This window comes from Leucoraja erinacea, chromosome 16 (assembly GCF_028641065.1).
Source record: "Leucoraja erinacea ecotype New England chromosome 16, Leri_hhj_1, whole genome shotgun sequence".
NCBI classification, from domain to species: Eukaryota; Metazoa; Chordata; class Chondrichthyes; order Rajiformes; family Rajidae; genus Leucoraja; species Leucoraja erinaceus.
The window spans coordinates 7,731,579-8,308,294 of record NC_073392.1 but is presented as its reverse complement, the minus strand read 5'-3'; the positions used below and the strand labels follow the sequence as shown (position 1 = coordinate 8,308,294).

At 43.8% G+C, this 576,716-nt stretch overlaps 1 protein-coding gene and 1 pseudogene across 1 annotated transcript; one reads left to right on the top strand and one right to left on the bottom strand.

The window, feature by feature from the left end:
• Window positions 1-36,347: 36,347 nt before the first annotated feature.
• On the bottom strand, window positions 36,348-36,455 carry LOC129704938 (U2 spliceosomal RNA; annotated as a pseudogene).
• Window positions 36,456-141,092: 104,637 nt separating this feature from the next.
• On the top strand, window positions 141,093-398,665 carry suclg2 (succinate-CoA ligase GDP-forming subunit beta). Its single transcript, XM_055647635.1, has 11 exons — window positions 141,093-141,203; window positions 232,454-232,595; window positions 289,710-289,809; window positions 293,487-293,577; window positions 295,009-295,161; window positions 296,463-296,552; window positions 303,137-303,233; window positions 320,524-320,685; window positions 322,669-322,811; window positions 384,401-384,521; window positions 397,185-398,665. The coding sequence occupies exons 1-11, from the start codon at window positions 141,135-141,137 to the stop codon at window positions 397,298-397,300; spliced, it is 1,284 nt and encodes a 427-aa protein (XP_055503610.1). The 5' UTR covers window positions 141,093-141,134; the 3' UTR covers window positions 397,301-398,665.
• Window positions 398,666-576,716: the final 178,051 nt, after the last annotated feature.

The window sequence follows — 576,716 nt, the reverse complement described above, 5'->3', positions numbered from 1 at the left end:
ATATAGATCATGTGCAGGCAAATGAGTTAATTCATCTTGGCATTATGTTTGACATGGGCAATCTGGGCCGAGGGGCCTGTTGTTGTGCTGTACTGTTCGATGTGCTACGTTACACAATGTTAGTGTATATTCCTTTCTCATTGCCGTTTGCTTCGTAACTCCATAAGTCTAGGCACAGAATTAGGCCATTCGGCCCATCGAGTCTACAATCATGGTTGTATGATTGTAGGCACCATTCTCTAAAGGGATCTATCTTCCCCTCTAAACCCCATTCTCCTGCCTCTTTCCCATAACCAGTGTCACCTTACGAATCAAGGATCTGTCAATCTCCGCTATAAAAATACCAAATGACTTGGCCTCCACAGCCACCCATGGCAATGAATTCCACAGATTCACCACCCTCTGACTAAAGAAATTCCTCCTCATCTCCTTCCTAAAGGAACAACCTCTCATTCTGAGGATGTGGCCTCTGGTCCAAGACTCACCTACTAGTGGAAACCTCCTATCCACATCCACTATATCCAGGCCTTGCATTATTCGGTAAGTTTCAATGAGGTCCCCCCCTCACCCTTTTAAACTCCAGTGAGTACAGGCCCAGTGCTGTCAAATGCCCCTGCAAGATGGCCCATAAATTATGTTTATGATGCACATTATAATCTTTAAATGCAAATAAATAGCGTAGTAACATGATCTTCAGCGGAACTCATCACCACGAAGGGGTGTGGAGGGCAAATCAGCGGATATTTTTAAGGCAGAGATAGATATGTTCTTGATTAGAACAGGTGTCAAAGATTAAGGGAAGAAGGCAGGAGAATGGGGTTGGGAGGCAGAGATCAGCCATGATTGAATGGCGTAGTAGACTCGATGGGCCGAATGACCTAATTCTACTCCTGTAACTTGTGGATAATAAGAATACTATACACAAAATCACATTCAGTTAGTGACGGTGGGCCTGAAGCAACATGTGGGAAAAGGTGAATAAGTGAATAAGCAAGAACATAAAAGGATGTGTCGCTCATGATATTTTCCATCTTTAGGGAGATCAATGAGGTTAAACTCTCATTGTTGGGAAGGTGCACTTTCAGAAACTGTTTGATAAACTGTCTGCAGTCTTTAAAAGAAGGGATCCCGCAGAAGCAACTAAAGGTGCTTAAAGAGTTAGAGAAATTACATAGGGAGCAATACAAACACACACGTCAATGCAACAGGTCACTGATATATGTTCAAGGACGATGTTGGCATAGAAAACATGAAGTGTTTCTTTACACAAAGACTGGATAATAACAGTGTCAGCTTTCAGGAACAGTTTCGTAACCAGGACACTGGACTACTTTCAGGAGAAACTAGACTTAGAACGGAAAAACAATAGCTTAAATATCTTGGGAAAATGGGGACAGTTAACTCGAGAGCCTTCTGCAACTGCTGCTCTTCTGCCTTCCCAGCAAGCAAACTCTCGCCTTTGTGTGTGGGAAGGAACTGCAGATGCTGGTTTACACCGAAGATGGACACAAAGTGCCGGAGTTACTCAGCGGGTCAGGCAGCATCTCTGGAGAAAAGGAACTGGGTGATGTTTTGGGTCGGGTCCTTTCTTCAGACTGCTTTTATCCGCTGTATTTGCTGGGAGGGATTGATGAGAGTTTCAGAGTACGTAGGAGTAGGCCATTCGGCCCTTCGAGCCTGCACCGCCATTAATGGATCCCGATGAAATATAGCCAAAACTACCCTCTGTGGCAGAGAGTTCCAGAGATTCACCACTCTCTGTGTGAAAAAAGTTAAGATAAAGCTTGATATCCCAACGGCAGTTAGACTATTTGCTGTGTGAGGAAGGGTCTCGACCCCAAACATCATTCATCCTTTTTCTCCAGAGATGCTGCCTGACCTGCTGAGTTACTTCAGCACTCCATGTCTATCTCTTGTCTTTGAATGATTTTACCTGTTTCTGGCATCCTAATATTAATGTTCCCACCAGCTATTTAAGGTTTGACACCTGATTTTTAACCTGTATTTTCCATCAGATTAAATAAGAAGGATTGCCATAAGAATAGGAAGAGATCATTCAGGCACTAGAACATATTGGGCTATTCTGTCAGTTAAATCAGCCGCAAACTCATTGATGAGCAGAATATGGTACCCTGACCCTATTTATCCACATAGTTTGCAAATCCCGTAATTCCCAAGTTCGACAAAAAACTATAAATCCCAGATTTAGACTCTAGACCTTTTGACTTTAGTGATACAGCGCGGATACAGGCCCTTTGGGCCATCGAGTCCATGCCAACCCATGACCACCCAGTCCATCATACTATCCTAAACACTCGAGACAATTATCAAAGCCATATAACCTACAAACCTGTATGTCGCTGGAGTGAGAGAGGAAACTGGAGCACCCGGAGAAAACCCACGCGGTCACTGGGAGAACAAACAAAACTCCATACAGATGGCACCCATGGTCCAGATCGAACCCGGGTCGTTTGCAACTCTGACACTGTCCCACTGTGCCACCCCAAAAACATTACACCCCAGCATCCACTACTCCTAGGGGAGTCAGTTTTCCTACCCTTTATATGAAGAAGCCTTTCCCAGCTTCTCCGTGGAGGGCAACAGTCAGATGTTAAGTATGCGACTCCTTGCCTGAGACTCCTTCAGCAGAGTCAAATGGTTATGGACCATACAAATTAGGTGCGGGAGTAGATAACTTGGCCCCTCAAGCCTGCTCTGCCATTTAATAAGATCATGGCTTATCTGTTTGTCACCTTAAGTCTGCTTTCCCATCAATCTGCCCGGCACCTTTCGCCCTCTTGCTTATCGAGTACCTATCCACCGCTGCCTTCAATTATTCAATGACTTTACTTTGCATGCAGTTTGTGGAAGAGTTCCAAAGACTGAGAACCCTCGGAAAAAAAACAAATGGTCTCATCAATATGTGAAATGGCCTCTACCTTGTCTTTAAACAAAGACCCCCAGTTTGGGATTCTCCCACCAAAGGAAAAATCCTCTCTGCGTCAATCCTGTCAAGTCCCCCTCAAAGGAAAGAACATAGAATAGTACAGCACAGGAACAGCCCCTTCGACCCACCATGTCCGTGCCAAACATTACGCCAAGATAAAGTAGTCTCATCCGCCTGCACGTGATCAAAATCCCTCCATTTCCCATCTTAGTTTTAGTTTCAGTTTTGGAGATACAGGGTGGGAGCAGGCCCATTGAGTCCGCACCAACCGGCGATCTCCCCGAACACTAGTTCTATCCCACACACGAGGTACCTAAAAAAACCTGCATCGGTTTGGAATATGGGAGGAAATCGGAGCACCCGGAGAAAACCCAGGGAGGTCACAGGGAAATCGTACAAACTCTGATCAGACAGCACCCGTAGTCGGGATCGAACCGGGGTCTCTGGCACTGTAAGGCAGTTACTCTACCGCTGTGCCACTGTGCCGCCCAACTAAAACCTTCTTAAACAACACTATCAAATCTGTCTCCAGCATCACTCTTGGCAATGCAGTCCATGCAATCCCCTACCCTCTGTGTAAAATAAAACTTGCCTGCACATTTACTCCTTTTACCTTAAAGCTCTGCCCTCTTGTCTTTGATATTTCCACTCTGGTGTGTCCACCTTATCTATGTTTGTCATTACTTTATTTACTATTAGCCCTCCCCTTAGCATTCAATGCTCCAGAGAAAATATATCACCAGGAATAACTACCAGAAAAATAATAAGAAGTCATAAGTCATAGGAGCAGAATTTCAACGAGTCCCATGAAATTTTGCTGATTTTCTTCCCCATCCCATTTCAAACTTTGCACCAATATATCTTGCTACATTTTCATAAGTTCATAAGTCATAGGAGCAGAATGAGGCCATTCAGCCCATCAAGCCCACTATACCATTCAATTGTGGCTGAATCATCTTTCCCTCTCAACCCCATTCTCCTGCCTTTCTCCCATAACCCTTGACACCCGCACTAATCAAGAATCTGTACCATGTAAAACGCAACATGCTGGAAGTGATTCAATGAGCCAGGCAACATCTCTGGAGGATATAGATAGGCAACATTTCGGTTCAGGCCCCTTCGTCAGACTGATGGTAGTGGGGTTGGAAAAAGGCAGATACAAGCCTAGCCTGTCCAATAGGACCAACCTCAATATAGTGCCATTATCATTTTTGACTTTAGTATTATCTGATATTTTTAGTGTTAGAAATGGGTCCAAACACAATAGAGCTGCTCAAATATGCTGTCCTTTGTGAAGACCTCAAATCTCTTTGGATCCTGACTGTTCTAGATTTTCACCCCCAATGTCCTCAATGGACGATTCCAAACTTAATTGCTTTGAAATAGATCGGCCACAGTCATGGCAACTCGTTCAATCCATATTGTATTTTCATGATTTTATTCCCTTAGCTCTGCTACCTTATACGTCACCTATAATTGGGTCATTGGCAAACTTAAATATACTGCTCTTTGAGAAATGAATACATATTGTGAGCAGTTGAAGTCCCAACAAAGGTTCTTATGGGACATTAATTTCAATTCAAGTTCCTGCCCAGTCTATCGACACTGTCTTCAGCTGTCTAACCAGGACAACAATCAGAACAATTAAATGGAGTCATAGTCACACAGTGTGGAAACGGCCCTTCGGCCAAACTTGCCCATACCGACCACCATTTCCCAAATTGGTAGATTTACTTCTAATTTGCTTTTAATTCAGTCTCACAATCTGCACAATGGAATCTTATTGAATGCTCTTTAGATGTCAAGCAGGATAAACATCACCCATTGACATCCCCTGTCCAATAATTTTGTTACAACTTCCAAAGCTTTAATTTGGTTTGTTAGACATGACACAGTCCCCTTTAAATCCATGCCAAGTCCCTCCAAATCAGCCCAAATTTCTCAGGTACTTCATCCTTAATAATAGGTTCGGATTCATTTCCCTACCACAAATATCGGATACTCCCTCTAGTCTTTCTGAAATAATAGATTTGCTTCTGCAATTTAGCGAGCCAATGGAGCAATTCAAATCAGAGGAGGAAGTTTAGTTTAGTTTAAGTTCGAGATACAGCAGTAAACAAGCTTTTTTGCCCGTACAGTCCACATCAACCATCGATCACCCATTCGCACTTGTTCTATGTTATCCCACTTACGTATCCATTCACCGCACACTAGGGGCAGTTTACAAAGGTAAATTAACCTACAAACCCCACACACTATTGGGATGTGGGATGAAACTGAAGCACCTGGAGAAAACCCACACGGTCATAGAAAGAACATGCAAACTCCACACATACAGCACCCTAGGTGAGGATCGAACCCGGGTCCTTGGCACTGTGAGACTGAGCAAGGAAATGATTTAGCATCTAAAAAATCACCAAATTCTTTACAACACAAGGGCAACAATTATAATGACATTTTCAAATGTATCAATCCTCTGTGCCATTATCTTTCTTTTCAGATATTATTTTCTTGCTTACATTATCTACAATGAGTTCCAAAAATATATTCTCACTTTGCAAACAAACTGTTTGGTCCTATTCTGTTATTTATACATTACATGCACCACTTGGCATTATTTTTCCTCAAGAATCAGATTTTCTTTCCCAGGTATTCCTATAATATTTCCTTACATGCAACTATTCTATTTGGTGGTGAGATCCACATGCTGGCCACATTTTGGGCGAAAGGTTTTCTCTTGAATTCTCTGCTGGCTATCTATCTATCTATCGGCGGCTACCATATATTTACCTAGGACATAGAACAGTACAGCACAGGAACAGGCCCTTCAGCCTGCAATGTCTGTGCCGAACATGATGCCAATTTGACACTGAATTCACCTGCCTGCACATGATCCATGTCTCTCCATTCCCTGCATATCCATGGCCCAGTCTCTTACACGCCATTATCATATTTGTTCTACCACCATGCCTGGCAGTGCATTCCAGGCCCCTGTATAAAACAACCTTGTTCCACACATCTCCTTTAAAATTTGTCCCTCACACTTTAAAGCTATGCCCTCTGCGCTTTGATCTTCCCCCAGTCCTGTGCCACAGTTTTTCAACCCTCTTACATCTTGCTTTCCAATTGTCTCCTCACTAAATGCCCCATACACACCTGCTCAATCCACATCCACAATTCTGTTTCTCTCCTGCACTTTAGATCTGTGCTTCTTAATATCTCATGTCACACAGTCATGCAGCATTGAAACAGGCCCTTCAACCCAACTTGTCCACACCAACCAACATGTCCCTTCAACACTAGTCCCACCTGCCTGCGTTTGGCCCATATCCCACTAAACCTGTCCCAAAAATGTACCTGTCCAAATGTTTCTTCAATGCTGCAATAGTACCTGCCTCAATTACTCCCTCCGGCAGCTCGTTCCATTCACCCACCACCCTTTGTGTGAAGAGGTTACCCCTCAGATTCCTATAGAATCTTTCCCCCCCTCACCTTAAGCCTTTATCCCCTGGTTCCCGATTTCCCGGACTGGGTAAGAGACTCTACCCGATCTATTCCTCTCATGGTTTTGTACATCTCAAATGTCCAATCAAGCTCTCAAATGCCAGTTCTCTGCTGAGAATTAAAGTTATGGATGACACAAGAAATGATTCAAGAAAACCTTCTTCCCAAGCTAACCCCGTCACTGGCCCACGACTGACCTCTTGAGCTCGATCTTGGCCAAACTTTACCAGAGGCACATTTTCCATGGCAAAGCCATACAGTATACTTTAGGGTGTAATCTTTAGCACACGCAGTAATCATTCAGCATCTACTACTCACATATTTTCAATTGTGTCATTATCAGCAACCACTTTTTAAAAGTTGCATAGAACATTGTTAGAACAGTAAAGCACAAGAATAGGTTCTTCAGCCCATAATGTCTGTGAATGAATGAAATAATACTTTATTGTCACATGTGACAAGTCCCAGTGAAATTCTTTGCTTGAATACCCAGGGTATGCGAATAGTCGCCACATAAAGGACGCTGACAATGTTATAAAGTATCCTGAACATGATGCTAGACTTGAATCTTTATTTCTTCTGCTAGTGCAATTGTGAATGCAATTTATATTGTACTTGATATGGTGTTTTTCATTTGAAATGCTGTGACACTTTCTGACTATTCCAACTTTTCTTTTTCCCTTCTCATCCCTGCATTAATTATTTGCACTATTTGCTTTCAACTTTCAAGTTATTACATAGGAGGCTATTTGCCTGTACTACTAAATTCTATTTTTTGCTATATCCCCCAGTTTGTTGTCATTGGTCATTCCTTGTCACGGAAATTCTTAGGTCCCCATCGGACCATGGTGTCTCCAGGGTGCTATCCCCTATATGGAGGACGCCTGTGCGTGACTTTGTTTTCACGTGGGGAGACTGGTACACAGACAACCACCTCACGGTCCTTGACAGATCTGGGTCAGAATCCAGTGGCAGGGAGTCCAAGGCTACCGGAGACCCTTTACTGCTGCAGCCTTCATCCGCCTTCCCAGCCGTTGTGATGTTCCACGAAGGTCAGACATCATTCTCCGTCTGTTCCACCATTGAGGTTTTGGTTGGGTTGCTCTTTGTCAGAGACCTCCCCCTCGACCTTACCGCCATGGGTGGCTCTACCAGGAGCATAGCTCCAGACGGCATCGCTCTCAGATCTCAGGTCCACAAGCTTCTCTACCACGACAAGGTGACAATCCACGGAGAAGACATGAAAATTACCCTTCGCCAAACTGAAGGCCTGAATAACTGCACCACTTCTCTCATTTTCAAATCTAATGTTGAACTTTGGTTACCATTTAATTAAGGCTACTTTAACTCTTGGATTATTAGTTAGTCTCATTTCCCATTACTGAATCTTGTAAAGGATGCTCCTTTATTGCTTCTAAAATATATTGTTGCAACACTGCACCTTAAATGCATTAATAAATTCACTGGCCTTTTTAGTTGAGCTATTTTGTTCTTTCCGATCGCGATGAAAATTAATGCAGCCTATTTAAACATACTGCTTTTCATAAAGGGCTCTCTAATCTCTGCATTAATATCTTCTGCCATTTCATTGCTGTTATCAGGAGGCTTGTAGACTACTCCTTTCTTATTCTTCAATTCCAACCATAGATTCTTGTCTGCTTACATTCTCCCTCCTATATTCTCTTTTACTCATGTAGTAATACATTTAATCAATCAGATTACACTTCTAACTTCAGCATATTTACTAAAGCTCCTCGATTCTACAATCTTTAGTTCCAATTGATGACATTTTTTTAACTGCATTACAGAACACCCTAATGGGGCTGTCCCACTGTACGAGCTAATTCAAGAGTTCTCCCGATTCGAACTCGGAGAATTACGGTAATAGCTGCTCGTAGGTACTCGGGGCTCTCGTGAACATTTTTCAACGTTGAAAAATCTTCACGAGTCTTCCCGAGCATACCGCGTTTCCCGAGTACCTGCCATTAGCGTTACGAGCCGCTAAGAGACCTCCCGAGCTCCGACGTACCCGCTACGTACATTCTACATGCTTCCACGAGTTTGATTATTTTATAAACTCGGGAGAGCTCTTGAATTAGCTCGTACAGTGGGACAGACCCACAAGCCATCTCTAATTCTGTCCTCTTACACATTCAGTCCTCTTACATGCCTCTATCGTAGTTGCCCCCACCACCTCCCCTAGCAGCACATTCCCGGCACCAGGGGGCATAGCGGTGGGGCTACTCCCTTATAGCGGCAGAAACCCAGGTTCGATCCTGACTACGGAGTGCTGTCTGCATGGAGTTTGCACGTTCTCCCCGTGAGCTGCATGCGTTTTCTCCGAGATCTTCGGATTCCTCCCACACTCAAAACATATACAGGTTTGTAGGTTAATTGGCTTGGTGTAAATGGAAAAATTGTCTCTGGTGTGTGTAGGACAGTGTTAGTGTGTGGGCATCACTGGTCAGCGGGCTCGGCAGGCCAAAGGGACTGTTTCTGCACTGTATCTCTAAGCTAAATTAATCTTATTAAACCCTGTGTAAAAAAACTTGCCCTACACATCTCCTTTAAACTTTGCCCCTCACCTTCAAGCTGTGCCCTCGAGACTTTGACTTTTCCAACCTAGGAAGAAGGGTAAATGCAGAAGAGAAAAATGCTCACATGCCCCTCATGGATACAATATATAATTCTTCACCAATACGACATTCACATGAATCTAGACCCACAAATCCTGACTGCTCTCAGTTCCGAGCTAATTAGCGACGGACAATAAACGATCAAATTATTAGAAGATAAACACAAAAAGCTGGAGTAACTCAGCGGGAGAGGCAGCATCTCTAGAGAGAAGGAATGGGTGACATTTCGGATCGAGACCCTTCTTCAGACTGGTTCTTCTTCAGTTCTTCAGACAAATTATTAGTATCGTTCACATCCCGAGAATGAATGAAAAAATATATATATTTGGATATACATCTGGATATATTTATACCTGCTGTTGCTAAGTAGAGTTCCTAGCAATCCTGGCTTGCTATGCAAAAATAACGAGATATTTTCCTGTCAGCCTCTCTCCTGATAATCATTTTACCAAACGCAAATATTTTCCTGCATTCAGTTTGATGTCCCCCCCCCCCCACCCCCTCAAATGTCTTCTCATTTAACGTTACCGAGATAATCATAACTTTCATTTTGGAAAAGGGCTGAGGTTGAAACCGAACACTTCGATGGCTTCTAATGTCAGCTGAAGGTTAATCACACCTTCTTTCTTTTAACGCTGCATGGGGAGGCTTCTTCTGTCTTAAGCAAGATCTGGTGCTGTCAAAGTTCCAGCCCGGCCTGACCTGTTATGTGAATAATTCTTAACCAGATGGAGTTGTTAACGAACAGCTGACACATTTTGGGCAACAGGGTTAGAGCAAGATCACAATTCATCAATATTAAATAGCATCTCATCACGCTATCTTGTAAAGGAACATCATTTCTACAATGTAATTTTACAGTTGACTTTGAAGAAACAGAAAGGAGAGTGGATTAAACAAGGAGTGTGCAATCAGTAGAGGACGTCCCAGTTTTTTTGGATTTAACCCAAATTCATATTTTTAGCTGGATTCGATAAATATCAAAAGTCTTATACTATCTCACACAGACAACTATATCTCTGAGGAGATTGGTTTTTCGCATAATGGCATCCAGATACCAGATTTTTTTTGACCTTCTCAGCTGCTCTGAATCAATATTATTCATTTTTAGCTATTTAACGAGCAATCGAACTTGAGATCAGAATATCTGGTCAGAATTATATTGTAGTGCATAAATATTAAACATCCATTCAGATTATTATCTGCAAAGTTATATATCCTAGTTCGATTATTTTCTGTGGAATCGAGTGAAGATCTATATATTTTTTTGCTTTTATAACTGCCCTATATAATTTCATCTTTTGTTCCAAAAAATATATTGATGAAGGAATTGTCTAGAAATTTAGTAGCCAATTTGTTCAAAATGGTTCTTTGTTTTACTGACCATAAGTCATCGTGATTTCATTCCCAAGGAAAAGAGGTTAGAACAACTTTAAAAGATGTATCAAATAATTTTACTGTGGGTGGTACGGTGGTGCAGCGGTAGAGTTGCTGCCTAAAGGGCCTGTCACACTTGTGAATCCCAAAATCCTGGGGCGCCAGGCGCGACCGCGCATCACCGCTTATGCCACCAGCCTCACCACGCGCCCTGCACTCATCACGTGCACGTCACGACGCGCGCACGCGTCTTGCATCCTGACGCGTAAATGATGTTGTGTAAATGACGCCCAAGTGGGACATTTTAAACTTGCGGCGCCAGAGACCCGGGTTCGATCGTGACTAAGGGTGCTGTCTGTAAGGAGTTTGTATGTTCCCCCCGTGACCTCGTTGGTTTTCTCCGAGATCTTTGGTTTCCTCCCACACTAGCGTGTCCAATCCCTTAATAATCTTACATTTTAATAAGATGCCTTCTCATCCTTCTGAATTCTAGTGTATACAAGTCCAGTCGCTCCATTCTTTCAACATATGACACTCCAGCCATTTCTCTGGGTGCTCCCGTTTCCTCCCACACTCCAAAGACGTACAGGCTTGCAGGTTAATTGGCTTGGTGCATGTGCAAATTGTCCCAAGTGTGTATAGGAGAGTGTTAATGTGCAGGGATCGCTGGTCGGCATGGACTCGGTGGCCGAAGGGCCTGTTTCCGTGCTGTGTCTCTAAACAAAAGAAAAATCTGAATTGCTTGAGCAACAAAATTAAAAGGAAGTACGGAATTTTCAATTTTTCTTTTTTTTTTCAATTTAATTCAATTTAGCACATTGCTATGGCAATTGTAAATCTTTTCCATGCTCTCAAGCCTTTTGTAATCAGGTTTGTGGCATTTTGTATGAATTCATGAAAAAAATGTCAGAGATTTTGAAATATTCTTATAATATACGTGCTGCCAACTCACTTGGGAACCTGCAAACTCTGATTACATGTCCATTGAGTAGTAAAGCCATAAAAAAAAAACAAGAGGCTGCTCATTGTTGAATGTATTTTCCATCAGATATTTGAACTGCCTTGCTACATATTATTAAGTTTCACTATTGACAATGTAAAAGTTGAGCTTTTGGCACCATTGAGTCTGAAACATGTGGGCACAGTCTTATGAAATCGATGCAGCTGCTGTCTAACTGGTCTCATGGTTTCAGTATTTGTCATCATAGTCAATGCTTCTTAAAGCCAATTTGGATCTTGCGAAGTAAAGGGTTAAAACCCAAGTTCGAAGATTTGGACCCCTAATTCGTTTTGACAGGAGAAAAAGGGAACACTCGTTTAATAGACCAATTAATTAATTATGGTCCTTTCTAGAAACTAATCATTTAGTTTAGTTTACAGATACGGCGTGGAAACAGGTCCTACGGCCCGAGTCCACGCTGACCAGCGATGACCCGTTCTATTTATATACTGGGGATAAGTTACAGAAACCAATTAACTTACAAACCTGAAGGAAGGAACTGCAGATGCTGGTTTAAGCCCAAAACACAAAATGCTGGAGTAACTCAGCAGGACAGGCAGCATCTCAGGAGGGAAGGAATGGGTGTGGTTTTGAGTGTCGAGACCCTTCTTCAGACTTCCCGCCAGAGACGCTGCCTGTCCCGCTGAGTTACTCCAGCATTTTGTGTCAACCTACAAACCTGCACGTCTTTGGAATGTGGGAGGAAACCGGAGCCTCCTGAGAGGACCCACGCGGTCACAGGGAGAACGTACAAACTCCTTACAGACAGCACCCGTAGTCAGGATCGAACCCGGGTCTCTGGCGCTGTAAGTCACATCAAATGTGTCAGCTTTAACGTGAGAGTGAGATATTAAATGAGATATGCGTGGCAAGTTATTTTACACAAAAGGTGTGGATGCCAGGAACACACTGCTAGGGATAGTGGTGGAGGAAGATACAATACAGGTGTTTAAGAGGCTTTTAGATAGACACAAGGATTTGCAGGGAATGGAGAGATATGGGATCACATGCAGGTAGATGAGATGAGTTTATCCCAGCATTTTATTTGGCACAGTCATTGTGGGCTGAAGGGCCTCTTCCAGTGCAGCACTTTTCTATACCACAGATGGCGGTGGAGGTCAAGTCATTGGGTATTTTTAAAACGGAGAGTGATCGATTCTTGATTAAGGGCGTCAAAGGTTACGGGAAGAAGGCAGGAGAATGGAGTTGACAGGCAAAAATAGATCCAATGTCTTAAGCTCTTATGTTCTATATTCCATAGTTGTCTGAACTATAGAACGGCAGTACTATGCCAGTATAATTTGCATTTCGGCAAACAGGAAATGAGACAAGGAGCTGATTATTGTGAGTGTTAGACCAGGATATTTTGCCAACAACAGTGAATATATCTGCCCCCATCAATTTATAAATTGCCAGCCACATGAGCAGGAACAGATACCACAATAACTATAAATTGACGCATGTTTAGGGACAATTTGTCATTTGGGCTTCTGTCTCTTGAAAACTGCCCCGAGAACTTCAAGAAGAACTGAACTGTAAGCACATCAATCATATGTTTAGAACATAACCTTATAAGTATCATTTTAAAAGCAAGATTTATGTTCCAACAAAATAACTCAACATACAAGGACCAGAAAGGAAACAATGAAAAGGGTCTCAAGAAGGGTTCCGACCCAAAACGCCACCTATTCTCTTCCTCCAGAGATGCTGCCCTCCGCTATAGGATCTTTCATGCTGCCTGACCTGCTGAGTTACCCCAGCATTTTGTGTCTATCTTAGGAAACAATTAAAACAAAGGAAACAATGAAAGTTGTTTATTCGCACAAGCTTGTTCTTAGCATGGACACAGCGGATATGGAGAAGATGTTTCCACTAGTGGGAGAGTCCAGGGCCAGAGGCCACAGACTCAGGGTAAAAGGATGTACATTTAGGAAGGAGATGAGGGATAATTTATTTAGAGGATGGTGAACCTGTGGAATTCATTGCCACAGTCAGCCATGGTGGCCAAGTGAATGGATATTTTTAAAGCAGAGATTGATAGATTCCTGATTAGTATGGGTGTCAGGGGTTATGGGGAAAAGGCAGGAGATTGGGGTTGGGAGGGAAAGATAGATCAGCCACGATTGAATGGCGGAGTAGACTTGATGGGGCGGATAGCCTAAGACTGCTTCTGTCATTTATGAACTTACGAACATATAAGTTATACATTTTTGTAAGCAATCTTTAAATGTTATCATCTTGAAACGTTTCCACTCAGTCTCATTATTTACTTTTTCTCTTTATCCGATCCTTCTTTCCTTTACTCGTGACTCTAATTTTCACTATCCTCTCCCGATTTTCCACTCCTTTCCCAATGCTTAACCCTTGTATGACTATTGATACGGCCTTTCACATTGATGACTGAAGAAGAAATGGTTTAGAGCACAAACTGGTCCGCAGCTGAAGAGGGAAGGCTAAATAGATACACGGAATGTTTATGACACTGACGGAGGCGCAGAATTGAGTGTAGAAGTCGGGAGGTCATGTTGCAGTTTTAGAGGACGTTGGTGAGGTCACATTTCGAGTATAGTGTTCAGTTCTGGGCATCGTGTTATAGGAAAGATGTTGGTCAAGATGGAAAGGGTACTGAGAAGATTTATGACGATGTTGCCAGGACTAGAGGGTCTGAGCTAAAGAGAGAGGTTGAGTAGGCTGAGACTATTCCATGGAGCGCAAGAGGATGAGGGGTGATTTTATGGACGTGTATAAAACATGAGAGGAATAGATAGAGCAGATGCACAGTCTCTTGCCCAGAGTAGGTGAATCTTGGTAGGACTAGAGGACATAAGTTTAAGGTGAAGGGGAAAAGGTTTAATAGGAATCTGAGGGATAACTTTTACACACAAAGGGTGGTGGGTGTATGGAACAAGCTGACAGAGGAGGTAGTTGAGGCTGGGACTATCCCAACGTTTAAGAAACAGTTAGACAAGTTCATGGATAGGACAGGTTTGGAGGGTTATGGACCAAACGCTGGCAGGTGGGACGAGTGAAGCTGGGACATGTTGGCTGGTGTGGACAAGTTGGGCCGAAGGACCTGTTTCCACACAATATCACTCTGGACTCTATGACCATATGACTCTATGAGGCCATTTGGCCGATCGTGTCTGTTCTGACTCTTTACCAGAGCAACTATCAAGTTCCACTTAGTGGCCTGTTTGTTCTCATTGCATTATATATTTTATCCATCTTATATTTATCTATTTTCATCCTGAAGGCCGTGTGTACTCCAGATTGCACCCCCTGCAGCGAAAAAAAAGTGTTTACCTCGTGTCATTTGTAATTCTCTTTTTATATCTGTCACCTCTAGTCACCAATCCCTTCAGCACGGAATATAGTCCTGCACTAACCACTCTGTCTGACCCTCTTATTGTTTTATATACTTTTACCAAATTTCTCCTCAGTCTTCCCTTCTCGAAAGGTCCAACGTTCCCTGTTAAACCTTTTTCATCCAAATAACTCTCGGGGAAATGCAACAGTGATTTCAATTGCCTTGGTTTGTTTACAAATGTCTAATAACGTTCGCTTGGATCCACTGAAGTTGAAGTTGGAATTGAAGCTTGGTTTTATCGTCATGTGTACTGAGGTACTGTGAAAAGCTTTTGTTGTGCACTAACCAGCGATTCTTAGTAATGAATCTTAATTAATCTTAATAATCTATTATCAATAATGAATCAATAATGTCTTAATAATCGATTAATAATGATTCCTAAAATAACCTATGATCATCTTGAATAAGGAAACATACATGTGATTGGCAGTGCAGTACTACAAGGAATGCTGTTTATTACATATATTGAAGATCGGGATGTGAATATAAGAGATACGATTATGAAGTTCAGAGATGACATGGAAATTGGTGGTTTCATTAATCGTGAGGATGGCAGGTTTCAGCTGTAGAATTATACTGATGAATCGACAAGATGGGCAGGGAAATGGCAGATGGAATTTAGTCCTGACAAATATTAAATGATGCATTTAAGGAGGACTAATTAAAATAAGATAAATAGTTTAGTTTATTACAGTCACGTGTACCGAGTACAGTGAAAAGCTTTTTTGTTGTGTGTGATCCAGTCAACAAAAATGACTATACCTGATTACAGCGAACATGTAGAAATATATTTTGCTTGGGTAGCTTACAACCCAGCGGTTGTGTGGAATACATTGAATTCTCTAATTTGAAGTAACTTCATCTCATACCCTCCCACCTTGCCCCCTTGCTCCTCCCTAGTCGTTTTTCCTAGGGTTCCACTGTTCTCCACAATGTTCCTCTTGGGATCACACCTTCCCTAGCCAACAAGGAACCTACCAGGCAATGCCCTGCCTGAGGTCATTGCGGCTTGCCCTGTTTGTTCCTGATCTTTTCTCACCTCCACCTCTTTACCTGCGCCCGTCCCACCCCCTACTTTCAGTCTGAAGAAGAGACCCGATCCGAAACGTTACCTATTCCTTTTCTCCAGAGATGCTGCCTGACCCACGGAGTTACACCAGCACCTTGTGTCTGTCTATGATTAGAACCAACCCATCCACAGTGTCCAGATACAGGATAAAGGGAATAATATTTAGTGCAAGATAAAGTCTGATTAAATGATCAAACCCAGTACTCTGGCGCTGTGAGGCAGCAGCAGCACTACCAACTGCGCATCTGTGCTGCCCAATTGCACTGGAGATGTCTGGGACGGTGTCTGAGGTGGAGAATTTGAGTTAAGAAGGAAGCATGGTGGCGTAGTGGTAGAGTTGCTCCAGAGACCCAGGTTTGATCCCGACTGCAGGTGCTGTCTGTACGGAGTTTGTAGGTTCTTCCCGTGAGCGCGCGGGTTTCTCCGAGATCTACGGTTTCCTCCCACACTCCAGGCGCAGGTATGTATGTTAATCGACTTTGTATAAATGTAAATTGTCCCAGTGTTTGTGGGATAGTGTTAATGTGCGGTGATCGCTGGTCGGGGTCAGACTCGCTGGGCCGAAGGGCTTGTTTCTGCGCTGTATCTCCTAACCAAACTAAACTAAAGACGAGACTGGGTGTCTGTGTTTGTTTTTCGTGGAGTGGAAGAGGCTGGGAGGGAACCTGATTGAGGCATACAAAACATTAAAGGGCACAGGGTCTCGACTCGAAACGTCACCCATTCCTTCCCTCCAGAGATGCTGCCTGTCCCGCTGAGTTACTCCAGCATTTTGAGTCCATAAGGGCATAGATAAGGTGAGCTAATGAGGAACTTTTCCCCCAAAGCAGGGCCATTTATACCAAAGGGCAAAGGTTTAAGATGAAGTGATATTCCTACTTTGCCTCCGAACCACCCTCCCATCCCTCATTAGTTTCCACCTAAAATTCATTCAATAAATAATACATTTACTCGAATAACCTTAGGCAGTGAACATGAAAAAGTCCACAAAAATAAAACTTGCATTCTTTGACATAAATACTATCTTGGAATATATGGTACATTTGACATTTCTCCTTGCCTTACAGAATTGAGGAAATTTACCTCGGGATTTTATTTGGCTTTTTGTTGGGGGAGATCGAGTAGAAATAATTATACCAGGCTGTTAATCAGCCACTTCTGACAGTTCAATTGAACTACAATGAATGGGTATAAATCTAGGTCAGAAATTTTAAATGCTATAATGTTCCGCGCAGTTCGTCAAGAAATGCGCTGAAAAATCTCACCCAACGTAATAGAAGGCGCAGAAATGGAAAGGTTTTTGGACGATTTAGAAGCTATCAGCATTATTGATTAGTGAACTCGGCTCCTGTAGATGGGAACTGGCTCATACGGGAGAACATTGATGATTGAGGAGGAGGGCGGCCCGTTGTGTGAATCAGAGTGCGGTTGATCAAAAATCGAATAACTGCACTGGGAAAACTAAGCACAACAGGCCAGTTACAAAGACATCTCAGACCAAGTACTTCAGAACTGGCGGTGAACGTGACTGCAAGGAACTGGCATCCAGCTAATAGATCAGGGCTGTTGCAATCAGAATGGTTTGGGACCTTGGGCAGGCTGTAGGGAGAATGTGTAGTATGATAGATTGTAGATAGGACTCTGAGGCTGGCAGAGGCACATTAATAAAACTTTTATTAGACTGCGAGCAGATGGAGTTTTTGAGTACTTTGAAACCAGGGCTATGAGTTTGTTTTAAAAATTATTGGATTGAGAGACATGAAACTGGTTGTATCGAACAACTAGGGGTTGTGAAGGACTGTTGAACCAAATTAAGGCTGTCAGCCAGCTACAGGTCGGAAACCTGACAAATGAGAAGGTTTACTGAGAAGAGTGAAGGTGTCGCAGGCCTAATTAAGGCCTGGAATAGCTATCACTGAGAAAATGTAGAACACATCATAAGTGCGGCATAGGACGAGGGCGAGGACAGGATAACCTCACCAGCTTGCGATCTGCGATTACGTTGCCATTGCACTTTAAAATTCCCAAACATCTCTCTCCCCATGCTCACTATTTGTCATGACCTTTCCGGGACCATCCATCTGCCAAATTGTTCTCTCGCCACTCTTCTCGATACCCTTGACCAAATTAAACCCATTACTCTCTCGCTGTGTGTCATTTCTATTGCAAGATCACATATCCGCACTCCGCTACAGTCGAATGGATGCAGGTTCGAATGTCTTTGGGGCAAATCTCGACCAACCATCCATGGCTAGATATGGCTGGCTTTTATGACACATTACCACCTTTTGTTTTCCTCATTGAAACAAGTGAGAGATTGCAAAGATAACCCCTGCATTTCTCCTCACCGCACAATATTATAGTCATAAAGTCATCCGGCGGGGAAACGGGCCTTTCCACCCAACTCATCCATGTCAATCAGACACCCCAATAAAGCTAATCCCATTTGCCCCAGTTTGGCCAATATGCTCCTAAATCTCTGCAATGCATGCAACTGTCCCAGTGTCATTTAAATGCTTGAGCAATGCCCCTGTCACACTTAGGTCATTCGGCCCATCGAGCTAGCACCGCCATTCACTGTGATCATGGCTGAACATCCAAAATCAGTACCCCGTTCCTGCCTTCTCCCCATATCCCTTGACTTTGTTATCTTCAAGAGCTCTATCTAACTCTCTCTTGAAAGCATTCAGAGAATCAGCCTCCACTGCCTTCTGAGGCAGAGAATGCCACAGATTCACAACTCTCTGGGTGAAAAAGTGTTTCCTCCTCTCAGTTCTAAATGTCCTAACCCTTATTCTTAAACTGTGGCCCCAGGTTCTGCACTCCCCCAACATCGTGAACATGTTTCTTGCCTCTAGCATGTCCAATCCCTTAATAATCTTATATGTTTCAATAAGATGCCCTCTCATCCTTCTAAATTCCAGTGTATACAAGCCCAGTCACTCCATTCTTTCAATATATGACAGTCCACCCATTTCGCTGGGTACTCCAGTTTCCTCCCACCCTCCAAATACGTACAGGTTTGTAAGCTAATTGGTTTGTTAAAATTGTAAATTGTCCCTAGTGTGTCCGATCCACTGAGTTACTCCAGCACTTTGTGCTTGGCTCAGTAATTTCAAATGTCGAGTTTTGCCTGATTAACAGCGGTGGCTTGTTCAACTATTCAACGAGGGCAGCCACGGTGGCGCAGTGCTAGAGTTTCCGCCTTGCAACGAATGCAGCGCCGGAGACCTGGGTTCGATCCCGACTACGGGTGCTGTCTGTACGGAGTTTGTACGTTCTCCCCATGGCCTGCGTGGGTTTTCTCCGAGATCTTCGGTTTCCTCCCACACTCCAAAGACGTACGTTTGTAGGTAAATTGGCTTGGTAAATGTAAAAATTGTCCCGAGTGGGTGTAGGATAGTGTTAATGTGCGGGGATCGCTGGACGGCACGAACCTGGTGGGCCGAAGGGCCTGTTTCCGCGATGTATCTCTAAACTAATCTAAATTAAAGTATTAGTTTGTGTACAAATCTATAATGTAATGCACGATTCACAACACACCGATGCAAGGACAAGTTATTTGATGTAGCAAACCCCTTGTCTCAGCTTTAAATCCGACTGCAATACTCTCCTCTCTTAGTCACATGGTTATGTGTTCAAGTCCACTCCCAGCTTGTAAAGTTAATTTTTCAAGGACGGATGATGTTTGCCGGTATTACTATTGCATGCACGTGCAATCACACACATCAGTATTAGAGAACCAATTTTCTCAGCCAATTTTCAACAAAAAACAGAGGAAAAGTTCAGCAAATGCTTGACTAAAATAGTAATTTCAATGCTGAATCGACCAGCAATGGGGCGGCATGGTGGAGTAGTTACTGCCTTACAGCGGTAGAGACCCAGGTTCAATCCTGACTATGGGATGCTGTCTGTGCAGAGTTTGTACGTTCCCCCACCCCCGTGACAGTAGGGTTTTCCCCGGGTGCTTCCCCCCACACTCCAAAGACGTGCAGGTTTGTAGATTAATTGGCTTCTGTAAATTGTCCCGAGTGTGTAGGATGGAACTCGTGTATGGATGATCGCTGGTCAGCATGGACTCAGTGGGCTGAAGGGCCTGTTTCCACGCTGCATCTCTAAACTATAAACAAAACCAAAATCTAAGCAAGCTTTCAACAGTCATCAAGAGTGTTTTATTGTCATATGTCCCAGATAGAACAATGACATTCTTGCTTGGTCCCGTTTTAAACTCTGTTGGGGGAGAGCTCGTACCCCCGCCCGTCCCTGTTGCACTGCGTGAGACGCTATGTCGCGCATGCGTGCTGGCGGGGTCTTCACGTAGTCACTCACGTGACTCTGAAGTAAAATATATTATATATACACAAGCGCACGTATCTACGCACAAAAAAACAAACAATAATAGTGCAATAATAGTCTATGTAGTTCAGAGCTTATTTGAGGTTGTAGCGTTTAATAGCCGAATGGCTGTAGGGAAGAAGCTGTTCCTGAACCTGGACGTTACAGCACTGAATTCCTGAATTTCTACCGTTTCTGAATTCCTGTTTTTAACCGTGAAAGGTCATAGTCCAGAAGCCATTATCAGATTTTCATCATTTCGACACGGTGACATTTTGAACTTTACCTGGCAAGTTGGTTGGACAATGAGTAGGCTTCAACCATCTCAGGCAATCTTGATTTACCTTGGAATTTATAGCCGGGTAACTGAGAACAATGTAGAACTTCAGCATTTATCACACTGTCAGAATAACTCAATACTTCTCTCCTGGTGTCTTGTGCTGTGTCCGCGACTCAGACGCATTGAACAGGTTATGATGCACACAGGAATTACAGTATATACTTGTCATTGTGTCCTTGATGTTAATTTCCTGTTGTTTGTCTATCCTCGTTTAACTTACCAAAAGTAGCTGAGGTCTTCTAAATTCTGATGTTCAGTGAAAAGTGTTTATTCATTGATGGAAAACGCAAAGTGCTGGAGGAACTCAGCGGGCCAGGCAGCACCTGTAGAGGGGATAGACAGGTGACGTTTCAGGTCGGGACTCTTCTTCAGTCTGAACAAAGGTCCTGATCAGAAATGGCACCTGTCCATTCCCCTCGTAGAAGCTGCCAGACCCGTTGAGTTCCTCCAGCACTTTGTGTTTTGCTCAGGATTCCAGCATCTGCAATTCCATGTCTCTTGGCATTCACTGATGATCGATTTGTGAACTTCAATGGGATTTCAAAAGCATCACCAGCAGGTTTAATGGGGATGTAACCTTGCATCCTCACTGGGATGTGTCTCTTGCATGGGAACAGCTGATTAACCAAACTCATCCTATAAACTGGCCTGTTTCCTTTATCATCATTACTTTTTTGCATATCTTTAATTCATTAGAGTCATAGAATCATAGAGTGATACAGTGTGAAAACAGGTCCTTTGGCCCAACTCGCCCACACCGGCCAACAATGTCCCAGCTGCACTAGTCCCACTTGCCTGCGTTTGGTTCATATCCCTCCAAACCTGTCCTATCCATGTACCTATCTAACTGTTTCTTAAATGATGGGATAGTCCCAGCCTCAACTACCTCCTCTGGCAGCATAATCCATACACCCACCACCCTTGGTGTGAAATAGTTACCCCCCCAGATTCCTATTAAATCTTTTCCCCTTCACCTTGAACCTGTCCTCAATACTCTGACTGATGAAGGCCACAGTGCCTCTTTGACCACCTTATCTACTTGAAACTCAACCTTCAAGGAACCATGCACCTGTACTCCTAGATCCCTCTTTTCTACAACACCACCCAGAGGCCTAACATTTACTGTGTAGGTCCTGCCCTTGTTCGACTTCCCAAAATGCAACACTTCCATCAACCATGCCTCCGCCCACCTGGCCAATCGATCCAGATCCTGCTGCAATCTTTCACAACTATCTTCATTATCTACAAAACCACTAACTTTTGTCTCATCAGCAAACTTGCTAATCTTGCCCTGAATGTTCTCATCCAAATCATTGATGTAGATGACAAACACTAACGGACCCAGTACCAAAGCCTGATGCACACCACTAGTCACAGGCCTCCAGTCCGAGAAGCAACCTTCCACCATCACGCTCTGCTTCCTTCCATGGAGTCAATTTGCTTTCCATTCAGCTATCTCTCCTTGGATCCCATGTGATCTAACCTTCCAGAGCAGTCTCGAATGCCTTGTACACAACATCTACAGCTCTGCCCTCATCAACCTTTTTTGTCACGTCTTCAAAAAAATCAATCAAATTTGTGAGACATGACCTCCCACGTACAAAACCCTGCTGACTATGAATATGAATAATTTTAATCGGCCTAGTATTAACAAACAAGAAATTTGCCTTAGTGCCTTGGTATTCCTAATCAGCCCTTGCCCATCCAAATGCCTGTATATCCTATCCCTCAGAATACTCCCCAGTAACTTACCAACTATGGACATTAAACTCACTGGCTTATAGTTCACAACATTTTCTCTGCAGCCCTTCTTGAAAAGAAGCACAACATTTGCCATCCTCCAGTCTTCCGGCACCTCTCCTGTATTTAAGGATGACTCGTAAATTTCAACCAGTGCTCCCGCACTTTCCTCTTGTTCTATATCTCTCCACATCATCATCTATATCTCCCGTTTCCCTTATCCCTAACCAGTCTGAAGAAGGGTCTCGATCCGAAAGACCACCCATTCCTTCTCTCCAGAGATGCTGCCTGTCCTGCTGAGTGACTCCAGCTTCTTGTGTCTATCTTCAGTTTAAACCAGCATCTGCAGTTCCTTCCTACACATTTCATCCTGTACAAAGAGCCTTAATCAGACAACTGACCAATTGGTAAACCACCACAGATACTTAACAGAGCTTGCATAAAATCATATGGAATTGAACATAACCTCTGGGAAGAAATAGCCAATGAAAGAATGCAGCAGAAAACTTGTGACCACTTAAGAAACTGAGATTTTATTTTTTAGATTTTAGATTTTTAGATTTTAGAGATGTAGCGTGAAAACAGACCCTTGCGCTGCGATCGGCAATCACCCATATGCTAGTTCTATCCTACACACTAGGGACAATTTATAGATGCTGACTAACCTGCAAACCTGCACATTGGATTATGATAGGAAACCAGAGCACCCTGAGAAAACCCACGTGGTCACAGGGAAAATGTTCAAAGTCTGTAGGGACAGCACCCAGTCAGGATCGAACCCTTGCCTGACGCTGTAAGGCAGCAACTCTACCGCTGCGCCACTGTGCCGCCCTGCAGAGCAGAAGCAGGCCAGGTATTACATGAACAAAGAACCGTTTCAAGTGGAGCGCATTAGGAAAACCTGTACAACCAATAACTTTCAATGGACCTGTTTATCTTGTTTATTATGGTCAAAAATAATGCTCCCTTTTAGAACACGTTAGAATGGTCTATTTGGACAAATGGAGGCCAGGTAGGTTGGGAAATGAAGTATATAATGTCTTTGGGGGTCTGTCACGTTACAGCATGAAATGAATGCTGTTACCAACTGATGGCAAGGTTCACAACATACAGTATGCTTGCTGTATTATTGACTTTTATTAGTGATATACTATCCATTTAATGCTTTTTATTGTTGAGGTACGATCGAACTGTTATGTGCTTAGCACATTTTTATTTTATTGTTCCAGGCTTTGTCAAAAATGCAGCTGCTTTTCTTTCAACTTTGCTGGAGGCCGACTTCTAGAGCTCCACCTCGGGAGCCTGCGGACATAACATCACGGAGCTCGCGGTCCCTGTCGGGGATCGACTTTGGGGCTCCAACAGCGGCAGCCTGTGGACTTTAACATCGTGGAGCTCGCGGTCCCTGGTCAGAGACCGACTTCGGGAGCTCCAAGCCGCAGGAGCTTCGACCGCCCCGACACGGGAGGTTCGACTGCTGGTTGCTGGAGCTTCGATCGCCCTGACTGCAGATGGTTCGACTGCCCCGACCACGGGAGAATAAAAGAGGAAGTGGATTGGACTTCATTGCCTTCCATCACAGTGAGGAACGTGGGGAACCCGATGTGGTGGATGTTTATGTTAACTTATAAGTAGTTGTGCGTCTTGTTGCTTTTTTTTTAGTCTGGCTGTATATTAATTCGAATCTCACTGTACCTTAATTGGTACACGTGACAATAAACTGATCTTGAAATCTTGAACCTTGCATGGTTGGATAAGGTTGTTTTTAATTCATTCTTCGTACGTGGATGTCACTTACAAAACATGTATTGTTCATTCCTCGGTGAACTTGAGAAGGATGTGGCTTACGGGTTACGGGGTTGTAACATGGTTATGTCGCTGTTCTGGCGATCCAGAAACCGTCTAAGACCAGAGGCCATAGACTCAGAATTAAAGGACGTACCTTTGGAACGGAGATGAGGAGGAATTTCTTTGGTCTGAGGGTGGTGAATCTGTGGAATTCATTGCAACAGACGGCTGCGGTGGCCAATTTCAATGGATATTTTTAAAGCAGAGATAGATAGATTCTTGATTAGTATGGGTGTCAGCGGTTATGGGGCGAAGGCAAGAGAATGGGGTTGAGAGGGAAAGACAGGTCAACCATATTTGACTTCTCTAGCTTATTAGTCCAAAACACAAAGTGGTGAAGGAACTCAGTAGGTCAGGCAGCAGTAGACATGATGGGCTTGAATGGCCTAATTCTTCAGCCATCAACATTTGAACTTATGACACAGGTACCTACAGATGATTACAACACAAAGTGCTGGATGAACCAAACGGGTCAGGAAGCTCCTGTGGAAGGAATGGACGGTTGCCGTTTCAGGTCAGAACCATTCCAAGTTTGAAGAAGTGTCCTGAACTGAAACATCGCCTGTCCATTTCCTCCACAGATGCTGCCTGACCCGCTGAGTTCCTCCAGCACTTTGTGTTTTGCTCTGCAGTTCTTCGTGTCTCTGACTTTGTGATACTTGGCCTCTCCTCTCATGCCACTCTCCCCTATTCCTGCCGAGAGTCGTGCTTGATCCGAACAGGATTTAGAACTGAACTGGAAGGCTGCCTGACCTGCTGAGTTCCTTCAGCACTCTGTGTTTTGGACTAATAAACAAGAGAAGTCAAATAACATCACGGCAGTGAGCGAATCGATATACTTTCTCTTCGCTTATAGAATTGTGAACCTTGGAATTCTCCAACCAAGAGGTTTGAGATTGTTCTAACTGATTAGTTTTTAGATTGAGCCTGATAGTTACTACGAATCCAGAGGAATTTAGAGAAAACACCCGGATTAGTGGGCGACTGGGTGACGGGAGTTAGATGTGCCCCTTGTGGCTAAAGGGATCAGAGGGTATGGAGAGAAGGCAGGCACAGGATACTGAGTTGGATGATCAGCCATGATCATATTGAATGGCGGTGCAGGCTCGAAGGGCCGAATGGCCTACTCCTGCACCTATTTTCTATGTTTCTATGTTACTCAAGCTTCTGTTCCTTATGTTCACCATTCATAAATTAATTGATTGGGGTGAGAGATTGCAACCTTCACGTGGTCCGCCCTGTTTCGACAAATGCAATCATCCCGGCGTGCACAATCAAATAAGATCAAATAGAACAAGTTGTCCGACAACTTTAGGCTGTGCACGCCATACGCAAGAAGAAGAAGAAGAAATTAATTGATTCATTACATCTGGATTAAAAAGCTAATATGGTTCAGTTTAGTTTAGAGATACAGCACAGAAACAGGCCTTGTGGCCCACTGAGTCCCCACTGACCAGCGATCACTGCACACCAGCACTATCCTACACACTAGCGACATTTTCTTTTTAACATTTACACCAAGCCAATTAACCTTCAAACCTGCATGTCTTTGGAGTGTGGGAGGAAACTAAAGTTCTGGGAGAAAGCCCACACAGGTCACGGGGAGAACATACAATCTCCGTACGGACAGCATCTGTTCACAGGATCGAACCCGGGCCTCTGACGCTGTAAGTCAGCAACTCTACCGCTGGGCCACTGCGCTATCCTGGTGACATGGTGCTAACAGCAAAAACACAGTTGGTTCACCCATGTACCTCAGAGAAGAAATTTGCATTTCTTCCCCATCCTGGCCTACAATTCCTGGGATGTCAGGACGTTCATATGAAGAAAGACTGGATAGACTCGGCTTGTACTCGCTAGAATTTAGAAGATTGAGGGGGGATCTTATAGAAACTAACAAAATTCTTAAGGGGTTGGACAGGCTAGATGCAGGAAGATTGTTCCCGATGTTGGGGAAGTCCAGAACAAGGGGTCACAGTTTAAGGATAAGGGGGAAATCCTTTAGGACCGAGATGAGGAAAACATTTTTTACGCAGAGAGTGGTGAATCTCTGGAATTCTCTGCCACAGAAGGTAGTTGAGGCCAGTTCATTGGCTATATTTAAGAGGGAGTTAGATGTGGCCCTTGTGGCTAAAGGGATCAGGGGGCATGGAGAGAAGGCAGGTACAGGATACTGAGTTGGATGATCAGCCATGATCATATTGAATGGCGGTGCAGGCTCGAAGGGCCGAATGGCCTACTCCTGCACCTATTTTCTATGTTTCTATGTTTCTACATGTGAATCCAGAACCATGGCAAGGTAGTTGAGTTTGGACTGCCTTCAGAAACGGCCGAGTAACTCACAACGTTGAAGGGAATTTGAGCTGAGCATCCAGTGCTGGTCTTGCTGGCGATGCCTTGAACTGAAAAAATAAATTGCTTCAGTCTACTTGACATTCCCTTTGGACATGATTTCCAGGAATTCTGCCCAGCATCAACAAAGAATAAGGTTCTGGAAACACTTGACTTATGAGACCAAACAGCATCTGTGGAGACCCTGACCCTAATTACCTAGCATGTGAACTTACCTAAGGAATGTCAATTGCTGCTCACATCAGGTATAGGAACATGAGAGTCGAACAAGAGAACATTTCTGAAAAGTGTCGGAAAATAAAGCAGTGATAACTGCTGATTTTAACATTAGTGGCTACACAACAAGTGTATGGACTGTGAACCATATTTTTTTAAAGAAATGTCAAGAGAATATTTTATTTCCAGTACACAGCAAGATGGGCGGTGCTCGCGTTAGTTTCCAGAACTGAACCCGAGACATTGGAAAAAGTGGCATCGAGAAAGAATATTGGTGTCAGTAACTGGAATTAACTTAGAATTAGAGCAGTTACGGAAAAAGATAAGGAAAAAATCAAAGTAAATTGGTCTACCAAGTCTTATTTCACTGGACCATGTTAGCAAAACGGGCTGTAAATACTCACTTGAAGGTGAACCAATACAATATAGGAATTCAAGGAGGAGTGCAGATTGTATCTATTAAGTTAAGACATTTGACATGGCCCTACATGGTAGGCTAGTCTGCAAGGATAAGGCATATGGGCCCCTAAGCTAATTAGAACTTGGCTAATTAGATCCAAAATTGCCACAGTGATAGGAGACAGAATGTAGGAGTGGAAGGATGTTTATCTGATTGGAAGTCTCTGATGAATGATATACTACAGAGACTGGAAATGGGATCTTAACTATTTATGATAAGTTCATAAGTCATAGGAGTAGAATTAGGCCGTTTGGCCCATCAAGTCTACTCTGCCATTCGATCATGGCTGATCTATCTTTCCCTCTCAACTCCATTCTTCTTTCTCCCTATAGCCTTTGTCACCCTTACTAATGTACATTAATGACTTGAATGTGAATGGACGAGGCGTGATTAGTAAGTTTGCAGATGACATGAAAACTGGTGCTGTGCAAAATGTTAGCGATAATAATCTCGGAGATTTACGATGTCCAAAGGGACTTATAAGTGAGTACATCATTGGGCCTGGATGAAATGTATCACAGACCCCTACAAGAAACAATGGTGGAAATTGTTTGACTACAATTTTCCAGAGCTACAGTGCAGCAAGTTGAGAATTGGAAGCTTGCTGCGTGGCAGTAAAAAAGAAGAAAGATTCGACCAAGTAACAATAGGCTTGTCAATCTGATAGACTCAAAATGCTGGAGTAACTCAGCAGGTCAGGCAGCATCTCTGGAGAGGAGTAATGGGTGATGTTTCGGGTCGAGACCTTTCTTCAGACTGATGTCAGGGTAGTGGGAGGCACATAGATAAGGAAGTGTACCGTGTGAAAACAGGACAAAGGGAATGGAGATCAAGGAAAATGTAAAATAGATCATTGTTAGTTGGGAGAAGGTAACAACAAAGCAAACAGAGATAAAATGTAATAGGAGACAGTAAGACTGGTCCGAGAACTGGGAAGTGGAGGGGATGGAGAGAGAGGGAAAGCAAGGGTTACTTGAAGTTAGAGAAGTCAATATTCATATGTCCAGGACAAAGGGTCACAGCTTAAGGATAAGGGGGAAATCCTTTAAAACCGAGATGAGAAAAACTTTTTTCACACAGAGAGTGGTGAATCTCTGGAACTCTCCGCCACAGAGGGTAGTTGAGGCCAGTTCATTGGCTATATTTAAGAGGGAGTTAGATGTGGCCCTTGTGGCTAAGGGGATCAGAGGGTATGGAGAGAAGGCAGGTACGGGATAATGAGTTGGATGATCAGCCATGATCATATTGAATGGCGGTGCAGACTCGAAGGGCCGAATAGCCTACTCCTGCACCTAATTTCTATGTTTCTATGTTTCTATACCATTGAGGTGTAAGCTGCTCAAGTGAAATATGAGGTGCTATTCAGTAGGAAATCAAAAAACCCAATCTGAAGAAAGCTCGATAACCTAAAATGTTAACTTTTCTCTCTCCACGGATGTTGCTTGATCTGCTGAGGATTTCTAACACTTTCTGTGTTCATTCAATGCAGAGGTTCGGGTTGTTCAAGGACAGCCAATGAAGATTTGTTAAGTGAAGGCCACATCTAACAAACTTCATTGAATTCATTATGGAAGTAGCAGGGAATGCTGATAAGGACCGAGCATTTGTTGTGCTGTACATTCATTTTGGCAAAGCATTTGACAAAAGTCCCACATTGCAAATTGATCAGGAGAGTGAAAAATCAATGGGATCTGAGTGAAAGAGTAAGTCGGATTAAGAACATGTTCTGTGGAAAAAAACAAAGAGTAATTGGTGACAGAAGTTTCAGTGACTGGAGGGATATATGCATTTGGGTTCTTCAAGGCTTAGTATCTGATCCTGGTTTTACATGATGTTTATCAATGATTCCGACTGAAATGTAGAATCCACAATTAAGAAATGTGTAGGAAGGAACTGCAGATGCTGGTTTCAACCAAAGATAGACACAAGAAGCTGGAGTAACTCTGCAGGTCAGACAACATCTCTAGAGAGAAGGAATAGGTGACGTTTTGGGTCGAGCCTCCTATTCAGACAACAGGAAGTCCTCAATGATTTGCTCTAGAATTTACGAGGATGTTGCCAGGACTTTAGGCCAGAGGTAGTTTGTGGGTTAATTGGCTTGGTAAATGTAAAAATAGTCCCTAGTGGGTGTAGGGTGGTGTTAATGTGCGGGGATCGCTGGTCGGCGCGGACCCAATGGGCTGAAGGGCCTGTTTCCGCACTGTATCTCTAAACTCTAAACTAAACAATGATTTACTATATTGGGGATTCATGTAGGATTATACACGTTGGAGCGGGGGGGAGGATGAGGGGTGATCTTACAGAAGTGTACAAAATCATGAGAGGAATAGATCGGATGGACCCACGGAGTCTCTTGCCAAGAGCAGGAAAATCGAGTGCCAGAGGACATAGGTTTAAGGTGAGTGTGACTAGCACAGATGGGACATGTCAGTCGGTGTGGACAAGTTGGGCCGAAGGGCCTGTTTCCACACTGTATCATGCTATGACCTGGTTACATTGGGCACTAAAGTGGCAAAAGGAATTCAATGCAAAAAAAAAGTTAGGTTTGAGGAGTCTGGTCAAGGCAGAGGGAATTGAGTGTCAGAATGCATAGTTCACAGAAAGTCAAAGTGCCAGTGCATGAGAGAGAGAGTGAACAGGATTTTATTCCTAATGATTAGATTTGTTTGTTATGTACACTGTAGTTCAATGAAATTCCTTGTTCATGTGAAGCTCACAGAGTAAACAGTATGCAGATAATAATGATAAATGATTTTCCCTTGTCTACAGAATGATTTTTACTGAGATGCATGCAAAAAAAAATAATTTATTGTACGCAGGTATATGCGACATCAAAGTACCATTGAACCATTTAAATTAGCAATAGATACAAGGATCAACACAAAAATGGTGCAAGATTATTGTGCAAAATACGAGGAGTACAAAGGAATATTGATGTACAATAATTGGTATTGGGCAGCCTGGTGGCGCAGCGTTGGTGCCTTACAGCACCAGAGACCCGGGTTCGATCCTGGTTATGGGTGCTGCCTGTGTGGAGTTTGTACGTTCTCCCCGTGCCCGCGTGGGTTTTCTCTCACACTCCAAAGACGTACAAGTTTTTAGGTTGACAAAAGTGCTGGAGAAACTCAGCGGGTCAGGCAGCATCTATGGAGCGAAGGAAATAGGCAACGTTTCGGGCCGAAACCCTTCTTCAGACTGATGTAGGGTGGGGGGGACGGGAAGAAGAAAGGAAGGGGAGGAGCTTGGTTACTGGCTTGATATAAAAAATATTAACAATTGTCTCTAGTGTAGGATAGTATCAATGTGCGTGGACTCGGTGGGCCGAAGGATCTGTTTCTGCTTTGCATCACTAAACTAAATTAACTTCAACGCTTGAGAAAAATTGGGTTTAAAGAAAACAAAATCTCTCCTCTGTATTAACATACATATTGAATGATGACCTGCAGTCATAAGGGGAGGCTTATCATGCTTGTTACATTTACTGCAAGTGACAAAACTAAAAGGAAATACAATATCTATAAAAAAAATACATTATGTGTTACATTCAAAGCTATCATTTTCATCACCTATGCCTTCTGCATTCCTCAGTGTGCATTATCTTTCGAACTATTCAGGATCTGATTGTTCACATTAGTTTCATGTCTTCCAAATGAACAGAAAATGTGACTTGCCTCATTTGGTTTATTTGACTCGAAAATTCACATGTAAGTATCCTTTCAGTAGTTTAGTTTAGTTTAGAGATACAGCACGGAAACAGGCCCTTCGGCCCACTGAGTCTACACTGACCAGCGATCCCTGTACATGAACAATATCCTACACACACACACCAGGGACAATTTTACATTCATACCAATGCCAATTAACCTACAAACCTGTACGTCTTTGGAGTGTGGGAGGAAACCGAAGATCTTGGAGAAGACCCGCGCAGGTCACGGGGAGAAAGTACAAACTCCGTGCAAACAGCACCCGAAGTTAGGATCAATCCCGGGTCTCTGGTGCTGTAAGGCAGTAGTTCTACCGCTGCGCCACCGTGCCTGGCTATTCACGACCATACTTGTTAATCGCAAGACAGTGGAATCACTAGGGAATTGTTTCCTCCTTATCAACACCATCCGGTATTTATTGACCAGTCATTCCCCAGTTAGACCTCCCATTTCTGAATTACAAAAGGATGTCGAAACTGGAAATGTGCTTAGAAATTATTTTTTTTTAATGCAAAATTTTCAAAGTTGGAACTTTCAGAAACACCAAGCTGGTGGAAAATAAATTATCTGGCAAAGTATGATTTGAGAGATAGTCATAGAGTCGTACAGCGTGGAAACAAGCCCCTCAGCCCAACTTGCCCATGCCGATCAACATAACTTCATACTTCACGTGACTGCATTTGGGCCTTATCCCTCTAAACCTATCCTATCTATTTTGTTTAGAGTTTAATTTAGTTTGGAGACACAACGTGGAAACAGGCCCTTCGGCCCACCAAATACACATTGACCATCGATCACCTCACACTAGATCTAAGTTATTCCACTTCCCCATACACGCCTTACACACGCCTTACACACGCCTGACACACTCAGAGCAATTTGCAGAGACAAATCAACTTACAAACCCGCGTCTTCATTGAAACGTACAGAATAGTGAATGGCTTGGATAGTGTAAATGTGGAGAGGATGCTTCCACTCGTGGGAGAGTCTAGGACTAGAGGTCATAGTCTCAGAATTAAAGGACGTTATTTTAGGAAGGAGATGAGGAGGAATTTATTTAGTCAAACGGTGGTAAATATGTGGAATTATTTGCCATAGAAGGATGTAGAGGCCAAGTCAGTGGATATTTGTAAGGCAGAAATAAATTCTTGATTGGTACGGGTGCCAGGGGTTATGCGGAGAAGGCAGGAGAATGGGGTTATGAGGGGAGAGATAGATCAGCCATGATTGAATGGCAGAGTAGACTTGATGGGCCGAATGGCCTAATTTTTCTCCTATCACTTATGATCTGATGATCACTATAGTCCAAATGACCCGAGACGATGGGATGTAAAATCCTTTCTTGTTGTGTCTCGAAAGGAATACAGTGTCATCAAATCAAGGCTGGTGAAAAACCATTCCTAAAGTTAAAAGCAATCGCTAAGGTGAGTAAATAATTTTCTGCTCCTTCACACCTGAAGGAATCTGTGATCTGTGACCCCTTTACGTGCCTTTCTCCAACTGAGCATCATCTATTCAATAACAGCTGAGGAAATGGCTTAACATCAGGGTGCTGATCTCCACTGAGGCTGAACCTAGAACACTTTCATCACACTGTGCATCCATGAGCACAAATCAATTCCTCATCCCACCGCCCACAAATCCAGTCATCAATCTCCATTCACTCAATGGATATAAATGTGCCAACTGTCTCTCACTCCCAAGGCATCTGCAATTACTTCATGGTGAACCTGCCCATTGAACTAAAATAGTAAGATTAAACGAGAACTTACCAGTTTGAAGTTTGATCTGTATTTTATGAGGAGTTACGATGAGGGATTACGTGAAGAAGCCCGCTTCCACGCATGCGTGTCATACTTCAAAGCAGCGGTGTGAGGTCACAGGAACCTATAATGATCTAACATAGTAAGATTACCAAAGAGATACCAGTTTATGATATGATCATAAGAGGGTGGGAGCGGAGGGCACGTAATCCCTCATCGTAACTCCTCATAAAATACAGATCAAACTTCAAACTGGTAAGTTCTCGTTTAATCTTACTATTTTACTTCGGAGTCACGTGAGTGACTACGTGAAGATTTCAAAGCTCTGTGACCTCATGCCGTGGAACGAGTCCATGCTTCACAAACTGCCTTGGGTATTGGGAGAGAGCATCATTAGTAATTTTAAACACAATTATACAAAGAGTTGTGTGGTATAACGAAAAAATATATAACATTTTTTAAAAATTTGAGAATCATAGCCCTGTAACCTTTCGGGCAAATTATTTTGTTGAACATAAAATGTTTTCTTAATACAATGATGGCTCCAAAAAATAACTGGTTTATTATAAAACCTGTGGAAAACCCTTTTTTAATGACCATCCTGCCATTCTGAGGATTTGGTCTGTGGGTACCTGTACAATTTTTGCTGCGGATGTTGCTGCAGCCCTGGTGGAATGAGAGTTAAAACATTAGTGTCTATTTCTGCCATTTTTAGGACCTATTTGAGCCACCTTGATATAGTTTGAGTCATGACCCTTTCATGCGGTTTCTTGTAAGAGATAAACAACTCCATTCTCTGACCTCGAATGTTCTTAGTATATTCTATGTATTGTTAGATGTGTCTTGCTATACAGTCGTTTGCCATATGGGTGTACCATAAATTCAAACACTTGACCCGAGGAACCCGATCTGTTTTCTTTTATTAAATCCTGTATGACAACACCAGTTTCTCGGTGAGATGATCAGGGAGTCCAGGCTCAGTTTGCTTAATGGCTGGACTTGTTGTGCGGTAAATAACACCATGAGCATAACCATCTTCCTGGACTGTTACTGAAGTGACAACGCTGTTATGAGCTACAGGCTCCTCAGCATGTTGAGAAACGACACCCACGTCCCAGATTTCGGAGTACCTGGTTTTCTTACCAGGGGTGCGTTTCCACCGCGTGCCGCTCCGTTCCTTGTGATAGGTAATTGGAGAGTGCACTTGTGGCACTATTGAAGGCACTGTAGCTCCATCGATTATCCTAATGGAGGCTTGTAAAAATTCCAATACGGCCAGAATGTTCTTGGCCTTTTGGTCGAGATTGTTGTCCAAGCAGTATATGCCCCATTTCTTGATGTGTCCAAGGTACTGCTTCCGTGTTGACAGTCTTAGTGCAGATGAGATGAGATTCATCGTCCTGTCTGACAGTGTAGTGGGTCTGTTAGACTCTACAAATCAATAAATCCATAGTGTTATGGCATGGATGACTGCCTCCAGTCACTGGATAAATCAATAATTTTTTGGCAATGTTCATAGGGAACATGGTTCTAACACCATCCCCTGTAAGACTGAAATACCATGATTGAGAAGGTCAGTCGGGTACTCTGAAAATTCCAGATGCCGAGTGTGGTTGAATTATCCCTAGTACCCCAATGATGGGTCCGAACGGGGGAAAAACCTCACCCTATGGCTTATTTACATAACAATGCCAAGCTGGTTTACGAATTTTAGTACATAATAATGGGGCTAATGATTGCCCCTTATGTAAGCTCTATATTGCCAAAGTTCCTCTATTGAGTCAATGCCTGCCATATAGAAACCCACAACTGACACCAAGTCTATATCAATAATAAGAGCATCCATCTTAAAATGAATATCTAAAACAAATGTGTTTAGGGTTAAAATCAATGATAATCCTGCAACCCTACTCTATCTTATATTTAATAAATATGTTCAATCCCATCTTTTGTGTACAATTCTTGTAGCACCATGTGGGTTTTAGATTGTTTGGTTTATGTAAGGACAAAATGCCCTTCTGGTGTATGATGTACTGTGGTTATTGGGATGAGAAAAACCCTATCAGATAACCCTGAATACTGCTGAGATTATATGAATCTGTAGTGATTATATACCATACATAACTGTAGTGTTGCAACCTCCCCTACCCTCGTAGGTCCCTATTTTAACAGAAGAAAACCCCACCCACCTACCTCCATGGTTACCGGTGGTTTTGTTATTTCCTTGGTTTTTTGAAAATAAGGTTCTGGTTTAATATTTCTTGTTCGGGGTTGTGTGGGAGGTTGAGGCTTCCGCATCTTCCAGGGTGGCCGCCCTGGCCATACCCTAAAACGGATCCTGCAGGTTATATTGATTTCTGACACTGCTACTGGTATGAGCCACATTTTTTATGGCCTTGCCTGTGGCTGGTATCATGCTCCAAAATAGGCCCTTGCGCTGGCCTTGATGAGCCCCAGTGTCTTGGCTTAGTCCACACACGGTTTTTATTTGCAAATGGTAGCATTTTTGGGGTCCTAGTGCTGGCTGAATGGCCGCCTTCCACGTGTAGTTCAGGTATATTGCATATTATTAAACAGATCTAGTGCGTCTTGATGGTCTTTGGTTACCTACGTTTAGTCCAGGGTGCTGGTGTGTGCTATGATGCCTTCCGTCAATCCCTTGAAGGTTCTCTGGATCTTGAGGTCCTGGTCCTGATGTTCGTCCATATGCTGCCAAATGCATTGGTTTACACTGGGCACCTGTAATGCCTCACCGTTGCCAGGTGGCAGATGTCTGGCCAGTGTTTGTAAATTTTTCTTGTTGGCGTTTGTGGCCAGACATATAGTAATACTATTGCCATCCTGGATCCAAGTCTACCCATGTTTGACTTGGCTAAAGTAATCGGCCACCATGTCCAGCAGAGTCCCTGCTGTGTTAGGATCATGGGACGCTGTATTACCAGGCTCTGGCCCATCAGGGTCCTGCCTACTCTTTTTTATAGAGTTAGAGATCTCTAGGGTCCCACACGGGGTACCCATGTGGGGCTAAACTGCTGCCCACTTGTCTTTTGTTCTGCGGACCCCTCTTGCAGGTCAGCCCAGAACTGACCCACAGTGCTCCCCTCTGATGGGGTAGAAGCATTGTGCAGCCCTCAAAGAGGTACTGCTGTGGTTTTATCATGTTGGAGCAAGGCTCCATACACCGCTTCTTCCCGCTCCAGCCCTCTCGGGCACAGGTTGCCGGCGGTTTTATGCAAAGTCGGACCCTTCCGAGTCCACTACCTTGTTTGATTTGTGTCTAGCCTACCGCTCGGTCACATGGATCTGGCCAGTGCGGGGCCGACATCGGGCACAGCTGATCCCACTACGGTTGATCCAAGTGCCGCTGGCTGCTGCTGGCTGCCCGCTGTTCCATGGTCCTCCTTCTCCAGTTTTGTCCTTCCTTCCGTGAAGTGGATATGGCCGGTGTGGAGGATAACTGGCACAGCTGCTTCCATCTATTCCTTTAACCTGACTTCAACGCTCTCAGCACTCCTGGCTGCTCCTTTATCTTAGACCCCTGGGACCGACCCCCATACTGACGGTGCTGGTCCCTTATGGTCGTTGCAGCCGGTCAACCCCACTCTAATGCCCTCAATTCTGGGCACTCCTGCTTATATGGTCCTTAGATAAGGGACATATAAGACATTAAAACTGATGATAACAGCTACTATAGTTTTTATATAATATATATAGTCCCTAGATAAGGGGTGTATCAGATATTAAACTGATAAGAACAGATACTACACTTGATCTTAGCCAAAAAGCCGAGAAGCGATTATTGTAACTAAAACCCCGCTGGGACCGATCCTGGTACTCACATACTGGTCCCTTGTAGTAGATTGCAGCCAGTCAACTGCAAAGTCCTTTGCTGCCGAGAAATGAACTTTCTCACCATGCTGGAGCGAAGTTGGGCACAGATGTTTTTCCCCCTCCGGGAATCGATGTGCCCATGCTGCTCCTGCCGTTGCCAGCTCCTCACGAAGTGCCAGCTGCCACCTGTGCTACTGCAACTGCCGGCTGCCACTGCTGCTGCCGCTGCCGCTGCTGCTGCCGCTGCCGCTGCTACTGCCGCTCCTCCGCGGTTCTCCCGCCGGCCTTCTGCACCTTACATGGACCTGGTCCATGTCTGCACCTAGAAAGGTAAGTTGAAGGAAACGCAGGGTCTCTTACCTGCTGTTCCCGACTTTCCTTCTCCCGCCGGTGACCGTCGTTCCCTGTGTCGGGTTCGAGCCGCTTGGACCGACCCCGGTGTTCACGGGCCTGGTCCTTCGCGACAGTTCCGCAGCCGGTAACCCCGGCTGTTCCTATGGATCCCCTGGACCCTGGTGCTTACCTTGTGAACAAGGTTTTCAGCCCGAACGTCCCGTTCCGACTCCATAAGTGCCGCTGCACTCGCTGAGCGTTTCGAGCCCCGGTACCGCTGGTCCGTGCTGTCTGTCCCGCAGCCCTGTGCTGGCTGCTAGCGACTGGTCCCAAGCCAGTCTCGTTTGAGACTGGCATAGGGACCTTTTTTACTTTGCTTCCCGCCCGGCCGAGAGGTGAATTTTGCCGGTGCGGGAGCAAAGTCGGGCTCAGGTTGTTCCCCTCCAGGGAAACTCGTGCTGTTGCTGCTGCTGGCTGCTCGCCCTCCACGGGTCTCCCCGCAAGCTTTCCGCAGCCTCCTAAAAGTAAGTAGTAAAAAGGAACGCAGAGTCTCTTACCTGCTGTTCCCGACTTTCAAATCTCCCGCTTGGGGAACGCCGTTCCCCCCTGTGTGACTCGTTGCAATGCGTGTAGCGATATGACACGCATGCGTGGAAGCGGGCTTCTTCACGTAGTCACTCACGTGACTCCGAAGTAAAATGCTTCGGAAACAAGGAACTGCAGATGCTGGCTTGGTTCTTGGTTCTTGGTTACTTGGTCCTCCAAAATATTCCAACTGGAATTTAAACTGGAGGTGGTGAAGGGAGGGATTAAGCCAGAAAGGGTTATTGGGAAGAAAGTGCTACTTTAAATTTAGTTGCATCTGGTTGGGTAACTATAGTTGGGTGGAGATTATTCCATGCTTTAATTGTGCGGGGGAAGAACGAATTGCTGTACACATCTGTCTTTGTAGCTGGGATCACAAATTGGATCGAATGCCCTCGTCTGCTCCTAATTGGTTTGGGTTTGGTGTAGGTTTTGTAATCTATGTCGAGCTGACCATTTAACATTTTGTAAAAACAGGTCAAACGGTGAGCTGCACGTCTGTCTTGGAGAGGGTTCCAGCCCAGAGAATTCAGAAGTTTGGTGACACTCGCTTCTCTCTCATAGGTATTAGTAACAAATCGAGCGGCCTGTCTTTGGACACGTTCGATGGATGAAATGTTTTTATCTGTGTGTGGGTTCCATGCTGCAACTGCGTAGTCCAAATGAGGTCGAACGAGGGTGAAATACAGCTTCTCCTTGACAGAAGTTGAACAATGATGAAAGTTGCGCCTCAGGAAGTTTAGGACACCTGTTGCTTTCACTGTTGCATGATGAGTCTGACCATTCCAACGCAGATCATTCTGCAATTTGATGCCAAGATACTTGGTTTGTTTGGATTCTTCAAGTGTGGTACCAAGTATGTTGTAGGATGTGACGCCTGGATTCCTCTTTCTGGTGACACGCATGGTTTCACATTTGGACGGGTTGAACTGCATGCCCCATTGTTGTGACCACTCGACCATAGTATCGAGATCCTTTTGGAGAGCATCTCAAAAGAGAGCTCACAAAAGAAAGACACAGAGTGCTGGAAACAGGCCCTTGCCCACGCCGACCAACATGTCCCACGTGCACTAGTCCTACCTGCCTGCGTTTGGCCCATATTCCTCTAAACCTGTCCTATCCATTGGCAATCAAAGCAATCATACAAAGGGTGGTGGATGTATGGAATGAGCTGCCGGTAGAGGTAGTTGAGGCAGGGACGATCGCAACGTTTAAGAAGCATTTAGACAGGTACATGGATAGGACAGGTTAAGATGGATATGGGCCAAATACAGGCAGGTAGGAACTGGTGTAGATAGGGCATGTTGGCCAGTGTGGGCAAGTAGGGCCGAAGAGCCTGTTTCCACTGTATAAGAGTCTATGACTCTACTTAATGGTTCTTAAATATTGTGAAAGTAGCTGTCTCAACTACCTCCTCCGGCAGCGCGATCCAAACACCCACCACCCTTTGGGTAAAAAAAAAAAGTTACTCCCTCTTGATCTTACGGGTCAGGCAGCATCTCTGGAGAACTTGGATAGGTGGGCTGAAATGTAAATCCTTTGCCTACTGCGACAGAAAGGAGTACATTTAATACTTAGCTTGTGCACCATCACGTGGATACCTGTGATGTCTTCCACACAGTTGGAATGCTCTTCATCAAATTTGTATTAGAACCATAGAAACATGGAAAATAGGTGCAGGAGTAGGCCATTCGGCCCTTCGAGCCTGCACCACCATTCAATATGATCATGGCTGGTCATCCATGATCATGGCATTCCCAATGATACATTCCCAATGACCTTCTCTGTCCCTGCCACCCAAACAACGATCTGATATGAACATTATCTCTCTGCAGCCATCCCACCTTCACCACTCTCCTTCCCCACAAAGGCACAATAGATCCTGGCCCACGGCACATTTCTCTCCGTCACCTTCACTCTCCTCTGCCTTTGATCGCCTTACTCCTTGTCCTGTCTTCCAGTTTTACTTTAGTTTAGTTTAGAGATACAGCGCGGAAACAGGCCTGTCGGCAAACCGAGTCCACGCCGACCAGCAATCCCCTTGCACGAACACCATCCTACACATATTAGGGACGATTTATAATTTTACTGAAGCCAATTAGCCTTAAAACCTGCACGTCTTTGGAGTGTGGGAGGAAACCGGAGCACCCGGAAATAACCCACGGAGGTGAGGGGGAGAACGCACAAACTCTGTACAGACATCACCCGTAGTCAGGATCAAACCCGGGTCTCTGGTGCTGTAAGGCAGCAACTCTACAGCTGTGCCACCGTGCCACCCCTAAAGTATACCTTATACCTTGCTCTTCTTCGGTCTCTCCATACTTTGCTCTCTTCCTCTCTCTATCTCTCTCTTCTCCTACTTCAAACCACCATTTACAGACCTGCATGCCACAAACACTAGACTTAGACTCCTATAGAAAAAGAAAACTTATATTGTAATCCAATCTTGGGGACCACCAAAGGTTAATAGCGAGCATTACCTAAGCCTAGAAATGCATTTATCTAAACTCCATTCTGTAATGTACCTGCAACGTTGCAGTTGATTTGATACTTTCCTAAGTATGAGACTACAACACTAATCCTAAATTGAATACGAACACGCAGGCTGACAGAATTCTACGAGAGATTACTTCTGCATTTCATGTCACAAAAACAGAAATGTATCATGTTTTTTTTGCCACAAACAACTTTATTTTTTTATCATTAAGGATGCATGAATTACACTGACTAGACAGGATCGGATGTCAGAGTCTGAAGTTCTTCACATGGTGATGGCAAAGAGGCGCCTGCCTGCCTTTCCTGATGGCTCGCAACAAACAAAGCCGTGTTAATGGAGCTGGCAGAGTAACTGTGAAGGGATAAGTGAAGGTTTCCTTTCTCCTTTGGAGTTGTTGGCTTGAAGCCATTAATTGGCAGCCCCGGGGGGGGGGGGGGGGGGGGGGGGGGGGGGGGGGGGGGGGTGGTGGAATTCTCGATGTCAACTTGAATGTAAAATTAACGGCAGATGAACAGGTCGTGATGCTGCATTTGAACTGATACACGTTAAAATATTCTGCGTAAACTGTTTTCCATGCTCCTGTGCAATTTTTAAGCGAATGTAGTAAGACTGCACAGATTGAAAAAGCAATCCTTGGTAACTGGGCGGTGGAGAGGCGCTGTGGTAAAGTTGCTGCCTTACAGCGCCAGAGACCCGCGTTCGATCCCGAGTTTGTATTTTCTCCCTGGAACCGCGTGGGTTTCCTCCAGGTGCTCCGGTTTCCTCCCACATTCCAAACAAAACGGTGTGGTGCTAATTGGCCACTGTAAATTGTTCCTAGAGTGTAGGGTAGGACTAGTGTACGGGGCGATTGTTGGTCGGTGTGGACTCGGTGGGCCAAAGGGTCTGTTTCCACTGTATCTATTAACTCTGAAAAAAACTAAACATATCTAGTTTGGTTGAGAGACACAGTGTGGAAACAGGCCCTTCAGTCCACTAAGTCCACGGAAACCATCGATCACCCATACACTAGTTCTATGTCCTGCAGGTCAGAGGCACTTTACAGAAGCCAATTACCCTACAAACCCGCACGTCTTGGGAATGTGGGAGGAAACTGGAGCACCCACAGAAAACCCACGTGGGTCAGGGGGAGGAGGTACAAACTCCACACAGACAGCACCCGTAGTCAGGTTTGAACCCAGGTCTCTGGTGCTGTAAGGCACCTACCACTGCGCCACAAGATTCCAGGGCGCTATTTGGGTTATATACAGAGGATTAACTGAAAGAGCATTCCAATATCTGTAAACAAAAGAATGTGAGACTAACTAAAATAAATCATTCTATTAATTCCCATCACAGCATTGGTGCCAAGTTAAACAGGAAGTGCCGTGGGAACTCAGTGGTTCAGGCAGCATCTGTAGAGGCGCTGAACAGGCAGCAAACACAAAATTATTGTTTGGTTGCTGCGGAACGGCCCTTGAATGAGAGCTTTTTGGCATTTAAAATCTTGTACTAACTCTCTTCCCTAACACCCTCCAGCATGGAGCAACTATCTATACAAGAAGTAGTTCCTCCTCTTTCAGGATTTGCTCTATCAGATTCAATACACTGACTGCAGAAACCCGAGGCTCTCTTGTCACTACTTAGGGATTCTTTGAATACAGGAGGTTTATTATTCCAAGCCCTCTGATTTGAGCATAAAACCAGGGCTCCAGCAGTCCTTTCGAGTGGTTGTAAAATATTCTGTCATCACACGCTGTGATGGAGAAGTTGAGTTCAAAACGGAGCCCTCTGCCAATATATATCCCTCCCCCCCCCCCCAGTAAAAATAGGAGTACAAAAAAAGCCCCCGAAACTCGAGCGGGTGCCCGCAGCATCTACGCCACGCCGGGTGGAAATAGGCAACGTTTCGGGCCGAAACCCTTCTTCAGACTGTTGGGGGGCGGGGGTGGGCGGGGGGGACAAGAAGGGAAAAAGAGGAGGAGCCCAAAGCGCTGGGGGATGGGAGGAGACAGCAGGGGCTCTGAGAAGGGGAGGAGACAGCAAGGACTAACACAATTGGGAGAATTCGAGGTTCATGCCCCCAGGATGCAGATTCCCCAAACGGAATACGAGGTGCTGTTCCTCCAATTTCCAGTGCTGCTCACTGTGGCCATGGAGGAGACCCAGGACCGAGAGGTCGGAGACGGAGTGGGAGGGGGAGTTGAAGTGCTGAGCCACCGGGGGGTCAGCTTGGTTATTGCGGACCGAGCGGAGGTGTTCGGCGAAACGATCGCCCAACCTCCGCTTGGTCTCACCGATATAGATCTGCTGACATCTAGAGCAGTGGATGCAACAGATGAGGTTGGAAGAGATGCAGGTAAACCTCTGTCGCACCTGGAACGATTGCTTGGGTCCTTGAACGGAGTCGAGGGGGGAGGTAAAGGGACAAGTGTTGCATCTTGTAAAAATAGGATCCCTGCTTACTATCTTCTTTAGACTTTTGAGATACAGCGTGGAAGCAGACCCTTCAGCCCACCAATTCCACACTGACCAGCGATCACCCAACACACTAGCACTATCCTACACACACTATAGACAATCTACAATTTACAGAAACCAACTAACCTACAAACCTGCACGTCTTTGGAGTGTCGGAGGAAACTGGAGCGCCTGGAGAAAAGTCCACACGGTCATGGGGAGAACTTGCAAACTCCGTACAGACAGCACCCGTAGACAGGATCGAACCTGGGTTTTTGGCTCTTCTGTAATCCCTCCATTCCCTGCATAACTATGTGTCTATCTGCTCTTTCCATGCACCCGCCAATCTCTGTGTAAAGAAACTTGCTCCACTTGTCTCCTTTAAACAATACTTTGCTTATTTTACACAGTTGAATTCCAGGCCTAGTTGTTAAACCTGCTAAAATGATGGCTAAGTGGGACAGGCCCTTTAGTTTGTGTTGCAGCATGCATACTAGTCCCAGTTTGACATCTGTTAAGCCTAGGTTAGGACAGGGCTAGGTTCTACCAAAACCTTTGGGCTTCACATTAGATCAGGCTATGCTGCACCAGGTTCTTCACAACCTATTCCCAGTGTGGAAATATCAAAGACAAGAGGTCATAGCGTCAAAGTGAAAAAGTTTAAAGGAGATGTGCCTGGAATGCACTGTCAGAGATAGTGTTAGAAGCAGATACAATAGTGGCATTTGAGGCTTTTAGATAGGCACATGGATATGCAGGGAATGGAGGGATATGGATCACATGCAAGCAGTTGAGATGAGTGTATCTTGGCATCATATCGGGACAGATATTGTGGGCTGAAGGATCTGTTCCTCAGCTGTGCAGTTCGAGGGTCCATAGTTGGACACAGGCAGATCTGCGTGGCTGGTTTAATAGCTTGAACGCAAGAAACATCAGAATGAAGAAGGTAACACTGGATTTGAATTCCTGAATGACGAGGAACTGAGTGTTGAAAAGCCACGGGGTGGAGGGCGGTGACCTGGAAGGAGCTGGAAATGAAAATGCTTTGTGATATTCCTCGGATGTAGGCGGCTGAGCGGCGCAGGTAAGTCGGGCAGCTTACATTCCGGCGGTGTGAACATTGACTCCATTCAATTCCAGTAACTCCTGCATCCCCTCCCCACTGTCCTCCACTCTCTCCCCTTCACCCCCACCCTAGTCATCCTACCAATTCCACTATCCAATAGTCCCTTAAATACAATTACATTAATCATTTCTCTTATATCCCCATCTCTCAATTCCTTGCATATACACGCACCGATGTAAAAGCCCATTAAATACGTTTAGTTTAGTTAGCTTAGTTTAGAGATACAGTGCGGAAACAGGCCCTTCGGCCCACCGAGTCCGTGCCGGCCAGTGATCCCCGCACATTAACACTATCCTACTACACACACGAGGGACAATTTACACATGCGCAAAGCCAATTAACCTACAAACCTGTAAGTCTTTGGAGTGTGGGAGGAATCCGATGATCTTGAAGAAAAGCCACGTGGTCACGAGAAGAACATACAGACAACACCCGTAGTCGGGTTCGAACCCGGGACTCCCGCGCTGTGAGGCAGCAACTCTACCGCTGTGTCACCGCGCCGCCCTGCAATGTCTATGATGACAAGTTAAACAGATCTCCTCTGCCTGCACACGATCCGAATCCCTCTATTCCTTCCATCCGTCCATAACAATGTCCCTATTTAATCTGCCTCCACTACCACCCCTGGCAGCACATTCCAGATACCCATCACGCTGTGTGTAAAACAAAACATTACATGTCTCCTTCAAACTTTGCCCCTCTCACCTTCCACTTTTGAATTCCAGGCCTAGAGTTATTAAAACTTACATCCAATTGACAATTCTGTGAGTGATGGGGAAGTGAATTCATATTTGTAAAATAAAAATGGAGAGAGATGAGGAGAAGGAATAACTAGATTTCTCTTTGATAGTGTTGGGACCAGATAGATTGATTGAACGACCTCCTTCCATTCTCTACGATTCAATGATTTCTGCACATAAGCTTCCCAGTTTTCGAGGACCTTTACGTCAACTGAATGCTCGATATAAAGGACACAGTACTCTGGCTTTCTCCTTGATGAAATAATGGAAAGAATGTCAAAAATGATTCCAACATTTGCACGCCATTGGTAGATGCCTGGTTGGCTTCTGACCAGCCTCTTGTCCGTTATAGTGTATTTTACTGCAAGATTTCTTGAAGTGGAAGGAGGAAGTCACTAAGTAGTTTCCAAGGCAATGCTTCAGTTTGAGCTACTGTGGTAACCGAAGCAAAGAATCTACACTTGTGCGTTCTGTCCCTGAGAATACATTACAGTGCGTGTGATCTGTGCCTCAAGGACACTGGCGTAGACTTTTTAAAGTTTTCTCACAAACATGACGTCAATTTTTATTCATTCATCACCTAAAATGCAAACAAATATAAAAAAAATCCTGGATGCTTTCTATTGTCAGGGGGATGAAATTTGAGGGGAAAAAAACGTTACTTTTATTATTCCCAAAATAGCTTTGACAGATATTACAGACCATCGTAGGATTTCTACGCCAACTAACAGATTGTTTTAATCATAACTCTGCTTCATTTGCGCTTTCATCTATTCGCTCGCCAAATTTCGAGTGCGCTCGTCAGCATAAATTAGTATATGACACTAATGGCCTGAGGTGTGAGCACACGCTCAAGGGATAAACACACCATTGGGTTGAATTACCAGAGTGAGATATACAGCAAGTCCAACTTTAATGCCTCATCGCCTCCATTAACAAATCTATGCTAGCTAATGTTTTGGGTATTGATATAATGTTGGAGTACAAAATATCCCTGTCAGACTGCAGCTCAAATTGCAGTAAAAGTGTTGTTTAAAAATAACGGCATATTGATGCTTCCTAATGTTGCAGGAATGATAAACAATAAGATGGAAGCCTGTGGTCGCGGCCTCTCTACACGCTCCTCCTGAGCCATAACTGAACGAGGTAGTTCAGCCTTGTCCCTGAGGGAGCTGTAAACAAAGGTTAAGTTAATGTTCACTGCTGTTTACTCTTCCAAACATCCGAACAAATGTATCACGGGCAGCGGCAGGTGAACTGGTTGGCCATTTTCCCTCTAGCTTTAGAGGAAATAAAGGCACTCTTAAAGGGAGAAGAGGGATAGACAGTATATTAAAGTCATTCCGTATAAGCTAATCTAGTTTAGTTCAGAGGTACAGCGTGGAAACTGGCCCTTCGGCCCACCGAGTCCGCGCCGACCAACGATCCCTGCACACTAACACTTTCCTACACACACCAGGGACAATTTACAATTTTGCCAAGCCAATTAATTTACACACCTGTACGTCTTTGGAATGTGGGAGGAAACCAGAGCACCTGGAGAAAACCCACGCAGGTCACAGGGAAAATGTACAAACTTCGTAGAGACAGCTCCCCGAGTCGGGATCGATCCCAGGTCTCTGGCACTGTAAAGGCGGCAGCTCTGCTGCTGAGCCATCGTGCCGCCCTTGAACGATCCCGACCCGAAACATCAACTATACATCAACTTCAGCGATGCCGCCTGACCCGCTGAGTTACCCCAGCGTTTCGTGTCTCCCCATATTTCTGTTGTTTGTGGAAACATTAGGACTGCGTTGTTTTGTGATCTCAGAAGATTGGATCCTCCTTTCAAATATACAATGGCAAGACACATCCAGCACAGAATGCACAAGATGCTCTCTAGATTAAAAGTTATCACACAACAGAAATATCCTGCCAATGTTAGCACTAATACTTCAGAACCTAAACTAAGCACTACAATGAAAAATCCAAATATCTGCCCATCAAATCCCCTTCCCTCAGCTGTATCCACCTATCACTTGCCAGGATTTATCCTGCCCTTCCTCCCTTCCAGTTTACTTCTCACCACCAGTAAAACCAGCCTGAAGAAGGATGCCGACATGAAACGTCACCTATCCACGATTCTCCTAAAATGCTGCTCCCCGAGTTGCTCCAAAATTTTATGTCTATCTTTGGTGTAAAACAGGATCTGCAGTTCCTTCCTACTCAATTAATACAGTGCCCTCCATAATGTTTGGGACAAAGAACAACCATTTATTTATTTGTCTCTGTACTCCACAATTTGATATTTGTAATAGAAAAAAAATCACATGTGGTTAAAGTGCACATTGTCAGATTTTAATAAAGGCCATTTTTACACATTTTGGTTTCACCATGTAGAAATTACAGCAGTGTTTATACATAGTCTCCCCATTTCAGGGCACCGTAATGTTTGGGACACAGCAATGTCATGTAAATGAATGTAGTCATGTTTAGTATTTTGTTGCATATCCTCTGCATGCAATGACTGCCTGAAGTCTGCGATTCATGGACATCACCAGTTGCTGGGTGACTTCTCTGGTGATGCTCTGCCAGGCCTGTATTGCAGCCATCTTTAGCTTATGCTTGTTTTGGGAAATAGTCCCCTTCCGTTTTGTCTTCAGAATATAAAAGGCATGCTCCATTGGGAAGCCATGTGTCCCAAACATTATGGTGCCCTGAAATGAGGGGGGGGGGGGGGGGGGGGGGGGGGGGGGGGGCGGGGGGCTATGTATAAGCACAACTGTAATTTCTTCACGGTGAAACCAAAATGAATAAAAATGGCCATTATTGAAATCTGATAATGTGCACTTTAACAACATGTGATTTTTTTCCATCACAAATTGTGGAGTGCAGAGGCAAATAAATGAATGATGGGTCTTTGTCCCAATATTATGGAGGGAACTGTACATTGCTCTCTGTGTCTTTTTTAATAGAAAGTTCAAGTCAGTTAGTCAAGAATATGTTTGACAGCACTGGGCCTGTACTCGCTGGAGTTTAGAAGGATGAGGGGTGACATTGAAATGTATCGAACAGTGAAAGGCTTGGATAGAATGGATGTGGAGAGGATGTTTCCACTAGTGGGAGAGTCTATGGCCGGAGGTCATAGCATCGGAATTAAAGGACTTCCCTTTAGGAAGAAGAAGTAGAAGAATTTCTTTAGTCAGAGGGTGGTGAATCTGCGGAATTTGTTGCCACAGAAGGCTGTGGAGGCAATGGATATATTTAAGGCAGAGGTAGATAGATTCTTGATTAGTATGGGTGTCAGGGATTATGGGGAGAATAGAATAGAATAGAATAGAATAGAATATAGAATAGAATAGGTTCTTTATTGTCATTATAACATGTAAACATATACAACGAAATTAAAAATGCCAACCAGTCAGTGCACCATTCACACATTATCTAAAAGCTAACGATACGTAAAAGAGAAATATCTAAAATAAACAACTAACATAAATAACATGAAAAAAAAAAAAGAAGGCAGAAGAGTGTGGTTAGGAGGAAGAAAGAGATAGATCAGCCATGGTTGAATGGAGGACCAGACTTGATGGGCCGAATGGCCTAATTCTACTATTACTTATGACGTTATGACCTCATGTAAACATAGTACACTTTAAACAATATAATAAATAAGCAAAAAAGTTCAGTGTATGTATATATATATATATACATTGTACTCCAAGCCTTTATTAATATCTATAAATGTATATATATATATATATATATATATATTGTAATAAAGGCCTGGATATTTTGTCATTAGTAAAGCAACTTTGTCTACAAAAAGCCAGCAGTATTACAATTGGATTTCCTCTTGAAGAACAGTTGCTATTATGCATCAGTTCAAAGAATACCCCTTGTCTCGCAACAGTGTGATCATTTAATTGACTGAATAGACACAGCAGTGGGGAGACAAGAAACTACAGATGCTGGAAACAGGAGTAACAAACTGCTGGGGGAACTCAGTGGGTAGAGCTTCATCGTAGATTTAGGTTTAAGTTTATATTGTCACGAGGTTCTTGGGGTGGAGAGGGGTGAACAAACTGCTGGGGGAACTCAGTGGGTAGAGCTTCATCGTAGATTTAAGTTTATATTGTCACGTGTACTGTTCTGATGTACATTACATACATAGATACAATCGGTTTAAACTATAGTACAAAAGATAGAGCTTAGGGAAAGATACAGAAGTGCAGATACAGGGTGGTGTAGCGGTAGAGTTGCTGCCTTACATCGCCAGAGACCCGGGTTCTATTCTGACTACGGAGTTTGAACGTTCTCCCCGTGACCTGCGTGGGTTTTCTCCGGGATCCATGGTTTCCTCTCACACTCTAAAGACACACAGGTTTGTAAGCTAATTGGTTTGGTATAATTGTAAATTGTCCCTAATGTGCGTAGGATAGTGCAGGAATCACTGGTCGGCGCAGACTCTGTGGACCAAAGTGCCTGTTTCTGCACTGTATCTCTAAACTAAACTAAACTAATGTAGTTCTCAGCATTATAGCGAGTGCATCACTTCCATGGACAAAATCCAATGCCCTCAATGGGATAGAGGTGAATCGAACAATACCCTAGAGTATGGAAGGACTGTTCAGAAACCTGATAACAGAGGGGAATAGATCACCTCTGTGGGACGAGGGGGAAAAGAATTGTCGATGGCTCAGATTGAAACTCTGCATCGAGTCTCTGCATCACAGAAGAATTTGCTCAGATCACAATCAAGAAAGGAGAAACCACAAAATTTTGCCAAATGATTTTAAATACTTTACAGAGCGTGAAATTAAGACTGGAACATAGATGAGATTCTGATTGAGTCTCTTCTAAGTATTTTTCAAAAGCATATTATGTCAAAATCAATCATATTTTGACATACTTAGCTGAGAAAATTATAATTCACCTACATTAAATTAGATTTTTAATACCCATAAGTTTGCCTAACTCTAATTATGGCTCAGTAGCTCATTAAAAATGTATGTTCACCGTGTGGAAGAAAGAAAAGGATTTTCAGAGTGTTCGACTGTGGGAATTGTTCTTAACAACTTAGGGTCTTTGGAAAATAATTCAGATTTCTCCTGAATACACTGGGGCATGCTGCAAAATGTTGCAACTTTCATAAGATCATAATTGACAGGAGTAGGATTAGGCCATTCGGCCCATCAAGTCTACCCCCCCATTCAATCACGGCTGATCTATCTCTCCCTCCTAATCAAATTCTCCTGCATTCTCCCCGGAACACCTGACCCACACTAATCAAGAATCTATCTCTCTCTGCCTTAAATATATCCACTGACTTTGCCTCCACAGCCTTCTGTGGTAAAGAATTCCACAGATTCACCACCCTCTGACTAAAGAAATTCCTCCTCATCTTCCTAAAAGAATGTCCTTTAATTCTGAGGCTATGACCACTGGTCCTAGACTCTCCCACTAGTGGAAACATCCTCTCCACATCCATTGTATCCAAGCCTTTTCACTGTTCTGTATGTTTCAGTGAGGTCCCCCCTTATTCTTCTAAACTCCAGCGAATACATGCAAAATGCTGTTCAGGGGATGTTGAGTCAGCAACAGAACTCAAGGCCGATCGTCAATCTAAAACATTAACTCCCACTTTCCTCTCTGAAGATGCTGTCAGACCTGTTGGTATTTCTAACATTTTCTATTGTGTTACTAATGAACTGAATACCAACAGCACAATGGCACGGCTGGCAGAGCTGTTGCCTCACAACTCCAGGGACCAAAGTTCGATCCTGACCTCGGGCGATGTCTGCTGTCTCTGTGGAGTTTGCACGTTCTCACTGAGACCAAGTTGGTTTCCTCTGGGTGTTCCGGTTTCTACCCAAATCCCGAAGACGTGTAGGCTTGTAAGTTAATTGGCTTCTGTAAATAGACTCTATTGTGTAGGGAATGCATGCGAAACTGTCCTAAATGTGTTTTGTTTTATCGTCACAAGGGCAACTTGGTGGCGCAGCGGTAGAGTTGCTGCCTTACATCACCAGAGACCCGGGTTCGATCCTGACTATGGGTGCTGTCTTTACGGAGTTTGTAGGTTCTCTCTGTCAACTGTGAAGGTTTTCTCCAGAATCTCCGGTGTCCTCTCCAAAGGCGTACTGGTTTGTAGGTTGGTATAAGTGTAAGTTGTCCCTAGGGTGTGCAGGCTAGTGTTAATGTATGGGGATCGCTGATCGGTACAGACTTGGTGGGCCGAACAGCTTGTTTCTGCGCTGCATCTCTAAAACTAAAACTAAAAACGACCTCTGAAATCCGCTCACTGTATTTACCTCTGCCAATATCCCTGGCAGTGAGCTGCAGACTCCAACCACTCCCTGTGGAAAACAAACTTGTCCCGCCCATCTTACCTTAAAGCTATGCCCTTTAGTCTTTGATATTTTGATTCTGGGAAAAATGTTCTCACTGTTTAACCTATATGTGCTTTTCATAATGTTATATACTTCTGTCAGGTCTCCCCTCAACCTCCAGCATTCGAGAGAAAAATAATCCAAGTCTGTTGAGGTTTTGTTATTTGTTATTTGGGATATGTCATGGGGAAACTATTAACTACTTGCCTTGAACCCACTGCAACAATTAATTTTGCACTGACCGAACAGCAACTATCTCCCTTGCAAGGTCAACCAGCAAATCACAGGAGCAGTCAGTCATCAAGATTACTTATTAATTTTGCTTCAAACCTCATCATTTCTTGGATATGTATTGTACGTTGCTCAATGCAGACAATGCAGTCTTGAAGAGTCCTCTATTAACAAAACTGGTGGGGCCAGGGTGGGGCAGCGAGTAGAGTTTTGTGTCTATCCAAGTTGGTCATGTAGCTAATATTCCCTAATCCAGGCAGTATTCCGGTAAACCTCTCCTGCACACTTTTCAAAACCTCCACATCCTTCCTGGTTTTGGGGCAACAAGAACTGCGCGCAAAGCTCCAAATGTGGCCTAACCAAAGTCTTATAGAGCCGCAGCTACACACAAAATGCTGGAGTAACTCAGCGGGACAGGCCGCGTCTCTGGAGAGATGGAATGGGTGACGTTTCGGGTTGAGATCCTTTTTCAGCACGTTACCCATCCCTTCTCTCCAGAGATGCTGCCTGCCCTGCTGAGTTACTCCAGCTGTTTGTGTCTATCTGCCTTTAAACTAGCATCTGCATTTAAACATTTCGCAGTAGCCAGTTTGTTATGTAGTCTCAAAGATCACGTTCCTAAGGTCCAGATCTTGCTATGTTCGTGTAAGTTATTTTTTAAATTTTAAGGTAAAATGAGGAGAGAATAAGATCCTTACGGAGACAATCAATGAGCTCAGATGGGTTGGCTGACAAGTGATGAGTGAATCAGCTGCAGCCAAACTCACACGCAGTCCGAACCATTGCTCCATTTTAAATGTCAGTCTGCGAAGTGCATTCAAGTTGAAATAGGCTCGAGGTTCCTTGTCAATGTGAACCATGGTGCATAGAATTCTATTATACATTTATTAGAGAAGATGTGACAATAAACAGCGAAAAATCAAATCATTGTTATGGAACATAATGCAAACAGTTAGAATTGAGGATTATCTAATAAATGTCAGAGCTAAGTTACAGTCTTTGACCTGTCTTCCTCTCTTCTGTCTGTTTCTGTTTTAGTTTAGTTTATTGCCATGTGTACCGAGGTAGAGTGAAAAGCTTTTGTTGCGTGCTAACCAGTCAGCGGAAAGACAACACATGATTACAGTATCATGAAAAAGGGTCTCGACTCGAAACGTCACCTATTCCTTCGTTCCACCTCACCCGCTGAGTTTCTCCAGCATTTTTGTCTACCTTCGATTTTTCGAGCATCTGCAGTTCTTTCTTAAACATGATTGAAACATATAAGATTGTTAAGGGTTTGGACACGCTGGAGGCAGGAAACATGTTGGGGGAGTCCAGAACCAGGGGCCACAGTTTAAGAATAAGGAGTAAGCCATTTAGAACGGAGGCGAGGAAACACTTTTTCTCACAGAGAGTGGTGAGTCTGTGGAATTCTCTGCCTCAGAGGGCAGTGGAGGCAGGTTCTCTGGATGCTTTCAAGAGAGAGCTAGATAGGGCTCTTAAAAATAGTGGAGTCAGGGGATATGGGGAGAAGGCAGGAACGGGGTACTGATTGTAGATGATCAGCCATGATCACATTGAATGGCGGTGCTGGCTCGAAGGGTCGAATGGCCTACTCCTGCACATATTGTCTATTGTCTATTACAGTCGATCCATTTACAGTGTACAGATACATGACAGGAGCATAACGTTTAGTGCAAGGTAAAGCCAGCAAAGCCCGATCAAGGATAGTCCGAGGGCCATCAAAGAGATAGATATCTATCTTCCCCCCGCCCACCCTCTTCTACCACAATGGGGCCTGAAGATGGGTGCCAACCCTAAACATCGCCCATCTGTGTTTTCCAGAGCGGCTACCTCACACGCTGAGTTACTCCAGCACTTTGTGTCTTTTTATACATTTGTAATATCCTGATAAAATGCAGTAAGAGAGGATGAGCCTTTCGGAGCAACCTGCTTGGTTCACATGAGAAACATGATTCACTAGGGGACCATGGAAAACCTTATAACAGTTATTTAAACTTCAAAGAGCCTTCAAAAGGCTACTCGGTAAAGCAGCAGGGATTTATAAGAAATAGTCAGTGAGAACCTGTTAAAAAGGTGATTCTGAAATTTGGAAAATTGCCAATTGGATTCAAAGATTAATGTCAGAATTTGAGTCAGCAGCAAATTCAAAATGGCCATTGCATCTGGCGGACGCATTAATGTTGAAATTATTAGTTTGCGTTGAATGGTTTATTATATATATAAATGATTTGATTTCAATTCTACTTCTGTTGTTATTTTGGTTAGTTTAGTTTAGAGATACAGCATGGAAACAGGCCCTTCGGCCCATCGAGTCCATCGACCATCAATCACTCATTCACAATACTCACTATTTTTCCTAGTCTGAAGAAGGGTCCCGACCCAAAATGTCACCCATTCCTTCTGTCCAGAGATGCTGCCTGTCCCGCTGAATTATTCCAGCTTTTTAGTTTAGTTTAGTTTTGAGATACGGCGCGGAAACAGGCCCTTCAGCCCACCGGGTCTGCGCTGACCAGCCATCCCCGCACATTAACACTATCCTACACCCACTAGGGACAACTTTTACATTTACCAAGCCAATTAACCTACAAACCTGCACGTCTTTGGAGTCTTTCTTCGGTTTAAACCAGCATCTGCAGTTCCTTAGTACACATTATTTCTATGTTCGCCCAACTTAGCATCCACTCCCTACACACCTTGCCTTTCCGCCCACCAGGCCCCTGCTAACCATCGATCACCTGCTCACCTGTTTTATGTTATTTCACGAGGGGCATTGGAATGTTGCAGTGTTGGAATGGTCAGACTCATCATGCAACGGTGAAAGCAACAGGTGTCCTAAATTTTCTGAGGTACAACTTTCATCATTGTTCAACTTCTGTCAAGGAGAAGCTATACTTCACCCTCGTTAGACCTCATTTGGACTACGCAGTTGCAGCATGGGACCCATACACAAATAAAAACATTTCTTCCATCGAACGTGTCCAAAGACAGGCAGCTCGATTTGCTACTAACACCTACGAGAGAGAAGCGAGTGTTACCAAACTTCTGAATTCACTGGGGTGGAACCCTCTCCAAGACAGATGTGAAGCTCACCGTTTGACCTGTTTTTACAAAATGTTAAATGGTCAGCTCGACATAGATTACAAAACCTACACCAAACCCAAACCAATTAGGAGCAGACAAGGGCATTCGATCCAATTTGTGATTCCAGCTACCAAGACAGATGTGTACAGCAATTTGTTCCTCCCCCGCACAACTAAAGCATGGAATAATCTCCACCCTACTATAGTTACCCAACCAGATGAAACTAAAATTAAGGTAGTTCTTTCTTCCCAAAAACCCTTTCTGACTTAAGTCTTCCCTCCACCACCTCCAGTTTAAATTCCATTTGGAATATTTTGGAGGACCAGGAAACCAAGAACCAAGGTAGTTTACAGAGGCCAATTAACCTATGGACCCACATGTCTTTGGAAGGTGAGAGCAAACATCAAGTTCTAGAATTTTCAACAGGGAAAGCATCTGCTCCTGAGGTCTCAGTTATTTATTCTTAGGAATATATCGCATGGAAACTATTGACGACTTGCCCTGAACTCACTGCAACAATTTCATTTTACACTGACCGAATAGCAATTATCTCCCTTACAAGTTCAATCAGCAAATCCCAGGAGCAGACACAAAATGCTGGAGTCACTCAGCGGGACAGGCAGCATCTCTGGAGAGATGGGATGGATGATGTTGCGGGTCGAGACCCTTCTTCAGACTGATCAGTCCAGCAGGTTGAAAAATAACTAGAAATTGCACTTAAAAAGTGCATGTGGTTAAGATTTCTTTACTGAAAGCATAATATATGCAGGTGATTGCATGATTTAACAACCGTTTGCATGGAAGCTAGTTTTATATTCAATTAACAATATATTTTGAGTAGAACTTGGCAGTGCCACAGTTCATGATCCATGAGGGTGCATTACAGGGCTTGGTCTTTTAACAGAGTTCTCAGCTATTTACTGGCTTTCAAAATAAATTTGCTGTGTAAAGTGCACCACAGGGTTATTCCATTACTTGTTAAAATAGTTTAAAATCCATATGTATTGTGGCAAAAATCCTGAAATCTGACTGCCAATAATCCTGAAACAGCTTTCTTAAATTGGCAGAACATTTCTTAAAGGGCCAGTCCCACTTTCACGACCTAATTCATGACCTCTGCCGAGTTTGCCCTTGACTCGTACTCGCAGCATGGTCGTAGCTAGGTCGAAGCAGGTCGTGATGCTAGTTGTAGGTACTCGAGGCATCAAGTAGATCGGGGCGTTTTTTCTAGCCTGATTAAAAATGTCCACGAGTAAAAAAGGTTGTGAATTAGGTCGTGAAAGTGGGACAGGCTCTTTACAGTTTTATCTAAAATGGGCCTGTACTCACTGGAGTTTAGAAGGATGAGGGGGCACCTCATTGAAACATACCGAATAATGAAAGGCCTGGATAGAGTGGAAGTGGAGAGGATGTTTCCACCAGTGGGAGAGTCTAGGACCAGAGGGCACAGCCTCATAATAAATGGATGTACCTTTGGAAAAGGAGAAGAGGAGCAATTTCTTTAGTAAGAGGGTGGTGAATCTGTGGATTCCATTGCCACAGATGGCTGTGGAGGCTGACATTGGGTATTTTTAAAATGGAGATTGACAGATTCTTGATTAGTAAGGGTGCTCAAGGCTTATGGGGAAAAGACAGGAGAGTGGGGTTGAGACTGGATAGTGCACAACAAAAAAGCTTTTCACTGTACCTCGGCACACGTGTCAATAAATTGAACTAAAACTAAGCTAAATCACATGGGTTTCCCATTGATGCTCCAGTTTCCTCCCAAAACCATGCAGGTTTGTACATGGATCGGCCTCTGTGAAAATTGCCCCAAATATGTCCTTGGGATAACATGGAACTGGTGTGAATGGGTGATGAAAGGTTGGCAAGGACTAGGTGGGCTGAAGGGCCTGCTTCCATGCTCGTCAAGTCAAGTCAAGTCAAGTTTATTTGTCACATACACATACGAGATGTGCAGTGAAATGAAAGTGGCAATGTTCGCGGACTTTTGTGCAAAAGACAAACAACAAAACAACCAAACAAATTATAAACACAATCATAACACCCATATTCTTTTACATAATAAATAATGGAAGGAAAAACGTTCAGTAGAGTTAGTCCCTGGTGAGATAGGCGTTTACAGTCCGAATTGCCTCTGGGAAGAAACTCCTTCTCAACCTCTCCGTTCTCACCGCATGGCAACGGAAGCGTTTGCCTGACCGTAGCGGCTGGAACAGTCCGTTGCAGGGGTGGAAGGGGTCTCCCATGATTTTATTTGCTCTGGAGTTGCACCTCCTGTTGTATAGTTCCTGCAGGGGGGTGAGTGAAGTTCCCATAGTGCGTTCGGCCGAACGCACTACTCTCTGCAGAGCCTTCTTGTCCTTGGCCGAGCAATTCCCAAACCAGATGGTAATATTTCCGGACAAGATGCTTTCCACCGCCGCTGCGTAGAAGCACTGGAGGATCCTCGGAGACACTCTGAATTTCCTCAATTGCCTGAGGTGGTAAAGGCACTGTCTTGCCTTACTCACGAGTGCTGAGGCGTGTGATGCCCATGTCATATCCTCGGAGATGTGGACTCCCAGATATTTAAAACAGTTCACCCTATCCACAGGATCCCCATTTATCCTCAATGGAGTGTACGTCCTCGGATGATGTGCCCTCCTAAATGTGCTGTACCTCTAAACAAAACTAAAGTGAACTAAATTTAAGCCATTGAGACTCTAGGAAAAGGTTGAAGATCTCGGCTCATGTGGAGCCGTTTAGTTTAGTTTATTGTCACGTGTGCCGAGGTGCAGTAAAAAGGGTGAGAAGTGTCAAGAGGGTGAAAGTGGGTGCAGAGAAAAGTGATAGGAACAGAATTAGACCATCTACTCCATCATTCAAACATGGCTGATCTATCTGTCCCTCCTAACTCCATTCTCCTGCCTTCTCCCCATAACCTTTGACACCCACATTAATCAAGAACCTAACAATCTCTGCCTTAACAATATCCATTGAGTTGGCCTCCACAGCCTACTGTGGCAATAAATTGCACAGATTCACCACTCTCTGACTAAAGAGATTCCTCCTCATCTCCTTCCTAAAGGAAAGTCCTTTAATTCTGAGGCTATGACCGCCAGTCCTAGACTCTCCCACGAGTGGAAACATCCTCTCCACATCCACTCTATCCAAGCCTTTGTCACGTGCAGTGAAAAGAGTGAGCAGTGTCAAGAGGGTGAGACATGGTTGCAGAGAATAATTTTATTGTAAAGATTACAGAAACCTGTAGTCTTCAAATGAGACTACTGTTTAGTTTAGTTTATTGTCACATGTACAGAGGTGTAAAAAGCTGTTGTTGCCTGCTAACCAGTCATCAGAAAATGATTTCAATCGAGCTAAGAGCTTCATAGAAAGATACAGGATCTTAAATATTATTAAGCGTAGTGCTTTTTTTTTTAATACGCAACAGTATGGTGCCTCACAAAAATGAAAAACTAGATTGATGCACAGCAGTCAATGGTGTCACGTGAACTGCTGTTTGCGTTTAACACATTGATTTGTGCCAAAAGAATACTGGAAAAGTCAAACATGAAGCAGTGCGTTTAAGGAAGCCAGGATAGTGGAATAAGGAAGCACAGGTTCAAACTGGTGAAAGGCAAATTTAAGATCATTGCCAAGGTATAATTTTTCATGCCAAAGTGTGATTGAAACTTGGAATAGATATCAGGCAGAGATGCAGAGTTTGGTGATTTAAGAGCAAGCTAGGATTTTACTGGGACAGTAAAGATTTATTCATCAAATTGGCTTAACTAAAGCATTGCTTTATGAAAATGGTAAATTTCTGAGAGAAAAACTTTCATGTTAGTGACTTGCATATCTGGTTCACTGGAACAAAGAACCCGATGTGGGGGGGTCCGCTGTGGGTGGGGGGGGGGGGGGGGGGGGGAGGAGAACAAAGGAGGACCAGGCGTTGGGGAACTGTAATTAAGGTGGGTGGGGAGTGGAGGGACTTATTCCACTATCCTGGCTTCCTTAGACGCACTGCTTCAGATTCACATTCAGATTCAGATTCAAGTTTAATTGTCATTGTCAGTGTACAGTACAGAGACAACGAAATGCATTTAGCATCTCCCTTGAAGAGCGACATAGCAAACGATTTGAATTAAAAAAATAATAAGTGTCCGTGGGGGGGGGGTGATTGGCAGTCACCGAGGTACGTTGTTGAGTAGAGTGACAGCCGCCGGAAAAAAGCTGTTCCTCGACCTGCTGGTTCGGCAACGGAGAGACCTGTAGCGCCTCCCGGATGGTAGGAGGGTAAACAGTCCATGGTTGGGGTGAGAGCAGTCCTTGGCGATGCTGAGCGCCCTCCGCAGACAGCGCTTGCTTTGGACAGACTCAATGGAGGGGAGCGTGGAACCGGTGATGCGTTGGGCAATTTTCACCACCCTCTGCAATGCCTTCCGATCGGAGAAAGAGCAGTTGCCATACCATACTGTGATGCAGTTGGTAAGGATGCTCTCGATGGTGCAGCGGTAGAAGTTCACCAGGATCTGAGGAGACAGATGGACCTTCTTCAGTCTCCTCAGGAATAAGAGACGCTGATGAGCCTTCTTGATCAGAGTAGAGGTATTTTGGGTCCAAGAGAGGTCATCGGAGATGTTGACTCCCAGGAACCTGAAGCTAGAAACACGTTCCACCTCCGTCCCGTTAATGTGGATGGGGGTGTGCGTGCCGCCTCTGGACTTCCTGAAGTCTACAATGAGCTCCTTGGTCTTCTTGGAGTTAAGGGCCAGGTTGTTGTCAGCGCACCATGCTGCTAAGTGCTGGACCTCCTCCCTGTAGGCCAGCTCATCGTTGTTGCTGATGAGGCCAATCACCGTTGTATCATCTGTATACTTGATGATGGTGTTAGTACCATGTACAGGTGTGCAGTCATAGGTGAAGAGGGAGTAGAGGAGGGGGCTCAGCACACAGCCCTGAGGAATGCCGGTGTTCAGGGTGAGGGTTGAAGAGGTGTGCTTGTCTAACCTCACAGACTGGGGTCTGTTGGTTAGAAAGTCCAGTATCCAGTTGCAGAGGGAGGGGTCGATGCCCAGGTTACCTTCATGTTTACACCTCTGTACATGTGACAATAAACTAAACTAAACAGTAGTCTCATTTGGAGCTTAGCGAGTACAAGCCGACTCTATCCAGTCTTTCTTCATATGAAAGTCCTGACATCCCAGGAATCAGTCTGGCGATCCTTCTCTGTACTCCCTCTATGGCAATAATGTATTTTCTCAGATTAGGAGACCAAAACTGTATGCAATACTCCAGGTGTGGTCTCACCTAGACCCTGTACAACTGCAGTAGAACCTCCCTGCTCCTATACTCAAATCCTTTTGCTATGAATGCTAACATACCATTCGCTTTCTTCACTGCCTGCTGCACCTGCATGCCTACTTTCAATGACTGGTGTACCATGACACCCAGGTCTCGTTGCATCTCCCCTTTTCCTAATCGGCCATCATTCAGATAATAGTCTACTTTCCTGTTTTTGCCACAAAAATGGATAACCTCACATTTATCCACATTATACTGCATCTGCCATGCATTGCCCACTCACCCAGCCTATCCAAGTCACCTTGCATTTGAACTTTAAGTTTGTATACTAATCTCTTATTTCAAGTTAGTTTCAATTTAACTGTGTTACTGCCATGGCAAACAGCCCCATTGGAGATTGGGAGGTGTTATTGTGAGCAATATTTGAAAGATATTAGGGTCAGGAATGGTGGGTGGGGAACTAGAGGGTCTTGTAGGAAGGTTGGTGCAATGTCGGGAGAATGTGGACAAAGGATGCAATGTAACTAAGGAATGGATTTGGTTGGGGTCCCAATCCAACGGTGGTGGTTCCCATGGTAAATGTGGGCTGCACAATGATCCAGAAAGAGAGATGAATGGGGACTGATGTCAGAGGAACCTGAGTGACCCATGGTCACAAGTGCAAAGTTGGAATTAGCAGAATTGTATGAAATAATCCTGATGTAGTCGTCATTGTTTTTGTTCCGAAACAGAAACAGAAAAAGAAAATGAAAAATTATTAATCACAATTCATTTAAAAAGAAAATGCTTCATGCAAATAAATTTCTAGGTGCCTGCCTGTACATCCATTCCAGATGGTTTGAAATAATGTTTGATAAAATAAAATAGCTGGAAGTGTTTAATTCGTGACGTTTGCCAGAGGAGGAATAGGCAGCTTGATTTGCAGTGCATGTTGTGGTTACGCTGAAGTTCCTGTGATATAATTATTTTGTGCGTATCGTGAGCATTTCTGATTTTGTGAATCTTTTCAACAACAGGAAAGCCACTAGTCTGAAAAAGGATTAGTTGTTGCTCCGTACAGATGTGCGCTGCTATTTAATGGAAATCAGAGATTTTGAATGTGGTGTGGAAGGGCGAAGGATTTAAATATTTCAACAGGGCCAGAGGGCGGATTGAACCAGTTTGAGTTGGATATCCAAATGAATATAAAGTTACTCCGATGTTATTATTGTCTTAAATCAGCTTTAGACCATTGGATCCATGATTTAGCTTCTAGCTTTTACATGACAATATCTAAATCCCTTATTCCAACCTTATTAAAAAATAGCATATACACATTATATATATTGTGCATAGGAATCAGCTGCTGCATAAACTATTACCAGTATACCTTTCCTCAAAAAGAGGTTTCCTAGTTTAAAAATGAAACAGAACAAGTTTCAAGTGGGCAGCACTGTGGAGCAGCGGTAGAGTTGCTGCCTTACAGAGTTTGCAGCGCCAGAGACCCAGGTTCGATCCCAACTACGGGTGCTGTCTGTACGGAGTTTGTACGTTTTTCCTGTGACCTGCGAGGGTTTTCTCCAAGACATTCGGTTTCCTCCCACACTCCAAAGATGGACAGGTTTGAAGGTTAATTGCCTTGGTATGAGTGTAAATTGTCCATAGTATGTGTAGGGTAGTGTTCATGTGCGGGGATCCCTGGTCGGCGCGGACTCGGTAGGCCGAAGGGCCTGTTTTCGCACTGTGTCTCTAAACTAAACTAAACTAAAGTGTAACAATAGCTGGGAACAATGCAGTATGGTTGTGAGTAGGCTTTCTTCATTCCTACACGTATATTCATAAAACATGGAGATACATAGAAACATAGAAACATAGAAATTAGGTGCAGGAGTAGGCCATTCGGCCCTTCGAGCCTGCACCGCCATTCAATATGTTTCTTTGTTTCTATGGAGATACGTACATTGATGTGTAATAATAATCACTCTGCCTGCTTCACCCAAAATGTCGTCCATCTATTCTCTTCATAGATGGTGCCTGACCCGCTGAGTTAGTCCAGAGCTCCGGTTGCACAAAGTCTTGTGTCCAGAGTAAGGGAATCGCAGACCAGAGGACATAGGTTTAAGTTGAGGGGGGAAAAATTTAATAAGAACCTGAGAGGTAACTTTTTCCTCACAAAGTGTTGTGGGTGTATGGAATGAGCTGCCGGAGGAGGTAGTTGAGGCAGGTGCTATCATTAGGTATGTTACAAAACCTACCTGAATCGCCATTGGGAATCTGCCCTCAGCCATGTCGGCGATTTTGGCGCTGTTTGGAGGGGGCGGGTTTAAAACGCGATTTTTACTAGGCTGTACTAATCGCACATGTTCAGCCTAGTAAATCATTAACGAAAAATCGCTGCAAGACCCGGTCGCAAAAGGTATTATTAGTTTTATAGGCCTCGATAATATAGTTCTAATAGTTTTAAAATTACTGTTTAATTCCGCAATCTCTCGCAGCCCCAGGGTTTTATAAAGCAAACAATTAAAGGTATGTACCTTATTTTTACATTAAATGGGGCATATATATAACCCTATATTTCAAATTATCTATAACGAATAGTTCATTTTGGGCTTTTTATATCCCGCAGTATTTTTCTCGGCATTTGAGGGCACTAATCCAGCGCTATGTCAACATTCTAAACCAGCGCGCGTTCACATGAACCCACTAGAAAGCCGATTTAAATGGGCATTTATTTACAGCAATTGAACACTAAATTCCTTCCATTTGGCCTATAAATTAATGTAAATTAGATATAAAAATCATGTTATATTGTGAATTATTTGTGAATAATCTTTGGACACATAGGCTATTTAAAAATGTTAATCTTTCCTTAAGAAATGGGCGTTTGATTATCCAAGATCACAGCTTTTTTGTAATATCCATTGAAAATCAATAGGGAACAAGATGCTAATTTCAGAGTAGGAAAATGGTCATAACTTTTTTAATACTTGAGATATGAAAGTGAATTTGGTGTCAAATTAAACTTATTGTTATGCTTTATCTGATGGGATAAATTGCAGACTTGATTTTTTAAATCTCAAAATTTTGTAACATTGCTACTATCATAACATTTAGACAGGTACATGGACAGGAGAGGTTTGGAGGGACATGGTCCAAACGCAGGCAGGTGAGATTAGTGTAGATGGAACATGTTGGCCGATGTGGGCAAGTCGGGCCAAAGGGCCTGTTTCCACACTGTGAGGCTCTCTGACTTTGCTCTTCCTAATGCCTCTATTAAGGTAACTTTGCTATTTGCCCATAGCAATTCAGTATACAAACAGAAGCTTTGATAAGATTTTTGTTTTTATAATTTTTAGCGAAATGAAGAAACAAAGAAATGTCTTAGTCATTGAGTGAAACAGTGTGGAAATAGGCCCTTCGGCCCAACTTGCCCACACAGGCAAACATGTCCCAGCTACTCTAGTCCCACCTGCCAGCATTTGGTCCATATCTCTCCAAACCAGTCCTATCCATGTACCTGTCTAACTGGAATGCTGGGATAGTCCCTGCCTCAACTAACTCCTCTGGCAGTTTGGTCCATACAGCCATCACCCTTTGTGTGAAAACGTTACCCTTCAGATTCCGATTCACCTTAAACCTATGTCCTCTGGTCTTCATTCACCTACACTGGGCAAGAGACTCTGTGCATCCGCCCGATCTATTCCTCTCATGGTTTTATACACCTCTATAAGATCACCCCTCATCCTCCGGCACTCCAAGGAATGGAGTCCCTGCCTTCTCATCCTTTCCCTATTGCTTGGACCCAGATAGAGCAAAGGGGAAGATGAATTGTCCTCAACATTGCACTGCATTGGTTTATTAGACAAGCTACAGTGTCCTCAGTGGGATACGGGTGAATCGAGCAGCATCTTATTCAATATCTTATTCTTTCATCAGGAAACAGGATGGTAAATGACAGAAAGTTAAAGTGATGGAGACAGGCAATTTCTGATGAAGATTATAAAGCATGAGAGCCGTTAGCAGAACAGTTGTTATGTATATAAATACAATCTGATACGATAGAACCTTATTTTTCCCAGGAGGGAAATTGGTCTGCCAACATTCATAAAACACAACAAGATACTTGAATCATGAAATTAAGGTGAAATTAAAGAAATTAGAGTAGAAAGCACAGATATGGGGATGTACGAGGAGGGGGGAGCAGAGTGGAGGGGAGGGGTAGGGAGGGGAGGGGAGTCAGTTACGCCAGGCCAGAAGGGGGAGGAGTTTTACAGTTTGATATCCACATGGAAAAAGGATCTCCTGTTCCGGTTCTATATTGCAAGATTATTTTGCCTTAATTTTGAAAGCATCTATATATAACTAAAACTCTGATTTTGTTACCTGTTTTTTTGCGGTTTTTCTATTTGCACAAAAACGATTTTTCGCCAGCTCACTCGCCGTTCTCCTGTGCTGCGAGTGCCACGCGTTTTGTTCCGATCGGTGGTAAATTGTAAACGTTAGCGAGGTTTAAAAATCTTTAAAACCGCTCGTGCGCAGATCGATCTCCTCTCCTGCCAGTCTCACTCCGCGGGACAGTGCACCCCCTTCCTGCGCCATCGCGTCTTTACTGGAGCTGAGGGACGCTCTGGATGGCCGGCGGAGGTCTCCAAAAGGACGCCATTTTCGGAGGGACCGGAAGCGGCCCAGCCCGGCGCAGAGTCAGAGATGTCGCCGATGTCGCCAAATGGAAAGCGGAAATTCTGATCCCGGCGAAGGGGAACAACCAGCGCTCCATCGCACCACCTGCTCCAGCCCCTTCACCCCTGGTCCCCCTCGCTGACTCCTGCCCCCCTCCCCCCCATGGCTTTTCCCCATCTTTTCTCCGAGCTCTTTACCCCTCCTCCCTCCTGCCCACACACCCATCACCCCCCACAACCCCCCCGTCCATGCACCCCCTCCCCCCACAATCACCTGCACCTCCACAACTCCCCCTCCCACGCACCACCCTCATCCCCCCACACTCTTACACCTCCCCGCCCACACACCCCCCCACCCACACCCCACTTCCCCCCCCCCCCCCCCACCCCACTCCTCCCCTCCCACACTTGAAGAGTGAAGGGTAATAAGCCATGCCTGTTCAGTTAGGGGCTATGGTGTCCTCAGTGGGATACGGTGGAATAGTGGTGGAATATTGCATTGGGGGAACGGGTTGCGTTGGGAGAACGGGTGAGTGGTGAATATCGCCTTGGTGAATGGGTTGTGTTGGGGGAACCAAGCCTCCCATGTGACTGGGTCCCAACGTGTCTAACTTAGTCTAATCATTTATATTTATCTGATTGCTTGATGGTAATTGAGAAAAATACCCACATGTCTACAAATAGGATTTCAGCCTCCCTTGGCTCCCTTGTACTAATGCCTTCTTAGACATCTGGGGAAAAAAATAATGAAACTGGGCAAAATATCCGTTAAAAGTAGTGCAATGGCATTTTGAGCACAGAGGCATACACTGAAACAGGAGCTGTGAGCTGTCTGCAATTTTCCAGATCATAAGGTCATAAGGAATTAAAGTAGAACTAGGCCATTCATCCAATCAAGTCTACTCTGCCATTCAATCATGGCTGATCTATCTCTGCCTCCTAACCCCATTCTCCTGCCTTCTCCCTGTAACCTCTGACACCCGCACTAATCAAGAATCTATCTATCTCTGCCTTAAATATTTCCACTGACTTGGCTGTGCACTGTGTACTAACCTGGAAGCAGGTCAGAGTGCAAATATTTCCCTCTTCCCCTCTGCTATCAGCCCTCTGAACGATCCTTCTATAAGCTATGGTGCTATCCAATTCACCTCTTCGCCATTTGGGATATTAGGTTTCGTCTGTGGAACTACAATGCTAAGAACAATATTCTGCACTCTGTATCTTCCCCTTTGTGCTACCAATTGGAATTTAGTTTGACTTTACTGCATTTTTATATCATATTATCTGATCTGGTTGGATTGCATGCAGGACAAAGTTTTTCATTGTACCTCTCCTCCCTCTCTCCCTCATGATTTTTCCATAGATGCTGCCTGACCTGCTGAGTATTTCTCACATTTACAATTCTCGTTTCAGATTTTCCGCATCTGCACGTTCTTGATATCCTATCGTTTTTAGATATGCTTTACAACAGTTTCAAGAAGTCTTTTGACAATCTAAAATGTCAAATGCCTTCTGCATAAAAATCTTTGGACCTAAATTTGAGGAAGTACTTATTAGGTTAGGAGATTGTTGGATAGTAGAGGAAGGAATAGCAAGTATTTAACTGACAGAAATGAATGAACAGGATTCCTTCCATAAGTACATGCATCTTAACTGATCACGACATTTATCAAAGATTTAAATAGCCCGATAGAAAACATATAATTAAAAGTTTGCCAAGTTTTCCCAACAGCATGAAGATTTATGGTATAGTATTTCTGTGGTGGAGAGGAGGAAATTACCAAGATGCAGTGATAGACGATGAGAATGAGCAAAACTATGACAGATGGATTTCAACATATTAGCATAAAGTAATTTATTTCCGAGCAAGAAAAGTTAGATCCAACTATTACATAATTGGTAAAAAGCTAACAACGGTGAAAGTTTGGCTTCACAGTTCCAGTCATATCAAAAAAATTAATTGGTATAAAGAATAATAAAATATCAGTTGTTGGCCATTTAAGACTGAGACGAGGAGAAATTTATTTCCCCAGACAGTGGAGAAATTCTTTACCACATTTGAAGCCACCATTAAATACATTCAAGAAGGAGTTGAATGTTTTTCTTTGGGATATGGGGAACACAGCTGGAACAAGATGCTGAATTTGACAGATCAACTTTATAATTTGAACAGATTCAGGGACAGTTTCTGTCGCTGCTTTATCCGACAACTGAACCATCCTCTCACTAACTAGGGAGCAGTCGTGACCTCCCATCTACCTCATTGTGGACACTCGGACTATCTTTACTCAGACTTTACTGGACTTTATCTTGTATTAGCATAACAACTTGAATGTAATTTTAGTTTAGTTTAGTTTAGTTTAGAGAAACACTACAGGAAACAGGCCCTTCGGCCCACCGGGTCCGCACTGACCAGTGATAATTAACATTATCCTACACCCACTAGGGACAATTTTTACATTTACCAAGCCAATAAACCTACAAACCTGTGCGTCTTTGGAGTGTGGGAGGAAAAACCGAAGGTCTTGGAAAAAACCCACGCAGGTCACGGGGAGAACATACAAACTCCGTACAGACAGCACCCGTAGTCGGGATCGAACCCGGGTCTCCGGCGCTGTATTAGCTGTGCGGCAGCAACTCTACCGCTGCGCCACCATGCCATGCATAGTCTTTCCATTGACTGGATAGCATGCAACGAAAAAGCTTTTCACTGCACCTTGGGACACGTGATAATTATAAAATTAACTAAATGAGGTAGAGTACGCTCAAAGGGTCATATGAGTTCTATTTTCTATGTTTCTAATAAAGATTCATATAGCTTTCAAAAGCCAAACCAACCTTTTATATTCACCAACTTTATTTAATTATATGATCCTGCTGATTAATCAAATTCAACTTCCTGTTTCAACTTTCTCCCCATATACTAAAGTGTGAAATAGTCTCTCACCAAAATCAAAAGTCCCCATTCTGTATCTGTATTTAATAGATTTTTACTGATAGTGACTTTAGACTTTAGAGATACACTGCGAAAACAGGCCCTTTGGCCCACCGAGTCCACACCGACCATCGATTAACCCGTACGTTAGCACTATCCTGCACACACTAGGGACAATTTACAATTTTACCAAAGCCCCGATTAACCTACAATCCTGCACATCTTTGGAATGTGGGAGGAAACCGGAGCACATGTGGAAAATCCATGCAGTCACAGGGAGAAGGTACAAATTGCGTGCAGACAGCACCCGTAGTCAGGATCGAACCCGGGTCTCTGACGTTGTAAGGTAACAACTCTACCATTGCGCCACGGTGCCACAACCCTAGTGTGCAGCCCTAATAGCCCGAGTGGAATGGTACTTGGAATGACCAGCTCATAATGGAACTGGGACAAAATAATCCAATTTCCCACCAATTCAGTGGATGATGGATTGCTTTTGGGATAGTGGCCACATTAATAGGAGAGTTTTCGAAGAATCTAAAACCTCTTCAAGCAGAATTGTGTAGATGCAGACAGACTGGTAAAAATATGATGGAAATGGGCTGTTGCCCCTGGAGTGCAAGGGAAAGATTCTCTCTATTTAAATAACTTGTGAGGCTGGGAAGCTGCCAAATAGCAGCAGCAGCAAGAGCAGCAGGCAAGCCCCATATCTCAAACTGCTGGCAGTGCAGGAACATCCTGGAAATAATTGGCCAGTAAAGCCTGTCAAGAGTCGACAGTGTTTTATTGTCAAATGTCCCGAAAGGCAACAATGAAATTCTTACTTGCAGCAGTAGCAGCAGCAGCAGCAGCACAACAGGTTAAGCAGCATCAATGAAGAGATGACAGAAAACTTCTTCCCTCACTACCCACTGCCCTCCCCCCGCCACCCTCCTCCTCCCCCAAATTCCCTTCCACCCACATCCCCTCCCTCTGGAGTAAATCAGCGGGTCGGGCAGCATCACTGGAGAACATGGATAGGTGACGTTTCGGGTTGGGACCCTTCTTCTAATATACGTCCATGTCCCTCTACACCTCCATCCCCGACCAGGCGGGTCTTCACACCTGCAGGATCTTCCTCAAACTCCCCAGCTATTCCCCTTGTCTGATATCCTTTGTCTCTAATCGCACCCGAAGCCTTTGTCACCAATTCTACCTATCTACCAATCAACCCCCACCCCCACCCTCCCTGCACCCACAACTATATCTATCACATACCAGGCTTTGTCCCTCCCCACCTCTCTTTTTCAGCTTTCTTCTCCTCCCCCAACTCCATCGGTCCGAAGAAGGGTCCCATCCTGAAATGTCACGTATCGTTTTTCTCCAGAGATGTTGCCTAATCCTGGAGTTACTCCAGCAAGTTGTGTGTGTGTGTGTGAGTGTGTGTGCGTGTGTGTTTTTTTTTTTAAGTATATTGACATGAGTGGAATAGATTGGGTAGATTCACAGAGTCTTTTACACAGAGTAGGGGAACCAAGAACCAGAGGACATAGCCTTAAGGGTAGAGGGGAATGATCTAATAGGAATAATGTTTTCACACAGAGGGTAGTGGGTATATGGAGTGAACTGCCACAAAAGGTAGTCGAGGCAGGTACTATAACATTTAAAAACATTTGAACAGGTACTTGGATAGGAAAGGTTTAATGAGATATGGGTAGGTGAGATGAGCATAGATGGAGCACCTTGGTCAACATAGGCAAGTTGGGCCAAAGGGCCTGCTTCTGCGCAGTATTACTCCGTACAGACAGTCTCTATCGCCCCCATGGCATAAATGTTGACAAATGTTCTGAATTAAGGTTCTTAAGAATCCATGTTTTCTGGGCACGTAACTTGTATGTATCTTATACAATGAAACATACAATTTCCATAGATGCACCTCTGCTTATGCTATCAAAATGTTCAATATACTTTGTGCAAATGTGAGCTTGTTCTGATGTTTGGTTTGGCTGAGTTGATCGTAATTCATTTGTGTGCTCAATGATTTCTTCTCAGTCTCTCAGTATTTTGGCCCAAACTCTATTAGACTTCCAGCGCGCTGATAAGATTAGAGGTTAAAGTCCCAATCAAGCTGGATATTTATTAAACCGGTAATTAGAAAGTTGCTATCCTGGAATCATAGATTATGAAGCAATTGGGCGGTACAGTGGAGCAGCTGGTAGAGTTGTTGCCTCACAGCGCCAGAGATCTGGGTTCATTCCTGACCTTGGGTGCTGTCTGTACGGAGTTTGCACGTTCTCCCTGTAACAGCATGGGTTTTCTCAGGATGCTCCAGTTTCCTCCCACATCCTAAAGACATGCAGGTTTGTTGGTTAATTGGCATCTGTAAAATTGCCACTAGTATGTAGGAGATGTGATGTAAGTGTCGGTGAATGGGTATTTTGCGAGGTGGGGTGCGATCCATGAAGATGGTAACATAGCGCTAGCGTGATTGGCGGTAAGCGTGGACTCAGTGCACCATGCGGTCTGTTTCTGTGATGTATCTTTGAACTAAAATAAACATTAAGTTTCTTTGTGTGGTATTGTTAATTGTGATTTTCCTACTCATCACTAACTGAAATAATGTCAAACTAAGTCAGCACAGTGCACATTCTCCCTGGGAGTTTCCTCCGGGTGCCCTGGTTTCCTCCCACATCACAAAGACGTGGATGCGAAAGTGGGACTGCCTGCATAGAACCAGTGTGAATGGGTGATCAATGGTTGGTGTGGTCCTGGTGGGCCGAAGGGCCTGTTTCTGTAATGTATCTCTCAACTAAACGGGAGGGAAGGAGAAGAGAGTTGGAGTCACTTGCTGCTGGAGAAGAGGAAGGAGCCCACTGAGCTGCCCGCGGTCGAACGGAAGACCCGGTGGATCACAGTCTACGGGGGGAAGTTACCACGGCGATCACCGGCTCTTTAGACCGCCGGCCTAGGAGGGAGAGGCTGCCGTGCCAGCCCCTGTTCACCCCTCGAAGACCAGAGACTGGGAGGAGGGAGTGACAACGACAGACGTAACGAGCGAGGAGAGAGGCCAGCAAGAGGAGAGAGAACTGGGGTCTGGCCTACAGCGAACCTGAGTTCGGCTGCAGGCGGCACCCTTGGGGGACAAAGGTGCATGGGTGAGGAGAGGGATGCAGCATCCAGGGATGGAGATGGCTGAGACTTGCCACAAGAACTAGAGCATGGAGTTTGAAAATGGCGCCACAATATGGTGCCTCTTGCATGTGGGTTCAGTAGACTATTTCTGTACACTTGCTAAACGGGGAGAGGAGGTATAGTAATACTGGACAGTTTGTAAGAAAGAGAATTTCACGGTGTTTGCACTTTGCACATGTGACAATAATACGGGCGGCACGGTGGCGCAGCGATAAAGTCGCTGCCTTTCCACACTTGCTGCCCCAGAGACCCAGATTCGATCCCGACTACGGGTGCTGTCTGTACAGAGTTTGTACATTCTCCCTGTGACCGCGTGGGTTTTCTCCGAGATCTTCGGTTTCCTCCCACACTCCAAAGACATACAGGTTTATAGACAATAGGCGCAGGAGTCGGCCATTTGTCCCTTCGAGCCAGAACTGCCATTCACCTGGTGATCATCTACGTTACAGGTTTGTAGGCTAACTGGCTTGTTATAAGTGTAAATTGTCTCTAGTGTGTGTGTAGGGTAGCGGCGGGGAGCGCTGGTCGGCGTGGATTCGATGGGCCGATGGGCCTGGTTCCGTGCTGTATCGCTATATTAAACTAAACTAAAAGCATCATTGGCCATTGAACCGTCAGAGGTTAAATGTTTGATGGTGTGGTGCGTGTTGCGGGTGTTCCAGTGGACAAGGTTTTGAAGGCAGAATGCCTTGCAGAACCAAGAGGAGAAATTCTGTTCCATTTAGCTTATAAATAATCACCTGAGAGTGTAGAAGAATACTGTTTATTCTATTCTGCCAGCTCTCCTGCATTGCTTCAGGCTGAAATGATGGTTTAGGATAATCGGGTTTCATTATGGCAAGGACATCCCTGGGTGGCACATTGGCGCGGATGGTAGAGTTGCTCCCACACAGTGCCAGAAGCCCCCAGGTTCGATCCTGACCTCAGCTACTGTCCATGTGGACTGTGACCTCGTGGGTTTCCTCCGGGTGCTTTGGTTTCCTCCCACATCCTCAAGCTATGCCGGTTTGTAGGTTAATTGGCTTAGTTAAAATGCTCTTAAGTGCACAGGGGTTGGATGCAGAAGTATGAAAGAATGGTTGATTAGTACGGGTGTCAGGGGTTATGGGGCCGAGTTGAGAGGGAAAGATAGATCAGCCATGATTGAATGGCGGAGGAAACTTGATGGGCCGAATGGCCTAATCTGCTCCTAGAACTTATGAACTTGATGGTCGGCAGGGACCTGATGGGCTGAAGGGTCTGTTTCCATACTGTTTCTTTCGATCAAAAGTTGTACTCAGAAATCAAGAATAAAAGTTAGGTTTCCAGTATCTTGTAAGTGACATGTGCTTAATATAAAATGTTAGATGCAAGCAATCATTGTTGATTTTACCCTGCAAAATCTTTACGGCCAAGTTGCATCTCTGAGTTCTTGAGAGTGGGTCTTCTTTTAAGCTACCCCTTGACAGTAAAAAAAAAAATGCTTTCTTGACGATGAAGAATTTTCTCTAATTTCATAAAGTATCCCTGCTGTTGGCTGGAATTACAATGTTTTAGAGAAAGATGCTGAGACATAGAACATAGCACTTTGTGCCCGACAGGAAGGGACACAAAGTGCTGGAGTAACTCTGCGGCTCTTTTTTTTAATCAAAAATATTTGTTCAAACATTAAAATAGTATTTACAACACAATAAAACAAAACAGATGGCACCACCATTGTACAAGACAAAACAATTATACCAAGTAGACTACTACACAACTATATTACAACCCTTGTCCAGGATACATTCAATCCTCCTCGGTGCCCGAAGGTCCCGGAAGACCCCCAGGGTGCCCGTGGACAGTGCACCGTCCCTCTCCAGTACCACCCAGGCTCGGAGTAAACTCTGCAGCCCAGGCAACATCTCTCGAAACAGTACAGAACAGGAACAGGCCCATTTGACCCGCTCACTGTGTGTCACTCATGATGCCATGTTCAACTAATCTACTCCTCTGCAGTGTCGAGAATATTGGTTGAAGATAACTAAGAAATTTGGATCCACCCTGAATCAGAATATCAAGATTCAAGATTCAAGAAATGTTATTGCCATGTCAACAAGTTGATAGGAATGTGTCTTGGTTCGCTCTCAGACAGACACAATACAGTGCAATACAACCACCACATACACCACTAAATAATACAGACAATACCGTACGAAGGACAATATATACAGGAAGGACAGTACCCAGCAGCGTCATACTAAGCGTAAGTGCAAGTGCAAAAGAAAGTGCAAAGTGATTAGTGCAAATTCAAATATCTGATGGCTGCGTCTGAAGCGAGATGTTTTACTTTTAATGCTTCTATATCTCCTTCCTGATGGGAGGAGATTAAAGAGGTAATGTGCTGGGTGAAAGTGATCTGCTATGATTTTCCTGGCCTTTCTGGTGAGTCTTGTTGAGTAAAGTGATGTCACTGAGGGAAGTCTGCTGCAACCGATGATCTAAGAAGCTCGGCACACTATTCTCTCCAGCCGAATCTTATCCTGCGAGGTTGTGTGACCATACCAGACAAGCATAGAGAATGTGAGTATGCTTTCTATGGTAGACCTATAGAAGTGGGTCATGGCTGGTCGACTGACCCTGAATTTTTTAAGCTGCCGCAGGAAGTAGAGTCGCTGGTGGCACTTACTGATGATGAGACTGGTGTTGAGCTCCCATGATAGGGATTGATGTATGGTGGTCCCGAGGAACTTAAAGGAGGTGACCCTCTCAACCACCTCTCCATTGATGAAGAGAGGGAGGAGGGGGTGGCCCTCTTTCTGAAATTGACAACCAGCTCGAAAGCTGGGTGTGAGTTCTCCCCATTCAGATAACATGAGGAAATTCAATGAGAATGGCGAGCTGTGCAATTTAGCAGGAATAGTGAACAATGGAACAAATATTTCATCTGAAGGTAGACTCAAAATACTGGAATAACTCAGTGGGTCAGGCAGCATCTTTAGGTTTTTTTAGTTTAGTTTTAGTTTAGAGATATAGCGCCGAAACGGGCCCTTCGGCCCACCGTGTCCACGTCAACCAACGATGCCCATACACTAACATTATCCTCCGCACACTAGGGACAATTCATAATTACACCATGCCAAATAACCTACAAACCGGTACGCGTTTGGAGTGTGGGAGGAAACCGGAGATCCCGGAGAAAACCCACGCAGGTCACGGGGAGAACATACAAACTCTGTACAGACTGCACCCGTAATCAGGATTTAACCCGAGTCTCTGGTGCTGTAAGGCTACTAATCAATCAATCAACCTTTATTGTCATCTTACAAGCAACAGTTGTTACAGTGCAAAATGAAAAGACGTTTCCCAGTGAATAGCGGAGCATCGCACATGAAATTTAAACACTTCACACATAATAACACTAAAAACAATCCAGTCCCTGATGGAATAGTATAAATAGTTAAAAGCAGGTAAAAAAAACACAATGTTAAAATACAATAAACCAATCATAAAAAATGTCCGGGGCCGCTGATTTGAGTGGCCAGTGCCAGTATTAAAGTGTCCGTGCCAGCCGCAGAGTCAAGTCAAGTGACTGTGGGTGCAGAGTGACTGTTTAGCAGCATCACAGCCTGTGGTAGGAAGCTGTTTAGCAGTCTTGTAGTCCGGGCTTTGATGCTTCGATATCTCTTGCCTGATGGCAGGAGATCCAGGTGTGCGTGGAGGGGGTGCAGTTTGTCCTTGGCAATTCTCTGTGCTTTCTTCAGACAGCGGCTCTGGAACAGTATCCACTGTATCACTGTGCCACCATGATGCTTCAGGTCAGAACCCTTCTTCAAACTCACTTCAGACCAGGGTCGTAAGAAGTGTCCCGACCCAAAACACCACCTATTGCTTTTCTCCAGTGATGCTGCCTCACCTGCTGAGATACTCCCAACATTTTGTGTCTATCTTCAGCATTAACCTGCATCGGCAGTTCCTTCCTACACAAGATATTCAAACCACTGGATTGGCGGGCAAATGATTTGCCAAAAGAGCAGTAAGAGTGTAAAGTAGAGCTTGCACCATATATTGTGCTGATATCAGCAGGAGAAGATGAAAGTAAAGATGCTATTGTACTTCAGTAGTTGCATGGGGAGAGAAATGTATCACACCAAGCTATCAAATGAGACCGTGGAGAATACAGGAGCATTTATGCCTACCGAGACATTAAACAGCTGGCCATAACTAGTTCTTTACATACAACCAGCAGCAGAGGAATTCCCTTGGTTATATATTTAACCGAGCTACGATAAGCGCAGTTTCACAGATTTAAAGAATTTATTTATCAGTGATGTGATATTTGTGGAATACAGGATAGGGGACCAGCTACCAGGGGAGGAAGAGCTAACTCTAGCCATGTGCAGAGCCGTAGAGCTATCCAAACTCAAGCTGGGAACATCACTTGGCTAACGGTATCAGGGGATATGGGGAGAAAGCAGGAACGGGGTATTGATTTTGGATGATCAGCCATGATCATATTGAATGGCGGTGCTGGCTCGAAGGGCCGAATGGCCTACTCCTGCACCTATTTTCCATGTTTCGAACAGGAAGCACATAAGGTGGCATAAGATGTGGTGAAAGGTAGAGAAAAGTGTAGGTGTCTGTGGCGAGGGACTGTTTCAAGTATTGTGGGAAACAGTATTTGCAAAATAAATGCCTTGCTTAGGGGGGGGTAAAGTATGTATTATGTGGGCTGACAGGACATTCCTACAAGCGGTGCATGATTAAGAGGACGTCGGAAATGTACCCGGTGGATAATGTGAGTCCTGCAAGGACAGAGAGAGGGTCAGATTCAGATTACCAGTTCGTTCGCTCGTGCAGCAGACGACGTATAGCTCGCTGTTGGCTTCTGTCGCCGTCCAACATGTTGTTATAACCATATAACCATATAACAATTACAGCACGGAAACAGGCCATCTCGACCCTTCTAGTCCGTGCCGAACACTTATTCTCCCCTAGTCCCGTATACCTGCGCTCAGACCATAACCCTCCATACCTTTCCCGTCCATATAACTATCCAATTTATTTTTAAATGATAAAAACGAACCTGCCTCCACCACCTTCACTGGAAGCTCATTCCACACAGCCACCACTCTCTGAGTAAAGAAGTTCCCCCTCATGTTACCCCTAAACTTCTGACCCTTAATTCTCAAGTCATGTCCCCTTGTTTGCATCTTCCCTACTCTCAGTGGGAAAAGTTTATCCATGTCAACACTGTCTATCCCTCTCATCATTTTAAAGACCTCTATCAAGTCCCCCCTTAACCTTCTGCGCTCCAAAGAATAAAGCCCTAACTTGTTCAACCTTTCTCTGTAACTTAGTTGCTGAAACCCCGGCAACATTCTAGTAAATCTCCTCGGTACTCTCTCTATTTTGTTGACATCCTTCCTATAATTAGGCGACCAAAATTGTACCCCATACTCCAGAATTGGCCTCACCAATGCCTTGTACAATTTTAACATTACACCCCAACTTCTATACTCTATGTTGACAGAATTGGTCGCCAGAAGCATCACAGAGTGCATCGTGTCATCGTTTCCGGGGATTGCCACGAGGAGGCGTCTGTCATGATCCCCAGATTACCATTCCCAGGTAAAAATAATGTACAAGTACCCAATGAACTCCATTTTGTGGAAAAACGCAGCTACAATGGGCATAGAAGGACACAAAGTGCAGGAGTAACTCAGCAGGTCAGGCAGTATCTCTGCTGAACATGGATATGTGATGTTTTGCGTCGAGACCCTATTTCAGGTGGTCATAAGAAGGGTCTCGACCTGAAACGTCACCTATCCTGTTATCAGGCAACTGAACTGTCCTCTCACCAGGGGTCTGACCCACTATCCACATCATTGGACACCTTTAATCGGACTTCATCAGACTTTTTAAATTGTTTTAATTTTTCTTGTATTGGAAGCAATTGTACAAAGATAAAACATTCGGCATCTAAAATTATACAATTATTGCACAGCTTCATTTTCAACCTTATAACCCAAATTATGAAAATGAAAAAAAGGAACGAAAGAGAAAGCAAGAAAAGAAAGAAGTGAAAAGTGAAAAAATAGAGTAAAGGAGAACAAAATAAAGTCCCCTAAACTACCAAAACAGTGTAGCAGAAAGATAGAGGAAAAAATAAATAAAAAATGTTTTAACTTGCACTAAATGATATACCCTTTACCCTGTATCTGTACACTGTGGACAACCTGAATCATATATTGTGTTTAAGAAGAAACTGCCGATGCTGGAAAATCGAAGGTACACAAAAAAGCTGGCGAAAATCAGCGGGTGCAGCAGCATCTATGGAGCGAAGGAAATAGGCAACGTTTCGGGCCGAAACCTTTCTTCAGACTTCTGAATCATATATTGTCTTTTCGTCGACTGGATGGCACGCAACAAAAAAAGCTTTTTCACGGAACCACTGCAAACAAAAGTAAATTAAACTACACTAAACCTACCCATGTTCTCCAGAGATGCTGCCTGACCTGCTGAGTTATCCCAGAACTTTGTGTCCTTTAGTGTATTAACTACCATCTGTAGTTGTTTGTGTTTACAATGGATATATCTCCACCAAGATGTAGGAGAAAGAACAACCTGTGATTCCGTTTGATTCAGGAGCAATGTGTGGCATCTTCCCTGAGCAAGCTGTTTTTTTTGTGTATTAAATGGTTCAATTAATCAATGGAACTTTATTGTCACGTGTATTCTGCTAGAGTGAAATTCCTTTTTTGCATCCCATTCAGTAAAAATCTTACAATGCACCGGCACAATCATACTTAAGTACAAGAATGTGGGAATAGAATGTGTCGGAAGGAACTGCAGATGTTGATTTACACCGAAGATAGACACAAAATGCTGGAGTAACTCAGCGGGACAGGCAGCATCTCTGGATAGAAGGGTCGGGTGACATTTCAGGTCGAGACCCTTCTTCAGACATCCCAATGTAGGAATAGTAGATCGTTCAAGGGATGTGGGCTTCATACGTTGAGCTAGAATTTAATTTGCCCTTGAGAAGGTGATAGTCAGCTGCCTTATTGAACCACCGTTGTCCTTAAGATGTGGATATACCTACAATGTTATTAGGAAAACTGATCCAGTATCAGTTTAGTTTATTGTCACATGTACCAAGGTACAGTGAAAAGCTTTTGTTGCGTGCTAACCAGTCAGCGGAAAGACATTACATGATTACAATCGAGCCATTCACAGTGTACAGATACATGATAAGGGAATAACGTTTAGTGCAAGGTAAAGCCAGTCTAAGAGGGTCTCCAGTGGGGTAGATGGTAGCTCAGGATTTCTCTCTCATTGGTAGGATGGTTCAGTTACCTGATAACAGCTGGGAAGCAACTGTCCCTGACTCTGCAGGTGTGCGTTTTCACACTTCTATACCTTGTGCCTGAAGGGAGAGGCAACGTGAGGTATAAATGGAGTCAATGGAAGGGAGGGTGTTTTTTTTATGGTCACGTTGCATCCTGATGATGCAGCGCAGACCATCATTTTGATGCAGCGATGATGAAATACACAACAGTATAGTCCCAAGTCAGCATGGTGTGTGGTTTGGAAGGCAATCTCCCGTTCTTTGGCTGCCCTTATTCTTCTACATCTGGGTAGTCATGCGTTTGGATGGTGCTGTCGATGGAGCCTTGGTGAGTTGCTGCAGTGCATCCAGTAGCTGGTACAAGCTGCAAGAAGTGTAGAAGGCAAAGTGCTGGAGTAACTCAGCGGGTCAGGCAGCATTTCTGCACAACATGGATAGATGACGTTTTAGTTCAAGACCTTTCTTCAGACTGAAGAAGGGTCCCAACCCAAAGCGCCAACCTGAATAAGAGTCCTGACCCGAGACGTCACCCATCCACGTTCTCCAGAGCTGCTGCCTGACACACCGAGATACTCCAGCACTTTTGTGTCTTTCCTTGGTATACCAGGATATGCAGTTCTTTGTTTGTATGTTGTAAGAAAATATTGTCGACCTTACCATTTTCTTTTATTTGAGTACTCTTCCTAGTTTGAATTATGAAGTATATTACAATTATTCGTGCAGTATATTAGAAAGAGATAATGCGGAGCTTCATCAGACCTATCTTCAAAGTACTAATCATTCTTTACTTCCATGGGGCAGGAAGAATGGTTAAAAATGAGTCTTAGTGGCCTCTATCCTACATTGAATGGTAGAAGGTCATTGATGGAAGTTAAATACCAAGTATAGAAAAGGTGTTATCATTAGATTTGAGCACAGCTCTTTTACTGTAACAGGTAACATGCTGAGCAAGAATCTTTAATCATAAGATCATAAGATAAATTAGCAACATTAGGCCATTTGGTCCATCAAGTCTGCCCCTCAATTTCATCACGACCTCTCATTATCCAGCACGTTTTTGTCTCCATTCCTTCTCTAGTCTTTGCCACTCACTCCACCATCTGCCAAACTACTTCCCGCTCGCATGTATTCACCGATCACTTGTGTAGGAAGGAACTGCAGATGCTGCTTTAAACCGAAAATAGACACAAAATGTTGGGGTAACTCAGTGGGTCAGACAGCCTCTCTGGAGAAACGGAATAGGTGACGTTTCAGGTTGAGGCCCTTCTTTTCGACCCGAAATGTCACCTATTCCTTTTCTGCAGAGATGCTGTCTGACCCGCTGAGTTACTCCAGCATTTTGTGTTTTGCTTGCGGTTCCAGCATCTGCAGTTCCTTGTACCTCTATATTTATGCCATGCATTCACTGACAGTGTTGAGATATTTTACTACAAACAATAAATATTAATACAGCCTACTATTAATACTGTGTTAATGGGATGTTGCAGATCACAGATAATAAAATGAACATAGATTTAAGGGCCATCATTAAGTAACATTTTAAAGTAACCATGAATCAAATTATTCTTACTCGTCAGCTATTCTAAGAAAATTGGGTACCTAATTGACTTCTTACCACTATGAATCTGGAACCAGTGAAAATGAGAATATTACCTCTGCTGCCTACACATTTTTAACTTATGCAAAAGCTTGACACTGGAAAATGTCAAATTTCTTTTTAAGATTCAATTAATTCACTGCTTTGGATTTTGAACCTAATGAACCACCTTCTCCACCCAAGGAGTTCATTACCTTTATTCATAATCTCCTCTTAATAAGAACAGTAACATGCTTGGAATAAACTCGCCAGAACAAGTTATTGAGCCCAAGCATTTGAAGAAAGTGAGTTAACATGTGCTGACTAAGTGGCAGGGTAACTGCGATGGCAGTGCCACAGAGTGACTCCTCTCAGTTGAATAGGCCAATGATGCCAATATTGACCTTTGGCACACAAAGGGTGGTGGGTGTACGGAACTAGCTGCCAGAGGAGACAAGTGTTACCGCAACGTTTAAGAGCCATTTAGGCAGATACATGGATAGGACAGGTTTAGAGGGATATGGGCCAAATGCAGGCAGGTGGGACTAGTGTGGATGGGACGTTGGCCGATATGGGCAAGTTGGGCCAAAGGGCCTGTTTCCATGCTTTATCACTCTATGACCCTGTGACTCTATGAAGCAAAAGTGTGGCTCTTTTTAAAACAAGGCAACATGGTTTTCAACTGCTAGGAAACGTTAATAGTTGGCCATGATGTGCTGAATTAAGAAAAGAAGGACACAGTGGCGTAGTGGTAGAGCTGCTGCCTTACAGCGTCAGAGACCCAGCTTCGATCCGGGTGCAGATCAGATGAATGTCCTATAAGGTATCTTCTTGCACAATGCATTTTGACTCAAATGAACATGAGGAAGTGCAGCTCAGTATTCAGTGTGCGGCACTCTGCACAAGAAAAACAGCATTGATAAACTGACACGGTCTCACTGAGGAAGACCATAATAAGAAGGACAACTGGGGAAAAATAATTGACTCGCATTGTTACTGTCCTTTTATCACATTAGGCTTAAATGTAAGTTGTTCAAACAGAAGAAGGGTCGCGACCCGAAACGTCGCCCATTCCGTCTCTCCACAGATGCTGCCTCACCCGCTGAGTTACTCCAGCATTTTGTGTCCACCTTGTTCAAACAGAGTCAAGAGAACTTTGCTCATCCCAAGGTTTACCAGAATGCTGCCTGGATTAAAGGGTGATTTGTTGGAAGGAGACCTTCGACAAACCTGGATTATTTTTGCCGGAGTGGCAGAGGCTGAGGGGAGACCTGATAGAAGTAGATAAAGTGATGAGAGGCATAGATAGGGTAGACAGTCAGAACCTTCCTCCCAGTCAAAGACTAGAGGACAAGATTTATGGTAGGAGGAACAAAGATTAAATGAGACGTGCGGGGCAAGTTTTTACACAGAGGGTGTGGTGGGTGCCTGGAACGTGGAGCCAGGGAGGCAAATACAATTGTGGGATTTACGAGGCTTTTAGATAGGCCCACGGATATGCAGGGAATGGAGAGATGTGGAACACATGCAAGCAAGGGAGATTAGTTTAATTTGGTCTCATGTTCGGCACGGACATTGTGGGCCGAAGGGCCTGTTCCTGTTCCATTCTCTATTTTCAACGTCGGCTTATTCCCATTGCCCTTCACCTTCCTGTCACCCCAACTACCCCCCTTCTCTCGATCTGAATGATTCCAAAAAAACAAGGGCAAAAGAATTGTCTCAATGGCTTAACTGAGTTAGTTCAAGCAGAGTTTGAGAAGAAGTCTGTGCGAGGTACTGCGTTAGTTCATTAGCAGTTTGCAGTGAAAATATATAACGATTTCTTAAAATATATGTGTGGATGTGCTATTTTTGATGCTTCAATTAAAAGAGAGAAAATTGTTCTCATAGCAACAGATTATGGGCTAAATTTGACTCCATATTACATTTTGTTCCATGCATGTTTTGCCAGGTAAGCACTATGCTGATGTAGGTGGAATCTTTTTTTCATAAGGAAGTTAATATTAATAATAGCAAGCATCATGACACATCATTGCTCTTTGGACATGTGTACAACATTGAATGGTTACTCAGTGTCACTGCATATAATTGATTGGCAATATTTGGTGGTACCAGACTATTTTAAGTGCCATGATTAATATTGTTTTCTAGCAAATTTGATTATAACTGTCTCAGAACTTATTTCAACAAGGCTATGACAGGCTTTTGAATTCAGAAACAGTAAATGGAAAAAGGGTGCATACGTTAAATTAGGTAGAGTATGTAGCATGGAAACAGGCCACTCATCCAAATGAGTCCATGTTGCCAGCCATGTCCCACTCATGCTTCCTCCCATTCACATATAGCACCCCGTCCTGCCCTCCATTCCTCAACTGCAGCCGCACAATGGCGCAGCTGGGAGAATTGTTGCCTCACAGTGCCAGAGACCCGGTTTCGATCCTGACTTCGGGTGCTGTCTGTGTGGAGTTTGCACGCTCTCCCTGTGACTGCATGGGTTTCCTGACGGCTGCTCTTTTTGCTCCCACATCTCAAAAACATGCGGGTTTGTAGGTTAATTGGCGTATGTAAAATTGCCACTAGTGCGTAGGGAATGTGGTGACATCGAGCTGGCGTGATCGGCGGTCAGCATGGACTCGGCGCACCATGCGGTCTGCTTCCATGATGTGTCTTTGAACTAAAATAAACATTTTACATTCTTTTTGTGGCATTGTTAATTGTGGTTTTCCTACTGAAATAATGTCAAACTAAGGCAGCACAGTGCACGTTCTCCCTGTGAGTTCCCTCCAGGTGCTTTGGCTTCCTCCCACATCACAAAGACAACAGGTTTGTGGGTTAATTGGCCTCTGTAAATTGCCACAGGTGTGTCGAGGAACGGTTGCAAAAGTTGGATACAGAGGACTCGTGTGAGTGGGTGACCGAAGGGCGGCATGGACTCGGTGGGCCGAAGGGCCTGTATCTGTGCTGCATCTTATCTCTCTTCCCTTGAAGTAAATCTAAAACATCACAACGGGAATTGTTTGGGTGAATGCCGAGATTTTTTTACCCAGGGTAGTTGGAATCAAAGATACTGGTTGGAATCAAGAACCAGATGACATAGGTTTAAGGTGAGGGGAAAGATTTAATAGAAACCAGTTTTAACACTGAGGGTGGTGGGTATCTGGAACGAGCTGATAGAGGAGAACGTTGATACAGTTACATTTAAAAGACACATGCACAGGTACTGTACATGGATAGGTTAGGTTTAAGGCATATAGGCCAAGTGAGGGCAGGTGGGATTAGCTTAGATGGGGCATCTTAGTTAGGTTGAAGGGCCTGTTTTTGTGCTCAATGACTCTATATGCCTAGCGGCACTATATAAACACAGGTAATGATCTGTGGAATTCTCTGCCACAGAAAGTAGTTGAGGCCAGTTCATTGGCTATATTTAAAAGGTAGTTAGATGTGGCCCTTGTGGCTAAAGGGATCAGGGGGTATGGAGAGAAGGCAGGTACAGGATACTGAGTTGGATGATCAGCCATGATCATATTGAATGGCGGTGCAGGCTCGAAGGGCTGAATGGCCTACACCTATTTTCTATGTTTCTATGTTTCCCTTTCTACCCCATTCTCCTACCTTCTCCCCATAACCCCTGAAACCCTAGTATCGGCAGTTATAGCTGGTCGGAGTGGACTCGGTAGGCCGAAGGGCCTGTTTCCACTGCATCTCTCAAGCCTAAAGTGAAGAATCAAGGTTCATGCAGGAAGGTAGCACGGATAGTGAGTTCATTTATTCTTTTTTTTAATTGCTAGATATCATTGGTGTGCATTGCCTCTGCAGGCATGTATTGCTGCTGCAAATCAGAATGTCTTTGTTCCGTTGTCTGCATGTATGATAATTAAACACTTGACTCTCCCGAGTAAAATCTATTCCAACATGATTAACCTTTGCCTTAATTAGAATATGCATTATATTTTTGTGGATAAATATAAGTAATTGTTCTTAGCCACACTGATGCCAGGATGAACAATTGGCCACTGCCCCCTCATCGCTCAAGTCAAGTCAAGAGAGGATCAAACTACTCAATAATGTATACACGATGCACGTTTAAAGAGAAGTACTGTACATGGAGCAGCAAAGCAAAAAATATATAGTTGATCAAATATTCCCTGAAGGGAAACATTCCATGAATGTTTCCTGCTAAAATTCATTGGAGTTATTCTCCAGTTGTAGGTGTAACTGCAGTGAAGATTTTACCAATGAAGATTAAGCCAGCAATAACTAGGTAAGACAAAGCTGAGACGAAATCAAGGACAAGTCTCAGACCAGGCATTTGCTCTTCTCCCCTCTCCCATCAGGCAAGTGTACTACAGAAGTGTGCAAACGTACACCTCCAGATTCAAGGATGGTTTCTTCCCAGCTGTTATCAGGCAACTGATAGGAACCATCCTAGCAACAACCTAGCACAGAGTGGACATGGTCTACCATCTACCTCATTGGAGACCCTCAGACTATATTTACAATGGACTTTACTGGGCTTGATCTTGCACTATACATCACTCTCTTTACCCTGCATCTGTATACCATGGATGGCTTGATTGTAATCATGTATAGTATTTCCACTGACTGGACAGCACGCAGCAACAAGAGCTTTCCACTGTATCTAGAGTTTTAGTTTAGTGCAGAGAAACAGAGCGGAAAGTAGGCCCTTCGGCCCACTGAGTCCGTGCCGACCAGCGATCCCTGTACATGAACACTATCCTACACACACCAGGGGCAACTTTACCAAGCCAATTAACTTAGAAACCTGCACATCTTTGGAATGTGGGAGGAAATCGGAGCTCTCGGAGAAATCCCACACAGGTCATGGGGAGAATCATCAATACTGACAGCACCCGTAGTCAGGATTGAACTCGGGTCTCTAGCGCTGTAAGGCAGTAACTCTACTATTGCACCACCTTGCCGCCACTCAGCTATATCCCAGTCTAATTCTGAAGATCTAAAGTATGGCCTGGATTTTGTGTTTGCATTGACTGTAAAAGTGTTAACGTTCTCTACTGTTATACCATGAAAGTGAGTGAGTGACGGCAGCCTAGCTATATCATGCATGTACAGTCGCTGTCAGTGTTTCTATGCTGTTACAGAGCCCACCATTGCAGCCTTCTCCAGTATAATCTGTGGTAATCATTGAACTGATGAGAACTTCAAATATATATGAACTAATCTCATTACTAAAAAACCTGAAAATATTACACTGCATGGAATGAGATGTAACTGAGTCTTTTAATAGCATTCTCAGCCATAATTATTGCTTAACCTCTTCGGGCCAAAATAAATCCCTCTGTGTAGACTGTCATGCCAGCATAAATATTTTAAGACTCCATATTGTTTAAATAATCATTCATTTGTATTTTAATTCCTAAAGTTTGTTTAAAAGAGTTTCAGTTTTTACTCTCGTGAGTTTGTTCCAAAATTTATTTGGCATTAAAATATCTTGAAAATTTTGTTTAAAATTCAGTTGTTTTTTTTAACCCTTGTTTGCTCTTTGCAATAAGGCAAAGCAATTAGCTGCTTTGATACATTACCGGATACTAGAGATTGCTTTCAGCTGATAACTGATAGTGGCTGTGATGGGAACAAGAAGATCCACATGACAGGAGATTCCTAATGGGCCTGTCCCACTTAGGCGACTTTTTAGGCGACTGCAGGAGACTATGCGGTTGCCACATGTTCGTGGGTGGTTGCCGGGGAGTCGCCTTCATGGGCGTGAGGAGTTCCCGCATTCTGTGTACTAGTCGCAGCCTCATTATGGTCGCCACAAATTTTTCAACATGTTGAGAAATTAGCGGCGACCAGAATGAAGCCGCCGTGGACAGTGGCGAGAATTCTCGTGCCGTAGGTGCAGTGGTAGTGGGTTGCCAGGAGGTCGATGGTTGTCGTAGGTGGGAGAAGAAACGTAAGCAGTAGTTTTCAGAACCAAGGGTAGATAACCGACCAGTAATGTTAACGTTAGCCGAGCTTCACAGCCGTGTATCTCTGGCTTCTTAAAAGTTGTCTCCACTCCTTCTCCACCCCATTCTCCCCACCGCCCCCCACCACCCCTCTTTTAAAGGACTTGCGTGACCCTTCCCGTACAGTGTGCTTTCACTGTCTTAATTACAGCGCCAACCTTCTTGTTTATCGCGGTGCATGTCTGTATCACATTGGCTCTGCACCGTGTGAATTTCACTCAGACAGCGCTCCCCCCGCTTGCCCTGTCCCCCGCCTGCATAACGGGCTGGTGACGGAAGCCGTGTGTGTGTGTGTGTGTGTGTGTGTGTGTGTGTGTGTGTGTGTGTGTGTGTGTGTGTGTGTGTGTGTGTGTGTGTGTGTGTGTGTGTGTGTGTGTGTGTGTCCACTCTGACAGTCGCCGTTCCAGTTGCCTTAAAAATCGCCTGTGCGACAGGCCCATAAATCTTCCTGGGCATTCCCTTTGAGATCAGTGGTAAGCATCTTCGGATCACAATTTTCTCCAAATTACAGACCAATGGTTTGTAATTTGCTAAATTTGTCGGCTAAGTGAGAATAATCACACCACACAGGAACTTTTAAGAGAAGACAGACACAAAATGCTGGAGTAGCTCAGTGGGACAGGCAGCATCTCCTCCGGAGAGAAGGAATGGGTGACGTTTCTGGTCGAGACCCTTCTTCAGACTGAGAATCAGGGGAGAGGGAGACACTGAGATATATGATACAGTAGAAGTTTATTTATCCCAGAAGGTAAATTGATCTGCCAACTGCCATAAACACAACTAGATACATGAAAGATGAAAGGTGACAACGAAGCACACAAAGATAAAATTTAATCAGGATGACAGTCAGACTGGTCGCAGAGCCAGGATGGGGAAGGGATGGAGAGAGAGGGAGAGCAAGAGCTACTTGAAGTTAGAGAAGTCAATATTCAATATTATACTTTAAAGAGAATGGTTTACTCGCTGACTCTTAGTATTGCTAAACGCAAAGAAATTAAATAAATACTCACATCCATAATAATAGAGAATTTTGTGATCATTGAATCACTATTTGTGATCTAGTGTTTAAACAAGGAAGTATACGTTCTGGCTTACAAATGAAGACACAAAATGTTGGAGTAACTCAGTGGCTCGGACAGCATCTCTGGAGAAAAGGAATAGGTAACGATTCAGGTCGAGGCCCTTCTTCAGACTGAGAGTCAGGAGAGAGGGAAACTGGAGGTATGAAAAGGCACAGAACAAATCAGAGCCGGCATCGATGATCCAGGAAAGGTGGTGCCCACAATGGTCCATTGTTGATGTGGAAGCGGTGATAATGAGGGGGTTGCGAACAGTGAAACTAGCAGGATGACTAGGGTTGCGGAAGGATGGAGAGAGAGAGAGGGAATGCAAGTTTTACTTGATATTGCAGAAATCAATATTCATACCGCTGGTATGCATCCCAAGAGAACTTGGATCCCAACCCTAAACGTCACTTATCCATGTTCTCCTGAGACGCTGCTTGCCCCACTGCGCTACTCCATCACTCTGTGTCTTCTTGTGTGATGCAATGTTGTTTGCTGACTGCAGGCTGGACTTCCAATTTACAAAATGAACTTTGAAAAGGCTTACAAACTTTTGCGAGGAGCTTTTGCAATAATATTAGAACTCCGACAACCAAAACTTTCATCTTCTCTCGTGAAAGGTAAAGGGCCTGTCCCACTTGGCAATTTTTTCGGCAGCTGCCGGCATCATTGACTGATGTATCAGGACACCGAAAAATTTGCTGGTGATCCGGCGGTGACACGGTGTGACGCGCCGCGATGACGTATTGACGCGCGGTGTTTTTTCATTTGTCGAAACATTTTTTTTGTCGCCACTGGATTTTGAAATGTTCAAAATCTTTTGGCCACACTGATATGACGCTGGCAGTCACCGAAAAAATCGCCAAGTGGGACAGGCCCTTAAGACTCCATCCCATGAGCAGTTTAGCCATTGACATCAAGTTTTGCAAGAGCCACTGGATTCTAACTTCTGTCAAAAGTGACCTGGATGTCAAGGGCATTTTACCTCACATCAATTTTCCTGGCAGCGTTGTCAATGATGCCATCCATCATTCTGGTAATGATTGCGTGTGAACTGATTCCAAATGGGCTAAAAATTGAAAGGTTAGCTGCACTCAAAGTGAATACGGCAGCTAGTCCAATTGGAATACTAAGGAAAGAAAGGGAGAAAATGGCAGAAGCCCCGAGCATAACACGACTAAAGTCTATTAGTTCACGACTGTGCCAAAGACAAAAAAAAGGCAAATTATTTTAGCTTAGAGATACAGCATGGAAACAGGCCATTTGTCCCACAGAGTCGACACTGACCATCGATCACCCTAGTTCCACGTTATCTCACATTCTCATCAATTTCCTGTACGCTAGGAGCTAATTGACCCACAAACCTGGACTTCTTTGGGATGTGAGAGGAAACCCATGTGGTTACACTGAGAACGTGCAAACTCCACACAGACAGCACCCTAGATCGGGATCGAATCTGGGTCTCGGATGCTGTGCAGCATTGTTCAGAAAATGGTGTAAGGGTGACTAAAATAGGCCAGTTCATTTAACCTTGATGGTTGAGGATGTACTAAAAACAATAATCAGCAACAAAAACGAACAGTCACTTGAACTAGAGTGGATTAGGAAAGGCCAGTCTGAATTTGTTAAAGAAAAATCACATCTATCTTGATAAAGCTTTTTGATGAGTTAACGGGGAGAGGGTTGATGAGGGAAATGTTGCTGATATATTACATATATAGACTTCTAAAAGACACTTGATGAAGTGCCACATAATGGGCTTGTCATCAAGATTGAAGACCATGGAATAAAAGTGGCTGTGAGCAGCCTGGATTGAAAATCCTTGACTGCAGAGAGAGGGACTGTGCCGCAATGCTGCAAAATCTTCCCACAATGGGGACTTTGAAAGTGGAAAGTTATTTACCGGTGGTTGACATCCATCTTGTAATAGGTTGGGTGAATGGATGGAGCAGGGGAGTCAAGAACCAAGTTTAAGGTAGAGACAAAGAACTGCAGATGCTGGTTTATACCAAAGATGGACACAAAGTGGCGGCTGAGTTACTCCAGCACTTTGAGTCTATTTAAGATGAGAGGGTGTTTTTTACGCTAGAAAGAGTGCAGAGAAGAATAACGAGGATGTTGCCAGGAATTGAGGGCTTGAGCTATAGGGAGAGGTTGGGCAGGTTAGGATTTTATTGCTTGGAGCGCAGGAGGTTGAGGGGTGATCGTATAGAGGTATACAAGAACATGGGGGGGAATAGATAAGTCAATGCCCAGCCTTTTACCCAGAGTAGGGTAATCAAGAGCAAGTGGACATAGGTATTAGATGAGAGGGGAAAGATTTAATAGGAGCCTAAGGGGCAATTCAATTCAATTCAATTCAACTTTAATGTCATTGCACAAATACAAGTATGGGTACAACGAAATGCAGTTTAGCGTCAGTCCGTAGTAGTAGTGCAATATAGAAATAAAATACAGAATAAGCAAACAATGTGGACGGAGAGACTGGAGAAATCTATCGGCGGGACTCCGAGTTCAGCAATGTGATAGTGTTGTTGTAGAAGCTGTTCCTCATCCTACTAGTACGAGACCTGAGGCTCCTGTACCGCCTTCCTGATGGGAGGAGGGCAAACAGTTCATGGTTGGGGTGGGAGGGGTCTTTGGTGATCTTCCCGGCCCATCTCAGACACCGTTTTCGGTGGAGGGCATCCATGGCAGGGAGCGGGGCACCAATGATGTACTGAGCGGTTTTCACCACCTGTTGTAGTGCCTTCCTGTCCGTTACGGTGCAACTGCTGTACCATACCGTGAAGCAGGTGGTCAGGATGCTTTCGATGGTACAGCGGTAGAAGTTGGTCAGAATCTGGGGTGACAGGTGAGCTTTCTTGAGCCTCCTCAGGAAGTAAAGGCGCTGCTGCGCCTTTTTGATCAGCTTGGAGGTGTTGAGGGACCAGGACAGATCCTCCGAGATGTGTACCCCGAGGAATTTGTAGTTGTAGACGCGCTCCACCTCAGTCCCGTTTATATGGATGGGGGTATGTCTGCCCCCTCTGATCTTCCTGGTCAACTATTTCACATTAAGAGGTGTGAGTATATGGGACAAGCTGCCAGAGAAGGTAACAACATTTTAAAAGACTTTTGTACAGGTAGATGGATAGGAAAGGTTTCGAGGGATATGGGCCAACGGCAGGCAAGTCTGGCTAGCATAGATGGGGGCATTTTGGTTGGCATGGACAAGTTGGGCTGAAGGGCCTGTTTCTGTGCTGAATAATTCTATCAACTGTAACGTTAATCTTTTTCCATTGACACTGAATGCCATTGCCCGTTTCCTGCAAGAAAAAACGTGGTTTGAATCACACAAAGTGCTCGTGTAACTCAGCGGGTCAGGCACCATCTCTGGAGAACATGGATAGGTGACGTTTGGGTTGGGAAGAAGGGTCCCGACCCAAAACGTTACATCACTGTGTTCTCCAGGGATCCTGCCTAACCCGCTGAGTTACGCAAGCACTTTGTGCCCATCCTGAACTATCATTGTTTTAATTGATGGCAGGTTTATGCAGAACTCTGTTTACAATTGAATAGCAGGGATTTGAGATTGTTTTCTCCCGATCAGAAGAGGATACATCAACTTGATCGAATGAAAGGCACTGTCAAGATTAATACTGAACGTATTTACTTTTACAGGATGGGAGTTGCTGGAATAGCAATTAAATCATTGATCTCTTGAAGGTACACTCTCAGCCTTCATTATTCTGACATCTCAAACAACTTTGTTAAGTTGTAATAAAAAGGACCAGCGGATGCTGGTTTATACCAAAGATAGACACAAAGTGCTGGAGAAACTCAGCGGGTCAGGCAGCATCTCTGCAGAAAATGGAGAGGTGATGATATCAGTCAGGACCCTTCTTCAGAACCTTGTAAGATCACTATTTGTTGTTCAGATATGGGAGATTTATTCGGCAAGGACGGAATTAATTGCCGATGCCTAATCGCCTCTGGGCAAGTGCCTTTTAGAATCATGGTGATTTTTCTGTGGAATCATTTCCATTGTGGGGTTGAGTGAAAAGTGCTCGGGTTCGGACCTCATGGCAACTAAGGAACAACAAAGTCAATTTTATTCGTCACATGCACCTGAAGGGGCAGTGAAATGATATTTGCCAGCAGCGATACACTTAAAAAGAACACACAATACAAATCAGATTTAACACAAACATCCACCACAGATTATTTCCCAACAAACAATGAGCAACCTGGATGGGAACTTGCAGGCAATGCCCTTGTTTTGGGCAGCTTACAGCCCAGTGGAATGAATATTGTTTTCTCTAACCAAGTAAACTCGGCATTCCCTCTCTCTCTATCCCTCCCCCACCAAAGTTGCATTTGCTTCTCGTGTTCACCCACCAAACAGCTAACAATGGCCTGTTTCCTTTATCATTGTTACTTTTTTGCATATCTTTCATTCATTGTTCTTTATCTCTCTACATCGTTGTCTAAATTTCTCGTTTCCCTTATCCCTAACCAGATTGAAGAAGGGTCTCGACCCGAAACGTCACCAATTCCTTCTCTCCAGTGATGCTGCCCCTCCCGCTGAGTTACTCCAGCTTTTTGTGCCCATCTTCGGTTTAAACCAGCATCTGCAGTTCCTCCCTACGCAATGCCCTATCTTTCCGGGCTGTAGAGATAAGGCAATTAGGGCCACAGATCTGTGCAACACAGAAACAGATTGGTCAGCCCATCATCTCCGCGCCAACCTGTATACCCATCTACCCAGATATACCAACCTGTATACCCATCTACCCAGATATACCAACCTGTATACCCATCTACCCAGATATACCAACCTGTATACCCATCTACCCAGATATACCAACCTGTATACCCATCTACCCAGATATACCAACCTGTATACCCATCTACCCAGATATACCAACCTGTATACCCATCTACCCAGATATACCAACCTGTATACCCATCTACCCAGATATACCAACCTGTATACCATCTACCCAGATATACCAACCTGTATACCCATCTACCCAGATATACCAACCTGTATACCCATCTACCCAGATATACCAATCTGTATACCATCTACCTGAAGAAGGGTCCTGAGTCGAAACATCACCCATTCCTTCTCTCCAGAGATGCTGCCTTGCCCGCTGAATTACTCCAGCATTTCCTGTCTATCTTCAGTATTAGTCAGCATGTGAAGTTCATTCCTCCACATACCCATCCACCCAAATCCCATTTGCCTGCATTTGGCCCATAACTGTCTATGCCTCACCTGTTTAAATCTCTGTCTCAATGTCTCTTAAATGTAGTGATCGAATTTGATTCCTCCGGGTGTGGTGTGCCTCTGGGTGTGGTGTGTTCGCCCATTGCTGTTTGTGGTTTATACCAACGTTTTGCATGGCATGATAAGTAATTTTGCAGATATCACTACAGTAGATGGGCTCATAGACAGTGAAGATGGTTACCAAAAATTACAGCAGGATCTTGACCAGCTGGGCAAGTGGGCTGAGGAAAGGCTAATGACGTTTAATACAGGTAAATGTGAGGTGTTGCATTTTGAGAAGTAAATCCAGGACAAGACCTTCACAGGGAATGGTAGGATGAATGCACTTAGTCTTTTACCCCGAGGAAGAGAATCAAGAACCAGAGGGCATAGGTTTATATTGAGAGGGAAAAGATAGAATAAGAACCTGAGGGACACCTATTTCACTCAGATGGTGGTGGGTACATGGAACGAGCTGCCAGATGAGGTAGTTGGGGCAGGTACTAAGAGAACATTTAAAAGACATTTGGACAGATGCATGAATATACAAGGTATCTGGACCAAACAATGGGCAGGTGGATCTAGCGTGGATGAGGCATCTTGGTCATCATGGATAAGTTGAGCTAAGGGCCTGTTTCCATGCTATCTGATGCTGACTCTATGACTCTATGACACTGACAGTGTGTTCCAGAGATGTGTGAAAAAATACTCCTCTCAAATCTACTTTAAAACTCCTTCCGCTCATCTTAAAACTACTTGTGTTTGATACTCCCCCATGGGGAAAAGATTCAGACTATTTATCCTGTCTGTGCCTCTTAAAATGTTATATGCCTCCAGGTTTGTAGGTTAATTGTCTTGGGTTTGTATAAGTGTAAACTGTCCCTGGTGTGTGTAGGATAGTGTTAATGTGTGGGGATCGCAGGTCGGCACGGACTCGGTGGGCTGAAGGGCATGTTTCCGCGCTCCATCTCTAAACTAAACTAAACAATTGTATTTTAAAAGCTTTACTCTCTCTTTCTTTTTGCACTCTGCCCTGTGCTCTCATTCCTCTCTCACTCGAGTTGGGTACAGCTGTGATTGGAAACATCTGTCCTTTACATTGTTTTGGTTTGGTTTTGGCTCCGTCAATGTATAAGATGCCATTCTAGTACGTTAAGGAAACAGGCAATTTGGTAGCAATGCAGTCATCTCAACTAGCCACCTCAACATATAAACTGATCATCTAAATTTTACGAGTTTGAAGTCATACTCTCGTCTGACGAGAATGACTTTGATGGCAAAAGGAAATTAGTTCAATAACTGTCTCATCAGATTTACGCTCAAATAAAATAGATTATTTCAATTATAAGGTTTATATGCTGTGAGTGCAGTAAATGTTATAAATTGCTGGTCATTTAAAGTGGACCTTATGATTAATCTTATTCTCTGTCTGAGTCTCTACGATTAAATTAAATAAATATCAGCAGCTCCTTTCGTCTCCAGCGCAAATCCATGTTGAACTATCAGGCGTGCAGGGAATGTGTCACAGCAAGAAAAAAAAATGCTCAGATGCTTTATTGTAGTGATGGAAAATGTAGGTGTAAAGGCTGAACCTTGTTTACATGCACAATTGATTTACTAACAATGACAAATTGTCCTTTCATGGCAGTTTCGCCCATAAAACGGACCTGGATGCCTTTGAAATTATAGGCACTTGAATATGCAGAACAATTGGTCGCCCACTTTATAGATTTGGATTCATGCATTTGGATGGTCAAAGTGCACTGATATATCGGGCATTAGAACATTGTGAATACATACTGAGATATACGCTATAAGGTGCATTGTATGCAAAACCTTTAGAATGCCTGGTACTGATAATTGCAGCCTTTTTTGAATCCGATCTTGCTTGAACAGCAGCATTGGCCATCTGGTGTTTCACTCCTCGCTATTAACAATGCAGCTCCATAGAGCTCAATGGGTTGTAGTTTAATTTAATTTGGTTTAGTTTAGTTTAGAAATACAGCACGGAAACAGGTTCTTCGGTCCACCAAGTCCACGCCGAGCAGCAATCACCGCACATCCTACACACACTCAGGACAACTTACAATTATACCAAGCCAATTAGCCTTCAAACCTGTATGTCATTAGAGTGTGGGAGGAAATTGGAGCAGCCGGAGAAAACCCACGCAGGTCATGGGGAGAACGTACAAACTCCGTACAGACAGCACCTGTAGTCAGGATTGAACCAGGGTCTCTGGCGCTGTAAGGCAGCAACTCTATCGCTGCGCCAAAGTGTAAAAGCTTGTTCTGCCAAATATCTTCTACATTAATAATCTTGCAGAACAATACTGCAGTTTCTTTGTCGAGACTAAGAAACAATAAATAGCAAATATAGGAATGATTGTCAAACATAAAGTGCAGCAAACAATATAATAGCAGAGCAAAAGAGCAATTGATATAAGCCTTTTATACATCAACTGTTTTAGATTTTATTTTTACCTGAGACTTCTATCTCATGTTCCTGGTGAATAGCAGTTTTCCAAAGCAAACAAAATAATTTATTTGTTATCTTGCAGTTTGTTCTGTTTGTGACTCTATACTAAAGCCCATTTCTAACCTTGCGCTGTTATAAAAGGTGAAAATGTGTTTGGTTTCAAGATACACAGTCGTCCTAAACTCCAACACATGCTGCCCGCACAGTTCCCTTCCCACTCCCACACTTACATTTCTCTCCAATGTCAAAGTGAGGCCAAACGCAAACTGAAGGAACAGCCTCTCATATTTTGCTTGAGCAGCTTACAACCCAGCGGTATGAATTTAATTTCTCTAACTTCAAGTAACCCTTGCATGCCCTCTCCCTCCATCCCTCCCCCAGCCTCGTCATTGTACTAGTTTTAATGTTGTCCTGGTGAGTTTCATTGTCTGTAACTCATTTTCCCCTAGCCCACAGGCAACAATGGCCTGCTTCCTTGATCGTTGTTACATTTTTGCATATGTCTTTCATTCATTTGCTTGATATCTCTCTCTGTCACCGTCTGTATCTCTCGTATCCCTTTCCCCAGATTCAGGCTGAAGAAGGGTCTCGACGTGAAATGTCACTTATTTTATTTCTCCATAGATGCTATCTGACCCGCTGAGTTACTCCAGCTTTTTGTGTCTATCTTCGGTTTAAGCCGGCATCTGCAGTTCCTTCCCACACATGCTGCTCATGTTTCCCTCATCATTGGATATATTAGCTTCCATATACTTGAACTATTTTTAAACCTGTCAGCATTATATGGTGATGAACCTAAACAATTTCCATTCCCCGAACCTTCATCACATATTCCTTGCAAACCTCATGTGCTATTTAGCTGTCAGCTTTAGGCTAGTGGTAACATTCTTGATTCTAAGTCAGGTTGTGACTTCAAGTTCCACCCAGGAGCTTTAACACATAATCAAGGTTGACATTTGAATATAGTACTAGTATAAGGAACTGCAGATGATGGTTTACAACGAAGATACGACACAAAATGCTGGGGTAACTCAGCGGATCAGGCAGCATCTCTGAAGAAGCAGAATAGGTGTTCTTTGTACCTTGTCACACTGCTAGTTTCCCTCTCCTCTGACTCTCTGTCAGAAGAAGGATCTCGACCCGAAACATTACCTATTGTCTCTAGAGATGCTGCCTGACCCGCTGAGTTACTTCAGCATTTTGTGTCTATCTGCATTGTTGGAATCTCTGACTTTCTGATCGGATATTGAACTAAAGTCCTCCGTGCCCTCTTTAGCGGTTGTAAAATTCTACGGGACTATGCAAAGAAAGGCAAGGGTATGTGTCTGATAACTTAATCAACATATTGATCTGTGTGCAGAATTAATTAATTAGACGTAAAAAATGCTTTGACATATCCTGAGAATCAAAGAGGTTTTGTTTGAATGCAACCTGTTACTTCTTTCAACAGCCTGTCTCAGAGAGGAGCTAAAGAAAAATGATGGTATCCCACTTTCTCATCCACTCCTGAAACGCTAAGCGTAATTTACAGAGACCAATTAACCTGGAGGCTAGGTAACCTAACTTTTCACTGTACACGTACATGACAATGAACTAAACAAACTAACTAGAAACCCGCGTGTCTTTGGGATGTGGGAGGAAACAGGAGCTCCAGGAGGGAAACCCACATGGTCACAGGGAGAGCATGCAAGCACCACACAGACAGCACCCGAGGTTGGGATTGAACCATGGTCCCTGGCGCTGTGAGGTAGCAGCTCTACCAGCTGCACCACTTTGTGTGTCAAGAATTATCAGGAGCATAATGCTTGATATGTGAGTGAGCACATGCCAATGATCTGAAGCCATGCCAGGTATCACAATGATGTGCTTTGGCTAATATTCAGTCATGGGAACCAAAAAGGCAGTGAAAGGTGACAAGGATTTTACAATTTATTTTCATAATAATTTTCATATCTTAACTATTTGTTGTGGGTCTTCTTCGGATAGCCAAGCTCACATTTTCAAAGGGCGGCGCAGCTGCGCAGTGGTAGAGTTGCTGCCTTACAGCGCCAGAGACCCGGGTTCGATCCTGACTACGGGTGCTTGTCTGTACAGAGCTTGTACGTTCTCCCCGTGACCTGCTTGGGTTTTCTTCGGGATCTCCAGTTTCCTCCCACACTCCAAAGACATACAGGTTTGTAGGTTAATTGGCTTTGGTACAATTGTAAATCGTCCCTAGTGTGTGCAGGATAGAAGTTAGTGTACGGGTGATCGCTGGTCGGCGCAGACTCGGTGGGCCGAAGGGGCTGTTTCCACGCTGTATCTCTAAACTAAAAAAAGGGTCTTCAGTTTAGATGGATTGTAAACGACCAAATAAGACCAAAGGGAAAATAAATTTTTTGGAAGTTGGCAGAGCGGTAATTCTTCTCCATTTTGCAATAACTTCTGAAACTAGAGTTCAATCACTCTCTTAAAGAGAAAATTAACCACAATTAAACATAAAGTAGTTTTGCCTCATTCCCCATAGGCTACCTCTGGAAATAATGAGTCAATTATCTTCCAATCCTGACATTGTCAAAGAGGCAGGAGGGTAGGTTTGAAAGATCATACTTGGTTTGACACCAAGGGAGCACATAAACCTTAAAAGGATTGTCAGACTTGTCTTCGGTGAAATGATTTGTTGCTGCACGGATACAGGCGCTGAGAAGTAATAGGATGATCTCCAAAAATAACTATGAGGAAAGCTACTTGTCAATCAAGGAGTCAATTGAGTTTATGCCAGAGAAAGATGTTGATGGCTGAGCTTATTCAGCGGTTGGTGTGGGTCTTAAACAAAAGTTTACATTTTAGTTTTAGTTTTAGAGATACTGCATCGACCCACCGAGTCAATGCCAACCATCGATCACCCGTTCGCACTAGTTCCATGTTATCCCACTTCCTCATCCACTCCCTACATACGTGGGGCAATTTACAGGGGCCACAAGGGTGGTCATGATGGCGCAGCGGTAGAGTTGCTGCCTTACAGCGAATGCAGCACCGGAGACCCGGGCTCGATCCGGACGACGGGCGCTGTCTGTACGGAGTTTGTACGTTCTCCCTGTGACCTACGTGAGTTTTCTCTGAGATCTTCGGTTTCCTCCCACACTCCAAAGACGTACAGGTTTGGAGGCTAATTGGCTTGGTAAATGAAACATTGTCCCTCGTGCGTGTAGGATAGTGTTAATGTGCGGGGATCACTAGTCGGCGCGGACCCGGTGTGTCGAAGGGCCTGTTTCCGCGCTGTATCTCTAAACTAAACTAAACTAAAATTGACATATCATAACATTTTAGAGACATTTGGACTGGTACATGGGTAGGACAGGTTTAGGGGGATATGGACCAAACGCAGGTAGGCGGGACTTCGGGGCCTAGTGTAGATGGGGCATGTTGGGCGACGTGGGCAAGTTGGGCTGAAGGGCCTGGTCCCACCTTGTATGACTCTAAACTAGAAACCTGCACATCTTTGAAATGAGTGAGGAAACAGGAGCAACCCGGAGGAAACCCACATGGTCACAGAGAGAACGTGCAAACTCCACACAGACGGCATGCGAGGTCAGGATTGAACCAGGTCTCTGGCGCTGTGAGACAGCAGCTATACCAGCTGCATCACTACACCAACTTGTGTGTGTCAAGAATTATCAGGAGCATAGTGCAGCTTGATATATGTAAGGGAGACATGGTCTAAAGTCATGCCAGGTATCACATTGAAGTGCATTGTCAAATTTTCAGTCACAGGAACCAAAAGGCAGGTGAAGGTGAGTTATGATATATGTTCATTTTATCCAAGAAATAATGATTCCTGAATACTGCTCCAACTTAAAGTTGCAGAACTGAGGAAATCAGATCACAATTATTGGGATTCCCTTTATTTTTATCCCAATGCCCTTAAAACCTAAAGAAAGGGTGAACCCACACGGCCGCAAGGAGAACGAACAAACTGTACACAGACTGTACACCTGAGGTCAGGATCGAACCCGGGTCTCTATCGTTGTGGGGCAGTGGTTCTACTGCTGCGCCACTGTGCCGCCCGCTTGATAAATGTAACACGAGATGGAAAAAATGGAGGAAGTTGAAGGGTCTAAATCAGAACAGTTTTCTATTATTCTTAACATACATCACCAAACACAAATTCACTTATTTCTGTCTGACTGCAGGAAAACAGCACTGTGTGCTATCCTGCCATTGCCTTGTATCAGCTGTATATTCTGTTGATAGACCCTCTGGGATCTTGGTCCGAGTGCACATGAGACACGAGACAAACCATGTCAAACAATACACAAAGTGCTGGAGGAACTCAGCGAGTCAGGCAGCATCGGGCTTGGGAATGGACTGGTGACATTTTAGGCCAGGGCCCTTCTTTAGACTCTGAAGGGCCAGGACCCTTCTTCAGACTCTGTATAAAAGGGTCTCAACCTGAAATGTCACCTGACCATTCCTTCCCCGATGCTGTCTGCTCCACTGAGTTTCCCATGTTGCGTTTTGCACAAGATTCCAGCATCTGCAGTTTCTGGTGAACCCATTAAAGTTTGTTTGACATGTAATCGATTGAGTGGACGATTGTAATTAATGTCATTGATACTACGTGAAAGGTACCTGGAAACGTTATGTATTCCGAACTGGTTTATTTCTGAAAAAAAGAGAAAGGTGCAATTCTGTAATTATTACACCAAAATATTGCAAGAAAGAATCTTTCATTTCTTCCATTTTATTTCAGTCTTTCTTCCATTACAAGGTCACATACTGAAAGACTAAATCCCTTCTAGTTTTAGAGACAAAAAACGTGGAAACAGGCCCTTCGGCCCATCGAGTGCATGCCAACCAATTCTAACCTACACATTAGGGGCAATGTACAGAAGCCAATTAGCCTACAAACTTGCTCGTCTTCGGAGTGTGGGAGGAAAGTGGAGCACCTGGAGAAAACCCACGCGGTCCCACGGAGAAAGAACAAACTCGTACAGACACCACTCGTCGTCAGGATTGGACCTGGGTCTCTGGCGCTGTAAGGCAGCAACTTTACCACTGCGCCACTGTGCCGTCCCTCCAGTTAAAGAAAAATACAGCTTGGGTCCCAGACCTGAAACAATTATTTCTCTTTCCACAGATGCAGCCTGATCTGTTGAGTTCTTCCAACTATTTCTGCTTTTTTTTGGATTTCCAGCATCTGCAGATTCTAACCTCATAAATTCTACCCTTAATTTTTCTAGGATTCAGATGCCTGTGATATGGACCTTCTGCGACCTGAGGTGCTTTTGTAAATGTTGCCACCCGCTCTCTTTCCACTGATGTTTTCAAGAGAGTTAGGGTTAACGGAATCAAGGAAAGCAGGAATGGTCGTGATCATATTGAATGACGGTGCTGGCTCGATGGGCTGAATGGCCTACTACTGCACCTATTTTCGATGTTTCTATGAAAAGTATCTGCAGTTTCTTAACTTTCAAGATGCTTTCAAGTAAAAATAATAATTTCAATAATTTTTCGTGAGCAAATCCATGAAAATAAATGTATTTGTTCAAACCAATTAACCAGGCATGTCCTTAACCTGTGACAATAATTACGTAACAAAGTCCAGACATTTGCCTGTTCCCTCATCTTTGGCACTCCATTGTAAAATACCTTGTTGTGCATCGAATGTTCCAAGTGCTTCAGGGCACCCGTCTGCTCAGCTTGTTGGGAGCAGCTGCTCCAGCATTCGATGTGGATGCATGTCTGGCCACATTCTGCTGCAAGCCTTTTCTAATTCACAGAATAATTCCAATCTGACTGATCCAAGATGACTTGTATGAGCAATGGACGTAGGGAGAGTAGGCCGGTGGTCTGCTCCAAACCTGCTTGACAGCACACATTTGTCCTCCTTTGGAAGGACTTAGATGCCAGTTCTCCCCCCTCATTGTTTCGTGTGACAGCTCAACTTTCTGATTAGCAATGCTTACAAAAAAGACCATCGGTGCCAATTGTGGCATGATTGTGCCTCTTACTACCTAGATAAACATAGAATGTTTATACGTTACTATGCAAACATCTGTCTGAAGACCCGAAAAGGCCCCCATTCCTTCTCCCCAGAGATGCTTCCTGTCCCGCTGGGTTACACCAGCATTTTGTGTGTATCTTCGATATCCAGTTTTTTCCTACACATAGAACCGTAGAAAATAGGTGAAGGACCCTTTGAGCCTGCACCACCATTCAATGTGATCATGGCTGATCGCTCAAAATCAGAACCCCGTTCCTGCTGTCTCCCCATCCCACCAGGCCTGAGAGACTGGGCTGCCAGCCCACCAGGCCTGAGTGACTGAGCTGCCAGCCCACTAGGCCTGAGTGACTGAGCTGCCAGCCCACCAGGCCTGAGTGACTGAGCTGCCAGCCCGAGAATCCATTCGGCCCACAATGTCCATACTAGCCCATCTGGAAACCAGTCCCCTTGGCCCACAACACCCATACTAGCGCTCCAGAAAGCCTCCCGCCCAATATTGCGTTGGGGGACCAGCCCTTCCATGTGAACATTGGACCCAGCGGGTCCCATTTAGTCTAGTAATATGATATAAGTAAATTCGCTGATTCAAACTGGGGTTTAGGTTGAGTCTTTTGTTCAGTATAACCTGCCTGTTCACTGGATAAATTTATTAAGGGTCATTTTTAACTTTGGATAATAATGATGCTTGTGAGAAAAGCAGCTTGAAAGATGCTTTAACACCCCTCCTTAGTTATATTTTCTGGCTCACCAAACCTTTTCACCATTGTTAATAACCGTCTCCTCTCTGTTGTGTGTGTCCTTGTTCCATCCGTGTATATAATTTGTGAATTCTGCAAACTGCCAATTCTTATTGTACAAATTACTCAGGCTTGTTAGCAAGCGTAATTCTTCAATTCATTATGTGGATGGTTAATGTGTTAACCACCTAATTAAAGGACAGAAAATCATTGTTCTCTCAAACTAAGAGTAAGCTTACATTGCTTACAAGAAATCTATTTAAATGGTGCACTATTGGGCAGCACGGTGGCATAACGGTGGAGTTATTGCCTTACAGCGTAAGAGACCCGGGTTTGATCCGGGTGGTGCCTCTACTGTTTATAGGTTCTCCCCATGACCGCGTGGGTTTCCCCCGGGTGCTCCTCACATACTAAAGATATACAGATTTGCAGGTTAATTGGCTTTGATAAAAATTTTAAGTTGTCCCTAGTGTGTAGGATAATGCTAGTGTACGCTGGATCGCGGGGGGATTGCTGGTTGGCGCAGACTCGGTGGGCCGAAGTGGTGCGTGTGCGTGCGTGCATGCATGCATATGTGTGTGCGTGTGCGTACGTGCGTGCGTGCACATGTGAGATATCCTATGGGTGACATTTAGGATTTAATCTGGGTGCACAGATTTCCTGACTTTGTGAGTCACAGCAGTCAATCTCTGGCGAGAATAGAGCAGCCCTGGACTAAGGGGCCAATCACACACGTGTCAAGCATGCAGCATTTGGTAAGGGTGTGAGCATCGCTAAACACGTCAACTTCTCCCAATGATAACACCAACCAGACTGTGAAGTGGCTTCCTGCTTTGCCTGTATTTATGCAGATGCAGGGAGCACTATCATCAGGAAGGTGCAAACCGTACTCGTATAGAATCCAGGATACCACCAGGAAAAACATGCTCCCTTTATGCTGGGTAATTTGGCTTTCACCATTGAATTCAGGTGATGGTGGACAAAATCTATCCATTTGCGAGATTGAGGAAGGGTCCTGACCCGAAACGTCTCCTATCCATGTTCTCCAGAGGTGTTGCCTGACCCGTTGAGTTACCCCAGCACTTTGTGTCATTTTTCGATCCATTTGGGAGTCTGGTTTGTGAACCAACAACTCGAGAGCAGTCCTGAGCTACTATCTACCTCGTTGAAGACCCTCAAACTATCTTTCATCGGACTTTATTGGACTTTGTCTTGAACTAATCATTATTCCATTTATGAGTAGGAAGGAACTGCTGATGCTGATTTATACCGGTTAGACAAAATGCTGGAGTCACTCAGCGGGTCAGGCAGCATCTCTGGAGAAAAGGAATTGGTGACATTTCAGGTCGGAACCCTTCTTTATCATGGTATTTGCAGTCGGCTCAATTATAAATATGTATAGTCTTTAGTTTAGTTTAGTTTAGAGATACAGGGTGGAAACAGGCCCTTCGGACCACCGAGTCAGCGCCGACCAGCGATCCCCACACACCACCACTATCCTTCACATACGAAGGACAATTTACAATTTTACCAAGCCAATTAGTCTACAAATCTGTACATCTTTGGAGTGTGGGAGGTCCCACGCAAGGAGTGTTGGACCCAGGCAGGTCACATGGAGAACGTACAAAATCTGTATAGACAGCATCTGTAGTCTGGATCGAACACGGGTCACTAGCGCTGTAAGGCAGAAACTCTACCGCTGCGCCACCATGCTGCCACATTGTGATTGCTGAGCGCACAACAGAAAGCTTTTCGATTGACACAAAAAGCTGGAGTAACTCAGCAGGGCAGGCAGCATCTCTGGAGAGAAGGAATGGGTGACGTTTCAGGGTTGAGACCCTTCTTCAGACTGATGTCAGCATAGTGCGAGGTACATAGATAATGACACGTATAGATAAGGAAGTGTAAGGTGTGAAAACAGGACAAAGGGAATAGAGATCAAGGAAAATGTAAAATAGATCATTGTTAGTTGGGAGAAGGTAACAACAAAGCAAACAGAGATAAAATGTAAAGAATGGTGATAGTTTGTAGCTCACTCCACACCAGCAAACGACAGGCACATGTGCAAGGGAACAGGTTGAAGAAGGGTCTCGACCCGAAACATCGCCTATTCCTTTTCTCCAGAGATACTGCCTGACCCGCTGAGTTACTCTAGCATTTTGTGTCTATTTTGGATTTAAACCAGTCTTTCCTGCATCTGCAGTTCCTTCCAACACAATGATATCACCATTCTTGACAGGCTGGCAGGTGCAATTCGACCTGCGTGCGGCCTAGGCAACAAAAGCATATTTTTCAAATGAACTCCAGGGTTTTCTTTGGTGTCTGTCTCTTGCAAGGGAAGATGTGGATTCTATAAATGACGAGTAAAAGCGGGTGAAACAAAAAAATAAAAATAATAATTGGTGAAGCAGCAACTCTTTAGGATGGCTCCAGCTGACATTTAACTGCAAACTCCCCTGTGCTTTGCTCCACTCCATCAAAGCCACGTGGATCTTTTTGTGCAGGAAAGAACTGCAGATGCTGGTTTTAATCGAAGGTACACACAAAATGCTCGGGAAACTCAGTGAGACAGGCAGCATTTCTGGAGGGAAAGAATGGGCGGCGTTTCGAGTCGAGACCCTTCTTCTGGCGACGTAGATCATTTAATGATCCATAAATGCCCTTTGGATTGATTGATTGAACGATTCAGTAAATATTAGTGCAAAAGTCATCAAGCGTTGCGGAGCGCCCACTTATTCTGCTATATCTCCCTGAGCAGTGCGTCAGGGAGTTAAAACTACTTCCCACCCGACTATCAGTGCAGAGGTCGAACAGAAAGTGAAACTCTTACATTGATTGCTTCATAACCACTTTGAATTGGATAATTCCTGAAAGGTGGTAGTCATGGAAGTGATGAGCCGATGTTACATTGCATCTTAGATTCAAGCTGACTGCTGCCTTTTATGATGCAGTGCACAGTTTGCAGAGTTGAGACCGTTCCTGGGTTGCAGGAATCATCAGAAGGCTGAATAAAGAGAGCTAGAGAGAACTGCAGATGCTGGACTCACGCACAGAACACAAAGTACTGGAGTAGCAACTCAACAGGTCAGGCAGCATCTGGGGATGGAATGGATAGGTAATATTTTCGTCTCATGACACTTTGGACTGAAGAAGGGTCCCAACCCAAAATGTTGCCTATCCATTCCTTCCACAGCACACTTCGGGTTGAAGATTCATTGTTGTCACGTATACCGAGGTACAGTGGAAAGCTTTGTTTTGCATGCTATCCAACCACATCAGATAATACTGTACATAAGTATAATCAGGTCAAACGCAAGTACACTAGGTATTGCAAAGGGGAAGATATCGAGTGCAGAATATGGTTTTTCGCACTGCAGCGCATCAGTTCCACAGACCAAGTCCAATGTCCGTAATGGGTTAGAGGTGAATCAGGCAGTACCCTAGCTTATGGAAGAACTATTCAGAACCCTGATAACAGAGGGGAAGAAGCTACTCCTGAGTTTGGTGGAGTGTGCTTGCAAGCTTTAAGCGTGATAGTTTAATAAGCCAGAGAGTCATTAGTATTTAAAGACAGGCTGCATTTCTTAAAGAATAATGTCTTCCATCACAGTGAGGAGGAGATTCACTATGATGGATGTTTGTGTAAATTGTGTTGGTGTGTGTCTTGGTTCTTTTCTCGTTGTATGACTGCAGAAACCAAATTTCGTTTGAACTTCACTTGAGGTTCAAATGACAATAAACGGTATTGTATTGTATTGAAAAAATATTAATGATTGGAACTGCACATATTCACCTCAGATCACATTTTTAGTCTTAATGCCTAAAATAAAATGCTCTGTGTCCCAGATTAACTCAAGTTAAGTTAGTTCCTAATTTGAGGAAGGACGTTCTTGCTATTGAGGGATTGCAGCGTGGGTTCACCAGGTTAATTCCCAGGATGACGGGACTGTCATATGATGAAAGAATGGAACGACTGGGCTTGTATTCACTGGAATTTAGAAGGATGAGAGGGTATCTTATAGAAACATATAAAATTATCAAGGGATTGGACATGCTAGATGCAGGAAACATGTTCCCGATGTTGGGGGAGTCCAGAACCAGGGGCCACAGTTTAAGAATAAGGGGTAGGCCATTTAGAACTGAGATGAGGAAAAACAATTTCACCCAGAGAGTGTGAATTTGTGGAATTTTCTGCCTCAGAAGGCAGTGGAGGCCGATTCACTGGGTGCATTCAAAAGAGAGTTAATTAGAGCTCTTAGGGCTAGCGGAATCAAGGGATATGGGGAGAAGGCAGGAACGGGGTACTGATTTTGGATGATCAGCCATGAGCACATTGAATTGCAGTGCTGGCTCGAAGAGCCGAACGGCCTACTCCTGCACCTATTTTTCTATATTTCTATTTCAATTAGGCAATCACATTGGGGAGGTTTACTTTCATCCTCAAGTGCATAGTTTTGAGCAAATAAGGTGCATTAGAACAAATACATTTTTATATTTAATAAATATATTAACTTTTTTTTTTCCTCAGTCTAATGAAGGGTCCAAACCCGTAACGTGACCTGTCCATGTCTGACCAATTGAGTTATTCCAGCACTTTATGGTCCAAATTTTATTCAACTTTTTTCCCCAAATATAGGACAAAAAATAGAGCATTTCACCGTAAAAATCAATTCATAAAAATAAGTATTTTTGCATTTGCAAATGAGTTTTGAATGTTTTGTTTTCTTCCTTGCACTATTATCTCCTATCTTTCTGAGTTAGAAATACTTTATTGTGACATGCGACTAGGCACAGTGAAATTATTTGCTTGCATACCCTATGTAAACACAAATGAAAGTTTCTGGTTGCAGGTCCAAAGATGAAAGGTTATCATTCCCTTTTCATCCTTCATCCAGATACTGATGCTCTGTTGTGTTGTTGTATTTTCTCATTTTTGTTTCAAATTTGCTGCATGTTCCTCATTTTGCTTTTATCTTGAATGATCATGTTGTCTTGTCTCTAAGCAATTTCATTGCTCCCATTTAGCTATGATGTTTTCGAAGGAAGCTATTTCAAACTGAGGGAAACCGTAAAGAGTAAGAAGAAATAAACTGTGGACAGGATACTCTAGTTATGCCACGAGCCTTAGATGTATTGCTTTTGAAGTCTAATGTGGAATATATCTAATCTGAAGAGGAGATTTTACTGGCAGGCTGGTTTACTGACGTTTGCATAAATCTGGTAAAGTTCCCAGTGAATTTTCCTTTTGGAAACGTCTTCTCACTCTTAACTTTAAGTACCGTTAAAAGTGATGATGTGTCTGTGAGAACAGCCTTATATATTTTAAGGCAGCAAATGAACCTGGAAGTATCCAGCGTGAGACTTTCAATCATCTGGTCAGCTATGCAAGTGGAGAGAAAATCTACTCTATCTGTACATGAAGATGCTTCTGTAGAAAAATATAAGCAATTGTTGTTTAGTTTAAATTATAGGTACAGCATGGAAAATGGTTCTTCGGCCCATCGAGTCCATGTAGAACATCGATCGCCTGTTTGTACTAGTTTTATGTTATCCCATTTTGTCATCCACTCCCTACATACTAGGGGCAATTTACAGAGGCCGACTAACCCACAAACCCACAAGGCTTTGGGATGTGAGAGGAAACCGGAGCACTTGGAGGAAACCCATGTAGTTCACAGGGAGAACGTACAAACTCCACGCAAACAGCAACTGAGGTCAGGATTGAACCCGGGTCTCTGGCGCAGAGAGGCAGCAGCATTTCCAGCTGCATCACAGTGCTGTCCTTCTGGTGAATAGATTCCCGACATTGGGGGAGTCCAGAACCAGGCCCCACGGTTTAAGATTAAGTGGTAAGCCATTCAGAACGGAGATGAGGAAAACCTTTTTTACCCAGAGAGTTGTGAATCTGTGGAATTCTCTGCCTCAGAAGGCGGCGGAGGCCGATTCGATGGATGTTTTCAACAGAGAGTTAGATAGAGCCCTTAAAGATAGCGGAGTCTAGGGATTTGGGGAGAAGGCAGGAACGGCGTACTGATTGTGGATGATGAGCCATGATCACAGTGAATGGTAGTGCTGGCTCGAAGAGCCGAATGGCCTACTCCTGCACCCAGTGTCTATTGTCTATTATCTTCCTACATTCTTTGGAGTCGGACTTTGTTTTAAGCTTAATAAATATTCTCCAATCTGTATGCTTCAACTGCACATAACTTTTAATATAACTACTTATATCAATTAATTATTTAGTTTCTTCAGTCTAAATATTTCAATTCACATGTGCTCTATTATATTTTACTGTCATAGGTGTTGAGGTGTCATGACACCATTTAAAATAAGTTGAAATTAACCCTATTTTTGCATATAAAGCAGAGATCCATTATTACCCAATGGATTAATTAGCATGATGCTAAACCAGGCTTATTATGTGAAGGTGAGGCAATAATTTGTTGGACTCAGTTCATTCCCCCGTTACACAACTTGCTTAATTTCTGTTCTACAGACTTAGTTTATTTCCATGTTATCTTCAAGTGTTATGATTTATTTATTTTTTGCTACCCAGGCTGAGGTCAGCTTGAGGTTTATTGTTTCCATTAAAACTTGCCACGATCTCTATCTGCAGATCAGTCAGTAATTCATTTTGCTGCACTGTCTGGTAATGCAGAGGTTCATCCACTATCACCACTAATAGGTTTTATCACAAACTGAATATAGCGAGTTTCAATGAAATTTCGTGGAAGGTAATATCTTTCTCTGGCTTTTCTGCAAAGGTTTACAAAGTTCTTCAGATGAAGGAGATTCCAGCATAGAAAACGCAAACTCATTTGGGCTAAACACTTATCTCATTCTCATCTGATTATAGAGATCTGCAGTTACAGAGCTTACAGAAGAAGGGCCTATAGTATATTATGTTCATGCTGGCCATAACATATTTCCTACACTCAAGCTCTTGGATGTAAGTTGCAGTACATCAACTGCATGTCCAGGTCCTTTTTAACAGGGTTGAGAATTTTTGTCCCCATTACACTTTCAGATGTTTAAAAGCCTCCAATGTTTTTCAAATTTAGTTTAGTTTAGTTTACAGAACATATAACATGATCATTGCAATCTGTAGCCTATTTTACATTGATCATTTCAATGTATGCCTCGGTGACTGCCAATCACCACCCCCCCCCCCCCCCCCCCACTTATTATTATTTATTCAAATCATTTGCTATGTCGCTCTTCCAGGGAAATGCTAAATGCATTTCGTTGTCTCTGTACTGTACACTGACAATGACAATTAAAATTAAATCTGAATCTGAATCTGAATCTGTATTGTGAAGTCCATGGAAATGCATTTGAGAAATCAGTGTTTGTAAGTTTAGTACAGTGCGGAAACAGGCCCTTCTGCCCACCGAGTCCACGCCGACCAGCGATCCCCGAACATTAACACTATCTTATACACACTATGGACAATTTATATTTATACCAAGCTAATTAACCTACAAACTTATACGTCTTTGTAATGTGGAAGGAAACCGAAGATCTCAGAGAAAACCTACACGGTCAAGGGTAGAACGTATAAACTCTGTACAGACAGCACCCACAGTCGGGATTGAACCTGGGCCTCTGGGCTTGCAAGCGCTGTAAGGCAGCGGCTCTACTGCTGCGCCACCGTGCCGCCGCGAAAATATGACTAGTCAAAAAACCCTTCTTTCTATTACCCTAAATCTTTTCCCCCTGGAGTTTGACATCTCTGCGTTGGGAAATAGATCGTTGCTGTTCATTCTTCTGTCATTAGGTACTTTTAAGGTGGAGATCGACAGAATGTTGATTAGTACATGTGTCAGGGGTTATGGGGAGAAGGCAGAAGAATGGTGTTAAGAGGGGAGATAGATTAGCCAGATTGAATGGTAGATGAATCTGGTTTAAATCGAAGATAGACACAAAATACTGGAGTAACTCAGCGGGACAGGCAGCATCTCTGGAGAGAAGGAATTGGTGATGTTTCCAGTTGAGACCATGGCTTCAATCTGAAGAAGAATTCCTTCTCTCCAGAGATGCTGCCTGTCCCGCTGAGTTACTCCAGCTTTTTGTGTCTACGGCACAATAGACTAGATGGGTTGAATGTCCCAATTCTGCTCCTATGACTTACAATGTTCATTGTGTCTACGTACACATAATTGGACACATGTTTATACATGTCTGGATCCTACTATATAGCTTGGATCTGAAGTGTAGTTTGTAGTATCAGTATACCAATCCAGAATGCTTTAAAATACGGAAAAACAATGCACTGCAGATGATAGAATCATGAATCAAACACAAGGTGTTGGGAGTGACTCAGCAGGTCAGGCAGCATCTGTGGAGAGAAATAGATAGGTGATTTGATCCAGACCCAAAATGCCATCTATCCATTCCTCCACTCACAGATGCTGCCTGATCTGTTGACTTACTCCAGCATGTTTTAAAATATGTAGGAAGGAACTGCAGATGTTGGTTTACACCAAAGATAGACACAAAATGCTGGAGTAATTCAACGGGAGAGACAATATCTCTGGATAGAAGGAATGGGTGACATTTTGGGTCAAGAACCTTCTTCAGATTGACAGTCAGGGGCGGGAGACACAGAGATAAGGAAGTGTAAGGTGTGAAGTCAAGACATCAAAGGGATGAGGTTCAAGGAAAATGTAGAACAGATGAATATTGTGTTCTCTAACTTTGTAATCCTTGCTTTCCCTCTCTCTCCATCCCTCCCCCTTCCTAGTTCTCCGACCAGTCTGTCTTATTTAATTTTATCTTTGTGTGCTTCACTGTCACCTTCTCCCGGCTAACAATGATCTATTCTACATTTGCCTTGAGCTCTATCTCCTTTGATGTCTCTTCACACCTTACGTTTCCTTATCTCTGTGTCTCCCACTCCCCTGACTCTCAGGCTGAAGAAAGGTCTCGCCCCGAATTGTCACCCATTCCTTCTTTCCACAGATGCTGCCCGTCCCGCTGAGTCGCTCCAGCATGTTTTAAAATATCACGGACCAGAATTTCCAGTTTGATAGATTTCATATTTTTAAGTAGTAAATCATAGATTGATAGATAGTAGTAAATCATTGGTTTTGGCAAATATAAAAAAGATGTTAAGTGTTTCAGTCAGCAATTGACTATTTGCCTTGAGTTATATTTAACATGATCTTGCAACTCAATGCAGTTGCCTGGTACGTCATTGAATATTCTACTTTTTTTAACAATTACACAAAATGATGGGTTCAGCTGAAGAAAGTCCTTCAGCCTATTTGATTCTATTATTTTCCAGATATATCTTCGCATGCTTTTCATGTACACCATTTAACAGTTTCTTAACAGAAGAAGGTTATTTAGCAGCTGTCAAAATAAATAAAAAATAGACAAATATATATATATACCAGACCATGTGCAGACCCGTTGGGTCTGTTACCCCCAACGTGTGGTTGTGGGGGGGGATGCGGCATGCAGCGTCACACACTAACTACCACCCCCCCCCCCCCCTCTCCCGCACTCACGCAAATGGAGGGGAGGGGGGGGGAGAGAGAGAGAGGGGGGGGGGAGGGGGGGAGAGAGAGGGGGAGGGAGAGAGGGGGGGAGAGGGGGGGGGGAGAGAGAGAGGGGAGAGAGAGGAGAGGGGGAAGAGGAGAAGATAGGGGGGGAGGGGGGAGAGGAGAAGGAGAGGAGGGAGAAGGAGAGAGAGAGAAGGAGGGAGGGGGGAGGGGAGAGGGAGGGAGAGGGGGGGGAGAGAGGGGGGGGAGAGAGGAGAGGGGGGAGAGGAGAGGGAGAGGAGAGGGGGAGGAGGAGAGGAGGAGGGGGGGGGAGGAGGGGGGGGGGGGGAGGAGGAGGAGGGGGGGGGGGGGAGGGGGGGGGGGGGGGGAGAGAGAGAGGAGAGTGCCTTTTACTTCAACCCAAACCCAAACAACCATTTGCAGGCAGTGCTTTTTTACCTCTAACCATATTTTCATTTTCAAACCAAATCAAGGGTACTCACAGTGCTGTAGACATTTGTCAGTGTCATTCAAAGCTCTGATTGAGGCACACCACTTGCAGAGACTGATTGAGGCACACCACTTCCTGGTTTTATAGTCGCTCCCCCTCCCTCCAGCAGGGGCAGCAGAGAGAATGGGGAATGTTGTAAAAATGTTAATATCTCTGTCAATTTTCATCGACGGGAAAAATCCTCGGCACACACACGGCGGAGGGGGGGTCTGAGCGAGGTGGCCAAAAATGACGGCCGTAGGTGGCGCCGTACTCTCGGAAACCGCAGCACAGAAAGCCGAAACCGGTCAAGAACAGAGTTTTAGTAATATATAGATATGGGGAAAAAAAGAAATACTGAAGAAGGGTCCCGATCCGAAACATCACCTATCGATTTTTTCTAGTGATGCTGCCTGACCCGCTGAGTTACTCCAGCACTTTGTGTCCACCTTTGGTATAAACCAGTATCTGCAATTCCTTTTTATTATATTAAAGAAAAATACGTGATGCAAATGGCCGCAAGGAAAAGCATCATACTATTCTATTTCATATGGTAAGTTTTTTCTTTTCCTTTTGAAGAGTCTTGGTTGGAAGTAATCGGATCAGCAACTAAATAATTAATTGAATATTGGTGTATAAACCAAGGTGCTGATTCTGGATTGCATTTCCACCGTTAACATTGTAGCAGGCATCAGATATGTTGTTTTGTTTCTGCATAGGATGACTTCAAAGATAGATGGTAAAGACCTCATCAAAGGCATCAGTGGTATTTGGTGTGACAGGAACCACAGGGCAATGTCACTGCTGATCCTTCCAATCTCTCCTCTAATACCCATCATTGTAAAGCTGCTTGCTACATGCTACATGCTACAAAATGGTCAATCTACACGCTCAAATGCTTCTGACTTCCTGTGCCAACGCAATCACCTCTGATGTGGCATTTGTAACAGTCTCCTGTCCCTTCCCTCACATTTTCTACCTGCTATCCTTTCCTGGCAAATATTGGGATCTCGGATGCTGGACAAGGGACTGCCGATAAGAGGGAACTAGGGGTCTTGACTTCCGTGCTCTCAAGGATGGAGCGGGAAGCACCACCGGGGCATGAAGGTTGAAGATGAGCTGGGTCAGGAGAGGGGCGACGGTTCTCGGGACGACCGGACAGAGGTGACGGCTGCAACGGGCCATCATGGCCAGCCGCAGTCCCTGGTTTAGATTAGATTAGATTAGATCCTTTATTTGTCATTCAGACCTTTCGGTCTGAACGAAATGTCGTTGCCTGCAGCCATACATATAATAATAAACAACAAAACACACAATAAACACAAATTAACATCCACTACAGTGAGTTCACCAGGCACCTCCTCACTGTGATGGAGGCAAAAGTCTTAAGGTTACTGTCTCTTCCCTCCTCATTCTCCCTCTGCGCTGAGGCGATATGTTGTTACCCCACCGGGCGATGGTAGTCAGTCTCGCGGCGCAACCAAGCTCCGCGAACGGGCCGGTTCAAGCTCCGCGGCCCGGGGTGGTCGAAGCTGCCGCCCTCCAGTCCAGCGGACTCAGCTGTTGCCGCGGGAGCTCTGGAAAACAGGCACCAGCCTGTGACCTGCGAGCTCCTGACGATGTCGTCCACTGGCCCGTGGCCGAGCCCCGGATTCTGGTCACTGCCACTGGAACGCCGTGTCAGCCACCGGAGCGCCGTCTCAGCCCCGAGTCGGGCCGCCCTCACCGAAGCGCCGTCTCAGCCCCCACGCTGGGCCGCCCTCACCGGAGCACCGTCTCAGCCCCGCACCGGGCCGTCCTCACCGGAGCGCCCGAACGCCGCCACAGCTCCGAATTCGGCCAGCTCCAATGTGAGTCCTGGCTGGCTCTGCTTCCGGAGCCTCGAGGTAGGTCGCAGGTTGGAGGCCGCCAGCTCTGCCATTAGGCCACAGCGCAGACGGAGGCAGAGAAGGGGGGATACGACAGAAGAGTCGCATTCCCCCGAAGGGAGAGACAGAAAACCATGTTTCAGCCCCCCCCCCACACATAACGCAACCTAATAACCAAAAATGTTACTAAAACAAGACAAAAAAACAACAACAAAAAAGTAAAGACGGACGGACTGCAGGCGAGCCTCAGCCGTTCAACAGCGCCGCCACTTCCGGGTCACTAGTGTGTGTAGGATAGTGTTAATGTGTGGGGATCACTGGTCGGTGCGGACCTGGTGGGCCAAAGGGCCTGTTTCCGTGCTGAATCTCAAAACTAAAGTAAACTAAACTTAAAAACACTGATTTCTCAAATGAATTTCCATGGACATCAAAAGAAATTAAAATGATGAATGTAAAATAGGCTACAAATTGCAATGATCATGTTTTACGATATCAAAGTTATTATTGGCCTCAGTTTGTTTAGTAGTGATTGTGCAGAGAGACAAAAACCAAATGAAGACACGAGGAACTGAAAATACGCAATCTTAAGCAAAACACAAAGTGCTGGAGGAACTTGCTCATCTTTCTCCCACACTCCAAAGACGTGCAAGTTTGTAGATTAAGTGGCTTAGGTAAAATTGTAAATTGTCCCCAGTGTGTAGGATAGTCAGTGTGCGGGGTGATAGCTGGCCTGCATGGACTTGGTGGGCCAGAGGGCCTGTTTTTGCAATATACCTCTAAGGTCTAAAGTCCGAAGTAAAGCGTGAGAGGGTTGGAGGAAGAATGTTTTCACCCTGAGGTGAAATCCGGTTGCAATCAGGAGAGCAATGTCTGTGAAGGTGGTGCAGGTAGGTGCTCACACATCTTAGAAGTATCTGGACAAGTACTTTAATCACCAAGATAGGCACAAAGTGCTGAAGTAACTCAGTGGGTCTGGCAGCATCTCTGGAGAAAAAGAATGGGTGACGTTTTGGATCGTGACCCTTATTCAAAGGGATCAGTTTGAAGGAGGGTTCCCACCTGAAACGTCAGCCATCCTTTTTCTCCAGAGATGCTGCCTGACCCACTGAGTTACTCCAGCATTTGTGTGTCCATCTTCGGTGTAAACCAGCATCTGCAGTTCTTTCCTACATACTTGAATCACTAAGGTAGGCAATGGACCAAGGGCTGGTAAACGGAATGTGTATAGATTGGTAATTGATGGTCAGCATGGACATGGTGGGTCAACTGACTTATTTCTGTGCTGGATATCACTATATTCAGGACGGTATTGGCCAAAGTGAATTAATTTCCCAAATTGAGACAGTTTAATCAGTTATAGAGCAGGGTAATCAACTGTAAAAGCTTCCGTTACTAATATGGAGTACAGGTTGGCTAACTGCTGCCCATGGAGCATCTTTGCAAAGAATTACAGATGCTGGTTTATAAAAGAAAAAGACACAAAGTACTGAACTAACTCAGCAGGTCTGTCAGCATCTCTACCAAATATAGATAGATGATTGTGGATGATCAGCAATGATCACATTGAATGGCGTGCTGGCTCAAAGGGCCAAAGGGCCTGCTCCTGCACCTATTGTCTAATGTCTATTGACATTTCGGGTCGGGACACTTCTTCAGACCCCAGGGATTCTGCCTGATCCGCTGAGTTACCCCAGCACATTTTTACTTTTTACCCATTTGATTTTTTTTTGCTTTTACACCTTAATTTCCTGGGAGCACTATTGTCGCTCTTTAACTGGCCCCATCCATTTAAAAGCAATTTCCTGTCCTCACTTGTGCACTCCTGCAGATGATTCGATCCATATCTTGATCTGTGACTAACGATGCAACAAGCTCCCACATAAAACTTGAGTGCTATTAACACACTACCATTCAAGTAGGATTAGCAGCCATTCTTAATCTTCCAACCATGACCTGCTCCACTAAAAGTAAACCTAATGCTTGCATGTACTTCTTGTCATTTCCTTTCACTATCAGTCCGCATCTGTGAGACAAATGCCGGTGCACAAGCAATGTTAAATAATCTTTAGATGCGCTGCCTAACCCACTGAGGTACTCCAGCATTTTGTGCTTTTTTTTTAATAAACCAGCATCTGTAGTTCCTTGTCTCGTCGTGTTATATACTAACATCTTATTTCAACAGTGCAGACTAAATTCCCTCGCAGCCGAAAAAAAATCAAGAAAGTTAGAATCTTAGAATCATAGAACCATAGTCTCATAGCATGTCCATCTAAACCATATACAAATGTTTTTTAAACATAGTGATAGTCCCTGCCTTAACTATCTTCTCCGGCAGATCGTTTTGTGCAGCGTAGGTTCACGAGATTGACCCCTGGGACGGCAGAACAGTCATAGGAGGAAAGATTGAAAAGATTAGGCTTGATTTTAGAAGGATGAGGGAAGATCTTATTGAAACATATAAAATTATATAAGGACTGGACAAGCTAGATGCAGGAAAAATGTCCCCAATGTTGGGCAAGTCCAGAACCAGGGGCCACAGTCTTAGAATAAAGGGGAGGCCATTTAAGACTGAGGTGAGAAAAACCGTTTTCACCCAGAGAGTTGTGAATTTGTGGAATTCCCTGCCACAGTGGAGGCCAAATCACTGGATGGATTGAAGAGAGAGTTAGATAGAGCTCCAGGAGCTAGTGGAATCAAGGGATATGGGGAGAAGGCAGGCACGGGTTATTGATTGGGGATTGATTGGAGCAATGATCGCAACGAATGGCGGTGCTGGCTCGAAGGGCCCGAATGGCCTCCTTCATGTCTATGTTCTATGTTCCATATGTCTATGTTTCTATGTATAGAGTCAGAGTCATATAGTGTGGAAACCAGCCCTTCTGCCCAACCTGCCCACACGGACCAACATGCTAGCCCCATCTGCCTATGTTTGGTCCATATCCCTCTAAACCTATCCTATCCATGTACCTGTCCAAGTGTTTATTAAATGTTGTGTTTGTACCTGCCTCAACCTCCTCCTCTGGCAGCTTGTTCCATATACCTACCACCCTTTGTGTGAAAAAGTTGCCCCTAAGATTCCCATTAAATCTTTCCCCACCCCCCTCACCTATAACCCGTGTCCTCTGGTTCTTGATTCTTCTACTCTGTACATTTACTCCATCTATTACTTTCATGATCTTATACACCTCCACAAGATCACACCTCAGCCTCCTGCACTCCAAGGAATAAAGTCCTAGTCTTCCCCACAGCCCAGGCCTCGAGTCCTGGCAACATCCTCGTACATTTTCTCTGCACCCTTTCCAGCTAAACAACATATTTAATATTTAAAAAAATATATTGGTTTAAGAATTAGGAAATGAAAAATAACTACGTTTCCATTAAGGGAAGGAGTCAAAATCAGTCTCCCGCTACTTTATTTACGAATGTTCCTCGTGCCAACATAAGGTTGGTGCTTCCTATGAGGTTGTGAGGCTTTATCAATTGCAATCCAAGTCTGAAGAAGGGACCCGACCCAAAATATCACCACATTCCCTTTCTCCAGAGATGCTGCCTGACCCGCTGAGTGACTCCAGCATTTTGTGTCTATCTTTGGTGCAGTAAACCAGTATCTGCAGTTTCTTCCTAACCAGAATGATATAATTGTCTTAATAAAAGCAAACACCAAGCAGGAACTCAGATCAATTTGGGAAACAAATGAAAGAAAATTCCTCTGTGACTGCCCATCCAAGCAATTCAAACTTCCAGATCCTTAAAGGTTTAAGGGGATATAGTCCAAACGTGCGTAGGTGGGACTAGTGTAGATGGGGGCATCTTGGTCAGCAAGTTGGTCCGAAGGGCCCGTTTCCGTGCAGTATGACTGCTGTATGACCCTATCACCCTCGTGCTGGTCAATGTCATCAGCGGAGTTTGTCTTCTCTTGAGTTTCAAAGAGATGACCTGACCAGAATGTGCTAACGTCTTGTAGGGCTGGGACCAAGGAAAGAGCGTTCACGTCGCGGCCCTGTTTCCACCAATCTTTCCATCATCACGCACAAGAAGCACAAGACAGGCATCATTGTGTGCAGATGCTGAGACGTGTGTTCAGCTCTGGCTGAACAACTTCTAATCTTGTGTGTGGACTCGATAAGAAGAAGAAGTCTTGCAGGGCTTTGTAGAGTAGGGGGTTGATGTTTCCACTGTCAGGGTCTGGAGCCAGGGATCACAGTCGGGCATTCAGGGATGTTAAATGCGCAACCCAAGGTTCAACTCTAGCCCGGGGCTCGGGCAACTCCAGGTTTACAGGGCCTCAACTGCCTGCTCTCAGTCCAGAACACGTTAGGTGTCAGGTATGAGAATTACAGTATTTCAGGATCTGGGCATCACTGGCAAGACCAGCTTTTATTGCACGGACACGGTGGGCCGGTGGGCCTGTTTACAACCTGTATCTTTCAATTAACCTCCTTTCCATTACCACCATCTACACTTCACGCTGCCTCGGCAAGGCCACCAACAAGTACCAGTCTCACCACGGACACTCCCTCCTCTCCCCACCCCATCAGGCAAATGCATACCTCCAGATTCAGGGACTGTTTCTTCCCAGCTGTTAACAGGCAACGTCTCACACTGATTCCCAAGCACTCAATCGAGGCATTTAAGAAACTTTTAGCTAGATACATGTATAATCAGGCAATGGAGGACTATAATGGGGAATAGTTTAACGTATAATCATGTTGGGCATGGTCATGGCGGACCGAAGGTCCTGTTCCTGTGCTGTACTGTTTCCTATGTGGAGGAAGGAACATCAGATGCTGGTTTATACCGAAGACCAAATGCTGGATTAACTCAGCTGGTCAGGCAGCATCTCTGGAGAAAATAAGATTTCCCGACCCGAAACGTCACCCATCCTTTTTCTCCAGAGATGCTGCCTGACCCGCTGAGTTACCCCAGCACTTTGTGTCTATCTTCTGTGCTGCTCTATGCTCTAAGAAGCAGACAATGGGCACAATTGAGGTGACCTCGGTGGCACAGCGGTAGAGTTGCTGCCTTTCAGCGAATGTAGCGCCAGAGACCCGGGTTCGATCCCAACTACGGGTGCTGTATGTACGGAGTTTGTACGTTTTCCCCGTGACCTGCGTGGGTTTTCCGAGATCTTCGGTTTCCTCCCACACTCCAAAGATGTCCAGGTTTGTAGATTAATTGGCTTAGTAAATGTAAAAATTGTCCCTAGTGGGTGTAGGATAGTGTTAATGTGCGGGGATGGTGGGTCGGCACGGACCCGGTGGGCCGAAGGGCCTGTTTCTTCGCTGTATCTCTAACCTTAACATCAAAGTTCCTGCTTGGCCTTAGTATGGTGACAACGGTGAGTTTGTGCAGCTCGACATTATAGACCCCCACTCCTTGTCCCGGGGCGAATGATGGTAATCATCAGTGGCTTCCTCCACTGCAAACCTTTAAATTGCCTTTAAATTGTGCTCGCTGTTATCAAAGATTAATAAGTACAACACTGAAATCATGACAGGTGATTTATGGGACGTGAAAAGAGCACTTAGCGAAATTTCTACGCAAATGGAATTTAGGGTAGAACAAAAAAGGGCTCTCTGTGTATTTTGTGCCTGGAAGCACCCAACATTTATAAAGATGGCAGAAATGCATTAATAAAAGCCCGAACATCTCGACCTTCCTCTTTGGGTGAGAGCTTTTCAAAGTAGCAGGCATACCCGAGGTGACAATGCCCACAGAGCTGAACTTTAAACCTTCATCTATTAAATATCTGTGGGCCCCACAGTAACTCTGCCTCGCAGCACTTGTGCAATGAGAGCATATGGCGCAAGGGGCAAAGGTGGAGACGGGATTTGAAAGCTGTCTCCCGTGCTCTGCAAGAAGCCCAATATGTACATCCGTATCTCTGTCAAACAGTAAGCGTGTGTGCAAAGGTATCTCATTTACCTTACTACTTCTCATGCAATTACATTTATTCCACATTTGCCCTGAAATCAAACTGTGCTAATATGAAAAAGAGGGTCAAGAGACAAGTGTGCTTAATTGTCACATGTACGGACAATGGAACAATGGGATTCTTACTTGCAGCAGCATAACAGGCCTGTGAGCACACGTATGCGTAGATAACATTAAAAAAAAACAAAATCTGAACCAACAAATTAAAAACCTTGGTATTGCCTTTGCTCTGCATCTTTCAAAAATCGGATTATATCTGCATCTCCTCTTATTAACAGCTGTATTCTGCAGATAAAAGGACACAAAATGCTGGAATAACTATATCAGTATGAAGAAGACTCCCAACCTGAAACGTCATCTATCCATGTTCTCCAGAGATGCCGCCCGACCTGCTGAGTTATTCCAGCACTTTGTGTCCCCTTGTGTAATCCAGCATCTGCAGTTCTTTGTTTCTATTGTTTCTGTATTCTGTGGATACATTGACTGAATTTATTCAATAAGTAAGGTGCGAAGGAAAGTTAAAGAGAGATAAGAGACACAAGGAACTGCAGATGCCGGAATCTCCTGAATTAAAGAGAGGTGGCCAAGCACATGGATTGGACGCAGCCTGTGACAGCACGTAAAGGGCCTGTCCCACTAACGTGACTTTGCAGTGGACTGTCTGCGACCTTCAAGCCCGGGGGCACTCACCCGAAAAACCGCGAGCTGGATCGACCGTCAGCGATGAAACCGCGAGCTGGATCGATCGTCTCATCTTGACCCAGGCGACGCTTCTAAGGCCGCCTGGATCAAGATGAGATGGAGAGAGCAGTGGAAGTCAGCGGAACCATCTAGGCTACACCATTTCATCAAGACCCCATGGACGTCCCTGGCCTGGGCCTGCCCAGAAAGCAGTGGACAACCCTCAACCGATTGAGGACAGGCGTCGGACGCTATGGAGTAGCGATGAAGAGGTGGGGCCTCGTGGACAGCGCCTCCTGCATGTGTGGGGACCCAATACAGACAGTGGAGCACATAGTCACCAGTTGCCCCAAACACCGGCCACCGAATGGTGGGACGATGACACGTTGGCCTGGCTCGCATTAACGAAGCTGCAGGTCTAAAAGACATACGACAGAAGAAGAAGAAGAATGGGCTTTTATGGCCAAGTTAAAACTAACATTTTTAACAGCTGTCAACCTTGATGGGGTACAAGATAGTGTTGGAAACATGGCAACTCTTGCGCACTGCCTCAGTATACACTCTTGTACTTAAGTATGTTTGTGCCCATGTGTACAGGTCCACCACCGATCTTCCGGCACCCTTGGTTCCAGAGCCTTTTTGGATGATCCATTTTGCCGGGCCTACAGAGGTCACTGCCTCCGACAAGAGTCGAACGGTACTGGAACGGTCCGCCTCGGCAGAAGAAGAGCCGAGATACCGGCCCGCAAAGCCGGCCTCGGAAATCGGCTATGGGTACGGATCTGCCGGCTCCAGTCGGGCCGGAGTTCCAGAGCCCCCGCCACAGGGTGACAAATTCGACCCACCGATCGGCCGCGGATGACCCGATGAGGTCGAGATCGGCCGCCGTCACCCGACCTAGTCGAAACATTTTTGGGAGAACTTCCAGGGGGGGTGGGGGTGGGGGGGGGGGGGGGGAAGGGGGAGATTTCAAGTAGGTCTCGTAATTCTTTGCGGATTAAAAGAGGTGCTGGACCACCAGTTGCCGGAAAATCAGCGGTGGACCTGCAAGAAGATTTTTTACTGAACTGTACGCAATAAAATGATTTCATTATAACTAGGTACATGTGACAATAAAGTACCTTTGGACCACTGAGATCTTGTCTTGCCAGATTTATAACCGTATCCAACATTGAAGTCACCCTCAATTTCTGCAGATTACATTCCACCCGTCGTAAACAATTGAGGCTATTAAGTATGAAGTACATACATTTCACTCGAGAAAAATACGTGGTTCTGTCAGCATGAAAAGTATTTACTTTTGCCCCTCTTTTAATGGTTAATTAAATGCAACAGTTATTGTAATCTTTATTTTTGAGAAAGAGACAGAGAGAGAGAAAAAAGCATTCTCGTGAATAAAGCTAGACCAACTGAGGCAGATGACCCAATATGATAAATGGCACATCTGTGGCTGCAAGAGGACAGGACAAAACAACAGCGGAAATAAATGATTAAAATATCTTTTGAAGTACACTGCCTTTGTGGGAACAAAAGAACAGGCATTGTGTACAGGGATGTGTCAGTCGATGTTCCAGAATATAGAAAGAGAAGAGCAACTGAAGAAACATCTAGGGCAAATTAAATTTAGGCCAATAAAGATAACATTAATCATATTCACAGTAAGTACTCATCAGCTACTTCCTACAGGAAAGTCATTATTTGTCACTGGTGCAGTCCTCTAGTATCTTGACAGTTGCATTTATTGGGATGTTGCCTTTCATCCAAAACATGCAATACTGAATGTAGTCTGAATGGTTTGATTTTGTGTTGTTCGGATGCCTTGGCAATAGTCTTATGGAGTCACCTTTAAATACATGCAAAGAACATTTCTCTCAGTCTTTGGCTCAACTACAAAAGCAAGAGGATTACTTTGAAAAAGGAATTTAAAATAATCTTTCGCTCTTCTTCTGAAGACTGGAAAATCTAATTCATCACGAGCTTCGCTCCACCGGCTAATATATTGCCCTTGGAATTTCACACAAAGCCAAAACTTCAAATTATTTAAGTTTTGGGTTTATTTTATTGTCCCGTGTACCGAGGTACAGTGAAAAGCTTTTGGTGCGTGCTAACCAGTCAGCAGAATGACAGTACATGATTACAATCGAACCATCCACAGTGTACAGATATATGATAAAAGGAATAACGTGAACAACGTCCTGATTCCAGTGATAACGATACGATACGATAGAACTTTATTTATCACAGGAGGGAAATTGGTCTGCCAACAGTCATAAAACACAACAAAATACATGAAACATTAAATTAAAGGGGAGGAGTTGTACAGTTTGATAGCCACAAGGAAGCAGGATTTCCTGTGGTGTTCTGTGCTGCATCTTGGTGGAACCAGTCTGTTGCTGAAGGTGCTCCTCAGATTGACCAGTGTGTCATGGAGAGGGTGAGCTGTATTGTCCAAAATGCTCCGCATTTTGAGGAGCATCCTCACCTCCAAGACCATATTTAACATGCATCGGGATATTTGGGTATCTTTCTCTTCACACAATACTATGACTGTACAACCAAGCTCCTCAGTGCCTGCAGTTTTGACAGTGTAGGTGTACGGGAGATTGAAGTTTTATGCTTGATTTGTTCCGCGTCTAGTCCACGTCTACATCTAGTCTGCGTTTTGTCAACTGCAATCTTTATGAAGCCGGTAGTACATTCAGCCCTCTTGCACACTGGAAATACATAGACTAATTATGGCATCAATGTGGATAATGCTCATTCGATCCAAATTGGACCTCAGTTTCCATGGAGAAACCAATATTTTGCAGTTCCAAGGTCCACACAACTGTGGTTTCAAAAAGCGATCATCAATTATTTGTGGTTTATATGCTGTTAATTTGTAGGAAAGTTAGTTGATGAGAAGTATAGTTTCATTTTTCATAGCTCCTAACATTTCAAATCTCCACGGTAAAGGGGCATGTCCCATTTGAGCGTCATTTGCGCGTCATTAACGCCATATCATTTACGCGTCACGACGCGCACGTGATGCGCGCATGGTGCACGTGATGCGTGCATGGTCACTTGTGACATGCGGTCACGTGCGGCGCCCCAGGATTTTGGGATGTGCAAAATCTTCGCTCGCCATCTGCGTGACACGCAAATTACGCCCGTGGGACAGGCCCTTCAGGGTTGGCAAATATGGGTTTCACTCTGAATAAACTCAAGCCAAGCTCTCAGATGCTGGTATTTGTGTTGGTCATTGGTTTATTATTGTCATGTTTAGGAGGCTTTTAGGCTTTTAGATAGGCACATGGAAGTACAAGGAATAGAGGGATATGGATCATGAACAGGCAGACGAGATCAGTGTAACTTGGCATCATGTTCGGCACAAACATTGTGGGCCAAAGGGCCCCGTTCCTGTGCTGTTATGTTCTACGTTTAAAGAGATACAGTGAAAGGTTTAGTTTACGTGCAATCCAATTAAATCAACTCATTATGGCAGCACGGTGGCGCAGCGGTAGAATTGCTGTCTTACAGCGCCTGAGACCCGCGTTCGATCCTGACTATGGGTGCTGTCTGTACGGAATTTGTACTTTCTCCCCATGACCTGAGTGGGTTTTCTCTGGGAAGCTCCGTTTTCCTCCCACACCCCAAAGATGTGCAGGTTTGTAAGTTAATTGCGTTGTATACATGTAAATTGTCGCTATTTGATTGCGTGTAGGATAGTGTTAGTGTGCAGGGATCGCTGGTTGGCGTGTACTCGGTGAGCCGAAGGGCCTGTTTGTCTGCTGTATCTCTAACCAGATAATACATGAATGCAATCAATACACAAGTACAACAGGTAGGGAGAAATACTGATAGATGTGCAAATGGAACAGAGATGTAAAGGAGTGGAGTGATGTATTGGTTGATAGTAGATCACCTTCCATGACCAGCACACAAGGAGTCACCATAAGGATATTGATGGACTGCCTTTTCAATTGTCAACATGACTGGGTAAATGGGGAGAAGGGAAGTGGTTCTATTTCATTGTTTTCACCTCAGTAAGATGCAATGCTTGAGGAAATGTCATTTCAAATATCTGCTTCCCTCCCTGAACCCGTATGATCTAGCCATCTACAACACTTATAAATACAACACAAAAAATGCAGCATCTTTGGCTCAACTAAGTTTAGATTCATCCACAAAAGTCTTTGCAAATATTAATTTCTGGAGTTACATAACCAATAAGCAATGTTATTCACCAATAATCTGCTTTGACGGGGACATTAAGGCTCAAGACCTTTTCATAGTCTTGGTCCAAAAATAGACCAAAGAGTTGAATACCCAGAGGTGAAGTGAGAGTGACTGCTCCTGATGTCAAATTGCATTTACCTGAGTACAGCATCAAGGAGTCCTGCTTATAATGAGCATTAAATGCATCAAACAATCCAATAACTGCTGTCAGTCTGGTCTCAACCTGAAACGTCACCTATTCCTTCTATCCAGAAATGCTGCTTGTCCCGCTGAGTTACTCCAGGATTTTTCCAGTATATCTGGAAAAATAAGATGGGTGAGGCATTTGAAGGGTAATCATCCCAGCTCCTTCATGCCAGTGTGCTAGACCCAATTATCTTCAATTGCTACATCAATGGCCTTCTTTCTCTCATGAGGTTAGATGTTGAGATGTTCACTGATAATCGACAATGGATTGTTCAATGCCATCCACACTGCCCAGTACTGACCTCCCCAAAGTTGAAGGAATATATTAAAGGCACGGCCTCATAAAGGCAGGCAGCATCATCAAAGGCCTTCACCAGCCTGGCCATGCACTCCTTACATCGGGATGAAAGAAAATTTCAGGTTCAGAAACAGCTACTTCCCCCAACAACCACCCGGCTGTTGAACACTACAAACACCAACTAAACTCCAAACTACCAACTGTCTTTGTTCCTTTAGGGACTTTGGGCGTTTGTTTAGTTTTGCACTACGTTTTTAAAACATTTATAGAACTTTATTTTGTTTGCAACCTACCGTGTATCGTGTTTACAAATCTGTTGTGTTGCTGCAAGAGTTTCATTGTTCTCTTTTGGTACATATGGCAATTAAACACTCTTGAGTTTTGACTCACGAATGCTACACTAAATGAAATAGCTCATGCCTGATCGAACAAGACTAAGGAAACATTCCGACGTGCTCAGAAAATGCCAGGCAACGAGCATCTTCCGCAAGAACGTATCTTTACCACGTCTCTTTTACATTCAATAAGGTATCGTCACTGCTTCCTACCCCATTAACCTCTCAATGATCTTCATCAGCCAGAAATTCGTCTGGAGTGGCCACACAAATATCCGGCCACCAGAGCTGATCAGGGGCTGAATATTCTGTGATGGATGACTCGCCTTTTACCCCTTAAAATCTTTCCACCATCTCCAAAGTATGAGTCAGGCATGTGTTAGGATACTCTCCACTGGCCCTGTAAGTTCATGTTCATAAGTTCCAGGAGCAGAATTAGGCCATTCAGCCCATCAAGTAATTCCGACATTCAATCATGGCTGATCTATCTTTCCCTCTCAACCCCATTCTCCTTCCTTTTCCCCATAACCCCTGACACCCATAGTAATCAAGAACTTAAATCAATCAAGGTCTGAAATAAAAATTAAGAAGCAACCAATAAATAAATCGCCAATAATACTCAAGATGCTTGACGGCTTTTAGCTATCCTAAAAATGTTTTTTCAATCCATTCCAAAGTTAGTGCCCGGCCAAACTGTCCTATCTTTGCCAAGAGACTATTCGTACTTTTTCATTAGTTTAGGAAATATAATACAGGTTAATCTTGTCTTCACCTTGTTTCGTTGAAAACTGTGCCCTTCAGTTCTCTGCTCATTATCCAAATTAAGTAGTTTCTTCATGCATATAAGATTTTCACCAAACCTCTAGTGATGTTACAGTGACGAAGGAGCAAAAATCCCAAAGAAGGCCTATGTTTAGCAGAGTCTTAAAATACATGTCATGCAAAGTAGGATTAAAAATAAAGCTATGTTATTAATATCAATGATATAATGGACCAGTCTTTGCAGTTAGTGGCAAAGCCCACCAGGCTCTATTATCAATGTGCTTACGTTTGCACACAATCTGACCACTGTGCACTTTCTACAGTAGTTCTGGGACCTCGGTGAACAGGCAAGCGGGCCGTAGATCTCGATGACCAATTAAAGTGAAGAATTCCTAATAAGCTGCACAGTTTGAATCAGAAGGAATCGGCTTAAATATTTAAATCAATGCCAAATTTAGTACAGAAGGAAAAATAAACAGAGAGAGAAGAAAGGGAATTACGAGAAAAGGAAATGAGATAGGAAGAAAAGGTTGTAAAGTTAACTGCAATTATATCTCCGACAAAAAAATAAAATCTGGAAAAATGAAATTTCACTCTAGTGAAAGTTTTGTTGCTTGGCAGCAATATGTTTTGCATCATTAAAAAAGTTTAAAAATATATTAAAAGGAATTAGTCAACCTTTTCAGACATGCTTGTTGGTATACATCATACCTTATGCTCATATGATGCATATGTTTCAAGGCTGAGTATACAACAGTGTCTGAAGAAGGGTTTCGGCCCGAAACGTTGCCTATTTCCTTCGCTCCATAGATGCTGCTGCACCCGCTGAGTTTCTCCAGCTTTTTTGTGTAACATACAACAGTGTACTGTTGTAGCAGTGTTAAGTATTGTTTAACGCGCAGGGTAATGCACAATTACTTTATTTCCACATGTCCAGTTGGAAGAGGTTCCTGTCACATGTAATCTTTAATAAACAGGACTGTTGATATCCATCATTATTAATATAATTCGAAATTTAAACCAAACATAAGCTCCACAAGGGACAGTTGGAATTGTCCAATAAACTAAATCTTTCAGTCATTAATCATGCTTGTTGTGAGTCCATTTCCGTTATGATTCTTGTGAATCTGATCTTGAATAGTAAATACGATAACACAAAGAAGAATATAATGCTGAAGAGAGTTACAATTTTTATCAATTTTCCTTTCACAAATACACAATATAAAAGTGACACTTGGAATAGCAAACCATGACTATCTAAGAGTGCAGAATGCAAGGAATAGTTAGCATCTATTTATAGTCATAGAGTGCTACAGCATGAAAACAGGCCCTTCGGCTCAACTAGCCCACACCAGCTAACATGTCCCAGCAACACTGGTCCCTCTTGCCTGCGTTTGGTCCATATTCCTCCAAACCTGTCCTATCCATGTCCCTGTTGAACTGTTTCTTAAACGTTGGGATAGTCCCTGCCTCAACTACCTCCTCTGGCAGCTTGTTCCATACTACCACCACCCTTTGTGTGAAAATGTTACTTCTCGGATTCCCATTAAATTGCTTCCCCTTCACCTTAAATCTATGTCCTCTTGTCCTCGATTCACCTACTCTGGGCAAGAGACACTGTGTGTCTACCCGATCTATTCCTCTCATGATTTTATGCATCTGCATAAGATCACCCCTCATCCTCCTGCAATCCAAGGTATAGAGTCCCAGCCAACTCAACCTCTCCCAGTAGCTCAGAACCTCTAGTTCTAGCAACATCCTCGTAAATCTTCGCTGTATCCTTTCCAGCTTTATTAAAGGAGGTTGTGATTAACATGCGTTACGATGGTTCTGAGACTTTATACGATTGAGGCGACAAAGGAAATATGGTTAACATTGGATGTCCTGATGTTTAATAACAATCTAGATGTTATTAAACCAGGGGCCACAGTTTAAGAATAAGGGGTAAGCCATTTAGAACGGAGATGAGGAAACACTTTTTCTCACAGAGTTGTGAGTCTGTGGAATTCTCTGCCTCAGAGGGCGGTGGAGGCCGGTTCTCTGTATACTTTCAAGAGAGAGCTAGATAGGGCTCTTTAAGATAGCGGAGTCAGGGGGTATGGGGAGAAGGCAGGAACAGGGTACTGATTGGGGATGATCAGCCATGATCACATTGAATGGCGGTGCTGGCTCGAAGGGCCGAATGGCCTGCACCTATTGTCTATTGTCTATAGTAGATCAAAGTGCAATGGTAACAGGGGGGTCATGGTTGAATTCATAAACTAGCAAATAATTCAAGTTACAACGGCAGGGAGGCAGCAATGCTGAATGAAGAATATCAGGGATAGTTTCTCTGACCTCTGTTGTATATGGTATTTATTATTCATCCTGATAAAATAGCAGAATGTACAAGCAACAGGATGCAACATTATGTGGAAGGGAAGATTTGCAAAGAAGGATGCCTCTGAAGAGGAGTCATCAGAGAATCAGGGCATGAACACGAGTAACAAATAGCAGATGGTATTGATAGGAATAAGGCAAGTCTCTTAAGTCGTGAAACTGGCAACAAAGGTGCAGTGCACTCACTAGACCAGTCTGAGATTTTATTTGGTAGTTCATAAGAAATGCCTTTGCTCGCGGCTATTTAGAAAAGATGTACGCCTACAAATACTCAAATTAATTTCAAACAATTAATGGTGATGAGACATAGCAAATGAATAGGATATTATTGTTAGTTCTGGTCAATAAATTCATACAATAATATCCAGAAAAGAAGCAATTTGGCTCATTGAGTCTGCAGTGTTCTTGTGAAACATTGTCCTGTTAGTCCCATCCCCTCACCCTCTTCTTGTTTCTTCTTAAAATATTTATGCAATTCCAGGTTGGAAGTTATTATTGAATCAGTTTCCACCACCCTTCAGGCGGCACTTTCCAAATGTAATGACTAATTCTGGAAAATAGACCCCCCCCACTGGATTCTTTCACCCATTACCTGAAATCCATGTTCCTTGATGATTGACCCTTCAGCCATTGAAAACAGCCTCTCTTCATCCATTCCAATGCTTTCAAGATTTTATATTGATACGGGCCTTTGATAATCTCCTCTAAGCCTCCACTGCTCTCAAGTCGAAGACCAGTTTCTTCATTCTACTCATGTAGTTGCAATCCCTCATCCTCGAAACAGCCTAGTAAATCTTGGCAGTCCTGGGAATAAGACCATTGGGCACTGGTTAAAACATAACCAGTAGCCTCAAAACTTGCTTTATTAAACTCTGATGAAATGTTCAAAAAGTGAACTTTATGTCAAGTATTTGAGATAAGTTATGTGAATACTCTGCGTCAATGTATGGATTTATACGGTATATGTGTGCCAGTGAAGAAGGCAAAGTTGCAATAGTTCTACTAGTTCTATTATCCTTGTTCTACTCATACTAGTTTCAATGTCCTGTTTAAATATTACTGATTGTATACTGCGTTGTCACCTTCCCCTCAGCTACAATTCCTTATCATCAGCATCTACTTTAATCTGGCATTTTCTCACATCACTCTTCTATATCTCTAGACTCCCTCTCCCCTAACTCTCAGTCTGAGGAAGGGTCTCGACCATGAAACGTCACACATTCCTTCTCTCCAGAGATGCTGCCTGTCCCGCTGAATTACCCCAGCATTTTGAGTCTATCTTTAAAGTTGCAATACATCTTTGTAATGACTGTTAAATTGATGGTGGTTTAATGTCAGCCATGTTAATGTACGCAGCACACTATATTTAGAAAAGACATTTGAGTTCATTTTTTTAAAACTTCTTTTAATTAGCAAGTTGTAATAATAGCCTTTTAAATTATTCTATTTCAAGTTCTAAACTTTAAAGTTGATTTACTTTTTCTTGAATATTTTCAAGAATAGCAAACTTTACAGACTTTAAAATATTGTTCCCTACACCGTATTAATATAAAACAACAGTATCTAAACAGGTATAGCCACAAAGTGCTGGAGTAACTCAACGGGTCAGGCAGTATCCCTGGACAATTTGGATAGGTGAAATTTCAGGTCGGGACCCTTCCTCACTCTGTAGAGGGGTTCCAAACCAAAACGACACCTATCTGTGTTCACATAAGATCATAATCGATTGGAGCTGCATTAGGCCATTCGGCCCATCAATTCGGCCCTTCGAGCCTACTCCGCCATTCAATATGATCATGGCTGATCATCCAACTCAGTATCCCATACCTGCCTTCTCTCCATACTCCCTGATCCCCTTAGCCACAACGGTCACATCTAACTCCCTCTTAAATATAGCCAATGAACTGGCCTCAACTTCAGAGAATTCCAGAGATTCACCACTCTCTGTGTGAAAAATGTTTTTCTCATCTCGGTCCTAAAAGACTTCTCCCTTATCCTCAAACTGTGACCCCTTGTTCTGGACTTCCCCAACATCGGGAACGATCTTCCTGCATCTAGCCTGTCCAACCCCTTAAGTATTTTGTAAGTTTCTATAAGATCCCCCCTCAATCTTCTAAATTCTAGCCTGTACAAGCCGAGTCTATCCAGTCTTTCTTCATATGAAAGTCCTGACATCCCAGGAATCAGTCTGGTGAACCTTCTCTGTACTCCCTCTATCTCTCCCTCCTAACCCCATTCAGTGGGGCCTTCTGTAACATTGAATTCCACAGATTCACCACCCTCCAGGGATGCTACCTGACCTGCTGAGTTACTCCAGCATGTTGTGTTTTTTTTTAAATAAACCAGCATCTGTAGTTCCTTGTTTCTACACGTATTTTAGACACTTTACACATTATTACATAATGGTTATATTTTAGCCTGCTACGTGTACTAAACAGACAAATGTGTTGTACATTTTTCTTTCATCTTTAGGTGTTTTATAAACTGGGCCAACCTAAGTCTAAAGATAATGGCAAATGGTTAATAACCATTCAGTGAAGTCACAATAAAACTGTGTTTTGTTGACACAAGAAAATGCTGCTGCTGGTCTACAAAGAAAGACATTAAGTGCAGGAATAACTGAACAGGTCAGACAGCATTTATGGAGAACATGGATAGGTAACGTTTCTATTGCATTCAGTGCTCCTGATGTGGCCTCCTTTTACATTGGCGTGACCACACATAGGCCAAGCAAATGTTCCCATTCTCCTCTTCATCTAAAACCCCCTATCTCCTTTTCAACTTTATCCTCTGTCACGTCCTCCTTGTATTTGACAACCCTTCTCACCTGTATCAATCTATCACCAGGTTTTGACACAACCCAACTCTTGTCCAACTCTCTCCCCCCTAGTCAGTCTGATGAAGGGTCCCGACTCAAAATGTCACCAGTCCTTTCCCTCCCCAGATGCTTCCTGACCTGCTAAGTTCGTCCAGCAATTTATGTTTTGCTCAAGGCCCCAGCATTAGGCACAGAAACAGGCCCTTCAGCCAAACTCATTCAAACTGACCAAGGTACACCATCTAAGCTTATGCCAAGTAAGTTAAGAGTCCAAGTAACTTTGACCTATTTGGAGAAAGAAGACCAGGCACAAGATAATGGTCTAAATTCTTATGAGAAAATTTCAAGTACCTTTTCTTGACTGCTTTTTACTTTAGCTCTAGGGTTCCTGACAAACCCAGTCTAGTGAATCTTTGCCATACTAATGTCTTCAGTAATGAATTGCATTGTTACTGCTGAGGCACTCACTGCATGAATATGTCGGCAGCTAAATGCTGAAGAAAGCACACCCTGTCAAACTAAAGCATATCGTGTGGATTAAAAAAGGCATTTGACCAGTTTCTAACTGTTCTAAGCTCCCCAATCCATTCTCCCAGATCGTCTCTTTAAACAGCAATATTTGCAACAAAGTAGGGCTAGCTAACTGTAACTGTACAATGACAGAGTTTTTAAGAGTTTGGAGATACAGCATGGAACCAGGCCCTTCGGCTCACGCCGACCATTAATCACCCATTGACCATTGATCATTGACCATTGGGGTGGCAAATTGGCGCAGCAGTTGAGTTGCTGCCTTACAAAGATGTGAGATAAGGATGGAAGATGTGCTCAATGTGAAGCCATAGAAGACCGGAATATGCTTGTGGGAAGTCCAGGACAGGGGGTCACAGTTTAAGGATAAGGGGGAAATCTTTTAGGACTGAGATGAGAAAACCATTTTTCACACAGAGAGTGGTGAATCTCTGGAATTCTCTGCCACAGAAGGTAGTTGAGGCCAGTCCATTGGCTATATTTAAGAGGGAGTTAGATGTGGCCCTTGTGGCTAAAGGGATCAAGGGGTATGGAGAGAAGGCAGGTACAGGATGCTGAGTTGGATGATCAGCCATGATCATATTGAATGGCGCTGCAGGCTCGAAGGGCCGAATGGCCTTCTCCTGCACCTATTTTCTATGTTTCGATGTTTATTATATTGTGATTTGCTGATAGATCAAATTCCTTGGCTGCAGAATTTTCTTTCCCTTGTTCTATCCTTCTCCTCTTTTATCATTGAAAGTCATTCGTTACCTCTTTTCCATAAAAATTGCTTTTAATATTCAGAGCAAGAAAGCATGGTCATAAATTCCAAACTTTCTAGTAAAGATATGGATAGTTAATAATCAAACTATTCTCTCAACTAAGCCCGAGATATGCATGTGTATGGAGCAGACTTAACTCTTATAGTAAGATTACACACAAAAAAAAGTCATTTGGTTTTCTCTCTCACATTCTAATTATCTAATTTATCTTTCTGTGAATTATTATTTTTGGTATGAAGATATACCTTACAGTATGTGCAGACAAACTATTTTCTGACTGGTAGCTCCTTTCTGAGGCCTTATTTACATATATAAAACCGTTTATACTCTGCTTTCCATAATATATTAATCACCCATGGTCAAAGTTCATTTTCACCAACATTCCCCTGTGATGCAACTGACAAGCAAGTCTCTGATCTGGAGTGGAATCACTTTGTTCAGCACTTTACAGGTCGGCCAAAGGTTAGAACAAGGTTCCTTTACCAAGAACTGATCGTAACCAAAAGAGTTTGCACTTTGGAACTGTGGCCACCTGAAAATGTATTTAAATAAAAAACGTGCTCCAACCAAGGACAGCATGGTTAAACCAGGGCATTTATGTATCCTATGTTTCATGTATTTTGTGTTTTGTGACTACTGGCAGATCAATTTCCCTCCTGGGATAAATAATGTTCTATCGTATTAGACAGTAGACAATATTGTATCATATCGTATCATAAACTTTAGTTCAGCACGGAAACAGTCCCTTCGGACCACCGAGTCCGCGTTGACCAGCGATTTCTGTACACTAGCACTATACTGCACACTAGGGACAATTTACAATTTTTACCATAGCCAATTAACCTACAAACGTGTACAGCTTTGGAGTGTGGGAGGAAACTGGAGCATCCAGAGAAAACTCACGCGGTCACAGGGAGAACGTAATTTTCATACAGACAGCACCCAGAGTCAGGATTGAACCCAGGACTCGGGCGCTGTACGGCAGCAATTCTAACGTTACACCACCGTGCCGCCCCTCAACCATTCAGATTTTTCTGCAAGATCCAATGATATTGCCGTAAACCGAGTTCCCACATGGCAATAGAAGCCTACAATCCCATAGCAGCCAGAAAATCCATCCCATCAGAAGCCCAATTCACATCCGTGTGAAAGGGCTGTACAAAGCTGAGCATCTATAACCTGGAGAGGGTCAGTATCTGCTTCTTCATTATCCAATATCTAAACAGTTCCTCACCACGTGTCCAATGCTCGCAATCCCCTCACTCCTGATGGATATTCCTCCAAACCTATATATCCATGTAGCGGTAGAGCTGCTGCCTTACAGCGCCAGAGACCCAGGTTTAACCCTGACCATGGGTACAGTCTGTACCGAGTTTGTACGTTCTCCCTCTGACCATGTGGGTTTTCTCTGGGTGCTCTGGGTTTCCTACCACAATCCAAAGACGTGGGTTAATTGGCTTTGGTAAAACAGTACAATTATCCTAGTGCGTAGGATCATGTTAGTGTAAAGGGTTATCGCTGGTCGATGTGGATTGGGTGGGCTGAAAGGCCTTTTGCTGTGCTTTAACTCTAAACTCTAAAGCCTGTTCTACCAATTGGTAGTAGCCAGTGCATTTTATTCGCTGTTGTGTGCTGGGGCAGCAGGGTGAAGGCCGCGGACACCAACAGGATTAACCACCCACGATGAGAAAGGGCTTACACACAGTAGGATTTCCTTGCTAGAAGAGCTAGTTCAACACTGGTGACGCTACCAGCCCCCCAGAGCTATGCCCCATTTTGTCCCTCCGTGCTCCGTTACTGAGAGTGGCACAGTGGCGCAGCGGTAGAGTTGTTGTCTTACAGCGCTTGCAGCCCCGGAGATCCAAGGTTCGATCGTGACTTCGGGTGCTCTCTGTACGGAGTTTGTTCGTTCTCCCCGTGGCCGCGTGGGTTTTCTGCGAGATCTTCGGTTTCCTCCCACACTCCAAAGACAAACAGGTATGTAGGTTAATTGGCTTGGTAAATGTGTAAAAAATTGTCCCTACTGTGTGTAGGATCGTGTTAAAGTGCGGGGATCGCTGGTCAGCGCAGTCTCGGTGGGCCGAAGGGCCTGTTTCCGCGCTGTATCTCTAAACTAAACTAAACTAAACAGATGTGGAATTTCTAGCCTTAATAACAATACAACAAAACATCCAACAATGGTTGCAAGCATCAGATTGTTCAACTACATCTACAGGTTTCAGTGGGGGCATGCCCTTTCCTACAGCCAAACCTCACTCTTTTTATCACGAGTTGTTGAAAATAAGGAGACAGAATCGATTGCAAGATATCACCTTCCCTCAAAGAAAATTCTGCAACAAAATGTTAGTAGGTTAACAACACTATGGGCATTAATCTTCAATGCCGTACCTTACTAGACTTAATGCATACTGATATCAGGGTCATCTTCCGCAGCCGTTTGAAACTACTTACTAAATTACAAAAAAGACAATGCTATTACCACCCAGGATGTTTTGGATGTAAAATTGAGTCAGGAGAATTCTATTTTGTTCTCCAACCAATACATTTCTCTATTGTGTGTGCTACCTTTGAATAGATTCTGACCTATTCAGACATTTTTATCAATAGGTCTTAATTATTTATTTCATATTCCATCCAAAAACAGCTGGAGCTAGCTTCTGTTGTACCTGTCCAAGTATCTTTTAAATGTTGTAACAGGGCTAATGCCCCTGGCAACTCGAACCATATACCCACTAACCTTTGAGTGAAAAGGTTGCTGCTCAGGTTCCTATTAAAACTTTCCCCTCTCACCTTATACCTAGGTCCCCTGGTTCTTGAGTCTTTATTTTTTAACTTTATTTTTGTGTTTTTTGCTAATAGCAAACACTGTGTCACAGTCCCCTTTATGTCCTTGGTAATGGATAGAAACAACTGATGCAGTGGGCAGACCGTGTAGGAAGGAACTGCAGATGCTGGTTTACATCAAAGATAGACACAAAATGCTGGAGTAACTAAGCGGGACAGGCAGTATCTCTGGAGAGGAATAGGTGACGCTTCAGGTCGAGACCTGAGAGTCAGGGAGTCAGAGAGAGAGAGAGAGAGACATAGAGATAGGAAGGGTAAGGTGTGAAATCACAGATCAAAGGGGACGATAATCAAGGAATGGTAGAATGGATGGACTGACAGATTCTAAACCATAGAAGGTGAACATAGGAGGAAACAAAAGAGATTAAGTGGATTGTATGAAAGATGAACATAAAAAGAATATAAATACCCACTTCTTATTCTGCTAATGAACCAAAAATCTGATGAACTTTAGATTAATCTGCAAATAACAGCACTGCACATTCCAAACAACAAATGGGTGCTTTTTTCAAGTAGATTCTCCTCTGGACTATGTTTCGTGATCACTAAGGCATAATGAATGGTATATATTCTAAGCCACATTTTTAAGCTGTTTTGCCTGATGTATTTTCTGTCATTTTATTCAATTTATAATTTGTGTTATGTGCCTCATCCGCTGTATCGGTTCTGTCCAATGTATTTCATTTCTGCAATTACGCATGCATACTGTATCCAAGCATGTAGACAGTCATACCTCCTCAGCAAGGCATGCCTGCTACATTAATGGCCATTTCTACCTTCCTGGCTGCCGCCCAGTGGATAGAAGTCTTATCCCTGAGTCAGAAGATTCACTAGATTCACTGAAGGTGGTCTTGGAGGGGAGGATGCTCTCCTAAAACTGCGGAGCATCTTGGGCAATACAGCTCCATGACACACTGGTCAACCTGAGGAGCGCCTTCACCACCACACTGGTTCCACCAAGATGCAGCACAGAACGCCACAGGAGATCCTTCTTCCCTGTGGTTATCAAACTGTACAACTACACCCCATTCTGTCGTGGGGTGGAATGACTCCCCACCCTCATCCTCCCCCTCCCCCTTCCCAATCTTTGCACATCGCCAATCCTGGACTTTCCACTCATCACTTATAATTTCATGTTTCATGTATCTGGTTGTGTCTTATGACTGTCGGCAGACCAATTTCCCTCCTTGGTTAAATAATCTATCGTATAGTATCGTATCGCAGAAGGTTGTTCCCCAAGCTTCACAGTGGCGCAGCTGGTAAAGCTGCTGCCACACCGCGCCAGAGACCCAGGTTCGATCCTGATCTCGGGTGCTGCCGGTGTGGAGTCTGCATCTTCTCTCTGTGACCACCTGCGTTTCCCCGGGTTTTCTCCCACATGTGAAAGACATGCAGGTTTCGAAGTCCAATTGGCTTCTGTAAACATCCCCTGGTGTATCGGGTGTGGATTAGAAAATGGGACAACATAGAACTAGTGCGAATGGGTGATCTGAAGAAGGGTTATGACCCGAAACATCACATATTCAACATGTTCCTGATGGCCATTCCTCCAAACCTATATATCCACCTAGCGGTGGAGTTGCTGCCTTACAGCGCCAGAGACCCAGGTTTAATCCAACTTGTCCCATTCATGTTAGCTCCATTTGCCCGTGACTGACCCATTTACCTCTAATTTGTCCCATCATGTTTCGAATGTCTTTTAAATGCTGTTATTGTTCCTGCCTCAACTACTTCTTCTGGCAGCTCGCTTCCCTCTCAGCTTCCTATTACATCTTTCCTCTCTCACCTTAAACTTATGCCCTCTGTCGTTTCACAGCTTGAATTATGCACGGTTGATCACTATGGGGAGTAGATTGGAAGCGACAGAGTCAACTTTAAATAGGTCAACCTTTGCAAACAGATCATCGAGCTTCTTGGAAGACACTCTGTTCTTACTGTGAAGGTTAGTGGGGTTAACAGTGTCCTACCAGCTCCAGATTACAGATGGACAACCTACAAACTTACCCTGATATCCCAGAACCACAACTTCTCATCATCTTCGCTAGTCTGGAAAACATCAACTTTTTCATACGAAGGGCAATGGGTGTATGGAACGAGCTGCCGGAGGAGGTAGTTGAGGCAGGGACTATCGCAACGTTTAAGAAACATTTAGAAAGGTGCATGGATAGGACAGATTTAGAGAGATATGTATCATCTTATGGGCCAAACATAGGCAGGCGTGAATAGTGTAGATGGGATGTTGGCTAGTGTGGACGTTGGGTCGAAGGGCCTGTTTCCACACTGTAATTATTTTAGTTTGTGTCCAAGATGGCTGTCGGAAGGGAGAGTGTACGCTGGCTGTCTGTCTATTGTGTTTTTGATTTTTTTGACTTTGGATCGAATTTTGTCTTTAATTTGTGTATTGGTGGTGTCTTTATTATTTATTTTACTCCGATTATATGTTTTTTACGCTTGTAAATTCTGTAAAGTGGCCTTGAGACTTTTGAAAGGCGCCCACAAATAAAATTTATTATTATTATTATTATTCACATTATAAATAGCTCCTGCGCCTTTTACGTGCAGATTCACCCTAACAGAAACTCTAATCAGATATCTAATAATTATGCTGCAGATGTTATTCAGAACATAGTACTCAGAGTAAAAGGACTTGCTATCCCTACAACCATCCTTCTCTCTGAATGACACCAGAAATATGGAAGGCAATGCCAAGCTCTCCAATGGCAGATTGATGCAATGCTAGGGTCATCTCAGTCCCCTGAGTTTCATCAGTTCCACACAGTTTGGGGAGCTTACTATTTTCTCAGCCCCGGGCACTTTTCAATGACAGATAGGGACTTGTTGGCAGGCAGAGGAAGCAAGGATTTGAAATAGCAGAAGTGATTACTAAGGTAGGTGAGAGGACAGCCGTAATTAGTAACATCAATCAATGCAAACTCCTGTAGCATGTTTGATTGTGTCTGATGGTCATGGAAGCATTTTTCCGAATCTTTCTTTTTTTTTTGTAAATTGGTGTAACATTTTACAATGTTGTATTGTAACATACTGTGTGGTGCTGGTTAAGTTCATAAGTCATAGGAGCAGAAGTAGGCTATTCGGCCCATCGCGTCCACTTCGCATTTTCATCATGACTGATCTACCTTTCCCTTGCAACCCCATTGTCCTGCCTTCATCCCATAACCGCTGACACCCTTACTAATCAAGAATCTGTAACCCCCTGCCTTAAAAATACCCATTTGTTGGTGGGAGTGTGCATTGATGAGGCAGACTGAGTGGACCAAATAATATTAGTCAGGTCATAAGGTGCAGATTGGGGTAAAGCTCCTGACCAAAGGAAATCTATCCTTTATACCATATTATGGCCTAATACAAGATAAATGAAAAAATAGCCTGTCATGCTCAAATCTAAATTAGTTGCAATGAAAGTGAAGGTAGATTTAACAAAATTTACAATGCAAGAGGCCATTTTAGTACGTTAAACCTTTCTCTTTCTGCGAGAATTCCACTTGGTCATTCTCTTCCCCTTTCTCCCTTCATTTTACATATTTTCTAACAGTTATTCTGTTCCTTTTTTTCAGTGATTTATTGGATTCTGCTTCAGCCTATGTTTCAGGTTTGGCATTCCATTTATTTCTATGTAAAATTGATCTTCCATGCTGTATCCTGAAAAGTATTACTCTCCTTTGAATTTAATCTGGCATTCATCTTGCAAGTCTATTAAGCTGAATGTTGTGTCAGTGGGCTATTTAGTGTTATTGTTTGCTAAGGCAACTAACAGCAGAGCTACCAACAAAACATTCCTTATTGAAGACAGTCAAAACTCAGTCAAGCACAATAAACGCTAAAATGATGTTTTTTCATCTTGTTGATTATTAAGGTGACTGATGAGGTTGAAAGAAGGCCTCAAATTGTACCAAAGCTGGGGCGGAAGGTGGTTGAGGGACAGACGAGTGGTTTGGGAGACAGAAAATATTGCAGAGGCCGGAATCTCGAGCAAAACACAATGTGCTGGAAGAACAGGCAGCATCTGTGGAAGGAAATGCAAGGACGATGCTTCGGGTGGGGGCCATTCTTCATTATGGTTTGGGAGGTGAGATGATCCATCTGCCATTTATGCTTTGCTTTGAAGTGCTCCTCAACATGAACTTTAGGTAGAACGATAAATCAAAAACAATTCCAAATGGTGCATTCAGGTCTTAAAGGTATACTCACAGTCACGTAGATTACTATGTGTAAGAAGGAACTGCAGATGCTGGTTTAAACCGAAGATAGACACCAAAATCTGGAGTAACTCAACGGGACAGGCAGCATCTCTGGAGAGAAGGAACGGGTGATGTTTTGGGTCGAGACCCTTCTTCAGACTTGTAGATTACTACATCTTACTGAATTGCTGATTTTAATGGTTGATTGGAACTTTTCGGCCCATCAGATCCATGCCAAACATTGACCACCCGTTCACAGTAGTTCGATGTTATACAACTTTCACATTCAATTCCTACACACAGCGAGCAATTAACCTACAAACCTGCACATCTTTGGGGTTGTGTGAGCAAACCAGAGCACCCACGCATTAACTGGGAGAATATGCAAACTCCACACAGACAGCACCTGAAGTTAAGATCGAACATGGGTCTCTGCCACTGTGAGATAGCGGCTCTACCCGCTGCATCACTATGCTGCCCAATGTCATCTAAATATTCATTTTTGGATACAAATTTTATTTTTTTTGCCTCCTGTAAGCAAACTCAAATTATTTAGAGTCATGCAAAAGGACCTTCAGCCCAAATTGTCCATGTTGACCAAGATGCCCCATTTAGGCTAGTCCATGTGCCTGCATTTGGCCCACGTTCCTCTAAACGTTTCCTATTATGTACCTATCCAAATGTCTTATAAATTGAGTTAGAGTACATGTTTTCCGGCAACTCATTCATATAGGTGCCTCTATGTGCCATTGGTAATCAAACAAAATAATGGTTGGTTTGTTGGCAACCATTTTACATATACGGCAAAACTCACAAACAGCATTATGATGAATAGCCAGGTAATTTTCTTTTGAATTAAGGTATTTGAAATATCAAAGACTAGAGGGCATAGTTTTTGGGTGAAAGGGGGAAAGTTTAGATATGGGAGGCAAGTTTTTGTTTACAGAATGGTGGGTGCCCGGAACACACCGCCAGGGGTGGTTGTGGAAGCAGATATGATAGTGGCGTGTAAGAGGCTTTTAGATAGGCACATGGATATGCTGGGATAGGAAATTAGTTCAATTTGGCATCATGTTTAGCACAGAAATTGTGGGCCGAAGGGCCTGTTCCTGTGCTATGGTGTTCTACATAACATGGACTCAGGGCTTCTTCAGTCTGAAGAAGGGTTCCAACCCAAAATGTCACCTATCCAAGTTCCCCAGAAGTGTTACCTGACCCCGCTGAGTTACTCCAGCACTTTGTTTTTTTTTGTAAACCAGCAACTGCAGTTCCTTGTTTCGCCAACTTCCCATCAATGCTGTCCAGAAAGCTGGGATTTAATTTATTTATCTGTATTGGACTAACACTGGTTGCCTTGCTCTGGTTCCAATGGAAATCCACCAGCATGCATTCAGGTCTTCAAGCAACATCCCACCAATGCAGCCCAGTAAACTACTGGGAGCAACAGTAGAGTTAGAGAACCACAATACACAGAAACAGGCCCTTCGGCCCAACTTGCCTATGCTGACCAAGATGCCCCATCTACGCTAGTCGCACCTGCCCGCATTTGGCCCATATCCCGCCACATCTTTACCTGTCCAAATGTATTTTAAATATTATTCTAGCACTTGCCTCAACTACCTCCTCTGGAAGGGTTTACCCACCACCCACTCTATTTAGACGATAGAGATACGGTGCAGAAACAGGCCCTTCGGCCCACTGAGTGCGAACCAACCAACGATTACTAGTACACTATTTCAATCCTAAACACTCCAGACAATTTACAACTTTTATCAAAGCCAATTAACAGACAAATCTTAATTTCTTTGAGTGTGGGAGGAAACCGGAGCAGTCACAGAGAAAACGTACAAACTACGTACAGACGGTACCCGTAATGTGGATCGTACCCAGGTGACTGGCGCTGTAAGGCAGCAACTCTACTGCTGTGCCACTGTGCTGTCCTCTCATCTTAAACCTATGTCCTCTGCTTCTTGATTTCCCCTAATCTGGGTAAAATACTTTGTAAAATCGCGTTTGCTCGCTGAATTTCATCAAAAGTAAGTCAATAATGCCTTATTTTTGATGAAATTCAGCGAGCAAACGCGATAATTCCCGATATTTTGGACCTTTAAATCTCCACGGCAAATGTCGGCTGTTCACTTCCGCTGGATTGGCACCTTCAGCTCCCTCTTTAATTTACCTTAGTTTCTATCTTTTTTTTCCCTGTAAATCTAGGTAGCTGTGCCTCACGGTCACCCCGACTGGCACAATAAATTGCAGATCAAAACCTGGCCGTTTTCTATGTTTTTAACGGGTGGGAAAGTGCGTGTTTTCCCATCCACTAACATGTACCGGAACTCTAGAATGTCCTCCACTTGAGATTTTTGGTCACGTGGGTGCGGATCTACGCTCCAGTGACCTTTAGTGAAATCACCCTATACACCTCTATAAAATTACCCCACAGTTTTTTTTTTAGAAAGCTGGGATTTTACATGTTGTTACCCAGCTCAGGAAATTCACAGGGATATTGATCAGTGTTGGGCTACATGTTGGGTTACCTTGCTCTAGTTGCAAAGGAAATCCACGAGAAGACTCAGATCTTCAAGCATGTTATCATTAATGAAGCCCAGAAGACAACTGGGAGCAGAAGTAGGAGTTTACTAATAGGAGCAGCAGTTTGATGAGCATTGGATAAGTTTAATAGCAACAGCAGCAGTTTGATGAGCATTGTAAGAGTTTACTAACAGGAGCAGCAGTTTGATGAGCATTGAATACGCAGGAGCAGCAGTTTGATGAGCATTGAATAAGTTTAATAGCAGTAGTAGCAGCAGCAGTTTGATGAACATTGTATGAGTTTACTAGCAGGAGCAGCAACAGTCTGTTGCAAAGATCCTCTGCTATAGGATCTTTGGTCTGTTGGGCATTGAGGGGAGATAGTGGTGGATGTGAGAGAGCTGGAGAAGGAGGGGCAGGCCCCAGCCCCGGCCTCCGCCTCCCTCCCTCCCCTCCCACCCTCACGTCCCGGCAGAATGGCGGCCTCCCTCAGTCTGCGGGCAGCGAGAAGGCTCGGCACACCGGCGGGTCGCGCCGCTCGCCAGGTTGGTTGGGGAGGGGAGGAGGGGGGGGAGAGTGCGGGGACTCCGGGCCTAGTCTCGGCCGCAGGCCCCGGCCAGGGGGAGAGGAGGGAGGGGGGAGGCCCGGCTCAACTCAACTCGGACCGGCCGCTGAAGCTGGAAGGTTTTGTTGACCTACCTACCGCTACCTACCTCAGCGGGCCGCTCGTCGCCCTCTCCGGGTAACGGGGGGCGGGGGGTCACTGAAGTGTCGGGGTCGCCGCCGGGTTCACAGGGACGGAGTTAGAGTGAAGTCGGTACAGAGTGAAGTGAAGGATGGCACAGTGTACTGCAGCACAGTGCATGTTCAAGTTGGTACAGTGAAGGTGGTACAGAGTGAGTGTAGTGTGGGCAGCACAGTGCATGTTCAAGTTGGTACAGTCAAGTGAGTGAAGTTGGTACAGAGTGAGTGAAGGATGGTACAGAGTGGAGTAAAGTTGGTAGAGAGTGGAGTTGGTACACAACACAGTGTATATTGGTACAGAGTGAGTGTGAAGGATGGTACAGTGGAGTTAAAGTTGGTACAATGCATAGTGTAGGCAGCACAGTGCTAAAGTTGGTACAGAGTACAGTTGAGGTAATGATGTATTAAAAGTAGCATGCTGTACAGTAAAGTTGGAGCAGTGTATTGTAAACGTGGCACAGTGTATAGTGTAGGCAGCACAGTGTTTACTAAAGTTGGCACAGAGTATAGTAAAGGTAACAGTGTATTAAAAGTAATGCAGTAAAGTTGGAGTAGTGTATGTTTTGCAAAGGTGGCAGAGTGTAGTGTGGGTAGCACAGTTTATATTGAAGTTAGTACACAGTATAGTGTAGGTGGCACAGTGTATAGTAAAGTTGGCACAGTGTAGCACAGCCAACAGTGTATAGTAAAGTTGGTACAGGGTGGAGTGAAGGTAATGGTGTATTAAAGAAGCACAGCGTATTGTCAAGTTAGTACAGTGTGTAGTCCAGAGTGTAGTGTAGGCAGCACAGTGCATATTAAACTTGGTGCAGTGTATAGTGAGGGTAACACAGCGTATTAAAGTCTGAAGAAGGGTTTCGACCTGGAAAATCACCCATTCCTTCTCTCCAGTGCCTGAAGTTACTGAGTTACTCAACTTTTGTGTCTTATCTTTGGTGTATTAAAAGTAATACGGTGTATAGTAAATATAGTGTGTATATATAAAATAAATATAGTGTATATTAAAGTCTCAAGAAGGGTCTCGACCCGAAACGTTGCCTATTTCCTTCGCTCCATAGATGCTGCCTCACCCGCTCTACCGATGGTGTATAGTAAAGTTGGTATCAGTGTATAGTAAAGATAGTACAATGTATATTAAAGGTAACACAGTATAGGTGCCACGTTGTGTAGTTGGCACAGTGTAGAGTGAAGGTAGTACAGTGTATAGTAAACTTAGACCAGTGTATAGTAAAGTTGGAGCAATGTTTAGTGAAGGTATGTACAATGTGTAGTGTTCTTCAGGCGTCTCAATCCGATACGTCATCTATTTCTTCTCTCCATAGATGCTGCCTCACCCGCTGGGATTCCCCAGCATTTTTGTCTACCTTTGACTTTTCCAGCATCTGCAGCTCTTTCTTAAACAGTTTATATTGAAGGTAGTACAGTGTATAGTGTCGGTGTCACAGTGTGTAGTAAAGTTGGTACAATGGTGGTGGTGGCGGCACAGTGTACGGTGAAGGTATCACAGTGTATATTATAGGTAGCATAGTGTATTGTAAAGCTGGAACAATGTATAGTGTGGGTGCCACAGTGTATAGTAAAGTTGGTACAGAGTATAGTAAAAGTAGGAGGGTGTGGAGTGAAGTTGGTATAATAAATGTGGCACTGTATACAGTAATTTGGAACTGTGCACATTAAAGGTGACACAGTGTACAGTAAAGGTAGCGGTTTATAGTGAAGGTAGTAAAGTTTATAGTAAAGTTGGAGCAGTGTATGTAGCACAGTGTATAGTGAAGGCAACACCTTGCAGAGTGAAGGTACCACAATGTATGGTGAAGGTGACAGTGAATAGCAAGGGTAGCTGTTTATATTAAAGGTAGCACAGTGTATAGTACAGTTGGGGCAATATATAGCGCACATAGTACAGTGCAGGTGCCACAGTGTATAGTAATGTTGGTACAGAGTATGGTAATGGTGGCACAGTGTACAATGAAGGCAGCACAGACCCCTGCAATAATATTAGCAGACCTGAAGCAAGAAATCATTGCCATCAATCATATTTTCCTGCCGAGTTGCGCTGTGCTACAAGATGATCATATCAAGATTTACAACCAGAATTATCTTGCTGCTTGTTTCATCTTGACGTTTGTGGATTGGTTTGGATTTCCGTGCTGTTTCTTTTCCCATTTTGAACAATGGAATGTTACAGTGGATTGCTGATAACATAAAATGGAGAGCGAAAAGATTCATTGGGATATGCAGGCTATTGGATGAAAAACCTTTCAAACTTTTGTTCCATCACATTTGGAGTATTGCTTGCACTTCTGGTCTCCATACCTCAGACCCGACGTGTAGGATCCATTGAGAACTCAGGGGGACCCGGCGTGGGGGGGGCGCCGAGAACTAGAACTAAGATTGGGGGGGGGGGGGGGGGGGGGACAAAGAAAGGATGAGTACTTTTTGTAACTTTGTCAGTGCCTTTGTGGCAACTCTTTTATGTGCTTTGTATGCAAAAACAAAGACTTTCATTGTACCTAGGTATGAATGAATCAATAAGTTTATTGGCCAAGTATTCACATACAAGGAATTTGCCTTGGTGCTCCGCTCGCAAGTGACAGTGACATACAGTGACAGTTAGGAATGGCACATAACACATTAAACATTAGGTACAAGTGACAATAAAGTATCATCATCAACAGGAAGGATCTGGAGTCCTTGGGGAGGGTACAGGAATGGGGGTTCACCCAGATGTTGCAGGGATTCAAGAGTATTAGTTCTAAGGAGACATTGGTTAAATTTTGGAAAAAGACACAACATGCTGGAGTAACTCAGCGAATCAGGCAGCATCTCTGGAGAACATGGAGAGGTGACATTTCGGGTTAGGACACAGAGATGTCCCAATTATAAGAAGGACATCTTTGCTATTGTGGGAGTGCAGAGTTGGTTCACAAGGTTAATCCCCGGGATGGCGGGACTGTCATATGAGGAAAGATTAGAAAGACTGGGCTTGTATTCACTGGAATTTAGTAGGATGAGACGGTATCTTTATAGAAACATATGAAATTATAAAAGGAGAAGCTAGATGCAGGAAATATGGTCCCAATGATGGGGGAGTCCAGAACCAGGGGCCACAGTCCAAGAATAAAGGGGAAGCCATTTAAAACTGTAAAACGTTTTCAACCAGAGAGTTGTGAATTTGTTGAATTCTCTGCCACAGAAGGTAGTAAAGGCCAATTAATTGGATGAATTTAAAAGAGAGATAGAGCTCGAGGGGCTAGTGGAATGAAGGGATATGGGGAGAAGGCAGGCACGGGTTACTGATTGTGGATGATCAGCCATGATCACAATGAATGGCAGTGCAGGCTCAAAGGGCCATAAGGCCTCCTCCTGCACCTATTTTCTATGTTTCTATGATGCCTGTCCTGCTGAGTTACTCCAGCACCTTGTAGTCTTTTTTTGGACAAACACAAATTGTTTTCTCTGCAGTGTTGAAGGCTTGAGGGATCACCGGCAGAAGTATATAAAAATATGAAGAGCATAGATAGGGTAGATAATCAGAGTCTTTCTTCCTAGAGCAAACCTATAAAATATTAAATGGCATGGTTCTTGGGTGAGAGGGGCAAAGTTTAAAGGAGATGCACAAAGCAAGTTTTTTACACTGAAACCGGCTACTAGAGTGGTGGTGGTAGCAGACACGATCGAACACTGGTGAGGTATTTAGACAGGCACATGAACATGCAGGGAATTGACAGATAGACATAATTTTTCAGGCAGGTGGGATTAATTTAATTTGGCAACATGGTCAGCACAGACATCGTGGACCGAAGGGCATTAGTTTAGTTTAGAGATACAGCGTGGGAACAGCCCCGCCGAGTCCGTGCCTACACGATGGGGACAATTTACTGGTCAATTAACCTACAAACCTACACATCTTTACAATGTGGGAGGAAACTGGAGAAGACCCATGTGGTCACAGGGAGAACGTACAAACTCCGTACAGACAGCACCCAGAGTCAGGATTGAACCCGGGTCTCTGGAGCTATAAGGCAGCAACTCTACTGCTGCGCCACAGTGCCATCCCGATATGCTCCTTTTCTCTACTGTTCTGTGTTTTACAGTCTTTATAAATATTAGGTTTTATGCTCTGCCGCTCATTTAGGCAATAAACTCTAATTCCCCACCTTTGAATGTTAAACAAATTCAACAACTTTCAATTATGCCTTCTACCAATTATCCAAACATCTCATAATTATTGACTTATCTGCTGAGAGAAATTGTGCCTGTCATAATTTCTGCACCTCGACTAATTCTCCCCTGAGCTATCCTGATAGTTTGATTATGGAAAATGGTTTTAAAAGCAATTCAATATTTTGTTGAAAATTGAAGAGAGGTTTAAGAAATAAATGCATAAAGAAGGTTCTCTCAGGCAGTGAAAAGACATTCAAAAGAATAAACTTGATTTAGTATTTTGCCTAATAAGGCTGCTGAAGCCTCAAGTTATTGATACTTGTTGTGCATAGTAATGTTATTGCAGAGTAAAATTGCCAAATTCACTGAAACTAACGTGAAAACTGTGAAATGGCATGGGTATCTTTTTTGTGGTATATAAATACAGGTTGGTATTAGAAGATTGGCATTGAGTCATTTACCTCTGGCAAACTCAGTAGTCCAGTCCATAGATAGACACAAAAAGCTGGAGTAACTCATCGGATCAGACAGCATCTCTGGAGAAAAGGAATGGGTAAGGTTTCTGGTCGAGACCCTTCTTCAGACTTCTTCAGACTTGTCTGAGGAAGATTCTCGACCCGAAACGTCACCTATTCCTTTTCTCCAGAGATGCTGTCTGACTTGCTAAGTTACACCAGCTTTTTGTGTCTATCTTCGGTTTAAACCAGCGTCTGCAGTTCCTTCCTGCACATTCAGGAGTCTAGTCATTGAGTAAGCTCAATCTCAATCCTCCAAGGTATTGTTCATAATTGAACCGTCAATCAGACTCATTGATCTGCCCTGCTGGGACAGGTGTCTCTGGAATTAAGAATTCCTTCCTTGTCTTCATGTAAACCTGCAGTATGGTATCTGATTGAGAGTCATAGTCATGCAGAATGAAAACGGGTTCTTCAGCCCAATCTATCCATGCAGCTAGTCCCAAATACCCCCCCCCCCCCCCCCCCCCCCCCTCCCCATTTGGTCCATATCCTTCAAAACCTTTCCTGTACACGTACCTGTTCTAATGCCTTTTAAACGTTATTATTGTATCTGCTTCAACTAGTCCTCTAGCAGCTCGTTCCATTTATCCACCACCCTCTGTGAGGGAAAAGTTGCCCCTCAGGTTCCTATTAAATCTTTCCACTTTCGTCATAAATCTATGTCCTCTGGTTCTTGATTCCCATACCCTGTGAATAAGACTCTGTGCATTCACCCTATCTATTTCCCTCTTGATTTTATATAAAATTTGATAGGAGTTGCTTTAAATAAGGAACAGAAAGTTTACTACCTCTGTAGTTTAGTTTAGAGACACAGCGCGGAAACGGGCCCTTCGGCCAACCGAGTCCTCACCGACCAACGATCCCCACATATTAACATTATCCTACACACACCAGGGACAATTTACACTTGTACCAAGCCAGTCATGGGGAGAATGTACAAACTCCGTACAGACAGCACCCGTAATCAGGACCGAACCCAGGTTTCCGGCGCTGCATGCTCTCTAAGGCAGCAACTCTACCGCTATGCCACCGTGCCACCCTTTACGTTAAAATGCAGTAGTTTCTGTCTGTGTATGTGGAGTCTTTGAGCTTTGCCATTCTGAACCCACGCTGAAATGCCTCGAACCTGGATAACTACAATGTTTTCTTTCTAAGAAGGTGTGCAAACTTTCTGTTGCGTGACTCCACCATAATTCTTCAGTCAGAGGGTGGTGAATCTGTGGAATTCTTTGCCACTGAAAGCTGTAGAGGCCGTCAGTGGACATTTTTAAGGCAGAGACTGATAGATTTTTGATTAGTACGGGTGTCAGAGGTTTTGGGGAGAAGGCAGGGGAATGGGGTGAGGAGGGAGAGTAAACTTGGTGCAGTAGACTTGAAGGGCCAAATGGCCTAATTCTACTCCTATTCTTTATGACCTTATGACCTTCTAATATGGCTTTGAGGTTTGTAAGTTTGGCAATTGATTTTTTTATATGCGTCAACCGTTTAGCTGGCAAAAAGCCAATCATTGTTGTGACATTATAAACATTTATAACTTCATAACTCAAGGGAGCAGAATTAGCCCATTCGTCCCATGGAGTCTACTCTGCCATTCAATCCATCTTTCCCTCTCAAGGCCAATCTATCTTTCCCTCTCAACCCCATTCTCCTGCCTTCTCCCCATAACCTCTGACACACTACTAATCAAGAACCTATCAATCTCCACTATAAGGATCCCCAACACTTGGCCTCCTCAGTCATACGTGGCAATGAATTCCGCAGATTCACCACCACATATATTGTCTTTATAGACAATAGGTGCAGGACTAGGCCATTCGGCCCTTCGAGCCAGCACTGCCATTCAATGTGATCATGGCTGATCATCCCCAATCAGTACCCCATTCCTGCCTTCTCCCCATATCCCCTGACACTGCTATTTTTTAGAGCCCTATCTAGCTCTCTCTTGGAAGCATCCAGAGAACCTGCCTCCATGGCCCTCTGAGGCAGAGAATTCCACAGACTCACCACTCTCTGTGAGAAAAAGTGTCTCCTTGTCTGTTTCTAAATGACTTACTCCTTATTCTTAAACTGTGGCCCCTGGTTCTGGACTTCCCCCAACACCGACCGGGAACATGTTTCCTGCCTCTAGTGTGTCCAAGCTCTTAACAATCTTATATGTTTCAATGAGATACCCTCTCATCCTTCTAAACTCCAGAGTGTAGAAGCCCAGCTGCTCCATTCTCTCAGCATATGACAGTCCCGCCATCCCGGGAATTAACCTTGTAAACCTACGCTGCACTCCCTCAATAGCAAGAATGCCCTTCAAATTGGGGGACCAAAACTGCACACAATACTCCAGGTGTGGTCTCACTAGGGCCCTGTACAACTGCAGAAGGACCTCTTTGCTCTTATACTCAACTCCTCTTGTTATGAAGGCGAACATGCCATTCACTTTCTGCTGGTTTTCCGCTGGCTGGTTAGCACGCAACAAAAGCTTTTTACTGTACCTCGGTACATGTGACAATAAACTGAACTGTAGCTGTAACTCTTAAGATGCCAATAGACAATAGGTGCCGGAGTAGGCCATTCAGCCCTTCATGCCAGCACCGCCATTCAATGTGATCATGGCTGATCATCCTCATCCATGTCTTTCTTCATGGATGAGCGGATGGCAATATTTACATGAGAAAAGCTGTTAACTTTGTTTACATGTATACATTGATGAGCAGGTGTAATAGTGCTAAATAAAAACCCTGGAAGTGGTTTTGTAATTCTACTGTAATTAATGCGGGGGAAAAATAACCGATGAGTAAATTATTCTTAAATGATTTAAACGTGTATGCATCGGGGCAATGGATGAGTTTTTAAAATAAAAATAAAATTAATCTTAAAAAAACAGCGGCCTGGAAAGTAGAGAATATTGTTAAATCTGATTCATCGGCTTCTCTTTTGAATCTGATGTAGCGCACAATAAATGGCTAATTTGAATATTAGTTCCAGATCTATTTGGCCACATCGATTGAGCACTAGATGCAGAAAATTATCTTGAGAAAATGCTTATTGTCAAAATAAGTACCAGGCTAATGGTGCCTGATATGTGCATAAATGGCCCCACAAGTGGCAGAGAGCTGAATGCCTTATTAAATCTGGAAATCCAAAAGTTGCTCTGCTGCGTTCTGTCACACCCCCTGTTTACTTCACGATTGCTGCATCTTGGCCCTGGGCTCTCTGTTTTCATTGAGGATGGCATATTTCCCCATTAATTCCACTTGCAGCTCACCATAACATTTAATGTTTTGCCATTACAAGTATATGCTGGATTTGCATACCATGACATTAATTATTGCCAATCAACCTGCCTAAAATTGTTTTTTTTCTCTCTTGTGTTCTCTCTCTCTCTCTCTCTCCTCCCCCCCCCCCTCTCCCCCTCCTGCAATCAGCAACCCTCGATGGGCATACTGCCACAGAGAAATCACCAGTTTGGAGAAAGCTGTGTGGCAAAGCAAAGACAGGAGCAAACTCCAGACAGTACTTTAGAGATACAGCACTACACCCACCGTGTCTGTGCCAACCAGTGATCACCTCGCACACTAGCACTATCCTATGCACGGGGGACAATTTACAATTTTTACCAAAGCCAATTAACCTACAAACCTATCCGTCTTTGGCGTGTGGGAGAAAACTGGTGCACCCGGAGAAAACCCACGCGATCACTGGGAGAACATACAATCTCCGTACAGTGTCCACACTCAGGATTGAACCTGGATCTTTGGCGCTGTAAGACAGCAACTCCACTGCTCCACCACTATACAGCCCACAGGCCTAAACAAAGATGAGGGGGGGATCTCATTGAAACCTAGCAAATAATGTAAGGCCTAGATAGAGTGCATGTGGAGATTATATTTCCAGTAGTGGGAGAGTTTAGAACCTGAGGGCACAGTCACAGAATAAAAGGATTTTCTTCCATAATGGAGATGAGGAGGAATTTCTTTAGCCAGAGAGTGGTGAATCTGTGGAAATCACAGATGCCGGTGTGGGCCAAGTCACGAAGGCAGGAGATTGGCGTTGAGAAGGATAATTAGATCAGTCATGATCGCATGGTGGTGCAAACTCAAAGTAATATGTAAATATTAGGACTGTCAAGCAATTATAAAAATAAATAACACTAATCTTACAATTGTTACAATTTGTTAATTTTGGTTTCAATCATGTATTTGAATGATACATTTGTTCTTATGAACCTTTCAAATGTTTGTTGAGGTATACTCAATAAAAGAGCAGACCTCTTTTAAATGTGTGGCTGTAATGCTGTGAACTCTCAGTAATGAAGGATTGAGTGGAAAAGGTATGAACACTTTGATAACAACCATGATAAAGGTATAAATATTTCAGCAAGGCTTTCTGAACTGAACTCCCATCTTTACTCCTGAACATCCTGCCATTTCGTGCCAGTTGATTAATTTTTGTTTTATTCACTTGACAAGCTCAGTAATTGACTTGTTTTAAACTATGTTTTGCAGAGGACCATCGCAAAAATGTTTCACCGTTGCATTGTTTTTCAGCTTACTCTTTTTTATTTCCCTTATTGCCGCTTTGACAATGATTTCTGTAGATTAGCAGTTTGGTTGTGAGCCAGATGTCTTTTGCTAATGGTGCATCACGCACTGTTCTTCGGTCAACTATGCTATAATTCTGAGGTGTTTGTTACTGCGCACTGAAGACGAATATGTGGTAATTATGTTTCTGAATATTTTGCAGTGTGGAAGGATGCCGTTTGGCCCATCAAATGCTAGCTCTCAGAGCTGGCCCATCAGTTTCATTGAGATGAGGAGGAATTTCTTTAGTCAAAGGGTGGTGAATCTGTGGAACTCATTGCCACAGAAGGCTGTGGAGGCCAAGTCAATGGATATTTTGAAGGCAGAGATGGATAGATTCTTGATTAGTATGGGTGTGAGGTTAAGGGGAGAAAGCAGGAGAATGAGGTTAGATCAGCCATGTTTGAATGGCGGAGTGGACTTGATGGGCCAATGGCCCAATTCTACTACTGTCATTTATGATCTTATGATTCCCCCACTTACTTTCATGTAACTTTCCCTTTTCACCGCTATAAACTCGCCCCATTTCCCACACATACCAGTCTAGGCTAGAGACTGTTAATAACTGCCAGTTAACTTACTAGAATATTGACACGGAATGCTGGTGTAACTCAGCGGGTCAGTCAGCATCCCTGTCTCTCAGCCTGAAGAAGGGTCTCAACCTGAAACGTCGCCTATTCCTTTTCTCCAGAGATGCTGCCTGTCCCGCTGAGTTACTCCAGCATTTTGTGTCTATCTTTGGTGTAAACCAGCATCTGCAGTCCCTTCCGACACGCTTGTTAACTTACTGGTGCATCTTTGGGATGTGGCAGAAGCTTGGGGTGAACATGGAAACTCCACGCAGACAGCATTGGAGGTCAGGATTGGTGCTGTGAATCATCCGCACTACCTGCATGCCTGGAACACACTGCCAGAGATGGTTTAATTTAGTTTTGAGATACAAGGCTGAAACAGGCCCTTCGGCCCACCGAGTCCGCACCAACCAGCGATCCCCGCACATTAACACTATCCTACACTCAGGACAATTTTTACATTTATTCCAAGCCATTTAACCTACAAACCTGTACGTCTTTGGAGTGTGGGGGGAAACCAAATTTCTCACAGAAAACCCACGGTCATAAGGTCATTATTGATAGGAGTAAAATTAGGCCATTCGGCCCATCATCTACTCCACAATTCAATCATGGCTGATCTATCTCTCCCTCCTAACCCCATTCTCCTGTGTTCTCCCCATAACCTCTGACTCCTGTACTAATCAAGAATCTATCTATCTCTGCCTTAAAAATATCCACTGACTTGGCTTCCACAGGCTTCTGTGGCAAAGAATCCCACAGATTCACCACCCTCTGACTAAAGAGGTCACAGGGAGAACATACAAACTCCGTACAGACAGCACCCGTAGCCAGGATGGAACCCTGGTCTCTGGCGCTGTAAGGAAACAACTCTACCGCTGTGCCACTGTGCCGCCACAATGGTGGTGGAGACATAAAAGATAGTGGCATTTAAAAGGTTTTCAGACGGGCATATGGGTATGCGGGGAATGGAGGTATATGAGTGACGTGCAGGCTGACGAGATCAGATTTAACTTGGAATCGTGTTCATCATGAACATTGTGGGCCAAATGGCCCATTCCTAGTTTTTACTGCTCTGTGTGTTCTATGTGCACCACTATGCTTCCCACCAATTCAAAAGACTGGTGTGATAAATTTGCAATAGGTGTGGTGAAAGGTTGTTCGTTTGCTCGTGTGTCAGACGGTCGCCCAACGCTGTTGGCTTCTGTCATCGTCCAACATGTTGACAGAATCGGCATAACGCCCAACGCATCACAGAGTGGCATTTTCGTGCCGTTCCGTTTTCTATGGACATAACGGTGATCGTGGATCACAGCAAAAATAAGGGGAAATTTTCTTCTGTCATGATCCCCGAAATGAAATGTTGTCAAATTGATAGATGAAATGAAAGTGGCAAAAAATGATTAGCCCAAGAAATATAATGAAGAAATCTGAAGAAGGAAGGAATCAATCGTAAATTAGTCAAAAATCAGCTTTCTATTTCCTTCGCTCCGTTCACATTGTGCTGCTGCCTCAAATGCCCGCTGAGTTTCTCCGCTATAGATAATTTTTTATATACAAGCCCCATTAAAAATCCTTCAATTTGGGGCTGCGAGAGGTTGCAGTTGAGAGATCTGCAGTTTCCTTTTTAAACCCCGCCCCCTAAGCAGAAATATTTTCTTCATTGTAAGAATCGGGCATTACTAAAAGCAGAAATATTTTCTTCATCGTAAGAATCAGTATTTTTTGCCCAAATGACCCTCTATCTAGAACTTATATACACGTGTTATATACAAGCCCCCATTCTGTAAACCAACAGGTACATACCTTTAATTGTTTGTTTAAAAACCCTGGGCGCGCGAGGTTCTTGCAGAAAGTAGATTTACGCAGCCCATTTACTATTACCGGTGGGATCAACAGATGCCAGCTAACATCCAGCATTCATCAAAATGATTATTCTCCATGAATCTTGACTACAGCCTGAAATATCATGAAAACCTTGAAGCGGAGATCACAAGAGCTATGAACAGGAGCACCCATTAAGCCCTTTGAGCCTTCTCCACCCTGCAAAATGATCATGACTGATTTATCCGGTATCCTGCTCCTACTTTCATTCTGCATCCCTTGATCCCTTTCGATTTAAGAATCGCATTTACCTCCTTTAGTCATAAAGCATGGAAACAGGCCGTGTGGCCCAACTTGCTGATGCCAACCAAGATGCCCCATCTACACTTGTCCTGTGTTTGGCCCATATCTTTCTAAACACCCTAATGTAAGATTTTGATTTTAGAGACACATGTGGAAACAGACCCTTCGGCACGCCAAGTCCGCGCTGACCAACGATCACCTGTGCACGTTCTATCCTGCACACTAGGGAGAATTTACAGAAGTCAATTAACCTACAAACCTACACGTCTGGTTTCAATCCTGACCACTGGTGCTGTTTATATGGGCATTGTACATTCTCCCCGTGACCGAGTAGGTTTTCCCTGGGTAGTCCAGTTTCCACCCACACTAGAAAGACGTCCGGGTTTGCAGGTTAATTGGCTTCAGTAAATAAATTGTAAATTGTCCCTAGTGTGTAGGATAGGGCTGATGTGTACGGGGATCGCTGGTCTGCACGGACTCAGTGGGCCGAAGGGCCTGTTTCCGTGCTGTATCTCTGAAACTAAATGAAAAAAGGCACGGGCCATTCGTTGATGAAGTCGTAGAAGATGACCAGACTAGGACACCGCCCTGTGGAACATCTGCGGTGATGTCCTTGAGCTAGAATGGTTGATCTCCATCAACATCAATCATTCCTCATTCTTCACGTTCACGTTATAAGAGTAGAATTAGGCCATTCGGCCCATCGAGTCTACTCCGCTATTCAATCATGGCTGATCTCTGCCTCCTAATGCAATTTTCCTGCCTTCTCCCCATAACCTTTGACACCCCTTTTCTAATCACAAATTTGTCTATCTGTGCCTTAAAAAGATCCACTGGCGGCTTCCGCTGCGCTCTGTGGCAATGAGTTCCACAGGTGAACTATCTTATTGCTGTTCATAAGTTCTAGGAGCAGAAGTAGGCCATTCATCCCATCAAGTCTACTCTGGCATTCAATCATGGCTGATCTATCTTTCCCTCTCAACCCCATTCTACTGCCTTTGCCCAATAACCCTTGACACCCTTGCTAATCAAGATTCAGTCAATCTCCGCTTTACAAATCTCTATTGATGGCCTCCACCGCCATCTGCGGCAATGAATTCCATAGATTCACCACCTACTGCCTGAAGAAATTCCTTTCTAAAAGTACGTCCTTCTATTCTGAGGGTATGGCCTCTGTTTCTCTGCTTCAATTTTACAAAGGCTGATCAGTGCCGCAGAATGTCTGATGCTGTTTTGATGTCCTGGGAAGGCACTCTCATCTTGATTCTAGAATTCAGCTCGGGTTTTGATCTGTGCATCTGCAGTGATGTCTTGTTCTGCGTAATCCTGTGGAGCCCAAGTGGAGTATCATTGGGCAGATTATCAGGGGAGAATTACTCCTTTGTAACACTGCCTGATCCTTCCATCTCTTTACGGAAGAGTGACACTGGACTGGTTTGGCAGTAATTGGATAGATTCAATCTGTTCTGCTTTTTTTTTTTTTTTTTTGCAGATTTAAGCTTCTCTAGCACTTTGGTAGTCATCACCTTCAGCAAATTTAGCTGTCTCTGGCATCCTGTGCCAGTAATCTTATCAAGGAAAGTAAAAGTCTATGTGTTTGTTAGATTTCATGAGCTCTCGTTTCCTTTAGTTTAGAGATGCAGCATAGAAACAGGCCCTCCCACCCACTGAGTTCATACCGACAATCGATCACCCATTCACACTAGTACTATGTTATCTCACTTTCCCGTCCACTCCTTACACATTAGGGGCAACTTACAGAGGCCAGTTAACCTACAAGTCTGCCCGTCTTTGGGATGTGGAAGAAATCCCGAGCACCTGGAGGGAACGCATGTGGTCATGGAGGATGTGCAAGCTGCACACAGCCTGGACCTGTGGTCTGGATTGAACCTGGGTCTCTGGCGCTGTTAAGCAGCAGGTATACCAGCTACGCCAACGTACCACATTGCTGTGGACACAAAAACCCTGGACCAGACTTTCTTCTCTCAAGTGCATTAATAAGCTAAGTGAGTTTGTATAACCCACGTGGTCACAAGGTGAACGTGCAAATTCCGCACACACAGCACCAGAGGTCAGGATGAAACCCTACTCTCTGTCGCTGTGAGGCTGCAGCTCTTCCCACTGAACCGTCCTAATGGTTCTTGTTCTTAAATTTGTCCATTTCTTTTCTGTCCCTCACAACCTTATCTTGCTACATCTCATGTTATACCTTCTGTTTTTCCATTTACATCTTGGTCCTCATTCACTAACTGACTCTTTCGTGAAGCCCTTTAATTCTTGAAAGTAAAAAAATAACTGCACATGCTGCAAATCTGAAATAAAAGTAGCAAATGCTGGAAATACGCAGCAAGTCATGCAGCATCAACAGAAAGAGAAATGGATTTAATGTTTGAGGTATGAAACCCTTTGTCGGAAAGGTTCGACAAACCTTCGACCTGAAGCACTAATGTGGCAGAGTGGTGCATGGGGTAGTGGTGCCAGAGACCCTGGTTTGATCCTGACTGCGGGTGCTGTCGGGACGGAGACTGTTCGTTCTCCGTGTGACCACCTGGGTTTTCCCCAGGTGCTCTGGTTCCCTCCCACACTCCAAAGATGTGCAGGTTTGTAGGTTAAATTGGGTTCTGTAGATTGTAAGTTGTCTCTAGTGTGTAGGATAGTGTTAGTGCTGGAGGATCGCTGGTTGGCATGGAATGGGTGGGCTGAAGAGCCTGTTTCCATGCCTGTACCTCTAAGCTATATTAAACTGAACTAAACACTGCTTCATTTTCCACAGAAGCTGCTTGACCTACTGAAAGTTTCAAGCAATTCCTGTTTTTAGCCCCTTAACACTTGCCTATAAGTTGGGCCAATGGGTCTGTTTCCACGCCCTTTTGCCCTACTCATCCCTGCCGACCAAGATGTCTGCCTGCTTAGCCATGCATCTCTTGACATACAAGAACAACTTGGCAATACTTTTGAAAGTCATAATACCTTTTCTTTCTACTCTGTGTCTATTCTCTGTATTTGGTATTTAAAATTTTTTTGTAAATATTGTGTTGTATGTGAAGCTATCTCTTGTCAAACAATTTTACAGATTGAGCAAAGCACTGGACTCCTGGAATAATAAGTGTAATGGCATAATGATGGCAGTACTCGATATTCATTGAATACCACTTTGTGAAATGGGCATGCGACCTTTCTTCAGCCTTGGTCTGCAGAAGGGTCCATCCCAAAACGTCACCTATCCATTCCCTCCGCAGATGCTGCCTGATCCGCTGAGTTCCTCCAGGACATTTGTGTTTTGCTCAAGATTGCGGCATCTGCACTCAAGAATCTGCATTTCACTAAGTGGTATTTAACGAACAGAGAGTATTTCCATCATTATGTCATTACACTTTTTTTTTTTTAGCAAATTATACAATTTTTAGCGATTTTTTTTACTAAATTTTGTAATTGGAATGAAGCATTGCAAATTATTCCGTTCCTTTAGGAACAAATACATGGAATTAAAGTTAGATAATCTTTCTTTTCAGCCAATTTCCTTGGTTAAAATTGAAGGTTATAAATATTTAAAATGTTCGGTTGCCAGTTGCGTCTGTGTAATTATGCTGTGCTAATAATACAGCTTTCATGACATTTATTTCAATGCGATACTTTTGAGCATCGGTGAAAACTGGGCCAACGTTTGATAGCGCCTTTAAGAGACTGCCATTCTGGTGGAGACAAGTCATGTGTATGTGAAAATGAGTCACACTTGAGGCAACATTTTTTAAAGATCGGCCGTTAGTCTCAACTTACTGGGTAAAGGGCGCAACGGTGGCGTAACGGTGGAGCTACTGCCTAACAGCGCCAGAGTTCTGGGTTCAATCCGGTGCTTGTCTGTACAGAGTACACACACTGAACTTTTTTTTTTTTCCCTCTCGTTCATTATATTGTTTACAGTGTACTATGTGTACATGTTCTGTTGTGCTGCTGCAAGTAAGAATTTCATTGTTCTATCTGGAACATATGACAATAAAACTCTCTTGACTCTTGCAGTGCGTTCTCCCGTGACCTACATGGGTTTTCTCCAAAGTCTTCGGTTTCCTCCCACACCCCAAAGACGTGTAGGTTAGTTGGCTTAGTTAAAAATGTAAAAATTGTCCCTAGCGAGTGTAGGATAACGTTTGTGTGCGGGAATCGCTGGTCCGTGTGGGCCGAAGGGCCTTTTTCCGCGCTGTATCTCTAAACTCAAACGGACCTGATTAAGGAGGAAAGCAGACAAATGTGGAGTGCTTACCTACCCTACCATTCCCTCCCTCCCATTGAATCCATCTACACTTCATGGTGCCTCGGCAAGGCCACCAGCAGAGAGGGGGAATGCAAGGGTACATTTCAAGTAACCCTTGCATTCCCCCTCTCTCTCTGTCTCTTCCCCACCTTAGTTATGCTGCTTAGTTTCTCTGTATCGATTCGCCATCACCTTTCCCACAGCCAACAATGGACCATTGTGGGCTCCACCTTTCCATGATCATCGTTGCAGGCTTTGATCTGTTCTATTCATGCCGTTCCTTCATTGTTCTTTCAACCTTTTCATAGAATCATAGAAAATAGGTGCAGGAGTAGGCCATTCGGCCCTTCGAGCCTGCACCGCCATTCAATATGATCATGGCTGATCATCCAACTCAGTATCCCGTACCCGCCTTCTCTCCATACCCCCTGATCCCTTTAGCTACAAGGGCCACCTCTAGTTTCCCTCTCCCCTGACTCTCAACCTAAAGAAGGGTCTCAAACCAAAACATCACCCATTTCTTTTCTCCAAAGATCTACCTGACCCGCAGAGTTACTCGAAGATAGACACAAAATGCTGGAATAACTCAGCGGGACAGGCAGCATCTCTGGAGAGAATGAATGGGCAACTTTGCGGGTTGAGACCAGAGTTACTCCAGCATTTTGCGTCTGAAGAAGGGTCCCAACCCGAATAATCACCTATCCATGTTCTGCAGAGATGCTGCCTGGCCTGCTGAGTTACACCAGCATTTTGTGTTTTTTTTTCTTCTTGCACACCAGCATCTGCAGTTCCTCGTCTCTCTATCTTTTACAGCGCCTTTTGAGAAGCTGGACTGGATTCCAGGGACAAATTATTTATTTCCAGACAAATACACCTCAATGTTTGCCGACATAATCCTAACAAATAGTGAATGGATTTAAAAATGTCAAAAAAAAGTGAAAGCTTCAACACAGTTTTCTGTGGCGTTATGATACGTTTAGCAGGCTTTTTGCAGTCTGATGTTGTAATCTGATGAATTCCGTCAGTGATTCCGAGCATCCCAAGTGTCATAACATCCCAAGAAAGTGACAAGGCGGCACTGATTTCTCCATTTCCCTTTGACATGTTAGTTATGTTAGCTTCTTGCCAATGCTGTTCTGAAAACTTGCATCAGGAAGTATATACCATTACCCTGAGGTGACTGTCACGCTAACTTTCTCTGTATGAAATGTCGGATACCAAATCTTCGATCTTCCCACTGCACAGTGAAACAAAACACGTTCACTTTTATCCTCAGTTGAGTCACTTTATTAATTCAGAATCGGACTGTCAATGACTTGTTTGTATGATCTCAGTGGAGTGAGATAATCCCTCTTATCCACAACTTTTCACATGTATTCCAGGAGTTTGCAGTGTATCAAATGATGGCAGAAGATTGCTTGGAATTTTAATGCCAGAATTATTTTTAAAAAACCGTGGGCGTAATGACAAAGTTAATATGGTATATTATCCAGAGTCCAGAAAAAGCCCTGAGGTGCTGGATATTTGCAAAATATATCGTCGAGTAGATTTGTATTTATTTTCAGCAAGTTGTTTGAACATACAAGAAGAAACTTATCTACATTTTACAATACATCAAAAATCTTCGTTTTATTTTGCAATGTCATGAGCTTCAAGAGTCAAGAGTGTGTTGCTGTCATATGTCCCGGAGTGGAACAATGAAAACAAATGAAATCCTTACTTGCAGCAGCACAACAGATTTGTAAACATAAGCTTGAGTAACTCAGCAGGACCTATAGTATCTCCGGAGAGACCGAATGGGTGACGTTTCGGGTCGAGACCCTTCCTCAGACCTTCCTAAAAAAAACCCCCAAAAAAACAGTCTAGTCAATGATTCATCTACTCTGGGCAAAAAAACTCTGGGTATATGAATATGAATATGTTCATATATAATTTTTTTCCCCAGAGTAGGTGAATAATTGACCAGAGGGCATAGGTTTAAAGTGAAGGGGAAATTATTTAATGGGAATCTGAGGGGTAACTTTTTCACGCAAAGGGTGGAGGGTGTATGGAACGAGCTGCCAGAGGGGGTAGTTGAGGCAAGGACTACCCCAACGTTTAAGAAACAGTTAGACAGGTACATGGACAGGACAGGTTTGGTGGGATATGGACCGAGCACAGGCAGGTGGAACTAGTGTAGCTGGGACATGTTGGTCTGTGTGGGCAAGTTGGGCCAAAGGGCCTGTTTTCATGCTGTATCACTCTATGACTATATAAATAAAGCAAAGCATATTAGTGCAAAAGCAAAATCAATGGCCCCAAGTCTTTGCAGTTCAGTCGTTATATGTAGTTTGTAGTGTTTAATAGCCTGATGGTTGTAGGGAAGAAGCTGCTCCTGAATGTTACTGTTTTCAGGCTCTTGTATCTTCTTCCTGATGGCAGGAGTGAAATGAGACCGTTTCCAGGGTGGTGTGGGTCCTTGATGATGCTGGCTGCCTTATTTGAGGCAGTGACTCCTGTAGATCCCTTCGATGGTGGGGAGGTCAGTACCTGTGATGGACCGGGCAGTACCCCTAATGGAACGTGGCTATGACCGTATATAATGTAATGGAATAGTTAGCTTATAAGCAATGAAGGTCTTTAAATCTTCACTTGGCAATCAATTAATAGAAAGGTCCAGAACGGACTAAATAGCAGAAGAGAAATGGGGGTTTGCATGGTTTTTTTTTCTCTCTCTTAAAAATTCAATGTGTATTATCAATGTTATTTGAAAAACATTGCTTTTGTGGCAAATAAAATTGTTATTGGGTCGCAGTAGTGGAGCAACAGAAATGATTTACCCTGTGGCATTCAGCAAATACATTCCGAGTTTATCACTTTGTTAAATGAAGTGCCCCGTGCTTCCAGTGCTGTCTGGGTGGCATTGTTTCAATCTACTTGAGCCGAACACTGTTCACATTCACTCCAATCTTAAGTACAGATTTCATCATTGTTTTCATTTTTGTATCTGATTTGAAATACTACTAAATCACGACGAGTCAAGTTAGGATGGCATGCCGTGGGTCGCGGTGAAATTGCTTATTTGCTCTTGGAACAGAGCTGCTGTTCTTATGCTGAGGAGTAATCTTTTCTCCCTGTTCCTTCAGAAAATTTCCACAATCCGTTTAACACCGCTGAAAGCAAATGCCAGCCTTTCCTTTTAATTGCTCCACAATACTGTCCATTTGCTACCATTTTTATAGCTGTCAATTATCAGAACCATCGTTGAAAGTTCATTAAATTTTTTTGATGTGTTTTGATATCTCGGGGTTATTTAATTCAGCTGTAATTTCCCAGAATGTGTCAAAACAAAGGTTAAGATGCAGATGATGTTGCTAGCTTTTTCGGGGATTTCATTTAGAATTCTATATAGGAAACCATCAATGAATGTCTGCAGCATTTATACTGTATCAGTTTAGTTTAGACATACAGCAGGAAACAGGCCCTTCAGCCCACTGAGTTCATTCCGACCATTGATCACCTGCACATTAGTTCCATGTTAACCCACTTTCACATCCGCTACACCAGGGGCAATTTACAGAAGCTAATTAACCTACAAACCTGCATGTCTTTGGAATGTGGGGAAAAAACCGGAGCATCCGGAAGAAACCCATGTGATCACGGAGGATGTCCAAACTCCACACAGCCAGCACCGGAGGTCAGGATTGAACCTGGGTCTCTGGGGCTGTGAGGCAGCAGGTCTACTGCTAGACTGGTGCTAGACTAACAAAGCGGGTCGTAAAGATAGCAGAGTCAGGGGATATGGGGAGAAGGCAGGAACGGGGTACTGATTGGGGATGATCAGCCATGATCACATTGAATGGCGGTGCTGGCTCGAAGGGCTGAATGGCCTACTCCCGCACCTATTGTCATGCAGCATCCCTAGAGAATAGGAGCGACACGGTGGCGCAACGATTGAGTTGCTGCCTAACAGCGGCAGAGACCCGCGTACAGTCGTGACTACAGGTGATGTCCTCACGGAGTTTGTACGTTTTCCCTGTGACTGCATGGGTCTTTCCCGGGTGCTCTGGTTTCCTCCCACACTCCAAAGATGTACAGGCTTCTAATTTAATTGTCTTTGCTAACATTGTAAATTGTCCCGAGTGTGTCGGATAGTGCTGGTGTACTGGGTGATTGTTGGTCGGCATGTGAGTTGAAAGGCCCTGTTTCCATTCTGTGTCTCTAAAGTCTAAAGTAAAGTAAACATGGTTAGGTGACATTTTGGGCCGAGACCCTTCCTCAGACCACTGTAACATTCTGCCGCCGATACATATTTATTGAGTAACCTGATGGATAATCACGTGGCTGGTTGGATTTTAGTCATCATGAGCTGCTTTCTTTCTTCAGTGCACAGATTGAAGAGTAAAATGATTTGCCCAGTGGTGGTGAAAAAAGTAACAGAGGAAGGTGGTCGTTTTGCCTGATTCAGTTCTTTCAATAAAACATGCTTGGTGGCCAAGGCTCTTTCTCTACACGATTTCCATTACTAAACAGCTCAATTTGCTAAGCGCTGAAATATGATTATGGCATTTGCACTATTTGGTTCGAGTTTGAAAAATGTCTCCAGAAAATGAAAATCTATACCATGGAAAGATAATTTCAGAATTGGTTTGACCTTTTAAAATAAAAAAAATGCTGAGAGATTAGGAGTACACAGTGAGAAGAAAATGATTACATAACATGCTGTTGTGATCTCCGATCCACTATCTGAATGAGTATTGAAGGAAGACTCAATAACAATTTCCATATTGCTGTTGGTTGTGCTCATGAAATAAAATGATGTAGACTTGGAGAACAAAACTAATCAGACAGCCTTTCAAAGACGCAGCAGAACGACTTGTGTACAAATGATCACCAGTGCTATGTGACTTATAACTCAGTTTTGTAATTACTGTATAATGAAACAGAAATGTTCAGCGCCACTTTTAGCCTCATGCCAGCAGGGATATATCAAATATTTTAGACAGACAATGGGTGCAGGAGTAGGCCATTCTGTCCTTCGAGCCAGCACCACCATTCAGGCTGATCATTGGCTGATCATCCACAATCAGTACCCCGTTCCTGCCTACTCGCCATATCCCCTGCCTCCACTATCTTTAAGAGCTCTATCTAACTCTCTCATGAAAGCATCCAGGAAATTGGCCTCCACTACCTTCTGAGGCAGGGAATTCCACAGATTCACAACTCTCTGCGTAAAAAAGTTTTTTCTCATCTCCATTCAAAATGGCCTACGCCTAATTCTTAATCTGCGGCCCCTGGTTCTGGATTCCCCCAACATTGAGAACATGTTTCTTGCCTCTGGCTTGTCCAATCCCTTAATAATCATATATGTTTCAATAATTTTGTCAAAACTATGTAACATTTCATTACCTTGTACTTAAGGAGCAACATGTCTTATTGGAGGTTGATTATAGACCCAGGTTTTATCTTAAATATTATTTTTTTTTATGTTTCTATTTCATTTTTCAATATTTGACCCTGTGATGGATTTTAAAGGAGCTTATTTGAACGTTTAATTTGTTAATTGGAGACAATGTACAGAGCAGGTACGATCAATACCACTGGGTTACTTAACATGCAGGGAAAATCTCCACAAATCAATTTTGCTAACATAAAATATTGACAAAAATTGTGATTACTGAACGAATGGTGAAGAGAAATTGTGGTCTTCTGATATGGATCTGGACTAGAAATGATCATGTTTTTGAGCTCTGAATATTTGTGATGTGCTGTGTTCTCGTGACAAGTGGTAACATAGAAACATAGAAAATAGGTGCAGGAGTAGGCCATTCGGCCCTTCGAGCCTGCACCGCCATTCAATATGATCATAGTGTGCAGGATAGTGCTAGTGTGCGGGGATCGCTGGTCGGCGCAGCTCGGTGGGCCGAAGGGCCTGTTTCTGCGCTGTATCTGTAAAACTAAAAACTAAAATTTCTACACCTGTCTTATGTTTCTTTGCTTTCCCAACATCGCTCCCTATTGTACGATCATTTAATCCCTTCTATTATTTACTCTCCTGCCTTCCATCCTTTCACAGAACTTATTTTGTTCTCCCCTGAATCTTGTTTGTTTTTCTCTGGTCTTTCTTATTTTCTGATTTACCTCTGGTATTTTTAACAGTTTTGTTTTTAAAATTAGTAATCTGAAAAATTTTAAGTCGCTGTGGATGCTACCATACCTCCTGAGCAGTTGAGTCTTTTTTTGATGCCCTGTCCCATTTTTAAAACAAAGTTTAAAAAATCCTATTCTGCAATTAAAATTAAAATAAGAACAGACATCGACTCCCTTGTTATTTTCACCATTGTACTCAGATTTGTTTTTCTTCATTTTCCTTGACATTCAGTGACAAGTTTTGTATTAGATTAATTTAGTTTAGAGCATGGAAACAGGCCCTTCAGCCCAACGAGTCCACACCAACCAACTAATATCCAAAGATAGACACAAAGTGCTGGAGCAACACTGCAGAACAGGCTGGGTTGCTCCAGCATTTTATGTCTATCTTTGGTGTAAACCAGCATCTGCAGTTCCTTCCTAAGTATTACCCATACACTAGTTCTATCCAACACACTCGGGACAATTTACAGAAGCCAATTAGCCTACAAACCCACATGTCTTTGGAATGTGGGAGGAAACCGGAGCACCTGGAGAAAACACACGTGGTCCCAGGGAAAACGTACAAACTCCTTCAGACAGCATCCTTAGTCAGGATCTATGAGCTCCTGCAGCTTCCTCCAGACTCCAAACATCTAATATCTCGCTTTGTGAGTCTATTCACCACCGCTGTATCCACTACCCATCTGAAAGAAGCCTGGTCTACTGAGCTGAATTTCGAGGTGTCTGACGACACTTGGAATGAAGGTCTGACCAGAATCCAAACTTGTTCGATCAATGTCAGGTATAAACTGATTCAGTTTAAAGTCATCCACAGACTCCATTACTCAAAGACCAAATTACATCGAATCTACCCTGCTATTTCTCCATTATGTGACAGATGCAAAAGTGCAGATGGTTCTTTAACACATATTTTCTGGCTCTGTCCTCGTATACAAATATACTGGTCTAAAATATTTAAGTGGTTTTCTGGGGTCTATGGAAAAGATATTCTCCCTGATCCAGAACTGGCACTTTTTGGATGCTCAGAGACTACTTCACGTCTGAAGAACAACAAGCACTGATGCTTGGTATGGTGGCAGTCAAGAAAATGATCCTAACAGACTGGAAATCATCTACACCCCCCTGCTTCGAAAAATGGCTCAATGAAATGATAATAATCATACAGGTGGAAAGGATACGCTTCTACAACTCCAAGGTACCAAACCACTTTTTAAGTGTTGGGGGACCATTTATCAACCATCTCAAAGTCCAATAATTTCATAATTTTAAATTATCTGCAGTGATGTAGCCCTGTGACCTTTACGTCTGCTTTTGCAATGCATGACTGTGTAGCACCATGTGGATTGTACCAATACTGTTATGTCTGGCGGCTTTGTTTTATTTATTTATTTATTTTTATTTATTTTTTTAAATTTTAATTATTTGTTTTTCCTTCATTTTTTTTCCTGTTGTCTTTCTCAGTTTTTATTTATTTATTTTTTTTGTTTTGTTTTTTTTGTTCTGTTTTGTTAAAAAATTGTATAAAATAATAAAAAATATTAAAACAAAACAAAGGATTGAACCCGGGTCTCTGGCGCTGTGAAGCAGCAACTGCGCCACTCTGCCGCCCACCGAAATGCTATTGAAATTCATGTTTAGAATTGACGGATTAAATTGGACAAGCTGTTGACATTGTTCTTCCCATGCGAGTGAAATCACCAAAATATAATTTCTTGTAAATATATTATTTGGGAGTTTTTTCGGGGTTTAAAAAAAAAATGTTGCCTCATTCAATTTTAAGGCGCATTAGCCAAAAGTGAATAATTTCATAATCTTATTTTGCAAACGGAAACAAGGATGAAATGCTATTTATTAAAAAAAATCGGCCAAGCATAGTGCGTTTGGGATAAAATAATAATGGGTTGAGTGTTTTTTCCCTGAAAGGCACATTTTTAATTTATAGAGGAGAAGTTTCATTTCAGTTATTTGATGAAGCCTTGTACTTTAAAGAAACTTAAAATGAAGGCCCTTGCCCACGACTTTAATAAAATCAGAAAGCTATTAACCAGGTTGGTATATATAAGACGTGGGAGGTCGGTTCAGTGTTGCATTCGGGCATGAAGAGGTGTGAGTGTTAACCACAAACCTATGCCAAATAATTAATTAATAGGAAGAGTTATGATATAATTATCATTCGGAGATGATTGAATTTGGTGACGACTGTGGCAGTGTGTTTCTGCGTGCGAAGTAAATATTCCTTTGCAGTTATTAATGTTTAATTATAAGACTAATACCAAGCTAATAGAAATGGCTCTGGGTGATGGTTTCTTCATGGTAGATGTAATAATGCAATTTACCCCCTGTCACACCCAAGGAAATGTAATAACAGCGCATTTGGAACATATATTGTAATAAGAAACTGGAAGTAGATAAAAATCTTCAGCCTTTTCTTCTAAAAGATCATTTGGCACTGCAGCTTGTTTGTTCCAATTGCAATGTAACTTATGTGGGATTGTGCAAATGAATGAAAATAACCTACAAAGGCCAAAAACCTGCTAAAAGTTGCAGAAGATACACAGTAGTTCTGTGAGGATTATTTTGAGGGAAATGGACAGTCCGATGCTCTATTTTTTGGAATAGAGTCATACAGTGTGGAAATAGGCCCTTTGCCCCAACTTGCCCACGCCGACCAACATGCCCCATCTACACTAGTCCCACCTGCCTGTGTTTGGCTCATATTCTTCTAAACCTGTCCGATCTATGTACCAGATTTTCTTAAGTGGTCTGTGAGGATGTTTGCTTCCATTACAGTTCCAAGGTCCACAGACGGCTGTGGAGACTAAGTCAATGTTAAGGCGGAGATTGACAGATTCTTAATTAGTAAGGGTGTCAATAGAAAATAGACATTAGGTGCAGGAGTAGGCCATTCGGCCCTTCGAGCCAGCACCGCCATTCAATGTGATCATGGCTGATCATTCCCAATCAGTACCCCGTTCCTGCCTTCTCTCCATATCCCCTGACTCCGCTATTTTTAAAAGCCCTATCTAGCTCTCTCTTGAAAGCATCCAAGAACCCTCCTCCGCCATCCTCTGAGGCAGAGAATTCCACAGACTCACCGCTCTCTGTGAGAAAAAGTGTTTCCTCGCCTCCGTTCTAAATGGCATATTCTTAAACTGTGGCCCCTGGTTCTGGACTCCCCCAACATCGGGAACATGTTTCTTGCTTCTAGCGTGTCCAAACCCTTAACAATCGTTTCAATGAGATTCCCTCGCATCCTTCTAAACTCCAAAGTGTAAAAGCACAGCTTTTGTGTAAGATTTAAAACAAAACTCTCTTCTCTTCTGATGAGATGAAGGAACCTTTGTTCAGGAATTGTTGTAAGGAAAGTGCAAATCCAAAAGTGGTGGATCTTATAGAAACATACAAAATTCTTAAAGGATTGGACTGGCTGGATGCAGGAAAAATATTCCCCATGTTGGGCGAAGTCCAGAACCAGGGGTCACATTTTAAAAATAAGGGGTAGGCCATTTAGGACAGAGAAGAGGAAAAACCTTTTCACCCAGAAAGTTATGAATCTGTGGAATTCTCTGCGACAGAAGGCAGTGGAGGGGGATTAATTGGATGTTTTCAAGAGTTAGATTTAGCTTTTAGGGCTAAAGGAATCGAGGGATATGAAGAAAAAGCAGGAACGGGGTACTGATTTTAGATGATCAGCCATGATCATATTGAATGGCGGTGCTGGCTCGAAGGGCCGAATGGCCTACTCCTTCACCTATTTTCTATGTTTCTTTGTTTAGTGTCTGTCTGAAGGCGGGTCTTGACCTGAAACGTCACACATTCCTTCCCTCCAGACACTCTGCCTGTCCCACTGGGTTACTCCAGCATTTTGTGTCTTATTTCGGTGTAAACAAGCACCTGCAGTTCCTTCCTAAACAATCGAAATGTAGTGCTGCGCATAATTAGAGAGCATAGGACTGCAGTTGAAATACTCTTTGTATAAGATGCAGAAAATGGCGTGATGAGGAACAGAATTTAAAAGTTACGGTTGTGATTTAATGCGCAAAGATACAGATACATTACAAATATGCACTATTTAAAAATAATTTATAAAAAAATTATTATGAAAAAAAATATGAGTAAGTAACAAATAAGTTAATATTTTAGATTGACATTGGTTGGGTGTCCATTATTTATCAGTAAATTAAAGCTGGAAGTCCTTCATGCTTTGAGATTTCCAATTATTAGAAGTAGCTCATTTACCATAAAATTGGATTTGTGTTCAAAAGGCATGAAAGATTATAACCTATAGAACCCATTAAAATATTCGGGCAGAGTAAACACAATTATTGCGCTGTACACTTGGCACAAAGTGCTGTGGTTTGGCAAGGTCAAGTATTTATAGCCATCGAAATAAGTTTTATTTTCTTCAACAAAGCTTTCTTTTGTAGCAGTGGTTGATATTATTTGGCTCCGCCACAACAGTAATTGTAATGGAGAGTCCTGCGATTCGTATCATTACTAGCATGTAATGGGTAGGCACAGTGGTACAGCTGGTAGAGTTGCTGCCTCACAGCTCCGGAGACCTGGGTTCCATCATGAGATAGGCACAAAAATGCTGGAGTAACTCAGCGGGACAGGCAGCATCTCTGGAGAGAAGGAATGAGTGACGTTTCGGGTCCAGACCCTTCTTCAGAGTCAGGGGAGGGGGAGGTACAGAGATAAGGAAATGTAAGTTGTGGGAACACGACATCAAAGAGGGTGGAGATCAAGGAAAATGTGGAATAGGCCATTGTTAGCTTGGAGTAGATAATAGAGAGGCAAACAGAGATAAAATGTAATCGGGGACAGTCAGACTGGTCGAAGAGCAGGGAAGGGGGGTGGATGGTGAGAGAGGGAAAGCAAGGGTTAATTGAAGTAATAAAAGTCATGGGATCATGATCTTGTGTGCTGTTTGTGTGGAATTTGCACCTTCTTCCTGTGACAATGTGGATTTTTCCGGGTGCTCCGGTTTCCTCCCTCATCCCATTTGTAGGCGAATTGGCCTCTGTAGGCCCCTTGTCCCCTTATGTGTCGGGAGTGGATGCGAAAGTGGGATAACATGATACTAGTGTCGGCGTGGACTCGGTGGGTCCAAGGACCTGTTTGTATGCTGTATCTCTAAACAAAACAAAATTAAGAATCTATTTAAAGTTTTTTTTTAGCATCTAAGCCCAAGCTCAGATAGAATACAAATTGTACTTTTCTGTCAATTTATCACTGAGGACCAGGCTTCAAAGCACAGGTTTAAATTGAAATGAACATGTCTCACCATGATTATGAACTGGGGAAGACAACTCTTTGTATTTTGTTCAGTGCTGGGGTGTGAAATGTCATTTGACTTGGCAATTTCATGGTGGGATGCTCCATATTGGAAATGCATTCAAAGTGTTGTGTTTGCTGCATTGATCGAGTGCTTTCTGACTTGCCCCATTGGTTGTCTGAGATGAATGCTATCATATTAAAATATTTAAAGAGGGATCCGGTACCAATAATGTTTAATGGGAAATTGATGCTGGGCTCAAAGAAAACTATAATGGAATCTGCGATGTCAAACGGGTAGAGTCAGGCCATTTGGTCCGTTAAGTCAATTCAATCATGGCTGATCTATCTCTCCCCTCTAACTCCATTCTCCTGCCTTCTCCCCATAACCTCTGACACCGTACTTCTGAATTTAATAATAATACAGGAGTTCATTCATATAGAGGGGTGTCATAAGGTCATGTGATAGGCGCAGAATTAGGCTATTCGGCCCATTAAATCTACGCCATCCAATCATGGCTGAGTTATCTCTCCCTCCTAACCCCGTTCTCCTGCCTTCTCCCCATAACCTCTGACACCCGTACTAATCAAGAATCTATCCATCTCTGCCTTAAAAATATCCACTGACTTTCCCTCCACAGCCTTGTGTGGCAAAGAATTCCACAGATTCACCACCCTCTGACTAAAGAAATTCATCTCCTTCCTAAAAGAACGTCCTTTAATTCTGAGACTGTGCCCTCCTGTCCTAGACTTTCCCACAAGTGGCACATCCTCTCCACATTTACTCTATCCAATATATCATGGAGCTTGCAGCAGGAGGTTGTTTTTCAACACTTGACTATCTTCCAAGATAGGAAACATTTTGAGAAGGTCACACTTCAAAAGACAAACCACTTACCTATGTCACCTAAACAATAATAGGTGTCCATTTTCAATTTGTGCCTACAGGTTGGCACATTTAGGATGGCACAATGTTGCAGTGGTACAGCTGCTGCCTCACAGCACCAGACACCCAGGTTAAATCCTGTCTACAGGTGCTGTCTGTACGGAGTTTGTACATTCTCCCTGTGACTACATGGGTTTCCTCCGGGTGTTCTGGTTTCCACTCAAACTCCAAAGACGTGCAGGTTTGTATGTTAATTAGTTTCGGTAAAATTGTACATTGATCCTAGTGTTAGTGTAGTGTTAGTGAATGGGGTGATCGCTAGTCAGCGCGGACTCGGTGGGCCGAAAGTCCCATTTCCACGCTGTATCTCTAAAGTCTAAAGGGATCTTCAAGTCCAGTGTTAAAACACATTTGTACTCCCTGGCTTTTGACCATGCCTGAGACTTTGCTTCTGTTTTTGGTGTTTTTGATGTTTCTTTATTTTACATGTCTTCTCCTACTATTTCTTTTGATTGTTATTTTTGGTGTGTATTAACTTTTTTGTCAATGATTAGTGATGTACAGCACTTTGTTGCAACTATGTTTGTTTTTAAAGTGCTCTATAAATAAAATTATTATTATTTATTATTATTATCTATTGTAGCAGTCAATCATGAACAGCGGCCTCTCTTCCCCTTCTTGCACAAGTGGCTAAACAGACAACTTCCTTTTATGTTTAAGAAGGAACTGCAGATGCTGGAAAAATGGAAGGTAGATAAAAATGCTGGAGAAACTCAGCAGGTGAGGCAGTATCTATGGAGCGAAGGAATAGGTGACGTTTCAGGTCGAGACCCTTCTTCAGACATTATCTGCTTGTGCTATCACGGTGATTTCACTTTGAAACTATGATAGTTTTCATTACTTTAACAGCATGACCTTTCCACTGTCTTTAATTCCCATGTTTTTTGCCTGACCGACTGATTAAGGATGCAGAATTATTCTTCATCTTTAATGCTTGAAGACGGATTCATTGTCACAAACTCTATTCTCCACCCACTCACTCTGTTCCCCCATCCCTGGTAAGGTCTTGAGGCTGAACTAGCAACCTTTGAAGTCGTATATGATTCCATAATAATCTGCCCATTGCGTATAAATCACCGTGTCCCTCCCCTAACATCAGTCTGAAGAAGGGTCTCGACCCAAAATGTCACCCATTCCTTCTCTCCAGAGATGCTGCCTGACCCGCTGAGTCACTCCATTTTGTGTCTACCTTCGATTTAAACCAACATCTCTAGTTCTTTCCTACATACCATGCTGGTCTTCTTCCTTTACTCCCTCAGTTTATCTACTGCTGAAATCCTCACCATGTTTTGGTCAACTCTTAAATGAGCTGGCAGAGGAGATAAAGGAGTCGGGTACAAGTACAACATTTAACAGGCTTTTGGACAGGTACGTGAATAGGAAAGGTTTAGTGAGATATGGGCCAAACGCAGGCAAATGGGACCAGATTAGATGGGGCATCTTGGATGGCATGGACGTGTTGGGCTGAAGGGCCTGTTTTCATGCTGTATAACTCTATGCCACTAGTTCAGGAAATGAACTCTGTTATTTTGACCAGCGGAAATAATCGTGCACTTGCGATGAATGGAAAATAATTAAATCTTTATGTTTTCAAACTTTCGGTTTATCATTAAATAACTTTGGTAAAGCCTTACTTTTTCCTATTTCACCTAGGTTCCCTGCGGGTGAGGTGCAGAATCAAATGCAATGGTGAAGCTGGCAACACACTAAATGATTATGAGGGTCTTTGAACAGCTTCACCACTTAATTGTGCGTGTGTGATTAGGTAGTTGAGACTATCGAATATTCTCTCCAATTAGCCCTTCAGAAGTAAAACGTTCTGGATTTGGTGTAGGCTTATCTGTTCCAATGGTTATATCTTTAACTATTTAGCCGCTGCCAATTCATGAAATGTGAAATTAGCACGATTCTTTATTGCTGCACTTATAAAAGAGAAATGTACAAATTAAGCCGCAGTCTTTGAGATAAAATAGAGCTACCAGAGTTAAGCAATAAACGGTGCAAGCTGAGACTTTTTACAACTAATTGTTACCCTTATTTCATTGTATGATGAAGTATATATTGCTGGATTATAATTGCCAAGTGCTTAAAATTCTTGTTCTATTGATGCATGAAATTGTTAATGCTGCTCACAAATGGAGGATTGGGTTATTTTGCACAGAATTCAATGTTTTCAAAAAATAAAACTCCAATAAGCCACACTCTTGAACAGTAGCTGCTGTATATATTTATGACTATTGCAATACATGCAGACGTATAGAGCATCTCTGAGGGAATGAAACGACCTTTGGAAATATCAGTAAGTTCACCTCCTTCATGTTTTATTAACATTAGCGCAGCTACCAACAGATATAGAGGTTGCATTAATGTAATTTGCTTGATGATATTCAACATTTAATTCACAGACCAAGAATCTAACACCTCAGCAAGCAGAAACATAAAAAGCTAGACTTCAAAATCATTGCTCTGGAAAGCATATGTTCCTCATTTGTAGCAAATTTTTGTAAAGCAGTCGGCGGCACGGTGGCGCAGCACTTACAGCGCTAGAGACCTGGGTTCGATCCTGACCGCGGGTGCTATCTGTACAGAGTTTGTACATTCTCCCTGTAACCGTGTGGGTTTTCTCCGAGATCTTCGGTTTCCTTCCACACTCCAAAGATATACAAGTTTGTAGGTTAATTGGCTTGGTATAAATGTAAAATTGTCCCTAGTGTGCGTAGGATAGTGTTAATGTGCAGGGATTGCTGGTCGGTGCGGACTCGGTGGGGCAAAGGGCCTGTTTTCGCGCCGTATCTCTTAACTAAACTAGACCAGCACCCACCACCTATGTTTTTGATGTTTTGCCAACAATTCCTCTCCCCTTTGCAAGTGCACTTGCAGGGTTTAATAAGACTCATTTGTGTTATTTATAAGAGATATCATCGCACACATCCCTCAGCTTTATTTGTCTCGTGTATTGTTAGGGACATCTTCATTGATCCACTTTGAAGGGAATGTGAAAACTATTGCCATTCCTTCTTGTACAAATACATTTACGGAATCAAATTAGCAGCAAGCACGAGATTTCTGTGCTTCTGGTCATCTTAAAGCCGATAATTAATGAACACTGACACAAATAGACAACATTGCGACCAAAGGAAATATTGAAACAAATTATTCCGCAGAAAATTTTCCGGTGAGCCAACATAAGGGAATGATTTATTGAAAAAGTAGTTGCAAGAGGACAAATACAGTATAACCCTGTTAGTAGAAGACATAATAGGCATTGGAGTTTTTTTTAATGTATCCATTTCTGTGACAGGACACACATGACTTTTCCCTAGTTTCCTTTTATTGTATTGGTATCAGTACTAGGTTATTGAGCTACGGTTAAAATCATTTGCACTATTGTATCGCCTCTATTGAGGGCATTCTCACAGGACGTTAGTTCTAACATTTTGACCCAATGTGGTAATGTAAGAATGGAGATTTCAGGGGAGTGTACGCATTGGAAGGGAACTAAGGACTCAGTGACAGGAAACCAGAGCTCCTGGAGAAAAACCACTCACAGAGAGAATGTACAAGCTCTGTACAACAGCACCTGTAGTTCCAATCCAATAGGTACACAACCCTGAAATCTCCATTCCTACATTGCTGCTGGGTCTAAATCCTGGAACTACGGTCCTGTGAGAATACCCCCAATAGAGGGAATACAATAGTGCTATCTATATTTATAATGCTACTAGACTAAGTGGGACCTGTTGCGTCCCATGTTCACACGGGAGGGCTGGTCCCCCAATGCAATATTCCCCCTCGCCACCTATTCCAATATTGGTGGCCAGTGGGGGGGGGGGGGGGGGGGGGTATTCTGGTGCGCCAGTATGGGTGTTGGTTTCCAGAGGGCTAGTATGGACATTGTGGGCCGAACAAATTATTAGATTGGCAGCTCAGTCAGGCCTGGTGGGCTGGCAGCTCAGTCACTCAGGCCTGGTGGGCTGTCAACTCAGTCACTCGGGCCTGGTGGGCTGGCAGCTCAGAAACTGCCAGAAATTCTGCCCAAAGCAGGTGAGAGACTCGTTGACAGAGAAGGGAAGAGGGTGGAGAATCAATTTTTCTGGACTTTTCTTGGCCTGGCGTAGACCTATAGGGCCAAAATGCTCCACCTGGGCTAATACAGGCATTTTATGCAAATGGGACTGGTTTTGGCTAATAGGGGCCTTGTGGGCCGAAATGAGTGGTTTCAGGCAGGCCAAACACCTCATTTTGTTTCATTTCTATTTCAATTCCCATTTCAATTTCAAGCATAGGGCAGCCCAGCCAACTCCATTTCAAGCACAGGGCAGGCCAAACAACTCATTTCATTTCATTAAAGGCTAACAAATTATTTATTGCAAGCACATTGTAGACTCGCAGTTCAGTAGACTCACAGTTCAGTTGACTAACAGCGTAGAATCACAGTTATGCACTCTCACTCACGATCTTCCAGAGTGATGACTCGCGTCCAGCCTCCGGGCCCCCCCGGTAGGGGCGTTACCGTCATCATAGTGATTACCAGGCGAGATGACCAATCAGCTGATCTCACGATCTTTTAAACATTCATAAGTTTTTTATTTTTCAGCGATTGGAAAAAACCTTGGTGTGGCTGGAGCGGAGGAGGACTGAGTAAGATGGCGAAAAAATCATAGCGATATAGGGTAGCATTTTTTCTAAAATTTATCTACAACGTAGACAGGAAGTGGTCAAGATGCGACTTTTAGTATAATAATAGATGTAGCCACTCTTGTTGATTGGTGGCATGGTGGTGCAACAATAGAGTTTATGCCTTACAGTGCCAGAGACCTGGTTCGATCCTGACAATGGGTGCTGTCTGAACGGAGTTTGTACGTTCACCCCATAACCTGCGTGGGTTTTCTCTGGGAGCTCCATTTTCCTCCTACACTCCAAAGATGTACAGTTTTGTAGGTTAATTGGCTTGGTGAAAAATTGTAAAATTATCCCTAGTGTGTGTAGGATAGTGTTAGTGTGCGGGTATCGCTGGTCGGCGCGGACTTGGTGGGCCGAATGGCCTGTTTCCGAGCAGTATCTCAAAACTAAATTAAACATTGAAGTCCTCCAACCAGTATATAGTACATTCTGTGCCTTGCTGCTTAACAGTAATTCATCCAAGTGTTGTTCAACAGGCTCGAACACTGTTTTATCTACCGAGTGACTGCAAGTGGTAATCATAGTGTGGAGAGCAGCACCCAGCTCAATGAGCCGACATCTTTACAAAGTGGGCCTAGTCATCTCATTCCCTATATCCCTCTGTGGTCTGCAATGTGTTTCTGTCTCTAGCATCTATCCAACTCTCCTTTGAAAGTCTCAATTGGTTTGCTTTTACAATCTTTCTAGGCATTATCGCAGAGAAAGTAAAGCCTTTTCTCATAGCAACCCTAGTTTAGTTTAGAGAATCAGCGTTTAAAAAAGGCCCTTCGACCCAGTGATCCTCGCACATTAACGCTACCCTACACATACACACTGGCGACAATTTAACATCTATATATTGATACCAAGCCAATTAATCTAAAAACCTGTACGTCTTTGGCGGGTGGGAGGAAACTGGAGATTCCGGAGGAAACCCACGCAGGTCACAGGGAGAACGTACAAACGCCATCCAGATAGCACATGTAGTTATGATTGAACCCAGGTCTCTGACGCTGTAAGGCGGTAACTCTACTGCTGTTTAAGAAGGAACTGCAGATGCTGGAAAATCGAAGGTGGACAAAAGAGCTGGAGAAACTCAGCAGGTGAGGCAGCATCTACGGAGCAAAGGAAATAGGCAACGTTTCGGGCCGAAACCCTTCTTGCGCCACTTTGCCGCTCATTTTTTTGACAATCGCCATCAAATACAGGAAAGGATGAAAATAACTTGCGCTAACCACAGGTTGTCTTGGGAAAGATGGAATGAGGTATGACATTTTATTCCCTGCCTTTTCTTTTTAATTAGTCATACGGCAAGGTATAGGCCATTGGGCCCAACTCGCCCATGTCAACCCATGTTCATAATTTAAGATAGTCCGTGTTGCTTGCTTTTAGATTTAGGTTTATTATTGTCACGTGTACTGAGGTACAGTGAAAAGCTTTGTTTTGCATGCTGTCTAAACAGATCAGATAATGCTACACACAAATATAATCAAGTCAAATTCAAGATAGACCAAAGGGAAAGATACAGAGTGCAGAATTTTGTTCCCAGCATGGTAGTGCAATAGACAAAATCCAATGTCCTCGTCGGGTAGATGTGAATCAGACTGTCGGCTAGCTTGTGGAAGGACCATTCAGAAGCCTGATAACATAGGGGAAGAAGCTATTCCTGAGTCTGGCGGTGCATGCTTTCATGTTTCTGTACCTTCTGCTGGGCGGGAGAAGGATGAATGACTGGGGTAGGACTTATTATCTTATTATCTTGTTGCTTTTCCCAGGCAACATGAAATGTGGATGGAATCGGTGGTGGTGTCAATGGCTTGGACAGTATATTCCTCTAAATTTTTTCTATCCATGTACCTGTCGAAGTTTATTTTATCGTAGCCAACTCCGCTGGCAGCTTGTTCCTTGTACCAATCATCCATTTGAGTGAAAATGTTGTCCCTCAGGTTGTTATTAAACATTGTTCCCCTAACCCTCTGTGCTCTTGTTCTTCATTCCCCTCCACAGGGTAAAAGACTGCATTTATCTATTTTGACTACATGGTGTAATACCAGTACTAAATCATTAGTAGATTAATGGGTAGATAAAGAGACAGTGCAAATAGCTGCCACATCTGTGCCTGGTGTTTTCTTCTTGAATGATTAGTATCTTCCTATACCAGACCATACCAGAGAGCTTGGTTCTTTTTTCACTAATGATAATGGTCCTATCAACTTTGCGCTAACCTCTGCTTTGTACGCATTTTTCTTGTTATTTAATTAACTTCAGAAATGTACTAACTAAAGATGTCCGCGCAAGTTCTTTATTTGATGTTTATTTAGATTTGTGAAGATGAGTAGGGGCCTGAACCAACATTTTGCCATGATTGTAAATTATTGTGCGTACGATAATCAATTGTGTTAAAGTTAATTCTACGTTAAATTTTTAATGGTGATCACACACAGTAATGGCCCAATTCAATTCTGCAAAATAGGGAAATGCATTTAAAGCTTCAGTGATGCGCTGGTGCAATGCAAGTAATTGGATGCAGAATTTAACAGATTAAGTGTGCAGTTGGAGCAAAGTTCTCACAAGAGAAATAGTGTTTTGAGGCAAGAGATAAACACAAAGTGCTGGAGTAACTCAACATTCTACTCCCTTCACTTATGCCCTTATGACCAAGAGGAGCAAAGAGGTCCTTCTGCAGTTGTACAGGGCCCTAGTGAGACCACACCTGGAGTATTGTGTACAGTTTTGGTCCCCTAATTTGAGGAAGGACATTCTTGCTATTGAGGGAGTGCAGCATAGTTTACAAGGTTAATTCCCGGGATGGCGGGATTGTCACATGCTGAGAGAATGGAGCGGCTGGACTTGTACACTCTGCAGTTTAGAAGGATTAGAGGGGATCTTATTGAAACATGTAAGATTGTTAAGGGTTTGGACACTTTAGAGGCAGGAAACATGTTCCCGATGGTGGCGGAGTCCAGAACCAGGGGCCACAGTTTAAGAATAAGGAGTAAGCCATTTAGAACAGAAACGAGGAAACGCCTTTTCTCACAGAGAGTGGTGTCTGTGGAATTCTCTGCCTCAGAGGGCGGTGGAGGCCGGTTCTCTGGATACTTTCAAGAGAGAGCTAGATAGGGCTCTCAAAGATAGCAGAGTCAGAGGATATGGGGAGAAGGCAGGAACGGGTTACTGATTGGGGATGATCAGCCATGATCACATTGAATGGCGATGCTGACTTGAAGAGCCGAATGGCCTACTCCTGCACCTATCGTCTATTGACCTGTGTAGCTTTTCTGCGGGATCTTCGGTTTCCTCCCACATTCCAAACACGTGCAGGTTTGTAGGTTAATTGGCTTGGTATAAATGTAAACATTGTCTCTTGAGTAGGATACTGTGGGGATCGCTGGTCGGTGCGGACTCGGAGGGGCTGAAGGGCCTGTTTCCGCACTGTATCTCTAAACTAAATAATCTAAAATTATGAAAGGTACTGACTCAGGGTAACCTGCTGTTTTGAGGAGTGATTCATCTAAAGTCTATCCTGGCCTGGATCTCACAGGGAGCCAATGAAGGGAGGGAGAAAAATACTGGGGTGAGGTTTAATACTTGCAGGGGGAATACTTACTGATGGGCTGAAGGGACTCATCCTGGGCTAGTACAGACCTGATGGGCTGAAGGGGCTCCTTAAAAAAAAATCTGAGTGAAATCTCAGTGAAAGGCATTTTTTCTGGACTTATCCTGGCCTGTGCCTTTTGGGCCAAAATGCTCTTCCTGGGCAAATACGGGCATTTTGGGCAAAAGGGGCTGGTTTCACGGCTAATAGGGGCATCGTGGGCTGAAATGAGTTTCAGGCCGGCCAAACAACTCATTTCCATTTCCATTTCAATTTCAAGCACAGGGCAGGCGAAACAACTCATCTCATTTACAATTCATTTCCTTTCCCATTTCAGTTTCAAGCACAGGGCAGGCCAAACAAGTCATCTCATTTTCATTAAGGGTTATCAAATAATTTATTGCAAGTACATTGCAGACTCACAGTTCAGTAGACTCACATTTCAGTTGACTCGTAGCCGAATCACAGTTGTGGCCTCTCCGTCGCGATCTTCCAGAGTGACTGACTCGCATCCAGGCATCCGGGGTTTTATAGTCCTGCACTTCAATAAATCTTCTTTCTTTCTAGTCATGTGCTGTACATTGCGATATGGTTTGTTGGACTGTAGGTACAATATATCAGAACAATAATTATTTAAGTGGATTTTGGGTACATGACTATGAATAGTAATGTACATGAATTGGAGCATTAGTCTCGGTGTAATGTGAAGAGTTAACTGCAAGATTGCTGCAACCAATTATTTTAAAACCAATTTGTTTGGAAAGCAGACACATTAGCCTGTTCTGATATAAGAGAGCTTAGGTCCATTCGAATATAGATTGCAAATCTGTACGCTGTAATATAGCTCATCTTTAAAAAAAGATAAATTTAAAAAAATTAAATTTGTTTACTTGAAATAAATGATGGTTACTAAGGATAAGCAACGCCTTGAGTTAGCATTGAGAATCTGTTCTGCATCTTTAGTTTAGTTTAAGATAGACACAAAATGCTTTGTTTCTACTAAGTGCTGGAGTAACTCAACGGGTCAGGCAGCATCTCTGGAGAAAATGGACAGGTGACATTTCGGGTCGGGATATTTCTTCAGACCATGTTTTGGGTCGGGACCCTTCTTTGGACCTTTAGTTTAGTTTACTAATTTGGTGTGGAAACAGGCCTTTCAGCTCACTGAGTCCATGCTGACCAGCGATCACCCATACACTGTGTCTATCCTAAACATCAGAGACAATTTACAGAATTAACCTACAAACCTGCACCTGGAGAAAACCCACACAGTGACAGGGAGAATGTACAGACTTCATACAGACACTCCATACATGCAGTCAGAACTGACCCTGGGTCTATGCTGCGTTAAGGCAGCAACTCTACCACTGCGCCACTGTGCTGCCCTTTCTGGAACAGATTGCTGAACAAATAGTCAATGCGGAACTTGTACATGGCATGAAAAGGTCATGTCATAGAGTCTTATAGCCCATGATCTGCATGGGTTTTCTCACAGATCTTCGGTTTCCTCCCACACTCCAAAGACGTACAGGTTTGTAGGTTAATTGGCTTGGTAAATGTAAAAAATGTCCCAAGTGGGTGTAGGATAGTGTTAGTGTGCGGGGATCGCTGTTCGGGGCGGACCCGGTGGGCAGAAGGGCCCGTTTCCACTGTATCTCTCTAAACTGATCTCTGCCTCCTAATCCCTTTTTCCTGCCTTCTCCCCATAACCCTTGACACCCGTTCTAATCAAGAATTTGTCCATCTTCAAATCCAGTGTTAAAACACATTTGTACTCCCTGGCTTTTGACCATGCCTGAGGCTTTTGCTTCTGTTTGTGGTGTTTTTGATGTTTCTTTATTTTACATGTCTTTTCCTACTATTTCTTTTGATTGTTATTTTTGGTGTGTATTAACTTTTTGTCAATGATTAGTGATGTACAGCACGTTGTTGCAGCTATGTTTGTTTTTAAAGTGCTCTATAAATAAAATTATTATTATTATTATTTTTATTATCTCTGCCTTAAAAATATCCACTGAATTGGCATCCACAGCCCTCTGTGGCAATGAGTTCCACAGATTAACTACCCTCTGAGTAATGAAGTTTCTCCTCACCTCCCTTTTAAAAAGTGAGCCCTTTAATTCTGAGGCTGTGACCTCTGGTCCTAGACTCTTCTACCCCAGTGGAAACATCCTTGCCACATCCACTCCATCTATGCCTTTCATTATTCTGTAAGTTTCAATGAGGTTCCCCTTCAACCTTCTAAACTTCAGCGAGTACAGACCAGTGCTGTCAAACACTCATCATATGCTAACCCACTTATTCCTGGAATCATTCTTCTAAACCTCCTCTGGACCCTCTCCAGAGCCAGCACACCCTTCCTCAGCAATGGGGCCCAAATATGCTCCCCGTACTCCAAATGCGGCCAATTCATTTCATGAATAAGCGCACTGTGGCTTCATATTAAACAATTCTAACTAGATTTTTTTTTTCAGTGTAGTTGTAGTTTAGACAGAATTATAGATACATTTTTAAATAGTGTGATCATGCAGCTTAAATCAATTACTGAAATATATTTACTGTAGCTTGCAAGTACATCTCATAATTACATGGCTATGATCAGTAGAAAGTATTCAAAGTAAAGATTAATAGGCATTCTAGGAACAAATTTTCCAGTTGTCACATTTGAGATGCATTATTCCTGTTCTTTTTTCCTTTTTAATATGATCAGTGGTATGCAGTTGAATAATTTTAGTTCATTTATTAGATTAGTTACAGATCAGGTAAGGCCCGAGCAGTGAAAATAGAAATTAAATTGACTATAGCAATGAGATTTTGTGCTGCAAAAAACATTACCGTATTGGCGGAGTGTTTCTGCAAGATTACACCAGTTTTATTGCGACAATTTAGAGTCATAGCGTCGCACACCGTGGAAACAGGTCCATCGGCCCAACATGTCCCATCTTCTCTCAGTCCGCCTGAACGTACCTGATCTCCTGGTTGCTAAACCCTTTCTCCTTCCCATTGCCACACAGACCTTTCTGGCCCCTCCATTGTCAGAGTGAGGTTAAATGCAAATTTGAGAAACAGCATCTCATCTTCCGCTTGGGCCGTGGTATGAATATATTGATTTCTCTAACTTCAAGTAAGCCCAGCATTCCCTCTCTCTCTATCCCTCCCCCACCCAAGTCGCACCAGCTTCTCGTTTTCACCCTACGAACAGCCTGTTTCCATTACCATTGTTACTTGTTTTGCACATCTTTCATTCATTGTTCTTTATCTCTCATCATCATCCTCTATATCTCTCGTTTCCTTTTTCCCAAACTAGTCCAAAGAAGGGTCTCGACCAGAAACATCACACATTCCTTCACTCCAGAAATGCTGCCTGTCCGGCTGAGTTACTCCAGCTTTTTGTGTCTATCTTTGGTTTAAATCAGCATCTGCAGTTCCATCTGCAGTCCCGTCTACACGAGTCCCACCTGCATGCGATTGGCCCATATCCCTCTAAACCTGTCCTAGCCAAGTACCTGTCTAAACTTTGCGATAGTACCTGCCTCAACTACCTCCGCCAGCAGCTCGTTCCATACACACAGCACCCTTTGTGTAAAATAAATTGCCCCATAGGTTTTATTAAATCTCCCCCCACCTTAAACCTGTGTCTTTTGTCTCTCCATTCCCCTTCTCTGGGCAATTACCCGATCTATTCCTCTCACTATTTTGTACACTTCTATAAAATCACCCCTCATCCTCCTGTGCACCATGGAGTAGAATCCTAACCTACTCAATTTGTACTTACTGTAACTATATCAAAGATACAGGGGCTTTTATCACAGATTGTGTTTCATGCAATTTGAGTTTACCTGCCTTTTGTGCACGTTTTAAAAATATTCCATTGAAACCAGCCACTATTTTCACAATTGGCCTTCTCTCCAAGATGAATCAAATACCACTGGGACTTTACTACTGTAATTGCAGTAATTTGCAGGCCTGTAGATGAGCCTTCAAAAGGCAAGCTGAATCTTTTGGGAGCAAGAATATTAATGGAAACTTTTTGAATGAATGTACATTTTAGAATCTTGAAGCAGCTAGCTCTTTATGTCTATCAACTAGAAAGTGGTTGAGTATATTTTATAAAAATCATTTTCACTTAAGTAAAATCTAGTTACATATAAGCAGTGGATTGACACTGTGATTAAAAATTTTGATTTTTTTTTCCTCTGATTTAACTCATTTTCAACTCTATTAATCAAACTTCTTCCAAGTTACCACTGTTAACTATTTCAGTGAATACATTTGAAAGGAATGTTTTTAAATGGCTTCAAAATGATGCCTGATTGCACAGATCTGTGGTAGATTTAGGGAGAGAACGATGTGCAAAAATGAGCTTGAAGAAAAAACTCGTAAGTTATAGGAGCAGTATCAGGCCGTTCAGCAAGGGAATACAAATAGAACTTTCGAAATGGCTGTTCATATCGTTCATCAATTGTCTTAATTCCAATTAACCATTTCATTACGCTATGCTTTTGCGGTCCTCTATCTTTGAGAGAATCATTCAAACACTGTTTAATTCACTCAATTTGTTCAGTATTTATCATAGTGCAGTGGCACCTAGTGATTAGGCCACTCTTGCTTTGCGAACCCTCGGCAGTCGGGGATAAGGTCACAGAGTATTGGGGTGTACCCTAGTATATAAGAGCCGACCTTCCCTCTCTCGATCTCTTCCTCTTTCTTCACGAGAGTGTCCTGTCACCTTAGCAGGAGCTCAGCTCAAGCCCACGAGGCAACAGCCTCTCAGCGGCAACAATGACTATTATGTTAGAGTGCTAAACGTGCACGTATATCTTAACTATAATGACTGAATAAAGAAATCATTTATTCACAATGTTTGTGCCTCTACAATTGAGTCATAGAGTGATACAATGTGGAAACAGGCCCTTCAGCCCAACCTGCCCACACCGGCCAACATGTTCCAGCTGCACTAGTCTCACCTGCCTGCACTTGGTCCTTATCCCTCCAAATCTGTCCTATCCATGTACCTGTCTAACTGTTTCTTAAATGATGGAATAGTCCCAACCTCAACTGCCTCCTCTGGCAGCTTATTCCATGCACCCACCACCCTTACTAGGAATCCTCAGATTCCTATTAAATCTTTTCCCCTTCACCTTGAATCTATGTCCCCTGGTCCTCGATTCCCCTACTCTGGGAAAGAGACTCTGTGCATCTACCCGATATGTTCCTCTCATGATTTGTACACTTCTACAAGATCACCCCTCACCCTCCTGCACTCCAAAGAATAGAGACCCAGCCTACTCAACCATGGGATTTATTTATTGAATGGGTTGTTCGTAGGGAGGGAAGATTTGAGTTGCAATTCTGCTTGGAATCATAGAATTATTATGGCACTAAAGGAAGCCATTCAGCCCATTGAATGACAACAGCCCCATTTCCCCATTCTTTCCCTGTAGACTAGAAAATTATTTTCCTCACAGAACCAATCTACAAATTTCGGAAGATTGACACAAAATGCTGGAGTAACTAAGCGGGACAGGCAGCATCTCTGGAGTGAAGGAATTGATGACGTTTCGGGTCAGGAGTGTCAGGGGAGAGGGATTCCAGAGATATGGAAGGGTAAGGTGTGAAAATGACAGATCAAAGCAGACGATGCTAAGGAAATATAGAATGGTTCGTTGTTAGCTGAGGGGAAGGTGACAAGGAGGCACACATTCAGTAAAATAAGTAAGTAAGTAACTTTATTGGCCAAGTATTCACATAGAAGGAATTTGCCTTGGTGCTCCGCCCACAAGTAACAACATGACATACGGTGACAGTTACGAATGACTCAGAAAACATTCAACATTAATAATAATAAAATATTAATGATAAAACACCATTGATCAAGCATGTAAACCAACAAAATACCAGATCAAAGCGAGGCTACAGATTTTTGGCTGTTGAATAGAGCAACTACTCGTGGATAAACGAGTTTTTACGTCTGGCTGTGGCAGCTTTGACAGTCCGGAGTCGCCTTCCAGAGGGAAGTGATTCAAAGAGTTTGGGGCCAGGGTGAGAGAGGTCAGAGATGATCTTGCCCGCTAATCAGAAGGACATTAATCAGAAACTAGTCGGAGAACTGGGGTGGGTGTTTCCATTGTATGCCTCTTTGTCATTAATGACACTCCCGCACTTTTTGTCTTTCCTTGGTAAACCAGCACCTGCAGTTCCTTGTTTTCACTTCTTCTTTCTTCTTTCATTGATATTTACTTAACTGCATGGTTTATATTGTAGCCTCATTATTTTAGAGGTGTATCAAATCATGAAAGAAATAGATTGGGTACACACACACAGTCTCTTGCCCAGAGTTGAGGAGTCGAGGACCAGAGGACATAGGTTTAAGATGAAGAATGTGTTCCCTGTCTCCTGTCTCCATCAATGTTGTGAATGTGCAGTTTACCAGGGAGTACAAATACCTGGGAGTGTACCTGGACAGTAAGCTGGACAGTCCAGGAATGCTGAGGCCCTGTACAAGAAGGGACAGAGCCGCCTGTACTTTTTGAGAATGCTCCGCTCCTTCAACATCTACAGTGAGATGCTGCAGATGTTCTACTAAATGGTGGTAGCCAGTGCCATCTTCTTTGCTGCCGTGTGCTGGGGCAGCAGGCCGAAGGCCGCGGATGCCAATAGGATCAACAAACTCATTGGAATGCTGGCTCTGTCCTGGGGGCGGGAGGTGGCCTTGGAGGGGAGGATGCTCCTCAAACTGGGGAGCCTCCTGGACAATACAGACCCCCCCCCCCCCCCCCCCCCCCCCCCCCCCCCCCCCCCCCCCCCCCCCAATGACCCCACTGGTCAACCTGAGGAGGACCTTCAACGACAAACTGGTACCACCAAGATGCAGGACAGTTCTCCACAGGAGATACTTCTTCCCTGTGGCTATCAACTCCCCCCCTTCTGTCGAGGGGTAAACTGAGACTGCATCCCCCCCCCCCCCCCCCTCCCTCCCCCCACCTACTCAATCTTTGCACATGCCCAAAGCCTGACCACTCATCACTTTAGTTTCATATGTTCATGTTTCATGTATTTTGTGTTTTTTATGACTGCTGGCAAATTAATTTCCCTCCTGGGATAATTAAAGTTGTATCGGATTGTGAAAGGGGAAAGATTTAATAGGAATCTGAGGGCTATCTTTCATACAAAAGGTGTTGGGTGTATGGAACAAGCTAGCAGAGGACGTAGTTGAGGCAAGTACTATTGCAACGTTTAAGAAACAATTAGACTGGTACAGTACATGGATTGGACAGGTTTGGAGGAAAATGGGCCAAACGCAGGCAGGTGGGACGTGTAGCTGGGACATGTTGGTCGGTGTGGGCAAGTGGGCTGAAGGGCCTGTTTCCATGCTGTATGACTATGACTATAATTCCGCCAGGCATATGATATACTGCTGAAATAAGTACCAATGCAATTTACTGTTGCTACAGTAACAACCTCTTATCTACTTTCTTTGCATGTAGCAATTTCTGTGCAATCTGTTTCATTAGAGGTCATGTTATTTTTCCATGGTTAATGTTTGCATGGTTGAAAGGTGTCATTCTATCGAGCTGCTGAAGCTGTTTCCCACTTTTAAATAACATTTAAGGACTGAAAGGTTGTCACAAAGCAATTGGGTGAAGAATTACCTATAGCAATGAGCGTGTAGTCACCAGGAATTGAAAGAGGCAAACTGCGAATCAGGTGTCAGCTGCAGACACAGTCAGATGCTAAAAGGTTATTTGTTACAACGAAAGTACATGGAAGATTGTATCAGCATTGTGTGGAGAAGTGATGATAAGTGTCCTTTCAACTGTGGTTCAAGTTCAGGACTCTGCAGGCAAAAGAATAGGCGATGTTTTGGGTCGTAGCTTTTCCCCGAGCAAGGAATTCCACGTGGAGTGAAGGGCCTGTCCCACTTACGCAATTTTTTCCGGCGACTGCAGGCGACTAGGCTGTCGCCACATGGTCGTAGGTTGACGCCTGTAAGGTCGTGAGTAGTCTCCTCAAGTCCTCTAAAGAGTCGTAACGTTTTTCTTGTCGCTGCTGGATTTTGAAATGTTCAAAACCTTTCGGCGACTGTAACTTGTCTTCTCCTGTCTTTTCCTGTCGTAGGGTTGTCACCAGGTGATGTAGGTTGTCGCCGGGTGCTGGCTTCGGTGAATTCCATTGGCGACTACCTACGTCCACCGGCGACAGGTACCGGCGACTGAATTGTCTTCAGTTGTCGCCGACAGGGTCAGTGGACGTAGGTTGACTTTGTTTGTCGCAGTTTTCCGCCTGTGTGGTCGTGGGTGGACGTCCTAATGGGTCGCCGGTTGCCGGTAGTGCCTACCTAACGTCACCTGTCCCTTTTCTCCAGAGATTCAGCCTGACCCACTAAGTTACTCCAAAATAACATTGTCCTAACATTGTCCCACACACACTTGGGACAATTTTCAATTATACCGAGCCAATTAACCTACAAACCTGTACGTCTTAGGAGTGCGGGAGGAAACCCAACGCCGGTCACGGGGAGAACGTACAAGCTCCGTACAGACAGCACCTGTAGTCGGGATGGAACCCGGGTCTCTGGCGCTGTAAGGCAGCAACTCTACCGCTGCGCCACCGTGCCGCCCTATCTTCGGTGTAAACCAGCATCAGCAGTTGTTTCCTATACCTGTTATTGCAAACTGCTATGGGATGCCCAGAGGCCATGCAGCGCACTGCAAGCTTTACCTCATTTTTGTGGATTTGAAATGACTTCTGATCTTTCAATTTGAAGATTCAGCCGTGTTAGCCGTATGTGATACACGTGAGAATCATTTCATGGAATTGGATAGATATTATTTTCACTTGTGTTGCTGTATAATGCATCAAATATAGAACCTAGCACTCAAAGAAGCCCCACAGTGTTACTCTGGCCTGAATATCATAAAAAACATGTTTCTAGGGTTGAACCACTAATCACTCTTTAGTCAGAATGTCATGCAGTCATGTAGTTACAAAGCATTGTAACAGGCCCTTCGACCCATATCAAGATGCCCTGTCTAGACTAGTCCCACCTCCCTGCGCTTGGCCCATATTCCTCTAAACCTTTCCTATCCATGTACCTGTCCAAATGTATTTTAAATGTTGTTATAGTACCTGCATCAACTACCTCCTCCGGCACTTTGTTCCTCTGTGTGAAAAAAGTTGCCTCTCAGGTTCCTATTAAATCTTTCCCCCCTCACCTTAAACCTGAGTCCTCCAGTTCTCGATTCCCCTACTCTGGGCTAGACACTCTGTGTGTCTGCCTGATCAATTCCAAGCATAATTGTGCATGCTAAATGGTACTCCAGCATTTTATGTCTTTCTTTGGTAAACCAGCATCATAGATCAACCTGACCAAAATGTATGTTAAGGGTGTTAAAGTACCTGCCTCAAGGACTTACTCTGGCAGCTCGTTCCATAGACCCACCACCCTGTCCATAGAAATGATTTGGTGACTTGTTTTCATGGAGATATTAATGCAGAACGGGAATATTGACAAGTGGAATAATTCCAAGCTTTCAGAAACTAGGGCTTGTTATAGAGGACTTTCATTCCAGAATAATAAACTTAGTGTTCAAATGGCAAAACTATTGATCACTGGCCGTGTGCCAGGGCAGTCATTTTGATAAGTGTGTCCGCGTTACTGAGGTTATTTGTGGCGATTCTCCCGTTGCAATATACAGTTTGTGGAACTCAAACAGGAGGCATTTGCAGCTAATAGAATAATAAGCACTCAGCTAGCACCTCCCACATCTCAGGAAGTCCCAAATGATCATAGTCAATGAATTACTTTTGAAGTCAACTTATGATGTAAGGGTACATGGCAGTCATTATCCCTTGGTGAGGATCAACAAACTGGCTTAACACTATAGCTCAATGATAATTCACAGGTTGTTCTGCTATAACCTGATAGTTACGCTCTTTAAAAAAAAAAACCTCGTGTTACTGAAAATCATGCTACAAATCATATTATCACAAAGTTTAAGAAACCTCGTTGATTGCCAATCACCCCCCCCCCCAGACACTCCTTCCACCAGGAAAAAAATAATTGCACTACTATGACTGTATGCACGTAAATATATTTATTTATTGCTCATATTCTATGTCGCTCTTCTAGGGAGATGCTAACTGCATTTCGTTGTCTCTGTACTGTACACTGCACAATGACAATTAAGTTTGAATCTGAATCTGAATCTGATTTAGACAGGTACACATATAGGACAGGTTTAGAGGGATATGGGCCAAATGCTGGCAGGTAGGACAAGACATGTTGGTTGGAGTGGGCAAGTTGGGTCGAAGGGCCTGTTCCCATGCTGTATGACTATGACTCTAATAGTGGAAAGGGGGTTGGTGTCGGGAGAGTTTCAGGCTTGCAATAGCAATGTTAATCTTTCCTGCAGTTATCAAAAAAAGTATTTTTCAGTTGCAATATTTTTTATTTTTTTACTGTAAATAATAACGGCTGTATGTTACATTGTGTGATAGATTACCATTACACAAGTGTCGACAGAAGCAATTGCTTGTCAATTTCAATGGCCGCTCACAGATAAGATGACATCTGAGTTCTTAAAAGACAATAGTGTCTGATTACAGTGGGGAGGTGACATGGAAATAATCTTCTCTCCCTCTACTGTTTAAATCCAAGACAGCCTGTTTTCTGCATGTCAACTTCCAAAGTAACTTTTGAATGTTTCTCTACATCCAGATTGGAGTCTTGGCCTGTGTATTACTAAACTAAACCAATCTTTGCTGCCTTCAGTGCATTTCATCATTTCTTGAACTGGCTGGGGACTGACTTCTATGATGATAGGAACAACAGAACTGTAGAGGGAATCATTCACTGAGCAGTTGCAGCTCAAGACTGATAGTCGTGCCTTACCCTTGACTTAGGCATTTGTCGACTGCCACAGCTGAGGATGGCACTTGTCATGGACATCCTTCTATTCACTTGTGTAGGGAGGTACTGCAGATGTTAGTTTATACCAAAGGAAGACACAAAGTGCTGGAGTAACTCATTGGGTCAGGCAGCATCTTTAGTTTTTAGTTTTTTTTTGTTTCAGCGATATAGCGAGGAAACGGGGCCCTTAAGCCCACCGAGTCAGCGCCGACCAGCGATCCTCGCGCAGTAACTCCATCCGACACACACTAGGGAACATTTTAATTCGTACCAAGCCAATTAACCTACAAACCTTGGCCTTTGTGTGGGAGGAAATCGTAGATCTCAGAGAAAGCCCATGCGGTCGTAGAAAAATAGGTGCAGGTAGACCATTCGGCCCTTTGTGCCAGCACCACCATTCAATAAACAATAGACAATAGGTGCAGGAGTAGGCCATTCGGCCCTTCGAGCCAGCACCGCCATTCAATGTGATCATGGCTGATCATCCCCAATCAGTACCCTGTTCCTGCCTTCTCCCCATATCCCCTGACGCCGTTATTTTTAAGAGCCCTATCTAGCTCTCTCTTGAAAGCATCCAGAGAACCTGCCTCCACCGCGCTCTGTGGCAGAGAATTCCACAGACTCACCACTCTCTGTGAGGAAAAAGTGTCTCCTCGTCTCTGTTCTAAATGGCTTACTCATTATTCTTAAACTGTGGCCCATGGTTCTGGACTCCCCCAACATCGGGAACATGTTTCCTGCCTCTAATGTGTCCAAGTCCTTAACAATCTTATATGTTTCAATGAGAATGCCTCTCATCCTTCTAAACTTCAGAGTGCAGAAGCCCAGCTGCTCCATTCTCTCAGCAGATGATAGTCCCACTATCCCGGGCATTAACCTTGTAAACCTACGCTGCACTCCCTCAATAGCAAGAATGTCCTTCCTCAAATTACGTGACCAAAATTAGGGGATTCAATATGATCATGGCTGATCATCTAAAATCAGTACCCCGCTCCTGCTTTTTCTCCATATCCCTTGATTCCTTTAGCCCCTAGAGCTAAATCTAACTAGAGAACGTACAAACTCCGTAGCAACTCCACCACTGTGCCACCGTGCTAATCGAAGATAGACATAAAGTGTTGCAGTGACTCAGCGGGTCAGGCAGCATCTCTGGAGAAAAAGAATGGGTGACGTTTCGGGTCGGGACCCTTCTTCAGAATTCTAAACTTCTGGCAGCCTGAAGAAGGGTTCTGACCCGAAACGTCACCCATTCATTTTCTCCAGAGATGCTGCCTGACAGGCTGAGTTACTCCAACGTTTTGTGTCTATCTCCTATGAGGTTTTTGTTTGTCACCACCACCAATTATGATTGAATGTGACAGAGCAATGACGTTTTAATATTGGTTACAGGCTTATTTAACTCGGCCTGTATTCTATTGTTTCATGATCTTCCAGCAAACAATTCCCCCTCAATCAATACCATAAAGCACAAATAAATTGGCCATTTGTTGATTTGTTTGTGGAAACTTGCTGTACACTCATAAATATACAACAGTGACTGTGTTGGAGAAAGTCATTCATTGATTGTGAAGTAATTTAAGACTCCGTGGGGTGGTGTTAGGTGAACTGTTAAAACAAAAGTGATTTGGCTGATTATAATCTATATAAACGTATATGTATCCATGCTGAGTCATAGCATCTGAAATCTGGGTGGCGATTGGATTCTAAACATTGTAACAATGCCTCGAACAGATTTCAGAGCTGTGTCATTTTCTGAGCTGTTGCATTATTCCAAATAAGGTGACCTCTGCAATATCTGCTGTAACCCTTTTCTGCAGAGGCATTAATATTCATTGTAAGCATAATCGGTGATTTTGTTATTGTATATTATAATCCACCTCATGTATCAGTTGGACCAAAATTTAATGTCGAATCACAAATCTATTTTTATTTCAATTTTTTTTCTCCCCTTTTTTACAAATTGCATCGCTGGTATTATCAGTAGTTTTCTATAAATTGTTTTTCTTTTTCATAAATTCTGTGAAGTAAAGCATGTAAATTATTTAGTGTGAAAGTTAACCTAAATTATTCATGCTGTCTATTGCTGTGAGAAATAGTTTTTGATTGTATATAGCATGGTGCTATATAATAATTCTCATCGCCATAAAGCATATTTTAAACATTTTAATTTATCAGTTTAGTTTAGAGATACCGCGCAGAAACAAGCCCCATAGCCCAGCGAGTCCACGCCCACCAGCGATCCCCGCCCACTAGCACTATCCTACACACACGAGGGACAATTTACGATCTTTACTGAAGTCAATGAACTTGCCAACCTCGAGGTCTTTGGGGGTGCAGGAGAAAACCCACGCAATCTCCATGCAGACAGCACCCGTAGTCAGGATCATACCCGGGTCTCTGGTGCTGTAAGGCAGCAACTCTACTGATGCCCCACCGTGTGGCCCTTGGAGTTATGCCCCTGTCCCACTTAGGAAACCTGAACGGAAACCTCTGGAGACTTTGTGCCCCACCCAAGGTTTCCGTGCGGTTCCCGGAGGTTTTTGTCAGTCTCCCTAATGGTCGATGTTTATGTTCCGGCGATTATTTCAAAAAATTCAAAACCGGCCGCGACTAAAAATAGGTTGCTGTTTTAAAAATCGGTAATATTTTAGTGGAAGCCGGTTGCGATGCTAGTTGAAGGTGGTTGCCGGAGGTTGTAGGTAGTAGTGGAAGGTAAGACCTCCCCGGTGGAGTAGAACTGGGTGAAAAAAAGATCTTACCTTCCAGAGTGGTCTCTTTGAGCACAGAGTGGGCTCTTTGTAGAGGCTGCCTAGTCATCTGCCAATTTGCAGACGTCTGCTTTGATGCTGGTGAGAAGAAGGGCTGGGAGAACTTAATTTGCTTGCCTGCTACTGATCATAGAAACATAGAAATTAGGTGCAGGAGTAGGCCATTCGGCCCTTCGAGCCTGCACCGCCATTCAGTATGATCATGGCTGATCATCCAACTCAGTATCCCATACCTGTCTTCTCTTCATACCCTCTGATCCCCTTAGCCACAAGGGCCACATCTAACTCCCTCTTAAATATAGCCAATGAACTGGCCTCAACTACCCTCTGTGGCAGAGAGTTCCAGAGATTCACCACTCTCTGTGTGAAAAAAAGTTTTTCTCATCTCGGTTTTAAAGGATTTCCCCCTTATCCTTAAGCTGTGACCCCTTGTCCTGGACTTCCCCAACATTGGGAACAATCTTCCTGCATCTAGCCTGTCCAACCCCTTAAGAATTTTGTATGTTTCTATAAGATCCCCTCTCAACCTCCTAAATTCTAGAGAGTATAAACTAAGTCTATCCAGTCTTTCTTCATAAGAGTCCTGACATCCCAGGAATCAGTCTGGTGAACCTTCTCTGCACTCCCTCTATGGCAATAATGTCCTTCCTCAGATTTGGAGACCAAAACTGTACACAATACTCCAGGTGTGGTCTCACCAAGACCCTGTACAACTGCAGTAGAACCTCCCTGCTCGTATACTCAAATCCTTTTGCTATGAAAGCTAACATACCATTTGCTTTCTTCACTGCCTGCTGCACCTACATGCCTACTTTCAATGACTGGTGTACCATGACACCCAGGTCTCGCTGCATCTCCCCTTTTCCTAATCAGCCAGATAATAGTCTGCTTTCCTGTTTTTGCCACTAAAATGGATAACCTCACATTTATCCACATTATACTGCATTTGCCAAACATTTGCCCACTCACCCAAGGCAAGGCAAGGCAAGGCAAGTTTATTTGTAACAACAAGGTAATTCAAAGTGCTTTACATAAAACATTATAAGCATTGGAAAGAAACACATGTGAAATGACATTTAGATGTAAAACGATTATTAGATTATTCAGATAAAATAATTACTAAATTAAAAGCAATCAAATAAAATATTTAAAATTGAATAAAACCAGGAATAGAAGTTACAGTGCAATATAGGTAATTAATAAATTGCATTGTTTACTGAAAGGCAGCGGCAAACAGAAAAGTCTTCAGTCTAGATTTAAAAGAGCTGAGAGTTGCAGCAGACCTGCAGTTTTCTGGGAGTTTGTTCCAGATATGTGGTGCATAAAAACTAAATGCTGCCTCTCCATGTTTAGTTCTGACTCTGGGGACACAGAGCAGACCTGTCCCAGACGATCTGAGAGGTCTGGGTGGTTCGTAGCTAAGCAGAAGATCAGAAATATATTTTGGCCCTAAACCATTCAGTGCTTTGTAAACCAACAGTAGTATTTTGAAATCAATTCTTTGACAGACAGGAAGCCAGTGTAAAGACCTCAGAACTGGAGTAATGTGATCTACTTTTTTGGTCTTAGTGAGGACTCGAGCAGCAGCGTTCTGAATTAACTGCAGCTGTCTGATCGACTTTTTAGGGAGACCTGTAAAGACACTGTTACAGTAGTCGAGCCTGCTGAAAATAAATGCATGGACAAGTTTTTCCAAATCCTGCTGAGACATAAGTCCTTTAATCCTTGATATATTCTTTAGGTGATAGTAGGCTGACTTTATGACTGTTTTTATGTGGCTGTTGAAGTTCAGGTCTGAGTCCATGACTACTCCTAACCCAGCCTATCCAAGTCACCTTGCAGTTTCCTAGCATCCTCTTCACAGCTAACACTGCCCCCCAGCTTAGTGTCATCCGCAAACTTAGAGCTATTGCCTTCAATTCCCTCATCCAGATCATTAATATATATTGTAAATAGCTGGGGTCCCAGCACTGAGCCTTGCGGTACCCCACTAGTCACTGCCTGCCATTGTGAAAAGGACCAGTTTACTCCTACTCTTTGCTTCCTGTTTGCCAGCCAGTTCTCTATCCACATCAATACTGAACCCCCAATGCCGTGTGCTTTAAGTTTGTATACTAATCTCTCATGTGGGACCTTGTCGAAAGCCTTCTGGAAGTCCAGATACACCACATCCACTGGTTCTCCCCTATCCACGCTACTAGTTACATCCTCGAAAAATTCTATAAGATTCGTCAGACATGATTTACCTTTCGTAAATCCATGCTGACTTTGTCCAATGATTTCACCACTTTCCAAATGTGCTGCTATCCCATCTTTAATAACTGACTCTAGCAGTTTCCCCACTCCCGATGTTACACTAACTGGTCTGTAATTCCCCGTTTTCTCTCTCCCTCCCTTCTTTAAAAAGTGGGGTTACGTTTGCTACCTGCCAATCCTCAGGAATTACTCCAGAATCTAAAGAGTTTTGAAAGATTATTACTAATGCATCCACTATTTCTGGAGCTACTTCCTTAAGTACTCTGTGTTGTGGTTAAATAGCTGTGCCATTAGCTTCATAGTTGTCTTTGCTGTAAAGCCCAGCCAAATAGCTTAACTTCATGGGAGCATTTTCCACGCAGCCATGTGTGTCTAATGAGAACGCAGATTGGAAACAGAACTCCAGATATTGCAGTTGATTTGCCCCCACGAGCAATGGGATTGAGATGGTCCTTTGGTGCTGCAAATTCAGCTTTTTAGTCTATTCATTCGGAGTTATAAACGTGGATTCAGGACCCACCTGTCATTCTGGCTGGAGGGAATCTTTCCCACGTTTGATTTGACATCATCTTGTGACTGCGGTGTCAGGCTAGATTTGCAGAGTGTTCAGGAATTGGGCCCCGGGGCATCTTTTGAAACTTTGGTGTTAATTTCTGCATATGCAAAGACGATTTAAAAAGAGCGCCAAAGGCCCGGTTCAAGTGTTTTCCATGAAGGTCGGAGAGAAGCAGCAGAAGTAGCAAGAGCTCGTATTGGCTGGAAGTAGGTGAGTCAGAGGGAAAGAAGATTTAAAAAGAGCACCAAAGACCCAGATTCGAGTAATTTACAAATTAGCCCTAAAGTAGTTGATGAGGTAACAGATAAAGTAATCGTCAGCTGTTGGGAGAGAGCTCTAAGCACAGAAAGAGGGACGAGATGTAGAAGGCACACAGAACAAATGAATGAAAGATATGCAAAAAGCAACGATGATCAAGGAAAGGTGGAGTCCACAATGGTCCATTGTTGGCTGCGGAGTAGGTAATAATAGGTTATACAGACAGTGAAATTCAACACGATGACAGTGAGATTAGTAGGCCAACTAGGGTGGGGGGAGGAGAGAGAGAGAGGGGATACAAGGGTTACTTGGAGTTAGCGAAATTTCTACTTGAAGTTATGGAACCTTCACAGTTGGTAACTTGTGTAAGAAGGAACTGCAGATTCTGGTTTACACCGACGATAGATACACAATGTTGGAGTCAGGCGGCATCTCTGGAGAAAAAAAATAGGTGACGTTTAGGGTCTTGACCCTTCTTCAGACAGTCAGAAGAGAGGGGAAAGTAGAGGGTTGAAAAGGTACAGAACAAATCAGAGCCGGCATTGATGACTCAAGAAAGGTGGAGCCCACAATGGTCCATTGTTGGCTGTGGAAGAGTTGAGAATAAAAGGGTACAAACAGTGAAACTAGCAAGACAGCTGAAATGGGGGGGGGGGGGGGGGCGGGGAGGGAGTGAGATGGAATGCAAGGGTTGCTTGAAGGTAGAAATATTCATACTGTTGGCTTTTTACTAGTTAGTAGTTAGCTTCCCTGGTGGTCTAGATTCAGTGCTCTGACTGCTGCGGCCTGGGTTCGATTCCTGGTCAGGGAAATGCAACTTTTGGAGTGGCACAGTGGTGCAGCAGTTGAGTTGTTGCCTTACAGCGCCAGGTACCTGGGTTTGACCCTTACCACGAGTGCTGTCCGTACGGAGTTTGCACGTTCTCCCCATGACCTGCGTGGGTTTTCACCAGTTTTCTCGCACACTCTAAAGATGTGCAGGTTTGCAAGTTAATTGTAAATTGCCCCAAGTTTGTAGGGTAGTGCTAGTGTACTGGGTGATCATTGGTCGGTGCAGACTCAGTGGGTCGAAAGGCCTGTTTCCACGCTATATCTCTAAAGTCAAAAGTCTAAAGGAGATTTGTACTGATTTTTGTGGTTTATAAAGCTGTAATTTGCTGCTGTGGGCAATTCTGAAACCCTTAAAAGATATCAAGCCGATCTTCCATAGGGAATGCTAATGCAAGGCTACCTTTTCCTCTAGGATGCCTTACCGTCCACCTCGAGATATGATCTGCTTTGATGGAGTAACAGCATTTTGTGGCTATTAATTTTGAGAATGCTTCAAAAAAATATTTCCTGAGTACTCGCATACCCAGAGGAAACAAAACAATGTTGCTCAACCAGTGTCCATTCAGTGTGCAGTAAAAAAGAAATAGAAATAAAAATACATATATCATGAACAAATTAAACACTCTACTCTCTACTAAACATCAACAGGCGTTCCGATCGGCAGCGGCACGACAGTGACTTTGCTGCAGTGTATCCAGGTTGGTGGTTGGTGCGCGATACTTTGGCAGGGGGCAAAGTCCGTTTATCAGTCTTATAGCCTGCGGGAAGAAGTTGAGGAGCATCCTGCTGGTTTTGCACCTAATGCTCCTGTACCTCTTCCCAGATGGCAGGATGGAGAATGTGATGCGATGGGTGGTAGGGGTCTTTGATGGTGGAGATGGCTCTGCTGATACATCTCTTCCTGTATAGGTCCAGCAGGAAAGGGAGTGGAGTACCAATAATCCAATAATCCTGATATGTCTGATTAAAGATAGTCCTGGGCTTCATGAGGTGGTTGGACTTCTTGATTGATAAGGTTACGGGGAGAAGGCAGGAGAATGGGGTTGGGGGAAAAGTAGATCAGCCATGATTGAATGGCAGAGTAGACTTGATGGGTCGAGGCCTAATTCTTCTCCTATGCCTTATGGACTTCTCCCACGTTGCCTGTTCTCATTCTCTGCTGGAGTCTTGATGAAGCTTTGTTAGCTTTGTTAGGTGAAGGTTTGTGACGCAGATATAATAGGTTCTGGGCTGTTCAGAATACTTTATAAAATCTCCAAACACCTCGACCTTGTATTGCCTTTGAAATCAGTTATGGAGAGAGGAGGGTTTCTCATTTGGCTTTTTGATCTCAAACAAGAGTCTTCCATTTTTCTTTCAACACAATTAGACAATGTGCTGGCTGTCCTTGATATTGAAGGACAAACATTGTAATAAATGTTTTATTCGGACATTGTTTGCTCTGTCACAGGATTCTACTTCCTTCATCTATATATTACTAAAAGTTTCACCTTGTATGTATGTTCGGATTGCGGTTATGATTTAGCATACATTACACAATTCATTTGACCCAAGACTTGACATCAAGTGAAAGTAAAAAGAAAGGAGGTATGGCTTTATGTCTTCAGACTTTTACTTTAGAGATACAGTGAAAAAGGGCCCTTCAGCCCACCAAGTCCACCCCAACCAGCGATCACCAGCATTATCCTACGGCACTAGGGAGAATTATCCACATCCACTCTATTCAGGCCTTTGACTAGTCGAAGGTCACTTTGACATTGTTACATTGAACAATAAGAACAGAATTGAAAGGTTAGGCTAGATGAACTGTTGCGATGGTAAACCTGCAGCTTGTAAGTTTAAAATTCTCTCAAGGCAAAAAATTGCATACAGAGTGACAAATTTACAATTGCGATCTTCAGCTAAGCAGAAGGCTGCACCTCCCGTGGGTGGTTTCTTTGTAAAGGACTGCCTGGCGATCTGCAGATCTTGGTTCATGTGAGCAGAGTAAATTCTTTACTGTATATCACACAGAGTAACAAGACTGCATCAGACCGATATTAGTTGTACAGAGCAGGTCCCACGAATAACGTGAGGCTATCCACTTTGGTGGCAAGAACGGGAAGGCAGATTATTATCTGAATGGTGTCAGGTTAGGAAAAGGGGAAGTACAACGAGACCTGGGTGTCCTTGTGCATCAATCATTGTAAGTAAGCATGCAGGTACAACAGGCAGTGAAGAAAGCTAATAGCCTTCATAACGCGAGGAGTTGAGTAGAGGAGCAAAGAGGTCCTTCTGCAGTTGTACAGGCGACTGGTGAGACCACACCTGGAGTCTTGTGTGCAGTTTTGGTCTCCAAATTTGTGGAAGGACATTCTTGCTATTGAGGGAGTGCAGCGTAGGTTCACAAGGTTAATTGCCGGGATGGCGGGACTGTCATATGATGAAAGAATGGAGCGACTTGGCTTGTATTCACTGGAATTTAGAAGGATGAGAGGGTATCTTATAGAAACATAAAATTATTAAGAGATTGGACACGCTAGATGCAGGAAACGTGTTCCCGATGTTGGGGGTCCAGAACCAGGGCCACAGTTTAAGAATGAGGGGGAGGCCATTTTGAACTGAGATGTGGAAAAAAAAGTTCACCCACAGAGTTGTGAATCTGTGGAATTCACTGCCTCAGAAGGCAGTGGAGGCCGATTCATTGGATGCATTCAAAAGAGAGTTAGATAGAGCTCTTTGGGCTAGCGGAATCAAGGGGTATGGGGAGAAGGCAGGAAAGGGGTAATGATTGTGGATGATCAGCCATGATTACATTGAATGGTCGTGCTGTCTCAAAGGACCTACTCCTGCACCTATCGTGTATGTATCTATGTATCTATATCTGGACATATTATCTGTCAGGGTTATTTTTAAACAAAGCACCTCAGTGCACTCATTGCCTTGCTGGACAGTAACATTACGTGTGTGTGTGTCTCTTTAATCCAAAATATCAAAAATCAAAATATTTATAAAAATTAAACACAAAATGCTGGAGTAACAGAGAGACAGGCAGCATCTCTGGAGAGAAGGAATGGGTGACGTTTCAAGTCGAGACCCTTTTTCGGACCCGAACACGAAACGTCATCCATTCCTTCTCTCCAGAGATGCTGCCTGACCCGCTGAGTTACTCCAGCATTTTGTGTCTATCTTCGGTGTAAACCAGCATCTGCAGGTATTTCCTACACATTGATAAAATTAATTTGTTGTATACGCCCGTCTGCCTGAGTCAGCGATTGTTTGGATGAAAGGTAAAGAGTGGAAATGGGCCCTTTGGCCCAACAAGTCCATGCTGACCATTGTTCTATGTTCTATGTTATCCCCCACTTTTAGTACCTTTAGAAAGGAGATGGGGAGGATTTTCTTGGGGTGGTGAATCTGTGGAATTCGATGCCACAGATGGCCTTGGAGGCCAAGTCAATGGATATTTTTAAGGCGGAGATTGACACATTCTTGATTAGGAAGGGTTATGGGGAGAAGACAGGAGAATGGGGTTGAGAGGGAAAAATAGATCGGCCATGTTTGAATAGACTTGATGGGCCGAATGAACTGTAGCATCCACTCCCTACACACCAGGGGCAATTTGCAGAGCCAAATTAATCTACAAACCCGCACATCGTTGGGATGTGGGCGGAAACGGAGGCATCCAGAGTCACAAGAAGAACACGCAGACTCCATAGCACCCCAAGTCGGGATCAAACCCGTGTCTCTGACGCTGTGAGGCAGCAGCTCTACCAGCTGAACCACAGGGCCGGATTTCTCAGCAATTACCGATTCAGTGCAAGGAAATCTGTTCAAAGTTGGGAATAACTCGCTAATTTTTCGCATCTTAGTGAAGATAGATTCCAGTGAGAAAGAATTACCCCATGAGAAGAATGTGTAATTTACAGTTAACTATAGAAAGTGTTTATTATCAATTATAAAGAAATGGCATCCAACATTGTGAAGATTATCGGTAGTCGAGGATCTTGAAATTGTGCTGAGAGCGAAGAGGGACCCGGCGTTGGGGTTGGGGGAGAGATAAAACTGTACTAAGAACTTTCGAAACTCTGTTGGTGCCAGAAACGTGGCCAATCTTGCAGTGCCGTCTTGGTGAAGTCTGCTGTGTGATTTTACCGGACAGTACGCAAAAACAAAACAATTCACTGTACCTAGATACATGTGGCAATAACGTATCAATGAAATATTTAGAATCCAGCAAAGGTTGACCCAAAGATTTTAAAGAAAGAGAAAATAAATTATGAGAGTGTACGGCGTTTGCATTCACATGGGGCATTTGAAAAGTTAACACAGAAAAGGTGTCCTCACACGACATAACGTGTTGAAGATAACATGCATAGGGAATTGGCAAATTGCAGCGCCGGTTCGATCCTGGTTCGACCCTGACTGCGGGCGCTGTTCTCCCCATGACCACGTGGGCTTTCTCCGAGATCTTCGGTTTCCTCCCGCACTCCAAAGACTTACAGGTATGTAGGGTTAATTAGGTTGAAGTATGGATAAAATCGTACCTAGTGTGTGTAGATAGTGTTAGTGTGCGGGGATCGCTGGTCGGCGAGGACCCGGTGTGCCGAAGGGCCTGTGCGTTGTATCTCGAAACTAAACTAAACTAAGAAAGAGCAGGGAGTTAGGAAGATAAGCCCATTGGATCTCTGTTGTAATCGGTAGTAACTTCTGGGGTTCAACAGAGATCATTTCCATGGCCTCAACTATTGATATTTTCCATTGATTGCATGAGTGAAGGCATCAAATCTATTCTAGCCAAACTTTACTGATTATTTAAAGTGAGTTAATAATCCTGAGACGAACAGACGGAGCCTGCAAAGAGTGAAGTGGGTGGGCAAAAAATTGGCAGACCATATTATAGAGTCATTGAGTGATACAGCATGGAAGCAGAACCTTTGGCCCAATTTGCCCACACCGACCAACAAGTCCCATCGACACTAGTCCTACCTGCCTGCGTTTGGCCCATATCCCTCTACACCTGTCCTAACCATGGGCCTGTCTAAATATTTCTTAAACGTTGCAATAGTTCCAGCCTCAACTACCTCCTCCGGCTGCTCGTTCCATACACCCACCCTTTTGTGCGAGCATTTATTGTGACAATTATTTGGGGAAAAATGTAAACTTATTCACTTTGAAAGGAGGAATTAAAAAAAATCTAAAGATGATTTAAAAGGATTGAGACTGAAATTGACGGCAGTACAATTAGATCCATAAATTCCAGGCTAATGGAATGTCGGCCTTGAATAGAACTATGAGGCATTCTCTGCCTCCGTCTGCGCTGAGGCCTAATGAAGCTGATGACCTCGAGGCTCCGGAGGCAGAGCCCGTCAGGACTGGGTGAGGGTGGTCCGGCTCAGGGCTGGAAGAGGTTGGGACGCTCCCGTGAGGGCGGCCAGCCCGAGGGTGGAACGAGGCTCCCGTCGGAGCGGCCAAGCTCGGGAAGGTGCGGCGCTGGCAGCCCGAGGGAGGTTCTGCGCCCATCTCGGGGTGGCCCGGCCCGAGGGAGAAGCGACGCCCAAGTCGGGGCAGCCCGGCCTGGTGTTTGAGCCGCGGCACTGATTTATAACATCGCCCGGGGAGTATCGCCTCAGCACCCCCCCCCCCCCCCCCCCAACTTCGCCTTTGTCCTGTCCCTCCTCTCATCCAGCTTCCCCCCCCACCCCCCTCACAATCAGTCTGAAGAAGGGTCCCGACCCAAAACGCCACCTATCCACGTTCTCTACAGAATCAGCCTGCCCCGCTGAGCTACTCCAGCATCTTGTGAACCAGTATCTGCAGTTTCTTGTTTCTACTCGTGAGAAATGTTTAGCTGGCGAAGAATTCTGCAGGTGCTCTTCCCTGAATTATTGCAGCACTTTCTCTCTGAGCCGGGGAAATCGGAGAAGGTTGTGAGGCCACTTTTTCACAAGTGGCAAGTGGAAAATTAGGCATCTGTCATTTGTGCAGCTTCGGGCTAGTGTTAGACACACAATGCTGGAGTAACTCAGCGGGACAGGCGGTATCTCCGGAGAAAAGGAATGGGTGACTTTTCGGGTCGAGAACCTTCTTCAAGTGCTGATGGAACATTGCACCCACTGGATACGATGTGAGGAGCCATTATCTTTATGATGTCAACATGAACGTATTGGTTGTAAAACGACATCATCCACTCTCTTCCTTGTTCTGCTAATCTGTGGATTGGAGCTGAAATAAAAATCAACAATAATAATCTTGCAAAATCTGGATTAGTAATACTTTACGTATTGTTAACTGTTCTAGAGCATTAGTGGTTTAGTAACAAATTACAGTAGACCCTCGTTATTACAGACCTCGTTATCACGGATTTTGATTATAGTGGGCTGTTTCTTTAAGAACATAGGCTGCTAGTTATACTGTGGAGGCTATTAAAATGGCCAAGACATTGAAATTGACCAGCCATTGAAATTGACAAGGCATTGGAATTGACAAGGCATTGAAATGACAAGGCATTGAAATTGACAAGGCATTGGAATTGACAAGGCATTGGAATTGACAAGGCATTGGAATTGACAAGGCATTGAAATTGACAAGGCATTGAAATTGACAAGCAATCGCTTCGATTTACACTAAACTACTTTGGACAATGTAACAAACGGCCTTTAGTATTTTTAGCTTGCAGTAGCAAAAATACATTTTAACTGTTAAAAATAAATTTGGATTTGAAAACAGTTCGTTGTTGCACAAAGTGACGGTTAGGTGGTTGGAGTGAATCCCCCTACTCAGGTATAGTGGACAATTGGCAATAACGGACACCTTCCTCCCATTATAATGAGGATTTACAGTGACGCCCAAGTGGGACAGGCCCTTTACTCCAGCATTTCGAGTCTATCTTTGTTGTAAACCAGCATCTGCAGTTCTTTCCTACTCGGCATACTGCTTATTCCATGAGCTTCATTTCATTGCACTGCCTTGTAAATAATGATAAATTACTGAGAATCGGAATAGATTAAAAAGAGTCTAGATAACTAATAATCAGCCAGTAAAATATAGTTAAACTTCAATAGTCAATAGTATTTAATTGTTATATGTATCGAAAACAGAACAATGAAAGTCTTACCTGTGGCAGCGCTATAGGCCTGTAACACAATACATATATATAGGTAATGTATAATGATCATATATTCAATAAATTAATAACCCCAATACCAGTGCACCAAAAAAGCTTGAATTCCTTAGTGCAATCAAAGATCTGTTAGTTGTGCAGTATTGAACTTCAGCAGTGGTTAGTAGTTCTAATTAATATTGAGCAGGTGAAAATAAATGATATTGAGCAGTTTAAAAGACACCAGTACAGATACAGAAAGGTTTGGAAGGGAATGGGCCAAATATGGGTGAATGGGATGAGCTTAGATGGGGCATTTTGGTTGGCATGGACGAGATGGGCTGAAGGGCCTGTTTCTGTGCTGTACAACTCTCTATGATATGGTGAAGAGATTGTGAGATAAATTTGCTTCCTTGATAGAATACCAGCTGTGTTTGGTTTAGTTTAGAGATACTGCACGGTAACAGGCCCTTCGGCCCACCAGGTCCGCACTGGCCAGCGGTCACCCCATACACTAGCATTATCCCACACACAAGGGTCAATTAAAATTTTTTACCCAAGCCAATTAAACTACAAACCTGTACGTCTTTGGGATGTGGGAGGAAACCCGAGCATCCGGAGAATACCCACGCGGTCACGGGGGAGACGTGCAAACTCCTTACAGACAGTAGTCCTGTAGTCAGGCTCGATCCCGGGTCACCTCAACTGCTGCGCCACCTTGCTGCATTCTAATAATAATGAATAACTTCAAAAACAAGTACCTCAAAAAATCTCAAGAGTAAATAATAATGTTGGAAATTACTTCAAGTATAACCTTGTCTTATGATTGTTTTTAAAACTGAAATAAAAATCTGTCAAAAAGTAAGGAATGTTCCACGGTTAGGTGGGTGCCTGGTGTGGGACTATGCTCTTCAGATCAGGAAGATCTCAGGTATGAACCTAAACCTATGTTGTGAAAGTTTCTAAGAAATGCTCAGTATGTTTCTTCGTGTTACCATCCGAATTAAGGAGAGAGACGCATCAGATTGTATGTAGTATGTCACATCCACAATCCTCCCAACTAATCACTAGTCAGTGAGTTGTGCTGAAACCGGAACAGCTCCGTCCAAGAATGCAAGAAATTGAAATTGGATTGAATTTCATTTATTGTCATTCAAACCTAAGTTTGAACGAAATTACGTGCCATGCAGTCATGACAGAAAAAAACAACAAAACACACAATTAACACATTTTAACACAAACATCTCCAGGCACCTCCTCACTGTGATGGAAGGCAAAAAGTCTTATCTCTTTCTTGCTGGTTCTCCCACTGCATTGAGGAGATCGAGGCTCTCGATGTTAAACCCCCCGCCGGGTGATGGTAAATCCAGCGGCCGATTTTAAGCTCCGCGAATGGGCCGATTCAAACTCCGCGATCCGCGGCGGACGAAGCTGCTACCCTCCAGTCCAGCGGACGTAGCTGCCGTTTTGGGAGCTCCCGACAATTGGTCACCAACTAGGGACCTGCCAGCTCCTGATGTTACCGTCCACAGGCCTGCGGCCAAAGTCTCTGAAGCTCCGAAGTCGGGTCGCAGCCACAGCGCCACCACAGTCTCCGAAGTCAGCCAGCTCCGCGATGGTGAGTCCACAGGCTCTGCCACTGGAGCCTCAAGGTCGATTCCAGTTGAAGGCCGCCAGCTCCACGAGATTAGGCCTCAGCGCAGACGGAGACGGAGATACGACAAGGATCCCCGTTGAGATTTTTAAAAAGTTTCCCCCACCCCCCACATATACACAACTAAAAATAGACTAAAACATTTAACAAGACAAAAAAAAAAGGAAACATCCTTATTATATGAAATTGCAGAGAATAGTGGACACAGCCCAGACTATCCCTACCATTGACTACATCTACACTTCATGCTGCCTCGACAAGGCCACCAGCATAATCAAGGACCAGTCTCACCCTAGTCACTCCTTCTCCCCTCTCCCATCAGGCACGAGGTACAGAAGTCTGAAAACGCACACCTCCAGATTCAGGGACTGTTTCCTCCCAACTGTTATCAGGCAACTGAACCACCTACTGCATTGGAGATCCTTGGACTATCTTTAATTGGAGACCGAGATCCGGGTTTGATCCTGACTACGAGTGCTGTCTGTGCGGAGTTTGTACGTACTTCCTGTGATCGCGTGGGTTGTCTGTGGGTGCTGTGGTTTCCTCCAACATTCCAAAGATGTGCAGGTCTGTAGGTTAATTGGCTTTGGTAAATTGTCGCTAATACGTAGGAGGGAACAAGTCCTGAGACGGTGCACCAAAGGGCCTGTTTCCATGCCGTTTCACTAAACCAAACTAAGAAGCAAAATAAACCAAAGGGAATAACTCAAGAGTTAATCATCACCTTTGACAAAAAAAATTGTATAGAGGAGTAGCGGTCAGATGCACAAAGGCAAACACAATAAGATGTAACCTACTACCAAAATCAATCCCCATCAACACCAAGGGGAAACAAACGTTCAATGAATATTCCTCCTTGTAACAGTTTGGCACTCATATTAGTTCTAGATCTGAATATAACAGCAGTCAGGTAACACACGATATCTAGTGTCTGCTGGGAATGAATAGTCTACGTAAAAAATAATAGCATCTTGCAAGCAAAATGAATCCAATCAACATTATATGAAAAGAGAAATCAAGTGTTTTGGTCAGCGGATGAGAAAGGAGAATCGCATATCGGTAGTGTAAATCTGATAAAGTCCGGTTAACTCCATCAACATGGGATGAGAATCTTGGATCTTATAGGCAATAGGTGCAGGAGTAGGCCATGCGGCCACTCAAGCCAGCACCGCCATTCAAAGTGATCATGGCTGATCATCCCCAATCAGTACCCCGTTCCTGCCTTCTCCCCATATCCACTGACTGCTATTTTTAAGAGCCCTATCTAGCTCTCTCTTGAAAGCATCCAGAGAACCTGCCTCCACTGCCCTCTGAGGCAGGGAATTCCACAGACCCACCACTCTCTGTGAGAAAAAGTGTTTCCTCGTCTCCGTTCTAAATGGCTTACTCCTTATTCTTAAAACCTTATGGAAACATATCTTATAGAAACATATCTTATAGAAACATATAGGATTGGACAGGCTTGATGCAGGAAAAATGTTCCTGATGTTGGGGGGGCCCAGAACAAAGAAACCACGGTTTAAGAATAAGGGGTAGGCCATTTAGGACTAAGATGAGGAAACACTTTTTCACCCCAGAGAGTTGTGAATTTGTGGAATTCTCTGCCAATTCTTTGGAAAAAGCTCTTCGTGCTAACGGAATCCAGGGATATGGGGAGAAAGCAGGTACGGGATACTGATTTTAGATATCAGCCATGGTCATATTGAATGGCAGTGCTGGCTCAAAGGACCGAATGGCCTATTCCTGCACCTATTTTTATGTGTATGTAAAGATAGTTCAAATGTCTCCAATGAGATAAATGAGAGGTCAGGATTGTACTCCAACTGATAAGAGCTACCTGATAACAGCTGGGGAAAAAACTGATTTTAAAAATTGGACTAGATTAGATGGTGCATCTTGGTCAGCAGAGACGAGTTAGGCCAAGGGTCCTGTTTTTGTGCTGCATTACCATGACTCTAAGATATTTGAGACCAAATTATTATCTAAATCCTTAAATAAATGTAGTTCTCATAGTTTAAGATATTAACAGATATAAGTTTAAGTTCATGTTATAGGAGCCCAATAGCCCATTCGGCCCATCAAGTCTACTCCACCATTCAATCACAACTGATCTATCTATCTCTTCTGCCTTCCTAACCCCATTCAAGAATCTCTATCCTGCCTTAAAAAATCCCATTGACCGGGCCTCCACCCCCGATTCAGACACATTCACTATGTCAAGTACATCTTTCTCCCTTGAAGAGCACTGCCGATTAAAAAAAAAAAAATATCCATTGGCACCTGTTGTTGAGTAGAGTGACAGCCGCCGGAAAGCCTGTCAGTGGTTCGGCAACGGAGAGACCTGTAATGGTCGGGTAAACAGATTCACCTTGGCGATGCTGAGCGCCCTCCGCAGACAGCACTTTGACTAAAGGGGAGAACGTTGCGTTGGGCAATTTTCCTCACCCTCTTCTTCAATGCCAAGACAGGCAGTTGCCAACTACTGTGATGCAGTTTAAGGATTCGATGGTGCAGAGGCTAAGTTCACCAGCACTCACTTTGGCTAAAGACGTTCCTCCTCATCTTCTTCCCAAAGGAACTTCCTTTAATTCTGAGGCTAACACCTCTCGTCCTAGACTCTCCTCCTAGTGGAAATATCCTCTCCTCATCCACTCTATCCATGCCTATGGGGAGGAAGCAGGACACAGGGTACAACATTTGGATGGAACCAGAATCATACTTCATGATGGAAGAGGTAGAAAGGGCCAAATGGCTTACACCAGCAATTATTTACCGATGTTGGCTAACATATGGGGAGTTTGCACCTTCATGCCTAACATCTTCATTGAGCATGAAAAGAAAATCAGGGATAATAGTGAAGCTCTTTGCACATTTGACATTGACATTCGGACATGTAAATCATGATGGAAAAGTAATCTTTCTTTATCCCTCACTGAGAAATGTTCAAGGATTTCGGCATGCTGTAGTGATGGATAGAGCATTGCATTATTTGGTGGAATGCATTTTGAGAGACAGAAATTAATAGCTACAAGATCAAAACCTTTTATTTTACAGGATTGTGAGGTGAGATGGGAATGGTTTATTTTAATGCTGTGATGACAATTTAATTTGGCCTAGTCATAGAACTTTGTGCATTGTCGTTATAGATGCTTTGTACTGTGATAGCATCCGCTTCTGCACTTGGAAAGGCACGGTTCACTTGATTCGACCTTGGCTATAAAATCAATATGGGATAACGCTCAGAGATTCAAAACTGTTTACTTGGCAGTATGAACCCTTTGCTTCTTTTAGCAGGGTAGCTCTTGGTCTTTGAGAGTCAATGGTTATAATCGCTTCATATTCTCAGAATTGATCAGCCGATGATTACACCAGAAAATCTGCTGGATTCTTTCAATTTGAGATTTTTGAGACTTATAGACACGCATAGTGAAAGGCTAGGATAGAGTGGATGTGGAGAGGAGGTTTCCACTCGTGGGAGAGTCTAGGGCCAGAGGTACATAGCCTAAGAATTAAACGATGTTCCTTTAGGAAGGAGATGAGGAGGAATTTCTTTAGTCACAGGGTGGTGAATCTGTGGAATTCTTTGCCACAGAAGGCTGTGGAGGCCAAGTCAATGGATATATTTAAAGCAGAGATAGATAGATTCTTGATTGGTAAGGGTGTCTGGGGCTATGGGGCGAAGGCAGGAGAATGTGGTTAGGAGGGAGAGATAGAATGGGCTGAATAACCTAATTCTGCTTCTATCACTTATGACCTTATGACACCTCTATATATGAATCTCCTGTATTATTATTAAATTCAGAAGGCCAACGTGCTTGACTATGTTCATTCCTATGAACAGCAGAACAAGTTTTTTTTCTCTTGCTCCATTTTCATAATTGTTCTTTCTTATCATTCTTATGTGCTTTTGATGCCATTCATTACAATACCGTGGCGATATGATCACCATATTGAGTAACTTTTATGTTTACTGACTATGTATAGTTTGGTTTAGAGATACAGTGCAGAAACGGGCCCTTCAGCCCACCGAGTCCATGCCGACCAGCGATCCCCGTACACTAACACTATCCAACACAATTTACAATTATTTTGCCCAAGCCAATTAACCTACATCTTTGGATTGTGGGAGGAAACTGGAGCTCCCGGAGAAAACCCATGCAGGTCACGGGGAGAACGTACAATCTTAGGACAGACAGCATCCGTGGTCAGGATGGAACCTGGATCTCTGGCGCTCTAAGGCAGTGACTCTACCGCTGTGCCAACATGTCCGTGTTTTGCGGACAAAATGATGTACATCTGGAAAAATGGAACCCGTTTGTTACCCAGAACAGCTTGTACTGTGTAATCAGCTTTCTCAGGCAGTGTACTTGTTTATGAAACTAAAGAATGCAAACTTTGCATTATTTAATTGGTTACAAATTAGTAAGTTCGGAATAAATCGAGTTTATGGGGAAAAAATGGAGAGCAGGGGAGAGAAAAGACTTTGCCTTCCATCACTGAGGAGGCGGTTCATTGTGATGGGTGTTTATGTGAATTAAGTTGGTTGTGTCTAGCAAGAATCGTTTTTTGTTTGTATGGCTGCAGAAACAGAGTTTCGTTTGAGCCTCACTGAGATTCAAATGACGATAAATATTGTATTGTATTGTATTAAATTATTACTGGTTAATGGCTATATTAAAGACTATTTTCAATATAACACATTTCACTAGAATTGGGGCTTGATTAAGTTTAAGAAATTTAACTGCAATAAGAGTTGACACACCGTGCCAAAGATGCATATGCTACATCAAATTATAGTTTCTTCACAGCTCATATTAGACAATTGAACCATCTTACCACAACTAGAGAGCAGTCCTGAACTACTATCTACCCATCGCAGACCCTCGGACTACCTTTGTTTGGACTTTACTGGCTTTATCTTGCACTAAACGTTTATTCCCTTATCATGTATCTTGTACACTGTGGATGGCTCGATTGTAATCGTGTATTGTCTTTTCACTGCCTGGAAAGCGTTGCAACAAAAGCTGTGACAATAAACTAAACTGAACTAAGATTCATAGCCAAAAGAAAGTGATCTTGTCGAAGTGTCCTTGTGATATATTGTAGTGTTGGTGGCAGAGAGTGCATTTATCTTTGTGTCTTACTAAATAATGATTCTTTTTCTACTGTTCTTGAAGAAATGCCAGGCAAAACTTTTAGTTTTTAGTTTAGAGATACAGCATGGAAACAGGTTGAGCACACACACACACACACACACACAGCCAATTAACCTACAAACCTGTACGTCTTTGGAATGTGGGAGGAAACTGAAGATCTCGGAGAAAACCCACGCAGGTCACGGGGGAGAACGTACAAACTCCGTACGGGCAACACCCGTTGTCGGGATCAAACCCAGGTCTCGGGCGCTGTAAGGCAGCAACTCTACTGCGGCGCCACTGTGCCGGTCTACCCTATAGTTTTAGTAATCGCGGATCTGTAGCATTTACAACATATCGAGCTTTAAGAATGCTGTAAGTCATTGAATGGTCGTGGATATGGAAACAGACGCTGACCATGTTGGAGCAAGTGGATATCTTAGTAGGTTATTCTTGTGTTAAGTGCCAGAAATATTCTGATCTAAGGGAAGGGAATTTTGTGCAAAAAAACTAGTTTTGTTATTGATATACAAGCTGCTCCAATTCCTCATGTCAACAATAATATCATCAGTTAACAGTAAAATGCAAAGAAAATCTTAGAGATATACAGCGCGGAATCAACTCGTCCTTGCTGACCAAGATGCCTATGTGATATGGTCTTATTAGCCTGGATTTGACCCATACTGTTTTATACTGTTTTATCCTTTTCACACCATCATAACACATGGCAGATTAGATTTGATGTGCCGAATGGCTTAATTCTGCTCCTGTCTCTTATGAACATGAAACTAGTTGACGCTGAAGTATTTCTGCTAGATTTTTGGCCAAATCTTCTGCCTTCATGGATCAAACTGATTAATAAGTGGGATTTTTGAATATGTTAGTGCATTTGTTAAGACTTGGCCAATTCCATTACTTCAACTTCCGAGTGCACAGTATATTGTAGGTTCCTGAACAGATGGCCAGACTGAATGATTTAATAAACCACTACAAGCCTTATTTTCAAAATGTATCTGTTAACAGAAGGCTTGGGCTATTTTTGCTTGTTGTGTGCATTTTGCGGGTTGATGACTATAATCCTTGATTCCTCACTGCAGACTCTTACCAACTTGATATACACTTGATATACACTTTGAGAGCATTTCCCCAACATAGGAGTCTTAAGAAATGTTGGGCTACTTGCAACGAGTAGAAGCAGATGTTTAGTTAAGGGCCTGTCCCACTAGGCGAGTTTTTTAGGCGACCTCCGGCGACTACGACAGTGGCATTCACAGAGGTCAGCACCTGGCGACAACCTACGCCATCCTGGTAACAACCTACGACAGCACCTACGTCAGGAGAAGACAAGCTACGACAAGCCCACGGTCGCCGACTGTCGCCGAAAAGTTTTGAACATTTCAAAATCCAGCGGCAACCAGAAAAACGCTACAACTCTTTGGGCGACTGAGGAGACTACTCATGGCCATACGGGTGTCACCCCGGCGACCATGTGGCGACAGCCTAGCCACCGGTAGTCGCCTAAAAACTCGCCCAAGTGGGACAGGCCCTTACCCTTTTCTAAAGCACGTGCATAAACTTAACGATTTGGAGATACAGGGAACTGCAGATGCTGCAATCTTGAGCAAGATGCATTGTGCTAGAATAAGGTCTTGCAGGTCGGGCAACACCTATGGAGTGAATGGATGGGTGACATTTTGATTCAGGACTCTTCCTTCAGACTAGTTTAGCTTAGAGATACAGCGCGGAAACAGGCCCTTTGGCCCTCCAAGCCTGTGCCGACCAGCGATCCCCGCACATTAACACTATCCCACACCCACTGGGGCCAATTTTTACATTTGCCAAGCCAATTCACCTACAAATTAACCTAATGGCTTTGTAGTGTGGGAGAAAGCTGAAGATCTCGGAGAAAACTCGCGCAGATCTAGCAAAACACAAAGTGCTGAAGTAACTCGGCAGGTCTGGCAGCATCTGTTGGAGGGAATATGAAGAAGGGTCCCGACCCAAAATGTCACCTTTCCATTTCTTCCATTGATGCTGCCTGATCTGCTGAGTTACTCCAGCACTTTGTGTTTAACTTAAAAAAATGAATGATTTGTATTGGAAGGGCAAGAATGAAAAGAGTTTCAGTGTACTGTGTTCAAATGCATGTCCCAAAAGATGAACACTCAAAATAATTCATATCACATTAGATACAAGCCGTCCTTTGAAAGCATGAACACTTAAAAGAAAAATCCATACAGGCAGCTTTTAATGCATCATGTCTGCATATTGCATAGAAGTCAAGACACAGCCTGACATAACTCTCACAATATTCAAATAATCTGATCTAAGTTGGGGGGTAAATTTTGTAAACATCTTCTAATGTTTAGTTCAGTTTAGAGATACAGCATGGAAATTGACTACACTAAATTGTGATGCTGATGTCTTGAGCAAAAAACTGTCTGCCTGAGGAACTTAGAGAGTCAGGCAGCATCTGTGGAGTGAAATGGACAGATGACATTAGGGTCAGGACCCATCTTAGTTTAGTTGAAGAAGGGTCTGAAGAAGGGTCTCGACCCGAAACATCACCCATTCCTTCTCTCCAGAGATGTTGCCTGTCCTGCTGAGTGACTCCAGCTTCTTGTGTCTTTCTTTAATTTAGTTTAGTTTAGAGCATGGAAACGAGCCCATTGGCCTGCCGCCTCCGCACCGACTAGCGATCCCCGTACACTAGCATTATCTGACACACTAGGGACAATATATCATTTTTACTGAAGCCAATTAACCTACAAACCTGTGTGTCTTTGGAGTGTGGAAGGAAACCGGAGCATCCGGAGAAAACCCACGCAGGTCACGGGGAGAAGATACAAACTATATGCCCTGGTGTATATCTGACTTCTGCTTATAAACTCTATGGTGCGGTTGATGTTCAATTGAGTTCAGTCTATCTTTGTCTGCAGTGTGCTATCACCAATGCAGTATGTTTGTTCTGAGTAGCATCATGTTTGTGCTAATTTATCAATAAAATCCTCATATTTGGGGTGGCGCAGAGGTCGAGTCGCTGCCTTACAGCGCCAGAGTCCCGTGTTTGATCCCGACTATGGATGCTTGTCTGAACGGTGTTTGTACGTTCTCCCCGTGACCTGTGTTTTCTCCGGTATCCCCGGTTTCCTCCCACACTCCAAAGACGTACAGGATTGTAGGTTAATTGACTTGGTATAATTGGAAGTTGTCCTAAATGTGTATTAGATAGTGTAACTGTGCGGACTCGGTGGGCCGAAGGGCCTGTTTCCGCGCTGCATCTCTAAACTAAACTCAACTACACTGATTTTTCATGATGCGGCTATTAAGCATGAACAAGCTGTGAGGGGTATGCTTGGCTTGTGTGAAGTATCCTCTGGTTACAGTGATCAATAAATGTTTAACTTTTAAACAAAGTTAAATCAAATTACTGAAAATCTTAAGCAAAAGGTTTAAAAATAATCCTGCACAAATTGAAAAGATAAATTAAATTTGTACTTTAAAGAACATCGGGCATCTAAAAGTCTGCAAAGGCATTGAAGTGCTTTTGAAGTATAATTGTGTACGATGTGTGGAGAATGCTCAGCTGAGACAGCGATGTGATGGTGACCAGGCTTGAGGCTCTTGGTAACTTTGATTGTAGGGAAAATATAGACAAAGAAACTGAATATAAATTCTCTGTTTTTCTTCATTGGAATGCCATTGGGTCTTTAACATCTAGCCAATGAACAATATCTGGCTTTGGTTTAGTTTGGTTTAGAGATACAGCATGGAAGTAGGCCCTTCGGCCCACCGAGTCCATGTGGACCAATGATCACACGTACATCAGATTCTTTCTATCGCCTTAATTCTGCTCCTGGAACATAAACTTGTGTTCTCAGCCTCTGGAGGAGAACCAGAATGTGCAACTTTTTACCTTGCATGTAACTGTTCCTGAGCCTGATGGTGGGGGTCTTCACGCCTTTGTACCTCCTGCCTGATGGTAACAAGATGAAGGCATGTCCAGATGGTGGGGATTCCTTGATGGTGGATGCCACCTTCTAACCGGAGCTTACCATGTAGAGGGGAGAGCTTTGCCGATCATGAACTGGGCCACCATGGTCTGCAGCCTCTTGCGCCCTTGTGCATTAATGTGGACTAAAACGATCTGATGCATTTTAAGTGATCGTAGGCTTCTGATGTATTTAATACCTCAAAATACTGGGATATAGTTTATGGTCTGCACTCTGGTGTTTTATCCGCTGCACTTTCGAAAGGTACAAGATACTGACTGTTACAAATTTAATTAGCTGTTTATCTGCACGTACTGGAGTCATTTAGACAAAGACAATAGGTGTAGGAGCAGGCCATACGGCCCTTCAAGCAAGCACTGCCATTCAATGTGATCATGGCTGATCATCCACAATCGATATAGAGAAACATAAAAAAATAGGCGCAGGAGGAGGCCATTTGGGCTTTAGAAACAGACTCTTCTGCCCAATGTGCCCACGCTGACCAACATGCCCTATCTACACTATTCCCAACTGTCTGTCTTTGGTCCATATCCCTCTGGGCCTATCCTATCCATGTACCTATCCAAATGCTTTCCTTTTACCCATTTCTTTAAAAAAAAGAGCGGCCTGTTTCCATGCTGTATGACTCTAAGACTCTATGACTCCAATATCATTTTGCACAATCTATCTTACAACTAGACTTGGTGGTTGAATGCAATTTGTCTTTGAAACCTTGCTTAATGGTCGAGCTATAGTACTTTATAGTTTATTTGTTTGCAATTATTTAGCAGTATCCCTGCTTTGTCCTGGCATTTACTCACATTTGTGTGACATTTTTGGAAGCATTTTGAACAAGAAGATTCAAGTGATAACTACTTTACCGTTTGATCTTCCAGTTAAAACGTGGAAATAAATCAAATGTTTCTGCATATTACACTACTTCATTTCTCTTTTGTGTCATATTAACCAAGACATAAATGCGACTTGTTCACAACAGTCTACAGCATTTGATCTCATTCCTTTGAAACATGACATTCGGTTTTACATTCGCCAAAGTGAGATTTAAGCTAAATTCCATTTCAGTAATACAGCGCAAAATGTTGGGCCTATTAGGAAGTGAACATGAAATGGAATATGGAGAGACATGGAGCTGCAGATGCTGGTATACAAAAAGGGACACCAAGTGCTGGAGTAACTCTGCAGGTCAGGCAGCATCTCTGGAGAACATGAAGGGTTGATGTTTTGGATCGAGATCCTTTTTTAGTTTAGAGATAAAGCACGGAATCAGGCCCATCGACCCATCGAATCCGCACCGACCAGCGATCCCCGCACATTAACACTACCCCACCGCCGCTGGGGCCAATTTTTAAACATTTTTACCAAGCCAATTAACCTACAAACCTGTAGGTCTTTGGAGGAAACCGAATATCTAAGAGAAAACCCACGTGGTCACGGGGAGAACGTACAAACGCCATAAAGGCAAGCAGGGATCGAACCCAGGTCTCTGGTGCTGCAAGGCAGCAACTCTACTGCTGTGCCGCCGTGCTGCCCTTCTCAGACTAATTGTGGTGGGAGGGGGAAAGAAAAGTTGGACGAGTGGAGACACAGAGCCTGGTGAGTGATAGGTGGATACAACGAAGGGGGTCTTTGATTGTCAAATGGTTGGACAAAAGCCAGAGGTGAAAATATAAGAATTGTGAGATATAGAGAGAAGAGGTGTGAATGGTGAAACCAGGAGTATAGGTGGAAGAGGATGAGAGGGTGGGGGAGGAGAGAAATGGGTGTGAATCCAGGTGGAGGAGCATAGGAAGAGAGAGGGAGGGGGGGAGGGTTATTTGTAGGTTAGTTATCTAAAATTAGCGAATACTATGTTCCTTAAAGTTGGAGAATTCAATGTTCTCTAAATGTTTGAAATGGATTATTCAGCTTTTTTACGATCGGAAAATATTGTTCAGATTAATGTGATGATGACCTTATTTGGTAGTTTGAGACATAACTAGATTATACAATGGGCAGCAATTTTTATTGAATATAATCCAAAATTGAAACCATAACAAACCACAAATCTGCATTCATTTATCTGCCAACAATCCTTCGCAAGTCAATTCTTTTATACCTAAACTTATTTTCATTTTCAGTCTTCGTTACACTCGTCAGATTTTTCCCAGCGGGAAGGTAACATCCTGAGATAGATGCTGGAGTAACTCAGCGGATCAGGAAGCATCTCTGGATAGAAGGAATGGGTGACGTTTTGTGTTGAGACCCGTCTTTAGACTGAATCTTGATTCAGTGTAACATCCTTGTCCACACTACACCACTCTAACCTGCTGCTGACCTTCTACTGCTCGTCCATCGAGAGCATGCTGACATACTGCATTACAGCATGGTATGGCAGCTGCACCATGGCAGACAGGGAGAGGCTTCAGAGGGTAACTAGGACAGCGCAGAAGATCATTGGTTGCCCTCTCCCCTCCCTGATGGATATCTACACCTCCCGCTGCCTTAGCAGGGCAAAGAAGATCATCAAAGACAGCTCCCATCCTGCGTTTGGACTGTTCGACCTGCTGCCCTCTGGAAGGCGCTATAGGTGCATCAAATCCAGGACAAATAGACTCAGAAGAAATAGTTGCTTTCCGAAAATTATAACTACTCTTAATTCAAATTCACACATGCACTGACTTCACAGCCCAACACCCGGACTTCCATCTGTATATATGTATATAGCGCCGCAGAATTGTGCACCTATACCACCCCCCCCCCCCCCCCCCCCCCTTCTCCCTTTCTGTTTTTTGTTTTTCTGTTTCTTGTTTTTTGTACTAAATTATATGTATGCACTGAGTACGAGCAGCTTTCAATTTCACTGTATATGCATAGTGACAATAAATGGCATATCTATCTATCTATCTATCTATCTATCTATCTATCTATCTATCTATCTATCTATATCTATCTATATCTATGGTTTCCCTCTGCCTGTGTGAGCTTGGTGTAGTTTTTTTTAATTTTATTTCAAAATATTCGAAACTATATACAATATATACAATACATGATCCTTACAAAACCCCATCCAGCATTCTCAAAGGCTATACATACATTCAATACTGTTTACACAAATTCATCCCCCTCCCTTGGCACTCATGTGGCCCACTCGCGTGGAATCCCTTCCATTATTTTTTGAGGGGTGTCTCCACCACACCCTGCCCCCCGGCAGTGGAAGGACCCTAGACTGTGGTCCTCTGCTACAGAGCCTTGGCGTTGGCTGCACCGAGCTTCAGTGCGTCCTTCAGCACGTACTCCTGCAGTCTGCAGCGGGCCAGTCGGCAACATTCCCCGACGGACATCCCGCTCCGTTGGGAGGTCAACAAAGCTTGGGCAGACCATAGAGTGTCTTTCCCCGAGTTGATGATCGTCCAGCAGCACTCGATGTCAGTCTCTGAATGCGTCCCTGGGGACAGTCCGTGAATCACAGAGTCCTCTGTGCCGGAGCTGTTTGGAATAAATCGTGCCAGGAGCCCTTGAAAACGTCTCCAGACATTGTGTCAGTGCAAGGTTCAATAGTCCTGAGTTTCCTGATCATAAGCTCAGGTGGTTCAGCATTGCAGGTTTTCAGTGACGGCCAGTCCACACTTGGGATCGACACAAAAATCTGGAGTAACTCAGCGGGACAGGCTGCATCTCTGGAGAGAAGGAATGTGGGTGACGTTTTTGGGTCGAGACCCTTGGTTTAGGTTTTAGATTTAGGTTTAGGTTTATTATTAATACATGTATCAAGATACAGTGAAAAGCTTTGCTTTGCATGTTTTCCAATCAGACCAGCTAATACCATACATGAATCCAATGGTCAGACTAAAGTACGACGGATTAAGGGGAAGATACAGAGTGTAGAGTATAGTTCTCAGCATTGTAGTGCAACAGTTCCATACAAAGTCTAATATCAAGAAGGGTAGAGGTAGGGGCAGCACGGTGGTGCAGCGGTAAAGTTGCTGCCTTACAGCGCCAGAGACCCAGGTTCGATCCTGACAACAGATGCTGTTTGTACATTTTCCTGTGACCGTGTGGCTTTTCTCCGGGTGCTCCTGTTTTCTCCCACGCTCCAAAGACATACATGTTTGTAGGTTAATTGGCTTTGGTAAAATTGTAAATTGTACATAGTGTGTAGGATACTGCTAGTATACGGGGTGATCGCCAGTCGTTGTGGACTCGGTGGGCCAAAGGGCCTGTTTCCGCTCTGCATTTCTAAAGATGAATCAGACAGTACCTTAGTTTATTGAAGGAACATTCAGCAGCCTGATAACAAAGAGGGGAAAGCTGTTCCTGAGTCTGGTGATGCGCGCTGTTAATTTTCTGTACCTTTTGCCTGATGGGAGCAGGGAGAAAAAGGAATGGGACAATGGGGGTGGGGGACAATTATCCTGGGGTGGGATGAAAGGCCAATCACCCCCACCCCCCCCACCCCCCCACCCCCCCCCCCCCCCCCCCCCCCCCCGGACACTTCTTTGTTTGCTATGATAAATGCATTTCGTTGTCTCAGGACTGTACAACAATGCTGCGAATCTGAATCTGAATGAAGTTTCTTGCCAAAGTTTGTGATCCGAGAAATATTTAATATTGTGTTTGTTTTAAATAATTATTAATAACATTAAAAAAAACTTTAAAAATTACTTAAAAAACTAAGTTAAGTAACTGAAAAAAAATCTGAACTTGTCGAGCTATTCTCAGGATCGATGATCTCTGTTAAGAGGATTAGGGAAGCCAATTCTACGCGAGGTCTGGCTTGAGATACATCAGTGAAGTGGAGTGGCAGATGTTTTGGCATCTGCCAATCCACTCCATCTATAATTTTTATGTAGAATATGACGTACAATATTTGCATAAAAGCTTGGCAAGTTAATCTCCAATAACTTCATTATTTTTTTTTTCTACATAAATATTTTCTGTCCTTTTCATTTCACAACAGATGTGGTGATAATGCAGCATAAATAGCATCTCTCCTCTCTCCTCACCTGACTGACATCCGTTTGTCTCCTTTTTGTCTCGGGCCTTTGTCATTTACTCCTCCTATTTGTCATCACACCCTCCCTCATCTCTATCCACCTATCCACTCGCAAGGAACTGCAGGTGCTTGCTGGTTGGCAGGAAAAAAGTCACGAAGTGCTGGAGTAACTCAGCAGGTCAGGCGCCTGAAGAATTGTCCCGACTCAAAATGCCACCACCCATCCATGTCCTCCAGAATGCTGCCTGCCCCACTGTCACCCCAGCACTTTGACTTTGACTGAACGGGGGTCCAGACCCAAGACGTCGTCTGTCCATTCTATCCACAGATGCTGCCTGACCCATTAAGTTCCTCCAGCACTTTATGTTTTGCTTCAAGATTCCAGCATCTGCAGTTCTTATTAGCTGCATAAATAGTTTTTGACCAGTTTTCTGAGATCAAGATTTATTCATGCAAATCTGCTACACTAACTCGGTATTCTCAAGGGTGAAAGTATAAGCAGGTATTGGATTTTAAAATGTATGCCTTGCAAATTTAATTGTGCGGCATTTGAATAAGGGAAACGTATGTTTGAGATACAGTACGGAAACAGGCCCTTCGGCCCACCGAGTCCACATTGACCCACAATCCAAGAACCTGAACACCATCATACACACACTAGGGACAATTTTCTTTATACTAAGCCAATTAACTTGCATACCTGTACGTCTTTGGAGTGTGGGAGGAAATCGAAGATCGCGGAGAAAATCCACGCGGTCACAGGGAGAACGTACAAACTCCGTACCGACAGCACCCGTCGTCGGTATTGGAAGAAATAATGGCTATTTTGTTTATTATATTTTATCTGTGTGTCCTGTGTTTACAGGCCTGTTATGTTGCTGCAAGTAAGAATTTCATTATTCCATTGTCAGTAAATATGATGATTAAACACTGCTGCTTAGCGAGAAAATCAACCTTAGTTGTAACCATCTCAAAGGCTTTTGTAATGAATTTAGGGAACCCAGATAGAATCACAAGGGAAATTGATTGGGTGAATGCACAGAGTCTTTTACCTAGGGTCGGGGAATCAAGAACCCGAGGACATAGGTTTACGGTGAGAGGGGAAAGATTTAATAGGGACCTGAGGGGCAACTTTTTCACTGGGTGGTGCGTATATGCAATGAGTTCCCATTGGAGCTAATTGAGGCAGGTACAATAACAACGTTTCAAAGGCATTTTGGACAGGTACGTAGATAGGAAAATTTTAGAGGGATATAGACAAAATACGGGCCATTGGGGTTAATTTAGCTGACAAGAGGACTGTTCAGTTGTCCTGATAACAACTGAGAAGAAACTGGTTTAAAAATTAGACTAGTTTAGATGGTGCACCTTGATTGGCATGGAGGGCCATGCAGTATGACTCTGACTCTAAATGTAACTTTGCTGTGTTTTATTTTCTCCTGTTCTCCAATCTCCCTGTGAAAAATGATCCATTGATTTTTTTTTTTAATTTAAATTTCTTAATTTTGTTTCTCCGTCTTTCCGTCTTTTAATATTTGTCAGAATTATTATTCATCCAGCTCCTCCAGATTCCTTGCGTTTGCATTTCCTTGTAGACGATCATATGCTTTGTTTCTTTCTTTTTCTCCCTTGCTCTTTTATACTGGGCATTATTTTCTTTTCCTTCCAAAAAGTATCTGCGCGTTTCTACCCGTCAGAAGTTAGCTGGACAGGAGGGGACAGGGGTCGCTTGGAGCTCGGCCAAGAAGATCAGTGGTCTATTGATGATGGAAATAAATGGCCGTTGGAATGGTGCCAGGTGTGTCTTGAGCCTGCAATGGGCATCTGGAATCAATCTGAAGGGTCAGGCATGGGACATCTGGAGCTAAATGGTGAGATTAGAGGACAGCTGAACACCTTGGGAGCAACAGAGGAGAAATGCCAGGCCTTTAATTGGTACTGGGAGTACTGGTGCTCAGTTGTGCTTTCATATCAGTCAACTGATGCAAATGTTTACTGATTTTCCTCACTGTTTCTTAAATTGGATATAATGCAAAGATAGGAAAGCATTACTTCTTGTGTCCGAATTAAAACATGGCTGTTTCCCACTACCCCGACTCTCAATCTGTAGAAGGGTCACAACCCAAAACGTCACCTATCCCTTTTCGCCAGAGATGCTGCCTGACCCGCTGAGTTACTCCAGCAGTTTGTGTCTTTCTTCTTGCGGCTGTTTCCTTAGTTTAGTTTAAGATACAGTATAGTTTAGTTTGGAAATCCGACGTGGAAACTAGCCCTACAGCCCACCAGGTCCGCGCAGAGCATCGATTACACCTTCATAATAGTTCTCCGTTCTCCCTCTTTTGCACCCTGCACACTAGGGGCAATTTACTAAGGCCAATTGACCTACAAACCTGCACGGCTTTGGAACGTGGGAGGAGAGCAGAGCACAGCACCCGGAGGACACCCACGGGGTGAAACATACAAACTCCGTACGGACAGCACCAGTAGTCAGGATCGAAACCGGGTCCTTGGCGCTGTAAGGCAGCGACTCTACCAGTTATCTGGCAGTCATTTTAAGAGGAGATGGATATATTTTTGAACAATTGGGTGTTGAAGTTTCTGAGGAACTGAGACTGGATGTGGGGCCTGAGGGAGATCAGCCATGTTCGTGCCCAAAGGTGTGGACGCCTTGATGGGCCAGGTAGCTTATTCCTGCTCCAAGTATCTTGCGTTCGTATTTTCGCTGAGAATATTTATTTCTCTCTCAAATCATGTGCAGAAAATGCAGTATAAGTAGGCAAAGGATGATGGGTCTGCAGGAGAAATTGCTAGAAAACATAAACAATGGCAAGATATTTTTTGTACTTTCAACAGTAATTGCCGTGGACGATATTGTTCATGTGCAGGTAGAGGAGATTAACTTATCTTTGTATCATGTTCTGGATGCCATTGTGGAACAAATGTTTCTGTACCGTAGTGTTCTTAGGCCTATGTTCATAAGTCATAGGACCATAATTAGTCCATTCGTCGCACTGTTTATTCCGCCATTCAATCATGGCTGATCTATCCTTCTCAACCCCATTGTCCTGCTTTCTCCCCATAACCCCTGACACCCATACTAATCAAGAATCTGTCAATCTCGGCCTTTAAAATATCCTTGACCCTCCGCAGATGTATGTGGCAATGAATTCCACAGATGCACCACCCTCTGACTAAGGAAATTCCTCCTTACCTTTCCAAAGATACATCCTTTTATTCTGAGAGTGCGGCCTCTGGTCCTATACTCTCCCACTGGTGGAAACATCCTCCACATCCACTCTATCCAGGCTTTTATCTATTCGGTAAGTTTCAATGTGGGGTCCCCTCATCCTTGTAAACTCCAACGAGTATAGACCCAGTGCTGTCAAACACTCATCATACATTAACCCAATCATTCCTGGGATCATTCTCGTAAACCTCCTCTGGACCCTATATTTTCTGCAAATATTTTTGTTGAGTTCTGGAAACCTGTTACTGCTGCACACCCTGGACATGACAATTGTCTATTGCTGCAGGTGCGGAGAGGAGAAAGGAATTGGTATTTCTATGATTTCATGCTTTGTAGCACCCAGTCGGGAAGTCGGACTTTCCTTTGTCAGCAATGCCCCATGCTTCTGGGATATTGCCGTGTAGCAATTTCATCTGTACAGCTAACATATTTTTTACAGCTCATAGGTTATTGATTTTGAACAATTCTGGATGGCCATATCATCTTCTGGTGCGTCTGTCTAATCATCAATAAAATAACAAGGAATTGATCTCATTTTGATTTGTGGAACCGACCGGTGTTTCAATTGGATGTTGCAGCAGCTGATAAAATAACTATAATCACGTCCCATTACAGGAAGGATGTGGAGGCTTTGAAAAGCTGCAAAAGAGGTTTACCAGAATGATGCCATAGAGGGAGTACAGAGAAGGTTCACCAGACTGATTCCTGGGATGTCAGGACTTTCATATGAAGAAAGACTGGATAGACTCGGCTTGTACTCGCTAGAATTTAGAAGATTGAGGGGGGATCTTATAGAAACTTACAAAATTCTTAAGGGGTTGGACAGGCTAGATGCAGGAAGATTGTTCCCGATGTTGGGGAAGTCCAGAACAAGGGGTCACAGTTTAAGGATAAAGGGGAAATCTTTTAGGACCGAGATGAGGAAAACGTTTTTCACACAGAGAGTGGTGAATCTCTGGAATTCTCTCCCGCAGAAGGTAGTTGAGGCCAGTTCATTGGCTATATTTAAGAAGGAGTTAGATGTGGTCCTTGTGGCTAAAGGGATCAGGAGGTATGGAGAGAAGGCAGGTACAGGATACTGAGTTGGATGATCAGCCATGATCATATTGAATGGCGGTGCAGGCTCGAAGGGCCGAATGGCCTACTCCTGCTCCTATTTTCTATGTTTCTATGTTTCTGTACCTGGATGGATGAAGGGGTATTAGCTGTAGAGGGAGGCTGGACATTTTTGGTTTATTTTCTCTGGAACGCCAGAGGTTGAGAGGAGACCTGCTAGAAGTATATCACGAGACGTAAATGAGTCAAGAGGGTTTTATTAGGATATTATGATACACAGTCAGAACCTTGTTTTTCTCAGGGTGCAAATGTCAAAGACTAGTCGAGGGCATAGTTTAAAGGAGATGTGTGGGGCAGATTTTTTAACTTAGTTGGTGGTGGGTGCCTGGAACATGCTACTGGGGCTGGTGGTGGTGAAGTAGATATTGCAGAAGCTCTGGAGAGAATTTTAGATAGGCACATGGATATGCAGAGAATGGAGGGATATGGATTATGTACAGGTTCCTGTAAGGTTCCTGTAAGGTACTGCTCTGTGTTCTAATTACAATTAATTTTGCTGAATCGGTCTATGAGATCCTAAAAACATTGACGGTGTTAGGTGAATGCTGGTTATAATGCTGGAATCCAGAACCAGGGGCCACAGTTTAAGAATAAGAATAAGCCATTTAGAACGGAGACAAGGAAACACTTTTTCTCACAGTCTGTGGTCTGTGGGATTCTCTGCCTCAGAGGGCGGTGGAGGCAGGTTCTCTGGATTCTTTCAAGAGAGAGCTAGATAGGGCTCTTAAAAATAGTGGAGTCAGGGGATATAGGGAGAAGGCTGGAACGGGGTACTGATTGGGGATGGTCTGCCATGATCACATTGAATGATGGTGCTGGCTCGAAGGGCCGAATGGCCTACTCCTGCACTTATTGTATATTGTTTATTGTCTATTGAAATAGGCCCTTTGGCTCACCAAGTCCGTGTCATCACCCCATACACTAGCACTATCCTGCACATAAGGGACAATTAACCTACAAACTTGTACATCTTTGGAATGTGGGATGAAACCAACGCACCAGGAGAAATCTTATGCGCTCACAGGGAGAACGTGCAGACTCCGTACAGACAGCACCCATAGTCAGGATCGAACCGGGGTCTCTGGCGCTGTAAGGCAGCAACTCTACCACTGCGCCACCGTGCGGCCCCTAATGGTGATCTCCAATCGTCTCATTGAATATTATTCTTACAAGTGTAGGGATAATGGTTCTCAGAATGAATAATCTAGATCTAGGAGCAACGCCCACATACCAACCAGCTGGCCATTTAGGACTGAGATCATACTGCGAATACCAAAGTTCATTTTTAGCAAAGTAGGCTTGAATAGTTGTCTCCTGACCCTCTTTCACATGATTCTGAAGCATTTTTTATTAAATGTACTATTTTTCTTATTGCATAATGTGAGCAATCCCAAACAAATCTGTACTTCAAACTGAATTATATAACAATTGCAATAAACTGGGTAAGCAGCATGCTTAATGGACCAACAACAATAACAAAATAATATCAGGCACAAGGATATTGCAGATGCAAAAATAGGACAACAGGTGCTGGAGTAACTCAATGGGTTAGGCAGCATAACTTTTGGCCCTGAGCCAAAATGTTGCCTGCCCACATTCTCCAGAGATGCTGCCTGATCCATTGAGTTACTCGAGCACTTTGTTACCAAATTAATATTGCCAGAGCAGTTTGTCTTCAACTCGTTGTCTCATTGCTTCAGTTTTACCTTAATCGAGTAACCCAAGATTGGAATGCAATATTTAACAATGAAAGAAATAGACAACATTTCTGTCTATTCCGCTGCTGTACTGTTCTATGTTCTAAACAGCCCTAGTGTTGACGGTCCTCATTTCACTAGATCGTATCCAATGAACTGTTATGCCCACTATTTCTAGAATGTGTTATTATTTCTTGTTTTTCTGTGTACAGAAAATACATACTGCATATTTTTGTTAAATATTTCATTTTACATTTCCCTTGCTTCCACCTGTAAGAGACCCGTGTTTATTTTTGCCGACTCTTCCTTTTCAATCTGTTTTGAAGCTATATCGACCTTTATTGTAGAGTAGTCATATGTATTGCATCAAGTATATTGCTTGATTGATATGCCTCTTAATCAATACCTGCTTTAAACTCCGAGCCATTTGATTCCTGTTAACTAGTTCTCATTCTTTTATAAGCTATTATTCTACTTGAAATATCATAAGAAGACAGGATTTGGTTCAGCAGCAGTTGAATCCGCAGGGTTTGATGGTTTAATATTCTTCTTTCTGTCATTAAAATGCGGATAAATAATTCAACTACCCAGGTCGAACACTTGGGAAGGAATGTTGAATTTTCAGTAGTTTGTTGACATTGAGGCATCAAGCTATTATCTTGGGACATTAGCAGAGATACAATTGACATAGTTTATCGAGCAAACCTGCACATCCTCCATTATGTACATTTTCCTCCCTCCATAGCAAAGATCAAATCAAGATTAAGGTGAAGGGGAAAAGATGGAATAGGAGTCTGACAGGTAACTTTTTCACACAAAACTGTGGTGGGTGTATGGAACGAGCTGCCAGAGGAGGTAGTTGAGGCAAGGGACTATCCCAACATTTGAGAAACAGTTAGACAGGTACATGGATAGGACAGGTTTGGAGGGATATGGGCCAAATGCAGGCAGGTGGGACTAGTGTAGATGGGACATGTTGGCCAATGTGGGCAAGTTGGGCCGAAGGGCCTGTTTCCATGCTGTATGACTATGACTATGACTCTATTATTTTGGAGGAGGGTATGTATCACCTTCAGATTACTTGAAGACACACAGCGATGTTCATAAATTGTAGGAGCAGAATTAGGCCATTCGGCTCATCAAGTCTACTCCGCCATTCAATCATGGCTGATCTCTCTCTCTCCCCCCAAACCCCATTCTTCTGCCTTCTCCCCACAAACCCTGATACGCATGTATCATTCTGTTCCAACCTTTACTAAGGATGTATGTTGTAGCCTGGTCTATTTTCCCAAAAAGTAGAGGTAAGTCTTAGAATAAAGGGGAAGCCATTTCTTATTCTAATCTTTCTTTAATATAACAAAAAAAAAGAAGAAGCTGTACATAAAATGTATTATGAAAATATATATTAGGCACTTTGGTGCCATATGATTGTACTTACTTCTAATAAAATAAAATATTAAAAATAAAAAAAAGAATAAAGGGGAAGCCATTTAAGACTGAGGTGAGAAAAAAGTTTTTCACCCAGAGAGTTGTGATTTTGTGGAATTCCCTGCCACAGAGGTCAGCAGAGGCCAAGTCACTGGATGGATTTAAGAGAAAGTTAGATAGAGCTCTAGGGCCTAGTGGAATCAAGGGATATGGGGAGACGGCAGGAACGGGTTATTGATTGGGGACAATTAGCCAAGATCACAATGAATGGCAGTGCTGGCTCAATGGGGCCGAATGGCCTCCTCCTGTACGTATTTACTATGTTTCTACATTGAAGTATCATTAATTGAGAGTGAATTTCCTTCACCTTGCTATCATCAATTAATTAATCAATTAATGAATGGATTTATTGATTAATTACATGATGTTAGCACGATGAAGGAAATGAACTGTTTTAGTCTTAGATGTTGATGGAAAAAAATAACATAACTACAAAGAAATCAAGAAAATTGGCTTTTAGCTGTACCAGGTTTTGCTGGTGCATCTTAGAATTAATGCAGAAACTCCTGAACTGGTTGAGTTTCACTGGCAATCTCCTGGCCACTCTCTGTCACTCTGTGTTATAGAGTCACAGAGTCATAAAAACACGGAAACAATAACTCATCCATGCGGACCAAGATGCCCCATCTAAATCTGCATTTGGCATATATGCCATATCCCTCTATACTCTCAGTCTGAAGAAGGGTCTCAACCTAAATCATCACCTATTCCTTTTCTCTCGAGATGCTGCCTGACCCGCTGAGTTACTCCAACATTTTGTGTCTATCTTTGGTGTAAACAAGCATTTGCCGTACCTTCCTACACTTTCCCGATAAACCTTTCCTAACTACATACCTGTCCAAGGGCCTTTTAAATGCTGTTATAGTACCTGCCTCAACTATCTCCTTTGGCAGCTCGTCCCATGCACCCACCAACCTGAGTAAAAACGCTGCCCCTCAGGTTTGGATTAAATCTTGTCCCTCGCACCTTAAACATATGTGTTCTTGTTTTTATTCCCCTTTGTATGGTGTGGCATATACTGCCCTCAGAATAGCCGTTTTAAAATTCTCTAGGTGTTAAATTCCGGAAGTGGCGGCGCTGGTGAACGGCTGTGGCTCGCCTGCAGTCCGTTTGTCTTTACGTTTGTGTGTTGTTTTTTTTCGTTTTGTCTAGTTAAGTTTTTGGTTTTTAGGTTGTCTTTATGTGGGGGGGGGGGTTTGAAACGGGGCTTGCTGTCTCTCCCTTCGGGGGAAAGCGACTTTTTTGGCGTATCCCCCTTCTCTGCCTCCGTCTGCGCTGAGGCCTAATGGCGGAGCTGGCGACCTCGAGACTCCGGAGGCAGCCAGTCAGGACTCACCCTGGGCTCGCTCCCGTGAGGGCGGCCCAGCTCAGGGCTGGAACGGCGTTCCCGTGAGGGGCTGTGACGCTCCCGTGAGGGCGGCCTGGCGAGGGGCTGAGACTCTCCCGTGAGGGGCTGTGGCGCTCCCGTGAGGGTGGCCCAGCTCGGGGCTGGAACGGCGTTCCCGTGAGGGGCTGTGGCGCTCCCGTCGGAGCGGCCCAGCTCGAGGGAGGAGCGGCACTCACGTGAGGGCGATCCGGCTCGGGGCTGGAACGGTGCTCCGGTGGCTGGGACGGCGTTCTGGCGGCGGTGACCTGAGTCCTGGGTTCAGCCGCGGGCCAGCGGCTGCGTCTGCTGGACTGGAGGGCGGCAGCTTCGACCACCCCGGGCCGTGGTGTTTGAGCCAGCCCGTTTGCGGGGTTCGGTGAGCCGCGGGACTGTTTGTGCCATCGCCCGGTGGGGAATCGCCTCAGCGCAGAGGGAGAAGAGGAGGGAAGAGACTGCAGCCCTAAGATTTTTGCCAGTGAGGAGGTGCTTGGAGGATACACTGTGGTGGATGTTAATTTGTGTTTAGTGTTGTTTATTATTGTATGATTGTATGTATGACTGTAGGCACGAAATTTTGTTCAGACCATAAGGTCTGAATGACAATAAAGGAATTCAATTCAATGTTATTTCATGCTATTTCAGTTCAAACTGAATCCAATTCAAAATGCACAGTTTTTCCCAATTTGGTTTGCATTTTGGGTTGCGGTTGACTTCCTTTTGCAGAAGAAGCAGAGCGTAGAGTTTGGTTTCTCCATATCTGAAACATGTCATCAAACACTCGCTTGTAGAAACATAAATACAATTTAAGTAAATCTTTACCAAAGATAGTTGTAATTTGAAGGGTAAAGCTGCTGCCTTACAGCACCAGAGTGGCGTTCGATCCTGACTATGGGCGCTGTCCGTGCAGTTTGTACATTCTCCCTGTGATCTGCGTGGGTTTTCTCCAGGTGCTCCGGTTTCCTCCCACACTCCAAATACGTACAGGTTTGTAGCCTCTGTTAATTTGTCTCCAGTGTGTAGGATAGAGCTAGTATAAGAGTGATTGCTGGTTGACGTGGACTCGGTGGGCTGAAGGGGCTGTTTTCATGCTGTATCTTGAAAGCCAAACGTAATTAGGACTAAAGCTATTGAGACAGGTGCGACCAACAGTGGAGATTCAACTTCCGATACCTGCTCTACATTAAATAAGGTATAGGGGAGTTAATTAGTGATGTACTATTTTGAAAGACACACTAATAAATTCTGTGCGTTTTTAAAAATATCTTTTTTTATATATTTGTGATATTATCAATGCTGCAAATGAAATTCTAGGCTAAAGCCTTGCTTAGTACATACGGATTACACAATAAAACATAAAAGGACAAAGCAGATCTAAAATCATTCTAACATTTAACTTTGAAAACTATTCAGAGGTCTATTCAACTAGGACGGAACAGTGGTGCAGCGGTAGTGTTGCTGCCTTACAGCGCCAGAGACCCTGGTTCCATCCTGACTACAGGTGCTGTCTGTATGGAGTTTGCACGTTCGTCCCGGTGACCACGTGGGTTCCCCCGTGTGCTCCGGTTTCCTCCCACGCTCCAAAGACGTAGAGGTTTGTAGGTTAATTGGCTTCAGTGAATTGTGGGATAATATAGAACTAGTGTATGGTTGAACGTAGGTCAGTATAGACAGTGGGCCGAAGGGCCTGTTTCCACATTGTAACTTTAAGCTGAACTAAATTTGAAGAAGGGTCTCGACCCGAAACGTCGCCTATTTCCTCTGCTCCATAGATACTGCCTCACCCGCTGAGTTTCTCCAGCATTTTTGTCTATCTTAAATTTAGTATAGCATTACTTTTAATTTTTTTTCTCCCCTGAGTAAAATAAGCATAATTTTTAACTGCACCGCAGTCAATCAATTGTGGATACAAGGAACTGCAGATGCTGGTTTATTTAAGAAAAGACACAAAGTGATGGACTGAGATGAGGAAAAACGTTTTCACCCAGAGAGTTGTGATTCTGTGGAATTATTTGCTACAGAAGGCAGCGGAGACCAATGCACTGAATGTTTCCAAGAGAGTTAGATATAGTAGCTCTTGGGGCTAATGGAATCAAGGGATATGGGGAGAAAGCAGAAACGGGGTAATGATTTTGGATGTACACAAAAAAGCTGGAGAAACTCAGTGGGTGCAGCAGCATCTATGGAGCGAAGGAAAAAGGCAACCCTTCTTCAGACTTTGATGATTTTGGATGATCAGCCATGATCACAGTGAATGGCGATGCTGGCTCGAAGGGCTGAACGGCCTACTCCTGCACCTATTTTCTATGTGTCTACATGTTCTTGGCTTTTTGGAAGAAAGGGGGTGTTGGAAGGACATAAGCAATGGGCTTCACCAGAAGTGAACTGCAGCAGTCTATTCCTGTCTACGCAGCAGTCCAGGGCAGTGATGCACACGCTGCCATTTCTCAGGAAAGAACTCTTGTGAAGGCTTCATTATGGAAGTACTCACCATGATTGGAATGCGCCACGGAGCTCCAGCACACACGGACGTAAATTCCAGACGAATCAACGGATTTATTTTACGATTAAGGGGCATTTCAAATTGTCGCTGGAGCTGCTAGCAATATGAGTCAATCACCTGTCCACAGATTAGGGAAGCAGGCAACCTTCGCTGCCTTGTTAAAGTAGGTAAGTTTATGACCTTTCACTGTACATCACGCAATTCAAGGCAAGGTTTAAAAATAACTGATTACAGCAACGCCACCCAAGTCTGACAAATTCATGGTACCTGTCCCCATTGCAGGACTTCAGATGAGCAAGCTTTCAATCGCAGTTTAGTTTAGTTTAGTTTAGAGATGCAGCGTGGACACAGGCCCTTCGGCCCACCGAGTCTGTGCCGACAAGTGATCCCCATACACTAACATTATCCTACACACCATGGACAATTTACAATTTTTATCGAAGTTAATTAACCTACAAGCCTGTACGTCTTTGGAGTGTGGGAGAAAACCGGAGCACTCGGAGAAAACCCACGCGGTCACGGGGAGAACGTACAAACTCCGTAAAGACAGCATCCGTAGTCGGGATTGAACCCGGGTTTCCGGCGCATGTAAGGCAGCAACTCAACCGCTGCGCCACCGTGCCGCCCACTTTAAACTTTAAACTGAAATTATAACGCTGATGGATGATCTCATTGCACTGTTGCTGTTGACATTTCGCATTGTAGTTGGAACTGTAGTCAAATCATAATTATCTTTAATTTTAACAGTATAGTGATAGCAATGAAGTATCATAACATTGTGGCAGGAAACAAAAACCGGTGCTTGCATGGACAGCATTCACTGACAGCTGCTGAAGTAGTTCAACCTTGTCCCTTTTCTCAAAGTCTGTTTCATTAGCATCTTGTCTAAGCATCTTGGAACATGTTTACAGGGATAGACTCCCAAGGCACTATAATCATAGTAATTAAATTAGATGGTGGATGAGAAATGGCAACAGTGTTGATCTGTAATGAATAGCAAACAATAGGATAGATCACAGATCCAGCCACGACCGCAAGAAATTTGCAGGGAATTGTAGACGCAGACCAGACCATCACACAATCCAACCTCCCTTCCTTTGAAGATTCCAATGTCTTTAGTCAGAGGGTGGTGATACTATGGAATTCTTTGCCACAGAAGGCTGTGGAGGCCACATCAGTGGATATTTTTAAGACAGAGATGGATAGATTCTTGATTAGTACAGGTGTCAGAGGTTATGGGGAGAAGGCAGAAGAATGGGGTTAGGAGGGAGAGATAGATCGGCCATGATTGAATGGCGGAGTAGACTTGATGGGCCAAATGGCCTAATTCTGCTCCTATCACTAATGATCATGGTCGTATGAAGATAGACACAAAATGCTGGAATAACTCAGCGGGACAGGCAGCATCTCTGGGGAGAAGGTATGGGTGACATTTCAAGTCGAGACCCTTCTTCAGACTCCATCTCCACTTCACGCTGCCTCGGCAAGGCCACCAGCACAATCAAGGACAAGCTTCACCCCGGTCACTCCCTCCTCTCCCTTCTCCATTCAGGCAAGAGGCACAGAATTGTGAAACGCACACCTCCAGATGTGGGGACAGTTTCTTCCTTGCTGTTCTCAGACAACTGAACCATCTTATCAACAACTAGAGAGTGGTCCTGAGCTACTTTCTACCTCATTGGGGACCCTCGGACTAATTTTAATTGGACTTTACTGGACTTGCTTTTACTTTACTCTTCTGCACTAAATGTTATTCCCCCTCATCATGTATCTGTACACTGTGGACGGCTCGATAGTAATCATGCACAATCTTCCAGCTGACTGCTTAGCACGCGACAAAAAGCTTTTCACTGCACCTCAGTACATGTGACAATAAAATAAACTAAACTAAACATTTATGGCTTGCTGCAATGTGTACGGTTTAGTTTAGTTCAAAGATACAGCACGGAAGCAGACCCATCGGCCTACCGAGTCCACGTTGACCAGTGATTCCCGCACGTTAACACTATCCTACACACACTAGGGACAATTTACACTTATGCCAATTAACCTACAAACCAGTATCTCTTTGGAGTGTGGAAAGAAACCGAAGCGTTCGGAGAAAACCCACTCGGTCACGGGGAGTACGTACAGACCCCATACAGACAACACCCGTAGTCGGGATCGAAACCCGGTCTCTGGCGCTGAGTGCGCTGTAAGGCAGCAACTAAACCGCTGTGCCACCGTGCTGCCCGAAGGTGGGCCACAGAGCACGGGGAATGACCCTCCATTACGATAGACAATCATATGGGTTAATGTTTGAGTTTGTAACAATTATTATTGATCAATGTGAAACGGAGAATCTGACACTTTTCCTTCCTTTTCCTCTCCACGAACGTGCAGGTGGTCCGACTTGTCCCGGTGCGATGGTTGAACCTTCAGGAATACCAGAGCAAAAAAATCATGGCGGATCATGGTGTCACGGTGCAGCGGTTCTTCGTTGCCGATAACTCACAAGATGCTCTCGAGGCCGCGAAGAGACTGAGTAAGTTGAATAGCAGCGGGAAGCACTGGCAGCCATCTGAGAGAAAAACGATTAGAAAATAAGTTGTTTGATTATTAATAACCTTTCTGAACAGTCTTTCATTGTGCCAACAATGGTGTTCACAGAAAAAGGAGGGGTGGTGTGTATGGAACTGTAATGTCCAGGTTCAGGAACAGCTTCTTCCCTGCAACCATCAGGCTATTAAACACTACAACCTCCAAATAGGTCCCAAACTTCCGAACTATACACGTGCACATTGGTATTTTATTGGTGTAATAACAAGGCATTACGAGTTGAGTTTAGTTTATTGCCGCGTGTACCGAGGTACAGTGAAAAGCTTTTGCCAGGTGCGAACCAGTCAACGGAAAGACAATCCATGATTACAATCGAGCCATCCACAGTGAACAGATACATGATAAAGGAAATACCGTGAATAATGTTTAGTGAAAGATAAAGTCCAGTAAAGTCTGATCAAAATTAGACCAAGGGTCTCCAATTGGGTAGATAATAGTTAAGGACCGCTCTCCAGTTGTTGGTAGGATGCCCAATTACACCTGGGAAGAAACTGCCCCTGGATCTGGAGGTGTGTGTTTTCACACTTCTATACCTCTTGCCCGATGGGCGAAGGGAGAAGAGGGAGTGGCCGGGGTGTGACTCGTCCTTTAATATGCTGCTGGCCTTGTCAAGGAGGCGTGAGATGTAAATAGATTCAGTGAAAGGGAGGTTGGTTTGTTTGCTGGTCTGGGCTGTGTCCACAATTCTTTGCAATTCCTTGCGGTCTTGTATGGAGCTGAGGGCTATAAATGCGTGGACACAAGGAGACATATCTCTGCCTACATTTTCACTCTTGCCCACTAAGTTCAGTTTCAGTTAAGGCGACACAGAAGTGCGGCTGACATAGCTGCTGCTTCACGGTGCCAGAGAACTAGGTTCAATCCTGACCTCGGATGCTGTCTCTGTGGAGTTGGCATGTTCTCCCTCTGAGCATGTGTTGATAGACATACTGTAATGCTTGACAATTTCACGACTAAATACATCTAAGATGTGTCGAGGGAACAATGTGTAAATGGGAAAACAAAGCTTTCATTTATTTTGCATCGTACATAACCTCAGGATATCCAAAAGATAGGCACAGAGTGCTGGAGTAACTCGATGGGTCAGGCAGCATCTTTGGATAATGTGGACAGGTACAAAGTGCTGGAGTAACTCAGTGGGTCAGGCAGCATCTCTGGAGGAAAAGGATGGGTGACTTTTCGGGTCAGGACCCTTCTTCAGACCATCTGCGTGCCCAAATATCCCAAATGCTTTGAAAAAAATGAAGCACTTATTCATGGGCAACGCTGTGGTGCATCTGGTAGATCTGCTGCCTCACAGTGCCAGAGACCCCGGTTCAATCCCGACCTCAGGTGCTGTCCGTGTGGTATTCTTCCACATCCTTCCTGTGACCAGGTGGGTTTCCTCCGGGTGCTCCGGTTTCCTCCCACATCCCAAAGACGTGTGGGTTTTTAGGTTAATTGGCCCTCGGCAAATTGCTCTTAGTGTACAGGGAGTGGAAGAGAAAATGGGTTAACCTGGAACTAGTGTGAATGGGTGATCAATAGTCAGCATGAACTGAAGGGCCCGTTCCCATGCTGTATCTCTAAACCAAACTATACTACACCAAGTTTCATCGGTGAAATTATTATCTTCTTGTGTTTCATTATTGTGCCACACCATTTGCCATATGCTCCACCGATATTCTGTGGGGAATATGATTTATGTGAAGTGATTTAGATTCACCAATCCATTAGTATTTTGCAAAAATGCAACTGAACAATAAAGGTGAATCCTCGATGTAAGGTTGCAAACATTGTATGTCACAACTTGTGTATTATTTATGTGTCAGGTGACTGGAAGAATATATTAGCTCATTGATGAGCACAGAATGATTGATCCTTCAGTACCACTGATGGGCAGTCTGGGATACACTCTGAACAGCTTGCCATGAATTTTCAGTGTTTTTCTGGGTGTAGATTGTCTCCTGAGCAGTCACACCTGATATATTTGTTGATGCGCAGTGTGCGGTCAACATAATTGAAAATTTAAAATATCCTCGTGTGCTACATAAAGGTTCTACCTTTGTAGCTTTCATTCACGTCGAGTAATATAGATGATAGATGGGAAAACCTATTTGGTTTGCTCTGATCAGTTGCCACACTCGGTATTAGAAGGAATGGTGCTATTTTGCATTCGATTAAGGCAAGTGTGGCAACATGAAATATGTATTCTCTCATACAGGAAGACGTAAAAGTGGGCACGTTATTTATGGCTCTGCTGTCCCTCAGTAACTACGAATTGCAGTCTACTGAGAGTTACATCACCTTATTCTTGCTGTGTTCGACATATCCTCGATTATCAATGATCGTTTACTTTGGTAACTATCAGGATGCAATTTGCACAATGTTTGCACTGGCCATGAAATATCATTGAAGCAAGCCAAAACATTAAGGGTAAATCTAATAAATTTATTAACAGTTGGAATAAATAAATGAAGAACAGCAGAAGAAGCTAGATTCTGAAAGTATGAAAGAAGTATCAGTCCTCAAGTGAATAATTTTTATTCCTTACGGTTTGCCAAGTTTTTGTGATTTAATTCCTAATTTCTGATTTGGTATATTACACCTCCCAGTACATAAGCCGTTGCACAACAGTTGTGAACCCGAATGTTGGACAGAAATGTCTGATCACTGTATTTAATTTTTAGTATCAGATAATAACGGGTGGTGGTGCAAGGTTGCTGCCTCACAGCGCCAGAAACCCGGGTTTGACCCTGACTACGGGTGCTGTCTGTATGGACTTTGTACCTTCTCCCAGTGACCTGTGTGGGTTTTCTCTGGGTGCTCCTGTTTCCTCCCACACTCCAAAGATGTTTACAGGTTTGTAATTGGCTTTGGTAAAGATTGTAAATTGTCCCTTGTGTGTGTAGGATGGTGTTAATGTGTGGGGATCGCTGGTCGACACGATCTCGGTGGGTGCACACCACTGTCATCCACAGCCTTGATGGCAAAAAATATTCCAGAATGAAAGAATATTATTTAAAAAATTCTCCTCAATAGAAATCCAGTAATATACTTCCAACTTTAATATGTTCTTTGGATACAGTTTCCTGTGAGAATCAACGAGTTTTGAAACTAAGCTTTGATGACCCTTCATGATATTCGTGAAATGTACATCAATCGTACTTATGAAATAATAGCAGTTTGAAAAATGGAGCAATTCTGCCAGAGGATTCGATCATTTCTCTGGAAATATCTGAAAAACCAATTAGTGACATCGTATCTGCGGCGTGAGATCCCGACAATAAGTGTCTGGCTATTTAAAAAATGTATTATGAAATAATAGCGTGAAAATGAAGGGACTAGCATATTGTTCTCTAATCTTACAACCACTCGACAGCCCATTGAACTGTCAGAATGCACACGCTAAATATCTTTCACCTGATTTAAGAAGCAAGGTGCAGAGTTCAGGATTAATAGGAACCAAAGAGCAACTATTGTATAGTTTAATTTAGTTCCACCGTCAACATTAGTTGGAGATGCACTATGAGGGAAGGTTAATTTTACTTGCTTTAAGCATAATTTGAGCCTTGCTCGATTGTTGACATCATTTTTGTGTGCTGCTTTCTTTTGGAACAAACACAATCTCTACTAAAATGTCAGAGGCCAATATTCCCACTGGACGTGTTAAGACACGCAGAACGATGTATAACTGCTCGGCCCCATTAAGCCGATTTTCACCTGCACAGCTTTTTATTTCCCAGTGTTGTGTGAAGGAATCTCTGTTGTTAGTTCGGCCTGGAAAGTGTTCGTGTTTCGGAGCACCTTTGCAAGTAAGCGCAAAACCATCTGTCATGGGAGAGCAGCGATTTTTTTTGGTCTCTTTAATATAGTTCAATTGTTCTCTTGTCTGTCAGCTATCGTCGGTAGTGCTGTGAGCCAAATACTTGACAGGCCCTCCCCGCATTTGAAGCTTTGCACAGATGTCTGATGCTTTATGTCTATTGGGCTGATTTATGAAATGGATTCCTACACTTTCATGTCGCAAATTCATTTAAAATTCAGCTTTTTTTTTTGAAAGAGTGAACTATTTTAATGCGGAATAACAATGGGTTGACGTGCTGTGACTGAAATGGCCTGTAGGTTTTGCTTCATGATTAGACACATTTACGCAAGCATGGATTACATAGGTATGTGACATTTTGGATGTCACCTACAGCGTTTTCCTGCTTATTATTCCGCTTGGCAAGGTTGAACGAAATGACATGATAAATATGCACAGACAAGTGTGAGATGTGAGAAGAAGCATCTATTTCCATTGAATCACAAAAACCATTCAGCAGAAAATGTCAATAACTGGCTATTGGTGGGCAAACAGCCACATGGATTGCTGAGAAAGGACTGCGCTCGTACCCAAACCTATTTTAAAATGAAAATGACATTAAAAAATTGATTTCAATCAGAATATTATGATGTTTCTTTGTTTTGATATTAGGTGATATACTGTTTAAACAGCATTTTAAATTTTCCCCTACATCAGTTAAGTTTGTTCAAAGTAATTGTTATCAGGGCAGCACGGTGGTGCAGCGTTAGAGTTGCTGCCTTACAGCGCCAGTGGCCCGGGTTCGATCCTGACTACGGGTACTGCCTGTACGGAGTTTGCACATTCTCCATGTGACCTGCATGGGTTTTCTCCGGGTTCTACAGTTTCCTCCCAAGCCCCAAAAACTTACAGGTTTGTAGGTTGATTGGCTTGGAAGAATTGTAAATTGTCCCTGGTGTGTGTAGGATACGATCTCTAGTCGGTGCGGACTCGGTGGACCAAAGGACCTGTTTCCGCTCTGTTCCTCTAAACTAAGCTAAACTAAACTCAAAAACCACAGTGAAAAATGCCAGTCAAAGGACTTCAGGTTGATTTGTTATTTATTTCAGAATTATTTACGGAAAATTTGTCTGTGATGAATCATTTAATTTATTGTAGAAGTGTACAGCAAATAGCATATGGTGTTATCTAATCTGTTTTCACTCAGTTTTGTTCATAGCATAAGATTACATCAGCCTAAAAAGTAATTTTGTTTTTTTGGAACTGGTTCGACAGGCTATATCTTTTTCCCAATCCAATACTCAACTTTTCCCAGCCACAGTGTTCAACAAAATGTTATAAACATCTGAAATTGTTAGAACAAGTCTCACTAAATGTGAGATTTTAACTTGTTGAAAATGGATCACTTGAATATAGTTTGCTACACTGGTGCAGAAAAATATCCAGCGTTGATCAATTGAAGAGGAAACAGACTAGGAGACCTTAGGAAAGTTGACTGAAGAGGTTTGGTGCTATCCAGTTAGCAAAAAGACATGATTACAATCAAGCTGCCTACACTGTACAGATACAGGGTACAACATTTAGTGCAAGATAAATCCAGTAAAGTCCGATTAAAGATAGTTCGATGTTCTCCAATGAGGTAGATGTGAGATTGGGAACGCTCTCTAGTGGGTGATAGGATGGTTCAGTTGCCTGATAACAGCTGGGAGAAACTGGCCCTGAATCTGGAGGTCTGTGTTTTGACACTTCTGTACCTCTTGTGTGATGGGAGAGGGGAGAAGAGGGAGTGACCAGGTGAGACTGGTCCTTGATTATGCTGGAGGCATTCAGTGCCAATTTTTACCATTGAAGATGTAATTATTCTAATCTGTGGCATGGTGGCGCAGCAGTAGAGTTGCTGCCTTCCAGCACTTGCACCGCCAGAGACCAGGGTTCGATCCCGACTACTGGTACTATCTGTACGGAGTTTATACGTTCTTCCCGTGACTGCATGGGTTTTCTCCAAGATCTTTGGTTTCCTCCCACACTCCAAAGACGTACAGGTTTGTTAGGTTAATTGGCTTGGTATAAATGTAAATTGTCCCTAGTGTGGGATAATGTTAATGTACGTGGATCGCTGGTCAGTGCAGGCTCGGTGGGCCGAAGGGCCCATTTCCGTGCAGTATCCCTGAACTAAACAAAAACATTTATTAGGTAGCTTAGGTACCTTTATTAGGTATACGAGGAGCTCAAATAACTTGGATGTTGTAACAATATTAAGTTCCATCGCATAGTGAGGCCGTGCCAATACGGAACATTATAAAAGAACAAGAAACAAAACCAAAATGTACAGGAACATTTACATTATTTAATTACAATCCCAATGTTGCAACTGGATATTTTTGGTTTAATTAAATAGAATCTTTAAACTTTACTTTAGACTTTAGAAATAGAATCATAGAGTCTTGCAGCGTGGGCACAGGCCCTTCGGCCCAACTTGCCCCATCAGCTGCCTGCGTTTAGCCCATAGGCCTCTAAACCTGTCCCTCCACGTATCTGTCCAAATGATTTTTAAACGTTATGTTCTGGCAAAATCCAAAATGTTACCACATGGCAGAAAGACATTCAGACAATCAAATATCCATTAGTTTCTTTTCCAAAGGATCAACAAAACCAACCCATCTGTTCACTTCTCAATTTTCTAAATATGCCTGCTATAGTTTTTTAGTTTAGTTTAGCGATACAGCGTGAGCCCTTTGGCGCACCGAATCCACGCCGACCAGCGATCCCCGTACACTAGCACTATCCTGCACATGAGGAGCAATTAAAAAAAAATTTCCAAAGCCAATTAATCTACAAAAATCTTAAAAACCCACGCAGGTCACTGGGAGAATGTGCAAACACAGTACAGACAGCAGGTAGTCAGGATCGAACCCGGGTCTCCGGCGATGTAAGGCAGCAACTCTACCGCTGCGCCACCGTGCCGCCCAAGGTCTCTGTCAAGTAATTGTCATTTTCCCTTGTGATTGACCTTGTGGTCCCAGCTGCAATGACATGTTGTTGTTGAGAGTTCGACATTCTGATCATTCACAATGCAAATATTTTTTCAAGCCTCTCCATTAATTATTTTTTTTTATGATTGCCGTCTGAAATTTGCTGTCTTCTTAATGTCTCGTCAGGCAGTGAGAGCAAGCTGTCACCATTTGCTCTCCAATAACCCTTTACAATCCGGAAAGCCTTTGTGCATTCGTGCTGCAAACACTGAGCTTGTGTTAGAAACATTTATTTCAATACAACCCTTTAGTTGAGAAAATATAACAGGGAGTCTGCATTGGAATTTTCCAATTGGATAATCCAAATTGTAAATGGAATACCAGCTGCAGCCAAATTCATGTCTACCACATGCTCGACATCATTTTGTGAGGAATAGCACCTTGGTGAGCATGCAACACAAGAGTATGTACATTGATTTCTCCAATTTTAGGTACCTCACCTACACCCCTCTCTTTCATCTCATCATCCCTCCTTTTTCCCTTCCCCTCGATCTCCTTCCATCTATAGTCCATCTTCATACAAAGTTTACCATTGCATGCAAAACAAAGCATTCCTAGGTACAGGCGACAACAAAGTATCATTGAATCATTGTAGTATCAGTGCATTCATTTAAACTTTTGGAATGAATATTTTCCGTGGATATTTTTTTCCTATTTCAGTTTGCTCTTCTGCAGCTTCCAAGTACCAAATAAAAACTAATTGTTCCAATTTATGCTCAGCCCAAGATATGGTTGGGAAGCAAATGATGCGGAAAAGATCATTATAAAAAGTTTATAGAAAGCTCCGGTATAGTTGTAATATATTAATTATACTACTTAATCGCAAAGTACAACGTCCATTGGAGATGTGTGATGGCTTTTTTACCTCTTTTCATGTTAGTATGGTTTATGGGTGGAAAGGTAGCACAGAGGTAGAGTTGCTGCCTTACAGCAGCAGGGACCTGGGTTCGATCCCAACTGCGGATGCTGTCTGTACAGAGTTTGCACGTTCTCCCCGTGACTGCTGTGGGGTTTCTCCGGGTCTGCTCCAGTTTCCTTCCACACTCTAAAGACATATAGTTTTGTAGGTTAATTCTCCTCTGCTAATTATCCCTAGAGTGTAGGACAGAACTAGTGTACAGGTGATCGATGGACGGCGTTGGCCGAAGGGCCTGCTTCCATGCTGTATCTCTAAACTAACCTCAACTAAATATAGTAGAAAACACCTCTTCATTGAACAGGGACCTTGTGCCACTTTGAGTGTTGTTTACTGCAGTATTACAGAAAGACTAAAAAGACTTCTACTGCATTATAGAGATTACCGTATTGTAAGAAGATAATGGCGTAATTACTGCAGATTTATATGAATTTCCGATAATTATCTGATTGTCATTTCTGACCGTGAACCCTTCCGGTAAATGTGTGCTTTTATTTTGACAGAGGGCCCTGAATGCCAGCTATTCTAGTAATATGGAAAAAGAGAATATAGACACAAAAAGATAGAGTAACACTTTTATCTGTGGGGCGGCACGGTGGCACAGCGGTAGGGTTGTTGCCTTACAGCTCTTGCAGCGCCGGAGACCCGGGTTCGATCCCAACTTCGGGAGCTGTCCGTACAGAGTTTGTACGTTCTCCCCGTGACTGTGTGGGTTTTCTACTAGATCTTCTGTTTCCTCCCACACTCCAAAGACGTGCAGGTTTGTAGGTTAATCGGCCTGGTATAAATGTAAATTGTCCCTAGTGTGTGTCGGACAGTGTTAGTGTGCGGGGATCGCTGGTCGGTGCAGACTCGGTGGGTCGATGGGCCTGTTTCCGTGCTGCATCTCAAAACTAAACTAAAAACTAAACTCAGCGGGTCAGGCAGTATCTCTGGAGAAAAGGAATAGATGATGCTTCAGATCGAGACCCTTCTTCGGACTGTCAGGGGAAAGGAAAACGAGAGATATAGATGCTGATACGAAGAGATAAAGAACAAATGAATGAAAAATATGCCAAAAAGAAACAGCGATCAATCAAAAAATGGAGCCCACAATGGTCCATTGTTGGCTGTGGGCTCAGTGCTAATGAGTTATGCAGGCAATGAATCTAGCAGGCCGACACTGAAGCTAGTACTTCTTGACTCTCAGACTGAGGAAGGGTCTCGACCTGAAACGTCACCTATTGCTTTTCTCCAGAGATTCTGCCTGACCCTCTGAGTTACTCCAACCTTTTGTGTTTCTCTTTGGTTTCAACCAGCACCTTGGTTTCTTGGTCCTCCAAAATATTCCAAATGGAATTTAAACTGGAGGTGGTGGAGGGAGGGATTAAGACAGAAAGGGTTATTGGGACGAAAGAGCTACTTTAAATTTAGTTGCATCTGGTTGGGTAACTATAGTAGGGTGGAGATTATTCCATGCTTTAATTGTGCGGGGGAAGAACAAATTGCTGTACACATCTGTCTTTGTAGCTGGGATCACAAATTGGATCGAATGCCCTCGTCTGCGCCTAATTAGTTTGGGGTTGGTGTAGGTCTTGTGATCTATGTCGAGCTGACCATTTAACATTTTGTAAAAACAGGTCAAACGGTGAGCTTCACGTCTGTCTTGGAGAGGGTTCCTTCCACCCCAGAGAATTCAGAAGTTTGGTGACACTCGCTTCTCTCTCATAGGTGTTAGTAACAAATCGAGCTGCCTGTCTTTGGACACGTTCGATGGATGAAATGTTTTTATTTGTGTATGGGTCCCATGCTGCAACTGCGTAGTCCAAATGAAGTCTAACGAGGGTGAAGTATAGCTTCTCCTTGACAGAAGTTGAACAATGATGAAAATTGCGCCTCAGAAAGTTATATGAAATATATACTGTTATATTAAATATAACCTGCTGTTCCTTCCTACACATTTGGAGAAAGAGCTTCGTTGCGAGAGACACGTATTATTCTGGCCTAATTCTTGCACGATGGAGGTTGTGAACGGGGTAATGGTGACTCTGACCATCCACAATCAGTACCCCGTTCCTGCCTCCGGCAGGAACGGGGTACTGATTGTAGATGATCAGCCATGATCACATTGAATGTGGCTCAAAGGGCCGAATGGCCTACTCCTGCACCTATCGTCTATTGACATTAAAAAAATGAACAGTTAATTGTCGAACCGAGAGCACGATTTTTCACTTTTTACAGGAAGATGTGTGGTATATTTTTTGGGCGACAGTTTTGCGTGGTAGTTGATCAGTGCACCACATCCTGGTGAGCCAACTTGCATCATGCCTTTGTAAATGGACGCATACAGCTGCAAGTAATTGCTCGGAGCCCAACAAATCAAAATCTCATTTCAGAAGTCTGACGTTAATGTTTCAACCACTTACTATGTTGTAGCTTACATAAAATTCGAGCACAATGGCTAAAACTCCAATGATGATTCTGTTAATTTGTGGAAAGCAAAGCACTGCATTTCAATTTTGAGGAAATAGATTTCAGTTTACTCGGCCTTAGCGAATAAATTACAAACAAGATATTAGTGGAAGGAAACTTGATTTTGATTGCGGGCTCCGCTATTGTCATTCAGTTTAGCCTTTTGGGCCATTGACAAAATATTCGTTTTGTGTCTATCGTCTCCAGTTGGTACCAATCAGTCTGAAGAAGGGCTTCAACCCAAAATGCTGCCTATACCATGTTCTCCACAGATGCTGCCTGACCCACTGAGTTACTCCAGCATTCTCTGTGCTTTGCCCAAGATTCTAGCATCTGCGTTTCCTTGTGTTTCGAGATACAGTGTGGAAACAGTCCCTTCGGCCCATCAAGTCCACGGTGACCATTAGTTCCGTGTTATTCCATTATCACACCCTTTGAACCAGGGGGCAATATACAGAAGCCGATTAACCTACAAACCTTCGGCGGGTGGGAGAAAACCGGAGAACCCAGAGTAAACCCACACGGTCAAAAGTAGAACGAGCAAACTCCACAAAGGCAGCACCCGTAATCAAGATTGAACCTGAGTCCCTGATGCTGTGAGGCAGCAGCACTATTGCTGTGTTACATGCAGACACAACTGAAGTGAAGCTAGCATTTTATTTATTCCAAAGACACTGACTACTTAATGAGATGGCTTCCACTACTGCCCAAGTAATTTCACTTGACTCTCTCCAAAGGGCTGTTCCTGGGTGGGCCGCAAAGCCTGTTTCTGTGTTTTAGTTTAAGTTTTAGAGATGTGGAATGTGGAAACAAGCCACTTTGGTCCACACTGCGCTGACCATCACCCACACTAGGTTTATCCTACCCACTGGGGACATTTTACAGAAGCCAATTAACCTCAAAAACCTGCACGTCTTTGGAGTGTGGGAGGAAACCCAACATCTCAGAGGTCACGGGGAAAACGTACAAACTCCATACAGATAGCACCCGTGGTCGCGATCTAACCCGTGTCTCTGGCGCTGTAAGGCAGTAGCGCAGCGCCACCGTGCCGTTCCTTCCTTAATCAGATTCCACATCTGCACCTTTTTGTCTTCTCCATTTCACCTCCAGCCTTGTTGGCTACCTCCACCCATCTCTTCCCCCGTCTGTCTCATTCGCCCATGTACTCATTCTCATCTAAATCCACCTATTACTTGCCAGATCTTCACCTCTCTCCACCAATATCTCCCCTCCACGCTACCATCTGAAGAAGGGTCCTAACCCCAAAAATGCCAACAGGACATTTCTTTCCACGAATGCTGCCTGACCTAAGCCAGACACAAAATGCTGGAGTAACTCAGCGGGTCAGGCAGCATCTCTGGAGAAAAGGAATAGGTGACGTTCGGGTCGAGACCCTTCATCATCCTGTTCCTTTTCTCCAGATATGCTGCCTGACCCTTTGAGGTACTAACACAAAGTAACTCAAAGGGTCAGGCAGCATATCTGGAGAACATGGAGAGCTGACATTTTGATACATCCCGAAAGGTCAGCTCTCCATGTTCTCCAGATATGCTGCCTGACCCTCTGAGTTATAGATAATAGACAATAGGTGCAGGAGTAGGCCATTCGGCCCTTCGAGCCAGCACCGCCACTCAATGTGATCATGGCTGATCATCCACAATCAGTACCCCGTTCCTGCCTTCTCCCCATATCCCCTGACTCCGCTATCTTTAAGAGCCCTATCTAGCTCTCCCTTGAATAATTCCAGCATTTTGTTATTCCAGCATTTTGTGTCTATCTTTAAAGCTGCCTGACCTACTGAGTTCCTCCAGCAGTTTTTTTTTTTTTTCATCTAAGATGCCAGCATCTGCAGTCTCTTGTGTCTCCACTTCTGGGATCTCATGGTTAATCTTTAGTCTACTCACTGACGTAGAATGGAATGTAAGGTTACAGGTTTGATCATCCATTTTAAATTGGAAATTAATTGCAATTTAGGTAACAAAGTTACTAGTTTAATTAGAATTCCTGCTTTGAATCCCAGCAGTTGCAAATGCTTCACAGTAGATGGAAATATGAAGAAATTACAAAATGAAAATTAGTATTTGAGCAAGCAGGCAGTTTGCACTCCATCTGTGTAAATTGTATTAATTACATCTATTTTTCTTGTTCCCGTTGCCCTTCAATCATCTTTCCTTATTCATTAATTTACTCTAATTTGAAATATTAGCATTAGCTTCAGCTATAAATTTTGGAAGTAAATTTAACAGACTTTTGACTCGCGCTCTCAGTTCTAAACCACTTATATTTAATCTTTCAAATTGACCTTTTGCTGTTGCCTACTCCATCGTGGGAAGCCTACCTCATCTATTTACAGCGTTCCAACTAGTGAGAACAAATATAGTTGTTATATTAAATTTACATTAAACCATACGCAAAACAATTTAAAAATATTCATGTTCATAAGTTCTCGGAGCAGAATTAGGCCATTCTGCCCATCAAATCTACTCTGCCATTCAATCATGGCTGATCTATCTCTCCCTCCGAACCCGATTCTCCTGCCTTCTCCCAAAAACCCCTGACACCCGCACTAGTCAAGAATCTGTCAACCTCCACCTTAAAAATATTAATTGACTTGGCCTCCACAGCCTTCTGTGGCAATGAATTCCTCAGATTCACCACCCTCTAACTAAAGAAATTCATCCTCAATAAAAGGGACGTCCTTTTATTTTGAGGCTGTACCCTCTGGTCCTAGACTCTCCCATTAGTGGTAACATCCTCTCCACTTCCACTCTCTCCAGGCCTTTTTGTAACAGCCCTTTGCTCCAGAAGGGTCTCGACCCTAAAAGTCACCCATTCCAAACTTCCAGAGATGCTGCCTGTCCCGCTGAGTTACTCCAGCATTTTTGTGTCTACCTTCGGGTTAAACCAGCATCTGCAGTTCCTTCTTACACACATAACACAAGTATAATGGCACTGGAGGATTTGAGAAGCTCTCTGAAAGATAATACCAAAATACCAAAATAGGCTGAGGCATAAGAACAGAGATAATTAAATTATGTCTTGCTGGACCTTGAAAATTATGAAATTGGAGGGGAAACCTGGCGGCAGGTGGTAGATGGAATCATGCAGCATGGAAACAGGCCCTTCGGCCCAACTTTCCCATGCCGACCAAGATACCTCTTCTCCACTAACGGTTCATCTGGTTCATCACGATCCTTACAGGGACTGTCCTATATGTGATTGTAGACCCACTGATGTAATTGAGTGCTAACTGCCCTCTGAAGTGGTTTAGTTTAGTTTAGAGATACAGCGCGGAAACAAACTCTTCGCCCCACCACGTCCCCACCGACTAGCGATCCCTCTACACTAACACCATTCTACACAAACCAGGGATAAATTTGCATTTACACCAAGCCAATTAACCTACAAACCTGTACGTCTTTGGAGTGTGGGAGGAAACCGAAGATCTCGGAGAAAACCTACGCGGTCACGGGGAGAACGTACAAATGCCGTACATATTGCCCCCGTAGTCGAGATTGAACCTGGGTCTCCGGCGCTGTTAGGCAGCAACTCTGCCGCTGCGCCTCCATGCATCCGTGGTCTCGCAAGTCACCCAGTTGAAGGGTAATTAGGAATGAACAATGAACATCCCCCATGCTAAGAACATCTTCATACCATGAATGGAAAAAAAAACCCTTTTTGGTTTTATGTTCCATACTCTTCAAGTTAAATACTTCAATTCTGTTTTCACTGCTTTATTGACCCAAATTGCTTGCTGTGTTGAATCTTATATGAAGCTGTCACCCCAGGTCTCTCTGCTATTCCACAGCACTGCATTACCTCCATTCAGAGGATATTTACAGCAGTTTTTTTAACCAAAATCCATAACCTCACTTTCAGACTGCTATTGAATTCTATCTGCTACTTAACAGCCCATTTTTTAACTTAACGATCCCTCTGCAATTTTATCTGCCCTTCCAGTGGCAAATTAGCTGTGCCTCCTATTTTGATATAAATTTCAACATTCAGTCTGTGTCCAAATCATTAAGATGTCCATTTAATTTTGCCCAGAGTAGGGAAATCGAGAACCAGAGGGCATGGGTTTTAGGGGGAAAGATTTTAACAAGTATCTGAGCGATAACATTTTCACACAAAGAGTGGTGGGTGTATGGAACTAGCTGCCAGAGAAGGTAGTTGAGGCAGGGACTACTGCATTGTTTAAGATACAATTAGACAGGTACATGTATAGGACAGGTTTAGAGGGATATGGGTCAAACGCAGGCAAGTGGGACTAGTGTAGATGGGATATGTTGGTCGGTGTGGGCAAGTTGGGCCGAAGGGCCTGGTTCCACACTGTGCGACTCTGACTCTATATTCAATGAACCGGGGTTATCCAGAACATAAAGGAGAGAGACACAAATGACCACAAATTATTCCCCCTTCCTCTGCTTTATTTAACTCATTTCTTATACTCCCCCTCACCCTTCTTTCCAATTTTCAATACAGACTCTAATTATTCTAATTTCATAAATAATGTAAGCATTGCTGTTTCAGAAGCATGTCCACAATCCGTATACATTACTCCCTTCTCGTACATTCTCGTAATTCTGAAATTTTAATTCCATTTCAAACCCTCGCTGTTTGCTTCCAAGTCTTTTGACGGTAATTTCCATTGTCTCCTTATCAGGAAACATCACTGCTCATGTAGGAATTAAGCATCAACTCCCTAACAAGTGCCAGTAGCTGGTTGCCCAGCGTTAAATTAGTTATCCGGAAACTTGGATCAGTATTCCTGAAGTCCAAATTCAAATCACACCATGGTACACAAAAGTGCTGGAGAAACTCAGCGGGTGCAGCAGCATCTATGGAGCGAAGGAAATAGATAACGTTTCGGGCCGAAACCCTTCTTCAGACTGATAGGTGGTGGCGGGGAGGAGGAAGGAAAAAGGAGGAGGAGGAGCCTGAAGGCTGAGGAAGGGGAGGAGACAGCAAGGGCTAACAAAATTGGGAGAATTCAATGTTCATGCCCGCAGGATGCAGACTCCCCAAGCGGAATATGAGGTGCTGTTTCTCCAATTTCCGGTGTTGCTCACTCTGGCAATTGAGGAGACCCAGGACAGGGAGGTCGGATTGGGAATGGGAGGGGGAGTTGAAGTACTGAGCCACCGGGAGGTCAGGTAGGTTCTTGCGGACCGAGCGGAGGTGATTTAAATTCAGTCAGTAATCTGGAATTTGGGGAAAAATGAAAAATGACCATGGAAACTCAGCCATTTCAACTCCCATTCCCATCCTGACCGTTCTGTCCTGGGCCTCTTCCATTGCCAGAATAAGGCCGCACATCCAAATTGGAGGAACAGCAACTCATATTTTGTTTGGGTAGCTCATATCGCTTTGGATATGAATAATGAATTCTCTAATTTTAAGTAACTTGTACTTGGATTCCCCCATTGCCCCCTTCCTCCATCCTAGTTGTTTTACCAGTTCCACAGTTCTCCACATTGTTGCCATCTGGAGAGCACATCATCACTAGCCAATAGTGAACCTATCAGGCACCACCCTGCCTGAGGTCTTTGTGGCCGGCCTTTATTGGTCCTAGTCTTTTCTCGCCTCCAATTCTTCCCCTCCCCCCACCTCCATCCCTCCATCCCCTACTCTCAGTCTAAAGAACCGAAACATCATCCTTCCTTTAGTTCCTCCAGAGATGCTGCCTGACCCGCTGAGTTATTCCAACACTTTGCGTGTAACCATGGAGGTGACTGGATTGTCGCAAAAGACCCATTTAGTTCAACAGTGAGTGGGCTTCCGGAGAATAAATTCCAATCTGGTCTACATATACGAATTTAGACTCTCCTCCTGAGGAGCAGTCTCTCAAGCCACTCAGTTGTGACGTTATTTAACCCGAGAAGAAAGAAAACGACGACTTTGGCACCAAATGTGGACACTGCAAACTTCCAGCCGAGTGTTGTGAGAAGTTGCCTCCAATCAGACCGACTGCTCCATCACAGTCCGTGGATATGTTTTCTCCCCCTGGCAAGGTATACCCTCCAATGTCGAGGACTCCAAAGTCTAATTCCTTCCATATGTATAAAGTGCTATGCAGCTGGAAGGAACTGGCCTATGGAGTCCAGAATATTGACCTAGACTCATCTCTGAGATGCTATTCCAGTGGGCAGCTTATTTCTCAGCTTGTTAACTCAATGACTATAATACAAGACTTACTTATCTGATGGGCAGTGACACTCTTTGCTCGACAATTCGGTTTATAATATAGAGTGTCACAGCATGGAAACAAGCCCTTCGGCCCAACTTTCCCACATCGACCAACATGGCCCATCTACACTTGTCCCACCTACCTGCGCATAGCCCAAAACCCTCTAAACCTGTCCTATCCATGCACCTGTCCAAGTGTCCCTGAAATGTTACGCTAGTATTTGCCTCAATTACCTCTTCTGGCACCTTGTTTCAAATGCCCTCCACCCTTTGTGTAAAAATAGTTACCTCTCAGGTTCCAATTAAATCCTTCCCACCACATATTAAACCCATGTCCTCTGGTTCTCGATTCGACCTACTCTGGGCAAGAGACTCAGTGCTTTTACTTGATCTATTCCACTTATGAGTTTGTACATCTCTATAAGATCCCCCATCAACCTCCTGCGCTCCAAGGAATAAAGTCCTAGCCTGCTCCACCTCTCCCGACAGCTGAGACTCTCAAGTCCCAGCAACAGACATGTAAATCTCTACAACCTTTCCAGCTTGACATATAATGTACGTTAACCCTACAGGCTGGGTCCCTGTCTCTGTGCTGCGACTGGCTTTAGTGTCTTCAGCTCATTTTGTGTGAAAACACACCACGGCAATGATAGCTCGTCGGGCTAACGGAATCGAGGGATATGGGGAAAAAGCAGGAAATGCGTACTGATTTTGGATGATCAGCCATGATGATATTGAATGGTGGTGCTGACTCGAAGGGCCGAATGGCCTACACCTGCACTTATTTTCTATGTTTCTAATGCATTTGCACCAGGGAGTAACGTTATCTTTGCATGGAGCAGAGACATAACCGTGAAAAATATATGAAGCAAAAACTGGATGGGGTTCATTTCTAAATAACACTGCCATGTTCTCAGATTGCTGCGACAATCCCGGCATTTGGAGATTTTTAGGCTTTGACTCATAGGATTTTAGGATTTTTTTAAAATTACTAGAACTCCATTATATGTGATTCCCAAACTACAGTAACAATTGGTACAGCATTACCAGATTTTATTTTAATTTTGTACAAATTCTGTTGCGTTGGCATCTCCTACTTATGGATGAACAAAAACTTGATAAACAATTCATGACTTCCAATGTGTCGATCGTATTATGGCCGGCAAAATGCTGATCAGTTCAAATTAATGCACAGAAACCCACAAATCAGATAACTGGTCCATAAACAGTGTAAAATTATGCAAATATTTTCTGAACTGAAATATAATTGAGAACTAATCAAGCAACAAAATAAGTAAGTAACGAGCCAGCATTTTGGGCGGCACAGAGGCGTATTGGTAGAGCTACTGCCTTACAGCACCAGAGACCCGGGTTCCATCCTGACCACGGATGCTGTCTGTACAGAGTTGGTACCCCCGTGACCTGCGTGGGTTTTCTCCGAGATCTTCAGTTTCCTCCCACAGGAAATGGCTAGGTATAAATGTGAAATAAATTGTCCCCTGTGTGTGTAGGGTAGTGTGTTAATGTGTGGGGATTGCTGGTCAGTGCAGATTCAGTCGAAGGGCCTGTTTCCGCACTGTATCTCTACATTAAACTAAAATATAATACGCTTCAAACCATTTTCTGGCAATTATATGTGTGCAGCACAATGGCCCTGCAGGTAGAGCAGCTACCTGACAGTGCCAGAGACCCGGGTTCAATCCTGTCCTGTGGTACCGTCTGTGTGGAGTTTGCACGTTCTCCCAGTTACCGCATGGGTTTCCTCCTGGTGCTCCAGTTTCCTCCCACTTCCCAAAGACGTGCGGGTTTGTACGTTAATCGGCCTCTGTATATTGCGCCTGGTGTGAGAGGAACAGAGGCGAAAGTGGGATAACACAGAGCTAGTGTGAGCGGGTGATCGATGATCAACATGGGCACAGTGGGCAGAATTACCTGCTTCCATCACTGATACGCTATTGTGTTGCCATGTAATATGTCAGGTACTGATATTTCCCCAAGCTTATTTCTAATTCTATTTAGTAATATTGGACAGATAAGGTAAGGCTGGATGATGTGGGGTTAGTTTAGTTTTTAGTTTAGTTTAGAGATTTAGAAACACGCCCTTCGGCCCATCGAGTCCGCATTGACCAGTAATCCCCTATTATTAACGCTACCTTACACACACTAGGGACAATTTTGCATTAACACCAAGCCAATTAACCTACAAAACCTGTACGTCTTTGGAGTGTGGGAGGAAACTTAAGATCTTGGAGAAAACCCACGCAGGTCACAGGGAGAACGTACAAACTCTGTACAGACATGCACCCGTAGTCTGGATGGAACCCGAGGCTTTGGCGCGGCAAGGCAGCAACTCTACCGCTGCTCCACCGTGCCGCCATTAGTTGGAATTGGACATAATTTGCAAATAGGAAACGCTGTGATGTAAAAAAAAAAATCATATACGTTTAATTTTTGCTTGCAATGTACTCTGTACTCTCATTAGCGTCTGGAAATCGGTATCGGAAACAGAGGGTCAGATATAGTTAACGATGTAAGGAAGAAGTTGTATCACATGGATTCTGGTTTTCATTGATACAACCGTGTAAGCTCTCATGGGGTCTCGCCCGCTCAAAACAAGAAAAAAATCTGATTCATTAAAAAAACGTCTTTATTACATTTGCAGTATCTTGTTAAATTGGCTGGGAGATAAAAGAAACCAAAATTGAGGTAGGATTGCTCGGAATTTTACATTAAATAATGCATGTATTCAGTGAGGATACTGCTGCATAAAGGTCACTTAAGTATTGTTCTGTTCAGCAGGGGAGGATGTTGGAACAGTAACAGTGATTATGCACACTGTATTTGACTGTACTGTAACTGGGTAAAGGAAGAAGAACTGGGTTGTGCTATAAACCTTAAGAGGGAGCATGTCAAGCTAAATATACACAGTCAGACAGCAATATAAGAGCGTGCTTGGCATGCATATGATGCAGATTATACAAAGATTTTGACAGAACACAGAGGAGGCAGAAATTAGACTGTTCGCTCTGCCTGAACTCTGGGCCTGCTGTGACTGCATGTTGAACTCTGGGGATTTGGCAGCAGGTTGAGGTTTCACCTTGGCACTATTTCACAGCTGTGTTGTAGTTAATGGCAGAAAGGCCGTCCCGTGGAGAAACCTGTCCTTGGCTGTCATGCAGTCTGAATGAAGCCTTGTTTATTGCTGCACTTCTTCTGTGGCACTTAACAATGCCATGCCTTTCCACGTACAGTAGTTTATCCCCTCTCAGCACTCAAATTGGCCATAAGCACGAATGCCTTTTGTTTATTAATTTCACGTTTTCACGCAAAGGGCGATGGGTGTATGGCACGAGCTGCTATAGAAACATAGAGTCATAGTGATACAGCGTGGAAACAGGCCCTTCAGCCCAACTTGCCCATATTGACCAACATGTCCCAGCTACACTAGTCTCACCTGCCTGCGTTTGGTTCATATCCCTCCAAACCTGTCCTACCCATGTGCCTGTGTAACTGAATCTTCTGTAAGTGTTGGGATAGTCCCAGCCTCAACCTGCCAGAGGAGGTAGTTGAGGCAGGGACTATTGCAACAATGAGGCAGGTTCATGAACAGTGGAAAGGAGCTGCAGATGCTGGTTTACACCGAAGATAGACAGAAAATGCTAGAGTAACTCAGCGGGACATGGACAAGACAAGTTTGAAGGAATATGGGCCAAATGCAGGCGGATGGGACTAGTGTGGATGGGACATGTTGCTTGGCGTGAGCAAGTTGGGCCGAAGGGACTGTGACCTGTGACTCTATTACACTACAGTAATGGACAGCGGAGCGATAGGGCATAATTTTTTAATCTTGTATTGTAGATTATATAGAACTCAGTGCTGAACTAATTATACTTAGACTGTAAATCAGTGTGAAACATTTCTTTATTATTATTGCTAAACCATCATAGTTATACTGTTAATTTAAAAGAAAATGACAATATGGCTGTTATAAGATTGCCTGTTTAACTGTGTGCTAAATTTAAGGGGTCAGTCAATTGAACAATGTGTATGAGTTGTTGGAAGTGAATTGTCTCATCAAAATGATTGACTGTTTGTTTCCAGCTGCAGCCTTGGGTTTGGGATATGTGTGGGGACAGTGATCGGATATTGTTATGGTCTAAGTAGTGATTTCACTGTAAACTCTAGCACGGTGCTTTTCGTTTAGAGATATAGCATGGAAATAGGCCCTTCGGCCCACCGCGTCCACGATGACCATCGATCACTCGTCCACGCTAGTTCTTCCACTACACACTACACAGGGGCAAATTACAGAGGGCAATTAACCTGCAGCCCCACACGTCTTTGGGATGTGGGAGGAAACCAGAGCACCCGGAGAAAACCCACGTGGTCACAAGTCACGCGTGCAAACTCCACTCAGAGAACACCCAAGGTCAGGAATTAACCCGAGATCCACGCCATGAGGCGGCAACGCTACCGTTGCGCCACTGAACCGCCCTCTTTATCTGAAGAAGGGTCCCAATACAAAACACCGCCTGTAAGCTCCTTTCATTGATACTGCCTAACCCCGTGCATGACTCCAGCACTTTGCATTTTGATCAAGATTCCAACATCTGCAGTTTCTTGTGTCTTTATTCTTTATCTTCTTGACCTGTGAATGAAATGCCTTATTAATTCCATCAACATTATTATGCAAGGAGAGAGACTTGTGTCAAATTGGTAAAGATGGTGGAAAGAAAACATCAAAAACCAATGTAGGTTTACAAGAAGGTCTCGGTGCTGGAGTAACTGTTACCGCTGCGGCACGGTGGCGCAGCGGTAAAGTTGCTGCCTCACAGCGCCAGAGACCCGGGTTCGATCCTGACTACGTCTGCTGTCCGTATGGAGTTTGTACGTTCTCCCCGTGACCTACGTGGGTTTTCTCCGAGATCTTCGTTTTCCTCCCACACTCCAAAGACGTACAGGTTTGTCGGTTAATTGGCTTGGTATAAAATGTAAAATTGTCCCTTGTGTGTGTAGGATAGTGTTAATGTGTGGGAATCGCTGGTCGGATCGGAATCGGTGGGCCGAAGGGCCTGTTTCCGTGCTGTATCTAAACTAAACTAAACTCAGCAGGTCAGGCAGCGTCTCTGGAGAACACAGATAGGTGTGTTTCGGGTCGACACCCTTTGCCATACCTATTAGCTGTTCATGTATGTTTGCACCAATGACATCTACAAGTAATTAGCATGGTATTTACATATTATATGACCATTTTCAGATGTACTCATCGGAACCTACAGCTACTGAAAAATAGCAAACTGCAGAGATTATCTTATCTTATCTCAACACATCCATAGTAACGGGATCTGAAGTGGACACAAGCTGGAGTCTTTGACACAATAAATGGCTTTGAAAGCAGGTTCATCTTTGACTTATGAAGTGGGAAAAGAAGTTCAAAAGCAACTGAGGCAAGATAGCATGACTTTTAAAATAAAATTGAAGCTTTGTTTTATGGAAAAAAATAATGATTTAATGAATTAATGAGATTAAATTAAATTGATCTAGTTTAGGTCGTGATTCAATTGGTTGGTAGGGTTGTCGTTTTGTGTGTGTGTGTGTGTGTGTAATGATGTGTGTGTGTGTGTGTGAGTGTGTGTGTGTGTGTGTGTGTGATCTGTGTTGTGTGTGTGTGTGTGTTGTGTGTGGTGTGGTGTGTGTGTGTGTGTGTGTTGTGTGTGTGTGTGTGTGTGTGTGTGTGTGTGTGTGTGTGTGTGTGTGTGTGTGTGTGTGTGTGTAGCTACAAACATGTTTCAGGCTGTTTTTAGGAACTGCTGCGTTTTTTTTCCCACTTAGTGCTTCGCATTTTTCAAATCCTGGCAGTATGGTTTTAATTGAACGCGCCATTTGTTTGAATTGCTCATATAAACGGAGACCTCTTTTCTCAAGGGATGGACATTTCCAGTATTGGCAGGCTAGTCAACAAGGTCAAGATCCGTGGGATTAGCGGCACAGTGATACAGCTAAGAGCGGTACTGTGGTGCAGCTAAATCAGAACAGTGGCGCAGCAGTGGTGTTGCTGCCTTACAGCGCCAGAAACCAGGGTTCGATCCTGGTTTGGTGCTGCTTATGGAGTTTGTACGTTCTCCCTGTGACCCTGTGGGTTTTGTCTGGGTGCCTCGGTTTCCTCCCACACTCCAAAGACTCTGTTGTCTCTCTGTACTGTACACTGCACAATGACCATAAAGTTTGAATCTGAATCTGAAGACATATAGGCTTGAGGGTTAATTAATTGGCTTCGGTAAAACTGTAAATTGTCCCTTGTGTATAGGATGGTGCTAGTGTACAGTGTGATCGCTGGCCAGCACAGACTCGGTGGGCCGAAGGGCCTGTTTCTGCACTGTATCCATAAGGCAGTACAGTGGTGCAACTAAAAGCTTTACACTGTACCTCGGTACAGGTGACAATGATAAACTTAAACCCAAGCCTATCAAGAAAGGGTGGCACAATGGCGGTAGAATTGCTGCCTCACAGCGCAAGTGACCTGGTTCGATCCCGACTACGGGTGCCGTCTGTACGGAGTTTGTACTTTCTCCCGTTGACCACGTGGGTTTTCTCCGGGATCTTCGGTTTCCTCCCACGTCCCAAAGACGTGCAGGATTGAAGGTTAATTGGCTTCGGTAAGATTGTAAGTTTGCCTTTGTGGGTAGGACAGTGCTAGTGCACAGGATGAGCATTGGTTGGCCTTTTTCACGCTGTATCTCTAAAGTCTAAAGCTATGGCAATACCGTGGTACTGGCAGCTAAAAGCTTTACACTGTGCAGGTGGCAATGGTAAACTTAAACCCAAACCTATCAAAGAAGAAAATTCACTTGGACCCATTAACCAAAGTGATGATCTTGTCATGTTTTGCACTTTTTTTTAACATGTCGTATCTCATTTATCTCTGAAGAAGGGTCTCGACTTGAAATGTCACCCATTCCTACTCTCCAGAGATGCTGCCTCTCCAGAGATGCTGAGTTAAGGGCCTGTCCCACGAGCATGCGACTGCATGCGGCGAGCGTGACCAAACCGGAAGCGGGGGCCGCGTGGAGGTCGAGTGATCCCCGTACAGGGCCGGTCCCACCAGCATGCGACCGCATGCGGCGAGCGTGACCAAACCGGAAGCGGGAGCCGCGCGGAGGTCGAGTGATCCCGTACGAGTTGACGTGAAGTTCAAGTGAAGTCCGCGGGAAGTTTGCGCTAGGCGTACGCCGTCAAGACACTGCGTATGCCGTCGAGACGCTGCCCCCGCCCGTCGAGGCGGTGCGTACAGCCTCAATGCGGCTGTGGGCCGGCAGGCCGTTGCTACGCAGAATTTTTGGACAGTGTCAGTTTTTCGGAGCCCCGCGCGATGTCAGGACTAGCTCCGCACAATTCCATACGGCTCCAGCGATCGAAGTGGGACCAACCCCGCAAGGCCGTACGGCTCAAGCGACCACGTTAGGTCGCGCTTGCCGCATGCAATCGCATGCTCGTGGGACAGGCCCTTTACTCCAGCATTTTTTTATCTATCTTCGGTTTAAACCAGCATCTGCCGTTCCTTCATACATGTATCTCATCTATTGTTACTTTCTGTAAGCTCACTTCTCATTTTCCCTGTGGATTCTGCTTTCTCTACCATTTCCTTTGATCTTCGTTGAACTGTTAAAAGTTTTTTTTACAAATTGCTGACAACATTGCTAGACTCCACAGGCAAATGTGTTCTTGTTTATTTCTGCATCAGCTCAGTGACACACAACTTGTCAAAATACAATATGGAAAATTGCTGAAGGATCCAGGATTGAATTCAAAGGGTTCGAAACAAATGTTTTCTGATTCTGGGGTGATCACATCTCAAGAAATAGAGAAAAATAGTTTTTGCTCAGAATGGTGTCTTTTTGTTAAAAAAGTCAATTTTCCGTGCATCATTACACTTCTCAAGTGCAGTGGGCTTTGAAACATTATTAAAAATGATTTGTGTCAATAGTACATTTGTTTTGCTTGTAAGCATGTGAGATTGCGTCTTTGACTCTTTCCTGAAGGATGCAGTCACATGTAAAATAAAGCACAACTCTGGAAAATGGTAAGGCAATGAGACAAGATGAACCATCACTCCATTAGGAGTTGTTTTGTTCTTATTATTACAGGACTGACAAATATTTCCGGAGAACCAGCACTATGGACCTGTCTGTCCTTTACAGTTTTCCCACACTTTCAATCACGGATTTTGCAACAGATAAATATTTTCAATGCATTTTCTTGACATGCCCCTTTCTCATGCCCAATCCCCTCCCCTCCTCCATTGTATTCATGTGTTGTTTAGTTTAATTTAGTTTAGTTTAGAGATACAGCACCCTATCAAAGAAGAAAATTAACTTGGACCCATTAACCAAAGTGATGATCTTGTCATGTTTTGCACTTTTTTTAACATGTCGTATCTCATTTATCTCTGAAGAAGGGTCTTGACTTGAAATGTCACCCATTCCTACTCTCCAGAGATGCTGAGTTAAGGGCCTGTCCCACGAGCATGCGACTGCATGCGGCAAGCGCGACTAAACCAGGAAACAGGCCCTTCGGCCCACTGAGTCCACGCCGACCAGCGATCCCCGCACATTAATACTACCTCACACACAAGCACTGGGTAAAATTTACACTTACACCAAGCCAATTAACCTACACACCTGTACGCCTTTGGAGTGTGGGAAGAAACCGAAGATCTGGGGCAAAACCCACGCAGGTCACGGGGAGAACGTATAAACTCCGTACAGACAAGCACCCGTAATCAGGATCGAACCTGGGTCTCCGGTGCTGCTAACACTGTAAGGCAGCAACTCTACTGCTGCGCCACCAACCGACCGCCCTGTCTTTCTGCTGACTGGATAGCACGCAACAAATGCTTCTCACTGTACGTCAGTACACGTGACAATAAACTAAACTGAAACGGAAACTGAACTGAACCCACAGGGTTTGTTCCCTCCCTCCATGGGGCATGTCGGTTGGGCTAGTTGGCATGGGCTTGTCGGGCCGAAGGGCCTGTTTCCACACTGTATGACCCCTCTCCCTGGCTCAGTCTCTGCGGTGTGCTCATTGGCTTCAGATAATGCAGTGGCAGCTTTCATGTAGACATGAATTACCACTATATAATTTTCCTTGCTGCAGTGAGGACCACTGCATTGCCAGACCGTCTGACGAGAAACTAGTTGAAGGTAATTCGGAACGGTTAACTGGTCACTGCTTTAACTTTAGACATTAGAGATACAGCGTGGAAACAGGCCCATCGGCCCACCGAGTCCACGCCGACCAGCGATCACCCCGTGCACTAGCACTATCCTGCACACAAGGGACAATTTTACCAAAGCCAATTAACCTACAAACCTGCACCTCTTGGCAATGTGGGAGGAAACCGGAGCACCCGGAGAAAACCCACGTGGTCACAGGGAGAATGTGCAAACTCCGTAAAGACAGCACCCGTAGTCAGGATTGAACCCGGATCTCTGGTGCAGTTAGGCAGCAGCTCTACCACTCCGCTACAGTGCCGCACTGTGCTTAGTTGAATAGTTAGTCGTTCAATCCACACGCCCACCAGAGGCTTTCTCCGTGGCAAAGACGGGACCCAAGTAATTGCTCCCAGAGCTATTCAAATGATTTTTACTTAGCAAGATATTTTATTGTCGGTGAGCAGAAGCCCAGAAATATCATTGCAAATTTCCACTAAACTCTAATTTGTGTTAAAATTAAATGATCTGTGTCTTATTCTTTGGTCTTACCTGCCCATCTATCCACTAATCTCACCCAAAATCTTTAAGGCCACGCCTATCTCAAAATGTTGAATTCAAGATCCTCTTGGGTGGCACAGTTGGTAGAGTGATACAGTGTGGAAGCAGGCCCTTTGGCCCAACTTGCCCACGCCGACCAACATGCCCCCGTCTACCCTTGTCCCACCTGCCCGCGCTTGGTCCATAATCTTCCAGTGTAGATGAGGTCTGTTGGTGGGCGTGGACAAGTTGGGCCAAAGGGCCTGTTTTTCCACACTTTGACTCCGTGAGCTTCATGGACATTCTGAAGAACTTTGTTATAGAAAGATACATAGGCTTCTCTCAACCACTGTGGGTCTATGCCTCGGATTTGGAGGAAGTGCGAGGAGGAGTCGAAGGAGACGTTATATAAAGTAACGCGGCAGGGAATATGGATAAGTGCCAGTTGCAACCTCACAGATCTGTTCCGAAGTGTTAGAATCAACGGTTATAGAAATACTGTTCTGTGGGAGTTTACCACTGCAATCATTTTTTTAATTCATGTGAAAAAAATCACTCATTCTCAGAACTTGTAGTAACACATCTCCTTGGTGGAAGGGGCGGAAATCCCAAATTTTCGAATTGAGCCCACCAAATATGGAGGCAGAAGTCTCTAAAAGTTATTAATAAACCAGCTAATGATGCCGTCTATTAAAGATCAATATCTCATTATTTCGTTTAGGTTAGAGAGATAGCATGAAAACAGGCCCTTCGTCCGTGCTGATCAGAGACCCCCCCCCCCATACTAACACTATCTTACACACACTAGGGACAATTTACAATTATACCAATTAACTTACAAACCTGCACGTCTTTGGAGTGTGGGAGGAAACCGGAGCACCCGGGGACAACCCACGCAGGTCACAGGGAGAACGTACAAACTCTGTACAGGCCAGCACCGTCGGGATCGAATCCAGGTCTCTGGCGTTGTACAGCAGCAACTCCGTGCCACCCAGTTTAATAGAATCCACTCACAAATTGATATGAAATTATGAGGATTTTAGTTATAATGTGACTGATCACATCTTTTAAATCTGATGTAGACTTTGGCAAAATGGAACATAAGAGCAGATTTTCAGAAATCTGCCACCATTGATAGGTCCTGCCTGACAGCAATGCATTTTTGGGAAATCAAAGGAATATTGGCTTAATATTTCTTTTCAAGGGATGAAAGTTTGTGGTGAGTTGAATTTTGTTACATACTGCGACACAGCTGGTAGAGCTGCTGCCTCACAGCGTCAGAGACCCGGGTTTGATCCTGATCTGAGGTGCTGTCTGTGTGGAGCTTGCACGTTCTCTCTGTGACCGTGTGCTCCGGTTTCCCCCCACATCCCAGAGACGTGTGGCTTTTTATGTTAATTGGCCTCCATAGCCTTGTAAATTCTGTTGAAAAAAATATCGTAACGCCAACAGTACAATTTAATTCCAAGACGTAGTATCACAAGAGACACAAAGTGCTGGAGTAACTCAGCGGGTCAGGCAGCATCTCTGGAGATAAAGGATGGGTGACTTTCCCGACCTGAAACATCACCCAGCTATGGAGCCCAAGTCAATGGATATTTTTTAGGCGGAGATTAATAAATGCGTGATTAGTACAGGTGTCAGGGGTTATGGGGAAGAGGCAGGAGAATGAGGTTGAAAGAGAGAGGGATAGATCAGATGTGTAGGAAGGAACTGCAGAAGCTGGTTTAAACCAAAGATACACACAAAATGCTGCAGTAACTCAGCGGGACAGAACAGCATCTCTGGAGGGAAGGAATGGGTGACGTTCCGACCCAAAACATTACCCATTCCTTCATCTCCAGAGATGCTGCCTGTCCTGCTGAGTTATTACAGAATTTTGTCTCTCTGAGAGATAGATCAGCCATGATTGAAAGACATAGTAGGCTTGATGGGCCGAATGGCCCAATTCTGCTTCTACAACTTATGAACATGAGATGCAGCCTGGCCTGCTGAATTACTCCAGCACTTAGTGTTTCTCTTTGATATAAACCAACATCTGCAGTTAGGCACAAAATGCTGGAGTAACTCAGCAGAACAGGCAGTATCTCCGGAGAGAAGGAATGGGTGACACTTTGGGTTGAGACCCTTCTTCCTCTCTCCGACAAGAGTTCAGCATCTGCAGTTCTTTATTTCTATGTTTAATACCAAGTTAGTCCACTGACTTACTGAGCAAGCCTTAGTATTTCGATTGAGTAAATGATCTTGTGGTACATGTACACTACATAACCTTGCTTGTAACGTCGCTGGGAGATCTGCATCGGTGGACATAGAGGTTGGGAGGGTATTTCTATATCTCTTTATTTATCTCTATGTGAAACATCAATTGGGTAATCCAGCCTGTGCCCAAGGTCTCTTATAACATTAATAGTGCATTGGAAGAGCAATTTCTAAAGGGAAAGCGTGGCTTTAAAATTTGACTTCCAAACTGCAGTAAAGCACCGACAGAACTTTTAAAACTAAATTGCAAATTCTGAAGTAGAATATGGAGAACAATGGAAGCAGCTGTGCCCATCAATGGCACCCCGCACAGCATCCAAATAAAATAGCCCAATAACATATTAAAGATTTGAACTTCACACTGAAGGATTAAATTGAGATTAGATCAGAGGAGTCACCTGTACTGCGTAAATATTGGATGGACTGGTTGGGTTGAAAGGATTTGTTCCTTAGACTCAGATACTAGAATCTTGAGTAAAAAAATTGGAGGAACTCAGTGGGTCAGGCAGCATCACACAGAGAGTTGTGAGTGTGGAATTCTCTGCCTCAGAGGCGGGTTCTCTGGATACTTTCAAGCGAGAGCTAGATAGGGCTCTTAAAGATAGCAGAGACAAAGGATATGGGGAGAAGGCAGGAACGGGGTACTGATTGGGGATGATCAGCCGAATGGCCTACTCCTGCACCTATTGTCTATTGTCTATCTCTTGAGATTGTGGATAAGCAAAGCTTCAGGATGAATCTCTTCCTCAGACAGATTGGGTGGGGGGTGGAGCGAGGGGGAGGGGAAACTGGAAGGGAGGTGGAAGCCGGGCAAAGCCAGGCAAGAGATAGGTCTGTCTCCCAGTCGCCAAACATTTTAACTCCCCTTCCTATTCCCACACTGACCTTCCTGTCCTGGGCCTCCTCCATTGTCAGAGTGAAGCCGAACGCAAATGGGAGGAATGGCACCTCATATTTCGCTCGGGCAGCTTACACCCCAGTGGTACGAATATCAATTTCTCTAGTTTTCAGTAACCCTTACATTCCCTCTTTCTGTCCCTCCCCCACCCTGGTTGTACTACTAGTTTCACTGTCACCCTGTTTAGTTTTACTGTTCGTAAGCCCTTGTTATCACCTCTCCCACAGCCAACAATGGACCATTGTGGGCTCCACCTTTCCCTGATCATCCTTGATTTGTTCTTTTCATATCTTTAATTATTTTGTTCTTTGTACCCCCCTCATGCTGCCAGTTTCCCTCTTCCCCGACTCTCAGTCTGAGGCTGGGTCTGGACCCGAAACGTCACCTATTCCTTTTCTCCAAAGATGCTGCCCGACCCGCTGATCTACTCCAGCGTTTTGTGTCTGTGATACGTGGATGCTGGTTGCTCGGCAGATGGGTGGACAAAGGCCAGAGATAGAAAGTGAACAAATGCCTTTGAGATCTGTAGAGAAGAGGTGTGAAATGTGAGGCCGGAGGAAAGGAGTGGGTAGGGGAAGGGGGAAAGATTTGGGGATAGAATGAGAAATGATTGCGCATCGAGGTGAAGCAAAGCGGAAGAAAAAGAGGGGTGTAATGGCAAATGTTCAACTTTTCCAGTGTCCTCTTTTCCAGTTGCCATTAATACACAGGTACAGTAGGAGTGATCTTACGCAGATCCAATAGAACAGATCTTCCAGCCGTTATTTCCTGTTTAGTTGGTTGTTTATTGCAGTAGTAGTACAAACAAAGACATGAACGTACCAGGTTTTCCTATTTCTGCATGCAAGTTGTAGCTGGCTGCTCTGACAATGGTCTGGTGAGAACTGTATGCACTCACTCCCTGTGCCTGCCCATCCCTTCCCCCTATGCCCTTACATATACACCACCCTGTGCACCCCAAGTGTCCAAAATAATACTGCAAGATATATCTTAGCAAAATAATATGATATGCCAACACGAAACAGGAGTTTATTGGTTAGTAGTAATCTAAAGTTAGAGAATTTGGTGTTAATACTGTTGGGTTGTAAGGTACCCAAACAGAAAATGAGGTGCTGATCCTCCAGTTAATGTGTGGGCTCCCTCTGGCAATGAAGGAGTCCCATTACAGGAAGCTCTGTGTTGGGAATGTGAAGGGAAGGGGAGTTAAAATGGTTGGTAATTGGGAAATCCAGCAGACCTTGACACAAAATGGTCCTCTAGTCTATGCTTGGTCTCGCTGATGTACAGGAAGCAACATTGGGAACTCCAGATGGAGTAGATGAGGTTAGAGGAGGTGTGTGTGAACCTCTGTATAACTTTGAATGGCTGCTGGGATCTTTGCAGGGATCTGTGTGTTGTTGTTTAACCCATATAAATGCATTTTAATATATTTTACTAATCTGTTCAGCAATTTGTTTGGGGTATTGGTGATTCAGTCCATGCAGGTACAGTCATAGTGTGGTGGAAACAGCCCCTTCGGCCCACTTGCCCACACCAGCCAACATGTCCCAGCTACACTAGTCCTACCTGCCTACGTTTGGTCTGAATCCCTCCAAACCTGTCCTATCCATGTCCCTGTCTAACTACTTAAATGTTGTGAGTCCCAGCCTCAACTACCTTTTCAGCAAGTTACAGAGAAAGGTTGAACAAGTTAGGGCTTTATTCTTTGGAGCGCAGAAGGTTAAGGGGGGACTTGATAGAGGTTTTTAAAATGAAGAGAGGGATAGACAGAGTTGACGTGGAAAAGCTTTTCCCACTGAGAGTAGGGAAGATTCAAACAAGGGGACATGACTTGAGAATTAAGGGACTGAAGTTTAGGGGTAACATGAGGGGGAACTTCTTTACTCAGAGAGTGGTAGCTGTGTGGAATGAGCTCCAGTGAAGGTGGTGGAGGCAGGTTCGTTTTTATCATTTAAAAATAAATTGGATAGTTATATGGATGGGAAGGGAATGGAGGGTTATGGTCTGAGCGCAGGTATATGGGACTAGGGGAGAGTATGTGTTCGGCACGGACTAGAAGGGTCGAGATGGCCTGTTTCCGTGCTGTAATTGTTATATGGTTATATGGTTACCTCTTCTGTCAGCTCGTTCCATACAGCCACCACCCTTTGTGTGAAAAAGTGGGAAACTCCTCAGATTCCCATTAAATCTTTTTTCCCTCAACTTAAACCTATTGGGACAAGCAACCAGACTCGTAAGCAGCAACTTAATTATTGTTTTCAAAGGTTTTATATGCATAATCTGTCGTATATTTAAAATTAGACTGAGTGTCTTTAAATTCGGGATTACTTAAATGGCAAAGGCGATCACATATACTAGTGGGAGAAATGTTAACTACTTTATTCTCATGATGTAATTATATTTTAAATAGAATAGTGTGAAAGGGGTGTAGAGACTGTGAGATTTTACAAGGACATTCACAAATGTGTGAGGCTATGCAAGTAATGAAAAGATGAACAGAATTGTCCGAGCCCTGGGAGAAGAGGAGGCTGAGGGGTGACCTCGAAGAGATCTCTATAATTCTGAGAGTTTTGATAGAGTGGATGGGGAGAACGTTTCCTCTTGTGGTACAGAACGTAACCAGAGGCCATCAATATAAGAAAGTCATCAACATAGAATTCTGAAGAAATTTCTTTATCTGAAAAATGGTGAGAATGTGGAATTCACTCCCATTAACAATGGTTGAGTCAACTTTTATAGATGCCACTGAGGAGAGGTGGGAAGGACAATAGGTGGCAGAGCAGCGATACTGGAGGAGCTGCTGCCTCACAGCGTCAGAGATCTGGGTTCAATCCTAACCTCGGGTGCTCTCTCTGTGGAACTTACACGTTCTGCCTGTCACCGTCTGAGTTTCCTTTGGGTCTCCAGTTGCCTCCCACGTGCTGGTTTATAGGTTAATTGGCCCTCTGTAAACTGCCCCCGGTGTGCAGGGAGTGGATGCGAAAGTGGGATAACGCAGAACCTGTGTGAATGGGTGATCGATGGTCGGTGTGGGTCGAGGGACCCATGCTTCCATGCTTTCTCTCCAAACTAAAAAAACTAAAATGAGGGAGAAGGGAACAGGGTTCCACTGAAAGATTTAGATAAGAAAAACATGGGAGGAATCCCTTGAAGCCCTTGTGTAGAATGGAACTGCAGATGCTGGTTTAAACCGCAGATAGAAACAAAATGCTGGAGTAACTCAGCGGGACAGAGCAGCATCTCTGGAGGGAAGGAATGGGTCGAGACCCTTCTTCATCACTTTTAGCGTTTTGAGATCGGCCCACCGAGTCTGCGCCGACCAGCGATTAACACTATCATACACACACTAAGAACAATTTACAATTTTACCAAGCCCAAGCCCAAAACCATGAACTTTCTAAATTGACCTCAAAGATGAGATATAGAAACAGGCTGAAATCTATAGTGCTGGTATGACGGAAAAAAAATTGATGAATGTTTATGGTGAGGATTTATGGATCAGCTTGTATCAAACATGCTCCTGAGATAAGCAGTTCTTTCATTCCTTTAGGGACCAGTAACACTAGCTAAATTCAGCAACAAAACACCTTAGCATTAACGATAGCTCACTCTTGACTTAATATTTGCTTCTAACATTAGTTGATTAACCTAAATGTGATATGCATGTAGAGGAAATTATAATTTGCCTTCTGGGCAAATAATATCAGAATCAACTTTTAGAAACATAGAAATTAGGTGCAGGAGTAGGCCATTCGGCCCTTCGAGCCTGCACTAGTTTAGTTTAGAGATGCAGAGTGGAAACAGGCCCTTCAGCCCAACGGGACCATGTGGACCATCGATCGTCTCTTCACACAAATTACGTTATCCCACTTACTCATCCACTCCCTACACATTAGGTGCAACCTACAGAAACCAATTAACCTACAAGCCCGCACGTCTTCGGATGTAGGAGCAAACCAGAGGAAACCCACGCGGTCACGGGGAGAACGTGTAATCACTACACAGCCAGCACATGAGGTCAGGATCAAACACGGGTGCCTGGCGCTGTGAGGCAGCAGCTCTACCAGCTAAGCCACTGTACCATGTCCTATTAACACTGGCCAATGTTAATAATGTGTTTTTTATAGAGATACAGCATGGAAACAGGCCCATCGGCCTACTGTGTCCGCACCAACCAGTGACCCCCCCCCCACATATTAACACCACCCTACACATACTGGGGGGGCAAATTTACATTTATACCTAGCCAATTAAACTAGTAACCGGTACGTCTTTCGAGTGTGGGAAAAAAACGAAGATTTCGGAGAAAACCCACGCAGGTCACAGGGAGAACGTACAAACTCCGTATGGACAGCACTCGTAGTCAGGATCGAACCCGGGTCTCCGGCGCCTGTAAGGCAGTAACTCTACCGCTGCGCCACCGTGCCAATGTATCAAAATGACAATGTGGTATCCTCCAGAGATCGGTTTTTAACACCAATGGCTGGTAGTTGAGTACACTGTAAACCAGGTACACGGGCGTAACCCTGAAAGATACTAGGTTACATCAAGACTCCTGTGAACATGATGAATGTTTCTCCACATTGGCAATTTTGTTGGTGTCGTGCTGATTGCAAGCTGTTGAAATAATGATAAATTGCAGTTGGTCATTAGAGGAAGTGAGACAGCAAGTTCAAGGGAAAGATCAACAAAACAGCATTCTCGAAAATACTATCACAGCAAAGATCAGGAGGTGAACTTGTGGAGGAGATATCCACTGTAATCAAAAAACAAACACGGGCAGGTGCTGGAATTTCAAAAAAGCCCCACAAAAATGCTGGAAACACTCAGCAGGTCAAGCAACATCTGTGGAGAATTTTAACTTTGTTTCTGTATCCAGAAGCTGCCTGATCCTGACCCATTGAATATTTCCAGTATTTGCTTTTTCTATTTGCGTAGATACATAGTATAAAGGCAGATAAATAGTATTAATAGAGTATAAAGGCTCCCTGCGGAGCGCAATTGAACAATGTTTGAAGATTTTGCCAGGATTTGAGAGCCTAAGCTATGTGGAAATATTGGATAGGCTCGGACTTTATTCCTTTGAACACAGGAGGCTGTGGGGCGATCTTATAGATATGTAGAAAATTATGAGGGGATCTTCTTCTTGCGAATGAAACATAAACCAAAGGAATAGTTAGATCTCAAGCTTGGTGTTGAGCAGCCAGGTTGTTGTCTCTGTGTCAATGTCTGCCAGGCCCTGAGCTCCATTTGGTGGGTCATGCAGGTCACGGGGAGAACGTACAAACCTCGTACAGACAGCACCCGTAGTCTGGATCGAACATTGGTCTCTGGCGCTGTAAGGCAGCAACTCCACCCGATGCGCCACCGTGCCAATTTGTTACACGATGCAAGATGGAAGGATATATAATCAAGGTGGCATTAGGAATCAATGTGCCCTGGGTGAATATTGGAGCATGGACTCATTCCAAAAATGAGGGTCAACAGGAAGAAATGGAGAGCAAGAATCGAAGATGGCTCATGTGAAGATGGAGGGATGTTATACTGTTACAAAGGAGAATTTCCTTGTTCCATTGTCAGTACATACGATATTTAAACACTCTTAAACACAGGGTGGAAACTGGAGTTTAGAAGGATGAGGGAGGACCTCTTTGAAACATAACGAATAGTGAAAAGCCTGGATGGAGTTGGATGTGGAGAGGATGTTTCCAATAATAAAAGGACGTTCCTTTAGAAAAGAGATGAGGAGGAATTTATTTTCTCAGAGGGTGGTGAATCTGTGGAATGCATTGCCACAGAAGGCTGTGGAGACCAAGTCAATGGATATTTTTAAGGTGGAGAAATGATAGAATATTGATTAGTACGGGTGTCAGGGGTTATGAGGAGACGGTAAGAGAATGGGGTTGAGAGGGAGAGATAGATCAGCCATGATTGAAAGGTGGAGTAGACTTGATGGGCTGAATGGCCTAATTCCACTCCTATAACCAATGAACATAAATTGGATGCAAGGCTGATGTAATTTGAGTTTTCACTGGCATTTGCGTTGCATTTAGTCATAGATGAAGTGAAAAGATTAGGGAGTGGATCTGAACAGAATTGGAACAAGGAGCATTGACACATCTCCCACTACACGCTAAGCATAGTTCGGCCCATGTGGGTTTCCATAGCAACTCGTTTCACTTGGGGGAAATGAGAGGAGTCAATAGAGAATTGTTCAATGTGAGAACAAGCTCAGACTGTCGGAGGAGGTGGTTGATGGGAACAGGATGGGCTGCTTTTCTTGTGCTTTGCGGAGGGTGTGAATGTACACAGGAATCGTTCATCCTCTGCATAAACAGTTCAGTTTCAGTTTAGTTTATTGTCACGTGCAGCGAGGTACAGTGAAAATCTTTTGTTACATGCCATCCAGCCGGCAGAAAGACAATATACGATTACACTCGAGCCAATACAGTGCAGAGATACATGATAAGGGAATAACGTTTAGTGCAAGATTAGGCCAGCAAAGTCCGATCAAGGATAGTCCGAGGGTCACCTATGAGGTAGATAGTAGCTCGGCATCTGCTCACTGGTTGTGTTAGGATGATTCAGTTGTCTGATAACAGCTGGGAAGAAACTGTCCCTGAATCTGGAGATGTGCATTTTCACACTTCTCTACCTTTTGCCTGATGGGAGAGGGGAGAAGAGGGAGTGGCCAGGGTGCATCTAGGCCTGAAAATTAAAGTGCTGAGATCAGTGGAAGGGTGACTATAGTTAGATACAGATAGGGAGTGTAAGGAGGGACGGCAGATGCCGGTTTACTCCAAAAATAGACTCAAAATGCTGGTGTCATTCAGCGGGTCAGGCAGCATCTCTGGAGAAAAGGAATAGGTGACATTTTGGGTCAAGACCCTTCATCAGACTCATCTGTCTCAGACAATCTGATGAAGGGTCTTGACCCGAAACGTCACCTATTCCTTTTCTCCAGAGATGCTGCCTGTCCCGCTGAGGGACACCAGCATTTTGTGTCTATCTTGGAGATAGACAAGGGAAGTTCATATGATCGGCAATTAAGATACATTTCTTCTAGAGCGCTAAAGTAGGTTGCATTAACCATATAACCATATAACAATTACAGCACGGAAACAGGCCATCTCGGCCCTACAAGTCCATGCCGAACAAATTTTTTTCCCCTTAGTCCCACCTGCCTGCACTCATACCATAACCCTCCATTCCCTTCTCATCCATATGCCTATCCAATTTATTTTTAAATTATACCAATGATCCTGCCTCCACCACTTCCACTGGGAGCTCATTCCACACCGCTACCACTCTCTGCGAAAAGTTCCCCCTCATATTACCCTAAACTTCTGTCCCTTAATTCTGAAGTCATGTCCTGGATTGAATCTTTCCTATTCTCAAGCAAAAGCTTGACATCAACTCTATCCCTGTCTAAAGGGTTTTAGCGCTCCAGAGAATAAAGTTTAGAGAACTTAGTTGTTGAAACCCAGGCAACGTTCTAGTAAATCTGGTTGACCCTCCGGGCGACCAAAATTGTACACCGAGCCCACAATGCCAACCCATATTGAGGGCCTAAATCTTCATCTGCAACATAGAAAATAGGTGCAAAGCATTGACATGTTAAAGTAGTTTAGTTTAGAGATACAGCGTGGAAACGGCCCTTCGAGCCTGCATAGAAAATAGGTGCACCATTCGCCCTTCGAGCCTGCACCGCCATTCAATATGATCATGGCTGATCAACCAGCGACCAACCATACACTAGTTCTATCCTACGTACACAAAAATGCTGGAGAAACTCAGCGGGTGCAGCAGCATCTATGGAGCGAAGGAAACAGGCAACGTTTCGGGCCGAAAGGGTTTCGGCCCTAAAAGTTGCCAATTTCCTTAGCTCCATAGATGCTGCTGCACCCGCTGAGTTTCTCCAGCATTTTTGTGTACCTTCGATTTTCCAGCATCTGCAGTTCCTTCTTAAACACTAGTTCTATCCTACACACTAGGGACAATTTACAGAAGCAAATTGATCTACAGACCTGCACGTCTTTGGGGTGTGGGAGGAAAGCGCTACTGTAAATTCTACATAACAAGTAATAGTTTAGTTTATTGTCACGTGTGCCAAGATACAGTGAAAAGCTTTACTGTTGCGTGTTACAAAAATTACAATCAAACCGTCCACAGTGTTCAGATACAGGATAAAGGGGATAACGTTTAGTTATTTCAGGAGAAGGAGATGGAGAGAACATTGTGGTAGAGACAGGAGAGTCAAGTGACCTATTAAGGGCCTGTCCCACTTGGACGTCATTTGCGTGACATGCACGAAGATTTTGGACATCCCAAAATCCTGGGGCGCCGTGTGCGGCCGCGTGTCACTGCCTATGCCACCACGCACCTTGCGCGTTTCGTGCGTCGTGATGCGTAAATGACGCGCAAATGACGCCCAAGTGGGACAGGCCCTTTATGCTCCAATGTTCATGTGTATTGTCCTTCACAGATTCATTCACTGCGACTGGAAAACATTTTATTACTGTCCTTCTGCGAGCAATAATTGGCTGGTATTATCTTGGTTGCTCTGCAGAGATCAGCTGACATTTCTGGCAAATGGTAATTATTTGGAGATTGCTGGAGCAACACTTCCATCCAAAGCTGTGGGTTATGCTTCAATATCAACTTCATTCCCATCCGGGAAAAATAGTCCAAATGACTGAAATAGTAATAATTTAATGGAGAGATTTTTTTTTAAATCTACAAGAGTTAATGTCCTGAGAGGAAAATTGTAAGAAAGCACAGTGGTGCAGCTGGTAAAGCTGCTGCCTCACAGCGCCAGAGACTCGGGTTCGAACCCTGACCTTGGGTGCTGTCTATGTGGAGTTTGCACGATCTAGCTATGACCATCTGGGTTTTCTCCGGGTTCTCCGGTTTCCTCCCACATCCCAAAGACGTGCGGGTTTGGAGGTTGGTTGGCCTCTGTAAATTGCCCCAAGAGTGTAGAGAGTGGTTAAAATAAATAAGATAGAACTAGTGTGAACGGGTAATCAATGGTTGGCATGGACTCGGTGGGCGAAGGGCGATTTTTCCATGCTGTATATCGAAATTAAAAAGATACACATGGTCTCTCCTGTTCCTTCTTCCTGCAGCAGCAGTAATGAATTTCCCCTACAGTATTTCCACCGCAGAACAGGGCAGAATACTTATAAAACTTGCATGCAAGGCAGGCCATTACCTTGAAAAATAAGGAAGATAGAAATCTGTCTGGTTCTCAGCGGCTTAAAACACTGTTATGTTCCTGGGAGTGATCTCAGTACTAAATCGGTGATCGCAAAAGTCGGAATTCTTTCATTTCAGCTGGAGCCAAAAATCACTTTCAGTGTTTTTCTCCACACAGCCTTTTTCCTGTGTTTGACAACTTGCTCACATAATTCTGCTCAATTTGAAAAGAATATCAAAACTAACCATATTGCACGATAGATAAAATATGCAGAGCAAACTATTTTTAGAGCATGGTTGAATGTTTGAAAAATGGTACCATTTAATTTGTGCCCTTAAAACTGTTCGGGGAAAAAAACCATAATATTCTCTAAATAAATCTCTCCTATGGATTGATTCTTTGGAACAGGTTCACTTTTCCCCAAAGAGCATAGTTTTCCAATTTGCATCTACTTTAAAGACCACAAAATGACTAAAGCATTCCAATTCATGTTATAAGGTCAAAAGGTCATAAGGGATAGTAGGACTTGGCCATTCGGCCCATCAAGTCTACTCCGCCAATCATGGTTAATCTATCTCCCTCAAACCCCATTCTCCTGCCTTCTTCTCATAACATCTGACACCTGTACTGATTAAGAATCTATCTTTCTCTGCCTTAAAATGTGTTTATATGTGTTAATATTTTAAATTACAGGGCAACCTGCCCAGCAAGTTTTAATGTTGCTGAATTAGGAGCTACCGAAAATAATTTTGCTTCCCATCCTTGCAATAATTATAGGAATGTTTTTAACAGTGAAGTCTCGTTAATCCCTGAGGCACTTATTGATACCTGTCTTCCCAAGTTAGCTTGGTTTGTTGGCTTGTGCACAGAGGCACTTGCGTAACTGATGTGACAGCTTTGTGCTTTTTCTTTCAATAAGCCGCAAGTGTCGCGGGAAAACATAGGAACCAGGGGACGTTTGTAGCTTTAGCCCCTAGGTTTTTTATGTGCCTATGCTGTAAAGGCAAACAAAAGAATCTGTTGAACAAAATGATTCAGTTTAGTTTATTGTCACGTGTACCGAGGTACAGTGAAAAGCTTTTGTTGCGTGCTTACCAGTCAGCAGAAAGACAGTACATGATTACAATCGAGTCATTTACAGTGCATAGATAGATACATGATAAGGGGAAAACGGTTAGTGCAAGGTAAAGCCAGCAACGTCCAATCAAGATAGACACAAAAAACTGGAGTAACTCAGCGGGACCGGCAGCATCACAGGAGAGAAGAAATGGGTGACGTTTCAAGTCATGACTATTCTTCAGACATCAGATCAAGGATAGTCCGAGGGTCATCAATGAGGTAGATAGTAATTCAGCACTGCTTTCTAGTTGTGGTAGGATGATTCAGTTGCCTGATAACAGCTAGGAAGAAACTGTCCCTAAATCTGGAGGCGTGCGTTTTCATACTTTTATACCTTTTGCCTGATGGTAGAGGGGAGAAGAGGGAGTGGCAAGGGTACGACTCATCCTTGATTATGCTGCTGGCCTTGCCGAGACAGCGAGAGGTATAAATGGAATCAATAGAAGGGAGATTGGTTTGTGTGATGCTCTGGGCTGCGTCCCAGAATATGTCCGCCATTAGAACATATTTGACAGTGCTTTCAGTGCCTAATTCAGAGTTTATGGGCTAAACTTTAACAAATCAACAGCACTGATTGCAAGAGAGAAATTTACAGTGTGATTGCTGGTACGTAAATTAATTAGTTATACGAGCAGAATTAGGCCATTCGGCCCATCGTCAACCCCACCATTCAATCGAGGGCTGATCTATCTTTCCCTCTGAACACCATTCTCGTGCCCTCTCCCCATAACCCCGGACATGTGTACTAATTAAGAATCTATCTATCTCTGCTTTAAAAATATCCATTGACTTGGCCTCTGAGTTGCAAGGAGTGCAGCTTGCAGAGACACTGACAGCAACTTCAAGATTGTCACATCAGTATTAATGGTGAACACAGATTGTTTCCTTGTCACTGTGGCAAATTCCAGGCCACTGGATCCAAACGCAACGTGAAGGGTGAGTGAACGTAACGACCAGGTTTGCCGATAATCATAAATAGTGATAATACATAAAAGTTAACACTGTCTTTAAAATAAGCAAGAATTCATTTAAAACATGCGAGTGAGATTTGTGCTGTGGGCTTTTAATGTAAATAAATGACGGTGAATAGATCAGGGTCATGATCGTTCTGCAATTGGGGGAGGGGTTGAATGGACAATCAAGGACTTAGTTTAGTTTAGAGAAACAGCGTGGAAACAGGCCCTTCGGCCCACCAAGTCCGCGCCAACCAGCAATCACCCCGTACACTTGTTCTATCCCACACACAATGGGCAATTTGCAATTTTACCAAAGCCAATTAACCTACAAATCTGTACGTCTTTGGAGTGTGGGAGGAAACCGGAGCACCCGGAGAAAACGCACACAGTCACAGGGGGAACGTACAAACTCCGTACAGACAGCACCCGTAGTCAGAATCGAACCCGGGTCTCTGGCGCTGTCAGGCAGCAACTCTACCGCTGCACCACCGTGCCGCCCTAGGTGTACCTATAGACAGAGAAAGGTTCATATTCACACAAAGGGTGGTGGGTGTATGAAACAAGCTGCCAAAGGAGGTGTTCAAGAAAGAACTGCAGATGCTGGAAGATCGAAGGTTACACAAAATTGCTGGAGTAACTCAGCGGGTGCAGCAGCATCTATGGAGCGAAGGAGATAGGCGACGTTTGGGGCCGAAACCCTTCTTCAGAAACCCAGTCTGAAGAAGGGTTTTGGCCCGAAATGTCACCTATTTCCTTCGCTCCATAGATGCTGCTTCACCCGCTGAGTTTCTCCAGCAATTTTGTGTGCCAAAGGAGGTAGTTGAGGCTGGGACTATCCCAAAGTTTAAGAAACAGTTAGACAGGTACATGGATGGAACAAGTTTGGAGGGATATGGACCAAGATCTCTCCCTGCACGGGAGACCCGACCTTTCCTTGTCGGGTCTCCGTTGTCGTTGGGGCTGCAACGAGGAGCAGCCTCCAACAGGAGAAGACCGGGGACTCTGGTGCCGACGACTCACCATCACCGTCGCGGAGCTGGCCGAGTCCAGAGCGGGTGGAGCGGTGGTGGAGCGCTGCTGCTGCTGCGGCCCGACCTCCGGAGATTCGGAGGCTGCAACTGCGGGTCTGGCGGACGGCGGCACCGGGAGCTCGCGGGTCCCTGGAGGGAGACCGCTTTTCAGGGCTCTTGCAACGGCGACTTCTCCCGCCCGAGTTGCGGGGTCGAAGAGCTCCTGGAGCGAGGCCTGACATCACCGCCCCGCGCAGCTTGGAATGGCTGTGGGGCTCTGCGAGCACACGCCGGGGACTCCAACATCAAGAACCCGGTGTGCGACCTCGCACCACCCGGGGTGGCTTTAATGGCCGCGGGACAATCGCCAGCCGGGGGCTTTGACTTTGACACATCGGGGGGGGGGGGGGGGGGGGGGGGGAGTGCAGTGGAGAGATAAGTTTTTTTTGGCCTTCCATCACAACGATGTGATGGATGTTTATGTAAATTATGTTGTGTCTTGGGTCTATTTGTTTGTAATGTATGGCTGCAGAAACGGCATTTCGTTTGGACCTCAAGGGGTCCAAATGACAATTAAATTGAATCTTAAATCTTGAATCAAGAGCAGGCAGGTGGGACTAGTGTAGCTGGGACATGTTGGCCACTGTGGGCAAGTTGGGCTGAAGGGCCTGTTTCCACGCTGTATCACTCTATGACTCTACTGGCAGTCCAGTTTGTTTGCCCTATGTGAGTTTCACAAGAACATTCAGCGTATTTGCCACAGTAATTATATTTACAACATGGTGCTTGTGTCCTTTCTCTGCACATATAATTTTTTCTCTGAATTTTAATATATCTTTGGACTAGAATTCTTCCATTGGGAGCAATAGAAACAGGTTCCATTTATGTATCATGTTTATTGTATCAAATGTCTAACCAAATTTCACATTAGGGCTGACAAAGCAAATGATTATCTGGAACGCTGTTTTAAGAAGTGACTTAAAGGAAGAAAGCGAGGTAATAAGATCATAGGTGATAGGTGCAGAATTAGGCCATTCGGTCCATCAAGCCTACTACGCTATTCAATCATGGCTGATCTACCTCTCCCTCCAAACTTAATTTTTTCATCTATCTCTCCCTCCTAACCCCATTCTCCTGCTTTTTCCCCATAACCTCTGCCACCCATACTAATCATGAGAGTATCTATCTTTGCCTTAAAAATGGTCACTGACTTGGCTTTCCCGGCCTTCTGTGGCAAAGAATTCCACAACTTCACCACGATAGGCTCTTAGAAGGTGAGGAAGGATTTCTGGAGCTTAGGACATTGGCAGCTAACAGCTTGTTGAGATGATAACGAATGATCAAGAGTTTAGAACTGGGGGAGTGCAGATATTAGCGGGTAAAGGTCTGAAGGAGATTCAAGAGATAGAGGGATGAGGCAATGGGGAATTTGAAAACCAGATTGACAACATTAAGGATAATGTAGGCCAGTGGGCATGGGAGCAAGTTGGGATGCAGCCACCAAAGATTTTAGCCACCTCAAGCTCAGGTAGAACTGGGGAGGCAAGCGAGTGATGGATTGCAATGCTTCGATCCAGAGATAATTAAAGCACGACTGAGGATTTCAGCAGCCAGTGAGCTGAAAAAGGGCAGTGTTGGATAATGGTGACACAAGGAACAGCAGATGTCTATGGAACTGATGTGCTGCAATGCTGGAAACTATATTCTACACTCTCTGTCTTCCCCTTTGCTCTCTTTATTGCACATGAGTTTCAACTGATTGTGCCCACGTATGATATATTTGATCTGTTTGGATAGCGTGCAAAAACGAAGCTTTTCGCTGTACCTCAGCACACGTGACAATAATAAACTAACCTAAAGAGGCTGGAATCTCGCGCCAAGCACAAAGTATTGAGGCCCTTCGGCCCACCGAGTCCGCACTGACCAGCGATCCCCACACACTAACACTATACTACACACACTAGGGACAATTTAGAATGTTTTTTTACCATGCCAATTTGCCTACAAACCTGTACGTCTTTGGATTGTGGAAGGAAACCGGAGCACCCGGAGAAAACCCCCGCTGGTAGCGGGGAGAACGTACAAACTCCGTACAGACAGCACCCGTAGTCCGGATCAAAGCCGGGTCTCTGGCGCTGTAAGGCAACAACTCTCCCGCTGCGCCGCTGTAAAGCCATTGTGCTCCTATGATTTTTTAACTTACAAACTTGGAGAAGCAAAACGTTGAGAATGGAGGAAATCCTCAATGAAAATAGCAAATGCTGAAAACACTCATATGGTCAGGGTGTACCTGTGGAGAAGGAAACAATGTTTCAGATCAATGGCGTTTCACGAGAATTATTATTGGCTTGTTTGGGATGAATAAGCTTAAAGACACAGGGCGAGAGCAGAGGGTGGGGAGAAAAAAAGCAAAGAGGAAAAATGTGAGGTATTCTGGACTGCAGGAGGGAATACATAGCAAAGGAGATCATGGATTGTAGGGCGGCACAACTGTAGAGTTGCTGCCTCACAGCACCAGAGACCCGGGTTCGATCCTGACTAAGGGTGCTGTCTGTATTGGGTTTGCGTTTGCATGGTCTCCCTTTGACCACATTGGGTTTTCTCTGGGTGCTCCAGTTTCCTATTGATGAAAGGTTGAGGATAGACAACCCAGAATAAGCTCTGCAGGTCGCAATCAAGCTCTGGTCCAGCATGAAGGTCATTCAGTCTCAATGTGAAGTGCAACCAATACCAGCAGAATGTAGGCGGTTAGTTGGAAACTTCCATGTTGTGTGGGAGTTCCAAAACTTGTTGGGAAGTCCGTGTGGAAATGCCAGCAAAATCATTAAATAATCAAAAGCATAAACCTACTCCACTTCAAATTTACTACATTATGCAATGGGATAGTGACCAGGGAAGACATCAAATGCAGTGGTGGAGTGGAGTTATTATGGTGGAGTACCAGATATAGATCATTTAGCCTATTCCCAAAATTGGGTTGGGAGAGAAAGCAAAGAGTTGTTGATTAACCATTTGATGGTTGGGTTTGGCGACAAATCCGACTAAATTAGCTGTGTAGGAAGGAGCTGCAGGTGCTGGTTTACACGGCAGATAGACACAAAATACTGGAGTAATTCAGCGGGACAGGCTGCATCTCTGGGAAAGAATAAGGGTGACATTTCGGATCGAGACCCTTCTTCAGACTGAATCAGGGGAGAGGGAGACACAGAGGTAAGGAAGGGTAAAGGGTGAAAACGAGACTTCAAACGAGATTTGGTTCAAGGAAAATATAGAATTGATTATTGTTAACGGGAGAAGATGATAACAAAGGAAACAGATAAATTGTAATCGGGGACAGTCAGACTGGTTACTAAAATAACTCCTTGACTGGCTTGGACAATAAATGTAGTATTAAGGGCCTGTCCCACCAGCATGCGATTGCATGCGTCTAGCGCGACCAAAGTGGTGGCTTGCGGCGTACAGCCTCGTGAGGCCGGTCCCAATTCGAACTGCAGAGCCGTCTGGAGTTGTGCGGGGCTGGTCCCGACATTATACTCACCAATCAGCTGGGCAGCCGGCGGGCCGACTGAATTTGGACAGTGTCAATTTTTCGGAGCCCCGCGCGATGTCGGGACCAGCCCCGCACAACTCCATACGGCTCCGGACCATGTTAGGTCGCGCTAGCCGCATGCAGTCGCATGCTGTAGGAACAGGCCCTTTAGCTGCTTAATCCATTGCAATTCCCCAATTTTACTAATTCAGTATAATCTTCTGTATTCATCAGTTCAACAGACAAACAGAATTGTATTATCTATACATACGCATCAGTTATTTAATGCAATGGCTTTATGCCCAATTTATTTTTTTTAAATGGCAACAGGAGCAGTCCATACCTCTGGTGAAATAATGAATGAATTATAACATAACTGCAATATAGACCTAGGTTACCCAGAAAGGGGCTGAGAGAACGCTATCCAACAAACAGCAAAATCTATGGAATACAATCAAATAGGCAACGTTTCGGGCCGAAACCCTTCTTCAAACTGATCGGGGGAAACGCATGAAATGGGAGATTAGACCTCATTTTTACAAAAAAGGAATAAAAAGTAGCCAGAAGGCTGGGGGATGAGTAGCAGACAGCAGGGGGGCTGAGGAATTCCCTCTGAGGAGAAAGCAAGGGCCTTTGCAATGTAAAATTGGGAGAATTCGATGTTCATGCACTAACAAAATGGGTAAACATGCAATATAGACCTGTCTGCTCCTTCTGCAGGGGAATAATTCATTTAAAACCCAGTCCTCCTCTTCACGTGCTGTGGCTCGCCAGTGGGATCAGGTAAATGTAAACGGGATTGTAGGAAAACTTGGACTAATTGTTAAAATATTTGATAGACTGCATGAGAAAACCAGGAGTCGTGAATAAGATAGAGCTCATTAAATGAATTACTTCAGTAGTTCTATTGTATCGTATTGTATCGTAATGGCCGTTATAATTCCACATCTGCTCCATTCAGAAGTCTCTTTGAAACTCATTAGTTCGTTTTCGAACTAGATTTCTCACTTGCGCTCTGATGATTTCTATCTCATGCAAATGATTTTTCTGTATTTTGCTCCGAGCTAATCAATGGAAAATTAAATGTGACACTGCACGCAGTAACACGGCATCTGTACAGAGCATTGGTGAGACCACACCTGGAATATGGTGTGAATGTTCAGTCTTCCTGTTTCATGGATGAGTCCAAGGATTTCACTGGTTTAAAAAACAGAGTCAAAGTAAAACAGCTGTTAAGGGATAGGTGTAGAATTAGGCCATTCTGCACATCAAGTCTAATTCATTAAAACCCAGCAAAATCTATCTCTCCCTCCTAACCCCTGTCTCCTGCCAGTGGCCCCAGGTAAATCTGAATCTGCACTAATCAAAGAGAGTCAAGAGTTAAAGAAAACAATTTAATTGTCATTTGGACCCCTGGAGATACAAACGAAATGCCGTTTCTGCAGCCATACATTACACACAAATAGACCTCATTACACAACATACTTCATTTAACATAAACATCCATATCGTATGTATCGTAATGGCCGTTATAATCCACACTCTGCTCCATTCAGAAGTCTCTTTTGAAACTCATTAGTTCGTTTTCGAACTAGATTTCTCACTTGCGCTCTGATGATTCCTATCTCATGCAAATGATTTTTCTGTATTTTGCTCCGAGCTAATCAATGGAAAATTAAATGTGACACTGCACGCAGTAACACAGCATCTGTACAGAGCATTGGTGAGACCACACCTGGAATACGGTGTCGTGAATGTTCAGTCTTCCTGTTCCATGGATGCCACCTCTACATAGGATGCAGCTTCACTGGTTTGATGGCCAGAGTCAGGGTCAACGAGTCACACAGGAAAATAACGGATAGGAGTAGAATTAGGCCATTCGGCACATCAAGTCTACTCCACCATTCAATCATGGATGATCTATCTCTCCCTCCTAACCCCATTCTCCTGCCTTTGCCCCATAACCTCTGACATCTGCACTAATCAAAGATCTATCTATCTCTGCCTTAAAAATAACCACTAACTTCGCCTCCCCAGCCATCTGGCGCAAAGAATTCCACAGATTCACCACCCTCTGACTAAAGATAGGCTGATAGAACATAGAACGCACAGCAAAGGAACAGGCCCTTTGGCCCACAATGTCCGTGCCGGACATGTTGCCAGGTTAAACTAATCTTCTTTGCCTGCATATGATCTTTGATGGTGTTAGGGGATGGTGAGGGTTATGCAGGAGAGTGGATCTGAGGCCCAGGTTCCAACCCAAAGCGTCATCTATCCATGTCCCCCACAGATGCTGCCTGACCCTGCCTTGGGGTGACACAGTGGTAGAGTTACTGCCTTACAGCACTAGAGGACTGGGTTCAATCTTGACTATGGGTGCTATCTGTACTGAGTTTGTACGTTCTCCCCGTGACAACGCGGGTTTTCCCTGGATGCTCCGGTTTCCTCCAACGACGTACTGACTTGTAGGTTAATTGGGTTCTGTAAGTATTGTAGATTGTCCTTAGAGTGTAGGATAGTGTTCGTGTAAAGGATGATCGCTGGTTGGCGCGGACTTGGTGGGCCGAATGGCCTGTTTCCATACTGTATCTCTAAACTAAACTAGATCCACTGAGTTACTCAAGTGCTTTGTATTCGGAGCAAGATTCCAGCGTCTTTAGCTTTAGGGTTATTATTGTCATATGTACTGAGGTACAGTGAAAAGATTTGTTTTGTACCCCTTACATGGTCAGGGGAAAATGTTTAATGCAAGGTAAAGCCAGTAAAGTCCGATCAAAGATAGTCCGAGTGTCCCCGATGAGGTAGATAGTAGTTTAGGACTGCTCTCCGGTTGTGGTAGGATGGTTCAGTTAACTAATAACAGCTGGGGAAAAAACTGTCCCTGAGTCTTGAGGTGTGCGTTTTCTTTTGCCCGATGAAATCTTCTTCTCGGCTCTTTCGTAGTGGAACAAGGGGCTGCTTCTTCCAGACACAAACCTTTAAAAGAACGATTTCTAAAGCGGTAGAAGATCAAGGGATTACTCAAGATGCAATCACCTAGGTGATGGCCTAAGTTTGAAAACGAACAAAGCTCCAGTCCAGTCCCAGTCCTGGGTAACTCATGAATTCTCCCGAGTTTTCCCTTTGATTTAAACTCGGAGAATTACGGTAATAGCCAGCCGTAGGTACACAGGGCTATCTTTATAACTTGTGGACATTTTTCAACATGCTGAAAAAACGTCCCGACTTACCTGATGCCCCGAGTGCCTACGGCTGGTATTATGAGCTGCTACAAAATATCTACGGACTCCTATAGCCTTGCTATGGATATTCTCTGCGTTTGAATCAAGGGGGAAACTCGGGAGAATTTGTGAGTAACTCGGGAAAGTGGGACAGGGGCTTTACAGTCTCCACTCCCTTTGATGTAGAGAGTGAATTACTATTAGGGAACATAAAAGATCATTCTAATATCAGCTACAAAAGTAACACAGTGAATTTGTACACAGTGACTTTATATATAGTATGCCATTTAATATTTAAAGTCTTATGGGGTCACTGGTAAGTGGTCTTGTAGCAAAGAATGTGTTTGTCATTTTATTCAAGTTTTAGTGCCGTGACTGATGCAGTGGTTCAGTAACAAACAGAGCGACTGAGCAGGAAAGTGTGGTTGATTTTGCTGCAGGCAACACATTGTCCAAGTAATCAGAACTCCCAGGGCAGACTTTACCTGTATGACAAATGTTGATTCATTTATGAATTTAATTCCATGGATGATGTGAGAAAAAGTACATACTTTTTCTCTGGCAAACTACAAATTCATTCTGGAATTCATGGCCATGGAAGGTAGTGGAGGCCAAGTGAATGGATATTTTTTAATAAGTGATAGGAGCCGAATTAGGCCATTCGGCCCATCAAGTCTACTTCACATTCAGTCATGGCTAATCTATCTCCCCATCCTAACACCATTCTTCTGCCTTCTCCCCTTAGCATCTGACACCCGTACTAATCAAGAATTTGATGATTGAATGGTGGAGTAAACTTGATGGGCTGAATGGCCTGATTCTGCTTCTTCAATTTATGAACTTCTCATGCATTTTCAAATTGTTTACTGTGCAACTACGATAGCACGGTGGCGCAGCAGTAGGGTTACTGCCCTACAGCGCCAGAGACCCGTGTTCGATCCTGACTATCAAGGGTGCAGTCTGTGTGCGGAGTTTGTACGTTCTCCCCGTGATCTGCATGTGTTTTCTCTGATATCTTCGGTTTGCTCCCACACTCCAAAGAAGTACCAGTTTGTAGGTTAATTGGTTTGGTATGAATGTAAAATTGTCCCTAATGGGTGTGGGATAGTGCAAATGTGCGAGGGATCGCTGGTCGTCGCAGACTCAGTGGGCCGAAGAGCCCGTTTCCACCCTTTATCTTTAAACAAAACAAAACCAAACTCACCCCATCACCTGCCAACACTGAGGTGGATATGGATGTAAATTAGCACAGAAATGACTCCCGTTTTTGGAAGTACTTTGATTTACCCCAACATATCCATGTTGCCAAAACATACTTCTGCTAGGAGACTGTGAATATGCAACGTCGTATAACCATTACTTTTTAATGTTGATTGCTATGTGTTTCTTGATCCATTTAATGATAATAACTTGGTGCGATGTAATTAATAAAGACAAAATAGCTTTAATCGTAAGACCGAAGCATTTTAATCACCGTGCAATCCATCTTTAAATTACTGAAAATAATTCAAAATATCCTTTGAATCATTTCCAAACTGCATGAGTTGCAGAAATTAGTTTGTTATTATATATTAAAAATGTACCTTCATTAAGTTTAAAAGCTATCACTGCCCTTGGGCTCCAAATAACCACCCGAATTTTGAGAACCTCCTCAAATGTCTACAATTGGAAACGATTAATTAAATTGGAGGATTAATTAAATTCGAGGATCAAATTAATGCAGTTGTTGTGGTCATTTTGTGGGTTGAATAGGCTATTGGTGCTTTTTTTCCTCATTAGAAAGCTCAAAGGCATTAAGGCGCTCAAGATTTAAATCTCAGCGGCACGGTGGCGCAGCGGTAGAGTTGCTGCCTTACAGCGCCAGAGACCCGGGTTCGATCCTGACTACAGCTGCTTGTCTGTACGGAGTTTGTACGTTCTCCCCGTGACCTGCGAGGGTTTGCTCCAGGAGTTCCAGTATCCTCCGACACTCCAAATACGTACAGATATTGCAGGTTAATTGGCTTGGTATAATTGTAAATTGTCCCTGATGTGTGTCGAATAATGTTAATGTGCGAGCTGGCCCGGACGCGGTGGGCCGAAGGGCCTGTTTCCGCGTTGTATCTCTAAACTAAAATAAACTGACCTAAACTAAATAAGCAAGGGGCAACACAGTGGCACTTTGGCTCTGATTATTTAGGCAAATGAATGTCAGGATACTGGAAGGTTTCTCTGAGAAATAACCCAAGCTGAATGTGTACATCAATGGCAAAGCAGGAATTATTGAACATTCCTAGTTGCCCCCCCCCTCCGAACAGAGAAGACAGTTAAGTTGCACGTAGACCAGACCACAGGCATGTTCACTCTCAGCTCTCCAGACGAAGGTGTCGCGATCCATCACATTGGATCGGACGACATTGTCAGGGAGAGGGAAGCAGCAGAGCCCGGCCCCCGCTCGCCCCCAAAGACCAGGAACAAGAGGTGGAAGCAGTCAGCGATGGTGGCTGATCTTGGGTCAGAGGTCATAAGTTGATAGAGGCAGAATTAAGCCATTTGGCCCAACGAGTCTGCTCCGCCGTTCAATCATGGCTGATCTATCTTCCCCTCTTAACCCCATTCTTCTGCCTACTCCCCATAACCCCTGACACCCGTACTAATCAAGAATTTATTTATCTCTGCCTTAAACATATCCATTGACGACCTCCACAGCCTTCTGTGGCAAAGAATTCCCACAGATTCACCACCCTCTGACTAAAGACGTTCCTCCTCATCTCCTTCCTAAAGGAACATCCGTATGACCTCTGGTCCTGGACTCTCCCACTAACGGAAACACCCTCTCCACATCCAATCTCTCCAAGCCTTTCACTATTTGGTGAAAGGGCCGGTAAGAAGGACCCTCCTTCCGCCCTCAAGGTCGGCTACGGGAGGCACCCTCGAGGCACGAAGCGGGAAGATGGACCAGCAACGAGAAGGACAACAGTCCCCAACGGCCCTCAATGGCCAGCTGCAGTTGGGTCTGTGAAATGATGCCAAAACCTGGCGACCATCGTCAGCTCTCAGCCTGAAGAAGGGTCTCGATCCGAAACGTTACCTATTTTCTCCAGAGATGCTGCCTGTCCCACTGAGTTACTCCAGCATTTTGTGTGTATGTATTGCATATAGACTCAGTGGGCTGTTTCTATGTATAATGTACTTAGTATACTAATGTCTGACAATAATCTTCTGATCTGTATGCAACAAAAGAATTTCACCTTGGTACATGTGATAATGAAGGAACCATTGAACCATCGTACCAAACATACTTCTTTCTTAAAAATCTGTAATCTTTTGAGTTCATCTTTTCAGTTTTGAATGAGTTGCATTGAAGGATGTGCACAATTAAATGAAAAGTACCTGCTGAAAAGTTCTTAAGACTGCTAATGTTATTTTGTATAGGGAGATACTTTGAGAAATCTTCATCAGAATACCTCAAATGTAGGCACTAAAAACAGCGCGCACTAGCATTGCAATATAATTTGGAATTATGTTGTGTGAATGACAGTAAAAGCTTTTCTGGAATTATCTATAACGATATTGGTGCAGCGGTAGAGTTGCTGCCTTACAGCGCCAGAGACCCGGGTTCAATCCTGACTACAGGTGCGGTTTGTACAGAGTTTGCACATTCTCCCTGCGGCCACGTGGGTTTTCTCCAGGTGCAGTGGTTTCCTCCCGTACTCCAAAGACATACAGGTTTGTAGGTTAAATTGGCTTTGGTAACATTGTAAATTGTCCCTAGTGTGTGCAGGATAGTGTTTGTGTGTGGGGGTCGCTGGTCTGTGCAGACTTGATGGGCCAGAAGGCCGTGTCTCTAAAATCTAAATCTTGGGATTTTTACGACGTTTTGTATCGGGAAGCTTGGATGCATTCTGCGCATATTCATAAGACATAGGAGCAGAATTAGGCCGTTTGACCAATCACGTCTCCTGCTCCACCATTCAATCATGGCCAATCTATCTTTCCCTCTCAACTACCTTCTCTTGCCTTCAGGAGGTTGCAGTAACAACCAAAAATAGGATTGTGATCACAAGTAAAAGAAATTACACATGAAAATTCATCAACACTGTTGTATAAGAAGGTTAATTGAGAAATTTTCATGTTTCCATATAATCTATGCTTTTTTTGCAAAGCATTCCCAGATCCCACACATTATTCCTGCAACCCATTTTTCCCATATTCCCATCAGGTATCTCCACCATCTACAAATTAAGCATCGACTTGCAATGGTCAATAAACCCATTGACCAGCAAGTCTTGTGGGATGTGGGAGAAAATTAGATTTCTGGAGGGGTGGGGAGAACCTTGGCAGTCAAGGGGAGAACGTGCAAACTCCACACAGTCAGCACCAGAGATTGATCTTGGAACGGTGAGGCAGCAGGTCCACCAGTTGCATTACTATGCCTCCCATAAACAAATCATCAGTCATTTGAAAAAAAAAAGATGATACTTGGATTGAAACATTTGCAAATTTTAATTCTGACGTTGATGTATTTTTTTGAGCCCTTCTTTAAAAAAAAGTTAATTAAATTATATACATTTGAGCATGCAGGAAATGAGTGATATCAATGATTGCCACAAAACAATAAATATTCTGTTGATCAGAAAAGCAATCTGAGTTCATGTTCATAGATTATAGGAGCAGAATTATTCCATCCAGCCCATCGAGTCTACTCTGCCATTCAATCATGGCTGGATCTATCTTTCCCTCTCAACCCGATTCTCCTGCCTTTTTGCCATAACCCCTGACGCTCGTACTAATCAAGAATCTATCGCTCCGCCTTAAAATATCCGTTGACTTGGCCTCTACAGCCCTCTGTGTTAATAAATTCCACAGATTCACCACCCTCTGACTAAAGAAATGTCTCCTCATCTCCTTTCAAAAGGTTCTTTGATTTTGTGGCTATGCCCTCTGATCCTACACTCTTCTACTAGTGTGGTTTATTACTGCTTGCCTTTGAACACAGTTTTGTTTGCAAGTTAAGATAGTTCAGATACACGCTTTCATTATTAGAAGATAAGAATATTAAACATAATTAACATTGCAAATGATCCATATTCTTACTAGTTAAAGGCTTTGGTCCATTGATCAGACCTGGCATGGAATTATGGCTCAGATGTTGTCAGTAATGTAGTTATAGTTTATAGTAATATAGTTATGGTGTTTGGTACTGACCTCTCAGTACATGTCCAGATAGATATGTCAGTGTCTTCAGTATAGATTTTCCCAGTCTCAATATTACTTCCATTGTGCTAACAAACAAACATGATCTCTGGTGATATCACCAATAGAATGAAGTGGCTAGTCACATTGAAGACAGATCATTATTTGACTATATTTGATCATTAGCCAAATAAAATTTGGGACATTCATATGGGATTAAGACAGTTTAAAGTATTGGAATTTTTTTGTTAAGGTATGCGAAATTATGGCATTTATTTCCAAGCATATTGGCTTCCACACATAAAATTAATGTGAATCTGAAAGCTATTAAAACCAAACGCAAATTGGAGGAACAGCACCTCATATTTCACTTGGGCAGCTTACAACCCAGCGGTATGAATATTGAAAGTAGACACTAAATGCTGGAGTAACTCAGCGGGACAGGCAGCATCTCTGGATAAAAGGAATGGATGAAGTTTCGGGTCGAGAGCTTTCTTTATGTATATTGATTTCTCTAACTTCAAGTGACTCGTGCTTCCTCTCTCTCACCGTCCTCCCCCCACCCTAGTCTTCGTACTGATTTCACTGTCGTCCTTCAGAGTTTCACTGTTTGGATCACTTGCTATCACCTTCCCCACAGCCATCAATGGACCATTGTGGGCTCCACCTTCCCTTGATCATCATTGCTTTTTGCATATCTTTCATTAATTTGTTCTATGTACCATCTATTTCTCTCGTTCCTCTCTCGTTCCCCTCTCCCCTGACTCTCAGTCAGAAGTGGGGTCCCGACCCGAAACGTTACTAATTAAACGTCACCTATCTCTTAAAAATAGCAGAGTCAGGGGATATGGGGAGATGGCAGGAACGGGGTACTGATTGTGGATGATCAGCCGTGATCACATTGAATGGCCTAATCCTGCACCCATTGTCCATTGTCTATTCCTTTTAGTTCAGTTTAGTTGAGAGATGTAGCATGGAAACAAGTCCTTTGGCCCACCGAGTCAGCGCCGACCAGTGATCGCTACACACTAGGGACAATTTCCAACTTTACCGGAACCCAATTAACCTACCCACCTGTACGTCTTTGGAGTGTGGGAGGAAACCCACTTGGGACATGAGGAGGATGCACAAAACCATAGAGACTGTGCCCATTGTCAGGATCGAACCCGGGTCAGTGGTGCTGTGCCACCGGGCCTCCCATTTTTCTCCAGAGATGCTGCCTGACCCACTAACATTACTCTAACATTTTATGTATATCTTAGCTGTAGTATATCTTGTGTATATATTGGCTATTGTTGTATTTCATATAATAAGGTTTAATACTATGAAGAGTTTTGTGGTGATATTTGTGACCACGTTTGAAGATTTTATTGACTGATTAAAAACACAAGATTTTCATCAATAGTGGAAGGAGTATTTACTGCATAGTTGTTTGTGCAGATCTTGGAGTTTTCTGCCAGTTTCGTAGCATTATGACAGCAAATACTGACAGCTTCAACATTGCTGGTGAAACTGGGTCATTGTGTCTTATGGGAGTGGTCACCAAGGATCCAATTCCTTTAATTTCTAGCTTCTGCAAGACTGAGAGAAATAATCTAAAATAACTTTCTTTTTGGTGACATCTCGAGTGACACCAGGAACATCTGCTGAGAATTAGGAGTTAAAATTAAGAAGGGAAGTTATGGTTAATCTTTTCACCGCCAGGTTAAGAGGAGTTATGAATATGTCACCAATTACAGCTGTTAAAAGACAAATGCGTACAGAGAGGGGAGGATGAGAAGAGGTTAGAAGGGGCAAGAGTTAGAATTCAATGAAAAGAGGCAAATATATTAGGCATTAAAGAGGCAATAAAAAGGTAAATAATTTGCTAGAATGATGCATGTATTAGAGGGTGCAAACTACTTGGAGAGGTTGAAATGACGGATTGTTTTCTCTGGAACGCTGGAGGATGAAGGCTGAGATCATGTTATTAAGTTGTAGGAGCAGAATTAGGCCATTCGGCCCATCACCTACTCTGCCATTCAATCGTGGTTCAGATTGATTGATTGACTTGGCGACTCAAGAATTTACCATTTTTTAGCTTTGAAAAACTCCTTTGTTGCTTTAGCAGTATGTTTGGGATCATTGTCTTGCTGTAGAATGAACCACCGGCCAATGAGTTTTGAGGCATTTGTTTGAACTTGAGCAGATTGGATGTGTCTATACACTTCAGAATTCATTATGCTACTGCCATCAACAGTTGTATCATCAATGAAGATAAGTGAGCCAGTACCTTCAGCAGCCATACATGCCCATGCCCAGGCCATAACACCCCCACCACCGTGTTTCACAGATGAGGTTGTATCTTTTGGACCTTGGGCAGTTCCTTCTCTCCTCCATACTTTGCTCTTGCCATCACTCTGATATAAGATAATCCTCATCTCATCTGTCCACAAGACCTTTTTCCAGAACTGTGGTTGCTCTTTTAAGTACTTCTTGGCAAACTGTAACCTGGCCATCCTATTTTTGCGGCTAACCAGTGGTTTGCATCTTGCAGTGTAGCCTCTGTATTTTTGTTAATGATGTCTTCTGCAGACAGTGGTCATTGACAAATCCACATCTGATTCCTGAAGAGTGTTTCTGATCTGTCGGACAGGTGTTTGTTTTTTTTTTTCTTTATTATAGAGAGAATTCTGTCATCAGCTGTGGAGGTCTTCCTTGGCCTGCCAGTCCCTTTGTGATTAGTAAGCTCACCAGTGCTGTCTTTCTTCTTAATGATGTTCCAAACAGTTGATTTTGGTTGTTTGATAATAACTTCTTTGACTGTCATTGGCACAACTTTGGTCCTCATGTTGATAAACAGCAATAAAAGTTTCCAAAGGTAATGGAAAGACTGGAGGAAAGACTAGGTGCTGAGAGTTCTCTTATACCTGCATTAAGGAGGCAATTAAACACACCTGAGCAATTACAAACACCTGTGAAGCCATGTGTCCCAAACATTATGGTGCCCTAAAATGGGGGGGGACTATGTATAAACACAGCTGTAATTTCTACATGGTGAAACCAAAATGTATAAAAATGACCTTTATTAACATCTGACAATGTGCACTTTAACCACATGTGATTTTTTTCTATTACAAATCTCAAATTGTGGAGTACATAGGCAAATAAATAAACAATGGGTCTTTGTCCCAAACATTATGGAGGGCACACAGTGCCCTATTATTGTGCAAGGACTAATAAATGAGAACGTTTTGATATTGTCAGACAGGCAATTTGATGCCACAGCTCAGAAACTGGCATCAGTTCGATAAAGACTTGACTTTCTTGTGTCTGACATTTTCCCATCTGTCTAAGATGTGACAAAGGACAGAATAATAAATGAAACCAATATGCATAACTAGTGGAAAATTCACATGTTGTTTTGGATAACACTTTCTGTGTGTTTTTCTTTTGCCTTCCAGTGTTTGAGACCCGGGTTCGATCCTGACCACGGGTGCAGTCTGTACGCTGTTTGTACACTGGTTCGCAAACTTAATCGGTTTGTTTACTCTGTTTTTTCTCCCAATAGAGGCAAAAGAAATTGTTTTAAAGGCTCAAATCCTGGCCGGTGGCAGAGGAAAGGGCAGCTTCACCAGTGGTCTGAAGGGAGGAGTTCATTTAACAAAAAAGTACGTTTCAGATTTTATTTAATGGGTTATTTTTGCCATTTCCTGAATGGTTAAAGTTGCAGATAAAGGATGTGACTGAGGAACTGAACAAGAATATCAGAAATTACATTTGGGTCGGGTCATACTTGGAAGTGGTCAAGGCAATTGCAATTGCAGCTGAGACATAAACAAACAATTGGAAAACGATTAACACTGGGAAAACAAAAACTGGTTGTGTACAGTTAATGAACGGTGTTGAAGTAGCAAGAATGGAGTTTTAAGTAGACACAAAATACTGGAGTCACTCAGCGGGACAGGCAGCATCTCTAGAGAGGAGGAATGGGTGACATTTCGGGGCGAGAGCCTTCTTTATGTATATTAATTTCTCCAACTTCTAGTACTTCGAGACCCTTCTGCAGACAAGCTTAAAGTAGATTAGCAATTAACAAATCCATTTGGACGAAGAAGCACATAACTGTAACAGCAGATTATATCAGCGAGGTTGTTCATATTTATTTGTGTTCATTTGGGACGGCAGTGGTAGAGTTGCTACCTTCCAGCGCCAGAGACCCGGGTTCGATCCTGACTACGAGTGCTCTCTGTACGCAGTTTGTACGTTCTTCCAAAGACGTGCCAGTTGGCAGGTTAATTGGCTTTGATAAAATTGTAAATTGTCCCTAGTGTGTACGATAGTGCTGTTGTACGGGTTGATCGCTGGTCGGCGTGGATCGAAAGGCCTGTTTCCGCTCTGTTTCTCGAAGTCTGATATGTTAACATCAGCAAGACAGAATGCCCAACAGAACAGGACAGGGAAGTCGTGTTTCGTAAATTTAGCTGATGTCTTTGTTGTTATAATGTGTGGAGTTTGCACGTTCTCCCTGTGACCTCGTGGGTTTCCTCCGATGGTCTGGTTGCCCCTCACATCCCAAAGATATGGGTGTTTGGAGGTTAATTGACCCTCTGTAAATTGGGGTAGTGGGTGGGTGTGAAAGTCAGACAACATAGAACTAGTGTGAACATATAACCGATGGTAATCACGTCAGAAGGGAGAGGAGTAGAATTAGGCCATTTGGCCCATCGGGTCTATTCTGCCATTCAATCAAGGCTGATCTATCTCCCCCTCCTAACCCCATTCTCCTGCCTTCTCCCCATAACCCCTGACACCCGTACTAATCAAGAATCTATCTATCTCTGCCTTAAAAATATCCACTGATTTGGCCTCCACAGCCCCCTGTGACAAAGAATTTACACAGATTCACCAGCCTCACACTTTTTATCACCATCTCTGAGCCTAGTGCAACCATCTGTCCATCAACCCCCCCCCCCCCCCCAAACTTGTATCCACCTAAAACTTCCCAGAATTCCACAGATTCACCACCCTCTGACAAAATAAATTCTTCCTCATCTCCTTCCTAAAAGAACGTCCTTTAATTCTGAGGCTGTGACCTCTCATCCTCGATTCTCCCACTAGTGGAAACATCCTCTCCACATCCACATGGCCGGAATGAACGCGATGGGCTGAAGGGCCTGTTTCCATGCTGCATCTCAAAACTAAACTAAAACTCCGCACTGCAAGAAGATTGAAGAGGAGTCGAGTGCAGCCTTCTGGGAACTGAGCCGAGGAGCGGATTAGTTGTTGCAATGTCAAAATGTTGCCTATAGAGTGGGCTCTCTCTCTCTCTCTCGAGCATGGCTCACTTGTGACTTCTAGTGGCAGTAACATGTACAACAGCAATAACAGCCGTGCATCTTGCCAGGGATTCAACATTTAGACAGTATTAAGCGACAGGCTAAGATGGACATTGTTTTTAGGGATAGTTTAGTTTGTTTTAAGTTATCGTTTACTTTAGTTTAGAGATGCAGCATGAGAACAGGCCCTGTACACAAACACTATCCTATACACACTAGGGACAATTTACAATTAGCCAAATAACCTACAAACCTACAAATCTAGACTACACTTCTTTCCACCCTGATCCCTGTAAAGACTCTATCCCCGACTCCAAATTCCTCCGTCTACGCCGCATTTGCACCCAGGATGTGGTGCTCCATAACAGGTCATCGGAGATGTCCTCATTTTTTAGGGAATGGGGGTTCCCCTCCAACTATAGATGAGGCTCTCACTAGGGTCTCTTTGATATCTCGCAGCTTCTGTTCTTTCTCCCCCTCCACCCCCATTCATAATGAAGCCCGAGTCCCCCTCGTCCTCACCTTCCACCCCATCAGCCGTCACATACAGCATATAATCCTCCAACGATTCCAACAGGATCCCACTACTGGCCACATCTTCCCATCTCCACCCCTTTCCGTTTTCCGCAGAAACCGTTCCCTCCGCAACTCCCTGGTCAACTCGTCCCTTCCCACCCAAACCACCCCCTCCCCAGGTACTTTCCCCTGCAACCACAGGAGATGCAACACCTCTCCCTATACTTCCCCCCCTCGACTCCGTCCAAGGACCCAAACAGTCTTTCCAGGTGAGGCAGAGGTTCACTTGCACCTCCTCCAACATCATCTACTGTATCCGCTGTTCCACGTGTCAACTCCTGTACATCGGCGAGACCAAGCGCAGGCTCGGTAATCGGTTCACTGAACACCTCCGCTCTGTCTGCCTAAACCTACCTGATCTCTCGGTTGCTCAATACTTTAACACCCCCTCCCATTCCCAATCTGACCTTTCTGTCCTGGGCCTCCTCCATTGTCAGAGCGAGGCCCAGCACAAATTGGAGGAACAGCATCTCATATTTTGCTTGGGTAGCTTACACCCCAGCGTTATGAGCATTGCCTTCTCTAATTTCAAATAGCCCTTGCTTTCCCCCTCTCTCTATTCCCTCCCCTTCCCAGTTCTCCCACCCAGCCTTACTGTCTCCAACTGCATATTATCTCTGTACTGCCCACTCCCCTGACATCAGTCTGAAGACGGATCTCGACCCGAAACGTCACCCATTCCTCCTCTCCAGAGATGTTGCCTGTCCTGCTGAGTTACTCCAGCATTTTGTGTCAACCTACAAACCTGTATGCCTTTGGAGCGTGGGAGGAAACCGGAGCACCCAGAAAAACCCTTGTGGTTGCAGGGAGAACGTACAAACTCCATGCAGACACCACCCATAGTCAGGATCAAACCCGGGTCCCTGGCGCTGTGCGGCAGCAACTCTACCGCTGCGCCATCGTGCCGTACAGCAGAAGATTTGTTTAGAACGCTATCTAATCATATCAGATAATACCATATATATTACAATCAAGACAAACTCACCTGGAAGAGCAATAGGAAGAGCAAAGGGGGAGATACAGAGTGCAGAATGTAGTTTGTGCGTAATATTGGGCTTGAGATCCCGCAGTTTAAATGCAACCAAATGGAAATGGTAGGAAAAGGGATCACAGTGGCGCAGCGGTAGAGTTGCTGTCTAATAGCGCTACCAGAGACCCAGGTTCGATCCCGACAACGGGCGCTGTCTGTCCGTTGTTCGTATGGTTTCCCCGTGACCGCGTGGGTATTTTCCGAGGTCTTCGGTTTCTTCCCACACACCAAAGACGTACAGATTTGCAAGTTAATTGGCTTGCTATAAATGTAAAGTGTCTTTGTGTAGGATAGTGTTAATGTGGGGGGAACGCAGGTCGGCGTGCCGAAGGGCCTGTTTCCGCGCTGTATCTCTAAACTCAAATAAAAAGTTTTTAAATGCTTATTTTAAAAATCTTTACAGCCCTGAGGATGTTGGCCAACTGGCTGAACAAATGCTTGGGTATCACCTCATCACCAAGCAAACCACCAAGGAAGGGGTCAAAGTTAGAAAGGTAAGAACATGGACAATGAAAATAACAAATAACACCAGGTTAATTCCCGGGATGGCGGGACTGTCATACGCTGAGAGAATGGAGCGGCTTGGCTTGTATACTCTGGAGTCTCGAAGGATTAGAGGGGATCTTATTGAAACATATAAGATTGTTAAGGGTTTGGACACGCTAGAGGCAGAAAACATGTTCCCGATGTTGGGGGAGTCCAGAACCAGGGGCCATAGTTTAAGAATAAGGGGTAAGCCATTCAGAACAGAGATGAGGAAACACTTTTTCACAAGAGAGTTGTGAGTCTGTGGAATTCTCTGCCACAGAGGGCGGTGGAGGCCAGTTCTCTGGATACTTTCAAGAGAAAGCTAGGTAGAGCTCTTGGAAGATAGTGGAGTCAGAGGATATGGGGAGAAGGCAGGAACGGGGTACTGATTGGGGATGATCAGCCATGATCACATTAAATGGCGGTGCTGGCTTGATGGGCCTAATGGCCTACCTCTGCACCTGTTGTCTATTGTCAAATAATATCATGTTATGATAGCTATATTTATGAACCCCAAGTTAAATATTTATTAATATATTTGATAGGAACAAAGATGCTGGTTAATACACAAAAGGACATAAATTCCTGGAGTAACTCAGCAGGTCGGGCAGCATCTCTGGCGAACATGGATAGGTGACGTTTCATGTTGAGACCCTTCCCGAATGTAAAAATGTAAAGTATCAGTCTGAAGAAGAGTCCCGACCTGAAATGTCACCTATCCATTTTCTTCAGATATGCTGCTTGACCCGCCGAGTTACTCTGGCATTTTGCGTCTAATTTGGCATCATGTCCTGCACAGTCATTGTGGGCCGAAGGGCCTGTTCCTGTGCTGTACATTCTATGTTCTAAAAGTATCTTCCAGGATAATGTGCAAGAAGGAACTGCAGATGCTGGTTTACACCAAAGATAGACACAATATGCTGAAATAACAGCAGGTCAGGCAGCATCTCTGGAGCAAAGGAATAGGTGATATTTCGAGTCAAGAACGTTTCCTACCTTCCCCAGAAGGGTCTCAAACCGAAAGGTCACCTATTCCTTTCTCTCCAGAGATGCTGCCAAAGAGATTACTGCAGCCATTTTGTGTCTATCTTCAGTGTAAACCAGCATCTGCAGTTCCTTCTTACACATGAAAACAAAGGGAATCTGCTACCCGTATTAAATAAAGGGAAGCCTACAATGACAAGATGGCTTCTCTATTTTAGTGGTGTTGATCGAGGGATAAACTTTCTGTAGGACATCTTTCATGTAGTTTCATGAGGATTTTACATGTACTTATGTTGTTGTGGAGTAAAGTGCTGGAGTAAGTCAGGCGGCATCACTGGAGTAAGTCTACTATGAAACGCTCGATTGCATTGCCGTTGTAGTAACATGTCTCAAACTCTGCATGTGAATTGAAGGTTATGGTGGCAGAAGCCTTGGACATTGCCAGAGAGACATATTTGGCCATATTGATGGACAGAGCATACAACGGACCCATCATGGTTGGAAGTCCCCAGGGAGGAATGGACATTGAAGAAGTGGCAGCCACCAAACCGGAGTTGATATTTAAGGTATGCTCTTAAGCTAAAGTGATTGTAGATGCTATGTTATATGTGTAGGAAGGAACTGCAGATGCTGATTTAAACAGAAGATAGACACTAAAAACTGGAGTAGCTCAGTGGGTCAGACAGCATCTATGGAGAGAAGGAATAGGTGACCTTTCATGTCAAGACCCCGAGTCAGGGAGAGGGAAATGTCACCTATTCCTTTTCTCCAGAGATGCTGTCTGGTCCACTGAGTTACTCCTGCAGTTTGTGTCTATGTATGTTAAGTTTCTCCACGCTGAAAACCAATTTGAACTGTGGTCAGTCATTATTGATTATTTTTCCTCTCAAGAATTTTCAATCTTTTAACAATATTTATTCGTGCAATCGTCATAGTAATTAAACCAGAAAACTCAGGACATATTATCTTCCCGACTTGACATCCCGAGGGCAGATTTATTACTTTAAAATATTTGCATGCTTCGGATTGCTATCTTTTTTAAATTGGCAAGCAATTTATTTATATCCAAGTCCACCTTAACTGCTTGATGTCTGAAGTAGATGCAAGGAACTGCAGATGTCTGTTTACAACAAAAAAAGACGAAAAGTGCTGGAGTAACTCGATGGGTCTGACAACATTCAAAACATTTTTTTTTTAGAGATACAGCATGGAAACAGGCCCTTTGGCCCACTGAGTCCACACCGACCAGCGATCCCCACACATTAACATTAGGGATGATTTACACATACACCATGCCAATTAACCTACAAACTTGTACGTCTTTGGAGTGTGGGAGGAAACCGAAGATCTCGACGACTACCCACGCGGTCATGTGGAGGACGTACAAACTCCGTACAAACAGCAGGCCTAGTCGGGATCGAACCCGGGTCTCCGGCGCTGCAAGCGCTGTAAGGCAGCAACTCTGCCGCTGTGCCACCGTGGCCACCCATCTCTGGCGAACATGGATAAGTGACATTTCGGGTCGGGACCCTTCTTCAGACTGATTGTAGGATTGGTGGAATGAAAGCTGGGGGAGAGGAGAGGCAGGACAAAGCACGGCAGGTGAAAGGTAGATACCTCTAGTCACCTGGGTCTACCTACCACCAGCCACGCTTTGTCCCAGCTTTTTCTCTTCCGAAGAAGGGTCCCGATTGGAAACGTCACCTATCCACGTTCTCCCGAGATGCTGTCTGACCTGCTGAGTTATTCCTGCACTCTGTGTCTTTTTTGTTTTGTGTATGAAGTATATGTTTTCGATTCTTCTTATCCAGGGTTGTGAAATATTTATCAACTTTATTTGACTTTATTGTGTTGATTTGCTTTCCAGGAGCCCATTGATATCTTTGAAGGGATTAGACAAGATCAAGCGTTCCGAATGGCCGCCAATATAGGATTCAAAGGACCACAGCAGCAAAAGGTAAGAATGAAGACAATGGTTTTCCAAACGCGGCTTTTCAAATGTGTGGAAAGCGATTGATTATTATTGCTGAATGCGCTTCTCCTCAGATTAGAAATCAATTTCTCTTATGAGGAGAGAGGGGATGGAAGTCATTGTTGTGGCAAAATTCACTGAACTGGTGCCAAATAAATTGGTGGCTGAATCTTTGCCAAAAAATAATGTGGCCTCAAACATCCCTCATAAGTAGCAGACTATTATTTTTAAAGCACTATACATTTTCAATTTAGTAAAGTGGATAGGGTGGCACGGTGGTGCAGAGGTAAAGTTGCTGCCTTACAGAACCAGAGACTCTGGTTCAAGTCAAGTCAAGTCAAGTTTATTTGTCACATACACATACGAGATGTGCAGTGAAATGAAAGTGGCAATGCTCGCGGACTTTTGTGCAAAAGACAAACAACAAAACAACCAAACAAATTATAAACACAATCATAACACACATATTCTTTTACATAATAAATAATGGAAGGAAAAACGCTCAATAGAGTTAGTCCCTAGTCGATCCTGACTACGGGTGATGTCAGTGTGGAGTTTGTACGTTCTCCCTGTGATCGTGTGGGTGCTCTGGTCTCCTTCCACACTACAAAGACGTCCAGGTTTGTAGGTTAATTTACTGCCATTAAAATTGCAAAAGTGTATAGGATAGTGCTGGTGTACGGGCTGAATGCTGGTTGGTGTGATCTCGGTGGGCCAAAGAGTTTGTTTCTGCTCAGGATCTCTAAAGTCTAAAGAATAGTGGATAATCCTCTGATCCATATTTCAAACAAAATACAAACTTTCTGCCATAGAAGGTAGTGGAGGCCAATTCACTGGATGTTTTCAAGAGAAAGATTTAGCTCTTAGGCTAACGGAATCAAGGGATATGGGGAAAAAGCAGGAACGCGGTACTGATTTTGGATCATCAGCCTTGATCATATTGAATGGCAGTGCTGGCTCGAATGGCCGAATAGCCTACTCCTGCACCTATTTTCAATGTTTCTATCATCTTGTAGTTCCACGCCCTTTATATCTACAAACATTACTGCTTGTTGTCAGCTTTTACCTTCCTAAGGATCAGTGTGCACTTGTTTAATACTGGGTCAGGCAGCATCTCTGGAGTATCCATTTTCAGAATAGTCCCAGCCTAAAACATCGCCTATCCATGTTCTCCAGGGAATGACACAAAGTGCTGGAGTAATTCATCGAGTCGGGCAGCATCTCTGGAGAACACTTCTTCACAATGCTCCCGACCCAAATCGTCGTCTATCCACGATCTCCAGAGAGATGGACACAAACTGATGGAGTTACTCAGCTGGCCAGGCAGCATCTCTGAGGAACATGGACAGGTCGATTCTCCAGAAATTCCCCCGAGATGCTGCCTGACCCGCTGAATTACTCCAGCACTTTGCATCCTTTTTTAGTAAACCATCATCTGCAGTTCCTTCTGTCAAATGCTCTCGGTTACTTCGAATAATGTTGTCCCGAATCACGTTCCCCGAAGTTACTGCGTGAAATTAAAACGTCGGGATCGACCTTAGAGATGACAGGCAAAGATTCTGTTGGTTTTCTACACAGATTACAGCTCAATTGCCCAAAGCAGTTCAAAAGAGCGCTGCGTTTTAAATCGGCCTAACTCGGTGATCTGTGGTTGTGATTTTCAAAGGAAACTGTAGCCATTCAAGCGTGCCAACGTGAAGGTAAGTTGTGCCGTCAGTCCCAGTGCGTGCTGAGCAACAGATGCTGCAACATCTGTTTCATCATCTCCGTCACCGGACTCCATGTGGGGTTCATCAAGAGAGCCCACTCATGCTGGGAGTCTGCGAATCACACCAAGCAACCAGTCCCTTCCGTTTTACATCTGAGACCTGGCGAGGGACAAAGACTCATCCACATCAATGAGCCCCCATTGCTCTCTGCAGTAGATAGGAAAATATAAATATAGATCTTTTTTCATTCGTTTTAATAATATTATTTTAATCATTGCATTTATTTTTAATGTTAATTGTAATAGATTTTAAACTCGGAGAATTTAACAAAATCTTTTGCCGAAGGCTTTTATGATGGAGCAATCAGCCATCTATCACTGAAGAAGGGTCTCGACCCGAAAAGTCACCCATTCTTTTTCTCCAGAGATGCTGCCTGATCTACTGAGTTACTCCAGCATTTCGTGCCTGTCACTTACAGCCCCCCCCCCGGGCTCTCTTTCCATTTTTTTCACTCAATTCTCCAGCACATGCCAATTAAATGTGGCATGGGTGGCGCAGCGGTAGAGGTGCCTTCCAGCGCTTGCGGGTTCGATCCATGCCTGTCTGTACGGAGTTTTACGTTCTCCCCGTAACCGCGTGGGTTTTCCCCCCGAGATCTCCGGTTTCCTCCCACACTCCAAAGACGTACAGGTTTGTAGGTTAATTGGCTTGACATAAATGTAAATTGTCCCTTGTGTGTGTAGCATAGTATTAATGTGCAGGGATCGATGGTCGGTGCGGACACGGTGGGCTGAAGGGCCTGTTTCCGTGCTGTATCTCTAAAACTAAAACTAGAACTAAAACTATTAAATAGTTCAGTGTCACATTTATTTCAGTGATGTTTTAATTAGATCACTTGCTGTCAGAGATGGACAAAAATATTGAAACAAAAATAATCCGGTGTTTGCTGAGTGACCTATTTTTAAGGGTTGTAATGAAATTGTCCGTAGTTATCACTCCCAAAGATAAAAAAAAGAATATTTTTTAGAAGAATGTAGAAACAAGGAACTGCAGATGCTGATTTACAAAATAAAGGGCACAAAGTGCTGGAGTAACTGCGAGTCGGGCAGCATCTCTGGAGAACATGGACAGGTAAGGTTTCACATCAGGGACCTTCTTTATATGGTCATGTGATAGGAGCAGAATTAGGCCATTCGGCCCATCATCTATGCCATTCAATCATGGATGATCTATCTCTCCTAACCCCATTCTCCTAATCCCTTCTCCCCATAACCCCTGACACCCGTACAAATCAAGAATATATCTATCTATGGCTTAAAAGTATCTATTGACTTGGCCTCCACAACCTTTTGTCGCAAAGAATTCCACAGATTCACCATCCTCTGACTAAAGAAATTCCTCCTCATCTCCTTCCTAAAGGAATATCCTTTAATTCTGAGGCTGTGACCTTTACATAGAAACATAGAAACTAGGTGCAGTAGTAGGCCATTCGGCCCTTCGAGCCTGCACCGCCATTCAATATGATCATGGCTGATCATCCAACTTAGTATCCCGTACCTGCCTTCTCTCCATACCCCCTGATCCCCTTAGCCACAAGGGCCACATCTAACTCCCTCTTAAATATAGCCAATGAACTGGCCTCAACTACCTTCTGTGGCAGAGAGTTCCAGAGATTCACCACTCTCTGTGTGAAAAAAGTTCTTCTCATCTCGGTTTTAAAGGATTTCCCCCTTATCCTTAAGCTGTGACCCCTTGTCCTGGACTTCCCTAACATCGGGAACAATCTTCCTGCATCTAGCCTGTCCAACCCCTTAAGAATTTTGTAAGTTTCTATAAGATCCCCTCTCAATCTCCTAAATTCTAGAGAGTATAAACCAAGTCTATCCAGTCTTTCTTCATAAGACAGTCCTGACATCCCAGGAATCAGTCTGGTGAACCGTCTCTGCACTCCCTCTATGGCAATAATGTCCTTCCTCAGATTTGGAGACCAAAACTGTACGCAATACTCCAGGTGTGGTCTCACCAAGACCCTGTACAACTGCAGTAGAACTTCCCTGCTCCTATACTCAAATCCTTTTGCAATGAAAGCTAACATACCATTCGCTTTCTTTACTGCTTGCTGCACCTGCATGCCTACCTTCAATGACTGGTGTACCATGACACCCAGGTCTCGGTGCATCTCCCCCTTTCCCAATCGGCCACCATTTAGATAATAGTCTGCTTTCCCGTTTTTGCCACCAAAATGGATAACCTCACATTTATCCACATTATACTGCATCTGCCAAACATTTGCCCACTCACCCAGCCTATCCAAGTCACCTTGCAGTCTCCTAGCATCCTCCTCACAGCTAACACTGCCCCCCAGCTTAGTGTCATCCACAAACTTGGAGATATTGCCTTCAATTCCCTCATCCAGATCATTAATATATATTGTAAATAGCTGGGGTCCCAGCACTGAGCCTTGCGGTACCCCACTAGTCACTGCCTGCCATTGTGACCTCTAGTCGTAGCCTCTCCCACGAGTGGGAACATGCTCTCCACATCCTGTCTTATCCAACCCTTTCACTATTCTTTAGACCTGAAGAAAGGTCCTGACCCAAAACTTCACCTATTCATATTCTCCAGAGATGCTGCCTGACCCGCTGAGTTACTCCAGCACTTTGTGTCCTTTAGTGACATTGCAAACATGCTGCTTCTAAAAGGTCCATACTGATTTACAAAAAAGCAGGCAATGACGTTCAAGTGAACACATTATGAGGGGGGCATTAATAGGGGTTAATGGGCACTGTAGATGGCTGAAAAGGGAAGTGATTTATATGAACCAGAGGTTGGGTCTTAACACCGTCCAACAAGCTTATGTTTATTGAGATGTGAGGAACTGCAGACGCTGGTTTACAAAAAAGTCATAAAGTGCTGGAGTAACTCAGCAGGTCAGGCAGCATATCTGGGGAACATGAAGAGGTGACGTTTCGGGTTGAGACCCTTCCTCAGGAAAATATTTTAAGTAAACTGAAGAACTAAATATTTTACCCCTATTAAATTTCTCCATTATAGAAGAGTTTAGATTTCCAATTATACAAATAAATTTTAGCAGAAACACGATCTGTGACATAATCAGCATAATGTTAAACCGTTGTGAATGATTCCCTGTTGTGCTTGAAGTTGTATGTTTAAATATTTTGATTGAGATTATCACTATGCATTGGCTTTGAATGTACTGTGGTGATAATGGAACATGTTCTTTATGTTATGAAGCTAATGTTCACCTTGGCACTAGTGACAATTCTATTTGTAAAAACTATTCAGTCCACCTTTCTGCTAAATGAAGCAGAGATAAGTGGGGGTGATGCTTTTCACTTTGTTAGATTTGTTTACGTGAAAAATGCATCCAAATAGGATTGCTCAATGTGATAGAAATCATCTGCAATGTTAAATTTTGAGTAGGTTATAAACCATCATCAAAACACAAAGTCTAGGAAGAACTCGGTGGGTCAGTGCAGCATCTTTTAGTTTAGTCAAAAGATGCAGCACGGAAACAGGCCCTTCGGCCCACCGAGTCCGCGCCGACCAGCGATCCATGCACATTAACACTATCCTACACACACTAGGGACAATTTACATTTACTGTATACCAAGCCAATTCACCTACAAACCTGCACGTCTTTGGATTGTGGGAGGAAACCAGAGCACCCGGAGAAAACTCACGCAGATCACGGGGAGAACGCACAAACTCAGTACTGGTGACATTTCAGGTTTGGACCCTTCCTGATTGTAAGCGGAGGGAGAAAGCTGGTAAAGCTTGGTTGGGTAGGACATAGCCAGGCAAGTGATAGGTGGATACAGACGAAGGGTGTTTGATTGGCAGATGTATCAAACCACGCCTTGCCTATAAACACCTATCACTTGCCAGGCTTTGTCCTGCCCCCACCCCTCTTTATCAGCTTTCTCCCCACAACTACAATCAGAATGAAGAAGCGTCCCGCCCTGAATCGTCACTGAGAATCGTCGCTGAATCATCTCTGACCCCTCTCACCCTGGCCACAAACTCTTTGAATCACTTCCCACTGGAAGGCGACTCCGGACTGTAAAAGCTGCCACAGCCAGACATAAAAACAGTTTTTATCCACGAGTAGTTGCTCTACTCAACAGCCAAAAATCTGTAGCCTCCCTTGGATCTGGTATTTTGTTAGTTCACATTGCTTGGTCAATGGTGTTTTATCATTAATGTTTTATTATTATTAATGTTTAGTGTTTTCTGAGTCATTCGTAACTGTCACTGTATGCCGTGTTGTTACGTGGGCAGAGCACCAAGGCAAATTCCTTGTATGTGGATACGTGGCCAATAAACTTACTTACTTACTGTACGTGTCCTCCACAAATGCTGCTGGACCCGTTGAGTTCCTCCAGAGCCCCGTGTTTTGCTCAAGATTCCAGCATCTGCAGTTCCTTCTGGCTCCACAAATAACCGTCACATTGAAATGGTTAGATGCTGGAGTAATGTTTCCTCCCATTCTCCTGTTCAATATCTGGCGCGGCACAGTGGTACAGTGGTAGAGTTGCTGCCTTACAGCGCCCAAGACTCGGGTTCAATTCTGACTACGGGTGCTGTCTGTACGGAGTTTGCATGTTCTCCCCATGACCCGTTCCGGTTTCCTCCCACATTTCAAAGGCGTAAAGGTTTGTAGGTTAATTGGCTTTGTAAATTGTAAATTTTCCCTAGTCCTTAGGGTAGAGTATGGGCATCGTTGGTCGGCGCAGAATTGGTGGGCCGAAGGGCTTGTTTCCGCACTGTATCTTTAAATTAAAGTGAAAGTCTAATACATTCTCCACTTTCTAAGTGAATTATTTTTCTTTCAACAGGCTGCAGAACAGATTCAGAAACTATACTCCCTGTTTTTGAAAGTTGACGCCACACAGCTGGAAGTGAATCCATTTGGCGAAACCCCAGATGGCCAAGGTAAAGTTAGAAAGAGATAGATGCATGCTTCTTGCCTTTGTTTATGTGTTAAAAGAAACAATCGATGAAGAAAGCACACTCGCAAATAATGGTTCATTTGTGCTTAAAACGTAATTTCAGCCTAGGAAGAAACTGCAGGTGCTGGTTTAAACCGAAGATAGACAAAAAATGCCAGAGTAATTCAGCGGGACAGGCAGCATCTCTGGAGGGAACGAATGGGTGACGTTTCGCCTGGAGACCTTCTTCAGACTAGTCAGGGAAAAGGGGAAACGAGAGATATAGACGATGATGTAGAGAGATTAAGAACAATGAATTATATGAATGATATGCAAAAAATTAACGATGATAAAGGAAAGGCCATTGTTAGCTGTTTCTTGGGGGAAAACGAGAGCTGGGATGAATCTTCTATTCACTGAGCGAATTTGATGTGCGGTTAAACCTGTGTACTTCCTCCGCACTGACTTTGTAATTGTGAGATAAGAACACACGACCTACAGACAAGGATACTCAGTTCTTTAATACTCACAGTGGAGTAAATCGGATTTATCAGCCTTGTTCTGATAAAGAAATAAACCACACATTATCACTGGGCTTGCTATTCTTTGCATGCTGCTGAAAGGGGAAATAACTGCTGGGAACTGTATAATTGCTTCTGATACAGCTGCTCTCTGCATAAGTCATGCGAAGGCTATGGATTTCAAAATGCTTTTCCAATACTATTTTCCTCCCCAGATGATCAGCCATGATCACAATGAATGGCTGTGCTGGCTCGAAGGGCCAAATGGCCTCCTCCTGTACCTATTTTCTGTGTTTCTAAAACAGAAATCATCTGTACTGCACTGTGTAGGTACGAATTGCAGACGCTGATTTAAAAGGAAGATAGACACAAAATGCTGGAGTAACTCAGTGGGACACGCAGCATCTCTGGAGAGAAAGAATGGGTGACGTTTCAGGCCGGGTCTGAAGAAGGGTCCCGACCTGAAATGTCACCCATTGCTTCTCTCCAGAGATGCTGCCTGTCCTGCTGAGTTACTCCAGCATTTTGTATCTATCTTTGGTTTGAACCAGCATCTGCAGTTCCTTCCTACACATGCGATACTATTGGTCTGTCAATGAACCTGGTGCTTTTCAGATAAACCTTTTGAGCTTTTTATCCCACCTCACATGTTGTCTATGAATATCTGCATGTTGGCCATGGGTGTTGTATAAAGCATTGCAGGGTGGGTGGGAGGTGTGTGGGGTTTTGTAACATAGGGCATGTGAATCATTGCCATAAACACATTTACTCGGGTCGGGCAAGGAAGTAGTGATCTTTCTTCTGACCCCCCCCTCCCCGTTCGATCAACATTTATTCCAATTATAGACCAAAAATGTGATTGGTACGGGAGTCAGGGGTTATGGGGAGAAGGCAGGAGAATGGGGTTGAGAAGGAGTGATCCAATTTATTTTTATCATTTAAAAATAAATTGAATAGATGTATGGACGGGAAAGGAATGGAGGGTTATGGTCTGAGTGCAGGTAGATTGGACTAGGGGAGAGTACGTGTTTGGCACGGACTAGAAGGGCCGAGATGGCCTGTTTCCGTGCTGTCATTGGCATATGGTTATATATGGTTATATTGAATGGTGGAGCCAAATGGACTGCTTCTGCTCCTGTAACTTATGTACAAAGCGCTGGAGTAACTCAGCGGGTCAGGCAGCATCTCTGGAGAAAAGGAATAGGTGACATTTTGGGTCGGAACCTTTCTTCTGACTTCAGTCCCACCCGAAATGTTGCTTATTCCTTTTTCCCAAAGATGCTGCTTGACCCACTGAGTTAGTCCAATATTTTGTGTCCATCTTCAGTATAAACCTGCATCTGCAGTTCCTTCTAAATATTTATCCCATCTCTCTCACTCATCACCCCCCCTCTCTCGCCTCATTCCTTCATTCTCACTCTCCTTCCCTCTACTCTCACTTTGGCTCTCTCCTCCTCCCTTTCCCTTTCTGACTTTCTCCTTCACACTTGCAGCTGCCCCCTCTAGATCCTTTTCTCCTTCTTAAGCCCTTTGCTCCTCTAGGGAGCATAGGCCATTGACAAATGTGCTCCTCTAGGGAGCATAGGCCATTGACAAATGTCCTCCACCTCACTCGGCTGTTGGCAGTTCTTTCGCGATCTAGATAGACAATAGATAGTAGCTGCAGGAGTAGGCCATTCGGCCCTTCGAGCCAGCACCGCCATTCACTGTGATCATGGCTGATCATCCACAATCAGTACTCCATTCCTGCCTTCTCCCCATATCCCTATCTTTAAGAGCTCTATCTAACTCTCTCGGAAAAGCATCCAGAGAATTGGCCTCCACCGTATTCCGAGGCAGAGAATTCCAAGGATTCACCACTCTCTGGGTGAAAATGTTTTTCCTCATCTCCGTTCTAAATGGCCTACCCCTTATTCTTAAACTGTGGCCCCTGGTTCTGGACTCCCCCAACATCGGGAACATGTTTCCTGCCTCTAGCCTGTCCAATCCCTTAATAATATTATATGCTTCAATAAGATTCCCTCTCATCCTTTAAATACCAGTGTATTCAAGCCCAGTCGCTCCATTCTATCAGCATATGACAGTCCCGCCATCCCGGGAATTAACCTCGTAAACCTACGCTGCACTCCCTCAATGGCAAGATCCTCAATAGATCCGCCATTTCCCCTCAACTCCTTTCCTTGCCCTTTCTCTCCTCCTTTCCCATTCACCCATTCCTCTCCATCTCTCTCCCCGTCCTCTCACCCCATCCCTCTCTGACACCCTGTCCCTCTCCCTCCTGCACGCTGCCCCCGAGTAGACATTTTCGACAAATCTTTAACATTTACAATTCAAAATAAAATAATTCCCAAATGGTTATTGTGAACTGTTCTGAATATCAGCCTTAAAATAAATATCTTGGGGTGGAGGAAATTCGTGCAAACAGGAATCTTATCTCTAAAAGCTATTAGTTTAAAAAACTTTTGAGTTACATTTTTTTTTTTTTGCTTTTACGATATTTGACCAAATACTGAATTATTAAACAGTTTATGAATTTTTAAATGAAGACTTAACTTACATTGTGAGCAAATGTATGAAAAGAACAATTTGCTATATGGGCGGTACAGTGGCGCAGCGGTAGTTGCTGCCTCACAGCGCCAGAGACTCGGGTTTGATCCTGACTACGGGTGCTGTCTGTACGGAGTTTGTGCGTTCTCCCCGTGACCCTGTGGATCCCAGTGCTCCGGTTTCCTCCCACATTCCAAAGAAGTGCAGCTTTGTAGGTTGATTGACCTGTAAATTGTCCTAAGTGCGTTGGATAGAACTAGTGTATCAATGGTCAGCACGGACTCAGTGGGCTGAAGGGCCTGTTTCCACAGTATATCTCCAAACGAAGCTACACCAATTAACAGTCATCCGCTGAGCAGATTCACGATCGCCACCCTGTTGCTAAGTGGCACAGCATTGAGAAGATTGTTTTTATCTGTATCTTCCATGTGTCTCCCATGCTGTGATAATGAGTGAATTAGCCGATGACTTGCTATTTGGTGGATTTTATAATAATTAACTATGCATCATTCAAACTGGAAATTGAGCAAATGGAGGAGACATTAAGCAATTAGAAAGCATTTTAAACCCTTAAAAGATAAGAAATATTTATTGCCCTGGTTTTATGAGACTTAGCAATTGTCCAAAGTAAAACAGATAAGCCTATGCTGGAGAATGTTGCAGGGGATGCGAGTCCCAGTGGTGGCAGTTTTTGCAGAACCAAAGAGAAATGAAGACAGCTCTCCTTTTGGCTTGTAGGAGATGTGGGTGATGCTTACCCCCAGACTGTTGAAAAGGCAATGGTTTGTACAAGATCACCGCCGAATTTCCGGCACCTTTTTTCACCCCTTATTTTCCTTGGAATTCTTTGCCACAGAAGGCTGTGGAGGTCAAGTCAGTAGATATCTTTAAGGCAGAGACAGATAGATTCTTGATTGGTACGGGTGTCAGAGTTTATGGGGAGAAGGCAGGAGAATGGGGTTGGGAGGGAGAGATAGATCAGCCTTGATTGAATGGTGGAGTAGACTTGATGGGTCAAATGGCCGAATTCTACTATCACTTATGACCTTTGGTTCCAGAGTCTTGTCGGACTATCTGTTTTGCAGAACTAACAGAGTTCACGGCAAGAGGGATACAGCATGGAAACAGGCCCTTCGGTCCAACTTGCCCATGCTGACCAAGATGCCCCATCCACACTAGTCATGGTCTTGTACACCTCTATGAGATCACTCCTTATCCTCCTGCGTGCCAAGGAATGAAGTCCATGCTTGCCCAACCTCCACCTGGAATTCAGGCCCTCCAGTTCTGGGAACATCCTGTTAAATCTTCTCTGCAGTCCTTCCAGCTTAACAGCATCCTTCCAATAGTGGGGGCCACCAAAGCTGAACACAGTAATTGAACTGCAGCCTCACCAATGCCTAGTTGCAAATTGTGTTTAGATATTTCAATGATATCCAAATAGGGACGACTTTTGAAGACGGATTGTTATATACAAACCGGAGCAGAATATGGAAAGGGGTGTAAGTCCAAAGGTACCCGGGCAGGATGGCGAATGCACTTTTGCCAAAGGACGAGATGCCGAAGCCAAGATGCCGAAAGGACATGACGATGAAAGGACATGAAGCCGATATGATAAATATATATGAAACACTTTAAAAAATTTATATATTGGCTTTTCGTAATGTCCGTTCAGCGTCATGGCTTCGGCCTTTCGTCCTTCGGAAAAAGTGCATTTGGCGTCCTGTCCACACACGATTTCCGAAACTCTCCGTGGTATTTCAATAGAAATCCATGCTGCGTTATTCTACCAGGTTTGGCAGTGTGGGCTTTGAAAATGCTGCAGGTTGCTGGTTGAGTTGCTGTTCAGCATCACCAGTGTTGCCTTTTCAATAATATTTCTACCCAACAGGGCCAGAGAGCCTCTCGTTCATGTGCCTGCTTTCCCCCAAATGAAGTTAAATTTGACGCCCTGTACGGGAATTTTTTTTAACAAAAGCAATCACATCTGCGCACCTGCGATTGACATGAATAACAATTGAACATTTTTGGCCTGGAAAGGAAATGCAATATCAAAAATCATATTCCAAATAAATCGGATTATTTTGTATCAGATTGAGAATATTCATCGCAACACAGAGAAAAAGGAAATCGGTTCATGAAAAAGAAAAGAGAATCATTCTAAAGTATCGCAGATCGAAGTGATATTTTTCCTATGTGTTATTAATGATCATATCGAGGTTCCATCATCAGCAGAAGTATTCGTTGTGGGCAGTATGTATTCAGGGCAGTGCTGTGGCACAGCGTTAGAGCTGCTGCCCCACAACGCAAGAGACTCTGGTTCGATCCTGGCTATGGGTGCTGTCTGTGCGGAGTTTGCATGTTCACCCTGCGACCAGGGTGCTCTAGTCTCCTGCGGGTTTATTGGTTAATTGTCCTCTGTAAATTGTCCCCAGCATGTGGGAAGATAAAGTGGGATAATATAGAAATAGTGCCTGGGTGATCAATTGTGTGTGGACTCAGTGGGCCCAAGGGCCTGTTTCTATACTGTATCTCTAAAACTCTAAAACTGGTACAAATGCATTTTATTTTGGAACTGACTCGCCTTCTGTGGCTCCTGATTTTACTCTACACATCCTTGCTCCAATCTTAATATAGTCTGAAGAAGGGTCTCGACCCGAAACCTCACCCAATCCTTCTCTCCAGAGATGGTGCCTGTCCCATTGAGTTACTCCAGTATTTTGTGTCTACCTTAAAAATATACACATTTGTTCTGGGTTCCCCTGTTGAGTCCCTAAAAGCCCTGTCTCACTGTACGAGTTCATTCAAGAGTTCTCTCCGAGTTTGCCATGATTCGAACTTGGAGATTTACGGTAATGGCCGCTCGTAAGTACCCGGGGCTCTCGTGGACATTTTTCAACATGTTGAAAAATCTTCACGAGGTTTCCCGAGCTTACCGTGTTTCCCAAGTATCTGCCGTTAGCGTTACAAGCCGCTAAGAGACGTCCCCGAGCTCCGACGTACCCGCTACGTTCATTCTACGAGCTGGGATGTAATGTTAAAATTGTACAAGGCATTGGTGAGACCAAATCTGGAGTATGGTGTACAATTTTGGTTGCCCAATTATAGGAAGGATGTCAACAAAATAGAGAGAGTACAGAGGAGATTTACTAGAATGTTGCCTGGGTTTCAGCAACTAAGTTACAGAGATAGGTTGAATAAGTTAGGTCTTTATTCTCTGGAGTGCAGAAGGTTAAGGGGGGACTTGATAGAGGTCTTTAAAATGATGAGAGGGATAGACAGAGTTGATGTGGACAAGCTTTTCCCTTTGAGAATAGGGAAGATTCAAACAAGAGGACATGACTTCAGAATGAAGGGACAGAAGTTTAGGGGTAATATGAGGGGGAACTTCTTTACTCAGAGAGTGGTAGCGGTGTGGAATGAGCTTCCAGTGGAAGTGGTGGAGGCAGGTTCATTGGTATCATTTAAAAATAAATTGGATAGGCATATGGATGAGAAGGGAATGGAGGGTTATGGTATGAGTGCAGGCAGGTGGGACTAAGGGGAAAAAACATTTGTTCGGCACAGACTTGTAGGGCCGAGATGGCCTGTTTCCGTGCTGTAATTGTTATATGGTTATATGGTTACGAGTTTGATTTTTTTTTAAACTCGGAAGAGCTCTTGGGTGAACTCGTACAGTGGGACAATTTACTTTACTAAGTAAATACTCCTCAAATATTGAAAATGAAGGAATACTAGCCACGGGTTTGTAACTTGCCACCTTTATTTAATCCTTTAAGACCTGATATTGTGGTAAACCTGTACGAAGCCAAGTCCAATAAAAGGCTCTTCAAGTGGGGGACAATAAAAAAACAGACATTCACAAAAGTTGTAAAAGCAGAAAATACAGGAAAAGCTTCTGAGGTCAGGCATCACCAGTGGAGAAAGAACAAAAGCTAACACAGTAAGGGGGTCAAAGGTTATGGGGAGAAGGCAGGAAAAATGGATTGAGAGGGAAAATAGACCAGCCATGGTTGAAGAGACGGAATGGGCGACGTTTCGGGTCCAGACCCTTCTTTCGACTGAGTTTTTGTTCTAGTTTTTTTCTGATGCAGTCTTTTGCCTCATTTATTTTGCTCGTTTAAGGGCACATATGAATTGCAAGGTGCATGGACTTAAACGCATTTCGTTGGAAGTGGTATTTTGGAATAAGATATCTAAATTACTTTGGGTTCATATTATTTTCAAATTTTCTTGCAGCCAAGAGATGAGCTGAAGCATAAAATGTTATTTTTCTCGTGTTTAGAGAAACAGTGATCTTTTAAAAATTTCCAACAGCCAGAATGATATTTTCCAGGAAATTATTGTTGGAAGCATGAAGATTAATCTACATGTTACATTATAGTGACATTGACCACTTGTGTAGCAAATCAATTTTGAAATTTAAAATTGAATCTGGTATTTAATTTAATGGTGACCTCTCGTCTGCCCTGCCATATTTGTTAGTTAGAGGAAATGCACACAATTCTTCACATATTATATAGCATGATTGGAAATGGGAAAAAAACAGCTTACTAATTTTATGAGTGTTCATTTTCAGTCAATTAAATGAAAGGAACTCATTGGCTTTCATCTGTCAATAGTTAATTCTGTATGATTTTTAGTTTTGACAGAATTGAGATCCTTATCACCTTATTTCTGCTTTTGCAGTTAAGGAGTTCTTATAATTAATTAAATGTATTGATTGTATCAGTGAACCTCTTAGACAGATCTTCACATGTCCAATCCAGTTTGAAATCAGGTTCTTCACGCTGGTAGTCATATGAGAAAAGCGATTGGATTATTATTGTCTGGTGTACCAAGTTACAACCTTGTGCAGAAGAATGCTGAAAGTTGCTGATGTTGGATTTAAGATGTCCCTGTATTTCTGGTATTAAATATAAAATAAATGCAAATAGGTCCAGGGTGGAGGTTCATGAATTAAGCCCCTGTCCCATTTAGGCAATTTTTCGGGCGACTACAAACGACTAGGCTGTCGTCATAGGGTGACGCCTGTCGTCTAAAGAGTCGTAACATTTTTCTGGTCGCTGCTGGATTTTGAAATGTTCAAAACGTTTTGGCAACTGTGAATTCCATTGGCGACTACCTACGTCAACTGACGACTGAACTGTCTTCAGTTGTCTTCAGTTGTCGCTGACAGGGTCGTTGCTTGTCGTAGCTTGTCGCGGGTTTCATAGGTTGACTTTGGTTGTCGCCTGTGTGGTCGTAGGTTGTCGTAGGGGTGTGGTCGTAGATGGACGTCCTAATGGGTCGCCGGTTGCCGGTAGCTTGAGGTCGACTAGGTGGTAGGTTGGCGCAGCTTACCGTAGACATCGCCATGGGGGGGGGGTCCAATCACCGGCAGTCATCGAAAAAATAGCCTAAGTGGGACAGGCCCCTTTAGGAGCAGAATTAGGCCATTCGGCCCATCAAGTCTACTCCGCCATTCAATCGTGGCTGTTCTGTCCTTGGGGCATTGTCCACATCAGCTGCTTTCTTTCACTTTAAGGTCAAATCTGGGGGTGGAACACTGATGGTGGAACACTGGGGGTGGAACACCATCTCAACGGCACTTCACTCTGCCCTCTCCCACCTTGACAACAGAGACACTTATGTAAGAATGCTGTTCATCGATTACAGCTCAGCATTCAACACCATTATTCCATCAAAACTGATCACCAAACTCGGTAACCTGGGCATCGACCCCTCCCTCTGCAACTGGATACTGGACTTTCTAACCAACAGACCCCAGTCTGTGAGGTTAGACAAGCACACCTCTTCAACCCTCACCCTGAACACCGGCGTTCCTCAGGGCTGTGTGCTGAGCCCCCTCCTCTACTCCCTCTTCACCTATGACTGCACACCTGTACATGGTACTAACACCATCATCAAGTATGCAGATGATACAACGGTGATTGGCCTCATCAGCAACAACGATGAGCTGGCCTACAGGGAGGAGGTCCAGCACTTAGCAGCATGGTGCGCTGACAACAACCTGGCCCTTAACTCCAAGAAGACCAAGGAGCTCATTGTAGACTTCAGGAAGTCCAGAGGCGGCACGCACACCCCCATCCACATTAACGGGACGGAGGTGGAACGTGTTTCTAGCTTCAGGTTCCTGGGAGTCAACATCTCCGATGACCTCTCTTGGACCCACAATACCTCTACTCTGATCAAGAAGGCTCATCAGCGTCTCTTCTTCCTGAGGAGACTGAAGAAGGTCCATCTGTCTCCTCAGATCATGGTGAACTTCTACCGCTGCACCATCGAGAGCATCCTTACCAACTGCATCACAGTATGGTATGGCAACTGCTCTGTCTCCGACCGGAAGGCACTGCAGAGGGTGGTGAAAATTGCCCAACGCATCACCGGTTCCACGCTCCCCTCCATTGAGTCTGTCCAAAGCAAGCGCTGTCTGCGGAGGGCGCTCAGCATCGCCAAGGACTGCTCTCACCCCAACCATGGACTGTTTACCCTCCTACCATCCGGGAGGCGCTACAGGTCTCTCCGTTGCCGAACCAGCAGGTCGAGGAACAGCTTCTTTCCGGCGGCTGTCACTCTACTACACAACGTACCTCGGTGACTGCCAATCACCCCCCCCCCCCCCCCCCCCGGACACTTATTATTTATTTTTTATTCAAATTGTTTGCTATGTCGCTCTTCAAGGGAGATGCTAAATGCATTTCGTTGTCTCTGTACTGTACACTGACAATGACAATTAAAATTGAATCTGAATCTGAATCGGGATGAGATGATGAGTACACAGTTTTCAATTCCATCCACAAGTTACCAGAAAATGCAATGATCCAGTGTCGACAGAGAGTGGGTCCTGGCCTCCATCCAGACACAGGCTTATGACAGTGGATCGTGGCTGTGTGGAGTTTCTACGTTCTCCCTCTGACGGCATGGGTTTTCCCCGGGTGCTCCGGTTTCCTCCCACACTCCAAAGACGCACAGGTTTGTAGATTAATTGGCTTTGATAAATTGTCCCTAGTGTGAAGGATAAAACTAATGTAAGTGTGATCGTGGGTTGGCGTGATCGCGGTGAGCCGGAGGGCCAGTTTCCATTCTGTATCAAAGAACTTATGAAAGATATTAATAAGAACGTTCACGACCTGAAAGATACAGCATGGAAACAGGCCCTTTGGCCCATCGAGTCTGCGCTGACCAGAGATCACTCCGTACACTAATACTATCCTACACATTAGGAACAATTTACAATTTACAGATCCCAATTAACCTACAAACCTGTACGCCTTTGGGGTGTGGAAGGAAACTGGAGCACCCAGAGAAAACCCACACGATTCCAGGGAGAACATACAAACTCCATACAGGCAGCACCCATACTCAGGATTGAAACCGGGTCTCTGGCGCTGTAAGGCAGCAACTCTACCACTGCACCACTATGCCGCCCCTGACCTCAGGTGCTGTCCATGTGGAGTTTGCACATTCTCACTGTGACCGCATGGGTTTCCTCTGGGTGCTCCGGTTTCCTCCCTCATCCCAAAGACATGCGTGTTTGTAGGTTAATTGGCTTCTGCAAATTGCCACAACTGTGTAGGGGGTGGATGAGAAAGTGGGATAATATAAAGCTAGTGTAAGGGTCGGGTGTGGATTGGTGGGCCAAAGGGTTCCTTCTGCTGCTTATGCTGGACATCAATGTGCTTCGAACAAATGGATCCAATGTCGTCTTGGATGCTACTTTTTCTATTGAGATCCAGCTTTAAGAACATGCTCAAATCGTGACATAATTGCAATTCTGCAGTACGTCAAAGGAAAAGTTTGCAATTTATGCAAACACACTTATTTTGGCCATGTCCTTTAGTTGGATTTGACAATTTATTCATGAGCAATTTGAAGCATATACATGATAGATATTATAAGGCTTTCTGACTATGTTCAGATGTGATGCTTTCAAATAGAATAGTGAAATAGAACAATTTTGGGGGTTTTCTAAACACTGAACAAATTTCATCTGTAAAACTGTTCTGTCATTTGAACATATCTGCCCACTGGCTCTTAATTCTGTAATGTTTCTTCTCATTTGAAGGGTTCAACAGCGAACCCTAATAAACTTGGAAATAACAGGAGGGTAAAAGCAAAAATGTAGATAATTTAAAATTGCGATCATTGCCTCCATTGACGTGATTCTGGAATCGAATATCTTGAATTGCAATAGATGTTCATTCTGAAGGGCCCCAAAATGTCACCTGTCAATGTTCTCCAGAGATTCTATCTGACCCGCTGAGTTACTCCAGCACATTGTGTCCTTTCATGTTTTGGCCTTGTTCATTTTCACCTTTGAAATACCCTCTGTTAATAGATAACTGGAGATCATGCAAGCACTCCTGAATGTTTGTTGCCTTTGTGCTGGTTACATTCAGATGGAGTTTTCATTGGAACTGGCTTATTTATTTTAGTTAAGATGTATACATCACGAGGGAAATAGATTGGATGAATGCACAGAGTCTTTTGCCCAAAGTCGGGGAAATCAAGAACCAGAGGATATAGGTTTAAGGTGAGAGGGTAAAGATTTAATAGGAACCTGAGGGGCAACTTTTTTTTTCATATATGGAGTAAGTTGCCTGTGGAGGTAGTTGAGGCAGGTACAATAACATAATTTAAAATACATTTGGACAGGTACATGGATAAGAAAGGTTTGGAGGGATAGGGCCAAATGTGGGCAGTTGGGACTAGCGTAGAAGGGGCATCTTTGTCGACAAGTTGGGACAAAGAGGTTATTTCCGTGCTGCATAACTATTTGACACTAAATCCAGCTAGTTGTATATTTCAATTTAATTGTGATCAGTCCACCTACTTATAATATAATCATATTCATTTTAGAATATTTTGATTGAAAGTGTCATAAATTTGCATTGACATGCTGAGAAGTTAACAATGTTTTTTGCAGAATGCCCTTGCGCTTATCATTCACTTTAATAGTTCAGTTCAAAATTATAGTGTCTTTGGGTAATAATTTGAAAGTCAATGCATTCATCTAGACCGTTCTAATGTATTAAATCTCCATCAATATTATGGACATCCATTATAGATCATTTAGGATATATCATCGTCCAAACATATCTTTCCACCATTTTCACTTAAAAATGAGCATGTAGGCAGAAACTATAAACTAACTTTGCAACTGAATGCTAACTTATTTCTCCTGCAGACATTTAAAGGGAGTTTAATAATGTTACAACCACGAGACAAATACTCTAACCATTTTTAATGCAAGTAGTAGCAAAAATCTTTGGGTCGTGCCCCTTCTTCAGACTGGGAGTCGGGAAAGGGAAACGAGAGATATAGACGGCGATGTGGAGAGATATAGAACAAATGAATGAAAGATATGCAAAAAAGCAACAGGAAAGGAAAGAGGCCATTATTGTTAGCTGCTTGCTAGGTGAGAACGAGTACATACAACAAGACAACGTTGAAGCTGGTACGGCTTGGATGGGGGAGGGATGGAGAGAGAGGGAACGCAGGGGTTACTTGAGGAAACAGAATGAAGCTTGAACTCATATCACTGGGGTGTAAGCTGCCCGAGCGAAATACAAGGTGCTGTTCCTCCAATTTGCATTGAGCCTCACTCTCACAAAGGAGGAGGCCCAGGACAGAGGTCAGTGTGGGAAGGGGAGTTAAAGTATTTGGCAACTGGGAGATCAGGCAGGTCCAGGTGGACTAATTATTGCAATAATGACTACTTATTACAAGTATCCCTGCTCCCATTGCAGTTGCTGTTCTTCTCATGGTAATTGTCCTATCTGGATAAATAATCTTTTCTGGTCTCTCACTAATTTCAAATTCTCTCCAGCCATAATTAGTGCCTGTTTATATTTGGTCCGCCATGAAACTCACTCAGACTTTTTATTTGGTCTTTACTGCTCGAACCTTCTTTCCAGTTTTGCAATAGCTCCCATCTTGCATTTTACTCTAATGCATCTGATTCCTGCCCGTCTCCACACTATGTAAAATAGTTTCCAATAAAAGCAGGGGTGCTTTCTTTTGAGAGAGCAGTTCACAATGTAATTTTTTTTACCAGTGAGTTGAGTCAACGAGCACAAGCTTATTTAACATAGAACATATAACTGTACATCACGGGGATAGCCCTTTGGCCCACAATGGGGCGGCAAGTTGGTGCAGTGGCAGAGTTGTTGCCTCACAGCGCCAGAGACCAGGGTTCGATCCTGACTACTGGGTGCTGTCTGTACGGAATTTCTACGTTCTCCCCGCGCCCTCCGTGGGTTTTCTTGGGGATCTCTGGTTTCCTCCCACATTCCAAAGACGTACAAGTTTGTAGGGTTAATTGGCATGATAAAATTGTAAAATTGTCCCTAGTTTGTGTAGGGGAGTGTTAGTGTGGGGGGGAATCACTGGTCGGTGTGGACTCGGTGGGCCGAAGGGCCTGCTTCTGCACTGTATCTCTAAAGTTAACTAAACTAAACTTCTAGCCAGTCCTCCTGGAGGTAATGATTAAACAACAGAATGCTGGAAACATCCAGCAGGTCAGGCACCATCTGCTGAGTAGCAAACAGAGTTAATGTTTCATGTTGATGGTCTTTCTTCAGAACTGATAAAAAGGAGATGTCTCCAGAAAGCAAATAAAAAATGTTGACCGTGACACGTAATTAATCCGTGCCGTCTGGTTGAATTGTAGGAACCAAGCCAGCCTTGCGTTGCTGAGTTAAAGGACTGAGTACTGCAAGGAGTCAGATGAACAATGTTGTTCAGTGACAGCGTGAATTACCATGGGACCTTTAAGTGTAACTTAAAGTTATTCTGGAATGCAGGCTTGCAGGGAAGGGTCATTGTGACTGGAGTGTATGTGGGCATCTGTCCAGAAGATTCAATTATACCTTATTGTCGCAGGCACCTAGGTACGGTGAACTTCTTTGTTTCTGTACATGCAATCCGGTAAAATCATACAGCCCACCACGGGCGGCCACGGTGGCGCAGCGGTTGAGTTGCTGCCTTACAGCGCGTGCAGCGCCGGAGACCCGTGTTCGATCCTGACTACGGGTGCTGTCTGTACGTAGTTTCGACGGTTCTCCCCGTGACCATGTGGGTTCCCTATGAGATCTTCGGTTTCCTCCCACACTCTGACGACGTGCTGGTTTGCAGGTTAATTGCCTTGGTGTATGTGTAAGTTGTCCCTAGTGGGTGTAGGATAGTGTTAATGTGTGGGGTCGCTGGTTGGTCGGTGGGCCGAGGGGCATGTTTCCGCGCTGTATTTCTAAACTAAACTAAAAGAGTAGACCAAATCCTAGACGGTGCACAAAGAGTCTCCACGTTTCTGGTACCAACAAAGTTATGAAAGTTCATCGAACAGTGCCCCATCCTTCTCGGCGCCCCCCCCCCCACCACCCCCCTCCACTGGGTCTCTCTTCAATCTCAGCGGACCCCCCCCCCCCCCCCCACCCACCCCCACCCCCCACCCCCCACCCCCGTGTCCTCTGCATCCCTCCTACGTTAAATAAGCATGGCAGACAGCAGGCTCCTGAAGATCTCAGGTGTTGTACTGAAGGTAGAAGGTAGACCAGTCCAGTCCAGGAGCAGGCCCTTCGGCCCACAATGTCTGTGCCGAACATGAAGCCAAGACCATCACTTGTCTACCTGTATGTAACTCATATCACCCCCTTTCCTTGCATTTCCAGAATGAATGTATGAATGAATGAATGAATGAATGAATGACTGAATGAATGAATGAATGACTGAATGAATGATGAATGAATGATGAATGGATGAATCAATGAATGATTGAATCAATGAATGATTGAATGCATGAATAAGTTTGAATAAGTTTATTGGCCAAGTATTCACATACAAGGAATTTGCCTTGGTGCTCCGCCCGCATGTGACAACATGACATACATTCTTAACATCCAGTTAAGAATGATACATAAAACATTAAACAATAATTATAAAACATTATTGATTAAACATGTGAATTAAATAAAATACCAGAGCAATACCAGATGCCTGGCCAACAGTCTTTTAAATGCCACCAAGGTATCTGCCTCAGCCACCACCCCAGCAATGCGTTCCAGGCACCCACTGCCCTCTGTGTAAAACATGAAAGCCGTACACATCTTCTGTAACCTTTGCCCCCCTCACCTGAAAGCTCTGCCCGCTGGTATTTGATTTTTGCTTCCTGGGGAGAAAGGAAAAGGCCAAAATGGTGCATCCATGTCTGGCAGCAACGTATTAGTGCAGAAATGCATGATATTCGGACAAACCCCATTAGCATTTGTTGCACCATTCCCCACAGAACCTCTGCCACTTGAAGTGGTTGCAGAAACCACCAAATACTTGTGGAAGTGCATCAACAGTCAGAAGCAATCAAGCTTCAACTAGCACTCCCAGCAGTTCATGAACTTTGCAGATGTTACTCCTGGGGTTCCTTCCTGGTGCTTCATGCATGTTCACCCATGTGAGGTTACAAAAGAGCATTGCCTGGGAGTGCTAAAGTCTCAGCAGGCAGTGTTGCAGGATAGCCACAGCAGATCTTCAGCGATAGACACAAAACGCTGGAGTAACTCAGCGGGGACAGGCTGCATCTCTGGAGAGAAGAAATGGGTGAAGTTTCAGATCAAGACGCCTCTTCAAACAGCCTGAAGACCTGAATCATCACCAATTCCTTCTCTCCAAAAATGCTGCTTGTCCCGCTGAGTTCAGCTTTTTGTGTCTATCTTCGACTTAAACCAGCATCTGCTGTTCCAGTGTTGTGCCTGCCTTGATTAACAGCAGAAGTGCATGAATTCCATCGGCAAATCTATAAATTATGCGGCACGGTGGCGCAGTGGTATAGTAGTTGCCTTGTAGCGCTTACAGCGCCAGGGACCCGGGTTCCATCCCGACTGCTGGTGCTGTCTGAACGGAGTTAGAAACATAGAAAATAGAAACATAGAAATTAGGTGCAGGAGTAGGCCATTCGTTCCTTCGAGCCTGCACTGCCATTCAATATGATCATGGCTGATCATCCAACTCAGTATCCTGTACCTGCCTTCTCTCCATACTCCCTGATCCATTTAGCCACAAGGGCCACATCTAACTCCCTCTTAAATATAGCCAATGAACTGGCCTCAACTACCTTCTGTGGCAGAGAATTCCAGAGATTCACCACTCTCTGTTTTTCTCATCTCGGTCTCCCATGACCGCGTGGGTTTTTCTCCAAGACCTTCAGTTTCCTCCCACACTCCAAAGGCATATTATAAGTTTGTAGGTTAATTGGCGTAGTGTAAGTGTAAATTGTTCCTAGTGTGTGTAGGGTAGTGTTAATGCGCGGGGATCATTGGTCGGTGCGGACTCGGTGGGCTAAAGGGCCTGTTTCAGTAGAAGTTGCGATCCGTGTCATACATAGCATTGAAAGGCACCGTGCCCGTTGATGTTTTCAACGATGATGATGATGGTGATGATGATGATGTGGGCATGAATGCCTTAATAAATATTTGGAACTTCCTTTTTCCAGAACTGCGCTGTCATTTTTGTATCTCGATAAATCCATTCTAATCATGACCTGCCAAATAATTTCCCCATGTCGTGGAAGCAGGCCATTCAACCCAACTTGCCTACAAAATGGCCAACATGTCCCAGCTACAAATCTGAGGAAGGACATTATTGCCATAGAGGGAGTGCAGAGACGGTTCACCAGACTGATTCCTGGGATGTCAGGACTGTCTTATGAAGAAAGACTGGATAGACTTGGTTTATACTCTCTAGAATTTAGAAGATTGAGAGGGGATCTTATAGAAACTTACAAAATTCTTAAGGGGTTGGACAGGCTAGATGCAGGAAGATTGTTCCCGATGTTGGGGAAGTCCAGGACAAGGGGTCACAGCTTAAGGATAAGGGGGAAATCCTTTAAAACCGAGATGAGAAGAACTTTTTTCACACAGAGAGTGGTGAATCTCTGGAATTCTCTGCCACAGAGGGTAGTTGAGGCCAGTTCATTGGCTATATTTAAGAGGGAGTTAGATGTGGCCCTTGTGGCTAAGGGGATCAGGGGGTATGGAGAGAAGGCAGGTATGGGATACCGAGTTGGATGATCAGCCATGATCATATTGAATGGCGGTGCAGGCTCGAAGGGCCGAATGGCCTACTCCTGCACCTAATTTCTATGTTTCTATGTTTACACTAGTCCCACCTGCCTGCGTTTGGTCCCTATCCCTCCAAACTTGTTATTTTAATTGCTTTTCCATCTTGGCCTTTCAGTTGTGTGCTTCGATGCCAAGATCAACTTCGATGACAACGCAGAATTCAGGCAAAAAGAAATATTTTCTCAGGACGATGTGTCTGAAACTGATCCGCTCGAGAATGAAGCAGCAAAGTATGACCTCAAGTATATTGGCATGGATGGAAATATTGCATGCTTTGGTAAGTAAAATGATTCTTTTCATTAAAAAGTACTTAAATGATATTTAATTCTGCAGAAGCCGACGCATTTGTTTTCTGTATTAAACAGAGAGGCCTCTGTTGATATGCTCAGATATTTTGTTTGAAAGGAATACTTTTAAGGAAGATAGACACAAAATGCTGGAATAACTCAGCGGGACAAGCAGCATCTCAGGAGAGAAGGACTGGGTGATGTTTCAGATCGAGACCCTTCTTTAGACATTTTGACTTCTTCAGACTTTGAAGGAACCTTCCTCATTTATCTTTAGTCTTGTCAGTTGAATTAGCTTTTTCAATAAAAGTTGAACTTTTTAATAGAGGCACAAGGAACTGCAGATGCTGGAATCTTGCGTCACATACAAAGTGCTGGAGTAACTCAGTGGGTCATGCAGCATCTCTGGAGGACATGGATAGGACAGTTTCCCAGGACACATTCAGAGATGGATGTCAAGTGCTGCTGGAAGGTCATCAACTCGGTGAAAGACACTCGTTGGTCTGCCCAGAAACTTGTTGACCTCCCAGCGGAGCGAGATGTCCGTCAGGGGATGTTGCCGACTGGCCCGCTGCAGACTGCAGGAGTACATGCTGAGGGACGCACTGAAGCTTGGTGCAGCCAACGGCAAGGCTTGGTGAGGAGGACCACTGTCTAAGGTCCTTCCGCTGCTGGACATTGAGGGACAGGGTTTGGTGGAGACGCCCCTCAAACAAGGAAAGGGATATCACCTCAGGGAGACCACATGAGTAGCAAGAATACCTGGAATAATTATAGTTGTTGTGAACACTACTAAATTCAACACCAATGAATGTATGTATAGCTGCTGAGGATGTCAGAAGAGTCTTTGCACAGTTCAGAAGTGATAGGAGCAGAATTAGGCCATTCGGCCCATCAAGTCTACTCCATCAAGTCTACTCCAACAGAGTTGATGTGGACAAGCTTTTCCCTTTGAGAATAGGGAAGATTCAAACAAGAGGACATGACTTCAGAATTAAGGGACAGAAGTTTAGAGGTAATATGAGGGGGAACTTCTTTACGCAGAGAGTGGTAGCGGTGTGGAATGAGCTCCCAGTGGAAGTGGTGGAGGCAGGTTCATTAGTATCATTTAAAAATAAATTGGATAGGCATATGGATGAGAAGGGAATGGAGGGTTATGGTACGAGTGCAGGCAGGTGGGACTAAGGGGAAAAAATTGTTCGGCATGGACTTGTAGGGCCGAGATGGCCTGTTTCCGTGCTGTAATTGTTATATGGTTATATCATTCAATCATGGCTGATCTAGCTCTCCCTCTCAATCTAATTTTCCCGCCTTCACCCTAGAACCCCTGACACCCATACTAACCAAGAATATGTCAATCAGTTCTTGTTTTGTGTATATTTTTTATTCTGAATAAAGTTTATTTTTGGAAATGTAATAAAATATCAAGGGATCTGCTTGGGAAAAGTCTACATGCACCATTCACCAGAGGAGATGTCCACACAAACAGAATGAGTATGTATTGGCCATGTACTTCCTTCTTCCTGTTTGGCAAGGTTACAAAGCTGGAAAATGTATGAGACGTGATTAGGTTTCTCAGCCACGATAGAAATGCTTTCAGTACTCAAACATTCACTTACAGTATACTTATTTACCTCAATTTATCTTGCAGTAATGATGATTTTTACGTGAAAAAAACATGAATCAGAGGGCGATCATTGCTGTTAGATTTACATTTTGATTAAACAAGTTCCACCAATTTGTTAACTGGTATTTATTCGTAGAAACAGCATGAAGCTCAATAAGTCTTAATGCTCCATCTTTCATGTACAGGGCCCCTGCCATGGTCACAGCTGCTAAACCTAAAGGTTTATGCATGGAACTGGTCATAATAATGCTAGTCTTTTACATCATTTTGACATTATTTTCACTGGTGAATGTTGTGGATTGATGATTTGTCAAATTGTAAAAGATGATGCCTTTCTAATCAACAGTTAATGGAGCCGGTCTTGCCATGGCCACGTGTGATATCATCGATCTTCACGGAGGGAAACCAGCAAACTTCCTTGACCTTGGTGGTGGTGTACAAGAGGACCAAGTGTACCAAGCGTTTAAGCTGCTCACTGCAGATCCGAAGGTAAGACGTGTTTCCAAACAGAGCAGTCTTGTAGCAAACTGTAAAATTATAGTCACACAGCACAGAAGCTTGCCCTTCCGCTCAGCTCGTCCACGCCAACCAAGATGCACCATCTCATCTTGTCCCATTTGCCCACGTTTGGTCTACATATCTCTAAAACTTTCTTATCCACCTACCTGTTCAAGAGAGCGTTTGACTCACTGGAGTTTAGAAGGATGAAGGGGTCTCATAGAAATTTACCATATAATGAAAGACACAAACTCACTCACACAGTCACACACACACACACATATATATATATATATACACATACTGTATATATGTGGAGATATACGAAGGAATCAAACGTTTTTATAAAAGTATATATATGGCTAAGTGCAGACCCGTTGGGTCTGCTTCCCAACGCAAGATTCCACCACTCACCCGTTCCCCCATTGCAAGCCATTTCCCCAACACAATATTGCACTATATATGATGTACAAAGGAACTAAAAGACTAAAAGGAAGATCAGTGGGGGAGGTTTTGTGAATTGCAAAGTTGCATAGTATGTAAAGCATGGAATTCTGTCAAACAACTGCATGGATCTTTAGAATTGTTCTCCATCTAAGTTTAATTCTAAAAATACCTTGCAGCATAATGCCTTGCTTTTGACAATGTCCCACACAAGAGATTAGTGTGCAGAATTAGAGCACATGGTATTGGGGGATAGGGTATTGACATGGACAGAGAATTGGTTGGCAGACAGGAAGCAAAGAGCAGGAATTAACGGGACCTTTACAGAATGGCATGCAATGACTAGTGAGATACCGCAAGGCTCGGTGCTGGGACACCAGTTATTCACATATTAACAATTAAGATGAAGGAATCTCCAAGTTTGCGGATGACACATAGCTGTGTGGCAGTGTGAGCTGCGATGAGGATGCTTTGAGGCTGCAGGGTGACTTGGATAGGTTGGGTGAGTAGGCAGGTGCATGGCAGATGCAGTATAATGTGGATAAATGTGAGGTTATCCACTTTGGTGGCAAGAACAAAAAGGCAGATTCCTATCTGAATGGTGTCAGATTAGGAAAAGGGGAGGTGCAACGAGACATGGGTGTCCTTGTACATCAGTCACAGAAGGTAAGCATGCAGGACCAGCAGGCAGTGAAGAAAGCTAATGGCATGTTTACCTTCATAGCGAGAGGATTTGAATATAGGAGCAAGGAGGTCCTACTGCAGTTGTACATGGCCCTGGTGAGACCACACCTGAAGTATTGTGTGCAATTTTGGTCTCCTAATTTGAGGATGAACATTGTTGCTATTGAGGGAGTGCAGCGTAGGTTCACCAGGTTAATTCCTGGGATGGTGGGACTCACATATGATGAAAGAATGGATCAACTGGGCTTATATTCACTGTAATTTAGAAGGATGAGAGGGAATCTTATAGAAACATGTTCATATTGAATGGCGATGCTAGCTCAAAGGGCTGAATGGTCTACTCCTGCACCTATTTTCTATGTTTCTCATAAGCGCCATTGCCCTGATTTCAAGAGAAAATCCCTGGAATTCATTGTCTCCAGGCTTGGATCATTGCTTTTGTGGTCTATCCCCTTTTTATAACATTGAACTCCAAAACCTTCCAACCAGTGTTTTAAATATCTATTTGTCTTTCAAATTTATCCTCTGGTATTGAATTCCATATGTTTTGTTTAATAACAATCACAACATGAAAAAAATGTTTGGACAGGTACATGGAAAGGACAAGTTTGGAGGGATGTGAATCAAACGCAGGCAGATGGGACTAATGTAGCTGGGACATGTTGGTCGGTGTGGGCTGTTTCCACGCTGTATAACGATGACTTTGTTACCGCCATGACAACTGCTTCTGTGCTCCAATTAGATCTCTATTTGCCGAGAAGTATGTGACATTGTAACTTTGCTTACCCACACGTTATCTGAATTGATTTCCTAATTGCATCTTCATTCTGCAAACTTATTAATATTGTGGTTTGCTGTATCCCTTGCTGTAGTATAATAATACGATGTCGTCTGCAAAATTTAAATTCAACCTTCATTATGAAGCCAAATCGATAATGTAAATAATGGCTTACAATTTGAAGGCAGCATTTCCCTTCAGTTGACAATATCCCACTCTCATTCATAAGGTCATAAGGTATAGGAGTGTAATTAGGCCATTCGGCCCATCATGTCTACTCCCCCATTCAATCATGGCTGATCTATCTCTCCCTCCTAACCCCATTCTCCTGCCTTCTCCCCATAACCTCTGACAGCTATACTAATCAAGAATCTATCTGTCTCTGCCTTAAAAAATATCCGCTAACGTGGCCTCCACAGCCTTCTGTGGCAAAGAATTCCACAGATTCACCACCCTCTGACTAAAGACATTTCTCCTCATCTCCTTCCTAAAAGAACGTCCTTGAATTCTGAGGTTATGACCTTTAGTCCTAGACTCTCCCACTAGTGGAAACATCCTCTCCACATCCACAGTAGACAAAAGTGCTGAGAAACTCTATGGAGTGCAGGAAATAAGCAACGTTTCGGGCCGAACCCCTTCTTCAGTTTGAAGAAGGGTTTCGGCCCGAAACGTTGCCTATTTCCTTCGCTCCATAGATGCTGCTGCACCCGCTGAGTTTCTCCAGCACTTTTGTCTACGATTTTCCAACATCTGCAGTTCCTTCTTAAACTCTCCACATCCACTCTATCGAAGCCTTTCATAATTCTGTACGTTTCGATGAGGTCCCCCCTCATTCTTCTGAACTCCAGTGAGTACAGATCCAGTGCCGACAAACGCTCATCATAGGTTAAGCTACTCATTCCTGGGATCATTCTTATAATCCCCCTCTGGACCCTCTCCAGACCTAGCACATCCTTCCTCAGATATGGTGTCCAAAATTACTCACAATATTCCAAATGCGGCCTTACCAGCGCCTTATAGAGCCTCAACATTACATCCCTGTTTTTGTATACAAGCCCTCTTGAAATAAATGCTAGCATTGAGTTTGCCTTTTTTACTGCATCTTCAACTTGCAGATTAACATTTTGGGAATCCTGCACCAGCACTCCCAAGTCTCTTTGCACCTCTGATTTCTGGATTCTCACCCCATTTAGAAAATAGTCTACACCTATATTCCCATTACCAAAATGCATGACTCCACACTTTGCTACACTATATTCCATCTGCCACTTCTCTGCCCACTCTCCAAAGCTGTCCAAGTCCTTCTGCAGAGTCGCTGCTTTCTCTACACGACCTGCCTCTCCACTTATTTTCATAATATTCGCAAGCTTTGCAAGCTTCAAGCTTTCAAGCCCCTCGTCCAAATCATTAATATACAACATGAGGAATAGTGGCCCCAGCACCGACCCTTGCAGAACTCCACTTGTCACTTGCAGTCTACCCGGAAAAGCCCCCGTTATTGCCACTCTTTGGCTTCTGCCATCCAGCCAACCTGCTATCCATGCTGGTATCCATACTTTGATACCGGGGGCTCTCATCTTCCTTAGCACCTAACATGTAGCACCTTATCAAAGGCTTTCTGAAAATCTAAGTATACAATATCTACTGACTCTCCTTTGTCTGTCCAGCTATTTACTTCTTCAAAGAATTGCAGCACATTTGTGAAGCAAGACCTCCCCTTTATAAAGCCATGCTGACTTTGGCCTATTTTATCGTGACCGGCCTATTTTATTGTTTATCAGCAATGCAACTGTTTGAACTTATTTGCACCCTGCCTTGTTCCAGTCCTTGTCCATGACGCCAAATGTTTAAATCTCGTCATGAATCTGCAGCGTGGAACCTTATTGAAGCTCCTTTGATAATCAGAATATATTGTAACGGCTGCGTAACCTTTGCCTTCTGTTTTTGTTATTTCTTTGTGGAATTTACATGGTCAGTCGACTCTTTATTGGAGACTTTAGAATTTAAAGATACAACGGGGAAACAGCCCTTTCGTTGCACCGAGTCACCGCCAACCAGCGATCACCCCGTATACTAACTGCCTTACAGCGCCAGAAATCCGGGTTCGACCCTGACTACGGGTGAGGAGTTTGTACGTTCTCCCTGTGGCCACATGGGTTTTCTCCAGATGGTTTGGCTAAATCACACACTCCAAAGACGTACGGGTTTGTAGGTTAATTGGCTTCAGTAAAGTTGTACATTGTCCATAATGTGTAGGATAGTGCCAGCATATGGGGTGATCAATGGTCGGTGCGGACTCGGTGGGCCAAAGGGCCTGTTTCCGCGCTGTATCTCTCCAATTGCCCCCACTGTTGCTGTTCCACCAATGTCTCCACTGTCACCACTGTGCAGCAGGCAGTGAAGAAAGCCAATGGTATGTTAGCATTCATAGCAAAGGGATTTGAGTATAGGAGCAGGGAGGTTCTACTGCAGTTGTACAGGGTCTTGGTGAGACCACACCTGGAGTATTGTGTACAGTTTTGGTCTCCAAATCTGAGGAAAGACATTCTTGTCATGGAGGGAGTGCAGAGAAGGTTCACCAGACTGATTCCTGGGACGTCAGGACTTTCATACGAAGAAAGACTGGATAGACTCTGCTTGTACTCACTAGAATTTAGGAGATTGAGGGGGGATCTTATAGAAACTTACAAAATTCTTAAGGGGTTGGACAGGCTAGATGCAGGAAGATTGTTCCCAATGTTGGGGAAGTCCAGGACAAGGGGTCACAGTCTGAGGATAGAGGGGAAATCCTTTAGGACCGAGATGAGAAAAACATTTTTCAAACAGAGAGTGGTGAATCTCTGGAATTCTCTGCCGCAGAAGGTAGTTGAGGCCAGTTCATTGGCTAAATTTAAGAGGGAGTTAGATGTGGCCCTTGTGGTAAAGGGATCAGGGGGTATGGAGAGAAGGCAGGTACAAGATACTGAGTTGGATGATCAGCCATGATCATATTGAATGGCGCTGCAGGCTCGAAGGGCCGAATGGCCTTCTCCTGCACCTATTTTCTATGTTTCTATGTCTCCTTTTTTGTGCTACAGATTATAGCATCGGCAGTCTCTTGTGCTTCCTTGCATGGTTTAATCTCATTATGCAGACAGGCCATTGGTAGCCACTCTAACAAAATGGGGGGGGAAAAATCCCTGATCGTGGCTGAGACATACCGGCACGCTTACTTGACTGCTAAGTACTTTGAATGCCTCTGACTTTCAGAGACACTCATACTAATAAAAATTAAATGAAACCATTAAAAATAAGTAAAACTTAAGAAATTTAAAATGTAAAAAATCAACACTTTTAAAACACTTAAAAATGTTAAGTAGACTGCATCAAGTCAAATAAAATATAAATCACCATGCCAACCTCAAGTACTTGTAACAATTACACGGCATTCAAATTAATTAGCTTAATTGAAAAATTGAATCAATTTGAGTATTGAACTTTTCAACACATCTCTGTACAATGACTCCTGTGTAAATTGGACCATTCAGCGGTAGAGTTGCTGCCTTACAGCACCAGTCACCTAGGCTGCATCCTGACTACGGGTGTTGGCTGTACGGAGTTTGTATCTTCTCCCAATGTCCGCGTGGGTTTCTCCGGTTTCCTCCCACACTCCAAAGACGTGCAGGTTTCTAGGTTAATTGGCTTCCGGCAATTGTCTCTATCATGTAGGTTAGAACTAGTGTACGGGTTGATCACTGGTCAGCGTGGACTTGGTGAACTGAAGAGCCTGTTTCCACACTGTATCGCTAAACTAAACAAAGCTCTTGTGCAGATTGTAAAACTCATCATCTTTTTTATGGCAGTATTATAATAAAACATCAGAATAAGAATATTTCACAATTGTCATGTTTGTGCAATAAGTTATGTTTTTCGGGGGGGGTGTCAAGTTTTAAATTCACCATGACCAGGATAGAATGGATGCGGAGAGAATGTTTCCACTAGTGGGAGAGTCCAGGATCAGAGGACATAGCCTCAGAATGAAAAGGGGGCATCTTTCGAAAGGAGATGAGGATGAATTTCTTTTCATTTCTTTAGTCAGAGTGTGATGAGTCTGTAGACTTCATTGCCACAGACGGCTGTGGTGGCGAAGTCTTAGGGTATTTTTAAGGCAGAGATTAACTGAGTCTTGATTAGTATGGGTGTCAAGGGTTACGGGGAGAAGGCAGGAGAATGGGGTTGAGAGGAAAAACATAGATCAGCCAAGATTGAATGGCGGAATAGACTAGATGGGCCAAATGGTCCACCTCTGCCCCAATGACTTATGAACATGAAAACCAAAGGAATCAATGACAACAGAATGCAAGTATTGAATTAACTTTATAGTTTTTGAATAGCTAATATTCAATAAGGGGATGATGGAAACTGTCTTCACCTTTGTCTTTCATGCCATTCATTTTTCTGTACTCATTACTCAGAACCATTGTCCCATTTCAAGCATCCAGCAGCTCTTACATAGTCCATTACCTCTCTCCTGTGTATGTAGCACGGGAAGGCTTTTTCATGCTTTCCACAATCTCTCTGGAGATACCGATTTAAGGATGAATCCACACTCCTTGAAGGGCTTCTGCCTGTCTCAGTTCAATTGCGACCTGCAGATGGATTTTTATTAACATTGAATATATTCTGTAAGCTGTTGGTGTTAAAAATTTTTTTGCATAAACTGAGCTTGAAATTTCTTCTGTCACTCTTTTGCACGATTAAACCTCTTATTTGAAATGAGACAAGGCACTTTAATAATCTTGCCTTGTGATAATTCTCTTCCACCTGAATTAATTGTATTCCTTTATAGGATTTTAGTCCAAATGTTATTGCGTGCGTCTTCCAGCTAGCCCACGAGAATAGACGTCACTTTTCTTTAGGCTGAAAGTTTGCTACAGTGCATTGGGAAGCTTAGGAAAATAAGTGGACAAATTTAGCTTGCCTGTCGCCCATTAATAATTAATGTTGAATTCCCTCTCAAATATTTTTAACATTAGAGTCAACGTTGCCCATCTCTCTGTTTTTCTGGAGTCTGCAATGTTCTGAGAAATTGCGTCTTTTATCTTACAATGTTATGAGTGCCCATGGGAACTAACTCGACATTCCAAAACAATCGCAGCAGACTTTAAGATCAGAATCTGACATTTGTGTCCTATTCATTTAAAAATGTTCTTTCTGAAGGAGTACACAATGCAAAGGGTAATTCTAAGTTAATGCGTAAAAATACAACAAAATGAAATCAACGTGGAGCCATATATCAATTTCTGTTCGAAAATCGAGTTCTATGAATTCTGCCCCAATCTTATTACACTTTCTATATCTCATAGGTCATTGCAGTAGCTTCCTTGTTTTGCAAGACATCTTTCATTTCTGGTTTCAGTGGGAATGCAGTGGCTCTTTGGTCAAATTAGTTTTCACAAGCCTGGGCTGGTGATTTAATGACCTAAGTTTCAAACCCATCTGGGGAAAGTTAAAGTAAGTAAATAAACATGGAATTAAACATCCGGTGTCTTTACTTTAGACTTTAGAGATACAGTACGGAAACAGACCCTTCAGCCCACCGAGTCCACGCCGACCAGCGATCACCCCATACACTAGCACTGTCAATTTTTCTACCAAAGCCATTTAACCTACAAACCTAAGCTTAGTTTAGTGTAGAGACACAGCACGAACCAGACCCTCTCGAGTCCGCACCAACCAGCGATCCCCGCACCCTACACACACTGCCGATAATTTTACATGTATACCAAGCCATTTAACCTACAAACCTGTACGTCTTGGGAGTTTGGGAGGAAACCGAAGCACCCAGAGAAAACCCACGTGGTCTCGGGGAGAACGTACAAACTCCGTGCAGACAGCACCTGTAGAGAGGATGGAACCCAGGTCTCTGGCGCTGTGTGGCAGCAACTCTACCGCTGCACCACTGTGACATCAACGGTAACCCTCTGAATCACTCCAGCACTTTGTGTCCTTTAGTTTATAAATTGTGTCTTTAGCACTGGCTGTCTCTGGTAACCCACTTCATTTGTCAACCTTCACTTATCAATTATCCTAATGAATTGTGGATACATTACATTTAACTGCTCCTGATCGTATCTAAGTTTCCCTTTCCTGCAGTCTACTTTTTATCTTGCAGTTTGCAGATTAGACTTTAATGAGGTTAGCTGCATGTTTAAATCTATCAGTGCAGTCAGTGAAGATATTATCTTTCTGTTTCTAACTGGTCTATTGAGACTGCTGTGCAAGTCCTCTAAATGATTAGAAATTAAGATATTGTGGTGGCACCTGGTGGTAGGAGGGTTCTGTAGGGAGGAGTTAGGTCTCGGAGTGGGAAGCGCAGGTCACGGGGTTGACCCTTAGGGGTATTTAAGGTCGGGCAACGCCCATGCCCATTTGAGGGGTAGGGAGCTGTATTGTACAGAATAAAACACGTCTTGTGCACACAACTTGTGTCCGCTTCATTTTTGGCTGGACTCCTGCGAGTCCCCGTTATAATATTATATTTAGTTTGGATTATCCCAACTTCAGAAAGTTGTGACCAATGCCCCCGTTATGCCTAACACCACACCATCCCGTGAAGCTTTGCTGGATCCCTTGTTCTAACGAATTGACATTAAGGACATTACGCTCTTAAATTCACTCCTGCCCTTAACCTGCCTTCTTTCCCTAAATTATCTCCAGTCTTATTCATTCAGTCCTGATGGACATTTCCAACTGTTTCTTTATCCACAGATAAAGGACAGCACAGGGGCGAAGTGGTAGAGGTACAGCCTCACAGCGCCAGAGACCCGCGTCTGATCCTGACTGATCGGGTGCTGTCTGTGGGAATGTTTGCACATTCTCCCCATGACAGTGTGGGTTTTCCGCTGGGTGCTCCGGTTTCCTCCCGCATTCCAAAGACGTTAATTGGCTTCTGTAAAACGGCCCGAGTGTGTAGGATAGAATTAGTGTAGGATTCGGTGGGCTGAAGGGCCTATTTCCACAATGTATCTCAAAACTAAACCAAACTAAAAAGATGGTCCTAACCATGTAGGTCCTTTCAGCATTCCCCATTTCATGCCGTGACCCAGGTTTAATTCTGTGTCAGCAGCCGGTCTCCTTCATCTCTAGTTCTTTATCCCGACACAATTGCACTACGCAATTGCTGGGCGTAGACATTGTGCACATTAATCCAAAACGTTGAGGGCAGTTGAGAATATGAGATAGCTAAAATACTTGAAACGTTGAACCAGGGGTGGGCGTATAAAATGCTGAGGGAGTTAATAAGAAGTTTTGAATTCCCGTACTTGAAAACAATAAATAAGTTTAATGTTTGTAGCCTGTTATAAAAACTACATCACAAACTATGCTTTTGAGATCGAGGGGCTAATGCTGGGGAGAAATTAGTTTGTGAATGACGCACTTAAGTATTTTCTACCAAATGTAGCGATCTTCCTGATTTAAAATGGTTTCCAAAACCAACAACCCTGTCCTTATGCACAGCACTGCTCTAGAGTGCAGCACAGCACTGCTCTGCCACTTTGTAAAATTTGCTGATGACACAGTTCTCCTGTCTCTTCTTCCCAGCCACACACAACATCACAGCTCAGCCCTGCAGGACTTTATAGTATGCCGTGAAAAGTCTTGTCTTGAGCTAAATATAAGCAAAACCAAGGACATGATTGTGACTTTTTCCCCCCAACAGAGACAGATGGCTGAGGCAGCCACCACTATCATCCAGCAGGAGCCAGTGGAGATAGTGGAGGTATACAAATACCTGGGAACAGCCTTCGACAACCTGCTAAGGTTTTCCTCTAACATAGAGGAAATCCTTAAAAAGTGCCATCAGAGACAGTACCTACTCAGGAAGCTGAAGTCATTGGGGATTAACAAAGACATTCTCACTACATTCTACTACGCATTCATTGAAAATGTAATAACCTTCTCTTTCACTAGCTGGTTCCACTCCATCACCCTGCAAAACAGAAACCGCCTGTTGAATGTGGTCAAGGTCTGCTCAAAAATCATTGAGCAGCCCGTCCGAACTCTCACTGCCCCATGCGACCAACAGTCTGTAAAGTTAACACGCAGGATTCTTCAGGACCCCTCTCACATCCTGTTTCCTGAGTTTGAGTGGCTCCCCTCAGGACGTAGACTCCGCTGTCCGGGTTGCCGGACACAGAGGAGGAAGGCAACCTTCATCCCCAGGGCTGTCCAGCTTTTTAATGCTGATCACTGACTCATGAACATATGAAATGAAATAACCTTCTATATGCACTTTTTAATTGAAGCATTTAGGAAGCACTTTAAAAAACTATTGCCCCCTATGTGTTGAATGTTGATGTGCGGTGTGTGTTGTGTGATTGTGCAGTGTGTCTGTGAAATGCGTGTGCTGGTTGATTGTGCAGTATGCGTGCTGCTTATGTTTGTTGATTGTGTCCCTTTTTAAAAAGCTACTGTAATGCGCCCTTTTAAATTGCCCCTCGGGGACGAATAAAGTGCTTTGAATTGAATTAAATTGAATAGAGGAGGTAGGAACATTCACATACCTAGACAGTGTTGTGGACATCCCTGGAGAGGCGGAAGTAGAGGCAGATATAAAAAGTAGAATCAATAAGGCTAGGGTGGTGTTCAACATGCTCAGGAAGATCCGGAGCTCAACTATCTCAATCAACCAAATACGCATCTTTAACTCAAATGTGAAACAGGTGATGCTGTATGGATTAGACACATGGAAAACAACTAAACACACTGCAAACAGGCTGCAAACATTCATTAACATCACTTAGGAGAATACTTAACATCTGGGGGAGAGACAAAGTAAGCAATGTGGACCAAGAGGAATGTGGACCAAGCCAGGAGCCCATTGACTCACAAATTCGAAGGAGAAAATGGAGTTGGATTGGTCACACCCACAGGAAACCTGCCACAAACATCACCCGGCAAGCCCGAAAAAGGGACCCCCAAGGAAAACGGAAAGAGGTCGCCCCAGGAACAGCTCCAGGAGATGAGGTGACGCTATAGGAATGTCTGAGAGTGAGCTCAACTGGGGAGATCTCGAAAGAACTACCAACAAGTGAGTGAGGTGGAGGACATTTGTCAATGGCCTATGCTCCCTAGATGAGCAAAGGGCTTAAGAAGAGAAGATGGAGAACTCTGTAGAGGTGAAATTAGCTTAAAATAACTTCCCCTGAGCCAAATAAACATTTGCTCTCGTTCAAAATTTATAACGTTTTCTCAGTACAAGCTCACTGGAAACTGCCCTAAGGGTGTATCAGCCCGATCCTACGCAACTCATACAGTTGGATTTATCTCCTAATTTCCAAGTTTGATTTGAAAATAAATGCTACCACATTAAGATCATCAAAGTGAGAAAGAACGATATGTCTTCCTACACACCAGACATTTAAGCAATCTGTGTCTGATATGAATTTGCTGTAATAAATCCTGTGGAACTTTAACCCTTCTCCCGCAGTGAGGATATTAAAGGGAAATGTTTCCACTTCTGAGTTACAGTATCTAAATTGTCTCACACTGCTGTGACAAGGCTGCACTGCAGTGGGTGGGATGGCTCTTTATCTTTTCCAGTGGTAGCTACTGTGTCTTCCCTTATAAAGATGATGCCCGCATGTCAGTAGATGATACGAGTGAGAGGGTACCCTACCACACGTACAGCTGATGAACCACTGTCCCGGTGGGGAATACGCTGGCACATCTGTAATTATCGGCCCAAGTGTTCTCGAGGCTTATCCCAGGACTAGAGGTCATAGCCTTGGAATTAAACGACGTTCTTTTCGGAAGGAGATGAGGAGAAATTTATTTAGTCAGAGGGTGGTGAATCTGTGGAATTCTTTGCCACATAAGGCTGTAGAGGCCAAGTCAGTGGATATTGTTAAGGCAGAGATAGATAGGTTTTGATTAGTACAGGTTTAGTTTAGAGATACAGTGTGGAAACAGACCCTTTCAGCCCACCAGGTCCGCGCCGAACAGCGATCCCAGCACATTAACACTATCCTACACCCACTAGGGACAATTTTTTCATTTACCAAACCAATTAACCTATATACCAGAACGTCTTTTGAGTGTGGGAGGAAACCGAAGATCTCGGAGAAAACCCATACAGGTCATGGGGAGAACGTACAAACTCCGTACAGACAGCACCCAAAGTCAGGATTGAACCCGGGTCTCCGGCGCTGCATTCGCTGTAAGGCAGCAACTCTACCGCTACGCCACCGGGGAGAAGGCAGGAGAATGGGGTTCGGAGGGGGAGATATGTCAACCATGATTGATAGGTGGAGTAGACTTGATGGGACGAATGGCCTTATTCTACTACTATCATTTATGACCTTCCATGCAGTATTTCTAAACTAAAGTAAAAACGGCATGACTACCTTAAAATAAAGTTCCACATATCTTCCTTCAATTTGCTCTGTGGTCCCGAGTAGATAGGATTGCTCCAACTGTGATCCACTTTGTAACATTTGACAAGTTAATTTCCAATTTAGATCATGATAGAGATTTATTTAGAAAATGTTTGCAGTGCTCAGTATTAAATGCAGATGAGTACAGAATATCAACTCTGTAAAGATTGAAGTTCATTTTTGTTTCTTTTTACTTCGGTGTGAATATTTTTTCCAAGTTAGCGGTGTGATAAATTAATTTAAATGAAATATTCAACGTTGCTGTTTTCAAGAAATTGTTGCTCTTAAGTTATGTGATATCAAGAGGTGACACAGCAGTAGAGTTACTGCCTTACAGCGCCAGAGACCCGAGTTCGATCCTTATTACGGGTACTGTCTGTACAATGTTGGTACGTCCTCCCTGTGATTGTGTGGATTTTCTCCGGGTGCTTTGGTTTCCCCCAACACACTCCAAAGATGTATGGGTTTGTAGGTTAATTGGCTTTGTTAAAAATTCTAAATTGCACCTAGCGTGTAGGATAGTGCTAAGTGTACGGGATGATCTCTGGTTGGCATGTACACGGTGGGCCGAAGGGCCTGTTTTTGCTCTGTATCTCAAGTCTAAAGTTAGCATCATGATAAATGATTCATGTAAAACGTTAAACGTTGTTGTTTTCGAGCATGTGTCCTCTAAATTATGTGATATTAGCAGGGAATATTCCTCTCCAGTTGAGTGCCATTATACTTGGTTCCTTAATTTATGGTACGCTATTAACATTTAAATATGAGGTGAGAAACATTTCTGAGCTACACAGAGTAGATTTAAATCCTTTTGTTCGGTTGTGCTATGTATTTATGATGAGCATATGTATTTCATTTAACATGGATCAGTTTGATAACATTATTTGGCGGGATAATGATATATGTTGAGAATTTGAGCTATCTGTCTTGCCCTTTGAAAATGTTCAATTGACTACTTCAACCATTCAGAATTTACACTCAAGCGAAAAAGCTGATTCTGTGGCATGTTTTTATTTAAAATCTCTGAGCTCCAGTGCAGAGCTCTCTGCCAAAGGAACGATAATAGAACACATTACATTTTAATATAAATGCAGAGAAATTTTATCAGAATGCTTTCCTGGATGTTCTCATTCACGGTTACAGATTGGCAGTGTATTATGTGGATCATGAACTTACGTTTTAATCAAAGTTATACATTTTACAAGGAAGGGAGGTTTTTTTTCTCCAAAATATGTGATGGTTCTACAAGAACTTTTATCTTAGATAGCAGATCACTTAACCCGGAGTATTGCATGTTTAGAAAGGAACTGCACAGATGTTGGTATACACCGCAGATAGACACAAAGTGCCGGAGTAACTCAGCGGGTCTGGAGAAAAGGGATGGGTGACGTTTCGGCTCGGGACCTTTCTTCAGACAGGTCGGACTCACAGAGGGGGAGCAGCGAGTGAGGGTCTCACAGAACTCCCCTCGGAGGGAGGAGAACTTCATAGGCATGCCTTGAGGAGATTTTGCATCGGAGCAGACAAAATGTGCAGAAAGGAACTGCAGGTGCTAGTGTTTAATAAGGAACTGCAGATGCTGGAAAATCAAACGTAGACAAAAGTGCTGGAGAAACTCAGCGGGTGCAGCAGCATCTATGGAGCGAAGGAAATAGGCAATGTTTCAGGCCGAAACCCTTCATCAATATGAAGAAGGGTTTCGGCCCGAAACATAGAAACATAGAAATTAGGTGCAGGAGTAGGCCATTCGGCCCTTCGAGCCTGCACCGCCATTCAATGTGATCATGGCTGATCATCCAACTCAGTATACCGTACCTGCCTTCTCTCCATACCCTCTGATCCCCTTAGCCACAAGGGCCACATCTAACTCCCTCTTAAATATAGCCAATGAACTGGCCTCAACTACCCTCTGCGGCAGAGAGTTCCAGAGATTCACCACTCTCTGTGTGAAAAAAGTTCTTCTCATCTCGGTTTTAAAGGATTTCCCCCTTATCCTTAAGCTGTGACCCCTTGTCCTGGACTCCCCCAACATCGGGAGCAATCTTCCTGCATCTAGCCTGTCCAACCCCTTAAGAATTTTGTAAGTTTCTATAAGATCCCCCCTCAATCTTCTAAATCTTCTAAACGCGAGGAATCTGTCAAAGATTCCTCGCGTCAAAGCTCAACTTTTAAAAACTGTAAAACTTCTCTCTGGTTAAAATTAACCGCTGTTGCTGAATTTCTAACCAAGTGAACGGCGACACTCCTCTCTCCTAGTGTCGCGGGGATGTGTGAGTGGTGGGATGGGGCTGTGGGACTAACACACGCACTGTACTATCCATGCGGTGCCTGAGCGCCGGCCCGCGGCATTACCGCCCTGGTCATCCGCTCAACACGGTCACAAAGTTTCTATAAGATCCCCTCTCAATCTCCTAAATTCTAGAGAGTATAAACCAAGTCTATCCAGAAACGTTGCCTATTTCCTTCGCTCCAGAGATGCTGCTGCTTCTGCTGAGTTTCTCCACCACTTTTGTCTACCTGCAGATGCTGGTACCTGTATACACTGCAGATAGATAAACGATGCTGGGGTGATTCAGGAGGTCAGGCAGCATCTCTGGAGAAAAAGGATGGGTGATGTTTCTGGTTGGGACCCTTCTTCAGAGTTATCTGAAGAAGCTCCAAGGTTTGGGTATATTCCAAGATGGGTCTATTTACTGTACCGTCATTCTCTTTGTTTTTGCTCTCACTTGAATTATACATAATTCATAATATTTTAGTATTAGTTTTAGAGATGCAGTGTGGAAACAGGCCCTTTGCCCCATCGAGTCCACACCGAGCAGCGATCCCCACACATTAACACTATACTACACACACTAGGTACTGTTTTTTATATTTATGCCAAGCCAATTAACCTACAAAACCTGTACGTCTTTGGAATGTGGGTGGAAACTGTAGATCTCGCTGAAAACCCACGCTGCGCCACCGTGACTGCACATCTGTTCTCCTCATTTGGAGTAGTGCGTGCTGTTCTGGTCACCCCATTACAGGAAGAACTTTGGAACGGCTGCAGAACAGGTTGATCAGAATGATGCCTGGATTAGTGGTTATTGGCTACAGGGAGAGGTTGGACAGACTTGGATTGTCTTCTCTGGAGCATCAGAGGTTGTGGTGAGACATGATGGCAGTATACATAATTATGAAAGGCATAGATAGGGGAGACAGTTAGAACCTATAGCCCAGGATGGAAATGTGAAATATGGGAGGTCATACCTTTAAGAAGAGAGGGAGAAAAGTTAAAGATGTGCAGGGCAAGTTTTTTAACACAGAGAGTGGTAAGTGCTTGGAACATGCTGTGAGGTGAAGGCAGATACGATAGTGGCGTTTATGAAACTATTGGATAAGCACATGAATATGCAGGGAATAGAGGGATATGGATTCTGTGCAGGCAGATAAAAGTAGGCCTTGGCATCATGTTCGGCACAGACATTGCAGGCCAAAGGGCCTGAAGACTCTCCATATTTCATAATTGGTGGAGCCCAATGATTTCAAGGTGTCCCGGTGGCACAGTACTTCAACTCCCCCTCCCATTCCCAATCTGACCTTTCTGTCCAGGGCTTCCTCCATTGTCAGAGTAGAGGCCCAGCGCAAATTGAAGGAACAGCACCTCATATTTCGCTTGGGTTGTTTACACCAAAGATACTAGAGCCTTCTATGATCTTTGGTTTACACCCCAGAGGTATGAACAATGACTTCTCTAACTTCAGATAGCCTGCTCTTTCTCTCTCCATCCCCTTCCCCTTCCCAGTTCTCCCGCGAGTCTTACTATATCCGCCTACTTTCTATCTTTGTCCCGCCCCCCCCCCCCTCCCCTGACATCAGTCTGAAGAAGGGTCTCGACTGAAACGTCACCCATTCCTTCTCTCTTGAGATGTTGCCTCACCTGCTGAGTTACTCCAGCATTTTGTGTCTACCTTCTATTTAAACCAGCATCTGCAATTCTTTCTGACACCTATTTCAAGGTGTACCTTGTACAAGGGTTTTACTGATCTTGCAGAGAGCGTGGTGCCTCTACATCATCCTTCATCTCCTCTAGTCATTGCTCCCTCCATTCCTTTTCCATATTACTTCCTTCTGACTGACCTCGTCTCCTTCCTAATCATGTCTACCTCACCTTGCGCATACTGAATGAATAGTCCTTAGCAAGGGGGCTGATTCATTTCATTCTCATCCGCACAGTGCTCCCTACCCCATAAATCTGACTCCCTTTCCTGTTTCCACATCTATTAATTATCTTGCATTCATCCATCATCTTGGTTTCCTGTCATTTTTTTTTTCATCTGAAACTTTTGCTTACATCCTCAATGCTTTTATTTAATCAACTTTTGGAACTTGGAGTTCTTCATGTCCGGCTATTCCAATATAGATCATTAAACTTCTGTCACTATTATAGGAATGTTTTTTTATTTAGTTTAGGTTAGAAATACAGCGCGGAAACAGGCCCTTCAGCCCACCGAGTCCGCACCAGCCCGCGATCAGCACCAGCACGGGCTGCAAAGAGTAGGGTCCTTTTCACAATGGCAGGCAGTGACTAGTGGGGTACCCCAAGGCTCAGTGCTGGGACCCCAGCTATTTACAATATATATTAATGATTTGGATGAGGGAATTGAATGCAACATCTCCAAGTTTGCTGATGACACGAAGCTGGGGGGCAGTGTTAGCTGTGAGGAGGATGCTAGGAGGCTGCAAGGTGACTTGGATAGGCTGGGTGAGTGGGCAAATGCATGGCAGATGCAGTATAATGTAGATAAATGTGAGGTTATCCACTTTGGTGGCAAAAACAGGAAAGTAGACTATTATCTGAATGGTGACCATTTAGGAAAAGGGGAGATGCAACGAGACCTGGGTGTCATGGTACATCAGTCATTGAAAGTAGGCATGCAGGTGCAGCAGGCAGTGAAGAAGGCGAATGGTATGTTAGCATTCATAGCAAAAGGATTTGAGTATAGGAGCAGGGAGGTTCTACTGCAGTTGTACAGGGTCTTGGTGAGACCACACCTGGAGTATTGTGTTCAGTTTTGGTCTCCTAATCTGAGGAAAGACATTCTTGCCATATAGGGAGTGCAGAGACGGTTCACCAGACTGATTCCTGGGATGTCAGGACTTTCATATGAAGAAAGACTGGATAGACTCAGCTTGTACTCGTTAGAAGATTGAGGGGGGATCTTATAGAAACTTACAAAATTCTTAAGGGGTTGGACAGGCTAGATGCAGGAAGATTGTTCCCGATGTTGGGGAAGTCCAAAACAAGGGGTCACGGTTTAAGGATAAGGGGGAAATCTTTTAGGACCGAGATGAGAAAAACATTTTTCACACAGAGAGTGGTGAATCTCTGGAATTCTCTGCCACAGAAGGTAGTTGAGGCCAGTTCATTCGCTATATTTAAGAGGGAGTTAGATGTGGCCCTTGTGGCTAAAGGGATCAGAGGGTATGGAGAAAAGGCAGGTACAGGATACTGGGTTGGATGATCAGCCATGATCATATTGAATGGCGGTGCAGGCTCGAAGGGCTGAATGGCCTACTCCTGCACCTATTTTCTATGTTTCTATGCTCCAGCACACTAACACTATCCTACACACACTAGGGACAATTTTACTTTTATACCAATCCAAGTAACCTACAAACCCACACGTCTTTGGAGCATGGGAGGAAACCAAAGATCTCGGAGAAAACCCACGCAGGTCACGTGGAGAACGCACAAACTCCATACAGACAGCACCCGTAGTCAGGATCGAACCTGGGTCTCTGGCGTTGTAAGGCAGTAGCTCTACCGCTGCGCCACCGTACCTTCTTTAATGATTTTCATTACCAGCAGCACATCACCTGAAGGAAAAATAGCCTCCAGAAATGGTTGAAAATACTTAGCAGGTCAGGCAGGTGCGTAGGGAATGTTATTACATCAGAACTGTTAGGAAAATAGCACTATGCTTCTTACCGTCTTATACAAGGTGTTTTTGCACCGTAAATGTTTAATTTGTGGCTTGCAATACCAGTGTGGTACATTAGTCTCTCAGCTTTTTTCTAATCCCCAGATGTATTTGCATTATTTAGAAAATGGTGCAAACAATGAAAAAAACCATGAGAGTTTTCTGCTGTATCCCTTTCATTCCACGTTGCAGACATGCCTTTCTCTCACCAAACCCCCATTTTACAAGCTGGTTACAAGGTCATTCTTTATTAATAATGCAATATATCTCTCCTTGAAAAGTGTTCCTTATCAAACACTTCATTGACTTTGTTCTCTTCTGTTATGAAAGCATAACATGATTAAGTAAAGTCGAGATGTATTTTTGAAACAAATTGATTTAACAATTGTATGAATACTTTGATATATGTAGCCTGCAAGGTAAATAAAAAAAAGAACAGATGAATTTTCAAGTGGCATTTGAGGTAGCACAATAGAGAACATTCATGCAGAAGATATTGATCGGCGCAGTTGTACGCTCTAGTTTCCACCCCCACTACAAAGACGTACAGCTTCGTAGGTTAATTGGCTATGGTAAAAATTGAACACTATCTGTAGAATAGTGCTAATGTTTAAGAAAGAACTGCAGATGGTGGTAAAATCGAAAGTAGACACAAAATGCTGGAGAAACTCAGCGGGTGAGGCAGCATCTATGGAGAAAAGGAATTGCCGACGTTTCGGGCCGAGACCAGACTGATGTCAGGGGAGAGGGTAGGGCAAAGAAAGAATGTAGGCAGAGATAGTGGGACTAGTACTGATGTACGGGGTGATCGCAGGTCAGTACAGACCCGATGGGCCGAAGGGCCTGTTTCCCCGCTGTATCTCTATATTAAACAAAACTTATTTGACATATTGCAATACTGCTACAAGGGACAAATAGGATGCTAACTATTATCATCACTGTTAGAGCGTTGGATAGCAAGGGGGAGGGCAATTCATTTCTCAGCAACTCCTCATGTTCCTAGCAACATTCTGAAGCTGAGGGCACATCAGTTACTGGTTTAAATCATCCAGCTACACATATAACACTTATCAGACCACATTGAAATGGACATTTCCGCAGTCATTTAAATTGTGAGAGAGGAGAGATGTTGAATAGCTTTCACAATGATGAATCACGACTCTGTGTTACTGGGCTGGTGAGAATGCATCTGCCTACGTACATTAACTTGACAACTGAGCTCCCGCTTGCCATACTTTGTCACGTCCCAGCTTGTAAATTCAAGGCATCTTGTTTTATGCACTAACAAGTGACAATTTGAGCTGCTCTTGCAAGGCACAAATCACTCTCAGAAGTTATCATATCATAGATAGAAATCAAAGATTAAAACACATCTTTGTAAACACTTCTGACTATCGAGTTAGCATTCAATTGAATAGTAGCCAAGAATTTAGTCAAGAGAGTCGAAACATTGCTTTATTGTCATATGGAACCGAAAAAGAACAAATAAATTCTTACTTGCAACAGCACTACAGAATATATCAGCATAGTACTTGGTAAAACACATAATACTAAACATTATTCCCTTATCATGTATCTATACACTGTAAATGGCTCGATTGTATCCATGTACTGTCTTTCCGCGGACTGGATCGCACACAAAAAACAAGATTTTCACTGTACCTCGGTATAAGTGACAATAAACAAAATTCCTGGGATGGCGGGACTGTCATATGTTGATAGAATGGAGCGGCTGGGTTTGTATACTCTGGAATTTAGAAGGATGAGAGGGTATCTTATTGAAACATATAAGATTATTAAGAGATTGGACACTCTAGAGGCAGGAAGCATGTTCCCAATGTTGGGGGAGGCCAGAACCAGGGGGCCACAGTTTAAGAATAAGGGGTAGGCCATTTAGAACAGAGCTGAAGAAAGACTTTTTCACCCAGGGAGTTGTGAATCTGTTGAATTCTCTACCTCAAGCAGTGGAGGCCAATTCTCTGGATGCTTTCATGAGAGAGTTAGATAGAGCTTTTAAAGATAGTGGAGTCGGGGGATATGGTGAGAAGGCAGAACGGGGTACTGAATGTGGATTATCAGCTTTGATCACAGTGAATGTTGGTGCTGGCTCGAAGGGCCAAATGGCCGACTACTGTACCTATTGTCTATTGTAAAACTAAATTGAACTGAGCCACCAGAAGAAAAGGTCAGTATACAGCCAAGTCAAGAGTGTTTTATTGTCACAAAATGCTGGAGTAACTCAGCGGGACAGGCAGCATCTCTGGAGAGAAGGAATGGGTGACGTTTCGGGTTGAGACCCTTCTCCAGATTCAAGTCAGATCAGTTCTTCATGTCCGGCTATCCAATATAGATCATCAAACTTCTGTCACTGTAATACAGGAATGTTTTTTATTTAGTTTAATTTACTTTAGAGATACAGCGCGGAAACAGGCCCTACGGCCCACCGTGTCCGCGCCATCCAGCGATCCCCGCACACTATCACACAGAGGGTGGTGGGTATGTGGAACGAGCAGTCAGAGGAGGTAGTCAAAGCATGTATTAAATGGCATTTAAAAGACATCTGGACAGGAAAGGCTTAGAGAGATATGGACCTTATGTGGGCAGAGGGGACTATCATGGATGGGGCATCTTGGACGGCATGGTCAAGTAGGGCCGAAGGGCCTGTTTTCATGTTGTATTGTTAATATTGACTACATTAAAGACACCATCACATGGAGAATCCCTGCATTTGTCAGAATTGCTTCATCATTGTCAGTGAAAATTTACAGGCTTTGGATTGTGCCAGTCAGTCTAGGCTTAGATTGATACTGTATGCAGGATGGTGAAGGATCCAGGTGTTCCTCCTAAATTGATAAAATGTATAGTAGTTTTGCAAACAAACCTTAAATGCATCACTTTGATTGGATCGCTGCAAGGGCATTGTACATACTATAAATAATGTTGCGAGACAGTTACCCTGTTAATTGTTGATTGGTTGAAATGTTAAGCCTTGGAGGAACTGTTTGAATCCCAGGGCAAACGTTGCACTATTCATGTATGGTGGCTTCCTTCTGGAAGCTTCTTCCAAATACAATGTATTTGAGATTATGTTATTGGGTTGGGGAACTGTCAATAACGTACTGTTGTAATTAATAAATTTGATTGGATTGTAAAGAGACCACCCCTATGTAGTTCAGCCCCTCAAGGTTCGGGGACCTATAAAAGGCAGCCCCCACGAGGTCCTTTGTCCATCTTCTGGAAGAGAGCTTGGGACAGCATGACCTTTTGAAGTGCCTCTCCTTGCACGAGCCTAAAGGGCTTGGCCAGACAGATACAAGGATCGATCCCGTTGTGGTTTCGGTATCGTATAGGGGAATTTGTTGTGCTATCCAAAAATAAAGTTTAGTTGTTCCAGTGCTTGAATCAGTGTTTTATTGACTGAACTAGAGTGGGGGAAAGCATAGAAGAGCTTATTTACAGTATGACTTTATGAGTTTAAGAAGTTTATTTTCATTGAAAGCTTTTTGAGATGATCAATTCACAAAATAATTCCAAAAAATCTCTTTGTGTGTAAACATTTAAAATGCTTTGGCTTCAGATTTCTTTTTACTTTATAGCGTGTTGGTACTGTTTGATAAATGTACCCGTTGAAAATAGTGCAATGATTCTGGATCTTGACATTTTACAGAATAATTTACATTTCTATCTAGAAATCTTTTGGATTCACTAACCGCTGTTAATATTTATGTTTTGGTCTTAAACCTGTTTGCGTATTGCCAAAGTATGATGTGAATTATAAGCTTTACACAGTTTCCTTCTTATTACTTTTTAATGGTAAATAAATCGTTACCTTCCATTTCCATGAACCTTATTACACAAGGAAAAGCAACCAAAAAAACTGGACTTAAAAAGAAGAGAGTCAACATCGTCTGTTACTATGAGCAGGCCATTCTGATTTAGAGTGTAATGATTACAGGATTAACATTTCAAACGGGGAGAAATGAGAGAGGTGAGTTAATGGTTTGGTTGCTGTGGGATATTCAACATATTGAAAGGAAAGAAAAAGGTTGTAAATGGACCGGGGTGGGGGGGAGAAGAAAAGGATTGGACTGGATATTTCCTGATAAGGATGCAAAAGTAATTTTGTTCAGTTTAGCGATGCTGTGTGTAAAACAGGCCCTTTGGCCCACTGAGTCCGTACTGACCAGTGATACCTGCACATTAGCACCGTCCTACACACACACTAGGAACAAATTTTTTTTTAACGTTAATACCAAACCAATTAACCTACAACCCTGTACCTATACGTCTTTGGAGTGTGGGAGGAAACCAAAGATCCTGGAGAAAACCCACGCAAGTCTTGAGGAGAATGTACAAACTCCTTACAGACAGCACCCGTAGTCAGGATCGAACCTGGGTCTCTGGCGCTATAAGGCAGCAATTCTACCGCTATGCCACCGTGTTGTCCTTAATAAGGATTAATAATTGAGTAGGAATTTCTTTAGTCAGAGGGTGATGAATCTGTGGAACTCATTGGCACAGATGGCCATGGAGGCCAAGTCAATTGATATTTTTAAGGCGGAGATTAATATATTCTTGGATAGCACAGGTGTCAGGGGTTATGAGGAGAAGGCAGGAGAATGGGGTTGAGAGGGAAAGGTGGATCAGCCATGATTGAATGGCGGAGTAGACGAGATGGGATGAATGGCCTAATTCTGATCATCAAACTCGTGAACATATGGGCCTGTCCCACTTAGGTGACTTTTTAAGCGACTGCAGGGGACTATGCAGTCGCCACATGTTCGCGGGTATTTGCCCGGGAGTCGCCTTCATGGTCGCGAGGAGTTCCCGCATTCTGGGAACTGGCCGTGGCCTCATTATGGATGAAGCCGCCATGGAGAGTAGTGAGAATTCTCGTGCCGTAGGTGGGTCACCAGGAGGTCCTAATGGGTTGCCAGGAGGTCGAAGGTTCTCGGAGGTTCTCGTCGGTTGTAGCCGGTGCTGACCGGTGAATTTCATTGGTTCATTGGGAAAAAATAAGTAAGCAGTAGTTTTCAGAACTAAGGATAACTGACTGGTAATTTTAAATGTCCGCCGAACTGGAACATGGTCTCCTTTTATTGATTACTTAAAGGGTCAGAATAGTTCAGCACAGGAACCTGACTAGCACTCGGGCTAAAGAATGGATGAAATGCTATACTCTGAAATGTACGAACATATCTCGAACTAAGTTTTTTATTTTAATAAATTTTTCCATTCTTCTTTAACTATCTTTTTCCTTTTTTTTTGTTTTTTTGTTTTTGTTTTTCTTCTCTTTCTTTTCTTTCTTTACTTCATCTATCTCTTTAGTTCTATCTAGTTTTAAAAAAAAAGGAAGAAAAAAGCAAAAGGTATTGGAGACAATGTAATAATAACTGACAATATTATCAATTTAAAAATGTAAGACTGTAATGATGTAATAGGTTATGTACCTATCTCCAATAAAAAATATTAAAAAAAAAAAAAAAAAAAAAAAAGCCCAGCGCAACGCAGGGCCGGCTACAGATGACATCAATCAGGTGGTTCCACGATAGGCCGATTGTTGGCCTGGGCACGGTGTGGTCCCAACAGGGATATGTTGTTTGCAAACCATGGAACTGGTTGTCCGTGTGTCCCAGTTGCCAAGCACTTTAATCCCCCTCCCATTCCCATGCTGACCTTTCTGTCCTGGGCATCCTCCACTGTCGGAGTGAGGCCAAAACACAAATAGGAGGAATAGCACCTCATATTTTGCTTACAAACCAGCGGTACAGACATTGATTTCTCTAGCTTCAAGTACCCTTGCATCCCCTCTCTGTTTGTCTCTCTATTCCATCATTGTAAGTTAATGTTATAAGAACAGGATTTGGCCATTCGGCCCGTCAAGTCTACTCCGCCATTCAATCATGGCTGATCCATCTTTCCCTCTCAACCCCATTCTCCTGCCTTCTCCCCATAGCCCCTGACACCCATACTAATCAAGAATCTGTCAATCCCAGCCTTAAAAATATCCTTTGACGTGGCCTCCACTGCCGTCTGTGGCAATGAATTCCACAGATTCACCACCCCCTGACTAAAGAAATTCCTCCTCATCTTCACCAGACAGCACGGTAAAACAGCAGTAGAGCTTCTGCCTTACAGCGCCAGACCCAGGTTCAATCCCGACTAAGGGTGCTTGTATGCATGGAGTTTGTACATTCTCCCTGGAACCTCCGTGGGTTTTCTCCGTGATCTTTGGTTTCCTCCCACACTCCTAAAACGTACAGGTTTGTAGGTTAATTAAAGAAAATTGGCCCCTGTGTGCGTAGGGTAGTGTTAATGTGCGGGGATCGCTAGTCGGTGTGGACTGAAGGGCCTGTTTCCACGCAGTATCTCTAAACTAAACTACTTTCCACAATTGTCTTCAACCCTTCCTCGACCGCAGAACCATCCACTAACACTATGCCTGCCTTGTTGTAGGGTACGTTGAACAATCCCTGTTCCAGGACTTCCATCTGTATATATGTATATATGAATGTAGCGCCGCAGAATTTGTGCACCTATTCCCCCCCCCCCCCCCCCCCCCCCCCCCCCCCTTCTGGTTTTTTGTTTTTCTCTCTTGTTTTTTGTGCCCTATCCCCGAACTGAGTACTAGCAAATTTTCATGCACTGAGTTTCACTGTTTCACTGTACATGTATAGTGACAATAAATGGCATATCTATATCTATATCTTCCAGGCGTACACTAGCCCCATCCCCGAACTCTATCTCCGTTACATTGATGACTGCATCTATGCTACCTCCTGCTCCTATGCGGACTCATGGACTTCATCAACTTCACCACCAATTTTCATCCTGCACTCAGAATTACTTGGACACCTCCCACCCCTTTCTTGATCTCACCGTCTCCATCATTGGAAATAGACTATTGACTGACGTCTATTACAAACCCACTGACTCCCACAACTATCGTGACTACATTTCTTCCCACCCTGCTTCCTGCAAAGACTCTATCCCCTACTCCCAATTCCTCCTTCTACGCCCTAAATGAGGTGTTCCATCCTAGAACATCTGAGATGTCCTTATTCTTTAGAGAACGGGTTCCCCTCTCCCTCATAGATGAGGCCCTCACTCGTGTTTCCTCGGTACCCCGCAGCTCCGCCCTTGCTCCCCCTCCCCCCAGTCGCAACAGAGACAGAGTCCCCCCAGTCCTTACCTTCCACCCCATCAGTGGTCGTATACAACACATAATCCTCCAAAATTTCTGCCACCTCCAATGGAAACCCACCACTAGCCACATTTTCCCAACTCCACCCATTTCCACCTTCCGCAGAGACCGTTCCCTCTACAACTACCTGGTTAACTCATCCCTTCCCACCCAAACCACCCCCTCCCCAGGTACCTTCCCCTGCTACCGCAGAAGATGCAACACCTGTCCCTATACCTCCTCCCTCGACTCTGTCCAGGGACCCCGACAGTCCTTTCAGGTTAGGCAAAGGTTCACTTGCACCTCCTCCAACCTCATCTGTATCTGTTGTTCAAGATGTCGACTCTTGTACATCGGCGAGACCAAACGCAGACTGGGCGATCATTTTGCGGAACACCTTCGCTCAGCCCGCCTGAACCAATCTGATCTCCCGGTTGCTGGACACTTTAATTCTCCTTCCCATAGTCTCTTCCATTGTCAGAGTGAGGCTAAATGCAAATTGGTAGGAACAGCATCTCATATTTCGCTTGGGCAGCTTACAGCCCAGTGGTATGAGTATTGATTTTTCTCAGTTCAGGTTGCCTAGGCGTTCCCTCTCTCTCTCTATCGCTCCCCCACCAAAGTCGCACTAGCTTCTCATTTTCACCCTACAGACAGTTTCCTTTATCATCGTTACTTTTTTTGCATATCTTTCACTCATTGTTCTTTATCTCTCCACATCACTGTCCATATCTCTCGTTTCCCTTATCCCGAACCAGTATGAGGAAGGGCCTCGACCCGAAACGTCACCCACTCCTTCTCTTCAGAGATGCTGCCTGTCCCGCTGAGTTACTCCAGCATTTTGTGTCTACCTTCTGGTTAACAGGTAGACTGCGGGCCGATCTTTCATACAAGATGAATGCTGGTGGCACGTGCAGGCTTGGGTTAGTCAGTTGTGGTGCAGAAATTCAATGCACCCCACGTTTGATTAATAAGAGATTCTGCAGAATGAGCAGAGACCATGAGCAGGATACAAAGGGAAAAAATAATCAAAGGAGCCAAATGATGAATAACCATGAAGCAAGGGAAAGCCCACTATGCCACATACCATATTTTTAGAGCTACTATCTTGGAATTTTTCAAAGTGCATACATCAACCCCCACATAAAATTGGAAAATGTCACAAAAGAGCAGAAGTGTATTAATAATCATCCCGCACCTACAGAGGTCATGGTGAGCAACTTGTATGTTCTGTGGCTGCTCCAGGAAATCATGACTTCAGGTAGTTCTTTCGCATTGTTTAATCAGTTTTCAGGAACCACGGCCATGTGAGGAAAGTACCCATGGACCATCGAAGATGATGGAAAATGTGAAGTATATTGTATCAAACAAGTTTTGAAACCCTTCCACATCTTAATTAAAACTCAATGATGTACTTACTTTCAACGGAAAAGAAGCAACAGGTAGAAACAGATCGGAATGCATCTTCAGGCGATTTTCTTGAGCAAATAATCTAGATTTTTCTTGAGTTTGAATGTTTGAATCTCTAAATTTCTCATGTTCTGATGAATGTTTTGAGTGCAAGGAACCAAATCTTGGTTCAGGTTAGAGTTTAGTTTAGAGATCCAGCATGCAAATAGGCCCTTCAGCCCTTCAGGTCCACGCAGACCATCAATCGCCCATTCACTCTAGTTCTATGTTATCCCACTTTCCTATCCACTCCTTATACATTCAGGGCAATTTACTGAGGGCCAATTAACCTTCAAACTTTGCTCCTCTTACCGTAAATCAATGCGCTCTAGTCTTTGAATTTTCCACCCTGAGAACAAGGTTCTGACTGTCTCCCCTATCTGGACGCCATTTTGTATGATTCAAGTCCAAAGTTGTTAAAGGGATATAAAGTCCCATAAGGGCCCGTTGTCATGGCGACGGCACTGGTTTGGAGTTGCTGGGTCGGCCTGCCCAAGTGGCGTTGGTGGAGTCCTGCTCTGCTGCTTCTTGCCGCTGCAGGCTGCGTCTGATACATGCTCTCGGCCTCTTGGAGCGGCTCCCGATCTAATCGAGCCCCAGGCTGCTGCAGGGCCTCCAGTGGCCCACTCCACCGACACCTCGATCCGGATACATCCGTCTCTCGCCTCACAGAGCCATTGCTCCGACTCCATGCAACCCGTAGGCAAACTCGGAACAACCAGAGCACCTCCCAGAACATGGGAAGTGAGCTTCCAGCCACTTCACCAGCACCGCTGTTTTCCGTTCTCTGCTACTGCCGCCATTTTGATAATTACCCTTAGGCATTAAATAAAACATGATGGTATTCGGGTCAGAGACTTCAGTTTAGGGTTACATATTTGTAAAAAGAGAATTGCGGCGGCACAGTGGTGGAGCTGATGCCAGAGAACTGGGTTCAATCCTGACCATGGGTGTTGGTTGTGTGGAGTTTGCATGTTCTCCCTGTGACCGCATGGGTTTCCTCCGCGGGCTCCTGTTTCCTCCCACATCCCAAAGACGTGCGGGTTTGTGGCTAATTGACCTTCGTATCTTGTACCTGGTGTGTAGGGGGTGGGAAAGTGGGATCATGTAGAAATAGTGTGAATGGGCGATCAATGGTCGCCGTGGACCTGGTGGGCCGAAGGGGTTGTTTCCATGCTGTATGTCTAGTCTAAACTAAACTAAACTGAATATAATGTAAGCATGTTAAGAATCTTAATATAATTTCAATAGAAGATCTGTTCTCTAAGAAATAAATTGAAGTAGCAGGTGTATAGTTAAGTTTAGTTTAAAGATACAGCGCGGAAACAGGCCCTTTGGCCCACCGAGTCCATGCCGACCAGTGATTCTCACACACTAACACAATCCGACACAAACTAGGGACAATTTACAAATTTACCAAGCCAATTTGCCTACAAACCTGTACGTCTTTGGAGTGTGGGAGAACCCGGAGAAAATCCATGCGGTCACGGGGAGAACGTACAAACTCCGTATAAACAGCGCCCGTAGTCAGGATCGAACCAGGGTCTCTGGCGCTGTGAGGCAGCAGCTCTACCGTTGAGCCATTATTCCTAGTTTTGAAATTCGTTCAAGAATCAGAATGAGGGGAGTCATGTAAAACGGGGACTAAAAATGGACCAATGCCCTTCAAATGGGTCATTGGTTGCAAAGCTATGGTGCAAGCTAAATTAGTAATTTGGATAATTGACCAAAATGAATATATTAAAATAAATTAACGGTTCGATTGGCCAAGCATCATTGTTGCACAGTCATATCAGTATGTTTCAGCTCACGGGTAAGGTTGTATCTGACAAATCATTGTTATAAATCACCCTTATATGAATAGGATCATTCTGTGCTCCAAATGCCTTCTCTTCCTTTTCTCCGCGACAAAAATATTTCATCAGAATAAATGGGCGACACAGTGGCGCAACTGTTGAAGCCGCTGCTCACAGCGCCGGAGACCCGGGTTCGCTCCTGACCTTGGGTGCTGTCTGTGCGGAGTTTGCACGTTCTCTCTGTAACCGTGTGGGAATCCTCCGGGTGCTCCAGTTTCCTCACACATCCCAAAGACGTGCGGGTTTGCAGGTTAATTGGCTTCTGTATGTTGCCTCTCGTGTGTAGGGAGTGGAGGCGAAAGTGGGATAACATAGAACTAATGTGACCAGGTGAGTGATGGTCGAGGGGCCTGATTCCATGCTGTATTCTCTAAATGCCGTTTAATCACACCTTTAGGATAGGAAAGGTTCAGAAGAATAGGGCCCAAATATTGACCAAATAGGGAATAATCGGTCAGCATTATTTGAATGGCAGAGTAGATGTGGGTGTATGAAACATGCTGCTGGAGGGGGTAGTTGAGGCAGGTAGAATCACAACGTTTAAGAAACATTCAGACAGGTACATGGATAGGACAGGTTTAGAAGGATATAGGCCAAACACAGGCAGGTGGGACTGTGTGGGCAAGTTGGGCCGAAGGGCCTGTTTCCACGCTATATGACTCTATAAAGAATAGCACGGGACCACTCGCATCCTAGCACTCAAACTGTAGGAGAGGAAGGTTAGTGTGGACACATAGACTGAATCCTCTCCTTCCCAAGCAGACTTCTCTGCTGTATCGTGTCCGGCACAGAGAGTGTTCTTCATTCATGATTCCTGTTGGCAAAGATGCGGCAGCCATTATCACCCATAAGCAACAGGAGTCTGAAACATGCAAGTTTATTTTAACACAGCAGAGTGGAAACGATGTTTTTTAAAACTAATTTTCCCAATGACCACCATTTTAGCAGTAAAATGCAGCACCCATGTAGGGTGCCAGATAAGGTTGAAATCCAGGTTCCAGCCTAATGATCATCCCCTTATTTATTTTTAAACGCGAGTAAAAATCTGAGATCTCGCTGTCAGGAGATTTGTCTGTTTGGAACTGATTTGAGGCACTTTGGTGTCAGTTTCCCCGATTCAGCAACAAGAAGGTCTCCTGCTTCACTAAACTGAATAATTAATCTCTGTTCATTCCTTATTTCAAACCAACTAGTGCAATGCAGGTCTTGTAGACTCCTGTTATTTGGATTTTTATTTCACTCCACTCAGCATTCCACGCAATCTCCAAAGAAATAAAACTCTTTTAACATATTCCACACACAATTTCCTTATTTTCCTTTAGTCTGTTTAATCACTGACTCTTTACATTAAGTAAGTAAGTTTATTGGCCAAGTATTAACATACAAGGAATTTGCCTTGGTGCTCCGTCCACAAGTAACAACATGACATACAGTGATAGTTACGAATGACTAAGAAAACACGAAACATTAATAATAATAAAACATTAACGATAAAACACCATTGATCAAGCATGTGAACCAACAAAATACCAGATCAAAGGGAGGCTACAGATTTTTGGCTGTTGAGTAGAGCAACTACTCGTGGATAAAAACTGTTTTTATGTCTGGCTGTGGCAGCTTTGACAGTCCGGAGTCGCCTTCCACAGGGAAGTGATTCAAAGAGTTTGTGGCCAGGATGAGAGGGGTCAGAGATGATTTTACCCGCTCGCTTCCTGGCCCTTGTAGTGTACAGTTCGTCAATGGAGGGAAGGTTGCAGCCAATAATCTTCTCAGCTGATCGGATGATTCGCTGCAGTCTCCAGGTGTCGTGCTTGGTGGCTGAGACAAACCAGACCATGATGGAGAAGGTGAGAACAGACTATACGATGGCCGTGTAGAATTGGACCATGATTGCCTGTGGCAGATTGTGCTTCCTCAGCTGCCGTAGGCACACCTGGAGTATTGCGTACAGTTTTGGTTTCCGAATCTGATGAAAGACATTCTTGCCATAGAGGGAGTACAGAGAAGGTTCATCAGACTGATTCCTCAGGACTTTCATATGAAGAAAGATTGCATAGACTCGGCTTGTACTCACTAGAATTTAGAAGATTGAGGGGGGATCTTATAGAAACTTACAAAATTCTTAAGGGGTTGGACAGGCTAGATGCAGGAAGATTGTTCCCGATGTTGGGGAAGTCCAGAACAAGGGGTCACAGTTTAAGGATAAGGGGGAAATCTTTTAGGACCGAGATGAGAAAAACATTTTTTCACGCAGAGAGTGGTGAATCTCTGGAATTCTCTGCCACAGAAGGTAGTTGAGGCCAGTTCATTGGCTATATTTAAGAGGGAGTTAGATGTGGGCCTTGTGGCTAAAGGTATCAGAGGGTATGGAGAGAAGGCAGGTACAGGATACTGAGTTGGATGATCAGCCATGATCATATTGAATGGCGGTGCAGGCTCGAAGGGCCGAATGGCCTACTCCTGCACCTATGTTTCTATGTTTCTAGGTACATCCTCTGTTGTGCCTTTTTGACTGTGGAGTCAATGGTAGCCCCCCACTTAAGGTCCTTGGAGATGATGGTTCCCAGGAACTTAAAAGACTCCACAGATGTGACTGTGGTGTTGTTGATGGTGAGTGGGATGAGGGGAGGGGGAGCTCTCCTAAAGTCTACAATAAATCTCCTAAAGTCTGCACCCCCGCCCACCACAGCAACACCATTGTCAAATTTGCGGATGACACTACGGTGGTGGGACTCATCTCCGGGGGGGACGAGTACGCCTACCGGGATGAGGTGGAGCAGCTGACAGTGTGGTTTGACGAAAATAACCTGCTCCTCAACACCTTAAAGACAAAGGAAGTAATAATAGACTTCAGGAAGAACAAAACGGACATGGTACCATTGACTATCAGAGGGGACTGTGTAGAGAGGGTGGCGGATTTCCGCTTCCTGGGAATCCATATTGAGGAGGACCTGACGTGGAGCGTGAACACCACTGCGCTGCTGAAAAAGGTCCAGCAGAGACTGCACTTCCTGAGGGTGCTCAGGAAGAATAACATCACTCAGAGACTGCTGCTGTCCTTTTATCGGTGCTCCATTGAGAGCATACTAACATACTGTGTATGCGTGTGGTACACCAGCTGCACAGCGGCTCAGAGGAAAGCGCTCCAGAGGGCCATTGACAACGCCCAGAGGATTGTCGGCTGCCCTCTCCTTACCTTGGAGGACTTACACAGTTCCCGCTGCACCAAAAAGTCCCAGAATATCATAAAGGACATTTCCCACCCTGGACACTCCCTGTTTGAACTGTTGCCGTCAGGCAGACGGTACAGATCTACAAGGACAAGGACAAATAGACTAAAAAACAGTTTTTACCCCACTGCTATAAAAGCACTAAATGTAGTTTTCAAGGAACGCAGGGGCGATACAGACTAAGGGACTGTGGTAACTGTGGAATCGACAGAAGGATGGAGGATTGGGTGTGTATGCGTGCTTTGTCCGTGATATTTATTTAGTTGTTTATCTTTAATATTTTACCTTGTATGTATCATTAGCTTTTAGAAATGTTTGAATGCTGCACTGACTGGCTGACATTTTAAATTTCGTTGTACATGGTTCATGTTACAATGACAATAAAGAAACTATTCTATTCTATTCTATTCTATAAATCCCACCGTCTTAAGAGCATTGAGCTCCAGGTTGTTGCGATAGCACCAGCTGTGACACTTCCTGTCTGTAGGCAGATTCCTCCCCATCCTGGATCAGTCCAATCAGGGTTGTGTCGTCCGCAAACTTGAGAAGTTTGATAGCTTACAGCAATCAAATATAACATTTCATGAACTATCTCCAGTATTTTCTGTTTTTAATTTCAGATTTCCACCTTCTCTATAATATGTTAATTGTCCACAATGTATTTTTACTAAGTTTTTCAAGTCCCAAGCAAATTTGTTTAACATTTATCCATCGAATGGAAAATGTAAAAAAATCTTGTCTCAGCGTGGTGTTACATTTTTAATAGTTAAGTAAACTATTAAGTAAACTAGTGTTTTCATTAATGGGAAAGTCTAGGACCAGAGGTCATAGCCTCAGAATTAAAGGACGTTCCTTTGGGAAGGAGATGAGGAGGAATTTATTTCGTCAGAGGCTGATGAATCTGTGGAATTAATTGCCACAAAAAGCTGTGGAGGCCAAGTCATAGGATATTTTTAAGGGAGAGATACAGTAGATAGATTCTTGATTAGTACGGGTGTCAGGGGTAATGGGGAGAAGGCAGGAGAATGGGGTTAGGAGGGAGAGTTAGATCCGCCATGATTGAATGGTGGAGTAGACTTGATGGGCCGAATGGCCTAATTCTGCTCCTATCACTTATCAACTTGAGAAAAATATAAACTCATCCACACTGTACGGATGTGCCCCAATTTCTTATTGTGTGTATTAACCAGAAATGGTGTAATGATTCACTTTCTCTTCATTTTTTTCAAACATAAAAGTAATTATCTTATAACATCCTGATTGAAATGATTGTTAGCTCCTTTATTAATCTTAAACTAAAGTATTGTAGATGCTGAAAATGTAGAAACATTAGGGAGTTCAACTATATGTTTGAATTTATAGTCATAAAGTGTATGGTACAGAAACAGGCCCTTCGGCCCACCTTGTCCATGCTGACCAAGTTGGCATTCTGATCTAGATCCATTTGCCTGCATTTGACCCATAGCAATCGAAATTTTATTTATTTATTTTATTTTATTTAACCTTTATTTAACCAGGAGAAGTCTAAAATCCTTCCTATCCATATACAGATCCACCCCTGATTTTCTGGCACACCAGTTCTCATAAATCTTAGTACTGTGCGACAAAAAGAGTCCTTTTGAGCGGCACGTTTTTAGAAATAATTTAATTCACCCTCGACCTTTGATTGTCATTTCACACGAGATCTTTATTGTAAATATTCAGCGGGAATTGTGGGCGGAGGTTGTAATTATGGCAACTTGCGTTTAATAGATAGTCTTTAATAATCTTTTTATAGGCCATTGTGGAGAATATTTAATGTGTTATGAGTTTTTATTAGCTTTTACAATGGAGAAACATACCATGCATTTTGAGGAATACATTCAGTACATGAATGATCAGCCCAGCTTTGTTTCAAATGAATAGAGCTCTGTGTGCCTTCAATTCAGTTGATGAATACTGTACATTACAATCGAGCCATTAACAGTGTACAGATATATGATAAGGGAATAGCATTTAGTGCAAGGTAAAGCCAGGATCAAGGGTAGTCCGAGGGTCACCAATGAGGTGGATGGTAGTTCAGCACTGCTCTCTGGTTGTGGTAGGGTGGTTCCGTTGCCTGACAACAGCTGGGAAGAAACTGTCCCTGAATCTGGAGGTGTTCGTTTTCTCACTTCTATACCTTTTGCATGATAGGGGAGAGGAGAAGTGGCCAGAGTGCGACTCGTCCCTTGATTATGCTGCTGGCCTTGCAGACAATGCAGTCAACTGAAGGGAGGTTTGTTTGTGTGATGGTCTGGGCTGCGTGCCCTAATTTGCTGCAATTTCTTGCGGTCTTGGATGGAGCTGTTTCCAAACCAAGCTGTGATGGATCCTGATAATTTGCTTTCTGTGGTGCATCTGTAGAAGTTGGTGAGAGTTGTTGGGCCTAAAATGTTCATCCTCTAATTCAGATTGTTTAAAAAACACATGTAGCTGAGTATTTCAGACTGAAAAGCTAAAAGGTATCAGGTACCATGGTTTGATTACACGATGATTGATTATCATAATCTACTGATGTTAGTAAGTGAATAAAAATACTGGCATCTTTCATTTCACACGAGGTTTACATTCCTGAAAAACAGCGCGGAATTCAAAACCACGTAAATTAAACATGCATATTTAAACGTGCATATGTAAATCTGAGTGTTGTTTCAAAAATACAGTGTATAAATTCAGTTTTGGTATTAATTAGACGTTATTTCAAAACATATATCAAACACACATAAAATGCGATTTCATACTTTGAAATGATAAGATTGTTTAAAATTAAGGCATTTAAGGGCGTTTGAGTATATTAAAGATCAAAGGCATCTGTATTACCTGTCTTGCCCTTCTGGGCTTGGATGTAAATGATACCTAAAGAATATTTTATATTGAAAGGGCCAAAGAAAAACATTTTCCAATAGCAGATATTAAAAACCATAATTAGAGTGCGCCAATTAAACAAATTCACAGTATTCAGTTAAAGATAACATGATTTCATTGAAGGAACCAATCTTTGAAACTACACTTTTCTAAACAAGGAGATATTTGAAGTTCTCATTGTAAAAGGCAAGAAAGCAGATATACAGTAAGTAATTCGGAAGGTCAAGTAGTTTAGAAGTTAAATAGGCTAACACCTGGAATGGACAAGCCATGTTTCAGGTCGAGGCTGAAGAAGGGTCCTGACCCAAAATGTTGGCTGTTGCCTGACCTGCTGAATACATCCATCACTTTGTGGTTTTCCACAAGATCCCAGAATCTGCAGTTTCCTGTGTCTTCTCCTTGAATGGGTGGGTTGGCTTATGAGGCAAGATTAGATACTGGACTTGTATCAATGCCTTGTTGTCGTGTTGGCAAACACATGTAAATGCTGCACATTTAGGTTTAGAGATACAGCGTGGAAACAGGCCCTTCAGCCCACCGAGTCCACACTGACCAGCGATCCCCACACATTAACACTATCCCACACACACTAGGGACAATTCTTACATTCATACCAAGCCAATTAACCTACAGGCATGTACGTCTTTGTAGTGTGGGAGACTGAAGCACTCGGGGAAAACCCACGGGGAGAACATACAAACTCCGTACAGACAGCACCCGTAGTCAGGATCGAACCCTTGTCTGGCTTTGTAAGGCAGTAGCTCTACTGTTTTACGCCACCCCTAAGGATTTTAGGATTAAGCCTTTCCTTTACTGTTATTTCCTAAATTTTGCCGTCAATGGCAGAGAGACAGAGCGCAGTATTGATCTTGAAAAATAACGTTCTCAAAGATTCGACGAAGCTCTCCCCCTGTCCTTAGGTCAGCTTCTGGAGACTGGCAGCAACCGGTAATGGAAGGGTGGACAGGGTCATTAATCAGTAAGATACAAAGATTACATAGACAGGAAGTGAAAAGCAACGCATATAAATGACGCTAAAAATTATGAAATATAGATCGGGATAAACATATGGGGTTTAGGTTTGAGATATGACAAAGTTCAAAATTGATAATGAGTGTCGAAGGCTCCAGGAGGCTTGGACGGAAAAAATATTGCTCTGCTGAAGCCATGTGTCACACGAGTGACATCTAGGAGTGCTTTAGCCTGGCCATTGTCATCAAAATAAAGCCCGACACTGCTCTCCTTTTGAAACCATGACATTACTTTAGTTTATTGTCATGTATACAGCAATACAGTGAAAAGCTTTTTTGTTGCCAGGTATCTAGTGAGTGGAAAGACTATACATGATTATAATCAAGCCGTCCGCAGTTACAGGATAAAGAGAACAACGTGTAGTGCAAGATGTAGCCCGTTCAAGATAGTGCAACGGTCTCCAGTTAGGTAGATAGTAAGTAGCTCAGGATCTCAAATTGGTGATCGGATAGTTAATATTCCTTATACCAGCTGGGAAGAAAGTCCCTGAATCCGGTGGTGTGTCTTTTCACACTTCTGTACCTCTTGCCTGACGGGGGAATGACCGGGGGTGAGACTCGTCCTTGATTATGTTAGTGGCCTTGCCAAGGCAGCGTGAGGTGTAGATTGAGTCAATGGAAGGGAGGTTAGTTTGTATGATGGTCTGGTCAGCTTCTACAATTCCCTGCAATTTCTCGTGGCCTCGGGCGGAGCTGTTCCCAAAGGATGCCGCGATGCATCCCGATAAGATGCTTTCTATGGTGCATCTGAAGAAGTTGGTGAGAGTTGTGGGGGACATGCCAAACTTCCTAAGCCTTCTAAGGAAAGGGAGGGGTTGGCGTGCTTTCTTGGCCATTGCTTCAATATGCTGGACCAAGACAAGTTGCTGGGATGATAGTAATGGGTTGTATGCAAGAATCAGCCACGATCTCAGAATATTGCATTCCCTTTTATAAGAGTCTGATTCTGGTTCAAGATGCTGAGTGGGAGATGTCTATTTGGACTCGGCAGATGAAATCTGGGGCCTCTTTGAAATTCTCACCGCCAATCTACAAGCAATGCTTTTCAGTGATGAAATAGCCTGGGTGTCATCCAGAATTCACAAAATAAATATTTAGTGTTCGGATGTCAGTGCCTCAGTGAATAGATTCCTACTAATAGCAAAGAGTCGGTTGATGTGAATCCTGAATTGAATTCAATTACAGTGAAACCTGTATGAATGAATATTTGTACAGAGCAGGCAAACATTGGCAAATGCAAAGACAATGCAGTATAATATGAATCATCTGGACTGTGCCTCCAAATGACAACGCCCTTAGCTTGGAGTTTTGCCTCTAAACCTCAGGACCTATCTTTGTCTCTTTTACTTTGCTCCGTAAAATCGTTGATTATGTTCAAGGTTAAAATCGCCTCAGTGTAAATTTATGCTTAATCGGGCTGTGCAGTTTTGTTTTATAAATAGATCGTAGAGCCTGAGAGCGTAGATACAGGCCCTTCAGCCCATCTTGCCCACACCGGCCAACATGTCCCAACCACACAAGTCCCACTTTGCCTGCGTTTGGCCCAGATCCCTCTAAACCTGTCCTATCCATGTGCCTGTGTAAATGTTTCTTAAACGTTGCAATAGTACCTATCTCAGCTACCTCCTTCGGCAGCTCGTTCCATTCATCCACCACTCTTTGTGTGGAAAAGTAACCCCTCGGGTTCCTATTAAGTCTTTATCACCCACACTTTAAACATGTCGTCTGGTTCTCGATTCCCCTAAAAATGTTATATAATTTGATGGAGAAAGGGTATGGGCATGGTACAGGGGTGAAGCAGGGTTTTCTGCAAATGTATTTAAGAAGGAATTGCAGATGCTGGAAAATCGAAGGTACACAAAAAAGCTGGAGAAACTCAGTGGGTGCAGCAGCATCTATGCTGCACCCGCTGAGTTTCTCCAGCTTTTTTGTATACTTTCTGCAAATGTAGTTTAGCATAGTTTAGAGACAAAGCATAGAAAGAAGGCTCTTCAGCCCACTGAGACCACACTGACCATTTGATCACCCCTTCACATCCGTACTCTTGTATCCCACTTTCTCGTCCACTCCCTACACGCTAGGGGCAATTTACAGAGGCCAATTATAACCTGCAAATCTACAAGTCTTTGGGATGTGGGAACACCCAGGGGAAATGCACACAGACAGCACCCCGAGGTTAGGATCGAACCCGAGTCTCTGGCGCTGTGAGGCAGCGGCTCTACCCACTGCACCACACTGCTGCCCGAAGTGCAATGGCCCTTCTTATCGCAATGCGGCACGGTGGCGCAGCAATAGAGTTGCGGCCTTACTACGCCAGTGATCCGGGTTTGATCCTGATTACGGGTGCTGTCTGTTACGAGTTTTGTGTGTTCTCCCCGTGACCTACGTGGATTTTCCGGTTTCCTCCCACACTCCAAAGACGTAAAGCTCGGTAGGCTAATCGGCTTGGTAAAAATTGTGAATGGTCCTAATGTGCGTAGGATAGTGGCCGTGTGCGGGGCTCACTGGTCAGCATGCACTCGGCTGGCCAAAGGGCCTGGTTCCACGCTGTATAAACTATGCTAAAAACTAAACTAAACATCACTTTGGGTTTTAATGTTTTGAAATAAAAATTTAAAAAATGTTGTCCTCTGTTTAATTAGCTGCACGTTTTTCTTTTTTATTAATCGCAGTGTAAGTGCGCGAATAGTACCCTCGTTAAGTGTGAAGTGAAAAAATTGTCGCGCCTTTCTGCCTTGGCAACCTTCCTGTGCTTGGCCCAGCTAGTTCACTGATGATAAATGTCGTAGAGGATTGCAGATCGTGAGATGAACATTATCGAACTTTCCATCCTGACATCCTGATTTCTCGACACCAACGCCCGAAAGGGCGAGACTGTTTTCAGATCCTTCAAGCACATCCCTCGGTCCATCCTTCAATTCTAAAATTCATTCGTACCCTTCTCACTGGCGTTTGTTCAATCAGCCTTTCACCCACTTCACCTTCAATTTCATGGACCTTAATCTTCTCGATTAATTTGTTTTGTGGGGACACTTTATCAGAAAATAGGTCAGAAACTTTCAAAGTTGGAATTTCATCTGGTTGTTGCAAAAAGTTTAGTTTAGTTTAGATATACAGTGCGGAAACAGGCCCTTCGGCCCATCGAGCTCGCGCTGGCCAGCGATCCCCACACACTTTCACTATCCAACACACACACTAGGGACAGTTTACAATTATACCCAGCCAATTAACCAAAACCTGTACGTCTTTGGAGTGTAGGAGGAAAACGGAGATCATGGAGAAAACCCATGCAGGCCATGGGGAGAACGTACAAACTCCGTACAGACAGCACCCGTAGTCAGAGTAGATTCCTGGTCTCTGGCGCTGTAAGGCAGTAACCCTACTGCTGTGTCATTGTGATTTCCAAGATTGAAGGTTAATGGAAAAGCTGCCTGAGAGGAAATAAGTTTAATGATAATTTCATGATATCGGAAAAGGAAAGGCAGAAGTAGGGCAGGAGAATGGGGTTGAGAGGGAAAAATAGATCAGCCATGATTGAATGGGCCGAATGGCCTATTTGATGGGCCGAATGGCTTAATTCTACTCCTACCACTTACGAAATTATGAAGAAAGCTGGCTGGCATTTTACATTGGCCACCTGGCTGTTCTTTCAAAGCTTCTGGATATTTGATCTCGATGCATAGTTATTATCAGTTTGACTCACAGTTCCTGTTCCCTGCCTGTAGCCTGACAAGGTGGTGCATTGATTCTGCAGAAAGTACTTGCAGATATTTGAGTAACAACTATTTGGGTCAATATGCTTACTTTCCCCATTGTTGTCAATCCAGATTTAAATTGTGCTCAAAGCTGCACTAGTTTTAAGAACTTCCTCGACTGTCCTTTTTTTCTTAACCTCAATTGCATATCAGTTTGGTTTAGAGATACAGCATGGAAATAGGTTGGAGTTTCGCTTGGAGTCTTCTCTCTAAACTGCGTCCTATCTTTGTCTCTTTTACTTTGCTCCTTAAAATCTATACTTTTGATCAATGTTAAAATCGCTTCAGTATCAATTTTTGTTTAATAAGGCTGTGCGGGTTTGCTTAGCTGACGCCACTATATAAAGAGTAGATGTTGTTATATCATTTAATGGAGAAAGTGTATGGGGCAGGTGCAGGGCGAGTTTAGTTTAGTTTTGAGACAAGGCATAGCAACAGACCCTTCGGCCCATCGAGTCCACGCTGACCGTTGATCGCCCGTTCATACTAGTTCTATGTTAAACCACTTTGTCACCCACTCCCCGCACACCAGGAGCAATTTACAGAAGCCAATTAACTTACAAACCCGTACGTCATTGGGATGTCGGAGGGAACCAGAGCACCCAGAGAAAACCCACATGGTCGCAGTGAGAATGTGTAAATTCTACACTGACAGCACCCAAGGCCAGGATCGAATCAGTTTGAAGACTTTTCATCTGCCTTTTCTGTTTTCATTTCACGTCTTCAGTTCATTTTATGGGCATACCAAGTAGCTAAAACCCTCAAGTGAATTCAGACATTTCTGATAACCTCAGAAGCAATGTCACACCATTTCAATTGGGATCTTCTCATTGTTTCAAAGCTAGCAGCACTTGTGTCAACAGTGATTTTTAATACTGACAACATTGGAATTCCCTGAAGCCATTTTGTCTCAGTTCATCTTGTTGAAGATTGTGTCCAATGACCTCCGTACTTGATGTTTACTTATCAACCTTTCAGAATAGCAGGGAGAGCTTCCTGTCTGCCAGCTGCTGGCTATTGAGATGGTCAAATGGATTTTAATGTTTTTTACTAAAAAATGTCGTGTCATAAGGAATAGAGGCATATCGGCCCATCATGTCTACTCTGCCATTCAATCATGGCTGATCTATCTCTCTCTCCTAACCACATTCTCCTGCCTTTTCCCCATAACCTCTTAACACCTGCACTAATCAAGAACTGGATGCACAGAATCTCTTGCCCAGAGTAGTGGAATCGAGAACCAGTGGACATAGGTTCAAGGTGAAGGGGAAAAGGTTTAATAGGAATGTGAGGGGTAACCTTTTCACGCAAAGGGTGGTGGGTGTATGGAACAAGCTGCCAGAGGAGGTAGTTGAGGCTGGGACTATCCCGATGTTTAAGAAACAGTTGGACAGGTACATGGATAGGACAGGTTTGGAGGGATATGGACCAAACACAGGCAGGTGGGACTAGTATAGCTCGGACACATTGGCCGGTGTGGGCAAGTTGGGCTGAAGGGCCTGTTTCCACACTGTATCACTCAATGACTAACTAATAGTTCAGTGCAATCAATGTGTAGGAAGGAACTGCAGACGCTGGTTTACACAGAAGATAGACACAATATGCTGGAGTAATTCAGCGGGACAGGCAGCATCTCTGTCTGAAGAAGGGTCTCGACCCGAAAAGTCACCCATTCCTTCTCTCCAGAGATGCTGCCTGTCCCGCTGAGTTACTCCAGCATTTTGTGTCTATCTTCAGTACAATCAGTATGGGTAACGACTAAAATGTTTTTGTGTCATTCTTCGGATGAGATGTTAAATTTATACTCACACCGACACAGAGAAAGATCATACTGTACATCACATTCTTGGGACAGAATCCCATGAATTGCATTTCTTCGAGAAATAAGGAGCTTTAGATGGTGGTTTACAAAAAAATGACACAAAAGTGCAGGAGTAACTTAGCAGGTCAGGCATCATTTCTGTAGGACATGGAGAGGTGACATTTCGGGTCAGGATCCTTCTTCAGACCATCTATGTTTTCTTTGGAAATCTGTAAGTCTAAAGTAGACACAACGAGTTGGAGTAACTCAGCGTGTCAGGCAGCATCTTTGGAGAACATGGATAGGTGACGTTTCAGGTCTGGACCCTTCTTCACACTGTTTCTATTTATTTCCTTGAGTTAGTACGAAGTTCACCGTGTTTGTGTGACGGTATGATTAACGTGCAAGATTGTCTTGGTTTTACCCCATGCTTTCAAATGTTCACCTAGGTGTTCTATTGATTCCTTTTGGCGATGTAGAATATGTAGATGGGTCAATTTTAAAGTGCAAGGATCATAAAACTGCCTTTACGATGATGTCCCATGATACCTTTCCGTGTTGGCTTTCTTTTGAGTTAAATATCTTCCTGCTGCACAACACTACATGGAATTTATTGGAGGCCAAATCATTGGATATTTTTAAGGCAGAGATGGAATGAATTAATGAATGAATGGATGAATGCATGAATGAATGAATGAATGGATGGATGGATGGATGAATGAATGAATGAATGAATGAATGATGAATGAATGAATGAATGGATACGTTTATTGGCCAAGTATGTACACATACAAGGAATTTGCCTTGGTGCTCCACTCGCAAATGACGATTAAGAATGACACATAAAACATTAAACATTATTAATAAAATATTATTGATTAAACGTGAATTAAATAAAATACCAAAGCAAACGGAGGCTACAGATTTTTTAGTTATTGAGTAGAGCTACTACCCGTGGAAAAGAGCTGTTTTTATGTCTGGCTGTGGCAGCTTTGACAGTCCGGAGTCGCCTTCTATAAGGAAGTGATTCAAAGAGTTGTGGCCAGGGTGAGAGGGGTCAGAGATGATCTTACCCACTCGCTTCCTGGCCCTTGCAGTGTACAGTTCATTAATGGGGGGATGTTTGCAGCCAACAACTGTCTCAGCTGATCAGACGATTCGCTGCAGCCTCCAGGTGTCGTGCTTGGTGGCTGAGCCAAACCAGACCATGATGGAGAAGATGAGGACACACTCTACGATGGCCGTGTAGAATTGGACCATCATTGCCTGTGGCAGATTGTGCTTCCTCAGCTGTCGTAGGAAGTACATCCTCTGTTGTGCCTTTTTGACTGTGGAGCTGATGGTGGCCTCCCATTTAAGGTCCTTGGAGATGATGGTTCACAGGAACTTCAAGGACTCTAAAGATGTGACTGTGGTGTTGTTGATGGTGAGTGGGGTGAGGAGAGGGGGAGCTCTCGTGAAGTCCACAATCAATTCCACTGTCTTAAGAGCATTGAGCTCAAGATTGCTGCAATGGCACCAGGACACCAGCTGTGTCACTTCCTGTCTGTAGGCAGATTCCACCCCATCCTGGATCAGTCCAATCAGGGTTGTGTCGTCCGCAAACATGAGAAGCTTGACAGAGGAGTTTGTGGAGGTTCAGTCATTGGTGTAGAGAGAGTAGAGGAGAGGGGAGAGTACCCAGTCTTGCGGTGATCCTATGCTGAGAGTCTGTGTGTCCGAAATGTGGGTCCCAGCCTCACATTCTGCTTCCTGTCTGTCAGGAAGCTGGTGATCCACCGACAGAGGGGTTCAGGCACAGTCAACTTGGAGAGTTTGGAGTGTTGTAGCTCTGGCACAATGGTGTTGAATGCAGAGCTAAAATCAACAAACAAAATCCTTGCATAGGTCCCCTGGCGGTCTAGGTGCTGGAGGATGTAGTGGAGGCCCAGGTTGACTGCGTCATTCAGTAGTATGGATGTCAGTTATGGGGATAAGGCAAGAGAATGGGGTTGAGAGGGAAAGAGATCAGCCATGATTGAATGGCGGAGTCGAGTTGATGGGTCAAATGGCCTAATTCTGTTCCTGTGTCTTATGAAGTTATGAACTTACAATCCAAATCTCTGCTCTCCATCTGAGATTTCTGTATTGTATACCGCTGTTACTCTCCATATCAGCCTCAGAGTTTATAGATAAACGCTTCCAAAGATAGATCAGCTTCCAAAGGTAGACTGAAAGGCGAGTAGACTCGCTGGGCCGAATGGCGTAATACTGCTCCTACGACTCCTGTGAATATAGCCACCGATGTTCCATGTTAAAAGAAGTCACACAAAAGCTGCTCCCTCCGTGAAGAGGAGTCATCCCTGACCTCAGAAAACAATTTAAATCACATTGGGTGGACTAGGAACGGCAATGAGTTAAAGAAATGGAGACCATGAACAAACCTAATTTAAAATAGATCTTTTTATTTGGCCTGTGTTGTTTAATTTGAAAGAATCGATAGCATAATAATGCTTTCCAGATAACTCAAAACTATATATTAACTTTCCATCGCCCCGATGAATCTTTTTCGTAATATAAATTGACTGTAGATGGCAATAGTCTCACAAAAAATGTTGTGGGTCAGTGAATGGTGGGACATAGCTCTGCACTTGCTTTCATTTTCAGGGTACAATAATAGTAACTCCCTATCTCCCCATATGTAACATAAAGCAAATAATGCAGAGGAACTATTGTATTCCCAGCAGAATTACTTTGGTTTAGTTTAGTTTAGAGATACAGCGCGGAAACAGGCCCTTCGGCCCAACGAGGCCACACTGAACCCGGACATTAACACTATCCTACACTAGGGAGATTTTTTTACATTTATACCAAGCCAATTAACCTACTAACCTGCGCGTCTTTGGAATGTGGGAGGAAACCGAAGATCTCGGAGAAAACCCACGGAGGTCACGGAGAGAACGTACTAACTCCGTACAGACAGCTTCCGTAATCAGAATTGAACCCGGGTCTCTGGCGCTGTAAGGCAGTAACTCTAATGCCTTGCCACCATGTCGCCCTCATTAGGAGGTAGATTATTTTTGAAATCAATGTCTGCCTTACAATTAGGAAGTTCTGCTGTTCATTTTTCCTGACATTGATTTTTAGAAACGGCTTTATTTCTCAATTTCTACTTTTGGAAAATTTGTGCTCCAGGCAATGCTATGTACCAGTAAATTTTGGTTCTGAGGTGAGGCAGTTGGTTTAGTTAATACTTTTAAATTAAATCGTGTTGATGGCATACAGTTTTTCATCTCTCCTCTGTGCCTTATTTTAAAGGTAAAGTAGCTGAAAATGATGGTATTAAGGCAGTATCAGATGCCCTTGTGGTTCTTGATGAAAAGTTTACTTTAGTTTAGAGATACAGCGCGGAAACATGCCCTTCAGCCCACCGAGTCCGCTCCGACCAGCGATCCCCGCACACTAATACTATCCTACACACACTAGGGACAATTTACACATACACCAAGCCAATTAACCTACAAACCTGCAAGTTTTTTTGGAGTGTGGGAGGAAAGCGAAGATATCGGAGAAAACCCATGCGGTCACATGGAGAACGTACAAACTCCGTACAGACAGCACCAGTTATCGGGATAAACCCTGGGTCTCCGGCGCTGCAAGCGCTGTAAGGCAGCAACTCTACCGCTGAGCCACTGTGCCGCTCTGTACTGTTATATTAAATTGTTGTGTGCATATGTTGTCTCTTTATCCCAATTTTTAGTATTGTTTAGAGATACAGCATGGGAACATGTGTACCGAGGTACAGTGGAAAGACAATACATGATTACAATTGAGCCATTACAGTGTATTGATACATGATAAGGGAATAACGTTTAGTGCAAGTTAAAGCCAGCAAAGTCCGATCAAAGATAGTCCGAGGGTCACCAATGAGGTAGATAGTAGTTCAGGACTGCTCTGTAGTTGTGGTAGGATGGTTCAGTTGCCTGAGCCCATGCAGACCATCGATCCCCACACACTAACACAATACTACACACACTAGGGACAATTTACAATTTTACTAAGTCAATTAACCTACAAACCTGTACGTCTTTGGAGTGTGGGAGAAAACCGGAGCTCCCTGAGATAATATATGCAGGTCATTAGCAGAACGTACAAACTCCGTACAGACAGTATCCATAATCAAGATCGAACCCTGGTCACTGGCGCTGCAGAGCGAAAACTCTACCGCTGCACATTATTCCTATTTGTGCCTCGGCCAACATCAACATTATTGAATCTGCTGCATGTGAGGCTATATAGCATGGTCAAATCATCAATACTGATTGCACTTGAAAATGCATGTATTCAACTGTTTATGCTTTGGGCATTCAGAGGGAATGAGAAATGTTGTATAAATTAGAATGTTATTTTGCCTTCAATAATCTTGTGAGTTGTTTAAAATATGGATTGATAACAGTACATTGCTTTTCGTATTAAAAACAATGATTTTGTCTTCCATATGATTACAGATCAATGGTCATGCAACCAACCAGTGTGATCAGGACCAAGATAGATGCAGTTCCATGCATGTTATAATAGATCCTTTAGTCAGACATAACAGAAGTCACCAATGTATGTAATGGGATTTTGCAAACACGAGAATCTAGTCAGTTACAAAGCAACAACAATGGGGTAAAAAATGACACAAAGTGCTGGACTAACCCAGCGGGTCATGCATCATCCCTGGAGAATGTGGATAGGCGTAGGCATAGTTGAGGCCATTGGGCCCATCGAGTCTACCCCGCCATTCAATCGCGACTGGTCTATTTATCCCTCTCAACACTGTTCTCTTGCCTCCTCCCCGTAACCTCTGACACCCAATCAAGAATTTATTTATTTATTCCACTTTATCAATTCAATAAGAATTTATCAATCAAGAATTTACTTATTTATTCCACTTTAAAAATATCCAATGTCTTAGCCTCCACCGTCATCTGTCACAATGATTTCCACAGATTTGTGACCCTAGAGTTAAACAAATTCAGTCTGTAGTGGGGGATTGACCTGAAATGTCACCTATCCATGTTCTGCCTGACCCGCTGACTTACTGCAGCACTTTGTGTCTTTTTTTTAAATAAAACAGCATCTGCAGTTCCTTTCTTTCAACGATGTTGGGGTATCTGTTTTGGTTTGGCGGGCACTGGGCAGCATGGTGGCGCAGCGATAGAGTTACTGCTTTATAGCGCCAGAGACCTGGGTTCCATTCTGACTACGGGTACTGTCTGTACGGAGTTTGTGCATTCTCCCCGTGGGCGATGTTTCGGGTCGAGACCCTCCTTCAGTGTGATCTTCAGTCTGAAGAAGGGTCTCGACCCGAAACGTCGCCCATTCCTTCTCTCCAGAGACGCTGCTTCACCCGCTGAGTTACTCCAGCATTTTGTGTCTACCTTCGATTTAAACCAGCATCTGCATTTCTTTCTTACACATAGGAGGCTGGGGGTTGGCCTTGCAGAGGTTTGTTCTATCGTGAGGAGCTTAGACAAGATGAATAATCGCAGTTTATTTCTCCCTTTGGGGAGGGGAGTCTAAAACTAGAGGGCATAGGTTTAAAGTGAGAGGGGAAAGATTTAAAACCGTACTCGGGGGACAGAGTGTGGGGCGTACATGGAACGAGCTGCCAGGGGAAGTGGTCGAGATGGGTATAATTCCGGCATGTATAAGGCACTTGGATGGATACATGAATGGGAGGGGTTTGGAGAGATTTGGGCCACCTGCCAGCAAGTGGGACTGGCTCAGTTAGAAACACTTGGTTGGCTCGGACAGGTTGGGCAACATGGCCTGTTTCCGTGCTGTATAGCTCTTTGACTCTGTAAAGGGCCTGTCCTACTTGGCCGTCATTCGTGTGTCATTTACGCGACCTGCTAGCGTGTGAGTAGCACGTGGGTAGCACGGGGACGGGCGCATGGAGTGGTGTGGAGGAGTGTGGAGTGGCATGGAGGAGTGTGGACTTCGTCCTGCACAAAATCTTCGCGCACCAACGGCCTGTCGCGTAACTGGCGGCTAAAGTGGGACAGGCCCAAGACCCTGGCATGGCGCAACATCTCACCTCCAACAGAAGCAGAACAAAACAATCGCCGAGCTCGGCCTGGGGCTCACGGCCGTTGCGGACCGGATCCGCCCCCACTCCTACTCCCAGAGCGAGGCCAAGACGAGTGGAGATAGACACAAAATGCTGGAGTAACTCAGTGGGACCAGCAGCATCTCTGGAGAGAAGCAATGGGTGAAGTTTCGGGTCGAGACCCTTCTTTAGACTGAAGAAGAGTCTTGACCCGAAACATCATCCATTCCTTCTCTCCAGAGATGCTGCCGGTCCCGCTGAGTTACTCCTGCATTATGTGTCTATCTTCAAATGACGTCACGCGCTCCAGACGGCTGTGTGGGCGCATGATGATGCGTGCGACCATCGTGCGTCAGTCACTGCCGGCCTGTCGCGTAAATGACAGCCAAGTGGGACGGGCCCTTAAGTTTAATGTTTGCAGGTGCTGTCACAGTTTGGATACATAAATGTTGTTATTCTTAGTTCCACTGTACCATAATGTTTCTGGAAAATCTCACAATTGTTCTCAGTTGGCATGGCCCAAATGTGATTAATTGCCATTGCTATTCAATAGGGACTGGAATAGCTGGTGCGCTGAAAGGAAGTGTCACACCTCTGACAACGGAGATCAGAACTGGGGCATGCTGCAGGAACAGAACAGCTGTACTTTTCAAAGTTTCACACAACATTGCCTGCTCAAAATATAAATATTTCCGCACCATATCCCCAAGCTAGGGCGGCACAGTGGTAGAGATGCCGCCTCACGGCGCCAGAGACCCGGGTTCGATCCCGACCCCGACCTCAACCTCGACTGCTGGCTGAGTGGAGTTTGCACGTTCTCCCTGTGACCGCGTGGGTTTCCTCCGGGTGCTCCCCTTTCCTCCCACATTCAATGATTCAATTATACTTTCTTCATCTTCTTGCGTGTGGCGTGCACAGCCTAAAGTTGTAGGACAACTTGTTCTATTTGATCTTATTTGATTGTGCACGCCGGGCTGATTGCATTAGTCGAAACAGGGCAGACTAAGTGAAGGTTGCAATAACCATATAACCATATAACAATTACAGCACGGAAACAGGCCATCTCGGCCCTACAAGTCCGTGCCGAACAACATTTTTCCCTTAGTCCCACCTGCCTGCACTCATACCATAACCCTCCATTCCCTTCTCATCCATATGCCTATCCAATTTATTTTTAAATGATACCAATGAACCTGCCGACACCACTTCCACTGGAAGCTCATTCCACACCGCTACCACTCTCTGAGTAAAGAAGTTCCCCCTCATGTTACCCCTAAACTTCTGTCCCTTAATTCTGAAGTCATGTCCACTTGTTTGAATCTTCCCTATTCTCAAAGGGAAAATCTCCCACCCCAATTATATTTTTTTGCATTTTCTGATAAAATCATGCAGCAGGCTTCACCAACGCAGTATACAAGGACTAGCCACGTTTCTGGCGCTGACAAACTTTCAAAAGTTCTTAGCACAGTCTCTTTCTTAGTACATCCCAAAGACATGAGTGTCTGTAGGTTTATTAGCCTCTGCAAACTCCCCCTTGTGTATAAGGGGTGGATTAGAAAATTGGATAATATAGAACTGGTGTGAATGGGTGATCTGGCAGTCTGAAGAAGGGTCCCAACCCAAAACATCACCAATCAATGTTCTCCACAGATGCTGCCTGAGTTGCTCCAACACTTTATGTTTACATGAAAGAGTGATCGATGGTCAGCATGGACTCGGTGGGTCGATGGTTCTGTTTCCATTCAGTATCTTCATTAGTTAAAAATCTAGGTTGATCAAAGTCTCCCCTACCCTCCTATTCTTTAATTTTGTTCTCTATCTTTCACCTTTGCCTCTGCAAAATGATACCTGGTTGACAAAAACAGGGGTTCCATGTCACAATTTCCAGGCAATGAAACTGCTAAAAACATAGTTGAGAGATAGAGCGTGAAAACAGGCCCTTCGACCCTCCAAGTACGCACTGACCACCAATCACCCATTCACTAGTATGAATGCTATCCTACATTGCATCCGACATACTAGCAGCAATTTATAGCAGTCAATTCACCCACAAACCTGCATGTCTTTGGAATGTGGGAGGAAACCGGAGCACCCGGAGAAAACCCAAGCAGGTCACGGGGACAACGTACAAACTCCCCACCCGTAGTCAGGATCGAACCAGGTACTCTGGCGCTGTAAGGCAGCAACTCTACCGCTGCGCCACCATACTGTGATGATTTGCAGTGGATCAAAGCAGGGACTTTATCTGTGATTATCACAGATTCATGAGACAACCAACTAAGACCAGGCCTCAACAGATTTAAGGTAAATGACCAAAGAAATTGTCCACCAAATCTGTTCAAAATCTGTGGATTATGTCAGAGTTGTGATTTTATTTGTATAATTCGCCTTTATTGTACTGTGCCAGTCACCTCCAGATAATAGACAGTCTTGCCTTGTTAGGAAGGGTTTAGTTCTGTAAAAAGGTGTGGTTCCAGACTTATTATTTCATTGTATTTGCAACTAGCTTGAATCCGTCTGAATCTAGCCGTAACATACAATTTTAAACCACTCTGATATCCTATTTAGAAACATAGAAAAATAGGTGCAGGAGCAGGTCATTCTGCCCTTCGAGCCAGCACCGCCATTCAGTATGATCATGGCTGATCATCTAAAATCAGTACCCCGTTCCTGCTTTTCCCTCATATCCCTTGATTCCTTTAGCCCTAAGAGCTAAATCTAACTCCCTCGTGAAAACAGTTATGGTGAACTGATTTCCAGACAGTTTCTGAATTGAAGGTGAGGTTTTTATTTTTCTTTCTTGGAGGAGAAATATCACCGCCAACCACTAATGAAAGCTAATTTTAGACTGGTAGCAGTGTCCCCATTGAACTCATAATAAATAGTTTAATGGAACGTCGAACATTACAGCACCAGAACAGGCCCTTCGGCCCACAATGTCCGTGCCAAACATGATGCCAAGACCAATCTTGTCTGCCTGCACATAATCCATATCCCTCCATTCCCTGCATATCCATACACCTATCCAAAAGCCTCTTAAATGCTGCTATCGTAGTTTAAACTAAACTAAACTAAACCTCTTAAAAGGACTATTTTGATTAATCCTCCAGATCGTAATCATTGATGCTGTATGTTGCAGCAATGTCAATCACACGTCAGGGTACTTAATATGTGTGGTTTAGTTAATTTTGCAGTCGTCTCTAGAGAAACCAGTTCATAGAAACATAGAAAATAGGTTCAGGAGTAGGCCATTCGGCCCTTCGAGCCAGCACCGCCATTAAAATATGATTATGGTTGATCATCCAAATTCAGTACCCCGTTCCTGCTTTCTCCTATATCCCTTGATTCCATGAGCCCTAACTCTCTTGAAAACAGTGAATTCTGTGGCAGAGAATTCTACAGATTCACAACTCTCTGAGTGAAAAAGGTTTTTCCTCATCTCAGTCCATAATGGCCAACCCTTTATCCTTAAACTGGTTTCCCTGGTTCTGGAACCCGTTCCCTGAGTCCCACTATTCTGCGGGTTATAAAATGATCCTCAATTCCTTTCTAAATCTTCTGCCAATTTTATATCTTAAATATGCATCTCCTTCCTGGTGAACTTCACATTCAATCAAAGCCTTTCTTTCATAACTGCATATCATCTCATTGAGAATTCCATTCAGCTGCCTTTGTTGCAAAGAAAGTTCATAACTTTATAGGTTGTAGGAGGAGAGTTAGGCCATTCGGCCCATCAAGTCTACTCCGCCAATCAGTCATGGTTGATCTATCTTTCCCTCTCAACCCCATTCTCCTGCCTTCTCCCCATAACCCCTGACATCTGAAACAAGTATCTGTCAATCTCCATCGTATCCATTGACATGGCCTCCACAGCCGTCAGTGGCAATGAATTCCACAGATTTACCACCTCTGACCAAATACATTTCTCCTTGTCTCCTTTCTAAAGGTACGTCCTGTTATTCTGAGGCTATGGCCTCTGGTCCTAGACTCTCCCACTAGTGGAAACATCCTCTCCACATCCACCAGTCCAATTGGAATCCCTCCTCATAGATCAAAGTTCTCCGTACTTTGCAGTATCTTTGTAAAATCTTCTATGATCCTCTCTGGTGCTGTCACACCTTCCCCTGTAATACAGAACTGGGCACAAGTACTCCAGCTGTGGCAGCACAGGCATTTTGTACAGGTTCTGCATGAGTTCCCTGCTCTCATATTTAATGCCCAGGCCAAAGGTTTGGTTTAGAGATACCGCATGGAAACAGGCCCTTCAGCCCAGCGAAAGGGGTGTTTAGTGTCATGTCAGGCTTGGAATTTGCGAGGATGGGATGTTGTGGGATAAAGCTGAGGTGTAAACTGAGCACTGGTCAGTCAGGATCAGGGAGGGGCAAGAAGAGACAGTGAAAGCACAACAGGCAGTGGACCTACCTGATCTTCCAGTTGCCAAACACTTTAATTCCCATCCCCATTCCCACACTGACCTTTCAGTCCTAGGTCTCCTCAATTGTCAGAGAGAGGCCAAATGCAAATTGGAGGAAAACGTGTCATATTTCGCTTGTGCATAAGAAGGAACTGCAGATGTTGGTTTAAACCGAAGATAGACACAAAAAGCTGTATTAATTCAACGGGACAAGCAGCATCTCTGGAGAGAAAGAATGGGTGACGTTTTGGGTCGAGACCCTTCTTCAGACTTCAGAGCCTGAAGAAGGTTCTTGACCCAAAACGTCACCCATTCCTTTTCTCTAGAGACGCTGTCTGAGCCGCTGTGTCTGTGTCTGTCTTCAGAACAGGAAGAGAGATGGGTCAGGGGATCAGTGAAGGTGGAGAAAGATGTCGAGCGATATTGCGATTTTATGGCGACGCTAGGAACTGCAGATGCTGGTTTACACAAAGTGCTGGAGTAACTCGGCGGGTCAGGCAGTATCTCTGGAGAACTTGCTTAGGTGACGTTTCGGGTCGGGACCCAACTTCTGACTTTGTTGTGTGTCATTCAAAGGTTAGGTTTGGGAACCAAGGAGACTTCGAAACCAAAGTGAACTGGAGTCCTGGAGTAACTCAGCGGGCCATGTATCTGAAGTAGGGTGCTGTCCAGAAACAACGCCCATCCGTGTTCTCCACTGACCCGCTGAGTTACTCCAACACTTTGTGTTTTTTTTAATGTAAACCAGCATCTGCAGGTGCCTTTTTCTACCTGTATCACAATTAATGTTTATGCAGCTCAGAAAGGGATGTGAAGTTGTGGCCATATATAAGCCACAATCTTATTGAACAGTGGCGCAGGAGTGCAAAGCCTTCTTATTCTTTATTCCTGGTGATCTTTTGTTTGTTATTCAGCCTCAGGTAATTGTTGAACAGATTGCAAACTGCCCTGCCCTCTAGTGGCTATTGTATCAGATTATTCTCTCCACACACCCATTGTAAATCTGTTGAAAACATTTTTATTTAACCGTACATTGATGAGAACTAACATTCAGTGAATCATTTTCCTTCCAATCACAATCCCTTTTCAACCCAGAAGCAATAAAATCCAAATTTAAACTTGGGCCAAATTGGTTATGTATTCAAAGAAGCACACACTGGCTTCACGAAAGATGCGATATATATTCAAGTGCACTATGCATTTATATAGCATCTTTCATGAACCCAGTATGTGTTAAAATGATTTTGATCAACATTTAAGTAGTTCTGATGTAAAGATATTCATGAATATTAAAGAACAGATAGGTTTAATCTATGATTTTAATTGAGTGGTTATCAGTCCTAGTTGGCTTGAAAAATCACTTCTGAATTAGCAACTAAACCAAGTTTAGAGTGGCATGGTGGCACAGCAGTAGAGTTGCTGCCCTACAGCACCAGAGACCCAAGTTCGATCCTGACTAAAGGTGCTGTCTGTACAGTTTGTACATTCCTCCCGTGACCATGTGGGTTTTCCCCGGGTGCTCCGGTTTCCTCCCACATTCCAAAGATGCACAGGTTTGTAGGTTAATTGTCTTTGGTAAAGATTGTAAATTGTCCCTAGCGTGTGTGGGATAGTGCTAGTGTACAGGGATCGCTGGTCAGCACAGACTCGACCTGTTTCCGCACTGTATCTCTAAACTAAACAAAATTAAAACTAAAAAGTCGTTATAATATAGTTGGTAGGATGAAATGTTTATTGAATTATTTTAAAATTTTGTTCTAAGAAATTTCATCTGTGATTGTTATTTTAATATTGTTTGTGAACAGACCAGACGGGATTATGGTTGAGTAATGAAAGCTTTTAATATTTAAAATGCGCTACTTTCCATCTTTAGCTTAATTAATTTTCTGTTTACAATGCCACCATTAATATTGGTGAATAGATGGTTATAGGTTTAAAGTAGCAACTTTACACAAAATGATCAGGCATAGCTTAAGAAACAACTGTCCCTGAAACTAATTAGTCTCAGGATAGATGTGTAAATGTAGACACAAAGAACTGCAGATGCTGGTTTACAATAAAAGACACAAAATGCTGGAGTAACTCTGTTCTTGGGCTGTTCACACAAAGGGTGTTGGGTGTATGGAACGAGGTACCAGAAGAGGTAGTTGGGGCAGGTAACATTGCAACATTTAAGAAATATTTAGACAGGTAATGGATAGGCCAAGTTTGGAGGGATATGGACCAAACGCAGGCAGGTGGAACTAGTTTAGCTGGGACATGTTGGCCGGTGTGGGCAAGTTGGGCCAAAGGGCCTGTTTCCACACTGAACTATATAATTCTATGACTATGACTCAGTAGATCAGGCAGCATGTCTGGAGAACATGAGATAGGTGTGTCTCGGGACTGAAGAAGGGTCCCAATCCAAACCATTGTTTATCCATGTTCTCCAGAGATGCTGCCTGACCCGCTGAGTTACTCCAGCACTTTGTGCCATTTTTTGGTGTGTAAATGAATGTGTATCTGTCAAGTTTCAATCATTATAAGTTTCCAGGTAGTCATTTTGATATTGTGAGTTTAAAATCTGCTTCACCTTGGGTTTAGTGACATCTGGTGACCACTCTGTTATTTGATCTCATCTGCCTGTACATGATGAAGGGTGGCACAGTGCCACAGATTCAGATTCAGATTCAATTTTAATTGTCATTGTCAGTGTACAGTACAGAGACAACGAAATGCACATCTCCCTTGATAGAGCGACATAGTTAGGGGGGGGGGGGGGGGGGGGGGGGTGATGGACCCGAACGTTGTTTAGTGAGTGACAGCCGCTGGAAAGAAGCTGTTCAGGTTCGGCAACGGAACTAGCCTCCCGAATGGTAGGGGGTAAACAGTCCATGGTTGGGGTGAGAGCAGTCCTTGGCGATGTGGGCAACAGCGCTTGCTTTGGCCAGACTCAATGGAGGGGAGCGTGGAACCGGTGATGCGTTGGGCAATTTTCACCACCCTCTGCAATGCCTTCCGGTCGGAGACAGAGCAGTTGCCATAACATACTGTGATGCAGTTGGTAAGGATGCTCTCGATGGTGCAGCGGTAGAAGTTCACCAGGATCTGAGGAGACAGATGTCTCCTCAGAGAACGCTGATGAGCCTTCTTGATCAGGTAGAGGTATTGTGGTCTCCAAGAGAGGTGATGAGATGTTGTCCCAATCCTGAAACCATCGTTTAATCCATGTTCTCCAGAGATGCCTGCCTGACCCGCTGAGTTAATCTCCAGCACTTGTGGGCCATTTTTTGTTGTGTAAATGAATGTGTATCTGTCAAGTTTCAATCATTATAAGTTTCCAGGTAGCTCATCGTTGTTGCTGATGAGGCCAATCACCGTTGTATCATCTGCATACTTGATGATGGTGTTAGTACCTTACAGGTGTTTAGGTGAAGAGGGATAGAGGAGGGGGACACACAGCCCTGAGGAACGCCGGTGTTCAGGGTCAGGGTCTGCCTTGTCTAACCTCACAGACTGGGGTCTGTTGGTTAGAAAGTCCAGTATCCAGTTGCAGGGGGGGGGGTCGATGCCCAGGTTACTGAGTTTGGTGATCAGTTTTGATGGAATAATGGTGTTGAATGCTGAGCTGTAATCGATGAACAGCATTCTTACATAAGTGTCTCTGTTGTCAAGGTGGGAGAGGGCGGAGTGAAGTGCCGTTGAGATGGCATCCTCCGTACTCCTGTTCTTGCGGTAGGCAAACTGATAGGGATCCAGTGTGGGGGGTAGGCAGCTTTTGAGGTGTGCCAGGACCAGCCTCTTGAAGCACTTGGTGATGATGGGGGTAAGTGCAACTGGGCGGAAGTCGTTGAGGCTTGCCGCAGTGGAGTGTTTTGGCACTGGCACGATGGAGGTGGCTTTAAGGCAAGTGGGGACAACTGCTTGGGCAAGTGACAGGTTGAAGATGTCAGTCCAGACGTCTGTCAGCTGCGCAGCACAGGCACTGAGCACGCGCCCGGGGATGCCACAGCGGTAGAGTTGGTGCCTCACTGTGCCAAATACTCAAATTCAATCCCCGACAGCGGGTGCTGTCTGTGTGGAGTTTGCACGTTCTCTCTGTGAGTGCGTGGGGTTTCTTCGGTTGCTCCGGGTTCTGTGTTTCTATGCTGTATCTCCAAACTAAAGTAAAGAGCTATGCCCGGTTACCATCATGAAATGGTAACCATACCATGAATGGTTACCAAACAATATTTAAGTGCTTGGCTTCCAACCACAATTAAACATGTCGGTGAGAGAAAATGTGTTGTTAATGATAGCATATTTTTGCCCATTCACCCAACCCTTAGTGGGTGCATCACACAACTGTAACTAATGCATACACCTAGCCCAACATAGTGGCTGCCCAGTTGTTATAGTGAGCAATATTTACTATTTCTTGGTTTAGTTATGTCTTTATGAGTTAGCTTTGCACTGCATCTGGGGAGAGGGAGTATGTTTAGTGGATATGTGCAGAGCAGTTTTTTTTTATACAGAGAGGGGGCCTGTGGAATTCTCTGCCAATCTGTGGAATTCTCTGCCACAGGAGGTAGTTGAGGCCAGTTCATTGGCTATATTTAAGAGGGAGTTAGATGTGGCCCTTGTGGCTAAAGGGATCAGGGGGTATGGAGAGAAGGCAGGTACAGGATACTGAGTTGGATGATCAGCCATGATCATATTGAATGCGGTGCAGGCTCGAAGGGCCGAATGGCCTACTCCTGCACCTATTTTCTATGTTTCTATGGAAACCATTGTCAGGGGTAGTGGTGGAGGCAGAGGCAGAGGCAGATACCATAGTGGCATTTTAAGAGGTTTTTAGATAGGCATGGGGAAGTGCAGGGAATAGAGGGATTGGGATTTTAATTTTATTTCCTTTCGAGATACAGCGCAGAAACAGGCCCTTCGGCCCACCAAGTTCGCACCGCCCATTGATCACCCACCCGCACACTAGTCCCATGTTATCCCACATTTTGCATTCTGCACACCAGGGGCAATTTTAAAGACGCCAATTAACCTACAAACCTGCACGTCTTCGGAACATGAGAGGAAACCGGAGCACCCGAAGAAAATCCACGCAGGTCACAGGGAGACTGTGCAGACTCCATACAGACAGCACCCATGGACAGGATCGAAACAGGGCCTCTGCGGCTGTAAGGCAGCAACTATACCGCTGCACCACTGTTCTGCCCTCTCAAGACTTTCTGTCATCCTGCATTGCTACTAATATATTCTAGTTTTGTCTCCTGTTGCCTGGTGTGGATTAGATTCCGTGACTAGAATCTTGTTTTTTGAGAGTACCTGCAGTAATTGTTTCGAATGGATTTATTTGGCTGTGCTGATATTTGTATGCAATCAGTTTCTATCATTCTACTTAGTTTCCTGTGTTTTTCTCAAATTATATTTTCTCTCAATTGCCTTACAGCTTTAAGCACCAAAGGACATAAAACCTTGAATCACCATTAATATTTAACTAGATTTATGGATGACTGTTGGTGAATGCTAAAAACTGGCCTTCACAGCTTCAAAACAGCTGAAACCCATGGAATGAAAGTTCCATTTTTTTTTGCTAGCTGTAAGGGTTTTATGTAAAATGAGTTTGTGCGGACTCAACCAATATGGGCTTGCTGCACCAGACTGCTGCTATCTTTTCAAACTAATTTAACCTGACTGCCAGCAGCCCTTGTAATAATTTACCACTTTAGACTTCATAGTGATAGGAGTAGAATTAGGCCATTTGGCCCATCAAGTCTACTCCGCCATTCAAACATGGCTGATCTATCTATCTTTCCCTCTCAACCCCATTCTCCTGCCTTCTGCCCATAACCTCCTGACACCGATACTAATCAAGAATCTCTCCATCTCTGCCTTTAAAATATCCATTGACTTTAGAGATGCAGCATGGAAACAGGCCCTTCGCCCCACCGAGTTCGTGCCGACCAGCGATCACCCCGTACACTAACATTATCGGGGACAATTTACAATTTTACCGAACCCAATTAACCTGTACGTCTTTAGAATATTCTATTCATTCCATGGTGGAAACTCCTGAGATTTTTGTGACTTTCACAATGGCAATATGATGACCCAGGGCAGCATGGTGGTGCAGTGGTAGAGTTACTACTTTACAGCACTAGAGACCCAGGGTTCGATCCTGACATAGGGTGCTGTTTATTCGGAGTTTGTACGATCTTCCCTGTGACCAAGTGGGTTTTTCCAGGTGCTCCGGTTTACTCCCACGTACCAAAGAAATGTGAGTATGTTGGTTAATTGGTTTTGGTAAAAATTATAAAATTGTCCCTAGTGTACAGGGTAATCGCTGGTCGGTGCGGACTCGGTGGGCCAAAGGGCCTGTTTCTACACTGTACCTCTAAAACTAAAAACTAAACTAAACTAAAAACAGTGGGTTAGGTCCTGACTACGGGTACTGTCTGTATGGTGTTTGTACTTTCTTTACAAAAGACATGCATGTTTGTAGGTTAATTGGCCTCTGTACATTGCCACTTGTTATTATTATTTGTTTAAAATCTTGAAAGTAAGGATTATCTTGAACTCTGCACGACTGTTTTAAGATAGAACTTTGAACGGATTAAATATTCGAATATAATATAAAATAACGGGCTGTATGCAAGAGTGAGCAAGCAGCATGCCACTAATTACATTTATGACAGATAACTTACATCTTATTCTCTCCCCATTACAATCCGGGTCCCGTTCCAAAACGTCACTAATCCATGTTCTCCCGAGATGCTGCCTGACCCGCTGAGTTACCTCCAATGGCAGCATGTTCCATATACCCACCACCCTTAGTGTAAAAAAAGTTCCTGTTAAATCTTTCCTCCTCCCCCCGCCCCTCACCTTAACCTATGTCCTCTGGTTCACAATTCCCCAACTCTGGGCAAAAGACTGTCAATTTACCCGGTCTATTCCTCTCATAATTTTGTACATCCTTTTAAGGTCTGTCTTTCCATTGATATGAATTAACATCGAGCCTTTCTGTGGAACACCTTCTCATTTACTGGTGGAGCACAAGAGAGTTCATGGCTTATGAAGCCAATTTCTTTTAAATTAAATGTATACAAGAAATATTAACACATACCCGTAACAGCAGCGCAGCAGGTAGAGCTGCTGCCTCACAGCGCCAGAGACCCGGGTTTGATCATGACTTTGGGTGTTGTCTATGTGCGGTTTAAATGTTCTCCCTGTGACTGCGTAGGTTTCTTCCAGGTGCTCTGGTTTCCTCTCATATCTCAAAGACGTGCGGGTTTGCAGGTAAATTGGCCTCTGTAAATTGCCCCTAATGTGTAGGGAGTGGATGTAAAGGCAGTATAACATAGAACTGGTATGAACGGGTCGGAATGGAATTTATGGGCTGAAGGGCCTGTTTCAGTGCTGTATCTCTAAACTAAACTAAAGCTGAAAGGGGGTAGAAAGGAACTGCAGATCCTGGTATATATTGAAAATAGACACAAAGTGCTAGAGTAACTCAGCGGGTCAGGCAGCATCTTTGGAGAAAAAGGATGGGTGGCGTTTCAGCTCAGGACCCTTCTTTAGATCGCCTTTGTCTTAAATCTCGCAGAACTGGGTCTCTGCGCATCCCTCTGCAATTGGATCCTCGACGTCCTCATTCACAGACCACAGTCTGTTCGTATTGGTGGAAATGTGTCAGCCTCGATAACAATCAGCACGGGAGCACCTCAAGGCTGCGTGCTCAGCCCCCTGCTGTACTCACTATACTCATGACTGCGTAGCCAGTCACAGTGCGAACTCCATCATCAAGTTCGCTGACGACATCACTGTTGTGGGACGTATCACTGATGGGGATGAGTCAGAGTATAGAAGAGAGATCGAGCAACTGTCGATATGGTGCCAGCGCAATAACCTGGCCCTCAACACCAGCAAAACCAAGGAACTGATTGTGGACTTTGGAAGGAGTAGGAGGGGGACCCACAGCCCCATTTATATCAACGGGTCGATGGTTGAAAGGGTCAAGAACTTCAAATTCTTGGGCGTGCACATCTCTGAAGATCTTTCCTGGTCCGAGAACACTAATGCAATTATAAAGAAAGCTCATCAGCGCCTCTACTTCCTGAGAAGATTACGGAGAGTCGGTTTGTCAAGGAAGAATCTCTCTAACTTCTACAGGTGCACAGTAGAGAGCATGCTGACCGGTTGCATCGTGGCTTGGTTCGGCAATTTGAGCGCCCTGGAGAGGAAAAGACTACAAAAAGTAGTAAACACTGCCCAGTCCATCATCGGCTCTGACCTTCCTTCCATCGAGGGGATTTATCGCAGTCGCTGCCTCAAAAAGGCTGGCAGTATCAACAAAGACCCACACCATCCTGGCCACACACTCATCTCCCTGCTACCTTCAGGTAGAAGGTACAGGAGCCTGAAGACTGCAAGGACCAGGTTCAGGAATAGCTACTTCCCCACAGCCATCAGGCTATTAACCTGGCTCGGACAAAACTCTGATTATTAATAACCCATTTTCTGTTATTTGCACTTTATCAGTTTATTTATTCATGTGTGTATATATTTATATTATGGTATATGGACACACTGATCTGTTTTGTAGTAATATGCCTACTATGTTCTGTGTGCTGAAGCAAAGCAAGAATTTCAATGTCCTATACAGGGACACATGACAATAAACTCACTTGAACTTGAAATCCAGTTCTCTTCCCCTACTCTCAGTCTAAAGAAGGGTCTCGACCCAAAACATTCCTTTTTCTCCAGTGATGCTCCCCTAAGTTACTCCAACACTTTGTCTATAAATCTGAAAGGGACCAGACACCGCATGAAAGATTGTAAACTGCAGGCAGACGGAAATGCCGGAAGGCCAGTTGTTTTGCATTGACCATAAACAGAGGCTGATTTGTAAGCTATAACTCGTCATTCACGAACTATTGCCCATTTTAGTAGACGCAGATCTATCTATGCCAGTTTTTGAAGGAAAGATTTTAATTAACACAGACAACAGCAGTCTGCTCTGACTATGTTTCCATGTACATAGGCCCCATATAAATTAGTTAATTGCTGCTTAGAGCTATATATTTTTCTCCATCACTATCGCTTCCCATTTTTTACACCATAATAAACAATGTTCGCCATATGCAAGTTGGCGATATGCAGAGTACTGCCCTGCCGACTATACATTCAGACGATTCAGAAGATGTTAGTTTAGTTTAGTTTAAAGAAACAGCGCGGAAACAGGCACTTCAGCACATCGGGTCCACACAGACCAGGAATCCCCGCACACTAACACTATCCTACACACACTAGGGATAATTTACATCTATGCCGAGCCAATTAGCCGACAAACCTACACGTCTTTGGAGTGTGGGAGGAAACCAAAGATCTCGGAGAAAACTCACGCAGGTCACGGGGAGAACGTACAAACTCCGTATGGACAGCACCCGTAGTCAGGATGGAACCCGGGTCTCTGGCGCTGTAAGACAGCAATTCTACCGCTCTGCCACCGTGCCACCCAATGAATAAAAACCATTTTATAATTGCTCTGTTACCTAACTTTACCCCAATAGAGGCAAGAATGTGTATGTTATTTATATTTCAAATAGCATTTTTTTTCTCATCAGTTCTTTGTTCTTTCCTTAGGTTGAAGTAATCCTTGTCAACATCTTTGGGGGAATAGTTAACTGTGCAATCATAGCAAATGGCATATTAAAGGCCTGTCGGGAACTTAAACTGGAAGTGCCACTTGTTGTTCGGCTTGAGGGTAAGTAACGAACATTACTCTAATTTCAGTTTAGTTTAGAGATTCAGTGCAGAAACATAGAAACATAGAAAATAGGTGCAGGAGTAGGCTATTCGGCCCTTCGAGCCTGCACCACCATTCAATATGATCATGGCTGATCATCCAACTCAGTATCCCGTACTTGCCTTCTCTCCATACCCCCTGATCCCCTCTAGCCACAAGGGCCACATCTAATTCCCTCTTAAATATAGCCAATGAACTGGCCTCAACTACCTTCTGTGGCAGAGAGTTCCAGAGATTCACCACTCTCTGTGTGAAAAATGTTTTTCTCATCTCGGTTCTAAAGGATTTCCCCTCTATCCTTAAGCTGCGATCCCTTGTCCTGGACTTCCCCAACATCGGGAAGAATCTTCCTGCATCTAGCCTGTCCAACCCCTTAAGAATTTTGTAAGTTTCTATAAGATCTCCCCTCAATCTCCTAAATTCTAGCGAGTACAATCCAAGTCTATCCAGTCTTTCTTCATAAGAAAGTCCTGACATTCCAGGAATCAGTCTGGAATCAGGAATCCCGGGAAACAGGCCCTTTGGTCCACCGAGTCCGCACCGACCCCGCAATCCCCCCCACAATAACACTATCCTACACACACGAAGGCCAATTTTACATTTTATACCAAGCCAATTAACCTACAAACCTGTACGTCTTTAGAGTGTGGGGGGAAACCGAAGATCTCAGAGAAAACCCACGCAGGTCACGGGGAGAACATACAAACTCCATAGAGAGAAGCACCCGTAGTCAGGATCAAACCTGGGTCTCTGGTGCTGCAAGGCAGCAACTCTACCGCTGCACCACCGTGCCTCCCTTATCAAAAGAAAAGAAGACAGTAAGTGCTGTTGCCAGGACTCGAGGGCCTGAGATATAGGGAGACGTTGAGTAGGCTAGGACTTTATTCCTTGGGGCGCAGGAGGATGAGGGGTGATCAGGTGTACAAAATCATGAGAAAGAATAGATCGGGTAGATACACAGTGTCTCTCGCCTACAGAAGGGGATTTGAGAAACAGATTAGGTTTAAGGTGAGGAGGGAAAGATTTAATAGGAACCTGAGGGGTAACTTTATCACACGGTAGGTGATGGGTGTATGGAACAAGCTGCCAGAGGAGGTAGTTGAGGCAGGTACTTTCCCAACATTTAGACAGGTACGTGGATGGGATGGGATAGAGGGATATGGGCCAAAGTGGGACTAGTGTAGATGGGACATATTGACTGATGTGTGCAAGTTGTGGCGAAAGGCATGTTTCCACACTGTATGACTCCATGACTCTCAAGCAGGAGAATGCTGTACTGTTCCTACTGGGTGGCATTGTGGCACAGCTGGTATAGGTGCTACCTCTCAACGCCAGAGACCTGGATCCGATCCTGACCTTGAGCGCGGGAGTTTGACCATTCCACTTGTGACTGCATGGATTTTCTCCCGGTGCTCCAATGTACTCCACCCTAAAGGAGCGGGGGTTTATAGTTTAACACAAAGATAGACACAAAATGCTGGATTAACTCAGCGGGACAGGCAGCATCTCTGGAGAGAAGGAATGGGTGACGTTTCGGGTCGAGACGCTTCTTCACGCTGATTACAATTCTTTGTAAATTACCCCTGATGTGTCGGATGTGGATGTAAATATGGGATAATATAAAACTATTGTGATGGCCAGCATAGTCTCGGTGGGCAAAAGGACCTGTTTCCATGATGTATCTTAGATACAGAGCAGAAACAGGCCCTTCAGCCCATCAAGTCCACACCAACCAGCGATCCTCGTACACTAGCACTATCCTACACACTCGGGACAATGTACAATTTTTTGCCGAAGCCAATTAACTTACAAACCTGTACGTCTTTGGAATGTGGGAGGAAAACCGGAACACCCGGAGAAAACCCATGCGGTCACGGGGAGAACATACAAACTCCATGCAGACAGCACGCGCAGTCAGGATCGAACCCGGGTCTCTGGCGCTGTAAGGCAGCAACTCTACCGCTGGCCAACGTGCCGCCCTTGTTGTCTCTAAACTATAATGCTGCAACATGGACACAGAGGAGATGAGATGGTGGCCCTCAGGTTTGAGTTGGACCTTGTTATATGTGTAGGACATCACAAATAGGTCAGAGTGCAAGTGAGATGGGAATTGCAATGGCAGGCAACCAGGAGCTTGTGGTCCTTTCTATGGATTGAGCAGATGCACTCCAAAAAATGTACAGTATTACTATACATAAACAGTTAGATACATCTTAAATAAGCATAGAAACGTAAAACAAAATAAAAATAATTTAAAAAAATATATATCAAATTAAAACATTAAAAACATTAAAATTAAAACATTAAAAACATTAAAAAAATAAATAATAAAAATGAAAAATACATAGAAACTATTCTAGTAATATGATGAAACTATTCTTGAACCTGGTGATTAGGGTTTTCAGACACGTACATCTAGTACATGCCTATGTGCAAGGTTATGATGAATTGATTTTTGGACCCTCCTGAGGTGAATCAGGAAACATATAAAATTATAAAAGGACTGGACAAGCTAGATACAGGAAAAATGTTCCCATGGTTGGGGGAGTCCAGAACAAGGGGCCACAGTTTAAGAATAAAGGGGAGGCCATTTAAAACTGAGATGAGAAAAAACGTTTTCACCCAGAGAGTTGTGAATTTGTGGAATTCTCTGCCACAGAAGGCAGTCGAGGGCAATTCATTGGGTGAATTTGAAAGAGAGTTAAGGGGCTGTCCCACTGTACGAGCTAATTCAAGAGTTCTCCCGAGTCTAAAAATCAATGAAACTCGTGGTAAGCATGTAGAATGTACGTTGCAGGTACGTCGGAACTCAGGACGTCTCTTAGCGGCTCGTAACGCTAACGGCAGGTACTCAGGAAACGCGGTAAGCTCGTGAAGACTCGTGAAGATTTTTCAATGTTGACAAATGTCCACGAGAGCCCCGAGTACCTACGAGCGGCTATTACCGTAATTCTCCGAGTTCGAATCAGGGGAAACTTGGGAGAACTCTTGAATTAGCTCGCACAGTGGGACAGCCCCATTAGATAGAGCTCGAGGGGCTAGTGAAATCAAGGGATATGGGGAGAAGGCAGGCACGGGTTACTGATTGTGGATGATCAGCCATGATCGCAATGAATGGTGGTGCTGGCTCATAGGACAAATGGCCTCCTGCACCTATTTTCTATGTTTCTATGTAAATCTGAAGGTGGGGCAGGAAAGTGCATTTGACAAAGTGAATCGGCCGTGATCTTTCTGAATGGTGGATCAGGCTACACCCGTTTCACTTTTGCCTGAACCAGAAGAAGCAGAGTGAAAGTGATAAAAGCTGGAATAACTGAACGGGTCAGACCATCTCTGGAGAAAAGGAATAGTTGACATTTCGGGTCATGTCCCTTCCTCAGTCTGCAGAAGGGTCTCGACCCGAAATTTCACCTATTCCCTCTCTCCTGAGACGCTGCCTGTCCCGCTGAGTTACTCCAGCATTTTGTGTTTAGCTTCGGTTTAAACCAGCATCTACACTTCCTTCCTACACAGAACCAGAGTGGACCTTGTTAATGTGGCTTCTCACGCCACCTAGTGTACGAGTTTGTGAGGCCGCTTGCTAGTTTGAAATGCACTGGTAAAAGCCTGGAAACAAGCCATCAGAGAACGCTAGTAGTGCTGGGGTAAAGACTGGCGAATGTGAAGCCATTCTCTGCACCGTTACATTTTTAACTGGATTGGAAAACTCCATATTTTTAAGTAAAAGCTCTGAATTGTTATTGTTTCAACTGCTTTTAATAATGTGAAAATTCAGATCATTCTATGGTAGCCAAGATAAACATAACTCTAGACTTTAGACTTTAGAGATATAACGAGAAAACAAGCCCTTCAGCCCACTGAGTCCCTGCAACCAGCGATTACCCCATATAATAACCTTATCCTATACTCTATGGACAACTTACAATTTTACAGGAGCCAATTAACCTACAACCTGTACATCTTTGGAGGGTGGGAAAGCCCACGCAGTCAGAATCATAGAGTGGAGTGTCAGTGTGGAGACTGGCCCAACTTGCCCACACTGGCCAACATGTACGAGCTACCTGTCCTATCCATGTGCCTATCTAGCTGTTTATTAAACGTTGGGATAGTCCCGACCTCAACTACCTCCTCTGGCAGCTCGTTCCATACACCCACTGCCCCGAATAGGGAGAACGTACAAATTCCGTACAAACGCCCTTAGTTAGGATCGAACCCGGGTCTCTGGTGGTCTAAGGCAGCAACTACCCATTTGAAACCCTGGGACTTTATTTCTTTCTCATCGGAACCATTCCCTCACCCACACCCCCCCCCCCCCCCCCCCCCCCCCCCCCCCCCCCCCCCCCCCCCCCCCCATCAACTTGCTCAGGGAATTATAATAGCAATGAGACTGCATTTTTCGCTACTCAATTCCAGAAAATAAGTCCCACTAAATGCAATTTGCTGACTTACAAGAGGCTGATAATGCTATGCCAATATTTCCTGAACAATTCTTGCCTTTGCTGGATCTGCAAAAGTAATGGCTTAAACTGCAAATGCAAGCATTGGAATAATGCTGGAGCTCTCTATCACACTTGAAGACTGAGCTCGGAACACAGTTCACAGTTCTTTGCCGCCATCAAGTGCTGGGAGGTTATTAGGAAACTCTTAACAGTGGATCTTATTCCATTATCAACCTGACTTCAAGATCAGTGAATCTTGTGGCTTTTATATAAAACGCCTGATTTTTTTTCCCCCCCACTGTTTGAAGAAAATTTGATTGAATTTTAAACAAACATCTTGATTGTGAGTTGAAAAGGCAGGGTGGAGCAGAGGTAGAATTGCTGCCTTACAGCGCCACAGACCCAGTTAGATTCTATCTGTATGTTGTCTGTACATTCCCCCTTTGAACCCCGTAGGTTTTCTCCGGGTGCTCCGGTTTCCTCCCACATTCCAAAGGTGTACAGGTTTGTAAGCTATTGGCTTGGTGTAAATTGAAAATTGTCCCTGGTGTGTGTCGGATAATGTTAGACAATAGGTGCAGGAGTAGGCCATTCGGCCCTTAAAGCCAGCACCGCCATTCAACGTGATCATGGCTGATTATCCACACTCAGTACCCCCGTTCCTGCCTTCTCCCCATATCCCCTGACTCCGATATCTTTAAGGGCCCTATCCAACTTTCTCAGAGAATTGGCCTCCACTGCCATCTGAGGCAGAGAATTCCACTGATTCACTACCCTCTGTGTGAAAAAGATTTTCCTTATCTCCATTCTAAATGGCCTGCCCTTATTCTTAAACTGTGGCCCCTGGTTCTGGACTCCCCCAACATCGGGAACATGTTTCCTGCATCTAGTGCGTCCATACCCTTAATAATCCTATATGTTTCGACAAGATCCCCTCTCATCCTTCTAAATCACTGAGTATACAAGCCCAGCCGCTCCATTCTATCAACATATGACAGTCCCGCCATCCCTGGAATTATCCCGTGTGCGGGGGTCACTGGTCGGTGCGGACTCAGTCGGCCGATGGGCCAGTTTCCACGCTGTATTTCTAAACTATACGGAAAACTAAACTATTAAATAAAAATAGTGCACCTTGCAAGATTTATTTACTTAGCATAGCTATGACACATTATTCTGTAGGGATATATCACTAGATTAAAAGTGTAGGAACTGCAGATGCTGATTTTCACCGAGGATAGACACAAAAAGCTGGAGTAACTCAGCGGACCAGGCAGCACCTCTGGAGAGAAGGAATGGGTGACCCGAAATGTCTATCCAGAGATGCTGCCTGTCCCGCTGAGTTACTCCAGCGTTTTGTATCTATCCCTGGATTAAATACTGATTTTGTAAAATGCTTGTGATGCTGGTGACGTGCGTCATTTATTTGGGGTGTGACATGTTGCAGAACTATAATCCGAAGCAAAACCTCATGAAAAATGACAGCGTTGGCTATTTTGATTAATGTGGATTCAAGAAACCTAATGCAGGTCCATCAATACACCTTATGCGTTCATTTATTGCGTGCATTTCATTCAGGCATGGACATGTGCCTCAGGTTGCAGCAAATTAATGTAGCCTTTCATACTCCACTAAATAACTTGGTGATGTAGAGTCAACAGAATTCTGTCAACAGAATTAATATTCATGGGCACCCAGCTCTGCCTCAGATAATCAAGAGATAAGATCTTGCAGCAATACTCTGGTGCTTTCTAACATGCCTTCTGTGTTCTTGAAATGCCTTGACACTGTTTCACTCCTTGTTTGCCTCGCAGTTGCACTAAACTATTCCCATTAACAGTGCATGTGTTTTCCTTTTGTCAAACAAACATAACGCTTTAATGACAGACACATGCAAACAGAAAACGCTGGAAAGCGATAAACAGGCCCGGCAACCGCAGTGAAAAGAAGATGTACACAAAATGCTGGAGTAACTCAGCGGGGCAGGCAGCATCTCTGGAGAGAAAGAATGGGTGACGTTTCGTGTCTAGACCCTTCTTCTGACTCAGGGGAGAGGGGAACGCGATATTGAAGGGTACGATAAACATGTAAGGTGTGAAACGAACAGATAAAAGCAGAAGATGATCAAGGAAATTTAGAATGGTTCATTGTTAGCTGAGGGGAAGGTGACAATGAGGCGTGCAAACAGTAAAATTAATCAGAAGGCCTGTGGAACTAAGGAAAACTAATGTGGGAGAGGGACAGAGAGGGAGAGAGGGAAAGCAAGGGTTTATTGAAGTTGAAATCATTACTCACACCGCTGGGGTGTAAGCTGCCCAAGCAAAATATGAGGTGCTGTTCCTCCAATTTGTGTATGGCCACACTGACAGTGGAGGAGGCCCAGAGAGGTCAGTATGGGAATGAGAGGGAGAGATGGGAGATTGCATAGGCCCGTAGTACTTTCCCCTGAGCCTGGTTTAGACTTTAGAGAGACAACGTGGAAACAGGCCCTTCGGCCCACCGAGCCAGCGTTCACCCCGTACACTAACACTATCCTACACGCAAGGGACAATTTACAATTTTTTACTGAAGCCAATTAACCTACAAACCTGTACATCTTTGGAGTGTGGGTGGAAACCGTATCACCCAAGGAAGACACGTGGTCACAGGGAGAACATGCAAACTCCGTACAGACAGCACCTGTATTCAGGATTGAACTCTGTAAGGCAGCAACTCTACCGCTGCACCACTGCGCCACCCAAATTTCTTGAGATGTGATTTTTTTTTAAATGCATGGGATTCTTATCAGAAATTGTGCTTGAAGGGATGTCTGATGGATAATGAGGAAGGGTCCTGATCCAAAATGTCGCCTGACCATTCCTTCCAAAGATGCTGCCTGACCTGCCGAGTTCTTCCAGGACTTTGTGTTTTGCTGGACGGACTAACAATGTACCTCCACTCTAAATACATACACTTTTGAAGCTTGCAAGTAAGCAGTAAGCATGTGGCCATATTTACTTTCCAAACATGTTTATGGTTTGGGAAAGAACATAAAACAGAACAGAACAGCACAAGAACAGGCTGTTCGGCCCATGATGTCTGTGTCGAACATGAAGCCAAGACCATCTCTTATCTACCTGCACTTAATCCACATCCCTCTATTCTCTGCAAATCCATATGCCCATCCAAAGGTCTCTTAAACGCAACTGTCGTCTTTGCCTCAACCACCACCCCTGGCAGCGGGTTCCAGGTCCCCAACGCCCTCTGTGGAAACAAAATGGCCCTGCACATACCCTTTAAACCTTGATCCCCCCTCACCGCAAAGCTACGCCCTTTAGTATTAGATTTTTCCTTCCTGGGACAATGTTTCCAACTGTCTACCCTAAAGGAGCTGTCCCACTTGGGCGACCTAATTGGCGAGTTTAGAAGAGTTTGAAAATTTGACACGTTGAAGATCTCCTTCGACTATGTAGAAGAGCAGCTTTGACTAGCTACGTCTAACTTAGGGAACATTGGACACCGAATGGTGGAGAGTGAAGACGACCTCCTTCGATCTCCTTCGACCTCCCTTCGACTATGATGAAGACTATCTTCACCTACCCTCGATTACCTACGAATAACATGCCGACTTACTACGACTAAACTTACGAGTAAAAAAAGTATCGATTTTTGCCCATGCAACCTTTTTTTAATCGCGGGCATTTTTTAACATGTTGAAAAAAACGCCGCAACCTAGCTGAGGCCTCGAGTACGCGGAGGCAACGCTCGTGCATGAAGTCGATTTACGAAAACCTCCTACGACCTCGTGTCGACCATGCTGCGAGTATAAGTCGAGGGCAAACTCGCCAGAACTCGCGGATTAGGTCGCCCAAGTGGGACAGTCCCTTAACTGTGCCTCTAAGACGAAAATGGAACGGTAGAAAAAAGGAGGAGAATAATTATTGAGCCTGATTATTGCGATATCTTAAGAATTAATTTTTTTCAATTATAATAAGGCTCTTAAAATCTGTTTCAACCTTTCTATTATTGTTATCTTTCATATAATCCTGTCATTTCTAAATTAATCAAAATATACCAAGATTGTCAGTTTTATTAATCTTTGTACTGCATATCGCCATTCAATATGATCATGGCTGATCATCCAACGCAGTATCCCGTACCTGCCTTCTCTCCATACCCTCTGATCCCCTTAGCCATAAGGGCCACATCTAACTCCCTCTTAAATATAGCCAATGAACTGGCCTCGACTACCTTCTGCGGCAGAGAGTTCCAGAGACTCACCACTCTCTCGGTTTTAAAGGATTCCCCCTTATCCTTAAGCTGTGACCCCTTGTCCTGGACTTCCCCCAACATCGGGAGCAATCTTCCTGCATCTAGCCTGTCCAACCCCTTAAGAATTTTGTAAGTTTCTATAAGATCCCCTCTCAATCTCCTAAATTCTAGAGAGTATAAACCAAGTCTATCCAGCCTTTCTTCATAAGGCAGTCCTGACATCCCAGGAATCAGTCTGGTGAACCGTCTCTGCACTCCCTCTATGGCAATAATGTCCTTCCTCAGATTTGGAGACCAAAACTGTACGTAATACTCCAGGTGTGGTCTCACCAAGACCCGGTAGAACTGCAGTAGAACCTCCCTGCTCCTATACTCAAATCCTTTTGCTATGAAAAAGGATCAAATCTCAAGAGAATGTAATTGTCAGATGTCCCAGATAGAACAATGAAATACTTACTTACTTTATTCTTACTTACTAAAAATGGATAGGACAGGTTTAGAGGGGTGGGAGCACATGGGTAAGACAGGTTTGGAGGGATATAAGCCAAACCCAGGCAGGTGGGACTAGTGTAGCTGGGACATGTTGGTTGTGTGGGCAAGTTGGGCTGAAGGGCCTGTTTCCATGCTGTAAGGTTATATGACTCTAAAAACCTGCGACATTATTTCAAGTATGACTATAGAATCTATGGGCAAAGAAAGAATTTCACTGTACCTTGGTACATGTGATGATAAAAGAACCATTATTTATGGATGAAAACTGCAATCTACAGTGCCTGTACCTAATTTACACTGTGATTAGCTGTGAATCGCTGTGAAGCTGTGCATTGAAATATTAAGTGTGCTATTTTTGCCCCGTGATATCTAATGCAGTAATGCTACAAATCTGCTTGTTCATACTGGAGTCAAAATGTTGTGGCAGGAACCGAGCGTCTAATCTGGCTTTACGTATGTGCAATATCGAGGAAGTTTTACTATTTTAGAATTGCTGTTAGTTAAGAACCAAATATATCTTTGCATTGAAATTAGGATCAATTCCACATTGTTTCACTGGGGATTGTAACGGATTGTTAAAAGTGAAGGATCTTATTCATTTTCACTTTGACATTAATTTTCCCTTCTCCTCCAATTTTCCTCAGCTGTAATCTTTCCTTAGCTGCTAATTTCTTCATGGCTCCAGTAGCCTGCATGAATGGAGCTTTGAAGCCTTAAGGGCCTGTCCCACTTGCCGATTTTTTCGGCGACTGCCGGCGTCATTGACTGACGTAACAGGGTCAGCGAAAGATTTTGAACATTTCAAAATCTAGCGGCAACAAAAAAAATGTTGCGACACTTGAGACACCACGCGTCAATACGTCAAGCCGCAACTTTTTGGTGAGATGATGCCGGCAGTCGCTGAAAAAATCACCAAGGGACCGGCCCTTTAAAATCCTGCCTTTGTTATGTCTTCCACTTTCAAACAATTAATCTGAAGTTATAAAAACTGCAGGTGTCAGATAAAATACTGCAAAGTGTTTCAATAAACCTTCTCCATTATCCAAAGAATCCCAGACTGACAGCTGAAATTAACCGTTCATTAATCACATCTTATCCCAGTGCATTTTTGTCTTTTGTGAACCAGTTGGGACTTTCGGGGCAGTGAAATTCTTTATTTTACAGATGTTTTTCATGGCTTACAGACTTAACTTTTTTTTTTAATGCAGGAAGGAACTGTAGATGCTAGTTGAAACCAAAGATAGTCACAAAAAGCTGGAGTAACTCAGCGGGACAGGCAGCATCTCTGGAGAGAAGGAATGGGGGACGTTTCGGTTCGAGACCCTTCTTCCCGGTCAGTTACTCCAGCATTTTGTGTCTATCTCAGGTTTGTAGGTTATTTGGCTTGGCGTAAATGTAATATTGTCCCTGGTGTGTATAGTGTCGTGTTAATGTGCGGGGATCGCTGTTCAGTGCGGACTCGGTGGGCCGAAGGACCTGTGTCCGCGTCTAAAACTAAAAAAACTGAAAATTGAACTAAGCTGCAGAAATCTGTTTGACTTTTGCCTCAATATCAAAGCCAGGGTCATTCCTACCAAAATTCAAATCCCCAGACGCATAGATGGAACTTGAATGTTCGTCTCTGGATCATTGGCTCAATAACATGACTGCAATGCTGCTGTGCCAGTAATCTCCTTTGTTAAATAAGGGAACGCTGTAACAGTTGGGCCTGTGGTTTCAAGAGGTTGAATGGTTCCAATGATGAAATACCGCTTATATTAATAAGGACCAATAATAATTTGCTTAGGGTGACGGCACAGAACGCCACAGGAGATCCTTTTTCCCTGTGGCTATCAAACTGTACAACTCTTCCCTCTTCGATCGTGGGGCAGACTGACATCCCTTCCCCATTCTACTCCCCCCCCCCCCCCCCCCCCCCCCCCCCCCCCCCCCTTCCCCCCCTATCCTTGCACATCCCCAATCTTGGGCTTTCCACGTCACTTTAATTTCATGTTTCATGTATCTTGATATGTTTTATGACTTTTGGCAGACCCAATGTCCCTCCTGGAATAAATAAAGTTCTATCATGTCGTTTCGTAGATGCAGAAACATTTAGAAATCAAATTACTTTGGAGTAAAAAAAATCTGTGCAAAATATAGCAGGGATGAAAATGAAGATATGTATGTCATAAATTAACTGCACTGATTTTTTTTCAGGTATTCAACTGAAATGCAGCTAAATTAAAACCCTTATTATAATTATACTAGCCGGAAATATTTTTTTTAATCGTTAATCGGACAAAACTCTGAACATTAATAGCCAATAATCTGTTTATTTGCACTTTATCAGTTTAATTATTCATGTGTGTATATATTTATATAATGGTATACGGACACGCTGATCTGTTCTGTATTCATGCCTACTATGCTCTGGTGTGCTAAAGCAAAGCAAGAATTTCATTGTCCTAACAGGGACACATGACAATAAAACTCTCTTGAAATCTCTTGAACTTGAACTCTCTTAATAGAAATGTTTATCTCCAATAAATGATGCAGCAACGATTTTGCATGGTATTACCTGGAACATAGAACAGCACAGCACAGGAACAGACCCTTCAGCTTGCAATGTCCGTCATGCAAAATACCAAGTTAAACTAATCTCTGCCTGCACCTCGTCTGTGTCCCTCCATTTCCCGCATATCCATGTGTTTGTCTGAAATGGTCTTAAAACGCCACTATCTTATCTGTCTCTGCCACCACCCCTGGCATTGTGTTCCAGGCACTCACCACTCTGTGCAAAATAAAACTTGCCCCGATCATCTTTATAATAGACAATAGGTGCAGGAGTAGGCCATTCAGCCCTTCGAGCCCTTCGAGCCAGCACCGCCATTCAGTGTGATCATGGTTGATCATCCCCAATCAGTACCCCGTTCCTGCCTTCTCCCTCTGACTCCGCTAACTTTAAGAGCCCTATCTAGCTCTCTCTTGAGCTCTCTAGAGAACTCACAACTCTGTGTGAAAAAGGTAAAAAAGGTTTAAACTCTGTAAACCTAGCCCTCGAGTCTTTGACATTTCCACCCTGGGAAGAATGGTTCTGACTGTCTACCCTTGGCCACTGTATTCCAGAACATTCTAGAAAGTAACCACAGGGCACAAGAAAATAACTTGTTCCGATTTATCCTTGCATATCGTTAGCAATTGAAGGTGACATTGAATCATGAGTTCATCTCATTTTGTGCAGAACAATCGAGAGAAAACAAAAAAAAATCTCAGCAGTTTCCTTTAATGATGCAAGAAATTAGTAAAAATCAATATACTTTGGAGCTGAAATCGCAGTTCGGATCAGGATGTTACTTGAGTGAGCAGATAGCTTTTGTTACAAAGCCGTGCCGTGTTTGTCGCTGTGATTTTAATCTGCCATCAATCTACCACCCTTCACTGTCTGTGTCTCTTCTGTGTGCAGGAACCAATGTTAATGAAGCCAAGCGTATCCTGAGGGACAGTGGTCTGCCAATTGCCTCTGCCAGCAACCTGGAAGATGCTGCCAGGATAGCGGTCGCCAGTGTGCCTGCAAAATAGATTAATCAAGGAAGTTTTCAAGCAACATATATATATATTTTTTTTTTCCCTTTCATCGTACTACTCAATTCTGGATTGCCACTAATGATGGGACAATAATTTTCCATGATTATATTTCACCCGGTGACGTGTGAAATGTGAAGAAACATTAATACATTTAGACAACGTGCCTTGCGTTTACAGAAAACAAATTGTGCAGTTGCAATTGTAAATTTTATTACAAATTTATTTAATTATGTGCTGACTAAACAATTCCTGCATATCAATGATAGTTATAACATTTTTCTATTGCTGTCAATTCTGAATAATCTAATGTTTTGACATATTTCCTGAACATCTTTGTGATCTTGCAATAAGACCTCCGCTTTAGCCTTAGTCTTAAAATTGATTTAAAACGGCCATAGTGATTTTACCACCGTAAACCTGGTGCTGTTTTGTAAAGCCTTAACCTTCCTTTAGTGCCAAGAATGCAAAGCGATTCCCCACTGAAATGCACACGCCAGGGAGGCACGGTGGCGCAACGGTAGAGCAGCTGCCTCACAGCGCCAGAGACCCGAGTTCAATCCTGACTACGCGTGCTACCTGTGCAGAGTTTGCACTATCTCCCTGTGACCACGTGGGTTTTCTCCAGGTTCTCTGGTTTCATCCCACATTACAAAGACGTGTAGGTAAATTGGTTTCTGCAAATTTTCTCTTGTGTGTAGTTTAGAACTAGTGTACAGGTGACTGATGGTCAAAGGGCCTGTTTCCACTCTGTATCTCTAAACTAACCTAAACTAATTTTGGCACAATTAAGACGGGTTTAGTTTAGTTTTAGTTTTAGAGATACAGCGCGGAAGCAGGCCCTTCGAATCCAGCGATCCCCTCACATTAACACTATCCCACACACACTAGGGACAATTTACACATACACCAAGCCAATTAACCTACAAACCTGTACGTCTTTGGACTGTGGGATGAAACCGAAGATCTCGGAAAAAACCTACGCGGTCACGGGGAAAATGTACAAACTCCGTACAGGCAGCACCCGTACTCAGAATCGAACCCAGGTCTCTGGCGCTGCAAGTGCTGTAAGGCAGCAACTCTACCTCTCTGCTCCACCTAATGTACTAATTACAATGCTCGTGGGCAAATAATCTTGCTAAACTTTTTTCTCGTGTCATTGTCTATTTCCTTTGTGTGAAACTTAATTTTACTAGGAATTTACTGCCTAAGCAATATTATTATATCAGACTTTTGTGACTTTTTGAAAGTTCACAGAACTTGAAACAACCTTGAAGTAAAAGCAAGCAAAATCTAATTATCTTCTCAGACCATATCTTGCAGCAGAAAATGTCTTTCAAACACTGAATAAAATGCTTTAAATTATATGGATGCATTTAAAAAATATGTCATAGCTATGTTTATTGATTCTGTTCCCAAGATCTAGTCATGTTCCTTATTTGCAACGCTTCTGGTCTTTAAATACTTTAAACAACAATGCTTCATAATTTAAACTCACATAATGCTGGGACAGAGTGCCAGGTATTTGAGCCAGTGATGAAATATGAACCAAGATTTACTTTAACATAGAAACATAGAAATTAGGTGCAGGAGTAGGCCATTCGGCCCTTCGAGCCTGCACCGCCATTCAATATGATCATGGCTGGTCATCCAACTCAGTATCCCGTACCTGCCTTTTCTCCATACCCTCTTAGACACAAGGGCCACATCTAACTCCCTCTTAAATATAGCCAATGAACTGGCCTCAGCTACCCTCTGTGGCAGAGAGTTCCAGAGATTCGCCACTCTCTGTGTGAAAAAGGTTCTTCTCATTTCGGTTTTAAAGGATTTCCCCTTTAGCCTTAAGCTGTGACCCCTTGTCCTGGACTTCCCTAACATCGGGAACAATCTTCCTGCATCTAGCCTGTCCAACCCCTTAAGAATTTTGTAAGTTTCTATAAGATCCCCTCTCAATCTTCTAAATTCTAGAGAGTATAAACCATAAATTTACTTTTATATTACTTTAGAGATACAGCGTGGAAACAGCCCCCTCTTCCCACCGGGTCCGCGCCAACCAGCGATCACCCCGTACACTTGCACTATCTTACACACTAGGGACAATTTACAGAAGCCAATTAACCTACAAACCTGCACGTCTTTAGAATGTGGGAGGAAACCAGAGCGCCCCAAGAAAGGACATCAATAGATATCTCCATACAGGCAGCACCCATAGTCAGGATCGAACTCGCTGTAGAGCTGCAACTCTATCTCTGTGCCACTGGGCCATCCCAAAATGTAATTCTAAGAAAGGAGAATTGTGTTTCGGATAACTTTAAAGTGATGTGCTCCCATGTGCTTGCTGCCTTGGTCAATCTATATCAGGAGTTCCCAACCTTTTTTGTCCCGTTTCCCCTGGCAACTTTAACAGCGCATAACAATGTTATTTCATGAACAACTAATAATGAGCAGAACCAGAACCAAACGCAATCAGTCAATGAGAAAAAAAATGTTGTGATGGAGCGGGAAGCAGAGAATTTCTTTCAGGAGCCTGGTGTCAGCTCAGGAGTCGGCGGACAGATGCAACCACAGTGCAGTGTACCCTCATTGTTAAAACAGACCACATGGGGCGGGGAGATGGTGAGCGTGGTCACTTATTGTCCGCTATAACAGAGTGCAACATTTCACGTGTGGAAACCCAACACTGACGTTTAGGCTGAGCAAGAACTTCACTGACAAAGGCGTCCTTTTTTCAGCTGAAACATACGCAATAAACCGAAGTCTCACCAGCCTTAAGGTAGGTACAAAGCTCCAAGATCTCAATCCAGCGATGCAGGCAGTGGAAGCGGCAGCAATGGGCACAATCGAGGAAGCGACCAGGAGATGGGTCCCTCTGCTAGAATCAATATCTGTTATAAGGAGATCAGTAAATACGAGGGTCTACTGTAACCTGGTACTGAAGACAGCGAGTGCTTAAAATGGGGAATGTCGGAGCCGGCTACGTTGCCCTAGATTGATTTAAACAACTGGATATGGTTGTTTAAAACATCAAGGAGATCATGAGGTTCCAGGGTTCCACCACCAGGGGCAGCATGGTGGCGCAGCTGATAGAGTCGCTGCCTCACGGCGCCAGAGGCCCGGGTTCGATCCCGACCTCGGGTGTCGTCCGTCTGGAGTTTGCACGTCCTTCCTGTGACTGCGTGGGTTTCTTCTGGGTGCGATGGTTTCCTCCACCACCCCGAAGACCTAGAAACAAGAAAGTGCAGATGCTGGTTTACAAAAGGAAAAGGCTCAAAGTGTTGGAGTAACTCAGAAGGTGGGATGGCATCTCTCGAGAACATGGATGGGAGACATTTCATGTTGGGACCCTTCTTCAGACCTCCCAAAGATTGCAAGATCATAAGTGATAGGAGTAGAATTAGGCCATTCGGCCCATCAAGTCTACTCCACCATTCAATCATGGCTGATCTATCTCTCCCTCCTAACCCCATTCTCCTGCCTTCTCCACATAATCTGTGACACCCTATAAATACATCCACTGACTTGGCCTCCACAGCCTTCCGTGGCAAAGAATTCCACAGATTCACCACCCTCCGCTAAAGAAATTCCTTCTCATCCCCTTCCTACCCAAAAGAATGTCCTATAATACTGAGGCTACAACCTCTAGTCCTAGACTCTCCCACTAGTGGAAACATCCTCTCCACATCCACTCTACCTAAGCCTTTCACTATTCTGTACGTTTCATTGAGGTCCCCCCTCATTGATGCCAAGTACATTAGGTAGAGAAGTGATAAAGATACACAGCACAAAATATAGTTCTGAATTGTAGCGCATCAGTTCCATCGACAAAGTCCAATGTCCGCAATGGGGTAGTGGTATAGTAGATAGTACTGTAGCTTACAGTAGTACCGTTCACAAACTTGTTAAAAGGGGAAGAGGCTGTTGCTGAGTCTGGTCGTGCGCGCTTTCAAGTTTCTGCATCTTCTGATCTTGCAGAGGCGTATAGGATCATGAGGGGAATAGACAGGGTAAATGCACAAGAGTCTTTTACCCAGAATAGGGCAATCAAGAACCATAGGTTTAAAGTGAGAGGGGTAGATTCAATAGGAACCTGAAGGGCAACTTATTCACACAGTGGATGGTTGGTGGATGGAACGAGCTCCCAGAGAATGTAGTCGAGGCAGGTACCATTTAAAAGGCATTTCTTGAAGTCGCACTGATATATGGATAGGAAAGGTTTAGAGGGATGTGGGACAAACGCGAGTGAACGAATGAATGAATGAATGAATACTTTATTGTCACATGTGACAAGTCACAGTGAGATTCTTAGCTTGCGAACGTACCCAAGGTATGCAAATAGTCACCACATAAAGGGCGCTTTCAAAGTTTGTTCTTGGGACTAGTGTCGATGGGGCATCTTGGTCGGCATGGGCAAGTTGGGCCGAATGGTCTGTTTCCACGCTGTACTGCATGGTTATGTTAACCTCCTGATTTTTGTCCAGTGCGACTTTGAGGCTGGTAGCTCCAGTCCATTTTGTAGCGATTAGTAAACACAAGTAAAAGTGGCAAGGCTTTTACAATCCTTTTCCATGTAATAAACACAAATGAGTTATGGTGGCTTTCCAAGTGAGATGTGAGTGCACATGTTCTTCCAGTATTAAACTGTCTAGCAAACGTCTGGGGATGAGTTTACATGCCATTATTATTATTGTACACAGGGAGCCTTTAAATGGTCCCATTACAAGTTGAAAAAACCTGATAAAATGTATCGTACTATTTTCACACCGTCAGAATTAGGTCCTGTTATGAGGAACAATGAAAAGCTTTGTTTCACTTGCGATCCAATCAAATCAGATAAAACTATGCATAAATACAATCGTCAAACTCTCAAAAGCATAACATTTTCTGGAAATCCCAAAAAGCTATGGTGGCACGGTGGCGCAGCGGTAGAGTTACTGTCTTACAGCGCTTACAGATCCAGGGACCCGGGTTCGATTCTTACCACGGGTGCTGTCTGTACGGAGCTTGTATGTTCTCCCCGTGACCTGCATGGGTTTCCTCCCACACACCAAAACGTACAGGTTTGTAGGTTAATTGGCTTGGTGTAAATGTAAAACTGTCCACAGTGTTTGTAGGGTGGTGTTAATGTGCGGGGATCGCTGGTTGGAGCGGACTCGGTGGACAGAAGGGCCTGTTTCCGTGCTGTGTGTCGAAACTGAACTAAAGCTCGATGCTATGTAAAGTTTCTCTCCAGTTATGCCAGAGAAATTACATTGAGATCCAACGTGAATAGCCAAACGTATATTCAGGGAGGCCAAACTGAGATGAGGGTAGTTTCTATCTGCTGTAATTATTAACAAGACAGAAAATGCTGGAGTAACTTGTCGGGTCAGGCAGCATCTCTGGAGAACACGGATAGATTACGTCTCGGCTCAGGACCCTTCAGTCATAAGACGGATCCCAGGCCTCAACCATGTTCTCTAGAGATGCTGCCGAGTTACTCCAGCACGTTGTGTCTTTTTTTGTAAACCGGCATCTGCATTTCCTCGTGTCCCTTTAGCAGTTAATACTGTTCTGGCCTTAGGTTCCCATTTCATTTCGAGTGGAAACAGTTATTCAGAATTGTTTAACATGCAAGCAAAGATGGTTCTTCTGCTGTTCCAATGGGGAAACCCAACTTATCAGAGACACCAGCTCCTTGGCCAAATACCCAATTATCCTTTATTTTCTTCATGCTTTTATTTAAAGTACCACAATTAAATCTGTATGCATCACACGTTCCAAATCCAAGCCACTTGCTGCATTAAAATGAAACCCTTGTGTTTGGTTCTGTTACCAATCACCTTAACATCTTCGGGTAATTGAAATTAAGCCACGGGGAGCAATTTCTCCAGGTGCTCAGTTGAAAAACCATTAATTAATTTAAACAGAAGATAGACATGCAAAACGCTGGAGTAACTCAGCGGGTCAGGCAGCATCTCTGGAGAAAAGGAATAGGTGACTTTTCGGGTCGAGACCTTCGGACTGAGAGTCAGGGGAGAGGGAAATTAGAGGTATGTAAAGGTACCAGAACAAAGCAAAGATGGCTCTGATGTACCTTTTCATTGGAAAATGTGCCTATTCTTACCTCTAGTTTCCCTCTCCCCTGACTCGCAGTCTGAAGAAGGATCTCGACCCAAATACAGAATTTTGTGTATGTCTTTGGTATAAGCCAGCTTCAGCAGTTCCTTCCTACACAATTAATTTAAATATCTCTTCTAAATCTCCTCAGTTTTGAATCGTCTAAGAAGAACTCCTGGCTTCTGATATCACACGAAGATAGACACAAAGGCTGGAGTAACTCAGTGGGACAGGCAGCATCTGTGGAGAGAAGGAATGGGTAACGTTTCGGGTCGAGACCCTTCTTCATACCCTCTCCAACCACCTTCCTCAAATTGCAAACTTTGTGCATGAGATTTTTATTCGTATTCAAAACAGCCTTGTTACAATTACTTGTGTATAAATCTGGTTGCACTGACCAGCTTAATGGTTAGGAAGGAACTGCAGATGATGGTTTACACCGAAGGTAATGTTGGAGTAACTCAGCATCTCTGGATAGAAGGAATGGCTGATGTTATGGGTCTCGACCCGAATGTTGCCCAGGAGGCTAGATTTACAGTTTATTATACAGACAGTTAACACAAAGCCAAATTAAAAATCTAATTGCAGAAGATACTTGGCAACATTAGATTAATATTCATTAACGTCAGTTGACAGCCTTAATAACTTGACAACGTTAATACATATATTTAAAAATAAAAGTATTAAAGCTGCCCTTTTCAGTATTTTTGCCTATTAATAAACCAATGTCAAAGAGTATTTAATTGAAATAGCCAACAATAAGAATAATTGGTTTTAATAGAATTCTTACATATGAGATCTTTACTAATGATAATTTTAGTTTAGTTTAGTTTTAGAGATACAGTGCGGAAACAGGCCCTTCGGCCCACCCAGTCAGCACCGACCAGCAATCACCGCACGCTAACACTATCCTACACACTAGGAACAATTTATATTTATACCAAGCCAATTAACCTACAAACCTGCACGTCTTTGGAGTGTGGAAGGAAACTGAAGATCTCGGAGAAAACCCACGTGGTCACGGGGAGAATGTACAAACTCCGTGCAGACAGCACACGTAGTCGGGATCAAACCTGCGTCTCTGGCGCTGTAAAAGGCAGAAACTCTACTGCTGTGCCACCGTGCCCCCCTTATTGTTCTTAGAGGATAGATGCTAGAGAAAAATGAAGAGCAAGGCGGTCACAGTGGCGCAGCGGTAGAGTTGATGTCTTACAGCGAATGCAGCGCCGGAGACCCAGGTTCGATCCGGGTGCTGCCTGCACGGAGTTTGTACGTTCTCCCCTTGATCTGCATGGGTTTTCTCCGAGATCTTCAGTTTCCTCCCAAACTCCAAAGAGGTATAGGGTTGTAGGTTAATTGGCTCGGTAAATGTAAAAATTGTCCCTAGTGGGTTTAGGATAGTGTTAATGTTTGGGGATCGCTGGTCGGCACAGACCCGGTGGGCCGAAGGGCCTGTTTCCGCGCTGTATCTCTAAACTAAACTAAACTAAGTCAAACATAACTTGCATTAAATAGTGTACATGTGTTTAAACAGTTACTGCTAAAGACAGTAGAATGACTGTGACCATTTAATGATAATAACTCTTAAAATTAAAGCGTGTAAATGATTTATCCCATCCGTGGGTTTTGGTAATTTTAAGTTAATTAAGCACTTGTAGGTTAGAGTGGGGGCAGGAAATCAAGAAGGCAGATATGTAGCGGAGTCACGGAAAGACTGAGAGAAATGTTAATTGGAAAATTTACAGAACTGTGCAGTTGATGAACTCAGCATTGCGGTTTGTTATAAATAACCAACACGACTTTCTGAGCTGCAATGTTCAGAAATAGAATGTCGTCAGATTAATGACAGCTTGAAAGATGATGAGTAATATTAGCTTTGGAGACCAGCACCACCCTAGGATCAAATAGCAGAGATCTGTAAATCACAAGGGAATACCGGGATGAAACGTGGGTTCATTTGATCTTCCGTCAGGGAATATTTAATCCCGGACTTCATTGTTGGAATTTGAACTTTGGTTTTACAAATGCATGAAAGTATTCACGCAGGGTTATAAATGTTAATGTTTTCAGTACAATAGACAATAGGTGCAGGAGTAGGCCATTCGGCCCTTCGGCCATTCCGCCATTCAATGTGATAATGGCTGATCATCCCCAATCAGTACCCCGTTCCTGCCTTCTCCCCATATCCCCTGACCACTATTTTTAAGAGCCCTATCTAGCTCTCTCTTGAAAGCATCCCGAGAACCCGCCTGAGGCAGAGAATTCCACAGACTCACCACTCTCTGTGAGATAAAGTGTTTCCTCGTCTCTGTTCTAAATGGTTTACTCCTTATTCTTAAACTGTGGCCCCTGTTTCTGGACGCCCACGGAAGCTTGTGGAGGGCAAGTGAGTGGATATGTTTAAGGCGGAGATTCCTTATTCGTGCGGGCATCAGGGTTTATGGGAAGAAGGCAGGAGACTGGGGTTGAGAGGGAGAGATTGAATGACGGAGTAGACTTGATGAGCTGAATGGCCTCATTCTGCTCCTATAACTTATGAACTAATGAAAAACGTACTACAATATGATTCAGTTTTAGTTTTAGAGATACAGCGTATCTTCGGCCCACCGAGTCCGTGCTGACCAAATCACCCATGCATTAGTTTTATCCAACACACTAGGGACAATTTACAGAAGCCGATTAATCTACAAACCTGCACGTATTTAGAATGTGGGAGGAAACCGAAGCACTGGGAGAAAACCCATGCAGTCACGGGGAGAACGAGCAAACTCCATACAAACAGCACCCGTAGTCAGGATCGAACACGGGTCTCCGGCGCTGTGAGGCAGCAACTCTACCCAATGCAAATCAAACATCTGTTAATCTCTAGTAGAATCAGAAGGGCTATAATAATTAGCCAAATAAGAATCTAAATAGGATTGACACGTTAAATACTTAAGGGTGGTTTCCTTCATTTGAAGGATCTCCAAGCAGAGAAAAAAGCCAGACATTTAGGACAGAGAAATCTCTTCCTGCAAGGGCCATCGGTTCACAGAATCCTCCCCTCAAACGCACATAAAAATAATTTAAGACTGAGGCTGACATATTTATGTTGTAAAAGCATCAAAGGATAGCAGGGAGCAAATGACAAAGTGAATGATACATGGCATCAGCGATAATCTTATTCAATGGTGACGCAGGCTTCATAGTCTAAAAACATACCCTCACCTTTCATATATATCCTTATAAATAGGTTATGCACCTGCAAAATATATATTTTTGTGGTGGTACCTCTGAGCTCTAAATATGTAGATATTTGAGTCTAAAACCCAAATGTGCTGATTATACATTTGTGTGGGAAAAAACTGGTTTAAATCGAAGGTAGATACAAAATGCTGGAGTAACTCAGCAGGACAGGCAGCATCTCAGTTTGATGAAGGGTCTCGACCCGAAACATCACCCATTCCTTCTCTCCAGAGATGCTGCCTGTCCCGCTGAGTTACTCCAGCGTTTTGTGTTTACCTTTGATTTACACATTTGGCAGGGGCAGATGTTGTCGATTGGGTAAAAATAAGGAACAACTATGATCATTTACTTTACACTTTGAGTCAAGGAAGGAATGCTCACGTTGTAGCCCTGTTTCCACCAATCTTTCCACCGCCATGCACAAGAAGTGCCTGACAGACACCATTGTATGCTGTGGCTGAACAACTTCTAATCGTCTGTGTGGACTCGATAAGAAGACTTGACACTTTAGAGATGCAGCGAAGAAACCGACCCTTCGGCCCACCGAGTCCATGCCGAACAGCGATCACCCCGTACACTAGCACTATCCTGCACAATAGGGGCAAACTAAAAAAAAACTAAACCTAAAAACGCGTATGACTTTGGAATGTGGGAAAAAAACGGAGCACGCCATTACCAGGGAGGACGTGCAAACTCCACAAAGACGGCACCCAAGGTCAGGATCATACCCGGGTCTCTGACACTGTGAGGCAACATCTCTACCAGTTGCCCCACCGTGCCACCCAGGAGCAAAAGGAGCTAAACTCCCAATTACTTTATACTTCAGCATGAGCAGTAATGTATTGAAGGACAATACCTTCCAGCAAAGATCTTATAGCAGAGCAAGATGGCCTACTCCTACGCAAAACACATAGTACGGTCATGGGTGATTATAGGACCCATTTTAGCAACCAGCCTCCACCATCTTGTTCCGCCATCTTGCTTCCGCCATCTTGCTTCCGCCATCTTGCTTCCGGCCAAAGATCGTATCTTTGGTTTGGTCTTTGACTTGGGCGGGGAGAGGAGGGCAAAGATCTTATAACAGAGGATCTCCGCTATAGGATCTTTGCTTTCCAGAGTCCTGAGATTAAAACACATTCCCAACCACTCCACCTCACTATGAAGTGTATTTTCTGCAACAAATAAGGAATGTCAGTGGTTTCTTTATTGTTACGTGTACCAGATACAGTGAAATATTTTTTTTTTGCAGACTGCTCAGTAAAACTATCACCATGCATAAGCACAATTGTTCAGGTCAGTACAATATGCACCAAGCAGCCCACTGAGTCACTATGTTGTAGGGATGAACTGCAGGTGCTGGTTTAACTCGGCGGGACAGGCAGCATCTCTGGATTGAGTCTGAGGAAGGGTCTCGACCCGAAACGTCGCCCATTCTTTCTTCCCATAGATGCTGCCTGTCCCGCTGAGTTACTCCAGCATTTTCTGTCTATCCACTGAGTCAATATACAAGATGTATCGTTTGGGCGCCATTTTACACGTTGAGGCCATCACCTCCATTTTGGTCACCCCATAAACCAATGTCCCTCTCCAGGCCCGGCCCTCTTGAGCCCTTGTTGAGCCGTGGTTGCAATGAACTGTCACAATAACTCTGTAGGAGCCATTAAGCTTAAGTCAGTATTATTATCATGGCTGATATTTTTAGTTTTAGTTTTTATCTGCCTGTACTTTTGTAGGTGAGGTTTGATATGTAGTGGGGGTATGTTCTTTTGTTAGAGGAGTCTGGCGCAGACTCAGTTTGGTGTCGGAGAATGAGGGGAAACAGTTTTCTACCATGATCACGACACACACACACGTCACGAGACGACATACCTCTATACGAAGAAGCTTTTATGTGACGTATACGATGTGAATGGAACAGCGATTAAGAACGGAAAGTTCCGAGTTATTTCTTTGTTTTGTATTACTTCAATAAAAAAGCAATTAATCAAGAAACAGCGTCTGTAAGATTCATCGTTGCTGTCTTATGTGTGTCGTGACTGCGTTAGGCTATACCTCCAAATCATCTACGATAATTAATGTCTGTCAAAGTTGGACTTTGAGAGCGTTGTAAAAACTGCCATTATAAACACCATGGCATGAACATGAATAGAAGCCATAACAAACTCAAGAAACTCAATACTTCAACAAATATCATTTTATAACGAGTATTTGTTCTGTTCTAATAGGCACCTGTAAATTTCTCCTTGATGTAAACCATTCCCTGTTAGTTCTGGGGGAAAAAAAATCATTTTCACGTGATCAATAGCTTGCTTCAATAGTGACTCCAAGCAATGTTCTATCACGTAGCTGCTAATAGCACTTGTGTTTGCCTGTAGATCATCTGGGAAGTTTCCAATAAAGAGACCAGTTGGTGCTTTGCTACATTGGGAGCTTTTTGTAAAATTCAATTACACTCCGTTTCCTTCATTCTTTGTTTTTATATCTGCCCGTGGTAAATCACACATTAATTTCCAGTTTAATTGAACTTCGTCCAAAGGCTGAGGCCAGACTAATATTGCTTCAGTGTGACTAAAGAATTGTCTTTAAATTAAAACATTATCGGCTGTATTTTTACAGCACCAGGGGAAATGTGTTCATTGCCAAATATGTTAACGCTAGAATCGAATCCTATTCGTGACTCAAACCCCACATCATGTTAACGATAGAATTCATCATAATTATTAATTAAAGATGCATTAAAGTGTATTGGAGGTGGATAAAAAAGCTGGAGAAACTCAGCGGGTGAAGCAGCATCTATGGAACAAAGGAATAGGTGACGTTTCAGGTCACCTATTCCTTCGCTCCATAGACCCGAAACGTCACCTATTCCTTCACGCCATAGATGCTGCCTCACCCGCTGAGTTTCTCCAGCTTTTTTTTATCTACCTTCGATTTTTCCATCATTTGCAGATCCTTCTTAAACAAAGTGCATTGGAGTCTCATTTATTAGAGGTCACTATATGTGCATGGTTTGATGTTCAGAATTAAGGGACAGAAGTTTAGGGGTAATATGAGAGGGAACTTCTTTACTCAGAGAGTGGTAGCGGTGTGGAATGAGCTTCCAGTGGAAGTGGTGGAGGCAGGTTCATTGGTATCATTTAAAAATAAATTGGATAGGCATATGGATGAGAAGGGAATGGAGGGTTATGGTATGAGTGCAGGCAAGTGGGACTAAGGGGAAAAAAAAGTTGTTCGGCACGGACTTGTAGGGCCGAGATGGCCTGTTTCCGTGCTGTAATTGTTATGTGGTTATATGGTTAAAAGAAGCACATGGATTCAGTACTTTATTAAGTCAAATGTATTTGTTTAACTTAGTTTAATTTAGAGTAACTGTGTGGAAATAGGCCCTTCGGCCCGTCGAGTCCACGCCGACCATCAATCACCCAAATGTCATCCCAGTTTCACATCCGACACACTTGGGGCAATTTTCAAAGCCAAATCTGACCACGAGTGGTGTCTGTACGGAGTTTGTACATTCTCCCTGTGACCGCATGGGTTTTCTCCAGGTGCTCCGGTTTCCTCCTACATTCCAAAGACGTACAGATTTGCAGCTTAATTTGGTAAAAAGAATTGTAAAGTGACTCTAGTGTGTAGGATAGTGTACGGGGAGATCGGTGGGCAGCACGGACTCTGTGAGCAGACGGGCCTGTTTCCACGCTGTATCTCTGGTCTAAAATCTAAAGCACGTGGGCAACAAAGAAGTGAGGAGGTGGAAATCTTATGTTTCCTTCTTTGCTGTCTTTAAACTGCTTGCCCTTACTGGTTGTTTCCCTGGCCTGAAATCTTGCACCTTAAAAGGCAAAGTTGCCTTGAAGACTGTAATTAATTGCTGTGTAATTGGTTGATTAGATTTCACCAGAATGAGTGTCCAAATGATACGACACTTTGATCTGACTCTTCAGTCAGCTTGCTTCACATGCCATTGATACATAATAGAATATTCATCTTCAGTTGATCTTAAGTCACTGTGCGTTAGATTTCCCACCGTTAGACTACCTTGGCCAAACTTAACAATGAGAAATGAAGTGTTTTGTACAAATGCGTAGAGTTTTACAACATTGTGGCCTACTAACTGGGATGTAAAGCTTATCGTTAGATTAACTGCATCCCTTGAACTCTGATTTGGTTCAATTGAAAGATAAATGTAACGCACTCATTCAATACGAGACCTTGTGATTATATTTAGAATTATGAGGGCAATCTTTTGTTTGTAATTATACCAAGTATAGAAACTGATTCATCTCATTTGCGCTATCTTCAGTAAATTTACAGTTAATTATTTCTCTTAACAAACATAATTATTTTTTCAGGCTGCAACACATAACAAATGTTTCTACGTGATAGGAAAAATACATCCTTGACTTGTTACTATGAGGCATCAGTGCAGTAATAAATACTGTTCTGCTATCATGCCAATTAAGTCATTTAATTCACTTACATCAATGATTACTATTGTCGAATTTTCTGTCTCAAATAAATGTAGCTGTAATCACACACAAAGAACGATGATTCGCTGCCTGTTGTGGAACTAAAGCAAAATTAATTTTATGTATTCTTATAGACAATAGACAATGGGGTGCAGGAGTAGGCCATTCGGCACTTTGAGCCAGCACTGCCATTCAATGTGATCATGGCTGATCATCCCCAATCAATACCTCGTTCCTGCCTTCTCCCCATATTCCCTGACTCCTCTATCTTTAAGAGCCCTATCTAGCTCTCCCTTGAAAGTATTCAGAGAACCGGCCTCCACCTCCCTCTGAGGCTAGAGAATTCTACAGACTCACAACTCTCTGTGTGAAAAAGTGTTTCCTCGTCTCTGTTCTAAATGGATTACCCCTTATACTTAATCTGTGGCCCCTGGTTCTGGACTCCCCCAACATCGGGAACATGTTTCCTGCCCCTAGCGTGTCCAAACCCTTAATAATCTTGTATGTTTCAATAAGATCCCATCTTCTTCTTCATGCGAATGAAACATACGCTATATTTAAGAGGGAGTTAGATGTGGCCCTTGTGGCTAAGGGGATCAGGGGGTATGGAGAGAAGGCAGGTACGGGATGCTGAGTTGGATGATCAGCCATGATCATATTGAATGGCGGTGCAGGCTCGAAGGGCCGAATGGCCTACTCCTGCACCTAATTTCTATGTTTCTATAAATCAAAAGAATAGTTAGATCTCAAGCCGGGTGTTGAGCAGCCAGGTTGTTGTATATGTTGGCGTCAATGTCTGCCAGGCCCTGAGCTCCATTGGGTGGGTGGTAGAGCGGGCACCCAGAGATGACATGGTTGGCCGTCTGTTGTTCTGCTCCGCATTCACAGGCTGGGCTCTGGCGGAGGGAGCCCCCATCTCCACACGCTGGCGTTGAGACGTCCAACTCCAGTACAAGTCTGTTGAGCTTCACCCACACTCCTCTGGGGAAGTCAGACCCTGGGCAGCTTATATCTGGTGAACAGATGTAGATGAGGTTGCCTTCCACTCCTGTGACCACTTGGTGGCTATCCAGTGTGCTTTTGTCTCAGTTGGCTGGATGGATGCCCTCTCATCCTTCTAAACTCCAAGAGTATACAACCCCCGCCACTCCATTCTCTCAGCATATAACCTTGTAAACCTACGCTGCACACCCTCAATAGCAAGAATGCCCTTCCTAAAATTAGGGGACCAAAACTGCACACAATACTCCAGGTGTGGTCTCACTAGGGCCCTATACAACTCCAGAAGGACCTCTTTGCTCCTATACTCAACTCCTCTTGTTATGAAGGCCAACATGCCATTCGCTTTCTTCACCGCCTGCTGTACCTGCATGCTTACTTTCATTGATTGATGAACAAGGACCCCCAGATCACTTTGTACTTCCCCTTTTCCCAACTTGACACCATTTAGATAATAATCTGCCTTCCTGATTTTGCTACCAAAGTGGATAACCTCACATTTATCCACATTTAACTGCATCTGCCATGCATCTGCCCACTGATCCAGCCTGTCCGTCATCCTGCATTCTCATAGCATCCTCCTCACAGTTCGCACCTGCCACCCAGCTTTGTGTCATCTGCAAATTTGCTAATGTGACTTTGAATCCCTTCATCTAAATCATTGATGTATATTGTACATAGTTGCGGTCCCAGCACCGAGCCTTGCAGTACCCCACTAGTCACTGCCTGCCATTCTGAAAGGGACCCGTTAATCCCTACTCTTTGTTTCCTGTCTGCCAACCAATTTTCTATCCATGTCAGCACTCTACCCCAATACAATGTGCCCTGATTCTGCCCACTAATCTCCTAGGTGGAACCTTATCAAATGCTTTCTGAAAGTCCAGGTACACTACATCCACTGGCTCTCCCTTGTCCATTTTCCTAGTTATATCCTCAAAAAATTCCAGAAGATTAGTCAAGCATGATTTCCCATTCGTAAATCCATGCTGACTCGGGCCGATCCTGTTACTGCTATCCAAATGTGTAGATATTTCATCTGTTTTATTTCCATCTGTTCTTAATTTTCACTAATCCCGGGATACAGGCAGCACGGTGGCGCAGCGGGTAGAGCTGCTGCCCCCCGTGCCAGAAACCCGGGTTTGCTGTCTGTGTGGAGTTTGCACGCTCTCCCTGCGACTGCCGGGTGCTCTGGTATCCTCCCACATCCCATAGGTTAAGTTGCCTCAGTAAAATTGCTCCTTGTGTGTAGGGAGTGGATGAGAAAGTAGGATAGGGGGAGGGGGGGGAGGGGAGGGGGGGTGGATGAAAGGTCTGTTTCCATGCTGTATCTCTAAAACTAAAAATAACTAAAACTAAAGTAGTCAAGAGTTATTTTGTAATATTTGACAGATCTCGCTAAAAGAACATTGAAATCACTTCTCTGTTTCCCCTTTGTTTAATTCACAGGAACCATATCTTGTCAAGTGCAACACAAAGTGCTTGAGGAACTCAATGGATCAGGCAGCATCTGTGGACGGAATGGATCAGCGATGTTTCAGCTCGGAATGTCCGAAGAAAGGCCCCAGATCTGAAACATCGCTGATACATTCATTCCTTCCACAGATGCTGCCTGACTTGCTGAGTTACTCCAGCATTTTGTGTCCTACTCAAGACTCTAGCATCTTCAGTTCCTTGTGCCTACATCTTCTCAAGTGCTAAATTCTAACTAGATTACAAGGTTTGAGCGTCTTTATAATAGTGTGCAAAATAATTTATTTAGATAAATTGTGATATTGTTAAGGGCCTGTCCCTCTTTCACGACCTAGTTACAGAGATAGGTTGAATAAGTTAGGTCTTTATTCTCTGGAGCGCAGAAGGTTAAGGGGGGACTTGATAGAGGCCTTTAAAATGATGAGAGGGATAGACAGAGTTGATGTGGACAAGCTTTTCCCTTTGAGAATAGGGAAGATTCAAACAAGAGGACATGACTTCAGAATTAAGGGACAGATGTTTAGGGGTAATATGAGGGGGAACTTCTTTACTCAGAGAGTGGTAGCGGTGTGGAATGAGCTTCCAGTGGAAGTGGTGGAGGCAGGTTCATTGGTATAATTTAAAAATAAATTGGATAGGCATATGGATGAGAAGGGAATGGAGGGTTATGGTATGAGTGCAGGCAGGTGGGACTAAGAGGAAAAAAAGTTGTTCGGCACGGACTTGTAGGGCCGAGATGGCCTGTTTCCGTGCTGTAATTGTTATATGGTTATATGGTTATAATTCTCAACCTTTTTTACTCGTGGACATTTTTCATCATGCTAGAAAAAACGCCCCGACCTACTTGATGCCACGAGTACCTACAATTAGCATCACGGCCTGCTACGACCTCGTGACGACCATGCTGCGAGTATGAGTCAAAGGCAAACTCGGCAGAGGTCGTGAATTAGGTCGTGGAAGTGGGACAGGTCCTTTAGACGTGATACTGGAAATATCGTGATATAGATGGACTTGTGACATGAAAAGCTTGATTACTGGTTCGAAGGGACTTTTTTTAATATTTTGCAACCCATGATTTAGACTTTTAGGCTTTAGAGATAGTATAGAAACAGGCCCTTTGACCCATTGAGTCCACGCCCACCAGCCATCTACCCACACACTAACACTATCCTACACCACTAAGGACTATTTATAATTTTACCGGAGTCAATTAACAAACAAACCTGTACATCTTTGGAGTGTGGGAGGAAACAGGAGCACCCGGAGAAAACCCACGAGGTCACGGGGAAAACGTACAAACTCCATACAGACTGCACCCGTAGTCAGGATCGAACCTGGGATATCTGGTGCTGTTTTGGGGGGTCTCTGGCGCTATTTTTAGGGGTGGCAACTCCACCGCTGTGCCACCGTGCCACCCCCAAAAATATGAACCTCACTTCGGTGAGTTATGCATCCCCATACTTTACTGCTTTTTCTTTCCAGCTTGCTGTTTTGTTTCAGTTGCCTGGCCAAGAAAAGTTGGAGGGATGTGTGTGAATTATGTTTCAGGCTTTAATATGGATTTCTGAAAAAGGTAAGCTGATTTATTTTAGATTTAACAAAGAAGTGCCATTATATAATATTGATTTGAAGTCATTCCCTATGTGTGTGTGTGCGTGTGTGTGCAATTACTTTGTAAGTATGAGGGAATAATATATCAATCAGATGAAGCATTTGACAAAATCCAATGTAATATTGAAGGTAATCTAATTGCCAGCAAGCTTTGCATTCTATAGCTTTAGGAACAATAATGCAATGATTATGTTTTGAATTAAATCTCAAATGAGAATGATTAACTTAATCTTTGTGTTATTTGCCACCAAATATGTGTAAAAATAATTAGTACTCAACAGAAACACATATAAAGAACCAAAGGAATAAGCTAGATTTCCAAACCGGCATTTGGGCCCATATACTGTGGTTCTTGCAGCATTCAGATGAATCTGAAGACGACTTCTTCTCAATGGTTCAATAGTTATTTATTGTCACGTATGCACTGCCCAGTGAGATTCTTGCACCCGTTGCCATATTTTGGCACCATTTACAAAAGAAAAAGAAAATGTCCAAAGCCTATTAGTCAGGTCCACATGCTGAATTTAGTGGAGCCCCCCCCCACCGATCCAGGTAGGCCTCAGGCTGCTGCAGGACCTCCTCCATTGCCCTTGACCGGCTTAGCCTACGAACCAACGTCCCTCTCCTCACCTGACCGCCTCTGTCCCAGGAGTGCCTCGTCCCCAGTGGCGGACTGGGTCTAAAAATATTGGTTGCCAAGAGACAAAGGGGGCCCACTTCATCAGGGGCCCACTTGCCATCGGGCAAGCTGACACCCTGGCCAGTCCGCCACTGCTCGTCCCGAACCTGGAGGCGCTGGAGTCCTGACCCAAAGCATCACCTATCCATGTTCTCCAGAGATCTTGCCTGACCCGTTGAGTTACACCAGCACTTTGTCTCTTTTTTTGGTAAACCAACACCTGCAAGTTTAGTTTAGTTTAGTTTAGATATACTGTGTGGAATCAGGCCCTTCGGCCCAGCGAGTCCATGCCAACCAGCGATCCCCACACACTGACACTATCCTACACACACACCAGGGACAATTTTACACATACACCAAAGCCAATGAACCTACAAACCTGTACGTCCTTAGCGTGCGGGAGGAAACTGAAGATCTTGGAGAAAACTCACACAGGTCGGCATGGAGAGAATGTACAAACTCCGTCCAGACAGCACCCGTAGTCGGGATCGAACCGGGTCTCCGGCGCTGCAAGCCCTGTAAGGCAGCGACTCTACCGCTGCGCCACCGTGCCACCAACTGTTTTGTGTTCTTTGTGTCTAGTGTTATGTTTGTACCAAAAGGCCTCAAAGTGCAGGAGTAACCCAGCGGGTTAGGCAGCATCTCTGGAGAACATGGAGAGGCGACGTTTCGGTTCGAGACCCTTCTTCCGAGTTATGTTTTTGCCGTTTCGTGACAGTAACGAACTAACTTTGGTCACACCTCGGTGCATAGAAACCTGCTTCATTTTTATTAGCAGTTGTCAGAATCACAACTGAGGTAAAATATTCTTATTTACTCGTTTGTTTTCACGGTGTGTGCTCCAAGCTCCACGAACAGAATGCTTAATTAGGGAATAAGAAATAGCTTGACATCTCTTCAAAAATTATAATTTCATATGAACGGATCAAGTGTTCATAATTTAATATTTCCGTAAACTAATTCTTGGGACAAAATATGTCATGAATCAATCTGCTGTAGGGAAATAAATTATGCCAGAATGCAGCATTTTGGATCTTGGGAGCTGGAGTTATTAATTACAAAGAGGCTTCCACTGAGAGACGCAATATCAATAAAATGGAAACCCTGCTTTTCCTTGAGATTTGACGTTAATTAAAATCGCTTTTACATAACTGTTTTTTTTTTTAACTGATTGAAAGAAAACATATAAAGAGATTGGTTTATAATTAGTTGAGCGCTGCAGAAAGAATAATCTAGGCAGACAACATGTTCGAATTCATGAAGGAAATGGGAAATAAATAGAGCACCAAACTCAGAGGAATATTTATGCATCTGGATCATCAAGGGAAGAAAATTTGCATAATTGAAGCGACTGTTTGGACCACGGATGAAAATGAAAGTAATTTCTGATTTAAAAAAAAAATTATATTTTTCTTTCCACGATATTTAAACATCCCAGACCGTTTTCAACACCGAAGCAGTACTTGTTCGGGTGTCAGGGGTTATGGGGCGAAGGCAGGAGAAGGAGGTTGGGAGGGAAAGATATTGTAGATCAGCCATGATTGAATGTAGACGATGGGCCGAATGGCCTAATTCTGCACCTATTACTTATGAATTTATGATCATTCCTAATTTACCACTAAAAACGACTATTGTAGGAAATGGAATAAATGGTTAACGTAACATAAGCAACAAAAATTAATGGCCGTATAATGTATTCTGTTAACATTGGTTGAATGCACAAAAAATTGGTTGAGATAACATGAACATCCTTGTATTTCCATGGAATTGTTTATGCCTCTCAGAAAGATTTGACAGATTTATTCATTGCATCTCAAAGATTGTTTTGGGCTCCCTCAGTACCAGACAGATCAGATTTACAGCAACTGGCAGGAAGAAGGAAAACAGAGTGTCTTTGTTAAAAGATACAGGGTGGAAACAGACCCTAGTTCTATGTTATCCCACTCTCTCATCCGCTCAGGGCAATTTACAGAGGGCCAATTAACCTACAAACTCGCACGCCTTTGGAATGTGGGAGGAAACTGGAGCAACCGGAGGAAACTCACGTGGTCACAGGGAGAACGTGCAAACTCCACACTGGCAGCACCCAGGTTAGGATTGAACCCTGGTCTCTGGGGCTGTGAGGGAGTAACGTTATTGCTATGCCATGTGCTCAGTGTAACATAGGCACCATATATAAAACACTGCTGGGAAAAATCACTGTTTTAAGCTTTTCCAATTTAGGCATGTTATCATGCGATACCTGCTGATACTGACTCGCTGAAGAAGTCTGAAGAAGGGTCTCGACCTGAAACATCACCTATTCCTTTTCTCCAGAGATGCTGCATTGTCCTGCTGAGTTACTCCAGCATTCTGCATCTATCTTTGATGTAAACCAGCATCTACAGTTCCTACCTACCATCGACCTCATTAGATGCCCTCGGGCCATCTTTAATCCAACTCCCCCCTCACTTTTTATCTTGCACTGAATGTTATTCCCTTTATCCTGTATCTGTACGCTATGAGAGTCGTGATTGCAATCATGTGTAGTCTTTCCACTGACTGGATAGCACACGACAAAAATAGCTTTTCACTGTAATTTGTACTGGACGACACGGTGTCGCAGCGGTAGAGTTGCTGCCTTACAGAGCTAGAGACCCGGGTTCGATCCTGACCAAGGGTGCTTGTCTGTACATAGTTTGTACGTTCTCCCCGTGACCTGCATGGGTTTTTTCTCCGAGATCTTCGGTTTCCTCCCACACACCAAAGACGTGTAGGTGTTTGTAGGTTAATTGGCTTGGTATGAATGTAAATTGTCGCTAGCATGTGTAGGGTCGGTGTTAATGTGCGGGGATCGCTGGTCAGTGCGGACTCGGTGGGCCGAAGGGCCTGTTTCCGCGCTGTACATCTAAAACTAAAAATCTAAAAAAACGAATGCATGACGATAAACTAAACTGTATTCTCCGTATTACCATTCATCATGTTATGCAACAGTGCTTTAACATTAGTAAAATAAGCCGTTGCTGGCTGCTCACCATACCTTCTTTTCATTATTCCCCTTTCTTCATCAGATGGAAAAATCAACGGTGACAGCCCACTTTCTTGGGTGAAAGGCTTGAAACACATAAAGTAGCTCAAGGCCCAGTGAAAGGTTTTTGATGCGGATAGCATTTGACACATGCAGGTTTGATATGTTCTCTTCCTCTAAGTGATGCCTAAAGAATACATCTTGTGAGAATAAGGTAGAGTACAGAGGACAAGGATCTAAATGAGTTCAGATAATTGGTGTTAGCCATACAAGGTCACCTTCAGTCCCACACAAGAAGTAATTTCCTCTTCGTACTAACTCCACGGATTGTCGATCTGTGGATGGTCAGACAACACTATGAAGCCCAATTCGCATCATTCCCCTACGGATTTCCCTCAAAACGTTCTTCCGGCCCATCGTGTCCTCTCTAACCTGTTCCTAACCAAACACTCCTTCACCCAAAAGGGACACAAAGAGCTGGAGTAACTCAGCGGGCCAGGCAGCATCTCTGGTGATACATGAACGGGTGACGCTTTGGGTCGGGGCACTTCTTCTGAAGGGTGGTCGGGATTCGAAACATGATCTCCGGAGATGCTGCCTGACCCGCTGAGTTCAGGAATGATTATATTAACATATGATTAGCCCTTGCAGGCACTTTGACAAATTCTTGATTAGTACGGGTGTCGTGGGTTATGGGGAGAAGGCAGAAGAATGGGGGTGAGAGGGAAAGATAGATCAGCCATGAATGAATGGGCCGAATGGCCTAATTCTGCTCCTAGAACATCTGAAATTATAAATAACAACATTCCTTCGCATAAATTGCACATTCTTGCGTACATTCACGCACACTTACTAAGTTACTCATCAAGCTTTTGAAAAATAACATTTTAGAATTGGTAGAACTGGCTGACAGCTTTAAGTGGTGCTAAGCTGCAGCACTGATGTAATTGTGGTTACACACAACTTATTTTTGCCTCAAGAGCTAGTCCTGGGTTTCTGCCAATTATTGAACTCAATATTCTTCAGCCCAAGGAGAGCTGCTCCCTACAGCAGGCCATGATACTCCACAGGAAACTTGCAACGCTGCAGCTAGAGTGATCCCAGGAATGAGTAGGTTAACCTATGATGAGCGTTTGGCGGCACTGGGCTTGTACTCGCTGGAGTTTAGAAGAATCAGCGGGGGACCTCATTGTAATGTACAGAATTGTGAAAGGCTTGGATAGAGTGGATGTGGAGAGTATGTTTCCACTGGTGGGACAGTCTAGGACTAGACCTCACAGCCTCAGAATTAAAGGACGTTCTTTTAGGTAGGAGATGAGGAGAAATGTCTTTAGTCAGAGGGTGGTGAATCTGTGGAATTCTTTGCCACAAAAGGCTGTGGAGGCTGTCAGTGGATATTTTTATGGCAGAGATAGATAGATTTGTGATTAGTACGGGTGTCAGAGGTTATGGGGAGAAGGCAGGAGAATGAGGTTAGGAGGGAGAGATAGATCAGCTGTGAGTGGTGGAGTAGTTGATGGGCCAAATGGCCTAATTCTGCTCCTATCCCTTATGACCTTACGACCTAGTTCGAGAAATGTGGCATAAATGGAGCAGAAAATGAAGATAGTTTGACTGAACTGAACAAGATTATAAGGCCCTCCCTTCAGGAGCAAAAAATTAATAACTTTTAGTTTAATTTAATTTAGTTTAGAGATTCAGCGTGGAATCAGGCCCTTCGGCCCACCGAGTCCGTGCAGACCAGCAACCCCCGCGCATTAACACTATCCCACACACACTCGGGAGAAGTTACTGCTATAAGAAGCCAATCAACCTCCAAGCCTATACGTCTTTGGAGTGTGGGAGGAAACCGGAGATCCCGGTGGAAACCCACGCAGGTCACAGGGAGAAGAGGTCAGAGGTCAGAGGGATGAGCAAACCAGAACAATAAAAATGCCCAATTAATAATTATTTCCTTCATGATCTATAGCAATCTTGATAAAAAGCATAAATGGAGTTGGGTTCACAATATCTTTTTTTTTCGACAACAGAGCACATATATTCCAGTAAGTTCTTATGTGTAGAAAGGAATTGCAGAAGCTGATGACTATCTTTGAATGCACTGAGGACTGTTTTTTTGAATGAGTGAACAGTTGTCCTGAACTGCTGCATGTGTATGGTAGGGGCACCCCCTCCATCGTCGAAAGGATCTACAGGAGGCGCTGCCTCAAAAAATACAGCCAGCATCCTCAAAGACCCAAACATCCTGGTCACACTCTCATCTCACTCCTACCGTCAGGAAGAAGGTGCAGCAATCTGAAAACCATGACTTGTCAGTTCAAGAAGAGCTTCTTTCCATCAACTGTGAGGCAATTGAACACGTCACAACCCAAACTAAACTATGAACTGCGACTCTCCTAGGTTGCAATAAGGACTTCAGGCGTTTTAGACAATAGACAATAGACAACAGACAATGGGCAATAGGTGCAGGAGTAGGCCATTCAGCCCTTTGAGCCAGCACCGCCATTCAATGTGATCATGGCTGATCATACCCAACCATATCCCGTTCCTGCCTTCTCCCCATATCCCCTGACTCCGCTATTTTTAAGAGCCCTATCTAGCTCTCTCTTGAAAGCATCCAGAGAACCTGTCTCTACCGCCCTCTGAGGCAAAGAATTCCACAGACTCACCACTCTGTGAGAAAAAGTGTTTCCTCGTCTCCGTTCTAAATGGCTTACTCCTTATTCTTAAACTGTGGCCCCTGGTTCTGGTCTCCCCCAACATCGGAACATGTTTCCTGCCTCTAGCGTGTCCAAGCCCTTAACAATCTTATATGTCTCAATGAGATTCCCTCTCATCCTTCTAAACTCCAGAGTGTACAAGCCCAGCTGCTCCATTCTCTCAGCATATGACAGTCCCGCCATCCCGGGAATTAACCTGGTAAACCTACGCTGCACTCCCTCAATTGCAAGAATGTCCTTCCTCAAATTAGGGGACCAAAAGACCCACACAGGTTTTGCACTAGTATTGGGGTTATTAGTTTAGTTTAGAGATACAGCGTGGAAACAGGTCCTTTGGCCCACCCTGTACACTAACACTATCCTGCACAGTCTTGGCAATTTACAACCGAAGGCAATTAGCCTGTAAACCTGGACGTCTTTGGAGTATGGGAGGAAACCGGGGCACCCAGGAACCCCATACGGTCTTGGGGCGACTTGGCGCCAACCCGGAGCATGCGCCCTGTTTAGGGCGGGCACCTACGGATGTTGAACCGGATGGCATCACCCTGCTGCGGACTTCTGCTGACTCAAACGCAAGAACAAGATGGGGAAAATGTACAAGCTCCGTAAAGGCAACACCCGTTGTCAGGATGAAACCTGGGTCTCTGGCGCTGTGAGACCGCAACTCTACCGCTGCGCCACCGTGCCCCTCTTAAATTGCGGTTATAATTAATTTGATTTTTTGTTTATTACTTGTTATCTATGAGTATACATCTGTTATACTGATGCAACGAACAATCTCATTGCTTTGTGATGGTTACAAATGACAATGAAATACCCTTGACTCTTGAAGTTATCGGAGTGCAGGAGGCTGCACAATGAAAAGCAGTGGATGGCAAGACTCCAGGAAACTGATATCACCAGGGATTGCTCTGCAGCAGAAGCTGATACTTGTAACATAAACAAGATTTATCCTCATCCCTGCCTCAGGGGAATTCCATTGGAACCAATTATGTTCGACATTCAGCTTGCAGTGAGCGCTAGCCACCCTTCAGAAGCAACCAATTAACACAAGAAAACCGAAGGTAGATACAAAATGCTGGAGTAACTCAGCGGGACAGGCAGCATCTCTGGAGACGGAGAGTCAGTGGAGAGGGGAGACTCAGAGGTTTGGAAGGGTAAGGAGAGCGATCAAAGGGGACAAAGTTCAAGGAAGATGCAGAATAGATCATTGTTAGCTCGGGGAAGGTGACACCAAGGCATGCAAAGTAACATTTAATCAGGAGGACAGTCAAACTAGTCGGAGAACTAGGATGGAGGACGGATGGAGAGAGAGGGAAAGCAAGAGTTACTTGAAGTTAGAGAAGTGGCCGCTGGGTTGTAAGCTGCCCAAGCCAAACAGGAGGTGCTGTTCCTCCATTTTGCATTGGGCCTCACTCTGGCAGTGGAGGAGGCCCAGGACAGAAGGGACGGTGTGGGAATGGGAGGTGACTTAAAGTGTTGAACAATGTCGTGTGTCATGTAGGTCCAGGCAAACTGAGCTGAGATGTTCAGCTACAGAAGAAAACCTGCAGTCATTGAAGGACACCAGCCAAGGACGGAAATCCCGGAGAGGGAGGGGAGGGGGGAACGCACCCCTCCATGTTTTGAGAGGTGGGGGATAGCCCCCCCCCCCCCCCCCATGTTTTGTAATCCGGATTTTGATATTCGGTGGGAAAAAAATCTATTGAAATTCCTACTTTACAGTCTAGGTCAAAGACAAGCCTCAACTGTAATTCAACAAATCTTGTGGGGAAAAAATGCTTTTGACATATTTTGATAACATCTTCTGAAGTATATCCATATGAGATAAGATCTGAAAGGGGACAATTTCCAGCTATGTCGGACTCTCAGATATTAATGCAGAGATAATACATGTTTGCTGTCTGCCTTAGTTATAAAAAACTCCAGATTGTATTCACTATGAATTCTCTCAGGTAGCTTCAAAAACATTCCCGGTCACAAACTCATCCACTGACAAAGATTAAAAACTAATTTCTTTGAAATATTTCATATATTGAAGCTTTTCATGCAAATAAAACTCCATCCTCTTACCCTTATTAGTTGTGCATGTTATGAATTTGAACAGAGTATTTTGTGCTTTCTATTAATTACATGCATTAGAATGAAAAATATATTCCTGCCGCTGTTCGATTAGCTTGAAGTTAGAATCGTGGCTACATGAGACTGGTCGTCATGGTGTCTCATCCTTATGTTGACAGTTTAATCTTTTTCTCTTCCCCTCACAAGATTAAAAGTGCGTGGATCGTAGTTTCTTTATAGAGCGAGGACAAAATCAAATTCCAGACAGCCTGTGACTAAAAACGTTTTGATTTGAGCATCAGAGGGCAATTTGAAAAAGATAATGGAATATTGGCAGCATTTATAGTTTAATTATGAATATTTCTGAGGGAAAATAGCAAAAAGCAATGCTTTAAAAGACCTCATATATTTGTCCATCTCGTTTGCATCAGTGTCTTTTGCCTGAATAATTTTGAAGTTGGAAAGTGTTTCAATGCTCTTTCTGCTCCTCTCTTTATGCAACTATCATTTGAGTTTAGTTTATTGTCACGTGTACCGAGGTACAGTGGGAAGCTTTTGTTGCGTGCTAACCAGTCAGCAGAAAGACAATACCTGTACATGATTACAATCGAGCCACCCACAGCGTACAGATACATGATAATGGGACTCGCTAGAGGCAGGAAACATGTTCCCGATGTTGGGGGAGTACCAGAACCAGGGGCCACGGTTTAAGAATAAGGGGTAGGCCATTTAGAACGGAGATGAGAAAAAACATTTTCGCCCAAAGAGTTGTGAATCTGTGGAATTCTCTGCCACAGAAGGTGGTGGAGGCCGGTTCTCTGGATGCTTTCAAGAGAGAATTAAATAGAGCTCTTAAAGATAGTGGAGCCAAGGGATATGGGGAGATTGCAGGAACGGGGTAGTGATTGTGGATGATCAGCCATGATCACAGTGAATGGCCTACTCCTGCACCTACTGTCTATTGTCTATTGAATATTGTGAATAGCATTTACTGCAAGGTGAAAGTAATAAAATCCGGCCAAAGATAATCTCCGTTGAGATAGATAGTGGCTCATGACTGCCCTTTAGTTGTTGGTAGGATGGTTCAGTTGCCCGATAACAACTGGATAGAGAACTGGCTGGCAGACAGGAAGCAAAGAGTAGGAGTAAACGGGTCCTTTTCACAATGGCAGGCAGTGACTAGTGGGGTACCGCAAGGCTCAGTGCTGGGACCCCACTATTTACGATATATATTAATGATTTGGATGAGGAAATTGAATGCAACATCTCCAAGTTTGCAGATGACACTAAGCTGGGGGCAGTGTTAGCTGTGAGGAGGATGCTAGGAGACTGCAAGGTGACTTGGCTAGGCTGGGTGAGTAGGCAGATGCATGGCAGATGCAGTATAATGTGGATAAATGTGAGGTTATCCACTTTGGTGGCAAAAACAGGAAAGTAGACTATTATCTGGTGGCCGATTAGGAAAAGGGGAGATGCAACGAGACCTGGGTGTCATGGTACACCAGTCATTGAAAGTAGGCATGCAGGTGCAGCAGGCAGTGAAGAAAGCGAATGGCATGTTAGCATTCATAGCAAAAGGATTTGAGTATAGGAGCAGGGAGGTTCTACTGCAGTTGTACAGGGTCTTGGTGAGACCACACCTGGAGTATTGCGTACAGTTTTGGTCTCCTTATCTGAGAAAATACATTCTTGCCATAGAGGGAGTACAGAGAAGGTTCACCTGACTGATTCCTGGGATGTCAGGACTTTCATATGAAGAAAGGCTGGATAGACTCGGCTTGTACTCGCTAGAATTTAGAAGATTGAGGGGGGATCTTATAGAAACTTACAAAATTCTTAAGGGGTTGGACAGGCTCGATGCAGGAAGATTGTTCCCGATGTTGGGGAAGTCCAGAACAAGGGGTCACAGTTTAAGGATAAGGGGGAAATCTTTTAGGACCGAGATGAGAAAAAACATTTTTTTCACACAGAGAGTGGTGAATCTCTGGAATTCTCTGCCACAGCAGTAGTTGAGGCCAGTTCATTAGATTTAAAAGGGACTTGGATGTGGCCCTTATGGCTATAGGGATCAGGGGGTATGGAGAGAAGGCAGGTACAGTATACTGAGTTGGATGATCAGCTATGATCATATTGAAGGCGGTGCAGGCTCGAAGGGCCAAATGGCCCCCTCCTGCACCTATCTTCTATGTTTCTGTGGATGTTTATAGATGTATATTAGACCAACTGGCCCTGTCACACGGGAGGCCTGGTCCCCCAACGCAAGCCGTTCCCCTTATTCCAGCACTCATCCATAGCCGACAACTGCTCATTTTGCCTTATTCAGTCTCCCTCATTTATAAAGTTGAAAAATAAAATGCATTTGCGCTTGCTAGGGCGAGCAGAACTCAGTGTACTTGGATATCAACAATGTTGCAAGCAGGGCTAGGCACAGGGCTAAGCACAGAGCTAGGCACAGGGAAAAAGCTGTTATTTTTTCCACGTTTCTGCATATTTGTGAACATTTTCATAAATAACTCGGGAAATAATGCATCAGATTTTCAGATGAGGCGATTTTTTACATCATGGCGTATATCTTTATCGGAATATTTCACCGTTAGCGCGTCATGTTTTGGAGGAGATGTGAATCACAGACAAACAAATACACAAATAAATACATCCACATCCAAGATCAGAGTTTCATAATTATATAGATAGATAGTTCGAGCATGTACAATCAAACCATGAGAATAGCATTCCCATGCACTTTGCTTCAGTTTTCAACTTCAAGAGATTATAATCTCATAAAGTAATTTTCAATGCTTTGTCAGACATTTTCAAAGGCTTTATTAAAAAATTATATGCCAGAATTTAAAAAAAAATCTGTTCTGCTATTGTGACATTGAACTTGTAGCTGAGTGCTGGCATGAACCATCCGAGCTAGTTCCTTCTGTAAAGGTCGATGTGACCTGTTCATTTTGGCAACAACAACTAATGAACATCTTTGATCCGTCTCCCTTTGAAAAACAGCTGCATAACTTTACATCGGCCTAGCATTGCCAAAGCATCTCTTGCACAACGCAACTCAATCATGCAAAAAAACCCCACATGATTCAACTACTGAGTTAAATTACAATTAAGACACAAGGTACTTTGACCACCACAGTGGTAGAGTTGCTGCCTTACAGCGCCAGAGACCCGGGTTCGATCCTGACTACGGGTGCTGTCTGTATGGAGTTTGTATGTTCTCCTTGTGACCGCGACTGTTTTCTCCGGTTTCCTCCCACACTCCAAAGACGTACAGGTTTGTAGGCTAATTGGGTTGGTATAATAGTAAACAGTCTTGGGAATGGGCTGCATGCAGACAGATGGCATCCTGGCTAGCACAGACACGATGGGCAGAAGGGCTTGTTCCAGTGCTTTGTTCTATTTTCTAAAGAAGAAATCTATAAAAACAATCTTATATTTTAACCATATAAACCATATAACAATTACAGCACGGAAACAGGCCATCTCGGCCCTACAAGTCCATGCCGAACAAATTTTTTTCCCCTTAGTCCCACCTGCCTGCACTCATACCATAACCCTCCATTCCCTTCTCATCCATATGCCTATCCAATTTATTTTTAAATGATACCAATGAACCTGCCTCCACCACTTCCACTGGGAGCTCATTCCACACCGCTACCACTCTCTGCGTAAAGAAGTTCCCCCTCATATTACCCCTAAACTTCTGTCCCTTAATTCTGAAGTCATGTCCTCTTGTTTGAATCTTCCCTATTCTCAAAGGGAAAAGCTTGTCCACATCAACTCTGTCTATCCCTCTCATCATTTTAAAGACCTATATCAGGTCCCCCCTTAACCTTCTGTGCTCCAGAGAATAAAGACCTAACTTATTCAACCTATCTCTGTAACTTAGTTGTTGAAACCCAGGCAACATTTTAGAGGAACTATTCAATGTCATTGTTTAGTTGAAAACCTCAGGGAAGTGCATCCAACTGAAGTAAGGTCCTGACCCTAAATCTATGTTCTCCAGAGATATTGCCTGACCTGCTGAGTCACTCCAGCACTTTACCTCTTTTTTTTTGTAACCCAGCATCTGCAGTTCCTTGTGTCGACATCCATCTAATGTTGGGAAATCAGCGTGCATTTTATTTTGCACCTTCAGACGATTTGTGACAGATTTTCCGGGACATTAATTTGCTTCTTGCATTCCACTGGTCCCAAAGGTAAAACAAGAGTGTATAATGAAAGGTGGTAATTGCTCTATATGAGTGCTGTTAAGCAGTTCCCTATTCCATTATCATGTACTGCGAGGTTCTTGGACTGACAAGTCTGACAACTGATCCTAGTTGGGTACCTTTGCAGTTAATGTAATTCCACATCTTATCACTAAGTAATCTTACAATCACCTGTAACAGCATTTAAAAGATTACGACTGGATTCTTTCTGAGGCATAGTACAAAGTAATGGTCATCAGAGTGTGCACAATTTGATCGTGAGAACTTGAATGGATTGTTACTACAAAGGTTACAGTGCATGTTTTCAGTAATTAAGATAAGTTTGAAAAACTATCTGTGTGCAACTCATGGACCTGTCCCACTTAGACAATTTTTTTAGGCGTCTACAGGTGACTAGGCTGTCACCGCATGGTCGCTGGTGGTTGCCGGGGTGTTGCCTGTATGGTCATGAGTAGTCTCCCCGGTCACACAAAGAGTTGTAGTGTCTTTCTGGTCAGCACCAGAAAGGTGGATTTTCAACATGTTGAAAAATTTTCGGCGACAATGGTGTCCGTGGGTTTGACGCCAATGAGCGCAGCTTTGCGTAGGTGCTGTCGTAGGTTATCGCCTGGTTAACATAGGTTGTCCCCCAGATGTCATAGGTTGTCGCCAGGTGAAGTAGGTTGTCGCCGGTGCTGACTCCGGTGAATTCCGTTGTCGTATACGCCGACAGTCACCTAAAAATCGCCAAAGTGGGACAAGCCCATTACTCTTTTGAATATCAGTGTACATTCACTGACCCTCCTCTCACTTTGCACGAGAGAGAAAAAAATAGTTTTTAAGAAGGGGCGCAGCGGTAGAGTTGGTGCCTTACAGCACCAGAGACCCAGGTTCAATCCTGACTACGGGTGATGTCTGTATGGAGTTTGTACATTCTCCCCGTGACCGCGTGGGTTTTTCCCCAGTGCTCTGCTTTCTTCTCACACTCCAATGATGTACAGGTTTGCACGTTAATTGGCTTTGGTAAAAAATGATAAAATTTTCCCTCGTATGTAGGAAAGAGCTAGTGTATGGGGATCACAGGTCGGCACGGACTCGATGGACCGAATGGCCTGTTTCCGCGCTGTTAACAACATTTTGCATCAAGATAAATAGTGGCTAATTGCATATTCATTAAAAAAGCTGTTTTATTTTCTGTGCAAACAGTGGATCTATGTCAAGATGAATTAATATGGCTTGCAAGTCTTTAGCACAAGGTTAAGGGCCTGTCCCACTTTCACAACCTAATTCACATCCTTTTTTACTCGTGGACATTTTTCATCAGGCTAGTAAAACGCCCCGACCTACTTGATGCCACGAGTACCTACGACTAGCATCACGACCAACCAATGACCTCGTGACGACCATGCTGCGAGTATGAGTCAAGGGCAAACTCGGCAGAGGTCGTGAATTAGGTCGTGAAAGTGGGACAGGCCCTTTAGCTTTGCTGTTTTATACCAGGAGATGCAATGGAAGGAGTATGTGAGTGATGGGGAGGTGGAGAGGGTGTGGAAGAAACTGGGTGAGATAGAGGTGTGGTAGGAAACAAGGAGAGGGGGGATCTGGGTGGATAGAGGGAGCAAGAGGAGCAGGATTGCCTTATATCAGAATTCAACATTTCATGCTTTTGCGATATAGACAACTGAGGCAAAATATGTCCCCCTTCTGCAGCCTCTCCAATGCCTCCGCATTTGTCCTACAATGGGGCGACCAGAACTACATGCAATACTCCAAACACAGCCTAACCATAGTCTTCATAGTTTAGTTTAGTTTAGAAATACAGCGCGCAAACAGGCCCTTCGGCCCACCGAGACCACACCGACCTAGAGATCCCCGCACACTAACACTGTCCTACACACGCCAGGGACAATTTACATTTGTGCCAAGCCAATTAACCTACAAACCTGAATGTTTTTGGCGTTTGGGAGGAAACTGTAGTTCTCGGAGAAAACCCACGCAGTCACGGGGATAATGTACAAACTCTGTACGTACAGACAGCACCCGTGATCGGGGTCGAACCCAGGACTCTGCCGCTAGAAGCGCAGCAAGGCAGCGACTCTACCACTGCGCCAACGTGCTGATCCTTAACGCGTTTAAACCCCCTTTTCACGGTGCGACTTGACGCAAGAGGTAACCAGAGTTTGACATCGTGGGAACCTCGTGCGGTAACAATACGGCATTCGTGGACCACCGTGGCGCTAACGGCATGTAATCGTGTACCTTGGGTACTCGGGAGAAAATTCAAACATGTTTGAATTTGTCCAAGAGTGTCTTGTGCACTTCTGGTTAAGCATTGCACCAAACTGCGAATCGGTCCTGTCTTCCCGTGGGAACTCCTGCCAACGGTGAACTTGGATAGAGTGAATCCAGCCAGTTTGCTAAGTAACAGATATGTTTTGTCTGAAAGATGGGGGTGTCTTCAAGCTGAGGATGTCTAAACAGGCAGGTAAGATTTCGCATAACAGCCGTCCTCTTCTCTCTCTTCTAGGCGTGCCTGAACCGCAGGAGGCAGCATTTACTGAGAGAGAGAGAGAGAGAGAGAGAGAGCGAGGCAGTCCTGGTCAGTCCTGAAGATAGACCCATTTAACATTCAGCGGCAAGGCAGCATGATAGCAACGTTAATGCTGCTGGCCCGTGGAGTTCCTCCATTCATGCCTGTGTGAGAGAGAGGGAGGAGAGAGAGAGAGAGAGAGAGAGAGAGGCATCCTGTATTAATAGACACCAGTTGCTGGAAACTGTTACAGGCAGCATGTCTGGATAGACTGAACGGTTGGCGTGTCGGGCTTTTGTTCTTCAGACTGAAAGTTTCACCTATCAGTAGTAATATAAATAACACAATAATCACGGTCAATGTGAGATTTCTTTATTCATTTGACAAAATAAAAAGACGACTTCTTGCACATATGAGTATCCAACAACATTTGAGTTAAAAAAACAATATTCTTCAGTTTAAAGCTCTCTGAAAAAAACCAATATTGTGTGTGACAACAAAGTAAACATCATTTGTGCCAAAACTACACTACAGAGGTTCATTCGGGAAAGATCGGGCTGGACAAGTCACTCGTACAGAATTGCCGATACCGTGGGAACTCTTTGTCTACCCCCGTTATATCCGTGCTAGCATTCCACTCTGGCTACATCTTTGATCTGACCTTTTCACACCTTTGTGCCCTTCTTGTTTGTGTCAAATCTTATGTTTGAAGTCTAATTTTTGTAGATGTCAAGCCTAAGACTTCTCAGCCGTCCTGAGCTGCCTGCCGCAGGAGGTCTGAAGAAATATGCATCTGTCACTGCTGATTGATACCCATTTAACATTCTGCTGCAAGGTGATAGCAGGTTAACAGCTCATCTGCTGCCGTAGAGCAAAGGAAATGCATTTGTATTAACCTCTGGAACTGTTACGGTGTTGATAACTGACTGTTGGCTGTGTTTGTTCTGTAAGTCTGATATGAGGTAATAGGGAAACAAAGAACAGTCAGGATTTCCATTACATGAGGGAAATATTACACTGGTATCCAGCTTTGAGTTAATGGAACAATATTGAGTTTAACTCAACAAACTAAATAAAGAGGTTGGGCGGGCTGGGACTTGTACTTTATTCTCTTTGTACATTTCCTTGAGCATTGTCTGCTTTGATCTGACCTTTTCACACCTTTGTGCCCTTCTTGAAACCTCTAGTTTCCCTCTCCCCTGACTCTCAGTCTGAAGAAAAGATCTCGACCCAAAACGTCACCCACTCCTTCTCTCCAGAGATGCTGCCCGACCCGCTGAGTTACTCCATCCATCTTCGGTGACCTTAAAGAGGTGCGCAACATCATGAAGGGAATTGACAGGGTGAATGCACAGAGTCTTTTACCCAGGGTTGGGGAATCAAAAACTAGAGGACATAGGTTTAATATGAGAAGGGCACGATTTAATAGAAATCTGAGGCGCAAACTTTTCAGTCAGAAGGTGGCGGGTGAATGGAGCGAGCTGCCAGAGGAGGCACTTGAGGGAGGTACTATAACGATATTTAAATGACACATGGAATGGGACAAGGGTCAGACATGGGCAATTGTGACTAGCATGGTTGGGGCATCTTGATTGATACGGACAAGTTGGGCCGAAGGGCCCCTTTACGTACCGTGTGACTCTAGGACTCCAAAATGAATAACGACAGGTGATAGCAGGTTTAAAGTTGTTTAAAGAAAATACCCTTCCATTTTCTCTGTGATTAACGACTTACCGGTGTATATATGTTCTGAAGAAATCACTTTTTATGTGAGGTGTTAATCATTGAGTGAGAAATAATGCCTTGCTTTTCATTAAAAGCACTGAGTAATTTTGGGCCCAAGACGTTTGTTTTTGTTAAATGTCAAATCTGGCATACCTTCTCATTTACACCCCAACAACTGCAAAAATATGACTTTTTTTTAATGTGATGTAGTGCTCACATGGCAATCTAACATTTTTCTCTTGTATTGCGTAAAAATGAACAATTCTTTCATTTTATTTTTTGTTGCCACAGCCGTCGTGTGTCCATCATTAGTACTGAATCCCCTTGCGATTAGACGCCTCCAGAAAATATCCTTGAAAGATTGTTCCTGGAGCAGGACTAATGAGAAGAATTTGTGGAGGTGGAATTTGTGTGGGTTTTTTTTTCCCCCAAACATAACTTGAATGCGTTTCTTTGTTTGAGGAGGCTTCAAAAAGACTGGTTGATGGATGGAATATCTGAAGACGGGCTCCAAGTGCAAATGTTCTGCGGTGAGCGAAACAGCAGGGTGCAATTGAGGGGGGTGTAAATTCTCTGATAATAATAATTGCCGTGTATGTCGCCTTCATGAATGATGGGGTTGGCAGCATCTCTCAGTAATGGTTGAAAATGCTCTGCCAATATTCAAAGGCAGAGCAAGGGCAGATGTGTCATCAGGATGGCTACCAACAGATTGAGGGGAACCTGCATGACTACTCATTGAGAACATTTTTGCTAACGAGCATTCAATCAGGATTTATTTAGGTCAGCAAATTATTTTTTTCCCTCAGATAACCGTCAGTTTGGACAGCCCTTGATTCCCTTACGGTGGGAAGAGATGGGTCAGCAACTTACACAGATGATGCTGCTGATTTCTCTTTGTGAATAAACTTTGGCATTGGACTAAAGATCAAGGAAATGATGGGGAGAAACTGCTGATAGTGGTTTAAACCGAAGATAGACACAAAATGCTGGAGTAGCTCAACGGGACAGGCAGCATCTCCGGAAAGAAGGAGCGGGTGACGTGGACTGGGTGGGGTTTCTCCGGGTGCTCCAGTTTCCTTCCACGCTCCAGAGACGTACAGGCTTATAGGCTAATTGGTTTTTGGAAATTGTAAATTGTCCCAAGCTAATGTACGGGGTGATCGCTGGTCGGTGCGGGCTCGCTGGGCTGATGGGCCTGTTTCCAAGCTGTATCTCCAAAGTCTAACTTGTTTGGGAAACAGTTGTTCCACAGATAGCAACAAATTGCAGAATTGTGGACGCATCCCAGTCCATCGCACGAACCACTCCATCAATTCCATTTTCTGCCTCGAAAAAGCAGCCAACATAATTGAAAGACCAATTCCACCCCCTTTCCATTCCATTCCCTATTCTCCCCTCTCCAATTCATCAAATGATATAAATGCTTGGAAGCACATACCACTAGGTTCAGAAGCAGCTGTTGTCAGACCACTGAATGCACCTCTCATACGTTGAATGTGTGGTACCAATCTCCCAACCTACCTCTTAGCTCTTGCACTTTTTTATTTTATCTAACTGCACTTTCTCTGCAGCTATAACATTGTGATCCTTAGTATCATATTCTGCATTCTGGTTATTTCTTCTCTCTGCGTGCCAATTGTACGAGTCTATAGCTTGATTGTACTCATGTATGTTATGATGTGACCAGAAAGCATGCAAAACAAAGATTTTCACTGTATCTCGGTACATATAGAAATATAGAAACCCAGAAAATATGTGTAAGAGTAGGACATTTGGCCCTTTGAGTCAGCACCGCCATTTAATATGAAAATGGCTGATCATCCTAAATCAGTACCCCATTCTTCCTTTCTCCCCATACCCCTTAATTCTGTTAACCCTAAGAGCTATATCCAAATCTCTTGAATACATCCAGTGAATTGGCCTCCACTGCCTTCTGCGGCAGAGAATTCCACAGATTCACAACTATCTGGGTGAAAAGGTTTTTCCTCATCTCAGTCCTAAATGACCTGCCCCTTATTCGTAAACTGTGATCCCTGGTTCTGGCCGCCCCCCCAACATGGGGAACATTTTTCCTGCCCATGCCCATAACAGACCAATACCAATAAAAATACATATATTAGTTTATGAGCTTCAAACACCAGCAACATTGTCTTGCTGTAAACATGATAGACAAAATGGTGTATGGGTAGCAGATACGACAACAAAGGAAATGTGAATCTCTGACAATGGTATTCACAAGAATGTGTTATAACCATCTAATACTTTGCACATAATACCATTGGAATAGAAGCAGTGTTAGGCCTAGCACCCTGCCGGTCTATTTCACCATTCAATCATAGCTGATGTTATTGTAATTCTTTTATTTACCAAAGAATTAATTTTATTATGTGTGGTATTAACTCTGATTAGGAACTAATGGTATTCACCCATGTTTATAAGTTCACAAGTTCACCGGTCATAGGAGCAGAAGTTGGCCATTCGGCCCATCAAGTCGACTCCGCCGTTCAGCCATGGCTAATCTATCTTTCCCACTCAACCCCATTCTCTTGCCTTCTCCCCATAACTCCTGGCACCCGTACCAATCAATAATCTGTAAATCTCCTCTTAAAAATATGTGATGTGTTCAGTTTAAAGATACAACATGAAAACAGGTTCTTTGGCCCACGGAGTCCATAGCGACTATTGGTCACTCATTGACACTATTTCCGTGTCGTCCCACTTTTCTCATCCGTTCCCTACACACCAGGGGCAACTTACAGAGACTGACCAACCTACAAAATGTGTAGGAAGGAACTGCAGATGCTGGTTTAAACGGAAGATAGACACAAAAAGCTGATTGAGATATAGTTCTATAACTCTCTACATCAGCGTCTATATCTCTTGGTTCCCTTTCCCCTTGACTCTCAGTCAGAAGAAGGGTCTCGACCTGAAACGCTACCTGTTCCTTTTCTCCAGAGGTGCTGTCTGACCCGTTAAGTTACCCCAGCTTTTGGTGCCTATCTTCGAACTGACCGACAAACGCGGGTGTCTGTGAGACCTGGGAGGAAATTGGGGCATTAGTGTACTTTTTATCGTAACTGCTAAATGCTCACTGTTAAATCAATCGACGTAAATCAATTACATCCCCTCAGTTTTGCTTTAATAGTGATACACCTCAAGGAAACGTTTTCATCAGGGATCTTTCTGCAAATGAACTTTTTGTTGGTACATAAATTACTGTTCCATTGCATATAAATGTTTTGTCAACCATTAAGTAAAGATTGGAGGGGTAATTGTAAATTAAACCTAATTAAACCAGCAATCAGTGTTCCCATGAATATTGCGTGGTAGAAAGTGACACTTGCACACCATTGCTCCCTCCATTTCTTCTTTGCCCATCAATCTCTGCGCTCAGCACATCTGTTTTGCCAAACCACATTTTAATCCCTGGAGATTCAGGTCTCATCTTTTAGCAAGCTTCAGAGTATCACCTTATAAATGGAAGGAGACTGCATTGCCTTTTATACCAGCTGCATGTTACTGACCTAAAGGGAAGGAGCAAGGCCTGTGAGAGAGATTAACTTATCCAAATGTTATTAAGTTTATTGTATTTTCTTCTCATTTGCCACGACTTTGAGCTGGTTGTCAACCTCCACATATTACGGGGACCTCACTTTGTGGGTCCAGCGTATATATTGAAGCAGGGATGGCTGGTCTGCAGAGTAAAGGGTTGAAGTATTGGCTCTCAGCGTCACTCTGCTGCAGGGCGAAAACTGAGAAATGTCTTTGTTGCTGTTCTGTCTGTGGAAGTTAATTTGGTCAGGGAGCAGTTGGCTCTCCGAGCAGTTCTTTGCTTTGAGTCAACGTACTTTGACATATCTTGCGATTGATTGAATGGTCTCTGAGCGACGTTTTTTTTTTTGTCCGTTTTCTATTTAAGGAAATCTATTCGTTAAAATATGGCAGAGTTAGAAACATAGAAACATAGAAAATAGGTGCAGGAGTAGGACACATTCGGCCCTTCGAGCCAGCACTGCCATTCAATATTATTCAGTTGGGCGTGACACGGTGTTAGAGTTGCTGCCTCACAGCGCTAGAGACCCAGGTTCGATCCTGTCTACAGGTGCTGTCCGTACGGAGTTTGTACGTTCTCCCTGTGACGGCCTGGGTTTCCTCCAGGTGCTCCGGTTTCCTTTCACACTCCAATGACATGCGGATTTGTAAATTGTAAATTGTCCCCAGTATGGAAGATAGTGGTAGTGTTACGGGTGATGGGTGGTTGGCATGGATTCAGTGAGCCGAAGGGCCTGTTTCCCTGCTGTAACTAAGGTCTAAACAATTTTTAAAAACTGATTGATATATAGGACGGGTTTGGAGGGATATGGAACAAACGTGGGCAGGTGGAACCAGTGTAGCTGGGACATGTTGGCCAGTGTAGGCAAGTTGGGCCGAAGGGCCTGTTTCCACACTGTGTCACTTGACAACTATGATTCTATGACATTATTTCCTTTTGACTGACCAGTGAGAAAAATATTTAAAAGATTCCCACACCTTCATGAACAATCACTATTGAACTCTTTAAAATAAAATTATACGTGTTAGCTGATTACCTGCTAATCTGATTGTGTAGTTAAAAACAGGTATCAGAACCTTGGAGGTTGAGGGAGAATCGATAGAAGTATATAAAATTATAAGCGGGATAGATAGGATAGACAGTCAGAACCTTTTTCCTGGAGTGGAAATGCCCAACAGCAGCAGGCATAGCTATAAGCTGTGAGAGGGGGGAGATTATAATGGAGATGTGTGGGGCAGGTTTTTTAAACAGAGGGAGGGTGGCAGATATGATAGTCGTGTTTAAGAAGCAAATTGATCTGTATAGAATAGTAAGATTAAACGAGAACTTACCAGTTTGAAGTTTGATCTTTATTTTATGAGGAGGAACGTTGAGGGAATACGTGAAAGAAGCCCGCTACGACGCATGCGTGTCATCCTTCAAAGCAGCGGTGTGAGGTCACAGATACACTATAATGACCTAAAATAGTAAGATTATTAAAGAGATACCAGTTTAAGATATGACCATTCGAGGGTGGGAGCGGAGGGCACGTATTCCCTCAACGTTCCTTCTCATAAAATAAAGATCAAACTTCAAACTGGTAAGTTCTCGTTTAATCTTACTATTTTACTTCGGAGTCACGTGAGTGACTACGTGAAAGATTTCAAAGCTCTGTGACCTCATGCCGTGGAAAACGAGTCCATGCTTCACAACTGCCTTGGTAGTTAGGGAGAAATTGTTAATTATATTCAAAACATTCATACCAATTATTTAATGGAAATGATAAATAATATCGAATTAATTCAAATCATAACCCTGTATTCTTCAGGGATAAATTATCATACAGAACTTAAAATGTTCCCCGAAAAACGTTCCCATACTGCTAACTGGTTTGTTATAACATTTCTGAAACGTTTTCTCCGACAACCATCCTGCAATCCTGAGGATTTGGTCCATGGATACATCAAGGCGTTTTGCTGCGGATGTAGCTGCAGCCCTGGTGGAGTGATAATTAAATATGTTATTGTCCACTCCCGCCTATCATAACCCATATTTCAGCCACCGCGAATTGGTCTGAGTTACACTCTATGGTACAGTTTCTTATAGCTGATTAAACGCCAATTCCTTGCCTCTGATAGCCTTTGTATTTTCACTGTATAACAAAAAACGTGCTTCACTATACAGAGGTGTTTGTCCTCCGGGTAGGCCATCAATTCTATGACCTGCCCCGCTGATCCTGGCCTATTTTGTTTAATAATACGGTCCTGGATCACAAACCCCAAACTTCGTGCCGCAATAGTGAAGCCATCCAGTCTTACTTTTAGCAATAACTGGAGCTTATGCGCTGTGACTAGCGCCATCAGCATTACCATTTCTAGTTAGTTATCCAGATTTAATGCTGTAGCCGGCGATCAATTCCTTAGCAAGGTCAAAGCCACACTTACATCCCAGATATAGTTGTATCTTATTTTTGGTGGCTTGGTGTTAACATATCCTCTAAAATTTTTAACTACCAGAGGATGTGATCCCACAGACTGTCTTACTGTTCCTTGCCACCAATAACTTGACAATGCACTTTTGGCACTATTCACAGTGCTGAAACTCAGTCCTCCATATTGCAGGCTGGTGAAAACTCTAGCACCGCCGGAACATCCTTATTTCTGTGGTCCAGAAAGTTATTATGGCAGTAATTAGTCCATTTTAATATGACCTAAATACTGTTATTGTGTAGACCTTCTTCGTGCTGCTGTGATCATGTCCACAGTTCTTTTGATAGCCCCATGTCCCGTAGCGGTGTTTTAGAGTCTACAACCTACTAAATCAATATTTTCTATGACATGGATAGCTATCCTCAGTTACTGGATGCACCAGCAACTTAGGACTATGTCTTACCGTTATACATGGTTCCAGCACCATGTCCTGTACCCCGGAAAACCATAGTTGGGTAAGCCAATCAGGTACTAAGACATCCCCGATGCCGATTCCTGTTGAATTTCCCTTAGTACCCCAAATTTATAAAGTAGAAAAGGAGGTAATACATAAATGAAAACCCTCCCCTAGTGCAGTGAAACAGCATCTGTAGCTTCTGCCTCAGGATCTGGTACCAATGATACATACCTCGGTAACTGGTGATTTAACTCTGGATGCAATTCTAATATGCGGCCTTACATACTTTACTGATTTTAGCAAATACCGTTCTATCCAACATCCATTCAGTACTTTCAATAAATTTTCGTGACCTGGTGTCTGCCACTGAATTAGTATCCCTGGTAGATACGTAGCCCATAACCAAATATTCCTTTGGACACACCATTGCCAAATTGAATTTGCCAATTCATCACAAGATTTTGATATCTTTCCACCCATATAACTTATATATGCCATCACCGAGGTATTATCTATCTACCATCTAACATGCTGCAGTTTCATTCCTGAGCGATAAGATTTTAGCCGATGAAATGCACTTAACATTTCTAACCCTTAGTGTTATGTAGGTTAGCTTCTTATTGATTCCATCTCCCCCATAGCTCGAGATGGTATCAGTTGTACCGTAACCAATTGCACTGGCATCTGTTTGTAATAGCACAGACGGGTTGTGAATAACTATTGGGTTTGGAGCAATACTTAACATTGTATTCCCAACATTGTAATTCTTTTATAGCTTCTATCATTAGCTCCATTGGCCAAAATAAATGACCTCTATAATTATGAGCCCATTGAAACTCTGTGGCTTTCCATATTAGTAAAGTCATTAACATATTAAATGTGTTAATGGTGTCAATTTTGACTTAAGTGGATGGACAATGAATCCCAGCTGTTCAAACAATTGTTTAGTGGCAACCACTGGCTAACATGCCGATTCATAAGTTATTTCCACAATAAGGATATCATCCAACTATACCATTACTCTATGATTTTGGTGTTGCAGCAGTCCCAACGCTGGTTTAAAATTTTTCCCCCCTGTTGGATATTGAATAGCAAGGATCTTAAAGATTAATACTTGCCATACAGTAGCCTGCTGAAAACTAAGTCTTTAGCACTGCTAAAAGTATCCATCTTTAAAATGAATATATTGCACAACATTGTGAAGCATTGATAATCCATAATAATACGGCAACCCCCATCTTTCTTATTTCTAATAAAGATGTTTGAGACAAATCCTGTTGTTCAGGTTTGGTTTATTCCATTACCAGCATGTGTATCTGTCCGGTTTATGTTGTACTGGAGGGTTTTGTTTGAGTAGAAACTCTATCAGATATCCCTTAAAACTGCTAAGGATGTATCTGTCCATAGATATATTACACCAAGCTGCAACATGAAGTTGCAATGTCCCTCCAACTTCCGTGCTCCCTATTAATGCTGGCGCCCCAAATTCACCTACCTCCATGGTTATTGGTGGTAACCAAGTTATTTTTCTTGGTTTCATACGCGGTTGTGGAGAGCCTAAAGGTTAATGTTAGGGTAGATGCTGACGTAAAGACTTTTGCATCTTCCACAGTGGTCGTCCCGGGCCAAACCCTAAACAGGACGCTGCTGCTGGGTACCTCTGCCCAATTCTTTGTAGAAAAATTACAAAACACTACCTCTCTTAGGATGCACATAAGGTTAATGTCTTCCCCAGATATCCTTTGGATGCTCTAATCAGCCCCAAAGTCGAGCCTCCTCGCCAATTCTTTTACCTGTTTAGACAGGTCCTCCCCCCCCCAAATAACGGGGTCTATAGCCCTTTGCTTACATAGTATAGCGAACTAGGGTCTAGAGCTGGCTGAATGGCCCTTCAAACTGCACATCGCAAAAAATAGTGCTAATGGCATCCTTGTGGTTACTACTTTTCCACCTTTTTTAACATGCGGGCCAAAGCTGTTATGCCCGCCATGAGACCTTTCAGAGTATTACGGATTTTAATATCCCGACTCCTAACGGCCTCCCAACATGTCTGCAAATGCACCTGTAACAATGGCTACATTAAGAGCACCACAATATCCCGGGGTAAAAAAGCCTTGCCAACACTTCAGCAAAAATATTTAGCTTGAAGTTGATGGGTGGACTCACAGTCCTTCAATACTCACAGCCACCTTCTCGAGATCATTCTCAGTGTGTTTCTGCTGGCAGCACTGGCTCATCATGTTCAGCAGGTTGTTCACCTGCTCAGATTTTACCCCGTCAGACCTTCCATACCCTCCTCAGAGGCGTCTGACATTTCATGCAGCCCTTATGGGAAACTGCTGTGGGACTTATATTTATTTGCCCACTGTGGCTATCCTCCAATCCCGGAGCCTGCCACTGTGGAGAAATTTCCTCCAGCCACCGCTCCAGCCGACTTACATGCTCTCGGGCACTAGTCGTCGCGGGTGCTTTAATATATATGGGACCGCTCCTGCCGACCTTGGTGCTCTCTGGCACTAGTCGCACGCGGTATTTCCCGCAGCCGGTCCCCATGCCTACGGGCACTGGTCATTCCCCATGGTCCCGGTACTCACGGGCACCTCTACCCATTTAGGGTGAAATTTGGCACTCGCTCCCTTATGGGAGATGCTGGTGCCGACATTCATTGCTGCCTGCTGCTGGTCATTAAGCAGGAGCAATTCTGTGTGTGGCAGCACTTCAGCTCTATACTGACATCAGTAGCTGGCTGCCTGCTGTTCAGAACACAGCAGTAACGACCTGTGGCTGTGCCCTGACGTCCTTAGCTGGCTGCCTGCTGCTCTTCAGAATACAGCAGCAACGTCTGGAAAAAAGAACCAAAGGTAAGGGAAATTTGTTCTTACCTGTACTGGTTTTCAGCCTGTCGTTTGGGAGGAACGTCCTTCCTCCCGCAGCCCCACGGACCCCGTAGCGTAGGTCCTTGGGCTGCTGTCGGCTGTCGGCTGACGGCTACGGAGTAGTCCTGCTCTCTTCCGGGTCCCGCAGCCGCTTCAATCGGCCCCAGAGGCCGCTAGCGACTGCATCCAACATAGACTGCTTAGTCTGGAAAACCCCCGGGACGTGTTGCTTCGCTTCCCGCCCGGCAGCAGTCAATCTTGCCGGTGCGGGGAGCGACGTCGGGCACAGCTGTTCTGCTGCTGCTAAAAATAGCCTTTTAGGAATCCTCTCCGGAGGATTCGCGCATCGGCTGCTGCTGGCTGCTGGCTGTCCGCTGTTTCCGCGGTTCTCCCCTCCAGCTTCCCGCAGCTCCTTGCCTTTCCTACCTGCAAGGTAAGTGGGAAAAATTTTGCAGTCTCTTACCTGCTTCTTTGCATTTCCCTCTAGGGAGACGTCCTCTCCCATGTCTGACTCGTTCAATGCGTGTATGCGATATGACACGCATGCGTCGTAGCGGGTTTCTTTCACGTAGTCACTCACGTGACTCCGAAGTAAAATGAAGGGATATGGATCACTTGTAGGCAGATGAGATTAGTTCAGCTAGGCATCAGGTTCGGCACAAACATTGGTCGGCGTGGGCTCGGTGCCCACGGTTTATCTCTAAAGTCTATTATTCACAGGTGTTCTTCTTGTCCAGCAGTACTTACGACTAAATTTCACAAAATGAGAGACTTGCAGTTTATACCCCAGCACATGAACATTGACTACAATACAAGACGAAGAAAGTTTACATTGTTTCAAGAAGAGACTAAACTAATGGAACGGGAGAATCTCCTTGGAGGTAGACAAAAATGCTGGAGAAACTCAGCGGGTGCAGCAGCATCTATGGAGCGAAGGAGATAGGTAAAGTCTCGGGACGAAACCCTTCTTCAGACTGACAGGGGGTGGCGGGGAGTAGGAAGGAAAAAGAGAGGAGGAGGAGGAGCCTGAGGGCTGGGGGATGGGAGGAGACAGCTCGAGGGCTAAGGAAGGGGAGGAGACATCAAGGGCTAACAAAATTGGGAGAATTCAATGTTCATGCCTGCCGGATGCAGGCTCCCTAATTTGTAGGTTGTCTAATTGGCGAATAGAACAGAATATGAGGTGCTGTTCCTCCAATTTTCCACAGCACCAGAAAAGTGACAGGAGACAGAGTTAGGGTAAAGAGTTGGTTTTTAAATTATATCGTTATGTCAAATGGTGTCCCTCAAAGATTTTCGTTGCGTCCACAACTATTCACTGTTTTTATGAATACCCTGGATAAATGGAAAGAAAATTCACTTATCCAAGTTTCCTTTGAAAGAAAGGTAGTCACTAGTTAGTTCAGGTTAGTTTCAGTTTCTTCCCAGCTGTTATCAGGCAACTGAACCATCCTACCACAACCAGGGAGCAGTCCTCAACTACTATCTACCTCGTCGGGGACCCTTGGACCCGAGGTTGATCGGACTTTACTGGCGTCACCTAGCACTAAACATTATTCCGTAATCGTGTATCTGTACATTGTGAATGGCTCAATTTTAATCGTGTATTGTCTTTCCACTGGCTGGTTAGCACGCAACAAAAGCTTTTCACTGTACCTCGGTACACGTGACAATGAACTACACTGAACTATTAATAATCAGTGTGAATGAAAGCATGAGATGACAAGGTGATATTAATAGATAAAGACAATATTCAAACAATGTTAAATTACTTCCATGCAGGTAAGTGTTAAACCCGTCTGAAAAGGGATGAGGAAAGTTGTTTCCAAATAAACAAAATTTAAGAATGCTAAAGATCCAAGCATTCTGGAAATCCATGCACAGTTAATCATTACAATATAGTGGACAGAAACAGAAATATTTGTACAGACTGACCTTTATAAAGAGAGACTGGAATACAAACAGATAACAGTAAGCAACAGGAACAGAAAGCTCCTGTCAGACCATGTCACTGTAGTTAATAGTACGAGGTGCCACATCTTAGCAAATATTGTCTTTGGAAGAAGTTCACCAGAATGATGCCCGGAACGAGAAAGCAGATTTGTTTGTGTACGAAAGAACTGCAGTTGCTGGTTTCAATCGAAAGAAGACACAAAATGCTGGAGTAATTCAGCGGGACAGGCAGCATCTCTGGACAGAAGGAATGGGTGACGTTTCGGATTGAGACCCTTCTTCAGACTGATCCATGTACAATAAATTCACATTTATATAATTAGGACCTGTTCTATTCGCCAATTAGACAACCTACAAATTAAATTAGAAATCATTCATTAAGGCTCTGCCATAAAGCACAAACTTGGAACATTCTTTCAGCGGTAGTTAAAGTCTCGCTGCCACTGATTTATTTGGGGAGAATCTTTTTCTGTTTTTTCTGCACGATTTATTTCAACAGCACACTGCAAGGAATTCATTGAAAATACATTATATTCAGATGAGGTGAGATAAACCTATTGCAAAAAGACCTTTGCTTCTAGCCAGGCCTTTAATGTCATGCTGAGGCAAATGAAAAATGTCACGTCATGAAAAAAACATGATGGGAAAAGAGAATGCAGTGAAACCACTGCCTGCTATTCTGAGTGTAGGCCGGATTCATGGCCCACGCCATGGTCTGTCAAATTTCATGGCTTCCATCCTAAATTTCTGAGAGCTTTGCATAATTAGTCCAGTCGGTGGTCATTTCACAGCTGTTAAGCATGCACTCTCTATGCATCGTTACGACTCTTCCAGCACGCGCCATGAAATATTCATAATCGGAGGGTAGGTTCCTTAATTATTACCACAGTTCAAACGCGCGTACCGCTTCCAGTTCCTGTTTTGCAAGCTTGTCAATTTATCTGAACTCTTTTCTGCCAACACTCCAAATTTTTGAAGATGATTTGACTATCAATAGGGTTGGGATGAATATTAATCTCCCACCTGCATGCTATGCAATGGCCGATTGTTCCAGCTTTCTCTCACATCATCGCCAATCCTTCGCATGAGCTGTTTGTGTTTTGTGTGACGACACGTACATGCAACTTTGGAAGGCACAAAAGTGCCGGAGTAAAGGGCCTGTCCCACTTGGGCGTCATTTGCGTTTCACGCAGGTGGCATGCGAAGATTTTGTGAATCCCAAAATCCTGGGGCGCTACGCGCGATACTGCCTACGTCACCACGCATCGTGTGCGCGTAATGCACGCCATGCACGCATCACGTGCGCGTCATGCATCGTGACGCGTAAACGATGTCGCGTAAATGACGCGCAAATTACGCCCAGGTGGGACAGGCCCTTAACTCAGCGGGTCAGGTAGCAGCTCTGGAGATGGGGTCCCGACCCGAAAAATCACCTGTCTATGTTCTCCAGGGATAGTGCATAACCCGCTGAGTTACTACGTCGCTTTGGGTACTTTAAGGAACTGCAGATGCTGGTTCTCTGAAGAACACGGCCAGGTGACATTTTGGATCTGGACCCTTTTTCAGAGCTGAGACGTCACCGATTCATTTTCTCCAGGGATGCTGCCCGACCCGCTGAGTCACTCCAGCACTTTGTGTCCTTTTTTTGTAAAGCAGCATCTGCAGTTCCTTGTTTCAACACAGTTTGAATTCAGTTTTATCTGCAGGTCGGCACAAAAAGCGGGAGTAACTCAATGGGACAGGCAGCGTCTCTGGAGAGAAGGAATGGGTGACGTTTCGGGTCGAGACCCTTCTTCAGACTGGTTAGGGTTAAGGGAAACAAGAGATATAGGAGATGATGTAGAGTGATAAGGACCAATGAATGATAGATATGAAAAAAACTAACGATGATAAAGGTAACAGGCCATCGTTAGCTGTTTGTTGGGTGAAAACGAGAAGCTGGTGCGAGTTGGGTGGGGGAGGGATGGAGAGAGAGGGAATGCCGGGGCTACCTGAAGTTAGAGAAATCAAGATTCATACCACTGGGATGTAAGCTGCCCAAGGGAAATATGAGATGCTGCTCCTCCAATTTGCTTTTAGCCTCACCCTGACGGTGGAGGAGATCTAGGACAGAAAGGTCTGCAGGTCATTGCTTTGTGGAGCAGTCTTCCAGCACGAGTCATAAAAGGTGGAACTGAGGTGAAGGCTACATCTGATCATTCCCTTCACTGTTTGAGTGTCATAGATAAGCTCACAGTGAATAACAAGGTTCTGCAGCTGCTGCTTTAATGATCCTGATGAGTTATTACTCTTGATTGATGTTGGGGATCTTTAGTTTAGTTTGGTTGAGAGGTACAACATGGCAACAGGCCCTTCAGCCACAACGTCCATGTTAACCATCGATCACCCATTGACACTAGTTCCATGATATCCCACTTTCTCATCCACTCCCTACACACAAGAGGAAAGTTGCAGAGGCCAATTAACCTACAAACCTGCACGTCTTTGGGACGTGGGAAGAAACCGGAGCATCCGGAGGAAACCCACGAGGTCACAGGGAGAACGTGCTAACTCCACACAGTCAGCACATAAGGTCAGGATCGAACCCGGGTCTCTGACACTCTGAGGCAGTGGCTCTACCAGCTGTGGCACGGTGAAAGCTATTTTGAAAGAAGTACTATGACTCTAATTTCTACCACGTTAGCCCGTGACCGCGTGGGTTCTCCAAAGACATACCGGCGTTGTAGGTTAATTGGCTTGGTGCAAATACAAATTGTCCCTAGTGTGCGTAGGATAGTGTTAATGTGCGGGGATCGCTGGTCGGCACGGACTCGGTGGGCCGAACGGCCTGTTTCCTCCCTGTATCTCTAAAATCAATAAACAGAAAGAAATATCAGCTGGTAGCTAATAAAAGTGGATTTAAAAAACTGAGCTGGTTTGGCGATTCTAATGGACTTGGGATGTAATTAAATGAATTCAAATTTGGCTTCACGAAAACCTTGCTTTTCTGTGCAGTGTGAAATGTAAATTTCAATGGAGAAACGTTGGAATTTACTGATGCGTTACATTATCAGGCCCAGCCTTGGTTCAGAGATAGTGAAACGAGTCTCCAACCCACAGTGGGTGGAAAACACGTTTTAATTAATTTGCTGAATAATTAAAAAGTGTATTTGAGTTAACCTCTCATCATTAGATAGCTTCCCACATGGGGAATCTGTGACTTGTAACATGTCCCAAAACAATTCTTCACTGTAGGTATAAATTTTAAAATCGCATCTGAACTCTTAAGTTGCCTGTTGGTTAGTCATAGAGTCGTATCACATGGTAGAGTTTCTGCCTTACAGTGCCAGAGACCCGGGTTTGGTCCTGACTACGGGCGCTATCTGTATGGAGTTTGTATGTTCTCCCCGTGACCGTATTTCCCACGGGTGCTCCGGTTTCCTCCCACTCTCCAAAGACATACAGGTTTGTAGGTTAATTGGCTTCAGTAAAAAAAAAATCATTTTTTGGCGCAGAATCAGCGGGCCAAAAGGCCTGTTTCCATGCCGTATCTCTAAGCTAAACTAAACTAAACTAAACTAAACTAAACTAAACTAAATTAAACTAAACTAAACGGGTAGCAAGGGCAAGCAAGGAAACTATAGGCTGGTGGAACTGTCATTAGTGGTGGGTAAGTTACTGGAGGAGATTCCGACAGGCAGAATTTACCAACATCTGGATAGTCAAGAACATGACTTAATGCTGGAGAGTGTAGGAAGGAACTGCAGATGCTGGTTTAAACCGAAGATAGACACAAAAGTCAAGTCAAGTCACATTTATTTATATAGTACATTTAAAAAACAACTCTCGTTGGTCAAAGTGCTTCACATTTGTTATAAGAATAGCACAACAAAGACTACATACATATATACATGTAGCTCTCACTCAGTGGACGTCAGGAAAGGCTTGGGAGTATAGATAATTATTTAGTCTTGACTTAACAGAGTCGATGGAGGGGGCAGTTCTGATGGGAAAGGGGATGCTGTTCCACAGACTAGGGGACTGCAACCGCAAAGGCGCGGTCGCCCCTGAGCTTATGCCTAGACCGTGGGATATTCAGCAAACCCAAGTCGGACGATCTGAGGGGCCTGGAGGTGGAGTGGTGGGTGAGAAGACTTTTTATGCAGGTGGGGGCAAGCCCACTGAGGGCTTTGTAGACATGGAGGAGTATCTTGAAGTTTATACGGAACCGCACAGGGAGCCAGTGGAGAGAGGCCAGGATCGGGGTGATGTGGTCCCTTTTTCGGGTGCCCGTCAGGAGTCTCGCTGCGGCGTTTTGGACCAGTTGCAGGTGGGACAGGGAAGATTGGCTGATGCCAGTGTAAAGGGAGTTGCAGTAATCTAGGCGGGAGGAGATGAATGTGTGGATGATCTTTTCCAGGTCATCAAACTGGAGGAATCCAAAAAGCTGGAGTAACTCAGCATCAGTGGAGAAAAAGAATAGGCGATGTTTCGGGTCGGGACTCTTCTTCAGAAGTCTGAAGAAGGGTCTCGGCCCGAACAGTCACAAACTGCTGGAGTATCTCCAGCAGCTTTTCCAGAGAGACAAGGACTGATCAGAGTTAGCACGGATTTGTACGTGGGAAATTGTGTCTCACAAGGTAACCAAGAGGACAGATACGGGCTAAGTGATGGATAAAGTCTAAATGGACTCTATCAAAGTCTTTGACAAAGTGCTGCAGGATAAATGAGTCTGGATGATATCACGTGGGATGTAGGGAGAGGAGATCTAGGGATCGAACTAGATACAGCTGTACTGAATAATCCATCCTTCCATTGTCGTTAAAGTCCCTTGGTTCTGACATTTGTAACCAGTCTGAATACATCTACAGCGAATACCATTACCATTTGGTGTATGAATAACTTCACGGCATGAAACTCTGTATACGTGTAAATGTGTATATTTTAATTAAGGCTGGATGTAGGCCCAAGAACAGCTTTATTTCCCCACAGAGAAACGTTAGTGTTTAGGTCATAAAATACTGGGGTTTTATTACCAGTGCCAATGTCAAACGCTTCCAGCTGAGGTGTAACAGATTTTGTTCAAATTTGTAAAATTAGCACTTTTTTAGAGAATTTAAAAAAAAATTTAATCACTATGAAATTTGCTCTGTGCACTGTGATCTGTGAATTGTTCCTTTCCCAGGCATGCATCTCATGAATTCTGGTACAGAGGTTTTTATTTTTGCAAGGAGAGCTAACTTGTTATAAAAAGTGTAGGAAAGAACTGCAGATGCTGGTTTAAATCGGTAAGACACAAAATGCTGGCGTAACTCAGCGGGACAGGCAGCATCTCCGGAAGGAATAGTTATAAATAGTGTTGGTAAAACTGAACATTTATTGTTCTCTGACCGCGTACTTCCGTGGTCAATTAGCCAACAAACATTTCTGCAGGTTGTTGGCTAATTTGCTGCACATGTGTACTGCTGTGCGCTGCTCAGCAGGAACTATGTTATGCCCCTGTCCCACTTAGGAAACCTGAACGGAAACCTCTGGAGACTTTGCGCCCCACCCAAGGTTTCCGTGCGGTTCCCGGAGGTTGCAGGTGGTTGCCGGAGGTTGCAGGTAGTGGAAGCAGGTAGGGAGACTTTGATAAAGTGTTGCCTTCCATCACAGTGGGTTCACTGTGATGGATGTTTCTGTAAATTGAATTGTGTGTATGTCTGTAGGAAATTGTCTTTGTTTGTATGGCTGTGGAAACGGAGTTTCGTTTGAGCCTCACTGAGGTTCAAATGACATGTAATAAATATTGTAAAAAACCTCCGGGAACCGCACGGAAACCTTGAGCGGGGCGCAAAGTCTCCAGAGGTTTCCGTTCAGGTTTCCTAAGTGGGACAGGGGCATTAGTCTTTAGATGCCCAACATGTATGGTAGCATGTGTAGGAAGGAACTTCAGGTGCTGGTTCAAACCGAAGATAGACACAAAAAGCTGGAGTAACTCAGCGGGACAGGCAACATCTCTGGAGAGGAGGAATGGGCGACGTTTCAGGTCGAGACCCTTCCTCGGACACGGCCTGAAATCAAAATCATACTTCATCAGCCAAGTATGTTTCGCAACATACGAGAATTTGTTGCCATACAGTCCTATCAATAAAAAGCAACAAGACACAGATAATACATTTTAACAAACATCCACCACAGTGACTCGATCCCAGGTCTCAGGCGCTGTGAGGCAGAAACTCTACCGCTGTGCCACCTCGTTTGACCCTCAACTGATTGGAAACTAAACCATGCTAAGAGTATCCAACAAAGAAGTATTTGGTGAGAGATGCAAAATAATAAAAATAAATCAGGGTTTCAATATCTTATGGTTGAATGGTTTATTCACTGCACCAGGGAGAATGAGTGGGGATGAATATGCCTATAATAACCTTTTATTTTTCTCGTTGAAAAACATCAATATTCCCTGTAGTGTTTCCAAAGATATTTCAGAAAGCTGGTACTTGTGTTTCTCCTCTCGCACAATGACGTTTATTTCTTTCTTTCTTTCTCTCAGGCAAAATATATCACAATTACATCTTTTTCAATGCAATAACTGGACCATATTTTTTCTCAGTTCTCAAGCTTGCTGGTCCCATTGCCTTCGTAGGAGAACTTCTAAAGACGTAAAGTATTGTTGAGGGAATCAGACGAGGCTAACATGAGATCTCAAACGCCATAGTAAAAACAAAAAAAAAAAAGTTTTCCTCTGGGTACAGTTTCCTTGAGGGGGAAGAAGGATGGTCTGTCAGTTTGTGCTCTTTAATATCAAAGAGTCAGGGTCTTTTTTCTTTGCAATTGAGGCAGTTACAACAGCATTTAAAAGCAGCAAGATGGTGCAGCTGTAGAGTTACTGCCTACAGTGCCAGAGACCCGGCTTTGATCCTGACTACGGGTTCTTTTAGGTCGGAGATGCGGAGAAAATTAGTTTGTGGTGAATCTGTGGAATTCTTGTCCACAGAAGGCTGTGGAGGCCAAGTCGGTGGATATTTTTATGTAGAGATAGGTACATTCTTGATCAGTACAGGTGTCAGAGGGTATGGGGAGAAGGCAGGAGAATGGGGTTAGGAGGGTGAGATGATTGAATGGTGGAGTATACTAGATGGGCCGAATGGCCTAATTCTACTCTCATCACTTATGACCGTATGATTCGATAAACAGGATGGCATGAAATTAGTTGCTTTATTATTTATTTTTCCTGTATTTCACTATGATAAATATAGTTGCTTGGAGCCTTGAAATGCTCTTTCTTCCATCAATGATCCGAATCCTCTGAAATCTGCTTTTATTATTGCAGATATCTGACTGTAATGTGCCCCTCCATTGAAAATGGGGGGGGGGGGGAGCGCCGTGAGGGAGGGGGAAGAACAAAGAGCAATGGGGAGGGAGGGGTGTGAAGGGGCTAGAACAATGGACAATGGAGGACCCGGCATGGTGGAACCACTGTGGGGGAGGGGGGATTTGTAACCTGGTCAGCGCCCTTTATGTGGCGAGTATTTGCATACCTTGGGTATGTATGTAAGCAAAGAATTGCACTGTGCCTTGTCACATGTGACAATAAAGTATTCCATTCTATTCCAAGTTCCTCCACCACCATTTAAAAATGAGCCTGCAGGAATTCCTAGGGAACAGACATCGTTCTCCACTCTTTAGTTTTGGCCAAGACCAGAAGATCTACACTAAGAATCCAATGAAGGTTTACGAGAGTGATCCGGGGATAGATTGGGTTCACTTACGATGAGCGTTTGATAGCTACCAGTTTGACACTGGCTGGAGTTTAGAAGGACGAGGAGGGACCTCGTAGAAACTTGACAAATAGTAAATAGTCATTGGGTATTTTTAACGTGGAGATTGACAGATTCTTGAGTAGTAAGGGTGTCAAACATAATGGGGAGGAGGCAGGAGAATGGGGTTGAGAGAGAAACATAGACTGGCCATGATTTGAATCGCTTGCCCAGAGTAGGTGAATCGAGGACCAGAGGACAGAGGTTTAAGGTGAAGGGGAAAATATTTAATAGGAATCTGCGGGGTAACTTTTTCACTAAATGGTGGTGGGCGTATGGAACAAGCTGCCAGAGGAAGTAGTTGAGGCAGGGACTATACCCAACATTTAAGAAACAGTTAGACAGGGACATGGATAGGACAGGTTTGGAGGGATATGGACCAAACGCGGGCAGGTGGTACAAGTGTAGCTGGGACATGTTGGCCAGTGTAGGCAAGTTGGGCCAAAGGGCCTGTTTCCACACGTACTTTGATGTATCACTCCAAGACTCTCTGGCAGAGGAGACTTGATGGGCTAAAAAGCCTAATTCTGCTCTTATAACTTACAAAATACCTTCTGTGTTCTAGAAACCTGCAAAGTTGTCTACAATGTCATTATGTGCCCTCCTAATAATATGTGCAGGCTGGTTTTAATCAGTACCTTGCAGTATGAATTAGCACTAATTGCTAATTATACATAATTACTAATTGGTGCTGTTTGTACGTAAAATAAGACATTAGTTTGCACATTGTTTGAGATGATCATGAAAACAAACGGTTAATTGAATTATTAGCTGACAAGGATAGTAGGTGAAGAATTGACTCCATACTTACCATGTGAATATGGAGTATTGATGTGGTGTAGGGATCTTGTGCAACGTGGTACCTGGGGATTATAATGAGTCTTGTCATGTTCTCTCCTAGATGGCGATCATTGATCTTGCTGCCACGTTATCATTTGTGATGATTCCAAATGTCACTTCAGCAGTTCAGCAAGATTACACCAATGTCATCAGTTTGATGCTCGGAATCAAAGCTGTGATTCGCAATGCTTTAACACATACGCTGCGCCATCTCTCATTTTCATTCAGATGTTTATACGGGAAGACCGGCACTTCAGTCACTTAAATGTGTCACTGCATATATTATGACCTATTAGGGGAGTTTTTTCCACTCTTATTTGCTCTGCGGCGCAGCGGTTGAGTTGCTGCCTTAAGCCCCGTCACACTTTCACGACCTAATTGGCGACCTCTGCCGAGCTTGCCGTTGACTCATACTCGCAGCATGGTCGCCACGAGGTCGTAGGTGGTCTTCGTAACTCTTCCTCATGCTCGTGAGTGGTCTCCGCGTACTCGTGGCCTCAAGTAGGTCGCAGCGTTTTTTCCAGCCTGATAAAAAATGTCCACGACTTAAAAAAAGGTCGGCATGGAAAAAATCGATAACTTTTACTCCTAGGTCGGTCGTAGGTAGGTCATGATGGTAGTCGTAGGTCGGTAACTGGCCTGAGATAAAAATGCACACATGACATAATTTTATCATGTCGGCCCGCGGCCAACTTCTACAGCGGGGCCCGGCATGGACTTACCAACACCCCTGGAGGGGAGCTTCGACCGCCGGCCCTGCAGTCTACGGTGCTTCTGGCTGCGGCGGAGACTTTAAATCTCGACCGCCGGCCTGCGGCCTACAACAACTTAAAGCCGCGGTCTCCAGTGAGGAAGAGCCGATCCTGGACTGACTCTGGACTCTGGTCCGGTCCACGGGGGGGAAATGGAGGAGGACTGGCCAAATTTTTGTGCCTTCCACCACAGTGATGAATGCTGTGGTGGATGTTTGTGTTACATTTTTTATTGTGGTTGTGAGTTCTTTATTATTGTATCGCTGCTGACAACCCAAAATTCCACCAGCCTGGCTGTGTGGTCATTAAAATACAATACAATACAATACAATGTGATAATTTTCCACTTGTAGCTAGTCCTAGTTGGTCTTAGGTGTGGAAGACTGAGGTCGAGGGGGGATCATAGGTCATAGACCTAGTCGTAGGAGATCTTTTACTTTGGCGAGTCAACGCGACCTTGACATTTTTTTCAACCCGTCTAGGGTCTTCTAAACTTGTGGATTAGGTTGTCCAAGTGGGACAGGCACTTTACATAGCCAGAGACCCGGGATTGATCCTGACTATGGGTGCCGTCTGATACAGAGTTTGTACATTCTCCCTGTGGGTTTTCTCCTGCTCCTGTTTACTCCCACATTTCATAGACGTACAGGTTTGTTGGTTAACTGGAGAGTCCGCACCGACCAATGATCACCTGTACACTGGCTCTATCCTACAAACTAGACGCAATGTACGGAAGCCAATTAGCCTACAAACCTGCACGTCTTTGGAGAGTGGGTGGAAACCAGAGCACCCGCAGAAAACACTCGCAGTCAGGGGGAGAACATGCAAACTCCTCACAGACAGCCTCCGTGGTCCGGTTCGAACCCGGGTCTCTGCCGCTGTGAGGCAGCAACTCCACCACTGCGCCAGTGAGCCATGGTGTGTTAGCTATTCGCTTCCCGTGCTGGTTTGAAAAACACTTTATATGGAGTTAGAGACCAAAGAGTATGGTTTTAAAATGTCACAATTTTACTTCTGTGCAACCATATCCAGCCAGACTGACATTAGAGGAAATTAAAAAAATAATGTATCTATTTCTCCCCCTAGATGAGCAGAAACCTGATCAAAAATAAGAATTCATAACTTTGAGCAGCATTAGTTACTAATTATGTGCAGGGCTGGATGGATTATGTTGTTATTAATGCTTTGATCAGGGCAGTTGAGGGGGTCAGACAGACACGAGGAAAGTTAATTCCATCTTCATTTCTTCCATTGGAAATACCTCACTGCAATTAGCAAGGGGTAGAGTTACACGAATTTCCATGGGAGGAATAAAGGTGGAGACAGAGATAGATTGCAGCATTTAGAAGTTTCTGAAATGCTGTGCTTCTTAGACATAAACGTCCGTGTCAAAACCTTGTTTTCTACATGATTCTTTTTCTAAGGGATTGTTACAATTTTTGATTGAAAGATATAGCATTGAAACAGGCCCTTCGGCCCACCCGCTTCAGGCCAACCGTTGATCAACCAATCAAGAGTCAAGAGTGTTCTATTGACTAGCTCTCTGCTATCCCATTCTCACATCCACTTTTTACACATTAGGGGGAACCTTTATGGAAGCCACTTATCCTGCAAACCCACATGTCTTTGGGGGTGTGGGAGGAGTGGGGGGTGGTGGGGGGGGGGGGGGGGGGGTGGGGGGGGGGGGGGGTGGGGGGGGGGGGGGGGGGGAGTGGGGGGGGGGGGGGGGTGGGGAGGGGTGGGGAGTACAGACAGGAAAAATAAAATGCATCGCAAATTGATTTCACTTTGTGGATACCTAAGAGGAAACAGAGTTTATATCAGACAATATGTTCACATTGACAATCTGGCATTGGAATTACAGTGCTTTGTGTGACACTAACTGCTTTGATGTGAGATTCATAATTGACAAGTCATATTACTGAAGTGGCAGAGAAAGAGGGAGAGAATCTTGACAGATACAAGATCTTGTAAAGATTGGTAGTGCAGTTGAGAGCTGTAATCTTACGGCACATCAATGTTGTCAGATACCATCCAACTGGCCAGTAATTGTAAAATGATACCTGAGAATCTTGATTGAACTGATTACATTTTTATAAAGATTTGAATATTATTATTATTTTTTTTTATTTATTTTTTTTTTTATTAGAAGTGCGGTAAATTACAATACTACACAACACATATATCTTAATACATTTTTTGTACCGCTTCATTTTTTTTTTGAGCTTTAGGAAAAAGATAGAAGTAAAGAAAGTAAAGAAAGTGCGCAAGAGTCGTGAAGTGCAAGAGTGTTGGGAAAAGAAAGCCCCTTAGAAAAGAAGTTAGAGAAGGAAGTAAAGTGAGAAAATAGACCCTAGAAAAGAAAGAAAAAGAAAATAGGAACAATCGCTCTATTATAACATTAAACTCCGCAGAAAGGGGACTACCAACCAAGTCTGTTTTTGTTGTTTTACCTCCCGTTACCAGGTCCTGATACCATTTATTTATTTATTTATTTATTTAAATTACTATTGCACCTCATACTTGTAATAGGTCCAGAAACATAGACCACGTCTTTTGGAATTGGTCTGCTTTACCTGCTAAGAGGAATCTCATCTCTTCCAGATGTAATGTTTCAAACATATTTGATATCCACATTTTTATTGTTGGTGTGGTATTATTTTTTTTAACCTGTATTATGATGATCTATATACATAAAATATTTCTTCGTAGCAGTTTATTATTCTAACCCATTCTATCTAGAGTGGCAAAATCTCTCGTTTCTCTCTCACCCGAACCTCCAGTCTCCCTCTCCCCTGACTCTCAATCAGGAGAAGGGTCTCGACTCAAAACGTCACCTATTCCTTTTCTCCAGAGATGCTGCCTGACCCGCAGAGTTACTCCAGCATTTTATATCTATCTATCTCAAGGCGTATGATATGTTTGTCTTCATTGGTCGGGCCATTGAGTAGAAGTGTCAGGAAGTCACGTTGCATCTTTACAGGACTTTGATTAGACTGCATTTGGAGTAATGTAGGTAGCTCTGTTCATGCTATTATGGAAAGCATGTGGAGGCTTTGGAGGGGGTGCAGAAGAGGTTTACAGAATGCTTAGAAAGGAACTGCAGGTGCTGGTTTACTCCGAAGAAAGACACCAAATGCTTGGGCAATTTAACGGGTCAGGCAAAATCTCTGGAGAAAAGGTATAGGTGGCTGGTTGTTCTGCTAGTTTCAATGTTTGTATCCCTTTGTTATCACCTCCTTCACAGCCATTGGTGCTGGCTCTGATTTGTGCTGTACATTCTCATACCTCTCGCTTCCCCCTCCCCTGACACTCAGTCTGAAAAGTGTCTCGAGCAGAATGCTGGATGGATCAGAGGTAATAGCTATTGGGAGAGGTTGGACAAACTTGGATGATTTTCTCTTGAGGATCAGAGGCTGAGGAGAAACCAGATAGAGTTAAATCAAAGCATAAAGGGCCTGTCCCACTTACGTGATTTTTTTTTCGTCGGATCAGGTCGCCGAAAATTTTGTAATACATGTTGTAAATACAGCAGATTTTCTTTGTATAAGACCTGTACAAGACCACCCCTGTGCAAATGCGAAGAAACTTAAGTTGACTTGAATTAATGAGTTATGCAACACATACTAATGGTTTAACCCATGTTAAGGACTGACTTCCACTGTGTTCTTTTCTGGAGCATATAAAGACAACCAGATCAGGTCTTGATAATATGAAATGAGTAGAGGAAATGAATTGAATGAATAGAGTATGTACGTCACTACCTTAACATTCTGTCTGCAAAATTATTTGATCTGTATGAAACAAAAGAGTTGAAAAATAATTTGGAACAAATTTTGTGTGAATTAATCACCTGTCACATTTTATAGCATTACATTTTATCAAAGTATTGCACCGATGGCTTCCTTATTAAAAATGTAATCACAAATCAATCAAATCAAGATTTTTTCCAACATTTATCAGTTCTGAATGTTGCTGCGTAGTTTTCATTGAATTAATCTGTTTCAGCTCAAGTTTAAAATTGTAGAATAGTTTATTAATCATTGTGGCAGGTAAATAATATTCAATACCTGTTTAAGAATTGTCCTGAGAATCGTAATTCGCAAGCTAGATCAATGATTTGGCTGAAGGGAACAAATATCATATTTGCAAGTTTGTTCGTGGTGCAAAATTGGGCGAGATTGGGTGTAGTGACGATGATGTAGAGGAACCTGAGGGGAATATAAGATACAATGAGTGAGGAGGCACGGAAGTGGCAGAAAGAATAGAATGTACAAAAATGTGAGGTTATCCAATTTGGTGAATAAAATAGAAAAGCGGTCTAAGTTATGAAAGAAAACTTCGAGTACAAGAGGCAGGATGCAGCTGGGTGGGACATTTGTAGGACCAGTACAATACTTTTAGAAGTAGAAACAAAGAACTGCAGGTGCTGGTTTATACCGAAGATAGTCACAAAGTGCTGGAGTAACTCAGCGGGTCAGGCAGCATCTCTGGAGAAAAGGAATAGGTGATGTTTTGGGTCGAGACCCTTCTTCAGATGCAGTACTGGCATTACATGCAGAACCCAGAGACATACTGTGCTTTATATGTACAATGACACAGCCTAGATAACTGCTGAAGAAAGACTGTCCAATAATTTAATTTACCGCAAATAGCTTTCTTCTACAAGTGGATGTAGTTTGTCTAAAAGAACACTAAGTGAATATAATATGACACTGCACGTTTCTTTAAAAGTACAATCCAGCTCTACAAGATAATAGGCAAACAGAGATGCAGTCAGTGTCTTACAAAGCAAACTACATTGAAATACCATTCTTGATAACTACATGTGAAGAAGGGTCTCAACCCAAAACGTCACCCATTCCCTCTCTCCATAGATGCTGCCTGTCCCTCTGAGTTACTCCCGGAGACGCGAGTTTGATCCTGAGTACGGGTGCTGTCTGTATGGAGTTTGTACGTTCTCCCCGTGACCTGCGTGGGTTTTCTCCGAGGTCTTCGATTTCCTCCCACACTCCAAAGGCGTACAGGTTTGTAGGTTAATTGGCTTGGTGTAATTGGCTTGGTCGTCGTGCACTCGGAGGGCTGAAAGGCCTGTTTCCGCGCTGTATCTCTAAGCTAAACTGAACTAAACTAAATAGGAAATTAGTTCCATAAGTGTAGGTGGCGGTGAAATTTAATTGGTAGTCATACAGCATGGAAACAGGCCCTTCGGCCCAACCTGCCTATACCGCCATGATGCCCCATCTATGCTACTCTCATCTGCACACGTTTGGCCCATTTCCCACAAAACCTTTCTATCCATATACCTGATCAGATGTATTTTAAATGTTGCTATGGTACCTGCCTCAACTATCTCCTTTGGCAGCACTTTCCACAAACTCTCTACCCATCTGAGTGAAAATGTTAGGTACACAAAAAAAAGCTGGAGAAACTCAGCGGGTGCAGCAGCATCTATGGAGCGAAGGAAATAGGCAACGTTTCGGGCCGAAACCCTTCTTCAGACTGAAGAACGTTGCTTATTTCCTTCGCTCCATAGATGCTGCTGCACCCGCTGAGTTTCTCCAGCTTTTTTTTGTGTACCTTCGATTCTCCAGCATCTGCAGTTCCTTCTTAAAAACTGAGTGAAAAAGTTGCTCTGCTGGTCACTATTAAATCTTTTCCCTCTCACCTTAAACCTATGTCCTCTGGTTCTTAATTCCCTGACCATGTTGCTACACACCTATTTCTCCCATTATTGCATCCATCTTCCACCGTCCCCCCACCCGCCCTTTCACCTATCCCCCCCCCCCCCCCCCCCCCAATGGTGTTGTCTATTCGGAGCGGTGTTGCCTGTACGGAGTTTGTACGTTCTCCCTGTGACCGCGAGGGTTTTCTGCGGGTGCTCCGGTTTCCATCCTGCTTTCCAAAGACTTGCGGGTTTGTAGGTTAATTGGCACCCGGAGAAAACCCACGTGGTCACGGGGAGAGCGTACAGTCTCCTTACAGACAGCACCTGTAGCCAGGAACGAACCTGGGTCCGTGGCGCTGTAAGGCAGCAACTCTTCCGCTGCGCCACTGTGCTGCCCATCAAAACCAAATGCCCTACGTGGGACCATTTGGTATCAAAAGAACATGGATTAATTAAACAATTACAACACCATCCAATTACCCCTCCATTGCATCCTAACATTCTGCATGAGAAAAGTATACCAAGATAGCAATCAAATTTGCTCCAAGGCAATCTTAGCGCAATTAAAGCAATCAAGTCACTAATGTAACCCAAACCATTGGAGCAAGAGCTGTTTTCAAACACAAAGCAGTATAATGACTCGTAATAGAAAATGTAATTGTAATGGGAATGCATTACAGACAGATGCTCAAACATTAATGTTGATTTATTTCCATCAGACTTTCTTGGGTTAGATACATCCAGATTGACGGTCACGTCCCAAAAAATCAGGGAACAGAACTCTATCGTTATACTGAAAGGAAGAAATGGTATTGGGTAGAGGACAAAGCATTTGGGAGGTTGAAGGTTCACAAGGTTCAAGGTTCAAGGTTCTCAAGGTTCAAGGTTCACAAGGTTCAAGGTTCAAGGTTCTCAAGGTTCACAAGGTTCAAGGTATTTAATGTTCTGGTTAATACATCATACAAAAATATTTGGGCGTACAGTTTCTCTATGATTTTGGTTAATAAGACCATAACAAACTAACCAAAGCAAGATCTAAAGCTAATTTTTTATTGTGATATTGACATATTATGCTGACAAACCAGTTAAACGCTAAGTTTCCCCCAGGTCGAGTGTATTATTGATAAAGTTGGCGATACTTTATTTTGGTGACGTTTTGTTTGTAAACTGCCAATATAGGCAGCCTTTGATCATGTTCATACTCTGTATGTTTGTTTTTGTTTTCTGTATAAAAGTTTAAAAAAAAAATACTTTCAAGGGTGGCTCAGCGGTAGAGTTGCTGCCTTACTGCGCTGGAGACCCAGATTTGATTCTGACTACGGGTGCTGTCTGTGCAGAGTTTGCACGTTCTCTCCGTGACCACCTGGGATAACATAGAACTGGGATAACATGGAACTAGTGTGAACGGGTTGAAATGGACTGGGTGGAGTGAAGGACTATTTCCACACTGCAGCTCTAAACTAAACTAAACTTACAAAAAATAACACAAAGTGTCGGAGTAACATGGAGTGTCACCCAGCATCTCTGGAGGACATGGATAGGTTCCATTTCAGGTTGGGACCCTTCTTCAGACTCATAGTTCCTGCCTGACTCATTGAGTTACTTTAGCAATTTGTGGCCTTACACCGATTATCATATCGCCTTTGACTATACATTGAAACATTCACTGTTTCCAGTTTTCCAGTGTCCAAGGCCACACGTAATTTTAATTTGGACTTGCCTTTTCCTTCCTGTTTGCCTCCATTACTCTCCAGTAGTAAATGTTACTTTCAGTCAGCCTCAGCTGGCTGCTAAGTTGACCTCTGATCCAAGCCTGCATCTTGACAGCACAGAACGACACGGAGGACGACTGTTTCTTGTGTCGGCTGAGATATCCTTTGCGGTAAAGTGAATGTTTACCAGGCTACATCAATCATGGTCCTAACTTAACGTCACTCAGTGCAGCTTCAGCTGAGTTAATGTGGTTGAGCTTCTTCCAAAAAATTTAGAAAAATCTCTCTAGTTTCTATAATATTCAGCTGGCAGAATGTCTCTTTGTAGATTATACTCTGTGGCACGGTGACACAGCGGTAGAGTTGCTGCCTTACAGCGCCAGAGACCCGGTTTGATCTTGACTATAGCTGCTGTCTGTATGATGTTTGCCATTCTCCCCGTGACCTGTGTGAGTTTTCTCCAGGTGCTCCGGTTTCCTCCCACACTCCAAGACGTGACTACTCACGACCATACAGGTGTCACCCCGCGACCATGTGAACACAGCCTAGTCGCCTGTAGTCGCTGAAACAAATCGCCTAAGTGGGACAGGGCCTTAACAAAGAGTGACCAGGCTTTGGTATGTTATTGACTGAGCAGCACTTCCTGTGACTTCCCCTCTGCCCTTTAGTCTGTGTAGTGTAACCCCCTATTAGCTTTATTGATTGCTACACTGTGGCAGCTGGAGATGTCTGCCAAGGTTTCTATGTTTATTTAAACTCCATCTGTATCTGTTTCACACTTCTGTACCCTTTCTCCTGCATGTAATACATGATTCTTGGTTTCTTTAAATTTCAGCTTCCAATCTTTGCCCTTGAACATACTTTACACAATCCATTGTAATATTCATGTCATGGGAGCAGTAGTAGACCATTCAGCCCATCAATTCTACTCCGCCATTCAATCTTGGTTTAGTTTAGTTTAGTTTAGTTTAGTGATACAACACGGAAACAGGCCTTTCGGCCTACCGACTCCGCACCGACCCCCATACACTGGCAATATCCTACACAGACTAGGGACAATTTTTAAATTTTACCTAAGCCAATTAATCTACAAACCTGTATGTCTTTGGAATATGGAAGGAAACCAGAGCATCCAAGGTGAGATAGCTGAATGAATAGAAATTTGGCTTCATGGAAGGAAGCAGAGGGTGATGGTGGAAGGTTGTTACTCAGACTGGAGGCCTGTGCCTAGTGGCGTGCCACAGGGTTCGGTGCTAGGCCCATTACTGTTTGTCATCTACATCAATGATTTGGATGAGAACATACATGGCAAGATTAGCAAGTCTGTGGGTGATACACAAGTGGGAGGTTTTGCAGATAGTGAAGATGGTTGTGATAAATGGCAGCAGGATCTGGATCGATTGGCCGGGTGGGCTGAGCAATGGTTGATGGAATTTAATACAGAGAAGTGTGAGGTGTTGCATTTTAAAAAATCCAACATCTGCAGGACCTACACAGTGAATGGTAGGTGTTGTAGAACAGAAGGATCTAGGAGTGCAGGAGCAAAGTTCCTTGAAGGTGGAGTCGTAGATAGATCAGGTGGTCAAAAAGTATTTTGGCACGTTGGCCATCAGCTAGAGTATTGAGCATAAAAGTTGGGAGGTCATGTTGCAGTTGTATAAGACGTTGGTGAGGCCGCATTTAGAGTATTGTGTTCAGCTTTGGGCACCGTATTGTAGGGAATGTTGTCAAGCTGGAAAGGGTTGTTAAGCTGGAAAGATTTCCAAGGATGTTGCCAGGACTAGTGGGTCTGAGTTATAGGGAAAGGTTGAGTAGGCTGGGACTCTATTCTATGGAGTGCAGAAGGATGAGGGGTGATCTTATAGAGTTGTATAAGATCATGAGAGGAATAGATCGGATGAATGCACAGTCTCTTGCCCAGAGTAGGTGAATCGAGGACCAGAGGTCCATAGGTTCAAGGTGAAGGGGAAAAGATTTAATAGGAATCTGAGGGGTAACTTTTTCACACAAAGGGTGGTGGGTGTATGGAACAAGCTGCCAGAAGAGGTAGTTGAGGCAGGGACTATCCCAACGTTTAAGAAACAGTTAGACAGGTACATGGATAGGACAGGTTTGGAGGGATATGGACCAAATGCTGGCAGATGTGACATGTTAGCCAGGTTGGGCAAGTTGGGCTGAAGGGCCTGTTTCCACACTATATCACTGTATGACTCTATGACCCAGAGAAAACCCATGTGGTCACGGGGAGAAGTTACAAACTCCGTAGACAGAACTCGTAGTCAGGATCGAACTGGGGTCTCTGGCGCTGCAAGGCTGCAAATCAACTGCTGCGCCACCGTGCCGTTCAAAGGGCTGATCTATCTTTCTCTCCCAACCCATTTTGTTGCCTTCTCCCCATAACCCTGGACACCCTTACTAATCAAGAATCTGTCAACCTCTGCTTTTGAAATACCCAATGACTTGGCCTCCACAGTCATCTGTGGCAATGAATTCCACAGATTCACTACCCTCTGACTGAAGAAGGGTTCATTTCTTTCTGAACGTTTAGCCCTTGCTGATGTGATACTAAAATGTTGGTCAAAATAACAACTGGAATCGCTGTTCTATCAATAATTCTCCTCTTCGCACCATACCTAAAATCAAACCATTCCTCCAATTTGAAAAAAACATCCACGCATTCATCTCCTCCGGCCTTGATTACTGCAACTCCCTATACACTGGAATCAGCCAATTATCCCTGTCCCGCCTGCAATTGGTCCAAAACGCCGCAGCGAGACTTCTGACGGGTACCCGTAAAAGGGACCACATCACCCCGATTCTGGCCTCTCTCCACTGGCTCCCAGTACGGTACAGAATCAACTTCAAGCTCCTCTTATATGTATACAAAGCCCTTAACGGGCTTGCCGCCCCCACCCCCCCCCCATATCAAAAATCTTCTAACCCACCATTCAACCTCCAGGTCCCTCAGGTCGGTCGACTTGGGGCTACTGACTATCCCGCGGTCCAGGTTTAGGCTCGGGGCGACCGCGCGTTTGTGGTTGCAGCACCTAGACTGTGGAAGATCATCCCTCTCTTCATCAGAACTGCCCCCTCCATCGACTCCTTTAAGTCTCGACTTAAATCCTACTTCCACTCCCAAGCATTTCTGGAGGTCCTCTGGGGGAGCGCTGTAAACAGTGTATGTATGTATTGTTAGATCTGTGTACCACTGTATGTAGCACGTTAGTACCTGCACTGATCTAAAGCACTTTGGTCAACGAGAGTTGTTTTTAAATGTGCTATAGAAATAAAATTGACTGACTGACTTTCCTTGTTGTAACCTGCCCAACTGTGTCATTCCCTTTGGACCAATGTGTCTTGGAAGTAAAACAAGTGCCGGTTTGTGCCAAGACATATTCAATATTTTAAAGGACCTTTGGTATCTACACCCAGACTCCTGGGGTTACTCCAAGCTGACAACTAGTTGAATAATATCATAGAGAAATATTGTGGAGAACCAGGTCATTTGGCCCACTGAGTCCGCACTGATCAGCAAGCATTATCCTTACTAATCCCATTTTATTTTCCTGACATTCCGATTCAGATTCAATTTTAATTGTCATTGTCAGTGTACAGTACAGAGACAACGAAATGCATCATTCTCAAGAAGGAAAATCTTGACCCGCTGACTCGACTGCTTTAATCGCTTGGACTTTAGAGATACAGTACAGAAGCAGGCCCTTCAGTCCACCGAGTCCGCACCGACCAGTGATCACCCTGTACATTAGCACCATCCTACACCCACTAGCAACATTTTTTACATTTACCCACACGTCTTTGGGATGTGGGAGGAAACAAGAGCACCCGGGGAAAACCCACGTGGTCACATGGGGAACGTGCAGTCTCCAATCAGACAGCAATCCGTAGTCTGGATCGAACCTGGGTCTCTGGTGCAGTAAGGCAGCAACTCAACCCCAGCGCCACTTTACGCTTGGTATGCTGTTATATTTGAAGGTGGTAAGCCGCATGTGACTCGTATTTCCACAACCCAAATTTCCTTGGAAACTCTCCTGATTCCCTGATATAATTTTAGCAAGGAAATGGTGGGGAAACTCTGTAAATGGGAATCTTTCCTAGTTCATTCCATGTCTAAGAGGGTTTCTGTTGCATCCCTGTGGAAATTGCAATGTGCTTGCGATCTACTGAAGAATGGAGTGGTTTTGATATGTAATCAGCCTGGGTTAGATCCATTATTCATTGCCCTTCTCGTTATAAACAGAAATCCAGGGGATCCATTTCCCATCACGAGGGAAAAGGAGAGAGGTGAAATAAAAAACCCCGCACCAAAAATAAACCAAAAAATGCCAACAGAGGCGAAGAATAAAAGATGAGGTGGGAAGATAAAAAACGTGAGCCATTTCATTTCATCCTGGCTGTACAGCAGTAAACTCACTTTAATTAGTCACTGGCTCCACAGGCTGATGAGACCAGGCAAGAAACAAACACAAGCGCTTTCAAATTTTTCGATCATTATGCACTGACGGTGCAGAAATTCATGAGTGCAACAGCAGAGATGGGGGATGTAATTGTGTGCAGTAATGCCCCTGTCCCACTTACACTCCACCTCTAAACTCATAAGCTCCAAGAGCAGAATTAGGCCATTTGGCCCATCAAGTCTACTCTGCCATTCAATCATGGCTGATCTATCTCTCCTTCTCAATGCCATTCTCCTGCCTTCGCCACATAATCCCCGACAACAGCAGGTTGGAAGACCTGCCCCTGTTATCCTTCTGGACATGCTCACAAGTAAAAGCCACTTGGATGAACTCATTCTCTCAACTGTTTTCAGTTTTACAGTGTCTAAGGCCACACGTAATTTTACACTCCAAAGACGCACAGGTTTGTAGGTTAATTGGCTTCTGTAAATTGCTCCTCCTGTGTCGGATGCAAAACTGGGATAACATTGAACTAGGGTGAATGGGTGACGGACGGGTGGTTGAAATATACTGGGTGAAGTGAAGGGCTGTTTCCACACTGCATCTCTAAACTAAACTGAACTTACAAAAAATACCACAAAGTGTTGGAGCAACACAGCGTGTCAGCCAACATCACTGGAGGACTTGGATAGGTTCCATTTTAGGTTGGAACCCAAGATGGCGGCAGTGGCGGCCTGGCCTCGGAGCGGGGACAGCGGCAACGGCCACACGGCCTCGGAGCTGGAGCAGCGGCAGCGGCGGCCTGGCCTCGGAGCGGGGACAGTGGCGACCAGAACTCGGAGCTGAGGCACGTTCCGGCGGCAGCAGCCACACGACCCGACCGCGGGCCCAGTGGAACGACAGTGGCGGCTGGGACAGCGGCAGCGGTCTCGGCGCAGAGGGAGAATAAGAAGGGATAAGACAAGGACTTAAGACTTTTGCCTTCCACCACAGTGAGGAGGTGCCTGGTGAACTCACTGTGGTGGATGTTAATTTGTGTTTATTGTGTGTTTTGTCATTTTTACTATGTGTAGGACTGCAAGGCAATTAAATTTTGTTCAGACCGCAAGGTCTTGTTACTTGTTTTCACACTCATAGTTGCTGCCTGATCCATTGAGTTACTGCAGCAATTCATGGCTTTACACCAATTTTTATATTGCCTTTTGGCTATACATTGAAACATTCACTATTTTCAGTTTTCCAGTGTCCAAAGCTACACGTAATTTTAATTTGGACTTGCCTTTTCCTTCCTGTTTGCCTCCATTACTCTCCAGTAGTAAATGCTACTTTCAGTCAGCCTCAGCTGGCTGCTAAGTTGACCTCTGATCCAAGCCTGCATCTTGACAGCACAGAACGACACGGAGGACGACTGTTTCTTGCGTCGGCTGAGATATCCTTTGCGGTACAGTGAATGATTTCCAGGCTACATCAATCACGGTCCTAACTTAACGTCACTCAGTGCAGCTTCAGCTGAGTTAATGTTGTTGAGCTTCTTCCGAAACATTTAGAAAAATCTCTCTAGTTTCTATAATATTCAGCTGGCAGAATGTCTCTTTGTAGATTATACTCTGTGGCATGGTGGCGCAGCGGTAGAGTTGCTGCATTACAGCGCCAGAGACCCGGTTCGATCCACCCCACGGGTGCTGTCTGTATGAAGTTTATATACCAGTGATCACAGAAGGAGAGAGACAAGTTTGAAGAGTGTTCAAGAAGGAACTGCAGATGCTGGAAGATCGAAGGTACACAAAAATGCTAGAGAAACTCAGCGGGTGCAGCAGCATCTATAGAGCGAAGGAAATGGGTGACGTTTCGGGCCGAAACCCTTCTTCAGTCTGAAAACCCTTCTCCAGCATTTTTGTGTACCCAGGTTTGAAGAGTTGTGAATTGTGAAGCCAGATGAAGGAAAGTAGCAGGAAGGTAGGGATGAGGTTTGGTTTGGTTCAGTTCAGCTTAGTTTACTGTCACGTTCACCGAGGTACAGTGAAAAACTTTTGTCGCATGTAACCAGTCTGTGGAAAGACGATACATGGTTACAATCGAGCCATTTATGGAGGAATTATGCAGGAATGTGGAATGATTGTAATGTTTGATTGTGGCCCTGTCCTTCTGTGGCTGGCACCCAAGTAGACAACTGTGTTGGGCACCATCTTAGACAGTCCGAGGGTCTCCAATGAGGTAGATAGTAGTTCAGATCTGCTCTAGTTGTGACAGGATGGTTCAGTTCAGAACGGAAGGGTTCAGAGGGATTTAATACCAGTCTGTCCACAGGTTTGATAAATGGATCTGGGTTGTATTGGAGCGGTGAGCTTCTCACTTGCCTCTCTCCAGCTGGGCCTGTCAAGAAGGAGTTCCTGACTGCGAGCCTAATTAAATATGTGGGCAAACTCCTGGTTCACATACGTACCGGCCTTGGCAAAGGATAAAGGGGAACTTCACTTGCTAGCAGCTGTCAAAAACGAAGCTGGTATAGAACTGAAGGTAGACAAAAATGCTGGAGAAACTCAGCGGGTGAGGCAGCATCTATGGAGCGAAGGAATGGGTGACGTTTCGGGTCGAGACCCTTCTTCAGACTGGTATAACTGATGTGCATTTCTTTAAGACAGGTAAAGATGAGAACAGAAGGTGTGTTCATTGTTAAAGTAAAATGCATAAATAAGTGTGCTTTTTTTAATTCAATTTCAATTTTATTTTTAATATGTTTACTATTTATTTATTATTTATATCTTTTTTTATGATTTTTTTTTTATGATACTGCCTGTAAGGGAAATTCATTTTGTTGTCTCAAATTGAGACAATGACAATAAATTTGAATACAATACAATACGATACAATACAAAAATGTGTGGCACGATGGCGCAGCGGTAAAGTTGTGGCCATATAGTGCCAGAGACCGGGTTCGATCCTGTCTACGGGTGCTGTCTGTACGGAGTTTGTACGTTCTCACCGTGACCTGCGTGGGTTTTCTACGAGATCTTTGGTTTCCTTCCACACTCCAAAGACGTACAGGCTTGCAGGTTAATTGGCTCGGTATAAATATAAATTGTCCCTAGGGTGTGTTGGATAGTGTTAATTTAATGTGCAAGGATTGCTGGTCAACGTGTACTCAATGGGACTAAGGGCCTGTTTCTGCGTTGTATCTCTAAACTAAACTAAACTCAATTATGGAAGACTAGTGGAATGGCTAATAATAAATGTAGTTTATTTAAGCATAAAGTCAACATTAAAAGCCTAAAATGTTCACTCAGCTATTCTTCCCACAGGTGTCCTGTGTTTCCAGGACATTTTGGTCAGACTTTAGACTTGAGAGATACAACATAGAAACAAGCCCTTCGGCCCACCGAGTCAGAGCTGACCAGCGATCACCCCGCACAATAACACTGTCCTGCACTGGAGGGAACATTTTACAATTTACCAAAGACAATCAATCTGTGAAGCCGTACGACTTTGGAGTGTGGGAGGAAACTGGCGCATCCGGGGAAAACACACGCAGTCACAGGGAGAACATAAGTTCATAAATTATAGGAGCAGAATTAGGCCATTCAGCCCATCAAGTCTACTCCGCCATTCAATCATGGCTGATCTATCTCTCCCTCTCAACCCCATCATCCTGCATTCTCTCCATAACCCTTGACATCTTTGCTGATCGTACATATGTACAAACAAACTCCGTGCAGACAGCACCCATAGTCAGGATTGAACCGGGGACTCTGGCGATGTAAGGCAGCGACTCTACTGCTGCGCCACATCGTGCCACCCCCTGTTTTGTTTGTCGCAGTAAATGCAGAAGCAGCGGATGGACTCCGTGGCAAACAAACAGAACCAGACAATGCAGTTTGAGATTCGTGGGAAGGTCAGAGATGGCTTTCCCCGCTTGCTACTTGAAGTGTTCCACAGAGTACAATAGTGTAACCTGCATGTCAGAAGGTACTGGCGGGGAAAGGAATTACCTTAAGGGTCACAGAAGTGACGCCTGTACTGTGCAGTCTCCATCACTTCAAGGGGCACCGAGAACTGGCACCCTCATGACCCAGTCTGCAGAATCATCTTGTCATGTTCATTTCCAGCAGGTTGTTGGACAATGTGACAGGCAGTATATTTCTGGCCCCCGTGGTCTCTCTAGTACGACTTGCATCAATATTTAATTGGAGCTGTGGTCTAGTTGCAGTCACCACATTCGGTCGTAGGTTCAGCCCAGATGAGAGCATGGGATTGCAAGTAGCTGGAGTAACTGCACAGTGAAATCGACATCTGATCATAAAACACTCTTGACTCTCTCTTGACTCTTGACTTGACTCTGCCTAATGAGATTAACTAATCTAAACTAAACTAACCTAAACTAACCTAAATTAAATTAAACTAAACCACACAACACTCGACAAAAGGGACAAGAGAATATTGGATTAGGTAGTGAATTAAAGTGGAACCAAATTTAATTGAAAGGACGGCACTCACGTTTAATAGGTACTGCTTATAAGCCCAGACACGATGATAAACAGTTTGTAAGTGAACGGGAATTCATTTGAGGAAACATGCAATAAAGGCAAGGGATACAATATAGGACTTTCAGGAGACTTTAATATAATTTCTAATATAATATAATATAATAACTTTTACATTAATTGGGAAGATTCAACAATAGTGCAGGATCAATCTGCATCCAAGGATACAGCTGAACGACCACTGGGGGCTGTAATGGGTTTTGGACAGAACCACCAGGTTAATAAACAAACAAGAAGAGGTGACATTTTAGACTTGGTATTCACAAATAACACCAGTCTTGTTCAGGGTGCTAAGGTGGAAGCAGGTGGAAGCGACCATGACATAGTTATTGTTGACCTGGATCTGACAGCCAAGGGGAAACGACAACCTAGAAGGAAATACTATGTACGGCAGAAAGCAAACGAGGAACTGCTCAATGCAGACCTGGATGCTTTACGGGAACCATTATCTCTCAATGGGGAATGCTTCTATTCAGGAGAAGTGGGACACTTTTGAAACTGAAATAGAGCAGATCATGGAGAGACATATTCCAAAAAAAACCAGCAGCCAAAGCAAATACCTGGTTCACCAGACATCACCACACTCGGATGTAAGAAAGAGAGGGCATACAGTAAAGCAAATAAGACACAAGGCAAAGAAGATTGGGATTCCTTTGTAAATTGCCAGAAGGAATGAAGGAAAGCTCTGAATAAAGCCGAACAAGACTTTGTGTCCAACAACCTTGCCACAGCAATGAAAGAAAACGTCAAGCAATTTTGGTCTTATATGAAACGTTTGGGTAACGGAGAGAAGGGAGTTGCAGACCTCATGGTGAACAACACAGTGTAAGTGACGGGAAAGGGAAGGCCGAAACACTTAATACTCAATTCATCAGTGTATTTGCGAGGGAAAACAAGCCATTCATTCCATCGATGGGAACCAGTAACGTACAGGATATCCCTGAACTAGTGATCCATGAGGTAGGAGTACTAACACAACTACAGAACCTAATGGCAAACAAAGCAGCGGGCCCAGATCAGTTGCCACCATGGTTTCTAAAGATGTTCGCATCGGAAATAGCGCCCATACTCACAGATGCATTCCAGTCCTCAATTGATTGTGGGTCACTACCACGACAGTGGAAGGAAGCAAACATCCGTGTAATATTTAAGAAGGGCAATAAGGCTGCGTCTGAGAATTACAGCCCAGTTTCACTGACCAGTGTTACATGTAAGATCTTGGAACACATCCTACACTCTCACATCATGGACATTTTGAAAAGAATGGGATACTGGTGGACTCACAACATGGCTTCAGAGCAACACGTTCAACGGGAACACAACTTATTGTCACTATTGATGACATCACAAGGGCATTAGATAAGGGGAAATCTATACATATGGCAATCCTGGACTTTTCGAAGTGTTCGATAAAGTTCCTCATGAACGGCTCCTAGGAAAACTGGATTTTTTTTTTTTTTTTTTAATCTTATTTATATAGCACATTTTAGTCAACTTGCATTGACCCCAAAGTGCTTCACATAATTACATTACATTTTACACACAGGCAAAGGTGGGTGAAGTGTCTTTCCCCAAGGACACAACGACAGTATGCACTCCAAGCGGGATTCGAACCGACTACCTTCCGGTCGCCAGCCGAACACTTAGCCCATTGCGCCATCTGTCGTCCCTTTGTACTATGTAACCTTCGACCTCCTAGCGACCCACTAGGACTCTCTATGGACGCTACTCTCTATAGGACGCTACTCTCTATGGCGGCTTCATACTAGTTACCGCTATGTTTTCAACATGTTGAAAAAATTCCCAGAATGCGGGAACTCCTCACGACCATGAAGGCGACTCCACGGCAACCACCCGAGACCATGTGGCGACTGCATAGTCTCCTGCAGTCGCCTAAAAAGTCGCCCAAGTGGGACAGGCCCATAAGATTTAGCTCTTAGGGCTAAAGGAATCAAGGGATATGGGGAGAAAGCAGGAACGGGGTACTGATTCTTGATGATCAGCCATGATCATATTGAATGGCGGTGCTGGCTCGAAGGGCTGAATGGCCTAATCCTGCACCTATGTTTCTATGTTTCTGCGAACTAGTTAATCTTCCAACCCGTGACAGCTCCCTGGCGATTTGCACTGGCAAGTGTGAAGCACTTTGTCGTGGGATGAAATAAGGAATGGATTCAATGACACACTCGCCATTACAGTGAAGAGGCTGACAAATTATTCATGAGAAATGCACACTCGAATAATGTACAGGGGTGCGGTTCGCAACTGTAGATCTTAACCCAGCAGTTGCCTTGGGAAACGAACAGAGAAAGAAAATAAGCAACCTTTGCTTAACGTTAATTAGGTTTTTAATGCAACATTTTGCATCTTACAATCTTGCGGATGTTTTCTTTCGCAATTCATTTATCCATTTATCCATTGAATTCATTTAGCTTCTGGGCTTGCTATTTTTTTTATCATGATACTTACTTTCATTTGGGGCTATGAAACACCTCTCTACAAAGCCAACTGTCACACCCTCACCAAATCATCTTCTGGCAGAGAAAGACTGTATCGCACGGTGTGAAGCAGGATATTATACCTCGGGAGACCAGCAACTCATTTCCTGCTAGCTCTGGTTTCCATGGCATTTGTCCAGGCTTATGTGTTTGACAGCTGTTCTGGTATGTGTTCCTTCCAGCTTTAACCCAGCCTGAGCAACGCTTCCAATTACTGCCAGCCTCTCTGTAGCTGCATCAAAGCAGAGAGAAGTAGCTACATAATGCAACACAGCAATATGGAAATTGTAACCCATGGCTACTCATAAGCTGTAAAAAACATTGTTCAGAGGTAAAAGGTGTTCAAATTAACCGCTAGGAGAGCAAAGGGGGAAAAAACCTTTGAATAATAATGCGCGGACTACAAATGAAACTCAAATGGAATATTTCAGCACAAGATCTGATTAGTGTAATGAGCATATTATCCTGTAATTCCAGGGGCTTTATTGTATTATCTGATGCAATTCTGTGTTATACTTTTTTCTTACATTTAAAACATGAGCAAATTAAAATCTAAGGTCATTTACAGCTTTTTTTTCCTCCCCATATCAGTTTATTGCTTTACATTGGGAAGTAACGCTTCAGCTGAAAAGAATCCATAAACTTGAAACTATCTCCTTCCAAGTCTGAAGGAGCATCTTTAAAAATCTTTAAACATTTATGTGATCTGTTTTTATCTGACTTTTCAAATTACAATTAAATTCAAAATTTTAAGGGTATTTAACACGACAACTTCCAAATAATCTTGAGGGGCGGGCGGCACTGTGGCGCAGCGGTAGAGTTGCTGCCTTAAGGGCCAGTTCCACGAGCATGCGACTGCATGCGGCAAGCGCTACCTAACGTGATCGCTTGAGCTGTACGTGATCGCTTGAGCGGGGCCGGTCCCACTTAGATCGCCGGAGCCGTATGGTGTTGTAGGGATCTGGTCCCGACATCGCGCGAGGCTCCGAAAAATTCCGCGGGGGCAACGGCCTGCCAGCCCGCAGCCGCATTGAAGCCGTACGCACCACCTCGACAGGCGTACGCAGCGTCTCTACGCCGTATGCAACGTCTTGATGGCGTTTGCCTAGCGCGAACTTCCCGCGGACTTCGCTCGAACTTCACGTCAACTCGTACGGGATCACTCGACCTCCGCGCGGCCCCCGCTTCCGGTTTGGTCGCGCTTGCCGCATGCAGTCGCATGCTCGTGGGACAGGCCCTTTACGGCACCGGGGTTCCATCCTGACTCCAGGTGCTGTCTGTATGGAGTTTGTACGTTCTCCCCGTGACATGCGTGGGTTTTCTGCGGGTGCTTGAGTTTCCAAAGACGTACAGGTTTGTAGGTTAATTGGCCTCGGTAAAGATTGTAAACTGTCCCCAGTATGTAGTCATAGAGCGATACAGTGTGGAAACAGGTCCTTCAGCCCAACTTGCCCACACCGGCCAACGTACCCCAGCTATACTGGTCCCAGCTGCCAGCATTTGCTCCATATCCCTCATATCCATGTACCTGTCAAACTGCTTCTTAAATGTTGGGATAATCCCACCTCAATACCTCCTCTGGCAGCTTGTTCCATACACCCACCACCCTTTGCGTAAAAAAGTTACCCCTCAGATTCCTATTAAATCTTTTCCCCTTCACCTTGAACCGATGTCCTCTGGTCCTCGATTCACCTACTCTGGGGAAGAGATTCTGTGCATCTACCCGATCTATTCCCCTCATGATTTTATACACCTCTATAAAATCACCCCTCATCTTCCTGCGCTCCAAGAAATAGAGGCCCAGCCTACTCAACCTCTCCCTGTAGCTCAGACCCTCTAGTCCTGGCAACATCCTCATATGAAATTAAATGCTCTTGGCTCATGAATCTTAATTTACACAGTAATTTGTGATACTTTGAATCAATTACCTGCACTTTTAGTAAATTTGTTTAAGAAGGAACTGCAGATGCTGGAAAATCAAAGGTACACAAAAATGCTGAAGAAACTCAGCGGGTGCAGCAGCATCTATGGAGCGAAGGAAATAGGCAACGTTTCGGGTCGAAAAACGTTGCCTATTTCCTTCGCTCCATAGATGCTGCTGCACCCGCTGAGTATCTCCAGCATTTTTGTGTACCTTTTAGTAAATTTATCTGGCAATAAGTAAGTAACACAGCAAAAGGGGTGAGAGAATATTGGTCACATTGCAAAGAATATGAAACTTAAGAGCATTTTGTCATTTTGATATCCTTCTTTATTATGGCCGTTCAGAAGAACTTAACTTCTTACTTTTAGTGAATAATGTCTTTTGTTGTATGTGCAAGAGAAGTAATATAGAGAAACAGTTCTCAATTCATGTCATAACATGTTATACAGTTTCTGAGTTTTGCACAACTTCATTTTATTCAAGATTCAAGATTCAAGATTCAAGATTCAATTTAATTGTCATTTGGACCCCTTGAGGTCCAAACGAAATGCCGTTTCTGCAGCCATACATTACAAACAAATAGACCCAGGACACAACATAATTTACATAAACATCCATCACATCGCTGTGATGGAAGGCCAAAAAAACTTATCTCTCCACTGCACTCTCCCCCCCCCGATGTCAGAGTCAAAGTCAAAGCCCCCGTCTGGCAATGGCGATTGTCCCGCGGCCATTAAAACCACGCCGGGTGGTGCGAGGTCGCACACCGGGTCTTGGTGTTAGAGCACCCGGCGTGCGCTCGCAGAGTCCCGCGGCCATTCCAAGCCGCGCGGGGCGGTGATGTCAGGCCCCGCTCCAGGAGCTCTTCGACCCCGCAATTCCATGATAACAGAGTGTTGAAAGATTTCTATTGATGAGAGAATGTAATTGCCACAGTTTATAACTCCTGTTATGTTCTTTAATTTTAGTTAAATAATCTCAGAGTTCACAAAAAAAGGTAGAGTTGGTGGAAAATATCGGCCTCAGGAATGTGTAGGAAGGAGCTGCAAATGCTGATTTATACCGAAGATAGACACAAAAAGCTGGGGTAACTCAGCGGGACAGGCAGCATCACTGGAGAGAAGAAATGGGTGACGTTTCGGAAGAAACGTCACCCATTCTTTCTCTCCAGAGATGATGCCTGTCCCGCATAGATGCTGCCTCACCCGCTGAGCTTCTCCAGCATCTTTGTCTGCCTGTCCCGGAGAGTTACTCCAGCTTTATGTGTCTATAGTCGGAGGACTAGGATGGGGGAAGGGATGGGGAGAGGGAATGCAAGGGTTACTTGAATTTAGAGAAGTCAATGTTAATACTGCTGGCCTCAGGAACGTTTGGTGATGTCTTTGGAGTTTGGTAACTGGGCTGGTAACAAAATCATATCAATGGATCAGCAATGTTCTGTTCTGGTATTCCTCCAATACATCAGTCTTCAAGGCAGATGGGAAATCAATGCAGAAGCCATTTGCAATGATAGGAACCAGAGAAATGAAATAGTGATTGAACAGATGTTTTCCAGACATAATTCAATTTGACTTCACCTTGTTTTGTTTTTCGTTTGGATAATGTTTTACAATGATGTGGTGGTGCTCCCATCTGGAATGGGCAAGGTAATTATTCTGCAATATATATTTATGTTAAAATATTGGTATCTATGACCATCATTCGCCATATCCTGGAATAACAGAATTTTCAACATGAATCAAAATTCTAGTTTCAAGGATTAATAAGTATTAGTTATAAAAATGATAGTAGAATATTGTTCATGTTGAAAATTCACCATTTTTACACTACTGATTAAAAGTGTATTTAATTGCCCTGGGTGAGTATACTGTACATCATTTGACAGATTGCATCTTTACTTATGATTCAGTTAAAGCCACATTTGTTCTTAAGGGTTACATCTATCAACAGATCAAATCAATGTAATATTTACTTTTAAGATAGACACAGAAAGCTGGAGTAACTCAGTGGGTCAGGCAGCATCTCAGGAGAAAAGGCATAGTTTTGGGTCGAGACCCTTCTTCAGGTGGGTCTTCATTCTGAAGATGAGTCTGAAGAAACGTCACCTATTCCCTGTTCTGCAGAGATTCTGCCTGGCCCGCTGAGTTACTCCAGCTTTTCGTGTCTATCTTCAGTGATAACTAGCATCTGCAGTTCCCTCCTTAACATTTACTTTGGTTTATTGAATTCTGTGTATTTAGATATTTCTCAAAGTTTAGAATTATGAAACTGCACCTTAAAATATAGAATATTAAATTGTGCAAAATGTATCAAAACCTCTTTATATAATGTATTACGAAAATGAACTGAGAGCAATTTTTGATATTAATGATACTGACAAAAACAAACACGAAGAACAAAAAACAGACTAAGAAACGACAACATATTTCAGAAAGTGAACAGCAATAGATCTGCATTGTTGTAATATTGGTATTCATTTCACATTGTAAGATCAATATTTATTTCAAAGACCAGTACAGAAATAACTATTATCACTGTATAGATTGATACTGTGTGGAAACAGGCCCTTCGGCCCAACTTGTTCACGCCAGCCAACTTGGGGACCCGTGAATATTCTTGTATAAATATATTGCCTGTACACAAAATAATTGAGTGCGACTGTGAAGAACTGGCAAGTATGTGACCATACTTGAAGTGACTCCCCCACTCCAGCTAGCGCAATAAACTTTACTATGAGCATCAGTGTCTGACGGTGTTCGTTATTCCAGAGCGCGGGTGATCTTTAACACCAACTATAATCCCACCTGCCTGCACTTGGTCCTTATCCCTCCAAAACTGTCCTATCCATGTACCTGTCTAACTGTTTCTTAAACATTGGGATAGTCCTGGCCTCAACTACCTCCTGTGACAGCTTGTTCAATACACCCACCACCCTTTGTGTGAAAATGTTATCTCTCATATTCCTATTCCTTTTTTTCCCCATCACCTTGAACCTATGTCCTTTGGTCCTCGATTCCCCTACTCTGAGCAAGAGACCATGTGCATCTACCCGATCTATTACTGCCATGATATTATACACCTCGATAAGATCAACACTTATCCTGCTGTGCTGCAGGGAATAATGTTCCAGCCTCCTTCTAGATTCTAGATTTATTAGAACGTTGCCTGGGTTTCAGCATCTAAGTTACAGAGAAAGGTTGAACAAGTTAGGTCTTTATTCTTTGGAGTGCAGAAGGTTAAGGGGGGACTCGATAGAGGTCTTTCAAATGATGAGAGGGATAGACAGAGTTGACGTGGATACGCTTTTCCCATTGAGAGTAGGGAAGATTCAAACAAGAGGACATGATTTGAGAAAAAGGGACAGAAGTTTAGGGGTAACATGAGGGGGAACTTGTTTACTCAGAGAGTGGTAGCTGTGTGGAATGAGCTTCCAGTGGAAGTGGTGGAGGCAGATTCGATTTTATCATTTAAAAATAAATTGGATAGGTATATGGATGGGAAAAGAATGGAAGGTTATGGTCTGAGTGCAGGTAGATGGGCCTAGGGGAGAATAAGTGTTCGGCACGGACTAGAAGGGCCGAGATGGCCTGTTTCCGTGCTGTAATTGTTATATGGTTACTCAACGCTCCCTATAGCTCATGCCCTCTAGTCCTGGCAACAGTTATACATTCAAAGCAAAGCATTGTCTATGATTTAACATATACTGTGTATTGGCCAGGTTCTTGGCACATTGCCAAATCACTTGCACGACTAAAGATGCCATCCACACCCACCTGCCGGTTGTAGGATCAAGGATCAGTGAAGAGTGGAATTTGCTGCCAGCTGCTTGGTGGACAACATCTGCTGGTTTCCAGATCCTTTTTTTAGACATTGCCCCGAGGGGGGTCCGCATTGTCATGTTGCCTAACTTGCTGGCTGCACTTGCTGAAATACAGTATGCTGAAGCCATTATTAATGAACACAACCAACAGTACAGATGGCAGAGTGTCAAACAGGTGGCAATCTATTGTAATACTTTCCTCCCAGATTTAACAAGAAGTGAAAACATTATATTCTACTTTTCTACATTTTTTAATAAAATATATACATCGTAGAAACATAGAAACATCGAAAAATAGGTACAAGAGTAGGCCATTCAGCCCTTTGAGCCAGCACCGCCATTCGATATAATCGTGGCTGATCATCCAAAATCAGTACCCCGTTCCTGCTTTCTCCCCGTTAGCCCTAAGAGCTAATTCTCTCTTGAAAACATCCAGTGAATTGGCCCTCGCTGCCTTCTGTGGCAGGGAATTCCACAGATTCACAACTCTCTGGATGAAAATGTTTTTCCTCATCTCAGTCTTAAATGACCTATCCCTTACTCTTACCCCCTACGCCGTACTCTGTAAACAATATAAAAATGAGGAAAAAAAAATCAGTGACAGTTTTATATATATATATATAGAAGATAGACACAAAATGCTGGAGTAACTCAGGTAGAATCTCTGGAGGGAAGGAATGGATGATGTTTCGGATCAAGACCCTTCTTCAGGTTTTACTGACCTGTCAGTGCCCTTAATGTGGTTTGAAAATATAGTTTGGAAATGCTAAAGCTGTGTTGCCTTTGGTTTGGAAATGCTAAAGCTGTGTTGCCTAATTAAAGTTGCCTTGCCTAATTAAAGTTGCCTTGCCTTCTATATAATCTTGACCACTTCCTGTTTGCGTTTTATATTGTATTTAGAAAAAAACGCTACCACGTATGGCTGTAATTTTTGGCCATCTTACTCAGAGTCCCCTCCGCTCATCAGGTGCCGAGGATTTTTCCCATTGATGAAAAATAAAAGAGTTATTAGTGTTTAAAAAATGTTGAGATTCTCTCTCCTGTCAATCACGCCATGAAGGCCATGCCCCTTCTGGTGGGAGGGGTGGAGGGACTATTAAACCACGAAGTCTGGGCTCAGTCTCTGCAAGATGGAGGAGGGAGAGGTCACGACTCGCTGTCTTTGGTGGCCTTGCACCCAGCTTGAAATGGTATGAAACTGCACTTGCATTTGTTGGCCTTGCACCCAGCTTGAAGATGTAACAAACTGCACTTGAATTTGGTGGCCTTACACCCTGCTTGAAATGGAATTTCAAGGAATAGCTGTGAGTCAACTGCCAGCCCACCAGCCGTGAGTGAGTGAGCTGCCAACACAACAGGCTTGAGTGACTGAGCCGCCAGCCCAATAATCCATTCGACCCACAATATCCATACTAGCCCTCTGGAAACCTGTCCCTTTAGCCCACAACACCAATAATAGCGTTTCAGAAAGCCCCCTCCCCACTGGCCACCAATATTGGAATTGGTGGAGAGGTGGAATATTGCATTGGGGGACCAGCCCTCCCATGTGATGCTGGGACCCAACGGGTCCCATTTAGTCTAGTCTAGTATATATATATATATATATATATATATATTTATATGTGTGTGTGCGCGTGTGTGTGTATGTGTGTGTGTGTGCGTGTGTGTGTGTGTTTGTGTGTGTGCGTGTGTGTGTGTTTGTGTGTGTTTGTTTGTGTGTGTGTGTGTGTGTGTGTGTGTGTGTGTGTGTGTGTGTGTGTGTGTGTGTGTGTGTGTGTGTGTGTGTGTGTGTGTGTGTGTTTGTGTGTGTGTGAGTGTGAGTGTGTGTCTGTGTGTATGTGTGTGTGTGTATGTATATTTACCCATACATACATTAAACTTTTTCCCCATCTTTTATAAAGTTTACAGAGCACTATATATTTTTTTTAATTTCTGTGTAGAAAAGTAAAATATGTGTGTGTACGTACACTGAACTTCATTTCTCGTTTTTTATATTGTTTACAGAGTACTACGTTTGCATATTCTGTTGTGCTGCTGCAAGTAAAACAAATCTCATTATTCTGCCTGGGACACAGTGCAATAAAACGCTCTTGACTCATAATAGATTTCTGCATGTTGAAAGTTAGTTGAGGGGATGGCTAGGGTCAATATTGGTACATTTTGGTGCTTTTATTTGGTGTAATGGGTTGACTTCAATAGAATACTTTTACAGCTTTTTATTTTTTTTTTAAATGGCAAGACTGGGCTCTTATTTTGTGATAGCTATTCAAAGTGACATGTTAAATAGATGATGACAACTTCATTAAGTCCCTGTTGCGATGCGACCACATTGTGAAATTTCTCTTATGTTGATGTTGATTGGCATTATATTCTCTCCATTATCCTTTCCGTTATACTTTATGAATGCAGTATAGAGCGCAGGGCCTTTGTTAATTACCCCAATCTCAGGAGCTGAGACCCCCCCCCTCCCCAATGCAGGAGCTTGATCGCCCTGACCATCGGCTATGGAAGCCAAGATCGCCCCATCAACAGAAATCTTGAGGCCCCCGACTGCGGGATAATAAAGAAACAAAGAGGTTGAACTTTTTTTTTGCCTTCCATCACAGTGAGGAATGTGGAGGAGTCGCTGTGGTGGATGTTTATGTTAAAAATGTATTTTGTGTGTCTTGTTGCTTTTTATTGGTATGACTGCATGGCTCATCAAATTCCTCGTATGTTGCAAAACATTCTTAGCTAACAGAGTATGATTATGATTAATGGTCCAGAAAGCAATTAGGGGTGAGGTGGAGGATATTGGTCTCTGATCTGATCCGCTTTAAGTTTTTTGTTTAGTTTTTGGAGATACAGTGAAGAAACAGGCCCTTCGGCCCACCGAAGTCACGCCGACCATCGATCACCCGTTCACTTTAGTTCCGTTAGATCCATTTTGATATGCTACGTAACCTGCAAACCTTCACCTCTTTGGAATGTGGGAGGAAACCGGAGCACCTGGAGAAAACCCACTCGGTCACGGGGAGAACGTGCAAACTCCACACAGACAACACCCATAGCCAGTATCGAACCCGGGTCTTTGGCACAGTGAGGCAGCAACCCCACCGTTCTGTGCCACCTTTAAGGTTGGCTTGTAAAAGAGGCCACAGTTCCTTCAGTTTATATGGAGTAACTTCATGATATGATGCATGGACTTTTCAAGTGAGTAAAGTTATTAACTTGTCAGCCCATTCATTCATAATATCATAAAACACCTTTATTAAAAATTATGGGAATTTTAATTCAATAGATTTATATCCGAAACAAAATCAAGAACATTTAAATCCTTTGCTTGTATGAGATGCTTTGATATATGTCACGTTGTTAACTTAATTGTATTTTTGATTTATTGTTCAAAAGTTCTCCGTTGGCACTCTCCCACCGAGCATTGCTAATGTCATTTAAGTAAATGATTATTCTGTAGATGTATGCATATTCATTGATTATGGAACTGAGTGCTGTTCGCTGTTGTAGATAGTTCAGGGCCAGGGACTATTTCATTGACCTGGTTTATTTTGGGGTGGAGAGTAGTTCAGAAATAGTGATTGTGGTATGGTGGTGCAGCGGTAGTGTTGCTGCCTTACAGCGCCAGAGACCCGGGTTCTATCCTGTCCAAGGGTGTCCTCTGCATGGAGCTTATGCTGTACGTTCCCCTGTGGCCGCGAGGGTTGCCCCTAATGTGTAGGGCTTTACAATACAATACAATACCGTTTATTGTCATTTGAACCTCAATGAAGTTCAAACGTAATTTGGTTTCTGCAGTCATACAACAAGAAGAAACAAATAACAAGACACACAACCAACACAATTCACACAAACATCCATCACAGTGAATCTCCTCCTCACTGTGATGGAAGGCAAACACAGCTAACTAAACGGGACAAACTATATACTCAACGGGACAAAATTGTTTTTAAAAGACAGACGGACTGCAGAGGCCGTTGCCGTGAGGCGCCGCCATTTTACACTTTAAACTTGTGTGTGGGTGATCATTGGTCAGCAAGGACTGGAGGGTCTGTTTCCATCCTGTGTCTCTAAAACTAAAACTAAACACCGAGTCCAGGATGGAATTAATTGAGCGAGTGCTGCACCATTGAACATGGTTGGCTCTTATAGAGAAAAGTTAAATTGAGATTCCAACTCAGAGGGGCAGCACGGCGGCACAGCGTTAGAGTTGCTGCCTTACAGCGCCAGACACCCGGGTTTGGGTCTGACTACGGGTGCTGTCTCTACGGAGTTTGTACGTTCTCCCCGTGACCGCGTGCGTGGTTTTTCTCCCGGTGCTCCAGTTTCCTCCCACACTTCAAAGACGTACAGGTTTGCAGGTTAATTGGCTTGGTGTAATTGTAAATAAAAATTGTCCCTAGTGTGTGTGCAGGATAGTGCTAGTGTATGGGGTGATTATAGAAACATAGACAATAGGTGCAGGCGGAGGCCATTCGGCCCTTCGAGCCAGCACTGCCATTCATTGTGATCATGGCTGATCGCAGGCCAGTGTGGACTCGGTGGGCTGAAGGGCCTGTTTCCGCGCTGTATCTCTCAACCAAATTAAACTAACTTTCAGATAGATGTAAAGAAAGCATTAAAGTAGGTCAGGGAAATTTCCTGGCCTATTCTCCGGTATATATCTCCCAAACAACACCTTAACTGGCAGACATTATCACCTATGTATTTCATTTCTGTGTAGGACGGTTTGCTGAGTCTGATTTGCCAGCCAGTTCTCTCTCTCCTTACAACAATGCCCCTACTTAATCTGTTTAATTGTCTGTAAACTATCTTGAGTTGTCCTGTGCCTCTGAAAGGTGCCATATAAATGCAGTATTTATTCTTTCTTAGGGAGTATTTGTTATGGCCATTTATCCTGGAATAACACCATGGACAGCAGCAAATGAAACAGAATGCAAAAATTTATATCCACATATGACTATGAAACCTTAACGAACAGTTCAAATTGCCTGGTAATACATATTGGGTTGAGGTTGTAATAGATGCTTTTGTTTTCTAGTGGACAAAATTGTACAACAATATGTTTCTATTAATTTATTATCAAGGTGGGGAAGAAAATATCAATCAACTCATGTGTGGGAAGAAACTGCAGATGCGGGTTTAAACAGAACATAGACACAAAAGGCTGGAGTAACTCAGTGGGACAGGCAGCATTCTACTATAACTGGCGATTTTGTGTTTTTGCTCCGCCATTGGTTCACGGCTGATCTGTTTATCCCTCTCAGCCCCATTCTCTTACCATTGATAATTGCTTGTTTCTAAGCTTCCCCCGCAGTCCAGTTTCAGTAAAAATACTGAACCAAGCACTTGAATCAACCAAACTTTATTTTACCAAAAGCATGTCACAGGTCACACACTGTACCTATCCCCACCGCGGGTTCGATCATGTGTCTATCTGTTCAAGCCCTCGAGGCCTCGCGCAGACAGAGAGATTCCAGAAGGGCACGCGGTCCCGAGCGATCCTCAAGAAGATCGACCCTGAGCCTCGTGATCACGGCCTTTTATATGCCCCGCGTACCTGAGGGCCGAACCACACGGGGGTTGTCACTGAATCACCCAATTACAAATAGCGATTAACCCCACACATAACAGACATTCCCCTAACCCAATGATACAACAGTTCAATACATTCGAGATGAAGTCAACTTGGAACCATTTACTCTGATTATCAGAACTCCCATCCAATCAATTAGTAGAGTCAGATTCTACAACATTATTTCCAAGTGATTTACAAAGTGTGTGTCTGGTTTGCAGCCACCCAATCCATTCTATGCATTTAGTACCAGATTGATAGGGCTTGCAAGACTTCCCATTCTTTCCTTGCAATTTGTATCTGAGCCTCAGACTCTCGCAGTCTGTCCCAGCTCTGCAGAGAGCAATCCCAATTTGACCAAATCTCCCAGCAAACCCTGAAACTTAACCCCATTTTGAAGTCCTGACTTGTCCAATTTAGCCAGGATTAACACATTCTCCCATAGCCTTTTGTGCTCTTACTAACCAAGAACCTATCAATCTCCACTTTAAAAATACCCAATGACTTGACCTCCACAGCTGTCTGCGGCAATGAATTTCACAGATTTACTACCAGCCCACCTGGATAAAGAAATTTGGCTTCTCCATTCTGTAGGTACGTCCTCTCATTCTGATGTTGTGCCCTCTGATCCTAGACTCTCCCACATCAAGCATGATGTACAGAGGAATGAGATGGTTACAAATCTCTATCCACCTTCTCATTCATTTGGATCTTTTTAAATAAAAGTGAGATGTTATTCATCTTGAACTTTTTAATGATATAATATTTACATTTCTATTTATTATTTTTATTTACAATATCACATTTGACATGGTCCTTCATGGAAGACCAGCAGGTGTGGGATGGTGGGATGAGGGTGGAGGTACACCAGGGTATAGATTAGTTGGAAATAGCAGATGGAGTTTTATCCAGACCTCCAAACCCCTATGCAGCAATCTGAGGTACCCACCTGCTTGTTACTTTTTCTTAAATTGACAGAAAGTGCTGGAGTAAGTCAGCAGGTCAGGCAGCATCTCTGGAGAGAAGGAATGGGTGATGTTTCAGGTCAGACTGAAAGTCAGGGGAGAGGGAATCTAGAGATATGAAAATGTACAAAGAACAAATAAATGAAAGGTCTTCAGAGAGAGGAGGACAACTTTGAAGTAGGCATACTTAAAAAAAAAATTTTGTTGTAAATTTAGAGATACAGTGCAGAAACAGGCCCTTTGGCCCACCGAGTCTGTGCCGACCAGCAATCCCCACACACTAATACTATCCTACACACTAGGGACAATTTAAAATTTACCTAAGCTACAGGTAATGAACCTACAAACCAGTATGTCTTTGGAGCTTCCGGAGAAAAGCCACACAGGTGACAGGGGGAACGTACAAACTCGGTACAGAACAGCACCTGTGGTAGGTTTGAACCCGGGTGTCTGGCGCTGTGAGGCAGCAACTCTACAGCTAGGTTACCATGCCGCACCAAGGCCTCTTTGCATCTTGAGGAGATTTTGCAATGGAGCAGACAAAACGTGTGGGAACTGCAGATGCTGTTTTACACCAAAGAGAGGCACAAATTGCTGGAGTAAGTCAGCGGATCAGGCAGCATCACATAGAAACATAGAAAATAGGTGCAGGAGTGGGCCATTCGGCCCTTCGAGCCTGCACCACCATTCAATATGATCATGGCTGATCATCCAACTCAGTATCCTGCACCTGCCTTCTCTCCATACCCCCTGATCCCTTTAGCCACAAGGGCCGCATCTAACTCCCTCTTAAATGTAGCCAATGAACTGGCCTCAACTACCTTCTGTGGCAGAGAATTCCAGAGATTCACCATTCATCCCGAGCTGCTGATGATACCTTTGTGTTGCAATTTTCTCGTCCCTTATCTCTGAGCCTCTGTTTTGTTTACTTCTAAAAGTACAACATAATTTATATTCCCAGATTACATCCTTCACATAAGGAAAGGTTTTATGGTTATTTAACTCGAATGAGTGTTATTATAAGCCATGCAAAGTACTTTGGAACAATGCTCTGTTCTCTTTGCCGTCAGCTTTTATGATGTAACTTTCTGTTGATATAGTTTCTCTAATCAGTTTTAATGTGAAATGAAACATGATTAACAGTTGAGATATTTTAATTCATTAGGGTGTTAGGCTGGATAATGTAAGATTATGACAATCTGGAACTCCACCTACTCTGTCAAATGAAGTAGTCCAACATGACTTCCTGCACCAGTGTGCCATTTCCATTTCCCACATCATTTATCCCCATGGTCTCTCCCAGTGATATTGCCTAATTACAGCTCATTTACAAGTAGCTTTAAGTCGTCGGAGTCATGTCTCCAAAGCAATGGATTGAGATTGATGAAAAAATATTTCATTCAGGGCTTCCAACAGCAGAAAGAAGAATTTTGACTCCATCAGTGGGGGTGAGGAAGTGTCGAAACAAGGAACCGCAGATGCTGGTTAATACACAAAAAGACACAAAGTGCTGGAGTAACTCAACAAGTCAGGCAGCATGGGAATGAAGAAGGAACTGCAGCTGCTGGTTTACACTGAAGATAGACACTCGGACTATCCTTGATCGGATCTTGTTCGCACTCAACATTATTCCCTTATCATGTATCTGGATATTGAGAACGGCTCGATTATAATCATGTATTGTCTTTCTGCTGACTAGATAACACCCAACAAACGTTTTTCACTGTGCCTCATTACACGTGACAGTAAATTAAACTAAACTAAACTAACTAAAGGTGACGTTTCGGGTTGGGGCCCTACTGCAGACTCAAAATGGGTCAGACCCTTTCGTCTGAAGAAGGTTCCTGACCTAAAACATCATCGATCCATGTTCTCCAGAGATGCTGCCTGACCTGCTTGATGCAGCATCACTGGAGAGAAGGAATGTGTGACGTTTCAGGTCGAGACCCTTCATCAGACTGGTCAGGGGGGAGGGAAATGAGAGATATAGACGATGATGTAGATATGCAAAACAGTAACAATGATAAAGGAAAGAGGTAATTGAAAATTTAGGTCATTGTTAGCTGTATGCTGGGTGAGAACAAGAAGCTGGTGCGACTTGGGTGGGGGAGGGATGAAATGAGAGGGAATGCCGGGTTTACTTAAAGTTAGAGAAATCAATATTCATACCACTGGACTGGGTTTCAGTCTAAACCGGTAACGCCACCCATTCCTTCTCTCCAGAGATGCTGCCTGTCCCACTGAGCTACTCCAGCTTTTTGTGTCTATCTTTGGTTTAAACCAGCATCTGCAGTTCTTTCCTACACAGTAATATATAGATAATTGTTAATCTGGTACTAAATATGAATATATATATATATTCTATAACAAAGTCAATGTATTGACACAAAATGCTGGAGTAACTCAATGGGACAGGGAGCATCTCTTGAGAGAAGGAATGGGTGATGTTTCATGTCTCGACCCGAAACGTCACCCATTCCTTCTCACCTGAGATGCTGCCTGCCCTGCTGAGTTACTCCAGCATTTTGTGTCTATTCACTGTACCTCGATACACATGAGAATAATAAACCTGAACCTAACCAAGATTCACACAAAAACAAGTTATACATCATTTAGTTTAGTTTAGTTTAGTTTAGTTTAGTTTAGAGATACAGCACGGAAACAGGCCCTTCGGCCCACCGAGTGCATGCTGGCCAGTGATCCCCACACATTAACACTATCCTACATGGGCCACGGAACCAGGGGGCTGGGGGGGCTGCAGCGCCTCCACTTTTCTGGCGAGACTTGCTTCATAATCCGAAATTATTCGGCCCACAGGCGTATTTTTCTCTTCTTCTGAGGCCTTCCTACATCCAGAATCTCAGAACAAGCGCACAGTGAGCGTGGCAAAACCACGACCAGCCGCGGCGGGAACCGACTGCCCCCCAAAACCCTCCCTCCCCTCCGCTCAATGGCCAATCACAGCGCGGTTCACAGTCGAGATATGGGGCAGTGAACGAAACACTGTGATTAGCTGCCAAGCGGAAGGGAGGGAGGGTGAGACAGAGAGAGAGTCGGCCCCAAGAGGAAGGGAGAGAGAGAGAGGGGGGGGGGAGCGATGGGGGATATATCCTCCCCACTTTTTGAGTTGGGGTACTGCCTGTGTTATCCCCCAGTTTTTGGAGGTCGGGCAACAACAAAATATAATCATTGTGTTACCCTCCCTCACCGGGTACCCCCGACGCCGGTGATCAGGGATCGCTCAGCCCCCCCCCCCCCAATTTCAAAGGTTCCGTGGCCCCTGTCCTACACACACTAGGGACAATTTCACATTTATACCAAGCCAATGAACCTACAATCCTGTACATGATTGGAGTGTGGGAGGAAACCAGAGATCCCAGCGGAAACCCACACAGGTCACGGGGAGGACGTACAAACTCCGTACAGACAGCACCCGTGGTCACGATGGAACCCGGGTGCCTGCTCTGTAAGGCAGCAACTCTACCGCTGCACCACCGTGCCACCCCGACAAAGGATTTTTTTTTTAAGAAGAAAGAACACTGTGCAAAAGAACATTAGTGTAAAAACATAAATTAGAAGGGAAAGCAAGTCTGTGAGGAGCTCTTAAATAGGATACACTGAGGTCTGAATTCCTTCGTTTCTCATGTATTTATCAGCACAATCAACAAATGGACAATGTTGGATGTTATGAGCATGCGGAGAAGATATTTCTTACAGTACTTGTGTGACAAGATTCCTTTCTCAGAGTGTGATTTTAAATGCTGCGATAAATCTTGAGGACAGTCAAAATACGATCACACATTTAAAACATCGCCTTAAAATGTGATTCACTTTCTCCTGACTCAAAGTACCACCATCATTTGCATTTCCTTCGCAGAATCTTTTATGAGTTTTGAAATCAGCAATTTACATTGGTGGTAAATCGTAGCACGGGTGAGGATCTTGCAAAATGCAAGGGTGAATTTTGCAAACTATTTTATTGGATGTCAGCTATTCCGATCAGCCTGAAGAAGGGCCACGACCCGAAACATCACCGATCCATGTTTTTCTGAGATGCTGCCTGACCTGCTGAGTAATGCCCCCTGTCCCACTTAGGAAACCTGAACGGAAACCTCTGGAGACTTTGCCCCCCACCCAAGGTTTCCTTGTGGTTCCCAGAGGTTCCCGGATGTTTTTATCAGTCTCCCTACCTGCTTCCACTACCTGCAACCTCCGGCAACCACCTGCAACCTCCGGCAACCACCTGCAACCTCCGGGAACCGCACGGAAACCTTGGGTGGGGCACAAAGTCTCCAGAGGTTTCCGTTCAGGTTTCCTAAGTGGGACAGGGGCATTATTCCAACATGTGGTCTTCCTCAGCCATTCCCTCTAGATGGCAGATAAAACAATACAGAAATATTCAATGGGCAGACTTACCATAACATTATCCTTATTTTATCTATGTGTTTAATTTTTTATCCCTAGCATCCCTGGGTTATTGTTAGGGGACAATCAGCCATGATCACAATGAATGGCCCTGCTGGCTCGAAGGGCCGAATGGCCTCTGCCTGCAACTATTTTCTATGTTTCTATCCTATATTTCTTAGATAGATTCAGATTCAGATTCAATTTTAATTGTCATTGTCAGTGTACAGTACAGAGACAACGAAATGCATTTAGCATCTCCCTTGAAGAGCGACATAGCAAACGATTTGAATAAAAAATAAATAATAAGTGTCCGGGGGGGGGGGGGGGGGGGGGGGGGGGGGGGGGGGGGGGGGGGGGGGGGGGGGGGGGGGGGGGGGGGGGGGGGGGGGGGGGGGGGGGGGGGGGGGGGGGGGGGGGGGGGGGGGGGGGCAGGGGGGGGGGGGGGGGGGGGGGGGGGGGGGGTGATTGGCAGTCACCGAGGTACGTTGTTTAGTAGAGTGACAGCCGCTGGAAAGAAGCTGTTCCTCGACCTGCTGGTTCGGCAACGGAGAGACCTGTAGCGCCTCCCGGATGGTAGGAGGGTAAACAGTCCATGGTTGGGGTGAGAGCAGTCCTTGGCGATGCTGAGCGCCCTCCGCAGACAGCGCTTGCTTTGGACAGACTCAATGGAGGGGAGCGTGGAACCGGTGATGCGTTGGGCAATTTTCACCACCCTCTGCAGTGCCTTCCGGTCGGAGACAGAGCAGTTGCCATACCATACTGTGATGCAGTTGGTAAGGATGCTCTCGATGGTGCAGCGGTAGAAGTTCACCAGGATTTGAGGAGACAGATGGACCTTCTTCAGTCTCCTCAGAAAGAAGAGACGCTGATGAGCCTTCTTGATCAGAGTAGAGGTATTGTGGGTCCAAGAGAGGTCATCGGAGATGTTGACTCCCAGGAACCTGAAGCTAGAAACACGTTCCACCTCCGTCCCGTTAATGTGGATGGGGGTGTGCGTGCCACCTCTGGACTTCCTGAAGTCTACAATGAGCTCCTTGGTCTTCTTGGAGTTAAGGGCCAGGTTGTTGTCAGCGCACCATGCTGCTAAGTGCTGGACCTCCTCCCTGTAGGCCAGCTCATCGTTGTTGCTGATGAGGCCAATCACCGTTGTATCATCTGCATACTTGATGATGGTGTTAGTACCATGTACAGGTGTGCAGTCATAGGTGAAGAGGGAGTAGAGGAGGGGGCTCAGCACACAGCCCTGAGGAACGCCGGTGTTCAGGGTGAGGGTTGAAGAGGTGTGCTTGTCTAACCTCACAGACTGGGGTCTGTTGGTTAGAAAGTCCAGTATCCAGTTGCAGAGGAAGGGGTCGATGCCCAGGTTACCGAGTTTGGTGATCAGTTTTGATGGAATAATGGTGTTGAATGCTGAGCTGTAATCGATGAACAGCATTCTTACATAAGTGTCTCTGTTGTCAAGGTGGGAGAGGGCGGAGTGAAGTGCCGTTGAGATGGCATCCTCCGTACTCCTGTTCTTGCGGTAGGCAAACTGATAGGGATCCAGTGTGGGGGGTAGGCAGCTTTTGAGGTGTGCCAGGACCAGCCTCTCGAAGCACTTGGTGATGATGGGGGTAAGTGCAACTGGGCGGAAGTCCAGTGATAGACACGAAAGAGTCAGTCTCAGAAAGGAGAGGAATTGTAAAGTATGATAGCCACAGGGAATAAGGATCTCCAGTGGCATTCTGTCCTGCATCTTGGTGGAACCAGTCTGTTGCTGAAAGTAGTAGCAGTATGAAAAAGTACGGAACGAATCAGAGACGGCTCAGAAGGTCAAAGAGCCCACAATGGTCCATTGTTGGCTGTTGAAGAAGTGATAATGAAGGGTTACGAACAGTGAAACTAGCAGGATGACAAGGGTGGGGGGCGGACAGAGAGAGAGAGAGGGAAAGCAAGGGTTACTTGAAGTTAGGGAAATCAATAGTCACACCACTGGGTTGAAAACTGCCCAAACGAAATACGAGGTGCAGTTTTCTCCAATTTGCGTTGTGGCTCACTCTGATAGTGGAGGAAGCCCAGGACAGAATGGGAAGGGGAGCTAAAACTGTTTGGCTACTGGGAGATTGCGTAGGCCAAGGTGGACTGAGCGTAGGTGTTCGGTGAATGATCAGCCAGTCTACGCTTGTTCTCGCCAATATATAGGAGCCCACATCGAGAACAACGGCTTATTCTGCGAACTTTGAATTTTGGGCACCATATCTGAGGAAGGATGGGCTGACTCTGGAGAGGATCCAGAGGAGGTTTACAAGAATTATCCCAGGAATGACTAGGTTAACCTATGATGAGCGTTTGTCGGCACTGGGCCTGTACTCGCTGGAATTTAGAAGAATGAGGGAGGAACTCATTGAAACATACAGATTTGGATAGAGTGGATGTGGGGAGGATGTTTCCACTCGTGGGAGAGTCCACGACTAGAGGTCACAGCTTCAGAATTAAAGGACGTGCTTTTAGAAAGGAGATGAGGAGAAATGTCTTTAGTCAGAGGGTGGTGAATCAGTGGAATTATTTGCCACAGAAGGCTGTGGAGGCCAAGTCAGTGGATATTTTTAAGGCAGATATAGAGATATTCTTGATTAGTACAGGTGTCAGAGGTTATGGGGAGAAGACAGGAGAATGAGGTTAGGAAGGAGAGATAGATCAGCCATGATTGAATGGTGGAGTGGACTTGATGGGCCGAACGGCCTAATTCTGCTCCTATCCCTTATGACCTTATGATCTTATAACTTGCTACCAGCCCAGGGACTACATATCATTGAACTAGCAAAGCGCAAGCGATTCGTTGCGTTCCTTCTGAAGAACAAAAAGGAAAATCTTCTGAATTAAACAAAGCCTGAAAGTCAAACATGAGAACAGAAGCACAAAAAGGAGAAAGGTTTTGTAGCCATTGACACTGGAGTCAGGCTGGGACAGATGTCACGCAAGAAACATGTAACTTAGCAACACTGGTCGAGTTCTTTGGAATCTTAATACAATGTGACAGTCATGCTTAAAAATTCATGTACCTGCCAAAATGAACTAATTTCATCCATCACAAAACCACATATTTTATCCAACCTAAAGGAAGTTGGGGGCAAAAGAAACAGATAATCACAAAGATTATTTTTTAATTGTTCTGGAAATCTGTATTAGTAGGTGATCTAAGCACAGATTAATGCTTTCCTTTCATTGAACCATTATTAAAAATATGTTCAGCTTCCTGCAATGGACTCTGAATAGGTGAGGGATATTGTTCACTCTAACAGTAGACTACGATAAATCAGTTAGAAATGAATGTTTTTATTTAAAGAAAAAAATCAGTGATAAAATGGCGGCACGGTGGCGCAGCGGGAGAGATGCTGCCTTACTGCGCCAGAGACCCGGGTTCAATTCTAACTACAGGTGCTGTCTGTACAAAGTTTGAATGTTTGCAAAGTTGCAGAGGTTTCCGTTCAGGTTTCCTAAGTGTGACATGGGCTTTATTTTGACCTTTTGTCCGCTATTTGGGAGTGAGAACGTTGGCAACCCTAAGAGCATCGCATGTCTGAAGGAGGGTCTCGCCACGGAACGTCACCCATTCCTTCTCTCCAGAGATGCTGCCTGTCCCGCCGAGTAACTCCAGCTTTTTGTGTCTGTCTCGGTTTAAACAGGCATCTGCAGTTCTTTCCGACACATCACATGATCTCACCGCATTAGAATTTGGAACCATTCCAGCTTCCATTTTACTTAATCAATGCTTGAATTGTTTCTCCCTTTGTGTCTGCAGTTCCTTTGTCTCGGCGGTTATAAATCTTCCTGTAAAAACAAGATGGCCAGAAAACATTCAGAATCAGACAATGAATCTGAACTAGCCAAGAGTAAAACCATTTGTGTGGTGACACGCACAATCCGTTAAATTAAAAAAATATCAAGGAGTCTCTCAGGTGTCTGATCCGAATGATTCCCTCATGGTCTAGACAATGCAGAGTTGGAAGAATGGGAAACAGGGCCATTTTGTTGAGACATATATCACAATGAATAGTCTATCAAAGGTGTTCATCTATTGAAAACGCAATGGACCATACCTTTGCTTTGTGACAGCATTGTGTTCAGTATTGATCATTTCTTTCAGTAAAGCGGACTTGATATCTACCATAATTTATTAGGTTTTACAGCTGACTCATTCCTAAATGACATATCCATTTGCTAAACAGTCAAACTATTTTATCCTGGCAAGGTCTGCCAACAAACAATCAATATAAATCAAGAAAAGTCACTTCCATTTGGAGGATGCAGCTAGCCCTGTGTGTCTCCCATCCCCATGCAAAGTCCTTAGAAAGTGCACAAGGAACTGCAGATGCTGGTTTACAAAAACAAAAGACACAGAGTGCTGGAGTAACTCAGCGGGCCAGGCAGCATCGCTGGACAATATGGATAGGTGACATTTAAGATCGGGACTCCTGACCCAAAACGCCACCTATCCATGTTCTCCAGAGATGCTGGGTCAAGTTATACTCCAGCAATTTGTGTCTTATATTTTCCTGAGCAAACACCAATTGCAAAAATGTGCAAAATGTGGGAGTGCTGATTATGAGTTCTGATGAAGCAGATAATGTAACATTAAGGTTTTTATGACCTTGTCTGGGTAACTGAAGTGTCAGAAATGTACTTTTGGTACAGTAATTCTCAATGCAACACTAATAACAACCGTGAGATATATCTCTCTTTAGATATTAAGTTTAGGTAGGACATTATCTTGTTTATATTTCACTTAATACTTTTGAAAATTTATGAGTTGTTAATTTCACATTTGATATTTTAATTTGTTTTGAACAGTCAGAAGAGGTTGAGAAAATCTTACGTACTTTGGCAGAAGGCACAGGATTGTTGTGACTGTTGTTGAGTTTTACTGTCTTTGCCCCACCTTATCATATGCTGCATTAATCTCCCACTGTGTGGGAAGGAACTGCAGATGCTGAAGATAAACACAAAAAGCTGGAGTAACTCAGCGGTTCAGACAGCATCTCTGGAGAGAAGGAATAGGTGATGTTTCGGGTCGAGACCCTCCTTCAGACTGAGAGTCGGGGCAAAGGGAATCAAGAGATATAGATATCACCATCTATATCTCTCAATTCCCTTTCCCTTCACTCAGTCTGATGAAGGGTCTCAACCCAAAACATCACCTATTCCTTTTCTCCAGAGATGCTGTCTGAACCCGCTGAGTTACTCCAGCTTTTTGTGTTAATCTTCCACCTGGCCTGATAGACGTCTTTAATATTTGTTATTGTATGAACCAGGTAGATATGGAGAGAATATATTTATGGTTCTGTCTCCACAACTATATATATATAGAATGTTAATAACAAATATGTAAGTAAGTAAGTAAGTAAGTTTATTGGCCAAGTATTCACATACAAGGAATTTGCTTTGGTGCTCCGCCCACAAGTAACAACATGACATACAGTGACAGTTACGAATGACTCAGAAAACACGAAACATTAATAATTATAAAACATTAATGATAAAACACCATTGATCAAGCATGTGAACCAACAAAATACCAGATCAAAGGGAGGCTACAGATTTTTGGCTGTTGAGTAGAGCTACTACTCGTGGATAAAAACTGTTTTTATGTCTGGCTGTGGCAGCTTTGACAGTCCGGAGTCGCCTTCCAGAGGGAAGTGATTCAAAGAGTTTGTGGCCAGGGTGAGAGGGGTCAGAGATGATCTTGCCCGCTCGCTTCCTGGCCCTTGCAGTGTACAATTCGTCAATGGAGGGAAGGTTGCAGCCAATAATCTTCTCTGCTGATCGGATGATTCGCTGCAGCCTCCGGGTGTCGTGCTTGGTGGCTGAGCCAAACCAGACCATGATGGAGAAGGTGAGGACAGACTCTACGATGGCCGTATAGAATTGCACCATCATTGCCTGTGGCAGATTGTGCTTCCTCAGCTGCCGTAGGAAGCACATCCTCTGTTGTGGCTTTTTGACTGTGGAGTTGATGGTAGCCCCCCACTTAAGGTCCTTGGAGATGATGGTACCCAGGAACTTAAAAGACTCCACAGATGTGACTGAGGTGTTGTTGATGGTGAGTGGAGTGAGGAGAGGGGGAGCTCTCCTAAAGTCTACAAACAATTCCACTGTCTTAAGAGCATTGAGCCCCAGGTTGTTGCGATGGCACCAGGACACCAGCTGTGACACTTCCTGTCCGTAGGCAGATTCCTCCCCATCCTGGATCAGTCCAATCAGGGTTGTTTCGTCCGCAAACTTGAGAAGATTGACAGAGGTGTCTGTGGAGGTGCAGTCGTTGGTGTAGAGAGAGTAGAGGAGAGGGGAGAGTACCCAGCCTTGCGGTGCTCCAATGCTGAGCGTTTGCAGGTCCGAGATGTGCTTTCCCAGCCTCAAATCGGGAGGGAAAAAAGGAAAATGCTTTTGCAGTATAACATCTGATGACATTGGCCCAGCAACACAGCTCACATGTTTTGCAGTGGAAACTAGTAGAGTAAATGGCTTCTTCTTGCCGTGTCGCTACACTTTTCCAAGCCACTGCATAACGTAGCCTCTAGCACGTGGGTGAAGACCATGTGATCTTCTGGTAGGCAGGGCTCTGGGAGGAGGGGCAGGTAAGTAAGTGCTCCATAGTTTGGGTTGCCTCCCAACAGTAAATAAGTGAAAAAAGGAATAGAACGATACATCGATGTGATGAATGATCCTGGAAGAATCTGCTCTGTATGTTATGATCTTCAACATGACCTAGTTGATTCCAAAGATAGACACAAAATGCTGGAGTAACTCAGCGGGACAGGCAGCAACTCTGGAGAGAAGGAATGGGTGACGATTCAGGTCGAGACCCTTCTTCAGAAATATCATCCATTCCTTCCCTCCAGAGATGCTGCTTGTCCCGCTGAGTTACTCCAGCATTTTGTATCTATCTTCGGTGTAAACCTGCATCTGCAGTTCCTTCCTGCTCAAGTTGAATCCACTGACTGTGCACTAGATTCTGAATAATGGTTTTCTTAATTTCTCCTTCTGCTCTCTGAAAGCAACTTGAATTCTTGTAAATTATTTGGCAGTTTGGAAATATAGATCAGTGCCTCTTGATAGAAGCTTTAAGATTGAGTGAACAGGCTTTTACTAATACCCTTAAAAATCAATATTGCCTTTCCCTGCAGGTGTATAAATGACCACAGACTGCAAGATCTAATCTCTTCTAATGGATTAGTATTCAGACATCACCCATATACTCTAATAAAGAATATCTTAGGATGAATGTTGCAGAGTTTCCCACAACTTTGTTGCTCCAACCCAACCTAAGCCTTTTCTTTAGAGTCACGGTGTTACAGTCATGCAGTGGGGAAACAGACCCTTCGGCCCAACTAGCCCATACCGACCAACATGTCCCATCGACGCCAGTCCCACTTGCCTGTGTTTGGCTCATATCACTCTAAAGCTGTCCTATCCATGTACTTGTCTAAATGTTTCTTAAAAGTTGAGGTTGTCAGCATCAAACCCAGGTCTCCGGCACTGTAAGGCACCAATTCTACTGCTGCGCCACTGTGCCACTATGTCCGAAGAAGAAATAAAGTTGCAGTTAGTTTTGGAAAATGTTATTTTTTATATCATTAAACAGAAATGATTTTTTGCTGTACAGAAAAATTGCAAAATTAATGCACAAAGGGAAGAAATGACTTGGAAAAATACTTTTAATGACATTAAAACCTTTACATAAGGTGCATTTTTTATTTTATCTCTGTTAGGATCCATTTTAGTTAAAACAGACAATTTAAAAAAAATTTACATTATATTTTCTATCATCTACATTAAATTATTTTCATGACAATTGACAAAAGATACTTGTTTTAAATAGAGGGAATACATAGGGTGTTTCAAATCAAAAGTTAAATGGACCAAATTACATTTCCTGTATAATTCCTATATTATTATTCAGATGCATTAAACTCAAAAATGCAAAATACATTTGTAACAATAAAATAAAAATTGATAACGCCTACTCACACCCGCACATTCATTCAAAATATTATGAAATAAGTGGTGGACATTTTAATTACAATTTCTAGCAAAGCTGGTACAGTGTTTATTGCGTAAGAAAGAACTGCAGATGCTGGTTTAAAGCGAAGGTGGACACAAAATGCTGGAGTAACTCAGTGGGTAAAGCAGCCTCACCCGCTTAGTTACTCCAGCATTTTGTGTCTACAGTGTTTATTGCAATGGTTTTTGTAGATGGTTTATGCATGCAACCTATAATGTAGCTACCTCATCACCATTAACACGCCCTCTCATATCAGTATAACTATGATCTCCTCCCTTCTCCTCCTCCCATTTTGTCCTGGTACGCCTGAAGGCTGGGTGCAGCCAGTACTGGGACGTGTGTGCCATGTGCTATATTAAAGACTCTAGTAAAGGTTACAGTGTGTCAGACTAAGACTCCTTTACGGAGTCTTTATGAAGCACATAGGGTGAGTTACCATTAATTTTATTTGCGAAACCGTTAGAGTGGGCAGCTTACACCCCAGCGGTATGAATATCGACTTCTCTAACTTCAAGTAACCCTTGCTTTCCTTCTCTCTCCATCTCTCCCCCTTCACAGTTCTCCAACCAGTCTGACTGTCCCCGGTTATATTTTATCTCTGTTTGCTTTGTTGTTACCTTCTCCTAGCTAACAATTATCTATTCGACATTTTCCTTGATCTCCGCACCTTACACTTCCTTATCTCTGTATCTCCCTCTCCCGACTCTCAGTCTGAAGAAGGACCTCGACCCGAAACGTCACCCATGCCTTCTCTCCAGAGATGCTGCCAGTCCCGCTGAGTTGTTCCAGCATTTTATGTCTGCCTTTGGGTTAAACCCGCATCTGCAGTAACTCCCTACGCGTACAGAGTTAGGAGGAAATGCCTTCTCACTATTAATGAGGGCAACAGAAAAGATTTAGTTGATACACTGAAAATAGATTTTAAATCGTGGCATTAACCAACATATGTTTTGCTTGCTGCATGAGAAATAACTACAAACTCAGAGCAGAAAGGGCATTTGTGGTAGATGAGCATTTAACAATAAATTTGACTCCCATTAATCGCAACTGCCCCGCTAATTGTGGATTATTAAACATTAGAACCTCTGCCGGCACATCCCCATTAGAATCATAGACATGAATATTTCAGGTCGCAATCAGCCTTCCGCACATTTCACCATTTTCAATGCCAAGTCCGCACTATATTTTATAAAGACGAATTTGTGAAAAGTAACAAGGAATAAAATCTGTCAAGTCAGATATTATTTTGAATTAAAATTAAGCATTTCTAATTTTGTTACATCCGTTATTTTAGTGATTGGCAGTCACGCCAATAGCTTAGATGTCAGAAAAATGTTGGATAATTATTTGTTGCCCTTCATCATTACAGCCGTTGAATTTATTTTCAAAAAAACAACACGTGAATTAAACAAACATAAAATTTGTTGTACAGAGGAATTACGAAATTAATATAGATAGGGAAGAAATGGTAAGAGAAAATATTTAGTTATTACATTAAAGCCCTAAGGAGATATTTTCATGTTACTAAGGGATAGCAGCAGTATTAGGCCATTCGACACATCAAGTCGACTCCGCCATTCAATCATGGCTGATCTATCTCGCCCTTCAAACCCCATTCTCCTGTCTTCTCCCCATAACCCCTGACACCCGTACTAATCAAGAATCTGTCAATCTCAGCCTTAAAAATATCCAATGACTTGGCCTCAACAGCGTTCTGTGGCAATGAATTCCACAGATTCACCACCCTCTGACTAAATCTCTGAGAAATTCCTCCTCATCTCCTTCCTGAAGGTACGTCCTTTATTTCTGAGGCTTTGACCTCTGGTCCTAGACTCTCCCACTAGTGGAAACATCCTCTCCACATCCACTCTATCCAGGCCTTTCACTATTCGGTAAGTTTTATTTTAAACTAAAAACAGAATTGTCTTTGAATATTTCCTCTTTTCTTTAGGGTTAAAATTACAGTTCTCTTGGGGAATTTTAATCAGTCTAGATGCTACTAAGTAACAGCTTATCGATTTAGATTCAAAGTTTTTCCTACAATGGGAATCAGTCTGAAGAAGGCTCTCGACTCAAAACGTCACCCGATTCCTTCTATCCAGAGATGCTGCCTGTCCCACTGATTTACGCCAGCATTTTGTGTCTATCCTCCTCAAGACTAAAGGGTCTGTCCCACTTTGCGATTTTTTCAGCGACTGCGAACGTCAGTGACTGACGCCTCTAGTCGCCCTAAAAACCGTCAGGTTGTACGACACTCCGCGCACCGTCACGTCAAGCTACGACACTCCGCGTCACCCGCCTTCACAACACAAGAAGGTTACACTGAAGTATAATAATCGCATTGGAAATGAACTTATCTACAATAAATCTTAGGACCAATAACCTTTTAAGAAATAAATTGTTTATTTAAAGTCAGCTTAAAAATAACTTCATATCAACTTCGTCACAAGGAAGGTTTAACAAGGAAGGTTTAACTTCAGCAAAAGTAACTATATATTTAACGGCATATTTCAAAGAACATCATACTTAAGCAAAAATGTTATTCAACGACAATAGTCAGAACTGACAATAACGTTACAATTTACATCAACTCCAATGAACTTCAACAAGACAAAAAGATCTTTATTTTTTCACCACATTAGAAAGAACATCTATGTTCAGATGTTCTTAATAATGTACTTTGTACATTTATGTGCTTTTGGGCTTTTCATTCTTCAAGGGCACTTTGCCACTGACTATCTTCAGCCAAATAATATAAAACGTTTTGAAAGTTGGTGCTTTATATACCCGCATCACCGGGCGTCACGCGCAGGACAGCGTACGTCAGCGTGTGACATGGCGCGCGACATGACAAGACACCCAGATGTCGCCTGACGATTTTGAATCCAGGGGCGACAGGGAGACACCGCGCGTCACTACATGCGTCACCCCGCGTCACGCCCCGACCCACGCTGCGACAACCTCTTTTCAGGCTGACGCCGAAAATGTCGCCCAAGTGGGACACGCCCTTAATTGTTTTCCAGTGTCCTTCCTTGAAGCACGTGATGTGTAATGTCAGGTTTCTCGACATGACTTCTTCTGCCGGTTTCCTCCCATGCAGAGAGCAATTCAAGGGTGGCGATATCTACCCTTCATGAATTATGCATCTTAAACAAACTTACATGATCGGAACCACTCAGCTGTGAGCCTTTTAGCCAGAACTAGACCACTAGGGACCTTAACTGCAGATCATGAGTATTGGTTTAAAATAGCTGAATGCTGCCTGCCCATCCTCACTCACTCCAGACCACGGACACACGCACGCACAGTGCATTATGCTTCATTTGATCGCTGCAGCTCCACCGAGGCTTTCATTCTTAGGGGGAGTCAACTTTACAGCTTTCTTTGGTGGTTAAAAGTGCAGATGGTTTTAGATTAAAGCTACCTTTCACTGTGTTAAATCCTACCAAGGTCAAATTTGGGGCTGCACAAGAATTGGTCCAAATGCCTTGAAGTCAACTCTTTTGAAAATTTCACTCAGACTTTTCTTTAATAAGATGAAAAACTTGGCATTTGATTTTTAAGTGTTTAAACACAGCGAATATTTATTTTCATTCAAAAGCTGGAGTAACTCGAATTTATCCTGAGCTCAAGTATAGTTTAGCAATACACAAAGAACAAGGCCCTTCGGCCCACCTAGTCAGTGCTGACCAGCGATCTCCTCACACTAACACTATCCTCCATATCGTTAAATTAGCTACAAACCTTCTTTGGAGTGTGGGGGAGCTTTCCCCCAGCAGGTAATCTAAACTCCGTGATAGTGCACCATTGAGATGTACTGAATGCCTTTATGATGCAAATGTTTTGTAGTGGGTGAACTAGGTGCAGGGGCTGGAAAAGCGATAATTGAAGAAGAAGGAGGACATTCCAGTTTGTTTAAACAAATCCATTGAAGACTATGGGATTACAGTTTCAGATAATAAAGGTTACTTTTGACAAACAGCAACTAGAGCACTTTAGGATACTTGTGACGATGCAGATACAGATAAAGAGCTATTGAAATTCAACTGAGAAACCTGCATCTCTGGTCACGAGAGACAGGAATGGGCGTGACGTTTCATGGCTGATCATGTCGAGACCCTTCACTCCTTATCTTAAGAGATCTATCTAACTCCATACTCTAGGGACTATAGTTTTACAAGTTTCGTCACATGTACCGAGGTACAGAAAAGTACAAGGCAAGACAGTACATGATCGAGAACAGATACAAAAAAACAATTTCGGGGGAAATTGGATTCAATAGTGCCACATTTTAGTGCATCATGCAAAGTAGTACAACTAAATAAAATGTCCAGCTGTTCACCATTCCAAAGGCTCAGCTTTTCACCAAATCATTCCTATTAGGCATTCCCCACTTGCCAGTGATGATGATCCTGCCTTCAGCTATCCTGGTTCGGAAATTTCCTCTTTATGCTTCCTTTCATGCCTCCTATAAAGTCGTCAGAATATCAATTCCTGTAATCTCTCCTGATCTCTCCCTCTATCTCTATGGCAGTACTTGTCTTTATTTATTTAAGTTCCTGTGCCAAATACACCTCAGAGTTATTGCTTACATAAAAGATGGTGAGTAGATGCAGTTTTAAATGATTTTGGCATCATAGAATCATTGAAGCATTTAGTACAGAGCAGGTCCTGATGCCGCACCTCATCCATGTTGACTGTGATCACCATCTACTTTAATCCAATTTGCTTTTAAAGCATTTAAACCCTTATCCCTCTAGTTTAGTTTAGTTTAATTTTAATTTAGAGATACAGCACGGAAACAGGCCCTTTGGCCCACTGAGTCCGCGCCGACCTGCGATCCCCGCACGTTAACACTATCCTACACACATTAGGGACAATTTACAATTATACCAAGCCAATTAGCCTACAAACCTGTACGTCTTTGAAGTGTGAGAGGAAACCGGAGAGCCGAAGAAAACTCATGCAGATCACAGTTAGAACATACAAACTCCGTACAGACAGCACCCGTAGTCAGGATCGAACCGGGGTCTCTGGTGCTGTAAGGCAGCAATTCTACTGCTGCGCCACCATGCCGCCCTCTATTGCTTTCTTATTCAAGATCTGTCCAAATAGTTTTCATATATTCTAATAATATCTACATCCGCTATGTCCTCTGGCAGCTCACTCCAAATATTCACCACTTCTGTATGAAACGTTTGCCCATCAGATCACAAGCTCCATCCAAGACCGCGAGAAATTGCAGAGAGTTGTGGATGCAGCACAGTCCATCACGCCGACCAACCTCCACTTCCATTGACTACACTATACTTCACGCTGCCTCAGCAAGGCCACCTGCGGAATCAAGGACCAGTCTCACCCTGATCACTCTCTCGTCTCCCCTCTCGCATCAGGCAAGAGGTACAGAAGTGTGAAAACACACACCTCCAGATTCAGGGACAGTTTCTTCCCAGCTGTTATTAGGCAACTGAACCATCCTCTCACCAACTAGAGAATTGTCCTGACCTCCCATCTACCCCACTACAAAACTACATCTCCCCCTTCATCTTTTATGCCATGTTAGCAGAACCTAAACACTTGTTTACCACTGATTCTGACCAGTGACTTGTGGTAAAAGGAAACAAGCAGATCAGAGCAATAGTGGAATATGTTTTTTACCATGACATAAAAGATGGGGGAATGTCATTTTGTAGTATGATGATTGAAGTATATAAAGAGCACTGTGTCATTTCCTTCGCTCCACAGATGCTGCCTCACCCGCTGAGTTTCTCCAGCATTCTTGTCTACCTGTGTTAATTGTTGTACTTCATCCACATTAAGTTTAAAGATTTAATACATTTATTAATATTGAAAATAGTTTGTATTGTACATGAATTTGTGACCCCAAAGTTGAAGGGGGAGTTGTAATGTAAATGCCAGCGCCCTCTTGAGGCCTGGAGTAGAAGTTTTTAGTTTTGCCTGGGCCTTGTCACTGATGACAAGTGACCTTTTGGAAACTTCTGTTTAGAGTTGGAAATAAAGCCTTCGGTGTCAGACGTCTCTCTATCGTGCTAGTCACAACAGACATTATTCGCTTATCCATTAAACGTGAAACGATATTAATTAGAGACCATAGTCAGAAATTGCTTTTTCTTTCATTAACCTAATTGCTAAAGAAATTCCTAAACGTTTTGATTCTTTTTCTTCAATGGCTTTGGTTGCTTTCTGAAGCTGGTCTCCAAAGACTAATAGGATGGATGACACAGCTCTGTTCACTGCTGTTTATTGATTAAATGAACAGTAACTCAAGTGAAAAAGATGTAAGGTTTTCAGTCTTGGAGAAGGCACGCAAAGGAGGAAATTAAAATTTAAAAAAATGATAAAAGGTTTTCTTCTCGCTGGAAGCACGTACTTTTGAGGCTGGAAGTTGTTCAAGTTTGTAGTTTAGTTTAGATCCCCGCACACTAACCCTATCGTACACACGCTAGGGACAATTTACATACACCAAGCCAATTAACCTACAAACCTGTACGTCTTTGGAGTGTGGAAGAAAACTAAAGATCTCGGAGAAAACCCACGCAGGTCACGGGGAGAATGTACTAACTCCGTACAGACAGCACTCGTAGTCGGCATTGAACCTGGGTCTCTGGCGCTGTAAGGATTCAACTCTACCGCTGCGCCACCGTGCCGCACCAGTCTTCAGAAGGTTTCCAAGTGAAGCAGTTGAAATGATGTTCTTCCAATAAATGCATCTTAGTGAGTTTCATTTTGACCTTGTAAAATCAATGGCAAGACACTTGAGACTTCAGCCTAATAATAACTAATTGCCAATATGATTTTAGTAGCTAAATTATATAATATTTTATTGCAATTAAATAGTAGAGTGTTACCAGTCCAAAGCATTATTTGATAGAAGCCAAAAAAGAAACGGGGCGCACAATGGCAGAGTGGTAGAGTTGCTGCCTTACAGGGCCTGAGACATAGGTTCAATCCTGACTGTGGGTGCATTCTGTACGGAGTTTGTACCTTCTCTCTGTGACTGCAGTGTTAATGTACGGGGGCCTTGGTCTGTGCAGACTCGGTGGGTCAAAGGACCTGTTTCCGCGCTGTATCTCTAAAACTAAAACTAAATATCCCTTGAATGTGTAGGAAGGAACTGCAGATGCTGGTTTAAACCGAAGATTGACACTAAAAGCTGTAGTAACTCAGCGGAACAGGCAGCATTTCTGGAGAGAAGGAATGGGCGACGTTTCGGGTTGAGACACTTCTCTAGACTTGAAGATCTCTGGAGAATACCAATTATCGCTTTACAATGCATACCATTCAACCTTCGTCCATATTTCCTAACTCCCAAATAATTTCCAACCTACAATTATATATGGTTTTATATTTGTTCATGATTTCTTGTGCCACACATCGAATACATTTTGGAAATCTATGTGGATATGGTCCTTTACAGATTTTTCTTAACTACAGTATTAGTGAAGTTCTTTAACAATTCATCAGGTTTGTTAAACATTTTCTTAAATAATCCATAATAACACCAAGCTGGTGCTTCCTGATCAGTGTGTATTTGTCCCAGTGATCAGTCACTCTATTGTCAGTAACAGATTCGAGACGCCTCTTTCCAATTGGCATTGAATATAAAGCCTCAGGTCCCCCAATGTTCCCATCTATTAGGTATGTTGCAAAGCCTACCTGAAGCGTCGCTGAAAATCTGTCCCAGCCCGTGTGCGCGATTTTGGCCCCGTTTAGAGGGGGGCGGGTTTAAAACGCGATTTTCCCTAGGCTGTTCAAATCGAGGATGTTCAGCCTAGTTAATTATTAACGAAAAATCGCTGGAAGATTCCGTCGCTTTAGCTATTATTACTTTTAAGGGCTTTATCTAATTGTTATCGTAGTGTAAAAATTAACCTCTAAACCCCCGACCGCCGGCAACGGGTCGGATCTCATACAGGGGACAACAGAAGGTAGGCTGTTTATTTTTACATTAAAAAGGGCTTCTTAAGATCCCTTTATACAAAGTTTAATGTTGCGAGTAGCTAATTTTGGCCCCATTATATCCCGCAGTATTTTTCTGGGAATTTGGGGGCACAAATCTAGCGCAATGTGAACGTTCTAAACCAGCGCGTTCACAGGAACCCACTAGAAAGCTGATTTAAATTGACTAATTTACAGCAGTTTAACACTAAATTACTTCCATTTGGCCTATAAATTAATGTGAATGAGATTTAAAAATCATGTTTTATTGTGAATTATTTGTGAATATTATTTGGACACTTAGGCTATTTAAAAATGTTAATCATTTATTAAGAAATAGATAGATGTTTAGATCTAGTAATTGAAGTTTGAAATTAGCTCCAATTGGGTAACTAACTAATTATATGCTTTAATTTCAGGTCATCCAAGTAAGATTGCTTTATATTTGTTTCAGAATGCTTCAATCTATGATAACTGAAAATTTCATTCAGTTCTCTTAATTTTTAAGAAAGTTATGGGCTCTTGACTGTCCACGATCACAGCTTTTTTGTTACGTCCATAGAAAATCAATAGGGAACAAGATGCTAATTTCCGAGTATGAAAATGGCCATAACTTTTTAAATACTTGAGATATGAAAGTGAATTAGGTGTCAAATTAATTTTTTATGCTTTATCTGATGGGATAAATTGCAGACTTGATTTTTTAAATCTCAAAATTTTGTAACATTGCTACATCTATCTCTTGAATAATGCAGTGATATTGTCTCTTTTCTAGTCCAACAACACAGACTGAAAATAGTGAAAGGATTGAAAGATTATGACTAATGTTATAGTTTAGTTTAGAGATACAGTGCGGAAACAGACCATTCAGCCCACTGAGTCCATGCTGACCATCACACGCTAGTTCTGCCCTGCACACCAGGGACGGTTTACAGAGACCCGCACGTCTTTGGAATGTGGAAGGAAACGAGAGCACGAGGAGGAAACCCACGCAGGTCACGGGTGTAGCGTGAAAAACTCCGTACAGACGGCACTCGTGGTCAGGATTGAACCTGGATCTCTGGCGCTGTGAGGTAGCAACTCTACTGTGCCACTATAATGCATTCCAATGGGTTTCTCCATTTTGTTTACTCACAGTGAACGCTGTTAGATCAGCTCTAATGTAATTCACTCTGTTAACTCTCGCTTCTATCTACAATATCACCTTCACTGTGAGCAAAAAAGCAAAGCATCCCTTGAAAAATCTGACGTCATTTTACATATTACACGATCACCTGCATTTGTCCCACATGCTACTTTTACTCAATATATTTATAACAACCTTTAGAATGCTTGAAAGGTAGAGGCGGCACAGTGGCTCAGCAGTAGACTTGCTGCAGATTCGAACCTGACCAGGGGTACTGGCCGTACAGAGATTGTACGTTCTCCCCGTGGCCATTTGGGTTTTCTCCAGGTGTTCCCATTTCATCCCACACTCCAAAGACGTGCATGTTTGTAGGTCAATTGGCTTCTGTAAATTGTTCCTAGGGTGAAGGATAGAACTAGTGTATCGGTGACTGTTGGGCTGGCGCAGACACGGTGGGCCAAAGCTACTTCCAAGCTGTATCTCTAATCGGAGAAGAATGTGATAAAATAAAATAAAATAAAATAAACTAAAGCAAAATAAAATAAGTCTGAAGAAAGGTCTCGACCCAAAACGTCGCCAATTCCTTCTCTCCAGAGATGCTGCCTCATCCGCTGAGTTTCTCCAGCATTTTGTGTCTACCTACGATTTTACCAGCTTCTGCAGTTCTTTCTTAAACCTAAACTAACCTTTTGCGGCTGTCAATTATTATGTTTTCCTTTGCTATTTTCTAAATTTCTCAGCATTGTTGCTTTGTCTTGGAATTTGTGTATTAATTACCTGTATTGCGTTATAACCCAATTTCACTTCCTGAGTATCGCATACCCAGAGGAAACGTTGCTCACTCCAGTGTCCATTCAGTGTGCTCTGAAAAATGTAGAAATAAAAAAAATATGTATCATGGACAAATTTACACTCTACTAAACATTCAACACGTTCACAGCGGCACACTGTGGTTCTGCTGCATGTGGGGGTTTGCGCGAACAGCTCCATTTAGCAGTCTTATAGCCTGTGGGAAGAGCAGGCATTCAGTTTTGCAGCTGCAATCCTTTCCCAGATGGCAAAATTCCTACTTTAGCTTAAAACTATTTCATCTCTCCTGCATAAATTAGTTAGTATAGTTTGCCGTTTACGCCTTGTCCCGAACCAGTGTGACCGAGGTCACAGTGAAAAGCTTTGTGTGGTGCGGAGGCTCCCCACTCCAGCTTTAGCAGAAAACCAATACATGATTACAATCGCAGCTCGTTTTTGCAATGTGTATATATTGATTTACATGATAATATACTTCACAATACTGTGGTTTTAATAATGTCAGCCCTATCAGGCAAGTTTATGCAATCAAAATTCCTAAGCTTAAAACTGATTTCATCAGCAGCAGTTAAACAGCAGTTTATTGTCACGAAACAGTGCAGTTGCATGCTCAGTCGCCGCAGCAATTGATTACAGCGAGCCTTTACAATGCCATACATCATAAGGGAATCGTCAGTCGGCAAATTGGCGCAGAAACCCGCAGCCTAAGCACTGCGCCCCTTAATGCCACCTCAGTAGCGCGGCTTGGTGCATGCTACGGGCGGGCACCTGGTGGTCGAACCGGATGGCATCACCCTGCTTGCAGCTGAATGCGGAAGGCCTAACTGGCTACAGCTCCTGGACGATGATACATAACTTCTGCTGCCTCAAACGCAAGAAGAAGACACTTCACAAATTTCATAAATTATCAAACTCATTCTCGGAAATGGAGTCTACTTGACGCATGACAATATTATTGTATTATTTTATAACCATGTAAAACAATAATGAATCATATTTTGCTATAACAAAAGCTATGGATTTCAAATGTTAATAAGACATAGCGTTACAATATAGACCTTTAATTGTGTTGCAAGATGCTGAAACATTATAATCTGGAGGGATGAGATCAAACATTGTAAATTGTCAGTGTCAAAGAGACATTAACTGGCAATAACTGGCACTTTTTACATTCTTAAAAGGCTATTGTGAACTGACATGACAAGACTTCATTTTCTATGAGTCATTGAGTCAGGCTGAATTTAACTAATGCCGATCAAATTTAGCAACTTTGCAGTTTCCGATGCTTGAGATATTTGATGAAAGGCATAATATGTTAGGGAAGTCTGATGGGATAGACCTTTTTTCTCAGGGTGGAAATATCAAGGACTTGAGGGCATAGTTTAGTTATTTAGTTTAGTTTCGACATACGGAGCAGAGCAGGCTCTTCCGCCCACCGCAATAATTGCAAAATTTATTTATGAACTTCTCTGTAAACAAAAAAATCACACCAAGATATTGAATATCAATAAGCTTAATAGAGCTAAACTACAAAATAACAGTCAGTTAAACTGAATATTATGTTTCACGATGTATTTCTAGTACTCCATCTTTAAACTGTTTTTCAAAATCAATGATGTAATTTATTTGAAAATCTATCACATTCTTCTCCGATTATTCCATGTGAGTTTGTTTTATTTATTGCCAGAATTCTTCTTATCGAGTCCACATCACAAGATTAGAAATTGTTCAGCCAGAGCTGAACACACATCTCGGCATCTGCACACAATGGTGTCTGTCTTGCCCTTCTTGTGCGCGGTGGTGGAAAGATTGGTGGAGACAGGGCCGCGACGTGAACGTTCTTTCCTTGACCCCTTTGCCAGTGTCGGATGGTGCAAAATTGATAATTAATTTATGCGAGATGTTTTAGTAGCTTTGAGCCAGAAACATTGCATACAGACCATTGGGTAGATAATGACCCCTGCCTCTCAGTTGCACCCCAAAGCACTGGAGAGAAACCACCAGATTCCCTCAGCAAAAGGCAGACAAGATAAATTATTCTCAGAGTCAACATTCAATTGGGGCACCTGGCATGGGATACTTTGTAACTTTGTCAGAGCCCTTTATGTGGTGACTATTTGCATACCTTGAGTATGTACGCAAAACAAAGAATATCACTGCGACTTGTCACATGTGCCAGTAAACTATTCATTCATTCATTCCCAGGCCAACATCCTCAGTATCTCATGATGTTATGTACCTCATTTATAGTGGTGCAGAGGTAGAGTTGCTGCTTTACAGCGCCAGAGACCCGGGTTCGATCCCGACAACGGTTGCTGTCTGTACGGAGTTTGTACGTTCTCCCCGTGACCTGCCTGGGTTTTCCCCGGGTGCTCCGGTTTCCTCCCACACACCAAAGATGTACAGGTTTGTAGCTTTTGTAAAATTGTAAATTGTCCCTAGTCCTTAGTACCGCAGCAGAGTTAATATTCAAAGCACTGGAGTAACTCAACGGGTCAGGCAGCATCTGTGGAGGATATGGATGGTTAACATTTCCGGTCAGGACTCTTCTTCAGACTTTAAATGTCACCTATCCACGTCTTCCAGAAATGCTGCATAACCTGCTGAGCTACTCCAGCACTTTGCGTTTTGCTCTAGATTCCAGCATCTACAGTTCCTTGACTCACCACCAGCAAGAATCCATGATCAAAGTCATCTGGTTTAGTATAGTTTAGATTAAAGATACAGCCCCGAAGCAGGCCCTTCTGCCCACAGAGTCTATGCCGACCAGAGATCCCCGCACACGAACACTATCCTTCACACACTAGGGGCAACTTACATTGATAACAAGTAATTATTCTACAAACCTGTACGTTTTTTGTGGATGGGAGGAAACAGGAGCTTCCCAGAGAAAACTCACGCAGATCACGGGGAGAAAGTACAAACTCCGTACAGACAAGCACCCGTCGTCAGGATCGAACCCGGGTCTCTGGCGCTGTAAGGCAGCAACTCTACTGCTGCACCACCGTGCCACACCAGCAATGTGTACAACACATTGGGCATTGTACTTGACCACAGGAATACCGGGACAGTCCAGGGACTTAAAAAAAAAAATCTAAATGAAATGTCAACAATATGTCGACTGGTGTTATATTTTCCCAAATTAAACCTCAAACACCCCCCCAAACAGCGGCACAGTTTTCCAATCATCTAGCCTTCACTGTCACATCTGTTCTGTGAATTCAAGACATCCCTGTTTGCACAAACACTACAGGTAAGACCTTCAGTGAGTGGCAAGCGAGAGTAAAGGTTCAAATGGTGGCGAACTGAGAAATAAAATAATCGGAGGGTGAAAGAATTAACAGATTTCAGATGGAGATAAAAGTAATTTGAATTTGTTGCCAATTGAACTACAGATCTATAAAAAAAAGTCTCTAGGGAACGAGATGCTGCAATTTCAAACTTCGCAATAGAATCAAAATGGAATTGTAAATCTGGTCAGTCACATAGATGCATTTGAAAGGGTTTTAGATGGATGATTCCAGAATTAGTTGCGACTCACTAAACAAATGATATCTTTATTCCACAATACACACTATGATTTGTGCTAAACAGTAGCGCTGCCTCAGGGACAGTTGCCTCCAGAGACGTCTAGGAATCTTATTTCTGCATTTGACAGCAGGCGCATGATTTACAAATGTTCCCAACTTGGTAATATTGAAAGAGCTAATGGTCAAAACTAAAATGGAGTCATTCTTCTACAAAAGCATGGACTAGTAGAACAAAAGAATGGCTCGGTGCCAAGTCTGAATGACTTTGTAAATTATATGGAACACAATATGGAGGACAGGTTGTCTTTTCAATAAAGAAATTAAGATGGAATCCTGCGGTAAGAACATGTGTTTCTTCAAGGCCATAAAGAAGCCAAGATTGAAAAAATAGCTGACGCTCCAGAGATAAGTAATAAATTGTTATTGGATTAGCTTGATTTGGACCCAACTTTCCCTAAATTCTGAAAGGCTGCAGAATCCTTCAGTCATGCCATATTCAGACTTGGTAGTAGTGTTTTACTGATACGAAAAATGTATAGTTGTGCTAACTTTCTTTAGTTCTGCGAGTGGAGCCCGAGAAGCACTGAGCAACGTTTGTGCTCATTGTAGATCCTTGCCACTCCTGTCTGACGAATCAATTAAAGATTGCCATGGTTTATCTTTAACAGTTCTTGGCGCTATCTGTTTTTTAAGGAACGAACTTTGACAATATTGTGCGGACAAAAAAACTATATAAAAGAAAAAGTCCTTTCGATATGATCAACCGATCAGATCTACTCAGCCTTATGCACTGCCTCGAAGATATAAAGTGGGGGATGACACAGAACCTCCTCCAACTAAATGAGAGCAAATCTGAGGTCATCCTACTCGGCCCCTCGGACTCCATCAAAACGATAGCAGGCAGCCTTGGTAGCCTAACCTCCTAACTCAAACCGCACGTCAAAAACCTTGTCATGATATTTGACTCCGCATTAAAGTTTGACAAACAAGTCAATGCTGTGGTAAAAGTTAGCTTCTTCCAGCTTCGCACGATAGCTAAAATCAAACCATTCCTTCAATTCGACGATCTTGAAAAAAATCATCCACGCATTTATTTCTTCCCGCCTTGATTACTGCAACTCCCTTTACACTGGCATCAGCCAATCATCCCTGTATTGTCTGCAATTGGTCCAAAACGCCGCAACGAGACTTCTGACGGGTACCCGTAAAAGGAACCACATCACCCCGATTCTGGCCTCTCTCCACTGGCTCCCAGTACAGTACAGAATCAATTTCAAGCTCCTCCTATTATGTATACAAAGCCCATAACGAGCTTGCCCCCCGCCTATATCAAAAATCTGCTAACCCACCATTCTACCTCCAGGTCCCTCAGGTCGGCCGACTTGGGGCTACTGACTATCCCGCGGTCCAGGTTTAAGCTCTGGGGAGACCGCGCTTTTGCGGTTGCAGCACCTAGACTGTGGAACAGCATCCCTCTTCCCATCAGAACTGCCCCCTCCATCGACTCCTTCAAGTCTAGACTTAAAACCTATTTCTACTCACAAGCGTTTCTTGAGGTACTCTGAGGGAGCGCTGTAGGTATGTATTTATGTATGTATTGTTAGATCTATGTACCACTGTATGTTAGATCTATGTACCACTGCACTTTGGTCAACGAGAGTTGATTTAAAATGTGCTATAGAAATAAAATTGACTTGACTTGATGGCTGATCATCTCAAATCAGCAGGTACACAAAATTGCTGGAGAAACTCAGCGGGTGCAGCAGCATCTATGGAGCGAAGGAAATAGGCGACGTTTCGGCCCGAAACGTCGCCTATTTCCTTCGCTCCATAGATGCTGCTGCACCCGCTGAGTTTCTCCAGCAATTTTGTGTACCTTCGATCTTCCAGCATCTGCAGTTCCTTCTTGAACGTCTCAAATCAGTACCCTGTTCCTGATTTTTCCCCATATCCCTTGATTCCTTTAGCCCCAAGAGCTAAATCTAACTCTCTCTCGAAAATATCCAGTGAATTGACCTCCACTGCCATCTGCGGCAGAGAATTCCACAGATTCACAACTCTCCGGGTGAAAAAGTTATTCCTCTTATGAAATAGAGTGTAATATTGGTTGTAGCTCTCATGGATTATCACTTTTGGAGATCAGAGATATAGTATGGAAACAGGCCCTTTGGCCCACCGTGTCCGCGCCGACAAGTGGATCCCCGTACACTAGTGCTATCCTACACACGAAGGACAATGTATAATTTTTACCCAAGCCAATCAGCCTACAGATATGTAAAGAGTACAGGTTTGTAGATTCATTGTATTCAGTAAATTTGTAAATTGTCCCTAGTGTGCAGGATAGTGTTAGTGAATGGTGTGATCGCAGGTCGGCACAGATACGGTGGGTCGAAGGGCCTATTTCTTTAAAGTCTTAAAATAAAATCTACTTTGGTCATAATTGATAGGGACAGAATTAGGCCATTCAGCCCATTGTCTACTCTGCTATTCAATCATGGCTGATCTATTTCTCCCTCCTAACCCCATTCTCCTGCCTTCTCCCCATAACCCCTGACACCCGTACTAATCAAGAATCTATCTATCAAAGAATTCCACAGATTCACCACCACAAATTCCTCCTCATCTCCTTCCTAAAGGAACATCCTTTAATTCTGAGGCTATGACCTCTGGTCCAAGACTCTCCCGCTAATCCTCAAATACTGTTCCGGGATTAGGTTCCTGTCTGAAGCAATCTATCTTTCTCTTTCAGCTGCCAATAGTGATATCTGTTTCCGCTCATGACTTCCTCCATTTGTAGTTGTATCTCTTATCTCCTACAGATGCCTCCAAATCACACACCAATTGCAATACCTCTTCATAATTGGAGACAATTTAATGCAAGTTGTATTTCAGAAGACTGTGAAATCAGAAACAAGCAGTTCATTAGTAAATGGGAAAGAAGTATTACAGGGCAGGTGGCACAGTGAAGCCAAGGTCATTGCAAATGGACACAAACAAACATTTCCTTGATTCTGCTTTGATCTGTTCTTCTCAGAGACAGTGATACAGTATAGAAACGGGCCCTTCGGCCCAACTTGCCCACACCGGCCAACAAGGTCCCATTTACACTAGTCTCACTTGCCTGTGCTTAGTCCATATCCCTCCAAACCTGTTGTATCCATGTATCTGGAGGACCAGTGGATCGCTCTTTGTCTCGCCTCTACCCTTCGACCTGCCCAGCATGGGAGACCCTAACAGGAGACGAATCTCCCATTGGCATAGCTCTAGGGGTCACTGAGACACACAAGCTCCCCGACCACAACAAGTTTGCAATCCAACGGGGAGACATTTCCTTTGTACCCTTCTGTAATCTCTGTGGCTCCATCTGCCCTGACTCTCACTTTGAAGAAGGGTCTCGACCTGAAACGTCATCCATTCCTTCTCTCCAGAGATGCTGCCTGTCCTGCTGAATTACTCCAGCATTTTGTGTCTATCTTTGGCGCAAGCCAGCATCTGCAGTTCCATCCTACTCAAATAAATTATTTATTTTTTCATTGTTCTGAGACCTAATGACCCACTAGAATACAAGGCTTTCGCCAGCAGATGTCCAATCAAGGTCAAAGATCATCTATCTAAGAGCATGAGTGGAATAGATAGGGGTCGATGCACAGAGTATTTTACCCAGAGTAGGGGAATCAAGAACCAGATGACATAGGTTTAAGGTGAGAGGAGAAAGGTTTTATAGGAATCTGAGGTGCAAGTTTTTAGTTGCAATAGTAATTACATTTTTCCATGTGGTTTCGCTACAAAAGGTATTTCTGCAATAATGTGGACTTTTTCGTTTTTTCAGTTTTAGAGCTCCAGCGCGGAAACAGGCAAGATGGGCCGAAGGGGCTGTTTCTATGCTGTACGAATCTATGACTACAATCAATCATTAAAACATCCTAGAAAACACATCGCCGCTGTTCCCTGCACCAGTATTTCGATTTCAGACAAATACCCTAAGGTACAACTCTTCAATTGTAAGAGAATCCTGTTTGTAGAGCAATATGTTTCATGCTGTTTCATAGCAACAGGGCACATCTAACTTAGCCTTCGCAACACGACCTGGTATTTGCAGATGGATATTCTTCCTAATTGTAAGATATATTTTGATGAAGATCATACAAAATTAAATTTCTCTCTTTGATATCTTACTTCAGCTCAAAATTTGTAGATAAAAGGTCAGTTTTGTATTTTCTAAATTAAGCAGGCTAGGATTCCTGCTTTCTCTTCAAATTGAAAGCAGCCATGTAGCAATACTTCCTTTTTGATTTAACTTTGCATTTTTCCCCATCTGCTCTATGCAATTCCACTTGACAATTTTCCTGAGCACACATTTTTGAGGCAATTATCTGGTGTGTAGCTTTTTTTTTGTGTCTCCTAATACTTCTTAAAAAACGGTCAAAGATTTGATGAATTTGAGATCAAAGTAGAGGAGGCGTGGAACGCATTGCCAGGGGAGGTGGAGGAGGCAGGTACGATAGTGGTGTTTCAGAGGCTTTTAGATAGGCACATGGATGTGCAGGGAATGGAGGGATATGGATCGTGTACAGGCAGATGGAATCAGTTTAACTTGGCATCATGTTCGGCACAAACATTGTGGATTGAAAGGCTCATTACTGTGCTGTGTATGCTCTATGTTCTATTTAAGAATATATAAAACATGCAGGTGGCATAACTAAAATATCAGTTTTGCTTTTAGTTTTTAGATGTAGCGCGGAAAAAGGACCTTTAGCTCATCGGGTCCACGCCGACCAGCGATCCCTGTGCACTACCCTACACACTAGGGTCAATTTACAATCTTTAGCAAAGCCAATTAACCTGTAACCCTGTACGTCTAGATTAGCGCATCAGTTAAAATACCCCATTAGACAGGCCAGTTTACTCTTTTGACACCAAGTGGAGAAACAAGTCCATTTCCATTTCACCATCAATATTTGATTCTGTGGTTGTGTATCCATTGCATCATATTTCTATGAGTATCCCATGCAAAATTCAGCCACTAAACAGAGGTGAAGGCAAATAACCCTGAAGGTATAAGGGCTGGCGGACCGCAGAACCAGGAACCCGCCCGGAGGACCCGACAGCGCGGCAGACCACGGTATCAGGAGGAGCCGCTGGGGATGTCAGACGCGAGGAGCAAGGACTGACTGGTGGGAGGGTGAACACGGGCAATGCCTCGAACAGGACTGTGGAACAACATAAGACACAAGATATAGCACAAGAGCAGGCCCTTTGGCCCACAATGACTGTGCCGAGCGTGATGTCAAGGCCAACTCTTATCTGCCTGTACATATTCCATATCCCTTAATTCCTTGCATATCCATGGGTCTATCCAAAAGTCTCCAAAAAGCCACTACCTTATCATAAGACCGTAAAACATCGTAGAATTAGGCCATTCGGCCCATTGAGTCTACTTCCTTTCAACCCCCTTCTCCTGCCTTCACTTTTCATGCTCTTTCTAATCAAGAACCTCTCAATCTCCGCCTTAAAAACAGGCAATTAATTTCGCAGATTCACCACCCTCTGGCTAAAGAACTTCCTTCTCCTCCTTACCTGCCTCAACCATTACCCACAGCAGCTGTTCCAGGAACTCACCATCTTCTGTGTAAAAAAAAACTTGCCCTACACATATCCTTTAAACTTTGCCCCTCTCATCCTAAAGCTGTGCCCTCTAGTATTTGATTTTTCCATCCTGGGAGAAAAGGTTCCGACTGTCTGCCCCATCTGTGCATTGCATGTTAAACATTCTGCCATTCTCTCCCCTGGTCATAGAGTTATCGAGTGATACAACATGGAAACAGGCCCTTCGGCCCAACTTGTCTACAACCTGTCCGGGCAACACCAGTCCCACCTGCCTACATTTGGCCCATATTCCTCCAAACCTGTCCTATCCATGTACCTGTCTAACTGTTTCTTAAAAGTTTAGGAACCTCTAAGTTACTCCTCATATACCTATTAAATCTTTTCCCCTTCACCTTAAACCTCTGTCCTGTGGTCCTCGATTCCCCTGCTCTGGGCAAGAGACTCTGCGCATCTGCCCAATCTATTAATCTCATGATTTAATACACCACTGTATAAGATTAACCCTCATCCCCCTACGCACCAAGGAATAGAGTCCCAGCCTACTCAACCCCTATAGCTCAGACTCTCGAGTCCGGGCAATATCCTCGTAAATCTTCCCTCTACCCTCTCTTCCTTGGTGTGGAGCCCCCTCTGATTAAAGGCTGCGTTCAGCTCTTGTGTTGCCATTGGGAATTAAAGAGGTTTAGAAAATGGGTTTTTAAATCATTTCACTTCAAAGAAATTCTTTTTTTTTTAATGCTTTTGGGTGCATGCTATTTGTCGCAATTGGAACTGTCAATTGTCATTCATTTTGCCACAACAACAGCTTCTTATAATTGAAAGAATTATGAAAGGCATTGGAAATGATGAACTGAAAATAGCTTTGTTTCTAACCAACCGGCTAAAATAATGTATTTTGAATGCTTTAATAAACTCTGGAGATTTTTGAAATTTGATCCCATATATCAGCACAGAAAAAGTTAATTCAGTGTAAGTTTGCATAATGCAGAAACCAATTACTATTTATTTATAGCCCGTTCTCTCAGAAACTAATAAGTGAAGCAGTTTAAGTAACAATTTGACAGTGCAAGTGTATTTACTGTAAGCTTTTATCCGTGAGGATTTAGGTGTGATTGACAAGAGAGTGCAGCTGGACTCAGGTAATGACAAAAAGTTATTTCAATATAAATAACAAATAATTTATCATTATAATGCACCAGGCTGTGGAGGCCAAGTCAATGGGTATCTTTCAGGCAGCGATAGATAGATTCTTGATTGGGGAGAAGGCAGGAGAATGGGGTTGAGAGAGAGAGAGATAGATCAGCCACGATTGAATGGTGAAGCAGACTTGATGGGTCAAATGGCCTAATTCTGCTCCTAACACTTTTGAACCTATGAACTCGTGAACACATTTGGTTGCTGTTAATGAGGTGTTTGCTTTACTAAATTCAGTTCACATTGGCTTATTGCTTTTTATAAATGGGTAAGGAGGCCAGTTTGCATTTTTATGTTTACCATGTGCTATTTGTCAACATAATATGTCCCACAGGAGATATTGAAAGTCCTCATTATTGCAGTAATACTTACTCATAGCATAACTGCATGGAAAAATGTAAGAACTATTGTAACCTAGTTAACATATGTATATTGTCATGATAGCTTTTAATGAAAGAACTTTTAGCAGTGGCTGCCTGCAGATGATTCTACAAAGCATAAACTCAATTAAAACTTTTCATCACCAATATTTGAAAATGTAGAAATGTGGGACTAATTTGCACATAGTTCGTCTTGAAATTCTGCCCTCTATTCTGCCAAGGTGGCATCTTTCTTCAGCTTTAACCAACATATCTGCATGGTTTGCTTTTTAAATGAAGTAATTGAAGACTTAGTTTGGTGGTAGACACAAAATGCTGGAGGAACTCAGCAGGTCAGCCAGTATCCCTGGAGAAAAATAATAGGTCACTTTTCGGGCCAAAACCCTTCTTCAGACTGAAAGTAGAGGTGGGTGAGTGGGCAGGAAATAAACTGGAGGCAAGAAAAAGCCAGAACAAATCAGGGCCGCCAACAGACGACCTCAGGATGGTAGAGACCCTTCTTCATACTCGTTTCTGAAGAAGGGTCTCGATTACCCGAAACGTCATCCATTCCTTCGCTCCATAGATGCTGCCTCACCCGCTGAGTTTCTCCAGCATTTTTGTCTACCTTGTTTTTATCTTTTTTGTTTTCACTTTTAATTTCATGTTTTTGCGTACCTTGTTGTGTGTTGTGACTGTTGGCAGGCCAATTTCCCTCCGGGGATGAATTAAGTTTTTTTGTATCGTATCGTTTCGTATGAAAGGATCTGTGATTTTAATAAATCCTGTTTTTATGTTGCAGTGCAAACTTTGAGCACACGGCAGCCTGCACACGTGACCAATAATAAAGTGAGATCTGAAGAAACAAATTGAGATCAAAGATCTTATAGCGAAGCTCTTTGATTGAGATGGCTTATGTACAGGAAGAAACTGCAGGTGCTGGTTTACACCGAAGATAGACACAAAATGATGGAAGTAACTCAGCGATCAGGCAGCATCTCTGGAGAGAAGGAATGGGTGACGGTTCGGGTCGAATGACCTTGCCTTCCAGCCCTGCTTGCGGCCAGTCTATGACCAGCTCTCGTACTCATACGTACATACATTTTGATAGCAAGAATGAAGGTGCTAAGGTACTTATAAATATACAGATGCCTGTCTTGTTGGTCAGCCTACTGTTTGTCTTGGATTTGATGCACCCGCCCCCAGCAGGTCGAACAGTCCAAACGCAGGATGGGAGCTGTCCCTTTGCCCCCAGGAGGTGTAGATGTCCATCAGGGAGGGGAGAGGGCAGCCCCCTGCGCTGTCCTGGTCCCTCCCCCCCCTGTCTGCCATGGTGCCCCCCATGCTGTAATGCCAGCCCCCCCCAGCAGCAGGTTAGAGTCCCCCTGAGGACCCTCTTCTTCCCTGGGCCCCATCTACAGACACACCCATTTCTCCCTTTCCCCATCCACATACATTCCTTCCTCTGGCTTCACATTTCATGTTTCTTCCATCATACAGTCATAGCATGGAAACAGGCCCATCAGCCCAACTTGTCCATATGAGACCGACCATTGTCCCATCTACACTAGGCTCCCGTCTCCCTTCCTGCCGACCACAGTAGTGTCCCCCCCCCCCCCCCCTCAACCTTTGGTTCATATCCCCCCCCACTCCCCCCCCCCCCCCCCCACGCCCCCCCTCTTCTTCCCTGGGCCCCATCTACAGACACACCCATTTCTCCCTTTCCCCATCCACATACATTCCTTCCTCTGGCTTCACATTTCATGTTTCTTCCATCATACAGTCATAGCATGGAAACAGGCCCTTCAGCCCAACTTGTCCATACGGACCAACATTGTCCCATCTACACTAATCCCACCTGCCTGCCTGCCTTTGGTTCATATCCCTCTAAACCTGTCCTATCAATGTACCATTGTTTCTTAAATGTTACAATAATACTTACCTCAATGACCTCCTCCGGCAGCTCATTCCATCTTCTTCTTCAGGCCTTTGCTCCTCCAGGGAGCACAGTAGCAATGTTACAAAATTTTGAGATTTAAAAAATCAAGTCTGCAATTTATCCCATCAGATAAAGCATAACAATAAGTTTAATTTGACGCCTAATTCACTTTCATATCTCAAGTAATAAAAATGTTATGGCCATTTTCATACTCGGAAATTAGCATCTTGTTCCCTATTGATTTTCTATGGACATAACAAAAAAGCTGTGATCGAGGACAGTCAAAAACCCATAACCTTCTTAAAAATTAAGAGAACTGAATGAAGTTTTCAGTTATCATAGATTGAACCATTCTGAAACAAATATAAAAATAATCTTACTTGGAGGACCTAAAATTAAAGCATATAATTAGTTAGTTACCCAATTGTAGCTAATTTCAAACTTCAATTACTAGATCTAAACATCTATCCATTTTTTAATAAATGATTAACATTTTTAAATAGCCTAAGTGTCCAAATAATATTCACAAATAATTCATAATAAAACATGATTTTTAAATCTCATTTACATCAATTTATAGGCCAAATGGAAGGAATTTAGTGTTCAATTGCTGTAAATTAAAGTCATTTTAAATCGGCTTTCTAGTGGGATCCTGTGAACGCGCTGGTTTAGAACGTTCACATTGCGCTGGATTTGTGCCCTCAAATGCCCAGAAAAATACTGCAGGATATAAAGAGCCCAAAATGAACTATTCGCTATAGTAAACTTTATATACAGGGTTCTTAAGAAGCCCCTTTTAATGTAAAAATAAGGTACATACCTTTAATTGTTTGCTTTATAAAACCCTGGGGCTGCGAGAGATCGCGGGTTTAGAGAGTGATTTTTAAACTACTATAACTATTATACAAGGCCATAAAAACTAATAATACCTTTTGCGACGGGGTCTTTCAGCGATTTTCCATTAATGATTTACTAGGCTGAACATTTTCGATTGCAACAGCCTAGTAAAAATCGCGTTTTAAACCCGCCCCCTCTAAACAGCGCCAAAATCACACACACGGGGCTGGGGCAGATTCTCAACCACGATTCAGGTAGGTTTTGTAACATACCTAAGCATAGGCCATTGACAAATGTCTTCCACCTCACTCAGTGGTTGGCAGTTTTTTCGAGATCTCCCCAGTTGAGCCCACTCTTAGACATTCCTGTCGGGACCCCTCTTCTCCAGCTGTTCCTGGGGTGACCTATTTCCGTTTTCCTTGGGGGTTCCGTTTCAGGGCTTGCCGGGTGATGTTTGTGACACTTATCTCCTTACCTCATACTTTTTTTGTCTTTTCATCTCTGGCTTTTGTCCAACCATTTGCCAACCAAAACCCCCCCTCCCTCACCTGCATCCACCTATCACTTGCCAGCTTTGTCCTCCCCACCATCTCTCTTCCAGCTTTCTCCCCTTCCCTACTAGAAGAAGGGTCCTGACACAAAATGTCGCCTATCCACACTCTCCAGAGATGCTGCTTGAACCGCTGAGTTACTCCAGCACTTTGTGCCTTCTTGTAAATGTAAACCAGCACCTGCACTTCCTTGTGTCTCCTCTGTACAATGAAACTTGTTGCAACTAAACTCAAATCCCAGAAGTCAGAGCATATTGCTTCTTAACAGTACATCTAAAATATGGTGTGAATACCACAATATTGATGTGAGGGGGATATTCTGTCTCAGCTCTTGAAGTAGCAGCTAATATATTGCTCCATTAAAAATGCATTAGAAGAGAGGAAAGAAATCTATGTGACTCAAAGGGTTGCAATGGGTAAATAAAATGTATTGAATTGATTGGCAACATTCCCTGTTGTTTTCAGTACACTGGCATAGTCTTTGACAGTCTGAGGCAAAGAGTGTTTGAAGACCAACCATGATCTGAAACCTTGCACCAAGCTGAAGATCTACGGGGCAGCCATGATCCCCGGCCTTCTCACAGCCATAGAGTGATACAGTGTAGAAACAGGCCCTTCAGCCCAACATGTCCCAGCTACACTAGTCCCACTTGCCTGCGTTTGGCCCATATCCCTCCAAACTTGTCCTATCCTGGTACCTGTCTTCTTAAATGTTGGGATTGTCCCTGCCTCAACAACCTCCTCTGACAGCTTATTCCATACACCTACCACCCTTTGTGTGAAAAAGTTACCCCTCAGATTCCTATTAAATCTTTTCCCCTTCACCTTAAACCGATGTCCTCTGGTCCTCGATTCCCCTAATGTGGGCAAGGGACTCTGCACATCTACTCGATCTATTCCTCTAATGATTTTATACACCTCTATAAGATCACCCTTCATCCTCCTGTGCTCCAAGGAATAGAGTCCCAGCCTACTCAACCTCTCTCTATAGCTCAGACCCCTGAGTCATAGCAACATCCTCTGAAGTTTTCTCTGCTTGACAATATCTTTTCTATAACATGGTGCCCAGAACTGAACACAATACACTAATACTGTATACAACTGCGACATGAATTACCTGCAGTAGTCACTTCAACATACTGGAGAGGTACCACGAATGTAATCTACACAAAATCCCCCAAGTGAACCAGAGGACGTGGTTTGGACAGCACGGTGGCACAGCGGTACTGTTGCTGCTTTACAGCGCCAGAGATCCAGGTTCAATCCTGACTATGGGTGCTGTCTTTACGGCGTTTGTATGTTCTGTGCGGTGCAGGCTCGAAGGGCCGATTGGCCTACTCCTGCACCTAATTTCTATGTCTATGTTTCTCCCCGTGACCTCGTGGGTTTTCTCCGGGTGCTCTAGTTTCCTCCCACACTCCAAAGACATGCAGGTTTGTAAGTTAATTGACTTTGGTAAATTGTAAATTGTCCCTAGTGTGTAGGATAGCGTTAGTGAATGAGGTGATTGCTGGTCGGCGCAGACACGGTGGACCGAAGGGCCTGTTTCTGGGCTGTATCTCAAAAGTCTAAATCTCTAAGCAGGATATCCAGCTGACTTAATCGAACCCAAAACATCACCTTTTCCTTTTCTCCAGAGATGCTGCCTTACCCGTTGAGTTACTCCAGCATTTTGTGTCTATCCATGGTGTTCTCCCACATTGGTACATCCTTAACATTTCCAGCTACAAACTGCTTTCATTAGGTATTGTGCTCAGTAAACCAGTTCCTGTGTTTTAAACTCCTTTTTTTCCTATTTTTCTCAGTTTCTGTCGGGTACATATAGTTGCCAACACTGGTCTTTCTGACTGAGGAAGAAGCTAAAAGCAGGTAATGAGGTAAGGACTAAAGGTCTTTCTAAAAACAGTATACGCAAATCATTAGAATATTACAATGAATTATAATGCTGTTGAGGTCGGTAAAAGCACAGTTTCTGCTGTTTCTTGTGCTCAATATGCTATGCATCGTTGTCACTGGTATAACATGGGAATTTGCTTCATGCTGAGATCATTTAAAGGGAAATTGAATCTTCAATTAAAGTCCTTTTTCTTTTGTTGCAAGTTATGTTTTTATCTGTTTTTAAACAAGGTGTTTCATGCAGGCCTTGGGCAAAATGGGCGGCATGGTGGCGCAGCGGTAGAGGTGCTGCCTTACAGCGCCAGGAATCCGGGTTCGATTCTGCCTACAGGTGTTGTCTGTATGGAGTTTGCACGACTCACTGTGGCTGCCTGGGTTTCCTCCAGGCGATCCAGTTTCCTCCCACACTCCAAAGACGTGCGAGTCTGTAGGTTAATTGGAGGAAACAGCGAGCAAACGTGAATAAGTAAAAATCGACATTTTAGATAGTTATTCAAGACAAATGTCTAGATTTTTTTAAATGCCAAGGGACATGGAGTTTGTGCAAGAAATGATGCTGAAGTATAAAATATAAGCTATGACCTTCTGAGTTGATTGATTGATTGATTGATTGATTTGATTGAAATGCTGATATGCTGTTTCAATCAGTCATGAAAATTTTCACATTGCAAATTTATTTTTACTGTAATGTGTAAACCATTAAAGATGTTTATATAATGTTTGTAGAACAGTTTTAGCTGATTAAATGCTATCGTTGTATGCTTCGCCCAGCTTGCCCTAGCTGACAATAATCTATTCTACATTCTCCTTGAACTTCATCCCCTTTGTTCTCATTTTCACACCTCACCCTTCCATATCCCTGTGTCTCCCTCTCCCCTGACTATCTGTCTGAAGAAGGGTCTCAACCCAAAATGTCACCCATTCCTTCTATCCAGAGATGCTGCCTGTCCCGCTGAGTTACTCCCGCATTTTGTGTCTAATTTTACACGTTCCATGCATTATAATGACAGGTTTAGTTTAGTTTAGTTTAGTTTAGAGATACAACGTGGAAAGAGGCCCTTTGGCCCACAAAGTTCACGCTGACCATCGATCGTTTGTTCACACTCGTTCTATGTTAACCCACTTTCTCATTCACTCCTTACACATTAGGGTCAATGTCATAGCAGCTAATTAACCTCCAAACCCGCACATCTGTGGGACGGTGAATCTGTGGAACTAATTGCCACGGAAGGCTGTGGAGGCCAAGTCAAGGGATATTTTTAAGGCGGAGATTGACCGATTCTTGATTAGTAAGGGTGTCAAGGGATATGGGGAGAAGGCCAGGGAATGGGGTGGAGAGGATCAGAGATAGATCAGCCATGATTGAATGGTGGAGTAGACTTAATGGGCCCAATGTCTGAATTCTGCTCCTATAACTTATGAACCTGTGTATTCTGCTCTTATAACCTATGAACCGGGGCACCTGGAAGGAAACCCACCCGGTCACAGGAAGAATATGCAAGCTCCAGACAGGCAGCTCCTGGGGTCAGGATCGAACCCGGGCCTCTGGCACTGTGAAGCAACAGCTCTACCCGCTGCGCCACTGTGCCGCCCTATTTCTGTAGGAGCAGGGAAATTTGGGCAGTGACTTCCTGTTCTATCTACACTGTAATAACAGTGAGCATCAGTTGTCCCACCATTAAAACATGTAATGAGTGCAGACCATTAGATGTCCCCTGGGTCCAAAACGCCTGGTTAATCCACCTCTTGAAGTGTAGTGAACCTTCAATCTAATAGCTTGGACCGTGGGGCTCCATCCCCATGTTATACTTAGCCCTGACTTTACGAGCTCAGTTACACCTCGTTGGATTAAATTTTAAATTAATGTGCTCTCACTACAATATCATTCATACTTGTGTGGAGCCCTTCTGTCTACAATGTCTTCCCTCTCCAGAAATCATCTAAAGTCCTCTGGTTCTCAATTCTCCTACTCCGCATAAATGACCCTGTGTATTTACCCTGTCTATTCCTCTCATGATCTTCAACACCTCTATAAGGTCACCGCTCATCCTCCCGTGCTAGGTACTGAGTTCAAAACTAGCCACAAACTTCAGGAGTAACTCAGCGGATCAGCCACCATCTCTGGAGAACATGGATTGTGTTATGATTGTGTTTATAATTTGTTTGGTTGTTTTGTTGTTTGTCTTTTGCACAAAAGTCCGCGAGCATTGCCACTTTCATTTCACTGCACATCTCGTATGTGTATGTGTCAAATAAACTTGACTTGACTTGACTTGACGACTTGACTTGACTTGACTTGATGAAGTTTTGGATTGGGTCCCCTCTTCAGACTCCTGAGTGTTCCACATTCTCCAGAGATGCTGCCTCCATAAGTTGCAATGAAATGAATTTACCATGCAGCGTTACAATTAAAAAAGGATATAATACACAACTTACTCCAACACTTTATGTCTTTTTTTTGTAAACCAGCATCTGCAGTTCCTTGTATCTCGATACTGAGTAGTTCTTCTGGTGGGGGAATGCAGAACAACAGATCTCAATGAATGTAGGAAGGAACTGCAGATGCTGGTTTATACAGAAGATAGACACAAAATGCTGGAGTAACTCAATGGGTCTGGCAGCATCTGTGGAGAAAAGGAATTGGGGACATTTTGGGTTGAGACCCTTCTTCAGACTGAGAGTCAGGGGAGAGATCTCACTGACTCTACTAGTGAAAGGCTTATTCCTCTTGGTTCCCAGTTTTATTAATGCCTGAGATGGCTGCATGCCCCTCTGAAGAAGGGTCTCGACCCGAATCGTCGCCCGTTCCTTCTCTCCAGCGGTGCTGCCTGTCCCGCTGAGTTCCTCCAGCATTTTGTGTCGAGCATCTGTAGTTCCTTCCTTCACCAATCCTAGACTGTCGGATGTAAACACTGGCACTCTGCAACCTTACAAGAACATTTTAAAAATAAATGACAACTAATCTTAAATGTGAAATGGTGTTAAATATAAACCGCTGGACTGACACTGTGATGTAGCAGTTGCCGCTGAGATAAATGTTGTCGGTTCTCAGTTAGACTGCTCGACAGAAGCCTTTGCACGCATCCCATCTCAAGGGAGTGAGGTTAGAGATGGCCATCTCGTCCGATTTAACACAGAGCTCTCTACTATTAGAGTATTATTGTTGCAAAGCTTGTTCCATCTTCAGTTTAGTTTAGCTGAGAGATTCAGTGCAGAAACAGGCCCTTCGGCCCAGCTAGTCCATGCCGACCAGCAATCACCCGTACACTAATCCTATCCTAGACACTGGGGATAATTCGCAGAAGCCTATGAATCTACAAACCAGCATGTCTTTGGAGTGTGGGAGGAAATAGGAGCATCTGGACAAAACCCACGCAGTCACGGGGAGAATGTACAAACTTCGTACAGATAGTCATGCACTAGAACGCATGGTCAATGCTATATTTTAGTTCAGTTTAGTTTGGAGATACAACGTGGAAGCAGGCCCTTAGGCCCACTGAGTCCGCACCGACCAGCGATCCCTGTACACTTACACTATCCTACACACTGGGGACAATTTACAATTTTACCGCAGCGAAACAAACATGCACATCTTTGGAGTGTGGGAGGAAACCAGAGCACCCAGAGAAAACCCACATGGTCACTGGGAGACTCTAAACTCCGTACAAAGAGCACCTGCAGTCAGGATTGAACCAGGGTCGTTGGTGCTGTAAAGGCAGCAACTCTACCGCTGCACCACTGTGCCATCCACCTTATTACCAAACAAGATGGTCGATAAAGATTTGACCTCATTGTTGACTGGAGTCCATTTTGAAATTATTAATCTAATCTTAAATGATTGATTAAGATAAAAAATATATATATTTTTGCAAAGTGAACATAATCCCTAGGAATTCCATTGAAACGGCTGATTGCATTGTGTTCAACAAAACCTAAAGACAAGTCTTTGGATTTCAAGCTAAATGGTAATTCAAAAGCAGAATTCCAATGTTGCGGGAAATCTGAAAAAAAACTAAATTGTCAAAAGAGGCTTTGGAACGAGAAATTAGATTAATTAGGGGCAGCACAGTGGATCAGAGGTCGAGTTGTGTTTATAATTTGTTTGGTTGTTTTGTTGTTCCGCGAGCATTGCCACTTTCATTTCACTGCACATCTCATATGTGTATGTGACAAATAAACTTGACTTGACTTGACTTGACTTAAGGGCCTGTCCCACTTAGGCAATTTTTTCGGCGACTGTTTGCACGTTCTCCCCGTGACTGCATGGGTATTTTGTTTCCTCCTGCACTCCAAAGACATGCAGGTTAATTGACTGGGATTTATCCCTTCGAGTGTATGAGGCTGAGTGGTGATCCCATAGTGTATAACATTTGAGGGATTAGATAGTGTGGAGTCTTTTGGGAAATCAAAAACTAGGTCAAGAAATGAGAGGGGGAGCATTATTGGAACCTGAGAGCTCCTGATTCACACAGAGGATGGTGGGTATATGTAAAGAGCTGCCAAATAAAGCACAATGACAACATTTAAAGGACATTTGGACTGGTATATGGAAAGGAAAAGGCCAAATGTGAATAGTTTAGATGGGGCCATCTTGTTGGAATGGACAGGTTGGGCTGAAAGGCCTGTTTCCGTGCTGCATGACCCTTTGACTATGTCAGTGGAATAAACATGCACTTATTTCCTGGGGGAAGTGTGAGCAAGAATGCTTGGCCCCTAGAGGTCTTGGTATCAAATGGATTCTGCTGTAGAAGAGATTAGATAAGGCAAGCTACCAAAGATTTGCACTCTGAAACGCATAGTGCTTTCACAACCTGTCACAAAGCATAAATGCAATGTCTAGGAACACAAAATCGCCTTAGACTAAGTTTGCACGGAGTTGAGCCTTGTAAGTGGTGGGCCACGACTTAGGACATGTCTGCACCTGACTACAATGTCACATATGTTGAAAATCGTGTCTATATTGTAAAAGGTGGAAGCAGAAACCACTGCATATTTGAGAATTTGGGAGTGGAAACTTGGATTATCTTGTGTAGGAAGGAACTGCAGATGCTGGTTTCAACCGAAGATAGACACAAAAAGCTGGAGTAACTCAGCGGGACAGGCAGCATCTCTGGAGAGAAGGAACGGGTGACGTTTTGGGTCAAGGCCCTTCTTCAGACTGGTTAGGGAAAAGGGAATCGAGAGATATAGACGATGATGTGGAGAGATAATGAACAATAAATGAAAGACATGCAAAAAAAGTAACAATGACAAAAGAAACAGAACATGTCAGTTGTTTGTTGGGGGAGCTGCCTGGCCCGCTGAGCTACTCCAGATTTTTGTGTCTATTTTTGGATTATCTTGTACATCATTGGTAGTGGCCATGCAAGGTTGGGCTGCCATTGGGTAATCAACTAACATTTTGTTTATCACAAGTTCACAAGTTTAGCAGAATTAGGCCATTTGGCCCATTGATTCTAATCCACTATTCAATCATGGCTGATCTCTGCCTTGTAATCCCATTTTCCTGCCTTCTCCCCATAACCCTTGACACCCGTTTTCATCAAGAATTTGTCTATCTCTGCCAAAAAATATCTACTGACTTGGCCTCTACAGCCCTCTGTGGCAATGAGTTCCACAGATTAACTACCCTCTAACTAAAGAATTTCCTCCTCACCTCTTTTCTAAAAGAGCACCCTTTAATTCTGAGGCTATGACCTGTGGTCCTAGACTCTCCCACCAGTGGAAACATCCTCTCCACATCCACTCTACGCATGCCTTTCATTATTCTGTAAGTTTCAATGAGGTCCCCCCGCACCTTCTAAGCTCCATCTATGTTTCAATAGAACAGAGGGCGACACGCTGGCGCAGCGGTAGAGTCGCTGCCTCACCGTGCCAGAAACCCGGGTTCGATCCAGACTATGGGTGCTGTCTGTGCAGAGTTTGCTCGTTTTCCCCCGTGACCGCGTGGGTTTTATCCAGGTGCTTCGGTTTACTCCCACACTCCAAAGACACAGGGGTTTGTACAGTAGATTAATTGGTATCTGTACATTGCCCCTTGCGTATAGCATGCGAAAGTGGGATAACATGGAACTAGTGTGCAGGTGATCTATTGTCAGTGTGGGCCGAAGGGCCTGTTTCCGCACTGTATCTTCAAACTAAACTAAAAAAAGAATATTGCCTTCTTTAATCAGGTTGGCATTGGGAATACTTCCTTCTATACGAGCATCCTGACAACAGCTTCAGCTAGATATGTGCACATGGGGATTGTGGAAGTGTGGCCCAACTTACAAGAAGTGTGATGACTCATTGGTTGAACACCAGATCAATGAAGGAGGAGACCAGACACAAATTGCTGGAGTAACTCGGAGGGTCAGGCAGCGTCTCTGCAGAAAAAGGAGTAGGTAACCTTTCGGGTCGGAACCCTTCCTCAGACTGAAGGTGGGGATGAGGGGGCGGTGGGCGGGGAGGGAAGTCAGCGAGGCAAGAAAATGTCAGAACAAATCAGAGGCGGCAACAGATGACCTCAGGAAGGGTAGAATGCATAATGGCCCATTGTTGTCTGGGGAAGGTGTCTCACCTTCCAGAGGTCATCTGTGGCCGGCCCTAATTTGTTCTGGCCTTTTTAGTTTTGTTTAGAGATACAGCGCGGAAACTGGCCCTTCGGCCCATCGAGTCCGCACCGACCAGCGAATCCCGCACACTTACACTATCCTACACACACTCAGGACAATTTACTCTTATACCAAGCCAATGAACCCCCAAACCTGTACGTCTTTGGAGTGTGGGAAGAAACCAGAGATCCCGGAGAAAACCCACGCAGGTCATGGGGAGAACGTACAAACTCCGTACAGTCAGCACCCGTAGTCAGGATTGAACCCTGGTCTCTGGCTCTGTAAGGCAGCAACTGTTGTGCCACCATGCCACCCATTTCTCTGCAGTCTGAATCCATAGAGTCACAAATAAAATGACGGACTATCTTATACAGTGTGACCTGTTTAACTTTCATTCAATGCCAGAAGAAGCGCGGCATTTTGGTCTTTTTTATTTCTCATGTCCTTTATCCCATTACTGTTTTATTTCTGGATTAATTACACTCCTGGAAGTGGTCCATCTTTGATGACCCTGTAACTCTCACAATGTTGCACAGTCGGGGGCAGCACGATCGCTGTGCACGAGAGCTCTCGCTGTGAGGGAAATCAAATGGCTTCAGTCAGTCGCCTCGGGGGCAAGTTCCCATTAAATGATTAAGTGCGCATCACGTTACTCTCTGACGACCAGGCACTTACATGTCCCGTCAGAAGCAGTGAGACCTTCCTCAAGGCAAACGTCAGGCAAATGGACCTTTGCTCCCCTGCTCTCTGGCTGGTGTCGGGCATGTTTCTCTTCTGTTTATGCACTCAAACGCATCTTCAATGCCTCTTTTTACGATGCGAAATGATACGAAATAAACTTTATTTATCCCAGGAGGGAAATTGATCTGCCAACAGTCATAAAAACACAAAATACGTGAAACATGAAATTAAAATGGCGAGTGGAAAGGATTGGGGATGTGCAAAGATTGGGGAGGAGGGGGGGGAGGAGAGTTAATCTCAGTCTACCCCACGACAGAAAGGGGAGCAGTTGTAAAGTTTGATTGCCACAGGGATGAAGAATCTCCTGTGGCGTTCTGTCCTACATCTTAGTTAAGCTTAGCTTAGTTTAGAGATACAGCGCAGTTGAAACAACAATTATTTAGACTTTAGACTTTGAACTTTAGAGATACAGCACGGAAACAAGCCCTGCGGCCCACCGAGTCCATGCTGACCAGTGATTACTAATGCCTCTGTCCCACTTAGGAAACCTGAACGGAAACCTCTGGAGACTTTGCGCCCCACCCAAGGTTTCCGTGTGGTTCCCGGAGGTTTTTGTCAGTCTTCCTACCTGCTTCCACTACCTGCAACCTCCGGCAACCACCTGCAACCTCCGGGAACCGCACGGAAACCTTGGGTGGAGCGCAAAGTCTCCAGAGGTTTCCGTTCAGGATTCCTAAGTGGGACAGGGGCATTACACTATTCTACACACTATGGACAATTTACGATTTTACCGAAGTCAATTAAACTATAAACCTGCATGTCTCTGGAGTGTGGGAGGAAACCGGAGCACTCGGAGAAAACCCACGCAGGTCACAGGGAGAATGTACAAGCTCTGTCCGGACAACACCACCTGTGGTCAGGATCGAACCTGGGTCACTGGCGCTGTGAGGCAGCAACTCTACCGCCGCGCTCCTCCCAACAGCCGACCTCAGAATACCGAGAGTCTGCAGAACGGTCTCAACCCGAAACGTCACACCCATTCCTTCTCTCCGGAGATGCTGCCTGACCCGCTGAGTAACTCCAGCTTTGTGTGTCTGCCTCAGGACATTGGAACTCCTCCAAGTGTGTGGGAGGTAAGACCTTCAGACTTTATATGTGGAACGTACTTTAAAGATTGCTCTGGGTGGTGGGATTGGGGTGGAGGTACATGCTAAAGAAGATGAATGATTATAATGCTAACGAATACACTGTGTTAGCAACAAGCACTCTGTGTTCAGGTGTCATACTAAATGCTCTTTACGCTGTTGTAACATTGGACCCAGCTTACTCACTGTACTGAAGATAGACACAAAATGCTGGAGTAACTCAGCGGGGACACAGGCAGCATCTCTGCAGATAAGGAATGGGTGACGTTTTGGGTCGAGCCTTCTTCAGACTGAAGTCAGGGGTGAGGGAGATACCTAGATGAGGAAGTGTAAGGTGTGAAAAGGGGGCAAAGGGGACGAAATTCAAGAAAAATGTAGAATAGATCACTGTTGACTGGAAGAACAACAACAGGGCATACAGATATAACATGTACCATGATAACATTGTCTAACTTAGTTACCCTTTGGTTTCCCTCTCCTTCCCAATACTTTGACTGCCTCAGAGGCAGTCAAAGTATTGGGAAGGAGAGGGAAACCAAAGGGTAACGAAGTTAGACAATAGACAATAGACAATAGGTGCAGGAGTAGGCCATTCTGCCCTTCGAGCCAGCACTGCAGAGAAGTCAATGTGCATACCGCTGGGGTGTAAGCTGCCCAAGCAAAATAAACCAGCATCTGCAGTTCCTTCCTACTCATTAGGGTCATTGGAAGGTATACCAGCCATTTTTTTCACCACCGGAAGGGAGATTGCCAATTTAATTCTGAATGCGATGCAGTTTTGTTCCATGTTTCCATATCCAGCAGGAAATAAGACTGGACCCTTCAGACTCACATCGCAGAAAGTTTTACAGCTGTCAAAACAGAAAGATTTCCATTCCATCACTTTGAATAGGTTTTAAAACCAGGTCCCAGAGATGAAACCAACATATAAAATTGCTATATTTTCTCAGCGCGTACAGCATGAAAGCATTCAGCAGTTTGCATATTGTCACATCGATAATGTATTTTTCAACTGTAAAGATCTATTGAAGTCTGTATTAAATGGTTCAGAAGTAGACTTTACTTGACCATTCTGTTTTAAACTATTTCTGATTCTATTCAGCATAAGAGGTGAGGTGACATTCATCATGGTTATGAATGCATAGATTATTTGTGTTTGTGTCTCAAATATATTCTGAATTCAGCTCGAATCTTAAAAAAAAAAGACACAAAGTTCTGGAGTTACTCAGCAGGTCTGCAAAACATGGATATGTGACGATTCCGGTTGGGACACTTCTTCAGACTGAAGAACTTGAAGGTTTCAGGGTGGCAATGGCGAAGTCTGGAGCCCATGGCATTAACGTGAGCATGGCAAAATTTAAAGTGCAGGAAGGAACTGCAGATGCTTGTTGAAACCAAAGATAGACACAAAAAGCTGGAGTAACTTAGCGGGTCAGACAACATCTCTGGAGAAAAAGGAATAGGTGACGTTTCAGGTAGGGAGGTCTCGACCAAAAAAAGTAACCTATTCCTTTTCCCCAGCGATGCTGTTTGACCCGCTGTGTTACTCCAACGTTTTGTTTCAATCTTAGGCAAAATTTAAAGATGTGCGCGACAAGTTTTTTACTCAGATGTAGAAGGTGGTGGTGGAGGCAGATATGCAATAGCAGCTTTCAAGAGGCTTTTAGATAGGGAGATGGATATGGGTGGATATGGGTCATGTGCAGGCTGAGGAGATTTATTTAACTTGACACTATGATCCTTGACTCTCGTGTTCAAGAAGGAACTGCAGATGCTGGAAGATCGAAGGTACACAGAAATGCTGGGGAAACTCAGCGGGTGCAGCAGCATCTGTGGAGCGAAGGAAATAGGCGACGTTTCCGGCCAAAACCCTTCTTCACTCTCTTGACTCCTTGACTCTCTCCTGGTTCAGTGCTACTTTATTGTCCAGTGTATCAATAGCCGTGAACATCACACAAACCATCCTCCCTTCCTGAGTAGCGGTCCTGAGCTACTATCCACCTCATTGGAGACCCTCGTACTATCTTTGATTGGACTTTACTGGACTTTATCTTGCACTCAACATTATTCACGTTTTTCCTTTTATCATGTATCACATGATTACAATGTGTCGTCTTTCCGCTGACTGCATAGCACGCAACAAATGCTTTTCACTGTACCTCGGTACATGTGACAATAAACTAAACTCAAGCTAGGTACAAGTGAAATTCCCTTTTTGCATACAGTTCAGTGGAAATCTTAATATACATAAGCTCAATCATGTGTGAGAATAGTAGGTTTCACTGAGACAATACACAAGTACCCAGTACGGCAGCGGTGGAGTTGCTGCCAGAGCGCCAGAGACCCGGGTTCGATCCTGACTATGGGTGCTGTCTGTACGGAGTTTGCACGTTCTCCCCGTGACCTGCGTGGGTTTTCTCCGAGATCTTCGGTTTCCTCTCACACTACAAAGACGTACAGGTTTGTAAGTTAATTGGCTTGGTCTAAATGTAAATTGTCCTGAGTGTGTGCAGAATAGTGTTAGTGTGTGGGGATTGCAGGTCAGTGCGGACTCGGTGGGCCAAAGGGCCTGTTTCCGCACTGCATCTCTGAACTAAACTAAACTAAGTGTCCTATCCAGTACCTATTTAGCATAATTAGCAAAACTCAGTAACTGAAATATTATTTTCAATGGCTAGTGTGAGGACAATTTCATGAATTACAGGTGACAATGTGAAGAATGATTTTTTAATGGCCAACCTCATAAGAAAGGTATAAATAATGAGTAGAAGTAACAAGTATTATTATTCACTTTGAACTGCATTCCTTGCAACTCTATTTGACCACATTTAGAAATAAAATGGCAATCATTCTTAAGGCACTGAAATTAGAATCTCCTTTCTTTGGTTCAACCCATCTCAGCTTAAATGAGAGACTGAATTATTTTCTTCATTAGACTTTAAGTTATAATCAGTTAGGTGATTAGTTTCTTGCTACAACCCTGGAGAGTTTTTAACCGAGATAGAATATATCCCATTGGTTCTTTATATACCGCAATTGTTCAGCCTCCTTAGAAAAATACCCTTGTAAAAATTTGCATGAACTTTATTTTATTTTCTCTGTATGTCTCTAATTGGGAGACAATGTGTTCAATAAGAAATGTTGTTTCAATTCAGTTCAAGCATAACGGAATAAAATTATATCTAAATAACTTTTAAAATCTCCTAACTGGGGGATACTGCGAAAAAGGACTGGAATACTTCGAAGTGTCAAGCCAGGCCTAATATTTAACCCAGTGGATCATTTTAAAGTGAAAGCTCATACTGTTCAATCAGTAGATGCTGCCTGGCCTGCTGAGTTACTCCAGCACTTTGTGTCCTTTTGTGTATTAACCAGCATCTGCAGTTCTTTGTTTCTACATTTCGTCCGTTCCACTGCGAAATCTCTTCAGGGTATGTCTACTTTGGAGAAGTTCTTCTTTGAATCTGAAGAAGGGTCTCGACCTGAAACGTCACCTATCTGTATTTTCCAGAGATGCTGCTTGACCCGCTGAGTTACTCCAGCGTTTTATGGCCTTCAAGGAACTGCAGATGCTGGTTTACAAAAAAGGGTACAAAGTGCCGGCTAACTCAGCGGGTCAGGCAGCATCTCTGAAGAACCGTGGATTGGTGAAGTTTCGGGTCGGGATCCTTCTTTAGGGCCAAAACGTCACCTATCCATTTTCTCCAGGGATGCAGCCTAAAGGGCCTGTCCCACTTCCACGACTTAATTCACGACCTCTGCCGAGTTTGTCCTTGACTCATACTCGCGGCATGGTCGTCACGAGAACATAGGAGATCGTAGGAGGTCGCAGGTAGGTCGTAGCAGGCCATGATGCTAGTCGTAGGCACTTGTGGGATCAAGTAGGTCGGGGCTTTTTTTCTTGCCTGATGAAAAATGTCCACCAGTAAAAAAGGTCGTGAATTAGGTCGTAAAAGTGGGACAGACCCTTAACCTGCTGGGTCACTCTCGCACTTTGTGTCCATTTTCGTAAAGCAGCATCTGCAGTTCCTTTCTATTCCCAACACAGTTTGAATTCAGTTGTCATTTTGTGTATCAACCAGCATCTGCATTTCTTCCTTTCTACAAAGTAATGTTCAAACAATCTATTGACACCAATCACCTTCCATCAAGAATATCACAATACAGTGCATATGTGACAATAAATTGAGCTGGATTGAACTATTGAACCATCCATTGAATAAAAGAATATCTCAGTTAAAAGTACGATTGTCAGGCTGATGTTAAGATTCCTTGTCCTTTCTTTCATCCTGAAAAACTAAACTTTGAGAACCTTTGATTCACTCCCAAATCTCTCAGCTATCTCCCCTTTACAGATGAGTACGTTCTTCCTTATTGCTCCTTTTATAACTGACCTATTTTACACAATCAACGTATTGCAGGTAATCAGAACGTGCGGCAATTAACCTCCAAGCCAAGCGAGCATAACATTGCAACTCAATGGGTTGCCGTTGCTTAAAGGCATGGTTTTGAACCTGCAGTTTCCCCGCAAAGTCAGCGCACTCTAAGTCAGCCAAATTATCACGAGGAAGTCGGAGAGTCTTCAGAGAAGTATCAGGATGTTTCAGTCCGCACCCTGACCACAAGGAAAGAGCTGATAGACCGCGAGCCTATCTGCCGGCTCATCTAACTGAGAAAAGACATATAGCTCAAGGGAGTTAACCAGGAGAATAGAAATCTTCCTTCAGCTTTATCAATTAGAGCTTGTGCTTTTGCAGTAACAAAAAGAACTCAATTTGTAATTAAACTAATTAATTTATGTAAATGAGAACTCATTCTTTTAATTCAATAACTTCATTCCTAATGGATCTTCTTACATAAAGATTTGCAATTTTTGAATTGTGGACCTAATCTACATATTTTATTTTGACCATATTACCATAAATCATTAACACACTATCACTTGTAGCATAATAAATATGTCCATTGAGATTTGGAATGATAGACTAGTTTTGTGTGTATGTAACTCATAGGGGGTAGTCTACATTTCAAGTTGAGAGTTATGAGACAGAAAGTGATTGAAATTGAAAGTGTGCGGACTCATCATTTGTTTGGGTTTCTCCTAGGGGGTAACAATTTTTGTTTAGAGATACAGCATGGAAGCAGGCCCTTTGGCCCACCGTGTCTGCACCGACCAGCGATCCCCACACACTCACACTGTCCCCACACACACACTAGGGACAATTTACATTTGTACCAAACCAATTAACCTACAAACCTGTACGTCTTTGGAGTGTGGGAGGATTACGGAGATCTTGGAGAAATCCCGCGCAGGTCACGGGGAGAACGTACAGAATCTGTACAGACAAGCATCTGTAGTCAGGACCGAACCCGGGTCTCTGGCACTGTAAGGCAGCAGCTCTACCGCTGCGCCACAGTGCCGACCTTAATTCTGGGTATGGTTCTGTGGCCTGGATAGAGTGGATAGGGAGAGGGTGTTTCCACTAGTGGGAAAGTCTGGGACCAGAGGCCATAGCCTCAGAATAAAAGGATGTACCTTTAGAAAGGAGATGCAGAGGAATTTCATTAGTCAGTGGGTGGTGAATCCGTGGAATACATTGCCACGGACAGCTGTGGAGGCCAAGTCCATAATAATATTTAAGGGGAACATTGATAGATTCTTAATTAGTATGGGTGTCAAGGGTTATAGGGAGAAGGCAGGAGAATGTGGTTATATGCCTCTGGCCCTAGACTCTCCCACTAGTGGAAACATCCTCTCCACATCCACTCTATCCAGGCATATCATTTTACATTAAGTTTCATTGAGGTGTCCCCTCATCCTTCTAAACTCCAGCAAGTACAGGTCCAGTGCCATCAAATGCCCAATCATTCTCAGGATCATTCTTGTAAACCTCCTCTGGACCCTCTCCAACACTGAGATCCTTCCTCAGATATGGAGCCCCAAACTGCTCCCAATACTCCAAATGCCGTCTGTCCAGTGCCTCATAAAGCCTCGGCATTCCATCCCTGTTTTTATATTTTAATTATGTTCTAACTATTCTAACTATATTGTGTTTTCTGAAGTTCAGCTGTGGCATTTTCTGTGTGTACACATGAGGTAGCATTTCAATTGCACAAATTACAGGGGTTATGGGGAGAAGGCAGGATAATGGGGATAGGACGGAGATAAAGATCAGCCACGATTGAATGGCGGAGTGTTCGTGATGGGCCGAATGGCCTAATTCTGCTCCTATCACTTATGAACTTAGGTAAAGAGGTTAAATTACAGTCAGTGCAAGGAACTTACTTTAGTCAAAGCAATGTAATTGCTGAGGCCTGAAGAAGAATCCCGACCCAAAATATCACCGATGTTCTCCAGAGATGCTGTGTGTAACCTGCTGAATTACTCCAGCACTTTGTGCCCATCGATGTAAATGCTTGGCAGTAATTGATTTTTGATCTATAACATATCCACATGTAACGGTACACAAACATTTTAAAGAGCACAATGCTAAAGTCATTGGATTGCATTTATTATACAAATCCATCCCACATAACATAGCCTTGAACCATGAAGACTATCATTAGTTAGTGGGGCATATCTCCGTCTATTTTTTTGTCTCTCACTTCTTCGGCAGTTCAGGGATCTTTTCTTCTCTCTTTTTTGTTTGTCCTCTTTCTCTTCACTCTTTCCTTTTTACTCTTTTTTCCCCCCGATTCACTTATCAGTTTATAAAAATGTTAAAAATTGAAGCCGTACGAAAACTGTATAATTGTTATGCCGATTGCTTATTCTTGTGCAATTGCTTCGAATAAAATAAACACAAAAAAAGACTATAATTTTGGAAGAAGACAGGTAAGCAGATATGAAGGGCAGGAAAAATAATTGTACGTCAATTTTATTGCTTAACTAATAGCTCAATGCAGGGACAATAAAATATGGTATTTTTACTAGCTCATAGCTAGTAAAAATATACATGCGTGAAACTTAGTGTTTGTATTTCTTTCAGTGATTTTGAATTTGCTTATATTGGTAGCTAATTGGGAAATGCCACTGGGCCGCACATAGCATTCTCTCCTCATTTTTGTTTTCCGCCTCTCTGATTAGAATCATCATAAGATTCGATAGTGGCGCAGCGGTAGCGTTGCTGCCTTACAGCACTTGCAGCGCCACAGACCCGAGTTCCATGCTGACTACGGGTGCCGTCTGCATGGAGTTTGTACGTTTTCCCTGCGGCCTGCGTGGGCTTTCTCCGAGATCATCGGTTTCCTCCCACACTCCATAGGCGTACAGGTTTGTAGGTTCATTGGCTTGGGGGTTGTTTACTCGGTATAAGTGTAAATTGTCACCAGTTCGTGCAGGCTTGTGTTAATGTGCGGGGATTACAAGGGTCGGTGCGGAATCTGGGGGCCGAAGGGCTTGTTTCTGAGCTTTATCTCTAAACTAAACTAAGATCCGACAGTACAGGATAAATCTTTCATCCCTCCCTGCCTGGTGTGTATAATTTAGTCCCACAGCCCAGTCCTTTTCCTCATTACACTTCGACAGCATGCCTACTTGCCTTCTGAATCTCCCAACAGGACTTTGATTCCACTTTCCTTTTCAAGTGTTGTTCTCAATTTTAACAACCTAATGCCATGCAGAAAAAATATTCTCCGCATTTACTCCTTTATTCTACTAATTATTTGAAATCTCTGCATCTGCTTACTGGGAAATCTGCCAGAGGAGGCAGTTTCTTCCTATTTGCTCTATAATGATGTTTTATTTTTAATGAAATAAAAGTGGCATTTGTTTTGTTGGCATCGGCCATGGACGATATTTCCCATTTCTAGGATATCACATTCAGAGTATTCACCTACCGTAGTGTCAAAATATTATTATTGGCACAGAATACAGCTGTCAAACCCCTTAGCATCCATTTTGTGAAGTAATCTAAGGGGCAGCCACGGTGGCGCAGTGGTAGAGATGCTGCCTTACACCGCTTGCTGAGTCGGAGACCCGGGTTCGATCCCGACTACAGGTGCTGTCTGCACGGAGTTTGTACGTTCTCCCTGTGACCACGTGTGTTCTCTCCGAAATCTATTTCCTCGCACACCCCAAAAACGTGCAGGTATGTAGGTAAATTGGCTTGGTAATTGTAGAACATATCCTTAGTGTGTGTAGGATAATGTTAATAGTGGGGGTTGCTGGTCGGCCCGGACCCAGTGAGCTGAAGGGCCTGTATCTGCGCTGTATCTCTAAATTAAACTAGGCAAGCGCATTATTGCACTCTTTCTCTCTAGTCATGTCATAGTCATATCGTTATATAGCACAGAGTCAGGCCCTTCAGCCCAACTTGGCCACGCCAACCAAAATGCCCCATCTACACTAGCCTCACCTGCCCGCATTTGGACCATATCCCTCTATCCTTTCCTATCCATGTACCCTTCCTAATGTCTTTTAAATAATGTTTTGGTGCCCACTCAACCACCTCCATCAGGCATCTCGTTCCATGTAGCCTCTGTGTGAAAAACTTACTCCTCAGGTTCCCGTTAAATCTTTCCAGTGGGACAGGCCTTTAACTCAGTGGGACGGGCAGCATCAGAGAGAAGGAATGGGTGACTTTTCGGGTCGAGACCCTTCCTCAGAGAGGTGCTGGAGGTGGTGTTTACATCCACCTATAAAATGCACACCAATTGCTCCACGGGTTCTTACAGATTTTCTCTCCTTGGGATTGCAAATCTCCGCCCTTGCAGAACAACGTGGAATTTACTGCATAATATTTAGCCATTTGGCACCACCGGTCAGTGGTGTTAATGAACCAAGTCTGGAAGCCAAGCTGGGGAATTGTTGAGGTTTGCAAGTGTTGTCTCTCACAGTGTCCAAATACACTGCCACTCGCCTGAATACTCTGAAGGGTCTTTCCTGAGGTAAAGTTAATTATCAAGGTGCATTGAAGCAGAGACTGCGCTGAAATCTGTGAACATTTGAAGCTTCAGTGATGTGGACATTTTTTAGTTTAGTTTAGTTTTAGAGGTACAGTGTGGAATTAGGCCATTCGGCCCGTCGAGTCCGAACCGACTGGAGATCCCCGCACATTAACACTATCCTACACATACTAGGAACAATTTTCATATTTATACCAAGACAATTAACGTACAAACCTGTATGTCTTCGGAGTGTGGGAGGAAACCGAAGTTCTCTGAGAAAACCCACACAGGTCACGGGGAGAACGTACAAACTCCGTACAGACAGCGCCCCAGGATCAAACCCGGGTATCTGGCTCTGTAAGCGATGTAAAGCAGCAACTCTACCGCTGCGCCTCAGTGCCGCCCTATTCATTATATTAGCTGAAAAAGAAATCCACATTTGGAAGCCTTCACACTTTCATTCAAAACATACACAGGAAAAACAATACAGTTAGTACAGGCATTTCTTTATATTCTACTCTATTCTATTCCACTCGACCCCACCCCACCCCACTCCTCTCCTCTCATCTCCCCTCCTCTCCACTCCTCTCCTCTCCAGGGGCCACAGTTTAAGAATAAGGGGTAAGCCGTTTAGAACGGAGATGAGGAAACACTTTTTCACACAGAGAGCTGTGAATCTGTGGAATTCTCTGCCTTGGAGTGTGGTGGAGGCCGGTTCTCTGGATACTTTCAAGAGAGATCTAGATTGGGGTCTTAAAGATAGCGGAATCAGGGGATATGGGAAGAAGGCAGGAATGGGGTATTGATTTGGGATGATCAGCCATGATTACATTGAATGGCGGTGCTGCCTCGAAGGGCCGAATGGCCTACTCCTGCACCAATCGCCTATTGCCTATTGTCCTCGCCTCTCCTCGCCTCTCTTCTCCTCCCCTCTCCTCTCCTCCCCTCTCCCCTCCTCACCCCTCCTCTCCTCTCCACCCCAATACATACCATTCACAATGCACCAATATTACTCATGTGACCCCTCTGCACTGTTGAGTATCTGAGAGACCCCAACCCCTCAGTATCCATTAGGCAGGAGGAGCTTAGCTTTTTGTCGCTTGTCTTAGGGGAGGATCAGTGGGCAGTAACATTGTACATTATCGTCATAAGTGTCCAGCCCATATAAAGCCTTTGAGTTGGCTGCACCGAACGCCAGCATGTCCCTTTAGACAAACTCCTTCAGCTTGGAAATACCCCGTCAAAATCATTCTATTACTACCGCCCGCAGAAGGGTCTCGACCCGAAACGTCACACATTCCTTCTCTCCTGAGATGCTGACTGTCCCGCTGAGTTACTCCAGCATTTTGTGTCTATCTTAGAAACATAGAAACATAGAAAATAGGTGCAGGAGTAGGCTATTTGGCCCTTCGAGCCAGCATGGCTATTCAATATGATCATGGCTGATCATCCAGAATCTGTACCCCATTCCGTTCTTGCTTTTCCTCCCACATCCCTTGATTCCATTAGCCCTAAGAGCGATATCTAACTCTCTCTTGAAAACATCCAGTGAATTGGCCTCCACTGCCACCTGTGACAGAGAATTCCACAGATACACAACTCTCTGGGTGAAAAGGTTTTTTCTTCATCTCAGTCCCAAATGGCCTACCCTTTATTCTTAAATTGTGGCCCCTGGTTCTGGGCATTCCTTCTCTCCTGCTCGCTCCAGTCGATCTGTCCACTCCCAGTGGTTTTGCTAGCCTAATTCGATGTATGTCACGCCCATCTACCTATCAAAATCCCACCCCCAAGCGTACAAAGTAATTCTGCAAGGAATATCTAGACAAAATAATAAAATATGCTAACAGTAACTAGCCTAAGCTGGAATGGCTCCTACACTCTGATCTCCGTGTTGTTTCCTCGACGCTGCGTACGACGTCAAGACGCTGCGTACGACCGCAATGCGCCCGTGTGCCGACAGGCCGTTGGCGCGCGAAGATTTCAGTCACTGCAAGAATTTCGGAGCCCCGCGCAATGTCGGGACCAGCCCCGCACAACTCCGCGCTTCTAAGTGGGACCAGCCATACGGTGCCCGTACGCCTCAAGCGACCACGAGGTTGCGTAATTTGCGAGCCAAGGTCACGTAAGTGGGACAGGCCCTTAAGTGACCAAGGGCCCTGGTGAGACCACACTTGGAGTATTGTGTGCAGTTTTGGTCTCCTAGTTTGAGGAAGGACATTCTTGCTAATGAGGGAGTGCAGCCTAGGTTCACCTGGTTAATTCCCATGATGGCGGGACTGACATATGATGAAAGAATGGATCAACATCTTTCCTATAACATGGTGCCCAAAACTGACCACAATACTCTGAATGTGGCCTTGCCAACATCTTATATAACTAAAACATGACCTCCCAATTCTTGCACTCATTCCTTTTAGCTTAGATGCTGGTGGATTTGTTTTTCATACTCCCTTTCTGTGGAGTTTGTGCAATTTCACTGCCTCTCTCTGTCTCTTTTTCAAGCTGCCAATATTAAAGCATCAGTAATTTGAAGACAAAATGTGTGAGCTAGAGACTGGAAGAATCCTGAAGATGTCTCAGAAGAGGAAAGACGGCGGTGCTTAAAAAAAAGGGCAGCAAGTGTGGCATAGCGGTAGAGCTACTGCCTTACAGCGCCAGAGACCCGGTTACGATCCCGACTACGGGTGCTGTCTGTACAGAGTTTGTACGTTCTTCCCGTGACCTGCGTGGGTTTTCTCAGAGATCTTTGGTTTCCTCCCACACTCCAAAGACATACAGGTTTGTAGGTTCATTGGGTTGGTATAAATGTATAATGTGGTAATGTTAATGTGCGGGGATCGCTGGTCGGCGCGGACTCAGTGGGCCGAAGGGCCTGTTTCTGCGCTGTGTGCCTTTAAACTAAAGCCCCTGTCCCACTGTACGAGGTAATTCAAGAGTTCTCCCGAGTTTTCCCCTCATCCGAACTTGGAGAATGACCGTAGCTGGTCCGTAGGGACTCGTAATGCTAACAGTAGGTACTTGGGACATCCGGTAAACTCGTGACGTTTTTTCATCCCTGCAAAAAATGTCCACGAGTAAAAAAATACTTGTGATGAAAAAAATGGTTACTTTTTACTCGTACGAACCGCTACAAGACATCCACGAACTCCTACCAAACGGCTACGGACATTCTCCGAGTTCGAATCAGGGAAACCTCGGGAGAACTCTTGAATTACCTCGTACAGTGGGACGGGCTTAAATTAAACTAAACTGAAATAAAGAGAAAAACATACACATTTGCTGTCAGCAATGTTTGTGCAAAGTATTTCAGACATCCCATGCAGGCAAAATTTAAGAAGCAGCAGAAATATATTTTCTAAACTGATCCTGCACACAATGTCAGAGAGGGCAACCAGGCTTTAGAGGCAATGGAAGGGGAATATTGGAGATGACAAAACATCATAAATCTAGATCAAATATATCCGATGGTGAAGGCAAGTTCAAGCAAGTGACAAAATCACCTCCTGTTCCATTGTTCCTGAGAAAATCTTTCACTTGCCTTTAATTGAATTGTGCATTAAAACAAAAATCTTCTCTGTTCCACTGAATAACTCCATCTGTGTCTCCTACCAATTCCTTTGCAAGATTTTCCCCCTTTGTTCCCTCGTTACCAGAGGGCCTCCGCCCACCTTTGCGGCAGTTGTCGCGAATGTATATTTTATCTGCGGAATGTTTTCCGCAGCACCATCTTCTACCCGTCGAGGAAGTGCTGTTATGTTCTGACGGGGTTCATCTGCCAAGATGCCACGGAGGATTTCCTCTGTTCTGCCGAGACTGTGCCAGCTCCCTGGGTCAGCAGGAATGGGCGCGATTGGAGCTCTGCCACCTTGCGCACCTGCGGCTGGCACGGGGAAGAGTGCGGCCCTGGCTGAGCTCTGTGATCATCAGTCAATGACTGCCACTTGGCAGCAGCTCTCTGCAGGCTCCCCACAGCTCTGGTGTAGCAATGGCAGATGTAGCAGAGCTTTCTCATCACTAGCTCAGGCAGCCGTACCCTTCCTTCACGTGCCTTTGATCACCCATGTTCATATTGAATGGCGGTGCTGGCTCGAAGGGCCGAATGGCCTACTCCTGCACATTGTCTATTGTCTTTCAACAATTTCATACGCTACAACACGATACGATAGAACTTTATTAATCCCAGGAGGGAAATTTTTCTGCCCACAGACATAAAAACACAAGATAGAGACATAGAAAAACATACAGTAGGTGCAAGAGTAGGCCCTTCAAGCCAGCACCGCCATTTAATATGATCATGGCTGAACATCCAGAATCAGTACCCCTGTTCCTCCTTTCCCCCCATATCCCTTGATTCCGTTAGCCCTAAGACCTAAGAGCTAAATCTAACTCTCTCTTGAATACATCTCTTGAAACATAGAAACATAGAAACATTCGGCCCTTCGAGCCTGCACCGCCATTCAATATGATCATGGCTGATCATCCAACTCAGTATCCTGTACCTGCCTTCTCTCCATACCCCCTGACCCTTTAGCACAAGGGCCACATCTAACTCCCTCTTAATATGCCATGAACTGGCCTCAACTACCCTCTGTGGCAGAGAGTTCCAGAGATGAACTCATCTCGGTTTTAAAGGATTTCCCCCTTATCCTTAAGCTGTGCCCTTGTCCTGGACTTCCCCAACATCGGGAACAATCTTCCTGCATCTAGCCTGTCCAACCCCTTAAGAATTTTGTAAGTTTCTATAAGATCTCCTCTCAATCTCCTAAATTCTAGAGAGTATAAACCAAGTCTATCCCGTCTTTCTTCATAAGACATAAGAAACTTGAAGTTAAAGTGATGAGTGGAAAGGATTGGGGATGTGCAAAGATTGGGGTTGGGGGGGGGGGGTAGAAGGGGGAGAGGGAGTCAGTCTACCCCACGACAGAAGGGAGAGGAGTTGTACAGTTTGATAGCCGCAGGGAAGAAGGATCTCCTGTGGTGTTCTGTGCTGCATCTTGGTGGAACCTGTCTGTTGCTGAAGGTACTCATCAGGTTGACCAGTGTCATGGAGGGGGTGAGCTGTATTGTCCAAGATGCTCCTTTCATCTGGCCTTTTTAGAGTCATACAGCACGTAAACAGGCCCTTCAGCCCAACTCAGGTTAACATATGACGAGCGTTTGACGGCACTGGGCTTGTAGAGTTTAGAAGATTGAGGGGGGATAGGTCTGGATAGAATGGATGTGGAGGGGATGTTTCCACAAGTGGGAGAGTCTAGGATCTGAGGCCATACTGTCAGTGTAAAATTATGTACCTTTAGAAAGGAGATGAGGGGGAATTTCATTAGTAAGAGAGTGGTGAATCTGTGGATTTCATTGCCACGGAAGGCTGTAGAGGCCAAGTCATTGGACATTTTAAGGTGGAGATTGATAGGTTATTGATTAGTATGGGTGTCAGGGGTTATGGGGAGAAGGCAGGAGAAGTTTAAGAGATATAACGTGGAAGGAAACAGGCCCTTCGGAACCGAGTCCGCACCGACCACCAAGTCCGCACAGACCAGCGATTCCCGTACATTAACACTACCCTACACACCAGGGACAATTTCACACTCGTAGAAAGGCCAATTTACCTACAGACATCTATGTCTTTAGAGTGTGGGAAGAAATCAAAGATCTCGGAGAAAACTCACGCTGTCACGTGGAGAACGTACAACTCCGTACAGACAGCACCCGTAGTCAGGATTGAACCTGAGTCTCCGGTGCTGCAAGCGCTGCAAGGCAGCAATTCTACTGCTGTGTCACCATGCCGACCTAATTGGTTAATTGGCTTCCGTAAAATTGTAATTTGTCCCTAGTGTGTAGGATTGTGCCAGTGTACGGGGTGATCGCAGGACGGCACGGACCCGTTGGGCCAATGGGCCTGTTTCCAGGCAGTAACTCCAAAGTCTGTATCATTGTCGTAAACATTAAATGAATCTTATTGCTTATTTCATATTTTATAAATCATGAAATGAAGAAGGGTTTACTGGTGGTGCTACAGTTTACTTTGTACCGGGGAAGATTTCCGATGGAAATCAAGAAAAGAAATGCTCTACAAAACTTTAAGTCTCTTCGATAAGTTTATCTCATCAATGGCCGACACATTCGGTTGAAATAAAAACCAAGGTTGATCTCTAGTGGCTGAAAATTGGCACTGCACGAGCATGGATATGTCTTCACTTTAGTTTCCGTTTAGTTTAGTGATACAGTGCGGAAACAGGCCCTTCGGCCCACCCAATCCACGCCGACCAGCGATCCCCGCACATCCCACTACTCTACACACACTAGGGGCAATTTACACATTCACCAAGCCAATTAGCCTACATACATTTGGAGTGTGGGAGGAAAGCGAAGATCTCGGAGAAAACCCACGCGGTCATGGGGAGAACGTACAAACTCGGAACAACCAGCCCCCGTAGTTGGGATCGAACCCGGGTCTCCGGCGCTGCAAGAGCTGTAAGGCAGTAACTCCACCGCTGCACCACCGCACAACCATCATGTTCATGATCAACTGAACACTTGGGTAAGTGTGACGACCATGTAGAATATCTTCTGTGTGTGAAAATTATAATAGAGTGGCAGAGCCATACAGGCCATTCGGCCCAACTCACTCATACCGACAAAGGTGCCTTGCTAAACTGGTCCTGCTTGCCTACTTTTGGCCCAAATCCCGTCAAACCTTTTCTATCCATGAACCTGTCTAAATATATTCTAGACATTGTAATTGTATCCATCTCTTCAGTTTCAGTTTCAGTTTAGTCTATTGTCACGTGTACCGAGGTACAGTGAAAAGCTTTAGTTGCGTGCTAACCAGTCAGCAGAGGTTTGTAGGTTAATTGGCTTTGGTAAATTGTAAATTGTCCCTAGTGTGTAGGACAGTGCGAATGTACGGGGTGATTGTTGGGCAGCGCAGATTCGGTGGGCCGCAGGGCCTGTTTGCACACTGTATCTCCAAAACTAAAACCTATTTAACTTAGTACTCATAAGTCATACGGCATGGAAACTGACCCTTCGGCCCGACTTGCCCATACCGACCAAGGGGTCCCATCTGTGATAGGGATCAAATCTCTTGACTCGTGCATTAGAGAACTTCCAGAAGAGTTCTGTTTTATTTGAAGATCAGCACAATTTAATACTGCACAAACCACACTTCTTGGGTCCTTCTGTCTTTTAATCTCTGGCCATTGTCCAACCATTGTCCAACCCTCGTTTGTGTCCACTTATAACTCACCACGCTTTGTCCTGTCTCTCCTCCTTTCCAGCTTCCTAACTCCCACCCCCATCCCCACCACAGTCTGTCTGAAGAAGGGTCCTGGCCTGAAACATCACCCGTCCATTTTCTCTAGAGATGCTGGCTGACCTGTTTAGTTCTTCCGGCACTTTGTGTCATTTTTTGGTGTCAAATGGTGTCAAAAATAAACCTGAATCTAAGCCGACTCTGCTGGAATTCTCTCGATTTCGGTGAAAGTAAGTTGGGGAATATTGCAATGTAAACTCATATCTTCAGCAACTTTGTACAACCAGACAGGCCATGAGCAAATCAAAGAAGGAGCAACAAAGAGATAAGATAGAAAGGAAGACAGTAGACATAACAAGAGGCAGGTAGAGGAGCAGCAAGCCTTAAACAGTGACCAAAAATAGGACATTAAAATGAAAAATCCATAAACACTTTGGAGAATTGAATTAAAAACAAATAATATAGAAAGTTAGAAAATACAGGTACTAATATTGTTTTTAACCAAAGACGGGTAGAATATCTTTGTACGATTAGTTTAGTTTTAGTTAGCTTAGCTTGCAGCGCAAAAACAGGCCCTTCATCCCACCGAGTCTACCCTTGCCAGCGATCCCCGCACACTAACACTATCCTACACACACTCGGGACAATTTACAAGCCAATAAACCTACAAACCAGTATGTCTTTGGAGTGTGGGAGGAAACCGAAGATCTCGGAGGAAACCCACGCAGGTCACGAGGAGTGCGTGCAAACTCCGTACAGCCAGCACCCGTGGCCAGGATCGTACCCAGGTCTCTGGCGCAGTAAGGCAGTAGCTCTACCGCTGCGCCCTGTATTACTTCTTGTCTCGATTTGTTCTCTTTTGAGGCTTTTTGTTCGTATGACAGAATGGGTGCTAGATGGAGGAATGAACAGCAGATGCTGGTTTATACCAAAGGAAAGGCCATTTCTCCAGAGATGCTGCCTGACCCGCTGAGTTACTCCAGCATTTTGTGATTGTCATGGGTGAAATATGGATTTGGGCCTCACTCAGTAAGTTTGATAGTCAGCCATCAGGAGGTATGCGCAACCGATCCATGCTAACTTAGTGGGCTGCTTTTATTCCTTTATATGGTGGGGCCCATACAACTGCCTGCCTTGGCAGCAGTGAGTGAGATTAAAACTCAACTGTGTGGACAATTAGAGGCATAGAACCTGTTCTCATTATGCTGTAGACACAAGGAACCGCAGGTGCTGGAATCTTGCATTGAACGCAAAGTGCTGGAGTAACCCGCCGGGTGTCGAGCAGCATTTGATTAGTGCGGGTGTCAGGGGTTATGGGGAGAAGGCAGGAGAATGGGGTTTGGAGGGAGAGATAGATTAGCCATGATTGAATGGCGGAGTAGGCTTGATTCTGCTCCTATCACTTACGACCCTATGACCTCTGGAGGACAGGGATAGGTGATATTTTAGGTCAGGACCCTTCTTCAGGCAGTGGTTGTTGCTGCATTAGGCTTGACCAATGATCCAGGGACAAAATCTAATTTCTCCCCTGCCAACTGGGGAAGAAGGGTCTCAACCCGAAACGTCACCTATCCTTGTTCTCCAGAGATGCTGCTTGACCCGCTGAGTTACTCCAGCATTTTGTGTCTTCATTGTTGGGTGTCTCTTTTATTTAACATTACTTCAGCTCCTGAAAATTAAATTGAAATATGCAACAATTTACCTTTTGTACCAACCAGTCGATAAAACCGGATTCTTTATGGACCCATTAGTTTATTTTACAAGTCATGAAAATGACATTAACAATGCACTATTTCCCAGCTAATTCCTTCCATACAATTTGTAACTGTAAATAGATTCTATCACACGTTTCGCAGATTATTAATCATCGCATCATTTTGGCTTGATAATTCTCATTAAATTTCCCTATTTATAACTGTTTCTTTTATAACAAGGAGATCAAGTAAAATTATTTCCCGGTACAAAGAAATTGATGCCGCTTGCCCAGTTAAGTTTTGTAGTTTAGTTTAGAGATGCAGTGGGGAAACAGGCCCTTCGGCCCACTGAGTCCGCGCCGACCAGCGATCCCCGCACACTAACACCAGCCTACACACACTGGGGACAATTTGTTTTTACATTTATAGTGAAACCAATGAACCTACAAACCCGTACGTCTTTGGAATGTGGGAGGAAACCGGAGATCCCGGAGAAAACCCACGCAGGTCACGGGCGAGAACGTGCAAACACCACCTAGACAAGCGCCCATAGTCTGAATCGTACCCAGGTCTCTGGCGCTGTAATGCCCCTGTCCCACTCAGGAAACCTGAATGGAAACCTCTGGAGACTTTGCGCCCCACCCAAGGTTTCCGTGCGGTTCCCGGAGGTTTTTGTCAGTCTCCCTACCTGCTTCCACTACCTGCAACCTCCGAGAACCGCACAGAACCCTTGGGTGGGGCGCAAAGTCTCCAGAGGTTTCCGTTCAGGTTTCCTAAGTGGGACAGGGGCATTAGGCAACAGATCTACCGCTTCACCACCGTGATCTTTTACAAGGGTCTCGGACAAAGTCGAGGATGTTGTTGGGAAATGCACTGCACCGTATTTCACAGAAATTCTGCCATTGTGTCTGCAACCCCCTTATTAGAGCTCTGTGCTGGACTCTTAGACTCAGCTGCAGTGCTGTGTTGAGCAGACAAGTCGTGCCTATATGACATATTGAAGTAATAAACCTCTATTCCAAAGGGAAGCTGTTGCAGCTCCAATTAAGTACCACTGGTGCGACTATAATGTGGATGCCAGTTGTCACGGTGCAGGGATATATCTTCCAGGCCTAAGTCAAAGTACCTTCCTTTTCCCCGTGGAAAGAAATAGCAAGGTCATTACAGAGTACGCACAATTGCCTCATCTTTAAAAATTAGCTGAGTTGCCTGGTGCCCACTGACATCTGCTACTTGGTTCCACAACTGGTCATGCATTTGTACCACTCATTTCACAGAGAAACAGTGCACGAGAGAAAACTCAGTCAGGTTGCTACTGCCGGGAATTGTAGTTTCAGGCAAAGTGAATATGCAAGTTTTCACAACAAACAAAACTGATTTTGAGAGCAATGGTAAATGCGCAAGACACGGGTTATTGTGGGGTGTTCTCTGGGTGAAGGCGAGACCTTTCTTGCAACAAAATGTCTCTCCGTGTCCTGCAGGCTTCGGACTTTAGAGGTACAGCTCGCAAACTGGCCCTTCAGCCCCACCAAGTCCGTGCCGACCCCTTGCACACTAGGGGCAATTTACAATTTACAGAAGCCAATTAACCTACAAGCCTACGTCTTTGGAGTGTGGGAGGAAACTGGAGCCACCGGAGAAAACTCATGCAGTCACAAGGAGATTCTTGATTAGTACGGGTGTCAGAGGTTATGGGGAAAAGGCGGGAGAAAGGGGTTAGGAGGGAGAGATAGATCAGCCATGATTGAATGGTGGAGTTGAATTGATGGGCCGAATGGCCTAATCATGCAGGTGCAGGTTTATACCAAAGATAGACACTGGAGTATCTCAGTGGGTCAGGCAGCATCTCTGGTGAAAAAGGTTGGGTAATATTTCGGGTTGGGACCCTTATTCAGACTGAAAGTATGTGGTGACTAAGAAAAGGCCAGAACAAAGCAGGTCCGGTAACAGACGATCAAGGAAGGGTGGAGCCCACAATGACCCATTGTTGGCTGGGGAAGAGGTGATACTTGATAACAGGAATAACGTGAATAACCTTTAGTGCAAGTTGAAGCTAGTAATGTCCGATCAGAGTTCGTCCGAGGGTCTCCAATGAGGTAGATAGTAGCTCGGGACTGCTCTCTGGTTGTGGTAGGATGGTTCTGTTGCCTGACAACAGCAGGGAAGAAACAGTCTCTGAATCCAGATGTGTGCATTTTCACACTACTATATCTTTTGCCCGATGGGAGAGGGGAGTTGGTCATATTATTTAGGGGATGAATTCCTACAAGGTGTTTTTTTTATCTCAACAGTACTCACCAGTCTAGTTTACGGAGGGTGGTGTGGGAGGTGGGAGAAGCACTGAAGAGATTTGCATTGGAAACTGACAGTACTTTTGATTGAAATGCCAATGCTTGGCCTTGTAAATGGCAGCAGGTGCAGTAACATCCAGCTTTAACTCCCCTTCCCATTCCCATTATGCTGACGTGCACCAGCATTTACAATGGGGAAGGTGGACTCTGCACTGAGTTGATCTGGATTTTTGTCTCTAGGGCTGCGGACGCCAAACAAATGCGATGATATCGAGTACAAAGTAATGATGATGAGCGGGTCAACTAGTGCAGAGGATGGCAGAAACCTAATGATGAAACAGACCCTCAGGATTTAGCAAGCCTAGGGTTAAAAACCCATCTATCAGAAGGGCCCATTAATGTGATTTATTAATGTGATTTATTATTTACCAATTATGGCAGTTGCTCTGCTGCTGACCAGACGGCCCTACAGAGAGTGTTGAGGACAGCGGAGAAGATCACCAGATCACCCCAACCAACAATCCAGGACCTATACCCATCTCGCTGTCGCAAGAGAGCAAGCAATATCATCAAAGACACCACCCACCCAGCACACAAACTGTTCACCCTCCTACCTTCCGGTAAGCGCTACCGCAGCATGCGGAGCAAAACCACCAGATTCAAAAACAGCTTTTTACCTCAGGCCATCAGACTACTCAACACACTTAAGAAAATTCCATGAACAGTACCCAAACAAAGACAAACAAACTGTGAAAATAACTTTGGCTTAATGTCTCCAGTACGAAATTTGCGCTTTTTCTATATTGCACCTTTTATTGTTGCACCCTTTTTAAAATACCTCAAAGTTTTTGCTACATTTTGGCACACTGTGAATATTTTAATATTTTAAATAATGTAATGTCTATTGTCTATTTTTATTGGTATGTTGTCTGTCTGTGTTTTTAATATTACTTGCACATTTGGAGTATGGGGAAACGTAATTTCAATCCTCTGTGTAACTACTGTTGCATAATTGAATTGACAATAAAGTTTACTTTGAACTTTGAATGAGTGCCGCACTATCACGAAGTGCAAGGATGCCCTGGATATAATGCCCCTGTCCCACTTCAGAAACCTGAACGGAAACCTCTGGAGACTTTGCGCCCCACCCAAGGTTTCCGTGTGGTTCCCGGAGGTTGCAGGTAGGGAGACTGACAAAAACCTCCGGGAACCGCATGGAAACCTTGGGTGGGGCGCAAAGTCTCCAGAGGTTTCCGTTCTGGTTTCCTAAGTGGGACAGGGGCATAGGATACTTTTCTAATGATTCAACCAGTCGGGATTAAAATATTGTAGGGCTCTTACGATAAGGGAAGATGGAGGATCCAGTCCACTGAATGGATTCCGGCAAGTGTCTGACATAGACAGATGATGCTGAGGGCAGATCATGCCGCACATCAAATGCAAGGCACAGAGTGTGTAGGAAATGAACTGCAAATGCTGGTTTGAACCAAAGATAGACGCAAAAAGCTGGAGTGACTCAGCGGGGCAGGCAGCATCTCTGGAGCGAAGGAATGGGCGACGTTTCAGGTCGAGACTCTTTTCAGGGGAAAGGGAAACGAGAGAAATAGACGGCGATAGAGAGGAATGGAGAACAACTGAGTGAGAGACATGCATAAAAAAGTTACGCTGAGAAAGGAAACGGCCTGAGTAAGGGTCTCCACCCAAGACGTCACCCATTCCTTCTCTCCAGAGATGCTGCCTGTCCCGCTGAGTTACTCCAGCACTTTGTGCCTATCGAGGAAGCGGGCCACTGTTAGCCTCGGGCTGGGTGAGAACGAGTTGGACAGACAATGAAACTCGCCAGGATGACGTTCAGCGCTGCCGCTGAATTGTAACAGACATTATGTGGAGCACAATGCACAACAGTGAACGAATATGCAAAAACTCAAAGTGTAAATAACAGTAATTCAAGCCAATGCTGTCTATTTATCTGGGTCAGACGAGGCAAGCAGAAGAGATGAGCCTCGCTGCTACCTCACGTGCCACTAGACTGGGTCATCAATATCGTGAACCTCTTTTGGTGGGAACCTGCCCGGCAGCAGGCGAGAGAGTTGAATTAATTATAGATGTACAGTATGTTAAATTACTTTCATTACCACCCCAGGTTGTGGGATGGGAGCATGCAAGCAGGATGACTGATGGAATAGTATTTTAATATATCCCCATGACAGCCCAGGTTGGCAGGGATTGACTGCTGAAAGCAAAGTCTGGCCATTTATATCGAACACAGCTGAATCGTACAGAAAGCAAACTCCTTCTGCAGTGCAACTGCAACACTGAAGTGACTCTTTACCCTGACACTCGGAATCAAACCCTGTCATCTGAATTTATATCCGTATTCCATCCAGGGTCCCCAATGTAACCTGGCATAACAATGAATTGCTCAGGTTCAGATTGATAATTAAAGTGGGGGAATGGCTGTGTGATGTTTTGCAGTGGAGTTCAGTCGGGATGTACTGCCGAGGCTCCAGAAGGCGCTGGTCAGACCACATTTGGGGTTTGGAGTCAGCAATTTTGGGCTCCATATCAGAGGAAGGATGTGCTGGCATTGCAGAGGGTCCAGAGGAGGTTTACGAGACAGGTCCCATGACTGAGGGATGAGAGCTTGACAACGCTGGGCCTGTACTCGGTGGAGTTTAGAAGGATGAGGGGAGGGACCTCATTGAAACTTACCGAATAGTGAAAGACTTGGGTAGTGTGGATGTGGAGAAGATTGATGGTGATCATGTATCGTCTTTCGCTGACTCGATAACACACAACAAAAAACTTTTCATTGTACCTCGGTACAAGGTGACAATAAACTAAACTAAAATAAAATGTGCAACGTCAACCTACTGGGTTCTGTGCGGCGAATATTATTTTTAGTTGTAGAGATATGGCGTGATAACTGGCCCTTCAGCCCACTGAGTCCGTCCCATACACCAGCACTATCCTACACACGCTAGGGAAGAATATATACAGAAGCCAATTAACCGAGAAACCTGCATTCCACCTACGGAATGTGTGAGGAAGCTGGAGCACCTGGAGGAAACCCACGCGGTCACAGGGGGAACGTATAAACTTTGTACAGACAGTGCCCGTAGTCAGGATCGAACCCGGGTCACCGGCGCTGTAAGGCAGCAACTCTACGGTTGCACCACCCATGCAAATATTGCAATTGCAGATATTTTCCATGCTTTTTGCAAACGTATGAAATGAGCTTTTATCAATTCAGACCCAGAATGGGTTTGTCTTTTCAGTGATAGTGGATGACTCATTAAAGCCCTGTCCCACTGTACGTTCATTCAAGAGCTCTCCCGAGTTTAAAAAAAAACCTCAAACTCGTGGAAGCACGTAGAATGCACGTTGCGGGTACGTCGGAGCTCGGGGACGTCTCTTAGCGACTCGTAACGCTAACGGCAGGTACTCGGGAAACGCGGTAGGCTCGGGAAGACTCGTGACGATTTTTCAACATGCTGAAAAATGTCCACGAGAGCCACAGGTACCGACGAACGGCCATTACCGTAAATCTCCAAGTTCGAATCAGGGCAAACTCGGGAGAACTCTTGAAAGAACTCGTACAGTGGGACAGGGCTTTAAGGCTCCTGTTTTACAGTTACACAATTTAACATTGAACTGAAGTTGCTGGAAAAAAATTGTACTGGGAGATAATTCATAGCAATTCAGAAAGTATTTCTTTATCTCTGTGGTAGCTATCACCACTTAATGTTTTTCTTCCAGCAGCTGTTATTTGATTTAACACTAATGTCTAATTGTGTGAGCTAATTATACAATAATTAATGGCAGGCAACATGGATTTATTGACCGATTTGCATTTTGATAAAAAGGCAAAGCCAGAAATGATTTCATGTTGGTAAGTGAGAGTTTTAAACTAAACCATGTCAATGGGAATGACTGAACGGAAGTTCTTCCTGAGAGAGTCCTGTATGAAAACTTTAGTCTGAAGAATGGTCCCAGCCCAAGACATTGTCTATCCATGTTCTCCAGAGATGCAGCCTGATCCACTGAGTTACTGCAGCACTTTTTTTTTTGTAAACTACCAAGTGCAGTTCCTTGTGTCTCCTTTTATTAAAAAAAAAGATTCATTTTGGTTTATTCTTTGATTGAAAGATACAGCATTGGGAACAGGCCCTTCAGCCCACCGAGTCCACGACGACCATCGATCACCTGTTCACACTAGTTCTATGTTGTCCCACTTGCACATCTGCTCCCTACACTGAGCAAGAGATTCCGTGCATCTGCGCTATTCATTGCTCTATGTTGTATATCACCAAGGAGACCAAATATTCTTCTGTGAACCTCTCAAATGAGGTTCGCCTTCTTGATGGGACTTTCATAAACAGTCCCGCCAGCCGAGAATTAACCTTGTGAACCTACGCTGCATTCCCTCAATAGCAAGAAAGTCCTTCCTCAAATTAGGAGACTAAAACTGCACACAATACTCCAGGTGTAATCTCACCAGGGCCCTGTACAACTGCAGAAGGACCTCTTTGCCCCTATACTCAACTCCTCTCGTTATGAAAGCCTTTCTTCACTGCCTGTTGTGCCTGCATGCTTACTTTCAGTGACTGATGTACAAGGACACCCAGGTCTCATTGTACTTCCCCTTTTCCTAACCTGACACCATACAGATAATAATCTGCCTTCCCATTCTTGTCACCAAGGTGGATAACCTCACATTTATCCACATTATACTGTATCTACCGTGCATCTGCCCACTCACCCAACCTGTCCAAATCACCCTGCATCCTCATAGCATTCCCTTCACAGTTCACACTGCCACCCAGCTTTATGTCATCTGCAAATTTGCTAATGTTACTTTTAATTCCTTTATCTAAATCGTTAATGTATATTGTAAATAGCTGCAGTCCCAGCGCCGAGCCTTGCTGTACCCCGCTAATTACTGCCTGCCATTCTGTAAGGGACCAGTTATTTTCTACTCTTTGTTTCCTGTTTGCCAACCACTTTTCTATCCATGTCTGAAGGATTAGTGTTGGAAACCTGTTTGGGAAGGATTAAGTATTCTCTCCTTAAAATAGACACAAAAGGCTGGAGTAACTCAGCGGGACAGACAGCATCTCTGGAGAGAAGGAAAGGGTGACGTTTCGGGTCGAGACCTGAAGAAAGGTCTCGACCCGAAACAACACCCATTCCTTCTCTCCAGAGATGCTGCCTGCCCTGCAAAATTACTCCAGCTTTGTGTCTATCTTCAGTTTAAACCAGCATTTGCAGTTCCTTCTTACACAAGGAATGGGCTATATTTCGGGTCGAGACCCTTCTTCAGACTGAAGCATTTTCCAGCATTTTGTATCTACCTTTGATATAAACCAGCATTTGCAGTTCTTTCTTACAAATGTATTTATATATATATAAACACTCACAAGTATATATATATATATATCTCAATACAGACAAGTGTGTGTTTATATATATATATATATATATATACACAGTGTATATACATATATGCACTCACATACACACCACACACACAAAAATATATATATATATATATATACACATATATGTATACACAGATGCATACACAGATATTGTTAATACAAACAAACTAACAATTATTGTACTAAAAAACAAAACCAATATCCTCAAGTCTATGTAGTTCAGAGCTTATTTGGAGGTTGTAGTGTTTAATAACCTGATGGTTGCAGGGAAGAACCTGATCCATTCTGGAAGAATTTAGTAAACCAACTCAGATTTTATTAAGAAGATGCTGACAATTAAATCATCATTTTAAGGCACATTGCAGCTGAACTGTGAGTGACCACACCGATAAATGCAATATTTCCCCTACCAAGTTACAGATTCTACACCCTCTGGTGTTGTGACACAGATATCGTTAAGCTTAACAGCTTAACATTTTTTCAGGCAGGATTGAGAAAACTTCAATTTTGGTTCATTTTTGTACAGAATCCAAATAGCATGTCCACACATTTGAGTGGCATATATTGTGATGGGCATCTCCACTAACAACTGTTCAAATCAAATTCAAAATGGCCAATTTTAAGCGTTGGGCTATCCATGCCATTAATGATTGTATTGGTGTACAGACTTTTATCTGCTGGGATAGCACACAAACAAAACCTTTCCACTGTACCTCCGTACCCATGGGAATAATAAAGTAAATTAAACTAGTTTAGTTTAGTTTAGTTTAGTTTAGAGATACAGTGCGGAAACAGGCACTCCGGCCCACCGAGTTTGCACAAACCAGCAATCCCCGCATACTAACACTATCCTACACACTAGGGACAATTTACATTTATACCAAGCCAATTAACCCAAAAACCTGTAATATTTTTGGAATGTGGGAGTAAACTGGAGAACCCGGAGAAAATCCACGTAGGTCACGGGGAGAACGTACAAATTCCGTACCAATAGCACCCGTAGTCAGGATCGAACCCGGATCTCTGGCGCTGTAAGGCAGCAGCTACGTCACTGTGCCCCCCTGAACTAAACTATACTAAACTAGATGGATGGTCGGCATGGACTCAGTGGGCCAAAGGGCCTGTTTCCATGCTGTACATTTCAATCATAAGCATGCTCCATTAGAGTATGTCGCATTGGAGATCATTTCCAAGTGAAATCAAGCTTGTCTTGAAATTGTATTGGACACTTGAATGCATTATTCTCAGCCGAGCAGATGTCTTCCTGGCATCAAGGGAGGTCTAGTGGCGCTGCTGCCTCACAGCATCAGAAACCCAGGTCCGTTCCTGACCTCGGGTCTGTGTGGAGTTTGCATGTGCTCCCTGTGAAGGCGTGGGTTTCCTTCAGGTGCTCCGGTTTCCCCCCACATCCCAAAGGCGTGCGGGTCTGCAGTATAAATGGCCTCTGTGAAAATTACCTCCAGTATGTAGGCAGTGGATGCAAAAGTGGGGTAACATCGAACTTGTGTGAACGGGTGATCGATGGTCGGCGTGGACTCGGTGGGCCGAAGGACCTGTTTCCATACTGTAGGCTGGAATCAATCAATCAATCAAGTCTCAATGGGAAGCAGGAATAGCTAAGAAATATTGATCTTTCAATGACACCCATATCCCGTAAATGAATAAATAATTTTATTTAGATCCATTCATCAAACGTACCTTTGATGAAACTGGAAAAGTCCAGAGAGAACAGAAATAACATTGTCACATGTAGTGAAGTGAGTGGAATTCACTGCATTTCGTTTTACACGTACACACATATGTTTTGACTTTGTGAATGAGCTTGTCTTTTTAAGTTCATAAAGTGTTTTGTTTTCTCCGGTGGGAATTGTATTTGAAAGTGTTCAAAGCCATCTGCATAAAGGAGGCACAGATTCTGCTAATGAATAGCTGGCATGCAGGCGCTGGGCACCGACTACGCTTTAGCCAGGCTGGTCTTGCACAAAAATGAACATTAAATTTAATCTTTAACGCAAACTCATCAGAGGGGTCAATGACTCTGGCTGCCACGGCCGTGCCACAGTTTTATTTGCAGTTTTATTAACCAAACAATAATTGACCAATTTAAATGCAAGCTTAACTACGGCTCGGAAAGGAAAAGGTGGGCATGTCACAAGCAGATGCTCTTCAGTAACGTAGCTTTTGCAAAGCGAAAAGGCAGGTGTGACTGTTAGCGCCACCAAATGTCAAATTGGCACAGGCAAGCAACGTTCACAACATTAGATGCACAACTTCATGTTTGTTTTTCACAGATGATTCATTACATGTGATATAAAGCACATCTATGGACGAATCGCTGTGTGTGTGTGTGTGTGCGTGTGCGTGTGCGTGTGCGTGTGTGTGTGTGTGTGTGTGCGCGTGTGTACATATTGGCCGATTTTTCCATAGATGTGCTTTTTATTACATATTGGCCGATTTTTCCATAGACGTGCTTTTTATTATACATAATGAAGCATCTGTAATGTATATATATTATACATATATATTAAACAGGGAGCGGACTGCTCATCCGCCCAGCTTACCCTTGAGCAAAACTGCAAAATGTAGATGGCACCACTCAACTTCAGTTGGAGTGAAAGCTATTTAATGTAATGTCATGTAATATTAAACAGGTCCTTTGGCCCTCTGAGTCCACGCCGAACATCAATCACCTATCATTCACACTAGTTCTATGTTATCATCCACTCCCTGCACACAAGGGGCAATGTACATAATGCAATTAAGCACCAAGCTCGCTGTCTGGGATGTGGAAGGTAGCCGGAGCACCCGGAGAAAACCCACGCAGTCATAGGGAGAACGTAAAACTCCGTGCAGACAGCATCTGTAGTCAGGATCGAACATGAGTCTCGGGCACTGTAAGGCAGTAGCTGCACCACCGTGCCGCCCCAATTGTTAATAAAAAGAATGTTGCATAGGCCGTTGGATGTTATCCTTTTTTAAGTAGGCCAAAAATGGCATCTTACTTTAAGTGAACAGCAGAAATGTTTACTTTCACATCAAGCTGATATTATCCAGGAAGATCATTAAATGCTTTGCACCTGCATACTCAATTAAAAGTGATACAAATCATATCTCTGTGAGGCAAATTCAATACACCTCCCTCCCAGTGGATCATTCACGATGGCCATCTGCAAGATGTATTTTGGAATGTAAACTCATGGTGTGAAAATACACTTTACTGCAAAGCACATGAAGCTGTAAATGAAACCTTCTTTTAATGCGATAAAAAGCCCTTCAGACATTATAAATCTGACCAGACGGTTGAGTAACTGCTTCCAATTGTTGACATTTATCTTGTTAATTAATATTAGATGAAATTAATAGCATTTTGTGTTTAAAACCTTCTAAATATACATTTGGACAAATACGTGGACAGGGAAGGTATGTGGTAAAGGCCAGCATGTTGGACTAGTGTGGATGGGGCATCTTGGTCAGTGTGGGCAATTGGGCCGAAGGGCCTGTTTCTGTGCTGTACAAACTATGATTCTATGACTCTAATAAGTGCACATGAATGGTCAGAAATCCCATGCCATTTTAATTAAATTAAAATAGGAAAATACCAAAGTCCATCTTTTAGTTTGTAGTTTTAGTTTAGAGCAGCGTGAAAACAGGCCCTTTTGCCCCACTGAGTCGGCACCGATCAGCGATCCCCGCAAACTAACACTATCCTACGCACATTAGGGACAATTTACAATTTTACCGAGCCAATTAGCCTACAAACCTGTACGTCTTCGGAGTGTGAGAGGAAACCAGAACTCGCAGAGAAAGCCGAGGAGAAGGTACAAACTCTGTACAGACAGCTCCGGTAGTCAGAATCGACATAGAGTTGCTGCCTGACAGAGCCAATGACCCAGGTGGGCACTGTCTGCACAGAGTTTGCACGTTCTCCTTGTGACCGCTTGGGTTTTCTCCAACAGTTTTGTAGGTTAATTGGTATTGGTAAAAAAAAAAAAAGGTAAATCGGCTCTATTGCGTAGGATAATGCTCGTGTAAGGGGTGATCGCTGGTCGGCGCAGACACGGAGGGCCGTGGAGCCTGCTTCCACACTGTATCTCTAAACTGAACCTTTATTCAGGCACATGAAGCACATGAAGATGTGCGCAAGTTTTTGCTTAAAATATCGTATGTATGCATTGCACCAAAAAAAGTCACAGCCTTTCACCAAAATTGCATTTAATTTGTTATTTTCAGTACTGTGCATAATAATTAGACAAGGGATAATAAAAAGGATGAAACCGCATGCGAAATATTAATTGTAATCAGGATAATGTAATGCCTCTTACGAATGTGACTATTTTTGGACTGAGTGCTGTTTTCTTGCCGCTTGCACTAATAAAGTGTTCTGCCCACAGTCTGCTTCCTCAGCTCTGATCTGCCACGTAAACACACCATTAAAAAACCCACTGCTCCTGCCAGCAATCAGTCCAACTCGCTGGAGTGCTGTGGAAAGCATAGAGGCTCCCAGAACCACTTACAATTAGTTTAGTTTAGTTTAGTTTAGAGATAAAGTTTAGAGATATCTCTAAACTGTTTGTTTTTTGTGTGTACGCATGTATATATATATATATATGTATGTGTGTGTGTGTATTATCAGTATGTGGATATCTACACACTCTGAACTTTTTTTTTCTCTCTCGTTTATTATATTGCTGATAGTGTACTTGCTCAAGTTCAGATTAATAATTAAAGTGAGGCAATGGGGTTTGGTTTATGCCCCTGTCCCACTTAGGAAACCCGAACGGAAACCTCTGGAGACTTTGTGCCCCACCCAAGGTTTCCGTGCGGGTCCTGGAGGTTCCCGGAGGTTTTTGTCAGTCTCCCTACCTGCTTCCACTACCTGCAACCTCCGGCAACCACCTTCAAGCTCCGGGAACCGCACGGAAACCTTGGGTGGGGCACAAAGTCTCCAGAGGTTTCCGTTCAGGTTTCCTAAGTGGGGCAGGGGAATTACAGTGCCAGAGACACCGGGTTCGATCCTGGCTACAAGTGCTGTCTGTACGGAGTTTGTACGCTCTCCCTGTGACCTGCGTGGGTTTTCTCCAGGATCTCAGGTTTCCTCTCACACTACAAAGCCGTACAGGTTCGTAGGCTAATTGGTGTGGTGAAATTGTAAATTGCCCCTTGTGTGCGTATGATAGTGTAAGTGTGCGGGATTCGCTGGTTGGCGTGGACTCGATGGGCCGAAGGGCCTGTTTCCGCGTTGTATCTCTAAACTAAACTAAAATAAAGCTAAACTAAACAGCAACTTATTGTCAGTCAGGATATATTTATACCAAGCCAATTAACCTACAAACCTGTACGTCTTTGGAGTGTGGGAGGAAACCGAAGATCTCAGAGAAAACCCACGCAGGTCACGGGTAGAACGTACAAACTCCGTACAGACAGCACCCATGGTCGGGATCGAACCTGGGTCTCTAGTGCTGTAAGGCAACAACTCTACCGCTGCACAACCATACTGGCCAGTGTGATCTTCATAACCTTGTAATACAAGGGTATACACAATGCAGAACAAGTGGCAGTTTTCTCTTCCAGTTGAGTACATTGTAAACGCGGGAAGGTCATGTTAACATTATGTAGATCTTCAGCTGAACAAGACTTGGGGCATTGAGCGTAATTATCATGAGAAATATATTGAAGCACTGAATTGTTAATACGCACTTATCAAAATTATGCACGAGTTATTTTCCCAAGTAAAAAGAAAATTGGACTTGCAAATTGGAGATTAATGAAGTTAATGTGGAGAAGTTTTTTTCCACCTGCGCTGATTCTCGACTGAGGAGTCTCGAGTATAAAGGTGATGGATAACAGGTCAAATTAAGGATTTAATAAATTATGGGTTAAGCAGGGTGGTGAATCTGCGGAATTCTTTGACACGGAAGGCTGTGGAGGCTGTCAGTAGATATTTTTAAGGCAGAGATGGATAGAATCTTGATTAGTACGGGTGTCAGGGATGATGGGGAGAAGGCAGGAGAATGGGTTTGAGAGGGAGAGATAGATCAGCCATGATTGAATGGCGGAGTAGACTAGATGGGCTGAATGGCCTAATTCTGCTCCTGTCACTTACGAACATATGAAGTGGTGGAAGAGATCGGATCTATTTAAGGGAGATTTTGAGGAAGAAAGGGATGGTTGGATATGGGGGCTGATTGGGCAAATGAACCAAATAAGTTTATTCCTGAGCTGCATATTTTTTCTATGAGCACAGCTGGCATCTGTTCTAAATGATTGAATTAAAAGAACGTGCAAGTTAAAAGTTAATCGTTACGCAATTCAGCAAAGTTATGTTGTGGGAAGAAACAGCAGATGCTGGTTTAAACTGAGGATAGACGCAGAATGCTGGGGTAACTCAGCGGGACAGGCAGCATCTCTGGAGAGAAGGAATGGGTGATGTTTCGGGTCGAGACCCTTCTTCAGACTGAGAGCTGCCATGTGGCAAAGCTCTGTGTTAGTTATGTGTGGCAGATGCACGGGGTGGCAGTGGAAGGAGTTGGCGGCATCATGCCGGGCCAGGCCCAGCCAAGTGTTATCGATCTAATGCTGACAGGCGTACAAGACTTAAAGTGGGAAAGATACGATGTTCTCCCCGCTATTCAAATTCAGTTTCTGCAGTGCAGTTACATCATGCCAGCCACTGCAGTCACCACCTTCTGTCACATCAAACAGTCTTTTCAAAGGTGTAGGAAACAACTGCAGATGCTAGTTTAAATCGAACGTAGACACAAAATGCTGGAGTAACTCAGCGGGACAGGCAGCAACGAATTTTCTCCAGAGATGCTGCCTGTCCCGCTGAGTTACTCTACAGTCTTTTCAAAGGTTTGAGGGCGGCATGGTGGCCAGGCGGTAGAGTTGCTGCCTTGCAGCACCAGAGACCCGGGTTTGATCCTGACTTCAGGTACTGTCTGGATGGAGTTTGCATGTTCTCCCTGTGACCGTGTGGTTTTTTCACCACATAAATCTGAACACAGTGCTCCCAGTGCAGCCTCACCAACATTTTTCACAGCTTTCAAAACTTTTTTTTTCATGATCATTACAAAACTCTATTAAACATTCTTGGAAGCTATACATACATTCAATGCTGTTTACACAAATTACACAAATTTATCCCCCACCTTTGCCACTCACAGCTGTAACATAACATCCAAATTTCTGTACCCAATTTCCCCGGTGTGGGTGCGTGTGTTTTCTCCGGGTGCTCCAGTTTCCTCCTACACTTCAAAGACATACAGGTTTGCAGGTTAATTGGCTTGGTAAAATTGCAAATTGTCTCTAGTTTGTAGGATTCAGTCGGCCTTTGGGTCTGTTTCCATGCTATATCTCTAAACCAAACTAAGCTAAATATAACCTAAGTCTTAGGTCCTAAGATCATTGCTTGCTATTTCTTGTCTCGATACAACACCTAACACCAGTCTCATCATATATAAAGGTTCATCAACAACACATAACATAGAACAGTTTCGGCAACTGCACAAGAAGTTCAGTTTAGTTTAGAGACACAGCATGGAACCAAGCCCACCCGGCCCACCGAGTCCGCGCCAACCCGCGATCCCCGTACACTCGTACTATCCTACACACAGTAGCGACAATTTACAGATTTTACCGAAGCCAATTAACCTTCAAAACCTGGACGTCTTTGGAGTGTGGGAGGAAACCGGATCACCCAGAGAATACCCATGTGGGCACAGGGTGAACATACAAACTCCGTACAGACAGCAGCCGTAGTCAAGATCGAACCCGGGTCTCTGGCGCAGTAAGCCAGTAGCTTTACCGCTGCGCCACTGTACCTGGTTCAACACCAGAAACTTGCATATTGTTAGACAAAAACAGAAAATGCTGGATACACTCAGTATGTCAGGCAACCCCTTTAAAAAGAGAGTCATTTCAGACTGTTGCATCTAATAATGTGAATAATGTGTAAACATTGCAACCCAATGGTATGAATATATGGGTGTTACACAAAAAAGCTGGAGAAACTCAGCGGGTGCAGCAGCATCTAGGAGCATTTTTCAGAAACCCTTGACGGGGGCGGGGGTGGGTATAAAAAGAGAGTCATTTCAGACTGTTGCATCTAATAATGTGAATAATGTCTAAACATTGCAACCCAATGGTATGAATATTGACTTCTCCAACTTCAAGTAACCCCCTCTCTCTCCGTCCCTCCCCCCATTCTCATTCTCCGACTAGTCCCACTGTTCCCCTGATTAAATTTTACTGATTGTATGCTGCCGTTATCACCTTCCCCTCAGCCAACAATGAACCATTCTACATTTCCTTATCAACCTCTGCTTTGATCTGAAGATAGACACAAAAAGCTGCAGTAACTCAGTGGGACAGGCAGCATCTCTGGAGTGAAGGAATGGGTGACGTTTCGGGTCGAGACCTTTCTTGATCTGTCATTTCCACACCTCAACTATCCATATCTCTAGACTCCCTCTCCTCTGACTCTCAATCCGAAGAAGGGTCTCGACCCAAAACGTTACCCATTCCTTCTCTCCAGAGATGCTGCCTGTCCCGCTGTGTTACTCCAGCTTTTTGTGTCTATCTTCGAAACATATTGGGCATTTTGCCTTGACTTTAAAAACAAGGTTACTTAAAAATAAATAGGGCAGATGACTTTGCTTATCCCTTCCAGTCTTAATGGAACTTTCTAAATGTAGGTGGAAATCAGTTCAGGATTCAGTGCCAATTAATTTATCTCACCTCCCGCTAAGCAGGTAATTAGTCAGAGTTGTTCCCGACTATGATACATGAAGAATGATTCTTCTGTGAGAAAACTTTGTTGTGAGAAAGAATCAAGATCATTTAATTAAGCCCTTTTGAGCGGAACAAAATACATTTCCCACAAAGTGATTATTTGAAATTGTCGGAGCTCAGTCGATTCAGAAATCCGCATCCAAGCATGCTGGCATGTATTCTTTTTAGTTTAGTATCGTTTAGTTTAGTTTCGAGATACATCTTCCCCTTCTCACCTTAAACCTATGTTTTACGTTAGGGCTAAAGGAATAAAGGGATATGGGGAAAAAGCTGGAACTGGGTACCAATTTTAGATGACCAGCCATGATCATATTGAATGGCGGTGCTGGCTCGAAAGGCCAAATGCACCTATTTCTTCTATGTCCTCTGGTTCTTGATTCCCCTACTCTGAGAAAAAAAACTCTATGTTGTAACCCTAGCAATTCCCCTCACGATTTGTGAAGTGCAATGGTAGATTTGCTGCCACACAGTGCCAGAGACCCGGGTTCGATCCTACGAGAAAATAACGTTCTTTCTTTTGCTTCCTAGAGTGTGAAAATGATATCTGTATTGCGCACACATTCTTTTGATGGAGTATGCTGAATGCTATCTAATGCAAATTATTTGGAATATGTAAAACTAAAACCTATTATTTGGGGTGTCTTATTTAATTTCTTGTCTACTATTTTACATTGAATGCCTCTATTTTTACTTTATTAAATATGCAATTACTTTTATTAATATTTATGCTTCCAGATTCTTATGTACCTCCACCACTTCCAGCTAAGTATTTTCCACAAAAAGTGATTTCCTCATTGTAAATATTCGCACTTTTCAATGTTGATATTCATGTATTAATTATGCAACTGTTCAGTGAGTTAATTAATTGTAATTTGTCATGGTGTTCGTAAGCATTAATTAAGACTTCACAAACCTTGTGGCCTAGAATACAAATTCAGAAATTAGCATCATAGAGCAAAGCAGCGTCGAAACAGGCCCTTCGACTCAACTCCCGCCAACATGTCCCAGCTACACTAGTCCCACCTGCCAGCGTTTTGGTCCGTATCCCTCCAAACCTGTCCTATCCATGTACCTGTCTAACTGTTTCTTAAATGTCGGGATTGTCCCTGCCTCAACCACCTCCTCTGGCAGCTCGTTCCATACACCCACCACCCTTTGTGTGAGAAAGTTACCCCTCAGATTCCTATTTCATTTTTTCCCCTTCACCTTAAACCTGTGTCATCTGGTCCTCGATTCATCTGCTCTGGGCAAGAGACTTTGTGCATCTACCTGATCTATTTCTCTCATGAATTTATACACCTCTATAAGATCACCAAATTCTGCAATTGACTCCTAAGTCTACCTCATGATTATAAAATGATTCAATAAGCCCTAGTTCTCTTCAGGTTATTCCAAGGATTTGTGATTGAGGATTGCAAAATTAAAGTTGGGTACTAGCTACATTCTGGTCTTACAACAATGTTCATATAAGCTGACTTTCAATGACACTTTGTGTGCAGTCATGTGTAAGTGCAGAACCTTGCTCCAAGTAAGTGACAATAGGTGCTGCCTCTGACAGCAGTTAGCCCACACCAACATCAACAAAGACCACTTCCGTAGATCCATCAGATTGAGTCAAAGATGTGCAGTAACAAGGAACAGCAGATGCTGGTTAATACAGAAAACGTCAGAAAGTGCTGGAGTAACTCAGTGGGTCAGGCAGCTTCTCTGGAGACAAAGGACGAGTGACGTTTTGGGTCGGAACCCTTCTTCGGACTGAAAGTAGCGAGAGGGGAGCTGGAGGTACAGAAAGGCCAGAACAAATCAGGGCCGGCAACAGATGACCAAGGAAGGGTGGAGCCCACAATGGCCCATTGTTGGCTGGGGAAGAGGTTATAATGAAGGGATACAAGGATGTGGACAGTGGAGCTTGTAGCTTGTAGGACGACTGGGGGACGGGGGGGGGGACGGGGGGACGGGGGGGGCGGGGGGGGGGGGCGTGGGGACACGAGAGGGAATGCAGGGGTTACTTGAAATTATAGAAATCAACGTTCATACCGCTGGGTTGCAAGCTGCAAAGCAAAATATGAGGTGCAGTTCCTCCAATTTGCATTGGGCCTCACTCTGACAGTGGAGGAGGTCCAGGACAGAAAGGTCAGTGTGGGATTGGGAAGGGGAGTTAAAGTGTTCGGATGGCCCCATTCTTTTCTCCCATGAGCAAGTCTACTCTCACTCAAGCACTGTTATGTTACGATCATTGTCCTGAGTAATATTTACATCCTCACATCTTCCAAAATTCCAGTTTCATGTATCCTGAAGTCAAATATTCACTCTTCAATCTGGCTTTAATTATAACTCCCTCTGCATTTTAAATTTACTTCCGAACTTGCTAAAGGCAAGTTAAACTTCTTTTCTTCTTATCTCTTGTTATAATGATGTATATTGAAATAATAGAATATATTAGTGCATCATTAATCAACAGAACACTTCCTTTAGGAGCAACATAATAAAAATCCCATTTATATGTGGTGCCAAAAATTAAATTAATTCAATCCATTTTATCTGCGGCTTTGAACCATCTAAGTGCAGAAGTAGCGGTTATGATGATGATGATGTCATCATCTTGGAGTGTTGGGTACGAACTGTTTATTAAGTTCTCTTCTCTGTTTAATCTCAGTTTAAGAGGAGCGTTTGACGACACTGGGCCTGTTCTCGCTGGGGTTTAGAAGGATGAGGGGACACCTCATTGAAACATACCGAATAGTGAAAGGCCTGGGTAGAGTGGATGTGGAGAAGAAGTTGCCACTAGTGAGAGAGTCGTGAACTGGAGGGCACAGCCTCAGAATTAATGGACATACCTTGTTTCGGCCCGAAACGTCGCCTATTTCCTTCGCTCCATAGATGCTGCTGCACCCGCTGAGTTTCTCCAGCACTTTTGTCCACCTTTAGAAAAGAGATGAGGAAGTATTCCTTTGGTGGTGAATCTTTGGAATTCATTGCCACAGACGACAGTGGAGGCCAAGTCATGGGGTATTTTTAAAATGGAGATTGACAGCTTCTTGGTTAGTGAGGGTGTCAAAGATAATGGGGAGAAGGCAGGAGAATGGGGTTGAGAGGGAAAGATAGATCGGCCATGATTGAATGGCGGAGTAGACTCAATGGGCCAAATGGACAACTTCTGATCTTATGACATGAGTTACACCAGCTCTCTCCTTTATCAACCTGTGATGGAATTGACTTTAGATAATGGTTCTAATTCTACATTTAATTATGGTCACCTTTCTCTAATAAATGGAAGTCACGTGAGCTAATTATGTCTTTCACTTTTTAAATATATATCTTCCTGTTCAACAAATGTATTCATAAATTAGTGAAATATTTTAACGGTTTCTCCTAATTTTGAGATAACAGTGTGTATAATTATTTTCCCATTAGGTTTTTGCTATGGTCTTGATGTACATGTGTTGGCCAGCTAGTAATGTCTTTTTCAAATATCCATTGCCACAGTATAACCTTGGGCAATTCAAAGGATTTATGAATTAATAAATAATGTATCACATATTAATCTTTGTATTAATTCAATCACGGAATGTGGACGTGGCAGTCAGCCTAGCATTAGTGACCTTAATTGTCCTTTGGAAGTGTAGTTTAGACAGTTTAGAGCAGGAGTTCCAACTTTTTTCGTCCCATTTACCCCTGGCAACTTTAATAGTACATAACAATGTTATCTCACTTATTTATGACGAACTAATGATGAACAGATACTGGTATACCAGAACGAAACACAGCCAGTCAATGAGAAAAAATATGTACAAATCCAGAATTAACAAATTTACCTGCTGGGTAATCGAAATTTACCCCCTGGATCGGGAACCCGGTTTGGAGGTGCAGCGTGGAAACAGGCCCTTCGGCCCACCGTGTCCCTGCCGACCAGCGATCACCCGTACACTATCTTACACACTGCGGACAATTTACAGAAGCCAATTAACCGACAAACGTGTACCTCTTTGGAATGTGGGATGAAACCAGAGCACCCGGGGAAAACCCACGCGGTCACAGGGAAAATTGGGAATAAAAATTTGGATGTCATGTTGTAGTTGTAAAAGATCTTGGTGGGTCTGCACTTGGGGTACTGTGTTCAGGTTTGGTCACCCTGCTGATACAGAAAGTTGATGTAATATAATATGAGTGATTTTGCTTGGTTCATTGCACCTCACACAAACATAATTCATTAGTGCTATTTAGGTGACTTCCCTTCATGTATGTAACAGCTGTGTAAATTTAGTTTAGTTTAGAAATACAACGCGGAAACAGGCCTTTCGGCAACCCGAGTCCAGGCCAACCCACAATCCCCACTACTCTACCCACACTAGAGATAATTTTTACATTTACATAAAACCAATTAACCTACAAACCTGCAAGTCTTTGGTGTGTGGGAGGAAACCGAAGATCTCGAAGAACCCCCACAAGGGTCACGGGTAGAACGTACAAACTCAGTACAGAGAAGCACCGGTAGTCGGGATCGAACCTGGGTCTGTGGCGCTGCAAGCGCTGTAAGGTGGGGTGGGAGATTGCAACCTTCACGTGGTCCGCCCTGTTTCGACAAATGCAATCAACCCGGCGTGCACAATCAAATAAGATCAAATAGAACAAGTTGTCCTACAACTTCAGGCCATGCACGCCATACGCAAGGAGAAGCACTATAAGGCAGCAACTCTACCTGATAAATCCTTATTTATAAATGAGACCTACAAAAATTCAGCCATTATGTGTTTTGCTTTAACTGAATACAGTGACGCTAATGTTATTCCAATCAATATATTGGGAAGAAACCGGAGATCTTGGAGAAAACCCACGCAGTCACGGGGAGAACGTACAAACTCCGTACAGACAGCACCCGTAGTCAGGATCGAATCCAGGCACTTTAGGGTGAGACTGTAGCTCAACCGCTGCACCATTATGCTGTCCACTGCCAGACAGTCAACAGTGGATTTTAACTCATGAGTTTACAGATAACAGCAAGGGTCTTTTAACAGTGTTAGTGAGTCTCAGAGTTCTGCCACTGCACCATCTGGTGTTTGGAGCCACTCGGTTGCCAGCCAGCATCTCTGGAGCACCCTCCACAAAACCATCGTGACTGACATTCCTTTCCTTCACTCAATCCCTTCCCAAGATTACATCTCACCAGTTTGTTCAGTTTTCTTTAGAAATCTGGAATCCTGCCCGAATATCGTAACAGCCTTTTGGGACATTAGTTGCTAATTCTCTCTGGCAAATTATGCAGCCCTCCCACCTGTTAGTGTTATCCCTCTGTTTGCGAGTTGTGAAGATTCTTTAGAGCTTCTCTTTTGATTTTATGTGTGTACTTTAGTTTCAGTTCATTTTTAGTGCAGTTTTAGTGTAGTTTAGAGATACAACATGGAAACAGGCCCTGCTGCCCACCGAGTCCGCACCGACCAGCGATCGCCCATACACTTGTTCTGTCCTAAACACTAGGGTTAATTTCGATTAACCTACAAATCTGCACATCTTCGAATAAGGGAGAAGGGAGAAAGTATAAACTTCTTATAGACAGCACCAGTTGTCAGGATCGAACCCGGGTCTCTGGCGCTGTAAGGCAGCAACTCTACCGCTGTGCCATCCTGCTGCCCTAGTTGGCATATCAAGTTGCCAGAATGACTTCTGGCTATCCTTGGGACCCACTACAATATCCTAGATGAATCAGTAATCATTCAATTGCTCCTCCTTTTGAGCTTCTTTGAATTACAAAGAATATGAAAACAGTATTGATTTTGAGCCTCGCTGTATCATCATTAGCTGTGCAAACGTTTTAATCGCTGTAATTCAAGACATTGGGATTTGGGACATGGTGGGAGGAAGTGGGAAGCTGACATACTTACCTGAATAGAGACATAGAGAAACTCGAGCACCCTGGGCATTATTTTGTAAGACACAGCAAAGGAATCGCAAGTTAGTAGAAATGAAGGGACTTTATAAAGCCCACCCAGGGACAGGCTTGAGCACTTGAGTTGGACCAGCAGCTCGGGGACTGAGGGGTAATTTTTTTTACACAAAAGGAGGTAGGCTTATATTCATTGGAACTTAGAAGGATGAGAGGTGATCTTATAGAAACATATAAAATTCTTAAGGGATTAGACAGCGTTTAAATAGCGGAGTCAGGGGATATGGGGAGAAGGCAGGAACGGGGTACTGATTGGGGATGATCAGCCATGATCACATTGAATGGCGTAGCTGGCTCGAAGGGCTGAATGGCCTACTCCTGCACCTACTGTCTACTATCTATTGTCTATTAACAGTCTAGATGCAGGAAAAATGTTCCTCATGTTGGAGGGAGTCCAGAATCAGGGGGTCACAGTTTAACAATAAGGGGTAGGTTGGGGTGGGAGATTGCAACCTTCATGTGGTCCACCCTGTTTCAACGAATGCAATCAACCTGGCGTGCACAATCAAATAAGATCAAATAGAACAAGTTGTCCTACAACTTTAGGCTGTGCACGCCATAAGCAAGAAGAAGAAGAATAAGGGGTATGCCATTTAGGACTGAGATGAGGAAAAACATTTTCACCCAGATGGTTGTGAATCTGTGGAATTCTCTGCCATAGAAGGCAGTGGAGGCCAATTCACTGGATGTTTTCAAGGGAGAGTTAGATATAGATACCTCTTAGGGTTAACGGGATCAAGGGAAATGGGGCGAAAGCAGGAACGGGGTACTGATTTTGGATGATCAGCCATGATCATATTGAATGGCGGTGCTGGCTCAAAGGGCCGAATGGCCTACTCCTGCACGTATTTTCTATATTTCTAAGTGTATGGAACGAGCTGCTGGAGGAGGTAGTTGAGGCAGGTACTATCACAATAATCATGACACACTTAGACAGGTACATGGCTAGGGTAGGTTTAGAGGGATATGGGCCAAACGCAGGCAGGTGGGACTGGTGTAGATGGGGCATGTTGGTCGGCGTGGGCAAGTTGGGCTGAAGTGCCTGTTTCCACGCACTATGACTCTATGTCTCTGTGACCAGCATCTGCAGTCTACATTTTATTCGGTTAGAGAACGCCTTCATTGCTGATTTGTGCTACCAATTTTCTGGTTAGCACAAATAAAAAATATTGTAAATTTAATTTTTAAACTGTAGGAACTGCTGAGTGCTAGACGTAGCTACTCTGCAACTAGTGTAAAGCTAAAATAGTCTCTTACCCGGTACCAATTGTGTATGTCAATAACTACTGACTGGAGCGCCAGAGAGCCGGGTTTGATCCTGACCAAGGGTGCTGTCTGTATGGAGTTTGTACGTTCTCCCTGGACTGCGTGGATTTTCTCCGGGTGCTCTGGTTTCCTCCCACACTGCAAAGACACACAGGTTTGTCAGTTACTTTGGGCCGAAGGGCCTGTTTCCGCATACTATCTCTAAACGAAACAAACTACAGGCAACATATGAGGAACTACAGAAACAGAGCAATGGAAACAATGGAGATCTTGCAACAGCAATATGTCTTGTCATGTAAACCAAAGCTGTACATCTTCTGCAGCACCACTATACGTTAAAAATATAAATCGGCCCGTGCAGACACATACAGAAACCAGACAAATAAATAGCTGAACAAGGAATGAATGTGAGATCTTAATTTAGATGAGCATTGAACTGGGACTGATATTAATCACTAAGGTTTAGTTTAGTTTAGTTTAGTTTAGTTTATTGTCATGTATACTGAGGTACAGTGAAAAGCTTTTATGTTGCATGCGATCCAGTCAGTGTAAAGACGATACATGATTACAATCAAGCCGTCCACAGTTTAGAGATACAGGTTGAAGGGTATAACGTTTAGTGCATGATAAAGTCCAGTAAAATCTGATTAAAGATAGGTTGAAGGTCTCCAATGATGAAGATGGGAGGCCAAGACCGCTCTCAAGTTGACGAGAGGACGGTTCAGTTACCCGATTACAGCTGGTAAGAGCCTGTCCCCGAAATTGGAGCACGGTGCAATGGAAACACATGCATCTTGTTCAATCCACCCCCTCTCACACTATTCTGTATGTCTGTGCATTTATCATACATACAGCAAACAGTTAAGGGCCTGTCTCACTTGGCGATTTTTTTGACGACTGCCAGCAAGATTTTGAACATTTCAAAATCCAGCGGCGACACTTGAAAAACACCGCGCGTCAATACGTCATCATGCCCCGTCACGCCACTAATTTTTCGTTGACCTGATACATCAGTCAATGATGCCGACGGTCGCCGAAAAAAATCGCCAAGTGGGACAGGCCCTTTACATACACTACAATGTACACAAATCAAACTTTTGCTTTGCCGCAAAACTTAAATGAATAAAAATCCATGAATTAACTTCGTCCATCTACCATCTATAGCTCTCGTTCCTCTTTCCCCTGACTCTCAGCCTGAAGAAGGGTCTCGACTGAAAACGTCACCTATTCCTTTTCTCCAGAGATGCTGCCTGACCCACTGAGTTACTCCAGCATTTTGTGTCTGTCTTCGGTGTAAACCAGCATCTGCAGTTCCTTCCTACACATTTGGTCATGATTTTTGTCTTTCAGGCCTAATATTTCCAATATAGTAATAAGAAACTTTGAAAGGAGTGATTAGAATGAATTCATCAATTACAAGGTAATGTTCACTCATTTATTATACAGAATATATATTTTCAACTTTAATTTACATTTTACATTACACCATCCAGTTGCCGTGGACAGCTTCACTAATAAGATCATTGATTAAATCCCAGTACTGGTTGCCACATCATTTGCCATCGCCAGTAGAGTTGCTGCCTTAACTAAACTAAAGTAAACTTAACTGAACTAAACTAAACTGAACTAAACTGTGTGTGTGTGTGTGTGAGAGGATCACTGGTCGGCACGGTCTCGTTGGGCCAAAGGGCCTGGATACATGCTGTATCTCTAAACTAAACTAAATGTATTTCAGCATTGAGCCAGACAGAGACATATTCTTCAAGAAGGAGGGACACCTGCACACTGTGGCAGCAACTTTCTGATTCAACTGGACATCAGCCCGTTTGAAAGAGTGGGGCGATCTGCACATTTTGAGCGGTGAGCATTGTTCCCTCAGCTAGTTTGGCAGCAAATGCTGGCAGCTATATTTGTCAGCTCCTCGCAAACCTATTGTAATGTGCAAATAGTTCTGCCAATGCATAGGCAGTCAAGTTTGCTGGATTTGGGATAATGCCTAGAATTGCCACAAACTGTTCCTGGCGTATCGCATCTAACCTGGCCCAGAGGCATAGTTGTTGAAGACCCGAGACCCAAGAGACTGTGGATAGGTTCATTGAGTTATAAAGCATGGAAACAGGCCCTCAAGCCCAACTTTGCCTATGCTGACCAAAATGTCCCATCTTGTCTGAAGAAGGGTCTCGACCTGAAACGTCACCCATTCCTTTTCTCCAGGGATGCTGCCTGTCCTGCTGAATTACTCCAGCTTTTTGTGTTTATCTCCCAACTACACTCGTCCCACCTGCCCTCATTTGGCCCATATCCCTCTAAACCTGTCCTATCCATGTAGCTGTCCAAATGAATTTTACATAATGTTATAGTATCTGCCTCAACTACCTCCTCTGGCAGCTCGTTCCGTATACACACCACCCCCTGAATGAAAACACTGCTCCTCAGATTTCTATTACATTTCTCCCATCTCACCTTAAACCTATGGTTCTTAATTCTCCGACTCAGAGTAAAAGACTTTGGACAATAATCCTATCTATTCTCCTCAAGATCTCATACAAGGCACAGTGGTGCAGCGGTAGAGTTGCTGCCTTATAGCGCCAGAGACCTGGGTTCGATCCTGACCACTGGTGCTGTCTGTACGGAGTTTGTACGTTCTACCTATGCTCAGTGATAGTTACTGCCCAACAAATTCTCTGGCCCTGAAAATGTAATAGCATAGTCATGGAGTCTCATTCCAATAGCAAGGATAGGCACAAAAAGCTGGAGTAATGTAGCGGGTCCAGCAGCATCTCTGGACATAGATAGGACAGGTTTAGAGGGATATGGGCCTAATGTAGGCAGGTAGTTAGGGCTAGTGTAGATGGGACATGTTGGGCAGAGTGGGCAAGTTGAGCTGAAGGGCCCGCTTCCATGCTGTACGACCCTGTCTAGGACTTACATAAGGCAGAGGATTTGAAAACCTACAGTTTCCATCCAATTTGTGACTGATGAAACATGAAGGTTTCATATTTGTAAGAACTCCACAAGGTTATCTTTGGCCTTTCCCTACGTAGCTAATGCCCTCTCTCACACTGAATACAGTATTCTCCTCAAATATTAATATCACAGTCATTGAGTTATGCCATTCTAAATCTAAACTATTAATAATTTAATTGCAAATTATGCTTTCTCAACAGTCTTGTTATTTATCTAACTCCATATTTTTTACCCGTGCAATAAAGACTGCTTCTCCTTTCGAACAAAACTGAACACTTCACTTCCTACCTATAACACAGCCTCTTCTCCACTCCTTTCTGAATTTTAATAAAGATCTTATTGAATTATGAATATAGCTCGCAACTAATCTAGTTAAAGTGATTCTATGGAATTGGGTTAACTAATGAACCATTAAATACTGAGCATATAAAATGACATATGATAAAGTTAATGTTCCTTGTCCGACAGCTTTTAAATTTATTAGTAAGTGATGCAGATTGCATTACTGAACATCAGCCATGAATTGCACTTTTGTTACAAGTAGTTGTTTTTAGTCATTCACAGCTTGACAATATGCAGGGTCATGATTAGGATGCGGAGAGAAGATATGCTGCCCAAATACTGGGGTACAAAGCTTGTCACACTGTTGGTACTGCCGTGTAAAACTAGGTTTAGTTTAGTTTCTTTTAGTTTAGAGATACAGTGCAGGAAACAGGCCCTTCGGCTCTCCGAGTCCCCTCCGACCAGCCATCCCCGCACATCAACATTATCCTACACACTCTATGGATAATTGGAGTATTAGAGTGAAACAGTGTGGAAACAGGCCCTTCGGCCCAACTTGCCCACACCTACCATTTACAAAAAATTAAAATTTATACCAAGCCTGTAATGTTTGAGACCACGTAAGGCCCTGTTGTGACTAGCACAAGCAGAAGGAAAACACGTCCGACATCTTGTAAGTATGATTTATTCTGCCCCACCCACGGACACTTCTCCAAGGTCACCTGCTCTCGATCACGAGGCACAGCCCTTTATATTAAAGGGGCACTGGTATTTACATATACATCACATCTCCCCCTTTACTTTAATTACAATTCTCCCCCTTCCCTTAAATTACCTTACAAAGCCAATTAACCTACAAACTTGTACGCCCTTGCAGTGTGGGAGGAAACCAAATGTCTCGGAGAAAAGCCACGCGGTCACGTGGAGAAGGTACAAACTCCTTAAAGACAGCACCCATAGTCGGGATCGAACCCGGGTCTCTGGCGCTGTAAGTGCTATAAGGCAGCAACTCTACCGCTGCGCCACCATGCTGCCCTAAGCTTCACTGTGATGAATGTTTGTATTAAATTGTGTTAATTGTGTGTTTTGTTGCTTTTTTAGTGTTATGACTGCGTGGTAACAAAATTTCGTTCAAACTTGTTTTTGAATGACAAATAAATAAATTCAATTCAATTCAATCTATCTATTCCTCTCCACCCCATTCTCCTGCCTGCTCCCCATAACCCTTTGCACCGTTACCATTCAAGTATCTGTCAATCTCTGCATTATGTCTTAGGGGGCAGAAGATTCAGTCAAAAATCACTGCAATTTTCTACGGTGTTTTATTCTTTAGTGTTCGTAAGCATTAATTAAGACTTCGCAAACCTTGTGGCCTGGAATACAAATTCGGAAATTAGCGTCGTAGAGTGAC

What these genes read in the sequence shown, in the direction of transcription:
- suclg2 (XM_055647635.1), top strand. Translation starts at nt 141,135, where the DNA reads ATGGCGGCCTCCCTCAGTCTGCGGGCAGCGAGAAGGCTCGGCACACCG. An exon ending in AAGGACCACAGCAGCAAAAG is followed by an intron (nt 296,553 to 303,136) that starts GTAAGAATGAAG and finishes TTCTTTCAACAG; the next exon opens with GCTGCAGAACAGATTCAGAA. An exon ending in TGGAAATATTGCATGCTTTG is followed by an intron (nt 320,686 to 322,668) that starts GTAAGTAAAATG and finishes TCTAATCAACAG; the next exon opens with TTAATGGAGCCGGTCTTGCC.